This window comes from Taudactylus pleione, unplaced genomic scaffold (assembly GCF_031769625.1).
Source record: "Taudactylus pleione unplaced genomic scaffold, aTauple2 ptg000186l, whole genome shotgun sequence".
NCBI classification, from domain to species: domain Eukaryota; kingdom Metazoa; phylum Chordata; class Amphibia; order Anura; family Myobatrachidae; genus Taudactylus; species Taudactylus pleione.
Window position 1 is genome coordinate 14,387,846 of NW_028284588.1, and position 576,716 is coordinate 14,964,561.

The following is a 576,716-nucleotide window of genomic DNA, read 5'->3' on the forward strand; positions in this document are numbered from 1 at the left end:
ACTTTGCAGAAGCCTATGTGTCATATCCCAATTACATGAATTACTTTTCCTGTCAATACAGGTATCTACAGTATCTAAATAAATGAATAAACATTTTAGTAAGTAAATTGGGACTGTAATTTTTATAGTAGATTTATAATATAATATATATTACAGCAGAGTTCACTGTCAGTATATGCTATTTCAGTATAAACAAAATATATTTTGTTAAATCTTAAGTGTAATTAGGAAAGGTTTAACATTATTTTTCATGCTGCTTGCTTGTCTTTTAAAAACATGTTTTATGGCTTTTGATAACTAAAAATAGTGACAACAAATTGGATTTTATCATGATTTCCTTTTGCCTTGTTCTGCCACTTCGATCATAACATATTCTGATGACCATCTTTCCACCAGTGAAATGGTAAAAAAAAAAAAAATCCACTAGTTCCTTTGATCCTTTACAAAGATTGTCATACAGAATCTACAGTTTTCTAAACACTTTTACATTTTACTGTATTCATCAAAATATATTTTTTCTGTGTAAAAACAGATGATCAGATGACTGATATAGTTAATATTCCTATCCACTTCTTATAACTCAACTTCAACTCTCACCAAACAGAAATAAAAATGACCTGAGGTATTGTCAGTCTCGATTGAGCTTCCAGATCAATGACATCTTCTTTTTCTCTAACTTGTTTCAGAGAAAGATTTAAGAAAAGAAAAGAAAACAATGCTGGAGGGCGAGCTCCGATTCATATGTACCCCTCCTCTCTCTTACCAATTCTTCCTTTATTATGCTGCTATGTGTTAAATCCACCCATACTGCAATAATAAACCTATGTATTTTCCCTGACTGGAACTAGCTGCCAATCTATAATGTCCGTAGCTATGATTAATCTGATAAATAATAAATATATCAATCTACTCTATCAGACAAAGACAAATTCTCACCAGCGGGGAGGCACAAAGCATCTCTTATAGCTGTCTATAGTGCTGAAATTAATTATTTAATGTTTAATTCTTCAGGAAATGAGAAAGTTTTGATTAATGTTGTTCAGTGTCATTCCGTGCTTGTTTGATATGTGTCACACAATTTTTTCTTGGCAATAGCTAAGAAGAAGTCAGTGTCTACTGTCATCAAGATCAGGCGCTGAAATTTTACAGGTAAAAATAAATTTTAGAATAATACTGCATATGCTATTTTTAACATTTAACCAGCTTTATTTTTATTATCATTTGTTCTAAAAACAACCTATTTCGATGCCAGATGCCATGTTATGCAAATGAGCAAAATTTGTAATGACAGTGGCATAAAACTATTATTCTAAACATCACTCTCATCTTATTAAAACTGATAGCACTAGGGCTACTCCCAGCACCCCTTGAATTATAAGACTGAAAAAAAGAGGAACACACACACACACATACACTGGAAATAGCTGATCAATTAGATTAGAGAAAGAGGGCTCTGTCTCTATTTCAGTAACATTGTTTCATGGTGTTTGTTTTTTTCTATTAAGTTTTCCTTGGTGTACCACAGGCCACAGTGGGTCCTGTATGCCATGTAATTCTGGCACTTGAGGTTTCTAAAGTGCCAGAAAGGAGTACTGTATATCCCCTTTGCTGCTAATGTTTCTTTCAGCCCTTTGCTGAGCCCATTTTTCAATGTTTGAGCTTGTTACTTTCAAACATCAATATCACAAATTCCTTTATCCAGTACCAACACAAATTATATCTTGTTCTGTTTTTAGAAAACAGTAATGTAGAAAGTAAAATTAATCTTTATTTCTCCTTCTTATAAATCAAGTCAAATTAAAAAAATGGCAAAAAATTTGTTTTTTAATTTAGATTTCAATAAAGTGAAGTCAAATTTTTTTTTTAATAAACACCACAGATAAATACTTTGTGCTTTTTCCTCCTTCCTAAATTGCACAAAGCAGGATTCTTTGTGGAGAGTTTAATAACAAATCTGCATTTAAAAATGATAAAGCATTTTTATATGATCGCTGACTTGATTTAAATGCTTACTATGTGAAGGAATAATATGTTAGCCCAAAAAGGAAAACCAACTGCAATAGAATAAGTGACCCCTATTTTTCTTATTTCATGCAATATCAAAGAGATCCCCTCCGGTCTGTGGTAAGTTGTCGTTTATAGTTCGCTGATTCAGTCATTGTCTGGTGATGATCAGACAATAAGTACTGTATTTAGGGGGGCATCATTTGGGTTCCCCAACGTGTGTTTGTGAAAACCGGAGTGTATTGTTGAGAGATGGCGCCTGGAGTGTGACCATTTTAAGGAGGCCACAACCCCCGAAATATGTGTAGGGAGAAGGCTGGCCATCATGTGGGAGCACATTGAAGGGGAAAAAAATGAGCAGTGGCTGTTGGACTTAAGCATGTGCTTGCACAGTATTTTACACAGATTATATAATAATACAGGTTGAGTCTCCCATATCCAAATATTCTGAAATACGGAATATTCTGAAATACAGAATATTTTTAGCATGACTGAGATAGTGAAACCTTTGCTTTCTGATGGGTCAATGTACACAAACTTTGTTTAAGGCACAAAATTATTAAAAATATAGTAAAGTAACCTACATGCAGTGTGTATAAGGTGTATTTGAAACAAATTAATTTCATGTATGTTCACAAACTTTTTTGATACACAAAATTATTACAAATATTGTATAAAATTACCTGCAGGCTGTGTGTATAAGGTGTATATAAAACATAAAAGCATTCTGTGTTTAGATTTGGGTCCCATTCCCAAGATATCTTATTATGGTATGCAAATATTCCAAAATACGGAATATTCCAATATCCAAAATTCTGGAGCTCATTCTGCTACAAGTATGATGGCCGCGGGAGGGCATGGCTACTCCTCCCATGAGTATTTGCGGAGCTGATGGCTCCACCTCCATTTTCCTCCAGCACCCACTGTCAGGCCAGCTAAGTCAGGAGCAGCAGTGGTCACAGTCGGTCCCACTCCCAGGACGAGAGCGTGTGTCACTCTCTTTCTGTCTCTTAACTAAGTTATATGACAATCTAAAGCTGAGCTCTCAGCTGCGAGAGGGGGCACTGGGGGCAGAGGTTTGATGGTGAAGCCTGGATCTGACTAGACTGGGGCTGCCTGTGACTGGGGTGCTGACTATGCTGGAAAAGGGTGCTGTGTGCATAGATAGGTTAGCTTGGCCAGGGGTGGTGGATGACTGAGGAGTTCTGTGCTGGGAAAAGGGTAGGTGCAGGGGTACTCTGCTGTGCTGACTAAGGGAAAAATATTGCATAATTATTGAAGCCAGAGGTGCTCTGCTGGATGTGAGGTGCTGACCTGACTGTGATGGGATAGGGATGCATAACTAATTAGGCTAGGGGTGCTGTTCTGAATGAGGGGTGCTGACTGTGCTGGGTAAGGGGTGCTGTGCTGGGACAGGGGTCCTGTGATGGGTGTTGTGCTGTGATCCATACAGTGCTGGAAGAGGGGTGCTGTGATGGGTGCGGTGAAGGGTGATATGCTGGGAGAGGGGTGCTGCGTGAGGGGTGCTGTGCTGGGAGAGAGGTACTTTCCTGTTAGGGGTGCTGTTCAGTGAGTGGTGCTGTGATGGGTGAGGAGTGCTGTGCAGTGAGGGGTGCTGTGAGGGGAGAATCTGCAATGCTGTGCTGTGAGGGGAGAATGTGCCCTATAGAATGTCAGACACACTACAACAAGGAGATAGCAGGAGGCTCTCTAATGGTGGTCGGCTGAAGAGGAACCTGACACAGAGAGAGGAACATCATGAGCCTGAAAATGCGTGCCCTGGAGTAGAAAGAAGAAGCAGTTGAAGAAAAAAGAGAAGTTTTTTTATTATAAATTTTTTTACACAAGAAAGAAGATGCTGGTCTGGTGCTGGAGAGACATAAGGGAAAATGAGGCTGCATGGGATGGAAGCACAGAACAGTAAGACCACACACCCTTTCATGAGGCCACACCTCTTTTCAGTATCCCACATGGGGTGGGGGCACCAGCAAAACTATTGCCTAGGGGACTTATTTGGCAAGGGCCGGCTCTGCGATGTTGTGTCTCTTTGGATGCTGCCCTCAAATCTGTGATGCCAGCAGTAGGTGTCATTTTGCACTAGATGCTTCCTGTGGCATTAGAATATTATTTCACAGCCGCTGTGCACATAGGGTCCATCTCTGAATCAGCCCTTACATAGCCAATTCAATTTGAAAAGTCATCTTCCGGCATTTGTGCAATATATCTTGCATGTTTACATGCCAAAAGTATAGGTGAAAATGGGAAAATCTGGCTGTACCCCAAAAAAGGCAGACTAAAATAGGATAACAGCATAGAAGTATACTAGTGACCATAATAAAAGTATTTAGGGTTCTTATATTATGTTAAATGGCTGTTATAAGCATTTTTATCTAACATTGGAAAAATGATAGAAAGCAAAGAGATTTTTGCAAAATGATTGCTCAACTGTATATATTTGTTTCATCTTAAGCCACTTTTAACTAGAGATGTGCAGTTCAGTTTTACTTGGATTTACTTGGTTATATTTGGATCTCAAAAACAGCATCATATTGGCTATCTGGCTGTCACGTGTTAGCCAATAAGATAAATCCGAACTAATCCAAACTTGCGACAATTTGGCGATAAGAACCGAATTAAACCATAGCCGCACATCTCTACTTTTAACTATTTTAACTAGAGATGTGCGGGTTCAATTTTATTCGATTCTTATCGGCAAATTAGTGCAAGTTCAGATTAGTTCGGATTTATCTCATTGGCAATCCAAAACATGTGAGAGCCTGGAAGTCAATATGATGCAATTTATGAGAACAGAACATATCTGAGTAAAACTGAACCGCACATCTCTACTTTTAATAAATGCTCAAAATACACTCCTAACACCCACCTGCAATCTTAAAAACATCTGTCTTATTCATATAGCACCCCAATATACCTGTCCCACATCAATGAACCCATTTTCCTGCACTTTGCTCATTTTCATTCCAAAAATGACATAATTGTTGGCCAACTTAAGCTAATAAAAAAATGTTTGCCTTCAGATATGCCCAGCTAGATTGTTGTCATAGCGCAGCATCTCGCACGAAAGTTACTTTTAAACACTTTAACGAATGAAAACAGGTTATTGTGGCTAATTGAATTCCCCCCTTTATATTTAAACTACTGTTGTGCGCATTTAGATCTTGCTACTACACATTAGTAACAAATGCATTGAAATTTAATAATTTACCATAATTACTTAACCAGTATGGAAAACTACAAAACATGTTTTTATGTCATGTCTGTTCATGTTGTGATTTAAAAAAGATGTGGATGATTTCCCAAAGTGTATCTGGTATGAAGATTTCAAATTGCACAATGCACTTATCATTTTTCTTTCATTTGCACAAAGTGTTTATTACTAATGCACTAAGGGTTATTATTTAATGGGTGCTGCATGCACTTGCTAGTGATGCATGAAAAAGTCTAAAGGTGATTTCAAAAGACAAGAAGGGCAAAGGGCACTCAAGCATCATGCAACTCCTCCTATTCCCCTGTCTTGTCTCAGGCTGCCAATGTTTCAGGAGGTATGAGACCTTCATATGTGCATTGACAATGACCCCAAAACCACATCTGTCCAAAAAAATTCCATATTTACCAATGCATCTAGCAAATCACTGCCCTTTTCAGACTCCAAAGATCAGGACTGTGGGGGCTACAGACCTTAAACATAAGTCATATAGTTTTAATATGTGCATGCAATACAGATGAGTCCTCACTCGTCTTTGCTGCAGTCGTGCAAAACAGCCCCTCTCAGCGCGCCTGTTCCAGTGAGACTCTGATAGCTATGGGTTTCTTTTTTGCATCTTTGTCAAAAATCCATCTAATGGAGCATACACACGGTCAGATTTTGTGTCAGATCTGAACAATAACAATTTTAAAAATCGTTCAATCATTCATATCTGTAAGAAAATCATTTACATGTGAGCCTGCAACGATGAACGATGCGCGTTCCCACATGTCAGATAACGATATCTGACATTGTCTGTGTTTGCAGTCAGATTTGAAAGATTTAATTAATTTTAATACTGTCTGAAATCGTTCAGTCGTTCGAATCATTTGTAAAATTGTTCAAATCGTTGGTAAAAATCGTTCAATAGTTCATCTGACAGATCTGACCGTGTGTATACACCATTAGTCTCAATGTGTTGCAACTAGGATGCACCAGGGGACTGTGTTGATAATATTAATATGTGACACTTGTATATCTGTCTGCAACTGAGTCTCTCAATCACCAGACGAAGTGCTATGATGCGACAGCCACAACTTTTTCCACACCAAGTTCCCTTTTCAGTCTCAGTTGCACACAGATATACAGTGTCACATATTAAATTAATCAACAGTCTTCTGGTGCATCCTAGTCAGATTGCATTTCCAGCAAAAAAAGATGCCCGACGCTAGCAGAGTTACAGACCTGGCAGCTCACTCATTCCAGGCATATTGCACTGCATGGTGTATTGAGGCTAGATAAGATCTGTACATGCACATGTAAAGTGGGAATTATGGTTACTTTTACTCTGTTTACAGCAGTTAGCCATGTACTGTATTTTGGGTATACATGCACCACCCAACATTCCGTCCTGACATTGGATTCATACCTAATGTGTCACAATTCTGCTATCATGAATCCCATGCCAACATCCGTCTGCACAATGAGTCGGGTGAATCTATGCACCCGCAGCCATCATCACTATCATTCGCATGCTTGGTGCAGAAGATTAAACTGAAATCAGACAGATCTCTGCTCAGAATAGCCTGCAACTCTGTGTACATGCCCATGGGATGTGTCCTCTATGGGATGTGAATACCCCATTGCCAACCAGTAACACCTGTTCAGTCATATGTGATAAGCAGCCAAGATGTGGCCAACTTGGAATAACTTGTGTTTGCTGTAAGTTGTGCATACAGGTGATGAGGCTTGTGCAGTTTGCTAACTATCATGAGATCCACCGACATCTAGACTTGCAGCAAATCAGTATCAGACCCTTAATATTTAACAACCCAAGATATGAAAAATAATATTAAAGAAATAAAAATTTTGTACTCTTATTAATGTAGTACATTTCCAATAAATATGAATCCACCTCCAAGTAATAAGCTGTCAAATAAATGTTCAATGTTGCAAATTTATATTACACATCCATTAATAATGGTAACTTTGTCAAATCATTTTAGCACATGAAATGTAATGTAACCCCCTCTTAAACCTATTAAGGAAAGCCACACTAACAATACCCATGGTAATTCTATCAAACAACAAACAGAGCTTGGACTGTGCTTTTGCCGATCAGGTAATTAATAAAAGCAGTGTGGGTATTGTTTGGCCTGTGCATATCTTGGTTTGTGTATGTAATGTTGTGTCGTGCAGTGGTTCTTGACCACGGTGCAGCTTACCAGTGGTGGAACTTGTGAGTGGTCGACCCAGTTGCAAAACTATACTTTGGGCCCCCTGTCCTCTGTGGTGCTGGACTTTGGTAAAAAGTAAAATAAATAAAAATTTTAAAAAATGTGCTGGAATAGGCTTACAGTGATCAGAAACTGTTGCTTATTCAATGTAGCATAAGATCTATAAAAATTAAACTAGCAGTATATTTCATTTTATATTTACATAATAATTGACATTTCATGCAGGTTGCATGTGTTCCAGCACTGTCATCCATACTTACCTACTTTCCCAAAACATCTGGGAGACTCCTGATTCCCGGTTGGCAGGAGTAGAGGCTACAATGATGCAATCAGGGTCACATGACCCCCCGGAACCTCTGTCCAGCATGCACTATGCCCCCATGCCTCTCGTTTGGCTGCCCCTTCAAATCAAACATACAGAGCAGTGCACACAGATGGAAATCTGAATTGATAGCAAATATGCTGCTTTTCTAACAGGAATATTTACACCTCATTCAGGTCTAGATAAAAATAAATTAGGTTATTTATTTAATAAGCAGCACTGTTTCATGCCAATTAGATAATATCACATCTTTTACATGAGCACTAGGGATTTATGGTCTACTCACACATCCACATTAATATAACATTAGCTTTTTAACCATTTCACACTTGTTTAATTTAGAATAAAATTTGTAAAGGTTGTAACATCAAAATATACTATATTAACTTGGCTCTCATTAACCACTAATATGACAGTATTATTAGCTATGCACACTTAGGGATGAGTGGGTTCGGTTCTCAGAGAACCGAACCCACCTGAATTTCGGGGATCTGGGGCGATCCGAGCCAAGCTCGGATCTCCCTGCCTGCCCCGGATCCCTCACCCAAGGCAAAACCTTGCGATCCCACTGTCGAGTCGCGAGGTTTTGTATTGAGCGGGCTTAATGCTGATTGGCTGAGAGAGCCGTCTGTCACGGCTCTCAGCCAATCAGCGTTAAGCCCATTTAATATGCCCACAGGAAGCAAAATAAGATGGTGCCCGCCATCCCCCACTGCCTGACACTGCCAACACACCCGCTGCCAACACTGCTGGCAGCCCCACTGGCAGCATCCATCGCTACCGACACCACCACTGCTGACACTGCAGCACCCCTGCACTGCTGCCCTGCATGATGAGGACAACATGAATTAGGAGAAGGCAGGACAGATCAGGGGCACAAAGGAGTGGCGGGAAAAGCGGTGTCAGGGTGGGACATAGATAGGGGAGGGTCAGGGCCAGGTCACTTTACTAGTATATGTTATTTTTCACATATATTTGTACAGTATTAACCTGCCTATTCTGAGTTTATTAATGTCCTAAAATGCAGTACTGTAGTGTGTAGATGTGCGCTGACCCTCGTGTTTTGGATTTGGTTTTGGATCTGGATCTGCCCTGGTTTTGGATCTGAATCTGGTTTTGGATTTTTTTCCTTGGTGTTTTGTTTTTCATGTTTGGTTTTGGATCTGGATTTTTTCTTAAAATATCATAAAAACAGCTGAAAGCACATACAATGGGCCTGTTTTTGTTCATACAGTATAATTAATCTCAATAACATTTACTATTCACAAGTTATTCCAAGTTGGCCACATCTTGGCTGCTTATCACATATAACTGAACAGGTGTTACTGGTTGGCAATGGGGTATTAACATCTCATAGAAGACACATCCCATGGGCATGTACATAGAGTTGCAGGCTATTCTCAGAAGAGATCTGTCTGATTTCAGTTTAATCTTCTGCACCACACTGCCAACACTACCGGCACTCCCACACTGAGGACATCACCAGCACCCCTGCACTGCTGACACAGTCAGCACACATGCACTGAGGACACCGCTGGCACCCCCGCTCTGTCGACACCGCCGGCACCCTGCATTGAGAACACCTCTGCACTGTCGACACATTCAGCAAACCTGCACTGAGGACACCGCCGGCACCCTGCATAGAGAACACCCCTGCACTGCCGACACAGGGCCTGATTCAGACCCGAAGACTATTTGCGTCCGCTCACTGGCTAAAAGGGGCCATCTATTTAAATCATGCGCTCGCACTGTGTTGCGTAAAGCCACCCACTAAGTAATAGTCAGCGGCCGCACTATGAGCTCGCACCTGTATGAAGATGCCCCTTTGCCACTCGCAACACGTCATCTCCGGCATTTGTAGGATTAATCTGGAACATCGAGAGCCATCGGAGCTGCTCGCAGTGCTTGTGGTAGCCTTTTACCACCACAACATTGCGAGCAGTTCTGGCTAAAATACAACCTAGTAACATGTGTAATGACGCTACTTTGCTAATTATGCACATCCATTAAACACCATTCTGATGGTCGGGCATGCCTGCAATCGCACATCCACACCCCCATTTTCAAGCACCTTCCCCTGTTACCACCCACAAATGGCACTATCTGTCACTCAAAATAGCGGCCTGACTGCGGGCTACGGGTGAGCACTTTCCCATTGCTATGGGCGAGCACTTTCCCATCGCAATGACTGGTTCGCGCATGCACATTGCGACTCATATGCATGCGCAGATTGCAAAAAACACTCAATGCGAGTGAGCGCAGCATAGCTTCCAGGTATGAATCAGGCCCTCAGTCAGCAAACCTGCACTAAAGACACCGCTGGCACTGCCAACATTGCTGGTACCCTTCACTGATGACACTGCCAGCACCGCAGCACTGCCATTCCATGTACTGAGGACACCGTAGGCAACCCCCACACTGCTGACACAGCCAGCAAAATTGCACTAAAGACACCACTGGCACTGCCAACTTTGCTGTTACCCTTCAAGGTGGACACTGCCAGCAGTGCAGCACTGCCATTCCATGTACTGTGGACACCGTCAGCAACCCCTGCACTGCCGGCACAGACAGCAAACCTGCACTGAAGACACCGCTGGCACCCCTGCTCTGCTGACACCACTGATACCTTGGACTGAGGACACTGCCAGCACCGAAGCACTGCCATTCCATGGTACTGAGGACACCATCAGCATCTCTGTTCTGCCGACACTGCTGTCACAGTAAGTGCACTATTGGTGTATCCAACCCACACTGTATAACATACTGTATCCGTGTTGGAAATTGTAAACTGAACTGCCACATAATAGTGTCACCCACTGTGTCACTTAGCTTAGTCAGCCAGCTAGCTGGATGCAACCTTTTGGCCTTAACTAGATGAACTAGAGATTTCTGGGGATATACATATTTTAAAGTCTTATCTTGTCATAACTAATACAAAGTGCCAGTTCTTTTTATGTGGCCTCTACTTTCATCGCTCCACTATTAACTCTAACTATGTAAACTAGTTTCTGCTTCATTTCAATATTTCTGCATCATTGCTGAAGTTGGACCATAGAATACTGCAGCCCAACTTCAGGAATATGCAGTGCTCAGTGATTTGGTATACCATAAAAAGCTTCTTGATTCTTGTATTGAATTATTGGAAATGGCCATGTAGTGCTAGCATTTTGACCGTTTCTCTGACACCCTATGACCATTATCATTGTGATATTTTTCCCCTCACATTGTAGAGGTGTGTAGGAAAATCTTCAATGTTGGGATACTGTAATTATTATGGATTTGCAAAGCACCCACACATCGCTGATAATTGAATACCCCCTTTAAGTGCGCGTAGGTGTGCAGGAAGTTGCACACAGGGGGAAATGTAATAGAGTGCGACTTTGAAAAAGGTGGAAGTTCGCTGCAAAAAACATGTGACTTTGCACTCGCTGAATGTAATAGATTGTGTGAGTAGGTGCAAAGTTGCATGAAAATCATATGATGCATTTTCATCCTGTGCAAAGTTGCATCCAGGTGTTTTCACATGCCAAATATACAACTCATAGAAATTAATAGGTAGAGATTTTAAAAGTCACACAAACCTAGAAAAAAAATGCTAAATAATAGACTGATCTGAGAATGAACGGTTTTATGTGCGATTTTTATGTGATTCATCTTAAACAATCATCTGATGCATATTATCACACAAGATGGCCATTCACAGTAATCAAACCCCTATATACCCCTATATAGGTTTGTGAGAGGATCATATACCATATTTCACATGTTAATGTTGTAAAGTAATTTATTTAATTTTTAACATTATAGAGGGAATTAACATCTGACTATGTGAGTTGCTGCCCTGTAACTTTCTAAAACTAATTCTGGAAAGTATTTTATATAGTTGCAACTTGCAAGTAACAAACTTGTATTTTTAATGTTAAAAAACCTGTGGTCATGGAAATAATTTGTAACATCTTTAAAATGTACATACAGTCAGGTTCATAAATATTGGGACATTGACAGAATTTTCAGATTTTGGCCTCTATTCACCACCACAATGGCTTTGAAATGAAACAAACAAGATGTGATTTAACTGCAGACTTTCAGATTTAATTTGAGGGTAATTACATCCAAATCGGGTGAACAGTGTAGGAATTGCTACGGTTTCTATATGTGCCTCCGACGCGGAGACAGCTAATCCAAAAATCAGCTGTCTCTTCGAAGTGCTTCACTGCTCCTTTAGGGACAGTGACACTACTGTACATGCGTGACTTACAGGTCACACATGCGCACAAAAGCCCTGGCATCTTTTGGAAGGAGCCTGATGGGCGGAGGGATCCGAAAGGACCCCTCTTCACAACCCGGGACTGCTTCCCAAAGGGAAGGAGCGGTTTCTGAGCAGCAAGTGGGAGCAAATGCCATCTGAAGATGGCAAATGCTCCCACAATCAAGCTCCAAAAATATTGTATTTTTGGAGCCCTATGAAGTCTGTCCCCATGCTAGTGTATGGGGACAGTGGGCCATTCCGGTAGAGGAAGGTAAGCAGGAGATATCTGTGATATCTGTTTTGGTTTTACCAGTGGCACATACCGCAGTCTGCACCTCAACCTCTTCCTACTCCTTCTCCTCCTCCTCATCTCCGCCTTCCTTCACTAACTCAGCAGAGAATCCTACTATCTCCTCCTCCCCCGCAGTGCTCAGCTTCTCCCAAATCCTCTTCCTAAAAGCCATTTTGCAAACACAGAAAGGACAAATAAGCACAGAACACTGAGAAATTAAAGAGAATACTAACACTTACTAGCACACACCACTTAGCAACAAAGGCACAATGACAATTCAATCAGTAACCAGAAAAATACCACTCACCACACTCCAAACACTACTCTCCTCAACTACACTGCTCTCTCCTACACCTGTCTCCTTCCCAAATCCTATCAGTGTGAAAAATGCTGAAGTGGTATTTGTATAGTGGCAATGATGCAAATTTTGTGCAACTTTTAGTCGTCAATGGGCAGATTAGTTTAAAAGCAAACTCCCCCTATGTAATGTAATGCGATATGTGATTTATGAGATTTCTGTGGGCTGCGAGGGTGGGAATCTTGCATGGTGTCACATGCAAATGACGAATGCACCTTCAAATTTGCATTTACTCACATTTCTAAGACACTCGTACACTACAGTTCGCAAGCTATTACTTTGCACGCCTTTAGGGACAAACTTGCAGCAAAATCATTGTGACATGATGTGAGTCTATTGTAGCACAACAACATGGACTCTATTACATTTCACCTCCACTGTTTCACAGTGTAAACACCACATTAACATCAAACCTTTTACCACATTACAACCACCCTTTTCAATAAATTAATCTTATCCATATATCTGCTAAAATAATTCTCAGATTAGCCTCAGCTATAGCTAAAATAAATCATGATATTCATGGGACATCTTTACAATTTTTGTAAATTTACTACAGTACAGCACTCTTGTTTGAAGCTTTATTTCTGAAATTTGCAAAGTGCATCAGCAAATGTGTTTATTCGCCATTGCAATGTAGAAGATGCAAAATGCATAATATTAAACATATAAGATGGGTACCAGTCTTCATTGGGCAGCACAGATAGTGTAATGGTTAGCATTACTGCCTCACAGTACTGAGATCATGGGTTCGATACCCACTACGGCCCTAACTGTGTGGAGTTTGTATATTCTCCCTGTGCTTGCGTGGGTTTCCTCTGGGTGCTCCGGTTTCCTTCCACACTCCAAAAATAATCTGATAGGTTAATTGGCTCCCAACAAAATTACTCCTAGTGTGTATGTGTGTGCACATGTGATAGGGAATATAGTTTGTAAGCTCCACTGGGGCAGGGACAGATGTGAATGGCCAAATATTCTCTGTAAAGCGCTGCGGAATATGTGTGCACTATATAAATAACTGGTGATAATAATAATTATTTTACAGCTGGTGCAAAAATCATTTGTTTTGTTGAGTGGAAGTGGCTGTGTGACATTTTACAAAGCAAGACATAAATACCATGATTCAGTTTTGTATAGCTCTTGTCTCATGGATGTACTACAGTACCTGGTCATGAGAAAGGTATTGCCTTTTTGATGCCTTTGATAAATTTAGTATTGTTACAATGAGTTTTGAACCCTAACCATATTTCCCTGCTTTTTGTGCTATAAATCCGATTTGGGATTATACCATAAGAGGATCAGTATCATTGTGATTATCAAATTAGCTCTCCCCTGAAACTTTCTACACATGATTTCCTTGACACATGACTTCTACTTTAAGCAAACAGGTATCTACTGGACGGACATGACTGTGATGCTGGTCCCGGGTCAATTTCAGCAATATAGCCACTAGATATAAAGAGGCAATTAGTTTTAAGGCAAAACTAAGTTGCTTTTGCCTTAAAATTAGTTACCTCTTTAAGCTTAACAAGTATTTCTCTGGTATAGCGTCTAATTTAAAGATGGCAATCCTACATCCTTGAGGATACCAATGTGATGGCAGGTCCAATTTAATCCATGTATGTACAGCTGCTTATGCCATACTGCATTTATGGATTTACAAAAAAATACAATTAGAAATTATGCAAAGCTTACATTTTTCAGTATTGGTGTGTATAACCATACGATTATTTTGAACTCCAAAAGTATAATATAAAAAAAATAATACATTGAAAATTGTAGTTTGCCATTGAATAATTAGGCAAATGTAGATAGCGTGTGCTTTTCAAATTATGAAACCATTCTTCTAAAGAAACATACAATAAATATGACCTGTATGACAGTTAACATGAAAGGCCCAGGTAAGTTCATTATAACATGAAAGATCCCCTACAGCTAATGTCTTATTCCTACTTCCCAAACCAATGCATACACATGTCTCATAAGACTTGAATTTTGCATGCACCCTCAGGGAGTCCTTACATGATTATAGAAGCAAATATAAATATATGCTTTCCCGTATTTGGGTCCTTTCATTGTAAGAAGGGTTAATTTGAAAAATAAAAGGTGCAAGGCAGAATTCATGTGGAGAATGACAGAACACTTTGTCCAGCACAGCTTTGGCTGGTTGTTACAAGCGTCAGGACATTAGACGCAACAAAAGCTGGATTGGCAGTATCATCAATCACCTGCCTGACAGTCAACTTCAGTTTGTTTGTTCCACTCTGCATAATAAGTGATTGGATCAGGTTTAATTAGATATTGGGTAATCAATCATTGCCAACAAGGCAAACCAGCGTGGGATCTAGCTGCCAGAAGAAGGAAAAAATAAAGTGCTTCTAATCATGTACAGCTGAAGTAATGTACAATGAGTCATGGTGGCAGTAGATAAAGGTATAGAGATGTTTCTAAGATGGCACATACCATAATAATTCGCATCTGGAATATGTGCTACTAGGCAACTCTGGGTTGACATTTTATGTTTGTTGCATAATTACATCAAAAGAAAACATTTTGACACACAAGAGTTGCAGAAAGGTAAATAACAAAACATATGGTGCATACACACGGTCAGATTTTTCTTCAGGTCTGAACAATAACGATTTAAAAATGTGTTCAATCGTTCATATCTGACATGTCTGAACAATGAACGATGCGTGTTCCCGATGGTCAGATAACGATATCTGACATCTGATGGGTTTGCAGTCAGATTTGGAAGATTCTATTTATTTTAATGCAGTCAAAAATCGTTCATAGTTCAAATCGTTCAACTCGTTGGTCAAATCGTTCATCAAATCGTTCATATCGTTCAGATCATTCAAATCGTTCAATCGTTTATCTGACACATCTGACAAATCTGACCATGTGTATGCTCCATTACTGTAAAGGTGCGTACACACGGACAGATATATCTTTACCATATGAATGATAATTATATCGTTAAACAATATATCATTCATATAATTCATTTTTATTCAGTGAATGACCAACGATGTGCGTTCCCACATGAACGATAACGATATCTATGATCGTCCGTACATGCAGGCCAATCTGGACGATATCGTCAACTTTTCATGTTCAGAGATATGGCAGGATGACTCATTGAAAGATATCTTTGAAAGAAATTTCATGTCGTTGGTGGTACAGATCATACCGTGTGTATGCACCTTCAAATATTGTTGTGAGAAATCCCCAGAAAACAGCCTTTTTTGGGGGATAACTGCAAAAATGATTCATCCACAGGATGTATGAAGGGGTGAGCACAGCATATTATGGAGACATCTTCCTGCAGTTCCTCCATTTTTAATCACAAAATCTGCCCTATTGTTTTCTATGGAGGCAGCTAAATTGTAAAAGTGCCAAGCTGGGCCCCAGTTGCTAAAACTATCATCAGATGGCGTTAGCCGATAGTACCCCATATCCTATTTTGCTGCATTTTTTTATGGGGTGGGATCCAAAGCCCACACTGGTGCATATATGCGCATTAGGCTTGACTGGTCTGTAACCTACTTCTAACTTTTCACCCCAGCAAGAGAAATTTGGTAAATACAAGCAATAGTATACATTTTCCATCTGCGATATTGGTCATTATTATCTAATCACAACCAGGGCCGGTGCAAGGTTTCTTGGCACCCTAGGCATTTCTTCAGCCTTACGCCCCCTCCCCCACCCTTGATAGCAACACAAGCCCTTATACAGTGCCCCCAGTAGTGGCCCCCCTATGCAGTGCCCCCAGTAGTGGTCCCCCCATGCAGTGCCCCAATATAGTTCCCCTTATACAGTACCCTCAGTAGTGCCCTCAGTAGTAGACTCCCACCTATGCAGTGCCCCTTATATAGTGACCTCAGTAGTAACCCTCCCTAGGCAGTTCCCCCAGCAGTGGTCCCCCCAATGCAGTGCTTCCAGTAGTAGTCTCCCCCCCCAGCAGTGGCCCAAGTAGTAATACCCCCAGTAGTATCCCTCCCCCAGCAATGATCACTCCCTATGCAGTGACCCAAGTAGTGGTCCCACCAGTGCAGTGCCTCCAGTAGCAGTGCCCCTAGTAGTAGCCCCCCCAGCAATGCCCCCAGCAGTAATCCCCCCTATGTAATGCCCCCAGTAGTAGTCCCCCAAGCAGTGCCCCCAGTAGCAGTCCCCCTCACAAGTACCCCTAGTAGTAATGCCCCTCTATGCAGTGCCCCCAGTAGTACCCCCAGCAGTGCCCCTAGTAGTCCCCCCAGCAGTGCTCCTAGTAGTCCTCCCAGCAGTACCCCCATCAGTGCCCCAAGTAGTACCCCATCAGTGCCCCTAGTAGTACCCCCATCAGTGTCCCTAGTAGTACCCCCGCAGTGCCCCTATAAGTACCCCCATCAGTGCCCCATCAGTGCCGCTAGTAGTACCCCCATCAGTGCCCCCAACAGTGTTCCTAGTAGTACCTCCATCACTGCCCCTAGTAGTACCCCCAACAGTGCCCCATCAGTGCCCCTAGTAGTACCTCCATCAGTGCCCCTAGTAGTACACCGCAGTGCCCATATTAGTACCCCCATCAGTGCCCCAGCCAGACACACACACATACATGAAAAAAAAAAAAACTCCACTTACCTTAATCCCCACTCCGGCATGCTCCTTTGACCGGCGTTTTCCCAGGCCGGCCCACTCTGCATGATGGGAGAGACATCATGACGTCTCTCCCCTCAGCCACTGCGGGAGCCGGAAGCCCGGCTCTGGCAGGGGGGCACAGCAGCCGATGAGAGTCTGTCTGACTCTCATCAGCTGCTAAAACAAACACACAGCTGTCGGCGCCGGCAGCTCTGTGTTTGTTCCTAGTAGTGTAGTGTGGGCGGCGCTTATGTGCCATCCACATTACCGCCCTGCAGTAGCCGGCGCTCTGAGGCATATGCCTACGTTTGCCTAGTGGTAGCGCCAGCCCTGATCACAACCTCATTAAAATGTGAATTATGATAAATATGCCCCTAAATAATCTAAAAAAAAGACTGACTTCTTATTTTTTATTTTATTTATTTATATAGTAACTACCAGTGGCGGCTCCAGAGGTGGGAATGCAGCACAGTCCAAAATTCAAACAGGGGAGCCACACCAACTGCCAGTGAGTCCCAGCCAGCGATGCTTGGCAGCGTTTGAAATGGCAGTTGGTGTGTCACCCCTGTTTGAATTTTGAACTGCACTGCAGCCCCACCTCTGGAGCCACCACTGGTAGTGCTAACTAGTATTTTGGTCTCATCATTTGCTAGGTCGCGAGCATACAAATTGCAGAAAAATTGTGGAACTGCATAATTAGCTATAGCTGTTGGGGGGCCTGGTTTAACCAGACGGTATTTTTCCTACCTCTCTCCCCACATGGCAAATGGTCTCTGTCCCCATCTCTTATTCTATCTCCTTCCATTCTGCCCCCATCTCTCTCTCTCTAATCCTCCACCTTTCTACCCAGTTCTCTATTGTAGCTGCTCTAAGACACATAATGACTTTATAACAAAAAGGTTAAAATAGATTCTCACATCAAATTACACCTATGAATAGTATTGCATTGCACGAGCAGTAAAACAACACCCACAGTCAGTGTAAAGCCGGTGTGCTTTACACTGACTCCGGTCAGTTTAAAATATTCACATGCAACCCGCCGGGAGGCAGCGGCTTACAGAAGCTGCTGCTTTGTAAATTCTCCCCTAAAACTGTAGTGGAGCCTTTCTTTTCACTTCACTCGCTTATTTTTCAATCCCCTGAAGGAGTTAAGGATGGAGCAATGGTGTGAGTTGTACATGTACTATATAAAATACACTGTTCAATTCTATTAGGCATAATAGGAATTAGGAGCCCTACTGTGTGGTAAAAATTATCATAATTAAGGAATTTGATGAAGTTGTGGAGTTTGATGGGAGATCTGTTAAAATGTGATGGGTGAGCGATCCTGGTGCTGATAATGCTGGTGGTCAGAATCCCGGCAGCTTAATCCCTGATGGTGGAGATCCCAATGCATGCATGTAAGTATTCTAAACCTTCCCCTAACCCTACCCCCTAACCCACCTTTCCCGAAGCCTAACCCAAACCCTCCCCTCCCGCAGCCTAACTCTAACCACCACCCCCTTGCAGCCTGACCCTAACCCTCCCCTCTCGCAGCCTAATCCTAACCCTCTCCCTAGTGCCTAACCCTTAACCTAACCCTAATGCTCACTGTCAGGATTGCAGCTGTTGGGATTCTAGAACTGGGATTCTAACTGCTGTCCAGATTCTGGTGCTACAATTCTGTCAGCCAGGATTGTCTGTGCCAGGATGGTGACTACATCCCGATAAAATGGGGGAAAATTGTGTGAGATATGATTTGAGCCAGATTGTGGAGACATGGCGAAGACATACCCTTGGATGGTGCTAGATGTACCCCTTCTGCACAGAGTGTCCCTCACTAGATTTTCCTGAGTGCATACCCTAATTAAATGTTCACACCAATTGTTTCCTGCCTCTCCAGTAAGTATTAATGTTTGTCTTTGAAAAGGTAAATTCTGCAGACACATGGGAAGAGCTCTCTCTTTTTCATCTCCCTTCCTCCCTCTCACAGCTCCCCTATGATCAGAGCTCTACAGCTTCCCCCCTCTTAAGGGTACCCCATATGGTTCTACTGACAGCCAAGGCTCTGGAAAGCATTACATGAGTATGCAGCCTTAATTTATATATATTATTTGCTTGAAAAGAGTTACAGCTCTTTCCAGGTAACAGCTTGAAGTAGAAAATTTGAGGAAGTCAGGTATCCAATGAGAGCTGTGAGGGGAGTGGCCTATCTGCTGCACTCTACTGAACAGCTGTTAGACTGACACCATAGTTGATTATATAACCTATATGATAAAATCGACTGCTGTTAAAAATTGTCATCATGGTGGAATGATGATATGACAGTTGGTATAAACTCTTACCCCTCCCACTTGTGTCAGTGATGTTCAGGAGAGGGTGAGGGGATGGTGATAGAGAGAGACAGTGGGTAGAGGGAGAAATATAGGTGGGGAGGAAGAGTGGGAACAGAGGAGGAGACAGATGGAACGAAAGAAAGGATAGGAGTGGTGGAGAAGAGAGAAAAAATAAAAGTAAGACAACACCGAGCATTACAGTTAGCAGATTCTATAATCTTAGAACAAATGAGTTAATAACAGAAGGTTGCTAACTGAAGCATATCATTTTGAATTTACAAAAGGTTAATATACAGTTGAGACGTAATAATCATCTTTTGATTTCAGAAAATATCTTTGATTTTTTACATGAAAATACATATTTTAGATCTGCTATGTAGTTGATTTACAATATATGTTACTGTTATCGCTACTGCACTTTCTTTACAGAGGTACACTTACAGATTTTCTCTTACAGTTACAAGTTGCACAATGAAGACAAAAAGTTGGAATAATAATACTGTAATAATAATATTAATACCACTTCCCACTACCTTCCCACTTGTAATGTGTATAACATGTGATATACAGTACATATCTGTGGTACATTACACGTTATACTGCCTTTTATACCTACACTAGTTTTGTAGTTTCCCAACAGTATTATAAAAATGCTGTAAACTGTACATACTTTATTGCATTTCTAATTAACAGTAAGAAAGTAATGGTATAAAATGTATACTAAAATTCACTAAGAGATTGTGGGGTATATTTACTAAAGGGCGGGTTTTTAGAAGTGGAGATGTTGCAAATAGCAACCAATCAGATTCTAGCTATTATCTTCTAGAAGGTGCTAGATAAATGTTAAGTAGAATCTGATTGGTTGCTATGGGCAACATCTCCACTTTTAAAAACCTGCACTTTAGTAAATATACCCCTGTGACTAAACTCTGTCACAGAGATACAACATCACAGTTTTTGTATAGACATACATTACTATTGGTTAGTAAGGTGATAACAAAAATATCCATCATAGAAACAAGAATATATACTCAGAGCTACATCTACTGTAGAATTAGAAAAAAATAATCGGTAGTCGCCTACAGTATTACAAATAAATATTTACATCCAACAATCGGACTAGGAAAAAGTTGTTCTGATATGTAAATATGACAGCATAGGAGCATATTCTGAGAATTACTGTAAATATACTGTACTGTAGCATACATTAAAGACAGGATATACTGCATAGATCTAGGTACATATAGAATATGACGTGCACAAAGAAGAGAGCTCTTTGTTTTACATACTGTACATATCTGGAAAACACTTTCATATAAAGTTTTCTTCACTTTTCAGACTGATCACAATCAAACTGTAATATAAATAATTTGTTTATGGATTACAAAGACAAATAATATTTTTTTTTCAAGAAGACTTTGATTTATCAGAAAATACCATTAGTTTGCTTGTAACTCCTCTAATAGCAAACATAATTGTACCTAATTGGACAAGAAATGTTTATTTCTAATTGAAATAGCAAAAAAGTGGACTATTTTTATTTCTAAATAGAACCAAGAAATACTTTATGGTTCTTCATTTTTAAGGTGGTTAATAGGGGATCGCAAAGCATGTGCTAATACAGTGCAAAAGTCCTGTGTATATATTATGAGACAAAGTAATAACCAGACAACAGCTTTTAAAGTCCTCATCATTTCAAACAGAGGTCCACTCTTTTTCAGATCAGTGTGTCCTTTAGTCTCTGGTTGCCAGGTTGGTGGAGATTGGTCACATTGAGTTTGCGCCACCACCTTAGATTTTTTGTGTACTGTAGTGCAAGGTGTGCATTAGCGTACTCAATAACATTATGATGGACTGGAATGAAGATGTCATCTTTCTTCAGTCTCATCCTCCTACTCCTAATAACAGCTGTATTTTTATAACTTTTAATTCCTGCACTGCAAAGGATGTGTGGGACTCATCACATTAAGCCACAGTTTCCCAAAACTCCACCATTACAGTCCATGTCTTAAGGATATCATTATTTGAGTACAGATACAGTAGTTAAATCAAATTGACTGATATACTAATTAAGTCACCTGTGCTCAGGCATGGAAAAAATGTAAACCTGGACTGTAATGGCGGAGTTTAGGAAACTGCTTTAAGCCATCCAACAAGAAGCAAAGTGCTTGGCTCACTGAAACTGGTCTATGTTTGTCCCTCACAGGTACCAGTGTAATGGCTTAACACCGGTGCTTGTGGGTGCATGGTTTTTCTCTAGTTTCAGTTCTTATTAGTCCATGGACTCATCTCCTTGTTTTAAAAAGTGGAGTATGTTCATTAGGCCCCAATTTATCAATGATTGCTTTTGCAACGTAATCAGGGCATGTCAGTACCACCTATGATCGCATTGGAAAATGCGATCATACCGGCTGGATGTATCATCCATGACATGCAGGGACACTGCAATGTCTCTGGAGAGCTGCTAGCCAATGCAGGGGCTGCTGGCATGTGCAGTCCCGCGGACTGCACATGCACAGCCACCATAGCCGGGGAGGGTTCCAGTGGATCCCTCCGCAAGCTAATTATGCACGGTATTTCCCCTGTGGGGGGCCAATATCCAGAATGCATCGCATTCTGGATATTGGTAAATTTGGTAGCATCGCATCACTAGCAACCTATGGGGATGTGGCTGCCTGTGAGGAATGGAGTGATCACAGCAGGTATCAGAGATACCTGCTGCGGTCCCTCCTTAATACATATGGGGGATACTTAATATTTTAGATAAACCCCCAAAAATGTGTGTTTTCGGGGATTATACCTCAAATACATTATGATAAATCGTCCCCTTAGTGCTTGATTGGATTTCATTGATATTTGTTCAAGATACATCACATGTTGTGCTTAGCAAAACATCATAATTGGACACTTAGGACCTGATTCAGAGGTGGATGATATTCAAATATTCCCGCAGTTGAGCAAGTGCATACAGTATGTGCGAAAAGTCCGGAAATCCCATACTGTGCACGAGCAAACCTAAGTGTATTATGCCTTTCACAATTGCACCTGTAATCACTAACACTTGAGAAGGGGTTTGCGATCTCTGGACGTATCAGGGTGGAAACTTGGAGGTAACCTAAAGTGATCACAAAAAAGGTCCATTTCATGGCGCGTTAGGAGAGTGTCACTGGTATGTGTGGGAACACTGCTGCATTCCCAATTGTAATTACAATAATTACAATGCTTCAGAGGCCATGTTTAGTTGGTTTTGACCTTAGGCTACCGCAAATGTTTCATGTGGTAATAAATTCCATTGCAAATATAAATGTATGTAAGAGGACATATTTGAGGGAGGGCGCACATTTTGTAGTTTGCAGGGGGGCATCGAACACTCTAATATCATGCCCTAGGTGAGACACCCACTTTCAGGCTGTGTAGTCTGTGTCAGCTTTCCACGGTGTGTGGTGGAGTGTAAGCACAGCGAGTGCAGCTGTAAAGGCACTCTCAAAGCAAACAGTGGGTATGGTGCCTCTCCAGCCTGACACCTGCCTGCAATGCTTAGCCAGCGAATTGCATTGCGCCGACCCTGTTCTCACTGCTATTATACTCTACCACACCGTGGAGCACAAAAGGAAAGCTGAGATTAGCATTTGCATATTTCCCCCAACTGCTATTGCGAGCGCAGTTGCATTAGCAACCATCTATGAATCGGCCCTTAGGCCTCATTACTATAGTATTTTAGGAGGTCATTGGGGGGCAATATAGACCCCATAAATTAAACTGCAATAAACCCATTAAATGTCAGCTAAATTGGGAAATGTACAAATACAATGCAAGTGTATGGTGTCATTGGAAATGATACGATTATTTTCAGCCCCATTTACATACATAATAGTACCAGTATTAAAAGTGCCAGTAAAATGCATGAAATTAATGCCAGTGGGCAGCAGTTGCAAGATTCTAGTTTTTAGTTCCTTATATCTCCATACCCTCAACATTTCTACATTTAAAAAATATGCTTGTGCACATAAATACTTATCCCCTCACTGTAACTCCTAAGGCTTTCTCCTGTATAAATGATATTAGGTACAGTTACTCAAAAAGTACCTGGAAACATTGAGATTCCCTTAAGCCGCTCTGTTATCTAAACTAAGCAGAAATGCCACAAAAAAGAAATACAGTAACATATATAAGTTGACCCTTTTAACTTTCAGATGCCCCAAATATTTTCTTGTGTACTTTGGCCCGAAATGGGGTCAAAGATGACCCCAGGTTAAAATGAGTTATTCTGCATTGAAATGTATGGTGAGGCTGTCTCATACCTACTATATACAATAATACACAACATCAGTAATCTAATTAACGAAATTTAATGAAAATGAAATACAATTCATACATTGCACAGACAATTAAATAAAAATGTACTTGTAATAGTTTGTAAGTGAGCGTGATTTACAATACACTAAATTCACTTGTTGCAGTCATGAATCTCCATTTTTATATGGTCCTTACAGAAAAAGAAGTCACATTCCTCACATCTGTCTGAATTTTTTCTGTCGTTCTCCCTCAGGCACAATTTACATCTAGTCTAGGTTGAGATACTTTTCGGACTTCTTCGACATTGGTGACAGTTTTTACAGCAGGTTGAATACTATTCTGGACTTCGGTGACTCCTTTCTTCTGGACTCCGGTGACTCCTTGCTGCACCAGAGGACGTATCAATTGAAGACTCAGTTCTTTGAGGAATAATCGTATTGAGCATGTTCTCTTCTGTTGATAATTGGGATTCTTGATGCAATATTAAATATAAGCATTTATTGCTCAAATGTCAATGCAATTAAAGAAAATCACGAAAAGGCCATCTTCCACATTTTCTTCTTCTTCCCCAACTCTTTTTGGGTAAAAAAATCTCGACATTATGTAAGGAATTTTGAAATAAACGTGTGAAAACAATGATTTGTTAGACACAGCACAAGTTTATGTGATGCACTGGCACGTGTCACCACTAACTATTTTAATATGGTGCAGGCTACAAAAAAGGGAAGGAAGTAACCCCTTCTTTTAAATGCTGCGCTAAATGAAAAATCTAGAGAAAGAAATAATATTCGCACTGATTTAAGTTATGACACAGCATCCCAAAATGGGGTCAGATTTGACCCAACTACACAAATGAATTTTTACAATTAATTGGGTTATTGTTTTATAGATCTAAATTCACAATAGCATTACTAATTGACTAAAAGTAAAATTCAAAAAATATTAATGATTATCCATAAATATTATTCAGTATGCATATGAAAAACTATGTTTGGGGTAAATTTTTACCCCATTTTGGGTATCCGAAGGTTAACTAATTTATATCCAATGATGTATTTCTTTAACGTAAGTCACATGACAGCAATGGAGAGAGCTGTATCTGCAAGCGTCATGTCTTCATTATGAAGATCACACAGCTGTGAATGTACAACTAAATTCTCTCAAGACAAATATCTCAATACAAATAACAAATCATAATGACGATGCTAAATGACATTATTGGTTGAATTATATTCTTTAACACATTTCATATGTGTGATAACTTTTGAACTTTTTTTTTTAAAAATTGATCCTGTTTATTATTTAAATTATGGCATTCAGTACATGTCACCAAAGGATTAACATAGTAAACAATAAAATTATATTAAATTGCTCTTGCATTGGCCTTATTTCTCAAACATGCCTCTATTATCATAACATATACAATCATATAAAGCGAATACATGTTTAAATAACACTACACATACATATGCTAAATAAATGCAAAAAACAATCAAGATGAAAGATGCTAGTACAGCAATTGGGTGAGAACTTGTACTTTTGATACCAAACCTGCAGCCAGTGTAGATTAGACACAGTTACAAGTTTATAACATCTGCCAACTAATGTTTGATCAGGGATAAAATATGCCGAGGTGACAACATCTTGCTGCCCTGCATTTCAGGGACCTTCATTAAATATTCAAGATTTCTCGTACAGGCCCAGAAGGTCCCGTTGTTCTCTCAAGATACAAGGGAGAGAGACAACTTCACAAGATGTCAGGAACAATATCCATTCATGTTTACTATTCAGATCCACTCGGTAATCTTTTCCTTCAATTTTGAGTTATGATAAAGGAAGGGGGATACATTTAATTGGGACAAAAACAAAATGGGGCAAACAGCTTTGCTGGTGGGTAGTGTGACATTCAATGGGAAATAGATAGTTGTGAAGAAATAGCAATAACTGAACATATTTAGTTCATCTTTCTTCCTGCTTGTTTGTTTTTCCCTTTAATAATATATTGATGTGAGCAGCTTGGTCATGCCAAACAAATTTTGTACATAAAAAACCAACTGTCGGAAAGAAACACATCAATCTGGCAAAGTGCACTCAGGTAGAACGTCTCTTGGGGCGTTATCCCTGGCAGCCATATTGTTCAGAGAAAAGGGACTACTCCATCTGACAAATCTCATAAATGTTTATTAAACAGTTTTTCTGCAAACCTAAAAATAGCATCAGCGTAAACTAACGGGATCCTCTGTAATTGACTTTTTAATGATATTGTGTTTGCATAAAGATTTTCTCTGGAAATTAAGTAAAAACATTCATGAGTTCAAACTAGACAAAGGTCATGAATGAGTATAATTTGCCATACCATTTTTGATTCATAAAAACTCAATAATTTATTTACAGCAAGTAAATACATTTTCTACAACACAAAACTACATCATTTTTATTGAAGTGTTAAATAATACATGAAGAATTTAAATTCTTCCCTTCATAATGACTAATAAAGACTGCAGACTGACAGCAATGCATTTAGGATTAGAATAGGACAATATTAGAGAAATGTAGCAACAATTAATACAAATTAAGAGTTTACAAGACAAATAAAACATAATTATTTGATTCCTCACTTATGTTATGTGACTGCAATGTAAAAATAGATAAAAAAAAACATTTAGCTTGATGAATGAGGTGTGCATTGAAAAAAGTTTAGAACTGACAACTTCTAAGTCAAATAAAATGAACTTGCAGTAGCAAACAAATAAGACATGTCTTGACATAAGAATAGGATTGTATTGAGCAATGAAGCAAATTTAATAATATACACATACTGTATACAGGGGTAAATTTACTAAGCACCTGTTTTGTTTTCTTCAGTGATTTTCCATTAGTTTTGCAATTCGACCATCTACTAAAGGCAAAACCAATGGAAAACTGACCAGATGACCACCCTTAGAACACTTTAGAACAGCGGACCAATTATTGATTGTTTTACATAGACAAATATACCAAGATTTACTATGCATCAGTTTGCAAACCGACCACAAACCGACAACCAATATGCCCAAATAATATACTACCAACTGACAGGCTTGTTTGAGTTCTAATACACATTCTTTTGGACAAAGCACTTTTTAACGGAATCGGTATGTCATACCGCCGGACCTGAGCCCAGCGGATGAAATACCGATGCCGGAAGGCCAGCAGCAGGAGATCCCGATGTAGGTTAGTAAACCACCTAACCCTCCCCTCTCCCCCCCCTAACCCTCCTTTAGGGGTGCCTAACCCTAACCTCCCCCCCTAGTGCCTAACCCTAACTTCGCCCTGGGGTGCCTAAACCGACCCCCCCCTCCCCGCATCCTAAACCTAACCATCCAGGGGGGTGCCTAACCCTGTTCCCCGGGAGCCCGTAAACCTAACCATTTCGTCATGGGGCTGATGATAGGCGTCAGGATTTCGACGCCTATCATTAGTCTCTTGCCGAGATTAAACAGTCAGGAAGCCGGCGGCCGGCATTTCGACCGCTGGCTTCCTAACTACATCCCCTTCTTAACAACTTTTTCACATGTACTTATTAGACATGAGCAGTTCGGTTTTACAAAAAACCGAACACACCCAAACATGGAGTTTCTGAGGAGAACCAAGTCTCAAAATGAGGCAACACATAATTTTCCTGGAAAACTTGGACCTTGCATGTGTTAGATTGCATATAAGAGTACCTCCCTTGCAATCTCATGTATGGAGAGGGTGTATTCTGTAGTTGCTCTTTAAAATACACCATTAGGATTAGATTTGAGAATGTTGTAGTAGGTAGATAGAGAAGGCGGGAAGGGTTTACTGTAGTCATCTTTGTCACTATGTGTGTTTGTTTGTCAGACACACTAGTTAGCAAATGCAAACCATAGCTGCAAACAAGCTATTATAAATGTTTGTTAAAGTGGACTTCTTCTAATATATCTAATATATATACACTGCAGTAAATAATTTATATTGTCACTTGTGTATGAGGTTAGACAGTGTGCTTTAGAGATTGTTTGTCCAAAGAATAGTATTCTGTCTGTGCTGTCTGAGTTTGCTGCACCCTCTTTTCCTGTTATATAAAAAAATAATGGAAAAAAATATATATATTTTTATCTTCAGTCTTTAAACATACTGGCGATATTTTTTACCAAAAGCCGCTCAGAAATTGTCAGTTTTTTTATGATTGAAGCAGGTCAAGAATATCTAATTAAAACTTACAGTATCCAACACAATATTATTTATATAAAAAATATATATATTGTTTTTTTTTAAAAACAGAGAACACCAGAAAAAAAGCAATTTCTCTGGAATACTGTATTGATGACCATTGACGGCTGTACCATCAATGGAGGATTGCTTTAAACCATTGATGGTTCAGCATAAAATAGATTTTTCCGATGTATTGGAAAAATTGATAGTAACAATGATCGAGACTGGTCTGTAGAAAATAAAGACTTGAGATCACCATTGGTGGGGTGTCCATCGATGGTACAAAAAAAACACAATTGATGGTGAACCATACATGGTTTACACCATTCAATGGTCACCAGTGCCCGGCATGCCATGGGCTGATAAAAACCAAGGGTAGAGCTTATCGGAACAGGAGGAGTCAAAAAAAAAATTGACTCTTGCTCATCCATCTATGGCAGAGAACCATTGGTTCTCTGCCATGGATTGCAAAAGTAGTTGACTTCGGCCATCAACCATTGATATATTTTAAAACATTGATGGTTGACATCAGTCATCAACCATCGATTTTTTGAAAATCATCACTACCGTCAGGTCATATCACAGTCACACACACAGGTGTGGGAGAGAGGACAGCACTGAAGGTCCCAGTAGCTGCAGAGAGAAGAAGCAGCTGCTAGGTCATCACGGTGGAGAGAGGAAGGCCACACTGAAGGTAATCACCAGGGGGGCGGTGGTGACAGTTCCAGCAGCTGCAAAGAGGAGAAGCAGCCGCTGGGTGATTACAGATTGGGGTAAGAGTGCTGCTCAAGGTCCCAGTGGCTGCTTCTCATTGCAGATACCGGGTGGGGTGGGGGGGACACAGGGCTGGCTGATCACTTTGCACTGCAGTGATCAGCAGGTCCATCTGAGACTGGCAGCTATAGGAAGATTATCTTCCACAGGGCATTTCTGACTGGTCGCATCTGATGCAGCCATGACAGGCAAGTGGTTAATGATTCAATATAAATACTGTAGTATATCAAGATTTTGTGTCTACCACACAATGCCAGCTCATTCACAGAAAGGTTTCTCTCTGTATCACTGACATCGTTATCGTTAAATCATTTAAAAAATCATTCATTATTTTTGGGTGAACGATGAATGATAATCGTCCAAGCATGCTCCCGTTTGTAGTTTGTAGTTCATCATCCATTCTGACTGTCCAACATAAGATTTTCGTTCAGAAAATCGTTCATGTTGTACAGAAATGATGAACGATGAAAATTGTCCATTCACTGTATGCATGATTAAAAAATCGTTCATCGTTCATAAAAATCATTTACAAATTCGTTCATTAAATTAGTTACCAACAATTTCTGTAAATTATTTGCATTCACTTTTTCAAGGGAAAATCTGAACGAAAATCTTTGGTTACTAAAATCGATATGTGTGTATGCAGCTTATGATCTGACTCAGGCTGGTAGTGTCTAAACTGACTTCATTGGTTATAATTTCAAATGGTTTTCAGCCATTACTCTTATTTAAACTAATGTAAATACAGCTGGAGAAATTAAACTAAGCAATTTCTCTAAGTACAGATTTGTCCACATACATCTTACCTCCATGTGCCATAAGCTGTTTTAAACAATGCATGAGAACCATGCAACAAGGTAGCGCTGACTGTCATTTGTGCAACTTTTTACCTTCAAATGCATCTTATTTGCAAAGCGATGCGAGTAGGGCGCACAAGCAGATTCTGCTGATTCAAATAATTTGTATGCCTATATTCTGTGTGTGACTGCAGGTGTATCTACATGCAAAATGCTACATTACAATGTCAGCGGCTGTGACACTGTAACTTTCGCATTCAGATACACCCACAGCTGCACACAGAATATAGGCATGCCGCAGATCATTTTAATCAGCAGAAGATGGTTGTGCATCTTATTCTCATGGCTTTGTAAATAAGATGCATTTGAAGGTAATAAGTCACACAAAAGACGCTCAATGCTACCAAGTCACACCATGGCATGGCACGACTAGAAGGGCTGTTTAATTCGCAAGGAAGTAAGATGCATGTGGACACATGTTGGACTTTTAGATTAGGTACTTTATTTGCTTTGTGAGAACTCAAGGGGTTGCAACATCTTATAATTGGATCACTACATTTTGGCAACATTGCTTGATCTAATGTTTAAGTCCTATGTAATGTCTTTCTTGCCATCTGACACAGATCTAAGCGCACAAAACATGATTGCATTTCCCGTTTCAGTTTTTCCTTCAAATGCTGCTACCAGGAAAAAAAATGACCTTTTCCAAGAGTGCACCAGAGTGAAACATTATGACATCTGGTCAGACTTAAAGAATTGCCCACATATATTTACACCTCTACTATGACTCAATCGGATACAGCAAACAGCAGTAGAATGGTGGAGGATTATTTTAATGACAATGCACAAATTAGTATGTCACACAGTCCTTTTTTACTGGGAGGAAAAAAAAAGCAAGTTGGAGCCCTTGTACTGTATGTACTAGCTATGGTGTAATTAAGCTGCCCACCATCCAGTGTATACACAGGACCTTGCAAGCAATCAGTGTAGGAGGTTACTTCCAACATTTAAAAAAAAAAGTTCATGAAAATTAAGTACAAATTCTATGAGGAAGACCTTTGCTGCAAGTTACAGCAAAATAGAGACTTCTGTAATGGTGGATTCCAGTGGGGATGAGCTAAAATTGTGTGATGAAGATATTAATCACAGTGATGAGGGTGATGATGAGGATGATGACATCTTGAATTTTGAGGATGATAAACACTCATAGCTTTAAGCTCATTGGTAGCTTTTGGGGGCCCAAACAAACCAAGCACTTTAGCCAAAAAAGTGATAGTCCCTGTCGCTGAAGTACTTGGTCTGACAAAATGTGCATGTATTTTATTATACAAAATAAAGGGTAAGTGGGAGGTCAAAGGGACAATTCCATTGTGCACCACTTTTCATTATGGACTTAGCCAAGATTGTGTGTGTTTGATAGGCAGTGTATACTGCTTTACTGGGGCATTGATGTTCTGTTTCTTGCAAGAGAATTCATCACCAGCTTCACATCTAGGCATGTAGACCACATTTTCGGCTGCTTCTCTACATCCTTTAATCAAATCAAAATTTATCACATTCAAAATGTAATCAAAATATTATTAATTCAAAGTAAAATTTGTATTAATATAATGAAGACAACGTTAGAAGTCTCCACACAATTTCACAACATGTAACTTCTGTATATTTAATGTGAATAGTGATGGCAATATATATGGGAAATACTAATATCTGCCATAATGGAGGACACATTTTTCAGGAAGCAGCTCCATTTTCACTGGACTCTGGAACCAACTTGACGTTGAAGCATTTGGCGCTGTTTCATTGGAGTTTTGTAGGAATCTAGTATTCTATTGTTATTTGTGATGTGCCCTTTTGTATTATGTTTTCTGAGTGCAATCCTTTAATGTTAAAGAATCTAAATATTTTAACAGTGTTACACTAGAATCTACATTTTTCTGTCTTATGGCCCCATGAATTCATTTTAGTTGGTTGTTGGATAGGAATATAAAGATTAATTTGCCACTGCTGATTGCGGAGAAATATAAAGATACCATAGAATGGCAATTTTGCAACTTACCTAGAGTAAGTGTATTCACTCTTTCCATCTGCTGTATAAAACTACTGTTAACAAAATGACTAAAGAAATGTGTGTGTAATTCCCTAATACAGCTAAAGACATCTCCTGGTATATCACTAAGGGTGCATTCATTTAAGTGTTACATGAATTTCACTTTTTGATTTTTATTGTTTATTTAAATTTCACTTTAGTGAATAAATTGTTAAACTGAGATTGGTTACGTAAGAGTAATTCATTTTATTGATCACATTCACATATATTGCTGGTGTCTTTTGGATATAATTGTTGTTACTCTCAGTGCATCTTTTGCTTCTTAAAGGATGCAATTAACTTTATTGCCTGACATCCCTTTAAAAAATTGTAATTGTAACTTGTAGATAATAATGACTTTTAGAATGACCAGGGAGACCCATGTTAATATACATATACAGGTTAAGTCTCCCATATCCAAATATTTCGAAATACTTATTTTTTTTCACCATGACTGAGATAGTAAAACCTTTATTTTTTGATGGTTTAATGTACACAAACTTTGTTTAAAGCACAAAATTATTTAAAATATTGTAGAAAATCACCTTTAGGCTGTGTGTATAAGGTGTATATGAAACATAAATAAATTTCATATATCTACACAAACTTTGTTTGAGCCACAAAATTATTGAAAATATTATATAAAATTACCTGCAGGCTCTGTGTATAAGGTTTATATTCTGTGTTGAGTTGGCTCCCATTCCCAAAAATATCTCATTCTGATAAGCAATTATTTAAAAATACGGAATATACAAATTCATTGTAAAAGCATATAAATCAACCACAATATGCCTAAAAGGTCATGATAAAATTTATTTACAAAGTTATTCATTAAAATACAATCACACTAGAATTGACCATATATAAGCATATATTAATTAATGACCCTTTTTAAGTACCACACTGCAATCAGTCTTATAAGTGTCCCAGGGCCATGATCCAGCCCAGTGATTTTATTTAATTGCAGTCCTGCGTATATGCATATTGCTGGCTTACGTTTTGTAATGTATTGATCAAAATCATTCCCACCACCTCAATAGTATTGCTGTGATCCACTTGGTGTCAAAAGCAGTCTTTATAAGTGGTCTGATCCATACATGGGACTGGGTTACAGCACTGCTTGTCGCAAGGGGGAAAGCGCAAACACCTAATTAGATGCTTAGCAGGTGCTTCAGCCAATACTCGCATCCCCGGCTGCAGTCTGCTTGAAAATGAGTTTTCTCTGTGTCCAGGTTCTACTTTATCAATGCTCGAAATCTAGTATTGGATCTCCACTCCAGCACTCTCATTTCAGCGGTGGTCACAGTAATAGTTGCCTGTGCAGGACCTCTGCTACCAATATTACTCCTGCAAGGTAAAAAGGATGGCAGGTGGTAGTCAGGGTCATCAACAGCACACCCTTACCACTTTCTCCATCCGTGAATGCAGTGACGGTTTCATCAGAGGTTTTAGGCACAGGGTCATGCCATTTTTCTAAACTTATTTAGATAATTTCCATTAATTAAACATAATCAGACACTGATTACAAAAAAAAGAACATATAGAAATAAAGTGTAATATACCATATAGAAATTATGCAAATATGATAAAAATAACTAATAAAACATTTTTATTGGTTTAGAAAGAAAAATCAATAACATTGTTTTAATAGCCTACAACAAAACATTTCCCTACAGCATGGGAAAAATACAATTAAAATATGAATATTGACTCATTCATTTTTTAAATAGTATTAAAAGTACTGTAATTAAGCAGTCAACATTTAAATTCACAAGCATGAGTGGTAATTGTCTTGCATATTACAATTGTTTGATGTTGCTGTTTAGTGCTAAAGAACTCACTATACAGTTAGAATGACGCAAGTATAAGGGGAGCGTGATATGTTGAACCCAATATACTGACAATCTAGTATTGTGATGTAAAGCATTGTGACTGTGTCGGCTTTAGAAGTTTAAACATATAGCATCATGTTAAAAGTTGTAAAGCTAAGATGGTCGCAATGCTTTTACATCATAGTACTAGTTTGTCAGCAGGTCGGGTTTGAATTGCCGCTTTCCTCATTATGCTTGTCGACATCCTACTGTATCTCTATTTAGCATCCCCATTGCACAGTTCAGAGTCTATTACATGCATCAATACCATAAGACCCGGAGGTCGGATCAGGCAAACTAAGACTCGGACTTGTGGACAAATTGTCTGGTGAGATCATCCTGTTCTTTGGATAGACTGTTACATATAGATGGATTTGAAATAGGGAATCTATACTGTATATCAGGAATTTGTAGCAGTTTATATATACCAATCAGATTAGTCTGTACAGACTTCTAGCAAAGAAGTAGTTCTCATTATTTATTTTTCTATTATTGTATTTTCTTTTTGCCATTGATATTTTATAAAGAACTATTTTGTATTATATATTTGGTGTCTTGACTCTGGTTTCTGCCATGTCTAGTTGCTAATTTATCATTTATATTTATTTAAGTGCAACACCTTCTTTATATATTCTCCTAGGATTATGATATGTTCAATATTATAAAGGAAATTCATAGATGCATAGGCTAGCTGATTTTGAGTGTCAGATGTGAAAATTGTATGACAAAGTTGGGATTAAATTTATTTTTATTTCATTGTCGATGTTTAGGGATGTCTACCCTTTGTCCTAGTGTAACATTATATGGTGACCCATATACTAATATATGCATGGGATGTGAATAGTAAAAGGATGCTGTCATTTAGCATCTTCATGAAAATATGATAAAGGACATTGTAACTGTGTTCCTATATATAATACAAATGTGTTGGTGTGTTTGGTATGTGGATTATAACTTGCCATGTTATTGATGGAGTGGTATAATCATCTTCCTGAATTGCATTTCTTGAATATAATTGCTTTTATTTCATTGTCAAGATTTAGTCCAGTTTGTGCGATGGTCTTCAATTCGCATATCCATCTCAGCTCTATTTCGTTTATCAGTGGGTGCAGTTTCCTCCTCTCCAGTTTGGCTTCACCTCTTGGATGCCTAAGAATTGTATGTGTCACAGGATTGCTGTTGTGGAATTCCTTGAAGTGTCTCAATAGATTATGGTCTTCTACTCCCTTTTTGATACTACCTATGTGTTTTTTGATGCCGGTTTTCGAAGGTCTTGGCGTTCTCCCCACATATTGCTTACGACATTCACATTCAAGAAGGTAGATGATTCCTCTGCTGTTGCAAGAAAGTTTTTATTTGATGGTATATGATTTTGCCATAATTGTTAAATAGAATTCTGTTCTAGGTTTAGTACTATACCGGCTCATGTTCTTGCATCCCTGACATGTCCCACATGAGTAGAATCCATTCTGCTTTTTCCATCTCTAGGGTTCTTTGTGTGCATCTTGCAGGTCAGATCCGGAGCTTTTCTAAATACTACTTTTGGTATTGTTGGTAATTGATCTGCCAATGTTTCAGCTTCCATTTTCCTCAGGTTTGTCTGTATTTGCTTTGCTTCTCTTGAATAGTCAGTTATGAAATATATCCCATTGTTATCGAAAAGTACATCTATACATTCACCCACCGAGTTTCCTGCACATAGACCCTGATTCAGAGCCGGACGGTCTGACAGAGCGCTCACTCTGGATCAGGGCCGTCCCTCCTACTTTTTGGAGTGGCCTCCTGGCCGCTCGCATAGCTGTGGGTGACCCACAGCTATAGCGAGGGGCCAAAATGTTGGTCGTGATGGTCAAGACCATCGCGACCATCAGGCTTGCGGTGAGACCCTTGCGGTAGGGTCTCGCTACTGCAAGCCCTGGAGTGCTTTTGGCTCTATCAGAGCCAAAAGCACTCCCACTGACATCACTAGTGATGTCAGTGGGGCCGTCCCCAGACGGTAGGCGTTCCCATGGCAGCTACACCCCCGGCATGCTCACCAAAGGGGGGCGTGCTGTCAATCACCATCGACAGCACTCCCACTTTGGTGCGAGACCCATAACGACAGCTTGGCCATTGTTATTCGGGTCTCGCACATGCGCACGATGATGGCGCCTCCGTCGTGCGCATGTGCACTTGGACAACATCGACCCACTTGTGAGCGCTCAGCGCTCGCTAGCGGGTCTGAATCAGGCCCATAGTTCCTTTCACTGAGCCACACTGAGCATCACTCTCAGGTTCACAAGAATCTCCTGATGTGATAGAGAAGCAGTCAAAGAGCACAGCTTCTCATGTAATGATGCCACCACTTTGGTGTTATTAATTACACTATGGTGCATGTGCATCATGCACCAAGTGAGAAGGGTAGACTGGAAGGGACATTTACCCTTGCTTAATTGTTTGTTTTTGACTAGTTTTACAGCACTGGCCAGCTTGTGTGGTAAGTATGTGAATCACACTTACTGTAGGCACCGCTTCCCGATTTTTGCCACTCTGAGCCTCGAGTCCCCTCTCAACCTTAGGGCCCCTGTTCAGTATACACTTTGTACCCCACTGTTGCCAGGCCTGCTTGCTATGTTGATTTCCTTTGATTGCTGTGCACTTGGTGTGCATTTTCTAAATTTCTTTGTATTATATAATGCAGCTCATTGTCTTTAAAGCTTCACTTTTTATATGTTTCAGTTTGTGTGTCCTGTTTAGGGTAATGATGTGTACTACAAAACCCCATGTCACCTTTTGGTGTTGGGACTGATTCTCCCATACAACCCCTAAAATATGTTCATGAACTTCTCATTAACTATGACATAATCTCCTGGGTCAAAACGTATTTTCCATAAGGTAAGTTTTATATGAAAGGCCCTTTTGAGTGCCTTCTTTTCTAAATTATAATTACATATATATATATATATATATATATATACACACACACACAGTATATATATATATATATATATATATATATATGTATATAATGTTTATATAATTTTTTTTATATAGCTCCATCCCTAGTAGCTCCACCCACAGTTCCTGAACCTGACAGAGGTTTCCTGGTCTCTCTTACTCATCAGCGGCATCTGGCTTGTGTGACTCCATTGTCACTCAGCCGGCCGAAAAGATTGTAGATAATCTGATGCTGCATCCTTGGATGCAGCTCAGATCAGTAACTCATGCAGGAGACGTGACACCTCCTGCTGCATTACCATATAACAGCTATCGCAGCTGCTATATCATATCCGTCCGCAGCTGATTCACCCCTTCTGTTCTGCAGTGATTTTTCAAACTCAAGTGATTTTTTTAAGCTATACTGATTGACTGATAAGTCAGTCTGCTCCTGATATACCCGATTCCAAACGGTATAAGAATACGCTGCCTGCACTGTCATTTACTCCTATGCAATTTGCAAAGCTATACAGGTTATAGATAAGGACAATGTAAAAAATGAAGGCTGCAGGTATACTTCAGGTCCAGTGTTCAACCAGGGCAATGCCGGGTATACCAGCTAGTAAATATATTTTTCTGTTTTTTTCTGTATTTACCATGTACATTTAAGCAAAATTTGCCACAACTGCTACATCTATAGTGGCAAATAAATGACACAATGTTATGGACCAATCAGCCCTGCTGGTGACAAATGTATGCACAGAGAAATGTGCAGTGCATTAGTGTAGCATCCAGCATTGTCAATAATGCATGCTTACTAGCATTTAATTATTTTCAAAACATCTGTTGAAGTAAAGTTTTCTTCAGAGGGGAATAAGGAAGTAAAGCATTAGTGAGTAAATTAACCACATTTCACTGTGTAATGTAAAGAGCCTAAAGGGAATCCTTAGTTATTGAGGACTTAAGCAGCATGCCAAAATGCAATGCCTGCCTCACAGTGACTTTCCAAGATTTGTATTGCTATTATTATTATTATTATTATTATTATTATTATTATTATTATTATTATTATTATCTGTATTGCATTCACTTGAATTATAAAAATGTAACTTTTTCATTTGTGTAACAATATTTTGCTTCTTACAGTAGGTATCTGCTTTATACGTTGACAAATAGCTACTTATACATTGTGACACAATATTGCACTATTTTTGGATTGGAGTGCCATTTACTACTGTACTTTCTTTCCTATTGAATTGCCTTTTTGGCTCCCAGCTTGACTATTGATTTTTTTAAGGCGTGCGCACTCCACCAAGCATTCTAGTATAGATAGATAGATAAATAGATAGATAGATAGATTTAAAAAAAAACACCAAAGTAAACCAAATGAATTATGTGATAATATAGGGGGGCCTGTACCAAAAATAAATATAAATGCACTTATCTGAACTACGATAATTTTTGAGACATCAGATGAAAATCTTTTCAGATATATAATGGGAGTTATTAGTTAAAATCAAATGTAGCTTATCTGAACAGATATACAAGACACTCCAAATATATCTTAATTGGCATATACTGTTTAATTATATCAACCAAACACATGTTGTCTATGACAATAAGATGTTGCCAGTAGGACCTCACTACCCCTCATGATGTCCACCCATATTATCACATATGTTATTACGTTCACATTGGTGGATTATGAAAAAAGTTTCTGCACTAGGAGGTCCCTAGTTTTTATTTTTTCACAGAATTTATATCTTTGCCATTAACAAGTAGACCTAATCAGAGAAGCCCATCTATATTATATAGTATAATAGTTGTGTCGGTTTTCTAATCTGTTTCACTACCTGGACTGAACTGTTGAGATACATTATTATTGTAAATTGAAGCACTCTGTTTATTTTCATAAACAGGGTGCTTACATTAGGTTCTTCCACCCATAGCGAGGTTTAACTGTCTTTAATTAGTGCCTGACAGACCAGAATTTATTTCTTGTGCTTCTAAATAAAACAAACTATGGTTACTTGTACAAAGGCACTGGACTGGTGTGCTGCTATTTGTCTGCTGCATAAGAAGATGCTACAGTGTACCCCAAGACACAGCCCTCCTAACCCTATCTTGTGACACATGGTGTAGAATGTGAGCATTTCACTAAATTGCAGCCATAAAAATTATGTGAACAATTTAAAGTGACAGACAACTATTTATTTTGTTGGTGGCAACAGGCAGTTAAGCTGGTGGTGTCATCATCAAATACTTAGAGAAACCAGATTCTGCTTAACACCTGCACCAAGAGACAACATGGACAACATAGTTAAAGCTTTGCAACATGTTAGATCAGCTCAGCAGGAAGCCACTAGGTAGAAATTGGATATGGAGGAAGCCCAGATGCAACAGCATTTGGATGATTGAATACTGGGGAAAAATGGGGGCAACAGTACAGAGTTTCATGAAGCCTTAAAAGAGGTGATGCAACATCTGACAGCAAAGTCTGTAACTGGTTCCACAACTAGCTCCATATGTCATTTTCTGGAAAAGATGACAGAGTGATGATGTTGAAGCCTATTTAATAACTGTAAAAAGCACAGCTGAGAGAGAAGGTTGGCCTAAAGATCAGTGAGCATGCCTTTTCCTGTGAGAAGAACTGTAAAAGGTATATTTTGACTCACTGATGCCTTGAACTATGACAAACCAAAAGCTGAAATTTTAACTTGTTTGGGTGACACCATGTCTGTTTAAGCACAAATATTTCATTGTTTGGGATACCAAGTGGAAAACCCTCCCCCATCAAATGCATGATCTCTTTCATGTCACCAAGAAGTGGCTACAGTCAAAGACTTTAACAGGGCCACAGACTGTTGAAAGGGTCATTATGGATCAATATCCATGGTCACAGCCTACAGTTCTATGCAGATGTGTGAGCCATGGGATCTCTAAAACAGAAGACCAGCTAGTGGAGATGCTGGAGAGTTATGTGGTGACTGAGGAACTATTGAGTATACCCAAATTGCCCCTAGTCCTGCAATGGTGATCTCCAGTGACTTTTGGTAAGATTGTTCCAGAGGAAAAAGGTAGTGGGCAGTGGATTGAACTTAAAAACCCAAGTACTGTAGGTTTGTGACCTATAGACTTGCCAAGTGAGCCAGGAAGGTTCTCAACTTGTAAAGGACTTGATAAATATGTGATCAATGTTTTAGATGTGGTGGCTTGGGCCACATTGCTGCTAATTGTCCACTTACCTCTGAACCTATGCAATGTTATACTGTTATGTAAATCGTAGGGGATCTTTCTTTGCCCAGATACCCAGCAATGCAGACTCAGCCAGATACAAAATATATATAATCACTAGAGATGACAAATGGGTATAGGCTCTGTTAGTTTCAGGCAGTCTAGTAAAAGCCACATTGGTGAGCCCCTCTAAACTTCTTGAGAAAACTTAGTGTAACCTTTGTACATGAGGTTACTGATGTTATATTAAGGAGAAATGCTTCCCACTTCTGGAAACTGTGGGAAACCCGATTTGGTACAGAAGTAAATAACCCAGACCCATTTGATAATGTTGTTTATACAGTGGCAGTGTTAGTGTCCTCCAAATCATCTGAAGTGTTCCATTTCTCAAGCATGGCTGGAGAGTCAGAGGACAATGAAAGCATCAGTAAGGTGCAGAATGATGTACCATCTACTGAAGTAGAAAAATCTGTTGAAACAGTTCATGGTATGCCTGATCTTGAATTAAGAAAATATATTTTTGCTTTAGAATAGTTAAAAGATTCCTCTCTAGTAAGTCTAGTGAGAATGCAAAGTTGGGTACACATGTGCAAATGACACAATGGTCGTCCCGATTTCCCTTGAACTCCTGGACAAACTATATAGTGCATACACACTGTGCACTCTAACAAACAATGGAACAACATATCGTGCATTGCATGGTCGCTAACGATATGTTGTTTGCTTTTAAAACACAACACAACTATCTTAAAGATTTCTTTCAAATTTAATAGTGGGCTGAACTTTCTATATGGTATATAAAGCAGGCACCTTTTCATCTCTTTGCAGTTATGCTCTGTGACTAGTGAGGCTTGGTATATACCTGCTGAATGCTGTACATTGCTTTACTGCTCTGCTTTGTTTTGCCTGGCTTAACAAAGTGCTTATATACTTTCTTATGATGGATAAGTATTGCTATCAAGTGTGTGCATCATACGCTGTGGATATGGTTTTAGCTGATAGAGAGAGGGCCCAGAATAGGAGAAGAGTCATGAGGTCCTGCTGGACAAAGGAGTGGCTGACGCAGATGGACTCTCTGTCTCACATGCCACTGCTTATTGAGATTCAGGAGAACAATCCAGATGATTTCTGCAGTTTCCTGCGCAAGGGTGATGCCTCCTTCCAAGAGTTACTGTATCTGGTGACTCTACATCCGGAGGCAGAATACCAACTTTAGGAGGACAATCCCTGCTGAGGAGAGGCTGGTGGCTACCCTGAGATTCCTGGCTACAGGCAAGTCCCTGGCAATCCTGAAGTTTGGCTCACTCATCTGCCCTCAAGCTTTGGGCCTCATCATCCCAGAGACCTGCAAAGCTATCAGTGTACAGAAGCAGCAGTATTTAAAAGGTAAGAAAAACACCAGTCTTATTTCTTTTGAAAGAAAATGTTTCTAATTAAAACTAAAATAGATAATGAGCACCGTATTTAAACCACAGCAACATACAATATAAAAATAGGGTTTTTTAATATAATAGTTTATATATTTTTTTATAAAACTGCAACATCGTTTAAATAATAGAATATAATAAACTTTAAATGTAAAGTTTTTTCTGCATATAAAATAGGGATTCAAGGATCGCAACTGCGATTAAGCACACAATCGTCCGATTGTTGCGTTCTGCACATGCATCGCAGTGTGTGCGCGCAAACACGTCAATGCAATCGGGACTGCGATCTCAGTGACTATGCAGACCCATCACAGAGGGATTGACAGTCAGTGCCGTTTGGGGATGGTAACACGGGGAGGGGGGTGATGAAAATGCAGGTGTGCCAGTGCATTTGAACGCCATTGCAGGGGCGTGCATGAATTATCCACTGCGATGCCATGCGCAGCTTGTGTACTTACTGTGTGCGACGAGGTTAGCAATTCCTAAGTAAGGTCAGACCTTGTGCAAGTGTGCGTGTGGCTGTGATTGTACTCGATGTTACTGATGGTTTCGCAGTCTTGCTAAGTATTATGGAAGTGAGTAAGGTAAGGTGGGCATCCTTATGTTGTGCAGCGATGGCATAGTGATCGCAGAGGATTAGCATATCTTCACAGTGAGACTGCATATGTAATTGCTATTGCAATCACAGTTTCAATCCGTTCTGAATCAGGACCACCATAGTCCAACATTTTGGACACATATTAAAGAATATAAACTTTCAGGAGCATTTATCAATAAGTTTTAATATACTCAATAATGTTTGTGGTGTATAATACATAATGCTCCAATCAGGTCCAATAACTGGCACATGTCTGATAAATGACATCTGAGAACTGATTGACAAGAGCAACTTGTATCATAGACCACAAAAGTTATTGCGTATGATATAACTTACTGATAAATGTATCCCTTTATTTTATTTTTTATCTCTCTATCACTGTTGATACCTCGACCATCCACCCCGCCCCACAAGTACGCTACCTTGGTGTCATCCTTGACTCTGAACTGTCCTTTGTTCCCCATATTCAATCTGTCTCAAAATCATGTTATATACATTTAAAAAACATATCCAAAATTCGACCATATCTCACACAAGACACTGCAAAAACTCTAATCCATGCACTTATTATTTCCCGCATTGACTATTGCAATAGCCTCCTTACTGGTCTTCCCAAAAACAGGCTATCACCATTACAATCCATTATGAATGCAGCTGCAAGGCTTATCTTCCTTGCGAAACGTTCTTCTTCTGCTGCCCTGCTCTGTCAGTCCCTCCATTGGTTGCCGGTTTTCTACCGTATTCAATACAAAATACTTTGACTTACACATAAGGCTATTAACCAAACCACACCAACATACATCTCTTCACTCATCTCAAAATATCTCCCAACCCAACCTCTCTGCTCAGCACAAGAGCTGCGTCTCTCATCCCCATGCATTACTTGCTCACATTCACGGTTACAGGACTTTCTTCGCGCTACACCCACTCTATGGAATAGCCTACCTCACACAATAAGACTTTCCTCTAGTCTCCAATCCTTCAAGCGTTCCCTGAAAACTCACCTCTTCAGGCAAGCTTATCAGATTCCAGAACCTCCCACATAACCTTCATAGCTTCCATATCTAATTACATCCCCTTTTACAGTCCACACACTGGACCTCATTCAGAGCCGGTCGCACAGAGCGTGCGGTCAGTCTGAATGAGGGGAGGATGTCTTGAATTTTCAAGACGTCCTCCTTTGCGGTGGTAAGGCTGTGGGTTAACACCCACTGCCTTACGACCGCCTAAGGTGATGGTCACGATGGTCAAAACCATCGCGACCATCGGGGCTTACGACGAGACCCTAGGGTAGGGTCTCCCTTGTCGTAAGCCCCGGAGAGCTTTTGGCTCTGTCTGAGCTGGAAGCTCTCCACTGACATCACTAGTGATGTCAGTGGGGCCGCCCCCAAATGGTAGGCATTCCCATGGGAACGCCCCCGTTTGGGCTGCCACCCCCCCAGCCCGCCTTCCAAATGGGGTGAGCTGTCAATCAACATCGACAGCTCGCCCCCTTTGGATCGAGACCCGCTACGACCAGCGCTGTCGGTCGTAGCGGGTCTCACGCATGCGCACGATGGCGACAGCACTAACGACCGGGTCTGAATGACCCCACAATCTCACACATCGTCTTCTCTCACATCCTCATGACATTTGGTCGACATGCCTGTGTGACTGGATCATGCAGCCAACCAAGAAACTGTGCATTCTGGCTGGACCAAAATGCAATATATAGCACCTATCCTTGTGTATCAATGCCTATTTCCCTATAGATTGTAAGCTTGCGAGCCGAGCGTTCCTACCTATATATCTGTCTGTTATTATCCAGTTTTGTTCTATTAATGCTTACAATTGTAAAGCGCAACGGAATATGCTGCGCTATATAAGAAACTGTTAATAAATAAATAAAATAAAATACATTTTTTAAATGAACCAAGCACAATAAAGGGTACATTTACTAAGATCGAATCAATTCAAATGTGGCAAAATCAGCCGTGAAATGCATATTCGAAATTTACTAAAAGCTAAACTCACCCAAGTTTGCTCCATTCGATGTCTAAAACTCGATCGAGAACACCAGAAATTCGGATGAGAACATGTGTTCAAACAAATAGACCATTAATTCAACTCGGCAGCATTTTGCCATAGACATCAATAGGACCTTGAAATTTACTTAGGATTCGTATCTGTCATCAAGGCGGATAAATAGTGCAAATCGGTCGCAAAAGACGCCAATACGACAAAAAAATAGAAATCGCAAATAGAACACCTTTTTCACTTCGAGTTTCATATCTGATTATACTTAGCCATCACTGACAACTCAATTCTGTGGCCAATAAAAGGGGATTAAGCACATGGATACACTTTTCTCCTGTTACAAAAACAAAGCAGGGCAGAGATTTATGTGCTGTATGGAGATCTTGTGGGGGCTGTGAGATACCTGAGGCTCTGTCACCAGACTGGAAGAAACCAGGGTCATGAAACTGAGCATGCCTCGTTTTTTAGGGGGTGTTTCTTTGAACCTAAATGCACTGGCCGATGTCGAGTTCATACAGATGTTCCGGCTCAATCGTAACAACATTTTTCATCTGTATGACCTCGTCAAATGGAGTCTAGACCCTGAGACAGCACACTCACACTCTGTCTGAGGCCTGCATAAACTCATGGGTGTGTTACACTTTCTGGCTACTGGCAGTTTTCAGTCAGTCAGTCAATATCAGAGTGATAGAGGTCTTACAGTCCACACTCTCCCAGTACCTCATGCAGGTGCTGGTGCCTCTATCTGCTTCCCTAGCCAGGAGTCACAGTAACATGCAGTCAGGGTAGCTTTCTATCGCATTGCATGTATGACCAATGTTCTGGGTGCAATAGATTGCACACACGTACAGCTGAGACAACCTAAGGGAAGATGGCACATTTACCTAAATCAGGGATGGGAAACCTCAGGCCTGGGGGCTGTATAAGGCCCCCGGAATCACTTGACCTGGCCCTAGGAGCATTTTTCTGCTAGCCTCATCTGGATAGCAGTGTGCCTAGATTGGCACTCTGCGGATAGAATCTATGCAGCAGTGCCACCTGGAGCATCCTTAGGGCGCTCCAGTCGGTCATACCATTACCCTTACAGCTCCCCGGAGCATCCTCAGGATGCTCCAGGCATTGCTATAATCACTGGTGATTGTGGCCCCGACTCCATGTGACATCACACGGAGGAGGCATGGCCTGCACCAGGCCCACGAATAATGTTATATATATCAAAATGGCCCTCAGCAGAAAAAAGGTTCCCCACCTCTGACCTAAATAGATATCGTGCAGGTGGTATGTGATGCAAAACTAAAAATAATGAGTGTTGTTGTGGGTTACCCTGGCACATTTCATGACTCAATCATCTACCAGTCATCCCTCTAGGACAAATTTGAAGCTGGACTACTGCCAGAGGGGTGGCTGCTGGGTAAGGCATTATTTCATTGTCCCTGTAATGCTAAATCACAAACCACTATGCTACTGTATACCTACATTACTATCTATACTATCTATGTATTTTAGGCGATATGGGGTATGGCTGTTTCTGCTGGCTTTGACTCCTTTGTCGCTTCCCGATTCCCCTGCTGAACACAATTACAATCATGCATATAAGGTCATTCGGTCAGTGATAAAAACATGTTTTGGCATGCTGAAGTCTCGGTTTCGCTGTCTGGATAAATCAGGGGGCTTTCTGTTGTATAGTCCCTCCAAGGTGACTCAAATTGTGGTCTGCTGCTGTTTTCTCCACAACATCTCAGTTGAACAACATTTTCCACATGATGTTGGTGGAGAAGACAGTGAGCAAGTAGTGGAGTTATTTACATTGCGACACTTGGAGTACAGATTTAGGGAGGCAGGTAAGACAGCAAGTAATACAGGAGCACTTCAGTGGTAAGTATATAAACCATTACTCCCTTTTTACAATGTGTACTGTTAATATATTTGTACTACAGTTGTCCTATTGTCACAAACAAGTTATCTTAAAACTTGACAAGTGCAACTAACTTTCCTTCAAAAGATGTTACGTGTATGTAAAATGTTACACTATTCTTAGACCAATGTTGTGCATACATTTTAAAGCTAATTTTTTTTCATCTTGAACATGTTGACCATAACAAACGCATTTAGCTAAAACTTCATATATAGCAATGTGTATTTTTCTATCTTTTACATTTTTAACTCACTATGAGGCCTTTATTTATTATCTTTTTTGAATATTATCAAAGTGGAGATGTTGCCCATAGCAACCAATCATATTTGTATGAAATATGTAATAATTTTCTAGATAAATGTTACATTTTAACCAGATTTTTTGCTATGGCCAACATTTCCACTTACAAATTAAAATGTTAACTCTTAAATACTGATGTACGTGGCATTAAAGTGTATGCTCTTATTTTTAGCAGGACAACCTAAAATAATTTTTGTTGTTATTAATGTCAAAAAACAGGTTTGTAAATTTAGCAGCCTTTTAATAATTGTTTTTTAAATTTGTGCTGACTTTATTTTTTTTAGCCAGGAAACTGTTGTCTAAGCAAATGTAAATAGGACATTTTTCAAACAAAGACAAAATGCCAAAATTATGGCCATAAAAAACAAAATCTTAAACTTTATAAACAAGATTAAACTTTTTTTTTAGATTAGGGCAATTTCAGGCCCAATCACTCTACCCATCCTCCTCCCTCTAGAGCTGCTCTGGCTGATGAGGCGTTTTCAGACTGCCTGCGTGAAGAGCGCTTTTGTGGTGAGGTATGATGTGTTGAAATTGGGGTTAGGACCCCAGAGCTGCTGCTTATGCCAGAATTATGGGATGTTACAATATTTTGCGACAATTGCAGTATGTTTGCATTTAACTCCCTGGTGGCTTGGACCTGAGACTCCATCATGCACACCATACTCTACAAATTTGCCTCCATGATACGCAGATGTTTATCATTTGACCGGTTTTAGTCACTGTGCATAAACTCCACGGTATTTACAAACTGCCATTGAAATTGATTTTGCCATGTGCTGCAACTGTATATTTTGTTTGTGTTTTTTTAGCATCTTTTGACTTGTTGTTTGCTGTGTGGTCCAGTTGGCCCAAAACTGTTGCTCCTGGCTTGATGTGTTGGGCTGTATTTGGGTGCAGGAGTCATCTGCCTAGGTGGTGTGCGCAGCTCAGCTGGAATTTCGGATAAATGTAAAGTAAAAGTATCCTCTGTTTCAGGCTCCTCCACTTGGTGTGTAAGGCCTGGCTACTAGATATCTTCCTCTGTGAAGAAAGTACAGTTTTGTGTAAGTATTTTTTAATTATTACTGGGTTTTTTTTGGTGTTATCTGGTTATTATTTCATCAGTACATCTAGTGATGGCTCTAGAAATTTAAAGTGGTGTTGTTGTCCATACCACCTAAAACAAATCTTTATAGTTTTTATATTTATTAAAAATGTATACACAGATGTGGTGGGTTGGTATGGGCCACTCCTCCACTCTTCATTTCTGAAGCCATTAATAAATGTATTAGTGTTTTTTTCTAAATTGAAAATATTATGACCTTGTCTAATCTAATAGCTAACATGTGATTGTTTATGGAAAAAAGTACAATTTATAAGTCCAGTATTTAGAGTAAATTACACCCTACAATGCTAACATTATATTGAAAATGTAATAAAGTGAGAGTGTTTAGAAGTGGAGATGTAGGCCATAGCAACAAATCAGATTCTAGCTATTATCTTCTAGAAGGTGCTAGTTGAATGTTAAGTATAATCTGATTGTTTGCTATGGCCAGCATTTCCAGGTCTAAAAACTATCACTTTAGTAAATATAGCCCTATGTGTAAGTGGTTGTGTAATGTGTATATTACATCACCTTTATAGGAATGCAATTCACCTTTAATATGAGGAGATGAAGGACCTGTGCACTCAAGAGTCCTAAGCAGCTGCAACAGTCACACCACCAACGGCCTTCACCTGCTGTGGTGGCGTTAATTGGGATGTAGGTCCTAAAGAGAAGTTAAACAATATTATACCTTTAGATAAAAAATGAACCCTTATATCACGCTTACACCGGTTCAGCTAACAGAGGGAGACACACACTTCATTGGACTGAATAGAGTTTTACCACTTGCTTGGCACTGGGTCTCATTGTTTTTACACATTGGGAGTATATGATACATCCTTGTATTTAAATTGGTATTAAGGAATCCGGTTACATTTATCGGTTGAGAAACATCTGTCTAATTGTTCCAGTAAAAATGTTATAAGTACTACTTGGCTTCTAAGAGCCTTTCTAGGAATTTCTCCCTATTAAGGGATGGAAAATAATCTTATACCACTGAGTGTTCTAACCAGTTCCATATCACTGAGTGTCTATTCAGACTAGTTTCATATCTTTATTTACCCCTGATGAAGTCCTGTATGTAGACAAAATGCGTAGGGTCATCGTTTTGAAAAACCTGCACCTACCACATGAGAGGTCCACCTAAGAGCTCACAACTGTAAGGGTGTAAGTGGCAGATAACATCTATCCTTCTGTACTAGGGCATGTTTACAAAAAGTTGTTTTATGCTATTTAAATATTGATTTGTATTATAAATTGGTTTATATATTTTTACCTCTGTTGATATACCAAGAATAAAATATGCAGGTATAAAAATCATGGGCTGCTTTTATTTTATTAATAATATCCCAAACTTAAACAAAGGGTGATTTGAAGAGTAACTAGAAGATTGTGCAATAAATCCCCATAAGTGGTGTAAATTTCTCCAATTCAATTAATATTCGAAGTTGTAGCTCGCCAAAGGTACCCCCATCTGAGTCCCAGAAATGTGTTACCCAGACCCCCTCATACAGTATGAGGAACTTCAGGGGCTCCTCATACTCAAGGTAGGTGGCCACAAAAGGGGACCCACCTCTTGTCCCGCATGCCAACTTTGCCTCTTTGGACATCTTGTCCTTGACATGCTGCTTGATGTCGTAGAAACAATTACATCAGTTGTCAAAGGTGCAGCGCGATGACCCCTCTGCATTGATGGCTGTGACGGCTGCCTGCCAGAAGATGTTTTTCTTTCTGGAGGATACCTTGAATGCCTCATTGCCGAACAGCTGGCAGTGATGCCTCATCAGCTCTGCCACCAGGACCATGTTTTCAGCAAAGGTAAAGCGCACATTGCGGTCGGACCTTGTCCATGTGCGTTAGGGACTAACTGGGGCTGTATATCAGCTCTGGCAGTCTGCCCTACATGTGTTCACCTTAGGTGCACTCACACATGAAGGGGGGGCATGGTTATTATTTCAAGGGGGCCTGGCATGCCCCTGTCTTCCCAGCCCTGCACAGTACACCGCTGGCCCTTCAATGCCTCCACCCCTTCCATCTCTGTGAGATCATAGTGAATCTAGAGCCGTGGAGGGCAGGGATCACTTCTGTCCTTCCTCCCTCCACGTGCTGGCCCTAAGGCCATCGGCCCTTCTGGCATATGCCAGAAGTGCCCGATGGCCAGTCCGGCCCTGGTGTGCACTGACGAGGTTATGAATTAATACACCATTGAACAAAACAAATGACAGCAACTCTGCAGCTTAGTAAATTCAGTAACCTGTTTGAAAAAGAAAACACATGAATCCGGGCAATGCCATTCGAGATTGAACTCGGATGACATCGAATGGAAATCGTCACCTTAGTAAATTTACCCCTAAGTTGTAAAAATGTGGCTCATAATGTCTGATGGATGGCACCTTCATATTCCGTCTGGTTGCTGCTTAGGCTGGTTTTGGAGGGAATGTCAACCGGGAGGTCTAATGTTGCAGTGTGCAAATATTAAAGATATGGTAAGGGGATGTATTTGCATTTTTTCTAGTTCCCTTCAACTGTGGAGTAATGGAAAAGTATTGCTGAAGAATATGAGACCTGGTGGAGACATAGCTTCTGATGGTGGGTCCTTTACGCAACTTTCTACGAGAAGCTGATGTTCCACACCCTCAATATACCATCTGCTGAGGAAACAAATTGGTCTCAATTTTGTCTTTGTAGCTGATGAGGCTTTGCACTACACTAGAACATTATGAAGCCATATGCACAAAGGGGACTGATCAAGGAGAAGTGCATTTTCAACTACAGGCTTTCAAGAGTGTATTGTGGAAAATGCCTTTTGGATATTAAGCAATCGCTTCAGGATCTTCCAATCTGCATCTAGACAAGATCGACTGGGTCATCATTGCATGCAGTATTCTGCATAATGTTGGAAAACCCACCAGCAAAGGCCAACAGCACACAGAGGTAATGGATCACTGGTCTTCTGTGGCACCAAGGGTTGCACCAACAGCTACTGCTTGTGCCAAACAAGTACAGGAGGAATAATTAAGATACTTTAATGGTGTGGTGGCAGGGCCATGGCAGGATGACTGCATTAAGTAAAAATATTAACTGGTGCTGGTTTTGGAGATAACAGGGGACCCCTACTCATTTGTCCCTTGTTTCTCCACAACCAGGGCCGGCTCAGCAAAGCCCTGTCCTGGTTCTTAATATACAGGGGACTCCTATGTATTTTGTCCCCGGTATTTTTAGAACCAGGACAGGCTTTATAAAGCCTGGGGCATGTTGTGCTTATGAGAGGGGGCTGCACGCCTTTTTTTTTTTTTTTAAACACGTTTTGCATGAGAACACACTGGTCTATTATTTGGGGACTTTTGGTTATCTTATTTATGAGAGTCTGAAACTCGCACCCTGGGTGAGTTGATTGTTTTCAATGGAAAACATCTGGATGCGAGTTTGAGAATGGGGAGTTTCAGTAACTCTGAAAAAATGCGAGTTCTAATGAACTGACACCATATTACATTGGAGAGTTGTGAAAAATTGCGAGTTTAACACAAAATTCGCAATTTGCCATAACAGACACCCTATTCATTTTTGGCCCATAATCTCTAGATATAAAGAAATAATAATCTAGAGAAAACATTCTCTAGATTATATCTTTATATCTAGAGAATAATTGTTTGTATGTATCTTACATGGCATTACAGCTAGGTTTTTTCTGATATTAAAAATAAAATTAAAAGTTAGATTTTAATTTTATTTTCTTCAAGAGTGCTCACCAAACAGAAGGCCTGATTCAGACTTGGGAATAGAGTGAGATATCTCTCTCAACTGATCATCTTGGTGAAACCATGCTGCACTGCAGGTGGGGCAGATTTAAAATGTGCAGAGAGATTTAGATTTGGGATGAGTTTTTCTTAACTGACATCTAAATGATAGAGTAATAATAAAGCTGTGCAGTATTTGTGGGCTACATGCAAAATCAGCCAGTATTTACCCCACATGTAATTTTTTTAATGTATTTACACCCCTTGCATTGCAATATGGTTTGTTCAGGTTCACAGTTGAGAAAGATCTCTCACTCTATTCCCAACTCTGAATCAGGCCCAGAGTTCTTCCCTTCTCCTCTCAATTTCCAAGTGTGTATGTCATCAGTTTGAATTGCCACACCGTTGGGACATGCCTGTCATCTGCTTTGACTCCTGATACCTTAGACAACTTGACTTTTTTGTGCTCCTTTAAGAAAACCATTCTAAAATTATGTATCTTCTTGCACACCCAGTCTGCATCAGCATGCGGTTTGCTTAAATCAACCAAATCTTGAATGGAGGCATTCTTCAAAACTTTCTTAGAATATTTCTTGAACTTCACCTTTCACAGACATTCCTTTTCCTTGTAGAGTTCATGGAAGGAGGAAAAGGTCTGTCCTTCTCCATGGACATTGTATGAACAATAAAAACATAAAAAAAAACATTTTAAAAGTATAAACTTTATGAAAAAAATATTTATAAACTGATAAATTGTGCCTCAACATCTGAGGGTATTTATGTTGGGTATTGCATCATCGCTGAATTGGCCAGTAGGAATGGTGGACTGATAAGTGGGTGGGGCTTTTGACACTGATAGGGATGGAAGACATTATGGGACTACTGCTCAAGGGCAGGTCATGTGTATTGGCAATATGTGTTGGATATAAATTGTTGGATTGTTGCAGTTTCACCCTGTAGGGGGTGAAACTGCACACTATGGTCATATTGGACATACTACACAGCCCTCAATCATTTGGGAGCTTTTTAAATAAAGGTTTTCATTTTTAAAAGAAAGTTTTAATGATTTTTAGTTAAATAGGTTTTTAAATGGTCTATTTGTTCAATGTTTGAGTTATTGTTTTAGTTAAAAACAGGGTTTTAAATGTTTCAGTTGTTAAATGTTTGGTTGTTATTAATGTTTTAATGTTTTTTGTGAAAAAAAAGTTTTTAAAAATGGTTTTGGGTTAATAAAGATGTTTAATGTTCAATTTAAATATATGCATTGTTAATTTTATAGTACCATATAAATTGTACACCTTTTTTATTTTCGTAAAATGTGTAGAAATAGTGTATACTAGGTACAGTATTTAATACAACATTCATTTGCACATGTCATTGTCTTTTTTGGATAAAAGTAAACCAAACTACATAAAAAAAAAGACGTAGACATGTACAGTATGAGCGACTGCTGTAATGTACTATGTTATACTTAAGCACATAAAATGACACTAGGAAAAAGCACACACATATATACATACATGCGTGGGGAAGTATCTGGTCACATGACTTGAGGTTGTTGGATTTGATATATATATATATATATACATACATACATACATACATATACACACACACACACACATGCATATACAGTGCATCCGGAAAGTATTCACATTGCATCACTTTTTCCACATTTTGTTATGTTACAGCCTTATTCCAGAATGGAATAAATTCATTTTTGTCCTCAAAATTCTACACACAATACCCCATATTGACAACGTGTAAAAAGTTTTTTTGAGATTTTTACAAATTTATTTAAAAAAATAACATTAAGAAATCACATGTACATAAGTATTCACAGCCTTTGCCATGAAGCTCAAAATTGAGGTCAGGTGCATCCTGTTTCCACTGATCCTTGAGATGTTCCTACAGCTTAATTGGAGTCCACCTGTGGTAAATTCAGTTGATTGGACATGATTTTGAAAGGCATACACCTGTCTATATAAGGTCCCACACTTGACAGTGCATGTCAGAGCACAAGCCAAGCATGAAGTCCAAGGAATTTTCTGTAGACATCCGAGACAGGATCGTCTTGAGGCACAAATCTGGGGAAGGGTACAGAAAAATATCTGCTGCTTTGAAGGTCCCTTTGAGTACAGTGGCCTCCATCATCCATAAAGACGTTAAGAACCACCAGGACTCTTCCTAGAGTTGGCCGGCCATCTAAACTGATCAGGGGAGAAGGGCCCTAGTCAGGGAACTGATCAAGAACCTAATAGTCATTCTGTCAGAGCTACAGCATTTTTCTGTGGAGAGAGGAGAATGTTCCAGAAGGACAACCATCTCTGCAGCAATCCACAAATCAGGCCTGTATGATAGAGTGGCCAGACGGAAACCACTCCTTAGTAAAAAGCACATGGCAGCCCATATGGAGTTTGCCAAAATGCACCTGAAAGACTCTCAGACCATGATGAGACAAAAATTTAACTCTTTGGCTTGAATGCCAGGCATTATGTTTGGAGGAAACCAGGCACCGCTCATCACCAGGCCAATACCATCCCTACAGTGAAGCATGGTGGTGGCAGCATCATGCTGTGGGGATGTTTTTCAGTGGCAGGAGCTGGGAGACTAGTTAGGATAGAGGGAAAGATGAATGCAGCAATGTACAGAGACATCCTGGATGAAAACCTGCTCCAGAGCGCTCTTGACCTCAGACTGGGGTGACTGTTCATCTTTCAGCAGGACAACGAACCTAAACACACAGCCAAGATATCAAAGGAGTGGCTTCAGGACAACTCTGTGAATGTCCTTGAGTGGCCCAACCAGAGCCCAGACTTGAAGCCAATTGAACATCTCTGGAGAGATCTGAAAATGGCTGTGCACCGACGCTTCCCATCCAACCTGATGGTGCTTGAGAGGTGCTGCAAAGAGGAATGGACAAAACTGCCGAAAGATAGGTGTGTCAAGCTTGTGGCATCATATTCAAAAATAATTGAGGCTGTAATTGCTGCCAAAGGTGCATCAATAAAAATATTGAGAAAAGGTTGTGAATACTTATGTACATGTGATTTCTTAGTTATTTATTTAGTTAAATTTGCAAAAATTGCAAAGAAACTGTTTACATGTTGTCATTATGGGGTATTGTATGTAGAATTTTGAGGACAAAAATTAATTTATTCCATTTTGGAATAAGACTGTAACATTACAAAATGTGGAAACTTTCCGGATGCACTGTGTGTATATAATATATATATATATATATATATATATATACATATATATATATATATATATATATAGCAAAAAAGACCAGCGGCACTCAGGGTCTTGAAAAAAATCCAAACAAGTGTATTCAACAAAAGTCACTACATAAATCCAACGTTTCGGAGCCCGTAGCCCGTTTGTCAAGGTGAGTGAGAACAAGTGAATAATGTGTCTTACCTTTTAAAGGATGTGATAAGGAGTGAAGAGACCGCTCATGTGGAAAGCAGCTTCCTCTTCTTCATTTTTGTCCAAAAGCCCCGGGTGTTACAAATGTTTAGGCTGCCTTACATGCAAATCTTTGATGAGTGGATCTTCTTTTAAACACCCACATATGGATAAATTTATCTCAATAAGACATGTTTTATCTTGTTCTTCAACTTACGTTATTTATTTAATTGTCTGCCCTTGCGGACTTTATTATGTGGGAAAATCTTTAAGACAATTGAAGGAAAGAATCGCCCTACATCGATCAGCAATCAAAGCAGCACTATCAGGCAAGACAATGGATCAACCGGTAGATAAACACTTCATGGAATTAAATCACCCGTTGTCTTCATTAAAATATATGGCCATTGACCACATCCCTGCCACGTTAAGAGGAGATAGAAACAACAAACTGCTTCAGCCGGAAACACGCTGGATTTTTTCTTTAGGCACTATTTGGCCTTCTGGCCTAAATGAAAAAATTTCCTGGAATATCTATAAGTAATTTTAAGTTTAATTCTAAATGCAGATTCTATATTGGGTTGTCGTTCATATACACATGTAATATTCTTCAGAATATTGATTATAGTTTAGCAGAGAATGTATAATTTTATATGATAGTAGCACATTATTAATATATTACATATATGCACATATTTATTATTATATTTATTGGAGAGCTACTCACAGATCTTCTGTGGCAAATCCTTCTGTCTCTTCATGTAATCAAAGACAGACTTGATGATGTTGAGATCAGGGCTCTGCGGGTGCCATATCATCACTCCCATAGCTCCTTGTTCTTCTTTACGCTAAAGATAGAACTTAATGACATTGGCTGTATGTCTGGGGTCATTGTCCTTCTGCGGAATAAAATTGGAGCCAATCAGATGCCTCCCTAATCAGATGCTTCACTGCTGCCTGCAGAGACTCATTAATGTACCGCTCTCCAGCCCTTTGGCAAACAAACTGCCTTCTGTTACAGCAAAATATTTAAAATTTTGACTAATCAGTCAAGAACACTTACTGCCATTTTTCTGCACCCCAGTTCATATGTTTTCATGCATTGTGTGCTCATACACCATTTCTTTTTCCTCATTTGGCACAAGATGCCGTCATGGCTAAGATGCACCACGACGAGTAGCAATTAGATAGATCCCCATTTTTTTTTCTTGCGAAAGTATTCATATAAAGTATCAGATTAAAGCAGCAAATTTTAAGAAAAATCACAAGGCATGGGTAATACGAAGATTCAAAGTCATGGCAAATTTGTCCACATAGCTCGATTTTAGGAAAGGTGTATGTGGACACATCTATAGTTAAGTCACTTGGCCTTGTTTCCATGTCAATGGTATGGCTTTTTGGGTAAAATATTTACATGAAGACCACATCTGGCCAGACTTCTCCAAACAGTAGAGTGGTGAACCTGGGTCCCACTGGTTTCTGCCTGTTCTAATCGGATGGCACTGCCGGACATCTTCTAATTTTGAAAGGAATTAAGCATGTTGTGTCTTTCATCTGATGCACTACGTTTCTTTGGCCGACCATTGTGTCTATGGTCACTGTTGCCCATTTCTTTGTGCTTCTTCAACAGAGTTTGAACAGCACATCTCAAAACCCCAGTCTGCTTTGAAATCTTTGCTTGGGAAAGACATTTGCTGATGCAGTATAACTACCTTGTGTCTAGATGCTGTGCTCAGTCTTGCCATTGTGTATAATGTGTGACATGAAACAGTCTTCCACAACCTCACATTTGTATCAGAGTTTGGCTGTTTCTCACCCAATTTTAAGCCTCCTACACAGCTGTTTCTGTTTCTACCTACATATGAATATGATCATTATTACCTATTTGGTATGATTGGTTAATCATACACCCGACTATAATCCTACAGAATCCCTGACTTTGTGCAAGTGTACTTAGAAGAATTGATGCTGTTTTGAAAGCAAAGGGTGGTCACGCCATATATTGATTTGATTTACATTTCTCTCTTGTTCATTCACTTTGCATTTTGTTAATTGATGAACTATTAACACCTCTATTTTTGAAAGCATTCTTACTTTGCAGCATTTTTTCCACACCTGCCTAAAACGTTTGCACAGCATTGTATGTATATATATATATATATATATATATATATATCACAGGTCATGCAATGTATTAATGAGAAGAAAAGCTCCTCATTATTGCATTGCATAACCTGTGAGTGCCGCCAATTTCTTCTCTACATTTGGGCTTGGAACACAGACCCTGGAGGGCACCTGGGCAAGTACTTTGTTTACATTGGAATTCCACGGCCTGTTTGCTACTATATATATATATATATATATATATATATATATATATATATATATATAAATATATATAGTTATATTGTAATTTGGCACTCAGCATAAGATGTCCAAAAGCACTTGGGTGCCCTCCTGTAGATGGAATGCAATGCAAGTATCTCCTGAGGATCTGTGCAAGCCCCAACAGAAAAAGGATAGGTGGCACTCCACTTGTAGCAAAATATCTTGTATTAAATATGAAACATGTTACACAAACAGTGTCAACATTTCAAGGTCACAGCAGACCTTTTCATCAGGACTTGTGCCCTCTGACAAAGTCTTATGACAAAACACGTTAGGGATGCAACCTCGGTCCTCATGGTGATCCCTCCTGCAGTTCTAGTCTGCGGTGATTCTGGTGCGCTGATCCTCCTCATAGTAGTCGGCAAAGATTTTGAGCGGCCACTGGATGGATGGTTGGTGTATTGCCTTTTGGATTGCATTTATATCATGTGGTAATCTGTCCACAGCAGACTTTTTATCGGTATGTCCAATTGTTTTATGCCCAGGATATCTGTGCTTTTATGTAGAATAAATACTTTTATGCACTATGTAGTGCCCCCCTCTACTTTTTGTTTTGTAGATTTCAACTGATCCTTGGGGTTGAACGTCATGAGTGAATAATGATGTATTATGTGCATAGGAATCACTATATAACATATCCACAGCAGTATGCATGTGTCAGTAGCGGTGCATTATAATGTATACATGTAAATCAATAACCAACATACCAGGAATGTATTTGGACTGGATTGCAGAAGAATAGAATCTCCAGATGCATCCCTTCTCACCATGCAATGCTCAGACCACAAAATTGAGGAGATGGGAGTGTCTGAGGTGACGCCTGGATCGGGCAGGTTGGAACGCAAGATCATTCATCGTCCTGTACAGTGTACACACTGCACGATTTGCTTAAAATTTGAGAATATCTTGAGAACACCTTCAGATTGCCCTGCACTGCAGTCAGATCTGTAGATGTGATGAATGCCTCATGGGAGCGTGCGATAGTGCATATACACTGGACGATGTGGACTATTTGTTATTCCAAACCATCAGAAATTGGCAAATTATCCAATATATCATCTAATGTGCACTCAATTTAAAAGTGATTAATAGAATCCCAGAAAAGCCTGCTAATAGGTTGTCATACCCTCTCATTTTGGTATAGATGTGTCCTCGCACATCTTTGCTGCAGTCGTGCCAACTAGCCTCATGGCACACCAGTACTGTAAGACTCTGCTAGCAGTAGGCTTCTTTTTAACCGAAAATGCATCTAAGTCACAATGCAATGCGACAATGATATACCAGGAGACTGATGATTAATTTAATATGCAACACTTGTATATCTGCATTTAACTGAGTCTTTGATTCAGCATATGAAGAGCTACAATACAAGTTCTATTTACACTCACTCACACACAGATATAAAAGTGTCACATACCAAATTATTCAGCATAGTCTCTTGCTGCTCCCTAGACTCATCAGATTGCCCAAAAAATATGCTCAACACTAGCAGAGTTGCATGGGAATTAGCAACTCACTCATGTCAGGCATGACGCACTGTGGTGTGTTGAGCATAGAAGTAGGAGGACACATCTGTACATCAAGATTTGTTATACCAAGTGTACAAGAAAGAGTAATGTAGTGTGAAACAACTGGTTGTTCCTAAGGCATATAGAAGAATGATTTAAGATCTGGCTCATGGCCATAAAAATGCATGACATCATAGTTCAGAGAAAGCTTCTGATAGAATTTTACAGCAGCTTTTCTGGCTAGTGGTTCATAAAGATGTATCTAAATATTGTGCATCTTGCCCTGAGTGTCAGTATCATTCTCCCAGGCCACATTATAGGAGTCCACTTGTCCCATTACCCATTATTGAGATTATGTTATTGAAATTATGTTTGGCAGAAAAGCTATGTATTTAGGTGGACCTCTAAGTCTTCCTGGGGACATCAATATATTTTAGGATCAACAGATTATGCCACCAGATACATAGAAGCAATACCATTGCACAATACTCCAACAAATACAATTGAGAACTAGTATGTGTGGGAATGGGTGCCAGTCAATAGATAGACAGTAAATAAAGACAACAGTGTGTAGATAGATAACAGATGTTAGACAGGCAATAGGTTGACGGGGACAAAATGTCGACATGGATGAAGGACAGCAGGTACGTAAGGTTGACAGGGTGAAAAGTTTGACACAAAAATTGTCAACATATTTTTGGTTTTATTGGGGGGTTAAGCTCTTGCTGGAGGATTAGGAACTAGATGGTATGGGTAGGGTTAGGCACCTACCCTAGTCCCCTACTTGGTGCCTAACCTTATTTGCCAGGGTAAGAAACAAAATGTGTTGACCATTTTTTGTCAACCATTTATGTGTCAACCTTTTGACCCTGTTGATCTTTTGTATGTGTTGACCTTCTTCCATGTCAACCTTTTTGTCCCTGTTGACCTATTGCCTGTCCAACATCTGTTGCCTATCTAGAAATCTACTTCCTGTCTATCTTTTATACCAAACCCTGTGTGAATACCTAAAGAAATGCTGACTGACCAAGGCACCCCTCTTTATGTTAATAATCATGAAAGTGTTGTGCTGACTAGTTAAGTTTACTCATCAAAGGACCTCAACGTATCAAAAATAGAGTGCTGGCTAGAGGATTAACAAAATGCTAAAGATTATACTAAAGAAGGTGGTAGATAAAGATAGGAAATACTGGGACTATGGTATCTGTTACCATATTTATTACTGGCGATTAGAGAAGATCCTCAATCTTCAATGAGGTTCTTGGATTTTTAATTGCTTTATGGAAGAGATCCAAGAAGATTTCTGGAAATTACAAAAGAGACCCAATCTTCATAAAACAGTTATTGAACATATTTTTCAGATGCAGAAAAGAATAGCTGCTGTAGTGCTGATAGTGAGGGAGCACATGGAACAGGTCCAGCGGGCACAACAAAGGGTGTACAGTAATAATGGTAATTATGTATATTTTCTCTTCGGGACAGTTCCCGCAGTGGAAAGTTCATTTCTGTCAAAGTGGCAGGTACCATTTGAAAACATAGAAAAAGTGGATGTGATTAAAATGAAATCTAGCATGTAAATTTGTTAAAGCTTTTGAAGGATATAGTAGTTCTGTCAGTCTCCCGTCCCTCCTGAAACTCAATACCTTTAGTTACTAAAGTAACAATAGCCAAAAGCCTCATATATTCAATAAACATGAAGCTAAAGTATTTCTCTTAAGAAATAGAGATGTGTTTTCTGATAAACCTGGTAAAACAAATTACTAAACATGACAATCTCTAAACCAGGGGTTAAGTGTAATATAAAGCCCTATGTAATACAAGAATCTCAATGGAAGGTGGTGTCTATAGAAATAAAAAAAAATAAGTGTTGTACATAATTGAGGAGTCACATAGTGAGTGGTCAAGTCCCATTGTACTAATTCTGGAAACCCAACAGGAGCTTACGCTTCAGCAATGATTTCTATAAATTGAAAAGTGTTTCTAAATGTGATGAATACCCATTGCCTTGTGTGGGTGAACTAATTGATAAGATGTGAACAGCACCATAATTAAACCCTCTAGACTTAACAAAATGATACTGGTAAGTGTTAATGTCAGACGGCAAAAGAAAAGACCACTTTTTCTGCACTGGGGGGAGGTTTGTTTCAATTCAAGATGGTTCCCTTTGGGTTACATGGGGTACCTGCCTCCTTTCAGAGAATTATAGATACAATTCTAATATCTCACAGAAAATATATTGTTGCTTATCTCAATGATATGGTCATCTACAGTACTGATTGACACACTGACAGGGTACAAGCAGTATTGGACTCCATCTTTGAGGCAGGATTGATGGCCAACCAATAAAGTGGTGCCTAAGGATGGAAGAGATGATGTATGTTAGATACACCATTGTCAGAGGTTTGATAAAGCCCCAACTTAATAGAATTGAGGCAATACAAAATCGGCCATGACCCCAAAATAAGTAGCAGGTGAGAGTATAATTAGTGATCACGGGATATTACAAGAGGATTATTCTGAATTTTGCCACCATATCTTTCCTTTTGACTTGCATTATCAAGAGTAAACAGTCAGTTATGATTAAATGGACTCCTGAGGTAGAAAATACTTTTCAAGCTTAAAAAGTATTGCTGTGCACTCAGCCAGTGTTGATGACACCTGACATCTTTGTGCAGATAGATGCCCTGGATGTAGGGATAGGTGCTGTTCTGTCTCAGAACAAAGATGGTGAAGAGCATCCTCTTATTTATTTAGCTAGGAAGCCGAGGCCTGATTCCAAGATTTATGCTAATGCAATCACAGCTGTGATCACCTACTGACCGCAATAGCGAAAATATGCTAATGTCTTCAAAAGCTTATCCAAACTTAAGGACGCCCACTGCTGCCTTCTCATATCTGTCCAACAATGTGAAACAACGTAAACATGGGTAACATCAACACAGATCAGGAAGTCATGCAGCTTATAAGTCAAGTCTGACCTGCCTCAAACATTACAGCTCTCCTGACATGCAAGGGAAGGATATTGCAATGGCTAATTTATGCAAGCCTATGAAATGGTGTTTAAACGGTCAGACACGACTGCGTGTTTCTGACTACCCCCAACTACTTGTCCAAATGCTAACTACCTGTCACTTACTTTGAGAGTGAATCCTTTGTATGAGTGTAATCGCAATACAATCACTGCATGTGTGCAGTGCAGCTCACATGCATGCTCAATGGCAAACAATCACTCAATCTGTGTAAATATTGGCATTGCGTAAATCTTGGAATCAGTCCCAGAGAAATTATGCCACTGTTGAGAAAGCAGCATTGACAATTAAGTGGGCATTAGAAACACTCAGGTACTATCTTTTAGGAAGACAATTTATGTTGATTACTCCTTTGAAGTGGATGTCTGAAAATGAAGAGAACAATGGGAGGATTTGCAGATGGTTGTTGGCATTGCAACATGGATGTGCTGTCTTTCTCCTGAGATTTGATATAAAAATTATTAGAATAATAGAATATTAGAATAATACAAAGAAGATATTTATAACTTATAAACATCTTCTAGGTTTATTGTAATAATTTTTATAGTTAGCACTCACCAGCTTTGTGGAGCTCACTGGGACTGTAGGGAGAGGAGAGATGAGGCAGCAACAGCTAAGCCTCACTTTTGTATAATCAGGGCCAGATTAAAGGGAGGGCGATAGGGGCAATCATCCAGGGATCCCCACAAACTGTCCCCGGCCCCAATCCCCTAGATGAACTGTTTTTTTCTTGTCATCTGAGCCATCTGCAGCGACACGTGATTAAGCCCTGCCCCCCGCATTTGGCTCTACCCCCTTCTGCTGCTGCTGGCCAATATGCCTTTCCCTGCCTCTGAAGCAGTAAGTATATATGTATATGTGTACTGTGTGAGTGTGTGTCTGTATGCATGTATGTATGTATATACGTGTGTGTCTAAACACATATATATATATATATATATATATAGAGAGAGAGAGAGAGAGAGAGAGAGCCCCCCACATGTTTTTTGCCCTGGGGCCCCCACAGATCTTAATCCATCCCTGTGTATAGTCAGACACTGCTTGCCACATCACAAGCAGTAAGCTTCACAGAAAGAGAGCTAATAGAGTTATGTATCTAATTATGGTGGGCATGCCTTCAGCACTGATGGACTTGTGACCAGGAAGTGCACTGCAGTGTTTAGAGATTGGAGCTCAGTCAGCAGCAACAAGAGAAGACAGTGATGCAGGTGGAATAATCAATGGACACTGAAGCAGAGTGTAGTGAGGGGAGAGTTACAGTGATTAAGGGGTGAGACAGGCTCCCAGAACTCAGACCCATCTCCATATGTGCCTCCCCAGCCATTGACCTCACTGCACATGAGAACATATGCCAGGAAGTCAATGCAATCACTTTGTCCCTTGTCTTTTGTTTAGGTGATGACAGGTCTTCAACCCTGCAGGTTGAAACAGGAGGAGGGGATTTGTTAAAAAAAAGCACTGGAGAAGTTAATGGGTGGTATGTATGCTCCAGGTTCCTAATGTGTGTCTGGTAAATCCTCCAGGTAATATAGCAGCCTGATTGCCAGATCACATATAAAAGGCAAATAATAGGTGTGCCTATTATGCTAGTTAGTCTCACTACCTGAGAAACAGACTTGAAGACCTGGTGAGAGGCACTATTACTGGTAAATGTAAGCTCTTGGTTTATTTCCCATTTTTGTTAGTTGAGAAAAATAACTTTGATTAAAGAGTGCCCGACAGACCAGGATTTATGCTTGTGCTGCTAAATAAAACTAGCAGCAGATGCTTGTACAAAGAGATAATGGTCCCGTTTACCCCAGGAGATTGCAACTCTAATCTGATCTTGTGAAAAATGGTGGAGAGTATGAGCATTGCATTAAACTGCAGCCATAAAATTGATGTGAAAAATATAAAGTGATAGGTAGCTATTTATTTTGTTGTGAAATCCATGTAGGTGTCACTGTTAGATGTTTAAATATATGTGTGGAATAGTGATGGAATAAAAGAGGGCCGGAAACGGGGGCAGTAGGGGGAGAAGCAACTCTTTAGTGTGTGTATATATATATATATATATATATATACATACATATATTTAAATACAGATATACACACGTACACACACACACATACTTACAGTACTGTGCAAAAGTTTTTGGCAGGTGTGGAAAAAATGCTGCAAAGTAAGAATGCTTTCAGAAATAGAAGTGTTAATAGTTTATTTTTATCAATTAACATAAAGAAAAGTGAATGAACAGAAGAGAAATCTAAATCAAAATTTGGTGTGACCACCCATTGCCTTCAAAACAGCTTCAATTCTTCTAGGTACTGTACACTTGCACTCAGTTTTTGAAGGAACTCGGCAGGGAGGTTGTTCCAAGCATCTTGGAGAACTAACCACAGATCTTCTGTGGATGTAGGCTTGCTCAAATCCAGGACTCCTTGTTCTTCTTTATGCTGAAGATAGTTCTTAATGAAATTTGCTGTAAGTTTGGGGTTGTTATCCTACTGCAGAACAAATTTGGAGCCAAAGAGATGCCTCCTTGATGGTATTTCATGATGATAAGTACCTGACTGTATTTATCAGCATTGAGGACATCATTAATCCTGACAAAATCCCTAACTCCTTATACTGAAATGCAGCCCCAAACTTGCAAGGAACCTCCTCCATGCTTTACTGTTGCCTGCAGACACTCATTATTGTACTGCTCGCTAGCCCTTTGGCAAGCAAACTGCCTTCTGTTACAGCCAAATATTTCAAATCTTGACTCATCAGTCAAGAGAACCTGCTGCCATTTTTCAATACCCCAGTTCCTATCTTTTCATGCATAGGTGAGTCGCTTGGCCTTGTTTCCACGTCAAAGGTATGGCTTTTTGGCTGCAATTCTTCCATGAAGACCACTGGCCAGACTTCTCCAACCATTAGATGGGTGTACCTGGGTCCCACTGGATTCTGCCAGTTCTGAGCTGATGGTACTGTTGGACATCATCTGATTTGGAAGAGAAGTAAGCATGATGTGTCTTTCATCTGATGTATTAAGTTTCCTTGGCCGTACCCTGTGTCTACTGTCCTCAATGTTGCCCGTTTCTTGTGCTTTTTCAAAAGAGCTTGAACAGCACATTTTGAAATCCCAGTCTGCTTTGAAATCTTTGCCTGGGAGAGACCTAGCTGATGCAGTATAACTACCATGTATCTTGTAGTTGTGCTCAATCTTGCAATGGTGTATGACCTGTGATATGAAACGGTCTTCTCCAACCTCACCTTTGTTGCAGAGTGTGGCTGTTCCTCACCCAGTTTTAAGCCTCCTACACAGCTGTTTTTGTTTCAGTTAAGGACTGTGTTTCAACCTGCATATGCAAATGATGATCATTATCACCTGTTTGATATGAATGATTAATCATACACCTGACTATAATCCTACAGAATCCCTGATTTTGTGCAAGTGTACCTAGAAGAAATTATGCTGTTTTGAAGGGAAAGGGTGGTCACACCATATATTGATTTGATTTACTTTTCTATTCTGTTCATTCACTTAGCATTTTGTTACTTGATAAAAATAAACTATTAACACTTCTTTTTATGAAATCATTCTTACTGTACTTTGCAGCATTTTTCCATACTTGCCTAAAAGTTTTGCACATTATTTTATTAGACACCCATAGTTTTATAATTTTCACACCACTGTTAAGCTTTAACTAAATAATAAGTAAAGACACAGCAACTGTATACGTTGGAAAGAAGAGGTCACAGCCAAATTTATTAATATCAAATTAGAATTAGAATGAAGACTGCGGGCGAAAAAAGCAGTGATCCCTTGCTCCACAGCCCATATAAGGATTTATTTACCAAAATGAGGTGGAGTTTCCACCCTGTGTGCAAACCATCCTGGGTAGTAACCCTTCCCCTTAAATAGCCCAGTGCTGGTCCCTCCATAGGATGGAGACCTGGTCCTTCAATAAAGTAGTGACCGGCTTGCCTCTCTCAAAGGGGGAGTGCTAGTCAAGCTCTGCTGCACTAAATTGAGCTGCCGAGGAGCACTGCTTTCTGCCAAGCTGCGCCTCACCTGTTGGAAGAAACACATATAAAATACAGTCCAATGACAAAATATTGGTACAAACCAATTCACGGATAAATTGGGTGGGTGAGTGGGATCACAAACTGGAAAGAGGAAGTTAACCCCTCCTCCAGCCTTCATATAGTACTACTAAACCCCACCTAAACAGAGCAGCTAATAGGCTAGCTATCTTGATTGACAACTTCAGACCACCAATTATAGCTTATCAACTCTAAACCAGCTCTAACTAGTATTGCTCCAATAAAAAAAACAGTGTGCTTATATCCTCTCAAGGTTATACAAGCATTCGAGTATTTTAAGTCACTCTAAGTTTTATTATTTTCCCATCACTCTTAAGCTTAAAATAAATAATAAATAAAGACACAACAACTGTATAAATTGGAAAAAAGAGGTATCAGCCAAATTTATAAATATCGAATTAGAATTAAGCCTTGTGGCGAAAAAAGCAGTGCTCCCTCGGTCCACAGCCCATATAAGGATTTATTTACCAAAATGGGGTGGAGTTTCCACCCCGTGTGCAAACCATCCTGGGTAGTACCACTTCCCCTTAAATAGCCCAGTGCTGGTCCCTCTGTAGGATGGAGACCTGGTCCTCCCATACAGTGGTGCCTCTCTTAAAGGGGGAATGCTAGCCAAGCTCTGCTGCGCTATATTGAGCCGCTGCAGAGCACTGCTTTCTGCCATACAGATGTGGACATAAAAGCAAGTAAAACCACCAAGACCCTAAAACCCCTTTAGATCTGAACCAAACAAGACAAAATGGCTGTGACATATATCTCCAAACCTTCTTCTGTGAGGTGAACCCCATCTGGCCTATACAAATGTTCTTCCTCATAACGAAGACTAGGGTGCTTTATAACACCTGTTTAAACCAACTATAAACCTAGACACTGCAATGTTCAACTTTCTCCTAACCCTATCTATACTGTAGCTGCACCATTCTGAGTACCATGCCAAAACCTCTCTGGGATGACCTCTGAACATTAAAGCTTAACCAGCGGCCAATGGTCTGCAATTATCCTCAAATCATGCTTAACGGCAATAATCAACTCCACTTCCTTACAAGTACCCTGATCATTACCACCCAAATGGACCACTAACCAGTCTGGGGCCCCCCACTTGCTCTCTGAGTGCCAAAGAAGGTCCAAAAGACCACTCCATCTAAACCCTCTCAAGATAATCCAGTGAATTCCACAAGGATCAGACCTATAGTAGCACGAGGATGCCTGTTAGCCCAGTAAATAAAGGAGTGCCCTACTATCCACACCCAACAAGCTTTTCCCAAAAAACCTGAAATGCAAAAGATTTATAACAAAGCATTAGCAACATATAATCATTAAACTTTTAACCAAGGAATGGGAAAACTGAGTTGTTTGGGTGACCCAGATGGAGGTGTACGACACAAAAACTCTATGTATTTTTGAGTGCAAAAGTGAAAAGAACTCCAATCCCCCTAGTGGTGGGTAGCATAAGGCCCTGGGTTTCCAAAAAAACAACTTGCAGGGAGCGCCGCCACTTCTGCTATCTATCACCTCTTGCATAACCTTTGTAAGCAGAAGACTTCCACCTGCCTATTTGCTTAAGCGGAATGACCTGACTCTGCCGCACATGTTGCTGTGCCTATCCTGAATGAATGAGTGCCGTAATGTTCCACTGGCAAGCCCAGAGCTATCAGGCAATTATTTAAAATGCTTGTGAATTGGAATGTAGATAGAGGAGAAAGATCTGCATGCACTAACCATTGTACCTCCCCTATAGGTCTCTGCTGGCTGTAAAGTCCAGCTAAAGCTGGGCATATGCTCGGCTCCAGATGCGATGGGACAGAGATCCAATGCCCCCAATTCAACTGATCTGTCTTTGATCTTTGTATTTTTAAAAGAATAAAATTGGATTTAACTAGAACGTTATCTAAAAGTATCCCCAAGTTAATGAACTTCTTATTAACTGCTGTTAACTCAATGAACCTTAAAGACCCAAAAAATGCCAGCCAAAAGCCAAACTGAACAAAATGGACTCAAAATCATCACTAGCTGTGCCAAATACTGCTACTACCAAATCCTTTCACATCCCCATATCAATAGGCCTACGAGAATCTCCCGACCTCACCTGCTCCTTTGTCCAACCTTTCAGCGCTTTAGAGATAATAAATGATTTGGTCGGATCTACCAAACCGTTTAAATGAGAAAAGTAAGAAATTCCTGTTAAAGCGCATGACATAGACGCCTTTGAACGCCCACTCTCGTGCCAACGCCAGACAAAATCCAACATAACATCCTGTAGATTCTTACCCTCTTCTTTGGCTACAATAAAGGCCTTCCATTCGCTCCAAGCCGCTGAATAGGTTGTCAATGTACCTGGAGCAAGAGGTTATCTGGATATGGTGGGTAGGCCCATAACCTTGGCCATGATTATGATAAAAACCACTATTGATTGCAAAATTTTATTGCATTATGTAATTATATATAATTATTAATTTGGAGTTGTGCTTTTGTGATTTGTTTGTTTCTGTGCCTACAATAAAGTATCAACAGGTAGCACCTCCCATTATATATATTTAGGGTGTGCAGTCCAGGAATATTTCCTATACACTCCATTTAATGTGCTTCATTGCACACCTGAACGAAATGAGAAACCTTCAGCCTGGGCTAGAGCTCCTCCCCCATTGGTTTAAAAGCATGAAGTCTGGTATTGTATATCCACACTAGTATTAGGCACAATTTTAGGTAAGTCCTACAAGTTATATACTATAGTGCAACTTTGGGTTGATTTTTGGGGCGTGGGTCCCCTGGGTTGCTTTGGTTGGTTTGCTTCAAGGCACCACATTATAACACATTCTTTCTTTTTTTGCACAATTTTAACACTTTACTGTTTGTTTTTATTATATTTGTATTTTTTCACTTCTCTATGCAGCCACAGCTGCTCTTACTTCTTATTTCACACTTCACTTTTCTCATTATAGCGATGCCCTGGGGTGACTCAGCTGCATCAATTTAGGCGTGTCCTGTTCCCTGGATTTGAACCCTAGTATGTTAGGGACCTACCCTACAGAGGTTACCTGGATATGGTGGGTAGGCCCATAACCTTGGCCATGATTATGCTAAAAACATCTATTTATTGCAAACATGTTATTGCATTATGTAATTATATATAGTTAATCATTTGGAGTTGTGCTCTTTTGATTTGTTTGTTTCTGTTTCTGTGCCTGCAATAAATTCTCAACAGGTAGCACCACCCATTTTATATATTTAGTGTGTGCAGTCCAGGAATATTTCCTGTGCCTGGAGCAAGTGCCTTCAATGCGAGTCCCTCAATGCCAAACATAATCAGTACAAGACAAACCATGAACCGCCACTGCAGGTGCGAGCATCCTAAATCTCTCCCAATGATAATGAGATAAAGCATTTACAATCTCATTCTCAACTCCAAGGACATGTTTAGCCGTGAAATCAATATTCATGGTCAGAAAGATAAAAACCAAATGCCTATCACCTGTTGACAAACCAACCATTGCTTATTGATAGCCTGCACAAGCCCCTGGTTATCGCACCAAAATATGATTCTACGATTCTAAGTTTTGAAGCCCAAATTTTGACTGCTATCACAATGGGAAACAGTTACAAAATAAGTAAATTGCCTGTCAAACACTCAGCTTGCCAAGACTCAGGCCAAGCCTCCACGCACCATGCTCCCTCAAAGAAAGCACTGAAACCCAATGCCCCTGATTCGTCTGTATACAACTGCAGCTTGGAATTGGCCACTGGCGGTGGAAGCCAAATGCGAACCCTGTTGATATCCTGTAGAAACCTCAATCAGATCCTAAAATCCTCTTTCATTTCAACAGAAAGGCGAATCATTTAATGGGGCTCTTTTACACCTGCGGATGCTCGCTCCAACCTACAACAAAATACTTTACCCATTGGAATGACGCAACAAGAGAAATTGAGCAAACCTAGCAAGGACTACAGCTGCTTCAAAGAGACCTTTTTAGCTGAAACAAAACTTAACAAAAACTCCCTAAGCTTCTGCACCTTATCTCAGGGTAATCTACACAGGCCCAAATCGGTGTCGAGTTCAATACCCACATAAAACAATCTAGTAATTGGCCCCTCCATCTTTTTCTAAGCAATGGGAACTCCCATCACTGATGAAAATGCTTGAACCTAAAAATGCAATTCGCCACAAATGTCACTATCACTCGGCCCTATTAATAAAAAATCATCCAAGTAATGCGCAACCCCTGATTAGTACCTGCTTAAATACACCACTGCAAAAAGGAGCTAAAACACTCAAAAAAGGAGCATGAACTAGAACAGCCCATAGGTAGACACTTATCTACATAGTATGAACTGCCTACTTTAAAACCCATATATCAAACAGAGATGTAGGGGAAGCAAACTGAAAGCAGACTCAATATCTATCTTTGCTAACAAAGCCCCTTTCCCAAAACCCTGCACGATACTAAGGGCATCCTCAAATGATTGGTAAGTGATGCTGCAATCCGCTGGATATAAAGCGTCATGCACTGAACCACCCTCCGGGTAAGACAGGTATTGTATTAACCTGAATTTCCCCGGGTCCTTCTTTGGCATCACACCAAGAGGTGAAATGCAAATATCCATCACTGGAGGCAAAGAAAAAGGGCCACACATTCTACCCAATCTGACCTCTGAATTTATTTTCTCTGCAAACACCTCTTGTAAACACCTAGCTGATTTTACATTTCTTTTAGCTAGAAATAAAACCGGATGAACTAATGGTAGTCAAAAACCTTCTTGAAACCTTGAAATAAAAATTCTGCCTCCTCCTTAGGAGGATAACAGCTCAACCAATGTTCTACATCAACATTAATTGGAGACGTAGCTTTACTTAGAAGTAGGGTGCAGGTCTCCCTTGCCCACTGTGTGACCCCTGGGAAGACTGCAGTCTTTTGCTGGGTGACTTCCCCAGCAAAGCATACAGACGTGTCTATAGTGGCAGCTTGTCCCTCTAGCGCATGTGCATAGTTAAACGCATAACATTTTCCTCTTCCCGCTGTGTTAAATCCCGGTTGAGCCAAAAAGGGCTGCTTACGCCCCACCATCGCTTCGGCAGTGGGCCGAGAATGCTGTGTGATCTCCAACCACACTTCCATGTCTTTGAACAAAAAATTTAAAACCTTTAGACCATCTTGCTTTTTTCTGAAAAGCTCATCATATTGCGTCCAGACGTTAAACCTGGCAGAAACATACTGTACATGCCTTGCACCAAATGCAAATATTTTAATATATTCAAGCACTCAGCTGGCCATGTTTAGATGTAACAAGCTGCAAATACGTACATCCCAGAAAGTCAATTCTGGTAACTCCTCCTAGGGGTAAATTGCAATCTCACGTAATTTTAGGCATTTTTTCATCTCGCAAATTTATTAAAGACAAACTCGAGTGAGTTTGGAAGTGAGTTCTCTGTTTTCACTGTTAAAACTCATGTGAGATTGCAAACTGGAATAAACTCACCATCGGCCAAACTAGGTAGAACTTTACATGGAAAAGATGCAACTCGGAAATTTACTAAGAATCAAGATTACAATCTCGAGTGAGATTGTAGCAAACTCACTGATAAATTGAAGTTTCAAATAGACCACCTCCGGAGCTGTGAGTTTGCCAAAAACATACACAAATCAGTGTGATTTGTGTATGTTTCTGCCTGAATACCTAATATAAAGGTTTATTTTATAGAAACAAAATTACATAGGATTCCCCCCCCCCCCAAAATTAATAAACAGCCCCGGGACTTGTCAGCCAGTCTTGGTTCCGAAAATTATAGAATTATGGAGAACAAAACAAGTAGGGTTCCACCGTAATTTAGGAACCAGCACCAGGCTGCAGGGCCAGTCCTTGTTTTAAATATAGGGGGGGAAATAATGCGTTGGGGTACCCCTATATTTAAAACCAGCACCAGACTCAAACCGACCAGGGTATAATGCCACAGTCAGGAGACCCTATTACTGGGTCTCCAGAGCCAAAGCATTCTCACCCCAAGTCAGTCAGGCCAAGCTGTGGACCTCAGGGGAGGTGGGGACCCCCACAAGAAGGGGCCTCTCCTCTCCTGAAGCCTCAGGCTTGGTCTGAAGCCTGGGGCGCTTCCCCACACCCCTGGGCTGTGGGTACGGGGGTAATAAATTATAAAATCTAAGTAAAATATTGTATTTTACAGTGGAACTATAGGTGCCAGCAGGCCTGCCCTTTGGCACTTGTGGAACTACAAGTGCCAGCAGGCGGCCGGCACCCCTGTGGCAAATGCAGGATTTCTAGAGGGGGGTTTTCCAAATGCTTGATTTTAGAGTGTGTGTGGCCAGTCCATAAAGAGGGCATAATTATCACTTATCCAGCTTTAATATGCATCATACAAAGTGTTTTGTGTGTCATAATTCCAACATATACAGGACCAGAGATCACAGTAAGCCATTAAATGTGGCAGTAGGGCCATCCTGCCTGAGCTGAATGTATTTATTTTAGATGTGGGCACCATTCCGGGGCATGCGAGCAAGTCCGGGAGTCTTGGGGAGCAGCAGAAGAACCTAGCACTGCGCTGGACATATATGTAAATATTGAGCTCTATAGTAGTGCATCCCTAACAGTGCATGATTTCCAAATCCCCTAATTGGTGCACAGGTGTATACTGGCTGATACATGTTAAAAGATCCACAGGTGGTGCTATTTATTTCATTAATGATACTGAGAAGAACATGCAGCGCTAGTAAAATTCCATTATATTACTATTTCTATTGTGGTCATGGTGTGGGCTGGGGAGGGGGGTTTCCAGGCAGACGGAAACCCCCGCTGCATTTGCCTATGCACCTGTACCCCCACTGTAAAATAAATAGTTAAATAAAGACAGTACACACACACCATATACAGTAAAAGTTTAATACACACATACATTAATTACACATACTTACCTGTACCAGCCGGTCTGTGATCTTCTCCATGGACCTGCAAAAAAGATCATATACTCACCTCCATCTTAGTACTGGTCTCCGTAGAATCCAGGGGGTCTTTGCAAAAAAAAAAACAAATCGAGGTGAGGGAGGTGGGACATAGGCCCTGATTCAGAACCGGACGCTCTGACAGAGCACTTGCTTTGAATCAGGGCCGTCCTTCTTAATTTTTAGAGTGGTCTCCTCGCCGCTCATATAGCTGTGGGTGACCACCAGGGCCGTAGCTAGGGTAGTGCGGCCGGTGCCATCGCACAGGGCAGAACAGGTCAGGGGGCGCTGTTTGGGCCTGTCAAATTTCTGTTTATTATCATTCTCACTTGTAGCTTCCTCTAATTTCATCCCCAGCATCTAGTGGTCTCCCCTATCTCTTCCCTGGCCCTTCTCCATGAGTACATTCCCCTTTTTTGGGTGCATTATGTCTCTATGAAAAATGAGGGGGCGCCAATGCTCTTTCTGGCACAGGGCACCAAAAAGTCTAGCTATGGCTCTGGTGACCACCCACAGCTATAGTGAGCGGCCAGGAAGATGGTCGTGATGGTCAAGACCATCGTGACCATTGGGCTAGCAACGAGACCCTTGTGGTAGGGTCTCGTTGCCGCAAGCCCTGGAGTGCTTTCGGCTCTATCAGAGCCAAAGGCACTCCCACTGACATCACTTGTGATGTCAGTGGGGACAGCCCCAGACAGTAGGCGTTCCCATGGGAACACCTCCGTCTGGGCAGCCACGCCCCGGCACTCCCACCAAAGAGGGCGTGCTGTCACTCACCATTGACAGCACGCCCCCTTTGGTATGAAACCCGGAGTGATGGCTTGCCCGTCGCTATCTGGGTTTCGCGCATGCACACGGCAGAGCTGGCTCCGTCGTGCGCATGCGCACTGGGCCAACATCGACCTGCTTGCGAGCGCTCTGCGCTCGCGAGCGGGTCTGAATCAGGCCCATAGTCCCTAAATATGTCAGAAACAGGGTTTAGGACAGAGCAATGAATTGAGAGATCCCCATAGAGAAAGTGGTTTGAGGGTCTCTGGCCATTGGAGGGACCAAAGAGCCAGAGCTAGTGGACTCCATGCCAAAAAGGGGCACAGCAGGAGGCATGCCAACTAGGGCCCAGTCAGAGCAGCAAGTTCAAGGACCAACTGCAGCAACCCTGCTGGTGCACTAGGACATACTACTCCTACAGGGGATCCACTTGGCTAAGGGGCGCACAGGAGGTACTCATATTAGCAGCCCAAACCACCAACCGTTCTAAGGGCAGAGCCTTGGAAGCCATGAGGTAGGCATGGGGGGACCCAGGAGCTCATTGTCACCGCCCCCACAGTGCCATTATGACCTGTGCCCGTTAAGGATGACTGGGTGCAGAGTGGACAGTGGCAGGAGTTCTGCAGAGAGCATATATATGCCTGCCAGGAGTAATGTTCCAAGATCCACAGTGTCAGTCCTGCTAGAAGCAGGCACCACTGCCATTGTCGCACAAACCAACCCCCCTCCCGGGCTGACCCCCATCTAAAGAGGTCTAAGGTGAGAATGGAGAGGGATCCGTGACCCGACATGAGTGGGGTGCTGATGCCCTAGAGGGGTGCCTGCACTGCCGCATGGACAGCGAAAGCCTTACTGATGGTGTCATAGAAGTGCAGAGTGGTGCAATGAATGGCATTTGTACAGCGACCAAAGTAAGCACCTGCCCCTAGTCACCATTGATTGATTAAAAGCTGCATCACCAGCTTCAGCTTTTCCCTGCTCCAGAATTAAGTCTAAACACCCTGTCCTGTTTTGTAATCAATTTGTAGATCCTAATATGGATGTTTAATTTACCTCCTGACTATTTGTCTCTTGGATCTTCATCTTGCAAAATGGCATAGCTTTAATACTAATGTAAGTACTGTGTGTCAATAATGGTTGTTTGTGTAATAATAATCTTTATCTATGGCGTTCAACTATTATACAATAATGGTGCACATTTACTTATTTTTTTCAAACACTGCTATTGAGATTCAGAATACCAGGAGATGGTGCTGTCTAGTAGTATAAACACAAAGTCTAGATGTGTGATATCTATTTTATTCTTTGTGTTGTGCAGCAACTCTAGTATAGAAGGAAATTAAGATTTGAAGCACTTTGAAGCTATGTACTGGTTTTACAAATATAATATATATAAGATTAAAGGACATTCCATTTTAAATAGTACAAATTTATTGTCAATATTTTCTATTCTTATATGAAATAAAATTTTACAATTAGAATATAAAAAGTATATGTAGAAAATACATCCCTTAATGTTAACTATACTATATTTAATATTTTAGTTTTAGTATTTTGGAATCATAAAAACATATACTATACATTATACCTAATTGTTATAATTTGATTTATTTAAATTAATCACACAAGGGTTTATAGGGAATAATGACCTGCAGATTTATAGAGTGAGGGGCCTATTCATCAACACTAAATTAACGGTTTTAAGGAACTTTTTCCTTAATTACAGCTTGTTGGTATTCATTAACATACTTAATGCAAGGGATATCACTGATATCTCCTGGTTAAGTGTGTCTGCATTAATTTCCATATTCCCAATACTTTAGTCTGGGGATGTAGAAATTAGGCTATTCATCAAATTTTGAAAAATATGTATTTCCAAATTTTATGGTGTTACTGTACTCCATCCTCAGATGGCATACAGCCCACATAAGGTTGTAGCAGCTGGATATACTTACCTGCTTTCAGCATGAGCAGGTCTTCATACGGCTCCCTCCGTCGCTCCCTGGTCCCTCCTCAGGCTCCTTCCTCTGGCTCTGGCTGTGTGTTCACCCAGCTGCTGCATGCTGCTGCTGCTGGGACGCCCCCTCTGTTCACTGGTGGCACTTGTAAGTGTTTCTTCAATTAACTGTTTATTTACTATACACAGTTAATTGAAGAAGCAGTTACAAGTGGCACCACCGGGAACAGAGGGGAGGGAGATGCTTCCTGTCAGCAGCAGTATGTGGCAGTGGGGAGAACATTGAAATGTAAAAAAAAAAAAATAATAATAATAATAAGTCTAATGCCCCCTGTGCCTGGCAGCCCTTGAGCTGCTGCATCCCAGGGCGAGGGTCTGTGCAAGCAGCTGCAGCCTATGACAGCCAGGACCCGACTGGGAAGGTGGTGAGTGCGGGTGACATAAGATGGAGAGGGGGTGCTGCGGGGCCCCGAACCACCACACTGCCAATGACAGATCCATCTTTGTACAGTGGAGAAGGCAGTAGGCGAGGGATCCTGCATCCTAATGACAGCCGGGAAGGTGGCAATTGCAGGGGACATAGGATGGAGGGGGGGTGCAGGGGACAAGAGGTGCGGGGGGGCAGAGCCACACATCTTTGAACAGTGGAGCAGGCAGAGGGATGGGGTCCCGCAGCTGCTACATTCAAGCCGGGCTGATCCGGGAGACAGGTAGAGGATGCAGTCAGGTAGGGAAAAGTATCTATTTTCAGAAAAGGTTTCGCAAAAATGACAACTTCTCGGAATAGATACTTATGGAGTGGAGTAATGATGAATTTCTCCTGTAATTAGGTAGAACTCCATGTGACTTCTACACCTCATTTGTCACGATCCGGTGAAAATGTTCCTGTGAGGAGGACGTGAGCCGGGGAGTTTGGGTGACTAGGGGAGTGACTGGACTAGGTCTCCTAGTTGTGGCCAAACCCAGGTTTGGCGAGACCTGCCCTGAGGCACGGAGTCTAACTCACTTGGTGGTTTTCTCCAGTGACCCCTCCAATTGGGATTTGCTTTTTGCTGCACCAAGTGAGCAGGTCGCGGCCCACTGGACAGGTACCTGGGAATGGCAGAAGACCGAGACTATAATGAAAGCTATAACACTGGAGATGAATGGAATGAATGAACTCTGGAGATGGATCTGAATGCTAGAAATTGGGAAGAATCAGGATGCTAGAACACAGGCATGGACTGGAAGTTAAATATCTAGGTGCTGATTAGTGCAGAAAACACAGAGTAGCATGGACAAAGGCTAATACTGGGAAAGCTAGAAATGCTGGTACTTATTGTGCTGGCTACACAGGCAAACACAGAGCAGACTGGACACATGCATAAACTGGGAATAATTACATATGCAAGTGCAGATTGCACAGACAAGACACAGAGAAAAGACAGGCATATACTGGGAAAGCTAAAAGGTGCAGCTGGGAGCTAATAATAATAGCAGGTAATCTGACACCTCAGTGACACAGGGTAATAGCCACAGGAAAGCTGCAATAGAATTAGCAGCACATATACAAAGACACACAGGAAAGAGACATGAAACACTGAAGTACTGTGAGAGAGCTAAAGTCTCAGACTAAGGGTTAGCATGGAAGCTAATACTGGAAACTGGAGAACTGTGAGCAGGCTGAAGCAACATGCTGAAGGAATTAGCACAGAGCAACAGTGGGAGTATCACAGGCACTGGAACAACGAAGTTGAACAGCAGTTACTTGTTCCTGGAGTCAGACTTAAATACTCCTGGGTGGCTGATCATTGGATCAGAGAATCAGCTGTGACCACAGGACTATCATTGGGAGAGATTAGTCAGGTGATATGAGCCAAAATGGCTGCGCCCATGCCCGGCACCCCGGAAGCCAGGACGCACGCATGGAAGCCCTAGCAGACCCCAGGGAGAATACTCAGTCACCACTCACCTCCACTCCCAGCGTCTGGACACCTAAGCCCAAGAACACCAGCACAGAGGTGAGAAGCGGCCAAATCCAGGCCACATACTGATATCATTATCTCCAGAGAAAGATAAGTAATAATGAATAGACCCCTGAATGTTTTTGTAAATGATACTAATGTAATAGAAAACCCAGCGTATTTATATAGCATGACTATATTTTAGAATTTAAATATCAGAAGTTATTCATATTAATAATATATAGTGTTAAAATTATTATTATTATTATTTTTATTATTATTATTATTATTTGTAGTAGTATTATTAGTATTAATAGTAGTAGTATCTTAATACTAGTTTATTACTGCTTTATGGGCATGATTCAGAGATGTAAGCAAACTTGAATGGGCAGGGCTGGCCTCCATTCCTGGCCTCGGTTATGGTGCTGCGAGGGGCAATCTAAGTAACTTCAGGGTTACTCAGATTGCTGATGGTATTGCAGAAGATCCAATACAGCTTCTTTGGACACAGCACTGGGATGTACAAAATGATGAGAAGGCATCTATTTACACCAGATGCCTCCTGCTGCATTAGTAGTTGTATGTTATTGCTCAAACAGTTCCATGTGGCTGTACGATACTGTACAACTCTGAATCAGGCCCTAAATTAGGTAAAGTGAAATATAGGCATGCATTGCTGATCGTCCATAATAGTAATCACTGACAGGTGAAGTAGGATATATTAGGCGGAGAATGAACAGTCAGTTCTTGAAAAATGGGCAAGTGTTAGGATCTGAGCTTTGACAAGGGCCCCATTGCTTAACCTTTGATTCTGGGACTATAGATAGGGGTACCCAGGGAACTCTTTAAGTAGGCCTAGGTACGGTCTGTTGGCAGACTGTGAAATTTACCTAGGACCAGAGTACATCAAAATAAAACACAAATTTATCAAAGTACTGTAAACATATCATACAATTATCAAACAACATACATATATAAAAAACTCCCATCATCTAACACAGGCAAAGTAGGGCTAGCAATGCTTTGAGAGCATTGGGACTCTGCTCGATGTTTACTCCAACTGAACCATATCATTGAAGGATTGTTAGCGGAGGTGGATATGAGGCTCCCGCTATCTCAAATTCGCAATGAGCTTATATTTTATTCTCTATAGCATCTAATTTTGGTATAACATCTGAACGCCAGTAATATGCAATAAGAGACTTAGTGGCAATTAAAATATTCTAATATTTAAAATATTAAAATATATTTGCTCCAGCATTGGTTAGGAAGAGAAGGCCAGATTTTATGGAGCCTGTCAGGGGTTAAATAAATCCTGTGAATAAGTTTATAAAACATTTCCACATGGGAAATACATTTAGAAATACAGAAGCACAATTTGAAAATAGAGCCCCTGTCATCTTCTGTAAGAGACCTAGAAAGATCTGATTCTCATTTCAAGAGAGCCGGAAAATTTAAATAAATAAACTACAGTATACCCCCAAGAGATACTTTTCTTATATCCTCCTGAGGTAAGTCTCTCAAAATATATTTTGGGATAGCCTGCAAAGGCTGAAAGCCCTGCTGTAAACTGTGAAACCAATGGCATAACTGTAAGTATTTATAGAAATCTCTTGATGAAATAGAATACAATTCTTGAATACGGGAGAATGGAAGAAGTGCACCATTGGGCATATCATCATTCAGTGGAGACACCCCCTGAGCCACCCATATATCAAATTTCAAATCAGGGATCAAAACAGCTATACTATTCAAAGTAATATTAGTATTGTGAAGTCGAAAATTATTCAATCTACTCAATCCAGCTACAGCTTTATGCCATGCAGACACAGAGGCACTTATTGTCATTGAGGAAGAAGGCAACTGGCATTTACAGAAATGTGGTAACCATAGCAAATCAGATAATGAAAAAGGATGAGACATGTTCTGCTCCAAAATTACCCATGGTTTAGGAACCTCCAAGTCAAACCAATCCCCAAGGTGACATAAAATACACGCCCCCTGGTACAATTCTAGTTCTAGAAATGCAAGACCCCCCTCCGTCAAGGACAGAACTCATCTAGACAATCTAGATTTTTTTACTTCCAAACATATTTTGAAAAAACACCATCAAATTTAGATAACAGTGACAAAGGGAGTAACTTGGGAATGGTGCAAAATAGGTACATTAACTTGGGTAACAGTACCATTTTTAAAGTAGTAATATGTCACAACCATAAAACTTCTTGTAACATCCAATCAGCTGTTAAGAGTGAACATTTAGTGAAGAGGGGGAGGTAGTTACAAGCCACAATATCAACCACCCTTTTTGGAATCTAAACCCACAAATATGTAAGACTCTCATCTTGTAATGCATAGTTGTAAACCCCTTTAAGCCTAGTCAGGAGCTCAGGAGAAAAAATATTAGGAAGTGCCTCTGTCTTAGCTGTATTTAGTTTATAATAAGAAACTCTGGAATATTGCTCCAATATCATATGCAATGATGACAATGAGGATTCAGGGCTAGTAAGGCATATTAATACATCATCAGCAAACAAACATATTTTGTGAGATGAGCTCCCCAACTGAGGACCCTGTATATCAATAGTTTCCCTAATGGTTTCTGCCAAAGGTTCCATAGCAAGCAAAAAATCAAAGGGGAAAGTGGGCAACCCTGCCGAGTACCATTCGATATAGAAAAGGCAGAGGAGAGAAGGCCATTCACAAAGACTTTAGCTGAGGGGTTAGAATAAAGGGCCAATATAGATGACAAATCTCTATCCCGCAACCCAAAACAGCTCAGAAACATAGACAAATAACCTCAATGTAGACTGTCAAATACTTTTTTTCATCCAACTAAAGCAATAACAATGGATCTCAAGATACAGCAAATAAATCAACCAAGTTGAAAACCCGCCTAGTGTTATCTGAAGGTTGTCTACCTAAAACAAACCCAGCCTGATCTTGGTTAACTAATTAGGGCACTAATGGACCCAACCAACTTGCTATTAATTTGGAATATACCTTAACATCAGTATTCATAAGTGCTATTGGTCTGTAGTTGGTAACTAATAAGGGGTTCTTCCCAGGTTTGGGAAGTGACACAATTTGCACATCCAACTTCTCTCTTGGGAAATATCCTGTGTCTGAGGCTTCAATATACAATAACATAAGAACTGGAACCATTTCTTCCTTAAAAGTTTTATAAAAAGCATTGATATAACCATCTGGATCGGGAGCTTTATCTACAGGCAAGGACTCTATGGCAGCAGTTATTTCTTCTTCTGACCAAGGATTGCTAAAATGCTAAAAAAATTTTATCAAATCATCCTGTAAAGATGAGAGATTAATAGCATTCCAAAATTTAGCAATCTCATCTGGATTAGCCTGAAAAACTTGTGGATCACTAGATAAATTGTATAGTTGTGAATTAGCACTCAGCAAAAGCATTAGCTATATCTAGAGGATCTGACACTTTTGCACCAATTTTAGTGAAAATCACATTGATTCTCTCCTTGGCTAGTTTCCCCCTTAGTTTTCATGCCAGCATCTACCTGCTCTATCACCCTGAACATAAAACCTCTGTTTTAGCCTAAATATGTTCCTATGCACCTCTTGCAATGTAAACCTACTCCATTCATCCCTGGCCTTAAGCAGGTCTTTAAAGATAGTAACATCAGAAGGGGAACATTTATGTCACTCCTACAAATCTCTTAATTTAGCTTCTAGAACAGCATGTCATTGTAAATTGTCCTTCTTAATACGTACCGCCAATTGAATAGCCGTCCCTCTAACAACTGCTTTTAGTGTACACCAAAAATTAGATTCCAAATCATACAGAAGATAAGTTCCTAACCGCCAAGGCCTAGGCACCAAACAAGGTGACCCCAAAACCCACTCCAGACAAAGAGATCAGACCATGTCATAGGAAGTATAACAGCCTTCCGGACCTGTTGTGACCATGTCATATGAAGTATAACAGCCTTCCAAACCTGTTGTAAAGTCCACTTATCTGCCAAAGCTAAATCAATTCTGGAATATGACCTGTGGACAGTCAAGTAAAAAGTATAGTCCTGTACTGTCGGGTGTTTTGCTCTCCAAATATCAAACAAATCATATTCCGTTAAAAGTTTTTGAAAGGCCTGGGAATGGTGCTGCGGAGATGTAGCCTTCACCCTAACAGTGGGAGAAGGACATTCAACCTTCTGATCAAGAACCATATTAAAATCACCAAAATCCATAACAGCTCCATTACAATATTTTTGCAAAACAGTACAGAAGCATCTACAAATTGCCACCTGTTTAGTATTAGAGACATAGACAGATACCAAAGTGACTAATTGGTCTTCTAATTTGCCAAATAAAATCAAATAACGCCCATGCACATCCACATATTTAGATTCTAGAGTAAAATGACAGGAACGAGAAATTAAAATAGCTACTCAAGCATTTTTCTCTGGCTCATTTGCAGAGTAACAGTGAGGATAAGCATGGTCAGAGAACCTAGGTGTAGAAGATTCAGCAAAATAGGTCTGCTGTGTAGCTACCATGTGAGCCTTAGCCTTTGCAAAATATTGCAATGCAAGACATCTTTTATTTGGGGAGTTTAAACCCTTAACATTCAGTGATATAACCTCAACCATAAGCAATAGCAATTAAGATATCACATATCAGTATGTAAAACAATACATACAAAATACAATAAATGTACCCCCCAAAATAAAAACAGGAAAAAAGGGGAAAGAAAATAATAATAAAAAAAAACAATACAAAATAAACAAACTGAAATAGCTCCCATGTGGAACTAGAGGAGGCCACCAATTAGGATGGCACAAACTAACACAAATAAAAACTACACATTTAAATGAAATCATTTAATAACACTATTATTCTGAAAAAAAACAAAGATAAATGGGAATTAGCGGTAACTGAACACATAATAATCACTGATTCCTGGGAACCCATTGAAAACTACCCGCTTAAAGGACTTACAATAAATGCATCTTACCAGGAACAGTCCAGAGTCCCATTTTCACTGATACCCATAGAGTGACAGTCCAGTAAACAATAGAAATAAAAAAGCAAAACATGCAAAAAAAAAGCTGTCCCTCAATCATTCGACCCCACAAGAGACCATTCCTTTTGGATACGAGGACTTGAAGAAATATGTACTGGGTTGTCAGCCACAATGTTCCAAGAGTGAAGTAATTGAAGACCATCATCTGTGGTAGAAACCATAACTGTGGATCCATTACAAGATATGATCAGCTTTGTCGGGAAGCCCCTTTGGTGCAAGATCTCTGCCTTCCGAAGAGCACTAGTAACTTGATGAAACAATCGGTGTTGAGCTAAAGTGGTCGCAGAGATATCTCCAGATATTTGTAGATCTCCCAGTACTGCAGTGGAAGAGCCAGCAGCACTGTGGAGTATATGCTCCAGCTGAGAAAATGTAATACCAAAGCTAGGCAGGCAGAATCACAAGACTAGATGCAGAGCATATGTGCAGGAAATATCGCATAGACAGGTAGCCAGGCACTCTTATTTCCAGTGCTGCAGGTGGGCTTGTTATGCCTCTTTTCAAGATGGCAGCCGCTAAATCCCCTGGAGCTCTTACACTAATACACTGCGCTATTACAGAGACACAAATAGGTCACCTGCAGTCCGACAAAGCTAGAGGGAGAGCTGCCAATCAGCCACGATCACGCTTGTGCTGACCGCGACTTCCACCCAGCCTCCAACTTTAGTCCCCAGCTTAAGTGCAGGAGTAGGCACCGATGATGGGACACTGTATCCTGCAGTGGCCCTGATTGCTCACCGAGCGATGAGGGTGATAGGAGGAGCACTGAATACCAATGCAGGAACAGGGTAAGTCACCTGGGGCCCCCAAATGCTCCAAAATAGCAGGAGCTATTGGTGCCCACTTCCTACTTGGTTGCTAGTTAGGCCATGTCCATGGCAGTATTTTTCAACCACCATGTGGATGCCTGGCCAGTAAAACCACTGGATTACCCTCTCCCAAAAGCCCTCCATTGGGGTGTACATGGGCCACTGCCAATATCAAAGGGACATGTACTCGTGGCACCAGGAGTTGTTTAACTTGTTTCCCTTGAACCACAGCTACCCTTCATAATAAACCACCTTCTATTGTAAAGTATGGCTCTTTTTCAGCCAGTCCCTCAACCTTCCACACTCTGTTAATTTCCATTACATTTTTATAGGCAATTGCAAATGCCCAATACTTTAATTGGTCTTTAGTAAAGTCATGGAGTGTTAAAGTCCTGGACACAGGAGACCAGTTTTCTCCACCAGCTTGAAAGGATTCTGCTTCCTACCTTCTTTTTCTGAGCAGGCGTTCTTCTTCACGTCTTCTGGTAGGTGATGCAGGTCTGATTGCAGCCAAAGCCTGGCATCCAGGCTTTAGATCTTGCTGCTTTCTGATTTCTTCCTTCGGTTTTGGAATGTGAGCAACAGGATCACATAAGGTCAGACATCCAGCTGGTGATTCATTTGCCAGCATGTCTGGATCGATCCAGTCGAGTATACTCTCCTGGAACAGTGTCAGGACTGCGACTATTTCAGTACATAAAGATAGACTACTTTTGCCAAAGTTCCATTGTGGTCCTTGGAGGAGCTATCCTGCTTGCTGGTATGCTTCTCATTTAGGGGATAGAGTGTTAAAGTGATCATCTGTTTCCCAGGTGTTGTCAGGTTGTGGGATTCCTAGATTGCTCATTATTTCAAACCTGATTTCATTTGGGTCACATGTTCTGAAACTTCCTATGGATCACAGACCTCTAGTATAAAGCCTGTTACTAACTATATCTCAGTGACTGTGCAACGTTGCTTTCAGGTCTTTTCTTGGACTCCTGCCAGATCCCCTCTGTGCCTGTGGATTGCTGTGGACTTTGTTGTATTTCAGATGAACTTCTGATGTCAGTCACCCGCTGCACTACAGGCCCCAGCATTCCTATTGCCTAAGTATTGCTTATTGCTCCATCACTGCAGTTTCACCATTTTGCTGCACTGTTTACTTTTGCCTGTAGTTTTTCCGTTCCTTGTTACAGTTGTCAACAGCACCATTACAGTGTCATCTCTGCATCACGGGGCTCACCCCACTCTGAACCCTAGCCACACTACAGGGCCCAACCCTGCTACACTCTTCTCCACATCACGGGGCTCAACCCCGCTCCGAACCCTAGCTACATTACAGGGCTCAACCCTGCTACAATCTTCTCCGCATCACGGGGCTGAACCCCGCTCCGAACCCTCGCCCCATGGGGATCAACTCTGCTACAATCTTCTCCGCATCATGGGGCTCAGCCCCACTCCAAACCCTTGCTACATTACAGGGCTCAACCCTGCCACAATCTTCTCCACATCACGGGGCTCAAACCCACTCCATACTCTAGCCACTTTGCAGGGCTTAACCCTGTTCTGGAATTTCATCACCTTACAGGGTTTAACCCTGTAGGTCTTCATTATACCACAAGGCTCAAGTTTGCTTCATCTCTCACTGCACCACAGGTCTCGGCCCTGTCCCAGAACTATATTATTCTGCAGGGCTCGCTCTGCTCTGGATTTCCATTACTACAGAGTTCTACCCTGGCCAAGGTCCTCAATGCCATCCTGAGGTGTTAGCCTCATACTGGACTCTGGGTTCTCTACCACGTTAGTTCTTATATGTTAAAGACTGCATATATATTTGGGGATTCTCTCCTCTCCTATACTTATTATTGCATATATGAATCTCTGTGCTGTTTGAGACTTTATATGAGACCTTGCTGATTATCATTCTTTTGTGAATAAATTCTATTTTACTTTTATCCTGTGCTACTGAGTTTCATGGAAAGGTCATTCCTAAGACTACCCCAGTTTATTGTGCCTAGTAGGCCTGCCTCCCTCCAGGAGTCTCAAGTGTCAGCAGCCATGACAAACAGGGGACAATCTCACCCCAGAATCAGGGGATATGGTAACCTTGGTGCTATTGCCGCTATCACTTCCACCACTTGTGCCCTCACAGTCATGTGAAGGCAGACACGGCCATATTCCTCAGTGTCCCCGTGGAGACATAGGACCTTTACTGGTTGCAGCTGGTCCATCAGTCCATTTGGAACAAGAGTGCTGGGCACCAGGGTGACTTCACTGCCCAAATCCATCAAAGCCAAGACTGCCTGTTAATCTATCAGGATTGGCACTCGGAACAGAAGTGGGTTATCAAGTGATGAGGATGTGGTCACACAGATAGGGAATGTGGGGGCTGCTGCCCCACCAAACAATCCATCGGTTCCTGATGATCTGGACAATTCCTCTAAAAGTGCCCCAGTCTGCCACATTTAAACCACCCTTCAGGGGTCAGACTTCGCTTTGTGCCCACATATTATGTTGATTCTATTCTGAATTTCTCTGCTGTCTGGGCTATATTTCCCAGGGCGTAAAATATCGGTCAATGGCTACCACAAGCTCCTCAAATGACTGCAGTTTGCTCTGCAGAATTAATTTTTTCAGCTCCTGCTTTTATTTCCACACACAATGGTCAATTGGCAGGAATTCCAGAATCCTGTCCAGCCAGTTTTGTTCAGGCTCTAACAAACTCTGGTTTAACCTTGCCAGATTGGCTAGCTGAGCACACATTGTGGACCCGGGTCTACATCGCCAGTCATAGAAATACTGTGCTTTCCCCGGCCCTGTCACCCCTACCTGCAACAGAATTACAGTTTCTAGCTGCTGATAGTTTGCCACCTGAGCTTCGGGCATATCCACATAGGCCCGCTGTGCTTCACCCATCAAATAAGCAGCCAATTGTGCAACCCAATCCTCCATTGGCCATTTAAGCCAAGTTGCCATCCTCTAAAAGGACTACAGAAATGCCTCAACATCATTTGATGGGGTCATCATCTGCATTATGGCAGACCTGCATTCACCCAGTTGCAGATGACTGAGCTCTGCACGCAGCAGTTTGTTGCTCTCCACCTGGGCCTCAGCAACTGCTAGCATCTGGGCTTGCTGAGCCTATTGTGCCACAGCTAGATTAGTTAAGGCTCGGAGGATTTCCTCCATCTTGCTGACTGAGTAGCGAAATTGGGCTTCTCTTACCGTGGAGCAGCTGTGTTTTAAAACTATCCAGCAGGGAACAACTTCTTTACCCAGGGCAAAAGCCATGCTCTTTATAGCAGAACATGACAAATAACCCTCTTTGCCACTGTATATATATATATATATATATATATATATATAAATATATATATAAAATCCTTAGTCACTTGATTTATCATGCAAAACATTTCCAATTTATCAGTTCATGGCACATTATAGTCATCCATTGATTCAACCCCTGTGTGTGATTTTCATCAATGGCGAAGAAAAACTCTGTACCCAAATAAAGAAAGAAAAAACATTGGTTTTCTTAGCCATTTTTTTCGTGACCACTTTATTAGGTAAACCAATACAACTTCTCATTAATGTAAGTATCTAATCTGTCATCTTTGTGGCAGCAGCTCAATGCACAATAGCACACAGACATGGTAAAGATGTTCACTTGTTGTCTGAACAAAGCACCAGAATATAGACAACCTGTGACCAAAGTGACTTTGACTATTATCATTATACTTTATTTATGTGATGCCAAAAGGAGTCAGCCATGCCTTACATGGTTCATACACAGAAATAGAATGAACATAACAAGAACAAAGTAATTTACATTACAGAACATTGCAGGAGATGGGCATGGTTTATAAACACTGCTTCATCACATTTCATAATACCGAAGGGACAGGTGCCATTGAAGCCAGTGGTGGAGGAGATGATGGTATAAGTGAGGAAAGGGAAAACACATGAGGGAAGAGGGCCATGCTTGTGAGAGCTTACAGTCTAAAGGTAATATGACTATGGAATGATTGCTGCCATAGAATCTGGTATTGATCTCCTGGGATTTTCTTGCACACCAGTCCCTAGAAATGACAGAGAGTTTCACAAAATAAAAAACATCCAGTGAGTGGCATTTCTGTGGGTGAGGCAGGTCAGAGGAGAATGACCTGACTAGTTGGTGGTAACAAGAAGGCAACATATTTAATTACTAATATTATCTTTCATTTGTAAGGGGTCATGGTTCTGCAGTGGGTGTAAACATATGGCATATTAACAGGATTAAATAATTACCAGTCAACATAAAATTGATAGCATATAAACAGAAAATATAACTGAAAGTCCAGATACAGAAAAGACAGTGAGCATCAGTGGTATGTAGCACCTATTTGAAGTAGGCCAGTGACCAGAAACATGGACTTGGGAAACAGAGCTGGTGAGACAACAGAGCAACAAAACAAAAATGCCTATCCAGTTATTCGCAAGTCAATGAGCATCTGTAATAAGTAATGCATAAAAGAGGCAAGTATTTTGGAGCAGGGGCTTGAAAAGCAGGGCTGGAGAGACAGGTGCAGAAGTAGGTAGGAGAGCACAAAGGAAGAGGGTCCTACTCATGAAAGCATACATCATAGAATGGTAGACACAAATAGAATGACTTTAAGTAGGAAGTATAGATGGTTGCAAAGGCAGAGGATATAGAATAGCTGATAGGCTTGAATGAAGAGGTAAGTTTTGAGGGTGCCTTGAAGACTAGTGGCTAGTCCAATAGGTAGTGGGAGTGTGATCCACAATGTCAGGTGCAGTATGGGCAAAGTCCTGGAGGCTTGAATTTGAAGAGCTAATCAGATAGGTAATAAAACAGAGATCGTTCACAGAGTGGAGAGGGTGGGGGAGAGTGGAGGTGAAATTTAGGTTTTGGAAATGATAGTGTGAGGAGTATCAGATGGCTTTGTAGGCCAGGGTGAGAAGTTTAAACTTGATTCTGTAGAAGATAGGGAATCAATGTAGCAGTTGGCAGAAAAGTTAAGCAAACAGTAATGTGTAGGATAAATTGAATGGGATTGGTATGATTTACCAGCAACCACCCCCTAACCCTAACCTTCCCTTAGGGGTGCCTAACCCTAACCCCCACAAGTGCCTAACCCTGACTCCCCTCTAAGTGCCTAAATTAAACCCCTCCTTCCCCGCTGCCTAAACCTAAGTCTCCCAGGGGGGTGCCTAACCCTAACCTCCCCCCAAGGGTGCCTAACCCTCCTGGGGAGCCGCCTAACCCTAAGTTCCCCCCAGGAGCCCCTAACTTAACCCTACCCCCCCGCAGCTGTCCGTGCCCGGCTTACCTTTAATCGGGATGCCAGGTGTCGGGCTTTCGGCATAGGTAAAATGACAGGCGTCGGGATTTTGACGCCTGTGATTAGACCCTTGTCAGGATTAGACGGTCGGGATGCCGACAGTCAGAATTTAGACTGTCGGCAACCCGACTGCATACCATTGAAAGTGGGGGCAAGTGAAGGCCAGAGAATAGGTTGTCACATTAAGCAAGAGGAGAGATATTAAGGGAATGAATGACAGTGTTGCTTCCAAGGTGAGAAAGGGCTGTATTCTTATGTTGTGGAGGTGGAAATTGCAAGAATGGAATGGGATACTCAATACGGGAGTGAAGGAAAGGGATGACTCAGAGGAAGAGGACTTGAGAGACAGAGTAGAATGTATTGGCTTTAAATAATAGAGGAGATTGGGTGAGCAGAATCTAGAAGGGAAGAAGACAATAATTTCAGCTTTAGACATATTACTGGGACATCTAGGATGAGGTTTCTGAAAGACAACTGTAGACATGATACAGGTGGGAGGAATATAGACTAGGAGAGGAGAAAAAATGTGGGTGTCTTCAAGATACAGGTGATAGGAGACCAAAAGAACTAATGAGATCATCAAGAGAGGGGGTGTTGAGGCATAAGGAAGGATTGTCAAGGGATGGTGTTTTGAGTACTATGAGACAAGATTGTCATGTTTAAAAGAGGATGGAAAAGTACGAGAGAAGAGAGACAGTTGAGAAGGTGGCAAGATTGGCGGAAAACTTCAGGAAAGAGGGAGTAAAAGGGGTGAGATGAACATATATATATATACTATATACACAAAAAATCACTCACCAATTTAAAAGATAAAAATGTCCTTTATTAATCACATAGCACCAGTGTAACAGATTGTGCAAAGTTTTGGTCTCATGTCATACCTTTGTCAATGCAGAACAACTCCACAAGACACCACAACCATCAGCATAAGTCCACCATTAGTAATTAAACAACATAATTTAAATAACACACAAGCACAACTTACCAGGTGAAAGGACTGTTTTCAGTGTGTACTCATGGACCAAGTTGAAATGCATGCCCACTAGGCCCCAAGGAAAAACATAGACCAAGCCTCAATATGTGATGGCCAATAAAAAGCCACTAAAGCAACATAGTTGCGATCATAGTAGCGTGATCACTTCATCATACAATCACAACATGCAGACCAGCCATCAGTGCACACAAACCAACAAAGCTCTAGCATAATAATAAGGTCATATGACACACCACAGGCAGGGACTCAACCATGGCTGTAAATCACAAAACACCAATAGAACCAGGGGGTGGGTTCAGCAAGCAATTAGTAAGAATACAGGGGAAATCAGTCAATTTGCCTTAACAGTTAAATACACTCCTCATCCTGCAAGTTTTGCTTATGTTTACATATATTTATAAGAAACAGTAAAGATTAAGAAAGCCAGTAAGCCTAAATACATATAAGTAGAAAAAATAAAGTAACAAATAAATAAAAACCCACTACCTACTGTCACGAACCTGTCTAGTTTTCACCTTTTGCCTGTTGACTTACCACTGCCAGCTGTCTCCGTGGATCTGTATGTGTAATTTGCCTGGAGGACCTGTTCTGATCATGCTGCTGCGCACTTCTCTATGCATTCCTTCCAAAGTGATTATATCACCTGGGTCCTTTCCTGTCTGTGAACACTGCTAGCCCAGATTGGAATCACAGGTGTAGAGATGATAACTCCCTCTGCATGTTGTGCCTTCTACCACTCAGAATGCTACTGCCAGACCACCTGTCCATAGCCACCAATTGCAGCCAGACCCAGGGTATATATATCCTCCCCTGATAGCATTCTGGGCCTGAACATCTCGTTACTTCCCATGGTGTATGGTTCGTGCTGTTTCTGTGTACAAGTGTATCCCTGACTCCTGCTACAGCAGCCCCTGGTGCAATCCAGAAAACCTGCTACAGCAACTCCTGGTGCAATCCAGAAAACCTGCTTCTGCAACCCCTGGTGTATCCAGAAAACTTGCTACAGCAATACCTGTCAATCCAGACGTCCTGCTAGCATCAGCTAATAGTGAGTTCCTGTGCTCCTGACCTTAGTCCTGTGCTCTGCTAGCCGTACTCTTGGTTGGTCCCTGGCACCCTTGCAAACCTGCATTGTGCTTCCTGCTGTGGAGCAACTCCTGCTCCTTCTATCTACCCACTCCCTCCCTGAACCTAAAATCCCAAACCTACCCATTCCTTCCTGAACCTGTTATTTCCAATTACCCTATCCAGCCTGCACCTGAGTTCCAGCCTTTGTCACACCATTTCTGGATTACCCTGTTTTGCCTTCATCTCAGCATTACCTGATTTCCCTTCAGCCAGTGTCACGTTAGTCCAGTCCAGAGTCAAGTTTCAAGTTCTTCAGTTCAATCCACGTTATTCCAGTCCAGAGTCAAGTTCCAAGTTCATCAGTTCAATCAACATTATTCCAGTCCAGAGTCATGTTCCAAGTTCATCAGTTCAATCCACGTTATTCCAGTCCAGAGTCAAGTTCAATGGTTCACCAGTTCAACTCAACAAGTTTTCCTGCCGGTCCCAGTCCGGTTCCTCCAAGTTCCTGTCATTCATCCTCAAAGGTAGTTCTCGCTGCTACATAAATCTTGCAATAGAGCTATCTACATCATCTGTGGTTCCAGTCATGCCGGTCTCCGTTGAATCCCACTCATCACCTGAGACAGGTAACTCACAGACACCATTCGTGACACCTACACAGAAGAAGCAAACAATTTCAAATAAAGAAAAAAATCAACACAATATTTATAATGCAAAGCGTAAATTATATGAAAAATTATAAAAAGACACTGAAATTTGCCCATCTAAGACCTTCAAAGCAACCATATCCAAATCATAAATACATTTGGCCTTAAGACCACTCAATTAGGGAAGGTCGCCGGACCATTTTTGCTGGATTTGGATTTGTCTCTGATTCATCATCTGGCTTTGGATTTGTATTTGCCAAACATGCCATTTGGAATTGTAATTTTACAAAAATGTACAAAAAAAGCTAAAAATCACATAATTTGGGATTTTTTTGTTCCTAGAGTATTATTAACCTCAATAACATAACAGCTTATAATATTCTTTACACCATTATTGGCCAAAGGTTGCAGTGAGCTGACTAGTTAATAAATGACAGAGCAGTGGTGCAGCGGCGTAGACATCACAGTTTAAAGCACATATATGAAACATTGCCACACAGCAGTGGCAGAAATGAAAGGTAGTGTAAGATGGATTTGTCCTTGGGCCCTCCCACCCACCCTTATGTTGGATATTTTAAAGGACATTCACACTTTAACAAACTAAGCACTACAGCGACAGGGACTACCACTTTTGTGGCTGAAGTGCTTGGTTTGTTTGGGCCACCACAAAACAAGCTACCAATCAGCTTAAGGCAACAGCTCTACAGTGGCAATATGTCATCATTATTGCCATCCTCACTCTCATCAGTGTGTACATCATCCTCATACAATATTAATTCATCCCCATTGGAATCCACCATTACAGTAGACTCTTTACTGTTACGTAGTTGCCGGGAAGGGTCATCCTTGTGGAATTTTCTGTTCATTTTGATGAACATCATCTGTTCCACATTATGAGGAAGTAGCCTCCTACGCTGTTCGCTCACAAGGTTCCCAGCTGTGCTGAAAACTCTATTTGAGTACACACTGGAGGGAGGGCAGCTTTAGTAATCATACAAGGGCCTCCAAATTGCCTAATTTTCCATACAGTACTTGAAGGGACTTTGTGACAGGTCTATTTTTATGGTGCCATGAAAATAATCCTCCACCATTCTTTGGATGGTGATCGTATCAGATGGAGTTACGAGGTGTCACTAATGTTGGGCAATTCTTTTAGACTCAACCAGATGTAAAAATGGGGTTGACTTATCTACATCACACTGGGTATTTTGGGAAAGCTGATTTTTTTTTCTGGCTGCTGCTGAAGAAATTGAAGGAGGAGATGTTGTAGTGCTTGTGACACTTGCCAACTTGCTCACAAATAGCTCTTTGCATCTTTTAAGATCTGGGTCAGTTGGAATGAAAGACATAACATACAACTTAAACCTAGGATCAAGCACGGTTGCTAAAATGTAGTGATCAGATTTTAAGATCATGGCCACCCATGGATCCTGGCAAATCGAATAAAGGACTTGATCTACAAGTTCGGCATACTTTGCGGATTCAGGGGGTCATTCAGACCCACTCGCAAGCGGCAGTACGCTAGCAAGTGGGTCGATGGTCCCCACTGCGTATGCGCACGACGGAGGGAGCTCCGTCGTGCGCATGCGTGAGACCCGGCGAGTGAAGGACTTTCCATCACTCCGGGTCTCGCACCAAAGGGGGCGTGCTGTCGATGTTGATTGACAGCATGCCCCCTTTGGTGGGCGTGCCGGGGACGAGCCTGCCAGACGGAGGCGTTCCCATGGAAACGCCTACCGTCTGAAGCCGGCCCCACTGACATCACTAGTGATGTCAGTGGGAGTGATTTTGGCTCTGATAGAGCCAAAATCACTCCAGGCCTTGCGGTTGAGAAACCCGACCATAGGGTTTCACTCGCAAGTCTTGTTGGATGCTCGTATATGCTGTGGGTGGTGACCCACAGCTATACGAGCGTCCAGGAGGATGCTCCATTTTAATGGAGGTGGGCCCTGATTCAGAGCGAGCGCTCTGGTCAGAGCGTCCGGCTCTGAATCAGGGCCTCACTTTGTTTAATCTCCTCCTTCAATTTTTCTAGCTGATTTTCCAAAAGCTTAATTAGGGGAATCACCTTACTCAAGCTAGCAGTGTCAGCACTCACTTTACATGTGGCTACTTCAAATGGTTTGAGCACCTTGTACTATACATAAAGTACTCACCACTGTGTTGATACATTCCCCCTCCTCTCTCAATGTCAAGGCTTGTCATGGCTTGTTGTATAGCTATGGATTGCTTTTCGCTGTTCCTCCATCCACTGAAGCATATAAAGGGTGGTGTTCCACCTTGTTACCACCTCTTGCTTCAGTTGATGGCAGGGCAAATTAAACTGTTCTTGCAGGTGCTGCAATCTCCTGTATGCTGTTGCTAAATGCCAAAAATGTCCCGAAATTTTTCAGGCCTCAGACAGCATTTCCTGCATGCCCCTGTCATTTTTTAAAAAAACCTGCACCACATGTAAAGGGTGGAGTTCTACCTTGTTACCACCTCTTGCTGCAGTTGATGGCTGGGCAAATTAAACTGTTCTTGCAGCTGCTGAAAATATCCCAACATTTTTCGGACCTCGGGCAGCATTTCCTGCATGCCCCTGTCATTTTAAAAAAAAAATCTGCGCCCTGATTGTGAGATCAAAACAGTGGATGTGTTGAAATTCACCCAGCTGCAATGCTTTCCACAATATTTGGGGCATTATCAGAAATCACAAATCCTGAGGAGAGTCCAAGTGGGGTAAGCCATGTTTCTATGACATATCTTAGTTTTACTAAGAGGTTGTCAGCAGTATGCTTATTATTGAATCTGGTGATACACAGAGTAGCCTTCCTCAGAATGAGTTGGTGTTGTTTGTTACGTACTGCTTCTGCTGCTGCGAAAGGCGATTCACTCACCCAGTGGGCTGTCACAGTCATGTAATCTTTAGATTGCCCACTACCGCTTGTACACATATCTGTGGTTAAGTGGACAGTTGTTACAATGGCATTTTGTAGGGCAATAATTAAGTTCTTTTTAACATACTGGTATAGCCGAGGAATGGCTTTTCGGGTAAAATGAAACCGAGATGGAATTTGGCACCGGGGACACAGGACCTCAATTAACTTTGTAAAACCCACTGCATTAATTGCAGATATTGGACACAGATCTAATACCAGCATAGCTGTCATGGCGTTAGTGATCCACTGTGCGACTGGGTGAGAACTGTCAATCTTGGTTTCCCTTTCAAGAGATTCTTTAACAGTCAATTGTTTTGTTAAACTACTACTAGTACTCTTCTTGGTCCACTTATGGGATGGAGATCCACTCCCAACAGCAGCAGGCCTAGTGCTCAAGGATTCTTCTGAGGAGTCCTGGAAAGGGGATCAGTCACCTAGGAAGTTAGATGTTGGACTACCTCTGATCATTACTGAGGATTTTGTGGATGAGGGTGTTGGTGGTGGAGATTGCAGATGCTTGGATCTAGTAGAGAGAAGGTACTAGCTGATGCTGGACTGCTTTTTGTTATTTTTTTAGAACCAGTTTCTGATGTTATAAAATACTTGTCATGAGCTCGCTGTAGATGATGTAATAGCATGGAGGTTCCTAGATGCTAAACGTCCCTACCTCTACTTACTGTGGTTCCACAATGGCTACAAATGGCTTGACACATGTTGTCAGGATTTGGGTAAAAACAATTCCAGACAGAAGAGGTGGATTTGTTGGCACTATGCCCAGGCATGATAATGGCCTTCTTATCAGGCCAAAAGCTGCTTTCACCAGTGCCTGACTTACACAAACAACATCCTCATCCTCAATATCCTCATTAGTGCCAGCGTCATCTACAGAAATATCGACCTCATCCTCTTGCAATTCCACGCAGTCATCCTCAATTTCTGTCATCAGCAATACTTATGATGCTCATCCCCACAAATACTGAGGGAGCAGAAACTGTGGAAGGTGGCTCCTCTGAAAAGTCAGGCTCACACATAGCACTCATAGACACACTATGGGGCATATTCTACTGGGTGCGAGAATAGCAAAAAACCTGCACCTGCAAGGTTTTTCCTGCAGGTACAGTTTTTTTGCTATTCAATTAGGTGAGTGGGTTTTTTTTCCACACGTGGGAGGTTTTTATTCTCGCACCAGAGCAAGCGTGAAAAATCAGTGGGACTTGCTCTTGCACCCGGACAGAACACCCCTCTTAAGACTAATTAAGCAATTGGAAGTTACCAATTAGCTTAATTAGAACTTAATTACTCACCTTTTGAAGTGCTGTCTTCTGCATCCAGCGTTAGGAGCTCTTCTGCAGCAGGGTGAGTATGTAGTATGTGTGGTGCTTGAAAGTGTGTATGAGTGACTGCGTGTGTGCATGAGTGTATGTGTGGCCCACCCAGAATGGGCGCTGGGAGAACTACATCTCCCAGCATCCCTTGCCCCTCCCACCAGCCCCTGGAGCCTCCCAGGAGCCCCCAGGACTCCCAGCAGCCCCATCCAGTAAGAAGAGAGAGTGGAAGCCACCGGGAGCTGTGGAGACCACTGGAGACCCCCAGCAAGGTAGGTGAAGATTTTTTCTTTATGCAGAGCTGAAAACCCTGCGACCACTATTTTTTTAATTGAATACTAAGGGTATTGGGAGCGCACATACCCATGGTATTCCAAAATTGGGTGCAAGGGGCGCAATTTTATTTCCTCACTTAACCTCGCACCCAATTGTATATGCCCCTATGAGTCTTCTCAGGGATTTCTGACATTTGTGTTTCTGAATGCACAGTTTGATCTACTGCCTTAGTGGTTTTCATTTTTTTACACTTCTTCTTAAAGGTCTTTCATTGTCATCATGAGAGGCAGAAGATGCTTCACTGAATGTTGCAGAACCACCTCTAAGAAATAAAGGCCAAGGCCTGATCCTTTGCTTGCCACTGCATGTGGTGAATGGTATATTGCCAATTTTCTCTATTTCTGCACCATCCTTTAGAGGATTTTTTGAGATCAGAATTTTTTTATTTCAGATACCCTAATTTTTTAAATCCTCTATGCCCTTGAGCATCAGCTTTAGATGATAGGGCATGAGTAGTATCATCATCATGACTGGTTCCAGCAGCTGCACTGCTAGCATTTTCTTGCTGCTTCTGCTCTAGACTCAGGGCCTGATTCAGAGCTGGACGCAATTAGCGCTCGCTCGTCCTGAAAATAGGGGTGGCTATTCAAATGAACCGTACGCTGTTTGCGGTCTGTTGCCGCCTCCATGTCTGAACGAGCGAGCAAAATATATGCTCGTTTATTTGTTAAAAACGCCCCCTGGCCGCTCGCATCATACGTCATGTCCGCTATTTATTAGATTAATCGAGTACATCGAACAGCGTATGAACTGCTCGCTATTCTTGTGGTTGGTTTTTTCAACCGCAATTTTGCGAGCAGTTCTGAGTTAAAAAAAAACAAGTGACGTGGTCAATGACGCTCCAGTTTTAATTATGCACACCCATAAAATGCCCGTTTTGACCTTTAAGCACGCCTGCGTTTGGATCTCCACTCCCTGTTTTCAAGCACCTTCCCCTGTTACCACCCACATACGCCTCATTCTGTCACTCAAAATAGCAGGCACTCGCTATATAGCGAACAAACGATTTTTGACTGCACTGACTGGTTCGTGCATGCGTATTATAAACCGTACGCATGCGCAGATAGCCGAACATCGCTCGGAATGAGCGTACTGCCACTTATGAGTGGCTCTGAATGAGGGCCTCAGTTGGTTGTCACGATCCATATTGATGAAAATTGAAAACATACTCCAGGCTACTGCCCAATTATTCACAGTGCTTACACACACTGAGAGCCTAATTCAGACCCTCTTGTGAGCGCTGAGCGCTCGCAAGCAGGTCGATGTTGGCCCAGTGTGCATGCACACGATGGAGGTGCCTCCGTTGTGCGCATGTGCGAGACCCGGATAGCGATGGGCAAGCCGTCGCTATGGGTCTTGCTAAAAAGGGGGCGTGCTGTCGATGGTGATTGACAGCAAGGCCCCTTTAGTGGGCGTGCCGGGGGCATGGCTGCCCAGATGGAGGCGTTCCCATGGGAACGCCTACCATCTAGGGCCGGCCCCACTGACATCACAAGTGATGTCAGTGGGAGTGCTCTCAGCTCTGATAGAGCTGAAAGCATTCCAGTGCTTGCTGCAACAAGACCCTACCACAAGGGTCTCGTCACAAGCCCGATGGTCACGATGGCCTTGACCATTGTGACCATCTTCCTGGCCACTCGCTATAGCTGTGGGTGGTCACCCTACAGCTATACAAGCGGAAAGGAGGCCGCTCTAATAATTAAGAGGGATGGCCCTGATTCAGAGCGAGCGCTCTGACAGAGCGTCCTGCTCTGAATCAGGGCCTGAGGGCTTCTGCCCAATTATTCACAGTGTTTACACACACTGAGGGCTTCTGCCCAATTATTCACAGTGCTTACACACAATGAGGGCTTCTGCCCAATTATTCACGGTGCTTACACACACTGAGGGCTACTGCCCAATTATTCATGGTGCTTACACACACGGAGGGCTTCTGTCCAATTATTCACGGTTCTTACACACATTGAGGGCTACTGCCAAATTATTCATGGTGCATGCACACACACTGAGGGCTACTGCCCAAGTAGTCATGGTGCTTTTATACACAGAGGGCCACTGCCCAACTAGTCACAGTGCTTGTATACACAGAGGGTTAAGGGCCTAGGAGTCATGGTGCTTGCATACACAGAGGGCTATGGCCTAAGGAGTAATGGTGCTTTATACACAGACAGCTACTGCCCAAGGAGTCGAGGAGCTTTTTTACCCAGAGGGCTAAGGCCCAAGAAGTCATAGCAGTTTTATACACAGAAGGCTATGTCCCAAGGTGTCACAGTGCTTTTATATACAGAGAGCTACGGCCCAAGGAGTCACAGTGCCGTTATACACAGAGTGATAAGGCCCAAGAAGTCATGGTGCTTTTCTACACAGAGGGCTAAGGTTTAAGAAGTCATGGTGCTTTTAAATACAGAGGGCTACTGCCCAAGGAGTCATGGTGCTTGTATACACAAAGGGCTAAGGCACAAAGAGACACAGGACCTCATTCAGAGTCGGTCGTTGCAGCCGCTCGGTCGTAAGGTAAAAAGGGCCGGATGTGCAAATGAAGCACTCGCAAGTTCACAAGCACATTCCCCTGTTACCACCCACAAATGCCTCATCCTGTCACTCAAACTAACAACCTGGCCAAGTTGGAGAGAGAAATTTCAGATCGCAACAGCTAGTTTGCGCACGAGTATTGCGAAACTTACACATGCGCTGTTTAGCGAACATCACTGGCTATGACCGAGTGGCCGCATACAACCGACTCTGAATGAGGTCCACAGTGCTTGTATACACAAAGGGCTAAGACCCAAGGATCACTGTGCTTGTATACAAAGAGGGCTAAGGCCCAATAAGTCACGGTGCTTTTATACACAGAGAGCTACTGCCCAAGGAGTCACAGCACTTTTATACACAGAGGGCTATGTCACAAGGAGTCACAGTGCTTTTATACACAGAGGACTATGTCTCAAGGAGTCATGGTGCATTTGTATACAGAGGGCTAAGGCCCAAGAAGTCATGGTGCTTTTATACACAGAGGTCTACTGCACAAGGAGTCATTGTGCTTGTATACACAGAGGGCTAAGGCCCATGGAGTCATGGTGCTTGTATACACAGAGGGCTAAGGCCCAAGAAATCACGGTGCTTTTATACACAGAGGGCTACTGTCCAAGGACTCATGGTGATATTATACCCAGAGGGCTACTACCCAAGGATTCACGGTGCTAGTATGCACAGAGGGCTAAGGCCCATGGAGTCATGGTGCTTGTATACACAGAGGGCTAAGGCCCAAGAAATTACAGTGCTTTTATACACAGAGGGCTACTGTACAAGGACTCATGGTGCTTTTATACCCAGAGGGCTACTACCCAAGGATTCACAGTGCTAGTATACACAGAGGGCTAAGGCCCAAGGAGTCATGGAGCTTTTATACACAGAGTGCTACAGCCCAAGGAGTCACAGTGCTGTAGCCCTCTGACACAGAGAGCTAAGGCCCAAGAAGTCATCCTGCTTTTATAACCAGAGGGCTAAGGCCCTTTGGTGCATTCATGCACAGAGGTCTACTGCACAAGGTGTCACTGTGCTTTAATACACAGAGGTCTACAGCCGGAGTCACAATGCTTGTATACACAAAGGGCTAAGGCACAAAGAGTCATTGTGCTTGTATACACAGAGGACTAAGGCCCAAGAAGTCATGGTGCTTTTATACACAGAGGGCTACTGTTCAAGGAGTCATGGTGCTTGTATACACAGAGGGCTACTGCCAAGGAGTCACAGTACTTTTATACACAGAGGGCTATGTCCCAAGGGTCATGGTGTTTTAATACACAGAAGGCTAAGGCCCAAGGAGTCACAGTGCTGTTATTTTATACAGAGAGGGCTACTGTCAAAGGAGTCACAGTGCTTTTATACACAGAGGGCTAAGGCCCAAAAAGTTATGGTGATTTTATACACAGAGGGCTAAGGTCCAAGGAGTCACGGTGGTTTTAAACATAGAGGGCTACTGCCCAAGGAGTCATGGTGCTTGTGTACACAGAGGGCAAAGGCCCATGGAGTCATTATGCTTGTATACACAGAGGGCTAAAGCCCAAGAAATCATGGTGCTTTTATACACAGAGGGCTACTGCCCAAGGAGTCATGGTGCTTTTATACTTAGGGCCTGATTCAGAGCTGAACACTCTGACCAGAGCGCTCGCTCTGACTCAGGGCCCTCCTACCTTTTTTTGGAGTGTCCTAATGGATGCTCGCATAGCTGTGGGTTACCACCCACAGCTATAGCGAGCATCCATGATGATGGTCGCGATGGTCTTGACCATTGCGACCATCGGGCTTGTGACGAAACCCTGCAGTAGGGTCTCGCTGCCGCAAGCCCTGGAGTGATTTTGGCTCTATCAGAGCCAAAATCACTCCCACTGACATCACTAGTGATGTCAGTGGGGCCGGCTTCAGATGGTAGGCGTTCCCATGGGAACGCCTCCGTCTGGCAGTCAATCAACATCAACAGCACGCCCCCTTTGGTGCGAGACCCAGAGCGATGGAGAGCCCGTCGCTCGCCGGGTCTCGCGCATGCGCAAGACGGAGCTCCCTCCATTGTACGCATGTGCAGTGGGGGTACATTGACCCGCTTGCAAGCATACTGCCACTGAAGAGCGGGTCTGAATGACCCCCTAAGGGCCTAATTCAGACCTGCTTGCTTGTTGCGGTCACTCGCATCCTGCGTATGCAAATTTTCCAAATTGACATCATGGGATGCGATCGCTCACCAAGGCATAAGCACACCCACTTTGGCTGTGTGAGCGAATGCTCTACGTTTGCAATTGCCCATTAGAGTATGCAGAGACATCCACTAGCACAGGTCATCTGCAAGAAGTGTCTTTAAACATTGGTACATCGAGCACCATCGGAAGCTAATGCAGCATTTGCAGTTGCCTTACTCTACAGCGATCACTGCGAGAACTTCTCTGTAAAAAACAGGCAAGTGACATGGACTATGACACTGCCTGTTAATTATGCACGCCTTAAAAATGGCATTGAAACACTCAGGCATGCCTGCGTTCGCACCTCCACTCCCCTGTTTTTAATGGACTGCCCATGTTACCACCCACAAGCGGCCTCTTCTGTCACTCACTCTGCTGGGCTTTCTTTGGTGAGCGAGTGGGCGGTATGCTATCGCAATGAGTAGTTTGCGCATGTGCACTGTGATGCTTGCGCATGCGTGTACGCAGACCATTGAGCCACTTGCGAGCGCACAGCACTTGTGACCAAGTCTGAATCAGGTCCTAAGGCCCAAAAAGTCATTGTGATTTTATACACTGAGGGCTAAGGCCCAAGGAATCACGGTGGTTTTATGCACTGAGTGCTACTGCCAAAGGAGTCATGGTGCTTGTATACACAGAGGGCTAAGGCCCATGAAGTCACAGTGCTTGTATACACAGAAGGCTAAGGCCAAAGAAATCACTGTGCATTTATACACAGAGAGCTAAGGCCCAAGAAGTCATTCTGCTTTTATACACAGAGGGCTAAGACCCTCTGGTGCTTTTATACACAGAGATCTACTGCACAAGAAGTCACTGTGCTTTATACACAAAGTGCTAAGGCCCAAAGAGTCATGGTGTTTTAATACACAGAGGTCTGCAGCCGAAGGAGTCACAATGCTTGTATACACAAAGGGCTAAGGCACAAAGAGTCACGGTGCTTGTATACACAGAGGACTAAGGCCCAAGAAGTCATGGTGCTTTTATACACAGAGGGCTACTGCTCAAGGAGTCATGGTGCTTGTATACACAGAGGGCTACTGCCAAAGGAGTCACAGTACTTTTATACACAGAGGGCTATGTCCCAAGGAGTCACAGTGCTTTTATACACAGAGGGCTATGTACCAAGGGTCATGGTGCTTTAATACACAAAAGGCTAAGGCCCAAGGAGTCACGGTGGTTTTAAACATAGAAGGCTACTGCCCAAGGAGTCATGGTGCTAGTATACACAGAGGGCTAAGCCCATGGAGTCATGATGCTTATATACACAGTGGGCTAATGCCTAAGGAGTCACAGTGCTTTTATACACAGATGGCTATGAGCCTGATTCAGACCCGCTCGCTTGTTGCGGTTACTCGCCTCCTGTGTATGCAAATTTTCCAAATTGATGTCATGGGATGCGATCTCTCACCAAGGCATAAGCACACCCACTTTGGCTGTGCGAGCTATCACTCTACGTATGCAGATGCCCATTAGAGTATGCAGAGATTCCCACTAGTGCACATCATCTCCAGGAAGTGTCTTTAAACATTGGTACATCGAACACCAGCGGAAGCTAACGCAGCACTTGCAGTTGCCTTACCCTACCACAATCACTGTGAGAACTTTAGTGTAAAAACAGGCAAGTGACGTGGACTATGACACTGCCTGTTAATTATGCACACCTTAAAAACGGTGTTAAAACAGTCAGGCACGCCTGTGTACGCTCCTCCTCTCCCCCATATTTAATGGACTGCCCATGTTACCACCCACAAACGTCTTCTCCTGTCACTTACTCTGCTGGGCTGTCTTTGCTGGGTCAGCGTGCATTATGCGATTATGCAATTGCAAAGAGTAGTTCGCACATGCGCACTGCAATGCTTGCGCATGCGCAAACGCAGACGATCAGGCCGCTTGCGAGCACACAGCGCTTGCGACTGGGTCTGAATCAGGCTCTTAGGCCCAAAAAGTCATGGTGATTTTATACACTGAGGGATAAGGCCCAAGGAATCACGGTGGTTTTATACACAGAGTGCTACTGCCAAAGGAGTCATGGTGCTTGTATACACAGAGGGTTAAGACCCATGGAGTCATGATGCTTGTATACACTGAGGGCTACTGCCCAAGGAGTCATGGTGCTAGTATACACAGAGGGCTAAGGCCCATGGAGTCATGGTGATTTTATACACAGAGAACTACTGCCCAAGGAGTCATGGTGCTTTTATACCCAGAGGGCTACTGCCCAAGGAGTCATGGTGCTAGTAAACACAAAGGGCTAAGGCCCAAGGAGTCACTACACAGAGGGCTAAGGCCCAAGAAGTCACGGCGCTTTAATACACAGAGTGCCACTGTCCAAGGAGTCACGGTGCTTTTAATTTATACATAGAGGGCTATTGCCAAATGATTCACGGTGCTTGTATACACAGAAGGCTAAAGCCCAATAAGTCACGGTGCTTTTATATACAGAGGGCTATGCTTTTATACATAGTGGGCTACTGCCCAGGGAGTCACAGTGCTTGTGTACACAGAGGGCTAAGGCCCATGGAGCCCTTCTTTACACAGAGGGCAAAGTTACAAGGAGTCATTGTGCCTGTATACACAAAAAATAAGTTTTTTTTTTTAAAACTTCTAACTTTCTTGCAAGTTTTATTTTTTTTTTTTAACTTTTTTTTGTACACACAGCCACTTGTGAGTCTGGACACTTCAATAAGTGGAGTATAGTGCAGCATACATCAGTGTGCAGTGTGCCCATTATACACAGTCACTTTGCCAGCACAGCCACCTGTTAGTCTGGACACAGTCACTTTAATCAGCAGAGTATAGCGCAGCATATATTAGCGTGCAGTGTGCCCCCTATACAGTCACTTTACCAGCACAGCCACTTGTGAGTCCCTGTACACAGCCAGTATCACTATCAGCAGACCAGTGTGCAGCATGCAGAGAGTGGAAGTGAAATGGCACTGAGTCCCGGTCTCAGCGCCTTATGTAGAGGCGAACTCTAGTGAGAATCTGACATCAGGAGGATGACGTTTGGCCTCCCAGTGGGATCCAAGTCAGGCGGGAAGCGGCTTGTGTGGACTCAGATCCCCACTGTTCGGATTCCACAAAACCCGAACTGCTCATCCCTAGTTTCAATGCCAGCTTTCTGTCACCACTTCTCTTCAATGGTGGTTGCCAATCAATAACCATGCATCCTAAAGATGCTGATGAGTGACTTTTCTGAAGAAAGTGGTTAATTTATTAGTTACTGCTGTAGCCAGTGCTTGACAGACCGAGCATCAGTGTTTAGCCACTCGCTCACAAAAAGGGCAAGTAGTGAGGCCAACATAAACCAGTGAACAGGTGCATGTCAGTATATAAATCACAAACTCACTTATACACATGAGTCTATATTTGATTTTAATTGGTCTGCCAGGGTGAGGATGTTTGAACATATTGCCTACATTTATAATACGACACTTGATACAGTTAATGCACCGAAAACAGGGTGTTTGTGTTTCCTTGATTATAGTGGGTGTCTGCCACAGAGTTGGTCTCATCAAAAGCTACTTAAGACTTGACTCCTTAGGTAAGGAAACAATTTGTGTATCAGTGTGCGAAATACTAGCTATGACACTGTAACCTAGCATTTTGCATGGAGATGCACCTGCCGTCGCACAGAGAATATAAGCATGTTGCATATAATTTTAATCAGCAGAAGCTGCATGTGCATCCTATCTGCATCGCTGTACAAATAAGATACATTTGAAGGTAATAAGTCACACAAAAAGATACTTGGCACTAGTCATGCAGGGGCAGATTGGGAAATTAATGTGGCCCTGGAAAAAATCCCAAAAAGTGCACACCCAAAAATGTGGGTGTGGCCTTGAGTCAAGGGGCATGGCCTTTTGTGAAAAGCCATGCCTGCAAGCCACTCCCACATTTTCATCATGCTGGGGGCATTCCCACCACTCCAGGAGCTAATGAACATTCCCCCAGTCACTCTCTCAAATGAGTACATTGAGCATGTGAGTGAGTATTTTCTTACTTATTTGATTTATCTGCAATGGGGAACTTCTGAAGAAATTGACAGGCAGAGTCAGTATTCACTATTCATGCAGGAGATCATATGGTCTAGAAGCTGCCTGTTTGTGAAGGAAAAAAGCCAATGTCATCAATATGCAACAGAGGTTCAACCACATAATACATAGTTTTGGTGCAGGACAAAATGTGAGATTCTCTTATGAAACTATTCTATATTAATAAAATATATTTTCTAATTTGGTACCTTTTATGTCAGTCATATGGTGTTCTTTAGAAGTTGTGTCTTTTACTGAAGATTACTGTCCTCTCTTTTCCTCTAATCCTACCATTGGTCCTACCTGTGTCTCTCCAGCACCCTCCCCCTGTGTGTCTCTACAGCACTAGCCATGTCTCTCCAACATATGATATGATGAAAGGGGTGCACAGCAGAGAGCAGATGTATATGGGTGACTCTGGGGTATCAGTGGAGGGGGCTATCCTAATGATGGAGGGTGTTAAGTGGCTGCATTGTTCCCTATTAGGGATGCAGTGATGTGGGGAGGTGGACACTGGGCTGAATGAGGGGAGAAAGCTAGGGGGGTGATATATGAGAAGGACACTAAGCTGGATGCAGGACTTGGCAATGGGGCAGTGGAATGGATGGAAGGGGGGGCAGTGAGATGGAATTGAGAGGGGAACATTAGACTGGAGAAGGAGAGACCCTGGGCTGAATTAGGGGACACTGTGACTATGCTGGCTGGGGGATTCTAGGTAGAAGTGCAGTGGGCTGGTTAGGGAGGGATGGGGGAGACACTGATCTGGTTGGATGGGACATACTGGGATGGGGGGGTCAGTGAGATGGTGGGGGACATTGGGCAGACGAAGTGGGGACACTGGGATGGGAGGGAACTGGGCTGGGGTAGAGAGAGTCACTGGACTTAGGGGGATGGGAGCACTGATGGGAGCACTGGTCTTGTTGCTGTTCAAGTAGACAGCATGCCTGAACCAGCACATCCACAGCATCCTTTCTGAGCTGTTTCTCGGCCTCCATCTCTGCTCAGATCCAGCGGCTGCTGCTGTGATCTGCAAGACCACCGGACTCTGGGCCTGATTCAGACCTGCTCGTGAGCGCTGAGCGCTTGCAAGCAGGTCGGTGTTGCCCAAGTGCGCATGCGCACGACGGAGGCAGCTCTGTCATGCGCATGCACGAGACCCAAAAAATGACAGCCAAGCCGTCGTTATGGGTCTCGCACCAAAGGGGGCGTGCTGTCGATGGTGATTGACAGCACGCCCCCTTTGGTGGGTGTGCTGGGGGCGTGGCAGCCCAGACGGAGGCATTCCCATGGGAATGCCTACCGTCTGGGGCCGGCCCCACTGACATCACTAGTGATGTCAGTGGGAGTGCTTTTGGCTCTGATAGAGCCAAAAGCACTCCAGGGCTTGCTGCAGACGAGACCCTACCACAAGGGTCTCGTCACAAGCCCAATTGTCGCGATGGTCTTGACCATCGCAACCATCATTTTGGCCGCTCACTATAGCTGTTGGTGGTCACCCACAGCTATGCGAGGGGCCAGGAGGCCACTCCAAAAAGTAAGAGGGACAGCCCTGATTCTGAGCGAGCACTCTGTCAGAGCGTCCGGCTCTGAATCAGGGCCTCTGCTCACAGACCCTGTCTGCAGGTGCACAGCTCCCGCCATCATTGACTCCACCGCCACCTCTCACAGAAGAAGTGCTGCAGCCAAGAGTGTATCCAGAGTGGCTGGGCCATTCACAGGCGCTGGCATGCTCCTGTCATGCAGGTGACATGCTACTGGGGGTGGGGCCATGCAACAGGCAGACCGGCCTCACAGTTCCCTCAGCCGAGTGGGAATCTTCCCATTAAATTATATGGCCAATCTGACCCTGTAGTCACACCATGGCATGGCGCAACTATAAGGGCTGTTTAACATGCAAGGAGGCTAGATGTGGACACATGTGTATGAAGGCAAAACCACCATCAAGTGTTTTGTTTTGGTTTTGTATTTCTTTAAAATTTATAAAAACAGCTAAAATCATTCAATTTGGACCAATTTTTGTTCCTACAGTATTATTTAAATACAAAAATCATTTACAGTTATTTCCAGTTAATTTTGACCACCTACCAGCTCACAATATTATTTTAAACAATATTGGCCAAAGGCTGCGTTGGCTGGCTAAATTAAGTGACAGACCAGTGGCACAAACACATGACAGCGTAAAAGAATATAAAACATCTATGAACCATATTGACACTGCAGTGGAGACAGAATGCAAGTTTAAAAACTATAGAATGTTTTCCTTGATAAAGAACTAGATCAGATGGCTGAGGCCAGCACAATGGAGGTGGAGTATTTAGTGGTAAACAGGTAAAGCATTGATTGATTGATTATAGAATTAGGGGTGTGCACCAGCCACTTTTCGTGCTTTGTGTTTTGGTTTTGGATCTGGATCTTTCTTCATGTTTTGGATCTGGTTTGGTTTGGCCAACACCCTTCCGGGTTTTGTGTTTTGGTTTTGGATCTGTATTTTTTTTGGAAAAGAGCATAAAAACAGCTAAAATCACAGAATTTGTGGGTTTTTCTGTTCCTATGTCATAGTCCTTTGCCTATGTCAAAGGTGGATGTATAGGCTTGAATGGCCTTTTGCTGCTCCTCCATCCTCTGAAGCATATAGAGGGTTGAGTTCCAATGCGTTCCAACCTCTTGCTTAAGGTGATGGCAGGGCAGGTTCAAGAGTGTTTGCTGGCTCTCCAGTCTTCAGCACGCAGTCGCTGAAAGGCGAAAGTGGCCCAAAATTTTTCGGCCCACCCAAAGTGTCTCCTGCACGGCACTGTCGTTTTTCAAAAAATTCTGCATCACCAAATGTATTTGTGAGCAAAACATGGGACATGCTGGAATTTGCCCAGATGTAATGCTCGCACATTATTGGTAGCATTGTCAGATATCACAAATCTCCAGGAGAGTCAAAGTGAGGTAAGCCATTGGGCAATGATTTCCCTCAGTTTCTCTAAGATGTTGTCGGCGGTGTGCCTCTTACAGAAACTGATGATACACAGCGTAGCCTGCCTTGGAACGAGCTGGCTTTTCTGAGATGCTGCTACTGGTGATGCTGCTGTTGTTGCTGCGTAAGGCAATACATCTACCCAGTGGGCTGTCACAGTCATGTAGTTCTTAGTCTGCCCTGTTCCACTTGTCCACATGTCTGTGGTTAAGTGGACATTGGGTAGAACTGTATTTTTTAGGACACTGAGGACACTGAGGACACTTTTTCTGATGTCTATGTACATTCTCAGTATCGCCTGCCTAGTGAAGTGGAATCTATATGGGGTTTGGTACCGGGAACACACTACCTCCATCAATTGTCTAAATCCCACTGCACTAATTGCAGATAATGGACGAATGTCTAAAAAAAACATAGCTGTCAAGGCATTAGTTAACCACTTTGCAACAGGATGACTGCAGTCGTACTTCATACACTTCGCAAAGGACTGTTGGATCGTCAATTGCTTAGTAAAAAAAAGTAGTGGTGTTCCAACTTCTTCTCTGGGATGACGAATGTCTCCCAGCAGCAACAGCAGCAGTGGCAGTAGTAGGCGTAGCAATGCAGGATCCTCCAGAGGAGGAGAGGAGTCAGTAATGCCAGTGACATGACCGGCAGGATTCCTTCCGATCCTGATTGAGGAGGAAATTGACGCAGAGGGAGTTGATGGTGTGGTTTTCAGGTGCTTGGATACAATAGGACAAATGGATTTAGGTGTTCCTGTACTTCTTATGGTCTTAGCCACAGTTTCTGAACTTGACAGTAACTTTTTTTGAACACTCTGCAGGTGCATCAATCATGATGTTAGTAGGTGGACTTCCTGCTTTATTACAGCAGGAAGTCCACTGGGGCTTGCAGCAACAGACCCTACTGCAAAGGTCTCATCGTAAGCCCGTTGGTCGCGATGGTCTTGACCATCGCAACATCAACTGGCCGCTCGCATAAGCTGTGGGTGCTAACCCACAGCTATGCAAGCGGCCAAGAGGCCACAACTGAAAAAAACAGCATCCGCCCTGATTCAGAGCGAATGCTCGCTTATGCAAGCACCTCTAAATTAGGGCCTGTGTTTGTTGTGGACCCAGGGTGGAAACAGAAGCAGACACCGGAACAGGTTTAATCTGAAAGGTGGGTTGTTTAATGTGAATGTTCGTAGACATGAAGAATAAGTTAAACTAAAAACCAGTAATAAACAAACTGATATATGTGGCAGAAGGGAAATGTAGTGAGTGGGAGTAAACGAATATCCAGATCAGTGACAGAGATGAATCCAGATAGACTATGAGAGTGAAGTGGAAATCCTGGTTTGCTGAATAGTGGCTGAAAGGGATATCCGGAAAATCCTGTAATGATGGCTGTGTAGGAATTCATTTACCGAGGAGACAGGTTCAGGCAGGAATGGGTCTGGTGGAAGGTGCAGGGCTAATCTCCAGCGGAGTGCAAGGCTAGGCAGAGCGGTGCAGGCTATGCAGTGAGCCAGAGGCTAACAAGGAGCTAGGGCAAGCACTGGAGCACAAGTCTAGGGTTCAGTAGTGCAGAGAACTCTCTCTCACAGCTACACTGTGAACACTGGCAACTACAAGGAGCTCCAAAGACCCTTAAATAACCAGTAGCGGAATGTGATAGGCCAGAGAGAAGGTGACCTACAGACGATTGGCCTGATATGTCACATGGCCAAAGACAAAATGGTGGTGCCCAGACACCTGTGACGCAGAGATGCCACTAGACTTACCCTTGCCAATGCTGGCAGACCACTGCGTACAGCCAATGCCAGTCTCCACATGCCAGCTCCCCCAACAGAAGGACCATGCCACAGCGCCCTCACCAGTAAGGACCGCAAACCTCCATGCCGCGAAACCCTTGTTGTGACAGTACATATGGCAAGACATTTGTTGTCCAGATTTGGATGGAAATATTGCCAGACCAAAGAGGTGGAATTTTTGGTCTTCTGCCCAGGAATTACCATGATTGGCTTTTTCATCCCACGGACAACAACTCTTTCACTTGGTGCCTGATTTAAACAAACCACATCACCATCAGAATCCTCCTCGTCAACTTCCTCCTCAGCGCCAGCTACACCAATATCCTCATCTTGTTGTACTTCAACAGTGACATCTTCAATTTGAATATCAGCAAGTGGACTGTGGGTGCTCCTTCCAGCACTTGCAGAGGGTGTGCAAATGGTGGAAGGATCCACCTCTTCCCGTCTAGTGTTGGGATGGTCAGGCATCGCAACCGCCGCCACACTTGGACTCTCCTTGGGGATTTGTGATATCTTCTTAGAATGCACAGTTCTTTGCTGTGCTTTTGCCAGCTTAAATCTTTTCATTTTCCTAGTGTGAGGAGGAGGGCTTCCATAGTCATGTGAAGCTGAACCACTAGTCATGAAAATAGGCCAGGATCATAGTCGTTCCTTGCCACTCCGTGTCGTAAATGGCATAATGGTAAGTTTACATTTCTCCTCAGATGATTTAAATTAATTTTTTGGGGTCATTTTGGTGAACTTTGGCTTTTTGGATTTTACATGCCTTCTACTATGACATTGGGCATCGGTCTTGGCAGACGATGTTGATGGCATTTCATCATCTATGTCATGACTAGTGGTAGCAGCTTCAGCACTAGGAGGAAGTGGTTCTTGAGCTTTCCCTATTTTGTTCTCCAAATGTTTGTCCTCCATTATTTTTATGGAGTGCATTATTTTTATGGAGTGAATCACCCCTGTAAAAATTAGTTTGATGATGAAAGGCAGCGTACACCACAGAGGACAGCCCCAGTGAAAATTATTTTGATGAAGGGCAGTGTACAAGCAACATGACAGCCCCTGTAAAAAAGAGTTTGATGAAGGGCAGCGTACAACTCACATGCCAGCCCCTGTAAAAATAATTTTGATGAAGGGCAGCATACAACCCACATGACAGCCCCTGTAAAAATTATTTTGATGAAGGGCAGCTTTTCACACTGGGTGTGGGTGAAGAGAGCACCCCTGAAGGACAGAGCACCCCCTGGACTACACAGCACTACAGCCAGCCAGCCCCTATATGGACAAGGACAACAGTAGCCAGCCAGCCCCTATGTATATGGACAACAGTAGCCAGCCAGCCCAGCTTTTCACACTGGGGGTGGGTGAAGAGAGCACCCCTGAAGAACAGAGCACCCCCTGGACAACACTGCACTACAGCCAGACAGCCCCTATGGACTGGACAACAGCCAGTCCCTATATGGTATGGAAAAGGACAACTGTAGCCAGCCAGCCGCCCCTATGTATATGGACAACAGTAGCAAGCCAGCCAGCCCCTATGGTCAGGGTCAGCAACAGTTCCCAGCTCCCTCCCTCTTCACAGTAGCCAGCCAGTAGTACTGTATTATTTATAATAACAATAAGTAACACACAACACTGAGTGACAACAGTAGCCAACAGCTCCCAGCTCCCTAACTCTTCACACTCCACAGCCGGATTGAAAAATGGCAGCGATCACGGAACCTTTATAGAATCGAAAACCCGCAAAAATCCAACAGTGGGATGATGATGTTTTGCCTCATTTTGGGAACGAAGTCTGGCAGGAAAACTGGAGTTGGACTTGGTTCCCGGCTCGCATTGGGGGGGCTCGGGGGGGTTCGGATTTCGGAAATCCGAACCCGCTAATCTCTTATAGTACTAATATAACTATGAAGAAAAACATCAAAATAACTATAAAAAAACCTTCTAAAATCCCAATCGCATGGCAAGGCATTAGCGCGCAATAGAATAGTGTATGCAGTCGTCCACCAGCCTGCCTTAAGACTCCCACTTGCACATGTCATCTCCACGAAGTGTATGCAACCATCGGTACATAAAGTAACATCGGAAGTGAACACAGCGCTTGTGGCTGACCATACCCTTACGCAAGCACTGCGAGTGCTTCACTGTGAAATATAACCAGGTGATGTGTACTATGACGCTGCCTCTTAATTATTCATGCCTTTGATATGGCGTTATTATTATTCATGCCTGTGTTTGCACCTCCACTCCCCCATTTCTAATGGCCAGCCCCTGTCACCACCCACAAATGGCTTCTCCTGTCACTCAATCAGCCGAGCTGTCTATGCGCAGCGAGCGTACGCATGCGCAGATAGTGAAAATCGGCCAACTGCAGGCAAACGCTGGTAAGCGAGTGGGTCTGAATTGGGCCCTGAGTCCAAAAAGAAAATGAAGTGCTGTGGGACAATACAAGTGATTTTAGGCAGAGTAACAGCCTAGTCAAAGTCGATAATTATCAATTATATGAATATATGATTTGATGATACTACTCTGTTTCTGTGAAGAAGCTGCAGGAAATGGGGCCTATATGCCTTGATGAGAAGCTACTGATAAATAGCATTGCAAGATAAATATAATATGAGTACCCTAGTAAAGTAGAGTAATACACAGTGCCTATCAAACATACAAATCTTTGCAAAGCCCATAATGAAAAGTGGTCCACCCACCCTTATGTTGTATATTAAATAGGATATGTACAGTTTAACAAACCAGGCAGTTAAGTAACAGAGACTCTCACATTTGTGGCTGAAGTGCATGGTTTGTTTGGGCCCCCCACAAACAAAACTACCAATAAGCTTAAGGCGGCTAACAGTGCTAATAATCATTGTCACAGTTTTAAGATGTCATTATCATCCTCATCATCTCCCTCATCAGTGTTAATATCATCACACAATATTAATCAAGCCAACTGGAATCCACCAGTACTTTGTTGTAATTTGTGGCAAAGGTCTCCATCATAGAATTAGTATTTTATGAACATCAGTTTTTCCACATTTATAGGAAGTAGCCTCCTACACTGGTTCCTGGCTGAGCTAAACACTCTTTCCGAGAACACACTGGAGAGTGGGCAGTTTAAGTAAAGCAAAGCTAAATTGTACAAGAGGCTCCAAATTGCCTTTTTTTCCTCCCAGTAATCAAAGGGACTGTGTGAAATGCTATTAGTACATTACTAAAATAATTCTCCACTATTCTATTGATGCTTACTGTATCAGATTGAGTCCTATTTTAGCCTGACCAGATGTCCTAAATATTCACTCTGGTGCACAGAGTTGACTTATCATCATCACCAGTGGGTAATTTGGAAAATGTTCATTTTTTCCTGGCAGCAGTATTCATAGGAAAACTGAAGCAGGAGATGTTGTTGAACCATGTGCCACTTGAGCTGACTACTTTCTTGCAAGGAGCTCTTTGCATCTGTGAAGGTCTTTGTTAGTTGTAATGAAAGACAAGATGTTGCAAACCTTTTGGTCCTGGCAAAGCAAATAGAGATCTGGATCTACAAGTCCAACATCATCTCCTCCTTCAGCTTTTTAACTGCTTTTCCAGTCATTTCAATAAGGTTATGATCTAACTCAGATTGGCAGTGTATAAACGCCCTTCATTGGTTACAATTTCAAATTGTTTCTGTATGCTGCATAAATGGAGAGTATTCTCACTGTGTTGGACTAAGGTACAGTACCCCTCCTCTCCTTATGTTATGGCTTGTTTTGTACTTTTGGATGGTTTGTTACTGTTCCTCCAGTCACTGAAGCATATAAAGGATGGCATTCCACCTAGTTACTACCTCTTGCTTCAGTTGGTGGCATGGTAAATAGTACTGTTGTTCCAGCCACTGAAATCTGCTACATGTGGTTGCTGAGTGCCAAAAAAGTCCAAAAATGTTTTGGGCCACAGTTAGCATCTCCTGCACACATCTGTAATTGTTTTAGAAAAATTTGAAAAACCAAGTATATTGTGTGTGCGAAACATTGTATGTGTTCAAATTCATCCAGTTGTAATGTTTGTACAGTGTTATTTCATTATCTGAAGTGGCAAATTCTGAGGAGAGTCTTAACAGTGTAAGCCATCATCTATCATATCCCTGAGTTTTTCCAACAGATTACCACCAGTATTACTCTTTTTAAAGATGGTAATACAGAGTGTAGTCTGCCTGTGAATGAGCTGGCGCTGTGTTGCTGCTGTTGAAGGTGATACACCCAACTAGTGGGCAGTCACAGTCATGTAATCTTTAGTTTGACCAGTACCACTTGTCCACATTTTTTAAGTTAAGTAGATAGTCAGTACAATGGTATTTATTTTGTCCAAAAATAACTTTTTTTTATATTCTGGTCAGGGGAGGAATTAGAAAATAAATGTGTTCTGCGCTTGTTAATGTATTGTTCAGCTGCTCAGTCAGATTTGAGTGCTAGGATTATTGATAGGAGGAGCACTATTAAAATAAAGAATGTGTATAAACACCATTACTAACAAAATAGATGTTAAAAAAGGGTGTTTAAGACACAAACAAGTGAAAGAAATTGTGTAGTTAAAACCACATTGTAATGTTTAAACTCCTTTCTACTATTTGATTGTGGAGAACAGGGGTGCAGTGACAATGATGAAGGATATAATGGTAATTTACCTGTCTGTAAGGGCATGCAGGGGGGTTTCTGAGTACCTAGAAACACCCCCCTGCTGCCCGTTGCTCCATCGCGGCCCGAGCAGCTTAACAATATTACTTTTATTATTTTTTCAAGAGATCACCTGTCATACTGGATGACTCAGCTGGGCTGACTGTAGGGGGAGCTGCGGCACACAGCCATTCCCAGTCAGGTCCCATGGGCACTGGCAATGTGAGTGGATGAGAGCGCCTGCCACCAGGTGACAGTATCCCAGTGCTCTTAAGTCCCGGAGCCACATGCTGTATGTGGAGGGGCTGGGGGGGCATTTAGGTGAGCAATGTGGTGTGTGTCAGTGTGTGTCTATGTGTATGAGTGTGTCTGTCAGTATGTGTGTGTGTGTGTATCTGTCTGTGTCAGTATGTGTGTAGGCTAAAGGGGGGGAGCGAGAACATGTCATGGGAGACAACGGTAGGCTCTCCATCTCTGGTGTCTATTAGCTGGTTTGCTACATCCTCGATAGTGATGCCTATCACAGAGGGCAAGGGTTTTGGACCACACACTGCATAGATGAGGTGCCTGGATTATGAGATCATATGCTGTTATTCATTGCCTAGGTTTACTTGTGCTATTGATTCAGGTTTTGATAAAGGTTCATGTTGGAACCGAAAAATCGACCAGATGACCAGATTTGTGGCATATTTGTACACATATAATGATGTTTAATCATGAATAAAAAGTGAACATTCTCTTTTAAGTGGTGAGTGCTTCCTTCTGTGGGACTATAATGGATATTTAAGGGGTCTAACTGGTCCTTGATAAGCACCCTGAAGATGCATTCTTAGGGTGTGAGTGCAGGACGATTCTGGATATATATATGTATATATATATATATATATATAACATAAAAATACCGGCACTCACTTTGTTGCAGAGCCTTCCAAATGTTTGCTGGGGTGCTCACTTTGGGGTGTGGTACCCTCCACATATAAAAACATATATATGTGTGTCCTGACAACTGGGAGTTAACCACAAAACATTGCACAGTAAAGCACTATTTTTTCTCTGAGTATTTGGACTGGGAGTGCCACTTATTTCTTATGTTATATATATATATATATTGTGACACAGTTAGGTTTGGGGGTCCCTCTCCCGGGTAGAGGACTCCTTCCTTACACACACACACAGCAGCAGTGAAGCAGCACACCAGTCTGGATGCAAGTACAAGCTGGTCGGTGCCAGTCTTTATTGTACAATGACAGAAATATAAAGAAAACATAAATATAAATCCAAGCCCTGTCAGGGCACTAACTTCACAGGTAGTTCCCTCACTACCAGAACCTGGCAGGGCCTAATGCCCTCTCCAGCAACAAAGCACAGCACAGTACTCACAAATAGGTTTTTCAAGTGTCTCTGAGCAAACTCCCTGCCTGCTCTCCCAGGTGAGACAATCAGCCCTCAACACACTAGGCTTATATTGGCCACTCTCAGGTGGGAACCCAATCAAGCCTGTTACCAGGCTGCGAGAATCAAAACCTGGAGTTGCCGTGGGTGGAGCCCTCCCCCTCCTCTCACCCACAACCCCCAGGACCCAAACCGGCTTTTCAAAAAGACGAAACTCAAGCCTGCTACACTGCAGACTTTCTCCTGGGGGTTTAAAACACAAAAGACAGGAATCTGGGACAAATGTACCTGCCACAGACCACTTTACCAGTGATCCTATCACATATCCCCCCCCTTTGTTTCGACCTGTTGGGCGGAACAACTGAAGCCCCCAAACAATGAACGCGTGACAATGCGTCAGCATTGGCCAGCTGGCTTCCTGGCCTGTGTTCCACTGAAAATGTAAAAGTTTGTAACGCCAAGAACCATCTTGTAATTCTCGCTTTACTGTCCTTATTTTCAGACATCCACTTCAGAGGGGCATGGTCAGTGATCAATTTGAACTTTCTTCCGACCAAGTAGTACCTGAGAGCCTCTAACGCCCACTTTTTGGCCAACGCCTCCTTCTCCACTGTGGCATAGTTTCTCTCATGTACATTCAACTTTCTGCTAAGATAGAAAATAGGGTGTTCCTCACCCTCCTTGTTCTGGGACAGGACCGCTCCTATACCTACTTCTGATGCATCGGTTTGTACTATGAATTCCCTTTAAAATTGAGTCATCAGGACTGGTTGGGAACACAATGCTACTTTCAACTCCTGAAAAGCTTTCTCTGCCTCAGGACTCCATTCTACCATGACTTTTTGTTTGCCTTTGGTCAGGTCAGTCAGTGGGACTGCCATGGTGGCAAAGTTGGGTATAAACCTCCTGTAGTACCCCGTAATTCCCAAGAAGGCTCTCACCTGCTTCTATTCAGAAGCCATGGCCAGTTTTGTATGGCATCAACTTTATTGAGCTGAGGCTTTATCAGGCCTCTGCCAATGGTGTATCCCAGATATTTTACTTCCTCCATGCCTAGACAACACATTTTTGGGTTGGCTGTCAAACCTGCCTTATAGATGGAGTCCAACACTGCTTGTACCCTGGGTATGTGAGACTGCCTATCAGTACTATGAACGACCACGTCATCCAGATAAGCAGCTGCATACCGTCTATGGGGCCTTAGAATCCTATCCATCATTCTTTGGAAGGTAGCAGGTGCCCCATGTAGCCCGAAGGGCAACATCTTGTACTGAAACAAGCCCTCTGGCGCTGAAAAAGCTGTCTTTTGTCTGGCGCTCTCGGTTAACCGTACTTGCCAATACCCTTTGGTTAGGTCAAGAGTGGTTAAATACCTTGCCTTCCCTAGTCTCTCAATCAGTTCATCCACTCTTGGCATCGGGTAGGCATCGAATTTTGAAACACTGTTCAACTTTCGGAAGTCATTGCAGAAACGCACACTCCTGTCGGGCTTTGGAATCAACACAATGGGACTTGACCATACACTATGTGATTCTTCAATAACCCCTAACTCTAGCATATTTTTAATTTCTTTCGACACCGATTCTCTTTGTGCTTCTGGTAACCTATAAGGCTTTAGATTAACTTTAACCCCTGGGTCAGTGATGATGTCATGTTTAATGACTGAGGTTTTCCCAGGTACGTCAGAGAACAGCACCCTATTTCTAATCAGAAACTCCTTGACCTCTTGTTGTTGAATTGCCGACAGGGTTTTTGCCACTGTCACTTCGGGAACTAAGGGCCCTGGACTTACTGGAGGGTCTCGGACGGCCGACAGTACCGTTCTATCTTTCCAGGGCTTTAACAGATTTATATGGTATATCTGTTCCGGCTTTCTTTTCCCCGGCTGGTAAACTTTGTAATTGACCTGCCCCACTCTTTCTAAGATTTCAAAGGGCCCTTGCCATTTAGCCAAAAGTTTATTTTCCACAGTGGGAACCAATACTAACACTCTGTCCCCAGGAGCAAAGCTGCGTAACCGAGCATTGCGGTTGTATACCCTCTGCTGTGCCTGTTGAGCCTGTTCCAGGTGCTCTCTCACTATCGGCACTACCGCAGCAATTCTCTCCTGCATTTGAGAAACATACTCAATCACCATTTTGTAAGGACTAGACTGCCCCTCCCATGTCTCTTTGGCAATGTCTAGTAACCCCCTTGGGTTACTAGACATTTTTCACCCATACAACAAGTCGAAGGGTGAAAACCCGGTGGAGGACTGGGGAACTTCTCTTATGGCCAACAATAAATACAGCAATAAGTAGTTGCAATCCCTACCATCCTTGTCGACCACTTTCCTAAGCATGTGTTTTAACGTCTTGTTAAACCTCTCGACCAGCCCATCGGTTTGGGGGTGATAAACTGAAGTTCTTAACTGTTCGATTTGAACAGGCTGCATAACTCTTTCATGACTTTGGACATAAATGGTGTACCCTGGTCAGTTAGTATCTCCTTAGGTATACCCAGCCTGCTAAAGACATGAACTAGCTCTCTGGCAATGGTCTTGGTTGACGTATTGCGCAACGGGATCGCTTCCGGGTACCTGGTAGCGTAATCCATTATGACCAGAATATACTGGTGTCCCCTGGCAGACTTCATTAAGGGTCCAACCAAATCCATCGCTATTCTTTCAAACGGCACCTCTATGATAGGCAATGGAACCAGTGGACCCTTAAAATGTGGCCTGGGAGCATGATACTGACACTCAGGGCAGGATGCGCAAAAGTCAGATACCTCTTTATGAAGCCCGGGCCAGAAAAACCTCTGCATTATTCGCTCAGTGGTTTTCTCTACCCCTAGATGGCCTGCCATTATATGACCATGGGCCAGATCCAACACTGTTCTTCTGTAGGCTTTGGGAACTATTAGTTGTTCCAAAACATCTTCCCCCTTCTTAGTCACCTGATATAACAAATCCTGACACATTGCCATGTGGGGATAGGACAAAGGACTATCAGGGTCTACGGGTTTACCATCAACTACTTTTACATTCTCCCTGGCTTTTACCAAAGTAGGGTAATTCAACTGCTCCATGGCAAAGACCTCTCTTCTGACCTCTAAATCAGGCAGACGATCACCTGGCCCAACAACACTTCCCACCTCAATGGGAGGCACATCAGTTGGCGGGCCACCGTCACGTTCCGCATTCTCTAGTTCGCCAACCATAGTAGAAAAAGGGAATAACTCTGACTCAGAAGAAACTCCCTCCTCCACTACATCGACAACCTTCTCAAATGGATCGGGGTTGTTCACCTCTGGAACAAAACGGCTTTCCCACAACTTCCAGAAGTGAGCAAAGTCTCTCCCCAATATTGCATCGTACACCAGACCATGCACCAAACCCACAGAAACTTTAGCAGAGCCACATGGTGTCTCGATGTTCACCTCGGCCGTAACATAATATCGAGTATCCCCATATATGCAGGTCACACCAACAGTTTTCCCTGTATGCCTCAAGGGGTTCACCAGCTCAGCTTTTATAAGTGTCACCAAGCTACCAGAGTCTAACAGTGCCTCTACTCGGTTGCCATCTACAGTGAGTACACACATGTGCTTATCAGTCTCATCCTGCCGGTCAGCCATACAGGCTATCTGTGCAAAGAAAGACCCCCTGCGGTAGACATGAGCAGTATCACATTGCATAGGTTCAGTTGTAAGTGCACAATTAGCGGCAATATGGCCGAAGCCACCACATCGGAAACACTGAGTCATATTAATGTCTAATCGTTTACGGGGCAAGAACCTTCCCGGCCTGGCAGGCCTGTCTCCAGGTTCTACACCCTCAGTCTTAGGTACATTCCACCGCCCAGCACCCTTCTCCCCGGGAACAGTCTTACCAGTGTCTCTGGGAGTTCGCCGGTGCACCATCGGGGCTCGGTGGGGCATACTCATCAGCTCCTCAGCTGCCACGTACCTCTCCACCAGCTCGACCAACTGGTCCGCGGACTTAGGGTCTGCATGGCTCACCCACTTGCGCAGAGTCACAGGTAATGATCGCAGGTACCGGTCCATCACGACCCTTTCCACGATCTGTGGTCCCGTCAGCGTCTCGGGCTGTAGCCATTTTGAGGACAGATGGACGAGGTCATGCATCTGTGAACGTGGAGGCTTGTCCTTATGGAACTCCCAGCGGTGGACCCGTTGGGCACGAACAAAGGTGGTGACTCCCAAGCGAGTTAGGATCTCCTGTTTTAGTTTTTTATAGTCCTTGGCATCAGCCAGGCATAAGTCGAAATATGCTTTTTGTGGCTCCCCAGACAAAAAGGTGCCACCAGACTTGCCCACTGCTCCTTGGGCCAACTCTCCCTCTCGGCCGTTCTTTCAAATGCGGCGAGATAGGCTTCCACATCATCGCCCGAAGTCATCTTTTGGAGGAAGTGACTGGCTCATACGGAGTGAGTGGTGGTGGGAGGACCAGTATTAACATCTCTGGTCCGGGTGACCACGTGCTGTACCACCTCTCTTATGGCCTTGCTGTTTTCCGCTAAGGCCTGGTGGGTTTCCTCAACGGCGACCTGTTGTTGCCTCTGGGCTGTCTCCAAGGCCAACAGTTGCACCCTGGTGGATTCCTGCTGAGCCCAGGTAGCTTCCTGCTGAAGTTTGTTTGTCTCCTGCTGAGCTGCTGTAGCTTGGAGCAAGGCTTTAATAATGTCCTCCATTTTGTCATGGGGTGTAGGTTGGAAGCTGAACCTTGCCTCTCTGAGCATTGGCTGACGAATCCTCTATGGGACTCCAAGGACACAGTGTTATTTCCACACTCACCAATTGCGTGTCTGTCCCTTTAATTTTTAAATGGAAAGTTTTCCTCTCTCTGCAACTTCAGTGTGTGTGGTTGCCCGCATTCTCCACCATATTGTGACACAGTTAGGTTAGGGGGTCCCTCTCCTGGGTAGAGGACTCCTTCCTTACACACACACACAGCAGCAGGGAAGCAGCACACCAGTCTGGATGCAAGTACAAGCTGGTCGGTGCCAGTCTTTATTGTACAATGACAGAAATATAAAGAAAACAAATATAAATCCAAGCCCTGTCGGGGCACTAACTTCACAGGTAGTTCCCTCACTACCAGAACCTGGCAGGGCCTAATGCCCTTGTCAGCAACAAAGCACAGCACAGTACTCACAAATAGGTTTTTCAAGTGTCTCTGAGCAAACTCCCTGCCTGCTCTCCCAGGTGAGACAATCAGCCCTCAACACACTAGGCTTATATTGGCCACTCTCAGGTGGGAACCCAATCAAGCCTGTTACCAGGCTGCGGGAACCAAAACCTGGAGTTGCCGTGGGTGGAGCCCTCCCCCTCCTCTCACCCACAACCCCCAGGACCCAAACCGGCTTTTCAAAAAGACGAAACTCAAGCCTGCTACACTGCAGACTTTCTCCTGGGGGTTTAAAACACAAAAGACAGGAATCTGGGACAAATGTACCTGCCACAGACCACTTTACCAGTGATCCTATCACAATATATATATATATATATATATATATATATATATACAACAACTATGGCCAAAGGGCTAAAGCTAATTCATGTTGTGAGGTTACTTCCGGGTCCGCAGGCTTCCGTTTTTGGAATCCGGAAGTGATATCTCCGTGAGGCATTGTGCCTAATGACTATTTATATGTGGTAAGTGTTATTTATGTGTTTGATATGTATGCTTGATAAAAGTGCTGAATAAAGGCGCTGAAATGTTGCAAAACTATTTACTGGTATTGGACAAGTTTGTTACGGAGTGCCGCCCTGCGATTGGTATATATATATATATATATATATATAAACATAAGAAATAAGTGGCACTCCCAGTCCAAATACTCAGAGAAAAAACAATGCTTTGCTGTGCATCGTTTCAGTGTCAGCCCCCAGTCGTATATATTTGTGGCTAGATTTTTTTTTCATTGGTTTGTTAACCAAGGATTTGGAAACCTCCCTTTCAAAATTCTACATTTGCCACTTCTTTTCCTACACTTTCCCTTCCTTATCCTTTTGGCAGCTTGGTCAGCAGTGTTTCTCTTCCAGTCACACTCAGGGGGCTATGTGTGTTTGGCAACAGTGAACAGCAAGCTACAGGTGACCAGTGACTTCACTTTCCTCTGTGCTGTGAATCTTTAATCTGTCTGTCTCTCTCCAACATTGCATTCCACACTTTATCCTTCATCATTGACTCTGGACACCTGGTTTCCACAATCACATCCTAAAAAAGAGCTTAAAGATTACAATTCTGTTTTAAGTACACAATATTTTCACTTGTTTTTGTAGCACCCTTTTTTTGGTCTGTATTATTTATTTATTATTTATTACCAGTTATTTATATAGCACATACATATTTTGTAGTGCTTTACAGAGAATATTTGGTCATTCACATCAGTCCCTGCCCCAGTGGAGCTTATAGTCTATATTCCCTATCACGTGCTCATACACATATACACTGTGGTTAATTTTTGTTGGGGCCAATTAACCTATCAGTATATTTTTGGAGTGTGGGAGAAAACTGGAGCACATGGATGAAACGCAACAGAGTTAGGGCAGTAGTGGGAATCGAACCCATGACCTCAGTGCTGTGAGGCACAGAGGTCATGGTGCTGTGAGGCAGTAATGCTAACCATTACACCATCTGTATCACTGCCTCTAAACATACTTTAATTTAATAGCACTTGTCTTATCACAATACAGGTGAGGAGTTGCTGTTCCGGTGATATTAAATCGAGATGGAATTTGGTAGCATGGACAAGTGACCTCAACTAATTTTCTTAAACCAGATGCATTGATGGCAGATATTGGATGCAAATCTAAAGCTAACATAGCCATCATGGCTTTAGTGATCTGCTGTGCAACAGAATGATGGTTGTCATACTTGGTTCCTATTGCAAATTACTGTTTCACAGTAAATTGTTGATTAAAACTACTATTCTTTTTGATCCCATTTCTGTAAGGAAGATTCACCTCCAACATCAGCCCTAGTGTGCAAGGATTCTTCTTAGGAATCTTGGATAGGGAAGAATCAGTTAGTCCTTGCAAATTGAATGCAGGAGAACAACTTCAAATCATTAATGAGGAGACTGATGACAAAGTTGTTGGCGGTGGAGATTCATTGTGCTGGGATCTATTCATGCTGCTTGTAGCTGATGCTGGATAGCTTGTTATTTCACAGGATTTTTCAGATTTTGAAAATATAATTTGCATGAACTTGCTGCAAATTACGTGATAGGGAGGAAGTGCCTAGTTGGTTAACATACCTACCTCTACTTATTTTCCCTCACAAATGCTGTCAGGATTTGGTAAAAAAACTATTCCACAAGAAGAGGTGGCTGTTTTGATACTGTCCTTATCCTACTTATTACATGAAAGAACAGTAGCCACTGATGGCTGACTTACTTTGACACATTGAACATCCTCTTCCTGAATTTTTTCAACTTCTTCTTGTTCAAAACATTCAACATAAACATTTTTTTTAGAATCAGATACACAAATATCTCCCTCATCCTGTTGCACTTCCACAGTAGCATCCTCAATTTCTATGTCATCATCATTGCTATATGCTGTCAGAAAACTGGCCTCCCTGTCTGATTGTGAATATATCCACTGTCAAATCTGAACACCAATTGTCACATCTGTTGGGCATACTGAAAGATTTCTCATGCCCAACAGAGTGAGAGTTGCTGCTCGATCACAGACATACACTGTGCAATTATGGACCTGATCAGCTGATAATTGGGCTAATGATTGCACAGTGTATTGCCACCTTAACTCCTTCTTGGATTATGTAATATATGATAATTCCACTTAGATTATGTATACAACTGTTCATTCAACTTTGGATGTAATGAAAATATTATTTTATATTATTATGTTTAACAGTTTCTTATATAGCACAGCATATGCTGTTACACTTTACAATTGGAAACAACATTAATAGAACAAAACTGGATAGTAACAGACAGACATAAAGGTAAGAGGGCCCTGCTCGCAACCTTACAATCTATAGGGTAGAGTTAACCCAATTGAGTTTCCAGATATATAAAAAAAACTGCAGGTTAAAGTCACAAAATCAATTCCATCAGAGATGAACAATCAACATAAATATATCAGACAGTGAACCCTAGTTTCTGAGGATGTTGTTTATATAACAAAACACATCAGTAAGCACCTTACCTTTTCTTCTAATTGGCCCTCTCCCATTGTTGTACCACCAAACATCCTACAGTTACCCTCATTCTATGGCTGCACTCCCCACACATTACCAAAACTACAAACAAAAGATCCAGACACCTTCCTACCTGGCAAGTTTGCTGTGAAAAAATAGCATTCATGCATGCGTGCTTTATTTATGTGGTTTTGAATTAGAGAGGGATGGGGTATTTTAGCATAGGCCAATTACAGTAAAATATTTTTTAACACAAATGCAGATAATATGACCTGCTGTTGTGTAGGGGCAAATATGCGCCGATAATGATGACTTGTTGTAAACCAAGCATATATACTGTAGTGGCTCAGTCTGAGTTGGGAGCAAATGAAAAAAGCAAGTACTGTACTGTAACTTTGTATGTGGAATAATCGATGTTGCAATGCAAGGGGTGCATGCAGAGTACAAATGAATATAAAAAGCAGATGTACAGTATAGCAGCACTCTTCTCTGAAGGATAGGAAATTCCCAATTCAATGGGAATTGGTACAAAAAAAAATATTTTTTTGTATCTAATTAACCCAATTAAAGGGGCTCAACAATTCTAAAAAGGAGAGACCACATTTATTTTAAATAGATACATATCAATGCTTAAAAAACATCAAATTGTCAATATAGATAACTCCATAATACAACACGGGCAATAAAGTGCAAGTCAAAGTTTTGTAAACATATAAAATTCATCAATTACCAATATCAATTGTTTCATAAAATGCATAGCAAACATAGACGTGCATAACAAAATGTTAGACAGAGACATCTCTCAAATATAAATCTCTGTATCTTTTGAATCTGTCCCACCTTCTGGCATCATGGTTTCATCAAGGTGCAAAGTTACTTGTACTTTTTTGCATCGCTTTTAACTCAGAATCAGCCCCATAGGATCGGATTCTAAATTGAGATCAAGGCAAAAAATAGTAAGCAACTCTGCATCACTTGAATACTCTACATTCACAGTGCAATTAGAATTTTGGAAGTGTTTTTAGTTCTGATGAACTTCAATCTAAATGGCTGAGCTAGTAATACATCAGCTCTTGTCAGCTCTTGTCTTGGAAAATAAGGGTAAATCCTTGAATATCATCCCATACTTTGATATTTTTTATTAATACTGTATGTTCCATTTTTATTTAAGTAATATTTTTAATTGCCTGTGAAGTTATATAGTTTAGGTTTATTTATTTGTTTTATATTTCTCTCCAATAAGATATTGTTGCACATTATTTAGGATGCAAGTTATATTATAAATTCTGTCCACAAATGTATTGCAAAGATATTGGAATTTTATAGAAAATAATTTCCTACAAATGTAGTTAAGTTATAAGAAACTGTTCTGTAGGTACAGTTGGGAAAAAAAAACTTGATGAACATAATTCTTATAAAATGTATATTTTATTATCTGTGGGTTTCATGTATAAATGAATTATTAAATATCCATTATTTTTTGTATTGAATATATCATAAAAACAATCAGGATTAGTTGCTTTCTGTAAATTTGCTCCTTTTCAAAATAAAATAAGATAAATTACTATAGTGGAGTCAGGCAGCAGTATTATTGTTTGTAGCATAGTCTTTATGTCAAACAAGAAACTTTTTTTAAAAATCATACCAGAATGCAGAAGTACCTAACCACATAAACTTTTGTGGAGAAGAACCAAGGGCCAAAGAGAACCCCACTGTAGAAATTGTGAACGATTTCAATATCAAGAACCCATCTAAAATTCAGATGTCTTTTATCTCATCAGTCAAATGGGTTATGTATGAAATCACTGAAATCATAACATTTCAGCACAGTCCTAGTAATCTCAGAAAGAGTGATAAGAGGACCTGGAACCAAGTTATGATATTAATTAAATATTAAATAACAATGAATTAGTGAGATGCAGGAGGGATTTTATTGTCTACACTCTAGGGGGTATATTTAGTAAAGTGAGAGTTTTTAGAAGTGGAGATGTTGCCCATAACAACCAGTCACTTTCTACTTAACATTTAACTAGCACATTCAAGAAAATAATAGCTACTGTAGAATCTGATTGGTTGCTATGGGCTACATCTCCACTTCTAAAAACTCTCACTTTATTACATTTTCAATATAATGTTAGCATTGTAGGGTGTAATTTACTTTAAATACTGGATTTATAAATTGTATTTTATTCCATAAACAATCACATGTTAGCTATTAGATTAGACAAGTTCATTATGGTTTCAATTTAGAAAAAAACACTAATACATTTATTAATGGCTTCAGAAATGAAAAGTGGAGGAGTGACCCATACCAACCCACCCCATTTGTGTATACATTTTTAATAAAAATAGGTGAGGTAATTGGGGGTAAATAACAAAGGGTAGGTTAAACAGGAATTAAAAGTGCATTACTCATTTCCCTCAGTGTCATTCTTATGAGACCAGTCAAACTGGACCTGTCCACAACTTTCTACAAAACCTTAGGCACCAAAATTATAGCCTTCAGACTAAGGTGATTCCTTCTGTTTATTCTCCATTTGGTTTTGCATTTCTTATGTACATTTATGTGACAATTTTGTAGCATTTTTCTTGTCATTTTTATGTAAAGCATTGTACATATATTTTGTTTGTTTGTATATTATATATCATTAGCCTTTCTTATTACTCTAGAACTCTAGCTTCTGAGAAGAAATGGGGCCTAAATCAGAGTTTTATGCTATTCTCAACGCTGCTGCATCTTTGGATGCAGCAATGATTAGAAATGATTCTAATGCTGCGAGAGGCAACTGAGGACAAAATATGTCACCTGGCAGCATCACAGACTAGAGTCTTGCATCCTAAAATGCATTATCAGATCACCCTTGTGATACTTGGTCGCCATGGTTACAGCCATTAACCATGCGAGTAATCCTAAACTTACACTAAACGAATGGAACTGCTCAGCCGAGGCCAATAAATCAGCATTGGATGAAGCAGACCCTGGCCTTTTCACTCCAATATATATGGGGATAGCACGCCTCTGTTTTTGGGAACGCTGGCCAGCCCCACCCATTCCCCACTCCCAAACGGCCAAAGCATGAGAGATACTCACAGATAGAGACCTGCACATGCACTGTGCAGAACTCTAAAATCAGACTTGTATGCAAACCATCGAGTTTATACATTGCTATTTTTATATATTCCAGACATTTTATTTTCCACTATCAGGGATAGAGGGCTTAATTCAGCAAGGAACACAAAGTAGAGAACACACTGCTGTCTGCTGTGAGAATATGCTATTCAATGCATACACATGGAGACAGCAGCACAAGATGTAGACGCCCAACCCTATATTAAGCCACCCATCTCCCTATACTCAAAGCCTGATCAGTGCGCAAGATAGCATAAACATCGGCAACATCGAGAACCATCGACCACATTTGCATAATAGTGGTTGACCAGACCATGCGCAGGATCTTGACAACCTCCTGTGTGCAAGGAGTCTCATCACTACATCCGTCGCCAGAATGGCTTAATTATGGATGCCCCTAAAACGCGTCCCAATGCAGAGACACACCTGCGTTTGCCCGACCATCCCGCGTTACCACCCACAAACGGCACTTCATGTCAATCAATTTAGGAAAGGGTCTGCGTACACGCTGCATGTAGACTGTGTACGCTTACCCGATCGCACTAGCTAGTTTGCGCATGCGCAGTGCGATGCATACGCATGCGCAGTACAAAACCATTGACCAAGTGCGTGCATTCTCTCCTTTGCATTGCTTACTGAATCAGGCCCAGAGTTTCTTGGTGCTGACAATGCTATATCTAAATAATATTTCCTGGTATTTGGGCCATATCAGTAAATGAGGCTTAACCTTTCCATTCAGGTAGCTGTGATTACAGTGTTTTAGTCCTATTCTGTTAGTGACTTATTGCATTACCTTGCTTGGAGTATAGATGGTTTACATGGACTGAGGGCCTGATTCAGAGCCAGACGCTCTGACAGAGCGCTCGCTCTGAATCAGGGCCGGCCTTCTGTTTTTTTAGAGCGGCCTCCTGGCCACTCTCATAGCTGTGGGTGACCACCCACAGCTATAGCGAGTGGCCATGATGATGGTCGCGATGGTCAAGACCATCATGACAATCGGGCTTGCAACGAGACCCTTGTGGTAGGGTCTCGTTGCCGCAAGCCCCCCCCTTTGGTGCGAGACCTGTAGCGATGGTTTGCCCGTCGCTATCCGGGACCCGCTTGCGAGCGCATAGTGCTCGTGAGCGGGTCTGAATCAGGCCCTGAGTGTGCAAAAAGCAAGTATAACAGATCATCAAGCCAATCAATTTGCAAACAGCATGTTCTCTGCTGAGACCCATTCAATTCATTCCTTTGATCGCTCTCCATAACCCTGCACCACTCAGATCCTGGGTAACCCTCACTTAACTTCACTTATCAGCAGCCAAACATCTGTGCCAACATTCTCAATCAATATCCCCATGTAATAACAACATCCTCTCTGCATTGCTCCTCATCTGTCCTTTTCTCTAAGTTCTTTTACCATGCACAATGTTGCTCTCTGACCCCAAAATTAAGAAATAGAGCACACTGGAGGAGAACAAAATAAGTGCAGAGCAGAAAGATCCTGGCAGGTCCCATATGCACTCTGGACTCCTTACACCTGTACCCCCAGTAACTCCATGATGGAGGTTCTGCTTGTGACATACAGTAAATAGGTGGTGCCTGTTTTAAGTATTTTTCCAAAGGCCGCATAATTTAGCTTTTGAAAAAACTGAACTTAAAATGTAAAAGTTATTATGAATTCATTATATTTCTTGTTGTAATATATATATATATATATATATATATAATTTTATATTATATACATAAGAAAACCGTGCCAAAAAGTCTTGAAATTTGATAACATGTCTTTGTAATCAATTAGAAAACAAAACATAACTTATATTCACTTGACAGTTATATAAACAAAATTACAGATAAATTATCACCTGAAAATAATATTTACAACTATGCTTATAATGTTATGTTATAACAATATTTGTATTGGGAAGAGTGCTATTTGTGTACTTTATATATGTTTTATTAATTCAGTTTGGTTTGTCTGCTTCAGGTCTGCTGGTTTAATTAAAAATGCTTGACAAAATGAAAATTTAATAATGAAATTAGCAAAATGTATCCATCTTAGCGTAACTTTTTTTTACCCTGATCCATTAAGTGTATAAATACACATTTCATTAACATTTTAAAAGCAATCTCATACTGAAATCTTGATACTGTAAATACACAATTACAAGATATATTTAGGTCAATTCAAGGTTTACATACATCACTTTGTATTTGTACTCACATTGCCTATCATGGCTATTGATATTTATCCAACTTTCTAATTTCTCATATATAAGCGTGTTCTGGGAGACCATCCACCGCCGTTAACAGATATCAACATTTCCAAAGCTGCGGAGATGTTGCAAAATGACAGAAAGTTAACTTTACACAAATTTACGGCTTCACTTGGAAATCCATGATTCATCACACACCACAATCGATGTCAGGAAATCAAGTATCCTTTCTGACATTCAAACAGTGTTCCTGCACAATTCAACTCATTGTTGCCTCTGCTTTAATGTGAGATTTCTAGGTTCCTTTGTCACAATATGCTGAACCCGTTCGAATGAGATGCAAAATAAAGCCGAAAGTTTGCGTAAAGTTAACCTTCTGTCATTTAGCAACATCTCCACAGCTTTGGCAATGTTGACATCTGTAACTGAGGTGGATGGTCTCACAGAACGCCCTTCGTCAGTCACTTGTGTATTTCCCTCTTCGAAGTGCTTTCACCACCAAAATACTGCAGTACGGCTAAATGTTTCTCCACCGTATGCTTGCCGTAACATTTCATGAGTTTCATTTCTGCTTTTTCCAAGTTCAACACAAAATTCATTCACACATCTCTGACATAATCTCACAGACAGATCTTCGTCATCCACCATGATGAAATGAACGAAGATCTTCCACTCTCTGTGATCAAACAAAGAAGAGTATGGCAGTCCAACTGCAGGATAGGGCTGCCATCAGGGGGAGACTGCTTGGCCTAAAGTCCTGAGCATGGAAGAAAGGGGACCAAGGTGGCAGGCTGTCAGCAGAGTGGATAAGCATCGGTGACATATTTAAAAAGTGGTGCCGGCCACAAGTCAATCAGAGCTCGCAGCCTGGCAGCCAATCAAGAGAGACCACAGCGACGGCTTCTAATTGGCTGCCTGTCCACTGCTTAACTTGTGGCTGGCACCAAATTAGAAATGCTGCTGTTACCTGGACCACTCTCTCTGGCCGGGTGAGAGTGTAAATGTCAGCGGTGTGCCTGGAGCAGGAGCAGCTGTCCAGCAACCGTCAGCAAGAAGGGAGAGGCTGGGCCAGGAAAAGAACAGCCAGGGGAGAGTGAGGAGCCACAGCGGTGGGGGGAGAAGCTATATACATCTACTGCAGCACAATTTTGAAGAGTTCAGATGGGCAGGAGAGGCTGCAAGGGACCCTACTTCCCATGTGGTGTAGAAAGACCAGGTACAGAGATTCCTGCTCTCCCACCCTCACCCTACTCTCCTACCCTCACCCTGCTCTGCCATCCTCAGCCTGCTCTCACACTTTCACCCTCCCCTGCCACCCACAGCCTGCTCTGCCACCCTCAGCCTGCTCTCCAACCCTCACCCTGCCTTCACACTTTCATGTTGTTCTCCCACCCTCACCCTGCACCCACAACCACTTACTCTGCTCTCACCCTCACCTCTATATTACAGATTGACATTTTAGCACCCACCACAGCCCAAACTTTGATAATTGTTTTTAAACTGGTTTACACACCAATTAATGCCCCACCTCTGCTGTAGCTCCACACATATTATCCACAGCAATGCCCACCTCTGATAAACTGTTCCCCCCACCCAAGAGGATGGGCCCTGCCTACTTTGTGAGTTCCGGGCCCCACAATCTCTGATGGCAGCCTGATGGCAGATACATCGATGTTTAAGCTTCACAACAACCAGCATAGCATTGCCACGTCTACCTATAGGCCAGATAAAACATTACTTTCAGACCTTGTGTGTGTATATATATATATATATATATATATAGATCCAGACTATTTCCCAATATATATTTATGATATTATACACAGCAGGACAAGAAAGCTGAGTTGTAGGGGTGCAACATTTTGTTCCTTGTAATGGGAAAATATTTGGAACATGGAAAATACTGTAATAGATCCTGGTTTTCTTCATCACATGTGGTTAAGGTACAGGAATACCCTTTCACATGTGGACTGTGGCATATTTAAATTATCTCAAAAGAGTAGAGATTGGGAATGAAGTGCTAGGTTCCTTGATAACAGTTGGCTATATAACCTATTTGTAAGATAATGTGTAAGAATAAAACATTATCTTAATGTTTGAATTTGGTATATATTGACAACATGACCACTTTTGCACCTGCTGTTCAGAATTTAAAAAAAGCCAATTTTTAGGTGCAAATCTATCTAAGTAAAATATTACAAGTGCAAATGAGACATAAAATAAAGACTGGTCTCACATAAATAAATGTTTTAAACAAACTGAATATTATTGAACAATATATACTGTAATAATTGTTATACATTAAGGAGATGGTGAAAAGCTATTAGACACATTGCTTTTTTAATAGCTTGTCCAAATTTTCAGTATTTCAATACCAGGGAATCAGTATGATATACTGCCATCAGGGGTGAAAATCCCGATCGTCCAAAGGCAAGTATTTGCTAACCCTATTCTATCTCCTAACCCTAACCCTCCCCCAGGTGCCTAACCCTAATCCCCCCTTTAAGTGCCTAAACCTAACCCCCCCTTTCCCGCAGCCTAAACCTAAGTCCACCGTGGGTTGTCTAACCCTAACCTCCCCCTGGCGGTGCATAACCCTAACTCCCCCTTCCCCTAGCCTAACCCTAACCTCCAAGGTGGGTGCCTAACCCTAAGTCAACCCCGGGAGCACCTAACCTAACCCTCCCTAGTGCCCGGCTTACCTTCGATCGCTAAGACGGGTTTCGGGCTCCCGGGATAGGTCTAATGACAGGTGTCAGGATTTCGACACCTGTCATTAGACCCCTGCCGGGTTTAGACAGTCAGGAAGCCGGTGGTCAGGATTTCGTTTGTCGGCTTCCTGACTGCTACCTAACACTAGTAGTGAAAATCCAGATATATAGCTCACTTTCTGGATATAAATTACATACATCTAAATCAAAAGTTCTAGATTTCAGTCTTTTTCCCATGACTCAAAGAATTTTTAAAATGAAAGCGATATTTTACTTTTGTCGGCATGCTCCTTCCTGGGACAGTAATAACCGAATTTAAAATAATTTATACAAAGGTTCTTCCTAAAAGTGTAAATAAGTCATACAAGGTGTTAAAATAGGTGCAAAGATTCAAAAATGACTTTGCTGTGTGAAAGTACATTGTGCTGTAAGTAAATGGCCATTTCTGAGACCTGTCTGTCAGGATATCTATTGATCAATTTGCAAAATTCAATTATATTGATTTTCACTTAAATTGTATTGGTTGGAAACATCCATGACAATTATATTTTCACATATGAATATGAATAGGAAAAAGGACAAGCTGCATGAAAAGGCAGGTGTATTTATTTAATACGGCAATTTAGCCATAGCCCCAGCTTGGCAGAGTTTATGGAGATCTCTGTTCCACCTGATCTCCCAACAATACATCTGAATTAGTCATTTCTAGGTCTGGAGGCATGATATTAACATAATAAAATAGGTATCCCTTCACCACTCATGTGCTTATAACTAAAATATTCCTCTAGTAATATAAGTTTACAGTTTAATCAATTTGGTTTTAGGCATATAGGGAGAGCTCTGAATAAGTATAAAATACCAGATTAAATCATAATTAATAGAGTGTTCAAATGGGCAAAATGGTATATTTTTTACTCTAAGTACTAATGGGGAATCTAAAGTTTTAAAAATAGTAACATATTTTCCATAGTAAATGTCGCTCGGCATGATTAAGTAGTGATACTATGGGGTTGGTGATTGTAAATAGGGTAAATGAGACTGATGATAATTTTATGAATTGGTTCTGGATCATCATTTTATGACCTGCCCACTTAAGTGGAGTTGTGAACAGTCTGATAAGTTTGAGGAATCAACCATTGGACCTTTGATTTCTGCTATTATATTTGGATCAGCTAGCAAATTCTCATTTAATCTTCAGAATTCACCAACAGCATTATCTAACCAGGGATATATGTTGAGGATGTAGGTAGAAGGGGAATAGTGGCTACTACAAAAGTGTGAAATATCCTTATTAATATGTATTATTAGTATATGAGCATTGCATAATTGGTATAGATTCCATGTTGGATGTTTGCAATATTAGTCAATTGACCCAAAATTTCAAGAAAGGGATAAATTACAGAATAGGTATAAAAGAAACACTAAAGGCAAGATATTTGGATTTAGGATATTTTTAAGTACATGTAAATGTAAATCTTCATGTCCTGTGCTACTATAAGTTTATCCTTATGGTTATGTTAGATAAGATTCGCTAAACAATAGTCTTAAACAATGGTTTCTACCAGAGGTGTATAGGTTAACTACAATTGTTTTTCTGGGTCTTGGATACTCCTTGTTATATATTTCACCAACATCTATGAAAATTTAATGATTTTAAATTAGAATCACATGTAATCAAATGCACATATGCAGTATAAACTCTGTGATCCTTACTAAAGCGGGGCATACATGGTGCAATGGCACCATGTGACGCGACAGGGGATCCGACATCCAACCTATCGAGTGGTCCCCACACATGGTGCGATCGGGTGGATGACCACCCGATATGCCGGCTCCCCCCTCCCCTAACCGCAAAGTGCTGCATGGGATCACACATTGCATCTCTTGATCGACTGATCCTGCAGTAAGATCAGGGTGTGCAATGTAGAACCCCATGGGTGCACGCTCAGTCCAACATCAGGCCCATACACGGTGCAATATAGCAGCCAAATCACACCAATCTGTCAGATCAGCTGCTTTATTGAACCGTGTATGGCCTACATAACAGGTGTACAGAAAGTGTTTTCAGACTATGCATTGTCAAAGTTGCACTCTGTGTATATCCTGATGGCTACTGCACATACTAAAATTGCATGCAGGTCCATGCAATTTTGGTGAATATTTCTGGGAGGTAACAGGGGGTGGCTAGTCAGAAGTGGGCATGTAACAAGCTTGGCATGATCAGCGACTGTGTCCAAAGACACAGTTTCACTGACCCTTGCAACAATGTTCAGATGGAGAAATTGCACCTTCCATATGCTAAGCGCAATCTCCAATTGTGCAACCAATGGTGCATCTTTATATGTACAGCAGCAAATTAGAGCTGCAGGCAGTGGGCATCTCAGTGGGAAGCCCATTGGTGGCAGCATTAGCATAAAGATACAGCCGCAGCTGCAATATCATCCACCTTTGAGTCAGTATTGTATGAAGATCACTTACAGTCTACTGATTATAAATATCTAAAATGTAAATTACAATATCTTACAAAAGATGCAAAGAATAGGAATAGCGCACTCATGAGAATAGTATATAAAATGATTATACTTAGAATAATGCTCACATACATCAGGATAAAAGACTTTGTACATAGCCTGGTAATCAGCCCTCACCAGCCAGCAGATCTCTCAGCTGTCATAGGAAACTCCAGACCAGCGCTGCTTCTGGAAATAGCAGATGACATCAACACTGTCTCACATAAGTTTTGCAAACCCAATGCGTTTCGTCAATGACTTTGTCACCCCTGACAAAGTCATTGATGAAACGCGTTAAACATGGCCAAACTTATGTGAGTGGGTGTTGATGTCATCTGCTCTTTCCAGAATCAGTGCTGGTCCAGAGTCTCCTATGATGGCTGAGAGATCTGCTGGCTGGTGAGGGATGATTACCAGGCTATGTACAAAGTCTTTTACCCTGATGTATGTGAGCATTATTATAAGAAAAATCATTTTATATAATATTCTCATGAGTGTACTATTCCTATTGTTTGCATCTTTAGAAAATATTGGATCCTTCTGGCAAGAGGAGTTTGAGGATCGAGCAGCAAATACATCTGAAAAATTATCTGGATCATTAGAATCACTTGCGCTGAAGTGCACTGTCGTGTATATGAGATACAATATCTTACAGTTAACATTTACCAAATCATAAAAATAAATATGCTATTTCCAGAAGTAGTGCTGGTCCGGAGTCTCCTATGACGGCTGAGAGATCTGCTGGCTGATGAGGGCTGATTACCGGGCAATTTTAGTTTACGTATTTTGTACATACCAGGCGTATGTACAAAGTATTTTACCCTGATGTATGTGAGCATTATTATAAGTAAAATCATTTTATATACTATTCTTACAAGTGCACTATTCCTATTGTTTGCATCTTTAGAAAATATTGGATCCTCCTGGCAAGAGGGGTTTGAGGATCAAGCAGCAAATACATCTGAAAAATGATCTGGATATCATTAGGATCACTTGCGCTGAAGTGCACTGTCGTGTATGTGAGATACAATATCTTACAGTTAACATTTACCAAATTATAAAAATAGATATGAAATAATAAGCTATGGCGGCCATTTCATTGTGAATACAGTGCAGAAATTTAGGAAGTGCATTACTGAATTTAATGATATGCTAGTGCAAGTTACTGTATAGATGCTCGCAGAATTTTGTCCCCCTGCACAAGAACATTTTTTTGGCAATAGTTTGCTGTGCTCTATGATGAGAAATGGTAACTAAATGTACTGTCTGTAACAGTAAAGCTTGTCTGCTCCAAATATATATGCCATTAATGTGTCAATGTGTCATCATTATTACTTTTATATCAGAAACACATTAGCACAAACAAGCTGCATAAATGGTACAACAATTCCAATGGAAATCACCAATATTTTATAGAAGACTGATGTAACAGATTTTTGCATTTGGATTTTGCCATTAGAGTTAATTGAATATTATACTTGTCAAATATGACACTAGCAAAACATGAGAGGTGAAACTTGAAGGCATATTCCCAATTGAATTATATTTAGCATAATCAAAACTGCTATTAGCTTTTATTTAAATAATGAAGAAAGACATAAACCCCACTTACATTAAGTGTTCTGTATCTTTAAGAGTCTTATTTTCCTGTCTAGAAGGCAAAATAATCAATAATTCAAGAGCAGCAAGAATCAGCATATCTTACAGCATATTTGATGTGCCAACAAACAGACTGAAGATTGTTTCATTTCAATTAGCTCTTTTGTTGCCAACAAAAGACTGACAAACTCATTGAGACCAATAATATAGCACTTTCGCTTTTCACATTGTATTTTGTTTGTTGCCAGTTCTCTTATCGCAACCTCTCGCCCTGCTTTACTATCCTCAGAGATGCCCTCCATCTTGCCATACTTTATCCTTCATTGTTCTCCCTGTATCATTTTACCTGGGATCAAGTGACTTCTCTCAAACACAATAATGAGGGTAGGTATTCTTTTCATGCCTTTTCAGATCTTCTAAACTAATTGGCTCAGGTGTACACCAAGCCAGCAGGGCTGTGACTTTGATGTGACACACAAGAGTGGCACACCTGGTTACATCCCTGTTTGTGTGTCAAACACCAGCCGGCCTTGCCTGCTGCTCAAGACTGGCTAATAAAAAACTCTAGTAATCATGTTGTGTTACAAGTCTCAAATTCATGCTGCTACCTTATTGCGTAGTTGTCATTAATTTTGCAAGGTGAACTTGGAATTTGATCTGACTTGATTTTAATAAGTGTTGGTTCTGCACGTAAGTGTGCTGTTTTGAGTGACAAGGAGGTGACTACCAGCTGTTTCTTCTTTACATACAGATTCACCCTTTGCTTTGATCAATAATGCTGTTTCAGAAACTCATTCAGAGAAAGATGCAAGAATGTATCTCCTCCACCCCTTTTCCCTGTGGTTTCCTTAAAATGCAGACACAATTATGGAAAGGTCAGTCAACAATAAATAGTACCTCTTGCTGCTTTAACTGTCACTACTCTTTCAAAGTGCAGTGACATGCTAAAGAATATGTTCCAGTCTTTAAAGAGCAAGATATGCATTAAGGTTAGCAATGAAAGCTATTGTAAGGCCATATCACACTACAGGAACTCCAGTTTGAAAAAATAAATAAATAAAAAAACAGATAACACCCCCATCTTAAACTGGAAAATAGGTAGGTTTGCAGAATTCCAATGCTATGTGTGTTTTCCATGCACCACTATACTGAAAATGTTTAAACTACAGTAGTTGTTCAACCACTGAACTCCACAAGTCTACTAAGTCCTTGAAACATAAAACAAAGTACCAGTGACAAAATTCATTGGATAGCCAACTTCAATTGAAAACCAATATCAATATCAGTAGTTTTTTGCGCACTGACGTCTGTCAGTTTTGAACCCGTCGGCAAATAGTTAAAGTTAAAAACTTAAGTAAAACACCCAAAACAGAAGCACTGCACAGATCATGATCATTAGGTTAAACAATAAACAACGTTTTAAAATTAAAAAAGCATGGGTTCCCCTCCAAAATAGAAAAAACAGCCCCAGACCTTTCAGCTTGGGCTGGAATTGGAAAACGGGGAAAAATGGTACATACAATAACAAAGGGGACACACAGCATGGAATCCACGGGCCATCACATTTTCCAGGCCCAAACCGGTCAGCCCAGTGCTGCAATTCCATGGAAATTTGGGACCCAAAAAATAAAATTGGGTGCCCCCTCCCAAGGAACTACCAGCCCTGGTGGTGGTGGATGTGGAGTTAATAGTAATAAAATAGTTGATAATATAGGGCCTGATTCAGAGATGGATGGAATTGCACAGCCGTACACAAGCAGCTGTGCAATTCCATCCATTTAAAATGCAAATGCAGAAGGAGGTGTCACACACCATCTTCAAGCATCTGCATGATCCCAGTGCGGTGTCACCGAGGTTGCAGCCTGCGGTCACCATCTGAATAATAGGGTCCTGGCAGGGGCGTTTCTAGAGAGGAGGGGGTCCATGCAGTCTCCGACATGGGCCCCCTCCTCTCTGTCTGGCGGCCGACAGCGCACTGAGCTGTGCGCGGCCAGTACCGGAGTTATAGACTCTGGGCACTAGAGTGCACCCAGAGTCTATAGAGTATGCGCTGGTCAATGGAAAATGGGTGAGGCTCCATTTTCCCTGTACTGCGCATGCACAAACAATGGTAAAATGGCCGTAGAGGCGTGGGACTCTGGAGAGGTAAGTAATTTTATGGGTGCAGTGTGTGCAGTGCAGGTCCTGGCAGTTTGTGAGGCCAGGAAGTCTGCGTGCACCCACACAGACCCTGACCTCATCCATCCCAGAAAACGGGGACGACAGGCCCCAATTCTGGGAGTGCTGCCAAGGAACACCCCCACTCTGCCTCCCAAACACTGTAGCCTGTCAATCAAGTTGCAGCTGGGAGACACTGTGAACATACTCACAGACGGAGGGCTGCACAAGCGCAGTACACCTCCCGTGCATGTGCTGTCCTCTCACCATCAGAGTTGTGCGCTAACCATCGGGTAAGTGTACATCTCTGAATAAGGCCCATAGTTTGTCAAAAGGTGGACTACAATTTCCAGGCATCTATCATATCATTACAACAAGTGTCAGCATGCCTGGACATTAAGGGTCCACTGGCACCTTAATCTGCCTGTAAAGAAAATATCAAAATAACACAATACACACACACACACACCAAACACTGGTCAGTTCCAAAGGAAAGTTTATGGGAAAGTTTTCTGGACTACACAACCCTGAATATATTTAATGGGAGGTGCTACCTGATGAGACTAATTGCAGGAATAGAAACAGACAAATCTCAGGTGCACAACTCCAAATTATTGATAATACATAAATGCAATAAAATGTTGCAATCAATAGAGGTTTTTTAGCATAATCATGGCTAAGGTTATGGGCCTACCCACCATATCCAGGTGATATCTTTAGGGTAGGTCCCTAACATACTAGGGTTCAAATCCAGAGTGCAGGACCCCCCCAAACTGGCCCAGCTAAGCTGACCCAGGGCACCACCATAGTAAGAAAAGTGCAGTGTAAAAGAGATAGTTAAGAGCAGCCATTGCTGCATATAAAGAAATGAAAATAAAAAGGTGAAATGCATGTATAATAAACAAACAGTGAAGGGTTAAATTGTGTTATAAAAAAAAATGTATTTCACCTTTTTATGTGTCTGTATGCTAATGCCACAAATGATGGTATTCATACAAAGCCACCCACTGGCTGAAGCACTAATATATCTCTGTGTGTATTAAAACTAGAGATGTGCACAGACCACATGTTTTGGTTTTGATTCTAAACATAGTGGCACAGCAGTGGCAGACATAATGGTAGTTTTATAAACTATATGACCCTATAGAATATTTTCATTAATTAAGAACTAATAGCCTAAAAGTAAAAGCCTAATAGAAAACATAATATAGTACCAACACACTTCTCCAACCAGCAAATTAAAGGCATCAGGCAAATAAAAGTAAATGAAGTCTAGAACTAAGTATTAAGTGGAAAGTAAACCATTGACAAAATTAAACATAATTTGGAAATATGGAAAAACTATTAAAAAATAAGCATCAAGCCTGTGTAAAAGCCTAGTAGAAATTAATTAAGTTGTAGGATAATCATGTGGAGAATTTCAATTTGTATTAATTTACTATAATTTGGATTTGGGGTCAAAACATCCAGTAAGTGCAGTACATATACTGTCTCTAAAACACAGACAAACTTGGCAAAGCCCATGATGAAAAGTGTTCATGATGGAATTATTCTTGGGCCCTCCCACCCACCCTTATGTTGTATATGAAAAAGGACACTCACAGTTTAACAAACCAAGCAGTTCAGTGACAGAGACTGCCACTTTTGTGGCTGAAGTGCTTGGTTTATTTGGGCCCCACAAAAACAACTTATTTGTGATTTAGGTAAAGTAAGCTATCAATAGGCTTAAGACTAACAGTGTTAATCATCCTCATAGTTGGAATATGTCATCGTCCTCATCATCACTCTCATCACTGTGTTTAATAATATCATCATACAATATTAGCTCATTCCTTACAGTCTCAGTGCACTGAGTTGACACCTCATCATCACTAGTGGATCTCTTTGAAAGGGTAATTTTTTTCATGGCAGCAGCATTTACAGGAAAACTAAAGCAGGAAATATTGGGTAATTTGCTACTTGAGCTGACAACTTGCTCGCAAGGAGTTCTTTTTATCTCTTAAGATATGTTTCAATTGGAAAGAAAGACATTACAAAGGACCTAATCCTAGGATCAATAATAATTGCCAAAATTTAGTGATCCAATTGCAAGATGTTGCAAATTAATGGGTCCTGACAAAGAGAAAAAAACTTGATTTACTGTTGAAGTTCAACATACTTAGTGGAATGGCTTCATGTAATCTCCTCCTTCAGATTCTCTAGCTGCATTTTTAGTAGTTTCATTAAGGGGTTGATCTGACTCAGTCTGGCAGTGTTTGAACTCACTTCACAGGTTATAATTTTAATTGGTTTCAGTAGCATGCATGAAGCCATCAGTATTCACCAATGTCCTGCAGTAAGCTGATAACAAGTCACCCCTCTCCCAATCTCATGATTTGTTGGTTACATCATGATGGTTTGTTGTGAAGCATATAAAGGGCTGATTTCAACCTGGGTACAACTTCTTGCTTAAGTTGGTAGCATGGCAATGGAACTGTTGTTGCAGTTGCTGCAATCTTTTACACGCAGTTGCTGAATGCCAAAAATGCACAGAAATTTTAAAGGCCACAGCCAGGATATCCTGTATGAACCTGTAATTTTTTTTAGAAACTCTGAACCACCAAATTAATTGTGTACACAAAATACTATACGTATTGAAATTGACCCAGTAGTATTGCTTGAACAATGTTACTTGTGGTATCGGAAATGACAAATCTGGAAAATAGTTTTAGCAAGATAATCCAGTTTTCTATCACATCCCTGAGTTTTAACAGATCAAAACCTGTATGCTTCTTAGTAAAGCCAGTGATACAGAGCATAGCCTGTCTGTAAAAGTGCTGGCTTTGTGTATTAGATACAGTACCGCTGTTGCTGCTGAAGGTAATATGCCTCCCAATGGGCTGTCACAGTCATTTAATCTTTAGTTTGACCAGCACCGCATGTCTATATTTTTATAGTTATGTGTATAATTGGTAAAATAGCATTTTCTAGGCAAATAATAACTTTTTGTTTAATATTCTGTTACAGGTTTCAGTGCTTTGCTGTATAAAGGGATGGCGGCTGTCTTACTTGGTTCCTCTTGGAAATAATTGTTTCACAGATAATGATTGTATAAAAATACTAGTCTTCTTTTAGGTCCCATTCTGTGATAAAGATTCACCCCCAGCAGCAGCAGTCATAGCGTGCAAGAATTTTTGGGGATCATGGATAGGAGAGTCAGTTTGTCTTTGAAAATTTAATGCAGGATTTTCTTTGGGCTCTGTGAGCCAGTCCTGCTTTTAAATGTTTTTATGTTTTTTTTTAAATATGGGGAAAAATGGCATTGGGGTCCCTGTATTTTTGAACCCAGCACCAGACTCAAACTAGCCAGGGTGTAATGCCACAGCCAGGGGAGTCTTTCACCGGGTCACCCCAGTCAAAGCATTAACACTCCAAGCTAGTCAGCAGAGGCCAGAGATCTCAGGGGAGGTAAGGATACCCCCAATAAAGGGGTCCTTCCTCTTCTAAGCACCCATGCCTAGGCCAGGGGCTCTTTTCTGCACCCCTGGCCAGAGCCCAGTACTGGTTCATAAAATAAAGGTGAACCCTACATGTTTTGTCCCCCATATTTTTAGAACCAGGACTGGCTCTGCAGACTGAGGCTGCACCGGGGGGAAGAACCCCATGTAAAAAAAATTTAAAAGGTACCCTTGATTTTATTAATTTTCACACAGAAGCAGCCTGCACGTATCGATCTCATTTACCATAGGCAAACTCGTTTTAGGTAAAACACGAATCTTAGCAAATTTTATATTTTTCTTTTTACTATTCTCTCCCAAGTCCTGGTGAAGCACAGAGTGTTTGTTCTCAAGCAATCTCGTACCAAACACAATTCTTAGTAAATTTACTCCTAAGTGTTCTTCGTGTGCAATATTTTTCCTGTTTTAGAGGAGACACATCGAGACAGAGTGAGAAAGTGGTGCATGCAAGCTTACAGAAGATGCCTGACTGTGTTGGCCCTGGCTTTCACAATATGCATTCTATTGCATGAAGGATCAGTAGCAGGACCACTAATCGCAAATAAAGGCCATTTCTGATTCTTTCCTTGACACTGTGGGCCTGATTCAGAGCCGGACGCAATTAGCGCTCACTCGTCCTGAAAATAGGGGTGGCTATTCAAATGAACCATTCGCTGTTTGCGGTCTGTTCACGTCTCTAGGTCTGAACAAGCGTACAAAACTTGCGGTCGTTTTTTGGGAAACTACGCCCCCTGGCCGCTCGCATCCTACATCATGTCCGCTATTTATTAGATTAATCAAGTACATCGAACAGGGTATGAGCTGCTCGCTATTCTTGTGGTTGGTTTTTGGTACCACAATTTTGCGAGCAGTTCTGGCTTAAAAAAAAACAGTGACGTGGTCAATGACGCTGCTGTTTTAAATATGCACACCCATAAAACACCCGTTTTGACCTTTAAGCACGCCTGCGATCAGATCTCCACTCCCCGTTTTCAAGCACCTTCCCCTGTTACCACCCACATACGCCTCATTCTGTCACTCAAATTAGCAGGCATTCGCTATTTTGCGAGCACATGAATTTCGGCCGCACTGACTTGATCGCGCATGCGTATAACGATCCGTTCGCATGCGCAGTTAGGCAAACATCGCTCGGAGCGAACGAGCTGCCGCTTACGAGTGGCTCGGAATCAGGCCCTGTATGGCAGGTTGGAAAATTTAGGTTTTTCAGCAGTAACTTTTCCCTAGTTAGAGGTGATGTTTTCTTAAAGATTGTCAAACATTGTGTAGATTTAGAGTGCCCTTTCTCACAACTTCTTACCTTTTGTCCTTCATGAACCACTTAATTAATGATGTTGCATGTGATGCGACCACAGCCTGATGTGCTTCACCTGGCAAAGATGCATCACATGCAACCACGCTGACCTGCTTTGTCTCCTGGCTTTAGAAGTTTTTGTGCAGGACAGATCTCCTCTGACTCCCCGGACCCCCTGCAGTGATGGTCACAGACATTACTGCCAGAATAGTGACCCAGAATGCTGTGCAAATGGCATTCTAGTCACATGTGCTGGGACAGAAGTGCAAGAAGAGGCTGAGCTCTGCAAGTGCAGAGATCATCTGCAGCAAAGGGGACAAATCAACAGTACTCCCTGACACACACTCTGCTGCACTATGCATGTGACTGAAGAGGGGGGGGTATATGCTTATGGGGGGTGGGGAGGTAACCCTCAGAGGAAGATCTAGTATCAGTAAAGGTGGGAGGGTTATATAAAGCAATATGATGCTGCACGGTGCAAAGGGGGTAAAATAATAACAAAAAATTACACCGGTCACATGGTAGGAAGAGGAGAAGGAGTGCATGAAAAAAATAGGGGCTTTTTATTTACAGGGGGGGTTGGTTTGTAAAACTGCAATTTTTTGACTACTAAAGAGGTGTTTGTGTGGTGGGGTACTGTTATCAGAATTTATGACCATTATTTATAATAGAGGCATTTGGACATTTTTTTAATTAAATTAAATATTGAAATATATTATTAAAAATACTTTTTAAACTTTATTACCTAATAAAAAAAACCAACAATTACTGAGTAGTTTTGTGGGATACAAAATGTCAGTTACTGTAAGTAGTAAAAAGTAGATGTTAAAGAACGATTTATACACCAGGGAAGTGGTTTTGCTATTGTAGTTGAACTTTACTGCCACCACACCAAATGAACATTCAATGAGATAGGGAAATGATGATTGTTACCTTTACCATGCAGTTTTATTAAAATATTTTTTTTTAATCCAGAAAAAAATGCATTATTTGCACTTATTATTTTGGGATGCAGCTGATGGCGACATGACCACACCCAGTAATAACAGTTATATATGCATTGCTTCTCAAAAACACATAACCTTCCCTTGAAATATGATTTAAATTGAATTACAAAAGACAAGGTTTTTTTTAAAGAGGAAAATATATCTTCTTTGGGGTGCAGCTTACAGACACAGGGCCTGATTCAGCACAGGACGGAATTGCAAAAAAAAACGCAAGCAGTTTTGCAATTCCGTCATTGCAATTATGGTAATGAAGCAGGAGGCCTCCTGCTTGCTTACTTATCCTAGTTGCATCCAAGGACGCAGCATTGGATAATCTATGATAACATGAGCCGGCTAAGTGACCCATTGGGTCATGCAAGGCATCCGCCACAGATACAAAAAGGAGGCCAGAAAATCTCTGACAGCCAACAGAGAACCTGGCCTATTCCCTCCCCCCCAACAGCGGCAACATGCCTCCATTTTGGGAAACAGAGACCATTGCCAACCGCTTCGGCCCCACAAAAAAACAGCAGCAGACTGTCAATCACTGACAGTCTGCTGCCGCTCTCCATGCGATCACGCAGGACCCATAGTGCACGTGAGCAATATGGGTCCAGTGCCTGCGCAGATTCCTGGACATTAGGGAATCTGCATTCAACAGTGCAATAGCGTGTACTGCTGAATAAGGCTCACAGCACATTATTTTTTGGACATCAAAGCTTAAACTCACACTGTTTCTGCCTTCATACAGAAGTGACAATATATAAGTGTATATACTGTAGATATCCTTACTATTCACTTAAAGTTCAGTTCCAAGAAACATACACAAAAGTATGTTTGCTCTGGATTGCAGGTGCTTCTAGTGTCTGACAAACACACAGTGACATTAGCCTGTTTGCAGTTTGCACTGGATTGTAGTTACTAGCTAGTGTCTGACAAAAACAAAGGGCTCAATTCTGACCTGCTCGCTAGATGCGTATGCAAATCTGGCATACACCCAGCAAGGCAGGCGATCGCATGGCAAGGCATTAGCATGCCCACTATGTATTGGTGTGCAATCGCTTTGTGTATGCAGACGACCACCAGCCTGTCTTAAGATGCCCACTTGTGCACGTCACCTCCAGGAAGTGTATGCAACCATTGGTACATCAGGAACCATCAGAAGTGAATGCAGCGCTTGAGGTTCACTATACTGTACCGCAAGCACTGCGATCACTTCAGTGTGAAATGCAACCAAGTGATGTGTACTGTGACGCAGCCTGTTATTTATGCACACCTCTGAAACGGTGATAAGACGCTCAGGCACACCTGCGTTCGCACCTCCACTCCCACGTTGTTAATGGCCACCCACAAACAGCTTCTCCTGTCACTCACTCTGCTGGGCAGTCTATGTACAGCGAGTGAATGCTTCCTGATCTCTTGCACTGGTTTGCGCACACGCACTGCGATGCGTATGCATGGGCACAATGTGTAAATCGTCTGGCTATGAACGAACGCAACCTAGAGAGCAGGTCTGAATCAGGACCAAAGTCTTTTACACCCTTCCCATCCACTTCATCTATCTACAACTCTTTCTAATGTCATTTATTGAAGTACAACTACAGCCCATACCCTCTGCATACACTCTTCTGTGTGAAATGGCACCTGGTCATGCTTTTGGGGGAATGGGTATGATTCCCATCAGTGGCTGCCCGACAGGAGCAGAGTGTGATGCAGCGGAAGCCCGACAGCGCTGGAAATCCGATCGTGGATAGGTAAGTATCCACTAACCTAACCCCCCTAACCCTCCTTAGGGTTGCCTAACCCTAACTTCCCCCCCAAGTGCCTAACCCTAATCCCCCCTCTAAGTGCCTAACCCTAACCACCCCCTTCCCCGCTACCTAAACCTAAGTCCCCCGAGGGGGGGTGCCTAACCCTAAGTCCCACCCGGGGGTGCCTAACCCAAACCCTCCCTCCCCCTAGCCTAACCCTAACCCTCCCGGGGGGGTGCCTAACCCTAAATCCCCCCCGGGAGCCCTAAACCTAACCCTCCCCCTGCGGCTGTCCGCTCGCGGCGCCCAGCATCACTACGATCGTGATGCCGGGCGCCGGTCTCCCGGTGGGGAATTGCGGGCGTCTACATCTGCCGGGATAAGAAAGTCGGGAAGCCAGCTGCCGGTATATAGGCAGATGGCTTCCCAATTGCTTCCCCTTTTGGGGGGTGCCTCATGCCTTTTTTAATTACCACTAGAGATGTGCACGAACCCCAGTGTTTTGTTTTTGCCAAAACTATATTCGCGTGCTTTAGTTTTGGTTTGTATCTGATAAAAACAGCTAAAATCACATAATATGGGCCTGTTTTTGTTCTTACAGTATTTTTAACCTCATTAATTTCCAGTCATTTCCAGTCAATTTTGACAACCTCACAGCTCACAATATTGTTTTCACTTTTCACCAATATAGACCAAACAATGCAGTGAGCTGGCTGGCTAAACTAAGCGACAATGCAGCGACACAAACACATTGCAGTTTAAAAGAATATAGGACATCTATGAAACATTGGCACACAGCAGTGGCAGATAGGATGGCAGTTTAATAAACTATAAAATTGTTTGGCATCTATGAAAAAAGACAGCAATGTCCTAAACAGCTCATAATACAAAGAAAAATGATGCAAAATAGAATTGTCCTTGTGCCCTTCCACTCACCCTTATGTTGTATATTAAACAGGACATGCACAGTTTAACAAACCAATCACTTCAGTGACAAGGACTGCCACTTATTGCCTGAAGTTATTGGTTTGCTTGGGCCCCCACAAACATGCTACCAATGGGCTGACATTGCTGGCAATGATTTCTACATACAAACTCACTCATCGTCACACAATATTAATTCATCCCCGCTGGAATCCACTATTACAGGTGCCTTTAGACTTTGACGTAATTGCTGCTAAAGGGCTTCTTGTGAAATTTGTAGTTCATTTTGATGAACATAATCTTTTTCACATTTTGAGAAAGTAGCCTCCTATGCTGATCACTGACAAGGTTCTGGGCTGTGTTGAAATCTCTTTCTGAGTACACATTGGAGGGTGGGCAGCTTAATTAAAGAAAAGCCAGTGTGTACATGGTCCTCCAAATTGCCTTTTTTCCTGCCAGTGTTCAAAGTCTAACATGCCTATTTGGACGCTGTCATTAAAATAATCCTCCACATTTCTTTGGGTGGTGACCATATCAGATGAAGTCATGGTAGAGGTGTCACTAATTTTAGGCAATTAGTTTATACCCGGCCAGATGTCAAAATGTTGTGTTGACTCATCTGCATCACCAATGGATCTCTTAGGAAAGCTGAATTTTTCCTGACAGCCACAGTTGCCGGAGAAACTGAAGGAGGAGATGTCATCATGTCACGTGCCACTTCAATTGACAACTTGCTCGTCAAAAGCTCTTTGCATCTCTTAAGATCTGTGGGCCCTATTCAGCTACAGATGGAATTGCAAAGCTGCTCGCAGGCAGCTTTGCAAGTCCGTCTATGCAGATGTGGTAATGCAGCAGGAGGCATCACACCTCCTGCTGCATTACATATCCGAACTGTATTATACAACACAGCATCAGATACTCTGCGGAACATTGGAAAATGGAGGCCACTGCCATCCCATCCCCTCCCCAACCACAAATGGCAACAAACTGTCAATCACATGAGGGATTGTAGATCCGTTCTGCACATGCACAGAATGGGTAATGCATCTAAGCAGATTTCCAATCATCAGGGTCTGCATTCAGATGTGCACCCTGTGTCCATTGGAAAGAAAGACATGATGTACGACATAAACCTGGTATCAAGCACAGTCGCCAAAATGTATTGATCCGATTACAATATGCTGTCAACCCTTGGATCCTGGCAAAGCAAAAACAGGACTTGGTCTACAAGTCTGACATACTTAGCGGAATCACTTTGTTTCATATATTCCTTAAGTTTCAGGAGCTGCTTTTCCTAAAGTATTATTAAGGGAATCAGCTGACTTAAGCTGGCAGTATCTGAACTCACTTCACAGGTGACTATTTCGAAGGGTTTCAGCACCCTTCACAACACAGCAAGTATTCTCCACTGTGGTGGAGTAAGATATATTTTCCCTATGTCATGGCTTGTGTAGCTTTGGATGGCTATTTGTTGTTCATTCATCTGCTGAAGGATATAAAGCGTGGAATTCTACCTTGTTACTAACTTCAGCTGGTGGAAGAACAAATTGAACTGTTCTAACAGGTGATGCAATATTGTACATGCTGAAAATTTTCCCAACATTTTTCGGCCCACAGCCAGAAACTTTTGCATGCCCCTTTCATTTAAAAAAAAATTCTGCTCTACCAAATCGATTGTGTGAGCAAAACATGGGACATGTTTAAAATCACCCAGCTGTAATGCTCTTGCAATATTTGTGGAATTGTCAGAAATCATCCCAAGGAGTGTCCAAGTGGGGTAAACCATTTTACAATGACATCACTGAGATTTTTTAAGACGTTGACACTAATATGCCTCCTAGTGAAGCCAGTGATACAGCGAGTTGCCTGCCTCTGAATGGGCTGGCATTTGTAAGATGCTGCACCTATTCGTGCTGGTGAAGGCAATACACCACCCCAAGTGGGCTGTCACAGTCATGTAATCTTTAGTTTGCCCATTTATGCTTGTCCACATATATGTAGTTAAATGGACAGTGGGTACAATGGCCAAGTATTACATTTTTTTAACGTCCATGTACAGGCATGGAAATGCTTTTCTATTAAAAAGGAATCTAACTGTCTAAAATCCATTGCAATAATGTTGGATATTGGACACAGATCTAATACTAGAATAGCCATCATGGTGTCAGTGATCCTCTGTGCAACTGGGTGACAGCTGTCATACTTGATTCCTCTAGGAAAGGATTTTTTAACAGTCAATTGTTTTTTTAAACTACTACTAGTAGTCTTCTTGGTCCCCTTTTTGGATGAAGATCCACCCCCCACAGTAGCAGGCCTAGCACTTAAGGATTCTTCTGAAGATTCATGGATTGGGTAGGAGTCAATTAGCCTTAGAAAATTGGATGTAGGACTACTTCCAATCATTATTGAAGATATTGATGATGAAGGTGGTTGTGGTGTAGATTGCAGGTGCTTGGATCTAGTAGAAAGAATGGAGCTAGCTGATGCTGGACCGCCTGATTTTGCCAATAACTTTTAATGAACGCCCTGCAAATGACGTAACAGGAGGAGTTTCCTAGATGGTTAAAGTCTCTACCTATACTTATTTTGGCTTTAGAAATAATACAGATGGCCAGACAAATGTTGTCAGAATTTGGGTACAAATAATTCCACACATAGGAGGTGGATTTGTTTGTCTTATGCCCAGGCATGACAATGGCCTTTGTCTTATCATGGGCAATATCTGCTTTAACTAGTACCTCACTTACACAAACAACATTCTCATTATCAACATCCTCATCATCAACATCCTCAGCACCGGCATCAGCTACACAAATATCCCACTCATCCTGTTGCACTTCCACTGTAACGTCCTTGATTTCTAGGTCAATATCTTCTTGACTTGTGCTGTTCATCCCCACATTGAAGGTGCAGAAATGTTGGAAGGAGGCTTCTCTACAAGTGCAGTATCAGAAAGATCAGGCTCACACATAGCACTCATAGACAAACTTAGACTCTCCTCCGGAATTTGTGATCTTCTGAACAACACACAGATTGTTCTACTGCGGACACACTTAGACTCTTCTCAGAGATTTGTGAAGTTTCTGACCAAATTAGAAAAATAAGAATCTGCACTAATTGCTTGCCCAAAATGACTGTAAATTTGCAGAAAAGAAAATAGTTGGGATTCAGTTCCAATTATATTTAAAATGATAAATACCTTTAATTATATACGGGTCATTTAAATACCATACATTAGATATCTATAAAAACCATTCAAACACATCTGTATAAAATGTAACAAATAAAAAGTTAGTACTCAGGATATACAGCACATGGTAACTCAGTTGAATTTTCAACCACTTAGAGATAATACACTGTTACTTTGTGATTTCAGTTTAGCCACTTTGATCACTTATGTTAGTGTTCATAGACTTTGTGATAATTTAACACACTTTATAAGTAAGTGTTCTCACTTGAAGAGAGTTTTAGCCACACGTGCTGCAGAATGAAAAACTGGTAGTCCTCCAGAATATTTATCCAGGCCTTAAGTGAATTTGATCTCCTGAAAAAAAGAGGGAGGTTCTGCCATAATTCGACAGTTGCCAGCCTATCTGTGTCATAGTGGTCCACAGGTGTTAGGTGCCCCATAATGATGCAGGACCTGCTTCCAGCTTTAACCACAGATGAATAGGAGTACACTTTCTATCAGAGCTTCGTTCACAGGATCTGTGGGGTTGTTAGAAACTATTCAATTATTAATATTCAGGTGCTTAAACAATTTCAAATTATTTCTGAAAATATGTTTCTCTGCATAAAAATGTATACAATGAGTATGACTATTTAGTAATCCTTAAATATTCACCAGTTGATTATATCAACAAGGAGTGCATATATAAATTGTATTCAATATTTAAATTTCTATATATACACATATACACTCAATTTAATACTATAAAAGTGCACTTAGTATTAGTACAAAACATAAAAAACAATGAAAGAACAATAACAAATCGGATAAAAAATCCATCTTTTCAGACAAATTATTATGCAGCTGATATAATTATTGCAACATCTCCATCACTTTAACCTTTTGTCTCCACAATACTTATTGCCAAGTTGGTTCTTTTATCTCCAGTTTTGCTTTTACATGTAATGCCCACAATCTTAGTTTTTAGCTCACCCGATTTGTGCGGTATATGTTAAGCAATGACTTTTATAAACTGCTATTACCACTCCCGCTGCTCAGGTTTTGAACTCTAGGTGTCAGGTACCGATAGCACACGGAGCCATCACTTTACTGAGAGAGGAATTATATCCATTCATACGGACCTCTGGATTGTAAAGCAGCATGCAGGGTACCTGGAGTTCTCTGGCTGGTGGACAAGCGGCAATTGTAAATATGATATGGAGCAGCTGCACATCAGTGGAATAATCAATGGTCCTTTATGCGCTTCTCCGCCATGTAGGGTGGCGGTTTTTTCATTCACGTAATTTAGCATGCCAACACAGATAAAATGTCATAATATCGACAGTCCATACCTCAGATAAGTCTAACCTTACACCCGACACTAGTCCTAGTTTTTTGTAGCATTAAAAACTACTTTTTTGGCGCCACTTCTTGTCTAATTACTGACTTGCCTCTTTGCTGATGTGTGAATGAAGGAAGTGATGGGAGTGCTGCTGAAGAGTAAAAATAGGACAAGACTCACCAACAGAAAGTAACATCAGGGCCTGGTATAATCTAATTACCACAATATCATAAACTTATAGTAAATATAAATATTATGTAGTATACCTGATTATCTATTTGATAAAATGTTTTTTTTTAAATCACAAGGGACAATGTTAAAGGGTGAGAGTTTAGAAAATGGTCGAGTTATTTTTTCAAAATGTGAAACATTTGGATGAGAGTTCAGATTTAGTCTGAGAAACATGTGAGTTTGTATATTCTTGGACTCTATTACATTGGCCAAGTTTAAAAAGTGTGAAAGTTTACTCTCACATTTTCTAAACTCTAAACCTATTACATTTGACCCCAAATTTGCTAATTTAATGATAAATAATTCTATATCTCTATACATAACTCATATTCCACAAGATCTAGAAACTTTCTAAAAAGTAAAAATATAATTTTTTATATAAAGTTTTCTTACTTTTATAACAGTATTATTATGAGCAATTGCTATAGTTTAAGCTATTACAAGTTAAAATGTAAATGCAGAGCAATCACTATGCTCTTTCTCTTTACCATAAATTGCATTAAATAAAAGTGTGGGTCATTTGAATAAGAAATTAATTCAAATCTCTATTTTGATAGTCCTGGGATTCCAAACTCTACTTGTGGTTCTTTGAAAAATTACACCTTGTGCACTCTTGACATTTTAAAGTGAAAGGAAGAATTGCATTCTTAAAGAAACATTTAACAACTTGCTCCTTAGTTTTTAATTATTTCAGCCTGGGTAGAGTCATGGGAGTATAGATACCTTCTCCATCCACCCAGAGTCCCATATCATCATTAATAAGTGAACTACAGCTCGATAAATGTTCTTTCAGCACAACAGGGACTGCAGTAGAGAGCATAGGTATGAACTCACAAATCCTGAGGCTTCACTGCTGAGGGCTGCACTCTGGAGCAAGTCTGTCACAGAATGAAGTGAAGTTGACATAGATTCATTTTAATGACTTATTTAGTTATGCTTAGCAGATTAAAATCACATTAATGTAACATACATTTAAAAAATAAATCTTGCCTTAAAGCAAAAAATTCTGTTTTACTTTTCACAATGCATATCTACAGATTTGTAATTCATTTAAATATGTTTATCATACCCATCAATTTACTACTTTTCTGTGTTATTGTTAATTTTTAAAACGTAACATTTATTTACATTGCTCTAAAATAGGTGAGAACATATAAAAATATTTTTTATGACGCACAAGCAATTATAGTGTGACAAGGAACATGTCGTGTTTATTGTACTATAATGCCAGTATTTTTATGCCACTTGGCAACGGCAAATAATTTCAAGATTGCACATAGACTGTTACATAATTGCAATTCATTGCAATATTATTTGCAAAAAATAAATTTCAGAATCGATAGTAACCATCTATGCACTAATGGAATCAACTATGCTTTTAGTACGCTGTACTCTGCATGTATATGCTAAATACAGATAAAAATTAATAATCCAACCCGTAAACATTTAAAACTTTTAACCGATATTGTATTGCTTATTAATATTATATGTGTTTATTATATGCTTATTATGTGTTACTCAGATGTGTAACACGCAAAAGCTAAACAATTTATGCACCCTTGCTTGTAATTAGCAGTAATACCTGACAACTCTCTAGCTGGTAATGCATGTAGTCAAATATTACGTGCAATCAAATTGTCACATTTTAAGGGCACATGAATGCCAGATGCTGTGGAATGACTGCTGGAAATTGCCAACACGGGAAACTGCCTGATGTGCACCGCAACGTTATCTCACAGTGACATTATTTAGCTTCTTAGTGTCTACACATATAAGTGTATGCATCTTTATTGCATGTATGCAATGACAAGAAAGCACATATCGCTTGCTATCTACTGTATGTTTTTATGAAACATAGAAATTATTGCCACTAAAGTGCACACCTTCTTACATGCCTCTTTTTACTGCAACATATAATAACAAAGTTTCAATGTATTTTAGGTTCAATATACATTTTTTCTTAAAACGATTGAACAACACACAAATAAACACACTCAAACACACACACAGACATACTGTAAAATATTTCTTCCCTTTAACAAAGGAATAACATGTACAAAAAACAACCACTGGTTCTTTGCATTGACATATTAATATAAATCAACTTTACAGCATACTTCTTTTGAGTGCAATTACATTGTATCTTGTTAAATTAATCTTTTAATTATGCTATAAAAAATACAAGTACAGCTATTTTGTTTCTTGCTAAGTTAATGCTAAACAAACCATTTTCAAGAATAAACAAAATACCATAGAAATATGTTATATAAAATTAAGGCAAGATAATTTAAGAAAATTCAAATTCAAAATATTGCAAATTAAACTATTTTAAATAAATATCCTTATTCCATAGCAAGGTTGAACTATTAGAAGGCCTTTCAAGAATTATATTATTAATTTTTATAACTAAACATATTCCAATCTGAGGTTTAAGTTGTGATTTGAGAAGTATATTAGTATTGTGACATAATACCATGGACTACATAAACATAATTGGTTCTGAAGATATATAAAGTACATATACAGTAGTATCTCAGCTACACTCATTGTACCTTGTTGCCTATTAATATATAAATAAAGCAATCTATTTGTGTGATAATCTTTTATAGGGTCATTTAGGGTTCAAGTGAATGCTACTTCTTGCAGAGAGACAGAGTGCATTATAGTGCTAGCTTAAAATTGATGAATTTATTGATCCTGTTGACCTGTGATCTTATAAAACATATGAATAAAAATGTCTATAGTAAATTATTTGCATGCTTTTTGTGCAAGTGTTTTCATAATAAAGTTAACTTTATTTCTTAATGGTTTATTAAAAAGAGGGACAGCAAACAAATCTATATAATGTCCACTCACTTTTGAAATGTGCATATTTTTTGCAACAGTGAATAATTTATTTTTGGTCATTTCAACATTTTAATGTGGAAAAATACATTAAATGCTCTCCCATTATAAAGAATTCGGAAAGATGCTTGTATAAAAGTATAATTTTTATGTATGGGATGTAAAAGCTTAGACTATGACATAATGTTTGACATGACTGCTACTTTTGAAAACCTTGGGGCAATAGATATATATCTAGTAAAGTAATATAAAAGACATGTTGGATTAGTACAAAGTTTTGAAAGTATTTGAAGGTTTGGGTAAAACTGACAAGAAAAAATAATTAGATTTTTTAAAGTGTAAAGGTTAAAGTTAGCTTCATCGATTTCTTTTTTTAAAAGCACGTTTTTATGCAGGTAATAATATAAAATGTTTTGTTAAGTGTGGATTTTAATTTTTTATTTTTTTTGTATAATTAATGGAAAATATAATTTATTATTCATTCATTTTTATATTACAACAAATTAATGAGGAATCGCTAAATATTTATGTTTCAGTATGGACATGTTCAATTATTTGTATATGCAAAATAGAATTAATATCAATTGTCATTTTTGGGAGGTATTATGCATTTAAAAATACACAAAGGCAACAACTTTAAAAAAAATGAGGAATACACCGAGAGTCTCCACAGCACTGTTTTCTCATCACGATATACTTGTGTGCAATATTCTGCATAGACTTTTATTATCTTAGCCGGCATTATTGGATCTACTCATACAGTGACTGTTAATGCATGTGACTGTTACCTATCCTTGAGAGCCGTTTAACTACAATGTTTCATTACATGTGATACATTTACTATTTTGTATCGCATACATAGTTCTGGTCAACAAATAGACAGATTCCTTTGGTATAATTCAATTTATTTACAAATTTCCAGCATTTATCATATGTGTACATGGTGATTTGTATCATTCATTTTTATGTTATTTTTATACTCCTGGGGGATTATATATTGTGGAATTTATTCCTATTAAATTTATACATTTATATTTATATGATGTTTTGTTTCATATACATTTAGCAGCGCTACTTGTACATTTATTTTTTTCCTGTTTGTTTGCATTGAGGACTGGCATTTCCTCTTTTCAGGGAGGCAACAAGTAGCATTGTATATGTGCAATTAATAGTACTATCTAGCACCTAGATTTATATCTTCCAGGAAAAAGGAACTGCATGGGTTGTGAAAAGTGCAGGGTGCTAGAATGAACAATATTACTTAATTGTATAGTAACTTTTCCATGTGGCAAAGATGTTGATTTTCACCACAGGTGCATCTTACCTCAATAACAATTGAGATAATGTTTTTTATAAAGTACAGTAAGAGTTATTCCTCACTAGTTTTTCCTCTTAACTGGTGTTCACCAAAATACAGTGGCATGGACCTATGTGAGGTATTTTTCACAGGACCTGGCCTATGTATATCTATTGCACAGGGTCTGTACTTTAGGAAAAACATGTTTGAAGGTTACTGTATCCTCAGGGTATCAAGAATCTCTGCCCAGTAAGACAATAACTCACCAATAATTTTGGCACCTGGCATGCTGTAAGCAATATTTTTCAGCTTGCTCATGTAGGTGTACATGAGTCTAGTCCTCATTTCTTTCTGGTGTCTGAAATTATGCAGAAAATCTGCCAACACATAAATCCTTCTACTGTTTTCAGACTAAAATCTCGGATTTGACCAAGGTTTTTTAACACAGTTTCCAACCAACTGCTCACACCCCTTTCACACTGCACCTTGGACCCAGATTATTCTGGGGTGATCCCTGTTCATACTGCACCCGTGTCAGCTCTGTAAAACAGTGTGTTTCATTGGAAATGTACTTTTTTTTGGCACACAGAAATTAGGTAATGAAAAGTGTGTGTTGATGGCTCACTGTATTGCATTAATCATGACCGATGAGTTACCAGTGTGTAGCCTGGAGTTCCTATATTATTGTGGATTTTTTCCTGTTTCACACAGCAAATGAGAGCCTGATGCAGCTGCTTACACTGTGCTACCCTGCACAGTATTATTTCAGGAGGAAACAGGCACATTATATGACTGAGAGAGCTAATTCTCTACATAATATTTGTGCAGGAGGAGAGCCTTTATGATGTTCACCATTACCTGTATATTGGAATTCAGAACTGTGACAAACAAGACAATATGGGTCAGAGAACAAAGGCATGGACAAGCTTTTTTGTCTACTGTGGAAGCTTTTCAAGACGAGCAGTGGCTGGCACATTTTTGGATGTCACGTGCAATGTTTCAGTATTTGCTGGAAATTCTCACCCCAGCACTTACTAAACAGACCTCAAAAGCCAAGTAGGAGACTAGCCATTGTATGGTGGTGGTATTCAACCTCAGTTGAATACTTTACAATTGTCTGTTTGGGGTTAGGATATTCACTGTTTGCACTCTCATGCATGAAGTGACACAGGCATTGCTGGAAAACCTCTACCACTGGTTTGTCTCCTTACCTCAAGGTCAGTGTCTAGATGACACCATAAAAGGTTTCCAGCATTGTGGATATGCAGGTTCTAGAGCCATCGGTGCAACACACATCCCAATTTTTTCCCCCAGAGTCAACCAGGTGGACTACTATAACTGCAAAGGCTGACATTGGGTAATGCTATAGGCTGTAGAGGACCATAATTTCTGGTAAGCATCATTTGTTTTTTTAAAGTGTTAGTCATATGCAGTGCACATGCCTATTTCAAAACAAAACTTACAGATCTCTTCAGTTTCACAAATGTATATATTTTCTGGCCTGGAGGTGCACATGACACCTGAGACTTGGAGTTTGTGGAGGAGAAACAAGATGGCTGGTTGATCCCCAAAGAGGTAAAAGTATATGGCCAATTTTGTGATACTTTTGTAGATGGAGGAATAGTAAATAGGCGCTGTCTTATGTCCAATAATTTATTGACAAAAAATTATTTATATATTATAAAATAAATCACATAAAAAATACACATGTCACATATAGTCTGCAAAACATATAAAATATACCAATTGGTCAATAAAATATCTAAAATATAAAAAGATAAAAATAAAAAACATAGGTGGATATTCCGTTCAGTATGAACTGACTATTCCAAGGATATTTAGCAATATGATACTTTTGTATCTATTCAATGATGATACTGTTATAAATTTGTATCCCTTTGTATGTGTATAGAACTTCCACCGCTGATTGTTGTTACTAAGAACCAGTCTCTATCCCACTGAGAGATACACTAAAAAATATCCATATACGGATGTTGATTGTCCTTAGAAAAAAGGACCACACATGTATGGGAGGTTAGAAATAGTGTCCCAATATATATCAGGCTCCTGTTAGGGTTAATTCGGCAATGAATAGCTCCAAATTTTGTCTGCAATTTGCTTGTGCGTATCTAAATTTTATTAGTCCCACAAGAGTGTCACATAATGGGCTCACGGATACTCCAATAATTCCTGGTGTCACTTTGCCACTTTGCCACGGTGTATACAACTGTTATTAATACAAAAGCAGAAAAAGAAGGTTAATCTCACCGCTGTTGTTTTTTTCTCCGGGTATGGAGTGTATGACCTAGGCGGTGCGGGGTAAAACAGGCATCTTCTCCTGCTGCCGTATTCTGGTCTGTGGCACCAAATGGAGCATGCAGTCCGGTGTAATGAAGACCGAATGGAGCCGGATAGATGTGACTCACTTGGCGTGGGGAAGGGCATCCGTCCCTACTGCCGCCATGGTTTGGTCTCTATCCCAGTAGCATGTAACCAGTGTGGATATGTGATAAGGTAGACTAGTCACCATATAGCAGGTGGCAGCATATAGCAGGTGGAAAAAAGATATAATAAGTCTTTACGTGTTTCACCACCTCCAAGAATCTCGATGGCTTCCTCAGGAGACAATAGTGTCTGTGAGCAGACCTCACTTCATTTATACCCAGTAATCAGCTGTGTACAATCAATGCTTATAACATTCAACAATTAAAGCTTTTAAAAAGAACTGAGATTGTATATCCAAGGGTTTGGATTATTTATAATTCAGTGATCTGTTAAGAAATTGCTTAAAGATCAGCAAGATATTCTACTGTACAAAGCATGCACATCTATAGTCACATCACAGTTTATAATCTATTTTTATTTTACATGTATATATAGATATACACAGATCTGCACATATATATATATATATATGTATATATATATGTATATAAAAAATTCCTAAATTGCATTTGTCCAAATCATATAATGACCTCATGTTTCATTTTAAAAAGGTAGTGTTCCTATATCTATTCAGTAAAAATTAATATATATGAAAGATCGATTCAATAATAATTAATGTATAATAGTAAAAAAGGGGATTAGTTCAAGAATAATAAATAATAAATAAACATATACATATATATATATATATATATATATATTATTAATAAAAATAATAAATAGTAAAAATTTAAATATAAGTAAATAAAGTTAAAATAATAAAAAATTAAAACTAGTACAATTATCCACATATATTCTATTAATACTATATATTGGGTATATCTATTTTCTACTGATATATATTTATACTACATATCTGAAGGTACTTTTCATTAAACTGATATAGGTGCAGTCTCAGTAGATCTCATTTTTAATTTTAATTTATTTATACAACAAATTAAAACTTGAAAATATTAATAAAAAATATATATATAATAGAAAAGAGAGAGCAAAAAAACAGAAAACAGAGATAAAAGAAACACCAAGAAACACCAAAAAGAAACAGAAAGTTGGATAAATAATTATTTCCAACATTTCTGATAAAATAAATATATAGAGAGTATCTTAAACTTGGCATAAGAAAAATAAAACACTGTCTTTAGCTAGACATGTGCTTCACTGCCAAAAGGATAATTTTGAATCCATCAAAATAACAGCTATTGAATGAATTAGTCCAACAAAATGAGGGGGAGATAGATTTGGACTACTTTGTAAATGTGAGGCTTTTTGTATATTTTGACAATGAACCTTGATGGCACAGGGTTTAAATGACACTATAGAACTAAATGTTTTTTAAGATCTTACCTCATGAAGATGTGTGGTTTAAGATACACTATATATATTTACATTAAATTATATATATATTTTTTATTAATATTTTCAAGTTTTAATTTGTTGTGTAAATAAATTAAAATGAAAAATGAGATCTATTGAGACTGCACCTATATCGGTTTAATAAAAAGTACCTTCAAATATATAGTATAAATATATTGGTAGATAAATAGATATACCCAATATACAGTATTAATAGAATATATGTGGACTATTGTACTAGTTTTAATTTTTATTATTTTAACTTTATTTACTTATATTTACATTTTTACTGTTTATTATTTTTATTAATAATAATAATTATATATATATATATATATATATATATGTTTATTTATTTATTTATTTATTATTTATTATTCTAATCCCTTTTTTACTATTATACAGTAATTATTATTGAATTGATCTTTCATATATATTAATTTTTACTGAATAAATATAGGAACACTACCTGTTTAAAATGAAACATGAGGTCAGTATATGATTTGGACAAATGCGTTTTAGGAATTTTCATATACATATATATATATGTGTAGATCTGTGTATATCTATATATACATGTGAAATAAAAATAGATTATAAACTGTGATGTGACTATAGATGTGCATAGATGTGCATGCTTTGTACAATAGAATTTCTTGCTGATCTTTAAGCAATTCCTTAACAGATCACTGAATTATAAATAATCCAAACCCTTGGATATACAATCTCAGTTCTTTTTAAAAGCTTTAATTGTTGAATGTTATAAGCATTGATTGTACACAGCTGATTACTGGGTATAAATGAAGTGAGGTCTGCTCACAGACACTATTGTCTCCTGAGGAAGCCGCCGAGATTCTTGGAGGTGGAGAAACGCTTAGAGACTTATATCTTTTTTCCACCTGCTATATGCTGCCACCTGCTATATGTTGACTAGTCTACCTTATCACATTTCCACACTGGGTTGCATGCTACTGGGATAGAGACCAAACCATGGCGGCGGTAGAGATGGATGCCCTACCCCATGCCAAGTGAGTCACATATATCCGTCTCCATTCGGTCTTCATTGCACCGGACTGCATGCTCCATTTGGTGCCACAGACTAGAATATAGCAGCAGGAGAAGATGCCAGTTTTACCCCACGCCGCCTAAGTCATACACTCCATACCTGGAGAAAAAAACAACAGCGGTGAGATTAACCTTCTTTATCTGCTTTTGTATTAATAGCAGTTGTATACACCGTGGCAAAGTGGCAAAGTGACACCAGGAATTATTGGAGTATCCTTGAGCCCATTATGTGACGCTCTTGTGGGACTAATAAAATTTAGATACCCACAAGCAAATTGCAGATGAAATTTGGAGCTATTTATTGCCATATTAACCCTAACAGGAGCCTGATATATATTGGGACACTATTTCTAACCTCCCATACATGTGTGGTCATTTTTTCTAAGGACAATCAACATCTGTATATGGATATTTTTTAGTGTATCTCTCAGTGGGATAGAGACTGGTTCTTAGTAACAACAATCAGCGGTGGAAGTTCTATACGCATACAAAGGGATACAAATTTATAACAGTATCATCATTGAATAGATACAAAAGTATCATATTGCAAAATATCCTTGGAATAGTCAGTTCATACTGAACGGAATACCCACCTATGTTTTTTATTTTTATTTTTGTCTTTTTATATATTAGATATTTTATTGACCAGTTGGTATATTTTATATGTTTTGCAGACTATATGTGACATGTGTATTTTTTATGTGATTTATTTTAATATATAAATAATTTTTTGTCAATAAATTATTGGACATAAGACAGCGCCTATTTACTATTCCTTTCTCTATATTTCTTGGTGATATATATTGCCACCTGTTGTCAAATGGGCTGCAGTCTGAATGTCTAATGTTTATATTATAAATTTATTTTCCATTGTATTTGTCCAAATAGGTGCAGCGCCAGATTTTTTTGTTGTTTTGTAGAGGGACAATGCTATAAATGATACATAGAATATAATGGGTATTTTCAGTTACATTTGTAGGAATAGAAAATTAATACATAAATGTAACAAATTAAAACTTCAATATAGTCCCTGTAATTGGTTTGTCCTGTTTTAGATATTTTTATTATTAGTAATACTACTACTAATAAAATTATCTAAAAAAGGACAAACCAATTACAGGGACTGTGATCTATCCCCATGGATGGTGTGTGGAAGGATGGTTAGCATGGTCAGCAGTACTGCCACTTAGCACAAAGGTCTTGAGTTACATTACCACTTTTGGGTTAAATTATCACTATGCCACAATTCTGAAATATATCTGTATGGGAATTGTGACCTGATTCCCTAGAGTGTAAATGTAATGTGTCCATGTGATAGGCAATATGGATTGTATGCTCAATTGGTGTAGTGACCAATGTGGATGTCCAAAATATGCTCTGTAAAGTATAAAGAATATTTGTGTACTATAGAAAGAACTCTTAGGGGCATATTTAATAATGGGTGATATTCTTATTACTTATTAAATGATGCTCCAACCAGTCATCTCTTAACTTGTCATGTATTTTGAAAATGACAGTTAGGAGCTGATTGGTTGGAGCACCATTTAAGATACATAATAAATGATAACAGTAATAGAGATAAGCAGGTTCACTTTCCTTGAAACCAAACCCACCCAAATTTTGGCTTTCCAGGGTATTCTGAGTCCCGACTCGGTTATTGCCACTGGGGCCAGATTCGACATTTAGGAAAAAATGTATCTTCCTGGCGTCAGATCTTGTGTATTTTGGATTGTGTATAAAATTCACTCCCTCGTGTTTGGGCACTATTTCACACAGGAGATCTGACAGAAAGTTTCAGGCCAGGCTCTGTCATTGGTTTCATTTAACTCCACAGGTGGGGGAAATTCTACAGTAAAAAAAGGGGGTTCATGCCACTGTGTCTGGTGAGTGGAGTCTGAGACCCACGGAGCTGAATTCACCTGTAGCAGTATCGTCAGCTCTGAAACACCCCTGAAAGCACCTGCCACACCAGCAGCTAGATATGGCATTGCGCCAGTGGATATATACCCTCACGGGAGAAAAAGCACTTGAGGTCCCGGGACTTACCAAGTGTGGCTACGGGAGACAGCAGGTCTCTGTGCTGGAACGCCAGCACAGATACCAGGATTAACCCAAACACAGGTATTAACACTTAAAGTCTGCTTCTAGTACTGATCTTAATACTGATGTTCATGTAGAGATATTTATACAAAGTGCTAAAACATCTAAGCACACAGGTATTATTTATAGAGTTCTACTACTACTGATATTATTATGGATGTTTATGTGGAGACATTTATATAAAGTGCTAAAACATCTAAGCACAGAAATCTACGCTGAAAATTATTTATAATATTAATATACAATTGGAGATCCATATTTAGTGCTAAATAGCACATTTGAGTACTCATTTTTTTTTGCATATCAGGAGACTGCCTGTTTCAATTAGCAACATTGTATTTTACTTCCAATTTTTGTATCATTATACTGTGAGTTGTGCAATATTGTTATTATTATCAATTTTTGGTAGGTTTTATATGTTTATATGTTGTGTCTCAGTCTCAATAGTAAAAGTACTTGCTTTTTACAATTATTGCATTTAGTATTTATCCATGTAGTTTACGTATTTATCTATTATATGTGTTGATATCCCGATTAGTAGCGACCAAACGCAATGTACTGTATGCCTTTTTGGTTTTACTATCTGTTATTGGTTTAGCAAAAATTTTTTGGTTTTCCATCTAAAAATTTACAAATCTAGGGGCACTGACTCATTTTAGACTGCACAGTGTACCTTAAAGCCACTAATGGCAGCGGCACTGTGTCATTTAAAAAACACCATTAGGAAGCATCATGATCTTAAAGGGGCACTGTGTAATTTAAAAAATGCCATTAGGTGCATTATGTTCTTTTTAACGGGGCACTGCTTGTTTCATTTAAAAAAAAAGCCATTTAAGAGCGGTGTGTGTGATCTTGTGTCATTTGTTAAAAAAAAAACTTGTTTTGTTCTAAAACTTGTGTTTGTGTTCAGGGCTAGGCAATGGCACTGCATTAAAAAATAATGTTCAGTAGGTGCCATGCCACCATTAATATCAGTGCTGTGAGTCATGGTGTGAAGTTGTCATTTGTTAAAACACTTGTGAGTGTTCAGGGCCAGGCAGTGGCACTGTGTTAAAAAATATGTTCAATAGGTGCTGTGCCAACATTAATATTAGTGCTGTGAGTCGCAGTATAAAGTAATTTGTTAAAAAATATATATATTTTTCTTAAACCTGTGTGTGTTCAGGGCCAGGCAGTGGCACTGTGTTAAATAATAATGTTCAGTAGGTGCCATGCCAAAGTTAATATCAGAGCTGTGAGTTGCAGTATAAAGTTGTCATTTGTTAAAAATAGAAAAAACTTTTTTTCTAAAAGTTGTGTGTGTTCAGGGCTAGGCAGTGGCACTGTTTTAAACAATAATGGTGCCATGCTGTGCCAACATTAATATCAGTGCTGTGAGTTGCAGTTTGAAGTAATTTGTAAGAATTTAATATTTTTTAAACCTGTGTGTGTTCAGGGCCAGGCAGTGGCACTGTGTTAAACAATAATGTTCAGTAGGTGCTGTGCCACCATGTTAATAATATGATTGCTATGAGTCACAGTGTGAAGTTGTCATTGTTAAAAAAAGGAAATACTATTTTTTCTAAAACTTGTGTGTTTAGGGCCAGGAAGTGGCACTGTGTTAAACAATAATGTTCAGTAGGGCCCTAACACTAGCATATATGCCCAGCACATAGTTACATTGCAGTTAAATGTATTCACCTCCTAGATACAGAGGAACACATATACAGGGGCTGGCTGTTAGCAACACCAAACTAGGCCTGTTCTTCAAAATGGAGTTCATCAGTGAATATTAATTATTAAGTATCAATACTGAAGCGCACCCTGGGACATTATTTGTATTCCACCTTTTAGGTCTTTACCCAACAAAAGACCACCCGCAGGGTAGCAGTTGGATTATCTCTTATTTATTACTTACTGTTTAAAGTAAACTGTTTTCAGACAAATTAGAGCATACACAGAATTGTTTATATATATATACATATCACCAATTTGCCCAGCACCCCCATCCCCTACCCACATCAGGCATATGACTGGCTCTGGTGCCCTCCTTGGGGGTCTGCACCCCCCAACATAGTATCCAAAAACAAGAGGCGGCACTCAGAGGCTGCAAATCAGTGTACCCGATCTCGGGTGTTTAATGCATGATCAACATTTTGGGGATCACGTTTCCTTCCACAGGACAGCATGGGAAGGGGACACGATCCCCGAAATGTGGATCATGCATTAAACACCCAAGACCAGGTACACTGGTTTGCAGTCTCTGAGTGCCGCCTCTTGTTTTTGGATACTATATATGAGGTACAGTTGCAGGGCCACTTTACCTTTAGCCATTCTTTGTGTTTTGAAATGTGTACAACACATACAACTGATTGCTTCTCTACCAGTGTTTATTGTTTGTTGTCCACAGGCCATATGCACTGTACAGTAACCAGGGGAGGCACATAAGAGACAATTACACATTGGGGTTGATTTCTCAGATGGATGCAAAGTGGCTGTAGTTGCAACCACATAAACCAGATTTACTACCTTATGCTAATTAGAGAATCCATAGGACTAAGGGGTTGATATTACATCAACTGCAGTACAGATGGTGTAATGGTTAGCATTACTACCTCACAGTACTGAGGTCACAGGTTCGATTCCCACTTTGGCCCTAATTTTGTGGAATTTGTATATGCTACCTATGCTTGCTTTGGTTTCCTACAGGTACTCCAGTTTCCTCCCACACTCCAAAAATATACTGGTAGGTTAATTGGCTCTCAACAAAAAATAACCATAGTTTGTATGTCATGTGGTAAGAAATATAAATTGTAAGCTCCGCTGAGGCAGGGACTGATGTGAATGGACAAATATTCTCTGTAAAGCACTGCGGAATATGTGTGCGCTATATAAATAACTGGTAATAAATAAATAACTGCAGTAACAGTCATCATTAGTCATGCTACTTGCACCAGTAGGTGCATTCACCACAGATCACAATCAAAAACTGGTATTGTGTTTCAGTTTACAGTATATTAGCCATTATTTATTGTCAATATGTTCATTTTAGATGACACTGAATACTGAAACCTGAATACTGAAACCTGACATCTTAGTCAAACATATTTGTTCTTTGACAAAGCACGCTTAATTTCTTGTCAATGAAAACCGATGCTGAGACCAGTAGGTGCAAGAGATACATCAGAAACAGGTTTCCCCTTGCCATACATGTGACTTAGAATCATAAAAATGCCACAACACTCTCATCACACTATCTCAAGTCAGGGCAGATCCATGTGATCACAATGTTGCCGTCCATTTGCCACCTTGAAAGACGCACTTCCGGCTCAGAATAGGATGCAGATATATATATATACAAAATATACATAGAGTCACATCTGCACATGAACTGCACTGTATGTGAAAACTCGGTGTTTACTTTCATGCACAGTGGCCCTGATTCAGAGCTGGACGCTCTGACAGAGCGCTCGCTCTGAATCAGGGCCGGGCTATTTTTTTTAGAACGGCCTCCTGGCCGCTCGCATAGCTGTGGGTGACCACCCACAGCTATAGCGAGCAGCCAGGAAGATGGTCGCGATGGTCAAGACCATCGTGACCATCGGGCTTGCAACGAGACCCTTGTGGTAGGGTCTCATAGCCGCAAGCCCCAGAGAGATTTTGGCTGTAAAAGAGCCGAAATCTCTCCCACTGACATCACTCATGATGTCAGTGGGGCCGCCCCTAAACTGAGGCGTTCACATGGGAACGCCTCCATTTGGGCAGCCACTCCCCCAGCCCGCCCACCAAAGGGGGCGTGCTGTCACTCAACATCGACAGCACGCCACCTTTGGTACGAGACCTGGAGCGACGGATTGCCCATCGCTATCCAGGTCTCGCGCATGCACACGATGGAGCCGGCTCCATCGTGCGCATGCACGCTGGTCCACCATCGACCCGGTTGCGAGCGCACAGTGCTTGCGACTGGGTATGAATCAGGCGCAGGGATCCATCTGACTCACAATCACAATGTATGTAGTGGACTTTACCATAACTGAAGGCCAAGAATGTATATAGTCCAAGTTACAGAACAAAAACTACTGCATGAACCATTGGGTAGGCTTTGTCTCTAAGGCCCTCATTCAGAGCCGCTCGCAATTAGCGCTCGCTCGTTCATAAAAAGGGGGTGGCTATTCAAATGAACCGTTCGCTCTTTGCGGTCTGTTGCCGCCTCCATGTCTGAACGAGCGAGCAAAACATACGCTCGTTTATTTGATAAAAACGCCCCCTGGCCGCTCGCATCATACGTCATGTCCGCTATTTATTAGATTAATCGAGTACATCGAACAGCGTATGAACTGCTCGCTATTCTTGTGGTTGGTTTTTTCAACCACAATATTGCGAGCAGTTCTGACTATAAAATAACCCAGTGATGTGGTGAATGACGCTGCTGTATTAATTATGCACACCCATAAAACGCCCGCTTTGACCTTTAAGCACGCCTGCGTTCTGATCTCCACTCCCCCTTTTCAAGCACCTTCCCCTGTTACCACCCACATACGCCTCATTCTGTCACTCAAATTAGCAGGCACTCGCTATATAGCGAACAAACGATTTTCGGCCGCACTGACTGGTTCGCGCATGCGTACTAAAAACCGTACGCGTGCGCAGATGTGCAAATATCGCTCGGAACGAGCGTACTGCCGCTTACGAGCGGCTCTGAATGAGGGCCTAAGTCTTTTAATGCAGTACTAATAATTGATCCCTGACTAAGTATGAAAACTGGTCTCAGCATCGATTTTCATTGACAAGAAATTAAGCATGCTTTGACAAAGAACAACTATGTTTGACTTAGATGTCAGGTTTCAGTATTCAGTGTCATCTGAAATGAACATATTGACAATAAATAATGGCTAATATACTGTAAACTGAAACACAATACCAGTTTTTGATTGTGATCTGTGGTGAATGGTGATGTTCTAAAATGAACACTGTATAATGGCCCTCATTCAGAGCCGTACGCTCTGAGCAGAGCGCACGCTCTGCATGAGGGCCGGGCTCCTTTTTCATGGAGCGTCCTCCTGGACGCTCGTATAGCTGTGGGTCACCACCCACAGGCTATACGAGCGTGCATTTTGATGGCCGCGATGGTCGTGACCATCGCGACCATCGAAATTGCGAGCCGGAGCCTGCGGTTGAGGTTTTCAACCGCAAGCTCCGGAGTGATTTTGGCTCTATCAGAGCCAAAATCACTCCCACTGACATCACTAGTGATGTCAGTGGGCCGGCTTCTGACGGGAGGCGTTCCCGTGGGAACGCCCCCGTCAGGGAGGCACGCCCCCGGCACGCCCACCAAAGGGGGCGTGCTGTCAATCAACATTGACAGCACGCCCCCTTTGATCGGACACAACGAGCGAAGGAAAGTCCTTCGCTCGTCGTGTCTGGCGCATGCGCACGACGGAGCTCCCTCCGTCGTGCGCATGCTCAGTGCAGACCATCGACCCACTTGCGAGCGTACAGCCGCTCGCGAGTGGGTCTGAATCAGGCCCAATGTTCTTTGCTTGCCTTTGCTCATTTTTATATATGTAATTTATCCTTGCAAACAAGGTTTTACCAAGCTATTAGTACAGTGAAATAACTTTTCTGTGGGTACCTCAATGCACAGTGCCCTTAGTGGAGTTTAGGAAAGGACTGGGCAAGGGGTGAGACAAATGATTGTGTGAATGGCGCTAGATAATGGAGGAACAAATATTTTGTACAATTATTTCCAATGTACAGTAAATTTAGACAGCCTGAGGATTGTTATACAAGGATATTATACTGGTTTAAAATGACCCATAATTGCTCAGGTCCTCAGAATTAATGTTTGTATCCTGCTGTTGTAACTGAAGTTGTAGGATTTGGTATCACTTGTGTCTCTCCAAAGTGGGGATCAAAAGACAAAGCTTAATAACCATGAATTAAACTGTTTGGTTCAAAAGTAAGAAGAGTGGCAGAAATTGTAAATGAAAGAGACACCTAAAGATTATTACAAAAACAAAAGTAATTGAATTACATAAAGACAATATAATAAACATTCATTAAATTACAGTAAAGCGACAGTAAAGAGAAAGTGATTAATGGCTGTTTACTATAAGGAATGATGTCTTCTTCAAATTTTATTTTTAGGGATTTTATTGCATCTCTGGGGTTATTTGCATTCTGTTTCAAGAAAGCAAACAATGGTGTAGTTAACACAAAATTGTATAAACAAAGGGACAAAGAAATTGTTGAGAATGCAGCTTGACTCTAGTTATAAATTAAGAATTGTTAGTATTTTTAAAAATGAATTAGAACAATATTCAATATAAGTAGTTTTTGAAGGATATTGGACCCAATAGGTCAAACTGAAAATATCAGATAGCAGCCTGCATCTGCCTCAGGGGTCCTGCTGGAAAATAACTGTATAAGCTGATCAACAGACAGAATAGTCTAACCCAACAAAGGTAAGGGGGAAGACAGGTAGTATTTAGAGAAATGATAAAACAAGAGCAAACTATCAAGGAATCAAGATTAAACTCAGGACCTAGATCCTGGCATAGTGGGACTGTAATGTTTCTTCAGAAAAACATAGGGCCTCATTCAGACCCACTCGCAAGCGGCTGTCCGCTCGCAAGTGGGTCGATGGTGTGCACTGCGCATGCGCACGACGGAGGGAGCTCCGTCGTGCGCATGCGCCAGACGCGACGAGCGAAGGACTTTCCTTCGCTCGTTGTGTCTGATCAAAGGGGGCATGCTGTCGATGTTGATTGACAGCACGCCCCCTTTGGTGGGCGTGCCGGGGGCGTGCCTCCCAGACGGAGGCGTTCCAAAGGGAACGCCTACCGTCAGAAGCCGGCCCCACTGACATCACTAGTGATGTCAGTGGGAGTGATTTTGGCTCTGATAGAGCCAAAATCACTCTAGGGCTTGTGGTCGAAAACCCCGACCACAGGCTTCTGATCGCACTGGCGATGGTCGCGATGGTCAAGACCATCGCGACCATCATCCTGCACGCTCGTATGAGCTGTGGGTGGTGACCCACAGCTATACGAGCGTCCAGGAGGGCGCTCCATTTTTATGGAGGACGGCCCTCATTCTGAGCGAGCGCTCTGCTCAGAGCGTCCGGCTCTGAATGAGGGCCATCATTTTTTTTGTGCCCTGGACGTCAAAGACCTCTTCCTTATAATCTGTACTGTAGGTCTCTGACATGATGCAGGTGGGTTAATAATTATGTAATTATCCATAGGTTAGATTCGTTTACCTCTTTCATAAAGCTGAAAATCTGAGACTTCACTGTGGTGCCATCAGGAAGTAGTAGATGCACTTATATGGATGCCAGCCAGCTCAAATACTTGTTCATTAGACCAAATAGGCACAAATTAACTTCAAGAAGGGGCAGAAAGTTGGCAGCTTAGCACTCTGGAAATGCCTCCAGAAAACAGAAGTATGCCTTTGTGTGTGATGATGCTGAAAAATTTCTAGAGGTGTACTGCAATAATCAAAAAGGTGTGTATGGATAGCGCACAAATTGGTTCCCAAGTTTCACAGTTTACAACAAATAAATAATAAAGTGGAACAAAATATATTATAGTATAACTATAAATACAACTAAAAATATGAATATGGTAAAATGTCACAATTCCTTAAAGTGTAAGGCAGCAGCAGTCTTTTTGAAGTTTGAATTTCTGTGAAGGGTTAAAAAGACATGCGCCGGGCAGTTCATGTCACTACTACTGCACTATCAGGCGCGTGTCTTTTTAACCCTTCACAGTGTACTGTAATAATGTTTAAATGTCACATTAAAGTCCAATAACCAATCACTTTGGTACCAATAGTTACAATAACATTACCTTTTGTCTGTGTCTCACAGACTACTATTTGGTTTAGCCTCATGTATGGCTCTGCTTAATTAGGAAAGATAGAATAGGGGAACAGTATTTATTACATGTGGCAACTTAGTTGATGTATGTATGAAGTTTTTATGATATAACTTGGGTATTCAATCGGGAAACCAGCTGTCGTAAGCTTGACAGCCGGCTTCCCGATTGCTTTATCCCGGCGAGGGTTAAATAACAGGCATCTAAATGTAGATGCCTGTAATTTTTCCGATGCTGGGAGATCGGCGCCAGCATCCCGATCGAAGGGATGCCAGGCGCCGTGAGTGGACAGCCACGGGGAGGGGAAGGTTAGGTTTAGGGGACCCGGGAGGGACTTAGAGTTAGGCACCCCCCCCGGGAGGTTTAAGGTTAGGCTAGGGGAAGGGGGGGTTAGGGTTAGGCACCCCCAGGGGGAGGTTAGGGTTAGGCACCCCCATGGGGGACAAGTTTAGGCAGTGGGGAAGGGCGGGGTTAGGTTTAGGCACTTAAAGGGGGGATTATGGTTAGGCACAGGGGGGGAGGTTAGGCACCCCTAAGGAGGGTTAGGGTTAGGGGGGTTAGGTTAGTTTGTACTTACCTAGGGACGATCGGGATTTCCAGCGCTGTCGGGCTGCCACTGCCAGGATCTCTGCATCTGTCGGACTGACGCTGCCGGAAATCGAAATTCCGGCCATGCGTCAGCCGGTATTTCATACCTATTCCATTACTTGGCATTCACCTGGTAATGTGCTTCTTTCCCAAACTGAAACATGGAGGTGGAAACTGATCCATTAAAACCTATATATATGAAGTCCCAAAGATTAGCTCTAAGTTTTGCAAAATTCTAATTATTTTGCAGAGTTAAAAAGAGAATACTTTACCAAATGTAAGAATATGCTAATTGTACAATTCTGTTAAAATGAATGAAAATGAGACCTTGATTTCAGTTTGTTACTTTGGAAAAGCTAAATACAGTCACAATATGGCAACATGCAAAATGAGGGAAAAGATTAAAAACATCCCAAACCTCAAGAAAACACATAAGTTAGTTTCAAGTTGATCACAGTGGTTTATTGTGTTGAACAGTTTGTACTACAGTAGCTTGCAAAATATATATACATGGTGAACTTTCCATAAAAAATATGTCTGTAATGTACAAATAAATGTCTATAACTATTTTAATCACATAATTGAATTTAAATATACTTTTTGTTACATATAGATGTATAACATAAAATGTGCATAATTATGTGTACATAATTCATTGTATTTAAAATACTGTATAAAAAAACTTGCATAACTTTGGTCAATTTGAAAATAATTTCTACAATATTTTAGCAAAGCGAGATTGCACAGACGAGATTGCTCTTTGGGGTGTGCTATATAAAATTTGCTCTCCTGTGCTTTTTAAAATTTAAGACCTGAGGCATAAGGAATATTATTGCTACAGATGAGCGGGTTCGGTTTTGAGAAAACTGAACCCACCCGAACTTTACATTTCTGAAGGGATTCAAGTCATGGCTTGGTTCTTTCCAGTAGACTCAGATTCCAAAACAAGGCAAAAACGTCATCTTCTCGGCGAATCAGATATCATATGTTTTGGATGTGATATAAGTCCCTCCTGTAGTGATTCTGGCGCCATTTCACAGCAGACGCCAGATGTATCAGATACATTGCTGAGTGCTCAGTTGAGAACTTTACATTGACAGTTATAGGAAAAGTGAGGAGTCCCCTTGGCCTTTCACCTTTGTTGTATGGGCAGTGGCACCCAGTGCTGAGTTGACACTTATAGGAGGAGTCCCCTAGGCATTCACCTTTGTTTTATAAGCAGTGCACCCAGTGCTGAGTTGACACTTATAGGAGGAGTCCCCTAGGCATTCACCTTTGTTTTATAAGCAGTGCACCCAGTGCTGAGTTGACTATAGGCAGAATAGGGAGCCCCCATGACTTTCACCTCTGTTTTATGGGCAGTTGCACCCCTATAGTAATACTGTCCAGGCTAGTTTTATATAGGGAAATAGCAAATCGTTTTTATGTTTTTATAGTGCAGGAACATCTATGTAATTTACTTACTACTATTGTCAGTGTCACACTGGTGCTGAGTTACTTATCACTGCAGCATTGGAGCATTATCCCTTGGTGCACAGATAAACATAGTGCAGCATTATCCCTTTATCCAATTAATTGGTGTCGCACTGGTATAATAAATATAAGCACTCTGTGACTCAGCAAAGTGTGAGTTGTAAGAGACATTAGTGACAAAAAATATTTAAAAAAAATGTTTTTGTACACAACAACTGGTGTGTGCTTTAGGTGCCACACTGCATTTGTAATTATAAGCACTGCGTGACTCGGCACAGTGTGAGTTGTCATTAGTGACAAAAACATTTTTTTTTGTACAACTGTGTGTGCTGTAGGTGCCCCGCACTGTGTGAGTTGTCATTAGTGACAAAAAATAAAGAAAATGTTGCTTTTTTTGTACAACTGGTGTGTGCTTTAGGTGCTACACTGCATTCATAAATATAAGCACTGTGTGACTCCGCAGTGTGAGTTGTCATTAGTTATATATTTTTTTTAAAATTCATGTTTTTTGTACAACTGGTGTGTGCTTTAGGTGCCGCACTGTATTCATAACCAAGAGCACAGCGTGACTTGTCATTATTGAAAAAAAAATGTTTTTTTTGTACAACTGCTGTGTGCCTTAGGTACTGCACTGCATTCATAAATATAAGCGCTGTGTGACTTGGTGCAGTGTGAGTTGTCATTAGTGGTAGTGACAAAATTTGTAAAAAAAATAGTTTTTTTGTACAACTGGTGTGTGCTTTAGGTACTGCACTGCATTCATAAATACAGTATAAGCACTGTGTTACTGACAAATTTTTTTTTTAAATTGTTGTTTCTAGAACTGATCTGTGCTGTAGGTACCGCACACCGTGTGACACAGTTTGAATTGTCATTAGTGACAAAAAAATAAGATTTTTTTTTGAACAACTGGTGTGCTCTGTAGGTACCACGCACTGTGTGACTCAGCACGGTGTGAGTTGTCATTAGTGATAAAAAATAAAAATGACCTCCCCCCAGCCCACATTTCCTGCAGGCTAGCCCTAAACCTCCCCCCTGCAGCCTAACTTTAACCCTTCCCCTAGTGCCTACCCTCTAACCCTAAAACTAACCCTAATACTTAACCGTCGGGATGTCAGCTGTTGGGATTCAGACGGCTGGGTTGCCAACTGCATCCCCGAGTGACCAGCCAATTGCCAAGAGTTTTTGTCAAGCTTGTCACAATTTGGCAATGTCGAGATATAGAATCATCAATCATATCCCTCTCCTTATATGAGGGGGAGGTAGATCCAATCTCTTGTTGCAATGCAAATTACGTTGGATTAACAAACTGGATGCGCTGACTCAATGAGTCCATAGGTCTCCACTGTCCAACTCACAAAACATCATTTAGCACAGCACTTTCAATCACAAGCAATGGTCTCTCTCTGCAGGCCTCAACCAGCTCCCCAGGCAGTGAGAGACAGACTAGAGAAACTTACTCACCTCTTATCAGCCTCTCACGGGTGGTCTGGCAAACAAGTTTGCTAATTATCTGAGATGTACAGTCAGGATACCAAAGGTCACAATACCAACAATGGCATTCAGAATGTCAGATTCCCAACAGATTGCGGAGCTAAATATTATGGTCAGGCGTAGAATTAGGTTTAGGGGGAGGGTTAGGATTAGGCACGGATTAGCTGCAGGAGGGAAGAGTAAGGGTAAGGCTACGGGATGGGAGTGTTAGGGTTAGGCTGCAGGATGAAAGGGTTAGGGTTAAGCTGTGGGAGGGGTGGGTTAGGGTAAAGTGGAGGGTTTGGGTAAGGGTTATAATACTTACAGAAATCTGTCGGTATTCTGACTATTGGGATGCCGTTGACAGTATTCTGATCTATATGAATAGATTAACACAGCTTTTTATACTGCAGTAGTGATTACACAATCTGCAAATCAGAATCAATTAGATAAAGCTTTTAATAATCACCATCATGTCATTGCACCAGCCCTCCTGTACCCACATGATGTAGGCCTTCTGACAGATGTATCTGAAACTGTAGCCAATCTACACCAGAGTCACAATTACTAGAACATACCTTGACTGTGTTCGGTCTACTCTTATCTGGCCATACTTTACCCAACTCTGTGTCTCTGATCACATGGAGCCATAAGTGTAGGATGCACCAAAGGTTATACGTGTATTTATATTTGTGCAAATTTTCCATACAGAACCTTAACAATAAAGAGAACATACCTACATCCTAAACTAAATGAGCTCCAGTATTTTAGGAGTTAAATAGAATTTTTTGAGTAGTAAAGGACTGGTTACAAAGTGATACTAGTGGACTAGGTTGGACCTCTATGTAGCATTTTTTATTATTTCAACCCCACTCATTTTTAGGTTTTACACTGACCCACAGAAATATGAGTTAGTGTGCACCTTGCAATGCATTTGATGGTCATGAAGCCAACATATTTTTTCAGCTTTTGAAGTTTGTAAATTACTCTTTTGTTTTTCTTTTAAAGCTACAGCTATGATTGGCGCAAGTGTAAGTAAAAATGGATATGTTAACTTTAATTTGATGATACATTTCTTATTTTATCTGATTACTTATGTGACACATGATAATAATCAGGCACATCTTTCCAATTACCATTAAAGATTTATAGTTAAGGTAGTGATAACTTGCTGTGGCTGGTCTGTCCCACAGACAGATGCTGAAACATCTAAGTCCTGAGTCTTTCCTGTGGCTCTTCCAGGTGTGAGGATGCCTATAGCAGCTGGAGGAAAGATGCTACTCACATTTAGTAAAGTCACTCATTGTTCTTTGCCAGGTTACAGTTGGAGGTTAGCTGTTTCTTATAGTGACTTAATTGGAAAGTTTACTGGAACAAAATAAAAGAAAGGTGAATGTTCAAACACTCTTTGTGTACCATTAAGAGGATGTCATTATAATATTGTCAGTTTCAAAGTAATGTGGGGGTGGATTACACTGAACAATAGGATTTTGTATCTAATGCTTCTAATGTGCCTAATCATGAAATAATCTACGGTGTTGAAGTCATATGTTTAGTATCATAAGCTGCAAAATACACAACTAAATATACACTCTTTACAACATATACTTTTATTGAGGAATACAGAAATAATTACAAAGAATTGTGATAAAATAATAAAAAACAAATACTGTTTAACCATATTATATAAAGCCCAAACACATAGGGGAATATGTAAAAGTGTGTGAGTGCAGGCAGTTGCAAGATTTTGGTGATTTAGGGATCTATTTACTAAGCCTTGGATGGAGATAAAGTGAACGGAGATGAAGTACCAACCAACTAGCTCCTAACTGTCATGTCACAGGCTGTATTTGAAAAAAGACACTTAGGAGCTGATTGTTTGGGACTTTATTACCATTTACTGTATCTCCATCCAAGGCTTAGCAAATAGGCCCATTAGTCATTTTGCTATATACTGTATAGAACAGAATTTTTTTAGGAGGTATTTAAACATTTTTTACTTTAAATATAGCAACTAAATCACCAAAATCTGGCAGCTTCCTGCAGCTCACAGACTTTTAAGTATCCCCATAAAAACTTAGGGGCTGATGCAGAGCTAAATGCAAGTTTATTTTCAGAGTGTATTTTGCATGTGTGCATGTTCCATAACCAAGCACACACCTGTCAGGTAATGCAGAGTCACATGCATCTCAGGTCAGTAGCGGATTTACTGCTAGGCAACACAAGCGCCTGCCTAGGGCCTGGCGGGTGCCAAAGGGCCCGTCGGCAGGGCTGTATAATCTAAGTTTGTGTTACAAAGTATCGGCCCGGCAGACTGACAGCACATTGAACAGCTGCCGGGTGCCACATTGGCTCACTCTCCTCTTCCCTGCTCTGTGTGCTGCGTGTGATGTCACACACACAGGGAGAGAAAATGCTCGAAGATGCAGAAGTTTGCTAAAGAGGCTACCAAAATATATGGTAAGTCCCGTGGCAGTACTACTATAGTCAGGGCTGCCATCAGAAATTGTGGGGCCCAGGACTGACAAAATTGGCAGGACCCCCCCTTCCCCCGCTACCGTATTCCTACAAAAAAAATTGCCCCAAAAATATCAAGCCTTTCCTCTGTGTCCAGCCAGCCCCTTCCCTACCTTGTCTGTCCAACCAGCCCCCCTTATGTGCAACTGGCCAGCCCCCCTTAAGTGCTTCTGGCCAGCCCCTCTTATGTGTCTAGCCTGTCCCCCTTATGTGCATCAAACCAGCCCCCCTTATGTGTCCAGTCAGCCCCCATTCTGTATATATCCAGCCAGGCCCCCTTCTCTGTGTGTCCAGCTAGTCCCCTTGTGTGTCCAGCCAGTCCCGTTTGTGTGTCCAGCCAGTCCCCTTTTTGTGTCCACCTCCTTTCTTACCGGACAGCTCACTGCTGTCTGTTTTGCTGCATCCAGGGCATTGACATGCATGTGCAGTGATTGCCGTCGGATGGACCTGGCCTGTTAGAGCCATGGCGGGTCCTAGTGCTCGCCGGCTCAATCTTATGTACTGGAGCCAGCAGCAGTGCTGCTGCGCTCCGTAATTTTTTTTAGAAACTACAGGGGTAGGAGTGGGCCCCCCCTTTTAGCTAAGTGTCCGGGCCTGGGACTCCAGTCCTGACAGTCCCCCCCATGATGGCGGCCTTGATTATAGTCAGGAGTGAGGGAGTGCCACCCACGGTGGAGGGGGCGGAGTGCCACACACGGGAGGAGTGGGGTGTAGTTTACAGCTCTACACACCTGTTCGTGTAGTCCACTGGGGGGAAGAGGGGGGGTGGCTGCAGCGGTGGGGCGGGGCAGCGTGTAGATTCCTGAACTGCACACTTCACCTGTTGGTGTAGTCCACTTGGGGAACAGTGGAGGATGGTCGCAGTGGGGTGGGGGCACCCACGGGAGGGGATAAGGGACAGTGTGTAGATCAGAGCACTGCACACCTGTTAGAGTAGTCCACTGGGGGTTGGCCATGGGGGGGTACCCGCCGATGAGGGGGTGCAGTGTATAGATCCCAGCACTGCACACCTGTTAGAGTAGTCCACTGGGGGGGCTTCAGACAGGATGTAGATTCCAGCACTACACACCCTTTAAAGAAGTCCAGTATGGCAGGGGCCAGGGGGGTGGGGGTGGTACTTACCAGCACTGCACACCTGTTACAGTAGTTCAGTAGGAGGGACACCTGCAGAGAGGGTTAACTTACCAGCACTACACGCCCACTATAGTAGTCAAGGGGGGACAATGTCTGTGAGTTTAGGAAATATATTAGATAGGCAGTATAAACTTTAAATACCTCCCAACCAGTGGCAGATTTTACCTAGGGGCTGTATGCTGCAGTAACCCCAGTAAAATCAGTCACCTCAGTGAGCCAGTTTGTCTGTGACTGCACTGACTACACTGTGACTAGAGGTGACTTCCCATTTTAAGCACTACCTACCAATCGCACACAGGACAGGAAGCCCCAGGGGGAGGTGTTTTCTCCCCCTGCGGCTGCCAGTCCAGGCTACGATTAGTAGAGAGTGGCTTCCAATGATCCAGTGGAAGCCACTGCTCTGCCTTTCGGGCAGCCCTAAAAGGCTTCTAGGGGCTGCAGCCAAAGCACTCCATAGAAGCCGATGCTATGCGCGCCATCACCGCTGGTTCCAGCAGTTGCCAGTTCCATTATGCAGTAGCAGCCCCCTCATGCAAGAGGGTAGGAGTCACTGCTGCTCCCAACTGTCCCAATTTTGGCAGGACAGTCTTGAAAAAGTTTTAAAAAGTTTAATATAAGGGGGAAAAAATGACAAGTAAAGTAAATGGAATAAATTAGATACGAAAATATAGTGTTATGGATTGTTTGAGGAAGGGGGGCCCCAAATCGTTGCCTTGCTTAGGGCCCCATGAGGTCTAATTCCGCCTCTGTCTCAGGAGCATCTCCACTTGCTGATAAGTAGGCATATTTGGGCTCTAATGGGGTATCTTCATGTAGGTTCCATTCAAAGCCTGTGATTCAACAGTATTATGCTTACATAGCTGTGCATGTTTGTAAATATAGGATAGGAAATGTGCAAATGTGCACTGATTATGATGACTTCTATGAAACCAAGTATAACCAGAGTTCACCGTTATCTGTATAAGTCACAGTGCTCTTCCTGTGGTTATTGTACTGTATCTTATACCTTCCATACTATAGTCCCTCCACACAAGCAGGGATATTAACACTCTACTAGAGTTTGGGCTTTCCCCTGATGTTAACAACTAAACAAATTTATGGATAACAGTCTACTAGATTACTGTAGCTATACCAAAACACTTCAGTCTAATGAAACCAGTAACACAATACTTTATTGTTCTATTACGCTTCCAAAGACACTGGTGTTCCGTGTTAAGAATATGGGTAACACACATGCATAAAAAACAATACTGTACTTTTACTACAAACAGCTAACTTCTCAGTTTATACAAGTAACACTTGGGGCCTGATTCAGACCCGCTTGTGAGCGCTATGCGCTCGCAAGTGGGTCGATGGTGGCCCAGTTCGCATGCGCACGACAGAGCAGGCTCCATTGTGTGCATGTGCAAGACCCGGATAGCGAATGGGCAAACCGTCGCTCCGGGTCTCGTACCAAGTGGGGCGTGCTGTTGATGTTGAGTGACAGCACGCTCCCTTTGGTGGGCGGGCCAGAGGCGTGGCTGCCCAGACGTAGGCATTCCCATGGGAATGCCTACCGTCTGGGGCCGGCCCCACTGACATCACAAGTAATGTCAGTGGGAGTGCTTTTGTCTCTGTTAGAGCCGAAAGCACTCTTGGGCTTGTGGCAACGAGACCCTACCACAAGGGTCTCGTCGCAAGCCTGATGGTCGAAATGATCTTGACCATCGCGACCATCTTCCTGGCTGCTCGCTATAGCTGTAGGCCGCTCTAAAAAAACAGGCCGGCCCTGATTCAGAGCGAGTGCTCTGTCAGAGCGTCCGGCTCTGAATCAGGCCAATGGTACGAACACTGTGCCTAATGATTCTATTATTCTAATTTTACATACTATTGAAAGATTAAATATAGATACCCTCTATGTCATCCCCAGTATTCACCCCTCTAACTATACCCACATTTAAACAGACCTTTATTAATTAGCGTAGTTATTTGGAAACTAATCTTTTAACCTATAGATATTGCATGGTGTTGCTTGCAGTTACAGAACATCATTAACACATTGACATATACAGTAGGTTATACACTCAATTGGTCAGTTTTATGTTGGTGCACTTTTTATGGTCCTATAAACCCAGGTTTATAAAGTTATTATAGTGTTGCAAATATCTTTGCATGGTAAACTCCAATAGATACGGAGTTCTAAAGTATATCCATTGTCCATATATATGCTAAACATCTTTGTTAATGTCTAAGGCCGGTACACACTAGACGATGTCTAGTGTGTACCGACCTCATAAGCGCACTTGCTGATGCTGGCAGCGACAGAGCGATGGTGCGGGGGAGTAGTTGGGGCCATGCTGCATTCAGCATCATGTCATTGCTAGCAACATCCTCAGATGTTTCTGCATGTACAAAAGATTTGAGGATGCGATGGATGACCCACAGAAGCGCGAATTGGGATCGTGATAGTGGGTACACACACACTACACGATTTGAATGATTTGTTGTTCCGATGTGTTGGAGTCAGTCAAATCTTTCAAAATATTGTGTAGTGTGTACCCAGCATTAGTGTTTGGCAAGATTACTTCCAGGATCCAGCTACAGTAACTGTATTTAGCAGTATAGTATAGTAGGAATAACGCTCTTAGATAGACGGTTTCCTCTATACCTTACTGATAGGAAAATGTTCTTTAGTACTGTGATCATGTGCTTAGGTTGTTAGTGTTTAATCACATCTGTTGGTTTACAGAGGTCTCCTTTTAATAATATCTGTTCTTCTGAATATCTTTGTGGTGAAAGGGCGGGGGTCCCTGAGTTGGATATGTAATCCTTATTCTTTAATATGGTAGGCTATATGTAACCTTATGTACTGTATAAAGTTCGGTCTCTCAGCTGCGCTATTATCCTCTCCTCACTCACTCTTTCGCTGCTCTCATGTTTCTGTCCCTACTTGGGTAGGATTTATTATCAGGCTTATGTATCAAAAAATGAGGAAAGGTCCTGTTTATTTCTGTCATACATCATATAAATTTTGTTATATGTCATATGTGTGTATCAAGTGTATTTCAGTGGGAATGAGAATGCGAAATACAATATTTTCACCTGTTATGTTTCAATTCTGATAATGAAAAAACAAATGTGTAGTTTGTTTTTTCAAAATCCAATACAGATAAATGAACTGTGCATGCTCTGTTTCTGTTTTGGACATGCACGGTGAATGCTAGTTGGCATTTTGTATAGATGACAGACCAGACCGAATGGATGTTGCTCTCTCCTGACGGATTGCATATAAATATAATTTGCAAATAAAAAAAAATAATAATTATATAAGATACTATTTTTTTTATAATCAAGTGACCATTGGCTAGTATTATCTGATAAAAGGGTGAACAAAATAAAGATAAATCAATGGAGAACTACTGTACATGTATTACTGCACATACCTTGTTCCACAAATGAAATGAAGATGTATTTGGAGGAAAAATTAGAAGACACTAAATAGTAAGGGGACTGAAGAACACAATTCTATTTGAACATGAAATAAAGGAATCTATTGTTACTAGGAAGATATCCCATCTCTGTTCGGTGTCTTCAACCTGATTTTCCCTCCAAAAACATCTCAATTTCTTCACTGGGGCATGGCATACTTCCCAACTGACCTGCTTTTGGCTATTCAGGGACTGTACCACCGTCCCGCCCGTAGGCTGCAGTGTACCAAGGTGGGGAGAAGTTGAAGAGCAGAGGGTGAATAGATATTTTTACTGTGCGGGGAGAGCCTGGGGGCATCCCAGCACATCTGGGAGTGCTGGGTTCGCCCCCAGAGTGATGAAAATAGAGGCATGCTATGAGGCACTTGGGGTGTTGGTATTCATAGTAAAAATGTTGGGAGGTATGGATAAGCTTTGTGCAGTACTTCATGTAGTTCTCCATTGAATAAACCTTTTTTTGTGCACCCTTTTATTAGATAATAATAGCTAATGGTAATATTATTATAAATAATGACTTTACAAAAAATATAAAAAAAATGTATCATACAATAAGATCTAAGATGCACTGAAACAATTAAAGCCAGAATAAGCTGCCGATAAAAAGATATGAAAAGGTTTGTGACAAATTCACTATATAACAATGATACATACAGTTCCCATTCACTTCCAATAGAAAATAACATTCTTTAGAAAAAAATATCGATAATGACTGATTACCCCAAAATCCTTTTAGCAATAAACTTTATAACACTCATTTAAAAAAAAATTTTGTTGATACATATCCCTGTAAGTGAAATAGGATTTACTGATTTTTATCAAGGATCTTATATAATAATATATGTAGTTGAATCCGCCAGAGGCTATCTGTTAAGATCTTCTCTGCTTCCCATGTTCAGCTGCCACCTATTAATGCTTCCCAGCAGTGGCATAACTCAGTGGCGTAACTTCATCCCAGGTGCCCGGAGGCAAGATAAATGTTGGTGCCCCCCCAAACTAAAATGTACCACCCCCCAGCACCTATGCCAGCCCCAGCTTCCGCCGCCCCCGTTTTGCAGTTCCATTTATATAATGCCCCCAGTAATGGTCCGCCTATGCAGTACATCCAGTAGTGAGCCCCCGGTAGTTGCCCCCAGTAGTGAGGCCCCTTGTAGTTGCCCCCAGTAGTGAGGCCCCAGTAGTAGCCCCCAGTAGTGAGGCCCCTTGTAGTTGCCCCCAGTAGTGAGCCCCCTGTAGTTGCCCCCAGTAGTGAGCACCCTGTAGTTGCCCCCAGTAGTGAGCACCCTGTAGTTGCCCCCAGTAGTGAGCACCCTGTAGTTGCCCCCAGTAGTGAGGCCCCTGTAGTAACCCCCAGTAGTGAGGCCCCTGTAGTTACCCCCAGTAGTGAGGCCCCTGTAGTTGCCCCCAGTAGTGAGGCCCCTGTAGTTGCCCCAGTAGTGAGCATCCTGTAGTTGCCCCCAGTAGTGAGCCCCCATAGTTGCCCCCAGTAGTGAGTCCCCTGCAGTGAGGACCCAGTAGTTACCCCCAGTAGTGAGGCCCCTGTAGTTGCCCCATTAGTGAGAACCCTGTAGTTGCCCCCAGTAGTGAGTCCCCATAGTTGCCCCTAGTAGTGAGTCCCCTGCAGAGAGGCCCCTGTAGTTACCCCCAGTAGTGAGCCCCTGTAGTTGCCCCCAGTAGTGAGCCCCCGTAGTTGCCCCCAGTAGTGAGTCCCCTGCAGTGAGGCCCCTGTAGTTGCCCCCAGTAGTGAGCCCCTGTAGTTGCCCCCAGTAGTGAGCCCCTGTAGTTGCCCCCAGTAGTAGGCCCCTGTAGTTGCCCCCAGTAGTAGGCCCCTGTAGTTGCCCCCAATAGTGAGCCCCTGTAGTTGCCCCCAGTAGTGAGTCCCCTGTAGTTACCCCCAGCAGTGAGGCCCCTGTAGTTGCCCCCAGTAGTAGGCCCCTGTAGTTGCCCCCAGTAGTATGCCCCTGTAGTTGCCCCCAGTAGTGAGGCCCCTGTAGTTGCCCCCAGTAGTGAGGCCCCTGTAGTTACCCCCAGTAGTGAGGCCCCTGTAGTTGCCCCCAGTAGTGAGGCCCCTGTAGTTGCCCCCAGTAGTGAGCACCCTGTAGTTGCCCCCAGTAGTGAGCCCCTGTAGTTGCCCCCAGTAGTGAGTCTCCTGCAGTGAGGACCCTGTAGTTACCCCCAGTAGTAGGCCCCTGTAGTTGCCCCCAGTAGTAGGCCCCTGTAGTTGCCTCCAGTAGTAGGCCCCTGTAGTTGCCCCCAGTAGTGAGCCCCTGTAGTTGCCCCCAGTAGTGAGCCCCTGTAGTTGCCCCCAGTAGTGAGTCCCGTGTAGTTCCCCCCAGTAGTAGGCCCCTGTAGTTACCCCCAGTAGTGATGGCCCCCACCGCGTGCACACACACACAAAAAACCAAACAAACACTTACCTTTATCCCCGCTCCAGTGCTGCTGCCATCCATCCCTGGTGTCTGCTCCTCGGCACTATGGGAGTTACGCCATTACGTCACTCCCATAGTGCACTGTGGGACCCGGAAGACGGAGCTCACTCCTGAGCTCTGTCCCCGGCGTCCGCTCCTCGGCACTATTGGAGTGATGTTATGACGTCACTCCCATAGTACACTGTGGGACCTGGAAGACGGAGGGAGCTCCGTCCTCTGGCTACCGCCAGGAGGATAGGAGCCGGGTGCCTGCTGGTAACACACTCAGCAGGCACCTGGCAAATGGAGGGTGCAGGGGTGCGACCACACCCCTTGCACCCTCCGTAGTTACGCCAATGGAGGTGGAGCACCGATCAGCGGCGCTCCTTCTCCATGCAGCTCCCAGGGACAATGGAGCCAGGTGCCCCCTTCAGGGCTGACGCCCGGCGGCAAATGACTCCATTGTCTCTGGGAGTTCCGCCACTGGCATAACTAGGGTATTTGGAGCCCATGGCAAATTGAAAAATGGAGACCCCCACCCCCTATGTGCATGTTGCTTAAAATGGGCATGGTCACAAGGGGCCATCTTAAAGCAGTGCCCCTTATACAGTCCCCCCTATGCAGTGCCCCCAGTAGTGGTCCCCCTTATGCAGGCCCCCAGTAGTACCCCTTAGAGGTCCCCCCCTGATGCAGTGCCCCCAGTAGTTGTACCCCTCCTGATGCAGTGCCCCCAGTAGTAGTCACCCCCAATGCAGTGCCCCCGGTAGTGCAGACTAAGACACACAAGTAATAAAAAGTAAAAAAATACTTACCTGCATCCCCGCTCCAGCTCCTACTCCCGCTGCCGTCCGCACCTCAGTCCTCCCGGGCTGGTGCGCTCTGCATTATGGGAGATACATCATGATGTCTCTCCAATCACCCACTCCAGGAGTTAGAAGACGGAGCTCATGAGTGAGCTCCAGCTTGGCTCTTGCAGTGGGCGCAGCAGCAGCTGTCTGTCTGAGTCTCATTGGCTGCTGAAACACACACATCGCCACCGCACTCACTGTGGTCTGCACTACACTGGTTAACTAGAACGGGCCTGTACCATGGCCGGTGGCCCTGCCCTAGTTACACCACTGCTTCCTATCAGTTATGCAATACCACCCTGCTGTCACTGCTGCCCCATGTAGTGATGCCCAGCAGAAATGTAACTAGACTTTTTGATGCCTTGGGTCACAAAAATCATTGGCGCATCACACCTATTTTTCAAATAGGGACACAAGATGTGTGCCCGAAATCAATCCCAATGTACCTCTGTTACCCAGGTGTTACTGCCAAGTACAGTATAAACTCAATGGCTGCAGTGATGACATACAATAATTATGCAGTATAACTCAACAGCTCTAGATGTAAGAGAGCAGCAGGATTTTTCCATCAGAACAACTGTGCACAAGTCTGGAGCCAGCAGTGTAGATCACCGGCTGAAGGCAAAGAAAGAGCACTACTTGTAGTGTATATGCAGAAAATATCAGCAGCAGGGATATCCACGTAGGTACCCTGTGCAGATGAACTCACTGGCAAGGGTAATTGAGGAGTGCTGGTAACATCTGGGTTGGGAATCGGTGGATATGTTCAGGGCTGTCATTAGATATTGTGGAGCAGATACTGTAGCTCCATGTGTAAGGTGTCTGACTGCCATGTGAGAGGTGATAGTTATGAGTCCTGTGTATGACAGTATTTTGAAATGTGTGTTACATAAAAGAGGATGTGCCTAAAGGTGCTTTTCGAGGTGGCCAGGTGGAGGGGGAGTCAGCCAGGGAGGAAATAGAGGTGGCCAGGAGATGCCAGGGATAAAAGAAGAGAAAGCTGATGCCCAGGTTTCCCCTCTGTCTGAATATAAGTCCTCACAGTTAGCCCAACTGCGCTGAAATTTGCTGCTGCTTGACAGGGCTCCACGGCAGCCTCCTGGTCCCCTTATGTACCTCACCACTTCAGCACCTTCACCTAGGGTCTCTGGCAGATGCAGCCTGACTCCTGACACTGACACTGTCAACTGATAACGTCACTCCTGCATATATGAAGTATTTCATACAGGTACACAGCTGACCACCTCACTAGATTCAATTGGACAATTCTCAATGGCTGCCATCTAGTGATGGGTAGTTCATGAATTATTAGTTCAAAATGAACTAATCTTCAAAGCAAACTATTTCATTTAGTTCACAACTCTGGCAAAGATTAGTTCTTCAGGATCTAAGGCAAGTGGGAGAAGTTAGACACAGTTAGAAAGAGCACAGCAGCTCCACTAGGCTTGCTCACTGTCTCACTCCCACTGGCTTTTTAGTTCCTGAATCAGATGCGGTAAAAGGAAAGTTGAAAGTACAACATAGCCCAGAAAATACAGTGTGAACACTTGCTGCTAGTCCTGGGACTGGTTCCTTGACCTACTTGCTATACTAAATATACTACTTGGTTTGTTGGTGCTACTGCAGCTGCACTGCTTGTCACCTCTTTCATGCAATACTCATGAGTCAGTACTTCTGAATTGCCACAGGTGGCACTGCAGTGCTCAGACATTGTGTGGAGCTAATTGAACTAGATAGTCATGATGACTCATGAGTCATTCTCCTGGCATATAGTTCAGTAGCTCATTTAGTTCACATTTAACATGATACATTCCCCCTGTATTCTCTCATACATTCATCAAGAGTCAGTACCTCTAAACTACCATGTGTGGCACTGCTGCCTTCAGACATATGCATTGTATTGAGCTGAACTATATTGTCATAATTCCTTAACCTAGTATATCAGTTCACAAGATACACTCCATATCAGCTCAATATACAGTGATGAGTATTGCATGCTACAGTATATACATTGTAGTTCTGTTTACTCCATAAGACATAGGGGTAGCTGTATCAAACCTTCAAGAGAGATCAAGTAGAAAAGGTGACCATAGAAACCAATCAAATTCTGCCATTTTATTGACTGTGCTAGATAAATGACAGAAGCTGGCATGTACACCCCCACACTATCAGCCCCACCATCTCCCTTAATACTTAAAAATAGAAAGTTTGTATAATTTTGAGAGGAAAACAAAAATGCAATTTTAATACTTGCCATGCAAATATTGCAGCTGGGCATCATCATACAGTAATGATAATACTGTAGGCCTTTTTTAATGTTGAGGCCTGGAGCTGTAGTCCCATCCACCCCATTTTTAATCTAGCCCTGGTGTGCATTCAGTGACATTGGGTGAAATAAAAAAAAATAAGATTGTGGCAAAGGTAAGTTTTGTTTTTCTAATTGCTGTGTTTTAAAAGCAAAAAAAGTTACATTACAATATTCTGAATTTAGGTATTTCTCACTTGCATATTATGGAAGTAAGTAACAAAAATGTAATTAACATTGCAGAGCTAAACATGTCAATACTAGTTTGTTGTATAAGCAATTAATTGTTTAAAATATTAAAAGATCAGACATAAACAGATCTGATAATTTGAACAAGACTATAACTCTTCCAATGAGCTAATAGTAGAAATGTCTACTGTATAAGTAATAGACTAGTTCTATGTTTATGTTTCCAATCAATTCTCTCAGCAATGTTCCAGAACCAGTGAAATAATTAACTACATGTACTAATATTTTGAACTAATCTTTTGAGTGAACTAGATCATAATGAACTAATTAGTAAAATTAACTAGATTTCCCTTCACTATTGCTGTCTTAGCCTCCCCGAGGTTGTGTGTCAGGGAGGAGAGACTGGTGACAGGGATTCCCCTGTCCTCATCCCCTGATCCAGCCCCTACAGCAGACCAACCTAAAGTAGTGACACAGCAGGAAGTCCACAGCTGATGGTGCGGGCTTTGCTCAGCTAACACGTACCTCATACTCTCTCTGACAGGAAGCACAGGGTTTATATTTATCCAGTCCAGTATAAAGCCCTGGATCTGTCCCACTCTGCCCGTGAGCCCAAGTTCTTGTTACACAGGATTTTAGAAAATTATAATACAGTTAGCATTAAACCACTGCCACCAATGTGAACATTTTACACATGCATACAGCTGTCACATAACAATAACCACGAGGAATTAACACTATATTTGTTCAAAACTTATATAATTAAAGTATATAGCACATATATTATATAAAAATAATTTTAGATATAAAGTTTTAGTTGATTAACTATTAAGCTGCATACACACACAACGATTTAGTTAATGAACGATTTTAGTAAACTATTTTCTTCCTTGAAAAAATGAACTAAAATCGTTTACTAAAGTTGTTCATTTACTATGTTTATTTAAATGTAATGAACGATTTTTTAGAACTACAAACAATTTTTGCATATTCCCTTACTGAAAATCGTTGAGTTGACAAGTCTGACTGAACTACAAACTGCAAACTACAAACGTGAACGTGCATGAATGAAAAACGTTCATCATTTGACTCAGAAAGTGAATGATTTTTACAAACGATTATCGTTAAATGATATCGTTTAATGATAATCGTTCAAAAAATCGTTGTGTGTGTATGCACCTATAGACATACATTTTTAAAATTTTATGAATAAACAAAAAGGGGTAACACAAGCATGCAGATATGTAGATAGTGGAATTCCAGCCGCAGAGATGTACTGGCTGCAAATGTGATACAGCTGCAAGGATGCTTGTAACTACAGGCAAATACACACATTTTGTTCTGTGCATGCAATGCAGAAGCAATTACAGCTGCCTTGGGTTAAATTCTGCATTGGGCTATTTTAATATTTGCCAGCAAAGATTTTTTGATTTTTCCTAATCACAAACTACTCAGCTTGATTTGTGTAATGATCAGTTCAGATGTGATCCCGTTTTGCGGCTACATACAGTATATGCACTAGTTAACCTAGGGAGTTGAGTCTAATGGACACCCCAGTACTCACAAGGAACCTTAGTCTGGGGTTTGTCTTTGGCTGGACTAGGGCAGTGCTAGCTTGTCTTCTTTGAGATAAGTCTGACACTGTGACTGTCACTGTGATGAATAGGCCCTCACAAATTATGATATCGTATGATGTGTGATGTCCTGTCATTTTATATTCTGTATAAACATGGTGTGTCAATTGCTATTCGGTGTGCAGGTCAGGAAGGACGGTTTAGCAAAAGGTGAATTGTAAATAAGTGGATGGCTTGCAGCTAACAAAAGAATGAATATCCCTCACAGTATGAGGTCATGTGTGAACAACTAGCCCTCTCCCTTTTATTACCCCTGAAGTCAGTGTCCTAGATCATAATCCCAGAACCAGACCTTTTTTTTTTACTCCAGTGACCTACTTCTAAAGATTCATGTTATGATATAGAGGCTGAGATAAGGATTCTGGTATTTATTATAGGTCTGGAAGGGGGAAGTTGAAGAGTGAGTTATATTATCACTTATTTTTAAAGCAGAGACCCTATTAGTTTGGCAAGGTAACCCTGTATTGGAAATCTATTGATCTCAAACATGCTGACCTATTAGGGAGACACTGCTTAGTATGAACAAGAATTAGGGATGTATAAAAAAGGAATACCATCCAGCATTCAATGTTCTCTCCATGGGGTTCATATGGAAGGGCTGGGAGTGCATCAGGATATTCCTGTGGGTGAGATCCCCCACCCCATCAGCAGTGCTAAGAACTTTATTGTGAGTTGTCTTAGGAACTCTGAGTTTTCTCTTTTATTTTTTGAAAATATTTGCATTATAATCTGTTTGTCATTTTGATCATATTTTTGTAACTAAGCCTTGAAAATATTTTTTGTATTAAACACATTTAATCTAGCATATTCTCCATGATTCTTATTGAACTTGCATGCCTGGATAGGCCCATGCTTAATATTTGTGTGTAATTTGAATGTGATTTATTATTAATCTGGTGGGAGATCGCAGACCTCTGGAGAACCATCTGCGTGGTGGCAGAAGAACCGTGTATTTTGGTAAGTGACCACGGTGTCCCAGCATCACAACCAGCTGATCCAGATTGTTGTATCTGCAAGTCGGCCCGGGTTTGCGACAGTCACTAATGCTTTACACAGAAGTAGGGGAGCCAGAGACAGTGGAGCGTGCCGCTCACATACTACTTAGTATCTATAGCAGTGGGTACCTGTCTCTACTCAGAAGACTCAGTTTGAGAGGAACATCATGAATTGGTGGGTGGGCATGGTTCATAAAGCCCCCAGAACATTGCACCCTTAGTAATGGTCCCGACCGCACCACCCTGGCTATGGTCCTGTCTAAAGCACAGACAGTAGTTTCTACTAGTGAATTTTTTTGTAGAATAGTGGCGCTGAAGTGACACAAAGTTAGAAGTATAACTATAATTATCTCTAGGTGCCTGGCATATAAACCATACAATAGACAGTAAAATATATTGCACACACAATTTGATGCTATAAATACATCATTTGATCTAGAGGGGATGTGGTTAATTTACCGCTGCCCAGAATGCCGGTCGTCTGAATCCTGATGGTGGAATGCCTACCCGGGACTATTGGTAGGCGGCAAAATGCTGATGCCTATCTTTAGCCCCACGCCAAAATCCTGACAGCCAGCATCCCGAATGAGGTAAGTTGGGGATAGTTAACCTGTAGCCGCAGGGGGAGGCTTAAGTTTAGACACCTCTGCGGGGACTTAAGGTTAGGCACCCCTGGGGGGAGGATAGGGTTAGGCACCCCCCCATGAGGGTTAGGTTTAGGGTGTGGTAAGTGAGGGTTAGGTTTAGGCACCCCATGGGGGGACTTAGGGTTAGGCACCACCTCTGGAGTTTAGGGTTAGGCACCACCAAAGGAGGGTTTGGGGGTACAAGGGATGGTTAGCATACTTCTGAGCCGCTGTCGGATGTCCTCCCTTCGGGCTTCCGGCATCGGTATGAGAACGAGTGGATATTCAGCTGTTGGTATTTCATACTGATTCTGTCCTAGAGCATATATAAACACATGGTAATAAATTTGAAATATTCAAGTTAATCCAAGCAAATTTATCTTTCTTAGCAGCATCTGGATGATCTCTATATTAAAGATTTCTGAGAAAAATTGTTAATAGCTGAGGTAGTCTTTTACTTCAATTAGCAGATGCAGCCAGACTTGTGAATGCCTTAGATAGACACAAAGTTTGTTATTTAGAACTGGCATTATTGCCTTTAGATAGCCAAGTGATACAAATGTAGCTACTCACAGATGAGAATAGCAACTCTAAATAAATCTCCAGACTGTGCCTGTTATTGAAGTTCTGGCATTTATGATAGAATCTGCAAAAAATACAGTATAAAACACGATAAATATATGTGAAAAAATAAAAATAAAATAATGAATATGATGAAAAATAAATAAAACAATGAATAAAAAATGTACGGATAAATCTTAAAAAAGTTGATTTTGGAGTATATGTCCATCCTATGTGAAATCCCCATACTCTGTTGATCTGATAAATTAAAAGTGCCATCTGCCAGGCATAGTGTAAACATGTATTATTTGTCAAGTGCAAGGATAAAACAGATTAGTTACTGGTTGTTGGGCTTGCCACCCATTTCAGTAATAATTTATTCTGGCTCTGGTAACCTTGCTCTATATCTTTACTGGAGCAAATGATACAAATACAGCACAAGACCCTGCTAAAACTACAATGCCGCCAGGACCAGTGTTTGCCATATGTGATCACTAGACTGGTTGGAGGTGTGCATTAGTGGTGGCTAGTGCAGCATGTGTGCAAGCCAGACCAGAGAGCCAGTATCCAGGTCCGTCTGATGGTGGTTCTGAAGTGCCAGGTCAGCTGTGGAGGAGGAGCACACTGATACATTTTGTCCACGTAACTGGACTTTTCAAAGGGTGCTCCATAGTTCCCCTGCTCCTCCTCTTATATTTCCATTCTTACAATGGAATATGCTTCAGACAGGTGCATAATAATAGCCTCACTTAGCCTGTTTGTATAAATCTAATAAAATCCATGAATTTGCTTTGTCTCCCCAAGTAAACATAATAGTCATAGAGCGCAAATAAAGAATTTATATAAATGTCTCATGTTAAAGTTCTCACAGGTTTTTTTTCTTCTTTTTTTGGGGGGGAGTTTTATTTTTTAAATGTTTACAGAAACCTTTATATAAGAGTTCTTAATAGCTGATCCAGCTTATTTCAGCTTGGAACTCCTTACCATTATAGTGGTGACAATATGAACAATTTACTCCCATCTGTACATCTGTATATTGTACATGAATTTGTATAGCATATAATCTATAGGAACTCCACATCTATATTTGTGTACAATTCAATGTATGTATCCAATGCAACATTTCAATCCCTCCTAACACTCCCCCATTCTTGCCTTATGGGGTGGTTGAATTACACAATCCCTGTATAGCAATCCGGTTATAACCAAACCATAGAAATGTATAGTCCTAAACATATAGGTCCAAATATGAATGCACAAGCAAATGCTCATATATATGAGAATAAAGGGGGGAGAAGGTAGGAGATGGAACATCAGAATGCCACCATAAATTCTGATCCACATCCCTTCATCATGATAAGGTACCCAAATGACATTGGTAATGTAAGCCTCCAATATATGGACCAGATGGGTCCCCCACCAAATCCCCATCCCAAATGATAAATAAGTATTCTTTATACCAGCCATAGAACAAGATTTCCTCCGAACGTACCACTCCATGTACCGGTCCTCAAATGCTCCAATGTAGATTTTTGCAAAGCTCGGAGTAAACCTTGTGCCCATGCCCATCCATACAGTAAAATGTGTCTTCAAAAATAAAAAAATTGTGTGTTAAAATAAACCATATGGAATCCAACAGAAACTTATGTACCACCAGCGCCGCACCACCAGGTGTCTTAAAGAACATTTTAGAAAACATAAAAGGAATATAGAGCAAGGTATTCTGACTAATAATGTAGCAAAACTTTTCCATGATCACAATCAAACTTCAGGGGGCTTTACTTTGGCTGGGGTAGAAAAAATTGGGTTCACTTCCAGAGGGGGGAACAGATTTAGGCGACTATGCAGAGCTGAAGTAGTGTGGATATTTAAGTTGAACACCCTTATTCCAGAAGGTTTGAAAGAAAGCCTTGAGTTTAATAACTTTTATTTTTAATTTTTCTTCCTAAAGGGACCAAACCTGTAGTGATGGCATGATTCTCCACTGGTTTTTTGCTTTCCTATGTTCTCTCTTGGTTCATGCGATCCACTCATTGACCATTTGGGTTCCAGGGGTACTGAAGTGACAACACCCAGAGTCCTCTGGGATTGTGGCACACTACTGGGGGACCCATCTCAAGGGGGCAAAACAAAAAAAAACAGGAAGATTCCAATAAAATCAGTAGGCACCTTTAACCTAATCAGCTAACAATCTAACAGACATGGAAATCAAATTATTATCAAAGGGATTAAACTTTGCTCCATCATCTCAACCAAATCTATTTGATTTATTCTTTGAGTTAAACAGATACACCCACAATTTATGTCAGAAAATATATTTTTCCCTTTAAAAATGAAACATCTAAATTTGGAAGGACAAGCTATTGTTCTAGATGAAAATTATGACCAGGCAATCTGAGATCTGGTACACCTCATGCAGGAGCACAACAATTTAGATCAGGCACCTATCCTGATTTTGTATATCAATAATGATGAACCACCCTTTTCAAAATTAAAAAACAAGTCCCAATTCTATCCCATAAGATACAAAAGTCCCCAGATAAATCTATTCTACAATAACACTTTATCAGAATTTAAAAAGCTATGTGAACAGGACATTAAGAGGACAAAATATAGACAAAATTTGACAATTCAAGAAAGAAAAGCCTTAAAAGAAATCTGGTCTGATAACAGTATAATAATAAAACCTGCTGATAAAGGTGGGGGCCTTGTTATTCAAAACTTGACCAATAATATGCTGGAGGCAGATAGGCAACTATTGGACTCCAATTTCTACCAGCTCCTCACTAAAGATTCCACTATAGTCTATCAAGAGGAACCTAGAGAGTTATTGGATGCATCTTTACAAAGAAACATCATATCTAAACAAACACATCAGTTTTTATTTCCCATACATCCAATTATTTCCACCTACTATCATTTACCAAAAATTCATAAAGGAATTTCCCCTCCCCCCGGAAGACCCATAATCTCATGCATCGGCTCACTTTCTTCAAATTTGTCATTCTATGTTGACCATTACCTACATCCATATACAACATCTGTAAAACCGCACATAAAGGATACCATGCACTTTGTAGAAGGTGTGACGTGGAAACTGAGTTATTACTTTTTAACATGTGATGTGTCTGCACTCTATACTAATACTCCCCTCCAAAAGGGAATATAAACTGTCTACAAACCATTGTCTCTTGACAGTGATATCTCAGAGCCAAAACGCAAATTCATTACAGAATGTATAGGGTTCATTCTCACTCACAATTATTACATAATTAACAATAAATGTTATTTACAAATACTTGAAACTGCAATGGGGACCAGGTTTGCCCCTATACATTGTCACCTTTGAGGATGAACATGTGTGGGTTGGTGGGCATGGGACAAACCTGGTCCTAAATTGAAGATATATATTTAATCTGGGATGGTGATGAATACTTCATCTGAGAATTTGTCAATCATTTAAACGACAATCATTATAATATATCCTTTACCATTACATATCACAACAATGAGATAGTCTTTTTGGATATAGCCCTCAAAGTGATTAATAATAAAATTGAGACCTGTACATACCAGAAAAAAGTTGACACAACTATATCAATTACAACAGTAACCATAAAAAAGCTGGTTAAATTATATTCCCCCAGGACAACTAAGAAGGTTAAAAAGGAATTGTTCTGATGAAAATACTTTCTCAGAACAAGCTAAAGAACTAATGCAAGTAATCAGGGAAAAGAACTACCTTTATACAATTCTAGACCAAGCATTGGAAAATACCAAAATATTAAATAGAGACCACCTTTTGCAATCAACCAAACATTCCACTCATATACGATCACAAGAAATTAACAATGTTGCTTTTAGTACAAAATTTAAGTCAATCCCATCAAATCAGAAAGATCGTGAATGAACACTTTTACATCCTCAAGCAAGATGCAGCATTGAAGGAAAATTTAGGCACACACCCCCGTTTGATTTTCAAAAAAGCCCAGAACCTTAAAAATATTCTTGCACCTAGCCTACTACATATTGAACCAAAACTAAATGATAATTCCAACTGGCTTAGAGTAACGACTAAAGGTTGCTACAGATGCAACCAAACAAGATGTACAACATGCTCTTTCATAACACATGGGGTTAGATCATTTAGGAATAATAAAACCTTCCCTATAAATTCCTTCATAAACTGCAATAGCCAATACATGATTTATCTGCTGCAGTGTAGCTGTCAACTGCAATATGTAGGTCGCACTACAATAAACCTAAAAACTAGGTTCATGGTACACAGATGAAATATAATAAACTCTAAACACAGGTACCCAGGTGTACATACTATTTTTTTCGAGTACCCGTTTGGGATATTTACCAGGATACCCTATAGACGCTGTGACCCTATACTTCAAATGGGTGAGCTCATTCCTACTTATATAGACATTTTTTTCATAATATATGCCAGCATAAAAACTTAAATTTTCTTACTGCTGTGTACTTATATTGCATAAAGCCCAGCTGCTTTGCATGGTCTATTCAAATAGACAAGAACTATCTACTTCAATTGTGTCATTATATATAATTTATGGAACTTTATTTCATCAATTAATTCTTAACATTTTAGGTTAAATAGGGAATACACTTTTTTTATACACATTTTTTTATAATTTTATATTTACTGTAAATACCTTGAATTGTACAATATTCATATGTACAATTGTTTCTATATTTCTGAAGAGTTATAATGCTCATAAGTTATAATAATCTATGACAATTTATATGTAATAAAAATATCCTATTTGTTAATGAGAAGCACAGCCAATTTTTTCCTTCTAATCCAAAATTGGGCTTGAGGTTTTTTCCTCGCTAAACCTCGTGCCCAATTGAATATGCCCCTCAGTGTGTATGAGTAAGTGTGTGTGTGTATGAGTCTTATGTATGTGTGACCCCCGGTGTGTGAGGCCCCCCCAGTGTCTATGTGCCCCCTGGAATGGGCGCTGGGAGAACTACATCTCCCAGCAGCCCTTGTCCCTCCCACCAGCCCATGGAGCCTCCCAGCAGCCCTCGGGACTCCCAGCAACCCCTTCTCCAGTGAAAAGATAGAGGAGAGGCCACTGGGAGCCGCGGAGACCCCCAGGAAGGTAAGTGCAGATTTTTTTATTACATGGCGCAGGGTTTTCAGAGCTGAAAACCCCGTGACCATTTTTTAAAAATTGGATACCACGGGTATTGGGAGTGCACATACCCGTGGTAATCCAAAATTGGGTGCCCATTTGAATATGCCCCTATATCTTTCCTGGAGTGGATGATACAAGTACTGTAGTAGACTCCAGCACCACCAAGACCAGTGTTTGTCATGTGTGAACAGTAGACTGGTCAGAGGTGTGCATTAGCACTGGCTGGTGCAGGCAGGAAGAAACCAAACCATACAGCATGTGTGCAAGCCAGACCAAAGAGTCAGTATCCAGGGTCTGTCTGACAGTGGTTCTGGAGTATACACAAAGAAGAGATACATGTGCACAACTCCAAATTAACTGATTATATATAAAGTAATACATTTGAAGTAAATACAGTAGAGGTTTTTGGCATAATCTTGGCCAAGGTTATGGGCCTGCCCACCATATCCGGGTAACCTCTTGTCGGGCAGGTCCCTAACATACTAAGGTGCAAATCCAGGGCACAGGACACCCCCAAACTAGCCCAGCTAAACCACCCCAAGGCACCGCTCTAATAAGAAAAGTGAAGTGTTAAGAGCAGCCGTTGGCCGCATATAAAGAAAAAAAATTAAAAAGTGAAATACATATATATAAAAGAAACAGACAGTGAGGTATTAAAATGTGTTCAAGGAAAATGTGTTATACTGCGGTGCCCTGAAGCAGACCAGCAAAGCTATCTAGGGGGACCCACACCCCAAAAATGAACCAAAGCTGCACTACACAGTCTAATTATTAGCAGGACTTACCCATATTGTGCCTTGACTGGTGTGCATATTACATTGCCAGACTCCCCTGAGCTATCAACTGACAAGGAAAAGTCCCAATGGACTATGACCAATCCCTCCTTATGTATATTTTTTCAAATAATTGCTTTGTTTTCCTCAATTATCCCATCACTTCAAATGCAAATGTCAAATATTAGTAACTCTACTGTAGACATGCTCGTATATGTGCAACTGGTTTTCTGTGCATTTGCAGAACCAAAATTGTCAACAGATTTGGATTTATCTATGTGATCATATATACAGTATAGTCATAACTACAGGAGAGTGGGGAAAGTGGGATGCTACAAAATCACATTAAAATTGAAGGTCAACAGTAGAACTAATTACTATTACAGTAATACTGCATTTTAATCTGACAGTAAAGAAGAATTTTATTTATATTGATGAAGTATTACTGCTGCTCTGCTTTTTGGCATTTTTATAAATTAATAATTATACAAAGTTGTTTTAGAAAGGGGTCACAGGGAAGGTAAGAGATACTACTGCATGGGCATAGTGGGGCGGTGTCATGTTTGGGCTAAGGAGATCTTGTGCTAGAGGATTAGAAGTCAAGGTTCCAGATTGGGAAAGGAATTAGAGGTGAGGTGCCTGGATGTATGTCCTCCTCATCCACAAGTACCGGATGTTGGCGAGACCTGACCAAAGGCACGTATTCTAACCTACTGGGAGGTGTTCAACAGTGACCCCTCCAATCGGGATTTGGGTTTAAGCTGCATCCCAGCAGGCAGGTTGTTGCCCTTTGGTCAGCTATCCAGCACAAGTGGGAAACAGAGGAACACAATCACAGGTAAAGCACAGGAGAAAGGCCGCTCGAGAGGTCAGGGGAAGAGAGCACTGGGGTGCGTAACTGTCCATACTAGGCCGCAACCTGACAGGTGGCGTAGAATTGGAAGGGTCAAGAGGTGAGAGAGAAACAGAGACATGGAGGTGAGAAGCCGGGGAGGAGAGAAGGGAGTGGGGACTGATAGTCATATTTTTGTATACGTAATATACATTTATGTATAAACATATAAACAAACATTTATATTCATAAATATGTAAATACAGAATATAAAGTATACCTACTCTGCGGTGAGTTTTAAGGCTAGTAATAAAGAGAAAGTTGAACCGCAGGTATGTCAGAGGATTTGCCAGCCATTTATTGAAGAAAAAAATTAATTATAAATGTTGTCATCAGGTGGTGATGTGGTGATACAAATCACTTAAAAAGGGCTACAATTGTTCAATGTGTCCTCCATTGTGACCAACATCAGTTTCCTTTTAAAAAAAACAGCAATGTTTACAGCAGAATGTACTGTAACATATCAGGTGGAATAACCAGCGCATGACATCTAATGTTGTCTCTTAGATCAGACAGACAATGACATCCTTCCCATACAACTGGTTCTTTAAAACCCCACAACCTAAGTCACATGGGGAGACATCTAGTTATCGGGGTGTCCAAACTATAGGAAAGTGGTGGCAGATGACCTGTTCTTTGGTAAATTGCTCATGTGATTTGTATCATCACACCACCAACTGGTGACAGAAATAGTTTTCTTCAATAAATGACTAGCACATAACCTGAAGTACCTATTGTCCAAATGTCTCTTCATTTTGAGATATAAAACTAGCACAAAAGTGTTCTAAGTAGGGATTCTTTAATTTTATCATCCATATGTGTGTATTACAAAATATAAGCTTATACATCTCTGTCCCAATTTTTTACACGTATATTCAAAATACAAAGTGTTACATTTATGATGACATTCTTTAACAAACCATTGGAAATAAAAGTTGTTGAGAGGGAAACAACCTCTCATTAGATTTGATCTAGTTTGCTTCTCAAAAAAAGAAAAAATGAAAGAAACAAACAAAAAAACACCCATTCCTAGTTTGTAAAATGTATAGGTGCATAAAACTGTTCAGCTTGTCTAAAGTGGTTGTGGTTTTCTATAGCCAATATAGAAGCACATTTATCAATGAGTTTTATCATACGCAACGAGTTTTAAAACTCATTGCATATGATAATGGTGCTCCAGCCAATTAGCTACTAACTGTAATCTAGTTAAAAATTTATCAGTTGGGAGCTGATTAGCTTGAGCACCATTTATTATAGGCGGCAAGTTTTAAAACTCATTGAGTATAATAAAACTCATTGATAAATGGCCCACAAAATATATAGCAAACTGTTATGTCAAATAATTATAATAAAATACAACATCTGCCAGCCTCGTTTTACAAGTATGTTTCAATTGATGTCACACAATACAGAGTGCAGAATTTTGACTGATATATATATTACATAAAGCAACACTGTGACTATCTCATGATTCAGAGTTCATGCTAATGACTGTCTCACAATGCAGATAGCATACTAGTTACCACCAGAGATGGGATGTAGTTAGGAAGCCGGCAGTCGAAATGCCAACCAACCGGCTTCCTGACTGTGAAATCCTGACATGGGACTAACTAGAGGCATCTAAATACCGACGACTATCATCAGCCTCACACTGAAAGCCCGACGCCCGGCATATCGATCGTAGGTAAGCCGGGCGTCAAGTGTGCTTTGCCATGTGGGGGAGGGTTAGGTTTAGGGACTCCTGGGGGAAATTTAGCATTAGGCACCCCCCTGGGAGGGTTTTGTTTAGGCCAGGGGAAGGGGGGGTTAGGATCAGGCACCACCAGGGGGAGGTTAGGTTTAGGGGCCCCCCTGGGAGGGTTAGGTTTAGGTTGTGGGGAGGAAGTTTAGGTTTAGGCACCCCTGGGGGGAGGTTAGGGTGAGGCACTATGGGCGAGGTTAGGGTTAGGCACCCCTAAGGTAGGGTTAGGGTTAGTGGGGGAGAGGGGTAGGGATAGCCTACTTTCCTCCCCTGTCAGGATATTCAGCTGTCTGTGCCATGGATAATCCTCAAGGTGGAAGTTTTATGCTCATCATGGGAGAATGTACTGCATGTATGAGGTTAACACTAACTAATTTAGCAGTGTATTTACTCAAATGCTTTCTGCAACATTAGCAAAGTGTACGGCCTTGTCCCTTTTTTTGGGTCTATGAATACTGCTCATAAGAACCTGAGCAACATCCCCATTAGATTTCACTGCCATCTAGTCCTACAGACAAGTGCAGTCAGCAGGTAAGGTCTGTTTTTGGAGATAAGGATTATACAATCTCATGAGAGCTCCACAGCTAAACTCTCAAATGACAGACAGCATGTCAAAAAGTCTGATGTCCTGCCACTGCCAGGGCCAACCCTTAATATTGGAGCCAGTACCTTGAGTCTTGGAAGCAGAGTAAACCACTATGCATTCATTTTATTTTTAGGTTATTGCCCCTTGTTTTTATCTGTAGTCCAGTGGGATGAGTGTGTATTTACCTACCAACTTCTTTCTTTCTTCTTCTAACATACAAAAAACCCACAGGGATGAAACACGCTGCTAATGAGAAACTTTAAATCAGCCTACTGAAAAGATGGGCAGACAATCAAGAGCTTTTACGCAATTAATTATAATAAAATAAAGGGAGCCGGAGTCGGGTCTGCATAGACCCGGCTTTCCCGGCGTGAAAGTGGACGCTTGGAGATGACGTCATCTCCTAGCGCCACTGAAGCCGGACCAATCGGCCGGCTAGCAGCGCACTCCAGGTCATCGTGACCCGGAGTGCGCTGTTCTCACAGTAGGGTTTCACGGGCTATGCCCATGTTAAACCCTGCTAGCTACCTGGGTTGGATTGCCGGGTCACTCGACCCGGCGATCCAACCCTCTCCCCTTTTACACCAGGGACCTGCCTGGATTAACCCTTCAAAAATCCAGGTTTTAGTTCCGGTGTAAAAGGGGTATTACAGACAGAAGAGAGGGTTTATTTTTAACATTGGTAATGATGGTTTACCTTAAACAACATGTGGTGTGGGCTAAACGCCATTTGACAGTCTGCCAGTAATTACAAGGGTGCATCTTCAAAACTGCTGATAGTACATTTTCAACAGTGTCTAAACTGCTAAATGTAAAAAAATGTTTTCAGATTTCATCTTCTTAAATAACCTAATAACCATAAATAATTGTATCATAGAAATAAGTATGGCATTTATGGATGTATATATACTACTTGTGCAAAGTTAATGGAAAAAATGTAAAGAGAAAAAAAAAAGAAAAAATATAAGAAAGTAATATGCTTTTATATAAAACAAGATAATAAATATAATACATTTGGCTTATTTAAAGTTTTCTTTCATGTTTTTTTTTACCTTTTGACTTTTCAAAGCTACCGAACATTATTACAATATTCAAGAATTTTCTGTCATATACAGAATTGTTTATTTATGCATATTCACATTTTTAGCTTGTAGTTTGTGCTTGGTGATGCGTTTACTTTGTCATCTCCAGTGTGACACAGATTCATTTTTATGCATTTTTCCTGAAGAATAAGACAATGTGCAGTTAAAATACAATATTATTCACACGGGTGAAAATAATACTGATCCATTTCTAACTTTTCAACCTATTGTATTTTTTTACAGGGAAAATAATAGAAAATGTAATGGAAAACCAAATAATAAATGCTATTGGTATGTTATTTAAATCAGTGTACTCTCTGTGATCATCGCATCACATTAGAACTGTTTTATCTGTCTCACTATCCATCTGGAAAGTGTATGTGTGCAGCCTGGAATGTTGTAGCCCCAAGAATACTCACCTGTTTCTATTATTTTAGATTAGTTTCTTTTTTCACTTCACCTCTCTTCTCTTGGAGCATCAGTTTTGCTTTCTTGTATAGTGCCATGTGTTTAAAAGAGGTCTTCTAGCAGTAGGAGGGAACAATGTAGAAATGACTTTCAGGATATGAGATTGCTGCAGAGACTAATAAAATGATTTGATGCTGATTACAAAAACAGTTCCTTGTTACCAGTTAACTTTCCCTTCTATCCGTTATATGCATTAGCATAGCAATATATGTTTATATTTATTATGAATTTCTATTACATTAAATAAAAAAAATATTCTTCATGTAACTGATTTACTTTATTTGTTTTTTGCACTTTTATTAGATCATGTTCAACATAACAGATAATAATAACATATTGGTACTAGAAAAAATCTGCACATTGGTATATCACTGACTGATTGATAGGAAACACAGAGTAGTTATAAATCCAATATATTCAGTTTGAGCTAAACACCCATGATGTTATGATGAACAAGTGTTTTGTACTGGCATAAAAATACAGGAGGCCTATAGACTCCTGCAATCTCCAGTTCCTGTAAAGCTGATCTAGGGTACTAGGATGGACTAAGGGCCTGACTCAGAGATGGACAGTATTGCACAGCCGGATGGAAGCAGCTGTGCATTACCGTCCATCAAAATGTAGCGCTGCCTCAGATCACCATTGCAACCATCGTGACATTTGGTCACGATGGTTGCCCCATTGAGCAGGCTGCATAAGCTGAAGCTAACATAAGCCTGGACAGTGCCTGGTCATTTGTGAGGCAAGGAAATATGTGTCCACTGATGAAGACCCTGGCCTCATCCTTCCCGTAAAAAGAGGCCAGCACTCAATATGTATTGATTTTTTTAAAATTAATATATAAAATGTATCTAATTCTCAAAGAAAGGTATCTTGATTATTTTCTGCCATGCCAAGATTTTAAATGTATATAATTTAATACTATAGGCGCAATACCAATGTGAGCACTAAATCTGAACTACTATGAATGAATTGACTGGTAAATAAATGAAAGTCCACCCTTTCTTTTAACTCATAGATTAACTTTCCCTCCTAGACCAGGGAAAACAGACTTATTACCAAGTGAAACCCATTATGGCTATCCTAGGACTTTTCTTCATGTTGGCAACAGTTCTGAGTTCCTTTTAGCTCCTATTTGCTGTTCCCCAAGACCAACAACACACCAATATACTGTACATAACTTGAATGAAATGTCAGAGGGCACAATCTGTTCCTTTGCCAAAACCCCTCCTTTCCTTTTCTTATATTGACTTTCTGGACTTCTTTTCTCTCTCTCTCTCTCTCTCTCTATGTTTCTTGTCATGTGTAAGAATTAGGGATGTGCAGGCTCGGTTTTACTCGGATTTACTCGGTTCTTATCGCCACTTTACCGCAAATTCGGATTTATTATATTGGTAAGAATAATATCTCTGTTTCCAATGTAACATTTTCATAGTATACCTTCCCATCTTTAGTGTTCCATCCCATCTTTAGCATTATCAATCTCATAATATATATATCATTCCTATGCTCTATATCAATCCCACAACAATCATATGTCATATTCCACTCACATGTGTCCTTCTACATCCCTGTGCATTTCTTGTTATATTTCCAATGTCTGTCACAATGAAATGTGTCTCTTTTAGTAGGAAAAGGAGGGGGGAGGTCATCTTTAAGGGACAATGCAGGAAAAGAAGATGCTATTATATTATAAAAGGGTAACATAAGAGAGAATTAAAGAAGGTACTTTTACTTCTTGTCCATGGAAATGGGAGTAATTAGGGCCTATGCTACAGGTATTAGACATCTTCATTGATATCTAAAATACAAGAAAAAGGGCCTGTGCTAAAAAATAAAAGAAAATAACTAACCAACTGATTTTATAGTAAAATAGTGTTAAAACACATTTTACAAATGTAAAATTTTAATACAAATAAGTAACTTATATATAAAAATTTAAAATACACAATAATCACTACAACTACTTGTTCACATACTGTAAACCATAACAATTATAGTACCTTTTAAGGTCAAGTAACCTCTATAAATATACAGTAGTACACTGCAGATAATAATTAAGTCCCATTATAGTATACGGTACACAACAGAAAATAATCACTGTCCAATATATAATGATGAATATCAGAAAATGGCATATGTGCCTGCTTGATTGGTATTTCTATAATCAATAACCATGCTTACTTGTTTTTTTTGTTTTCAGAAAGGTACAGTACACAGTGTAATTGTCCTTGAAAATTTTTATACATGCATTTAAATATGTTTAATTAATACAGTACCTATACAAAATTTGTATTTACAATATCCATCTTTGTGATGTCCTGCAAAAACTGCCAAGCCAGACATGATTATACATAATTATACACTTTCTGACTCATGTTACTTGACCAATTTGTTCACCTTTCCATGATATTTAAATATTTTTTAATACTAAACACCAAAAAATGGTAACTGTGTCTAGTCCTCGGAGAGCATATGTAAACAAGCACACATTGCTTTTAATTGGCTGCTTGTCTTTGAACTGATGTGCAGCAGAACTGAGTCTCAGAATTCAAATCAGCAAGACCCCAGACAACACTGTAGACGGTTTACTGGGTCACACCAAAAAACTTCATCAGTAGTATAACATGTCAAAATTAGTCACTTAAGATTGTAAACAGCTCAAGCAACAGGAGTAAGCAGGCCTCTAGCCATCTGCTTTGTGTGTTTTTTCCACTTCTTCTCTATAGGCATTGATTTTTGTGCATTCAACCAGATGATCATTACCTCAGAATCAGCTGAGTGTCCCACAATAACATAGAGCTATAGATGTCAACAGATTGTCATGCCTTCCGGAGGAGGCACAAGTCTCAGAGCTCAGCAGGGAGGAGCAATAGCAACAGCTGGTGCTTTGTAGTTCCTCTGTTCATGCTTTAGTTCTTTTCTGTTGTTGTTTTGCTGAATGTATAGGCGAACTATTACCTGTTATTGTCATCATCAGAAAAGACAGACTGATGTAATAAGTAGCTTAGACAAAATTAGTAATACTTTCTTCTGTCTGCATTTAGTTTTCTTTTTAATTTCATGCTAAATAATTTGTCATTTTAGTATTCTGTCAGGGTGTCTGGATTTTTATTTATTTATTTGATTATTTATTTTTTCATCTAAATTGTGCAGTATATTGGTGTCATTGTAGAGCTGGTCTCCCATAGGATGAATTTAGCATTGGAGGTATCAAGAGCATGAGAAAGTAAATTATCTGTTTTCGCAGTTGAGAGATTATCAGCCATCTACGCATGCATCTGTGTCACACTGCACATGAGTCAAGGTAGATTACTGTAGTCACTCACAGTGAGTATTTATATGCAGTGTGATTGATAGTCAGGGAATGTTTGGGGGTGGTAATGGGAAGTGTCTGCTAAAACTGATTCAGGGATGTGTTACATCCTGCGTCTTCGATCCCCTATGCCAGACATACAGTACGGTTTTGGCGTCTCAGTTCCTGTGGCCCTTCTGCACGACCATAAAGTTACTCAGGCTACTCACATCAAATGATCTGTGCCCAATGCTGTAACTTTGAAGGCAGATGATTGCATTTGGAAAGACATACAGGTTCACAGCTGCGGTGGCAATAGCATACAACTCTGAATGAGGCTCAATATAACCAAACAGCCTACCTTCAATGGAGATCTGCCTGTCTGGAGAACAAACAAGGAGGCAATGGGGTATGATCCAGGGTGCTAGTTAGTGCTGTGCCTAGTACACAGAATGTGGACTAAGAGTGGATGGCAGTGGGAAACCACACACACATACATATACATTCACACACACATATGTGTTGCTCCATGCAGCCACTACACAGGTTATAGTTCTGATGACTTTGGCAGGAAACTCAGTTTTGATGGAAAAACAGGGTTTTTGGTAAACAAATCTTGGTTTTGGCATGGATATTAGTGAGCCCCTTCATGCCCTAATAGCAGTGAGTGAGCATGGTCCTAGTGTCTGGAATTACTACTGGAGGAAACAGGACTAACACCTGGTATTATCAATATCCAAGGGTCTTCTGCTCATGGCTAACCGGCCAATCAGAAGCAACGATCCCTAGCCAATGAAATTGAGCTGCATCATAGCTCCAGTCCTCTGCAGTGGTTTGTATTAAGCACTGTGAATGGGAGGAAGCCAGAACACTGGCTCCAAAGGAGGAGAGAAGATCTCTAAAAGAAAAGTTCTGCCAGAACTCTGTTAAATAATAAACAAGCAAAAACAAACAACATTCTAAGGTAATCTTGACAAAGACTGGTGTGCAGTTGAAGCACATCACAGAGAGGAAAGTTTTGGAGTTTTCAACAGCGTACCTACCTTGTTTGACACAATTTGTAAATGCCCTAAGTCTATCTAGAACCCATGTGTGTCAAACAGACTTTGCCTCTCAGAAAAGACTAGATAGCTTCCCTCCCACATTTTACTTCTCTTGTATTGTATCTGTGAAAATCCAGGCTGTCATCATACCCAAATTAAATATGTCTGTAAAAAGGTTGGTAAATTATTTGATGCTATTGTTTGAAGTTTGTGACCTAATAAATAACAGCTCCTGATTGGCTGGCTAGCTGCAAGCCATGATATGAAAGTGGTCTCTTTCATTAGCTCCAGAACCACACATTCAGCTTAGGGGCTGGGCATTCAGTGTGCCCCACACAAAATCATCTGTCCCATTTTTTTCTTTGTAGTCCTTACAAAGACATCAGTGATTACAATGGGTTAGGGCATCTTTAATTGTTCCTAGACTGTGTTTGAGAGCCCAGTCCAGACAAACACTTCCCATGTTTTGCTCACACTTTTATATTGGTTGTGCAAACATTTTCTTAAAAATGACAGGGCCGTGGAGGAAATACCCTCCAAGGCCTGCAGAGTTTCTGGGCATTTCAGCACCTGCAAGAAATGTTAAATTTGTTCTGTCACCAGCTGAAGCAAGAGGTAGTTAAGAGGTGGAATTCCACCCTTTATATGCTTGAACAGATGGAGGAAGAGCAAAAAGCCATTCAAAGTTACACAACAAAGTATGACATAGAAAAAGGAGGGGGACTGTACCTTACTCAAGTTCAGTGGAAAATACTTTCCGTGTTGTGCAGATTGCTGAAACCCTTCAAAGTAGTCACCTGTGAAGGGAGTTCAGACACTGACAGCTTGAGTCAGGTAATTCCTCTCATTAGACTGTTGGTAAAGCAGCTTGAGAAACCGAAGGAGGAGCTGAAATGAAGTGATTCAGCTAAGTTGGGCTTGTAGATCAAGTTCTTTATTCACTTCACTAGGATCCAAGGGTTGTTGGATCATCCAATCAGAGCAATACATTTTGGCGACCATGCTTGATCCTAGGTTTAAGTCAATGGACACCGATATGAAGAAATGAAAGGAGCTGTTGGTAAGCAAATTTTCAGCTCAAGCGGCATGTGATATAGCGATGGCTCCAACTTCAACTTCTCCAGCAAGTGAGGCTGCCAGGAAAAAACTAAACTTTCCCAAAAAAAGACCCACTGGTGATGCAAATGAGTCAACACAACCAGGTTTTGACATCTGGTCAGGTCTAAAAGATTTGCCTACAATTAATGAGACCTCTACCATGACTCCATCTGATATCATCAACATTCAAAGAATGGTTGAGGACTATTTAAATGATTGCATTCAAATAGGCATGTCAGACAGTCCATTTCACTACTGGCAGGAAAAAAAGGCAATTTGAAGGCCCTTACCCAAACTGGCTTTGCTTTACATGAGCTGCCCACCCTCTAGTGTGTACTCACAAAGCATTTTCAGAACTGCTGGGAACCTTGTCAGTTATCGGCGTAGGAGGCCACTTCTTTAAAATGTGAAAAAGATGATGTTCATCAAAATTAACTACAAACTTCACAAGGAAGACCTTTAACATGCATTACATCCAAAAATATAGAAATATGAAGTTTTATCCAGTGCTAAATCTTCTAAATTTAAACATCAGAATATGTCTATCAAACATAGGGAAGCACTGAAAAACTTAAGTCAGGATAAATCTATTGTTATTCGCCCAGCGGACAAAGGCGGGCAATAGTGTTACAAGATACGGTCAACTATTGTAAGGAGATTTACAGACAGCTGGATGATACCAGGGTGTACAAACAATTACCTCAGGACCCCACTAGTGTATATAAATTGGAAGTGGATACTGTCCTTGAGTCGGCAGCAAGTTGTAATTTAATTTCAAACAAAACGTTGAAAGCCCTTACTCAAGAACACCCGGTGGTTCCCCTCCTTTACACTCTGCCAAAGGTGCTTAAAAACCTTGCCTCCCCCCCGGGAAGACCGATTATCTCAGCTCGGAAATCTTTATTCAATCCGATTTCAGTATATTTGGATTACTTTCTCCCACCTCTGATTCAGTCTGAACCAACCTTGTTGAAAGACACAACATCTTTTATTAGTAGACTACAACAACTATACAATATACCTGTTTCTGCTATCCTCTGTACCATCGATGTAGTCAATCTATATACGAACATTCCACACCAAGAAGGGTTAACAGCTGTGTCAGAATATTTGTCTTCCAAAGCCAATTATGCGGGCCCAAAGATATCTTTTTTTGTAGATCTTTTGGAATTGACATTAAGTAGAAATTATTTCTACTTCGACGGTAAATATTTTCTCCAGCTACAAGGCTGCAGCATGGGGTCTAATGTATCTCCCTCACTGGCCAATATCTTCATGCTGAAACTGGATAAACAACTATTTTTTGATAACCCCTCTTTTTTCCAACATCTACAATTATTTGTCCGCTATATAGACGATATTTTTGTGATTTGGAAGGGCTCCTGCGAGGAATTTATGACAGCAATTAATTCGATTAATACCATGCATGATACCATTAAATTTACGTTTGATAGCAACCCCCATAAATTACTTGGAATGGGTCAACTATTGAGACCAGCCTCTTCACGAAGTCAACTGACAGGAATACTTTCCTGCATGCGGCAAGCCACCATCCTGTGGCATTGAAAAAAGGTTTGCCTTTTTCTCAATTCATGCGTATCAGACGCATAGCGAGTGATGATTTGGATGCGGAACAACAGATTGAACGGATGTTACATAAGTTTCATGATAGAAGTTATATCTTAAAAGAACTCTATAAATCCAAGCAGAAAGCGATGAGTTTGACACAAGATCAATGTCTGCGGCATTCCTCCAAATAACAAAAGTCTAATAATATGATTTTTGTAAATACTTTCAACACAGTCAGCAATGACATCAATCATTCAATTAAGAAACACTGGCCTCTTATTACCAGCGATCCTAGTCTAAAATGTCTAAATGATGCAAGAGTATTACATGGTTATAGCAGAGGTCCTAACCTCAGAAATCGCTTGGTGAAAAATTATGTCACAAATTTTTCTACTCCAGCAATACAGAACTTTCTCTCAAAAAAACCAGGTTGCTACAGATGCTTAGTTTGCGTCACCTGTCGTTATATGGAGACTGGAAACTATATTTCCCATCCCTACTCAGGCCGTAAAATACCGATAAAATATGTATTAACGTGTACTAGCACTTTTGTAATTTATGTTATAAAGTGCCCATGTGGCAACAGCATCGGTCGGCAATTAGGCTGGTACTAAGTGGACGGGACTCGGACCAACCAGTAGCACGTCATTTTAGAGAAAATCACCACTCCTTAGCTACTTTGTCCTATAAAATTGTGGACCACATTCCATTATCTCCAAGGGGAGGTGATACAGAGAAATTACTCCTCCAACTAGAAGCTAGATGGATCCACATGATGAACAGTGTGGCCCCTTTTGGGCTTAATGAGAATTTACATCTCTCTTGTTTTCTCTGATGTGGAAATATTTTTTTTGTGTGCATGTGATCTTGTGTAACAAGTCTATCCTTATGTTTAGATAGTCTGCTTATAAAGTCTGGTATTTAGCTTCTTGGGCTCCCCCCGTTTATCATAATTACAGGTAGTATATGTTATATGTACTATATATGATATATCTTTGAATGTATAGTCTGCGAGTTAATAATGTTCCCATTATAATTTTCATTTTTAGACTTTCTTAGATTATTTTTCCTATGATAGATTGAGGATGTGCTCGGTAGTTTCTATCTCTAAACAAATACTGATAATTACCCTTTGTTAACACTATGTGGTTAGTATGATAATAATTTTCTCTAGCCAGTATATTTGCTTGTGATAGCTACAGTCAGTCTAATGTGAAAAGCATGTATTTCTTTTGCCTAAATTCTGCAAGTCGAGTTATTGCGGCTGTTCGAAGTGATGTTACTATGTTTAACTTTGTCTCAAGGTGTTGGGTTTAGTCACTATTGTAACCAGAGGCCACCCGGTGACTGTGTACGCTGAACGCTCCGTCTGTGTGACGCCGCTTGATGACGTCATCATTCCCGGCATGGGCCAATGAGTGTCTTGTCTATTTATATGTCTTGCATTTTATATTTGGTTGACCCTGAGGAAAATCTCTAATAAAAGAGATTGAAACGTCGGCTAACTTATTGGCTTAGGCTCTGTTTCTTTCCATTGAAAGTCCTGAGAGTGCCACCATTTCACCGATATATATATATACAAAAAGTGGACACTACTGAAATAGATTGCCAACAGACTGGTGAAGCTGCGTCACAAATGTGGATCTGGTACTACACTACAATATGTATCAAATAGACAAGATAATAATGGGAATGCTATTTTAGCTGCTGGTTTGAAAAGTAATGAACAATTTATTCAACAATCAGTAAAATACATTAAAATAATGCTATGTATGCAGATGTAGATAAAATAAAGAGTCTGTGGCCACAATAATTATGATACAGTATTGCACAGATCCGGCTAAAAGCACACAAATAAATATTGAAGGTGTTGACAGGTTAACATTTTGACTGTTCTCAATAAACATGGATTTGCAGCAAAGCATGATATTAGGTCTTAGAACAAAAAAGTCCAGTCACAGCAAATGTTAAAGCAGATAAGCAGGTTTGGGTTACTAATGTTAATAGCAGCAAAGCATGGCAGTTGGTAGTGTCAGTATAAGGGAAGTTCAGGCAATGCAAATATTGATGTATGACAAATAAGGTATATTACCATCCAGCAGCTTTTCCCATTCCAAAAGAGCCTGTGACCAGATAGTTCTTACCTCTACTCTGATTAGGGGAGGACACTGGGTCTCTTATTTAGTGCTATGTCCTGCGCAGCGCAGTAGCTTTTACACTGGCACCAAGGTGATTCAGGTGTGTCTACCATGTGGTCTGAAGGTGCTGGGGTCCAAGGCAGAGGGACCTCTACTTCTAATCTGTGGCACTTCTGGCTGGCCACGATACTGCAGTGTATAAGGAGATGCTGGTGATAATGCGATATGTCACATCCGGTTCAGGGGCTTCCGGTTTGCATCCCACATGTCACTGATGCATTTCTCCACCCTATGACATTGCTGTTTCATCAAAGGATAGCTCAGTGGTTATTGGAGCCTCATTACATCTGTCCTAATGGGCGCTGATTGGTTGCCAATCTTTCCGGCAAACTGGTAACTGTTTTCATGCCTTATTATAACAACTTCTATGTAAAAAACAGACTCCGATACCATATAAGTCTATCAAACTATTAAAATGAATAATTATACATATCAATCTTAAATATAATGCTACAGTGAGGTCCCTAGAAACATATATAAAATAGAAAAAATATAATTTTTATATTAATTGCATTTATTGAGAAAATACTCTTAGGTTAATAAATATCAATCTCTATAACAAATGTACTATTTTTGTAATTTTCTATTGATTCAATATCATAGTTGTCATTTTACACTGGTATATGACCCCAAACTAACTATATTAAATACAAGAACTTAGAGGAGATACATAATCCTGGAGACTCAATATTTTATCTTAAAATACCAACCCATAAGAATCTAGACCCTAGAAAAGGAAATATATTTTAAGACAATAATTAGGGATGACCCATCTGGGTGCTACTACAACTAAATACAATCATAAGTATATAGGTCAACATGTTTGCAGCAGATCAGACACATTCTGCACATGTGTCCCTATACACCGTAAATTCACAACGTACAAAGTAGTGAAGAGAAAAGGGGAATCTGAAATGTGGATCTAAGATCACTTTACTGACAGAGGAAGGAGGAAGTCGAGCTATAAAGGTAAGGACAAGTCTAAAACTATTTTAATGTAGAAAAGAAGATGCAAGTACCTCTGAAAAAGTGGAAATTAAAAGAAGAAAATGGATTAAGAAAGATGGAGAAATCAAATTCCAAAGAAGGACAGCAAAACAGGAACTCTTCCGTTGGCCAACACCTCATGATCATGGCCACTACAACTAAATATTATTCAGCTCTATAGTTTCATTTAGACCATGTGGATCTAATGTTTTTAATCTAAATATCCAGTATGCTTCCCTTTTGCATTATAGGTTAAATCGATCACCCCCTCTAGCTGTGATTCTTATTTATTCAATGGCTTTCACCTTAATCTAGCTGATGTCCTGTCGAAGCTGGATAATTGGCTGAGACAAGATCAGCTTAAAATTAGATCGTAAAGACGCCATCTTGCGACTGGCCGCAAGACGCCATTTTAGAAAATGAGATCGCAAGATGCCATTTTGCGAATGGCTGCCCTAGCGCCATTTTAGGTAAACTCACACTTAAGTACATATGGCGACATTACTATTAGCATCATGCGATTGCATCTTTCACCATTTCTCATTCACACATTAATATGCACAATTGCGCTGTTAACTAGTCGCATATTAGCGAATGCATAAGATCCTGTATGAAAATGCTGTTTATTAGCTTCATGCGCACGCATCTGCCACAAGTTAACTAGCATCTTTATATCAAACCCCAAATACTTACACAGTACATATTCACATAAAAGGTCTCATAAGCTTTAAAGTATAAGATTCAAGTTTGTTCATTTATTATAATTGCAGAGAAATACAGCTTATTTGGTAGCTAAGGTTTAATACATGATAAGTAAGTCATGTTTGATATTATACTGATCTGTACTCTTTCAACAGCATTTTGATATCGTCAGTGTGAAGATCGCAACATGCACTCTCAACTTATGGGCCGCAGAGACTTAAAGCACCGAAATGTACATTATATGACCAACTGTTAGGATGAGCATGAGGCAGGAAACCAGAGACAACCAGTTGTTAGAGGCTGGACTGTGTCTATTTGAATCAACCTGTTAAATGCTCTGCAACAAATGCATCCTCCTGGGAACCAATGGCATCAGCGACAAGCCTCTCTATTGTGTTGTCTGTTTCTGTGAGAGTATAAACGTGTGTGTTGTGACCCCAGTCTGAGTCTTCTTGCTGAATGCTGATCGACGGGGGTTTCTTGCTGATGCCTACATCTGGTCCAGAAGCACTGCGTATGTATAACTGTGCTTGGGTCTGTATAATCCTTTGCGCTAAATTGTACTTAGATCATAGCGTGTAACTGACTGTACTTTTACTTGAAATATCACTTTGTGCTTTGGAACCACAGGTAAAAGGTCTGGAGTCTTTATTTACTATATGACTGCGTATGCAAAATAGCGTCATCCTTAGAGGTTTATAGGCAGGATATTAGAAGGTATAGGCAGGATATTAGAAGGTATAGGCAGGAGTGTATAGAGGTTCTAATTCAAAATCCTTAGTTGGGGGCTCATAGTGAAGTCACTTACCTACTCATACGATTCATATGGTTATCGATATCTCACCAAAGAGTGGAGTGGCCACATGCAGGGTTTACCTGCAACTGCTCGGTGCTGAGAAATCGCTACCTGTTTTCATGTGAGCCAGGGACGCTGACTAGAATCCAGGGACAAGAGAGGAAAAAGTTTGTTTTCCTTTGTTGATAGAACCTTATGTTTAGAGGGGTGCCGCAGTATTGAGCATGCGGCTGAGTCACAGTTTTGCACACAGTCAAGACGCACTTTTGTGTATGCAGCTAAAGGTTGTTATACGGTTGTGTGGTAGTCGCATTATTGTGTATGCGACTGGTCACACAATAGTGTATACGTACTTCTGGTTGTGTTGCCACGTGTTTAAACAAAGCCCTTGAGGTTTACATTATTTTCAATTGTTGTCAATATCTGGGATAACATGTATTTTTCTGCGCGAAAAAAGTGTGTAAAAGTGAGTATTTGTTGGTAGGGGTAACTTGTTCCCTAAAGTTAGAGGTACCGTATGACCTTTAAGGGCTAATTGCTAGCCACTCAGTAAGCAGCTTACCATTCTATACACAGTAGCAGGTGTACATGTTGTCTTTGTTGTAGAGAGGTGCATGGAAGTAGCTGACTTAAACTTCCATAGGTGTGGAAGTTGCCTTCTTAAATCTTATCCGGGTGTGTGTAGTAGCCTTCTTCAAATCTTCACAGGTGTGTGGGCGCTGCCGTTGAAATCATCCACAGGTAAGTGAAAGTATCTTGACTGTCTTTCACCAGTTTAAATATTTATTGAAAAACGTAGTTGTCTCAGAATGGGAGCCATGCAAACAATAGAGATGTTAGACAATGATGTGCTGCTAATGGAAGCGCCGCTTGGATCGGCCCATCGTATTATGCATACTAAGTATGTTACTTATGCAATAAGGTATTGTGATGTATGGTTTAAAATGATGATGAAGAGTGTTAGGCCGTTTCCCAGAATTGGTAGTTTTGATAAAGATGTATTAGATAATGTCCGGGATCACATCAGTCTGATGCACTCCTGAGAGAAAAAGGTCAAATATTATGAATGTTTAAAGTTGTGGCAGCATTAAGGGGATGCGTGGCTTAAAAATGCGCAAGCGACGTAAACTAGCATTGCGAGCGCATTGCCAGAGAATATGCTAAATTGCAATGCGGGCGAGCCGCAAAATGGCATGCACGGCAGCAAGGTAGCATTATGGAAAGTATTGCCAGCAGTTCACGTGCACCACCTCCACCTTATGTGGATGGAGGTGCAAGTACAGTTATCAAAAATACTCATAAAAATGTAACAAGCAATTTGTACCCTCTCTTAAGCAACCATAAAGAAAATGTTCATGATGTGGATGATGAGCCTATTGTAATGTCTGCCATTTCCCATGCTGTGCAGATGATAGATGCTGCACCACAACAATCATGATTGGTGCCGCCATCTCCATCGGTAACAGTAAGGGAAGTGCTAGCCCCCTCTGGACCCATAGAGGAAGTCATTAATACCATACGTAGCAACAGCAGATTAAACCCCCAGCCAGGTAACAAGGTCAAAGGTATCAGCGCTACCGGTCTGCATCCCTTTCAGAAAATAACTGTTCCGAATGGAAATGCAGATGCGAACGGTATAGTGCCCAGGAGGGAAGTGGTAATGCATTGTCCTTGGACAAGAGCAGAACTGAATTCCATAATAAATGATTTCCCCGATCCCAAAAAGGAACTAGCCAAATGTCAAAGATTTTTGAGGAATTTGGGCAGTTCTCATGAGCCAACTACTAAAGATTGGCGTGTGGTGTTAAGGGCCTGTCTACCATGCAATGCCATCGTGACAAAATTTATCACGGATTGTGTATTGGATGGTGATGTTCCCTTAACAGACCAAGTAAACCAAGGTAACATTTCCCGCATTGTAACTCAATTGGGTATATATTTTCCGGTAGTAGTTAACTGGAACAAAATTTTCACTATAAAGCAAAAGGAGAGTGAATCTGCAGAAGACTATTGCGACCGGGCTCTGCAGGCTATCACCCAGTACACTGCGATAGAAGATATTAAAGATAGCACTCACCACTGGGGAATGATAGTCACGGTACTCATGGACGGTCTTAAAGAAAACTTAAAGACTCGGGTTCAGACCTCACAACCTGGCTGGAGGGGAGTCACAATAGATACCCTCATAGAATCTGCCATAGAACATGATAAGAACATCTCAAAGAAGAGAGAGACCTAGAGTGAAAAACTAATGGCTGTCAGTTTCCAGGCTCTGGAAGGAATGATGGTAACATCACAGCCAACAGACACACTTGCATCTACACACACACTTACACCTGAACAGTTATATGCCCTCACTAATCCCACGCAACAGCAAACACAGCTCTATTCTACTAATCCTACACATCCACAGGTCCCATACTACTCACAAACTTCATACCCCCCACAATACCCTTATCCTCCATATCCCTACCCATATCCATCACCTTTTCCCCCTGCTCAAACCTCACAACAACCCATGTCTTCATCCGATCCACCAACATGTTTTAATTGGAACCAGCAAGAACATTTAATTAGAAACTGCAGAATAAAAAGGGTAGGACCCTCAAATCAGGGAAAACCTGCATATCCCCATAAGGGATATGCACAGAGGCCAGCAAATATCCAGCAAGCACCAGCTCCAATTGTGGCCATTAATGCTTTATTGGAGAATGGTAGTTAACACTACGGGTCAGGTCATACCTATAGTCTACAGATAGTCAGGTTAACGGGAAGTACTAGGGAAGAACCAGTCATGGTGGTTGATGTAGCTGGTACTTAATATCCGTTAATTTACAGGTGACCAACGAGACAGTACCAACAATGGGTGTAACAGGTAAAGTGCAACATTATCCTTTAACAAAGTCCACAGAGGTTACTATTGGGCCGTTGCATGCCAGGCATTCTTTCCTTCTGGCTGCAGCGGCTCCTACTAACCTGCTGGGTAGAGATTTGTTATGTAAGATGGGATGTGTCATATATTGCACCCCTGATGGTGTATTTCTAGATATCCCAGAAAGAGTTGCGCATGAGGTGCGGGATATGTTAGACACTCCCCAAAGGATAATGTATCACTCTGCCAGTTTAAATGAAAATCCATCTCAGGTAGGTCAAATGTTGTCCCAAATTCCAGATTCCCTTTGGACTAAGGATGGACAGGACACTGGAGTAATGGCAAACATAAGCCTGATTATGAAATACATTTTGATTTGTATTGTACGGAAGCCGATGGTTGTGCTGCTGGTGTCCTCACACAAAAACATGGTGATGCCAGTAGGCCCACAGCATACTACAGTGCCCAATTGGACACTGTGGCAAGATCACTCCCCACCTGTTTGAGAAGTGTAGCAGCTACCACTCTATTGGTGATTAAAAGTGAGGACGTAGTATTGGGTCATGATATGATTGTCTATACTCCCCACGCTGTATCTGCTCTGCTGAACTCTGCTTAAACCTGACACGTCTCTTCAGCTAGGTTTACCAAATGGGAACTAGCTCTAATTGCACTTGCAAACATCACTGTTAAACGTTGCAGCACGCTGAACCAAGCTACGTATTTACCATATGTACAACATGATGTACAAAGGGTGGAAGGAGACGAGTTGCTGGCGGGAGGTGAGTTCAGCAGACATAATGATGCACACGATTGTATGGAATATCTGAATCAGACCTTTACTGCTAGACCTGACATACATGACACACCTTTAGAGAATGTAGATGTAACTTTTTACACGGATGGGAGTTGTCATAGACAAACAGACACAGGTGAATTATGTACAGGTTATGCTGTTGTAAATGACACAGACATCATAGAAGCTAAACCTCTTGGTCCTCCTCACTCAGCCCAGGTGGCAGAGTTAGTAGCACTAACTAGAGTGTGTGAACTGGCAGCAGGCAAGTCTGCTAACATTTACACTGACTCGAGGTACGCGTTCGGGGTGGTGCACGATTTCGGGGCTCTATGGTGTCTGAGAAATTTTATGACAGCAGCAGGCACACCAGTTGCACATTCCCGACACATAAAACATCTTTTAGAAGCAATCCAACTGCCCAAAGTGGTGGCAGTAATTAAGTGTAAAGCCCATACATGTGAGGATGATCCGGTGACACTGGGCAACAACAGAGCCGATGAAGCTGCAAAATGGGCCGCAGGGTTAAAAATGTTTTCTCCAACTGAAAAAATAATGTCTTTTCAAACAATTGATATGCTGAAATTAATTGAGATGCAAAATTTGTGTTCAATCCAGGAAAAGTCCATCTGGAAGTCCAAGGGATGTGGGCAAGAGTCCTCCGGGCTCTGGAGGGATGGACAAGGTAAACCAGTATCCCCCAAAGCATATTACCCCAGCCTGGCAGAGGGAGCACACGGTCTGACTCATCTGGGAAAGCAAGGAATGTGCAAATTGGTAAGAGCATACTGGTGTGCACCAGGTTTTTCTTCACAAGCAGAAAAGAGAGCAATGTCCTGTCTGACCTGCTTGAGGAAGAAAATAGGGAAAGCTATCCCTAGTGAACCATCCCACATTCCACCGACTGATGGACATTTCCAGGTGAATCAAATTGATTTCATCCAATTACCACCCTGCAGGAATCTCAAGTATGTATTGGTGTGCACTGATGTATTTTCTAATTGGGTTGAGGCCTACCAAGCGGCCACTAATACTGCTGCGTTTACTGCCAAGAAAATAGTTCAGGAATTTGTATGCAGATACGGTATCCCTAAAATCATCGAGAGTGACAGGGGTACTCATTTCACAGGTGATGTTTTCCAAAATATGTGTAAGCTGATGGGTATTAATAGCCGACTTCACACCCCCTACCGACCGCAAGCCAGTGCCAAGGTAGAGAGGATTATTAAAAATAAGTTAAGTAAAATCATGGCAGAGACTGGACTAGGATGGCCAGAAGCATTACCATTGGTCCTGCATAGCATAAGGACCACTCCTAGACCCCCTCTAAATCTGTCCCCATATGAAATACTGTTCGGTAGACAACCTCATTTGATTATAAGTCCACTGGAAGACTTGAAAGGTAACAATGAGGTAATTGTAATTGTAGGGTATCTTATATCAATGAGTAAACAATTAAAACAGCAACAGCAGAAACTGAAATTGTTGTCTCATGATATGTCTGAAACTAACTGTCATGATGTTGAACCAGGAGAAAATGTTATGATCAGAAATTTCTTGCATTCAGGTTGTTTGACTGATCGGTGGGAAGGTCCGTACCAGGTGCTGCTGACAAGTACTACATCTTTGAAGGTGAATGAGAGAGACACCTGGGTCCATTCCACTCACTGCAAAAAGGTTAATCAACCGGTGGAGAAACAAGTCGGAGACAAGGCTGATAGCGTGGACCTGTCAATTGTGAACTTGTTCTGGGAGGATTGAAAAGGTCGTAGTGAGATACCTGAACTAAAAGAAATTTGAAGGACTTGTTGTGGCTTTTAGAGTGTTCACCTTTCTGGTTGGTTCTGGGATATCCGATTTCTGTGATGGGGGACCGATTGAGGAGATGGGAGCTGATGGCAGTGCTGATGGAGTGGAATCAGAAGGAGTGCTATGCCAATCAGGGGAGTGTCTAACCAATCTTAGTACTGTTATTGTTAAGAGAGCTGTTATTCCGGATACTCGGGGACGGTGTGGAAGTTTATTGTCTGAAGATTCCTGTATTTGTGAGCTTTGTGGGTCCCTATTTGATGAGAACTGTATTCAATGGTGTCAGCCTAAATATAACCCGTACTGGGGTGGGTATCCTTTAGAGGATTATCATAGCATGGTAGGCAAAATATTAAATCAAACTGATTGCTGGGTGTGTTCACATGTGCCACAGGGACAGCATAATGTAGGGTTGGTGCTATTTCCACTGAATATCACGGAAATTTTAGAATTGCAAAAAGGGAAAACATTGGATGGAAAATTCCTCTCATCCAAACCACCTCATTTTAAACTCTATCAATTCCAAGTAGATAGATCACTTTTGTGTTTGAACATAACCAACCCCAATAAACCCGGAAGTTGGGAAGTGACAGGGAATAATCAGACGATGACCTTTTCACAGAGAGCTGATATTGAGTCCGTAAATTATGATCTGTTACCTTCAATTAAATCTGGTGGAATACATTTTAGGTACCGGTATACATTGAGTTCCACCAAAGAAATTATTGGTAAGGTACCAGATGATTATTGTGCAAAAATAATACAACCAGAAACTTGCATATACCAGATGGAAGAGCCTGAGATAGGATTGTTTGCAAGGGAAATGTGTTTAATGATAATAATGCATACCATCCCTTATGTTCTCCCCGATAATGTGTATTTTATATGTGGAAGAAAGGCGTATAAGTGGCTCTCCCCAAGTTCCGAAGGTTTGTGTTACCTGGGAAGGGTAGTCCCAGAAATTATGACACTCACACATGTTGAAATGCTTGGTATCAATAAAAACACACCATCACCATACCTTCACATGCAATATGAACACAGGGACAAACGAAATATGATACCTGGTGACATACATAAAGCCACTCAGTTAATTAGTGAGACAACTGGCTTTTTTAGTCGCACTGGATCCCACCAGGTTCGCTCGGGGTACATAAAATTTTAGATATATTCAGGAACTTGCTAAATTGATAGATATCACTGAGATGTATGGTGACACATTCAGGTATACTGGGAGAGAATTGTAAGCGTACAAGAAAGAACTGGTGCAACACAGGCTAGTGTTAAATTATTTAACTGCTGTTACTGGAGGGTACTGCGTAACTTTGGCCACCCAATTTGGAGTAAAATGTTGCACCTATGTCACCAATGATACCAGCGACCCCAAGGACATAATACACCGGAAGATGGATGAAATTCTGCAGCTAAAATGGGAGTTTCGTAAGAACCATAATGCTTCAGGGGCTGAAGTAGTGGAGAAAATAGAAGGATGGGTTTCATGGCTGAACCCAGTGAAATGGTTCTCAGGTCTAGGGGAATGGGTCCAGGAAGCAATCACCAGCATAGGCAAATTCTTGATCCTTATACTGATTGTCATCATAATAATTGGCATGTGTGTCCGGTGTGTTCCTATTGTGTTGAAGTGTGAAAAATGTAAAAATAAAGTAAAACGAAAGAACAAAATTATGAGGGTGGTAAGTAATGACAATATGAATACTGAGGTAAATATAGAACTACATTACAACCCTGAACTAGGAAATACCATCATTTAATGTATTATATTTAGACCTTCATAGAATGTATTATTGAAATTTTATTTTTAAAACACCTCAGATAATGTAAAGTCTCAAATTCCCCTTCAAGACTGCTTTTATATGACTGGTGTATCCCCACACCCTTCACATGATCTTCCAAGATCCGTGGTGTGCATATAATAGTAGTTTTATATCCCCACTCAGAGACACATTATTGATGGATTAAGAACCACCTTGTGCCATCCCATAATAACACTAAATAATATAAAAATGTAACCCTAAATTAATTTTTAAAATCAGATTGTGACACCATGTTGTTCGCTATCAAAGGGTGGACTGTCAAAGCTGGATAATTGGCTGAGACAAGATCAGCTTAAAATTAGATCGTAAAGACGCCATCTTGCAATTGGCCGCAAGACGCCATTTTAGAAAATGAGATCGCAAGACGCCATTTTGCAAATGGCCACCCAAGCGCCATTTTAGATAAACTCACACTTAAGTACATATGGCGATATTACTATTAGCATCATGCGATTGCATCTTTCACCATTTCTCATACACACATTAATACGCACAATTGCGCTGTTAACTAGTCGCATAATTGCGAATGCATAAGATCCTGTATGAAAACGCTGTTTATTAGCTTCATGCGCATGCATCTGCCAGAAGTTAACTAGCGTCTTTATATCAAACCCCAAATACTTACACAGAACATATTCACTTAAAAGGTCTCATAAGCTTTAAAGTATAAGTTTCAAGTTTGTTCATTTATTATAATTGCTGAAAAATAAAGGTTATTTGGTAGCTAAGGTTTAATACATGATAAGTAAGTCATGTTTGATATTATACTGATCTGCACTCTTTCAACAGCATTTTGATATCGTCAGTGTGAAGATCGCAACATGCACTTTCAAGTTATGGTCCGCAGAGACTTAAAGCACCGAAATGTACATTATATGGCCAACTGTTAGGATGAGCATGAGGCAGGAAACCAGAGACAACCAGTTGTTAGAGGCTGGACTGTGTCTATTTGAATCAACCTGTTAAATGCTCTGCAACAGAAGCATCCTCCTGTGAACCAATGGCATCAACGACAAGCCTCTCTATTGTGTTGTCTGTTTCTGTGAGAGTATAAATGTGTGTATTGTGACCCCAGTCTGAGTCTTCTTGCTGAATGCTGATTGATGGGGGTTTCTTGCTGATGCCTACCTCTGGTCCAGAAGTGCTGCGTATGTATAACTGTACTTTGGTCTGTATAATTCTTTGTGCTAAATTGTACTTAGATCATAGCATGTAACTGAGTGTACTTTTACTTGAAATATCACTTTGTGCTTTGGAACCACAGGTAAAAGGTCTGGAGTCTTTATTTACTATATGACTGCGTACGCAAAATAGCGTCATCCTTAGGGATTTATAGGCAGAATATTAGAAGGTATAAGCAGGACATTAGAAGATATAGGCAGGAGTATATAGAGGTTCTAATTCAATATCCTTAGTCTCCATAAATACAACCCAATGTGTGTCTAGAGAGACTGTGAATAGAGCTATTTTTCAAGATGTTTTGTCGATGTTCCAAAAAATGGGTATTGAGTGTGCATATGGTCCTTTCCACATATTGGCTGCCACACCCACACTCTACAATGTACACCACATAACCAGAATTACAGTTTAAGAAACCATTAACAGAAAAAGACTCAGTCTGTCAACTGAAAATTTGAAAGTCATACATTTATCCCTTCCACATCTAAAAAAGCCTTTCAGCTCCTCTGGTAGCCAATGTACATGTTGTTTTTTTTTCTCTATCAAAGTTAGTTTTCCCATTATTTCTGATAATACTTTTATTTGTTTTTCTCTCTTTGTATACATGCTCGGTGCCAATTTTTGTTTTAATTTTACAGATCTCCTATATATGACTTTAACTTCAACTCCCATCAGTGGATCTAAAACTCGATCCACTTTTAGAATAGGTGTGTTTTTCCATATTTTCCTAATTAGTGAAGCATGTGTATTAAACTGTACTGAATGGACAAACCCATCCAATCTTTAACTATGTGGACTCTTTATTTTATTGGGTATCTTACAACCCAACAAATCTTTTCTATTTTTCTTATTGGTATCTTCCAATGCTTTTTCTACAATATGTATAGGATAGCCTTGTTCTTCAAAGGCTTCATAAACTTTATGTACCTGCTTTTGATAGCTCACTACACTAGAACAATTACTCTTCATGCAGAGCAACTGGTTTTTAGGGATATTGTTATGCCAGGCTTTCAAATGGCTACTACATTATTCCAGGAAACCATTGGAACCTACTTTTTTGAAAAAGGTTTCAGTGCAAATCTGTTCATCTATGGCCAGCAGTGCAATATCCAGGAATTGTATGTGCATTTGACTCATAGTGCTCATAAACTAAAGACCATAAGTGTTGGTGTTTAAGTAATCAACAAAGTGGTTATCGTAGTAGTGTCCCCATCCCAATTGAAAAAAATATCATCAATATATCTACCATAGAGTACCAGGCTTGCTCCATAGCTTCCACCCCATATGAGCTCTTGTTCAAGGGAGCCCATATACAGATTGGCATGACTTGGGGAAAACCTGGTCCCCATGGCAGTCCCCCCATGTTTGCAAATAAAATTCAGTGTCAAACAAAAAGTATTTATGCTCCAAAATAAATTTAATAGATGCTACCACAAAGTCAAGTAGTCCCTCCTCCATATTAGGTTCATTAACTAGATACCTTCTTATAACTTCAAGTCATTTTGTGTATGGAATGTTGGAATACAAGGCTTCCACACCACAAGTGAGGAAATAATAGGTTTTCTTCTATTTAATATTCTGAATCATATTTAGAAATTGTGTAATGTCCTTAATATATGATTTTAAGGTGACCACGTGACCCTGCAAGTATGTATCTACAAAATGTGATAAATTGGAAGTGAGGGACCCTATACTTGAAATGATTGGATTCCCAGGAGGTGCAGTGAGGGACTTGTGTATTTTAGGGAGGTGTTAATAAATTGGGACTACTGGGTAAGTGTCAAATAAAAAGTGTAAAATTTCCCCGGAGATTGCACCACTGGCCAGAGCATCAACCAAAAAGGATTTTAATTTAATTTAAAAGCTCCCAGTAGGATTATTTGGAAGTGTTTTTTAAAATAGAACATTCCCTAACTGTAGGTAAGCTTCTTTCAAGTATCTTTATTGTTACATCTGTCTAGCATTAAAGATTTCAATGCCTTCCTCTCATCAAAAGTGAGATTATCCTTCAAGGGAGCTTTCATGGCTGTCCCCCATAGATTTCTGAAGTCATCCATAGTAATTTTGTAGAACCCTTCTATGCATGGGCCTTTCATTTATAAAGTATAACAATCATACTTTTTCCTGAGCATTTGGGGTTTCTTTATAGTACCTTCTACATCATAAATGCATACAAGGAGTTTACTTCCTGATTGTCCCTCCCAAGCCAATGTCTCCAGCATGTTAATTGCTTCCCTATCTTCCTCATCTAATAAAATTGGCACCATCTCATGATTTTTATGTTTCAATTGTTTTAATGTGAAATACCTTTTTCTACTTAAATTTCTAGTAAATTGCTTTAGGTCCACGAATAATGTGAATAGATAAGTTTTTTTTTTGCTGGGGCATATCTTAAAACTTTGCTAAGAAGAGCTTTTTCCTGTGTACTTAGGATTCTTGATGACATATTAAATATACTTTTCATGTTTAAATTTTTCTTAAACTTTTTCATCTTCCTATTTCTTCCTCCTCTGCATCATCTATATCTCTTATTCTTTTTATATTTCCAAATTTGTTTCTGTTTAATTGATATTGTCTCACAGAACTTCTCCTTAAAAAAAATCTACACCTGCCGGTTGTTCTTTTTGTAGTTGGAGTTTATTTTTAGGTCTAGCTCACCCTTTTACTATAGTTCCTTGGGAGAGATCATCTCTTTTGAGACACTCATACCTATATACCTATTTTGTGCAATACTGTATCATTATTATTGTGGCCACAGGCTCTTTATTTTATTTCCATATGCGTAGCATACTACACCCAAGGCTGTAATGGTGGATTCCAGTCCGAACAAATTAATATTGTGTGAAGATGATGTACACGCTGATGAGGAGTCAGATGATGATAGTGACAACATCTTGCCTCTGTAAAGCCAGTTTGTGCATGGAGAGATCATTGCCAGCAATGTCAGCTGCCCGTTGATAGCTTGTTTTTTTTGGCCCAAACAAACCAATTGCTATAGCCACAATTGGCAGTCCCTGTCGCTGAAGTGATTGGTTTGTTAAAATGTGCGTGTCCTATATACAGCATAAGGGTGGGTGGAAGGGCCCAAGAACAATTCCATCTTGCACCTCTTTTCTTTGCATTATGTGCTGTTTGGGGCATTGCTGCCTGACAATTTAAATTTTTATAGTTTATGAAACTGCCATCCTGTCTACCACTGCTGTGTTGCAAAAGTTTAATAAATGTCCTATATGTTTTTAAACTGCCATGCTTTTGTGCCACTGCTATTATGTTTACTTTATTTTTATAGTTTCATACTGTATTTATTTCAACTAAATTCACAAATAGGTATATTTGCAAAATACTCTTATGCCATTTTTCAACCTTGATTTGTAGATACCAACCTGGTGAGATTGGCTTTCCTTGATCATAACAGCTATGTTTGATGAGATGCAACTCAAGCACCAAATGGAGAGGATATTTTGTGATGGTATCTGGAGATGTCCTCCCTCCTACCCTCCAAGCCTTCCCATCCATAATCCAGCACAATGACAACAGATAATTAGTATCAGACTTTAAAAATCCCTCTGCTCCCTTCCTGTTCAGAGCTTCCATTTTGTGTGCTGCCACAGACAGCATCTTCTGCATGCTCCTTTCATTGAAAAAAAAAATACTGGACCACCCCAAGAGCTCAACTGGTGCAAGAACTGATGTGAATCAAATATTCTCCACACCTCCCTCATAAATTTGCTTTTGAATCCAACTTAAATTAAATTTACTATGAATCAACCTTTCCTTTCCCTGCCTTCAACTACTGTACATACAGTACATAGTCCATCTAAATCTGGCCTCTTGATTAATAAAAATATATGTTTCCTTATGTGCCATGTTAGAAGTTGAACTGCCACATCTTTGTGCCACCCACTGCTGCCAATTACTTAGTCAGCCAGATAACTTGGTGCAAATTATGGGCCTAAACTGGATGAAAACAATATTATGAGCTGAGAGCTGGTCAAAATTGATAGGAAATGAGTGGAAAGTAATGTTATTGAGGTTTATTAATACTGTAGGAACAAAAACAGGCCCGAATGATGTTATTTAAGCTGTTACTATGATTTTTTTTAAATAATACAAATCCAAAACCAAAACATGCAAGGGCGGTTTTGCCAAAACCAAATTCAGATCCAAAACACGAAGCAGATACAGATCCAAAATCAAAACACAGGGGTCAGCGCACATCCTTAATTTCGATTAAAGTTTCTTCACACAACATGTTGCATGGCTTGTTATAACTTTTGAGTCACAATTATAATTGATATTCTGCATGGCACAGAGATCAGTAGGTCTATACTGTGCTGTTTTACAGCCAATTTTCTTGTGTTGAGTTGGTTTTGAACAAAAAGGAATGAACATCTTTTCTGTGTAAGCCCTAACAGTAGCCTAAAAACAAAAATATAAGGCCTGCCAGGGTCTGCCATAATAAATTAAACTAGGGAAGGCCTGTGAAAGCCATTTTTATGGGTTATGTTTACTTGATGAAGATTAATTATTGCCCTCTTTTTAAATCTAAGGTACTACCTACATTAACACAACTTTTCAACAGTTAACAAAGAGGTTTGTTTCAATTGTCTCTGAGTGGTAACCTGGTCTAACTGTACACATTTTTGCTGATTAGTAAAAAGAGTGTCTAGGTATTAACACACAGCAGGGATCTGCACTCACACTATAATTAAGGATAATAATATTAGTATTAATCTCCAGTAGGTTCATAAAAAATTCTGGTGATATAGTATAAAGGAAACACACCAACAGCAACCAAGTAATAGGAACAGCTTTTATCTGTCCTGGAAATCAAGCTCACAAGAGGCTTTGATTGGCAGTCCATTGTTATAATGCTCATAGAGATTTTTGCATATTCCTGGTTTCATGTTCCCCTACTTTTATGGCATCACAAAATGTATGCAGCAAAATACATTTCAAATTTAACTTTAAAAGAATGCCATACAAAATGTATAAAATGTTAATATCACACTAGGTAGGGAAGGCCAGATAACAAGGGAATGGGTAGAGCAACTCACTGTAGCTAGCATGAGTTACAGGTAGGAATCAATTCAGTATTCAATGAACATGTAACCAACAGATGGCTGAACAGACAGAATCAGAGTAGATGAAGAGGAGAATGACACAAGTGAGAGAACCACTGGCAGTGCAAAGTATGTTAGGGAATAACAAAAGGGAGGAGGAGCCTGCTCATTGAGCTTACTTACTATGGGGAAGGAAAGAACAATTAGAGGACAAAATGGAAAGATAAATGGTGGAGGGTTGGAAAGTATCAATTTAAGAGGATGGCTTGTAAATTTTATGAAAAGGTACATTTTAAGGATGCATTTATTATTATTATTATTAAATTTTATTTATAGGGCGCTGCAAGAGGTCCGCAGCGCCATACATGCAGTAAAGGGTACACAGAACATTACATTACAATACAGTAACCAACTTATAAACAGAGCACAAGCAACAATTAGCAACACAATTCTCCATACACAATACAGCTGGGAAGGTGAAGGCTGTCATAGAAGTGCTAGGGAGGAAGGCTGTGAGACAGTGGGGAGGAGGACCCTGCTTCTAGGAGCTTACAATCTGGTGAAGCTGGTAGAATGTCTGATTGGCAGTGAGTTCCAAAGGATGGGAGGACTTCTAGCGATGTCTTGTGAGCGAGCATGAGGGAAGTGACCAGGGTGGTGGAGAGGTGTTGGTCAGAGAAGGACAGTACCGGGCAGGGCCGGGGGGTAGGGTGCCATGTGCCCCCCCGGGTCATGGTGCCATGCAGGCCGCGGGCAGTCTGTGTCTCTGTGACACAGCTGCTCCACGCATGTAGCGCTGACCAGAAGGTGTTTGGTCTGCGCTACACAGTGACAAACACACAGCCGCTAGCGCTGGCAGCTGTTTGTTTGTTTCAGCAGCTGATGAGAGTCTGTCAGACTGTCATCGGCTGCTGCTGCTCCTACTGCGAGAGCCATCTTCCGCACTGCGGGAGCCATCTTTCGGTTCCCGCAGTGGGTGATGGGAGAGATGACATGACGTCATGACGTCTATCCCATATTGCAAAGCGGCCCAGCCCTGGAGGACAGACGGAGGAGCTGATAGAAGCGGCTGGACCGGGAGCAGGGTTTAGGGTAAATGTTTTTTTTTTATTATTTTTTTTATTACGTGTCTCTCTACTGGGGTGGGCACTACAAGGGGGATTACTACTGGGGGCATTACAAGTGGAAGGACTACTACTGGGGGCACTACAAGGGGGGACTACTAGTGGGGGCATTACAAGGGCGGGACTACTACTGTTGGCAGAAGGGGGGACTACTACTGGGGGCATTACAAGGGGGGACTACTACTGGGGGCACTACAAGGGGGATTACAAGGGGTGCATTACAAGGGGGGATTACTACTGGGGGCATTACAAGGGGGAAGACTACTACTGGGGGTACAACAAGGGGGATTACTACTGGGGTCATTACAAGGGGGGGACTACTACTGGGGGCATTACAAGGGAGGACTACTACTGGGGGCACAACAAGGGGGGCTACTACTGGGGGCACTACAAGGGGGGCTACTACTGGGGGCACTACAAGGGGGCAACTACTACTGGGGGCACTGCACAGGAAGGACCACTACTGGGGGCACTATATAAGGTGCTTACTGCTGGGGGCACAAGGGGCACTGCACAGGGAGGACCACTACTGGGGGCACTGTATAAGGGGCACTGCATAGGAGGATCACTACTAGGGGCACTACTGGAGGCCTGCATAAGGGGTCCTCTCCTGGGGCACAGGGGGTACTGCGTATGCACGTGCTCTGGGCACCTTGACTACACGCTACTCCTCTGCCAGGGCCACCTGCATGCATTTGCCCCCCACTATAAAAGTTGCCAGCCAGCCCCTGCAGAAGGAGCTGAGAGTTTGGGAAGGAATGTGTATAGCGATGAGGTCAGAAATATAAGAGGAGAAGAGTGGTTTGAGGCTTTGTAGGTAAGGTTGAAGTTGTCACCAATAACAGGTATTACCATGTCCTTTAATATCTCTGCTTTTGGCAGACTCAATCCAGTTTTGCAATTGCCACTAACTGTCACTTATTATGCAAATGTCCACAATTCTTCTGCCCTAAATCAACAATCAACAGCATTGCTGGACACACATGGTAATTTACCATCTCATAAATTTCCATATTTATCTAGAATGAGGACTGTGGCTGTAATGCAGAGACAAACTGACAAGATAAAAATGTGTGGCTATACATTTGCTCGCAGAGGAATGGTTAACCTTTGGGTGGATTGTATGTTTTGGTGCAAAACATATAACAACTGTGAGAGGAACACATTTTGGATGAACTAAACAAATCACAACATAGGGAAATACTTTCTGGTTATATTTATATTATGGAAGGGTCCGAGACTGGCTTACAATAAGAAGAGAAGAAGAATATAGTAAGTGGTTTATTTCCACACAAAGGACCTCATTCAGAGCAGCTCACAAAATGTGAGCACTCACTATGAAAGAGGGCGGCCACTTCTATGTGCAGAGTCGATCTCCTGGCCGCTCACTAGGCTGTGGGTGACCACCCACAGCTTTATCGAGCGGCCAGGTTGATGGTCGCGTTGGTCAAGACCACCGCGACCATCGGGGCTTGAGACGAGACCCTTGTGGTAGGGTCTTGTCTACCGCAAGCCCTATTGAGCTTTCGGCTCTATTAGAGCCGGAAGCTCACCACTGACACCACGAGTGATGTCAGTGGGGCCGCCCCCAAATGGCAGGCATTTGATTGGGAATGCCTCCGTTTGGCCAGCCACCCCCCCACCCCGCCTAAAAAATGGTGCGAGCTGTCGATTACCATCGACAGCCACCCCTTTTGTAGTGAGCCCCGGAGCAAGAGAATTTCTCTCTCCCTCCGGGGCTTGCGCACACGTAGTTCGGCCACTGCGCGTGTGCAGAGCCTCAACATCGACACACTTGCGAGCGCATAGGCGCTTGCGAGCGGGTCTGAATGAGACACAAAGCCAGCAGGAAAGCTAGTCATCGATTAGAGAATGTCTTTTGAATAATTTTTTTTAGCAAGTTGAGTTTTCATTAGTTACTTTAAGAAAGCAAGTGGAGCTCGTTATTAGATTTCAATTAAACAAATGTATTTTTGATTACACTCTAGGCTTAAGAATGCATATTTTACAAATTATTCTGAACTATATGTACAGTAAGTACTGCATTTTTTTGTAACATAGCAATTGTAAGCTACTGTAGCAATGTGGACAGTAGCTGCAGACCTCTCATTGAGGCCAGATGCATATACCCTCTCTAGAGGTTCTTTGATTAATTGGGGTGATCCACCCTGCATAACAGGGTCAGCACACACAAGTTTTCATTATTTTCTTCATTTACATCAATTAGAATTATGGTATGCCCGGGGCTACTCCTGACTTCTAAAAACATGATCTACTCCTATGTGATGTTTAAATAGAACACTAAAAGGGCTATGACATATTTCATTAACAAATAAAGCTCTCCTTCCACTGCTAACCATACGAAGATTTATCTTTTAATACATTAATTGTACATTAGCATAAATCATTTAAGGTCTGACCAAACACATTTCAAGATATCTGCATGCAAAAACAATCAATTAAAAACTGAGCATCGTATTCCAGCATAATTTAGGTTTTCGTAAGGTACAGTTGTTGAATTAAGGCAGTTAAATTATTCTGAGTTCCTTTTTATTTTAAGTCAGTAATATTGCACAATCAATACATTTTACTTACTGCAATAGGATGTTCTCATAAATGCACTAGAATAATAAAATACCTACTGTAGCTGATATTGTAACTACATTATTTATATAGGCTTAAATAAAAAAATTTCATTATACATTTACTGTATCTACGTTAAAATGATTGCAAGTTTTAAAGGGACAGTATGTTTAGCTCTGCAAGTTTGAAAGGAATTGGCTAAATTTGAAGATAACATATGAGAAATGAGCATTGCACTACCACAGGCAGAGATGGATTATAGTATGGTCATACAGTATATACTGTATCATCATAACTAAGTTTAAAGAAATCAGAATTATAGCTATAATGTACACATGAAAAGTATTGGCTATTGTATTTACCATATATTATGTTCCCATTATAGATGGAAGCTGCCTTCAAAAAATAGATTTAAATGAAGCCATACAGTATAAACAAAAGAAGAAAGAGGAACTTGTAAAGGATCCCTATGGAGGAACTATTTGTTTTACAGAAAAATAGATTAACTAAAAAAACATTGAGGGGAAGTATGCACCCACCAGGCACTCAGTGACTAAAAAATAATGTTTATCCTTGCAGCAGTTATATTAATATCCACAAATATGTGACATAGATATACAGTAGATGTGCAGAGGAATTGAAAGTGTTTGAATTTCGTTTGCCTCCGGAAATGACGGACAAGCTGTTTTTTATTATATTTTCTTTCTTTTTTAAATAATGAAATCACTAGAAAAAACATGATTTCCTGTATTACAGAAGTACTGGTGCCACTGCTTGCTGTGGATTATACAAAGTGTTTCACTCGCTATTGGCCCCAACGTTTTTTCTTATAACTTTTAAAGTACTTGACGTAGGTTAGTGAAATTTGACACATACAGGCCTTGGTCTATGAGAAACATGAGAAACTCATAGCAGTGTTGAAAGTATTCACCATTAGCATCCAGGCCAGCATGAATGTGCATGCGCGAAGTGAAGGCCAGCTGCGCATGCATGACATGAAGGTCAGCTGTTCACCCCCCTAGTCAGCAGCACAGTCCAAAATTCAAATAAGGGAGCCACACCAACTGCCAGTGAGGATGCCAGTGAGGATGGCAGTTGGGGTGGTTCCCCTATTTGAATTTTGGACTGCGCTGCAGCCCCACCTCTGCAGCAACACTGCTAGTCAGTAGGTATTCCTGCTTCTGACAGTGGTGTTGTGTACTGAGGCGTGAAACATTCATCGTCCTTGTGTGTTATGAGCGGATATGAACCTTTATCGACTCCGTTTTCCAGTACTTTTGGAGAATAATTACGCATTGTTCAACTGTGTACCCATTCATATCGGCACGTAATACACAGACACGAGGTGGGGCTGTGTCAAACTTCACTAAATTACGTCATTTACTTTAAAAGTTATAAGAAAAACTTTGGGGCCAATAGAGAGTTAAACACCCTGTACATTATACACACATACATAGTACAGTACTTTCAAATTCCAAACAAATGCTATAATGTTACTGCATAACAAATCATACACTGAAATTTTATTATCTGATATATTTAGAAGCACTAAAACATAAAATTAGTTTTACTATAAACTAAGCTTGGAATGGCTCAAGAAAACAAGATGAATGTCCTACAATGACCCAGTGAAAGGTCTGATCACAATCCAGTAATGAAAATGTGTCATTATTTGAAAGTTGAAGTGCACAAGCATCATCCATGTAACCTAAACAAATTGGAGCAAATCTGCCTGTAAGAATGAGTCAAAATAATTCCCAAACAGTGTACAAAGCCTGTAAATATTTAGAACAAAGGGGTCTATTCAGCAATGATTTTCTTACATAAAAAATGCGGAAATCATCATTTCTGCATTTTTTTTGTAAATCACCTATTCAGCTGGGATAATGGAGAAGACAACGCAATTGTCTTCTCCATTAATTCCTATCTTGCACTGTAGAGATCAACCATTGATCTCTACAGTGCTTTAACACTCTTTGCTATTCAGTATAGCAATAAGTGTTAAATTGCTCAAAAAAGCATTACTTTATATAACGCCATCTCAGAATGGCGTTATCTGAAGAAAATTAGTTTAATTGCCCAAAAACTGCAGGGACAGAGGGAAATATTCCCATAAGTCCCTGCAGCATCCTGTAACTCCGCCAAGTCTCCGTGCCTGGTTTGCAATGACCGCCGGCAGGTAAGTCCAATTAGAGCATGTTAAACCTAACGAAAGTGATTGACATGTGTATAGAGGCTTAATACTATATATATATATATATATATATATATATACATTTTAAACATAAAAGCACATAAATATACATGTATACAGGCTAGTATAAAGCCTGTATACATATGTCAATCACTTTGGAAAGGCTGTAATTGAACTTAACCCTCCGCGGTCACCTCACAGCCGGGACGGAGACTGTTCGGAATCACATCACGGAGACTGATCGGAAGCGCATGCGCAGTAGCAGAAACAGAGGGTATTGTTCTCGGAAACCAAACAATACCCTCTGTAACATCATACGGACAATGTGTTACCGCAACCACTGTACGTGCACAAAATAATGCTGAATAGCTTACTTAACTTTTAATAATTCATAAAAAATCGTGACAAATGATGAGCCTTCTTGAAGAAGCTGCTATATTACAGTGAAATGCATTAAGGATTACAGAGACCACTCTCACTCTATCTACTGCACCAATATACCATCATTTCATCACTCCCCCAGCCAGCGGTTTTACACACAGCCCGGTTTTCCTTCCACCAGGAGTCCTGTTTGAGCCATCGCGGGACCGGACAATCAGCTGCTGCCAGACCTGTGGGCCAGCACACGCCACCCACATCTCTCTGGAGAGAGCTACAGATCACTGGGAGTCCGGTCGCTCATCATTGGAGTGAGCCGCCTCATTGCTGAGTCCGGCCTGATCCCGCTGGTGACCTCACGCCGCTGTGTCCCGGACTTCAGAGTTTACAGCTGCAGTGCTCCCGCATGCACTTCTGCACTGCCGTCTAGACATCAGCACTTCCAGAAGCACACCAGCCGGTTTCCACTCCGGGCTGACACCGCATTCTATTCTGGACTCATTGCATTCCGCGTCTGAGGGATGAGCATGAGCCATTAATGTTGCAAGTGGTATACCATTACCCAGACCCATCTATTGGCACACTTTTGGGGTACCCCACCATGACTTTGTATATGGCTGCTAATTGGTCTCAATAACCATTCATCTGTGGAGGTTCACTCCCTGTCTGCACGGAGCTTTAAGTAGCCATATTCCATTTTTTGGTAACACTGTTGCAGTTGCTATAGGATACTTCTTTTCATCCATTCATCCATTTATTGTTGCAGAGACACGATTTTATTTGTATATGTTTTATATCTATTTTTTTCTGTTGTATCCAATTTATTGTAATTTTACAATTTATTAAATGATCTATTATTACATTGTTTCAATGCAATAATGTGTTTCTAGCGCCATTCCACCTATACCATTTTTTAGTTCTCTGGCATCTTTCCTTGGTGCCTATTGGGAGTGGTGGCTTACTCCCAGGTGGAGGGCAGCTTCATACACAGCTACTATTCATCTTCATAATTACTGATATACACCCCTTTGTGGCGCTTGGTTTCTTTGTCTATTTTTGTCTATAAAGAGCATTTTACCCTGCTTTGCATGCAATCAGTTGATGCATAAATAAATAGATAATAAAAGGATCGTTGCTTTGCTATTATGAATTCAATATTGGTGTACACTACATTTTTTTTCCTAAAGGATGTGCATTAAAAAAAAATTTCCTTCAACATAGCTGCAAAATTATTGTGTGCAGAAAATATTTATTAATTGCGAACTGCCTTGCAAGTAGCTTCCCTACATATGGTGTGTCATAGTATTCTTATATCAAACTGTATAATAAATTATTTAAAAAAATGTATACAGTTCTAAAGAAAAATACACACAAACCATGTACTGTCCTTAACAGCCCATGTTATACTATTGCAAAAAAATAACAACAGTAATAACAGCATAATACAGATATTTATATTCAGTACTTTAGAGAATGAGCTATAAAGTAAATAGAGTGAACACAAATGATAAAAGCATTAATTTCTGAAAGCTCTATTTCAATTAATTGTACCTAAAGTCATATGCTATATGTCAAATGTTTATTAATGTTAACATTGAAGTGTGCAGAGCATTATGGGGATTAAACTCTTAAATCTTCTAAATGCTAAGCTTTATTACAAACATAGCTGAGATAGAGATTGCTTTAAGTGATTGTTTCATAGTACTTTTTTCTCTCTTTTTTTTTTACTTTTTCAATTGTGAATGTTCTCTTCTTTGAAATTATTATTGGACATCTGTTCCATCTGATATTCTGTGCTAAACTATCTTTTATGAGGTTGAAAGGTTTTTTTCTCCCAACAGTGGCAGTGCGTCCTAGGCCCTCAGCTGATATTGCAAAAATGGCTCTTGTAATTTTGCTCTCTTTATATATTAGATCAGATAGGTAAGATGGTGACAGTAAGTTGGAACATATGTTTCTTTCTGTAGAATTTGACAGAATGTGATTATTTCCTGTGTAATAACAGTTTCAATTTCCTGTTCACCATTTTACTAGTTCCTGGTGAGGCAATCACAAGATAATATCTTTGGGAAGGAGTATATTTTGATTTAGAAAGATAGTCATTACCTTAATTGACTATATATGTTGTGCACATATAAAATAAGGCACAACTAATTTGAAATGAATGCAGTGTTTATGAAATGTGGATTTCCCTGATAAAAGTATATCAAAATACTGATTTCTTTATAGATCAATATTCTAGAAAGATAGCAGAACCTTCTTTTTTCCTACCAAAACTAGTCATACTGTCCAATTAGGAATAGTGACAATTTTTATGATTATCCAAGCAGTATTTACAGTTCTATTTACAATTGACATAAATTATGGTGAATGAATGACCAACAGATGTGTGATGATGCAGTTTTGGGGTAGATTTACTAGAGCTTCTGAAAATTAAAACTAGTACCCCTAACAACCAATCAGATTCTGTTTATCATTTTCCTGGATGCAATATAGAAATGATAGCTAGAATCTGGTTCGTTGCTATTGGCGACACCACTAGTTTTCATTTTTGGAAGCTTTAGTAAATCTGTCCAATGGTGTCCATTTCTCTACTCATCAAGACACATGATCGAGGAAGTAAAGATTAAATGCACTAAAGTGCAGTTAATTATTTTCTCTGATTGGTTAAAATTTGTTTTCCATGCACTTCTAGATGTTTGCAGAACAAACCTGGGAATACATCAATTAGACTTTAATACCCATGCCTGTTACCTCATTACATCATTAACATCATCATAATTATAGGTAAAAAAGTGCAATACATTGCTTGATGTGCAGTGCATAAGTAGAGTAGACAAAATCTGTCTGCTTGTGAACTGTAATCCTGACTAAAGTTCTTGTGAAATTTCAGGGCACAGAACTGTTTATAAGTAGCACTGCACACTAAAGAAGTCAGCTTGTTCACTTCCTTCAAGAAACTCACTATGGAGCACAACAGAGGCTACTGGAGAGCCATGATCTTCTATGACTACAAGGGTGGTCTGTGACAGCAGGAGAGTTTTGACCGACTGTGAGCTGCTTTTGTGGAGGAAACACCATCCCGACCACTGTGTTTGAGTTTTTACAGAATTTTGACATGGGAGAGGATCCATGGAAGACAAGGAGCATGATCTGTGTCCACCATCAGCAAGAACAATGTTGCTGCCATACCGGCCATAGTTGAGGTGAATGCCAGGGTGACTGTGGCCCAGTTAGGCATCTCATCAGGATCCATCTGCTTGATACTCCATGAAAAGTTTTGCCTGAGCAAGGCTTTTGCACGCTGACTCAAGAGCAGAAGGAGGCTCGGGTGATTTGAAGCTGTAACATACCGGCCAGGTTTGATGATGGTCACTCAAATTTAGTCTAGGAAATCATAAGTGGTGATGAATCCTGGATCTACAGTTTCAATCCTCCAAGCCAAACAACAGTTGGCTGAGGGAACCCCAGTTGGAGGTGTGCCACAACAGAATTTGTGACAGTTGCAGAGCAGCATGGACAAACATGTGGTGGCTGTTTTTGTGGCCAAGGCTGGTCATGTAGCTACTGTACCACTTGTGCAGCAGCACCCCAACACTGGAGACTGGCATGCCACCCAATGCCTGCTGTAGGTGCTGGAAGCCATTTTCAAGCACCGTCCAAGAACTCGTGCTTGTGGTGCCCTTTTTCATCATGACAATGCACCTGCCCACAAATCCAGGAAAGTGGTGGATATTCTGGCCCATGACCGCGTACAGGATCTTGGTCATCCACTGTACAGTCCAGTGCTGGCCCCCTGCAACTTCTTTGTGTAGCCACAAGTTAAGTGCAAAATAAGTGGGATTTATTTTGAGCCACCAGAAGCAGTGGAGACCTTCATCCAGCATGTAAAAGATATTCCTGCTTTGGATTGGTCCAGCTGCTTCACCAAGTGGTTTGAGCACATGCAACTTTGCATAGACTCCTCTAGCCAATACTATGAAAATATGTAATGTTCACTTTGTTTGTAAATATAATACTTTTTTGCATCTGGAAACTTATTGCACACCCTACACTCAAAATTGTATTTCCCAGTTTTGCTTTAAAAGGTTTCTGATGATATACTGTATGCCAATGCCCACAGTTTTCTAATTCCACAGTGAGAAAACATATAGGTTTTTTTGACAAATTTCATACTCCTGAATATAACATGTATAGTCCTGGCAGGTTCTCATTTTACATTTGCTTAATGTTTCAGCTAATGAACAGAGCAATGGAGTAATACAAAGGTGTATTTTCAGACCATTTGGACATGTGTAGTAGGATTGACTAAATAAGTGGCCTAGTACTGTGTGTATGGAGTGGCCAAGTGCTGTTTGTATGGAGAACACAGCATTATGTCATCCCCATAATGGATTCCAAGGCCGGATATGAGGGAACAAGATGTGTGATCTGTGCTCATGAGCTAGATGCTAGTGGTGGAGTGTGATTTGGAACTGCTGGTGTACAGCCTCAGGTAGTGCTGCATGATACCAGCACTACTATTTATACTAGTGTGATACTGTTAAAGGTCAGGAGTTGACCAACAACTTACATCCACAAGCAGCAGCCAAAAGGTGAAGGTCAAACAGATTTATATTTTGTTTGTTTTAAAGACATCTTGTACTTCAACTAACAGCACAGCCTGTGTGAGTTTTTTCTTTCAAAATACTGTAGCTATAAAAGCAATCATTTGGTATCCACACAAGCCTATAGTATACAATAAGATGCAGATGTAGATGCAGCTTAAATGTTTAGTTCTCTATGAATAACAAAATAGCATCTATGACATATTGTTTAACATATAAGATACATATATGCATGATATCCAGTGTCTTATTTAGTAAATGGATATTATTGTCCAGAATGCAAATTGTTGGTTCCTTTTTAATATGAGTTCCAATTATTTATTTTCTGCAAAGACACAAAATATATGAAATTTTTGAAGAATTCAATTCCTGTTATCAAACGTTAACAGTTGATTTTTATCAATTTATAGAAAAATAAGCCCACACACAATGTGCCACTGTTATGCCCCTAATAGTCATATAGGCTATGAACCATTCTAGTAAGAGCAGCACTATAGGATATATGTTTGTCTCTGCTTTCTCTACGAATCTATTTTTACACAATGCAGCAGTATTGTGCTGCTAATCCTCAGTGCCTAGCCAGGGGTTACCTTATTGGTGTTATTACACTAGAAAAACATGAGATGACAATGTTGCTATACAAGGACTGCAAGATTTCCAGATAAACTGCTGTCACAGTGGGAAAAAAATGAAAAAAAAATCCTTTAGATCTGTGGACACGATGTGCAATCCTCTAGAAGAAGAGACATATTGAGAATACAATAGCATTCATAGACAGATATAACTGCGTTATCCTCATACCTGCCTGTTTTTTCTATCTGCTTTTATCAGGCAGTGGTGGTAATAAACTTTACTCTTTCATTGGCTGACCTCGTAAATCCATAAGCAGTTCTGTCTTTTCTAATATCTGGCTGTCAGTTAAGCCCCAGATGTAACTCCATTAGTGAATCAACTTCAGTTTATTTTCTTTTTTTAATCATGTTTCTTTCCCCAGCTCCCTTCCTTTTTATTCCACTCAAATGTTCTTTTATTGTTTAGTCTCAGATTTTCCGCACACTCTCAAGGACATATGAGTTTGCTGATTGATGATGATTATTATAACACAACCATTTGGGTTGGGGGTAGAATGAATCTACAATGTACTTTTAAAAAGACATGTTATGCTGAAACCTGAAAGCAGAGGGACCCATTTCCTTTTAGTTCATGATTTACTGAATATTTGTTATGTTCATAGTGCATTTTCCAACATCTTATTTTATTATGTACTTATGGGACTAAAATTTCAGGTAACTAGAAAAAAAATATTCACCTTTAAGTAAGTTAGTGGATTTGGTCTGCTTTAAATAAACACAAACACCAACAACAACAACAACAAATGTTATGCTAAACATTGTCAGTATTATGTATAGTATTTGTACATATTTTAGAACTGAGGCATTTAAAACATATAATAGGTTATAATGTATAAGAATATATACTGTGAATTTAAAGCTGAAGAATAAAAGTGTGCAATATTATTCTATTAATTGAATACATAACTGACTTTGTTTTCTATAAGCAAATGCATTTTTAGCATTCATAAATATATACAAGTTAAAATGTATTTGTCATGACAAATGATGAAAACTAAAGTAATTTGCACTATACTATATAAACAAACTTTACGAGGACAATTACTGGGGAAAATTGCAAATAGTCTCAAAAGTCACACTTATTTCAGTAAATATATACATTATGCATATTAAATAAGTATTTCTCACAAAATGAATGTAAAATCATCCATTAAAATACTAATAAAAGAATAAGTCTTAACTGTATGCATTTGCAAATGAATGTGTAAGCCATCCACCACTTTCAAGGTGATTCCACTAATAGGGTGCTCCTAGAACTAATGGTTAATGTGAACATGGGGGCACATAACGTAATTTAATTTTTATAAATTGTGAGCAAAATTTTTCAAGGGAAACCACAGCCCTCCAGACAGCTAAAACAACCCAATGAAATGTAAACTGATCAAGCAATTGTTTTTTTTTTATTGTTGCAAGGATGTATAGTACCATCATTTTTGGATCCAAAATGTTCTCCACAATTGCCCACAGTAGTTTTACGGGGAGAAAATCTAATGGCATTAGATTAATAACTCACTCCTAATGAAACCCTCATCTTATACTGTACTTTCACAGTTATGACTGTTAATACCATTATTTTTTTTAAAGCTTTACATGTGCTAGCCTAAAAAAACATAAACACATTTCTTAAGAATATATTATCTTTATTACTTATATAATGGAAATCAATAACTGCCACAAATAGGATGCTAGTCACGTTCAATAAACTGGCTGGAGGTAAGCTTTGGTTTATTATTATTATTATTATTATTATTATTAATAATAATAATAATAATAATAATAATACTGGGTGGTATTTAATAATGTCATTAAAAAGTATAATTAAATATATAATGCGTAGTGACTAGACATGTATAAACCTTTTATGAGGCTACAATTGTAACATGTCAACATTTGCAATAATATACCTATAAAGACAAATCACTTAACTAACATTTCTTTACACATTAAAGTGGACCTGTTGTTCACACATAAAACATTACCAATATTAAACAATTATTCGTTTGCTTGACTGTGTTTAATGACATTTTTGTGTTTGTCATATCACCCATTACTATCCCATACATTTTAGTACATGGTTTATCTGTCTCGATCACTTAACAGAATTTATCTTCTAAATCTTATTAGCACACCATGTCATTGGCAATGCAATTAGAGAAAACAGAAAAAAGTAATAATAAAATATTTATCTTTTGAACAGATATCAATCATGATATGTAGGTAGATTGCCATTAATACAAGAATAATATTTAGTTATTTGCCACAAAAGGACCATGTTACATGAATGTTGAACAAGAAATTAGACTGATTTTCCAGTAGGCACAGTAGAATATAAATAAATAAAAGATGATAACTAATGCACAAAAAATATTGCTTTTAATATCAGTTTTATTTATTTATTTTAGAAAAAAATATTAAGAACCAGGAAGCACTCTTCATAGCTTAAATGTTCCATGGAATCTGTTTTGGAAACTGTGGAGCTTGTATAACAAAACTGTAGTGTTGTTTTAAAATACGACTGTGAGCCCCAAGATATGCTGCATTAATGTCATTATGGCAGACTCCTTCCAATTTACAACATTTATCCCATCTCGTTGTTTGGGACCGCCATGTCAGCCATCCATGAGCTATGTTTAACATCCAGCATTGCTGGCTTCAAGTTGCCTCTAGGGTGATTTAGGGTGATTGATCTGACTGCAGAAGTTCCAACTTCCATAGATGTGAATACATGAATTATACATAATTATATTGTTATTAAATTTCTTATATGTATTGTTGCAGTTTTCAATTTCCATCTTAAATGTTTTCACATAAATTTAAATGTCACAGTCATTGCGTAAGAATATCACCACAAAAATGAATGATAAAGTTTTATAGAGATCTTGAAATCTAAACTATTGGTGCCCAACATTTAATTCATCCTACACCACATTAAAACAGTGGAACCTACTAATACCAGCATGGAACCCTGAGATATATAATGCATTCCTCTTTCCATTAGCCAGTCATCTGTCATTGTGAACATTCCTTACTGCTACCAAACAATAATGGAAATGGAATGGAAACAGTAACAAGCAGTTGGCCTAAAATTTTGGTCTTAAAACAGAGACTAAAAAAATTACATTGCACAATTACAATTACAACAGTGGTGAAAAACATATTTTACAATTTTCTGTATAAATATCACCTTTAGATCACGTTATTTATTTCACCACTGTCCTTAATGAAATAATAGCATATAATCTATATTCAGACCGTGTGGCACCGATAAATGTATTATGACACTATAAAACTCCAATGATTGTGAGTTTAATGTATGCAATATTTGTTTTATTAGACAACAAATTTCTTCTGTCTTTTATACAGCTGCTCCTTTTAATTTTATTGTAATGCTCCCAGGCATTTGAGTCAGAGGTGAGTTTAACATCTGCAAAGCACAGATGTTGGTTATCTTTTTTTTCTTCTTGAAGCTTTGGTGTATGACACATTGTAATCTTTTCTAGGCTGCTTTCAATGTAAGAAACACCTTTGCATTATGCAGTCATGGTAAATATATTATTTTAAGAAATGTAAGGTTTTCCTTATAAATCTCCAAAGGGACACATCTATATAGTGTAGCAGTAACAAGTAACATTGAATTGATCTGCCTTGAAGAATTTACAATCTAAACTGTTTAAAAATTTGCAAACAAATTAGGGAGAATTATTAGATTTGAAACAACTGAAAGCAGTTCATCATTCAGTACTGTTTGCTTAGAGTGAAACATCTATGAATTGACACTTTAGTGTGACAAAGTATGGTGGAGCTGCAGTGAGAGAGTCAGAGCTAGAAAGCATTAAGTGAAAAGGGCATCAGATGAAATTAAGCAATAGCAATGAAAGGTATAAAGAGCCGGTAACATGGAATATGTTCCCATGCTTCTTCTAAGAAATGAATGAGAGGGAGCAGCAGAAGTTGCAATAAGTTTATCGCTTACACTAGTATAATCAACAAGAATTGGTTTTGGAATAACACATCTACAGTACTGTATACCAAGGACAAGAAATAACTCTTGTACAGCATTTTGGATGTATATAAGGAAGAAATGCGGAATATCAGATAAAATAAAATACAGCAGTGAATGCAAGTTAAAATTAGGTCAAGTAATAGTATTTCAGTGGTTGGAAAAGCCATGTGTTATCAATGTTTCAGCTTAAAGGAACATGATTGCTTGATTATTTGGATATGGAAAGTGAACAATCAAGTATGACACAGAGACAGCAAGTTTAGGACATTGATTCAATAGTGTTTACTGTAGCTGTTAATAAAACTTCATGATCACAGTTTGTGTAAACATTTAAAATTGTTTTGTTAATGGAAAGTTTCAAGAAAGTATTAACTATTCTGGATAAGCAAATTGTTATCAGCTGAACTTAAGCTGATAGTTTTAGTACCAATAGAGCTTGGAATCATCAGCACAGAGATGGCAGCTAATTCAAAGCAATGATAAATGAACCATGAGACAAGTACAGAAAAAAAATCCTAGCACCAAAATTTAAGATAATTCGACTTCCAGATCCATAACAGCCAAAGTGGAAAACTCAGCAGTCACTAAAAAAGTGATCTGAGAGATTAGATCACAACCAAGAAAGCAGTGCCACAGATGCCAAATATATGAATAACCTGCAAGAAATATAAATAGTTACATAATCATACTGAAAAACACTCAAATCGATTAAGTTCAGTTTCATAAAAGTAATTGCTTAAATCTAGAAAAAGTGAAAACAAAAAATCCAAGTGTGATGGTTTCTTATGCAGCGGCAACCCTTTCAGTCACTCCATGATGCCCTCTATTAACTATAATTATAGATACCTTTTCTTGCAAGAAAGGCATCCAATAAATGTTTAATTTTGGTATAGAATTTGTGATTACAGCCACATGTAGTAAGACATAACTACTCTTACAGTGTAGAACCATACATTTCCTCCTTACACAAGTGATGACACCTTCTGTGTGTGTATGTAAAAGCAAATATATATATATATAAATATATATATATATATATATATATATATATATATATATATCTACAGTATATACTTATATGAATCAAAACCTTTTTTTTTCAATCAAAACATCGACAAATTGAATATATGGAAGAATTTATGCTTGTGATGAAGTAAAAGAAAATTAGGTGTTTTTTTGGTGAGTGCCTTCTTTTCCAAACTAAGATTGTGGACTCATTTATTTATACTGGCTTACTGGTGTAGTCCATTGTTGTGCACCCCAATGCTAATTACTTTGGAGGATATGAATGCGCAGGGTTGTTTATATATATATATATTAGGGGTGAGCGGGTTCGGATTTCTGAAATCCGAACCCCCCCGAGCCCCCCCGATCCGAGTCCGATCCGAGTCAGGCTCGACTTTTCCCGCCTGACTCGGATCTGAAATCGAGGCAAAACATCATCATCCCGCCTTCCGAGTCTCGCGGGTTTTGGATCCTATATAAGGTACCCGCGTCGGCGCCATTTTCTCACTCGGCTGTGGACAGTGAAGAGGGAGGGTGGGAGTTAGGGCTGTGTAGTGTAGTGTAGTGTAGTGTAGTGTAGTGCTGCTGTTGTCCACTACTTCAAAGTCCATAGGGGCTGGCTGTGTTGTGCTGTGCTGCTGTTGTTAATAGGGGCTGTGTCCACTACTTCAAAGTCCATAGGGGCTGGCTGGACTGTGTTGTGCAGTCAGTTCTCCATAGGGGCTGTGTCCACTCCAAAGTCCTGTGCAGTGTCCCAGTCCTAAAGGAGTGCTGTAGTGTTGTCCAGGGGGTGCTCTGTCCATCAGGGGTGCTCCCCCCAAGTGCTAAAAAAATAATATATTTTCTGTGTTTGTGAATTGTGTGCGCAGTAGCCGCACGTGCATCAACAAAGTAGTGCCAAGCGTGCGCCTGTGTCATAAGTAAAGGGCCGGCTGGCTTGACCGTTAAAGGGTGCTGTAACCCCCGAAAGTACACTCCAGTCCAAACCAAAAAAAAATTATTTTCTGTGTTTGTGAATTGTGTGCGCAGTAGCCGCACGTGCATCAACAAAGTAGTGCCAAGCGTGCGCCTGTGTCATAAGTAAAGGGCCGGCTGGCTTGACCGTTAAGGGTGCTGTAACCCCCGAAAGTACACTCCAGTCCAAACCAAAAAAAAATATATTTTCTGTGTTTGTGAATTGTGTGCGCAGTAGCCGCACGTGCATCAACAAAGTAGTGCCAAGCGTGCGCCTGTGTCATAAGTAAAGGGCCGACTGGCTTGACCGTTAAGGGTGCTGTAACCCCCGAAAGTACACTCCAGTCCAAACCAAAAAAAAAATTATTTTCTGTGTTTGTGAATTGTGTGCGCAGTAGCCGCACGTGCATCAACAAAGTAGTGCCAAGCGTGCACCTGTGTCATAAGTAAAGGGCCGGCTGGCTTGACCGTTAAGGGTGCTGTAACCCCCGAAAGTACACTCCAGTCCAAACCAAAAAAAAAATTATTTTCTGTGTTTGTGAATTGTGTGCGCAGTAGCCGCACGTGCATCAACAAAGTAGTGCCAAGCGTGCGCCTGTGTCATAAGTAAAGGGCCGGCTGGCTTGACCGTTAAGGGTGCTGTAACCCCCGAAAGTACACTCCAGTCCAAACCAAAAAAAAATTATTTTCTGTGTTTGTGAATTGTGTGCGCAGTAGCCGCACGTGCATCAACAAAGTAGTGGCAAGCGTGCGCCTGTGTCATAAGTAAAGGGCCGGCTGGCTTGACCGTTAAGGGTGCTGTAACCCCCGAAAGTACACTCCAGTCCAAACCAAAAAAAAAATTATTTTCTGTGTTTGTGAATTGTGTGCGCAGTAGCCGCACGTGCATCAACAAAGTAGTGCCAAGCGTGCGCCTGTGTCATAAGTAAAGGGCCGGCTGGCTTGACCGTTAAGGGTGCTGTAACCCCCGAAAGTACACTCCAGTCCAAACCAAAAAAAAAATTATTTTCTGTGTTTGTGAATTGTGTGCGCAGTAGCCGCACGTGCATCAACAAAGTAGTGCCAAGCGTGCGCCTGTGTCATAAGTAAAGGGCCGGCTGGCTTGACCGTTAAAGGGTGCTGTAACCCCCAAAGTACACTCCAGTCCAAACCAAAAAAAAAATTATTTTCTGTGTTTGTGAATTGTGTGCGCAGTAGCCGCACGTGCATCAACAAAGTAGTGCCAAGCGTGCGCCTGTGTCATAAGTAAAGGGCCGGCTGGCTTGACCGTTAAAGGGTGCTGTAACCCCCGAAAGTACACTCCAGTCCAAACCAAAAAAAAATTATTTTCTGTGTTTGTGAATTGTGTGCGCAGTAGCCGCACGTGCATCAACAAAGTAGTGCCAAGCGTGCGCCTGTGTCATAAGTAAAGGGCCGGCTGGCTTGACCGTTAAGGGTGCTGTAACCCCCGAAAGTACACTCCAGTCCAAACCAAAAAAAAAATTATTTTCTGTGTTTGTGAATTGTGTGCGCAGTAGCCGCACGTGCATCAACAAAGTAGTGCCAAGCGTGCGCCTGTGTCATAAGTAAAGGGCCGGCTGGCTTGACCGTTAAAAAGTGCTGTAACCCCCGAAAGTACACTCCAGTCCAAACCAAAAAAAAATTATTTTCTGTGTTTGTGAATTGTGTGCGCAGTAGCCGCACGTGCATCAACAAAGTAGTGCCAAGCGTGCGCCTGTGTCATAAGTAAAGGGCCGGCTGGCTTGACCGTTAAGGGTGCTGTAACCCCCGAAAGTACACTCCAGTCCAAACCAAAAAAAAAATTATTTTCTGTGTTTGTGAATTGTGTGCGCAGTAGCCGCACGTGCATCAACAAAGTAGTGCCAAGCGTGCGCCTGTGTCATAAGTAAAGGGCCGGCTGGCTTGACCGTTAAAGGGTGCTGTAACCCCCAAAGTACACTCCAGTCCAAACCAAAAAAAAAATTATTTTCTGTGTTTGTGAATTGTGTGCGCAGTAGCCGCACGTGCATCAACAAAGTAGTGCCAAGCGTGCGCCTGTGTCATAAGTAAAGGGCCGGCTGGCTTGACCGTTAAGGGTGCTGTAACCCCCGAAAGTACACTCCAGTCCAAACCAAAAAAAAAATTATTTTCTGTGTTTGTGAATTGTGTGCGCAGTAGCCGCACGTGCATCAACAAAGTAGTGCCAAGCGTGCGCCTGTGTCATAAGTAAAGGGCCGGCTGGCTTGACCGTTAAGTGTGCTGTAACCCCCGAAAGTACACTCCAGTCCAAACCAAAAAAAAAATTATTTTCTGTGTTTGTGAATTGTGTGCGCAGTAGCCGCACGTGCATCAACAAAGTAGTGCCAAGCGTGCGCCTGTGTCATAAGTAAAGGGCCGGCTGGCTTGACCGTTAAAGGGTGCTGTAACCCCCAAAGTACACTCCAGTCCAAACCAAAAAAAAAATTATTTTCTGTGTTTGTGAATTGTGTGCGCAGTAGCCGCATGTGCATCAACAAAGTAGTGCCAAGCGTGCGCCTGTGTCATAAGTAAAGGGCCGGCTGGCTTGACCGTTAAGGGTGCTGTAACCCCCGAAAGTACACTCCAGTCCAAACCAAAAAAAAAATTATTTTCTGTGTTTGTGAATTGTGTGCGCAGTAGCCGCACGTGCATCAACAAAGTAGTGCCAAGCGTGCGCCTGTGTCATAAGTAAAGGGCCGGCTGGCTTGACTGTTAAAGGGTGCTGTAACCCCCAAAGTACACTCCAGTCCAAACCTAAAAAAAAATTCATTTCTGTGTTTGTGAATTGTGTGCGCAGTAGCCGCACGTGCATCAACAAAGTAGTGCCAAGCGTGCGCCTGTGTCATAAGTAAAGGGCCGGCTCGCTTGACCGTTAAAGGGTGCTGTAACCCCCGAAAGTACACTCCAGTCCAAACCAAAAAAAAAAAATTTTCTGTGTTTGTGAATTGTGTGCGCAGTAGCCGCACGTGCATCAACAAAGTAGTGCCAAGCGTGCGCCTGTGTCATAAGTAAAGGGCCGGCTGGCTTGACCGTTAAGGGTGCTGTAACCCCCGAAAGTACACTCCAGTCCAAACCAAAAAAAAAATTATTTTCTGTGTTTGTGAATTGTGTGCGCAGTAGCCGCACGTGCATCAACAAAGTAGTGCCAAGCGTGCGCCTGTGTCATAAGTAAAGGGCCGGCTGGCTTGACCGTTAAAGGGTGCTGTAACCCCCGAAAGTACACTCCAGTCCAAACCAAAAAAAAATTATTTTCCGTGTTTGTGAATTGTGTGCGCAGTAGCCGCACGTGCATCAACAAAGTAGTGCCAAGCGTGCGCCTGTGTCATAAGTAAAGGGCCGGCTGGCTTGACCGTTAAGGGTGCTGTAACCCCCGAAAGTACACTCCAGTCCAAACCAAAAAAAAAATATTTTCTGTGTTTGTGAATTGTGTGCGCAGTAGCCGCACGTGCATCAACAAAGTAGTGCCAAGCGTGCGCCTGTGTCATAAGTAAAGGGCCAGCTGGCTTGACCGTTAAGGGTGCTGTAACCCCCGAAAGTACACTCCAGTCCAAACCAAAAAAAAAATTATTTTCTGTGTTTGTGAATTGTGTGCGCAGTAGCCGCACGTGCATCAACAAAGTAGTGCCAAGCGTGCGCCTGTGTCATAAGTAAAGGGCCGGCTGGCTTGACCGTTAAAGGGTGCTGTAACCCCCGAAAGTACACTCCAGTCCAAACCAAAAAAAAATTATTTTCTGTGTTTGTGAATTGTGTGCGCAGTAGCCGCACGTGCATCAACAAAGTAGTGCCAAGCGTGCGCCTGTGTCATAAGTAAAGGGCCGGCTGGCTTGACCGTTAAAGGGTGCTGTAACCCACAAAGTACACTCTAGTCCAAACCCAAAAAAAAATTATTTTCTGTGTTTAGCCGCACGTATATATCAAATCGATATAACATAAATGGAGGACCAAACTTTCTCCGATAAAAATAAAATAGAGAAAGATCAAGAACCACTTCCTCCTAGTGCTGAAGCTGCTGCCACTAGTCATGACATAGACGATAACATGCCATCAACGTCGTCTGCCAAGGCCGATGCCCAATGTCATAGTAGAGGGCACATACAATCCCAAATGGCAAAGTTCAGGAAAATGACCTTGAAAAAGACATTTAAATCAGCTGAAGAGAAACGTAAACTTGCCAATATGCCATTTACGACACGGAGTGGCAAGGAACGGCTAAGGTCGATCCCTAGTATGTTCATGACTAGTGGTTCAGCTTCACATGACGATGGAAGCCCTCCTCCCACTAAAAAAATCAAAAGAGTTAAGCTGGCAAAAGCACAGCGAAGAACTGTGCTTTCTAAGAAGATATCACAAATCCCCAAGGAGAGTCCAAGTGTGGTGGTGGTTGCGATGCCTGACCTTCCCAGCACTGGACGGGAAGAGGTGGCTCTTTCCACCATTTGCACGCCCCCTGCAAGTGCTGAAAGGAGCACCCACAGTCCACTTGCTGATATGCAAATTGAAGATGTCACTGTTGAAGTACAACAGGATGAGGATACTGGTGTAGCTGGCGCTGAGGAGGAAGTTGGCGAGGAGGATTCTGATGGTGATGTGGTTTGTTTAAATCAGGCTCCGGGGGAGACAGTTGTTGTCCGTGGGATGAAAAAGCCCATCACGGTCATGCCTGGGCAGAAGACCAAACATTCCACCTCTTTGGTCTGGCAATATTTCTATCCAAATCCGGACAACAACTGTCTTGCCATATGTACCATATGTAAAGGTGAAATAAGTAGGGGTAGGGACGTCAACCACCTAGGAACATCCTCCCTTATACGGCACCTGCAGCGCGTTCATAAAAAGTTACTGTCAAGTTCAGAAACTTTGGCTAAGACCGTAAGCAGTCCAGGGACACCTAAATCCCGTTGTCCTGTTGTATCCAAGCGCCTGCAAACCACACCGTCAACTCCCTCCTCGTCAATTTCCTCCTTAGTTAGGATCGGAAGTAGTCCTGCAGGCCATGTCACTGGCATGACTGACTCTCCTATCCGGGATTCCTCCGGAGGATCCTGCATTGCTACGCCTACTGCTGCCGCTGCTGCTGTTGCTGCTGCTGGGAGTCGTTCATCATCCCAGAGAGGAAGTAGGAACACCACTACTTTTACTAAACAATTGACCCTCCAACAGTCCTTAGCGAGGAGGATGAAGTACGACAGCAGTCATCCTGAAGCAAAACGTATAACTGAGGCCTTGACTGCTATGTTGGTGTTAGACGTGCGTCCGGTATCCGCCATTAGTGCAGTGGGATTTAGACAATTGATGGAGGTAGTGTGTCCCCGGTTCCAAATCCCGTCTAGATTCCACTTCACTAGGCAGGCGATACCGAGACTGTACAGAAACGTCAGAAAAAGTGTCCTCAGTGTCCTGAAAAATGCCGTTGTACACAATGTCCACTTAACCACGGACATGTGGACAAGTGGAACAGGGCAGACTAAGGACTATATGACTGTGACAGCCCACTGGGTAGATGTATCACCTTACGCAGCAACAGCAGCAGCGTCACCAGTAGCAGCATCTCAGAAATGCCAGCTCGTTACAAGGCAGGCTACGCTGTGTATCACCGGTTTCAGTAAGAGGCACACCGCCGACAACCTCTTAGAGAAACTGAGGGAAATCATCGCCCAGTGGCTTACCCCACTTAGACTCTCCTGGGGATTTGTGATATCTGACAACGCCACCAATATTGTGCGGGCATTACATCTGGGCAAATTCCAGCACGTCCCATGTTTTGCTCACACAATAAACTTGGTGGTGCAGAATTTTCTGAAAAGCGACAGGGGCGTGCAGGAGACGCTTTGGGTGGCCCGAAAAATTTCTGGCCACTTTCGCCATTCAGCGACTGCGTGCCGAAGACTGGAGCGCCAGCAAACACTCTTGAACCTGCCCCGCCATCACCTGAAGCAAGAGGTTGTGACGCGGTGGAACTCAACCCTCTATATGCTTCAGAGGATGGAGGAGCAGCAAAAGGCCATACAAGCCTATACATCCACCTATGACATAGGCAAAGGAGGGGGTATGCACCTGACTCAAGCGCAGTGGAGAATGATTTCCGTGTTGTGCAAGGTTCTCCAGCCCTTCGAACTTGCCACACGTGAAGTCAGTTCAGACACTGCCAGCTTGAGTCAGGTCATTCCCCTCATCAGGCTTTTGCAGAAGCAGCTGGAGAAAGTGAAGGAGGAGCTAAGACGGAGCGATTCCGCTCGGCATGTGGGACTTGTGGATGAAGCCCTTCATTCGCTTTGCCAGGATTCCAGGGTGGTCAATCTGTTGAAATCAGACCACTACGTTTTGGCCACCGTGCTCGATCCTAGGTTTAAAGCCTATGTGGTGTCTCTCTTTCCGGCCGACACAAGCCTGCAGAGGTGCAAAGACCTGCTGGTGAACACACTGTCAGCTGAAGCGGAACGTGACACGTCAACGGCTCCTTCTTCATTTTCTCCTGCAACTGGGGCTGCCAGGAAAAAACTTAGGTATCCTAAGCAACCCGCTGGCGGTGATGCAGGGCAGGCAGGACCAAGTTTGGACATCTGGTCCGGACTGAAGGACCTGGCAACAATTTCTGACATGTCTACTGTCACTGCATATGATACTGTCACCATTGACAGAATGGTGGAGGATTACATCGGTGACAGCATCCAAGTAGGCATTGCAGACAGTCCATACCTGTACTGGCAGGAAAAAGAGGCAATTTGGAGGCCCCTGTACAAACTGGCTCTATTTTACCTGAGTTGCCCCCCCTCCAGTGTGTACTCCGAAAGAGTGTTTAGTGCAGCCGGGAACCTTGTCAGCGAAAGGCGTAGGAGGTTGCTTCCACAGAATGTGGAGAAGATGATGTTCATCAAAATGAATTATCAGCTCTTCCAGGGAGACCAGCCTCCAGAAGGTACAGAGGGACCTGTGGTGGTGGATTCAAGTGGGGACGAGTTAATACTTTGTGAGGATGAGGATGTACACACTGAAGAGGGTGAGGAATCGGTGGATGAGGAGGATGAGGATGACATCTTGCCTCCATAGAGCCAGTTTGTGCAGGGACACATTAATTGCCAGCTTGTTTTGTGGGGGCCCAAACGAACCAATCATTTCAGCCACAGTTGTGTGGCAGACCCTGGCGCTGAAATGATTGGTTTGTTAAAGTGTGCATGTCCTGTTTATACAACATAAGGGTGGGTGGGAGGGCCCAAGGACAATTCCATCTTGCACCTCTTTTTTTTCTTTGCATTATGTACAGTTTGGGGCCTAGTTTTTCAAACTGCCATCCTGTCTGCCACTGCAGTTTCACGCCTAGATGGGTCACGTGTTTGTGCCGCCCACTCGTGTCGCTTAGCATAGTCATCCAGCTACCTCGGTGCAACGTTTTGGACATAAAAACACTATTGTGAGGTGTGAGGTGTTCAGAATAGACTGGAAATGAGTGGAAATTAAGGTTATTGAGGTTAATAATAGCATAGGAGCAGAAAAACCTACAAATTCTGTGATTTTAGCTGTTTTTATGCTTTTTTAAAAAAAAATACAGATCCAAAACACAAAACCCAGAACCCAAAACACGGAAGGGTGGTTTTGGCAAAACCAATCCAGATCCAAAACACGAAGAAAGATCCAGATCCAAAACCAAAACACAAAACACGAAAAGTGGCTGGTGCACACCCCTAATATATATATATATATATATATATATATATACATATATATTGATAGATAGAAAATAACCAGTGGCACTCCGAGATTTGTGAAAATGCTAAATATTATATTAAGTCCACTTGTCAAAAAAAGGCTGACATTTCGGGGATCACATGCCCCTTTGTCAAGGTGATCCCGTCACTTTCGGTTTCGGGATCGCGGAGGTCCCAGCACCTCTTCCGGTGACAGCGCGATGTGTGCACATAGGTAGGACACTTGCACTATAATGTTTGTTTGCTGTTGATATCTTGTGGAATACATCCTGAAGAAAAAGTCTGAGGACTTTGAAACGTCAATGATGTTCTTATCACTGTAATGCATTCAGGGGTGTTTTAAGAGAGGAGGGGGCCCGTGTGCACTCCTCGTGTGGGGCCCCCTCCTCTCTCCCTGGTGGATGGCAGCTGATTGATGTGGCTGGCCAGCCACCAGAGCATTAGTAGACTCCGGGCACTAGGGTGTGCTCGGAGTCTACTGCGCATGCGCAGAAAATGACAGAAAAATGGCCACGGTAGCCATTTTCCGGTGTTTTGTGCATGCGCAGTAGAGTCTGGGCACACTCTAGTGCCCGGAGTCTACTGTGCATGCGCAGAACACCAGAAAATGGCTGCAGTGGCCATTTTTCCAGTGTTCTGAGCAGCAGTGACACCCGACATGGGACCTCGGACAGGTAAGTTTAAAAAAAATATGGGTGCAGTGTGGGCGGTGCGGGGTGTGCCCCACACACACTGCACCCATTATAGATACACCACTGAATGCTTTGAATACATCACTTTATTTACATTTGGATTTGGAGTGTCGCCCTGTTCCTTCCCAGGACTTTGGATATATTTATATATATATATATATATATATATATATATATATATATTATATTCCAATCTACACTGTCCCAGCAATGTCGTTGGCACTTTACAGGTGTGGCACCTTACAAGAAAAAAATTATATATATATATATATATACTGTGTGTATATATATATATATATATATATATATAAGCATGAGCCCGGCACTCACTAATACATGCAGCATGCACCTTACCCCATTGCCCTCTTCATATCATGTCAAAACATGCAGGTATACAGTTAGGTCCAACAAGCAGCACTCCGGGATTAAATAACACAGCAGACAACAGCCTTAAAATTACACTTTAAGGCTTTTGTCTGCTGTGTTATTTAATCCCTGAGTGCCATTTGTTGGATATATATATATATATATATATATATACATATATATATATATACATATATATATATATATATATATACAGTGTGTATATATATATATATATATATATATATATATGCAGTGTATATATATATATATATATATATATATATATATATTATGGGGGATATATGTGTGACCTATATGTATTGAAAATCCCATGAAAGTCTGAGGTTGCAAAAAGACTTTATAGTGTTTGAGCTTTAGTAAAAGCTTGATAAGGGGTTCCTTGGGTTATGGATGGAGAGTGAGGGCCTGCTCCATCCATTCGGCCAAATTCGCATCTTTAGGTCTTCATCCTGAGAACAGGCTAATTAGCACTTGCATCTGTAAGAGGCTGATAATAATGTCAATGGTTTTACTCAGTGTATCACTACCTGGGGGAAGAGACAACAGGCTTGTTAAAAGACATTGTGATTTATGACTGTGAGTAGTGTGCATATACCTATGTTTGTGGTAGAGGTATTAGGTCCTACCACTGATAACAGCGGGAATCTCTATGTTTAGTTAGAGCCCAGATGGGTTAGGATTTTATTTTATATTTTTTTCTGCACAATCAAAAATCAGTTGTACTATCATTTCTTCTTACTTTCAATTTCCCTTTAAATGTAATAATAAAGGTCTCCTATAACATTCTTACAGTGTAATGCCCACAATTGTATTCTAAATAAAAGATATAGGTCCTAATTCAGAAGTGGATGCAGTGTCAATTTTTGATGCAAGCAGCCCATGTTTTCAGTCTGCACATGCATCAATAGCGCACTGAACATGAACTGCAATGTTCTTGTGATGGCTGTTGCAGTGTGGATTAGCATGCTTAGTGATCTACAGACAGTGACCATTTGGGGGAGGTAACAGGGGAGTGGTGCCTAAAATACAGGAGTGTTCCTGTAGTTCACCTGCAAAAGAAAATTTAAAATAAACACAGGGCACAGACACTAAAGGTTTCAATATTTTATTTCACATGCACTCACTCATTTACTCACTCACACATACTCACATACAATCCCTGTAGCCATTCACATTCTCTTGTCCATGTAGCATCCATGGACTCTGTAAAACAAATCCATACTCACCTATTCCCAGTGTAAATCACGTCCTCTTCAGTCCAAGTAGGCATCCAAGGGGTTGGAAATAAAAAAAAAGTACACCCGATCCATGGCAGACAAGAGGAAGTGTATCCTATCCTACATTGTATCCTATGATGGGAACCACGAGGTTCATCTCTATTATCCTTGTGGTTCCTATCATAGGATACAATGTAGAGGTTCCCACCATAGACTTCAATGGTGCTTTCCCACCATTAAAGTCTATGGAGGAAAGTTTGACAGACAGCCTGACACCTCTTAGCCAAACAGTGGGCAGCTCCTATGGAGGTGTCTGATGATTGGCTGCTGGCTCCTCTAATAACAATCACCCGGGTCCCACTCCTTCACATGGAGGAAGTGTATTTGTAAACATAATACACTTTCTCTTGTCCGCTGTGGACCGGGTATAAGTTGTTTTTAATTTTCAACCCCTTGGTTGTCTATTTGGATTAATGAGGATGTGATCTACACTAGGAATAGATGAGTATGGATTTTTTTACAGGGTTCATGGATGCTACAAAGACAAGAGAATGTGAATAGCTACACGGATTTGTAGGTGAGTATGTGGGAGTGTGAATGAGTAATTGAGTTAATGCATGTTAAATAAAATATTGAAACCTTCAGTGTCTGTGTCCTGTGTACATTATAACATTTATTTTGTAAGTGAACTATAAAGACCAGCGGGCCATTAATACCCCGCATGCTGGTACTTGTGGTTCTCCCCGGCTGCTACATTACACCCCCACTAGAAAGAGTCTGGTGCTGGTTGTGGAAAATACATGGGACCCCTACTCATTTTGTCCACTGTATTTCCACAACTAGGACTGACTGATTGAGCCCGGTGCTGGTTTATGAAAATACAGGGGAACCCTACATTTTTTTTCTATTGTATTTTCACAACCAGGATCAGCTCAAAAAAGCCTGGTGCTGGTTGTGCTCTTAGGGGGAGACCCCAAGTTGTTTTTTTTAATATTTTTTACATTTTACTATTTTTTAAACACAGAAGTGTGCATGTATGTCAATGATCTGTGCATGTTTCTGTATAACTTGGACCTGCTCAGGCTATACTCGCTAGCCTGAAGTAGATCTGTTTTTTTACAAATCTTAGGTCAGTAATAGTGTGCGAGTTAAAAACTCACACTCTATTACATTGGTTGAGTTTTATCCTCACAATGGAGAAACATCTGTATTGCCATTGTTTTGCCATTGTTTTGCCATTGTGAGTTTGTGCAAATTTGCATGTTCTCGCACCTTATTACATAGAGAGTTCTAAAAATGTGTGAGTATAGCTCTATACTCGCACATTTTCGTACTCAGATCCTATTACATTTTGCCCCAACTCTCTTATAAAAGGACTAAGAGGCATCATCCACCACTTCTAACAAAGAAGAAGAAAATACTTATTGGTCATAACATTTAATTATCTAGTAAATGTTTCCACAACTAGACAAGTACACATAGCACCAAGCAGCATAGAGGTTGGCATTTCTTCATCACCCATCGTCATTGGTTATTTGTAAAGTGCCACAAATTTTGTGGCACCAGACATCCAACAGACAATGCAAACGAGTCATAAAAGTTGAGTGTGGTACTGTACATTATGTCCAAACAAGAACATTGACAACAATGTTCTTGTCAGATTTATTGTGCCGACAAGAACATTGTAAAATGTTGCTAATTTCAGCATTTTCACACTGTCAGCAATATAACTGTAAACATGCTGTTAACGCAGTATGTTTACAGTAATTCTACTGACACTGTTAAAATACTTTAATTAGCATTTTACCAGAGTCGACATTGTGATGCTGGGATTATCGTGCCGACAAGAACATTGTCGATAATGTTCTTGTTAACATTATGGGGTTTATTTACTAAAGTGCGGGATTTTAGAAGTGTAGATGCTGCCCTTAGCAAGCAATCAGATTCTACTTAACATTTATCTATCAACTTATAGCAGATAATCTGATTGGTTGCTATGGGCAACATATCCACTTCTAAAAACCCACATTTTAGCAAATAATATACCCCTAAGACTGCTTATCACAAAAATCACACAAATGCAAATTAAATATAAATACATAACATGTACATATGAGATAGACAAAGGAGGTGAAGATAAGAGGCATACTGTAGAAAAAGCCCTGCAAATGAGAACTTACAATAAAGATGGAGGGGAAAAAAAATTAAATACTAGTAGCTGGTGGGACACAAGTGCATGTGGAAGAAAGAGCATGTAAAGGGAATAGTCTAGGATGAGTAAGATAAAGTAAAGTTAAGATCTTAGTTTTGAAAGATTGGCAGTAGAAAGAGTGCCTGAACCAATGGGACATGGTGTTCTATAAATGGGGAGAAGCATAGGAGAAGTCTTGGAAATGGGAGTTAGAGGTGGTTTTTAGAGGAGAGGTGTGGGTTAGAGGTTTAACAGAACAGTTGAGTAAAGGTGAGTTTACGGATGATTGAAGGAGAGGTACTGTTTAGAGATGTGTAGGTAAGAGTAAACATCATTAATCATATTATGTAATGAATAGTAGACAGGTGATTACAGCATGGTGCAAAAATTAAGAAGCACTGGGAGGGTTAAGATCAGCCTCACCACTGAATTCAGGATGGAATACAGAAGATGAAAGGTGGTTAAGGGGAGGACAAATAAGGGGGACTTTGAACTAATCAAGAAGGGAGATTGAGGTCTCCATGGCAAGACAGAGAGCAGGATAATGGGAAAATAGAATATGCTTCAAGTGAAGCATTGGAGTAAGATTTCATCATCCAACACTTTGCAGAGCTCAACTACTTTTGCAGGTAGCGAGCCTGCCAGCAGTTGGGTCACCAAACACAAAGTGTGGTGGCTGTGGTTACTTTGTCATGGACTACATAGAGATTAGTGTTGTAGAAAAAGACAGTAGCATTTTAAAAGTACAAGTTAGATATCAGAGTAAGGAGTGATTTACAAAAGATGAAGATAAGGCCATTTAAGTAGGTCAATGTTCACATATATTTTGGGGAAAGTGTAGGAGCAGGAATCTAAGTGAGAAAGTAGATTGTGGTCTGACAGTGGTAATGATTAAGGTCTCTAAGTGAGAAAGTAGATTGTGGTCTGAAAGTGGGAATGATTAAGGTCTAGTGAGTAATAGTCACAATGGGGGAGATGTGTAAAGCCTTGGAAAAAGATATAGTAAAGTGGGGTAGTTGCCCAAAGCAACCAATCATCTTTTGACTGTCATTTGTAGAGCACTGTTTTTGAATCACAGTTAGAATCTGATTGGATGCTTTGGGCAACTTTCCACTTTATCTCTCTCCAATGCTTGATACATCTCCCCTTATGTGTGGAGATGAATTCCACTAAGAGAGACTAATAAAAGGAAGTCAGAGTGAGGAGTTAAGAGGCTGCAATGCCAGTTGGGTTGTCAATGGGAATGTTGACCTTTCCTAGAGGAAGAGTGGGCAGATCAGTGCAAAAGATGTGTGATAGACCAGTGGCAATGTTATCAAGGAATTGGAAGACAGGGTATGCAGGGCGATAGATGACAATGATGAAGAGGTACAGTGAATAGACATATCATATGAATGAGGACAGCAAGAGGGAGATAATACTAGAGATTCAACCAGGAGACAGGATTCCTACTCCTCCATCATGTTGGTAACCAAGGCTTGAAATGTTGCAGAAAGAGAAACCACTGTAGGAGAATATAGCTGAGAAAGCAGCATCAGAAGGAGAGATCCAGAAGACTGTAAGAGCTAGAGAGCAAAAGGTCATGGATGGATAAGTGTTAGTTACAGATGGGTGTAGCATTTCAGAATGCACAAGAAATTGGAGGTGGGTAAGAGGAGTGAAGAAAATTAGTTTTGTGGGGTCAAATGTACGAGGTTAGTGGGAAGTTTGGTGACAGGAGGGAAAACTTTTGTAGATAGTCTGGATTCAGCTGGGTTTGGGAACAACTTGGAAGAGGCGATGTGTGAAACAAAGGGTAAGGACTTTGAATATATGGGTGATGGACAAGAAGGTTAGGAGATGACTAAAGATAAATTATTCAACAGCAGTAATACAGTAGTTAAAGACAAAAGGTGAAAGTACAGTAATAAAGTCCAGAGATGAAGATATTTGGCCGGCGGTTCAAATCCTAACAGCGGCATCCCGGCAGCAGTGAAAATCCCAATCGTCGAAAGGTAAGTACTGACTAACCTATTCTACCCCTAACCCTAACACTCCCTTAGGGGTGCCTAACCCTAACCTCCCACCAAGTGCCTAACCCTAATCCCTCCTCTAAGTGCCTAAACCTAATCCCCCTTTCCCGCCGTCTAAATCTAAGTCCTCTGGGGGGGTGCCTAGCCCTAACCTCCCCCCGGGGGTTCCTAACCCTATCTCTCCCTACCCCTAGCCTAAACCTAACCTCCAGGGGGGTGCCTAACCCTAAGTCCCCCCCAGGAGCCCCTAACCTAACCCTCCCCCCCGCAGCTGTCCACGCCCGGCTTACCTTCATCAGTAATCCAGGTGTCGGGCTCCTGGTGTAGGGAAAATGACAGGAATTGGGATTTCGATACCTGTCATTTAACCCTTGCCGGGATTAGACATTCGGGAAGCCATCCATCAGGATCCAGACTGCTTCCCCTGTAAAAGGGTAGTTAGACATACAAAAATCCGGCTACACAGCATCCTGGAGGATCACAATTAAAATCAAGGAATTATCAATTAATACCTCCTATGAAGGTTAAAAACACAAAAGGATAGTAACATGAATGTAAGCTCTCACGAGCAGGGACCTCTTCCCTCTTGTGCTTCTCTTTACATTTTCTTCTACTCTTTACTCCCCGTAAGGACACATAACATGTGACTGCCAACTTACGGCTGCTTATTGTGAGTGCTTTAATCGCTATTGCAGCAATGTATATAATTTGTGTCCTTGTCCTGCACTGTAATGTACTGTAAGTTACTTGTTTCTTGTTCACTTATTAGTTCTATGTACTATGTAGGCACTGCGGAACACTTGTGGCGCAATATAAATAAAGGATAATAATAATAATTATAACATATTTATATAGATAGGATAGATAAATGCTAAACAGATGAAATCCCGATGCCTATCTAAATCCAGACCCATCCCGATCGATGGTACACCGGGGCATCTTAGCTGTTAGCCACAGGGGGGGGGAGTAAGCTTTAGGCACCACAGCGAGGTAAAGGTTAGGCTTTAGGGGTGGAGAGATTAGGGTTAGGCACTACTGGGGGGTTAGGGTTAGGCACTATGGGGGGCCAATTAGGTTTAGGTACCAAGGGGGGAGGGTTAGGTTTAGGCACTAATGGGGAGGGTTAGGGTGTAAGAAGTGAGGCTTAGGGGGAAAATAGGGGAGGATTAGTATACTTACCCGAACCCTGTCAGGATACCGAGCATCAGGATGCCACTGTTGGCATTTTGACAGTAGGCATCCCGACTGCCAATATTTCATACCCAACCCCTCTAAACAGTTCACTACTGTTTTTATGCCATGAAATTTAGTTAGTATTTCATTTTCAATATCTTACAGAGTTTAAGAACCAGACATACAAATCTTGTATTTGCATTAGGGAAAATAGTAGTATATTAGTATTCCACTTTTCTATAAGAAAGAAACCCCAAGAGAAATACTTTCAATATAGCTATTGTTTTCTTAGCCCTGTTAAATCTTTTAATTAAAGCATGTTAACAATTCCGCACAAAAACTGACTGAAACAAAAAAACAAATCCAGAAGCTAAGCCTATTTAAATGTATTGCAATTAATTTACTTTGTACTAGACTTGGGGAATAACTGTGTATAATGAATACATTTGCCAAAGGTGCCGCAGAACAAATACATTGGGCATAAGAGAATGGAAATGGCATTCTAGAGCATAATGAGTTTAGCTAGAAAGATTTGAGAAGCATTGTTATTGTAGTGTTTTGTTAATCATTTACTTTATTGTATTAGTGGAGTCCATTACTGACACCTGCAGTACATTACTCTTCAACAGTACAGTATATACAATTTGCCTGGCTAACTGTTCATACTTATTTTCAGTTATTTTTCTGTCAATATTTATGAGACATTTGGTGGCAATTCATTAAGAACAGAGGGACTGATTCAGAGCCGGACGCTATTTGCGCTCGCTTGTTCAGAAAAAGGGGCCGGCTATTTAAATTGAGCGCTCGCTCTTTGCGGTCTGTTGACGCCTCTATATCTGAGTGAGCGAACGAAACATGCGCTTGCTATTTTGTAAAGATGCCCCCTGGCCGCTCGCATCATACGTCATCTCCGCTATTTATTAGATTAATCGAGTACATCGAAAGGCGTCTGCTCGCAGTGCTTCTGGTTGGATTTTCCTACCGCAATCATGCGAACAGTTCAGGCTAAGAGACAACCAAGTGAAGTGGCCGATGACGCTGCTTTGTTAATTATGCACAACCTTAAAACGCCCGTTTTGACCGTTTGGCACGCCTGCGTTCGGATCTCCACTCCCCGTTTTCAAGCACCTTCCCCTGTTACCACCCACAAACGCCTCATCCTGTCACTCAAATTAGCAGGCACTCGCAATTTTGCGAACACACGATTTCCGACCGCACTGACTGGTTGGAGCATGTGCATTACGACCCATACGCATGCGCAGAAGTGTGAACATTGCTCGGAGCGAACGAGCGGCCCCTTACGAGAGGCTCTGAATCAGGCCTAGAGTGCATCAATTCTCTGCACATTTAATCTATTTATGTGCATATCAGTTGCTATATTGCATGTCCTACTAAGATAAATATCAGTTATGAGATGACTTCACTAAAGACACCATGGGCATCAAGAGGGGAAAGCGATATAAAGTTTCAGGTCCCAGTTCTATCTGTGCAGTCATGCCCCCAAGATGCGTCCACCATGCACCCTTCAGAGGGGTTCAAAATGTTGCTGGGCCATGCCACCACATGTTTGCTAGTGCCTGCCCCCCCTCACCACATAGCAAAGCCAATTTAAATTTCAACCTAGCAGTATAGGAAAAGCAGGGAAATGCATTGACACAATGGCAGCAATTTAAATGTACTACTTTGGTAGCTGGTGTTAAATACATCCACTAATTTCTAATTAAAACTGGGGATGTTAGTATGTGTAAGCAGAAATACCCAACAGTGATAATTATAGATCAAAATAGTAAGTATGCAACCTTCCATAGAATACACAGCATCATGGCCAGTTACAGTGAGGTTTGAGTTACGTCTTAGATTTGCTCAAAATTTTATGTTATAGTAAAAAAAATATGCTATAAAATAAAATATGCAAATGTACATTTCAGTATTTATGTATTTATTTGTATTATATTATTACGTATAATGTGCATGGGTCTTAAAGACTCTTTAACAATATACTAGGACAAAGAGCCTGATTCAGAGATGTAGGCTAATTACACAGATGATGCATCCTTGTATGCAGCGGTTGTGTGATAATATGTTAAGCTGCTACAGGAGGGAGGGGGGGTGTGGGCTCACCATTGGTCTGTGTTAATTTTTCATGTGTGGGGAGGGGGGATGGGGGGCTGCTGGCTGCATTTGTGTGAAAGAGGTGCGTGTTTCTGTGTAGGCTTTCAGTGTGTGTGTGTGTATGTGTCAGTGTGTGTATATGTGTCAGTGCATATGTGTCAGTGTGTGTATATGTGTCAGTGTGTGTGTATATGTGTCAGTGTGTGTATATATGTCAGTGTGTGTACTGTATTTATGTCAGTGTGTGAGTGTATCTCTGTCAGTGTGTGTCTGTGTGTTAAAAGACAATGCAGGGGGAAGATGATAATGGTGTGACTGAGAGACAATACAGGGGGGAGCTGATCGCATGACTGAGAGACAACACAGCAGGGAAGCTGATCACTTGACTAAGAGACAATGCAGGGGGGAGCTGATTGCATGACTGAGAGACGATGCAGGGGGGGAGGTGACGGTGTGTTGAGAGATGATGCAGGTGGGGTGATGGTGTGGCTGAGAGATGATGTAGGGGGGAGGTGATGGTGTGCTGAGAGATGATGCAATAGGGAGATGATGGTGTGCTGAGAGTTGATGCAGGGGGGGAGATGATGGTGTGCTAAGATTTGATGCAGGGGGAGGTGATGGTGTGCTTAAAGATGATACAGGAGGGAGATGATGGTGTGCTGAGAGTTGACACCGGGGGGGCGGCGATGGTGTGCTGAGAGATGATTGCGGTGGAGGTGAGGGTGTGGCTGAGAGACGACGCATGGAGGGAGATGATGGTGTCGCTAAGAGTTGATGCAGTGAGATGGTGTGGCTGAGAGACACAGTGGGAAAGAAGTTACACAGGGAGCACAAGTCTGGTTTAACTGCTGTTGTATGATGATGACCTTGTTAATATTCCTACACACACAGGCATGTTCCGGACAATGTGACCTATATGAATATTGAATACCGACTGAAGACACCGTCATCACAGGGAGGATACATTTCTTCAGAGGTTCCACATTGCAAGAAACCACTGTATAGGCAAGGTGCATATAAAGTGAAAAGGCATGTGAAGATGATGGTGTGCTGAGATTTGATGCAGGGGGAGGTGATGGTGTGCTTAGAGACAACGCAGAGGGGAGATGATGGTGTGCTGAGAGTTGACGCAGGGGGGACGGTGATAGTGTGCTGAGAGTTGATGAAGGGGGGGCGGTGATGGTGTGCTGAGGGATGACGTGGGGGGAGGTGGTGGTGTGGTTGAGAGAAAATGCATGGAAGGAGATAATGGTGTGGCTAAGAGACAATGCAGTGAGATGATGGAGTGGCTGAGAGACACAGGGGGAAAAAAGTTACAGAGGGAGCATGAGTCTGGTTGAACCGCTGTTGTATGATGATGACCTTGTTAATATTCCTACACACACAGGCATGTTCCGGATGATGTGACCTATATGAATATTGAATACTGACTGAAGATGCCGTTGTCACAGGGAGGAAACATTTCTTCAGAGGTTCCACATTGCGAGAAACCAATGTATAGGTAAGGTGCATACGAATGTAAAAGGAATGTGAAAAGAAATGGGTGGCGTATCATGTTGGCACGCCCCATTTTCAGTAGCCATGCCCCTTCCGATATGTGACCACGCCCATTTTTTGTTGCGTGCCAAATATGTTTTGCTATATTGTGGGGGGAGTGGGTGCTAATCTTAAACTTGCCCAGGGCTCCGAAGACCATAGTTACGCCACTGGGTTTGTGTACATTTCTGAATTGGCTGAAGTTGCCTCTGTAGGGATCCATATATTTTACATTATCTTGGCATTCAGATTATGGAGCTAACATTAAGAGCAACAGTGCTCCTAGGGGTATATTTACTAAAGTGCAGGTTTTTAGAAGTGGAGATGTTGCCCATAGCAACCAATCAGATTCTAGCTATTATTTTCTAGAAGGTGCTAGATAAATGTTAAGTAGACTCTGATGGGTTGCTATGGGCAACATCTCCGCTTCTAAAAACCTGTACTTTAGTAATATATACCCCCTAGTCTTTGGTAGAGTGAGTGGAATCCTCGGTTTGGTAGCCCCTCCTTAATAGAAGTTCCAGTACTGGTAGCTGATTAACGATCAAGTAGTGCTCATCAATATTTTTAATTATCTAGTTAACTGTATACTGATTCCATTCCAAACTGCTTGTCAACTGAACTTCTACATATTTGTATGGAATTTGTAAAGGATTTTTTCACAAATTTACTAACCCAGCTCCATTTATTTGTCACTGCATATCCTACATGATATGACTTGTAGTTCCATGATAGCTGAAGAGCCACATGTTCTCCAAAAGACACACACAATCTGTGGCTAAACATCTTTTGAATAAAACACTTTTAATCAGTTTGGTCACTAATTAATTCACTGCATTGAGAGCTGTATGGAATATTTAAAAAGTTATTTATGTTCTATGCACTCATCATTCTTCATTTTTTTTTTGTTTGTTTTTTTACTTTCATAAAAAAAGCATGTAGTTGACCAATACTGCCTTTCAGAATCATGTTTATCCCATTTTGAAAAATCACATCTGATTATGGATGCAAATATAAAACATAGCTAAATTATGTATACATTGCAATCAATTTCATTGCAAAAACTTGCATCTTTTAGTTACCCAATTCTGAAACTGTATCAAAGACCACAAAATAAGATGGTGTTATGCAAAATCATTAATATACTCTGGCTAAAGTGTGTGTGTGCGCGTGCGTGCGTGCGTGCGTGCGTGTGTGTGTGCGTGTTATGTGCCCAAAATTTCTGGCAGTGTCCGAGGTACAGGATTCAGAATATATGTTTCTGGAAATCTATGACCTGGGAAATATCTTTATATTTCATTGCTGACCAGCAGCGCAATACAATTCCTATAATTCTGCATATCAGCTGTAAATCTTACTTTCTACATTAATCATCCAGGCTTTCAAAGTTAACATTTATTGAAAATGATTAAAATGCAAAAATTGGAAACTTTTATCAAATTCAGTATTCAGGATATGATGGAAATTGTCTTACTCCAATATCACTACCATTGATGAATTTCATAAAAATATTGTAATTATTTATTGATAAGTCTTGTTGCAGCTTTAAGTGAGCAAAAGGTTTTGTCTCATCTATTATGGGGTTGCAATGTCTTCTTGAACAGTCCCAGATCACAGACAAGTTCTCCTTTATGGGGAGTAAGGGACTATTTAGTCACTACCTAAGTGTCACAGACAGTTTTCATTTATTACTAAATCCTTCTAAGTGCCAGAGATACCTTTATTTTCTTAAAATTATATTAAAATGCTATGATACTTCTTATATAACAGTATGTTTATTTCATCATTGTTGGATGTTAGATCAGCTTTGATAAGGAAGAGAACAAAATATCAATCTGTTTATATGGCTTTATTACAACAGTACAGTAATTGCTATAAAAGTAATCTTAATAAATCATTAGCTTACTCTTGCTTATTCTCGTACATTGTTTTATTTCACAGAAAGAAAGCAAATACTATTTTTGCTTTACATTTTACAATAATAAATCTTAAGCACTTAAATCATATAGGGTTCAATAATTTGCAAATATGAAGGCAAAAAGGCACAAATGAAGGGTTAAAAAATTACAGCCACATATTAGTTAATAAGCCAAATTCATAAGTCAAATGTGCTCTACACTGTTTAATATGTAAGGTCAATTTTGCCTAATGTATTACTCAGCACATTACTTTGCATAAGGCCATCAAGTGACTCTGGAACAGGGGTTTAATACAAGCAGACATAATAAAAAAGTCAAAAGTGAAAGCTTCCGTGCTATGATCTGGCTGATGCGGCATGACCACAGGGAAGTCAAATAAGACTCAGGCAGAGTTTCCTGATTTTATATTCACAACCTTTCAGCCAAACCCAGTCACAGCCTCTTTTCTCTGTCTTTCTTTCTTTGTTAGATTCACACACTCTACTCTTCCAATTGCTTTAGCCTGAAGCAGTTGACATTTACCCCAGCTAGATAATCGAGGAATAACATTTGCGTTACAGTTTAACATGACCCCTGCCTCTACAGCTCATTTTAGATTACCTTCCAAAAAATGGTTGCTGACACTGTAGTGATGTGGAGGGCGGAGGAGGAGGTGGGGGTGGAGAGAGGATGAATAGGAAAGCTTATTATTGTAGCAGCACATTCAATGTCATAAGGAGCTGCTATGCCCTTTTCAGTTCTGGGTGAGCTACTATTAAGGAAAAGGTATTAAAAAGAAGGACGATTGTGATGCGTACGACACACAGGTTAAGAAAAAAGCAAAGGTTAATGGATTGACTGTTACCTGTGTATGAGGCTTAAGTGTTGCCCTATACACAAGGGTATTGCGTCTGCATTTTTTCTAAGAGAAACTGAATTAAAGTCCTAATATATTCGCATAACAGGGTGTGATGGTCTGTTTGATAACCAAGGACAAATGGTAATTTAAAGTTTAAAAAGCTTATATTTGATAATGTAAATTTTAAGATTATTGTACTCTGTCTTTGTTTATTTTGTATATACATCTGTACACTGGTAAACTGACAGATGTAGATTCTAAAATAAATGTATTATATGGCAAACCCACTGTGAGTCGGTTAGTAAGATCACATCTTGCACAGTGCAGTGAATCTATATATTTTGTATTGCAGGTCAGGGCACACAAACAGTATGTTTACAGCCACATTGTGTATGACTATGATTTATATCCAAGCCTATTATCACATTTTGCCTGTTCACATAATTTATATTATTTTTATAGTGTTTATGTTTTTCTATCTAAACGTAGCTACTTTGTGCCTCATACACGGTTCAAATGGCTCCTGATAGTAAAGTGACATAAAAACTGCCCTTATAAGTGACAAATATTTATTTTTATTACATTTGGCTTATGTCCATATATCCTTATAACTCGATCTTCAGATATATCTGTTTAGTGTGTACCCAGCTTTATCTCAATATATCTATCCGGCGTATGTCCATATATTTATGTCACTTATATCCATATATCTATGTGGCTTATGTCCATATATCTAAGTGGCTTATGTCCATATATCTATGTGGCTTATGTCCATATATCTATGTGGCGTATGTCCATATATTTATGTGGCTTATGTCCATATATCTATGTGGCTTACTGTATGTCCATATATTTGGCCTACTTACCTTCTCCTGTCGGGATTTAAGCTTTTTGGGCTTCTGGCATCAGTCTTTCACCCTGTGACTATTCAGCCGTCAGGATATCATACCCAACCCCATATGTCTATGTGGTGTAAGTCCATATATATATTATTATTATTATTATCCTTTATTTATATGGCACCACAAGTGTTCCGCAGCGCCTTACATAGCACATAGAACTAAAACAAGACACAAGTAACTTACAGTACATTACAGTGCAGGACAAGGACACGATTTATATACATTGCTGCAATAGCGATTAAAGCACTCACAATAAGAAGCTGGGATTATTCATTGCTGCAATAGCGATTAAAGCACTCACAATAAGCAGCCGGGATTATTCATTGCTGCAATAGCGATTAAAGCACTCACAATAAGAAGCCGGGATTATAAATTGCTGCAATAGCGATTAAAGCACTCACAATAAGCAGCAGGGAGTTGGCAGTCACGTGTTAGGTGCCCTTATGGGGAGTAATCAGTAGAAGAAAAAGTAAAGAGAAGCACATGAGGGAAGAGGTCCCTGCTCATGAGATCTTACATTTTAAAGATATAAATATAAATAAATATAAATAAATATAAATATATGCGGCGTATATATTCATACTGTATATCTATGTGGTGTATGTCCATATAGCTATGTGGTTTAAGTCCATATATCTATTTGGTTTATTTCCAAATCTCTATGTGGTTTATGTCTATATATCTATGTGGCTTATGTCCATATATCTATGTGTTTTATGTCCATATATCTATGTAGCTTATGTCCATAAATCTATGTAGCTTATGTCCATAAATCTATGTGGCATATGTCCATATATCTATGTGTTTTATGTCCATATATCTATGTAGCTTATGTCCATAAATCTATGTAGCTTATGTCCATAAATCTATGTGGCATATGTCCATATATCTATGTGCCATATGTTCGTATATCTATGTGGCGTATGTCCAAATATCTATGAGGCATATGTACATATATCTATGTGGCATATGTACATATATCTATGTGGCGTATGTCAATATATCTATGTGGTTTATGCACATATATCTATGTGGCTTATGTCCATATATCTATGTGGCTTATGTCCATATATTTATGTGGCATATGTACATTTATCTATGTGGCGTTTGTTCATACTTTATATCTATGTGGCATATGTCCATATATCTATGTGGCATATGTACATATATCTATGTGGCATATGTCCATATATCGATGTGGCATATGTACATATATCTATGTGGCATATGTCCATATATCTATGAGGCTTATGTCCATATATCTATGTGGCTTATTTCCATATATTTATGTGGCATATTTACATATATCTATGTGGAGTTTGTTCATACTTTATATCTATGTGGCATACAGTATGTCCATATATCTGTGTGGCATATGTACATACAGTATATCTATGAGGTGTATGTCCATATATCTATGTGGCATATGTCCATATATCTTTGTGGCATATGTCCATATATCTATGTGGCATATGTACATATATCTATGTGGCGTAAGTCCATATACCTATGTGGCTCATGTCCATATATCTATGTGGCTTATGTCCATCTATTTAAGTGGCATATGTACATATATCTATGTGGCGTTTGTTCATACTTTATCTCTATGTGGAATATGTCCTTATATCTATGTGGCATATGTACATATATCTATGTGGCATATGTCCATATATCTATGTGGCTTATGTCCATATATCTATGTGGCTTATGTCCATATATCTATGTGGCGTATGTCCATATATTTATGTGGCTTATGTCCATATATCTATGTGGCTTACTGTATGTCCATATATTTGGCCTACTTACCTTCTCCTGTCGGGATTTAAGCTTTTTGGGCTTCTGGCATCAGTCTTTCACCCTGTGACTATTCAGCCGTCAGGATATCATACCCAACCCCATATGTCTATGTGGTGTAAGTCCATATATATATTATTATTATTATTATCCTTTATTTATATGGCACCACAAGTGTTCCGCAGCGCCTTACATAGCACATAGAACTAAAACAAGACACAAGTAACTTACAGTACATTACAGTGCAGGACAAGGACACGATTTATATACATTGCTGCAATAGCGATTAAAGCACTCACAATAAGAAGCTGGGATTATTCATTGCTGCAATAGCGATTAAAGCACTCACAATAAGCAGCCGGGATTATTCATTGCTGCAATAGCGATTAAAGCACTCACAATAAGAAGCCGGGATTATAAATTGCTGCAATAGCGATTAAAGCACTCACAATAAGCAGCAGGGAGTTGGCAGTCACGTGTTAGGTGCCCTTATGGGGAGTAATCAGTAGAAGAAAAAGTAAAGAGAAGCACATGAGGGAAGAGGTCCCTGCTCATGAGATCTTACATTTTAAAGATATAAATATAAATAAATATAAATAAATATAAATATATGCGGCGTATATATTCATACTGTATATCTATGTGGTGTATGTCCATATAGCTATGTGGTTTAAGTCCATATATCTATTTGGTTTATTTCCAAATCTCTATGTGGTTTATGTCTATATATCTATGTGGCTTATGTCCATATATCTATGTGTTTTATGTCCATATATCTATGTAGCTTATGTCCATAAATCTATGTAGCTTATGTCCATAAATCTATGTGGCATATGTCCATATATCTATGTGTTTTATGTCCATATATCTATGTAGCTTATGTCCATAAATCTATGTAGCTTATGTCCATAAATCTATGTGGCATATGTCCATATATCTATGTGCCATATGTTCGTATATCTATGTGGCGTATGTCCAAATATCTATGAGGCATATGTACATATATCTATGTGGCATATGTACATATATCTATGTGGCGTATGTCAATATATCTATGTGGTTTATGCACATATATCTATGTGGCTTATGTCCATATATCTATGTGGCTTATGTCCATATATTTATGTGGCATATGTACATTTATCTATGTGGCGTTTGTTCATACTTTATATCTATGTGGCATATGTCCATATATCTATGTGGCATATGTACATATATCTATGTGGCATATGTCCATATATCGATGTGGCATATGTACATATATCTATGTGGCATATGTCCATATATCTATGAGGCTTATGTCCATATATCTATGTGGCTTATTTCCATATATTTATGTGGCATATTTACATATATCTATGTGGAGTTTGTTCATACTTTATATCTATGTGGCATACAGTATGTCCATATATCTGTGTGGCATATGTACATACAGTATATCTATGAGGTGTATGTCCATATATCTATGTGGCATATGTCCATATATCTTTGTGGCATATGTCCATATATCTATGTGGCATATGTACATATATCTATGTGGCGTAAGTCCATATACCTATGTGGCTCATGTCCATATATCTATGTGGCTTATGTCCATCTATTTAAGTGGCATATGTACATATATCTATGTGGCGTTTGTTCATACTTTATCTCTATGTGGAATATGTCCTTATATCTATGTGGCATATGTACATATATCTATGTGGCATATGTCCATATATCTATGTGGCTTATGTCCATATATCTATGTGGCTTATGTCCATATATTTACGTGGCATATGTACCTATATCTATATGGCTTACGTCCATAAATCTGTATGACATATGTCCATATATCTATGTGGTTTACGTCCATATATCTATTTGGCTTATGTCCATTGATCTAAGTGGTTATGTCCATATATCTATTTGCCTTATGTCCATTGATCTATGTGGTTATGTCCATATATCTATTTGCATTATGTCCATTTATCTAAGTGGCTTATATCCATATAGTCATGTGGCATATGCACATATATCTATGTGGCGTATGTTCATACTGTATATCTGTGTGGTATATGTCCATATATATATATATATATATATATATATATGTGGTTTATGTCCATATATCTATTTGGCTTATGTCCATTTATCTATGTGTTTTGTGTCTATATATCTATGTGGCTTATGTCCATATATCTACATACAGTATGTGGCCTATGTGCATCTATCTCTTTGGCTTATGTCCATAGATCTATGTGGCTTATGTTCATACTGTATTTGTATGTGGCGTATGTCCATATATCTATTTGGCTTATGTCCATATATCTATGTGGCTTATGTCCATATATCTATGTGGCGTATGTCCATATATCTATGTAGTTTATGTCCATATATCTACGTGGCTTATGTCCATATATCTACGTGGCTTATGTCCATATATCTATGTGGCTTATGTCCATATAGCTACGTGGCTTATGTCCATATATCTATGTACATATGTATATGCTCATTTGCTTTGCAGTAGTTGAAGCAGGAGATTTCAGGAAAAGCACTGCTTTCTTTCACTTCTGAGGGGACGTGTGTTGAAAGCAATTTTGCATGGCTTAAATGTCCTTTGGCACCATAACAAATAAGGAACACCAGGTCATTTAAATAATTCTATGGTCATTTAAATATATAATTCTATAAAATGAAATTGACTTTGATATATTTTAGACACCATAAAGAATATAATTGTGCCTAGCTAATAGTACTTTGAAACACCCACAATTTTCTTTGGTCCACTCATGTGTAAAATTTAATATACTTTATATTTAACCGTGCACATCTATGTACCGTCTGAAAAATAGGTGCAAATGGACTTGTGAGCTATTTTAAATATTATTCTCTTCAGAAATTACAATTATTGTAAGCTAAGATTTTTGTGTGTCATTTGTAGCATTTACAGCTGCAATACAGTCTAAAAAGAAGTTATTATTTTGTTTTTTTCTACTATAAATCATCAACCTATAATGTTTGTTTATTTTCTGAATTGCTATTTAAGTTACTAATGTAGCAGGTATTCTCTTTCCATTACTTGCTACTATAAACCTTTCTAATCTTTCTTTCCCTTTAGTGCCTCCACCCAAGTCTTGTATCTCATTATGCTAAACCTGGAGTGGACTTGGGAACACCCCTTTCTGGTAAGTATTGGTTATGTGTCAAGTTATACCTTAATATCAATGGACTTAACCCACCAGTGACACTTACAAATATGCAGAAGCAATAATTCACTTCAATTTAACATCTATGTTCATACTCAGGATTACACACGAATAGGTAACATAGTTTATTTTACTGCAACTCTCTGTTCTGCTGAAGATGAGTTTGGTTAAATGCATCCGAATACTTGAATAAGTTTGAGGATAGATAAGCACCCTGTTTGATATGTCATTTTGTTAGGTAAGTTAAGGGTTAAAAGCTGGAGGGGGATGTGGTTAGTATTCGTCACTTGAGGAGTATAAGCCTATGGTAGGATTTAAGGGAGGGCTTAGAGGTTCCATATAAATAGCCTGGTGAGGGAGCCATCTTCCTCTTTCCAGTTTATTTCAACCAGGCTGGCTAAGTGACATATGTATTGTATTTTATATGTCTGTCTTTCTCTTCTTCTTTCACATTTCACACCCCATTTATTTCCCCTGGTCTACCACCCTCTCTGTCTCCTGTTAATTTTATCTTTTACTACCTTCCTTTTTCTAATTTCCCCCCTGTCCTTTCCTTTCTGCACATGTTCCATACTTTTCCTCCCCCTTACACCGCTTGTTTTTCCATATAGTCCCTGTTACCTGCCAGTGCCCTCCCTCCCTGTCATTTCCAGATACACAGGCCCCGTGTCCCCCCCCCCGCCCCCGGCTGCCAGGCCTCTCACCTTCGTAGCTGCTTCCCCAGCCAGGCGAGGGCCATGGTCCGCTCAGGCGCAAGGCTCCACCTGCCTGCACTCCCGCTGCCGGCTCTCGATTGCCGCCCCCCCACATCGACCACCCCTTCCCCGCGGCCGCCTGCTCTCAAGCAGCAGCAATATTAGCTAGACGGCCCCCACTCCCCGTCTCCCCTCACGCTAAGCACGGCCATCCCGCTCCCTGCACCGGTGGCTAGCTCCACCCACAGGGTTGCGGCGGCCATCTTGTGCAGCCAGGCGCCGCATGGTGCTCTGCTGCACCCCTCCGAGCCCCCCATGCCCCCACTACTTACGAACAGGGGGACACCTCCCTGCACAGCCCCCCCTGCTCTGCCAGCACCAGAGACTCCCTTGGTGCGGTGTCCCCTAGCGCGTCACCCACCCCAACTTGTCCCCTTCCCCCCCCCGCACCCTGGGGTGGGGGTTACACCCCCCCTTGCATTTAGGGGCGGCTGGTGCACAGCACAATAATCCTGCCCCATTCAAGCCTACAATGACGCGCCATCGGGCTGCCCCCCCCTCCTTATTTCCCTGCCACCGGGATGCTGCACATAAGCCCAATGCAATTTTCAGCCCCTTATCATCCGCCCCGCTTATGCACTGCCAGCCACTGCCCCCCACTCTCCTCCAGTTCACCCCCTCCACTGCTAATGCGGCCCCCCCTTTTTTCCCAGGGATAGGCGCCTCACTACAAGGCGCAATAGCTATGCCCATCCAGCCGCATGCCACTACAGCTGTTTTCCTGAACCCATACATGTTTCCACCCCCTCCTCACACCCCTCCCCCCAAAACCTGATCCCGTACCCCCGCTGGCTACAGCATCTCCTGCTCTTTCTTCTGCGGAGGAACTTTGTTGCGTGGGTTTCACCGGATATTTTTTCGAGCCCCCGGGTCACAGTTTTTTGCGCGTCTAGGACCATTGTCGAAGTCCAGCGGACAGATGGTGCTGATGTCGAATCAAGTCATGGTGGGCGCACCGCGCAACGAGGGACTGTTGGCGAACACAAAGGAGCCAGTGGCTGGGCCTTCCACGTCAGGATCAGGTGAGCATGGTGTTAACCCATTTGCGCAGCACACATTCCCCTTCCACTGATGATTCTAGCGATTCTTCCAGTTCATTTGTAAATCCGCGCAAGCTTAGGCGTTACTTAGTGCAAATTTAATGGGTAGCAAGGGTGCCCTTAGAGATTTAACACAGTGTCAGCAATTGAGGTACCGGATGAAGCGCGGGTTATGGTTCACTGAGCGAATACGGCTATCCTTAAAGATTTAAAGTTTTAAAGTAGGGAGCGGTTAGTGAAGAGTAAATTTGTGGATATGTTTGTGATTACGGCTGACACACGTAGGTTTAGTTCAGGCTAAGTCAGCAGGAGTAATGGCGGGGGCCTTCGGGTATGTTATGTTTTTTGCGGCGTGCTACCTTGAGTCCAGACACAACAGGAGGGACAGGCAGTGTTTTCAATTAAGTTTCAAGGATGTTGAGGTTTGGCTTGCTCGACCAACTGCCTAGCTTGCCTGTGGAATCCTCGGTTGGTCGGAAGCAGCCCTTTCTGGCCTGCCCAGATCTGTGGGCATCAGCCGCTGGTAGTGCTACGCGTGTAATAACACGCAGGGTCATATGGGGCAGGCTGTGGATACAGTCATATCTGCATGCTCTGTGGGAGCATTCATCCAGCCAAGGTGTGCGCGTTGGTCTGCCGCACAGGGTCAAGGAGAATATTGCTGCAGCAGCGCAGAGGTGTTCAGAAAAGCACCGTCATTGATTAATTTGGGGGGTTTTGGCGTGGGTTTGCATTTATCTTTGACACAGGAATATCCGTGGTTTCTGAGAGGAATCTGAAAGCGGAAGTCGGGTGGGGGCCCATGCGTGACCCCTTTTGCTCCACCCACTTTTGGTAGGGTTTAGGTGCACCGCCTTCAAGGGGGTGTCGTAGAAGGAATTGGGTAAATTGGGGTTGTTACAGAGTCTCTTACATAAATGGAAGGGTTCGGCAATCACACAAAATATCTGTCAGATCACTGCGCCGTTTAACAAACGGGGGGAGGGCTCTACTAGCTAAGGCAGATATCGCATCTGCTTTTTGACTGCTGCCCATTTCACCCCGAGTCCTTTAAATATTTGGGGTTTGGAGTTGCAGGGCTCAATTACGTTACACAGAGGGAAAGCCCTTATGGCCTTGTGGTTAAGATGACTGTTTTTACATGCCGGCCGATTGGCTTTTTCATTTCGTGTACTTTAGTTGAAGGTTTTAGTTACTTTTTGCAATAGTTGTCCATGCGGGTATTGGGACATACTGTTGTGTCCCGCTACCTGGATGTTTTCATGTTATGGGGCTAGTAGATACCAGAGTTTGCCAGTATTCAATTAATTTCCTTAGTTTAGTCGTTATGGGAGCCCCGATGGCTCGTGACAGGTAAGAAGGTTCAGTTATGTGCATTATCTTATTTGCGGATAGAAATCGATACCTTGATAGGATTATGCCGCTTGCCTAGGGCGAAGGCGTGGCGTTTTGGGGAGTTGCTAGTAGCATTTCATTTTGGCAAAAAAAAAAAAAAGTTTTGCTAGTACAGTTGCAGTCGCTATCGGGCCCCCTCAGTTTGGCATTTAGAGTCATACATAGGGGTCGGTTTTTCAGTAGATGGCTAGAAGGAGCCACAGCAGGGGTTAGGAAGCCTCGTCACCTCATATGTGTCCCTCTGGAGCGGAGTGGACATGCTGCGCATTTGTTTGTTTTTTATGCGCAAATTCAACGGAGTACAGTTCTGCACACGTCACCCGTAGCCAAGTCCGAACTTAGACCGTTACGTATGCATCCTGTTCATTAAGTGGTGCATTTGAAGGGGAGTGTGGCAGGGAGCCTTGGCCGGTTTCCTGTGGGGTTCAGGGCCTAGACAGGAACATCCTTATTCTTGAGAATTTTTCAATTGTAGTGGCGGTCAAACTGCGGTCCAGCAAGCCTTGCATTAGGCAAATCCTGTTGGTGATAACTTAGGTGTGGTATAAGAAGGCTCTAATCTAGGACGGACTTGGATCCGGCCTCGCAGTGGTTAGGCATCTATGTGTTTAAGGAATATTGAGTTTAGGGCACGGCATGTTTCGGGCGTTGCTACCAAGATAGTGGACATCATATATCGTTCAGTAGGACATGTTTCATTTGCTCGCGCCTCCTGCTAATTTACATGGTTTCTCCTTCCCCTTCCATGCCTGGTGGATCGTCACGCCGGCATCCAGGGACTAGCACGGAAGTCATGGGCACCAAGTACATTAAGACCTACACGCTAGTTTTGTGCGATTGGCAAGGTGTTTAGCTTCCAAGAGCGGGCGGTTTCAGATGGTTAATGATTGTATGGCAGAGTTTGTCTGTAGCTGCTATGACAGGGGTCATTCCAAGGCGGCTTGTCTCCAGTGTTACCCAGTATAATTTTCCAAGTTGCACGTTTGGCGGATCCTGACAAATTATTTGTATTAAACAAGGCATTTAATAGGGTGGGCAAGAGAGTATTAACAAAGGTATTTAATAGGGTGGGCAAGGGAGTGTCCTAACAAAGGCGTTGCGCGGAGCCCCATCAACGCAGCCCTATTACAGGATTTGATTGGGCCAGTAAAGGAGTGGCTTCGGTCAAGTGCTAGGCGCCTTCCCCCCCCCCTTTTTGATTAGCATTTTCATTAGCTTACTTTAGGGCTTTTAGAATGGGTGAGCTAGTTGCTGCTACTAAGATTTCTGCGCTATCAGGTTTAATGTTAAAATAAGGTGGTTATCAAACCGGTATTGAGCTTGTGGTGAATAGATGGGTCTAAGACAGATTAACTGGCAGGGAGCGAAGGATTTCTATTCAGATGCATGCAGATTCAGTGATTTGGCCAGTTGCTCTTTGGGGTACTTTAATAGGGTTTGCCCTCCAGGTGGCGGGCAGTGGTTATCCATGTTAATCTAACTCCCTTTTGTCCAGGTCGTACTTTACGAGGGTGTTTCAGAATTATATTATAGTTAGGGCAGTGGATGTCGTATTTGAAACAAGTAGCATTAAGTAGTTGTGCTCCTTGCGAGTTTGTTGGGAAACCCAGGGGCCTTATGCCTACTGCCGCTAGGGATTCTGAAAGGATTTTCAGCTTTTGCCCTCAAGGAGGTTTTGCTGTTTTTCATCTTCAGATGGGTCACCCAACTATTTGTTTCCCTTTCCATGTGGTTAGATTATTGTTGTTATTATACATAGCAATTTCTGTTTGTATTAAATACCAATATCTGTCTGTATAAATGCCAATTCTGTCTAGGTGAACTTCCGGACAGGGTTGTCCGTGAGTGCTAACTGTCGGGTGTGGGAAAATTCCTATATTTACTGGGCTAGCCAGCACCCTTTGGAGTTACATGCCCAATTTTGGTTGTGAGTGCGTAAGTGGCATTGCTTAGGATTACGAGAAATGCACTGTAAGTGCCTGCTAGATGCCCCATGGGCAGCAGAGGAGAAGTTTGGGGCCAGACTTGGGAGGCAATGATTTGGTCGCGTTCGTGGGTATTGAACAGATATGGCCATTGCACGCTTGTCATTTAGCGTTTGGTGGACGCGTCATACAATACCCAAGTTTATGTCACGGGGCAGAGAGCTTGCATAGGCCCGACGGGGTACATCTCACGAGCGCGCGGCTAGAGCGGTTGACCGATGACCTCTGCAGTTTTCAATTTCATTAAGAAGGTCACAGTTTTGGTGGCGGGCCTGGTTCTGCGAACCGGGCTTTGGCGGGAAGCAGTGCTCATGGGCGGCCTATTATTAGCGCAGGAGTGCCTGTGGTAGCATTCTTCCTTTGAGAGCGGCCAGTTTGTCACCACCTAAAGGGGGGACATGGTCATTGTTCCAAGGGAGGGACCAATGCTGTGCCAATTAGGGAAGGATGGTACTGCCCCAGGTCAGTCTGTGCAGGGCGGGGATCCGCCCCTTTTTATTTGTATTGATATCCACTGGGCTGTGGCCTTGGAGCACTGCTTTCTTCTTGCCACCTATTCTAGAATTTCAATTTGATCAATAAATTCTGGCTGTGACCTCTTTGAATTCCATATGCATGTGTCAGTGTGTTTATTTCTAGGTTTAGGATTAAGTTAAGTTAACAAAAGGGAATAATAAAACAAATGGGTGACTTAATGCATCCGAATACTTGAATAAGTTTGAGGATAGATTAGCACCCTGTTTGATATGTAATTTTGTTAGGTAAGTTAAGGGTTAAAAGCTGGAGGGGGATGTGGTTAGTATTCGTCACTTGAGGAGTATAAGCCTATGGTAGGATTTAAGGGAGGGCTTAGAGGTTCCATATAAATAGCCTGGTGAGGGGAGCCATCTTCCTCTTTCCAGTTTAGTTCAACCCCACCCACCCACCCACCTGTTTAAGATGGCTTGTGTAAATTTTTCAGTTGTTGGTTTGTGCATTTGTCTGTGTTTGCTTCCAACAGGTAGAGGTGCAGCCTGGCAGGAAGCAGTGCTCATGGGCGGCCTATTATTAGCGCAGGAGTGCCTGTGGTAGCATTCTTCCTTTGAGAGCGGCCAGTTTGTCACCACCTAAAGGGGGGACATCGTCATTGTTCCAAGGGAGGGACCAATGCTGTGCCAATTAGGGAAGGATGGTACTGCCCCAGGTCAGTCTGTGCAGGGCGGGGATCTGCCCCTTTTTATTTGTATTGATATCCACTGGGCTGTGGCCTTGGAGCACTGCTTTCTTCTTGCCACCTATTCTAGAATTTCAATTTGATCAATAAATTCTGGCTGTGACCTCTTTGAATTCCATATACATGTGTCAGAGTGTTTATTTCTAGGTTTAGGATTAAGTTAAGTTAACAAAAGGGAATAATAAAACAAATGGGTGACTTATGAGCAATGCATCAGTCATAACATTTTCAGAATAACATTCCTACAAGAATGAAATTGTCACAATATTATTCTATACAAATTAAATACAAATAACCAATAACCTGTTTTCTTTAAAGCTTTAAAGAGATTACCCTCTCATATGTGGTTCTTAAATTCCCCTTAATAGTCAATGTGAATGGCCATGCTTGTTGGTGCACATAATAGTAGAGTAGTATGCATTTAAGTAGTAAAATCCGGGTTTATAGGGAATTCCTAAAATTAGTCTCTTCTCATCCAATGGGCTCTAGTAGTGATATGCACCAGCCTGTAGAGTTATTCCTTATAATCCTTGGTGCTATGTTAGCAATTGTGCCTGAATATAAATACAATAGGCAGGAGTCTATGCTGTCTGAAGGCCAAAATTATAATGCTGAGCAGGTGCTGAATATTAGTATAGCTAATTCCTCCTTAATCTAATGCACTCAGTACAATAAACAGTACCACCTATCCGCTTCAATTTGATGTCAGTCTATGGACTGCTGAACTGCTGTCCGGTACTCATGTGGTAGGTAAAGATAGTATTTCTGTAATAAAGAGACCTATCAGCAGGACTCATTTTAGACTTATCTCTGTCTCCTTCCGTCTATTCCACAGGCACAGCAGCGCTGACTAGACTCCTCCTGGGGGCTGGGCCTCAGACCCTCTGGTTTGCTGACTTTCAAGTTTCTCCTCCACAAAGCCGAGTTATAGGCAGCACTCAGTCTCAGGATCCTCCCCCTAATATCTAGCAGCATTCACCTTAGCGTCCCTCCTATCAATCACTGGTTTCCAGCTCTCAAACACCATGGCACGCCATCCTCTATTCAGGTACGCAGCCATTCAAGAGCCCCCTCCAATAACTGTTTTCTCTGCCAGATCCAACTGTCACTTCACAACTGCCAATCGCACCCCTTCAGTGCCAGGGATACTGCAATAGTTCATCGTCCTCCCAATAAATGATACCACTGTCACCACTGTAATGATTAAACCCCTGCATATACATTACATTACACTACAGTGGCACACTATACATATTTATAAATATATATAATAACTATATACATACTATTTACATGCTTAAAGCTGCTTATTTTAATATTGCAACGGATTACACTAAAAATAAGGATTTATGGTGAGACACACACACACACTCGAACGCGCGCATGCCAACTCTCCCTGATTGTCAGGGAAACTCCCAGAAATAGTATCAATCTCCCTGACTCCCTGAAGAGTCTAGCAGTCTCCCTGATTGCACCTTACCCCCATTATGAATCTGGTATATACAAAAAAACCCAGATATTTACATTAAAATGGGATCATTATAATTTCAGAGCATTGGTTATAGGTCACGATGATCCCTATGGCTACATGCATTCTCTGAAAGGTATCAGTGTGTTTTCATCAACATCTAGATATTGCAAACTGCTTCGGGGCTCATTTACCTATGTATATAAATCAATTTTTTGGCAGGCCCCCATACACACACAAATATATCAGAGTTCTCACTATACAGCTTTGGCTCTACAGAAGATTTCCCAGTAAGTATAAGTATATGTCAGGTTAACAGGTTCAAGTATTCTAATTGTACAGGCCAGAAATCAATGACCTGCTGAGTGTTGGTGGCTGTCCAGTCATAACCATGACTGCTGGTACTGACATATACTTATACTTACTGGGAAATCTAATGACTATTTTTGCATACAATCAAAAGGGTACCTGGTCAAAAATTGAAGCCTCAGTCTGACATCTATGAATTGAAGTGTTCGTGTCACACCAGCAACATCATGCCATTTGACTGTTGTGGTGCTATTAAGTGCACAATGTTCTGCTCCTGTCTTCTCTAAGCAGAGGAACAGGTACTGTCTGCATACTAAGTGAAGGTTATTAAGATCCACTTATTTTTTCATTTTAAATAATGTGTACATGGCTCTGCAGTAGCCATATGTGCATATAAGCAGTTTAAAAAATATGTTCAATTGATAGAAACACATTTTGCACCAATATAGTTTGTCTTGCCATCATTCCTGTTTAGGTGTAGTTTCATATATTTTCTTTCAAGTATTATATATTAATGAATATATCATCATTGTATTTGCAATATTATCTTAACTGGCTTTACTTTAGTATTCAGCAAATATAACATTACACTTTTTTCTGGTATGTTTTGAATTACATCATGTCGCTTGAATCAGTCAATGGTCAAATTATGAATAAATTACAATCCATATTTTGCAAGGGTCAATATGATAGTCATTATATAAGGACTTTACTAAGTGAGGACCCAGGCCACGGCCCAGTGTAGTTGGTTCCAGCAATGAAATCAACAGAGTACTTAGCTGGTAAGAGGACTCTACCTAGAAACACTGCAGATGGAAATGTGGGTATGGATGTGTTGGTGTCGAGGAAACAACACCAGAATTTAAACAACACTGACAGAAAACTTTTCTGGATAGTATAGTTCTGGAGTTGGAGCACTTATGTAGAACACAATTGATACTCAGCCACTGGAGTGCATTGAGCAGGATCTTATATTGGCAGGTTGATGGGTGATTCCCCACATGAGTCATTGGTGCTGGAGTTTAGTGGTAACAGTTGAAAGAGGTGTTATGTAATCTCTAGCCTGAGGCTGACCATAGCTGGGTTCTGTTAAGTATTCTAATCGGAAAGGCCAGAAATCCTTGACCTGTCCAGTCATATCCATGACTGCTGGTACTGACATATACTTCTGAATGTAATAAGTGTTTTACTTTGGTATAATCAAGAGATAGCACAATAAAATATAAATGTAGTCATGTCTACTCCCAATCATAAGATCTGCTTTTATTCTGTGACAACCTTACAGTATTTGTAAGAAAACCATGGGTTAACTAAACTAATGTATCCTCTAGCAATCTACCCAGTGTATGTGTCCTATCACAAAGCTGGTTTGTTTATACAGAGTTGACTGGGACCCATATATATAATCTGCTGTGGACTGGCACTCTCCTGTGTATTAATAGTTGATCAGGTGCCCTCCGAATCCAATAGTATAGGTAACCAGTGCAAACAAACGACGTCACTCTGGGGCTTTTCAAGTAAAAGTAACTTTGTTTATGAAAAACTCACATCTGTGATACCAACGTTTCGGGATACACGTCCCTTTGTCAAGATATACCTTGACAAAGGGATGTGTGTGTCCCAAAACGGTGTCACAGATGTGATTTTTTCATAAACAAAGTTACTTTTACTTGAAAAACCTCGGAGTGACGCCATTTGTTTGTACTGGTTACCTATATATATATATGTATATATATACATGTAGAATGGCACTCTTGGTAGAGGATATTCCAATCACTGGGGTGCCTTCCTAATGTAGATAACATAAAAGAAATGTCTTTGTCAGAACAATAGACCAGGCGGCACTCATCCGGACTTGAAAAAATACAAACATGGTTTATTTAGGCCGACTTTTCAAGGCTCATAAGCCTTTTCATCAGGGTACAAACAATATGATAAGGATAAAAACATACCTTAAATACATGTGAAGTACAGTGGGTGTCGTGATCACTCGTCCGTCTCCCGCCGACGACCAGGTGTCGCAGGGGGTGTGACATCATCAAATGGAGCCAAACAGCGTAACCACTTGTTGGAAGACGTAACCATAGTTGCAATGACATTCCTGGATGGTGGCCATGGAAACCATATAACGAAACTGCCAGCCCTTTGATCATACAGGGACAGGGGAGAGAGAAATCAGACAAACGTGCTAAGTGATACAAGAAAAAGAAAATATACATGATAAAATGTTGCTTAATAGTGTATCAAGTAAAAGGTACATAAAGATACCTAAACATCTGGTGTTAATGGAGAGTAAATATAAATAAAGAATAATGGAATAATAGATAATAGAGCTGAGAAACACATCAACTGGACAAAAAGATAAACAGAGAAACATATTCAAATGCAGTATACTGTACACTTATGGAGAGATAATCATTAGAGCATCATAAAATCCATGTCACACAAAGGCATTCCATGCAACTTTTTCATTTAATCCCCTGGGATATATAATGTCCAAGTGGAAAATCCATTTGGATTCTATCTGCAGGAGTTTTTTGACCCTATCTCCACCTCTACTTAAAGGGGGATGTGGTCGATGATCTTGTACCGCAGAGAAGATAGTTGGTGATTATGTTCTTTAAAGTGACGGGCCACTCATTGTTCCCATGAGAGAGATGCGTGAAGCTAAGTAAGCTGTGATGCAGTTGCTAAGGCCCTGATAAAGATTCATTATGAATCGAAACATTGGCATAAGCACTTATTAGCACATACTTTGTTAATTATATATTAAAATTTACTTTATCTGATAAAAAGTCTGGAGAGTGCTTTTTTTCCCTAACAAGGGAAGGTGAAGATGAATGTTTATGGGTGAAATATCTCATCCTGAAGAGCACCCCAGTTGAATAAATGTGGAAAAGAGGTGTGAGTGCTGGACTGCGTACAAGCATACAGTGTATATATATATTTATATATATATATATATATATATACACTTTTTAGCTATATAAAAAATAATTTAGTTCTGCTTCTGGCAGAATTTTAAAGTCCTGCAAGAAGATCAACCTAAGGAGCATCCATGAATGCTTGCTGGGAAGGGGACAGGGCAGGAGGAGGCAGGGCAGCAGTCAGTGGCCTAGGCTGTCACATGCTGCGCTCCGGCAGTAACGGAAACCAGGGGAGAAGAGTAGCTGCAGCAGAGGCTGCAAGAAGACTATTTTCTTGCAGCCACAGGTGGGCGATCCTTTTAGTATTGCCCCCTTTATAAAGCCTGGCAGGTGGGAGGGGGCTGAGGGAAGGCAGGCCAGGTGGGCTAAACCTTGCAGCTGCTGGAAGATTAGCTTCCAGCAGCTGCCAGTAGGCTTCTGTGACCTGCTTGCATCAGATGTGACTGTGTCAGGGGTAGCCCAGTCTGGGATTTTTCCATCTGATGTGACCACACCAGGCTAATGGTTAAAAAATATATTTGCTGTAGCAAGTAGTCAACACTGTAATAGGCAGTCAGAATAAAAAAATCTAGTAAATAATTGGCTATTATAGGTTACATATGTTCTTCTTTCACAATTGCATTAAAATGCATATGGAAACAAGAATCACACCCAAGTCTACATCATTTGTAGTGACAATATGGAAAATGGAAGTGTTTGTTTTGAGAGCCTTGACTGTGTATTAGAGCATCAGGTTGTGAATGACAACCAGCAAGAATATGCCACTTCAATACTTCAATATTAGCAGGTACCTCTTGGAAACTAAAGGAAGTAATTACAAAATTATATAAAAAAATAAAATGTTTGCTAGGCCATTGTGATACACATATCCTATACAATGTTATCATTAATACAGCATGGTTGGTGTAATAGTCAGTGGCGTAAGTTCATCCCAGATGCCCGGAGGCAAGTTATAATTTGGTGCCCCCCCGTTACAGCCGCTGACACTGTAATGTAGCAATTTGCATGCAAACAGGCTATAGATAGACGAAGGCAGCAGCTGATGGTCTGACATGGAGCTCTCCACTAGTGTATGGTGGCTTCTCAGGTGCCAGGAAGGGGTGCCATTTATTGGGCGGCTGTGACGGTACACTCCGGGTACATATTTACAGCCCCAAGTGGGGTGAATATGTTGTAGACAATGGAGGAGGTGCCGCTCCAGAGCTGGAGCCCGGCAGCAGGCGCCTCCATTGTCTCCCATAGTTATGGCCCTCATAATAGTTAGCATTACGGTCTTGGTTCAATTCCCCACATGACCCTAACTGTATGGAATTTGTATATTTTTCCTGTGCTTGTGTGAGTTTCCATCAAATATTCTGATATCCTCCCACAATCAAAAGATATACTGGTAGGTTAATTGGCTCCTGACAAAAACTATAACCCTAGTGTGTATATGTAAAAATGTGGTAGACAATTTCAAGTTCAAGCTCCACTGGGGCAGTGACTGATAGAATGGTGCTCAATAAAAAAATAATACATCATTCTTACTGATTGTTAATGTATTTGATGTAAAATTATTGTAGTATATGTATTTTTTAGATATGTGTGTGGACCCCCATGTATTGGTTTTGGCAAAATCACCCTCAAATGGTTTGATTTTGGTAAAACCGCCCTCAAGTGTTTTGGTTTGGTTTGGTTTTGATCTCGAATTTGTAAAAACAGGTAAAAAATAATGTAACTTAGATTTGTTTTTGTTCATATAGTTTTATTAACATCAGTAACATTAATTTCCAGTCATTTCCAGTCAATTTGGACCAATTTTGTCACCTGAAATCATGAGGGAGGGTCTTATAAGGGATCAAAAACATGTGAGATCTGTTTTTTAGATTTGAAATCCAACTTGCAGGAAGAACTGAGACAGTTTTAATTTAGTCATGAACTTGCTCAATCTGGTTCAAGCATATTTTCTATACAGCTCGAACAAGAGTCCACTAGCTTCAACATAGTTGAACAGGTTTGAACATACAAAGTTAAAATTTTGCACTTCATGTTTGTCATTCAAGGTTTTACAAGGTTTGCTGTTAGCCACAAAAGAGTAAACTTTAAGTTTGAACAGGGTCAAACAGTTTGCACCAACTTGAACATGGTTAAATGCAGAGTTGTAGCATGGAGTCATGGCACCCGGAGCATGACCTTGCTATGCACCCTCCACCCTGAAATATGTTCTGGGAGAGGGTTTGGCCATCAAGTGGGACCACATTGTAGAGGGGAAAAAATTATTTGCTGTTTACACAGTATTTTACACACAATGTATTACAACAAAACACTTCCGTGATATAGTAACCATATAGGGTCTGATTCAGAGTCAGATATGGCATTGATAATTTCAGTCACAATGGAGCAATGATTTTCATCTGCACATACATCTGAGTTGTAGTTCACACTTCGCATGCATCCCAATTTTATTCATACAGAGATACAGTACAGATTTAGACATATGGTCGCAGAAGTTTATTGGAAATGTACCATGTTTCTGGGAGGTGTTGGGGAGTTAACAGGGGGTGGCAAATCAAAGGCATGGGGATGTTGCATCTTATAGGAGTGTTGTGGGCTTGTCTCTGATAGTGGCTGCATACAGAGATGCTAAATTTTTCACGTGGGAGGCCATATTAAGAAGAATAATCTGCATCTGCCATGAGGCTGGTGCAAGTTTCCATGATGCAACTGAAGGTAAAGAAGCACCAAGTAGGATTTCTGAATCTGAAGACACTCAAAGTAGGCATCTCAGTTCTTGCTCTCACCGCTGTACACCAGGAAACGGCTTTGTGGTGGCATGAGCATAAAGTAGCAGATGTGACTTTGGCAAATGACACACAGATGGCCATGGCTGCATCCGACTCAGAATCAGACCCATAGTATCACAGTCAGCGTTACCTCAATTATTTATTAATGTTCTGCTTGATTTTATCCAAATGCCTTTCTCTTGGTATGAGAATATTTGAGTATTTTATTAAACAATTAATGTGATTTCCTAACTCACATAGCAAAGGTTGGCTAATTTTGCTGTCCTTATAACAGGTCAACAATTAATATAATTCTCCTTGCTAGTGAAATTATGAGGTATATTTACTAAATGTAAATTTTTATTGTTTTTTGAAAAATTAATTAACATAGATGTTGTGTTTCTGGGGATAAATCACACATTTACTAACACTTAAAAAAAAAAAAAAAAAAACTATGTTAGTAAATGTGTGATTTAGCCCCAGAAACACAACATCATTGTTCACTGATTTAGATTGATTTGAAATCAATTAAAATCGACCTTTAGTAAAAATATCCCCTTATATTTAAACTGGTGCACATTTCACTTTTTGGTCTTGCTACTAAGTATTAGATACCAATACAGTGGTGAGCAACCTTTTGTAATTATTGGTCATTTACCATAATTATTTAACTATAATAAATATGTGGTTTTATGTAATGTCTGCTCACATTGTGATTTAATTTATATACTTTTTCTCACTTTATTGCACTTTGTTAATTACATCTAATATTTTGCTGTGTCGTATGTTTACTGATAACATGTAATTTATCTTTTTAAAGTATAAATAATAAAATTATCATTAAAATTGGGATCCCTTACTTATCCCAACTGACTTAGGATGCCCTTTCTATGAATATCCTTTCTAGATTTTGGATATTTCCCAAAATGTGTTGCTACAGGTTATTTGTACATTCCTGAAGCACCTCTAGAAAAGTAGTCTATAATAAACTTTCTTCCACGTCCCTGTGCCCACTAGCTTTTCTCAGTCATGTTCCTCAACTCACCAGTTTTTAGCACACATCCCCCTACTTGTCAGCTTTAGCAACATGCACCCATTATCACCAGTTTACTACATATATTAACCTGTGTCAACCAGCTTATTATATATGTCCCAATATTCACCAGCTTAACATAAATATTACCCCCCGTTCCCTAGCTCCTCATACAAATACCCCTGTGCTCACCTGCTTTTTTCAATCATGCCCACAACATTTCTCAAACCTGCTCACCTAAATTCCTCAAACCAGAAAATATCAGCTAAAAGAGAGATGCAGCCATGCAGAACAAGGAGCTGTAAAAAAATTCTAATTGTCTCTGGTCAGTGCCCAATGCAGGTTTGAGGGCCCAGTACATGAGTTCCCCCTATGCTATGCCTCTGCTTGAATGTGTTTGACTTACTCCATATTAGCTTGATTTTTTTTTATGTAATAAAAAATAGAAAAATTCCAGTAAATTTCAAACTTTTTACCAAGTCAATTAAATGGTTTAACAAAGTTATAAATGTTCTTTTATAGTTAATCATGAATATTACTAGCCCTGATGTACAGTAACTGGAATTCTATATTAAACCATATCTCATTGTATTGAACTGATAACCAAGAGCTTCTGTATTATTTCCTATTTTATCAGCAATATTAACATAGTGTTAGCAGCAGGAACCCCCCCATCATATGTTGTCAATTTGGTCTTGCTATTTCCAGTTTAGGGAGCAGTGACTATATGACAGAAGTGCAATCTAACAGTAGTTTAGGTTATGACATCTTTAATAATCATTGAAGATGACATGAAGTCAGAAAACAAAATGTTATTCAAATTGATTTTAAATGACAGTAAGCAAAATACTAATTAATTATTATTATTATTATTATTATTATTATTATTATTATTATTATTATTATTATTATTATTATTATTATGCTTTATTTATATGGCACCACAAGGGTTCCACAGCGCCTTACAAAGTACAGAAACAAATGAGCACACAAGACAACAGTTATTAAAAGTACCAACAATGCAGGACAAGTACATGATTTATAAACAATGCTGCATAACACCTAAATAAGCAGCAGAGTGTCAGAACCAAGTTTTAGGTACCATTGTAAATGAAAGTAAAAGTAAGGCAAGAAGAAGCACATGAGCACATTAATCACTGTGCTTTGCCTTGACCCTAACAAAAAAACTCTCTTCTACTCCAAAATGTTGACTTATTTAATCTATTGTACCTCAATTTTCAAAATTAATGTAAAAATATTAAAACATTACATGTATTTCAGAATTGCAATTAAAATGGAATATATTAGTATTAATATTTATTTCCATAGGCTATTAGGAACTAAAGTGAAAAGCTGGTTTGCTATAATGCACAAAATACTGTAGATGAAAATGTATATTTTCTTGCTACACAAAGATGCATTGTAAACCATAATAGTTTCTCCAGTTTTGCCTTTAGTTAAACACAAAATCATGGCTGTATCTTTCACTTGGACGTATTTTGTTTCATGGCTCTTAAAAGCTGACTTTTATGAGATTATTTGGGCAGTGATTATTTTTGTTGAGAAATGTGTGCTTTATCCTACTCATTCATCTGCAGCTACAATATTTCTGTTTGTCAGAATGCCACCCTCCCTGATAAATGACTGAAGACTGTCTGCTACACTTTATTAAAAAGAAATAACAATTTTTGTATGCACCCTTCACAATGTAAAAGGGGACCATGAATCAAAGGACACTGCCTGTCTGTGCCTGATAAATGCATCGTTTACCAGCTGAGGAGTTATTTAGGACTGGCTATTAATTTAAATCACATTTATCTTCCGGGAATGGGGGAGGTTGATGTGATAGTACTGTGAATGACCAATGGTGCAGCTAAGTGCACATTATTTATTGCTGCTGCCTGAGAGCACTGCACAATATGTAAAGAAAAACCAAAAACCTATGGCAATTATCATGGTTAATGTAGGCTGGATAGTAACATGTTCCTTTGTAACCGAAGTAACTCTTATCAGGTACAGAAATATGTTAGACTGGAAAAATAAATAAAAATACATTGTTAGGTATTGTGGCTATTACTGAACTGTATTAATTTCCAGGTTACATACTGTATCTTCTGATCCTGCTTATAGCAGATACACCCTCATACAATACTGAAAATATCCCTTCTCCTGTGTAAATGTGCACTTTGAAGTCCCCAGAAACAGTTTAAAGCATCATTATAGGAAATGTTACATTATGTAAACATCAAGAATAGGGATTTCTAACCTATGGGATGAGACCTATACTCTAGCCATACCAATTACTATTATTATTATTACTATTATTATTATTATGTTATTACGGAATCGCTATGTGATGCTGCTGGACTAAATACCTACGCTGGAAGCCCGAACCTTCAGGATCCCGACTGGGGCTGGTAAGTACCCTAGCCCTCCCCTCTCCCCCCCCTAACTGACCCTTAGTGGTGCCTAACCCTAACTGCTCCCTGGTGGTGCCTATCCCTAACCTCCCTCCCAGTGATGCCTAACCCTAACCCCCCTTCCTGCACCCTAAACCTAACCCTCCCGGGTGGGTGCCTACATCTAACCTCCCCCCAGTGGTGCCTTATCCTAACCCCCTATTCCCCTAGTCTGACCCTAACCCTCCCCATGGAGGGCCTAACCCTAAGTCTCCCTAGGGGATGCCTAAAACTAACCCTCCCCCCCACAGCTAACAGTCCCCGCTTACCTTCGTTCAGGATGCAGGGCGTCGGGATTGCAGCTTCTGGCTAAAGATACTCTTCGGTATTTAGACTCCTATCTTTAGTACAGAGTCGGGCTTCCAGCATTGATATTCTGACGTCTGGCATTCCGGACACCTTAAATAAACTGCATCCTATTATTACCTATAAAGTACACATGTAATATACTCTATAAATGTAAAATCTACCTACCTTTTATTAGATGAATAGTGATATTGGTCCTGATTCAGATGTAGATTGTAATACTCATGCAGTGGCAGCTGCGACAAAAGTGGCAGCCGCTTCTGCAAATTAGTTGCTTAGAATGTCGAAGGTGCATGGCCACTGGTGCAAGTGGAACTGCGTCCTCTGAAGCAATCCCTGACACTGGCACGCCCCCTACACACCCGCTGACATGACTGCTGACACGCCCGCCGACATGTCTACTGTGAAAGTCACCACCCAATCACTGCTCAGGAACGGCTATTGTAATTGCATGGATCTTCATACATTTCCATCTGCGTCGCCTAGCATGTGCAGATTTATAACATGGGGCGCTTGCGCCCCCCTCTAAAACAGGCCCATCATCACATATTTGGAAATCAAAGATGTAATTTCTGTGAAGCTGGTGTACAATTTCTTATTAATTAACTTTTGCCTTGTGAAAGCTTTTTTACCAACGTGCGAAGCTCTGGGATAGATCCTTTGCATGCTGCCTTAACTTCACCATTATGCAGAATGGCCATTCTGTAAATTCAACATTATTCAGATTTAGAGTTTTCAAATAGAGGCATAATACAAATAGAGGCATAATACTAATAGAGGCATAATACTAATGGCTCAAATGCAGAATTATTTTAAATGTTATTAACAGTTATTTTTATAGTGCCTGCATTATTCCTTTCTGCAAATGGGATAAGGTGAGTATCCCATTGATCAGTTTTTTGTTCCTCTCTAATCATTGCATTTAGTGCATAGTGATATAATTTGTGTTGCATTATTCATTTATTATTATTATTATTATTATTATTATCATTTATTTAATGGCATCACAAGTGTTCTGCAGCGCCTTACAAAATATCTAAACAAATATGTGACCAAAGACTTACAGTACAGTACAATAGAATGCAGGACAAGGACATGGATAATATACATTGCTACATTAGCGACCATAACACCCACATAAGCAGCAGAGCTTAAGCAACCAAGTGTTAGGTGCCCTAGTGGGGAGTAAGAAGTAGATGAAAGTAAAGTAGGGAGTAGCACAAAAGGATAGCGGGCCCTGCTCATAAGAGCTTACATTCTAAAGGGGAAGGGCAGACAAACAGGTGAGACACTGATGGGGTAGATGGGGAGGAAGGAGCATATAGCAGCAAGTTAGGATGAGAGCTGGAAGGTTTTAATGAAGTAGTGGGTCTTGAGAGCCTGTTTGTATGATTGTAGAGAGGTGGTGAGTCTGATGGGGAGAGGGAGACAGTTCCAAAGGTGTGGAGCAGCACGGGCAAAATCTTGGAGGTGAGAGTGAGAGGAAGTAATCAGTTGACATGAAAGGTGGCGTGCATTAGTTGAACGAAGAGGGCAGACAGGAGAGTGAAGGGAGATTAGATCAGAGATATAAATGGGAGAAGATTGGGAGAAGGCTTTGTAAGCGAGGGTGAGAACCTTGAATTGGATTCTGAAAGGGAAAGGGAGCCAGTGGAGGGCTTGTAGGAGAGGGAAGGCAGATGTAGAGCATTTGGAGAGAAAGATGAGCCGTGCAGCAGCATTGAGGACAGACTGGAGAGGAGAGAGATGGGATTTGGGGAGACTAGATAGGAGAAGGTTACAGTAGTCCAATCTTGAGATGACCAGTGAGTGTATGATGGTTTTAGTAGCATCCTGGGTGAGATAGGGTCTGATCTTGGAAATATTTTTGAAATGAAAATGACAGGAGTGTGAGAGGTTCTGGATATGAGGTTTGAAGGAGAGGGATGAGTCCATACATTTTGAAATTATTCCATGATGGGCAATGACTGTCATTAAAGGGAAAAACAATGGATATGGGAATCCCCTTATTCATGACACTTGAGTAATTTCAAAATGAAAGGTTTGTAATATGTAGAACAATTAACCCCACACTGTAAGTTAAATAAGATTCATAATCACTCTGGATTTCTGTGACCTGTTTGTAACTTTCTTATGGTAAATTAATTAAAGTATCTGGTGTATATTTCCATCTAAAACAACTATGATTTATATTCCTGTGTGTGGTACTTGAGGATAACTATATTTGGTACTTCTTAGGGATATGAAAGAGTCATTATGAAACCATTGTCATAATAATGATTTCCATATATTTTCAGTATTTAAAAAGAAAGAACCCCAGCAGAACCAAAAACAGGCAGAAGGTTTACAGCTAGAATTTACTACAGTCAGGGGCACTGAGAAGGGGGTACTGTGGACACTAATTACCTTAAACTACCTGGGGATATGACTGGGGCCTGGGCTAGCCATATAGAGGAAGAAATGCCCCTTCCTTGGCTCAAGCCTCCCTTAAGGGGTGTCGAAGCTGAAGAGGGAAGCATAGTGTTTTTAATACGTGGGGAATTCTGAGAAAATGGTGCAGACCAAACACAATCACTGATGATCCACTGATTTTCTACTGGTCACGTGACTAGTAGTAACTGTTACCAATAGTGAAATTATGATTTCTACATTCTTTTGTCAGAAGTCATAGTTTCAAGTTTTTATCAGTAATGCAAAAGTCAATTAATAAAGACACATTTTCCTCCTAAATTGAGGCCTGTTATTGCCATAAGTGCCAGACTTGTGACTGTTTGCAGCTGCTCCCTAACATTGCTTTTTTGATCTCCAGTGGTCTTGTGGAAGGGGTGTGTTCCCTGGGATGGGTCTATGGGTCCAACCACCAGTTTAACTCCCTATTTGCATACTTCTGTTTTTACCCTGGTGGTGCCATCTTCAGCTGTGTTTTTACCTTCTGGGATTACGTGAGGCCTGTTTGTTTTTCTTTACCAGTGCTTGGTGACTCAGACTGGGCTTGTGAAGTGGCTTTTTGTATGATGGTGCTTTGAGACTGTTGGACAGTGACCAACCTTAGACTTTTGTAACTGAGTTTGCTGATAGGGGCAATGTGTTTATATCCTCCTTTAGTGATGCTTCTGTGTTATCTAACTAGGAAATATGTGAATTCAACTAGGCACTATGCTGCTGGTTTGGTGTGCCATTTCAAACTTGCTAGAAGCTATATCAATTGGCTGGGAGAATGTATGTATTTGTGGTCATTTACCTGGAGACATTACTGGTGGAGCATGCTAATATGATAACATTTTTGCATTTAATCCACAGGTAGTACAATGTGGAGTTCAGGTGGAAACAGAATGCCTTGTCTATTATGGACTTTGGTTGCAAGGATATAAAAGAATGGCTTGAGGTCATCCAGAACATCTAGTTATTCCCTGGAGAAAATGCATAGTGACAATTTCGTGGGCCAGGGCCACCTTGAGCAAGACCTCGCAAAGGTAGATGCCTTTACTTAAAAGAGGGATGGGGAACCTCCTGCCCAGGGGCCGTATAAGACCCTCGGAAACATTTGGTCTGGCCCTCTAAGCTTTTTTCTGCTAGCCTCATCTGGCTAGCAGAGTACCTAGACTGGCACACTGCAGCCAGAATCTATGCAGCAGTGCCACCTGGAGCATCCTGAGGATGCCTCAGATGGTCACACTGCTGCCCTTACAGCTCCCTGGAGCATCCTCAGGATGCTCTGGGCATTGCTGTAATCACTGACAATTGTGACCCCGCCCCTCTGTGATGTCACACGGAGGGGGTGTGGCCTGCACCAGGCCCGCAAATAATGTTCTATACATCAAAATGGCCCTCGACAGAAAAAAGGTTCCCCGCCCCTGACTTAAAACATTGGCCACTGCTCAACAGGCTGCAATGTAATTTTTCACATCTCTGCTTATGCTGTAAGGGACCCAACCCAAGCTAAATAGTGTTTCTGTGCCAAGTGACTGCTGGGAGAGGTGCTAAGTAGGGCACCCTTCCCAGTAAAGGCAGTGGCTATGTTCAAGTGGTTGGCATGGTACCCCAATCAGGTGGATGCTGAGCTACCTGGGTGTGGTTTAAGCAAAACATATTTGTTGCCTATTTCTGTGGGGCTCTTTGTTCCTAATCTTTTTCCACTTCTTCCCTTGATGATTTGGTCTGGGTTTATTATTTGTTTGTTTCCTTTTTTTTTCTAGCACTGTAAAGAGTGGGTGATCAGTGAGCATCTTGGTGCAGTAGTTTGGTGCACTTTCTCTCATCAGTAAGGACTTGACGCACACCACCCACCCGGAGGTGAGTAACATCACCCTTCCTGATGGGACACCATTTGACACAAAATGGAGGAGGATTAGATACCATGATTAACAGAGGCACCTTGGATGGACTCAACCCATAATGCTTATTGATGAATTTATATTTGCATTGTCATATTGTCGGTGCTAATAACTGCTCATTCTTTCTTTTGAACAATATTTTCTTTTAGCTGCATGGTATGTATCCTGTCTTATGTTACCATTGGGAAAAAAATATGATTTTAGGGGACTTTTAGAATTTGCCTGGCTATACTGTAAGTTCATCTTTATCTTTGGCTCTGTAGCAGGCTATACTTTATAATTTTTAAAAACATTATACATCCAACACATTTATTTTTTTTACATAATTACTCATTTTAAAAACATAACTTTTATCATAGAGGATTACTTTATAGGTGTATTTACTAACAACTACTTTATAAAGTTTCCTTGAATAACACATTTTATAGGAAAAGACAGAAATAAACACATATTTTTCAACTTTTAAATGACAATGTACACCATTTACATTACAAAGATCTTTTTTTTACTATCAACATATTTTTTAAAACTGCTTTTTCTATAAATCACTTAAATGAAAATAGCACATTCTGCATAATGCTGATGAATCTGGTAATTATAGCTATCTGAACTTGTCCTTTGTGCAGGGTTGCGCTATATAGCACATTATCATTATTGGGAAGTACCTTTCATTAGACTAAATACATAAGAATTATATTTTCAGATTGCTTGGTTTAAAGGGAACATTTGCCAATGTCACTAATAACAATATGAACTCATGTCTAATTATAATATAAATACATCTACTGTAATGATGATGATAATAATAATAATAATACCAACAGCATCAACAATAATTCAATTTTCCAACCTACATCTAGTTTTTTATTAGCCATGTACCTATTGCAATACTACTGCTGTCAGTTTTAATACTGTAAAAAACAGGTTGCCCCAAGCATGGTGGGGATGGTGGCAGATTAGTGCCCTGGGCAAGATTTTGAGTCCCCCCTTCCCCCAGTGAGATCATGAAAAGGGATGTGGCCTAACGGAAGGGCCGTGGTCACCCAGCACAGCACCCATCACAGCACCCCTCACACCTTTTCCAACACAGCACCCTTCTCCTAGCACAGATCACAGCATAGCACCCCTTTCCCAGCACAGCACAGATCACAGTACCCCTCTCCACCATCCAGGTGCCCCACCCCCTGAAATTGTCTGCTCACTGTTTGCTGCTGCCGTACCTGATTGGAGCTGTCAAATGAGCTCCAATTGTGGATGCTTCACAGAGGCAGTAGCAGCTGCCAGAGTCTCTGCCCAGCCAGGAACAGGTGCCCCGGCTGTGCCTGCCCCAAACCTCCACCTGCCCTAGGCATGCTTGGAAGCCCCTGGGCATTCCAAATGCCTTAGGCATTTGCTTAGCTTGCCTATGCCAAGGGCTGGTTCTAGATGGTGGTCAGGGGTGGCACCTGGGCCCTGCCCACCCACAGTATAGTGTGGTGTTCGAAGTATCTGCAGCCCACTGGGGATAACCCCGAGCCCCTGTCTACCAGTGTGATCCTGATTAAAATTGCTTAAGCAAAAATAGCAAACATGACATAAAGTAAGGTAATGCATGGTTACAAGACAGACATAAAATAGGTTTAAACAGGAAAATACTGGGAAGCATATCAGTAGGCTTCTTGGAAGTTTAAAGACTGCAACATGGCAACTTACATGTTTTCTTGTTATCTCCTTATTGAAATAACCCTTACAAGTTAATTTTTCCTAGTTAAATTTTTTTCATTTTGCAGAAGGTGGGAAAAAGCCACTGTACAATCTGCAGATGGAGATGGAATTTGGCGTAACCACTCTACCTGAGTGGTCTGACCTTTACAACCTCTCTAAAGTACATTATAACATTTGTAATAATTTATTTATTTACATTATTATTTGTTTGTGTATATATATTTACTTACTGTACATGAATACTGTGTGTCTGGATGTTGAGCTAAAAAAGAAACACACATTTGGTTGTCTCATTAGGGAGCATAGTGAAATACATTAAAGCAGCTAGCCCACACTCAGAAAAGAACATACTGATCTCACCTCTTACAAATAGAAGCATCATCCTATACAAGTAGAAATGTGTACATGAGGTCACAAAAAGAGAATAAACATAAATTTGCTATGTTTTTAAATGACCTTTACTTTGACATATGCATTTTTCTACTGAAATAGTGTGCCACCTTTCCTTTCACAAAAGGATTCCACTTGTGAAGTTTTTATGTTATTTATCAAGTAATGTAGAAATAAGTTGTTATAGCACTGGAGGGATAAAATGTAGGTAAATATGCTAATGTGTATTTAGTAACTATTACTAACTACTTTAATTAATTTACCACTTGCAAAGATAATCTCCACTTTATTCAAGATACTTTTCTTTTCCTATACAAAATATGCATACCATAACCGACATGCTATACATGAGACTTACAAACATATACAGTACATGATCCTTGTTCCTTTCCTCCCAGCCACTTTCAATGGGATGCTGCTATACATTTGTACTGTATAAATAGATAATCTAATCATATATGCTTAGATAAACACAATACATTATAGGGACAATGTTACTTATGTAAATAAAGAGTACCAGCAGATGTTACATATATTCTTGTTAACATAAAAATCTTCAATTACAATCTCATTCATAATATAAAACAACTCAGCCCAGATGATATAATAGAAACTAGACTTAATTCAGTTTTTGCCTATAATTGTTACCTATTTTATATATTTTTATAGGCAGTGCTTTTTTTTGTTAATAAAACAGGTACCAGTACTATGACAAAAAGGTACAGGTTATATATCTTGCTCAATCCTATATTACTTCTGTCATATACATATCATATTTCACACCACACTACTGCAAAAGTGAACTAACTACATCTCTCTCCTACCTTATTATTACTCCACATTTCCTTCCATATACTCCTATATTAATCCATATGTACAACCATATTCTTCTATAATGCCACACGTATATCACAATCTCTGTATGCTATCTCACATCAAAAACTATGTGCTCCAAGTACAATACACAGTAGTGTACACAGTATACTATATGGTGCAAGTGCAAATGCACAGTACCCAAATCATTCTCATATCACTGTTCCTGTATACATTCTCCATATGTATATCTCAGCACAGTATTACTTGAAAGTACTAACCACAAATTTCATATATCCCAAGTCTACATGTCGAAATATCGGTGTATATTAATTAACTCCTTTAGCAGAATGGCACATTTCACTCTTGCCATTTTATCAAACATATTTAAAACTGCAAATCACAATGTATCCATTCCAAACTCTTATAGACAATGAAGGCTGAAGCACAGTTGAACACAAGTCTGTTTTGCTGATGTATCTTACATGTTTTCACGTACTCTGGATGCAAGTAGTTGATACATAGGGGCCCTTTATCATTGTATATTTTAGGTGTAATTCCCGAAGTTCTTCTTTTTGGGGGGTTAACCTCAAATATTAAGTTTCCCCCAGATGTATGAAGGAGGGACCTCAGCAGGTATCTCCGATACCTGCTATGATCACTCCATTCCCACAGGCAGCTGCTTCCCCCATAGGTTTCTATGGGGAATGGGATGCTGCCAAATTTACCAACATCTGGAATGCGATGCATTCTATATATTGACCCTCGCAGCTAATGCCATCTGAAGATAGCATTAGCCGCTGTAGCCTATGGGCTACACTGTACATAATTAGCCAGCAGAGGGTTCCTCCAGTCTCTGAGCACATCGCAGGGTGGGCTCCTTTCAGAACCCATGTCCCTGCCTGGGGACACGGGCTCCTTTTGGAGCCCAAGTCCCCATGATCACATATTGCAATGCAATCATTGGCGGTACTGTCATGCCCAGATTGCATTGCAAGAGAGATCATTAATAAATAGAGGGCCATAGTCTTATGCAGCTAATGCAATATTTGTCAAAAAATAATCTGGATGTGATTTACTGTATGATTCACCAAATGAATTAAAAAGGCACTGATTCTCCTATACAGTCTGCATATGTAGCTCTGTGCAGTCCAGTATACAGTACTGGAAGGTACGTAAGTAGCATAGATGTGATGGAGCAATCTGTATGTGCCACTCACTGCTGCCAGAGGCACTGGTCCTTCTGTACTGCCTGGTGGTGTCCGGGTTGTGGCCAGCTTCCATCGTCTTTGGTGATGGTGATGGCTGGTCTTCTCACCTGTACTGCTCTCCTGAGCACAGCTATCTTGCTGGAGTATTCCAGACTTTGGCCTCTAATGGCTGCCATATTGCAGGAGCACATTTAGAAACCTCTGGGGCATTCCATCTGGGTCGCTCTGTTCCAATAGGTATCCTCCTCCCTAATTGGGTGCCATATTTAAACCCCTTTCTCCCACAGCACAGTGTCAGATCCTTGTCTGCACTTTTGCTAGACACCTCAGCTGCTACAGTTTTGTATTGTGGATACTCTGCTGCACTCTCATGTGGCCATTCTACTGGACTCTTGTGTGAATACTCTTATAGTTTTTTTCTGTGGATACTCTGCTGGGCTCATCAACTTAGGAGTGTTGCCAAACTCTTTAAGCAACACTTTAGACTTCTTATTTCTAGTCACTCTTAAATTTTTTACTGGATCCATTACTGTTGTTCCTTTTGGATTCCAGTGCTGCTGCAACTTCATTGCCTCCCCTTTGGTTAGCAAGATCAAGATTTCAACTGTCACATTCCTGAAGGAACATTTCACATTTGGACCTTTCCCATTCATCTCCAGGTTGGAGTGCTCCACTCTGAATACATTTCTTTTTTGGTTCTGTCTCAGTCTTTAGCATTTCTAGTTACCGGTCTACTTTGACTTCAGCTACATTCCTGACAACTGGATTGGACACCTTTCCAAGTTCTCTCTTGAAGTTCCTCTTGATTTTGGTAGTTGTCGCAACAACAAAATATTTCAACCTGTGACCTTAGGAACCACAACAATTCTAGTTAAACTTTTCTGCTGACTCTATATTTGTCATTTCAAGATGTAATTGGTAAACTGCAAGCAGATTTTCTCCCCGTGTGACTGCTTGATTAATTGAATGCCTGGGAAACTCCCTCCTTGTGGTCGAAACTAACAAAACTCCCTCACTGATACTCAGATAATGTCTGATTACATCCAGGAAAACCTTCAACAAGGTTTTATTTAGCCATCTTCCTCTCCAGCAGGGCCAGGATTTTCTTCATTAAGAAAAAGGATGGTTCTCTGTGACCATGCATAGACTACCATGGGTTAATGCTATTACCATCAAAAATTGATATCCACTTCTAGTCATCATCGAGCTGTTTGATTGTAGTAAGAAAACTTCTATTTTCTCAAAATTAGACCTATGCAGAGCATATAATCTTATTAGAATCTGGAAAGGAAATGAATGGAAGATAGCATTTAATACTCGAGATTGACACTACGTATGAGCATCTGATAATTCACTTCGGCCTGCACAAAGCACCTGCTGTCTTCCAAAACTTTCTAATCTTTTTCCTGCGTCACATGAGGAAATACCATCTACTGTATATTGTAAATTGGTGTCTATTTGAGCAGTCCAAAATGCATTTCTTGGATATATAGTATGAGGTACTGGGCTACAAATTGACCCATAATTAGATTGGCGACAGCCCCAGTATCTAAAAGAAATCCTATGATTCTTAAAGTTCGCTAACTATTATAGTCAGTTCATCCAGGGATACTCTACTTTTGTGGCTCCCATTACAGCTTTAACCAGAAAGTAAGCTAATACCAAAGATTAAATTCCTGAGGTTTTGGTGGCTTTTCAAACTTTGAAAGAAGCCTTCTTTTCTGCTCCAGTTCTTCTATAATGTAACATTTCTCTTCCAGTCTTTTTAAAAAAGGATGACTCTTCCAAGGGAATGGGATCTAAGTATCTCAATGATTTCCTGACAGGAAATTAAATCCCTGTGTCTTCTTTTCTAAAATGTTTTTCCATAGAAGAGAAATGACACAATTGGGGATAACTTAGCATTAGCCATGCATTTAGCTCTTGATGAGTGGAAGTATCAACTTGAATGTGAAAAGTTCCCATTGACTATCTACACTGATCAGATCACAAAAACCTTTCATGACTGCAAACAAATCAGTGTTTAAATCTCTCTTTTTATCTCACTTCAATTTGATTATAACTTTCTGACCTTCTGCAAAAATCCTATTGTTTATGCACTGTCTAGAGTTTTCCACCCTTAAGTCTATGAACTTCTAAACTCTGCACAAAATTCTAACAGGTTGTTTCACCTGCCCATCATAACTAACTACTCTCTGGGCATAAAGTTCTCCAATTATACTTTTAGTGGTTGTCCCTTTTTACCCTTTTCAAGCATGTTAAACAATTTGTTGCTTTTTACACCAAATATGCAAAGCATAAGACACCATGTCAGCCTCTGTCCAGGACTCATCATGCTATAGATTTTATTACAGTACTCCCTACATCAGGGTAATTTAATACCATATGGGTGGTAATAGACCAGTTTTAAAAAATGGCCCACTTAATTCCCCTTGTAGGCCCTCCTTCCACACCTACCCTGGCCAAAATGTTTATTAACTAAATATTTCACTTACATGGCTGTATAAAAGAAATTGTTTTTGATTGTGGAGTTCAATTTGTGGCCACATTTTGGAGGGTTCTTTATTAAAGCCTTCAGAATTGACTTAGTACTCATCTGTGTACTATCCACAAAACAACTTATTCACTGAAACATTCAACCAGGATCTTAAATCCTTTTTTCGGATGATAATTTCTGCCAACCATTATAATTAGCGAAACAACATTAAGAAAAAGAGACATTTTTTGGGGGCACTCAGATAAAGAAAATTATTATCACAGAAAATAACTTTTATTAGATATATATTAAAAGTGACACATTTTTAATTTCACACCACAAAGACAATGTATTATGAAAAAAGATTTAAAATCAAAAAAGAAAAAGAGAGCTGGTGAAATATGTAAAACAATTATCCACTAATAATGGTATTATAACTAGAGATGAGCGGATTTGGTCCTCCTTGAACCGGACCCTCCCGAACATTGCAATTCTGAGTCGGATCCAAGACCGGCTCGGTTTTTCTCACGTGACTTGGATCTTAAAATGAGGCAAAACGTCATCCTTCCGCTGTCGGACTCCCGGTGTTTTGATATTAAAATGATCCTCTATATACCCCTGCCTGTACCTTCTAAAATCCTTCCTATAAACCTCTAAGGATGACACTAATTTGCGTATGCAGTCATACAATAAATAGAGACTCCACACTAAGAACATGTGGTTCCGAAGCACAAAGTATTATTCAAGTAAAAGTACAGTCAGTTACACGCTATGATCTGTGTACAATAAGCGCAAATAAATACAATAAGAGAGACAGAGAGACAGAGAGACAGAGAGAGGCACACACACAGAGAGAGAGGCACACACAGAGAGAGAGAGGCACACACACAGAGAGAGAGAGAGGTACACACACAGAGAGACAGGCACACACGCAGAGAGAGAGGCAATTTATGCACAAAAGGAAATTATACAGACCCCAAGTACAGTATACATACGCAGGCACTTCTGGACCCGGAGATAGGCATCAGCAAGAGACCTTTAGTCATACAGCGTTCAGCATGAAGACTGAAGACCTGCATTTGTGCACTCATATTTATACCCCCCCAGAATAAACAAGACAATAGGGAAGTCTGTTGCTGATATCATTGGTTCCCAGAGGAGAAGCATATGTTACAGCACATTTAACAGGCTGGTTCAAATAGACTATCCCTGCCTCTAACAGCTGGGGATCTTTCTAATCACGTCCTCTATAACATCCTAACAGTTGTTCATGAAATAAAACATTTTGTTGCTTGTAGGTTCTGTGATCCATAACTTGAGAATGCACGATGCGATCTCCACACCGATAGTACCGGAATTCTGTTGAAAGAGTACACATCAGTATGGACCAAAACACTGCTTTCTTATCATGTACAGAACCTAAGTTATCAAATATCTTTATTTTCACATCTACACAAGCCAGTTGTCACCTGGCCACTTGCTCTAATGCAATACTGTAAAGCCATTTCTGGAATATATCCTTTATAATACGTAAAGTAATGAAATAGGCTTTTAGTGAATCGCCGTAACCTATGGTGATGGTCACAGATGCACTCGCATGATGCTAATGGTATTATCGCCACATGTACTAAAATGTGAGTTTATCTAAAATGGCGCTTCGGCGGCCATTTTGCAAAATGGCATCTTGCGGCCAGTCGCAAGATGGTGTCGCTGCGATTCAATTTTAAACTGATCTTGTCTCAGCCAATAATCCAGCTTCGACAGGTGGTTTTGTATTATATAAAGGTCCACTTGATCGGCACATTTTTCACTCCAGCTATGGAAAGAAAAGTTAGCAGACATGTAGTCACTGTCAGTCACTCAGTGTGTGTGTCCAGTTGGGGTCTTGGGCTGAAGGCAGCTGCTATGTTGTCCATAAAGGGGCTTAGGCTGCAGTATATAGAGGGGGGCTTCCTTCAGTAAGTGCTGCAGCTGCTGTGTCACTTGTCCTGCCAATTAACTGTGGCTGCTGCTGTGTTGTTGGCTTGTCCATCAAGCTATGGCTGCAGTCCATAAAGGGGTGCTTTGTTGTCCAGGGGGGTGCTCTGTCAATTAGGTGTGGTCTTCCCCATTGTAAAAAAAATAAAAGTGCTTTCTTTCTTTTTTTTCTTTTTGTGTGTTTGCATTAGCAACTTAGCTTTTCTATTATTGTTCAGTGACACTGCTGCAGTTTATCATCCATGTGACTCTGCAGGTGGTCTGTCCACACTCGGCAGGTGTACTTTGTTGTCCACAAAAAAGGGGTGCTGTCTGTGTTGTTCATCAAGTGACTCCTGCCTCATTTAGAGGTGCTCTTCCCAAGTGTTAAAAGAATAAAAGTGAAATAAAATTAATATTATCAATCCACAAAAAAATATATAAATATTTTTTTTGTGTGTGTGCATTAGCAACTTAGCTGCGCTATTATTGTTTGGTGACACTGCCGATCAGACCGCAGTTTATTGTCCACGTATTTGTGACTCTGCAGGTGGTCTGTCTGCTCTCGGCAGGGGTGCTTTGTCGTCCATAAAAAAGAGGTGATGTCTGTGTTGTTCATCAAGTTGCTGCTGCCTCATTTAGGGGTGCCCTTCCCCAGTGTAAAAAAAATATTTTTTGGTAAAACTGCTGGTCAGAATGCAGTGTAAGTTTGTTGATATGGAGGATGATCAAACCACTTGCAGTTGCTCCCAGCAGTAATGATGAAGATGCAAGGCTGTCAATGTCATCTACGAAGGCCAATGCCCAATGGCTTAAGTTAGCTGCAGAGGAACAAAAAATTGGCAATATGCCATTTACTACACAAAGTGGCAAAGATAGGATAAGGCCTTGGCCTTTATTTATGACTTGTAGTTATGCATCATATGATGAATAACCACAAGTTTTTTGAAACTTCTCCCTGGTGAAGTGTCAAAAAAAAATTAAATCACTAAGGCACACGAACCAACTGTGTGCTCAGAAAAGTCACAGATCCCTGAAGAGAGTACAAGTGTGTCCATGGTTGCCATGTGTGAACCTGATCTTTCTAATACTGTACTTGAAGAGGATCCTCCTTCCACCATTTGTGTGCCCTCTGAAAATGTGGGGATGAGCAGCACAAGTCAACATGCTGACATAGAAATTGAAGATGCTTCTGTGGAATTGCACCAGGAGGATGAGGAAATTCATACAAAAACTATGTCTGAAAAAATATTTTTTTACAAAGATCAGGAAATAAGAAATGAATCAAACATTAATTGAACTTATAAACATACTTCACTCAAGCCACAATCAACATTTTATCCAACATACATCAAAGGAGCCAGTATAGAAACCTTTCAGAGACTCATGGAGGAAGAAATCAGAAAATTACCATAAAAAGGAATAATAAAGTATAATCTAACTAAAGAAGAAAAAGAAGCAATGAAACAACTAAAGGGTGACAAAACAAGGGTCATTAAACCAGTTGATAAGGTGGAAGACTAGTTATACTGAGTAAAGAGAACTATGAAAAAGAAGTAGAAAGACTATTATCAGATACGGAGACTTACAAAAAAATAAAAGGAGATCCCACATCAAAATATCAAACAGAACTCTTACAAATTTTAAAAGAAGGGCAAAATTTGGGAATCATTACCAAAAAAGAGCTGGACTTCTTATATATTCAGTACTTAAAAATATCTACTATTTACCAGCTCTCAAAGCTTCAGAATGCTACAAACCCACCTGGCAGACCTATTGTTTCTGGAATAGAATCATTAACATCCCACTTGTCCAAATACATAATTTTTTTTCTTGCAAAATTTAGTTTCCCAACAAAAAAGTTATCTGAAGGACACAATGCATATCCCACAAATAATCAATGAAATTATATGGAAATAAGATTATACTCTTTGCACAAGCGATGACAAATCATTGTAAACATGTATTCACCATATAAAAGGATGTGAGGCAACACGATTTTTTCTTTCAACAACAACAAAGCTCCCGAATGATCACATCAATTTTTTAATGGATAGTATTGAATTTATATCACACCATAACTGATTTTGTTATAATGGCAGGTTTTTTTAATCAAACAAAGGGAACAGCATTGGGAATTCCCTTTGCACTATCATATGCTAATTTATTTGTCACCAAATGGGAGGAGGAACAGATTTGGAACAACAAACCCTATAAGGAACATTTAAAATATTGGTACAGATAAACAGTCAGGTCCATAAATATTGGGACATTGACAGAATTTTCATATTTTGGCCTCTATTCACCACCACAATGGCTTTGAAATGAAACAAACAAGATGTGCTTTAACTGCAGACTTTCAGATTTAATTTGAGGGTAATTACATCCAAATCGGGTGAACGGTGTAGGAATTACAACGGTTTCTATATGTGCCTCCCACTATTTAAGGGGCCAAAAGTAATGTGACAAACTAAACAATCCTAAATCTAACTTTCACTTTTTAATACTTTGTTGCAAATCCTTTGCAGGCAATTACAGCCTGAAGTCTGGAACGCATAGACATCACAAGACGCTGGGTTTCATCCCTGGTGATGCTCTACCAGGCCTCTATACTGCAAATGTCTTCAGTTCCTGCTTGTTCTTGGGGCATTTTCCCTTCAGTTTTGTCTTCATCAAGTGAAATGCATGCTCAATCGGATTCAGGTCGGGGGATTGACTTGGCCATTGCATATCATTCCACTTTTTAGCCTTAAAAAACTCTTTGGTTGCTTTTGCAGTATGCACCTGGTCATTGTCCATCTGCACTGTGAAGCGCCGTCCAATGAGTTCTGAAGCATTTGACTGAATATGAGCATATAATATTGTCCGAAACACTTCAGAATTCATTCTGCTGCTTTTGTCAGCAGTCACATCATCAATAAATACAAGGGAACAAGTTCCATTGGCAGCCATACATGCCCACGCCATGACACTACCACCACCATGCTTCACTGATGAGGTGGTATGTTTTGGATCATGAGCGGTTCCTTTCCTTCTCTTCTCTTCCCATCACTATGGTTCAAGTTGATCTTTGTCTCATCTATCCATAGGATGTTGTTCCAGAACTGTAATGGCTTTTTTAGATGTTGTTTGGCAAACTCTAATCTGGTCTTCCTGTTTTTGTGGCTCACCAATGGTTTACATCTTGTGGTGAACCCTCTATATTCACTCTTGTGAAGTCTTCTCTTGATTGTTGACTTTGACACATATACATCTACCTCCTGGAGAGTGTTCTTGATTTGGCCAACTGTTGTGAAGGGGTTTTTCTTCACCAGGGAAATAATTCTTTTATCATCCACCACAGTAGTTTTCCGTGGTCTTCCGAGTCTTTTGGTGTTGCTGAGCTCTCCGGTGCGTTCTTTCTTTTTAAGAATGTTCCAAACAGTTGATTTGGCCACACCTAATGTTTTTGCTATCTCTCTGATGGGTTTGTTTTGATTTTTCAGCCTAATGATGGCTTGCTTCACTGATAGTGACAGCTCTTTGAATCTCATATTGAGAGTTGACAGCAACTGATTCCAAATGCAAATGTCACACCTAGAATCAACTCCAGACCTTTTACCTGCTTAATTGATAATGAAATAATGAGGGAATAGCCCACACCTGTCCATGAAATAGCTTTTGAGTTGATAGTCCCATTACTTTTGGCCCCTTAAAAAGTGGGAGGCACATATTGAAACTGTTGTAATTCCCTCACCGTTCACCCGATTTGGATGTAATTACCCTCAAATTAAATCTGAAAGTCTGCAGTTAAAGCACATCTTGGTTTTTTTATTTCAAAACCATTGTGGTGGTGAATAGAGGCCAAAATCTGAAAATTCTGTCAATGTCCCAATATTTATGGACCTGACTGTATATATATATGACCTGTTCTATATATGGGATGGTCCAGAGGAATAATTAAGTAGTTTCCTAACTTATATGAACAACTATGAATAGGTTTGGAATTCACATCAGTAAACAGCAAAGAATCCATATGTTTCCTAGATTTGGAAATCTTCATACATAACAAAAAAATAGAAACTAAAACGCATATAAAGGAAATAAGTGGAAATAATGCTTTATCAGCTAAGAACAACCACCGTAAAAAATGGCTAGCCAACATTTCAGGAGGACAGCTGAGAAGAGTAGACCTAATTGCTCCAATATGGATAATTTCAAATCCCAAAGCCAGGACATGAAGATGAAATTTAAGGAAAAAGGTTATAAAGAAGAGAAACTACAAAAACAAATTTAAAAAATTGCTGAAATGAATAGAAGATCTATGATTAAATACAAACAGAAAAACCCTACAGACAATTTCAAGTTTGCCTTTATAACACAATACAGCAGTGACCATCACCTATTGGAAATAGCTCTAAAAAAGCAGTGGCACATATTGGTTTTAGATGTACAGCTTTCACATTTTTTGCCAAAAAATCTAAAAATTATCTACAAGAAGGCCAAGAATTTAAAAGATCAATTAACAAGAAGCTTTATACAAATAGAAAACCAACCTGAAATAAGGGCAAGAAAAAATAAAGGATTTTCATACTGTCTAGATTGTATAGCCTGTCGAACAATGAAACAGACTAATACAATCTCCACAAAGAAGTTCTGTTCTAACCAAACAAAAAAAGAATATGAATTGAATGATCAAATATCTTGCAATACAGAGAATGTCATTTATCTCCTTGAATGTCCCTGTGGCCACCAATACATGGGACAAACAAAATGAACACTGAAAACCAGAATAGCTGAACATTTATATAATATAAAGAGAGGTCTCACAACCCATAGGGTTTTGCAACACTATTTGGAGTGTCACAATAGACCCATCCTCCATAAAATTTAAAGGAATACAAAAGGTACAAACCAATTGGTGAGGAGGGAATCCAGTAGCGGAACTAATCAGAAATGAAACAAAATGGATATTTTATCTAAGAACTTTGAAGCCTTATGGCTTAAATATAGATCTGGAATAAAACCGTTTTTTTAAAAAAATCACCCACAAAAAAACTTTTTCTGCTACTAGTCATATATTTTTAAACATTAGCATACATATAACTTATATTTTTATAACAAGTCATTTTTTAAACTTAAATGTCTTTATTTAACTATCTAATTCCTTTTTACATTATGACTGCCTTCCCAGCAAGTCATTAGGTTACCCCATTTTTCTTGTCATATCCGGGATAAAACTTACAAGCTACTCTGCAATACCTCTGTAAACTACAAATTACTCTGCATTCACTGTTGTCTGCAATACCTGTGAGGATTTACAAGCCACTTTGTAAGACTACAGTATCTTTTGTTCCTGTTTCCAGCATGGACAATCCACATATATAGTCTACAGCTGTTCTCTGTGCTGCAAGTTTCACCCAGCTGTAACAACACTTTGTTCACTGATGAATCCAAAACAAAACCAAACACTAATTCTGGCAGTTTGAACTGGCCCAAAATGGATTCAGCAAGTAAAACTATCCAAGGTTCTGGCTCTCTGCAAGAAGTATTGAGCTGGCTGGAAAACCAGGAGATAACCCAGAGGCAGATTCCTTCCTTCATGAACTATCTAGTCACCTGGATACTATGCAAGTGGCCATAACAAGTCCAGGACATGATCCGCCTCCTGCACAAGGAACATGTGGTCAGCCATCATCAGTCATCATCAGTCTTCACCAGGGAAATAATTCTTTTATCATCCACCACAGTAGTTTTCCGTGGTCTTCCGGGTCTTTTGGTGTTGCTGAGCTCTCCGGTGCGTTCTTTCATTTTAAGAATGTTCCAAACAGTTGATTTGGCCACACCTAATGTTTTTGCTATCTCTCTGATGGGTTTGTTTTGATTTTTCAGCCTAATGATGGCTTGCTTCACTGATAGTGACAGCTCTTTGAATCTCATATTGAGAGTTGACAGCAACTGATTCCAAATGCAAATGTCACACCTAGAATCAACTCCAGACCTTTTACCTGCTTAATTGATAATGAAATAATGAGGGAATAGCCCACACCTGTCCATGAAATAGCTTTTGAGTTGATAGTCCCATTACTTTTGGCCCCTTAAAAAGTGGGAGGCACATATTGAAACTGTTGAAATTCCTACACCGTTCACCCGATTTGGATGTAATTACCCTCAAATTAAATCTGAAAGTCTGCAGTTAAAGCACATCTTGGTTTTTTTCATTTCAAAACCATTGTGGTGGTGAATAGAGGCCAAAATCTGAAAATTCTGTCAATGTCCCAATATTTATGGACCTGACAGTATATATATATATATATATATGACCTGTTCTATATATGGGATGGTCCAGAGGAATAATTAAGTAGTTTCCTAACTTATATGAACAACTATGAATATGGTTTGGAATTCACATCAGTAAACAGCAAAGAATCCATATGTTTCCTAGATTTGGAAATCTTCATACATAACAAAAAAATAGAAACTAAAACCCATATAAAGGAAATAAGTGGAAATAATGCTTTATCAGCTAATTTCTCATGTATGCAGTTACCCACACCTGAGAAATTTGACGGAGGAACCTCTTCTTCCAGTCCACTACAGAGACTTTATTGATGTTTTTAGCAAACAAGCAGCTGAGACACTTCCTCCCCACCATGAGTGGGATTGCCCCATAGACCTCATTCCTGGCAAGACACCTCCTAGGGGCCAAATTTATCCATTATCTCACCCTGAGACTACTGCTATGTCCGAATATGAGAAAGAAAACTTGGAAAGAGGATTCATACACCCTTCTGCATCCCCTGCTGGAGCAGGGTTTTTCTTGGTGAAAAAGAAAGATGGAGGTCTCAGACCCTGTATTGATTGTAGAGGTCTTAATGATATTCCAATAAAAAACGGTACCCACTGCCTCTCATTATAGAACTGTTTGACCAAGTAAAGGGGGCAGTTGTGTTTTCCAAACTAGATTTATGTGGGGCTTATAACCTCATTCGTATTCGTGCTGGGGACGAGTGGAAGACAGCATTCAATACCCGTGATGGCCATTACGAGTATCTTGTCATGCCCTGTGGCCTATGTAATGCCCCAGCAGTATTTCAGAATTATGTCAATTAAATTTTCAGAGACATTTTCTACGTTTACGTAGTCGTTTTTCTGGACGACATCCTGATATTTTCACCAAGTTTACGATCCCACAGATTTCACGTTAAAGAAGTTCTTCATCGAATAAGAGCCCACCGGTTATATTGTAAACTAGAGAAGTGCGTTTATAACATGAAGTTCAATAACGTTTTTTGAAGTTTTAACGTATAAAGAGGGGATCTGCTATCAACACCAGCTATCCTGAAAAAGTGCAGCAGCATGAAACGCATTGGTCAGCATCAAGCGGGAACTGGGAGTTTGGATACGCCGTACCGGAACTGTACGCTTGAGTGCAGAGGAGACCAGCCGGGAGGAGAAGTCGGAGCATCTGAAAGTAGGAGTTAGGGACAGCTAGTTAGCATCCAAACAGATTTCAATCTCCATCAAGCATACTTTTGGAGTCCTCTACAAACATGCACATCGGAACCACATATATTCTATAAAAAGGCTATAGACATTGTCTTTGTTTATTTATGGTATTGCATTCATTATTAACATACACTTAACTTTTTTATATACACTACTCTTTTAGTTTAACAGCGCTCTGTTTTTCACTTTAAAAATTGTTATACTGTCAGGAAGCTGCTTTATTTTATACAAGCGCAGTGATTATTTTTATTATTTTTATCAATAATTTTCTTTATCTGAGTGCCCCCCAAAAATTAGAGTCTTTTTTTCTTAAAGTTGTTTCACCAATATATACTATTACTTTCTGGGGAGCACCTCCACGTATGACACTATATTTCCCTGATTGTGGGTTTCCATATAAGCTAATATCATGGATATAATATCAATTGTGTTATTTTGTTACCTAGTGATCAAATGTTTTCCCAGTTCATCCTTCCCTGGCAATTAATTAACCAGGATAATTAGGCAGATCTACTACCCTGGGGAGAATTCACCCAAAGTAACCATGTCGTCTCCTCTACAGGATCACCTCCATTCTTCATTGTCTACAGAAAATACCCTAACTTACCCCACTTTCCTTCTCTAACTCCAATCAATGTTCCAGCAGCAAATTCTGTACTCATTGATTTTTCACAAATCTGGAAAAATGTCAAGGAGAATATTAAGAAGACCTCTTCTCACTGTAATTTTTTTGCCAACAAATGATGATGGCCTCACCAAATCTTAAGGCATTGTCTGCTAATAATTTTCACCTTACGATACCAACTACGAAATTGTCTCTAAGATTTAATGACCTATTCAAGATTATTTAGGTTGTTAATCCAATTGCTTTCAAGTTAGCTTTACCATCAACATTTCTTATTCCCAATACCTTCCATGTTTCCTTACACAAACCTTTAGTTACTGTGTAAACCATTTTTTCCCTCCACATGAGGAAAAGACTGAGGTTCCTGCCATAAAGCGTGAAGAATTGGAGGCACAACAAAGTTTAGATTCTCAGATTTCTCATGGAAAACTTATATTCCTCATTAACTTGAAAGGATATGGGCCTGAAGAACGCTCTTGGGTTGGTGCAACCAATGTTAACTTAAAATGATTCATTAGAAGTGTCCTAGAAAATCCTTTTTAGGGTGTCCTGTGACAGTACTGTCACTCATTACTGCCGGTCCATCCATGCTCCCTGGTGGCATCAGGGTCCTAGCTGTCATCCTTTGCCATCTGCACCAGTCTCCTTGGCAACAGCTCAGATTGGCCTCCACTCCTGCGGTGCCTCCTGTGGGAGCCACCATCTTGCCAGTGTCTTTCACACTTTGGCCTCTAGTGGTGACCATCTAGCAGAAGCAAATTTAGAAAACCCTGGGGCATGCCAACCGGGTTGGTCTGCACCAGTGAGCATTCTACTACCTAATTTGGTGCCCTATTTAAATCTCTTTCTCCCAGAGCACAGTGACAGACCCTTGTCTACACTTGTGCTAGTCAGCCTGGCAGCTACAGTATTGTCTACCACGCTTCCTGCTAGTTCACCTGAGTTCCATCCAGGAGGCCATAACCTGAGGAAATACTGCAGCAAAGTCCAAATTCATTTGCAGGAATCCCTGTGAATACCAGTACACCATTAGACACAGCACCCCTGGCTTCTTCCTAGTGTGTGTTGACATAAAATCGTATTTGGATTAGTGAATCCTGACAATGGGTATGCCTGTGTGGTACAGCTATGTGTAGAATCCAAGATTCATTACTCTCATGCAATGTGCTGGTCAAAAGGGGATGCAGTTAATAGACCAACAGACTAAATGCTGCCGGTCTATATCCCGACACGAGAAGCCTGACAGGTGACTTCAGATAGACATCAAAATACCGATGCCTATCTGAATCTCAATGCCAGAATGCCAAAGGACGACAGCCTGAATGAGGTAAGTCTGGGGCATCCTTAGCGTTAGCCGCGGAGGGGGGAAGGGTTAGGTTTTGAGGTGGACGGTTAGGGTTAGGCACCCCCAGGGGTGTCTTAGGGTTAGGCACCACCCCAGAAGTTTTATGGTTAGGCACCCCTAGGGGAGGGTTAGGAGGGAGAGGGGAGGGTTAGGGTACTTACCAGCTGACATTGGGATCTCCTACTGTTGGGATTCTCGTGTTGGGATTTTAACTGTTATTACATACTAATTCCGGTCAAAAGAAATGGAATGATCACTTAGGATATTACCAGTAAATTGGAAGTCAGTTCTTCAATAAAGGTAGCCTGACCAGAAATGGGATGTAGTCGGCACCCTGGCAGGTGGGATGTTGGAGGTCAGAAAACATGTGCCAGAATCCAAACAGCAGTCGGAATCCTGGCTCCACAATCCCGACCGCTGACATCTCAAAGGTAAGTATTATGGTTAGGGGGAGAGTTAGGTTTATGGCAAGGGGTTACCTTGCTCACATACATAACTTTGTCTCTGCCTTCTTTTTCTTTTTATTCAGGTACCACTACCTTAGTACAGGTGAATACCCTCTATAGGGTAGAAGCACCATTTGTATGTCTTTTTGCTAATTATTTGTATAATGCTTAAATTTACTACCGCACCATAAGGGCTTTCCTTTTAGTTTTTCAAGTCACTAGTATGACACAAAAAACATTGCAAAACTGTAAAGTGTGAATAATTCTTTATCCATCCAGGTGACTCTGGGTCTCGAACTTCACCCGCAGTTCATTCTGGGCCTGATTCACTACCAATCGCAACTGCGATTGCAATAGCGATTGTGCATGCAGTCTCACTGCAATAGTATGCTAATCCATTGCGATCGCTATGCAGCCGCAGCACAACATAAGGATGCCCACTTTACCTTACATACATCCATAATCCTTAGCAAGATTGTGAACCATCGGTAACATCGAATACCATCGCAGCCTCATGCGCTCTGACCTTACTCAGAATTTGCTAACTTCATTGCACGTTATGAGTACTCAGGCTGCGTATGGCATCACAGTGGATAATTCATACACGCCCCAGCAACGGCATTTAAATGCCCTGGCATGCCTGCGTTTCACAAACCATCCCTCCCGTCACCACCCACAAATGGCACTTCCTGTCAATCACTTTGCGATGGGTCTGCATAGTCACTGTGATCACTATCCTGATCGCAGTAACCAGTTCGCACATGTGCACTGTGATGCATATGCATGCGGAGAACGCAACAATTGCCGATTGCATGCATAATCGCATTTGTGATTGGTAGGGAATCAAGCCCCTGTCCTGTATCATTCTCAGTTACTAAGAGTTGTACTTCATGTGATGAAGTGTGAACTCTCTTATTTATCACAATCACAGATGTTGAGTGATATTACTGTACGTATTTTACTTGACCTCTAGATCATTGATTAAACTGCAAACTGTGATATTGGAGGTGTTTCTTCCTAAATACACAGGTTTTCCAGATGACTTATATCTGATGCATCTTCCCACATATCATGCTTTAAGAAGGATTATTGTCAGGGCAGTCATGACTTTGCGCCTGATTCAGACCCGGACGCAAGTGGCAGTTCGCTCATCCGCCGTACGAGCGGAAAAATTTAAATTTAAGCGCTCGCTCGTATGTTCGCTCGTAGCTAACCTTCCGCCCCATATTCTCCCAACCCCTCCTCTAGCTTGCGACCGTTCAAAATAGCGATCGTTCGTCTCCTCTTTGGTTGCTTTGGACGCTCGCAAAAGTCAATTTCGGAAGTGGGCCTGTCAGATTTCGATTACCTGCTCTTTCATTCTGCAAACATACTTGAATCGTGTCATGCCAATCAATATATTAATTAGCTTAATTGCTCTTCACATGTTTTCAATCTTTTTTTTTTTTCAATTTCAATAACCCTTATTCTTGTCAGTGTGTGTCATTTTTCCCACAGAATACGTACGGTTTCACCAATGGTTTACTTTATCAAAATTACTTCTTTTTACGATGGATACTATTGTTTTTCTGTGTTTGTGATAGGCATATTGTAGTGTTTTAATTTGTTTATTTAAATTAGCTTACGCTTGTCACTGCATGAAGCCTATCATAACTCACATTATATTTTTGAGCCTGCAGGACACATGACTCATACAATAACCAATAGAATGGTTCCTGTTAATTTACAAAGTACATTAGCCAATCAAATTTTTTCTATGGCCTTTATTAAAACTGTTTTGTGTAAAAAAAATCATTGCCATCATGAGAGCCTCCGCATTTACTAGGCGGGAGCTATTGGTCCTCACCGAGGTGACGGACCGGCGGGTTACAAGCCAGCCACCCCCCATCACCAACCGCCTAAAGGGTATGGCCTACGCGGAGGTTCGCCACCGCCTGCGCTCCTTCGGCTGTCGCTGAAATATCGGGCAGTTAGAGCGCAGGTTGTTGGATCTGTGCTGCCGCACGCCACACCTGCTGGCATGTTTGAGGATGCAGATAGAAGCAAGTAAGTGTTTTCTTTATTTTGTGGTCTTTTTTTGTGTCCCTACCTGCATGTGCATGTTTCCAGTTGTTGTACTGTTTTTACATTTTTGGTGTGGTAAATTTGTTCCCAAACCACCCCCCAATAAAAACCTAAACATTTTTCATCCATCATTTGGGGGCTGAGCGCAGACTCCGGCATAGACTTCGAAGGAGACGACGGGCTCGTCCCCTATCACCCACTCCCAGCCAAAACACCTCTCCCCAACCTTCCCCCAATTCCCCCTCCACCCCAGACCGGCCAGTACCTGAGGCCCCTCCCTCTCCCAATTTTCCAAACCCACAAAATTCAACCTCCCCTCCCCCCCTCTCTTTTCTTCACCCTCCCCTCCCCCCCTCTCTTTTCTTCACCCTCCCCTCCCCCCCTCTCTTTTCTTCACCCTCCCCTCCGCCCCCTCTCTTTTTTTCACCCTCCTCCATGAGCCAAATCTCCCCTCCTTCTTTGGACCAGCACTGGCCCACCTCAGAGGAGGAGGATGTAGGGGCTCCAAGAGCCGGAATACAGATGACCGGTATGTTTCCCTTTTAAACTATGGTTGTTTTTGCTTTTTTGGCTTTTTGGGAGATGTTGTCCTTTTGCCTGTGCATTTCTAAATGTTTCATTATTTTAAATTTTTGGAAAAAAAAATGTTTCTAGACAATGTCTTGGATGTTTACCACTGACACATATCAAAACACTCATACTTGTGTATTTCTTGTTTACCGTACCAACAAATGTATTTTTTTGGCGTACTTCGCCCTTTTTTGGGTTGGCTTTTTGTGTGTAAATTTTTAAGTTTGTATTTCTCCCATCTTGGCATTTGCCAGTACTTTATTTTGGTCAAATAAACTGTATCTTTGTTTAAACTATAGTCTTATTTATTTATTTTTTTTAAACATCTAATATAAGGTGTCATTTTATTAATCCACACATTTTTTTATTTCCCACAGAGGACCAGAGGCGGCTGCAATCAATGCAGGCAGGATTGCAAGCCTTGCGGGCACATCTAATTGCCATGCTTGTGGTCCTTGACCACATGTCGGCGGACCTTTGTCGTTAATTGTTTTTTTTGTTTTCACCCACAAATAATGTGGGTTCAATTAAAATTGCGTTGTATTTTAACAAGTCTCATTCCTTGTCTGTAAATATTACATTGTTTAACCTTCCCTAAGTCGACTATTTGAGCATGTTTTTTAAAATAAGGTAAATTAGATTTGACAAAGCGCTAGTAAGTATGAAAGCTGGCACATTAAACACCTAACAATACCAATAGGTTTTGTAGAAATACCAGCATTTTTTTGGTACCTTTGGGTGGGTAATGTAAATATAAATTCACACCTGCTTAGGCCTAGTTTAGAAGACATACTGTTTCACCATAATACCTTTGGTGTTTGTTTTTAGCCACAAAGCCTGTTAAAATACTTAACAATTTAAACCATTACAGGATTAGCCATTACGAAAATTTGTTTGTTTTGGCCCATGATACACGTGCTTGTAATTTACCAAGGAAAAGTCTTTTTAACGTCAGGCAAAAATTTATTACACACAAATAAAAAACCAAAAGTGAATTGTGACAACCAATTCACACAGTGAAACACACTACCAAAAAAACCTACACCCAAAACAAAAAATAAACAATAATCAAGAACTGGTGGAAGAAGTAGCAGGCCAACATGAATCCACAAATGAGGCGAGGAATTAATTGTTCCCGAAGTTATATCCAATGTGGCCACATGAAGACAATTTTGAGGATCAGGTAGTAGGCATTGTTTTTCTGTGGAATTTAAGGGAATACAAGAAAAAGCAATGAAAAAAAAATTACAATTGCACATTACAATCTTACATGTCTACATTGTGTCAATTAACTAAATTTTCATCAATAATTACCTAAAATATCTGGCCACCACATCATCGCATATGCCCCCCCCACATACTGACCTCCGACCAACCTCGGGGGGGCCCTCCTCAGGCAAGGCCTCCTCTTTTTTTCTTAAAGTTGTTTCACCAATATATGCTATTACTTTCTGGGGAGCACCTCCACGTTTGACACTATATTTCCCTGATTGTGGGTTTCCATATAAGCTAATGTCATGGATATAATATCAATTGTGTTATTTTGTTACCTAGTGATCAAGTGTTTTCCCAGTTCATCCTTCCCCGGCAATTTATTAACCAGGATAATTAGGCAGATCTATTACCCTGGGGAGAATTCACCCAAAGTAACCATGTCGTCTCCTCTACAGGATCACCTCCATTCTTCATTGTCTACAGAAAATACCCTAACTTACCCCACTTTCCTTCTCTAACTCCAACCAATGTTCCAGCAGCAAATTCTGTACTCATTGATTTTTCACAAATCTGGAAAAATGTCAAGGAGAATATTAAGAAGACCTCTTCTCACTGTAATTTTTTTGCCAACAAATGATGATGGGCCTCACCAAATCTTAAGGCATTGTCTGCTAATAATTTTCACCTTACGATACCAACTACGAAATTGTCTCTAAGATTTAATGACCTATTCAAGATTATTTAGGTTGTTAATCCAATTGCTTTGAAGTTAGCTTTACCATCAACATTTCTTATTCCCAATACCTTCCATGTTTCCTTACTCAAACCTTTAGTTACTGTGTAAACCATTTTTTTCCTCCACATGAGGAAAAGACTGAGGTTCCTGCCATAAAGCGTGAAGAATTGGAGGCACAACAAAGTTTAGATTCTCAGATTTCTCATGGAAAACTTATATTCCTCATTAACTTGAAAGGATATGGGCCTGAAGAATGCTCTTGGGTTGGTGCAACCAATGTTAACTTAAAATGATTAATTAGAAGTGTCCTAGAAAATCCTTTTTAGGGTGTCCTGTGACAGTACTGTCACTCATTACTGCCGGTCCATCCATGCTCCCTGGTGGCATCAAGGTCCTAGCTGTCATCCTTTGCCATCTGCACCAGTCTCCTTGGCAACAGCTCAGATTGGCCTCCACTCCTGCGGTGCCTCCTGTGGGAGCCACCATCTTGCCAGTGTCTTTCACACTTTGGCCTCTAGTGGTGACCATCTAGCAGAAGCAAATTTAGAAAACCCTGGGGCATGCCAACTGGGTTGGTCTGCACCAGTGAGCATTCTACTACCTAATTTGGTGCCCTATTTAAATCTCTTTCTCCCAGAGCACAGTGACAGACCCTTGTCTACACTTGTGCTAGTCAGCCTTGCAGCTACAGTATTGTCTACCACGCTTCCTGCTAGTTCACCTGAGTTCCATCCAGGAGGCCATAACCTGAGGAAATACTGCAGCAAAGTCCAAATTCGTTTGCAGGAATCCCTGTGAATACCAGTACACCATTAGACACAGCACCCCTGGCTTCTTCCTAGTGTGTGTTGACATAAAATCGTATTTGGATTAGTGAATCCTGACAATGGGTATGCCTGTGTGGTACAGCTATGTGTAGAATCCAAGATTCATTACTCTCATGCAATGTGCTGGTCAAAAGGGGATGCAGTTTATAGACCAACAGACTAAATGCTGCCGGTCTATATCCCGACACGAGAAGCCTGACAGGTGAATTCAGATAGACATCAAAATACCAATGCCTATCTGAATCTCAATGCCAGAATGCCAAAGGACGACAGCCTGAATGAGGTAAGTCCGGGGCATCCTTAGCGTTAGCCGCGGAGGGGGGAAGGGTTAGGTTTTGAGGTGGACGGTTAGGGTTAGGCACCCCCAGGGGGGACTTAGGGTTAGGCACCACCCCAGAAGTTTTATGGTTAGGCACCCCTAGGGGAGGGTTAGGAGGGAGAGGGGAGGGTTAGGGTACTTACCAGCTGACATTGGGATCTCCTACTGTTGGGATTCTCGTGTTGGGATTTTAACTGTTATTACATACTAATTTCGGTCAAAAGAAATGGAATGATCACTTAGGATATTACCAGTAAATTGGAAGTCAGTTCTTCAATAAAGGTAGCCTGACCAGAAATGGGATGTAGTCGGCACCCTGGCAGGTGGGATGTTGGAGGTCAAAAAACATGTGCCAGAATCCAAACAGCAGTCGGAATCCTGGCTCCACAATCCTGACCACTGACATCTCAAAGGTAAGTATTATGGTTAGGGGGAGAGTTAGGTTTATGGCTAGGGGTTACCTTGCTCACATACATAACTTTGTCTCTGCCTTCTTTTTCTTTTTATTCAGGTACCACTACCTTAGTACAGGTGAATACCCTCTATAGGGTAGAAGCACCATTTGTATGTCTTTTTGCTAATTATTTGTATAATGCTTAAATTTACTACCGCACCATAAGGGCTTTCCTTTTAGTTTTTCAAGTCACTAGTATGACACAAAAAACATTGCAAAACTGTAAAGTGTGAATAATTCTTTATCCATCCAGGTGACTCTGGGTCCCGAACTTCACCCGCAGTTCATTCTGGGCCTGATTCACTACCAATCGCAACTGCGATTGCAATAGCGATTGTGCATACAGTCTCACTGCAATAGTATGCTAATCCATTGCGATCGCTATGCAGCCGCAGCACAACATAAGGATGCCCACTTTACCTTACATACATCCATAATCCTTAGCAAGATTGTGAACCATCGGTAACATCGAATACCATCGCAGCCTCATGCGCTCTGACCTTACTCAGAATTTGCTAACTTCATTGCACGTTATGAGTACTCAGGCTGCATATGGCATCACAGTGGATAATTCATATATGCCCCAGCAACGGCATTTAAACGCCCTGGCATGCCTGCGTTTCACAAACCACCCCTCCCGTCACCACCCACAAATGGCACTTCCTGTCAATCACTTTGCGATGGGTCTGCGTAGTCACTGTGATCACTATCCTGATCGCAGTGACCAGTTCGCACATGTGCACTGTGATGCATATGCATGCGGAGAACGCAACAATTGCCGATTGCATGCATAATCGCATTTGTGATTGGTAGGGAATCAAGCCCCTGTCCTGTATCATTCTCAGTTACTAAGAGTTGTACTTCATGTGATGAAGTGTGAACTCTCTTATTTATCACAATCACAGATGTTGAGTGATATTACTGTACGTATTTTACTTGACCTCTAGATCATTGATTAAACTGCACACTGTGATATTGGAGGTATTTCTTCCTAAATACACAGGTTTTCCAGATGACTTATATCTGTTGCATCTTCCCACTTATCATGCTTTAAGAAGGATTATTGTCAGGGCAGTCATGACTTTGGGCCTGATTCAGACCCGGACGCAAGTGGCAGTTCGCTCATCCGCCGTACGAGCGGAAATATTTAAATTTAAGCGCTCGCTCGTATGTTCGCTCGTAGCTAACCTTCCGCCCCATATTCTCCCAACCCCTCCTCTAGCTTGCGACCGTTCAAAATAGCGACCGTTCGTCTCCTCTTTGGTTGCTTTGGACGCTCGCACAAGTCAATTCCGGAAGTGGGCCTGTCAGATTTCGATTACCTGCTCTTTCATTCTGCAAACATACTTGAATCGTGTCATGCCAATCGATATATTAATTAGCTTAATTGCTCTTCACATGTTTTCAATCTTTTTTTTTTTTCAATTTCAATAAACCTTATTCTTGTCAGTGTGTGGCATTTTTCCCACAGAATACGTACGGTTTCACCAATGGTTTACTTTATCAAAATTACTTCTTTTTACGATGGATACTATTGTTTTCCTGTGTTTGTGATAGGCATATTTTAGTGTTTTAATTTGTTTATTTAAATTAGCTTACGCTTGTCACTGCATGAAGCGTATCATAACTCACATTATATTTTTGAGCCTGTAGGACACATGACTCATACAATAACCAATAGAATGGTTCCTGTTAATTTACAAAGTACATTAGCCAATCAAATTGTTTCTATGGCCTTTATTAAAACTGTTTTGTGTAAAAAAAATCATTGCCATCATGAGAGCCTCCGCATTTACTAGGCGGGAGCTATTGGTCCTCACCGAGGTGACGGACTGGCGGGTTACAAGCCAGCCACCCCCCATCACCAACCGCCTGAAGGGTATGGCCTACGCGGAGGTTCGCCACCGCCTGCGCTCCTTCGGCTGCCGCCGAAATATCAGTCAGTTAGAGCGCAGGTCATCGGATCTGTGCTGCCGCACGCCACACCTGCTGGCATGTTTGAGGATGCAGATAGAAGCAAGTAAGTGTTTTCTTTATTTTGTGGTCTTTTTTTGTGTCCCTACCTGCGTTTGCATGTTTCCAGTTGTTGTACTGTTTTTACATTTTTGGTGTGGTAAATTTGTTCCCAAACCCCCCCCAATAAAAACCTAAACATTTTTCATCCATCATTTAGGGGCTGAGCGCAGACTCCGGCATAGACTTCGAAGGAGACGATGGGCTCGTCCCCTATCACCCACTGCCAGCCAAAACACCTCTCCCCAACCTTCCCCCAATTCCCCCTCCACCCCAGACCGGCCAGTACCTGAGGCCCCTCCCTCTCCCAATTTTCCAAACCCACAAAATTCAACCTCCCCTCCCCCCCTCTCTTTTCTTCACCCTCCCCTCCCCCCTCTCTTTTCTTCACCCTCCCCTCCGCCCCCTCTCTTTTTTTCACCCTCCTCCATGAGCCAAATCTCCCCTCCTTCTTTGGACCAGCACTGGCCCACCTCAGAGGAAGAGGATGTAGGGGCTCCAAGAGCCGGAATACAGATGACCGGTATGTTTCCCTTTTAAACTATGGTTGTTTTTGCTTTTTTGGCTTTTTGGGTGATGTTGTCCTTTTGCCTGTGCATTTCTAAATGTTTAATTATTTTCAATTTTTGGAAAAAAAATTTTTTCTAGACAATGTCTTGGATGTTTACCACTGACACATATCAAAACACTCATACTTGTGTATTTCTTGTTTACCGTACCAACAAATGTATTTTTTTGGCGTACTTCGCCCTTTTTTGGGTTGGCTTTTTGTGTGTAAATTTTTAAGTTTGTATTTCTCCCATCTTGGCATTTGCCAGTACTTTATTTTGGTCAAATAAACTGTATCTTTGTTTAAACTATAGTCTTATTTATTTATTTTTTTTAAACATCTAATATAAGGTGTCATTTTATTAATCCACACATTTTTTTATTTCCCACAGAGGACCAGAGGCGGCTGCAATCAATGCAGGCAGGATTGCAAGCCTTGCGGGCACATCTAATTGCCGGGCTTGTGGTCCTTGACCACATGTCGGCGGACCTTTGTCGTTAATTGTTTTTTTGTTTTCACCCACAAATAATGTGGGTTCAATTAAAATTGCGTTGTATTTTAACAAGTCTCATTCCTTGTCTGTAAATATTACATTGTTTAACCTTCCCTAAGTTGACTATTTGAGCATGTTTTTTAAAATAAAGCAAATTAGATTTGACAAAGCGCTAGTAAGTATGAAAGCTGGCACATTAAACACCAAACAATACCAATAGGTTTGTAGAAATACCAGCATTTTTTTTGGTACCTTTGGGTGGGTAATGTAAATATAAATTCACACCTGCTTAGGCCTAGTTTAGAAGACATACTGTTTCACCATAATACCTTTGGTGTTTGTTTTTAGCCACAAAGCCTGTTAAAATACTTAACAATTTAAACCATTACAGGATTAGCCATTACGAAAATTTGTTTGTTTTGGCCCATGATACACGTGCTTGTAATTTACCAAGGAAAAGTCTTTTTAACGTCAGGCAAAAATTTATTACACACAAATAAAAAACCAAAAGTGAATTGTGACAACCAATTCACACAGTGAAACACACTACCAAAAAAACCTACACCCAAAACAAAAAAGAAATCAAGAACTGGTGGAAGAAGTAGCAGGCCAACATGAATCCACAAATGAGGCGAGGAATTAATTGTTCCTGAAGTTATATCCAATGTGGCCACATGAAGACAATTTTGAGGATCAGGTAGTAGGCATTGTTTTTCTGTGGAATTTAAGGGAATACAAGAAAAAGCAATGAAAAAAAAATTACAATTGCACATTACAATCTTACATGTCTACATTGTGTCAATTAACTAAATTTTCATCAATAATTACCTAAAATATCTGGCCACCACATCATCGCATATGCCCCCCCCACATACTGACCTCCGACCAACCTCGGGGGGGCCCTCCTCAGGCAAGGCCTCCTCTGGTTGCATTGGGACACCACTCCTTATGGCAATGTGAAATATCCCACACAGGACCACAATTTTTGAAACCATAGCCGGCAAATACATGAGTTCGCCACCAGAGTGGTGGAGGCATCTGAATCGGCCTTTTAAAAGGCTGATATAGTGCTCCACCACCTGCCTTGTGGCTGTAAGTGTGGAATTAAACTCACTTTGTGGCCATGGTGTGAGAGCCAAATAAGGAGTGAGCAGCCAGGGCGTGCAAGGGTAACCACTGTCCACTGTGAAAAGACAAATACAATAATCAGGACCATTGTGTAACAAGCTTTGCATTGGTTTCAACTGAAGGTGTCAACTTACCCAGAAGCCACACATCACCAGCTTGTAGGTTGTCTAATTTGGGCAAAATCCCTGATTGCCAGATGACGAAGGAATCATGTGCACTCCCGGGGAATTTGGCCTTCAGGGACAGGATCTGGAGGGAGGCATCACATACCACCATTACATTCAGGGAATGAAAGTGTTTTCGGTTCCTATAAATAGCCTCCAGCCTTGCTGGAGGCTGAAGTGGTATGTGAGTGCCATCCACAACCCCTATGATGTGTGGGAAGCCAGCAATTTGGTAAAAATTGGCCTTTACCACACTAAGGGAACTCATATCCAATGGCATATTAATAAAATGATGGAGGTGTTTGAAAATGGCCTCCATCACTGCCCTCAGGATACTTGAAAAGGAGGATTGGGAGATTCCGGCAACTATTCCCACCGTGGTTTGAAAGGATCCTGAGGCACAGAAATGTAACACCGACATTAATTGCGTAAGTGGTGGTATTGCTGTAGGACTGTTAATTTGCCATTCAAGATCACTCTCTATTAATGAGAGTGTCTAGGATGATTTGTGGAGGAAGACGGTATCGTCATAAAACCTCATCATCAGGCATTCCATAAAGGGTGACACATGTTCTATATATCTGGGGCCTTGCACGCCTATGAGGCCTATGCCAGGGACAAAGTTGAGGTTGGTCGGGTTCTGGAACCATGGCCAAGATAATACGACCAACATCAACCTGAAATGGTAAGCCAGGTAGTTAATTTCCAAAAATTTTAAAAGAAAAATATACTTATCTTTTTTAAGAAATCCAAAGATGCTTACAGGCCGGGGTCTTGTCAAGAGTAGAACAACCTACATTTCAAAAGTTGAAAATATATTTAGTTATTATTGGGCAAACTTGGATTGTGATCAAATTTTTTAGGCCTAAAAAAAAGAGAAGGGAGCACACATTAGTTTGGGAAAACACACGCTACATTTAGTGGTCAAACATGATTTTACACTGAAATAATAAAAACACATTAGTGTGCAAAATAGTACGCATTTTTTACAGTTAAAACAAGACACATGAGTTCGTTAAATATTACGCTACTTTTACAGTTCAATAAGGAGACATTAGTGCGCTAAATAGTACGCATTTTTTACAGTTAAAACAAGACACATGAGTTCGTTAAATATTACGCTACTTTTACAGTTCAATAAGGAGACATTAGTGCGCTAAATAGTACGCATTTTTTACAGTTAAAACAAGACACATGAGTTCGTTAAATATTACGCTACTTTTACAGTTCAATAAGGAGACATTAGTGCGCTAAATAGTACGTTCAGTTAAAAATAAAAACAACTCAAACAATATTTCGCAAAAGAGTACCCTATATTTAGTGGGAAGACATGATTGGTCCTCCAACCCAAACATAGGCGATGACCAACACATCGAAATTGTAACTTCATGAAAATAAAAACACTTACCAAAAACAGACAAATAACCCAAAGTCCAAAAACGTCAAGGGGGCAAGGCCAAAATAACTGTTAAAAAAAAAAAAAAAAAAACATAAGGACTAACATTTTAAAAATATTTACTATTATTGTTTATGGTGGTTTTGAAAAAGACTTACTCAAAAACTCCAAAATAAAAAGGTAAACAATAAAAAAAAGCGAACGTAAAAAAAATAAGTATGAAAAATAAAAAAAAAATCACAATCGAAAACTCCAAACTCCGCAGTAGAAAAACCGCACACAAACACCTCCTCCATCAAACCTCCAACATTCCTCACCCGCCACCTCAACTCGAGTCACACCAAGCCATAAATAGTCTATTTTCCCACTCAAATTACGGACAGACAATAGGAGCACACAATCAATGATGCGGCCGAATAATGCTGACGCATGTATAAAAACGTCACTGAAAACACCAAACGGTCTGCTGTAGTGAGACCTGAAACTCCAAAATGGCTACAGAGCAGCAAAGCACTGGCCAAGAGGCGCCAGGTAAGTATTTTTATTTTTGGCTCTAAAGGGTTTTGTAGAACCAACATTTTAGGCACATTTTACATTAAAAATTTTATTTCCAAAAAAAAAAAAGGTGTTGAGGATGTAATGTAAGAGGCTGCTGGCCCTAGCAGACCAAGAAAAGCCACCAAAAAAAACGCCAGCCACAATTCACAAGAACAGAGATGGAGGTTTTGGTCCAAATGTGCGTTGACACCCTGCCCTATGCAGCAAGGAATATGGGTGCAAGCCAGAAATGGAAAATGTGGGAGGACATTGCCAGTGCTGTCAATAGGGTTGGTGAGTTTGAACGAGCAACCCAGTTCGTCAAATGCCGGTACGTACAAACTACATTTTAATAAAAAGTGTTTACAGGTCCAAATACTGCAGGAATAATGCCAACTTTTTAACCCACAGATGGAGCGATTTCAAATATCGGCTGAAGCAAAAACTGGCTGATAGGGCTAGGCATGCAGGGGGGACAGGGGGGTGGGGGGGTCCCATCCCTGTGGCACTGGAGCTCACTGATTTGGAGGAGATGGCACAGGGGTGTGTGCAGGATGAGGAGGTGTTTGGCGTGTCGAACATGGATACCGACATGCCCGACTTTGTGGATCCTCATGTTGCCTCAGGTAAATGTAGTAATGTTAATAACTCTGAAATGTGTTTTGGACAATATCTAGATTATAATGTTATTGTTTTCTCTTTTTTTTCAGAGACACAGGTGGATGAGTCTGCTCCAGAGGGGAGCTTTGGCCGCAAAACTTCTGCTGGCACTGCAGGGGAGGAACCAGTAGATCCGGCTGGGGACCCTGTGGAAAACAGTCCAGGGCAATCCCCCTCGCAGGCAGTGGCCCTCCTCACTGATCTCAAAATTAAAACAGATCTGCACACTGAGATTCTGGTGAAGCTGGATGCCAGTCTGCTACGGGTGGCGCAGGCCCTGGAGCAAAGTGCTGTGGCCAACGTGACCATTGCTCAGGCCCTGGAGGCAAATACTGGGACCAACATCTGGATTGCAAATGCCCTGGAGCAGCTCGATCGCCAGCAGATGTTGGAGCCAGCCTCCCTTCCTGCTGGAACATCAGGATCCTCCACCTCTGGCACAACAACAGCCATCACTCCAAATGTGCCTAGCCCTATGCCTAGTCCAGAGGCCCCAACATCTGCCTCTGGACAGGCCAGACGAAGGACCTCCCGGACCCATTCAGGCTCCCTCCCTACCCCGGCCAAATGGGCCAAAAGGCGATGACAGCACTGGCTAAATTTCCCACATTCCTTCTGTGTTTGCCCCATATTCCTTAATGGCCAAAACCTCCCTCTCTCTTCTTGTGAATTGTTTTTAAATTTTGTTTGTTTGTTTGTGGTTTGAAAATGACACTTTTTTTGTTTGTGCATTTCTATAATTTTTTTTTTTTAGAGTTATCCATATTTTATTTTTGAAAAATAACACTTTAAAAAAATTGTGTATCAAAATAAAAATAATTTGAAAAACTGAAAAAATCTATTGTTAATTCATTCAAAAACTGGTTACAAGGTAATCCCACTAACAATATTACAAACAATATAACGGAAATGTAAACATTATTTTTGAAATAAAAAAACAAGGGTTAAAAAACATGTAGGAGTTTTAATTAACACTTATCTAAAAAAAAAAAAAGGAAGATTGTTTTCTTGGCCCCTAAAAAATGAAGAAAAACAACGAACCAGCGTACAATATTGTTGCCCTTAAAAAAAAAAAAAGTTGGCAAAAACACGCAAAGGTAAAATACATTTGTAAGCTAATTGATTGTCTAACCCAGAAATTAGCAGCTGAGTAGTTCACCTGTGTACGGTTTTTTGCTAGTAACAAAAGGCTATTTGCTAAACACCTTACAAGCATTTTTGCAATTCTAAACTGATTGTTTTTGAGGCCTCAATTGATCAATCGGGAAACCATCGATGAGCCACGGGAGGAACGAAGAGACTATCGTCATTGTGGTAGAGAATACCAGACCACAAGCTATGTGAGCAGTTTGAATGGAAAGTTGATCAGACAGAGACGTAACACTTTTTCCGTTCACATTGGTCGTTCGCATCAGATAATGTATGTACGCCCAAAAAACTCCTCGCCACGCCTGCGTTTTCCCATCTCCACCCCCGTCACCGCCCAAAACGGAAAGTTCTGTCAATCACATTTGACATGTCACTTCCTGTTCGCTATTCGACGAATGACTGAAAAAATGATCGCATTCAGCCTTACGCACATGCGCACTGTTACACCAATGCATGCGTGGTTTGACAACATCGGATCGCTACGAGCGTACGGCCGCTTACGAGCGGCTCTGAATGAGGGTCTTTGATCCTGATTCAGCAAGGAATGCACGGATGCAGATGCACACAATTGGTCTATTATTTTACATTGTGCATGCATATGCATCGCAGTGCATATGTGTAAACTAGCTAATGCGATGGGAACTGTGTTTGCATAGGCTACAGAGACCCAGAGCACAGTGCTTGACAGGAAGTGCTGTTTGTGGGTGGTGATGGGGGAGTGGTCGGGCAAACGCAGATGGGCCTTTGCAGTTGGACGGCGTTTCAGGGGCGTGCATAATTAAGCCCTTGCGGCGGTGGATGCAGTCTGAGGTCTAGTTGCACACAGGAAGTCTTGCTATGACTGCGGGAGGGTCAGGTCAACCACTATTGTGCATATGGGTACAATGGTTCTCGATGTTACCGATGTCTCCGCTTTCTTGCAAGGTACAGAGGATGCAAGTAAAGGGAAGTGAGTAGCATTATGTAGTACTGGGCATCTGCTTATTCTGCTGCGATCGCCATGCGTATGCACTCATTAGCATATTCCCGCAGTGGCCGATTGCGTGCATCTGCATCTGTGTGTTCCTTGCTGAATCAGGCCCTTTGTCAACTGGAAATGTTCCTTTTCACCCAAACATTCAACTATATTATAAGGACTAGTAGGCTTTGTGTCTATACCAGCAGTTCCCAAAATGGCACTCAAAAAGAAATAAGGGGTTGTTGGTATAGTCTGAGTATAACCCACACACATGTGCCCGACAAGTGTGAAGCTCTGATTGAAGTCACATGGGGCCTCAAAAGAAAGGAACAATGTAAACAGCAGCTGTCAATTAAAAAATAACTGGGTATTTAGAGACAAATGCTATGTCCCTTGAGATATCTAATTCACATTGGTTACCATAATTCCCTACAAATTCTAATCATCCTCTCCCTCAAGTGATACTTACCTGCTTTGTACCTCATTTCTGGATACCTCTATTCTTAGTAGAAATTAGTGGTTCAGTTTCACTGGAAACCGAACACACCCAAACTTAGAGTATCTGAGTGTTTCCAAGTCCTTACTCGGGTCTTCCCACCAAGTTCAAATTCTAAACCAAGTCAAAATGTCATCTTTCAGGTGTCGGATCTTGTGTGTTTTGGATAGAATATAAAAGCCCCTTCCTCGTAATTGGGCGCCATTTCACATGGGAGAGTGGATGGAGAGGATATGGGACTGTGGGCTGTAATTGTGGGGAAAAAAAACACAATTAGCATGCTATCAGGATGCCATTAGGAGGAGATAAGGTAGAAGTGCAAATAATGCTATAGTTAATACTTTTATAGTAGTAGTAGTAGTACTAGCTGGAGTAGGTGCATGGAATGGAAAAATGGAAAGGGTGACTGCAGGCATTATTGTCAGTGTATGTGTGTTTGTTGTTTGTTAAACACACTGACTGAACACTCGCACACTGCAGTGCAAACAAACATACTACTGAGTGGTACTGTTGATTTATTTTTTTTTGTTTGTATTGTTTTTGTTAAAGTGGACCTGCACCTTTTTTTCTTTAGGAAAACTAAACTACTAAATAGATAAACTGTATTGTACATCTGTCTAAAATATATTCTACTGTGTCTGAGGCTGATGCACCGCCAAGAAGACTTTTTTGTTTTGAGCTCTTTTCCTGTTATAAAAAAAATAGCAATTTTTTTTTTCCCTTTTGTCTAAAACAAAAAACCTCCAGTATTTTCGGAAATTAATTTAAAAGTAATATTATGTTTTTCAAGAAGTGTGTATTGATGCTGCATATATTACTGTTCTGTGTCTGGTGGTATCCCCTTATCATCTGTGCCCCAAAACAATTCTCACAAAGGAGACCTGTTCCTCCTAGTGCGTGAAAACAATTGGCAGTGTTTGTGTTAAAAGATAAATTAAAAAAAAAAATTGCAGTGTGTTTTCCATCCAGTGTAAGTGACAGTGTGTGTGGTAGTATCACCCCATCATCTGCACCCCAAAACAATGCTCACAAAGAAAATATTTTCCTCCTAGTGCGTGAAAACAATTGCCAGTGTTTGTGTAAAAAAAGTATTTATTACCAAAAATATTGCATAGTGTGTTTTTCTTCCAGTGTAAGTGAAAGTATTTGTGGTGCTTTCCCCCAATCATCTGCACCTCAAAACAATTGTCACAAAGAAACCCTGTACCTCCCGGTGTGTGAGAACAATTGCTGGTAAAAAAAATTAATAATTGCAAAAAAAATTTCAATCTCTGTTTTTCCTTCCACTATAAGCAATCCCGGAGCAGACAAAAAAAGAGTAGGAGCAGAAACCCAGTAATAGTACTGTTGCCAGAAATTGTATTGCAACATCTACTAAATATTGTCAAGGTGAAAGAAGGTTCAAGAAAGGGCACCTGAAATTGAAACAATATTTCACAATGTTAAAAAAAAAAATCACCTCTAACAATAACGGGAAAATTTACTGCCAAAAAAAATTAATAATTCCAACATGCCATACACCACATGCAGTGGCAAGAAAAGGCTCAGAACATGGACTTCTTTTGAGAGTGGTAGTCTTGCTACTGCTGTTTTATGCCCTATATAATATCTGGGGCCAAACACAGTCAGGTATCTTCTCTAACCTCGATTGCAACACCTTCTCGCTTTGACTATAAAGGTGTTACCTTGAAAACAGGCAAATCAGGACTCAAAAAGAACACTATGGGGTAAATTTACTAAGAATCGTGTTTGGGTCGAGATTGCAATCTCGTGCGAATATAGCCTGTTTTTCCGACTGGCATATTTACTAAGGGCAAACACGTGTGAACTTGCCCAAAACAGACCTCAAAATTCACACAAGTTTTCAAAACACATCCAAATACATGAGTGGTTAAAAAACTGTGTGCCGTGGCACCCTGGGGTACTGCAGTGCTCTGACCAAGGAGGGAAGCTGGTGTGTTTTTTTTTTTTTTTCCTTTCTTTAATGCATCATCGGAGAGATGCAAGATTGCCAATTGGAGCAGGAGCAGAGACTGGGCAGGGCAGGTTATGTGGGAGACTGTTATGCAAAAGCAGTGGGCTGGGCTGCCTGTTGATGCTGGAGGGTCTGGTCTGAGGAACTGAGGGAACGGCCATGGTGCTGAAGGTCTTTAGTAAAGGTAAGTAAGGGGGACTGCTTTGGAAACTATAGGAGATGGGGGCAGATAGTTATGAGTGGAATAAGTATACTATAGGGAGGGTGCCTGCATTGGGAACTATAGTGGCGGGGGGGCGGCTGTAATGAGAGACAAAGAGGAGGGGGCTGCAAATGGAGACTGGAGACACATGAAGGGGACTGCATAGGGAAATATGGTGGAACTTGCAAAGGAGACACATAAAGGGGGCTGCAAATGAGACACATAGAGGGGGCTGCAAAGGAGATACTTGGAGGGGGCTGCAAAGGAGACACATGGAGGGGGCTGCAAAAGGAGAGAAACAGAGGGTTCTGCAATAAGAGATAAGAGACACGAAGAGGGGCAATGGGAGAGAGACAGAGGTGGCAATAGGGGTGAGACGGAGGGGGCAATGGACAAGATTAGCCCTGTTTTTCTCTTTCTTTCTTGTTATGGATGACACTATGCATGCCCTTAATTTTAAGGGGCACCTTTATGCAGTTCTGTTCTGTTCTCCCAGATGGATGTCAGCTGCACCACGGAATCTGGATTAACAGCACATGTTGCCTAGACAGGTAGGAACAAGAGGAAAAAGGGACCGCTCAGTAATTAATTTGGCTTAGGGATGCCTTGAAAAAATCTAAGAGACCAAAGAGTTTGGGATCCACTGAAATACACCATCGACAAAGCTCACAATTACTTTTCATTGTAAACCATACAACTCGCAAATTTACCAAGAATCGAGTTTTGAAACTCGCACGGGAAATATCAAAACTGTCACCAAAATAGACTTTTTAATTAGACGACCTCCTGAGGTAAGTGTTTGGGCAAGTTTGCAAGTGTTCACAGGTGTTTTTACTTGTGGACTCAAGCTGCTGCATTGATTTGTGTGGAGTTAAAATGGCAGAGTTCTGTAGCACTGCTGTGAACTGCATGTGGCTGGGAATTCTGAGGCTCTACCAGCAGGCTGAAACCAACCAGGAGCAAGAAACTGAGCAAGCTCAGGAGGTAATGCAGGTACCAGAAAGGCTGCGCAGGCCACGTTTTTTTAGGAGGAGTTTGAACCTGAATGCATTGGCCGATGGTAAGGTAATAGAGATGTTCCGGTTGAAAGGTAACTACATATTCCATCTGTATGATCTTGTCAAACTTGACCTAGACCCTGACACAGCATGTTCTCACTCTGTCTCAGGCCTGCATAAGCTTCTGGCTGGGATGCACTTTTTTACAACTGGGAATTTTTAGTCTGTCACTGGTAGGGTTCTTGGAATATCCCAATCCACATTCTCACAAGAACTTAGACAGGTTCAGGCAGCATTTCAGCTGATAATTGAAACATTCATATGCTTCCCTAGCTAGGAGACACAGTGGCATGCAGTCAGGGTAGCTTTTTGTGGCATGCATTTCAGGGTAGCTTTTTTTAGCATTGCAGGCATGCCAAATGTCTTAGGTGCTATTGACTGCACACACATTGTGCTGAGACCACCTAGGGCCAGGGTGCTCATCTACCTTAATAGGCACCATGCCCATTCGACTAACGTTCAGGTGGTGTGTGATGCAAAACTGAAAATAATGAGTATTGTAGTCAACTATCCTGGCTCATGTCATGATGCCTAAATCCTCAGACAGTCATCCCTCCATGAGTGATTTGAGGATGGACAAATGCTGAGGGATGCCTGTTGGTAAGTGTATATTTCCCAGACTCTTTAAATGCTACATACATGCTTAAATGTTCTTATTTTTTATTTTATTTGGTATTTCAGATTATGCCGTGTATGGGTGTCTGTCTTAGCTTCTGACTCCGTTGTCACTTCCAGAATCTCCTGCTGAACATAATTATAATCGTGCACATAAGTCCACTCGATCTGTGATAGAGTGTACATCTGGCCTGCTGAAGTCTCAGTTCCATTGTCTTGATAAATCGGGTGGACTTTTGTTATATTGTTCTTCTAAAGTGTCTGACATTGTGCTCTGCTGCTGTCTTTTGCATAATTTGGGTTTGCAGCAGCCGCTTTCGGCTGATTATGCATTAAACAGTGAGCAGGCATGGAACTCTGTTGAATATGGTGACAATTGACAACAAAGAGAGGTAGGCAGATAGGGCAAGTGGTCATCAACCAGCATTTCAGCTATAAGTATCATTACATATTCACTTTACCTTTTTTTAATGGTGATTTGTTTTTGAAGCATTTTGATCAACTAATTTCATAGATCCTTGTTTGGGTTTTTTTTGGAGGGGCAATAGTGTTTCAATGCTTATTATGAGAAGTTGCACCTCACAATTGTTTTTGGACTCCATGTTTATCACAACCAACAATTTAACAGCTCCTGTATTGTTTTGACGGTTTATCTTGGACAACTAGCTCAATCTTACACTTTAAAGTACATCAGAGCATTGTTAAACTGTTCTGCTTTGATCAAGTTTGGGGCACTTTAATCACTGTGGTGTGTTGTTTTAAAATGTGGGCGTGCATTCTAATGTATGTGGATAAACAACTCCTCATTCTGGTGTTAACAGACCTCTTCTTGATGGAACGGACTCTTAGTTGGTGGTTTGTTATTGTAAATGTCTTTTATATTCTATTTACCTAGTATTTCACATTTTTCATGCAGCAACCAATTTTACAATAATATCTATCTGCTTATAAGTGTATTTGTGTCTGTTTTCCTTGAGTGTTAAAGTTGTTAGTCATTTTGAACAGTCTAGTTAGTATATGTTTTATTTTTGGGGGGGTTTATTTATTTAAATATGGAGTTAAATCTAATAAAAGATTTACATTAGGATTTAGGAACAGTGCAAACAAAGGTAGGTTATACTTACAACAGTTGATTTTGTACTTGTGTGTGTCAGCAAATTTAGAACAACAAATGGTATTTTATAGCTTTACCCCATATTTACTTCTTACCCTATTAACTAAACCTGTACAAATGCAAGATGTTTGTGCAATATAACCAATATAATTTTTGCAAACACCTTAAATATGGTGTAGAATTGTATATATACATGTGTATAATGGATTTGAGATATATATATATATATATATATATATATATATATGTGTCAAAATACAATAGAAAGAGAGCGCTTCATGGTGCAGATAAAAACACTTTTTAATAACACACAAATTTGTTGAGAGCACTCATCAGCAATAGCGCCACTCGTACCATGTAAAAAACAGTGTGGGCTGGTTACCACATGGTGTAAATATAGATACTCCACCGGACTGTCTCCAACTAACATCCCAGGACCCATCGGGTTCACATACCGTGCCGCTGGACACTGGTAACAGGCTGCCGCTGGTCGGACCACATCAGTCCTGGACACACTGCCAAGGAAGCCGGGGATCAGTTCCGTGTACATCACAAGGACCCGTCTAACGCATTTCGTCATGGACTTCGTCAGAGGGCTGGGTTTTGTGACGTAGTGGGCTCATTTATAAAAGGCAAGCTGGCCAATCAGTGTGGAAATATACATCCACACCCCTATCAACACCGGAACGATCATGTCTGGTGGATGATTAGTTACTATAAAGAGGGTTTTTTGGAGACTGTCACTCAGTACTAACCCACACTCAACTCACATCAAACCATCTTTTGTTTTTACAAGCAATGTTAATATACAGCGATCAATATAAACATAGAAATTATTTTTTTCTACACAGGATCAGTACTTCAAAAACAATGGATTAAGGGAATTAGAAATCAAGAGACATCAAAAAACAGAAAGAAGGATACCAGCTAATACAATACACATTCATTTAAACATCTCTTATAAAGGGTGTTATTTCTATCCCCTCATAAAGACCCTTCGGTATCAAAGTGTCTAGGGCCAGAATCCAATATGTCTCTCTTTTTATTAGGTTTCTGTCCCAGTCAACACCATGATTACTAATATTAATTTTCTCAATGCCCTTAAAATTCAAGACATCAGGATTACTACTTTGATGATCCTGAAAATGTCTTGGAAGACTGATTCATTAATTTGTTTTTAATATTTTGCGTGTGTTCCAGGATCCGAATTTTAAGGACCCTTTTTCCTATATACCTGAACCCAAAAGGCAGGTGATCATGTATATTACAAACATGGACTTACAATTAATGAAGCTTCTAATCGGATATTCATTTGTCGATTCTTTACCACAGAAGGTTTTAGCACCCTGTTCAGCTAGCTTACATACCTTGCAACTACCAGATGTAAAAAACCCTTTTAGATCTCCAAGAGGATTTTTTATAAAACCAATGGGTTTATGAAGTGGATCTAATTTACTTTTAGACACATATGACTTAATATTTCTAGCCCTTTTATACACCATACTTGGACCACTGGAAAGATAGTTTGCCAATATCGGATCTAATTTTAGAATGTGCCAATTTTTCTAAAGAACTTTCTGAATTATATTGGCTCCATTATTGTAATTTGTAACAAATTATTTGCAATGTATTTGCTTGTGTATTGGAAGCTATGTTCTTACCTCTTTGCTCATATGTTCTCTAATCCTTAGTTATACCTTATTCTATATGTAGATTAATGAGTGTCATCTTTTGGCTGACAGTATGAGTATAAAAAAAATGTTTTCAATACTTTGTCATATTACAGGGGTGTGTTGCTGTAGTGAAATATCCTGTTTATTATATTAATCTTTAATTAGATACTTTTTTCATACTCTTAAATTATGTAATATGATACATATTTCCCAGCGTGCTATGTCAATAATTTAGTGCAACATGTTATTTATACTGTTATGTTTTTATTTGTTTTTAATTGGCTGAGGCTGCTGCATTTAAATTTTGGCTTCCGCCGTGTGGTCGATCACCATGGTTGCATTCCCATACAGTTTTTCGCCATTGGTGGGGCATACTGATGCGCTGTCCTGTGACGTCAATGGATGCACGTGGGCTTGTCCCACGTGTGTCCATCTCGATCTCCGGAAGTGCGCACGGCATCCTCAGTGCACTGGGAGGTGGTATCACGATGTCTGTCAGGTATTTAACTTTGTTTGTTTGTTTTGTGTATTTGTATGTTAGTATCTTGAGAAAGGAGGTTTGACCTCCGAAACGTCGATCAATAAATTGGAGTTTTTCACTTTCATTTCAAGTCTCCGACTGCCGCCTTTTTATATATAAATATATATATATATATATATATATATAGTGGGGCAAAAAAGTATTTGGACAGCCACCGATTGTGCAAGTTGTTGAACTTTAAAAGATGAGAGAGGTCTGATTTTTCAATCATAGGTACACTTTAACTGTGAGAAACAGAATCAGAACAAAAATTTCCAGAAATCACATTGTATGATTTTTAAACAATTTATTTGTATATTCTTGCGGAAAATAAATATTTGGACACCTACCAACCAGCAATAATTCTGGCTTTCACACACCTGTTACGTCTTCTTTAGGAAGCTCATCTGTCCTCCACTCATTGCCTGTATTAATGGCACCTGTTTGAACTGGTTAACTATATAAGACACCTGTCCACACCCTCAAACAGTCAGACTGCAACCTCTCCACCATGGCCAAGACCAGAGAGCTGTCTAAGGACACCAGGAACAAAATTGTAGACCTGTACCAGGCTGGGATGAGCTACTCGACAATTGGCAAGCAGCTTGGTGAGAAGAGATCAATTGTTGGCGCAATTATTAAAAAATGGAAGTAATACAAGATCACTGACAATCTCCCTCGACCAGGGGCTCCATGCAAGATCTCACCTCGTGGGGTATCAATGAATTTGAGAACAGTGAGGGATCAGCCCAGAACTACACAGGGGGACCTGGTCAGTGACCTCAAGAAAACTGGGACCTCAGTCACAAAGGTTACCATTAGTAACACACTACGTCGTCATGGATTCAAATCCTGCAGCGCCCGAAAGGTCCCCCTGCTTAAGCCAGCACATGTCCAGGCCCATCTAAAGTTTGCCCGTGACCACTTGGATGATCCAGAGGAAGATTGGGAGAATGTCATGTGGTCAGATGAGACCAAAATAAAACTTTTTGGTATAAACTCCACACGCCGTGTTTGGAAGGAGAAGAATGATGAGTGGCATCTCAAAAACACCATACCCACTGTGACGTATGGGGGTGGAAACATCATGTTATGGGGATGCTTTTCTGCAAAGGGGACTGTCCCAACTGCATAACACCTCTATTACAGGATGTTCTTCTGGGAGATGTTCTGTCTGGTGTATTTTGCCGGGAAGTGCTAGCTCCCAAAGTGCTGGTGTTTAGGTCTGGTAAGTGTCCCAAAATGTGGGTGCCTAATTTAAGGAGGGTGGCATTAAGTTCCCTGATGGCAGAGTTCGGGTTTTCAAGCATATTTACCAACGTGGCTTGTAACCTGTTGTTTGTTTCCAGGTTTCGTTCTTGATTTTCACGCATCCTGATGACTTTGGAATTAAAGTGATTATTTCCCTCACTAATCTGTTCCAAGCTATTAGCTCATCTTGTGGCTTCAACATTTTGGACTGTGCTTCCTCTATTCCATCTATGTAAGTGTTTGTTCATGATATTGAGTTAGCTTACTTGTGTGGTTAGCAAATGTATTTGTTGCTTTTGGAATTTGGCCATTGCTTCATAATATGAGACATCAGGATGTGGGAGAGGAGGAGGAGGACGAGCAAAACAAGTGTCTGTGTCTTGTCTGTAAGCAGTGTTGGAGTAACTGGTATTAAAGTCAGATTGACCATTTCATCATCGTCATCCACAGGGTCCACCTTGTAATTTTTGACCTCATGCTCCGGAGATGACTAATGCAATTCTACAAAAGAGATTTGGGTATTTGGTTCTGAATGACACATCTAACATCTACAGACATGTCTTTGAAATTATTTAAAAAAAAAAAAAAAACATCTTCACTGTGCATAAAATGATAATGACAGACTTCAAATCATGTACACATAGGCCCAGGATATATTGACAAGGTTTGTAGAATAAATTGATTGCGGTACACAGTGTTAACTACATGTAACATCATCAGATATTGTCTGTATTGGTTGATGAATCTATGCAATTGCTGTGTAGTTTGAGAACCACATATGTAATTTTTTGGTAATTATCAATGGCGCTATTTTTACCAACAAATATATAGCTGCCTGTGTTTGAAAAATCAATAATATTTTTAGAAAAAAAAAATTCATGAAGTTATGTTGTAAGTTACATGAGGTTTTAACACCACTTGCATCCATGATAATCTGTTTAAAATTCAGAAATAGTGTTTTTGTGCATTTTATTGTAATGTAGACACTCATGTTACCCAACACATTAATTCTGATGCATTGATATGTTATTTGGCCATGGTTTGACATTACATAATTTGAGGATCAAGGTTTGAAGTGACAATTAATGCTTACACATGTTTCCTATTCTTTAAGTCACTTTGGACATGTGAAATTTTGTATTTGCACGCTCTTTTAAATATGACTGTAAGACATCAGGGACACCCACACATGTATGAATTTTTACTATGTCATTGGTGATTATCCGATTGATACAAATTACAGGTTTAGCAAAATATCTGTGAAGCCAATGTGGTCTGTGTTAGCTCCCAGATAAACTGCAATTAATTTGCAGAAACTAATATGAATACATGAATGTGTCACTTATTAAGTAACTCGTTTTGTAATATTTACATTGTCAATACTTCACACACAGCCACGTAACTAAATTTTATGCCATGGACCAGTGTTACTAATGTTTTGTGCTTCTAATTTTTGAAAAACTGTAATGTTAATGAGTTTCTCTGTATTTCACAGACTAACCTTCGAAAAGCAGAGATTTGGGGCCAACAGTCACAGCCAAAGTGGGGCTAGTACCTTCTATGCCTGTGAAGACGTCTGTTTGCCGTCTCTGTGGTTGTGGCCACGAAGGACCTATAAGTCAAACATTTGGACCTTAAATTCTGGACAGTGGTATGTTAGATGTATGTTCAAATTTTGCACCACTCCTTTACCTCCATCTGATTCTGTTACCTCCACTGGGCTGCCTTAGTTAGGTTATGCTGGTGTATCTTACAGCATGAAAGGACCTTTAAGCATAAAATAACCTCATTTACCTATGTCCAAACATGTGTGATGCACTCTCAACAATGTGACAAATATTATACCTGATAAACTGGTTTGAGCAGGCTCCATTTGGATGCGCCTTTTTTGGGGGGCTGTGCATGCTGTGCCTTGTAAGGACCTTAACGGAACACATTAGCACATTTACCTCTGTCCAAACACATGTGTGATGCAATGCCAACAATGTGACCAATCATTTACCTTCAGCTTGGGACTGTGATGCCTCCACTTCACTGCGGGTACGCTTGTGTGATGGGCCTTGCTGTGCCATGGATGGACCTTTAACCAGTAGATGTTGTCATTTCTCTATTTCCTGAAAAATGTATACTCCAAAAAGACCAAGATTGGACTGCGCTATAGCAGGAATATATAAATATATATAAATTGGGAATATAAAATATACTCTATACTTTATATTCACACTTTTTTATATATACTCATACTATAGCGGAGTCCAATCTTGGTCTTTTTGGAGTGTGTGTTTTTATATATAGGCCAGCTGCTTACTGGCTAATTGGACTAGCAGCATTATTAACATGATAGAAGTGCAAGGATAATAGGTGTTAAGTAACTAACACAATATATATATATATATATATATATATATATATGTATATATATATATATTTTTGTTTTTCTGAAAAATGTTACATGCAATGCCAACAATGTGACCAATCATTTACCTGCAGCTTAGGACTGTGCTGCCTCCACTTAACTGCATGTACTTTTGTGTGGCGGACCTTGCTGTGCCATGGAAGGGCCTTACATGAAAAAATTACATTTGATAATTTTGGCATTTGTTCTGTTGGATGCAGGTAAAAAATGTTCAATGACTTAACAGCCACTTCATCATCTCTGTCCTCCTGCTGTCTGCGCTGTCTCTTGTGCTTTGTTGCTGTTTTAGCTGTGGGTATAGTTTTATAGACAATACATTACAAATCAATAATTGTGATAATATTAATATATTAATATTAATATTAAGCATGTTTATTATATTTGTAGCGTTAAATGACTGTAAAAAATGCAAATATTTGATGATTAATAAACAATGATTTAACAAACATATGCATGCATCACTTTTAAGAGCATTTGCAAAATGGTGACCTATGATCATAATAATGTTGGCTTACACAAAAATCACATACAAATATTAACTACACAAATCTATAAACTACACAGTAACAGATTTGTCATATCACCATATTTCAGAGTCCAATTAAACATCTAAGCGTTGTTCCTTCAGCTGATGCAGAACAACACATCCAAACATATCAATACAGTACACTACTTTGTAATGGTTGGCCAAATACAGTATAGAAGACCAAGCTAGCATGTGTAATGACACAGCAGGTGGTGGCCACTTACATTCACACTACTTTTAAAAATGATTTGAGTAAGGTTTTTTAGGACTTGCAACACATACCTGTACATTATTTAATAAACAATATGATTGCCAGTCATACTTTTGACAGAAATAGGCATATTTAGTGAAGTGCAGCTGTTTAGAAGTGGAGATGTTGCCCATAGCAACCAATCAGAGAAAGTAATTATGCTAGGCATGCAATGTTAGCCCCTCTTGCAACATATACACAAAACACACATACATGCTGAATATAAACTAACATTACATACTTAATATTTAACTAGCACCTTCTAGAAGATAATAGTTAAATTCTGATTGCTTGCTACGGGTAACATCTCCAGTTCTGAATAGTCTCGTTTTAGTAAATTTATCACAAACCCTTGAGGAAAACACCAAAGTGAAACATGTTTTTCGTCACAAAGTAAGCTGTACATATATAAATATATATATATATATATATATATATATATGAACATTACAACCACAGAAGAGTCACTGTAAATCCAAAATCCACACTTTAAAACCAAAAAACATAATAAAAAAATTAAATCAACTTAAAAAAAGCATTTAAAGCATAGATGCTAGCACATACAACATTATAAGATGGTTAACCTGCAAAAATGTGTATTTTAATTGTGCAAGCTACACATTGGCAAAGGCATGATCCCTAGTAAACATGTATTTCATTTTCAATTTAAATTAAAATAAAAAATAAAAATAAAACACTAACCTGTATTTTAAAAACAAAATAAAAACAAAAAGAATAGTAATAATGAAAAATGACATGAATAAATCATGCCACTTACCACTACGCCTAGGGGCATCTGTATCCCAGACATTCATCCGACAAGGTAGTCCACCTGGTAGGGAGATCCTGTGCCCATTCTGCATGCCTCTTTTGTCTCTGTTGCTATCTTATCTTTGACATGCCATTTCTTGCAATTATCTAAGGTATGCTTTACATACCCCTCTGCATTAACGGCATCCACAACACCCACCCACCCAGATGGCATTTTTGCGGCATGTGGAGACTGGCTGCCTTCTTACCAAACAGGAGGTGGTGGTACCTTATGACTGCATCCACCAATGCATGATTTTCCTTAATGAAAAACTTTATGTTGCACCCTGTTTTGGTCTTGCCCCTTTGTCTGTGGGCCTCATCACTACTCCCAGAAGAACTTATTAGGGCCTCTTGTGCAACTACATCCTCCACCTTACTGTCTGCCTGCCTCTCCTCTCCAGACATAATCCCTGACCCCACACACCCCAAACACAAACACAGAGAAAATAAAAAACACAAACCTACTCCTCTACTCCCCACACTCACACACAACACTGATAGGACCAAAAAAAAAACCCACCAAAGACAGAAAACTTAGAGAAACTTATAAATAACAAGACCACAAATATACACAAAACAACTAACAATCACCAAGCAGCAATCAAGTACAAAACACAGATATGCATCCAATACGCACCATCAATGCATCTCATTTTAAGACAGTTAACTGAGGTCATGTGTTCCCGGCTACCAAATTGCATATTGATTCCATTTTACCAGAACAGCAATTCCTTGCCTGTATCATGAAGCTAAAAAAACTTACTCTTGGCCTACAAAATGCCATCTTACTGAGTAACCACTTAACTACAGATATGTAGACAAGTGGTACTTGTCAAACTAAAAATAACACGATTGTGACAGCCCACTGGGTGTATTGCCTTAAGCAATAACTGCAGTATCTAACACCAGCTCATTTACAGACAGGCTACTTTCTGTATCACTGGCTTCACTAAGAATCATACTTTTGTCAACCAGTTGGAAAAAACTCAGGGATGTGATAGCAAAATGGTTTACCCTGCTAAGACTCTCCTCAGGATTTTCAATTTACGCTAATGCAAGTAACATTATATGAGCATTACAACTGGGTGAATTTGAACATGTACCATGTTTTGCACACACAATAAACTTGGTGGTTCAATTTTTTTTTTTAAATGACAAGTACATTTAGGACATGTGTGGCTCGTCGTTACATTTCTGGACATTTTCGGCATTCATCAACCACATATAAAAGTTTGCTGCAGCCACAAGAACAATTCAATTTGCCATGCCACCAACTGCAGTAAGAGTTAGTAACCAGGTGGAAATCCATCCTTTATATGCTTCAGCGACTTGAGAAACAGCAGCAAGCCATCCAAATGTATACAACAAGCTATGACATAGGGAGAGGAGGGGGAATGTACTTTAGTCCAGCACTGTGGAGAATAATCTCCACAATATGCAAGCTACTGAAACCATTTGAAATACAGTATTAACCAATGAAGTGAGTTCAGATACTACCAGCCTGAGATGGGTTATTCCATTAATTAAACTACTCGAAAGTCAGCTAGAGAAATTGAAGGAAGAGATAAAACGAAGTGATTCTAGGCCTGGGTCAGAGATAAACGCAACTGCAATTTGCACTCAGATTGAGCGATTATTTGCCATTGTGCATGTGTATGCATCGCAGTGCGCTTGCACATGGCAGCAGTGCATCCGCTGTGTGTTCAAGCAGACCACGGAGGCCCATTGCAGATTGATTGACAGGAAGTGACTGTTTGGGGGTGGATACAGGGGGTGGTCAGCGGAACACAGGAGTGCCTGGCCATTTGAATGCCATTATGTGGGCATGCATAAATAAGCCACTACAATTGCATACACAGCTCTGCATGGCAGAAGAGCTCCCTGGCCTGCGTCAAGTCAGACCTTCTGCGAGGGTAAAATGGCCGCTGATGTATTTTGATGGTACCGATGTTTAAGTAGGTATGCGTAGTTGTATGCAGGTGAGAAGGCAGTAGTGGGCATCTCTATGCTTGGGTAATCTTTGCTAACATTTGCATATTTTTGCAACTGTGTTGTGTACAGAGACGCAGTTGCATTAGTGTACATCTCTGAATCAGGCCCTCTGTTAAATACGTTGGACATGTAGATCAAATTTTTATTTTATCACTACCTTTTGGCAACTATGCTTCATCATAGATTTAAGTCAAACATAATGGACCTCATTCAGAGTTGGTCAAAGCGGCTGCATGGTCGTAAGGGAAAAGGGGCCAGATATTCAAATGATTCCCTCGCAAGTTGCGTCCCTAAGTTCGGATTGGTAGCTGGCCGACCAAGGGGAGGAAGCGGTCGGAATTAAAAAAAACACGCCCCCTTCTCGTACGCATTGCACATCAACTCCGGGCATATAAGGATTAATCGAGACCATCGAGAACCATCGAAACTGGTCGTAGAGCTTAAGGTTGACCATACCCTCTCTTAAGCTCTACGATCATGTCAGTGTAAAAACCTCCCATGTCACATGTGCCATGACGCTACTTTGTTAATTATGCACTCCTATAAACCGTATGCGCTCCCATAAAATGCCATTCGCATAATTAGGCACGCCTGCGTTCGGTTCTCCACTCCCCCGTTTTCAAGCACCTTCCCCTGTTACCACCCACAAATGCCTCATTCTGTCACTCAAACTACCGACCTGGCTGTGTTCAAGGAGAGAGAAATTTCTGATCGTAGCGGCTAGTTTGCGCATGCGCATTGCGAACTTTACGCATGCGCAGTATAGCGAACATCAGTGGCGTTCGACCGTGCGGCCACAGCGACCGACTCTGAATGAGGTCCAATGTCTTCCTTACCAACTGACATAGATCTTAAAATATGCAAAGAGCTCCTTGCAAGCAAGTTATCAGTTAAAGTGACACATGATACGATTATGTCTTCTTCTTCAGCTTCTCCTGCAAATGTTGCTGCCAGAAAAAAAACTGACCTTTTACAATAGACCCACTGGTGATGAATCAACTCAGTGCACCATTATGACATCTGGTCAGGTTTAAAAGAATTGCAGAAAATTCATTATTTAATTATTTTAATTACAGTGTACAAATTAGCATGTCACACAGTCCCATTGAATACTGTATACTCTGAAAGAATGTTTAGCACAGCTGGGAATCTTGTCAGCAATCAGCGTAGGAGGCTTCTTCCAAAAAATGTGGAAAAACTCATGTTCATAAAATTAAACTGCAAATTCTATGAGGAAGATCTATGCTGACAATTAAAGATGTGTCCTTGCACATCTTTGCTATAGCCGTGCTAAACAGCCCCTCTCGATGCTCCAGGTCCTGTGACACCCTGCTAGCACCCGGTGTCTTTTTTGCAGCTTTTGTTCCAGAAAATGCATCTAAGGCACAATGCAATGTGACTAGGACACATCATGAGACTGTGCTGATTAATTTGAAAAGAGACACTTGTCTATTGGTGTGCTATTGAGTCCCTGAATCAGCATATGAAGTGTTATGATGCAGCATTTGCAGCTTTTTTCCAGGACAAGCTCTGTTTATCAAATTAATCAGCATATTGTCATGGTGCATCCTAGGCACATCACATTGCAACTTATATGCATTTTCATTAAAAAAGACATTTGATGCTAGCAGAGTTGCATGAGACCTGGTGGCTCACTCACACCAGGCATGTCGCACTGCATGGTGTATTAAGGATAGATGTAGGAGGACACATATGTACAGTACAACAAAGTACAGAGACTTCTGTAATGGTGGATTTCAGTCGGAATGAGCTAATTTTGTGTGATAATGATTATAACAGCACTGATGTGGGTGAGGATGATAATGATATTTTCCAACTGTAGAGATGATTTACAACACTGTTAGCCACCTTAAGCCCATTGGTAGGTTATTTTGTGGGGACCAAACAAGCCAATCACTTCAGCCACAAATGTGCAGTCCCTGTCGCTGAAGTGCTTAGTTTGTTTAAACTGTTCATGTCCTTTTTAATATAAAAAATATGGGTGGGTGGGAGAGCCCAAGGACAATTCCATCTAACACCACATTTCATTGCCAAGATTGTATGTGTTTGACAGGCAGTGTATATTACTGTACTTTACTGGAGCATTCATGTTGTTTCATATCTTGCAGTGCTATCCATCACCAGCTTCTCATTTCCTGCAGCTTCTCAGCAGATACAGTGTAGTATCATCAAATTATATAATCATGCAATTAATAATTAAGAATCCACTTTGAATAGGCCTTGAATCCTGAGGTATGTGATTTGCCATTTGGATTCAGTTTCATCTTTAAAAACCTAATAAGGAGTTTAGATGCTTGTTTTGTAATAGTTTGTTCCATGTCTAAGAGTTTTTACATACTTTTATTAGTACTGTAATATATCAATTACTGTACTGTAATGTAATTATTAAGTACTGTAATTACTCAATCAATCTCACTTGGATTTGGTATGCTTGTTTTTTTTAATAGTGTTTTACATTTCATACTCCAGCTCTGTTTACCTGTGCTGGCCTCGGATATCTGATCTAGTTCTTGATTAATGAAACATTTTACAGCAATGTATAGTTTATATTAAACTGCCATCCTGTCTGCCACTGCTGTTCCACTATGTTTTATAGAGGTGCTACCATATATACATTTAAACTGCCATGTCTTTGTGTCGCTGCTCTGTTACTTAGTTTAGCAGCTGGCTGGTTGGCTGCAGCCTTTGGCCAAAATTGGTGAAAGCAATACTGTGAACTGTGAGGTGGTCAATATTAACTGGAAATGACTGTAAATTAAAGTTATTGAGGGTAATAATACTGTAAGAACAAAAAAAGGCCCAAATAACATGATTGCAGCTGTTTTCAACAATTTTTAAAGAAATCCAGATACAAACCAAATATAGACACTAGAGCAGTGTTTTTCAACAACTGTGCTGTGGCACACTAGTGTGCAACAAGTGGTTGTCAAGTGTGCCATGAGGTCAGTGCAGTCAGACCTGACTGCTGGCCTGGGCCGTGGCCTATTTGTTCTGTGGGGAGCAATGTGATTGTTTGTTTTTTCTGTGTGGGCCAATGTGTGTGTTCGTATCGTTCTGTGGGGACCATTTTGTTTTACTTATTTTTTTGTGGGCGCCAATGTATTTTATTTTTTCCTGTGAGGAGCTATGTTTTTGAGTGTGTTTTTCCCGTGAGGGACTGCTAATTGCTAAGGCACACCTTCAGCGAGAGATTGCTAAATGCAAAGGCAACCCATCAGTGAGGGACTGCTAATTGCTAAGGCACACCATCATTGAGGGACTTCTAATTGCTAAGACACACCATCAGTGAAAAACCGCTAATTGCTAAGGCACACCATCAGTGAGGGACTTCTATTTGCTAACGCACACCATCAGTGAGAGGACTTGTAGCTGCTAAGACACAACCTTAGCAAGGGACTTCTAATTGCTAAGGCACACCATCAGTGAGGGACTGCTAATTGCTAAGGCACACCATCAATGAGGGAGTTGTAATTGCTAAGGCACACCATCAGTAAGGGACTGATAATTGCTGAGGCTCACCATCAGTGAGGGACTTCTAATTCTAAAGCACACCATCAGTGATGGACTTCTAATTGCTAAGGCACACCATCAGTGAGGGACTGATGGTGTGCCTTAGCAATTTTAAAATGTTGTTCAGTGTGGCGCGAGTTTAAAAAGGTTGAAATCACTGCACTAGAGGGTGGTTTTGTGAAAACCAATCATGGGGGTCCACTCACATCTGTAATTCTTAGAGATCTCTCCTACACGGCAAGGCATAAGCAAGCCCACTATGTGATCACTCTGTGTATGCAGATGCCCACCAGCCTGTCTTAAGATGCCCACTTGCGCACTTCATCTCCAGGTATGCAACCATCGGTACTATCAGAAGCAAATGCAGCGCTTGTGGCTGTCCATAGCACTGTGAGCACTTAAGTGTAAAATTCTGCCATGTGGCATGTACTATGATGCTGCGTCTTAATTTTGCACACCTCTGAAACAGCGTTGAGACGCTCAGGCACGCCTGTGTTCGCACCTCCACTCCCCCATTTTCATAGAATAACCCCTGTCACCACCCACAAATGGCTTCTCCTGTCACTCACTCAGCTGGACAGTCATTGCACAGCGAGCGTACACTTCCCAATCATTCAGACTGGTTTGCGCACGTGCACTGCGATGCTTACGCATGCGCACAATGCAAACATCGGCAGTCTGCGTGCAAATTCTTCTTAGCGAGCGGTTCTGAATTGTGCCCTCAGTATCCAGTGTTCTGCATTCAAGTGCAAACTGTGACACACTCAGGGTCTGATTGCACTGCTAAATGCAGATTCCCAATGTTTAGGAATCTAGGCAGGCACCAGACCCATTATGCGCATGTGCAGAATAGGTCGGTGAGTTCACTTGCAAACTGGCAGCAGACTGTCAGTGATTGACAGTCTGCTGCCATTTGGGGTCGGGGAGGGGACTGCGACAGACTCCTTTACCTTAAACAGAGGTGTGTAGCCGCCATTGGGGGGGAGGGAAGAGGCCAGGATCTTCGTTGGCTGATTGAGATTTCCTGGCCTCTTCCTCTAAACTGCAGCGACCGGCTCCGCGACCCTATGGGTCATCACAGCCGGCCGATGTTACGCAGATTAACCGATGGTGCATGGAACAACACAGCTTGGTTAAGTAATGCACAGGAGGCATGATGCCTCCTGTGCATTACCATCTCTGCAAAGGATCGCAATTTTAAAGCTGCCTGAGTGCAGCTTTGCAATTACTATCCTTACAGAATCAGGCCCTCAATCTCCAGCTACCTGTGTATAGATGCTTCATGCATTCATTCAGTCCCCATTCATCTACCATCTTGTTTATTGTGTACTTCACACCCATTTCAGCAAGTGCATTCATCTACATAATACTTTCAGTGCTGTGCAGTACTCCAGTATCATCATCTCCTATAGGCAGACACCAATACTACAGACACTTTGCTGTGATTTCATCTACTACCTGTCCATGCTTAATACATTTCTGAATACAGTAGAGTTCTTCCAGCACTTTATCCAGTATTCTCCTAAAAAACTGAGGGCCTGATTCAGCATGGATTGCTATTCTGCTTATACGCATGCAATGTAGTTGCTAATATCAGTGGTGATATGCATATGTCTGCATTCGCATTGCGATCGTAGCGTAACATAAGGACGCCCACTTCAGCTTACTCACATCCATGTACTTGGTCAACATAGCGAAACAATCTGTAACATCGAGTAACATCAGACCTATATGCACAGTTAAGGAAGGTCAGACCTCACTCAGGAATTGCTAACTTCAACGCAAGCTATGAGACCTCATGTTGCATCTGGTATCACAGTGGCTAATTTATACATGCCCACCCCCCCATCACCATCCACACATGGCATTTCCTGTCAATCACTATGCCATGGGTCTGCATGTCCTCTGCGATCACTTTCCCGATCGCAGCATCTGGCTCACGTATGTGCAGTGCAAATTAATCAGCCGAATGTGTGCGTATAAGCAACTGCGACCCTTGCTGAATCAGGCCCTGTGTTAAAGCTGTTCATTTACAAGCACACATACATATCATTTTTAGTAGTGGTCTAGATGAATAAGAGCTCTAACAAGTCATCAAGCTTCAACTTCTCTCCAACATAACAAGCTTACTCCAAAGGTCCCGATCTGAATCTACAAAACCCCCAGACACATGACATGATGCTTCTGCACCATCTGAGGTCACTCTTGAACATGTTCAAACAGAGAAAAACATTTGTCATATTATGATGCACTAATGTTAAAATGTATCTCTTATTAATGTTAGTCTAAAATTGGAACATTAAGGAGCTCACTCAGACCATCTCGCTAGATGCGTAATCCAGCACATACCCAGCAAGGCAGGCGATTGCATGGCAAGGCATTAGCATGCCCACTATGTCTTGGCATGCAATCACTAAGTGTATGCAGACGCCCACCAGCCATTCATAAGGGCATCACTTGCGCAGGTCATCTCCATGAAGTGCATGAAAACATTGGTAAATCAAGGACCATCGGATGCGACCACAGCGCTTGGGGTAGACTATACCCTGCTACAAACACAGCAATCACTTCAGTGTGAAATACAACCAGGTGACGTGTACTATGACGCTGCCTTTAATTATGCATGACTCTCAAATGGCGTTGAGACACTCAGGCATGCCTGTGTTCACACCTCCACCCCCCCATTTCTAGTGGCCTGCCCCTTTTACCACCCACAAATGGTCTCTCCTGTCACTCATTCTGCAGGGCTGTCTATGCTGGGCGAGCAAACACTTCCCGATCTTTCGCTGTGGTTTACGCATGCGCATTGCGATGCATACGCATACGCACAATATAAACCATCGGCAGCTATGAGTGAATGTATCCTAGCAAGAGGGTCTGAATCAGCTCCTAAATCTATAAGACATTGAAATATAAAAGATAGATACTTGTGATAAAGAAAATTAAGTGAGCAAAAAAAATCCAAGCCGCTCAGGACTAATACCCCTACTGTGCTGAACAATTGTTGTAGATTATGATGCTATATATATTATTTGCATTTAATTTCAATGAGCCATAATGAATTTCATAACATAGGTCTTCCTCATTTCTCTCCTATCCAGATCTAAATAAATGAGAGAACCATACACTTATTGGCAGGCTTATCACACTTCTGCTGCTGCGTTGGGAACAATGTATCTCTTGTACAGATATGCAATGATGTTATTATTCACAGTAATGTTTCTATTAGACATATCATCATTTGCCATGAGGTATAAAACTCCCAGTATTCATCTCAATGGGACATTCCGTATGGTATACGATAAATATTCCCTTATATTGCCATACTTCAATTATCAACAAAGTAACCTATAATATATATATATATATATATATATATATATATATATGTGTGTGTGTGTGTGTGTGTAAGGACGGTTAATAGATGTTAACTTACAAATTTAATCTCAAGAAAGTGATTGATTATTAATTAGAAAAAATAGTATTATGCCCACATAATTTAAAATGCTACAGAAGATAGATATAGCTGCAAATCAAGTATATTGTATATATTCCACCACTATGTGTTAGCAGCTAACAGGTTTCCATCAGTGTGTGACGGATAGTGTAGGACCTGCAGAAAGTGGGGTCCCGTGATGTGGGCTGCGGGCTTAAATGCATTGATCAATCCATGAACTAAATCCCCATTATTTATTTACTTATTTATACATCATTGTGAGTGTTTAAACATGGTGAGTGCTGGGTTTTCTGTTTTTATTTATATATATATATATATATATATATATATGTGTGTGTAAGGACGGTTATTAGATGTTAACTTACAAATTTAATCTCAAGAAAGTGATTGATTATTAATTAGAAAAAATAGTATTATGCCCACATAATTTAAAATGCTACAGAAGGTAGATATAGCTGCAAATCGAGTACCGTATATTGTATATATTCCACCACTCAATGTTGGGTATTTAATTGGTCTTTATCTCCAGACCAATATCTCTTTTGCTATATCTACATATACGTTCAAATCTGTCCACAATATGTGTGGCATACTTCCATATAAACACTTGAGAAATTAATAAACCCTGATGGTACACATGCAGGGGTTAATTGTCCTCTATTAGAGTTTTATGCCTGCTTCCATGAGCAAGGCTCTATAGATGGTCACATATATTCTCAGTTATTATCATAGTTTATTGTCTGTATTTGTTACTGTAAAATATTTGTAACACTCTGTTCACACACCTGGTATATTGGTGTGCAAAAAGCTGAATTTAACATACTCGGCAGTGAGACATGACCATGCCATTCTTCGACCCGTTACTAGATTCAAACAGCGGGATCACACTGGATCTCCAGCTCTATTTAATTTATTGAAATTGAATACAAATAATATATATAACATCATAATCTAACAATTGTTCAGCACAGTCGGGGTATTAGCCCCGAGCGGCTTGGATGTTTTTACTCACTTGTTTTTCTTTATTACACGTATCTATCTTTTATATTTCACTGTCTTATGGATTTAATTATCTCATTTTAGACTAACATTAATAAAAGTTACATTTTAGCATTAGTGCATCATAATATGACAAATCTTTTTCTCTGTTTGATTGTGTAGTTCCCTATTTGTCATTGATAGCACCACCTTCTGTTTGATTTGCATTATACATATATCAATACATATTAGGGGTCTGAATAATATTTGACTATTGACTAAATTACAAGGACAATACCTGTGCGGATAGTTGTTTTTACACAATTTACACTCTATAACATGTGCTGGAGGCAATTTGCAATTGTGCATGTCTCCACAACATGGGCCATATTCAATTAGAGGCGAAGTTGTCACCTGTCCGACCTTTCGCTTCATTCGCCTGTTTCAGAGGCGAATTTATTCCATGCTCGTCCCCGCTTTTCACCTAATTCAATTGCAAAACAGGCGAAAACTTAAATAGGTGAATGCGGAGCAGGCGAAAAGTACTGAAATAATTGGGAAAATCAGTCTGTACCCCAGAAAAAGATATATTAACATAGGGAATCAATATAGATGTGTACTAATAGCCCTAATAAGACTATTTTGCGTACTTAAGTTGTGTAAATTGCTTGCTATTAGCGTCTTTGTAAAACTGGTGAAGAATGGCATAAATCAGTATCTTTTGGTGAAAATAAGTAGTCCTGTCAAATTTGGGGTACTTTAAAATGGGTGCTAGCATATTTTATGTCTCTACAGTGAACTTTTAAAAAAACTTGAAAATCCACCTGCTGCATGCACCTGCAATCCCCAAAACACCCGACCCATACTTGGGGACTCCCAAGAAGTCTATTTAGCTACTTTTTATGTTTATCCCCCCACTTTTTAAATTTTCACCCCAAAAATGACATGTCTTTTTTGGGGTGTTCTTAGGTTTTTGTTTCTGTTTTTTTTTGCAGATTGTCCTTTGGGGGGCTGTCCAAGGGGTCTCAGTTGTTTCCCCACATTTGCACCCCAAAATAAAGATTTTGCATTTCTTTTCACCAGCTATTGATTGCAGAATCTTTTTTGGAGAATTGCTTCCACTTAGGCAAAATTGTCCTGGAATTGAATTTGGCAAATTTTTTTTAGGCAAAATTTTTGCAAAAAACAGGCGATTATGGCTTTTCGCCTCTAATTGAATTCCCCTCCATGTCTCCACACTTAAAGATTGTCAGTCTACTATGAATGTTCAAATTAGTGAGCTTGAGAATCACAGAGTGGCTGTCCATTGGAAAGTATCTGACATGTCCATAGGAAAATGTCTGACAAATCTTAATAATGTGTGATGTTTTTGTGCCTGCCTGAGAAGGAGGAAGGAGGAAGGTTCTCATCCTGAGAGTTTTTGAGAGAAATGGCTAATTGACACCTATGTAAGAGATGCTTTTATTGAACACTTTGCTGTAGAGCAGGGATGGGGAACCTCAGGCCCGGGGGCCGGATAAGGTCTGTGGAATCATTTGGTCTGGCCAGGGGCATTTTAAGAGAGGAGGGGCCCCATGTGCATTCCCCATGCAAGGCCCCCTCCTCTCTCCTCGGTGGCCGGCAGCTGACTGATGTGGCTGGCCGGCCACCGCAGAAGCAGTAAACTCTGGGCACTAGAGTGTGCCCAGAGTCTACTAGTCGATGAGGGAGAGACCATTTTATTTCAATTTCTGGATCATCACAGCACAGGAAATTTTGGATCTTATTGAATATTGTGCCTTATCAGCTATTCAGCATCCAGTGCATATGTGGTTACAGCTCTATACAAAGACTATAGCAATATCAAGGCTGGTTCACCATGCCCCCAACTTCCTGTCGACAGAGACAAGCCATTTGCGGTGAGACTGCATGCCGCACACTGCAGCATGGTTTGCGATAGGAGACAGTGGTGCATGCTTCGTTCCCCGCTATATGGAGGTAACTGGTCAATGTCTTACACCACAACCGCATTTGGTCCTGTGAGCGGTAACATATACACTAACGGAAGTGAATGGGGAATTATGTGATGTTACTTTGTTACATTGATTAATACATTTAAACAATTGCCCATATCCACGGGTATTATAATCAAGGCACATCCAGGTGCTATATCAATTTCACTCGAATCATCTAACAATAATGGCTTTGAGCGATTAGTGACTGTGTATTTGCCATTTTATTATTGCTGGACACAGGGGAGTAGCGAGGGTGGTTCCAGTGGAGCATGAGCTCCGGGTGCCAAAATGGACAGAGGGCGCCATTCAGGTTTCCAGAATTCATGGGGTGCTGCACAGTATGATGACCACCTGTTAGTTTTATCACGGTTTGTTTGCTCTATATCCTAAATAAGTTACATATCTGAGATCCGTTTCTACATTTCATGCTCCCTCAAGCTGCCCAAATTGCCTCCCCTCCGGCCCTCCCTCCTCTGTGACCATCTTCTGTCACCTCCCCTTTCCTGTCAGATTGATTACATTCACTTATCTCCTCTTTAATTCTCTCCCCTCTCTACCATGTGATTGTCTCTTTGTCCCTGTCCACTCCTTTCTTATGGGCTTCTGTCACCACCCCTCTCCTTTTCTTATTGGCAGGTATGAGTTTTAAAAAAAGTCACTGCTGTGCTATATAATGTAATGAGGTGCTCCTAGGCATGACCACAAAGTGTTATTTGAAAGGTCTTTTAAAAAATACTGTATTAGTAGACCTGAAATAATGGTGGTAGACAGAACATGATTAGTAGTACTCACATTAATATAGGTACAATATATATTTGCGATATAGGAGCATAGCTTAGAAGCAGTGGCGTAACTAAGGGGGGTCGAGCAGGGTGCGTGCCCTGGGCACCGTAGTACCGGTGGCGCGGGGGGGGCGCCACCGGCCACGGTACCGACCTGCTCTAGTTAGGCAGTGTAGCGCCGACCGCAGTGTGTGTGGTCAGCACTACACATTTACAAAGGACCGGCGCTAGGCTTCCCTGCACCCAACGCCGGTCCTTTGCTTCACAGCCGAGACCTTCCCTCCCCCTGAGCGCTTACCCAATAGTGCCAGGAGGAGGGTGGGAGGCGGGCGGTCTCAGGCTGTGCAGTAACACACACATCGCCACCAGTGCGGCAGCGATGTGTGTGTTACCCAGCAGCCAATGAGAGTCAGACAGACTCTCATTGGCTGCTGCACACACATCACCGCCGCACGGCAGCGATGTGTGTGTTAACCAGCAGCCATTGAGAGTCAGACAGACTGTCATTGACTGCTGAGCTCCCACTGCAAGAGCCGACTCCCTTCCGGCTCCTGCAGTGGGTAATGGCAGAGATGTCATGATGTCATGACGTCTCTCCCATAATGCAGAGTGCACCAGCCAGGGAGGACTGACGTGTGGTGCTGAGAGCAGTGGATTCAGGTAAGTGTATTTTTTTTATTTTTTGTTCACTTGTGTTGTGTGTCTGCAAATTGGGGGGGCACCATTACAGGGGGGAGCACTACTGGGGGCACCATTACTGGGGTGGACCACTACTGGGGACACCATTATGGGGGCACCATTACTGGGGGGGGCCACTACTGGGGGGTGGGGCACTACTGGGGACAACTGGGGGGACTACTATTGGGGGCACTGCATCAGGAGGGGAACCTCTGCTGGGGGGGAACTACTACTGGGGGCACTATATAAGGGGCCTACTACTAGGTGACCACTACTGGGGGAACTAAATAGGGAGGAAATCTACAGGGGTCACTGTATAAGGGCACCGGATAGGGGGGATCACTACTGAGGGACTGCATAAAGGGGACCACTACTGGGGGAACTGCACGGGGGGAGGACTACTGCTTGGGGCACTATATAAGGGGCTTACTACTAGGGGCACTGCATTGGGGGACCACTAGGGGCACTAAAGAAGGAGGAAAACTACAGGGAGCACTGTACAAGGGGCACTGGATAGGGGGGATCACTGCTGGGGGCCTGCGTAAGAGGGACCACTGCATAAGGGCAGGGACTACTGCTGGGGGCACTATATAAAGGAGCACTGCATAAGGGGGACTACTACTGGGGGTAGTTAATAGGGGGGGCACTGCATAAGGGAGACCACTACTGGGGCACTGAATAAGGGGAACTAATGAGGGGCTGCATAAGGGGAACCACTACTCGGGGCATTGAATACTGGGAGTACTGTATAAGGGGAACTAATTGGGGGCTGCATAAGGGGGTCCACTACTGGGGGGGTACTGTATAAGGGGCACTACTATGGGCCTGCAAAAGGGACCACAACTGGGGACATTGCATACTGGGGGTACTGTACACGGGACACTACTGGGGTTAAGGTGCATATGCAAAGGAATGTTCAGAGTGACGATAAAGGGGTGAGTCATGTTGTCATGCCCCATTTTTAAGTGGCCACGCTAACTTTTTTTGAGTCATGCGCCTTCGGTGAGCACACATAGTGAGTGTTGGGGGGTCTCCATTTTTATATTTGCCCTGGGCTCCAAATACCCTAGTTATGCCACTGCTTTGAAGAGAGCTTCCCACAGGTGTTCCCACTCCAGTGAAAGCTGCTCGGGGCAGTAATTGCAGTAATAAGCTCTGCACCCTGTGGAATTTCACTGTAGCACATGTATTCTGTCAATTTAAGTTAAATGATCAGAATATATAATACAATCTGCTCTATTGACTACTAAAAATGATTCAAATGAGATAAAAGTCAGATCCTAGGTGCTATTCATAAATAAAATGGTGCCAAAGGAGCTACCCCTTAATGTCAGATATTGCATCACCAGAGCATTCTATTCCCGCAATGGGACCTCAATGCCCAGCATGATACTGCCACTGTTTACTGTTTTTCTCTTAATTTCAGTATTCCCCCCCAGGCTGACCATATCCCACTGGCATAGTTGAGTACACGGAGGGGGCGCTACGACATGCACTTTCTCCGGGCGCCATGGTTCTACGCTACTTCTCTGGCTGGACACAAGGGAGCATCAACCTGTATTTGTGGATTATTCCCATTATATGGGTGAACAACTAAACACTAAGCTATGCAATCTTTACAAGCTTGCAGTCATCGAGTGGATACTTATAGGATTATTTCTCTCTTAAAGTGACATTGTTTCTATTTTTAGTAATTGTTGATTTTATTATTCAATTGTGTATACTAATATGAGAGATATTTATCTGTTCCTGATGTGATGATACATTTTGCGGCTGGCGGTAATACATATCACACTCCTTTAATATAATTTTATTGATATAAATAAGTGATACTGAGGAAGACTTTTGTAGCCTTATTGCTAATTCTATCAATCAAACATAAGTATACATTTATTATTGGTTGTCGTTCCTCAGCGCAGTTCATTTGTGGGTTTTGTGGGGAGATATCTGATATGTATTCACACTTGGTTGCTGAGGCTAGACCAGAATTTGCCCCAGGCTTGCTGTCCATGGTGTGGGTAATACCTAAGAAGGTGGTCCCTGTCCATGCAGACTTTATAACAGTCATACATATACACTATGTAGACAAAATTGATTGAACACCCCTACACAAGCAAAATGTTTACCATGCATACCATTGCACACGAGTTCCAATTGACCGCTAATGTGGCGATTTCGACAAGAACACTTCATAGGGAGCCCCATGCACTAGCAGTTCTATAGAAACGATTGATATTTTTATCAGGATGACAATTCCATATGTCATGTTTCTAGGGCAACACTCTACTGGTATACAGAAAATTTGGTAACCCAGATGGACTGGCCAGCTCAGAGGAGCTCATTCAGACCTGCTCGCAAGATGCGGTCGCTCACTAGCAAAAATGGGCAAGATATTCAGATTACATGGTCGCACTGCATTGTGTAAGGATGCCCTCTATGTCTTAGCGAGCAATGTCACTGAGCATTAACTAGTGTATAAAGACGCCCCCTTTCTTCTCGCAACACACATCATCTCCTGGAATTGTTTGATTAATCAGTAACATTGAGAATCATCGGAGCTGCTCGCAGCCCTTGAGGTAGCCTTACCCTGCCGCAAGCAGTGCTATCTGTGCTGGCTGAAATACATGCAGGTGAAGTGTACAATGACGCTACTTTGCTAATTATGCAGGCCCTTTAAACAGGGTTTTGTTGGCCTGACACGCCTGCGTCCGCAACACCACTCCCCCGTTTACAAGCACCTTCCCGTTACCACCAACAAACGGCACTATCTGTCACTCAAAGTAGCAGGCAGTCTGTGTGCTACGAGCGCACGATTCCCCATCACCGAGACTGGCTTGCACACGCGCACTGCGAGTTATATGCAAGCACACTGAGCAACAATCGCCCAGCAACGGGCGATCGTTCCTTAGCGAACGGCTCTGAATCAGGTCCAGTGTCCAGATCTTAACCCCTTTAAGAACCTTAGGGATGATTTGGAGGGATGGGTGCATTCTAGGCCGACTCGTCATTCTTCAGTGTCACAGTTGGTCAATGTACGTAAGGCGGCATGGCAAAACATACCGTCTGTTGTTGTCCTTGATTTTGTGGACAATTAGCCTAGAAGGGTATATGCAGTAATCACTGCACATGGTGGACCTACAAAGTACTGACATTAATAAAATCTCGCTGATCTGTTTGCTATCAGTGTCCAGTCACTTATGTCTACATACTGTAATGTACATATAGGTATAGAGTGACCTATGCAGCAACATTTCTTGTTGAATAATTTGGGCACCAGACCTTCTCTTATAAAAAATATACCTCTTTATTTCTCCCCTCCTTCACATGACTTTAAAGGACAGGAATATAGTTACAGGTAGATTCTCCTGCCCATCCAGCTGAAATATTTGGCATGTCAGATGTTTTATGACAATCTTATGGATATGGTTATATTACATCACACTCTTCTTCACCAGCACTGTCTTAAAGTGGAGTTTGAATAAATGCTTTGCCTCTTCCACATACTGTAAAGGTCCATCTGGCCCTTCGCTGGCTGATACATGTAGTTCCACAGCTTCACACACATATCTTGTCAGTCTTCCCTGCTCTCCTTCTGCAGGCACAATTGGACTGATAAATCTATCCTTTCCTGCTTCTCAGACATGCAGAATCACTACACTCCACAGCATAGATGCAGTATCCCTCTTCAGCAGGGACAGTTTTCACTCGCCAGCTGCTCTGAATGGCAGCTACTTCACTTACCCCTCCTCAATGGGGACAATATACTTTGGGCTGTAAAACAATCCATTCTTACCCTCCAGGAATCAGAATCACTGTCTTAATGCAGTACTATGCAGTTTTTCTGCAGACAATGCACACATAATACTTCATACACATCTGCCTCTCTTTGCTCCCTATCTCCTTCACATGGGACAGCTGTATACAAACTCCTCCAATGCAGCTATGACACTCTCAGCTGCATCCCATCCCTCTTATAATGGCTGCTGGAGGCTTTTATGAATAGTGATTTCCTATTCCCTCTTAATAACGACGCTTAGGGATATCCCTTTTCTCATTAACAGATAAGTTTGCAGCTCTTACACCTCTCATGGGTGCTGCAGGATAGAGATTTCAGTGAGCTGCTCACACTGCAAAACTTCCAAATTTTCTTCTCTCTATATACACTGAGGGATAGATGTCTAATGTAGTGTTGGACCCCCTCTAGCCTGGCAAAGTGCAGCAGCTCAATGAGGCATTGATTCCACAAGTGGATGAGAGACCTCTGGAGAGATGTTTACCCATGGTGTATGGATAGCTTCCCACAACTCTCAGATATGTGTAGGTGCAGGATCTTGGGTGTGAATTGACCTTTCCAACAAATTCTTGATTGGGTTCATGTAGTGTGAACATGGTGGCTACACCATTTGTCTGAACTCTCCAGAATGCTCTTCGAACTATTTCAAGACAAATTGGGACTGATGACATGGTGCTTTTTCCTGCAGGAATATTCTATCATTGTGGGGTATGAAGTTCATGAAGGGCTGCAAATGGTCATCAAGCAATGCAACATAGCGTTACTGGTCAATGATGTGTTCAGGCAGACCAGCAGACCCAACCCATGCCATGTGAAGACACCTCACACCGTTATGGAACAACCACCAGCCTGCATGATGCCTTGTTGACAACTGGGGTCCATGGCCTCATTGGGTCTGTGCCACACCTGAACCCTACCATCAGCCCAAAACAACTGGAACCGTGACTCATTGGACCATGCTACATGTTGCCAGTTCTCCAGCATCCAAATTGCAATGTCACAAGCCCAGATGAGGTGCTGTGTCTGGTGTCATAGGCCCTCATTCAGAGCCATACGCTCTGAGCAGAGTGCACGCTCTGAATGAGGGCCGTCCTCCATAACTATGGAGCGTCCTCCTCGACGCTCATATAGCTGTGGGTCACCATCCACAGCCTATACGAGCGTGTAGTTTGATGGCCGCGATGGTCGTGACCATCGCGACCATCGAAACTGGGAGCTGGAGCCTGCGGTTGAGGTTTTCAACCGCAAGGCCCGGAGTGATTTTGGCTCTATCAGAGCCAAAATCACTCCCACTGACATCACTAGTGATGTCAGTGGGCCGGCTTCTGACGGGAGGCGTTCCCTTGGGAATGCCCCCGTCAGGGAGGCACGCCCCCGGCACACCCACCAAAGGGGGCATGCTGTCAATCAACATCGACAGCACGCCCCCTTTGATCAGACACAACGAGCGAAGGAAAGTCCTTCGCTTGTCGCGTCTGGCGCATGCGCACGACGGAACTCCCTCCGTCATGCGCATGCTCAGTGCAGACCATCGACCCACTTGCGAGTGGACAGCCGCTCGCGAGTGGGTCTGAATCAGGCCCATAGTGTTAACAGGGCACTCTGTTTTCTGCTCCCATATACAATGGATGTTAATTATATGCTGCTCTGACCTGTTGGATATGCATCTGGTACCTCCTGCATTGAATGTAGATGTGATTTAAGTAAGGAGCTGGTTCCCCCGTTACCAAGCCCACGAGGCGAAACGCGCGTCAACACAGATCCAGGGTGATCCTGTGGCTGCGCAGAACAGCACAGTCCACATCAGGTCATGTATTCTCCTGCAGTGTACTTTTCATCATTTCCATAATTATGTTACCGGCTAGCATGCAGTATAATGAATAGGATTCCTCCTTCCATTGTCGGTATGCACTGTGGGCTAAATCCAGTTTAATAGGGTTATTTTTCTAGCTATTGAGAACAAAAAATTTTGTTTAAATTATAAACCCTTCTGATGAACGGAATTCCCTGTATCAGGTTTTATCATATATTTTTTTCTTGAGTATGGAATTAACCCTTTCATTGCTAATGCGTGATATATGACTATCTTTTACTCACAGCAGTTAGCACTTTATTATGCCTATATCTAATTGTTAATTTAGCACCATTGTAGAGTAATTGAGATTTTTTGCTAAGAATAGTGAATGACTGCATTAATCAATTCTCTATTTTTGCTAACACAGCATCATATAAACTTTGTCTTTTTGTGATAAATTACTTTTTAAATCATTTCATGCACAAATCTTTGTATGTGACTAGGGATTCTCACCACCATATAATATGTACCAGGAATCCTTTCTTATATCATTGATTTACACTGTATGCTTTGTTTGACATACTAAGGTTGCATACTAAGTAATTCACCTGTCAGTACAAGACAATTGTGTGTTTTTTCAACTTACTATACTGCTCTAAATTAATTAGGATATTATTAAAATCTACATATTTTTTGATACTGAGCAGAGAATTTTTCTGTTGCCAAAATAGAATATCTCACATGAATGATACCTAATGAGATTATGTGATTATTCTTAATTTCCAACAACATTTCACTGTATTAATCTTACTAATTCTTATTATTTATTCAATCATATTACCTCAGAATAAATCAGAATTTAGGTTTAGATTGTTCAGCTACTTCTCCAACATTAGATCTGTTGGTAAAAATTATATGATGTTCAATATGTGCTGACGGCATGTTCATTAATGACACCTGTGACACTCTTTTGTAATAACGGACTGAAGTAATTAAATCTTCATCTATGTATTTATTCCGAGTGGTTCTCATACCAACCTAATAGTTCTCTCATTGATTGTCCAATTCCTAAGGGTATGACAATCAACAGCAGAAATTGGGGTTGATGACGTGAACCCCTTCTTGATTATTTTTCTCGGGACTACTACACCAGCAGATCTCTCACTCTTTCTCCTCTGCTAATTAAGCATGAGACTGAGCAGCAGAGCCTGGTTGTAGAATCTTTAGTCCCTTCTTTTCTGTAGCTTTGCTAATCCATTATTACCCTGATTGGGAATTAGTAACTAGTACACTGCCATATCAACATCAATATGAATACCATTGTTAACATCTGCTGACCTGATGTTTTTTATTATAAGTACATGTTTTATGTTGTATTGTTGTTCTTATGTTTTTCTATATTTCCTCCATTCTATCTAGGTCATTCTAACCCAGATTGATTTATTCACTTCTTTTCACATCTATAGTTAGTTCCTTGTAATATCATTGTAAGTCCTTTTTATATAAATTCAGATATTAATAAACATTATGTCTTAACTGATATTCATTTAGCTATCTGAGTGCACCATTATAGAGTCTCAGGTTTGGGTTCTTTATGAATCCACTCCCTCTGTTTTTCGAAATCCCTATTCTTACTTTAGGTGGCACCACCACCCTGCTATACATTTGGTAATTTAATACCGACATTTACTTTAGTGGTGGCTATAGCATCTCATTTCTTCTTCAACTTTAATTTAAGATCAGTGCGGTGAATTTGTCCTTTTCCCCTCTTCCCCCCATTTTTTTCATTTAGTGATTTAAGTAAGTTTTGCTTACCTGTTACCATAGACATTTCTGGCCACATGCTGACGGGCATGATCACGATCCATGATCATGACCATCAGCATGTGGCCAGAAATGTCTGTGGTGAGTCAGTCTGCATGAGCAATGTGTAGCATGTGACTATAGGTGCATGAATGGGAGGCTGTGGCAATGTCCCCTCCAGGGACTTGCACTCTGCAGGATGACTAGGTCCCACTGCCTTAGTTATAGCTCTATGTTAATCCATAATGTAGTGTATAAGCACATCTAATCATCCACCTCTAATTCATGGCATAAGGAATGTCAGTGCGCAATGTAAGGTATAGGATTGCATTCCCTTTAATTAAGTTAATCTATTTTGAATAGACTGCATGTGTGTACACAATTATGTGAATTAGCAGCTCCACCATTTTGTGAGTGACAGCAATCTCACTCTGTGTGAGTGATGAATCTGCAGTTAACCACAGGGTGTGATGGCATACCATATCTGTATTGCTCAAGGAATACGTCCATTAAGGTGTCAGCCTTAATGATCAAAATTTTAGTGCTTTTTTAAGTTTGAGTAGGAAGACAATTATAATATTGTAATGTTACAAATATGCGCAATCAATGACAGCAGCCTAGGGGAGACTTTTAATAGGTTCCTCACTTGCCCTCTAAAAAAACATACAAATAAACAAAGTCAAGTATCACCCTTTGGCGCTGCCACACAATGTCTCCTTATATTTCCAAAATGGAACCACAATGAGATCCTCTGTATGTAAATCTTCCAGGATTTATTCCTCAAGATGTGTGAAATTCGAATTCCGCTTCCTTTGCATCAATATCTCAAAAAAAAGAAACCAAACATAGTGCAATAATGATAATAAAATGACACTTATAATGGTGATGACAAAGGAACACTCACATGTTTCAAAATAGATAGAAAACGTATAGTATCTCCAGTCTGTAACACCATAGGAAATTCCAACTTCAAGTGTAGATCAACTCAAAAAGAGAAGAATATACCAAAAATAGTGCAATACTGTATGTATTGACAGAAAATTTTATTCAGACAATAAAACACTCACATTTAGACAGAATTCTTGCTCCTGAGGAAGAATCAAGCAATTTGAAACGCGTTGAGCCGGTGACCGCACATGGAACGCTGAGACGGGGGAATCGTGAACTACAGGAGGGATCACGTTGGTATCCGGAACCACTGGTTTCCTTCTATTTACATCATATATCGATAACCCCATCCTGCTTTTCCGGTGTGATGCATATATATAAGCGGTTTAAATGTGAGTGTTTTTTTATCTGAATAAAATTTTCTGTCAATACATACAGTATTGCACTATTTTTGGTATATTCTTCTCTTTTTGAGTTGATCTACACTTGAAGTTGGAATTTCCTATGGTGTTACAGACTGGAGATACTATACGTTTTCTACCTATTTTGAAACATGTGAGTGTTCCTTTGTCATCACCATTATAAGTGTCATTTTATTATCATTATTGCACTATGTTTGGTTTCTCTTTTTTGAGATATTGATGCAAAGGAAGCGGAATTGGAATTTCACACATCTTGAGGAATAAATCCTGGAAGATTTACATACAGAGGATCTCATTGTGGTTCCATTTTGGAAATATAAGGAGACATTGTGTGGCAGCGCCAAAGGGTGATACTTGACTTTGTTTATTTGTATGTTTTGAGTGGCAGAAATTTCAGATCATGTCTAAGAAACCTTAATAGGACATGTGAAACCGTATGGTTTTTGGTCTAATGAATTTCATTGCTTTTTTAAATTTATCAACTATCAGGGTTTGGAGTAGCAAACCAGACCACCTGCAGGAGAGAAGGCAACAAAATGGTACATTAGCACAGGTGGAGGAAGGCCGGCACACAGGAGGTGTTTTGGGGGTGCACAGGGAGAGTTGGCTGTGGTGGCAGGCTGCAGGAGTGCGGAGCATTGGGGCAGAACACAGTGGCATCAGCAGGTGACAGAGGGGTTTACTGGTGCTGGGCATGCATCTGAGAATATAAAATCAATCAGACACAGATGCATTGATGCATCAGTGAGATCCATCTATGTATATATGTTAAAAATGTAATATGTGTAAAATAAAAAAGGACATGCCCCCCCAAAGAAGAACCAGCCCCAGGCTTTTCACTGCCAGTCCTGGTTGTGAAAAAACGGGACAAAAAGCATAGGGGGCCCCTGTATTTAGCACAACTAGCATTGGGCTCAGCCAAGCCAGTCCTGGTTTTGGAAATACAGCAGACAAAAAGCATAGGGGTCCCCTGCATTGATCACAACCAGCAGCAGTCCTAGTTGTCAAAATACAGGGAACAAAAGACATAGGGATCACCTGTATTTAGCACATCTAGCATTGGGCTCAACCGAGCCAGTCCTGGTTTTGGAAAAACAGGGGACAAAAACCATAGGGGTCCCCTGTATTTTCCATAACCTGCACCAAGCTCTTTCTAGCAGGGGATAATGCCACAGCCAGGTAAACCCTTCCACGGGGTCCCCCAGCCAAAACATCAACCCTGACCAGTAGTCAGCCCAGGCCAGGGACACCCCCAAAAAAGGGTCCCCCTCTCCAGGGCTTCCCAGGCCTGGGCTTATAGCCCGTGGCTATCCCTGGCACCTAAAATGATGCAGTGCCAAGTTGATTGTGTAAAGTGGTCCCCTCCCCCTAAAGCACAACCAGCCCTGGGTTCTTCACTGCCAGTCCTGGTTGTGAAAATTCAGGGGACAAATGACATAGGGGTCCCCTGTATATAATACAACCAGCACCAGGCTAATCAGAACCAGTCCTGGATGCCAAAATGCAGGGGAAAAGCGATGTAGAGGTCCCCCATATTCATCTCAACCAGGACTGGGCTCTGAGCTGGTTCTGGTTCTGGAAATACAAGGGAAAAATGTGTAGGGTCCCCCTGTATTATTCAGAACCAGCACCAGACTTTTTCTAGCAGGGGGCTATTGTTACAGCCAGGGGAGTTCTTTAACTGGGTCCCCCAACTAAAACATCAATGCTGACCATTAGTCAGCCCAGGCCCAGGGATCCCTGGGGAGAAGGGGACCCCCAAATACAGGGGTCCTCCTCTCCTGGGCACCCCAGGCCTGTGCTGACTAGCATTCAGGGTTGATGCTTCAGCTTGGCTACTCCCTGCACCCCTGGGTGGTGGGTACCAGATTGATTGTGGTGCATTTGAAAGAATATTGTCTTTTACTGGTAAACAATAGGTCCCAGCAAGCCTCCCCCGCATGCTGGTACCAGCAAGCAGGGCATTAAGGGCCCACTGATACCCATAGTACACCTGTAAAATAAATATTAAATAAACAGACTACACCAATTTCTTTTTAAAATAATTTATGTAGTCTGCACCTTCAAATGGGGGACGGCATCATTTAAGCTCTTTTTCATGGTCACCACCACCCAGGAGTTCGTCATCTTTACCTGGCAGGCACAAACCCACCAGGGCTTCTTCATCACAACTTGGCAGGCACCAACCCACCAGGGCTTCTTCATTGCCACATACAGGTGCCAACTGGCCAGGGCTTTGGCATCTTCACCTAGGGGGTGGCAGCCAATTAGCTATTTTGTGTGATTACCACCTCCCTAGAGCTTCTGGTGTCCTCTTCACATAGTGGGCGGCAACCTGTGTATGCTCTTTAGCATGGCTGCACCCACTAGGACTTCCGGTGTCTTCGCCTGGTGGGCGCCTACCTGTCAGTGCTTTGGTATCTTCACCTAATGGGCGCCAACCCACCAGGGTTTCAGCTTGTTCACCTGGTGGGCACCAACCTGCCAGGACATCATTGTCTTCGCCTGGCAGGCACCAACCCACCAGGGCCCTGTCATCTTCATCTGAAAGCCGCCAACTCGCCGGGGCTTTGACATCTTTGCCTGGGGAGTGGCGGCCTTTAAGCTCTTTTTCATGGTCACCACCACCCCAAGACCTTGTCATCATCGCCTGGTGGGCTAAACTCATCAGGGCTTCAACATCTTTGCCTTGTGAGCACCAACCCACCAGGGCTTCAGAGTCTTCACCTGGGGGGTGGCAGCCAATTAGCTCTTTTTGCATGGCTGCCACCTCCCTAGGGCTTCTGGTGTCCTCTTCACCTAGTAGGCAGCAGCCTGTGTAAGCTCTTTTGCATGGCCACCACCCACTAGGACTTCCGGCATCTTCTTTCTTCAGGAGATCTTGACAGCTCCCTCTCCTCCATTGGACTGCCATGCTGCTGCCTCGTGCTGGCTTATATGACCCAGCTGAGGGGGTGGGGCCATGACGTTGAGAGCCATGATTGGCTTGTTGAGGCCAACTTTGAATTTCAAAAATTGCATTAGTCAGCCCAGGCCAGGGATCCCTAGGGAGCTGGGGACCCCCCAATACAGGGGTCCTCCCTTCCAGGGCACCCCAGGTCTGGGCTGACTAGCATTCCGGGTTGATGCTTCAGCTGGGCTATGCCCGGCACACCTGGGTGGTGGGTGCCAGATTGATTGTGGTGCATTTGAAAGAATATTGTCTTTTGCGGGTCCCAGCAAGTCTCCCCCACATGCTGGTACTTGCAGAACCACAAGTACCAGCAAGTAGGGCATTTAGGGCCCATTGATACTTGTAGTACACATGTAAAAGAAATATTAAAATAAACAGACTACACAAATTTCTTTTTAAAATAATTTATGTAGTCTGCACCTTCAATGGTGGCAGCGGCTCTTTTAAGCTCTTTTTCATGGTCGCCGCCACCCCAGGAGTTCATTGTCTTTGCCTGGCGGGCGCAAACCCACCAGAGCTTCTTTGTCACCACCTGCCAGGTGCCAACCGGCCAGGGCTTTGGCATCTTCCCCTTAGCCAATTAGCTTTTTTGTGTGGCTACCACCTCCCTATTGCTTCTGGTGTACTCTTCACCTAGTGGGCAGCAGCCTGTGTAAGCTCTTTTGCATGGCTACCACCCACTAGGACTTCCGTCGTCTTCACCTGGTTGGCGCCAACCAGCCAGTGCTTCAGTGTCTACAACTGAATGGCGCCAACCCACCAGGGCTTTGGCATCTTTGCTTGGTGAGCAGCAACCTGCCAGGACTTCATTGTCTTCGCCTGATGGGCACCAACCCACTAGGGTTTTGTCATCTTCATCTGGTGGGTGCCAACTTGCCAGGGCTTTGGCGTCTTTGACTGGCAGTCGCCAACTTGCCAGGGATTTGACATCTCTGCCTGGCAGGCGCCAACCCACCAGGGCTTTGTTGTCTTTGCCTGGCAATCGCCAAGCTGCCAGGGCTTTGACATCTATGTCTGGCAGGCGCAAACTCACCAGGGCTTTGGCATCTTTGCCTGGGGAGCGGTGGCCGTTAAGCTTTTTTTCGTGGCACCGCCACCCCAGGACTTTGTCATTTTCACCTCACAGGCTCCAAACCGTTAGGCCTTCAATGTCTTCACCTCACGGACGTCAACCCACCAGGGCTTCAGCGTTTTCACCTAGGGGGTGGCAGCCAATTAGCTCTTTTGCATGGCTGCCACCTTCCTAGGGCTTCTGAAGTCCTCTTCACCTAGTGGGCAGCAGCCTGTGTAAGTTATTTTGCATGGACGCTACCCACTAGGGCTTCCAGCATCTTCACCTTTTGGGCGGCAGCCTGTGTAAGCTCTTTTGCATGGCCGCCGCCCACTAGGACTTCCAACATCTTCTTTCTTCAGGGGATCTTGACAGCTCCTTCTCCTCCGTTGGACAGCCATGTTGCCGCCTCATGCTGGCTTATTTAAGCCTGTTGCAGCAGCCATCTTTTAAATGAAAAAATGTCGCTAAGGCGCCATTTTTTTAAATGGGCTCCACTGCCGAACTCAGCAGAATGGCTGGCAGAGACTGGATCCTATCCGATCCAGGCCCACGGCTAACACCTGCACAGACACCAGGTCCCACCACTGCCACTTCCAGGTCCCGCAGGCTGCACCACCACCTCTGCTGCTGTAGCCCACACCAATGCCACCATTGCCGCCTTCTCCACCACCACTGCTGATGCCCACTCGACCACGCATGGGTCCCCACCACTGTTTCTGCCCGCTGCCATTGTCGGGTCGCCCTGCCACTAATGTCTGCAAAAGCAGTCATCTTGGTGCACCCAAGTGAAGCCACAGTGTCACAGTGCGAAGGACACCGACTGTCACTTACCGGGTCCAGCAGCGCTGGAGTTCTGGTCAGCGGGCAGTGTGTCCCTGACGCCCACTGCCTGTGTGGCATCCATGGAGGATGGCTGCAGCTCCCCCTGCTGGGCGGCTGGTATATTACAGGTGGCTGTGGCTCCTAGGAGAGCGCATGCTGACCTGTAAGGAATTTAAATGGCCATACACATGTAGGGGTGACGTCATAGTAGATGCCAGTTTCATCCTGCCTATTTCAGGAAGTTCCTTGGAGCACTCATGTGCCAGAGTATAGGCTCCATTACCTTACTCCAGCATTCCTGTGTATATCCTCTGAAAATGTTCCTGACCTTTGGCTTGCCTGTGACTCTTCGATTCTGCCTGGTCCTTGGTAACTGCGTTTATATCTGGTTCCGACCTTGGCTATTTCCTGTGACCTGCTCTTGTCTGCTCCCTGGTATCGTATATCTGTTTGGTTCTGACCCGGCTTGTTGACTATGCTGAACATCCCCTACACTCCATCCAGAGTTTCCCAGCACCTGTATAGGGGAACCTATCCTGGGGGCCGCGACCTGTGTGTCAGATGCAGCCAAGTCCATACCTTCTTGTGAGCATCCCTGGTGAAAACCGCTGGCACATTAGACTCCGCGCCTCAGGAATAGGTCACGTCAATTCCCTAAATATGGGCTGCATCCATAATCTACCCGAGAGTTGCGACAGAATACTCTGGCCTAAAAAGCATGGATGCTGCGGCAAGTACGTCGCCATGAGACCTGCTCGAGAACCTGCTTGCTAGGGTCGAGAAACAAGGACAAGACCAGGCTCAGATTATGCAGTGCCTGCAGATCCTAATGCAGCAAGTCGGAACTGCTCAGCCACCTCCGGTGCAGTTGACCACCCCTCATATGGTGACTGTACAAGCTGTGGGCGCTACCGGCTCATTACATATACCAAATCCCACGAAGTATGATGAGGACCCCAAAGGCTGTTGAGGTTTTCTGAACCAATGCTCAATCCAATTTGAGGTCCAAGCAGCGAATTTCTCCTCATTGAGAATGAAGGTGGCCTACATGATATCCTACTGACTGGACAGGTGTTAGCCTGGGCTACACCGTTATGGGAACGGAATGATCCCTTGGTCATAACAGTGCATATTTTTGAAAGTTTTTCGGAGGGTCTTCAATGAGCCTGGGCAACTATCCTCTGCAGTATCAGCTATCTTACAACTGAAACAAGGCAACCAATATGCAGGACAGTATGCTGTGCACTTCTGAACCCTTGCTCCAGAATTAGGGTGGAATGATGAAGCGTTGATTGCTGCATTTATGCAAGGACTGTCCGAACAGATCAAAGATGTACTCGCATCTAGGGAATTGCCAATCACATTGGATGATTTAATCTCTTTATGCATCCATGTAGATCTTCGCCACTGGGAGAGAGCAAAAGAGAGGGAACAGTCCCATCGCTTCACCTTCAAACTTGCTCCACGCTTTACGGCACCAGTGGAACCTCCTGAGGAGCCCATGCAGATTGAGAAGTCCCACCTTCCTGCTGCAGAGAGGGAGAGAAGGTTTAAAAACAAACTTTGTCTATACTGTGGTGAGCCAGGACACCTTCTTTCTGGATGCTCAAAACGTCTGGAAAACGAGAAGGCCTAATTGATTGAGAGGTGGTCAGATTAGGTACATTTCAACACACCCCAAAAGACTGTACTATTCCTCACTTTACCATTGACAATAACTCTGGTCCACGGAAATTCCTCCAAAATCACTAAAGCTTTTTTAGATTCGGGTGCCGATAGTAACTTCATATAAGAAAAAAAGGCCAAGGAAATAGGAATCCCAAGTCTGCCTCTACAAACACCCCTTTGTATCATTGGAGTGGAAGGGAATAAACTTCCCACAGCTACCATCCACTCTCGGACGACAGAGATTTCTATGCAAGTAGGGGTGCTCCATCGGGAACAGATTGCATTCTATATACTCCTGTCAGCTGAGAGTCCGGTCATCCTGGGTCTACCTTGGCTCCGCAAGTATGCCCCTGTTCTGGATTGGAAGGAACCTCAAATATAGTCATGGGGTCCTCAATGTCACCGGTCCTGCCTGTCGTCTGTAAGACCTCCACACCGAGTTATGCATTCAGTTGTCTCTATATGGGAATAGCTTCCAGTCCCATATCAATCCTTCAGTGATGTATTTAGTAAAAAGGCCGCTGAGACGCTTCCTACCCACAGAGAATGGGATTGCACTATTGATTTGTTACCAGGGAAAGTGCCTCCTCGTGGAAGAATTTCTCCTCTTTCGCTTCCCAAATCCCAGGCAGTGACAGAATATATTAAGGAGAATCTGGAACATGGTTTCATCAGGGAATCCAAATCCCCCACTGGAGCCGGCCTGTTTTTTGCTAAAAAGAATGATGGAAGTTTGCGACCTTGCATTGATTACCGAGGTCTCAATGCGATTACTATCAAAGACAGGTTTCACTTACCTCTGATCTCTGAGCTGTTTGATTGGATAAAAGGAGCAAAGATATTCACCAAGCTGGACCTTCATGGGGCTTATAATCTAATCAGGATCCGGTCAGGAGATGAATGGAAGACGGCCTTTAACACTCGGGATGGCCACTTCGAGTACCTTGATATGCCATTTGGCTTGAGCAATGCTCCCACAGTTTTTCAAAAATATATGAATCATATATTTCGGGACCTGTTATAAAAATATGTGGTGGTATACCTGGATGACATCCTGATTTTCTCTGAGGATATAGTGAGTCATCGTCAGCATGTATGCGAAGTGTTGTCATGACTTAGGGCTAACCAGCTTTTCTGCAAGCTTGAAAAATGCTCCTTCGAACAGGAATAATTGACATTTCTGGGATACATCGTTTCAGGGTCTTGCCTTCGGATGGACCCAGAGAAACTTTCCACCATTGTCAACTGGCCTTGTCCAGTTGGATTAAAAGCCATTCAACGTTTCCTGGGGTTTTGTAACTTCTATCGTCAATTCATCAGGAACTAATCATCCATCGCAGCCCCAATCACGGGTCTTACCAAGAAGGGCCAGAGTACTAGGGTATGGCCTTCTGAAGCAGAAGAAGCTTTTGTTCTGCTAAAACAGTGTTTCCTGTCAGCACCAATTCTTAGGCAACCTAATTGTGACCAGCCAATCTTCCTGGAGGTGGACACTTCTACAGTCGGAGTGGGAGCGGTGCTATCCCAAAGAGATGAAGAAGGCAAGTGGTATTCTTGTGGGTTCTTTGCCCGTAAATTCTCAGCTCCAGAGAAGTATTATGCTGTCGGGGATAAAGAACTAGTAGCCATCAAGTTGGCTCTTCAGGAATGGCGGTATTTGTTGGAGGAAACTAAGTTACCAGTGACAGTCTATACCGATCATAAGAACTTAACGTACTTTAAGACAGCGAATTGTTAGAATCATTGTCAGTCCAGGTGGTCATTGTTTTTTGCCCAATTTAATTTGGTGATTACCTATTGACCAGGTAATAAAAACATCAAAGATGAGGCTCTGTCCTGGGCATTTAGTACTGCTGAAATGGAGGAAGTAAAGGAAGATAAACCAATTCTGAACCCTGCTTGCTTTGTAGCTATCACCAACAGGGTCAAAATTCCACAAGGGAAAACATTTATAGCCTCCGAACTTCACTCCAAACTACTTCAGTGGGCACATTCGTCACAGTTCAGTGGGCACACAGGAGTAAAAACAACCTTGGAGCTAATCCTCAGGTGATACTGGTGGTAAATGGTTCGGCAAGATGTTATGGACTTCGTGGCAGCTTGTTATACGTGTGCGCAGCACAAAGTTTTATCACACCCTCCAACTGGTTCTCTGATACCACTTTCAGTACCTGATTGTCCCTGGACTCACATCTCTATGAACTTTGTGACAGATCTCCCTTTGTGCCAAGGGTACAACACTATCCTGGTGGTGGTTGATAGATTCTCTAAGACTGTGCACTTTATTCCTCTAAAAGGTCTACCTTCAGCACTGAAGTTGGCAGAGGTGTTTGTTAGAGAGATTTTTAGATTGCACAGATTTCCATAAGACATTTTTTCCGACCGAGGGGTACAGTTTACTTCTAAATTCTGGAGAGCATTATGCAGGTGCTTTGGCAATAAGTTGAGCTTCTCCTTGGCCTACCATCCCCAGAGTAATGGCCATACAGAGCGAATAAACCAGGATTTGGAGAAGTTCATTCGGATGTATGTCTCAGCCAATCAAGATGACTGGGTCTCTCTAGTACCATGGGCTGAATTCACCCACAATAATTTGCATCATGAAGCATTAGGGCACTCTCCATTTTTTGTGATATGCGGCTTGCATCCCATGTTACCAAAACTACCAGGTCTTCTATCAGCATCGTGTCCAGCTGTGCATGGTACAGTAAGCCACTTCCTTAAGGTCTGGAAGGAGGTAAAGAAGAATCTGTGCAAAGCCTCTTCAAGGTATAAAATATTTGCAGATAGAAAAAGGAGGAAGGTTCCAGTATTAAGGCCTGGTGATAAAGTCTGGCTGTCAACCAAACATCTGAGATTGAGAGTTACTACGATTAAATTTGCTCCCAGATACATCGGTCCTTGGAGCACTCCTGTGCCAGAGTATAGGCTCCATTACCTTACTCCAGCATTCCTGTGTATATCCTCTGAAAACTTTCCTGAACTTTGGCTTGCCTGTGACTCCGATTCTGCCTGATCCTTGGTACTGCGTTTATATCTGGTTTCCGACCTCGGCTATTCCCTATGACCTGCTCTTGTCTGCTCCCTGGTACCGTATGTCTGTTTGGTTCTGACCCGGCTTGTCAACTACACTGAACATCCCCTACACTCCATCCAGAGTTTACCAGCACCTGTATAGGGAAACCTATACTGGGGGCTGCGACCTGTGTGTCGGACGCAGCCAAGTCCATACCTTCTTGTGAGCATCCCTGGTAAAAACCGCCGGCACATTAGACTCCGCGCCTAAGGAATAGGTCACGTCAATTCCCTAAATATGGGCTGCATCCATAATCTACCCAAGAGTTGCGACACACAGTGAGTACACCTGCTGGAGGCTTCTACTAAGGCTGTGCAACAAGTTGAAGCTTACTATCTCTATAATGGCGTAATTGTGAGGTAATAGTTTTAAAACTGTAAATGTCTCAATTACCTAAACCCCAAAAGGCCCTACCCTGGAACTACAGCTACCTAATAGACCAAACCCCAAGTCTATTCAATTCAGCCTTAATATAAGGGCAAGACCATGCCCTTATCATTTCCTTTATCCTGTACATATGCATATACAATATATGCATACTTCACTTTTGGTAATCAGTGACTTTCATAGTCTCTTAATGTATCTTCTATACTCGAGACCTGGGAGTGCAGATGGGAACCCAAATTCCTTACTCCTTCTCCTAGACCACCAGCTGTGGTGGCTTGGATGACCAGCAAAGTGGTTCAAACAAAGATGCTTCACTGAGGATGTGGTCATGTTGTCAACAATCACATTGATAACAGTCTAAAGTTAATACCAGGCCTAATGTCATAATGTTGACATGGTTAAAATGTCATCACCCATCTTGTCGACACCTGCAAAATGTCAACACAGTCAAAATGTTGACACAGGAAATGTCAACACAGTTCACAGTTAAAATGTTGTCATATGAAATGTCAATATGGTTAAAATGTTGATGATAAAAATATTAGGGTTGGGGTTGGACATAAAATTAGATGCTGACATTACATACCTGTCATTATTTTGAACACGTCAACATTTTGAACATATCAACATGTTAGTGTTGATATTTTACAAGTCGACATGATGAATGTCAACATTCTGAACATGTCGATATTTTGTCTGTCAACATAGTGTTTGTGTCATCAAAAAGTGTCTATATAATGACTGTCAATTTTGTGATTGACAGTCAATCACAATATCTACTAATTCATTTGTAATCAAGGAGGGTGCCATTGAATTATGTAGAGCTGGGTATAGTCATCCCAGTCATCCCTGTCCATTATCTGTCAAGTACATGGATCTAAAAAAATACGTATGATTTTACTTTAGATCTTATCTAGAACTATTTTTAATTCTTTAAAGTATTATACGGATTAGAAAAGTTAGTTCATCTGCAAGCCACCACTCATTTTCACTGCAAACAAATTAATATGTTGGTATTCCATTTCTGTGATGAAACTACTGAATATTCATTGCATATTACTGAGAAATATACTATTAAATAATGTATACCCTTAACTATTTTGCTTGTAAAGAAGCCTGGAAAAGGATTTAATCAGAAATGCTTTCCATCAAATGTATAGTATAGTTTGTTTACCTGTTGTTATTGCGCTGCTATTCTATTGCCTGTTTTATAATCTGTATAGAACTCTAATTGATTATTATATGTATCTATCTATCTATCTATCTATCTATCTATCTATCTATCTATCTATCTATCTATCTATCTATCTATCTATCTATCTATCTATCTATCTCTTGCCAATATGCTTATTTTTTTTTTTTATAAATATACGAAATACTGTGCATGAAACACTGTACAGTAATAAAATGCTGGAAAGTTGTTTTTCAATCAGTCAGCTATTTGGTAAAGAGTTTTTATTGTTAATTTTGTTAATTAAAATGTAATGATCTGATTTGGGTACCTATTAATTAAGAAGGAACAATAAGAATAATTTTTTATTGCTGCTCGTTGCAAAAAACGTCTGTTATCTCAACAATTTATCAAGAAACCACTCACCTGCCTTGGCAACAATGACCCAGAGCTATAAGATATACTTCTTCAATGGGCCTGTTTCAGGGAATATGCACATAGGTGACCTGACTTGCCGGTTTACACATACGTAGTTGAACTAAAAGCTTGGACATTGGCTTTCAGTTTCATAAATAATATAATAAAATATTTAAATAATAGATTTATAACATAATAAAACAATGTTTAACAACTATTATTCAAAGAATAAAATTTTTTTTTTCAAATAATATAGATGACGATAACAAAGAATTATTTTAGGGGTACATGTACTACCATAATCTTTGTTGAATAGGGGTGTTGTATGACTTCCAGTGTGTCGACTACAGAATGTCGGTGTGGTCCGTATGTCAACAGCCAGAATGTTGACATGGTCATTAGGTCATCAGCCACTATGCCAACATTAATTTCAACATTGTTAAAATGTCAACACATTCACAATTTCGGAATTTAACATGTTGACACTAAGGGGTATATTTACTAAGGTGCAGGTTTACAGAAATGGAGATGTTGCCAAGAGCAACCAATCAGATTCCAGCTATTATCTTCTAAAAGGTGCTAGATAAATGAAAAGTATAATCTGATTCGTTGCTATAGGCAACATCTCCAATTCTATAAACCCTCACTTTAGTAAATATACCCCAAGTGTAAGCAATTAACATGTTGACACTGTGTCGACTTTTTTTTGCTTATTTCAGCCTAACCATAACTCTAATCCTAATCCTAAACCTAATCCTATCCCTGAAGTTAGCCATAAACCTAACCCTCAGGAGTGCATTAAGATAGGCCTGTGTGCAGTCTCCATCTCAGTGCACTGAGAACAGCAGACTCCAGGTACTAAAGTAGACTCTAGTGCTATGCCAGAGTTTACAGTGCATGCGCAGGTCATTTGGGAGATGTTGCGGAAGCCATTTTCCCAGCGAATGGACATGTGCAAAACGAGCTGGGTATGAAAAACTGGCAGTCGGGATGCCTGCAGACAGCGGCATCCCAATGCTCGGTGTCCCGACTGGGATAGGGTAAGTATACTAACCCTTCCTCCTTGTCCCCCTAACCCTCCCTTCTTGCACCTTAACTCTAACCCTCCCCACCCCACATCCTAATCCTCCCCCCTTGGTGCCTAAACCTACCCATCCCCCCTTAGTGCCTAGCCCTAATCCTCCCAAGTGGTGGCTAACCCTAACCTCCCGCCGCAAAGCCTAACCCCTAACCCCCCGTGATGCCTAAAGCTAACCCTCCTCCCCCCCGCTGCTAAAATGCCCCAGTGTACCATCGTTTGGGATGGCAGCTATTGAGATTCCAGCATCTGGATATAGACTGGCATCTGGATTTAACACCTATTTTTAGTCCTGGGTAGGGCTTCCGACGTCGGGATTTTGACGTCCGGCATCCCGCCCACCGGCATACTAACCACATCCCGTGCAAAGCGCAGGGAAAATGGGTGCCACATAATTTTACAGGTGATTTGCACAGCACTCCTACCATCGATGATCAACTCCAGGAGGTAAGCATTAAATAAATGGGTGCAGGATGTGCGGTGTGGGCCCCTTTGGACCCATGGGGTCCATGTGCATTGCACACCCTGCACCCATTATAGATACGCCCCTGTTAACCCTAAACCTAACCATACTGTAATCCTATAAAACATGAAGAAAAAAAAACATGTCAACATGTTGGGGTCAACATGGTGAATGTCGACATTCTGAATGTGTCAACATTTTGACTATGTAAACCTATTGACATATTGGTTGGGGAACTATTTAGCCATGTTGACATTCTGACTGTCGACATACATAAACTGTCGACATTGTGGAGTCGACATTCTGTCGACCTTCTGAATATTGACAAGTCAACTGGATACTGTTAGAAAGGCCTACCCATGTGTTGCATGTCACTGGCAAATTCTGGGTATAGCTAATAAGCAGCAGTAGCGCATCATTAATGTACTGAGCAAAGCCTTATTGTCAGTGAAAACATCTGCCATTTTATAAATATACCACTTAAGGTTCAATTTAAAAATGAGTCATAACCCCTTTAGCATTTGCTAAAGGGGTTTGATATACATTTAATATTTAGCAAACAGCAGTAAGTTCAGCGCATTAACCAATTAACCAACAGAGGAGGGGACACTGTAGAGGCGGCATATTAAAAAGTATTTACAGTGATACTAAAATAAGGAGTCTATGGGCCAGATTCATCAAGGAACGCAGTTACCTATATGGACTTAATCTGCCGATTGTTGCGTTCTAGTGCGCGACTAGCCACCGAGATCGGGTCTGCAATCACAGAGGCTATGCAGACCCATGGCAGAGTGATTTACAGGAAGTGCCATTTGTGGAAGTGCCAGTGCGTTTGAACGATGTTTCAGGGGCGTGCATAAATTAGTCACTGCAAAGCCATACACAGCCTGAGGTCTCATAGCGTGCACTGAAATAAGCAATTCCTCAGTGAGGTCTGACCTGCCTTAGCTGTGCGTATGGATCTGAAGTTACAGATTGTTTCGCTATGTTGCCCAAGTATACGAATGCGAGTAAGGGGAAGAGCGCATCCTTATGTTAGGCTGTGATTACAATGTGAATGCACACATTTACATATCACCACTGTTATTAGCAACTGCGTTGCATGCGTATAAGTAGAATAGCGATCCATGCTGAATCAGGCCCTATGTACTATGCCTCGAAGAGAGATAAAGTGGTTGGAGAAAAAATACCAACCAATTAGCTCCTAACTGCCAGTCTTACTGCGAAGATATGCTAATCCAATGCGATCGCTATGCCGTCGCAGCACAACATAAGGATGCCCACCTTACCTTACACACACATCCGTAATACTTAGCAAGACTGCAGAACCATCGGTAACATCGAGTACAATTGCAGCCTCACGCACACTTGCAATAGCTCTGACCTTACTCAGAAGTTGATAACCTCATCGCACGCTGTGAGTACACAAGCTGCCTATGACATCGAAGTGCCTAATTTATTCACGCTCCTGCAACGGCGTTCAAATGCACTGGAACGCCTGCGTTTTGCTGACCACCCCCCCCCATCACCTCCCCCAAATGGCACTTCCAGTCACTCACTCTGCGATGGGTCTGTGTAGTCACTGTGATCGCAGTCCCGAGCTGGCTGGTTCATGCATGTGCCCTGCGATACATACGCATGCGCAGAATGCAATAATAGGCCAATGGCGTGCATAATCGCAGTGGCGATCCTTGCTGAATCAGACCCCATGTTATCTACTATTATACTTCTCCATTTGTCATTGTGTTAACCAAATCTATGAATCCTCTTAAAGATAGTAAATATAATACATTTTTAAGAAAATAGTTAATGGAGATATTTGTCAAGTCTGTGCTGTCTCCATGTCCATACACTTCAGTTCAAACCATCTTAATACAGAACTCATACTCCCCAGAAGTCCCTTCATTATTTATTAGAAAAAGCAATCTGCGTTGCCATAAGCTATTAGCAGCTGAAATCCAATACTGAAAGGTCACCATGGAAAATGATGTAAGAGAAGGTGTTAAGGTAAATAAAATACATCTTTTTAATTTTAACTGGATTCATTAAACCACAATTGAGCAGTGTCACAGGTCAGAAGGCTTCTATAGAGTAGGGTCAGAGATAAAATAGAACCCTAGGGCCTGATAATAAGGGATACACTTAAACCAAGTCTTGACACCACTGAAATACAATCTGTATGTTTTGCCACACATTGTATAAAGAAAAAAGAGAAAAGCAAAACAAAACCAAATTCACTTTTAATAACATTACAGCTGCATCAAAACTGTTTGAAAACCCCATAATTTTGGAAAAACACTACCAACAATTATTTAATTTAATTAGTAGATAGATAGACAGACAGACAGACAGACAGACAGACAGACAGACAGACAGACATTGAATAGAGCTGTTTTTGAGGCCAGTTGCACTTGGGGAGGTGGATCTAGCATTTTTATGCCTAAATTCAGTATGGTAGGGCAAAGAGATACGAGACAATCTTGTCATGTAGAAATGTGTTAGCTTTTGACTTGCATGTACAGTATTTTTAAGATGCCTTTTAGGAGAATTATGTATTGTAATGACAGCAGTGGTTCTAAAGTGTTAGTTAGCAGAACCTTGAAATTATGATTTTACATTTTCACAATGTGCATTTCTAGCTGACGTTGCAATCTTTTAAAAGTAAAATGTACATGGCCAGTGCAGTTGGTGCAATGGTTAGAATTGCTGCATCACAGGTGTTGGGTTTGATCCCCACCACAGCCCTAACTATGTGCAGGGTGTAGAGTGGGTGGAGCAGGTGGAGTTCATTCTCCTGGTGCTGGTAAATGCAAGGGCACTAACCAGGACGGAGAAGATTATTTTTACAGCTCCTAGCTCTGCACGGCAGTGTCTCTCTTTCACTTGAACCATCCTAATTCCTGTTCTTTTTCTGGTTCTGACTGTTGCAGTGACATGGTACACTGGGCCTGATTCATTACAGATCGCTATTGAGATCGCTGCTGCGATTATGCACACTCTCACTGCAAAAATATGCTAATGATTGCAATCGCAATGCCGTCGCACACAGTGAAAGCCCAAACTGCGTATTGCTTCATAATGACTAATTTATGCACACCCCTGTAACAGCGTTCAAATGCACTGGCACACCTGAGTTTCTTCAACAACCTCCCCATCACCTCCCCCAAATGCTCACTTCTTGTCAATCACTCTGCGATGGGTCTGCGTTGTCACTGCGATCACAGTCCAATCGCAGTGCAGTATTCATGCACTGCGATACATACACATGTGCAGAACACAACAATTGGCTGTTTGAGTGCGTAATCACAGTTGCGATCAGTAATGAATCACGCCCACTGTACACTTGCTGCATGGCAGGCTAGCTATTCTGCTCCTGGCCCTATCTGTGTAGTGAAGGTGGATTGCTGCTATACCAGCCTCCAAGGTCCTTCAAGTAAGCAAAAAGTGTGCAGGGGGCAGGTTTGAGGAATGCAGGGGGCAGGTCTGAGAATTATTGGGTGCATGATTGAAAAAAGCTACAATCTGCACAGACCGAGTACATGGTAATACACAACAATCAACACAACAAAAGTACAATAGAAACAGTGAGATGCATAGCCCAAGTGTAACTTTGTAACAAACACTTATACCTGTCTGACCTGCCCAACTTCTTCCTAACATACCGACCTTACCCCCAATCTTCTCTCTCACATCCCTGACCCCCAACTTCTCTCCATAGGCCTGTATGACCCTCCCAGATTCACTCCACATGCCTGTCTGGCCACTCTGTAATTCCTTGACATGCCAGTCTGCCCCACAGCTTTTCCCTGTCTGATCTCCCAGGGACCTGTAGTCCTCCTGTAAAAACAATAATATTAAGTATTATTTTACTATTACCCATATACCTAAAGCCCAGGGGGTTCTTGGAAGGGTATACGTTTATGAAGCCGGCGGACGGAATGCCGACCGCCGGCTTCTAGACTACTTTATCCCAGTTAGGGGGTAAAAATAGGTTAGTTTATACTTAACTGGGGACGATCAGGATTTCCTCCTCTGTCGAATACCGCTGCCAGGATTTGAACCATACCGATCCCCTTGGAAGAAAGCCCAGGGCTGATCCTGTTCTTTTGAAGGGGGATCCCATTTTATTTTTGGGGTCCCCACTTGCAAAGGAATTCCAGTCCTGGGCTGACCAGTTTGGGACTGGTTGACGGTATGGCAGGGGGACCTCATGCTGTGTGTCTCTCTGCTATATTGTAAGCCCACCAGCTTGTTCTGCCTTGTACTGGTTACTGAAGAATAGGGGAAATCCCATGCAGCTTTTTCCTCTTATTTTCCAATACCAGACCAGACTCAGAAGTCCACAGCTGGTTATTGATATTGGTGGGGGGGAATGCATTTTTTTTCTTAACTGTACTATTTCATTGCTACAAGCAGCATCTCTGCTAGTGGGTTTGGAGAAGTTTGTTGGTAATATAATATATTTTCTACTAGGCTTTTAATTTTATCTTATTAGTTCTTTATTGATATAAACATCCTATATGGTCTTATACTTTATTAAACTGACATACTGTTTGCCACTGCTGTGCCACTTTGCTCTTTTAAACTGCCATGTATTTGTTGTGCTGCTCTGTTGCTTAGTTTAATTGATAATTATTAATTAATTATCTATTTCTTATACTAGACTGTTACTCTGGCTTATATTGCCTGTATTGATCTAAGGCCTGTGATTTTTAGTTTCTTGTTTGAAGAATTGTTTCGGTATGTAATGTGTATTATATTTTTTACTAGGCTTTTACTTTTAGGCTATTAGTACTTGATTAATGAAAACATTCTATAGGGTTGTATACTGTACTTTATTAAACTGCCATCCTGTCTGCCACTGCTGTGCCACTATGTTTCATAGTTGTGCTATATTCTTTTAAACTGTCATAAGTTGGTGCCACTGCTCGGTCGCTTAGTTTAGCCAGCCAGCTTGCTGTAGCTTTTGGACAGTATTGGTGAAAACAGTATTGTGAGCTGTGCAGCAGAAATGACTGGAAATAAATGTTATTTATGTTAATAACACTATAGGGCCAAAAACAGGCCTAAATTACATGATTTTACCTGTTTTTATTAATTTTTAAAGAAAACTAAAACACAACAAAGAATTACAACTAAAACCATAACATGGTGGTCCACACTCATCTCTAATAGATGTACACAATGAAGGGCTTTGTAGTGGTATTTGCATAAAGGCATAGACGGACAATTGCCAATAGATGCTGCCGGCGCCATGTCTGTGTCCACCTCTGAATTAGGAATTAGGTGTGCTATTCTGATTAAAACATTAAGCCAAACTGTTGTATTGCTGTATCTAGCATAGCACAAACCCTGTTTTTTTTAGGGGTGTAGTTACCATCCCAGCGGTTGGGATGCCTGTGCTCAGAATACAGTTGCTGAACTCCAGACGGCAGGCGGAATCCTGGTGCCAGAATCCCAGGACTGGCTCTAGGAGGGCGGATTCACTATGTGAGCTCAGGGAGGCGGCAGTGATGGGCCAGTGCTTTCTGCTTGGCCCGGAAGAGACAGGGTGTGCCACGAGGCCAGGCCCAGGCCCCCGTGACTCGCGGCACGCCCCCTTTAAAATTTAACCATGGCCCCTAAGGCGCGTGCCCAAGGCGGACTGCCAGGGCTGATCTAGAGTCCCAGTCTGACCCTGACGGTAAGTAGGTTTAGGATTAGGGTTAGGCTCTAGGGGGAGGGTTGGGTTAAGCTGTGGGAGAAGATGAGTTAGGAGGAGGGTTAGGACACTTACCTAATTGGGTTGGGAATCTGACTGTCAAGATTCCACTGTCGGTATTCTGATCGCCAGGATCCTGTACAAAACCCACTTTTTAGAACAGGGCAGGCTCAGTGTATTATTTGTAGGCTCTACAAGACCAGACTATACGTACCTATAATGTTGGTTATATATACTGTATACACAGTTGAATAGTGTACATTTGTATAGCATTTTAATATTTTTGGTGAAAATAAAGTTGAAATGCCTCTACTAACATCCCATTTTAGCTTTTGTAACCCAATATTTTGCAATGATATGCTGCATTGCAGCGCATGTTCATTCATAACAATATACAGTTAATCAAAGGTTTATTAAAGATACGTTAGAAATTAGCACATGTCGATAAGGTCCCTATATTGACTGCAAGTCTAAGTGATTCCCCTAGTTTATAATTTTTTATGTAATTATTTTTTTTTGTTTCGGTATTTTACTTATTTTGTAGTTTTTTAATTTGCTTCATTTTTTTTATAAAGATACTGTATTTTAGATGTATACAGTACTAAAGCTGCCAGTTATGTCATATAAATTATGAATTCAACTATTCTTATTGCAATGCAAGTTAAAGTGAGCTTCTCAGATAATTAGTATTTTGTTTAGTTTTAAAAACTGTAGAGATTCTCAGACCACCTAGAATGTCACTTAATTCTCATTCTATACCCATGCATTAAAAGTTTGTTTTCTTTGCTATCTGGTTTATTTGAAGAAAAACTCAGACTGTATAAAACTGTATTTTTAACCATCATTTTCTAAACCATAGAGTTCAAGACACAGTCTGTTTACAAATTATCTGATCTAGACCTAGCAATCTCAAATTTGTATGCGTGCTCAAAAGTGCTGTGAGTTTATAAGTCAAGTAACAATAAAATAATATACATATATTCCATTTAGATGATAGAATAAATGTTACCAGTGCATAGTCATATTTTATTGCTCTATCATACATGATATAATGCTAGTGATATACTGTATCCAAAATGCACACCTAATCTAATTGCATTTATTAATTTTTAACCCCTTTCAGACATTAAGAATCCAAAATATGTTCACTTAATGTAGTTTACACATCAAATGAATTTCAATAATTAAAATAATTAATTTTCATTTATATAGTGCCCCCATTTTATGCTTTGCTTTATATACAGTATACTGCTGTACACTACTGTATAATCAGTCATCATCTGCCCCATCGGGCTTGATTCAGAAATGGTGGTTACGTTTTTGCAAATTTTTCTACTGTGCAAGCATATAAGACTCACTGTGCATGTGCCGCCATGGTCCTGTGACATCGTTCGCAGCGACAATTTATTTGCAAAATGATTGACAGGCAGGGACCATTTATGGGAGGCAACAGGGGGTGGCGACTGAACCGCAGATATTTTACTCAGAAGTTTGATGATTAACTGATGTGTGGCTGATGGTTGGGTCTTTGTACGCAAGTGGGTGACTCAATAGAACTACCGCCAACTTTGAAATTTGTATATTTTCGTACATCTGCTATCTGTACGGGATTGCAGCTATGATGGCATTTGCGACCATCTCTGAATCAGGCCCTAAGTTATTTGACATACAAATACACTAGTGCCAATTAACTTATCAGTAAATCAGTAAGTTTGTAGACTGATTCTGTGTATAGTCCCTGCTCAGAAACACATGGCCTCTTCATTGGCATGCAGCAGATATAGATACATAATAGCTACTGCTTAGAACAATTTGCTACAAAACAATAAGACTACCAATTGAGAATTGACACTGTAAAAACATTTTGCAAATTGCAGTTTACATTTCCACATTTTCAGCATGATTTCAATAATCTTGCTCTGCATAACAAAACATGATTTTTGCATTAGTCCACCAAAATATGTACATTGCACATCCTCGCTTCACCGAACTGCTCCTATTTGTCTTTGCAAATGCCACCTGACAGATTCATGCACTTTGGTGGGTAGATGCACCAGTGCAAATGAAGGTATGTGATATCACCAAAGAGGATTTTACAGTGCGCCACATGATTTTTGGAAATTATAATGTACCCTGCTGAATTCAATTAGCCTTGAGTTTTGTGTTGTGAAGTCCTGGATCACACCTGCATTACATTAAACAGCATTTTCTGGGGTATTTTCATCAAGCAAACTCCTGATATCCATGCAATTCAATTGCAAATGACAAGTTGTGGGCATCGTGGCAATGTTACCCTTTAATTCTGCAGTGCACAACCTATATGCTGTACACAAAAGAGTGGGGAACTCATCCTGATCTTCAAAAAAAGAGGCAAATAAGTATTGGAGGCAGTTACAATGACATCAAATGGATGATTTATGCAACTTGTATAAATGATGGCTAAATGATAGGCAGCAAATGCATTTCAACAATAAAGGTAGAGTATTTAGGGAACATTAAAATGCTTCTATAGTGATTTTCAAAGTGTGTACGGTATATACAAGTGTGTGAAATTTTGGAATAAACATTTGTAACTCCCTTGCGTGAGTTTTATAAAGTATTTCCCATTAATAAAACACACCAACATAAATGTACATGTCCTGCATCATTTTATTTTTGCTCTTTAAAGAAAGTGACATGAAAACTGACTTGTCTTTATTGCCCATATTTTCCTATTTAAAGACCTCTAAATTTATTATTATTCACTGTGAGGGGTATCCCAGAGGTACTGCACTATGGGCCTGATTAATTTTGGAATGCAACTGCGAATGCGACAGCGATTACGCACGCAATTCAACTGTGATAGTATGCTAATTCAATGCAATTGCAATGCCATCACACCACTACATAAGGACGCCCATTTTACCTTACCCACATCCGTAGTGTTTAGCAAGACTGCGAAAACATCGGTTCAATCGAGTACCATCGCAGCCTCACGCACACTTATTTTATTTATTTATTAACAGTTTCTTATATAGCGCAGCATTTTCCGTTGCTCTTTACAATTGAAAACATTAATAGAACAAAACTGGGTAATAACAGACAGATGTATAGGTAGGAAGGCCCTATAGGGAAATAGGCATGATACACAAGGATAGGTGCTATATATTACATTTTGGTCAAGCCAAAATTCACAGTTTCTTGGTTGGCTGCATGATCCGGTCACACAGGAATGTCGACCAAATGTCATGAGGATGTGAGAGAAAGACAATCTGTGAGATTGTGTGTGGACTGTAAAAAGGGGATGTAATTAGATATGGAAGCTATGAAGGTTATGTGGGAGGTTCCGGAATTTGATAAGCTTGCCTGAAGAGATGAGTTTTCAGGGATCGCTTGAAGGATTGGAGACTAGAGGAAAGTCTTATTGTGCGAGGTAGTTCATTCCATAGAGTGGGTGCAGCATGAAGAAAGTCCTGTAACCGTGAATGGGAGCAAGTAATGCATGGGGATGTGAGACGCAGATCTTGTGCTGAGAGGAGAGGTTGGGTTGGGAGATATTTTGAGATGAGTGAAGAGATGTATGTTGGTAGGGTTTGGTTAATAGCCTTATGTGTAAGTGACAGTATTTTGTATTGAGTACGGTAGAAAACCGGCAACCAATGGAGGGACTGACAGAGCGGGGCAGCAGAAGAAGAATGTTTCGCAAGGAAGATAAGCCTTGCAGCTGCATTCATAATGGATTGTAATGGTGATAGCCTGTTTTTGGGAAGACTAGTAAGGAGGCTATTGTAATAGTCAATGCGGGAAATAATATGTGCATGGATTAGAGTTTTTGCAGTGTCTTGTGTGAGATATGGTCGAATTTTGAATATGTTTTTTAAATGTATGTAACATGATTTTGAGACAGATTGAATGTGGGGAACAAAGGACAGTTCAGAGTCAAGGATTGACACCAAGGCAGCGAGCTTGTGGGGCGGGGTGGATGGTCGAGGTATCAACAGTGATAGAGAGATCAGGTTGGTAACTGTTATTGGCCGGTGGAAATATAATTAATTCTGTTTTAGAAATATTAAGTTTCAGGTGGCGAGATGACATCCAAGATGAAATGGCAGAAAGACATTCAGTGACACGGACCAATACAGATAGAGATAAATCTGGAGAGGATAGGTAGATTTGAGTATCATCCGCATACAGATGGTACTGAAATCCAAAAGAGCTGATTAGTTTGCCAAGAGAGGTGGTATAGATTGAGAATAGCAGAGGACCTAAGACAGAGCATTGCGGTACTCCAACTGATAAAGGTAGCGAAAAAGAAGGAGGCAGAATCAGAAAAACAAACAGTAAAAGAGTGATCAGATAGGTAGGAAGAAAACCAAGAAAGAGCTGAGTCCTTAAGACCTAGGGATTGCAGTGTTTGTATGAGAAGAAAGTGGTCAACAGTGGCAAAAGCAGCAGAGAGATCTAGAAGAATTAGGAGTGAGTGATGGCCTTTAGCCTTGGCAGTGACAAGATCATTTACTACCTTAGTCAGTGCTGTCTCTGTGGAGTGTTGGGAACGAAAGCCGGACTGAAGTGGGTCCAACAAGTTGTGCGAGTTAAGAAAGTGTGTGAGGTGGGTGTAGACAAGTCTCTCGAGTAGCTTGGAGGGGCATGGGAGCTGGGAGATAGGACGGTAATTTGAGAGAGTACTAGAGTCAGAATTTAGTTTTTTCAGAATGGGAGTAATCACTGTATGCTTGAACAGTGATGGAAAGTTGCCAGTAGAGAGAGAGATTACAGATTTTAGTTAGGGTTGTGATAAGCACAGGAGACAAAGCTTTACTGATTTGTGAGGGTATAGGATCTAGAGGAGAGGTAATAGAGTAGGAGGATGAGAAGAGTGTAGATACTTCATCTTTGTTTGTGAGATCAAATGAGGAGAATGTGCCAGAGGGTTCAGGTAGGGAATTGAGCAGGTCACTAGCTGAGGAAGAGCCTACTATTTCATTTCGGATCTTATCAATCTTGTCCCTAAAATAGGAAGCAAGATTTTGAGCACAGATAGTAGCAGGTGGTTTGGGTGATGGAGGTGTAAGAAGCAGTTTAAATGTATTAAAAAGTCGCTTGGGGTTAAAAGCTTGAGCAGAGATTAGAGATTGGAAATATGTTTGTTTGGCAGTGTCCAGAGCAGTACGATAAGAGTTGTAGATAGTCTTATATGTGAGGAAGTCACTTGGAGTATGAGACTTTCGCCACTTACGTTCAACTTTACGCGAGAGTTTTTGTAGATCCCTTGTTAAGCTAGAATGCCAAGGTTGACGTCTAACGCTACGTGGTGTGTGATGGGTAGCTGGAGCTACTTCATCAAGGGATTTTTCTAGAATCTGGTTTAGGTGTGATGCAGCAGTCTCAGGAGAAGTGAATGTAGAAATTGGTGAAAGTTGTTGTTGTAGAGAGGTAGATAGTTGTTGAAGGTTAATGGCATTAATATTTCTACGGGTTTTGGGTTTAGGTTTGGTTGATTTCAATGATGTTGATGTAATGGAGGAGAGTGTGCAAGTGATAAGGTTGTGATCTGAGAGAGGGAAAGGAGCATTAGTGAAATCAGAAACTGAGCATAGTCTGGTGAATACAAGATCAAGACAGTGGCCCTCCTGATGAGTAGAGGAGTCAGTCCATTGGGAGAGGCCAAGAGAGGATGTTAAAGAGAGTAGTTTGGAGGCATGAGGAGATTGTGTACTGTCAATGGGGATATTGAAATCACCCATAATGATGGTGGAGATGTCTGAAGATAGAAAGTGAGGGAGCCAGGCAGAAAAGTGTTCCAGAAATTGTTGAGGTGGCCCAGGTGGGCGATAGATAACAGCAACTCGCAGAGAAAAAGGGGTGAAAGTCCTGATATAATGCACTTCAAATGATGTAAATGTGAGTGAAGGTACCTGTGGGAGAACTGTGTATGTGAAAGATTGGGAGAGTAATATTCCTACCCCACCTCCTTTACAATTACCAGGCCTGGAGGTGTGTGAGAAGGGTAGGTTACCATGTGAAAGTGCAGCAGGGGAGACAGTGTCTGATTGTGTAAGCCATGTTTCTGTTATTGCCAGTAGGTTGAGGTTGGTTGAGATAAAGAGGTTGTGGATGGATGTTAGCTTATTGCAGACAGAGCGTGCATTCCATAAGGCACATTTTAGAGGTTAGCTGGATTTATAGTTCGTTGTGGGTGTGGGTGTGTCATGTGGGTTGGGCCTGGATTTGGTGATATGTCACCAGCTAATAGAATCAGCAGGAGAGAGATATAAATATAATTGTTGGATTTGTCCGAAAGATTTTTATGGTGACAGGTTGTAAATGTTATTTTCAGTGTTAAGTTAAAAGCTCATGTGTGTTCATAAGTGGAGAGTAGATTAATGAGGCAGCAATATGTACAGAAGGGTGAGCTGCAGGAAGAGTAAAGCATGTAGTAGCCTTAGAGAGGATTCCATGGAGTGAGATTATAAAAAGAAGTTTTTCATACATTGTCTTTTTTTGTATTTGGAAAAAATAAAATTTTCTAAGTAATGGGTTTGTTATTACCTGGTCTTCAATGTTGTTCAATGTTTTTCAACTGTTATTTAACTGTTCAGAAAGCACACTTGATTTTAACCACTTAATGCATAACCACATCAAGCTGCTACCCTCAGCAAGCTGCCCTAAGACTGAATGTTAAGAAATAATATGCCTGATTAAGACACTGGCTTACATCTGAGCCAATTGGTCAGCTGGTTGAAATGCAGATTGATCAGTGGACATATATTGCACTAAGTTTAAGTAAACAGGCAGTATGGCACTATAAAGTATGCTTCAGTGATCCCCATCCAAACACAGGTCATGACTATGACTAGCACACTTACACAAGCTCTGACCTTACTCAGAAATTGCTAACATCATCGCACGCTATCAGTCCTCGGGCTGCGCAGGGCATTTCAGTGTATAATTTATGCATGCCCGTGCAACAGCATTCAAAAGCACTGGCATGCCTGCATTCGGCCGACCACCCCGACATCACCACCCACAAATGGCACTTCCTGTCAATCACTCTGTGATGGGTCTGTGTAGTCACTGCGAAGGCAAACCCGATTGCAGTGGCAGGTTCGCGCACGTGCACTGCAATGCAAACGCATGTGCAGTACACAACAATCGTCCAATTGCATTGGTATTAGCAACTGCATTCTTTGCTTAATCAAGCCCCATGTGCTGACATTTAGCTTTGAAATATGGCTTTCCCCCTACTTTTCACCTAGACTGGAGGTGTGACCCAAAAGCCACAATATCTCCCACCAAAAGCCATAACTTAACATGGATTTCTATTTCAATAAAAAGTCACAGCCATGACTTTTACTAACAGTGAAAGCCTAGTTTGCAGCTCATTGAAATTGCCCCTAAGAGTTCATGTCAGCACATATAAAGGGAGTTCTGCTGAAAAATTAAACAATGACATTTAAAAGCTGTAGGTGCAGTGTGCTATGTTACTAGATTATTACTATTTGGTGCAGAATGTTATGTTGCACCTGTCATTGTACAGTACAGTACATTTATTACATACTGTAACACTATTGTTCTTTGAGACTCTTGCAATTGAAAGAATACATTTTGGAGTCATCCATTGTCCATTAAATCAGTGTCAGCATTTTCACATTTTGGAGGAAAACTGACTGTACTCTTTGCTTACAATTCCATCAGCAGGACAGAGCAGGTGCTGACACACATTCAGACAATACAATAGAACATGAGCATAAGTGTTTCACATGCACATTTTGATGATTTTGACTTCTAGTCAAGTGCTTTCTGCCAATATTATATTTTTAATTATAATCAGGAGGATCTACTTACTATAGTACAATTCTGGTGTGCTTCTATTTCTTTCTATTTCTAATTTGCTGAATTGGGCATAAGGTCATTCATTAAAGAAAAAACAATACTGTATCATTCCCTTTAAAATATGTTTAAATTGTTACATTTGTATATATTTTTCTCACATATGTTTACTGTTATTCCTCTATTTAGGAGTGAAGATTTTGTGTATTTGAAAGTGTAAGTGTAAATGTAAACATGTAATTTAATTGTTTTTAGTGCAGCTGTACCTAATGGGCACCCGGCGTAGCAATTTAATTGTTGCTCCAATGTACCGCGAGTACTGCGGGCACCCAATATTTCTGCTTACAACCTCCTGAGGTAACGAGCAGAACTTGGTGAAAAATCCATCTTTTGGGCACCCAAATGACATTTTCCTTGTCGTATCCAGGACTTTAGATAGCTAAACCCAGTGCATTTGCACATGACAATCGCGATAAGTAGTGGGCAGTCATGTCCATCAGAATAATTATTGAATATGAGCCAAAGGGCTCCTTTACTTATGGACGACCAAAAACAATTAAATCTTACCCTTGGACGGGTAATGCCACTGACGATAAGTGAGGAAATAAACTTTATTTTTAATTTTTAGCAGTCGAGTGTTCTACTGAGGGTGAAATGTGTATAAGTGAAATAGGAAGGTGATAAATAAGGCAGACAATGCGGCAGTACTGTTTACATGAGTATATAGCAAATGCTGTGTGAGCACTGTTTACAGTAGGCTCCTAATAGTCTCAGAAAACATACGTAGATGTATTCCTATTGCCCTATCCAATGAAAAACTGGATGTCTTAGTAGCTGTAAACAGCTTTTATAGAAATGTGAAGTGAGCATACTGGATTTATGTGTGACCTTTTCTCTGCCGCCAAGTCAGACTCCCCCTGACAAAGTTAGATGTTTATAGCGGCATCTTTATAGGTTCACAGATCCCAGAAGAGATGAGCAGACAATCAATAGCAAAAATACAATGATACCTCTATTACACAAAACACAAGGTGCATAGTGTAAATAGTAACAACAATAGATACTGATATATATACTATGGGCCTGATTCTCACTTGGGTGCATCTAGCGATTTATCACATATTGTACATCTATGTGGCTGCTGAATGGGCATTTCTGGGTGGCAACTAGGTGGTAACTAACAAAGCAAGATGCTTCTGTGGGTACAAGGAAGGTGCACTGAGTATTCAGATGGTTGAACTCGTGGATCCTAGCCACTTGGCCACAAGTCCTGTTGTGAGGAACAGCTGCCAGCTACCCCATTCCAGTGGGCACACCGGGGTCACTGATCTATGAGCAGCTATTGATGAGGCTATTTGAATGACGAATACCTAAACTTATAGCTACTGAACAATTAAACCATCTGGACACACACAGGAGGGTGGAAATCCTCAAGTATTGCATTTTGGATGATATGCATCCCGCCACTGATCGCATCCATACCGATGTTTAGTAAAGACATATGCAGGAAGATTTAAGTGAAGGACAGCTCTCCTGGTAAGAGCTGTGGTATATAGTGTGTGGATTTCCGGATTGATGACCTAGGAGTCCTTCTGCACATGCGGGGCTGTCAGCCAGTGCATTCACAAGCCGTGGAGGACCCTGGGAGACCTTTCGGGAAAAACTCTGATAGGAAGCCCATAGGCTTCTATTACCAGCTGATCTGAGTTACTGTGGGATTACAAAGGTAACTAACTGACATCTTGTTCTGAGTCCTTCCATTATTACTTTGCAGTGGGTTGTCACGTGTTTATGATTGTACACCTCAATACACATTGCATAGTACATTTGTCTACTGATGCAGTACCAGGATATTAGTCCAAGATACCGGGCAACATTTAAGAAAAGACTTGGGCACTTTGACATTAAGGCATGACATTCTGTGGGCCTGCAAATTCCTTACCTGCAAGCTGAGCTCAAGCTTCTGTGCATTGCAGATGCATATCTCAAAAGCTATTTAGAATTAAGGGAGTATGTCAGTGTCAAAGTATATGGGCTGAGATAGAGCAGTGAGTGAGTCATGGGCTATTTGGAGGTGGCGAGTGCCTCTTTATATCATTGCATGAGACATTTGTTATTGTTTTCTGAATGGCATCAATATGTTCCATGCCCTGTTACAGGCCTGTTTTCCAAGTAGCTGTTTATTAGATTGGCATATTTTTGGATAATCAGGAGAAATTTATGAATAAATTCAAATATAATCCAGGCTTTTAGAAAAACACACCCTTATGCAATACGGGAACAGAATTTCCTTTGCCGCGGTAATCTTTGCACATGAAGTTCACACTTGTAGAGGTCTATTTTCATCAGTAGTCAGCATGTTGACTCCCTTAAAGGTAAAATGCATAAAATATATTTAAAAGAATTGTTTTAAGAAGAGGAAAACATGGCACACTGGTCATCCCAGGCTGCTAAGTGAGCACATCACATATGCAGACGAAAGGAGAAAATCTACATTAAAGGAAATGTGCAATAAACAGCAAGCATGTTTCTTATCTTAATTTTCCTGCATTTTACCCAAATCTTCTTATTTATAACTGTGGAAACCTCATTTTCTCATCAGGAGCTGCTGTTTGGCTCCGTTTCTGCATCTCTTATTGCACTTGTCATATGAAAAGATCAGTGCTATCTGTATTTTTCAACTGCTACATCTAATAATGTCTCATTCAAACTCAGCTAGTGCTCCTTGCGCAATATAACGGCAAGCAGGATAACATTTCTCACTGGCAGTAATGATTCAACCATTTAATGCATCCCAGTTTTAGGAGATTATAGACAATATTCAGGATGTTATCCTTTTCATTGTTGCCATGTCAAAATTGAGGTATTAACTTTCATTATATGTAGGACTGGAAACTGAGCACCGTTGTCTAAGAAATAACCAGTTTTCACTCTAGTGATCGGATTAATGAAAGAAGAAAAAAATCTCCTTCAGTTTCATCAGCTGTATTTTCTTTCCAACCATAAACAGAAATCTAAGAATGCTTTCTATCAATTTCTCAATTGGGTAGATTATGTTAGTTTCAAACCTCTTCAGAACACTTTTCTTTCTATTCACCATGGCTTCTTCAGTAAATAAGCACCAAAGCCTTCAAGTGGTTTCAGGGTTAATCATTGTTTGCATAACCCCTTCCTGAACTTTATTTAGTCTTTAAAAACTTTTAGGGAGCCCAAGCAGAGCCACTTAGAAAGTAATGAAAGTCTCTTCATTTTTGGGCAAGAGGTTATTTAGCAGATTAAAGGGACATATGTGTAAAGAAAAACTAAAGGGTACATAAAAGGCAATTCCTTAAAGGGCAGTAGCAAACGAATGCCAGATTGTGGTCAATGACTTAATTGATGAGTCCCACTTCTATGCATTTATTTTTAATATATTCATCATAGGTAAAAGTCATGTTGTTGTGGGCATAATAAGTACTGTACATAATATTCTTTTGTGCACAATGTGTAAATCTGCCAAGCATTCTTTTCCAGGTACAGTGCCTGTCAAATTTAGATTTTGTCTTTCTCCAATGGCAAATTAAAGTGAATAATTCAAAAAACAATGTTTTGCATGAAGGGACATATTTATTAAAGTCATTTTGCAGGAAATTCTATATAAAACTGACATTTTCATGGGATATCCGCAAAATGTAAGTATCCCCAGGATGTATTTAGGGGGTACTGTTGCATAAATCTCCATTTCCAATCGCTGTATTGTTAAATGTTGTTAAACTCTGAATGCAAGGCATTCTGGTGCTTGGCCATGGTAGCTAACGCCATCTTCAGGTGGCATTAGCCATTATAGCCTATAGGCTAAACAAAGCCAAAGATACCAGGAGAGGGATTCATAGAAAGTAAAGTGTTCATATAAGTCATCACTTAACTTTTGCAGATTGCTTCTATCAGAGTCTCGGTCCCTACATGTGATTCTTGATAGATGCCAGCAATATTTAATTTCTTATTTCCAAAGTGAAAAAAAATGTTAATTATTGGGACCTGGTCCTAATAATTAAGAAATCAGCTGTATACCACCTTCCATCATGTATGATTGGACATACTTACCTTGTGAAGTTTTGTTTTGGCAGCACCACAGCTGCAACCAAAGAGACCTCAGTTCAATCAATTCAAATCAATGAAGTCACAATAAAACAATTTAAAAATGGTCAAGAAATATATATACACTTTTAAAGCAATGCAAATGAAGAACTGAAAATGGAGCCATAATCTGATCCAAAAACACTTAACAGTATTTTTCCAGATGCTCTTAAAGCACTTTCGGCTGCTTTTGAAAAAGGAACCCTGCTCATACTTGTTTTTATTACAAGGGGGGCAATAAACATCCCTAATGCATTTCTACACTACAGTATATGAAAAGTAATTCATATGTCAATCTAGATATCATATACAGAATAGTAGTTTTCAGTTTTAGGATTTCTAATTATGAAATATATAAAAAGAATCTTTAACCCTTTAGCTGCTGAGGGTTTTCTCACCCTTGTGGAGATCATATTTTCACATTTGTGCTTGTCACTTTCCAACATCAATATCCATGTTTTTTTGATTGGGCAACCACACAAGTTATACCATGTTTTTTTTTTTTTTTTTTCAAAAGACTTTTTATTTTCAAAAAATAGCATAACAATATTTTTTTACAAAATCTAATAGATCCAAAAAAAATTAAGTTGCCAGAAAAGTTATTTTTTAATGAAATTTCAAAACTAGGAGCCAAAAGAAAACATTATTTTTTTTTTGCCTTGTAAACACCACAAAGAAATACGAGTACTGTACTTTGCCAATATCCCACCTTTCCAAAATAGCAGGATTCTAAGTGTAGATTCTGAAAAAAAAAATTATTTGAAATAAAAATGCATTTTTTTCTCAAATTTCAGCACTCTTGATTTAAACGCTTCCTATGTGTATAAAGAATATGGTAGCCAAAAAAAGGTCTACCATTTTATGAAGTAGATAACCTCCCACATTTTATATTTGAAACATGAAAGGGGCTTTAAATCCCCACATCTTTGAAAAATTTGATTTTTTTGTGTAGTCTTTCAGTCATTGCGATGTGATCCGCAGACAATAACTACTAAGGGACTACCATGTGAAAGAGGAGATTCCCCTCTTTCAAACTGGCAGTGGTAACTTTCACCGCTACTGAAGCAGTAGTGTTAGAGATCGCATGGAGAGCTGATTTTCGGATCAACTGTCCCTTCGCCGGAGCAATTGGTGAAATTGGTACCCACTGCTGCTACAATTGTGGTGGTGATTGCTTCAGGGAATTTATCTAGTTGTAATGTTTTCCATCAGGAATTACTTTTACCCCCTTTGAGTCCTACATGGCCAATGTCACAATGGAAGTTCTGTATTGCCTTTTTTTGGAACACAATTACAATTTATTTACTTGATGCCCCAGTGTCTCTAAATGGGGAATTCAAACATTAAATAGCCTATCTTGAAATATCTTCCAGTACATCCCTAGAGACAGTAAGCCTTCCTCCATCTTCTGATCATATCTACCCTCAATATTGTCCACACACATTTTCATCTCAGAATTAGGTGGCGCCTTGTAAATAAACAATAATAATAATAAGCAACAATATTGGACTTTTGGTAATAAAATAAAAAGGCTAGTTTGTTCAACTACTAGTATAATATAACAATGTCAATATTACTGTATCGACCATAAACCCAGTTATTGCCTCTACCATACAATGAAATAAAGTACAGTACAGCGAGGAACAGTTAATTATTATATTTCTGTTACTCTCAAGTATTTTGAAGGTAACCAAAGATCTCTCCAGTAATCCCACGTGTCAGACCAACATGTCAGACCAACGCGCGTTTCACCCTGGGGGCTTCCTCCAGGAGGAAGCACCCAGGGAGAAATGCACGTTGGTCTGACATATGAGATTACCGAAGTGCGCACACCGGATACCAGCATAGCAGCAGCTAACAACCAGATACATACATCACTCTACAGATTGCTAACATTTGTTTTACTTTCTTCCTATAGCACTCAGCAGATAGTGAGGATTATCCTCACCAAGGGAATCATTCCCCCATATCTGCAGAAGGAATGCTATTTATCTTTTACCTCCCAGTAGGGCATCCAGCCCTGTACACTTAGCATTCACTGTAATCCCTAGGGGTTACACATGCTGGATGAATTTTGCTGAGTTGCATAGAAAAGAAGTTTTCTTATTACTCTTTCTCTTATGTGTCACCATACATTACCATCCATTGCATATGATACTCTTACTAACAAATCAGATTATTAAGCAAAGTACAAAGTGGAGTAAAAGGTTGGAATTTGAAAGCTGATGCTGTAATATACATATGTTAGAGGGAATGATTATTTTATATAACAGAGATTATCAGATTGCCGGACATACACAAACTGTATATTCTATATGTTTTAATATTTTCACCCTTGTTCTTACAACCTGTTGATTGAGGTATCAAATATGAAAAAACATATATCTCTTCTGTATACTTATCTTTCTGTACTCTCATCAGCTTCAATCTCTGGGAGCTGACAGCAGATGCAGTGCATCCTGTAGACCACCTGTATTGAAGTAGGTGACTCTCATTGATCACCTCTACCGACGGGTATGTGATTGAAAGCAGATTATCTATTCACATGCACGCAGGTGCTTTTCAGAACTACTCTATCACTATATGGAGTTTTTTTTTTCTTAAAACAAACACGTTATACATTGAGAAAATATGTTGATGAGCTCAGAGCATTTGGTCATGTGATTTAGATGAATACATACATGAAATGCTTATGACACCGGTGTTAATCATAAACTGTATTTGTTTTCATAAGCTGTGATTCTCTGCAAAAAAAGAGTTCAATTATGATCTTAAAATTTTTTCTGACATACTAAGATATCTAATTTATGGAGTCTGTCCCTTGAAAGACAGATAAAAAGAATATAATATTAAGGATATCCGGTACATAAGAGCATTTCTATTTTTATATTTCAGGTTGTTGAAACAATTCTGAATACCAATAATTAATTTTTTAAATTATATTTTGTATCTGTAGGAAAAATAGGATCATGGAATATATCTAGAGAAAAATATATATGTGGATCATAGTGCATTTTTAGGTTATATGTTGTGAGTAACTGTGTCGGATCTCAAGATAGATCCAATAAAAGTTAAGTTTTAAGGTTTATATGTATTAAGAGTGCCCCCACACAATGAGTCTTCTTTTTCTCTTATGTCTCTCTTGTCATTTAGCAAAATATTCAGCTCTCTTGGTCACCTCTTTCACAATAATGTTCACTCTAGCAGGTATTGATGGATAATAATATTTTTAAAATAATATAATAGTTTTAAATAAAATTCTCAACAAAGCAGTAATTTTAGCAGTCTGGACAGGTTAATATATTCTATATATATATATATATATATATATATATATATATATATATATATATATATAAAATTGCATCCTAGTTCATAAAAATAATTTAACACAAACTAATTAGCACAACTTAAAAAACTTTATTAGAAATTGTTTGTAAACCTAGTACATGAAAACATATGTGGAATAGCTCTCACTTTAGTACTTAATATATTGACCCTGTCTCCTTGCACTTGTTTATGTACAAAACATTTTTCCAATAATAGCATAAATATATGGTGGATGAAACACTATTGTTAGTATATTACACCTATTCTTTTGTCTTTGTGAAAAAAGGAGCAAATGATGCATTCAAAAGCCTAAAAGCTGGAATAAATATTAGGTGTAAAGTGTTATTGATTGTTTTACATAAAGAACTAAAAAAAGTGCATTTACTTGTCAGTTCAAAATTCAAATATTTACCCATTCACCCATAGACAAGTAAGAAAGTTTTCTCAAGAAATGGAAAGTAATGATTCTAGAATTTCTTACATAACATATTAAATATTGACTGATAAATTTCATCATCTTAACCACTTCTCTACGGAGGACAAATGGGACTAGTCCTTCTGATTTACAAGCTCCACTCATCCTCCACAGGGAGGGGCTAACAAAATAATGAAGTGTTGGGGAAAAGAATGTAAGACTTTCTGTCTTCTTAACCCCACCACCTACAAAGATGGGGTACCCTCATTTGAAAGAGGGGAGTTTCCATTTTCAAATGGTGTCTGCATATAAAAGCATAATGATAACCAGACATTAGCCACCTACACTACAATACACTAATGTTGTCCAGACATGGAAGAAGATCTCCCCCTTTCTGGCTAAAAATAATTAAGGTGCAAATGTTTATACTAACCTATCTCTCTACTTAATGAAGGAATAAAATGATAGCAAACTGGTGTAAATCTTTACTTTCAGGCCTGGTTCACAATGATTCGGTGGGTTTTGTATCCTGAAGGGATGCAGTAGATAAACCCCAAATATTATGTTGATTCTGATACATGTTACAGCAAATTCTTGATCTCCTGTTACACACATCTCTTCCAAATACTGAAAAAGTTTTCAATCTATTGTCGGTTTATGAATGGGGTGCTGAACACATGGGCCTTGGTTTGATCTGCCTCAATAGATTCCTATACCTACAGTATACTGAACTGCCACAGCCAGAATAAGGATTAATTGGACATTTTCTCAATCTGTTAAAAGAAACAATGGCGCTCGACTACCGCTTGCCATTATTTGCTAGCTATAATTACAAATCTACTTTGACGCTTCCTAATTTAATGCAGAAATTTTGTCTCTCTCTCAAATTTTAAAAATTACACTAAATCCATGTCCCTTAACCATTCAGCACCTGATTTTAAAGTGGAGGGTCTCAAACTTGTGATTCCATTTAAATGACAACCTTATCATATTCAATACTTGTGAATTGCTTTGTCGTAACCATTTATTCAAATTGAACTATAATCCTCTTGGATGGGGAAGGTGAACAGTATCAAATGAATGTCATCGCTAGAGTTCTCCAAGTTCTTTAGACAATTCCTATGAGTGTTCCTCCTGGTTTTTTTGCTATTCTTCAGGAGTCAATACATTCCTTTGTTTAGGAAGAAAGGGAGGAAGCAGATAATGTTTAACTATCTGGGTTTGTTGGTTACTATTGTGCTTAATAAAGTGCTGGACTGCACCAGGAGTGGGCAAGGTAGTGGGTAGAATTGCTACATTGGTTGCTGAAAATACCTAAGTTATCCCATCCCACAATATATCCAACTCTGGATTGTTGACAGAAGCTTCTGAACAATGATACAGTATGTGCTTAGTCACATCTTCATTTTCTCAAATAATGTATAACTCTGAGTTTCCTCCAGGCCTTAAAACAGAGGCTTTTGGTTTGTAGTGATCAACTGGCCAGCCAACTGGTGGTCCATGCTTGGTTACCTTCCATCTTGGAGATACAAGAGAAGTTTCCTCTCCATGATCATGAATGAGATTATCCCAGTTATGTCACTTTGTGAATTCCAAGGGAGGCCCGGGTATTGGATAGACAATTTTTTCCATTTGAAATTAAATGCAAACACCAGACTCCCCCAACTCATATTGTGTCAGACATATATAAAATACTTTGAGAAGATTTACACAACTCCCCTGTGGTGGAGTTGCATTATAAAATACTTACTGTACTGGCTACTCTATAAAACAGATCTAGAGGTATTCAAAATGGAAAACAGAAAATAGGATTTTTGTGCCTGCCCGATACCCTTCACTAAAGCCTGCCCAATTAGGTAAAAAAATCACTATATATATATTAAGAAGTAAAAGTGATAAAAGGCAATACAAATACTAACAGACACAATGGAAGAACTAATTAAATTAAATTAAAACATTAAATTCCACACTTATAGCATATAAAGAGTAGAACACAATCCTGATGAAATCAAGTAATACTTATATCAAAGGTCATCACCTAACATCGTTTCTGTTAACTTGATCAATATTTTCAATGATGATCAATACATGTCAAAAACAGAAGAAAAACAACAAGAACCAATGTGTAGTATTGTAATAAATTCAAGTAGAAAAATTTCCCCTGCTGTATGAAATAGAACGGTGAAGTAGATTTTTCCAGAACTAGAAAAGATCCTCGTCACCGCTAATCAATGTAGTCTGGCGTACCAAAAAGTCACTTCGATTATATGTGGGAAATACATCAATAGGTATCTTTACATCACCATGTGTGATCTGCAGAAGTACTGACGTACCCTAACTCACATGTATATTGGTGGGGATACACCTATAAAGGTTTCTTTAATTTACCAGTTGGCATAATAAATCTCGCGGCTATGGTAAAAGGATAATGTTTTATTCCGAGAAATATTAAAAATACTTGTGTGGGCAATAATTAAAACAGGAACTTGTATAGAAGGTCCATACTTGGAATCCAAATCACATTAAAATGGAGAGATGGATAAACAAATATGCTAAAAATTACTCCCTTAAACAGGTGAACTAAGGTCTGGACTTTAAAAACCTGTGTTTAGGAGTCATGCATACCTCCAATAAGTAATAGTGATCAAGACCCTCTAATTGTCCTGAAATGGTCCTCGATTCTCTGCACCAATGCTGTTTCAATCTTTCCTAGATCTTTTTCAAGATTTAGAGGTATTGTGCGATATTTGGTATACTGTAATTGTGACATTATTGGACCTTTTTGGAAGGATCTTATCAGATTGTCTAATATGATTGTGGTTTTCCCCATCCTAGTCAATCCTGCTATCTGGCTTCTCTCTCTTTCTGACATTCCAATCTCCAGTTATAAGAGATTTTCATTGAATGACTTAAATAATGCTGCCAGGGCTATCAACCAAGTTCTCTAGTGATCTAGCATACCACTTACAATACGGGAATGGTTTTGCTGCATTGATATCTATATATCCATGAATTATTCATATATCTCGGCAGTGGACAAAACTCCTATCAGTTTTGACTATGGTTTTGATTCTGATATTTATGTAAATCTTATATTTATGTTAATCTCCAATGTTTAATTCTTTGCGCATGTGCCGGAGCTGCACTGAGCATTAGCAGATCTAGTCCTGCAAAGTTGGTCTCAGTGCCCCAAAAGCTGCAACATACTTTACATGCTGCTGGCATTTATGAGCACCAATTGGAAGTGTTCCAGAGAATGGAACTATTTTAGCACAACCTCTGTGTGTAAAGACGTAACAGGGGTGCCACTAATGTAAATATCTGAATCAGGCCCTATAATGAAACTTGGATGGGATTTTTGAATTTTAAGGAGACACACATTTATATGAATTCAACCAAGCAGTTATTTCCCCCAATGGTAGTTGCTGAGAGTGACTGTTCTTCAGTTTACTATACAGCCTGATACCAGATAAGCTTTATTTGGTCTTTGTTCTTCCCCATATTCACATATTTCCCTTGGTGGATCCTCTTGTCTGAAACCACATTATATTGCTATATGTACACCTCTCATATCCCAGTGATTGGGTTTGCTTTGCTGGAACCACTTCCCCCTCTCTTCCTTCATCTCCTTCTCCTTCCTCAGACTTTCAATGCACATAATAAGTATTTTATGTGTTTTTTAGGCATATATATATATATATATTTATATATATATATATATACATATATATATATATTGTGGCAGGGTCAGCATAATTCCACATGAAGTGAATGTCTCAGGTTTGGCAGAGCGAAAGCAGTAGGACTGAAGGCTTCAGTTCAGGTGTTGCCTCAATCAGTTGTCATCTAATTAATTAAACTGCACCTGTAATCAGCCTTTAAGAATGTATTCAGAGCTCAGAATTGGGCTTCTGAAGGTGACTAGCATCTAGAAGGGGGGTGTAGGATGTCAAGGCCACTGTTCCTGTGATATGATCCAGTGCTCCTATGTTGATATACTGACATGTTCCTGTGCAACTGTGAGCTGATGTGAACCTGTACTGCCATAACATATGCTGTTTGCACAACTGCCTAATAACATGAACTGCAAGACTGGTATATGTGATTTCTTGTCACATTTGGCACCCAAACAGGGACCTGATTTTCTGGATGCTACTTTGCAGCAAAGAACCCAAGAGAGAGTGGAGTCTGGCAGTTTGGTGAGTGAGCACTCTGTACAACATTTTCTAATTCCTGTGTACAGGGCTTTGAGCCCAGGGAATGATTGGCAGTGCTAAGAAAATTCAGCAGGGATAGTGTGCTGGGAATCTGGCTTGCCCTAGCTGGCTAGTCAGGACTGATATGGAAGAAGTTTTTAAGGTGTTTCCTGAATTGGCTGCAGGCCAACAAAAACTTGCTGCTAAGCAGCAAACCCAAATCCAGCTACTTTATGAAGAGCTGAGAGAAATAAGAAAAGGTGGGCAGGATTGTAAAGTTTTGCAAAAGCTCACAGCTTCAGATTATGTTGAGTGCACTTTTGAATGTACCGCCGTCCGATTAAAGTGGCCAGAGGAGGAATGGGCTGCATGGTTAGCTCCCTGTCTTACAGGAGAATCACAGTGAGTCTATACTGACCTGACAGTAGCGGAGGCTAGCTCATACCCTCATCTAAAGCAGGCCATTCTCAGCAGGGTTTGGGTGACTAAGCCCATCAATTCCATGATTGGTGGCTGAACCACTCTGAGCCTCCCAGAGTTCAACTGGCTAAACTAGCCAGATTGAGTAAAGCTTAGTTACAGCCAGAGAATTATCGAGCGCTACGTTTAGTAGAAATTGTTGCCCAAGACCATGCTATACAGGTATAAGACCATGTGGTACAACACTTGGCCCTGCAGGCTGACCTCCAGACATTTGAGAAATTAGCGGTGGTAGTTAAGCAGCAGTCTACCTTTGGTTAATTAACCAAAACTAAGAAAGGGTGGCAACCAGTGCCGAAGCCCAGAACCCAGATACCCATTGCTAAGGAGAAAATCCCTCTTCCTGTGGTGTGTTTCAACTGCATTTAGTTGGGTCATGTGTAGTGGTGCTGTCCAAAACATGGTGAACCGATGGATTGCAGTGTTGGGAAAGCAACCTGATCTATGGTCAGCATGGCTGCTGGGACCATCTCTCTGGCAGAAACCACCCTGTTCTGTATGATGGTATAAGTGGATGGCTGGGAGATCTGGGCAGTAGTTGATACTGGTAGTGCCCTCACCATTGTCATACCTCCGGGGGCTGACCAGGTTTTACCCGCTGTCAAGTGTTGTGTATTCATTGGGATGTTGTGGAGTACCCACGTGTGCATCTATCACTATTGATAAAAGGCCGGTCATTGAAAGTGGAAGCCGCAGTGACAACCAGACCACCTTATCCACTGATCCTGGGCCAGGATTTCCCATTGCTGCAGGAGATGCTTACGAGACATGATGACGGTAAACGGTCAGCAGCTGAGGCAAGCCAGGAGCCAAGGACCATGATTGACCAGAGCATAACAACTGTGAAAGCTTCCTTAGTCGGCGAGCTGCAGGAGGATATAGGCCCAGTGGTCCCCTGGTGAGCAAGTGTCTTTAAAGTACTTTGGTAGAGACCAACAGAACAATAGAAATCTCATTAATGCCTTTGAAAATGTGGTAGAGATTAATGGCAAAATGGTTGCTGCTGTGCCACCCAAAGGTGTACCATACTTTATTTTGAAAAATTATTTAGTGTACCATGTAATCTCTTTGCAGGCTAAAACACGAGCAGTTGGTATTAGGGGCAGCACACATGCATCTGTGGGGTGGCCATTTAGGGGAGGAGGAAACTCTCCAGTGGATACAACTAAGATACTTTTGGCCTGGCGTTCATGCAGCAGTAAATAAATTTTGTCAGGCATGCCCAGTATGTCAGAGGACAGCACCCCGGCCTTGGTTTAGGTAGGGTGCCCCTGGTTCCCTCCCTATAATTTCAGTGCCTTTTGAGAGAATTGGCATGGATCTGATAGGGCTGGTGGAAAAATCTGCTCGAGGGCATCAATACATACTAGTAGTAGTGGACTATGCTACCCGATACCCTGAGGCCATACCACTATGAAATATGAAATCTAGTACCATTGCCCGGGAACTGTTAACACTGTACACCCACTTGGGAATACCAAAGGTCTTAACAGACCAAGGTACTCCTTTTGTTTCTAAACTAATGAAAGACCTGTGGCAGCTGTTAAAGGTGGATATGATTGCCAGACCCTTAAACAAATGATAAAAAAGTTGGTGTCTGAAGAAAAGCGAGATTGGGACTTACTCCTACCCTATTTAATGTTTGCAGTGGGAGAGGTACCCCAATCCTCTATGGGATTTAGTCCTTTTAAACTTCTTTATAGGAGGCAACCTAGAGGGATTTTAGATCTTTTATAAGAGGGGTGGGATGTCAAGTCATGTCAAGAACCTAACATCGTTCAGTTTGTGGCCCAATTGTATGGCTGTTTAAGGCAAATTGCACCACAACTGAATGATCACATGGGTAAAGCACAACAACGGCAGAAACGTCATTATGACGTGACCGCAGTTAACCAATCTTTTAAACTGGGAGACAGGGTACTGGTTCTGGTGCCCACCGGTGAAAGCAAAATATATGCCCAGTGGCGAGGCCCTTATGAGGTTATAGAGGCAGTGGGACCTGTTAACTATAAGGTTCGACAAGAGGGTAGAAGGAAGGAGGTGCAAATCTACCATGTAAACCTGTTAAAACCCTGGAAAGAGATTGCTGGTCAGCCCTCTTTGGTCACCAAGAAAACCCCGGAATGTCAGGTACCCATTGAAAATACCCTTAATCTTAGCCAGAAACAGCAGTTGGTGGATTTAGTTGCAAAATCTGTTCTCTGCCTTTCTGGGGAAAACCCAAATTATCCATCATGATATAGTTACTCCTCCTGGAGTGGTAATAAAACAGAGGCCATACTGTATACCCGAGGCAAAGTGGGAAGCAGTCAAACAGGAAGTAGAGGAGATGCTGCGCTTAGGGGGTCATAGAGGAGGAATCAAATAGTGAATGGAATAATCCCATTGTTTTAGTGCCTAAGCCTTCAGGTGCTTTAAGATTCTGCAATGATTTTCGCAAACTAAATAAAGTTTCACAGTTTGATTCCTACCCTATGACCCGGGTGGATGGGCTTTTGGAAAATTTAGCAAACAGCCAGTATCTCACCACTTAGATTTGACATAAGGGTATTGGCAGAATCCTTTGACTGAGACTGCTAAGGACAAAACAGCCTTTTCTATCCCAAAAGGTTTATTTCAGTATAAAGTACTGCAGTTTGGTTTGCATGGGGCTCCGGCAACTTTCCAGAAGGCTATGAACAGGTTGCTATGGCCTCACAAGGAATATGCATCCACATATCTAGATGACATAGTTATCTTTAGCCCAGACTGGGAGTCACACCTTGCAAGAGTAGAAGCAGTGTTATGGTTTTTATGGACACATGGGTTTACTGCTAATCCCAAGAAGTATGCAATTGGAATGGTGGAGGCAAAATATTTGGGATATGTTGCAGGTAGGGGGCAGGTAAAACCTCAGCACAGTAAGGTGGAGGTGGACCTCACATGGCCTAAACCCAAATGTAAGTCCCAGCTAAGAACATTCATTGGCCTAGTGAGTTACTACCGTAGATTCATTTGTGATTTTGCCACTAGGGCAGCACCATTAACTGAGTGTCTAAAAAAACAGTTCCCAGACAAAATAATGTGGTCTACACCAGCAGAAGCTTCATGGCAGGATTTGAGGCATGCCTTGTGTGCAGAATCTGTTTTGCAGGCTCCTGATTTAAAGAACCAATTTATATTGCAGACAGATGCCTCAGGTACAGGATTGGGAGCAGTCCTTTCCCAAGTGGTAGAATGGGAAGAGAAACCCATCCTCTACCTCAGCCAGAAATTGCTGCCCAAGGAGTGCAAGTACTAAACTGTGGAGCAAGAGTGCTTGGCGATTAAGTGGGCAGTAGACTCGTTAAAATATTATTTGTTTGGGTGGGAATTTTTGTTGATTACACATCTTGCCCCTTTACAGTGGAAGCACACAAACAAGAAAGTGAATGGTCGTGTAACCCACTGGTTTTTGTCATGGCAGCCATTTAAAGTTGAGGTATAGCATCGTCCGGGGAAACTGCACCTCAATGCTGATGACCTTTCCAGAAAATTTGTTGGGCCCGATCCTCCAAACAACCCTATGGTGAAGCTAGGGGAAGAGGAGGAAGAGGGTGAAGATGGCAAACTTTGAAAAAACGTAGAAAGTTGTGTGACCAGATGGATAGCACAAATAGATGTGGACGAGGCAGGTAGCTCATCTGAAAGTGTCTTAGCTTCACCGGAGTGGATGAAGCTAAGAGGCGAGGAGTGTTGCAGGCTAAGCATAATTCCACATGAAGTGAATCTGGAAAGTACAGATATCTCAGGTTTCGCAGAGCAAATCAGTAGGACTGAAGGCTCCATTTCTGGTGTTGCCTCAATCAGTTGTCATCTATTTAATGAAACTGCATTTGTAATCAGCCTTTAAGAATGTGTTCCGAGCACAGAATGGGTCTTCTGATGGTGACTAGCATCCAGAAGGGGGGGTGTGGTATGTCAGGGCCACTGATTCTGTGATATGATCCACTGCTCCTATGTTGATATACTGACATGTTCCTGTGCAACTGTGAGCTGATGTGAACCTGTAAAGCTGTAACAAATGCTGTTTGAAGAACTGCCTAATAACCTGAACTGCAAGTCTGGTGTATGAAGCTGTAACCTGCCTGTGCTGGTAATAAAGTGTTGGACATTCATCCTGTATATGGCAGTATGTGGCAGTATGGGTGGTACTCACTGGCTCCTGGGCAATATACTTTACAATTGTCCCTGCTGCTTCCTCCATCCCTCTAATCATTGACACCAGCCTGCGGCTAACATTCTGCATGTTGAGTGCCCATACTACAGCCTGGTGGGCAAGTGCAGGGTGGAGATGTGCTGCAGTGATGCCTGCATGTGAGGGCGTGATATAGGTGGAGCAGGAGCCATGAGTGCCCACTGCCTCTCTCCTTCTGCCTGTTCCCATCTTGCCCGCCTCCTCAATTTCTCCCTCTCATCTGGCACTGTTCCTACTGCTTTCAAACATGCCCATCTCCCCCATTCTTTATAAACCTACCCTTAATCCTAACACTCTAACACTCTCTCCAACAACCAATCCATCCCTCTCCTCCCTTTTGTCTCCAAACTCCTTGAGCATATTTTTTACAACTGCCTTATTTCCTTTATTTCCTCCCACTCCCTCCTTGTCCCTTTTCAGTTTGGCTTTCATTCTCTTCACTCAACTGAAACTTCATGAACGTCTGCAATATCCAAGGGCCACTACTCTTTGCTCATTATCCTCAACTTCTTTGCTGCTTTTGACACTATGGACCACCCTCTCTTCCAGAAAATCCTTTACTCTTTTGATCTACAGTCAGGTGCATAAAAATTGGGACATTGACAGAATTTTCAAATTTTGGCCTCTATTCACCACCACAATGGCTTTGAAATGAAACAAAAAGATGTACTTTAACTGCAGACTTTCAGATTTAATTTGAGGGTAATTACATCCAAATCAGGTGAATGGTGTAGGAATTACAATGGTTTCTATATGTGCCTCCCACTTTTTAAGGGGCCAAAAGTAATGGGACTATCAACTGAAAAGCTATTTCATGGACAGGTGTGGGCTATTCCCTCATTATTTCATTATCAATTAAGCAGGTAAAAGGTCTGGAGTTGATTCTAGGTGTGACATTTGCATTTGGAATCAGTTGCTGTCGACTCTCAATATGAGATCCAAAGAGCTGTCACTATCAGTGAAGCAAGTCATCATTAGGCTGAAAAATCAAAACAAACCCATCAGAGAGATAGCAAAAACATTAGGTGTGGCCCAATCAACTGTTTGCAACATTCTTAAAAAGAAAGAATGCACCAGAGAGCTCAGCAACACCAAAAGACCCGGAAGACCACGGAAAATAACTGTGGTGGATGACAGAAGAATTTTTTCCCTGGTGAAGAGAAACCCCTTCACAACAGTTGGCCAAATCAAGAACACTCTCCAGGAGGTAGGTGTATATGTGTCAAAGTCAACAATCAAGAGAAGACTGCATATAGAGGGTTCACCACAAGATGTAAACCATTGGTGAGCCACAAAAACAGGAAGACCAGATTAGAGTTTGCCAAACAACATCTAAAAAAGCCATTACAGTTTTGGAACAACATCCTATGGACAGATGAGACAAAGATCAACTTGTACCAGTGTGATGGGAAGAGAAGAGTATGGAGAAGGAAAGGAACTGCTCATGATCCAAAACATACCACATCATCAGAGAAGCATGGTGGTGGTAGTGTCAAGGCGTGGGCATGTATGGCTGCCAATGGAACTGGTTCCCTTGTATTTATTGATGATGTGACTGCTGACAAAAGCAGCAGAATGAATTCTGAAGTGTTTCGGGCAATATTATATGCTCATATTCAGTCAAATGCTTCAGAACTCATTGGACAGCGCTTCACAGTGCAGATGGACAATGACTCGAAGCATACTGCAAAAGCAACCAAAGATTTTTTTAAGGCTAAAAAGTGGAATGTTATGCAATGGCCAAGTCAATCCCCTGACCTGAATCCGATTGAGCATGCATTTCACTTGATGAAGACAAAACTGAATTGAAAATGCCCCAAGAACAAGCAGGAACTGAAGACATTTGCAGTTGAGGTCTGGCAGAGCATCACCAGGAATGAAACCCAGCATCTGCTGATGTCTATGCATTCCAGACTTCAGGCTGTAATTGCCTGCAAATGATTTGCAACAAAGTATTAAAAAGTGAAAGTTAGATTTAGGATTGTTAGTTTGTCCCATTACTTTTGGCCCCTTAAAACGTGGGAGGCACATATAGAAACCATTGTAATTCCTACATCATTCACCTGATTTGGATTTAATTATCCTCAAATTAAATCTGAAAGTTTGCAGTTAAAGCACATCTTGTTTGTTTCATTTCAAAGCCATTGTGGTGGTGAATAGAGGCCAAAATATGAAAATTCTGTCAATGTCCCAATATTTATGCACCAGACTGTACATGACACTGCCCTTTCCTGGCTGTCCTCCTACCTCTCTAATCATTCCTTCTCTGTCTCCTCTCATGACTCTTCTTTCCCCCCACTTCCACTTACAGTATGTGTTCCCCAAAGTTCTGTTCTTGTACCTCTCCTATTCTCCCTCTATATGTCCTCTTTGGGTGAACTCAACAGCTCTTTTGACCTATAATATTATATCTATGCTGATGATACTCTGATTTACCTTTACTCCCCTGATCTCTCCCCATCTCTCCTCACTCATATCTCCCACTGTCTCTCTGATATCTCTTCCTGGATGTCCCAGGACTTTCTTAAACTTAACAAATCTAAGACTGAGCTATCATCTTTCCACCCTCCTGTATAGTCTCACTTCCCACAATTTCATTATCAATTGATGACACAACTATCTCTTGACTCCTCCTCCTTCAAACCAGTCATTAAAAATGTTTTGCAGTCCTGCCATTTCCATCACAAAAACACTTCCAAGAACAGACCCTTTCTCACCAGGATGCCACTAAAACCCTCATCCACTCGCTGGCCATCTCCAGATTGGACTACTGTAACCTCCTCCTATGTGGCCTCCCTGACTCCTACCTCTCTCCACTCCAATCTGTCCTCAATGCTTCTGCTCAGCTCATCTTCCTCTCCAAACATTCTACATGTGCCTCCCCTCTCCTACAAACCTCCACTGGCTCCCTTTCCCTTTCAGAACCCAATTCAAGGTTCTTACACTCACTTGCAAAGCCCTTACCCATTCCTCTCCCATTTACATCTCTGACCTTAGCTTTCTTCACAGTCCCGTCCATCCTCTTCACTCAACAATGCCGCCTCTCCTGCCAACTGATTACTTCCTGCCACTCTCAATTCCAAGATTTTGCCCATGCTGCTCCCTATCTCTAGAACTCTCTCCCTCTTCCCATCACACTCTCCACCTCTCTACAAATCTTCAAACAGGCTCTCAAGACCCAATATTTCATCAAAATCTTCCAGCTCTCACCCCAACCCACTGCTACATGCTCCTTCCTCTCCGTCTACCCTATCTGTGTCACACCTGTTTGTCTGCCTCTCCCCTTTAGAATGTAAACTCTCACAAGCAGGGCTCTCTACCCTCTTGTGCTTCTCCTTACTTATACTTGTATCTACTCCTTATTCCTCCCACTAGGGGATCTAACACATGGTTGCTTACACCCTGTTGCTAATTTGGGTGTTATGATTGGTAATGCAGCAATGTGAAATTTAAAGAGTGACACTGCAGGATGAAAACATATGATGACACACCTAAGAAGTGAGAAACCTTTAAACTCGCTTTGGAGCTCATGATAAACACAAGGCAAGTTTGCTAGCACTTGCTTTAAATAAAATGAAAGAAAGCAGCAAAACATTAATTCAAATATACTCCCAAGAATTATATAATATATGCAAAATATATGAAGAAAGCATATATCAGTTTAAGATTTGATATTTGCAATCAGCCAATCAGAAGCTGCTAACTATTGCTGGTGATTGTCATCATTATTGGCATGTACTGTATTTTCACTATCCCTCAGGGACCCACAAGTGACATGGCTACTGATCTGCCTGTACTCGGACTGTGTTTGTATATCCTTTCCTTCTTCATTATTCCTAAGGAGTTTATTTAATAAGTGTTGGTTCTAAAACATGACACTTCCAATCGTGTTTATGTCTGAAATTTAACCACTTAACTGACATGTCCACAGGCCCCCAATGGAAAATCACCTCCCACCCCCATTGGCAATAGACCCCCCATTGACAATTGCTTCCCAGAAGCATTAACCCCCTACACCCATGTGATAATTGATGCCTAGTTTTTATAAACTCCCTTCTTAACCCCTAGTGTAATAGGATCACATTTTTGCACATGTCCCCTCCTTCCTCAGTGACTGGTGTAATTTTTTACCTAATTTCAAATCTCTCCATTCAAAAAATGTCTTTAATTGGGGCATTACACCCCTTTCTCCATCCTTAGTTCAAATTCAGTCCCCTCCATGGGTATTAACCCCTATGAGGCATTACCTCCTCACCACATGTAAAGTGCAGTGAATCGTGTGCCAGAGGGGACTGATCATCAGTTCCCCCTGATGAAGCTGACCTCTTCATCTGCAGCAAATAGTGCTATGGTGGAAGTAAATTGCCCTCCTTGCATTATTTTCCCCTGCGCATGCACTCCAGAATACCATTCTGCAGCTGGATGGCATGGTCACATGGGATGTCAGATAAAGCCCATCTTGCAGAGGTCACATCCCCTGTGACCACACCAGTTAAAAGGTTAAAGGGGCAATGATTTTACTAACCTTTTAAATTTCATGCATAAACGCAATCAGAAGTGCCGGATTTTAAATCTGATGGATAGTAAATAAACCCTGAGACGAAAGTTCCAAATCTTCAACTGAACATAGGTGTATGCTTTTTTTGTTGCATGCATAGTAAAAATGTCACAACCAAACCTAATAAAATTCTGGCACATAAACAATTCTATATATCATCATACAATAGGATACTATTGTATCAATATACTGTAGAATTATTGCTTCTCCTACAGAGTATTTATGCCACCAGACCTAAGGAGTGGCAAGTATACAGTCCTGATGTGACCAATCCGCCATGCACAACCTAAGTCTGCCCTTCACAACTTAAGGAGCCGCAAGAATACAGCCCGGTCTATATAACACAGGGAGTGGTAAAATTATAGAGAGTGAGAATGTGCTCCTCTCAAGCCTGCAAATACTATATAATGCCCACTAGACCCAGTGGGCTATTAGTCTGGATCATGGGACTGTTGTCAAAATATAAAAGGGAGGTTGGAGATCAGTGCATGACCTGGCTATATATTCATCTATTAAGTTAAGGACAAATATTGGCTATTTCAAATTTGGTCTATGCAAGGTGGACTTTTAAATTGTGATTCTAAAGGACTACAATCATAGGAGTAAACATTAAAAAACTGGAAGTTTATGTTTGAACTATTTAGAGTGTATTTTTGGTGCTACTTTGAATATCAAGTTTGTGTGTAATGTATTTTCAGTGTGTGTATATATATTTATACATTTTTTTATTAAAATATGTGTTAATTGCACACCTTGTTGCTTTATAAATAGTATAAATGTGCCTATATTATGCAAATATGCATACACTCATCTCAGCATGAACCCCATTTTTGAGCAAATGTCCTTAAAAACATTTAAAGTAGAAAGTTATTTATCTGTATATTTTTATTTTCTTATGTTTCCAAAATATGTTGGCCATAGTTGATACAGTAGTAACAGGGGTGTATTTACCCATTGGCCAGGATGGCACTTGCCAGGGGTGCTGACCAAAGGGACGGCACCATCCGGCAGTGCCACCAGCAGCCAAGGGGTGGACTACCCCCACTAGTCCCCGGCCCCACAAGTGTAGGACAGACCGCAGTGAGAGCAGTCTGCCCTACACAGTTTACAAACACACAGCTGCCACCCAATGAGTGGCAAATTATAGCAGCCACCCAATGAGCGTCAGACAGACTCTCATTGGCTACTGCGTCGTCCACGGAGGGAGCCAGCTGGAGCTCACTCATGAGCTCAGTCTTCCGGTTACTCCCCATAGCGGTTGATGGGAGAGACGTCATGACATCTCTCCCATAGTGCAAGAGAAGAGCCAGGACTCGGAGTGGACAGCGGCGGTCGCGTCAGGAGTGGGGATCAGGTAAGTAGTATTTTTTTTCTTCTGTGTGTGTGTGTGTAAGACTGGCACAGCCGGTGGGAGGGGCACTGTATAGGGGTGGCCACTACTGGGGACACTTTATGGGTGGTGCCTGCTACTGGGGGAACTGTATAGGGGGCCACTACAGGGGGCACTTATTCGGGGGTGGCCATTACTGGGGGCACTGTATAGGGTGGACTACTACTGGGGGCACTGTATAGGGGGACTACTACTGGGGGCACTGTATATGGGGACTACTACTGGGGGCAATGCAGCATAGGGGGGACTAATACTGGGGGCACTGTATAAGGGGGAATACTACTGGGGGCACTGTATAGGGGGGACTACTACTGGGGGCACTGTATAGGGGGACTACTACTGGGGGCAATACAGCATAGGGGGACTACTACTGGGGGCACTGTATAGGGGGGACTACTACTGGCAGAACTGTATAGGGGGGATTACTACTAGGGCCAATGCAGCATAGGGGGGATTACTACTGGGGGCACCGTATAGGGGGTGGGTGGGGGGCGCCAGTCCATTACATTGCCAGGGGCATTTGGATCCCTAGATACACCCCTGAGTAGCAATCATCTTCTATGGATTGTTATTTTTACTGTCACTTTAAACCATATTTGCCTACTCTCCAGGGATGTCTAGGAGACTCCTGAAGTTTTTGAAAGCTTCCCGTACTAACAAAAAAGCAGGATAACCTCTCTCATCCTTAAGACATCCCTGGTAAAATGGGCAGAAATATCATCATGGTCCCTCCCTATGCAATGCCACATATCACAGCATAGGGCGGAACCATTATGAAGTTAATCTTCATGCCCCCTGTACTTGTTGCATGACTCAATCAAAATTATAAAAATGAAGGCAAGTATGGTTTATACATCTTTATGCATTTGGATAAAGCTTGGGAATATAATAAAATAGCTCCATATATCAGTTATGTTAATATTTTTTTTTAATTGCAGACAAGTATTCTAAAGCAAAGAAATATTTTAATGAGCTACTTAATATTGCGCAATGTTGAATTACTAATTTGGTTAATTAGTTTTTTTTATTTTTAGGGTTTTTTCACAATATTTTATATAATTTTGACTAGAAGTGTTTGAGCTTACAGAATGCTATAATGACATATATTATTACACTGCACTTGACTGAAAGGAGATGTTAATAATTAATCACACAGCTTATATTCACTAATGGAGGAGTGAAATCAGAGATGTGCATAGCATATTCTTCAGTCTAGCTTAGGAGCTATATTATCAGATAGCTTTGTAAGAGGAAAAAACATAAGAGTAAAAGAAAATATAAAGAGGAAATGTAAAATGCTTATTATTTCAGTGGGGTAATACGTTCTGAAAAGATGTTTACATTCATTTCTGGGTTGTGTGTTGGTTATTAAATGAAGCAATATTCTCAATATGCAGTATATCATCTGTATGATCTTGCTAACATTTGCTAGCATGCCTTATTATTGTGTTAAAAACCTACATTAGTTGAAAGGAGCAATGGCATATGCCGGAGCTATATAAATACATTTTAATAAATAAAAATACCTAGTCATGAAAAATGTAAGATAAAATTCAGAATGAGTTTAAAAGTATTTTTCTTCACTTAAAACAGTATAACAAATTTAGATAATCAAATAACAAAACAATAGTCATTCAATTAGATATCTCATCTATAGTTAAGAAAATATTTTGATATATACACTACATCTACCTAATGGTATTTCATGATCTAGTCTAATAAGGGAGCAGTACACCATTTGTCTAGTGCCTATTTACTAAACACATCACACCTTATTTCTTATTCCACCTACAAGCAGGATCAAGTATGACCAGGCCCCAATATTATTATAGATAGGCTGGTTAACTATTTACCAACCTCTTATCTGTTATTACTGTTCTATGGCAGGACATAGATTGCATCCTTGCCATAAAAGTGGCCTGGTAGTGCTAATATACTTGTTGTTGCTGGATTTTTCAAGTAGTGTGCAATGTAAAGGCAGAGAATGCAAATCCAGCTCTCTCTGTACCTCTGCATACATAGATCACTGGTAATGGTGGTCTATTTCTAGCTGACAAATTGGCTAACAGTATATTACAAATAATTTAGTACTGCTGAGCTGCAGGAATGGCATAGATCAGGCCCCTGTTCTCTGATAAGTCCCTTCCCCCCTCCACAAAAAAAAGTTTGTCCAAAACTAACTAACAGCATCATTAAAATTAGAATATACAATGGTGATGTCATCTTCTGAATGTTCCTTCTCAGCACTACAAAATTATTTCACCCACAATGACACATTTTCCATGAATGCTATGAGGAATATACGTTGCTCTAAACTTAAGCTTAACCGCCATGTTTTTTTTAGCAACTCTCTACCCTATTCATACCGACTTCTATCCTAAATATGATGCCTAAACTATTGATGTATATCTAACTCTCAAAAACTTGACCAGCTATGCTAGATACAAAGTTTTGACAAACATCTGACCAACCAAATAAAATTATTTTTTTTATTATCTTTAAAGTAGACTTTTAAAATAAGAAGCATGCACCCAGGATTCCTTAATGGATATATCTACGTCTGTGATATGCTCCAAAGGATTTGTAATGCTGGGTGACAATAGCTTGGATTGCTATGTTATAGGGCGGGGCCTTTGTCTTAATTCCAGCCAGAGTGCCATCTGCTTGGAGTTTGCATGCAGATCTTGCTATAACATTAGGTGGAACTAGATGTTGTTGCCCTTACTCTATTTGTGTCTTCCTGTCTACTAATAATGGGAAGCTGTAGGTTGGAGGGTGCAGTGCATAGGACCTGATCAGTGGGGGAGGGGCACATCTAAGACCAACCTTCCCCTGACCCTACTTGAATGACTTTACATAATCATGCTGAATTTTTACTAGCGCATGCAGTTTTACAGAGGCATGAAGTTCCAGTGTTGTAAATACCTGGGACAATGACAACAATTCATTCTGCTGTGCTGTGTGGCTGGCACAAAACTGAGAACACTTAAGGTCAAATTCAATATTGCAATGAGGCAAATATTCCATGGAATAGTACTGAAAATTTAGCTCATATCTATTGGTAGGTTATTTGCTTTTGATGAAATTGGCCTGGTGGTAGCTATAGGGAAATAAGATTGAAAGTTGCGCTAGGGCAGGGAAAGAGATTATTAAAACTCTGTCTCTACATAATATGCAGGTGCTAAATTCATATAAAGTATAATAACAATGCTAAAAAAGGAAAAAAAATACCATATTGTATAGTATTTATGACTACTATAACTTACATTCATTTATATTAAAAGTGTCAAGGTATCTTTGCAGAGGACCACAGGTTACATTGTTATAAGCTTTCACCTCTGAAAGCAAATCAATTAAATAATGTTATTATGTTGAAACAATACAAATTATCTCTATTTGAGACAAATAATTTTGCCATAGTAAAGCTATATTTCTCTAAACCTCTTTTATACTTGATTTAAACTGTGTTCTTAGACTGTAGAAACATATGCTAAAGAATGACTTGTCACTCAGACCATCTATAATTAAAGCAGGCCTTCAATTAAAACATTTCACAACAACCTCTATTAAGCTTTGTCATACCGCAAAAAGAACATGAGCCTCTGTGTAAAGAAAAAGTTAAACAATTGTCAGCTGAAAGCAGATGAGGTTTTTATTGAGTACCTGTATTATTAATGCATGAAGAGGTGCCCATGCAGAGCACTGAGGTTCCAATCATTGCTGTACACTTCTAATATCTGGCAGAGAAGCTGAACAATGCAACCTAGGTTAACATTATCTTTTGTCGGAGTTAGCTACAGTCCTGGCTTTGAGAAAATCAGTGACCTGGGTCACCCTCTTGTGACTGATCCTAGGAAAGGGATGATCTTTTCACCAAACAGCATCTCATGTTACCACCTTGAGTACTACTGGTCACAAAATATGACAGCTTATTTAATAGATGTCAAGGAAAGGTTAGAGTAATGAAAACCAGCATGTGAAGTGTTTTCTCAAATTTGCTACTGGGATACTTAATTTTCCTGTTACAGTGACGTTGCCTAATATGTATTCTTACAAAATGAGCAAATATAGATACACATTAAAAGTGACAGCAGAATAATGCAATTTCCTTGTTAGAAAGAAGACAATTTTTCCTGTAGAAAAGAAAAACAACATATTAATTAACAGGATTACAGTTTACTGCAATTTACATTTTATATGCTTATTAAATACACACAAAACACAAATGGAAGCAAACATCTAATTGGTAGCTATGGTTAATAGAAATATTTTATTTAATGTTGTATTTGAATAATGTGCAGTGGTTCACGGTCACAAAAATGGGAAGACCTTGCTTGTCATTACTTCATTTGTAATGAAGCGATTTTCTGGATGTTATTATTCAAAGTGGAAAAGTACAAATTTACCTATAGCATAATTTATGCCTGTCCTTAATTCCCAAGTAAAATGACAAGTTTTAAAGAGTTGCCTCTAGAATCCCCTTCTTCTAGAAATTTTTTTATGTATGAGTACTGACCACTTCATCCTTTGTAATTGTAAATATGGCCTTCATAACTTAATTTAGAAATAGAAAGTAACATCACAATCAAGTTAAGAAAGTAAATTACAATGGGGATTTTTCTGGCAGTCCTTAAGTATCACCAACAGGTCATGGTTTGTGGACTTCTTTAATCCATCACAGATAAGTTCACCTATTTTTCTGGGTCAGTAATTATCCCACCTGCTTCCACAGACAGAAATTCGCAAAACATGACCTGTTGGGGAAACTTGAGGAGTGTGGTTGAGAACAACTGCATTAGAGGTACCAGCTATAATATGCAATTAAATTACATTTAGCATTTGGGAGAACCAAGGGTATCCGCTGTATTAAAGACATGAATCAGAATGTTATGACCTAGACATAAAATAAAAATAAATCAGGACAAATGTTTGTCTTTATTAATGGGTCTTTGTCAAAATTCTCAGTTGGGGGTTGTGGATGCTGATCGTACATGTGGAGATGACGTATAGCCAGAACAGAGATGCTGAATCTACTGTATTGTGGCCTTCACCAGGGACACCACAAGGAGTTTTGGGCTTCCCTCCATCTGATACACTGGTTGCAAGCCTCTGTCTGGGATCCAATGTATAAGCTGGTGGGTACACAGAGACCAGTTGCATAAAATTTGAAGGAATGCCTGCCATTTGTGGGCGGCCCTACTGACATCACTCGTGATGTCAGTAGTGAGCTTCCTGCTCTATTAGAGCAGGAAGCTCACTGGGGCTTGCGGGAATGAGACGCTACCACAAGGGTCTCGTCGCAAGCGCAATGGTCGCGACCATCGTGAACATCATCTGGCCGCCCGCTAAAGCTGTGGGTGGTCACCCACAGCTTAGCGAGTGGCCAGGAGGCCGGGTTAAAAAAAAAAGCGGACGCCCTGATTCAGAGCGAGCGCTCGTTTTTGCGAGCGCCTCTGAATCAGTCTCTGAGTTTGAATCTGGTGCGAAATGTGATGTTATGTTTGACGCACTTGACCCTATAAATCTGAGGCAGAACATTGCACGCATCCCTATGGGAGCCACAGCTACCTTTTAGATCTGCCAGGAGTATTGCTGCAGCAGCATGAGGTAGATGCAAGTGGACCCTGCAGCAGTTGGGGAGATTGTAATGGAACCGCCGTGGCCCCTGAGCTTGCTGTGACAGTTTTTTAACCATAAATGAAAGATCACAAAAAGGATCAATTTCAATGCAATAATTTAATATTAATTAATAATTTACATAAGCACAAGATTGATAGCAATATCAAAGCATTTTCAAAACTTTGGAGCAAGTCTTGAAGATCAAACTTGGCAAAGTTTTTTTTTAATACACTTAAAACACAACTGATAACAGTGTTCTAAATGAACAAGCTTTTAAATGTTCCATTTGCGGTATAGAGTCTTTGTAAATCAAGAGAAGATGTACAGACAAGTCCCAAATACTTGTTTCTGATAGAGGGGTTATGGATCACATCAGGTGATCAATATAGTAAAAGTTATTCTACATGGCACAAGTAATAGCGCCATATTGGAGATAACATAATATTAACTGGAAGAATATTTTAACCAAAATAGAATGCATTTTCAATATGGAAAGACTGACTTCAACTGATTAAAATTTATATAAGTCCAAAAATATTTGGTGCCCCTAAGAAATAAATCATATTGGTTCACATATTAAATAAATACCTGATTTTATTTAACCTTATAAATCATCTCGCCTCTTCCTCCTTTGTGGTCGATTCAATCAGCTATAACTCAGCTCACAGCGCAAGGAAGGGCAGCCATATGGGCATTTATGGTACTGTTGGACTCACATATTTTTATTCATCTCCCCAAAGGACTGCACACAAAAGTCTGTGAGTCCAGCATGAGATGGGGGTGATATAACATTTTATTGCTGACGTTTCCACACCATTGCAATGGCACTTCACACCAAATTAAATACATTCCTTTGTGTAACTTTTCTGGGTCACTTATAAATTAACATTATACATTTATTTTCAGTTACATGTTATCTTAGGATAGAGAGAGAATTCTTGATAATTTGTCGTAATTAAATGCATTGTTTACATTATTAAAACTATTTTAAAAATATATATGGAAACTCAGTTGCAAAGTGTTTTAAGGAATGTTTTTTAACATTTTAATAGTTGCTGAATGGATTGGTACACATTTATTTGTAAGTATAGAACTCCCTCACTAGGTGGGAAAACCCTGTATAATAAAGGAAATAAAAATAAAAATACTAAAACATAAACATTTCAGATGCTTTTATATGCTACATTGTTCTGCCACTTTCCTATCCACCATAATTTTGTCACGCGAAATGCAAAACACTGAGTTTTTTTCAGTAAGGACTTTATTGTGAAAAAATAAAGTACACAATTGTACAAAACACAATTTACTACGTTTTCTCACAGTTTTACAGATTTTTTTTAAAATATTACCGAATAAATGCTATAAGAATAGCATAGGTTTTACAGCAGTAGAGGATGAAAGGAAAAGTTTTGTGGAATGCCTCTTACAAGATCAGTTCAACAAACTATTAGCCCTTGACAAAGTCGTATGTGTACAAGATGCTCTGAGTTCCCAATGGATTAGAGAGAGGTAGAAGCTACTGTTGTAGTTTTACATAATCTGTACTGCATGGGAGATCTTATCCATTCAAACTATTGGTCCGGGGTGTCCATTTGTTGTCTCACTCAATAGGCACTTAAAATAGTTACCACAAATACTAACACAGAAAATGGATTTAAAGTCTATGACATGCTCCAAACAAGTTAAAAAAAGAAGCATTGTGCAATTTACACATTATGAAGTGGTGGTATTGATTCTACTTTGGCTTTGTGTTTAGTGGAACCAAAATGCAATGACCTGACCAGAGGAATTTGTTCATACTTTCAAGCAAATGCAGCTACCAGAGTGGAGAAGACATGACAGTTTCTCTTGATAATGTTCTTTTATGGTTCCTGTCTGTTAATCATCTGTGAAAATAAAGGGTGTGAAAATCTGCAAAAACATGCATGAAAATTGCAAGGTGTACCAAGATGCCTTCAAATAACCTTGAATGGAAGGTTAAACATCCAGATTGAAATTCTGCATCACACCAGATATGGAGTTTGTGTTTTCTAATGAACTCTGGGAAAGTTAAAAAAAGTCAAAGCCGCAGTATCCCACAAACTGGATGTAAGCACATAGGACCTCATTCAGACCCGCTCGCAAGCGCTGAGCGCTCGCAAGTGGGTCAATGTTTAGGCCCTGCACACGCGCAGCGGTCGCACTACGTGTACGCAAGCTCCGGGGCTCACTACAAAAGGGGCGGCTGTCGATGTTAATCGACAGCTCACCCTGTTTTGTAGGCGTGGTGGGGGGGTGGTTTCACAAACGGAGGCGTTCCTTGAGGAAAGCTTGCTGTTTTGTGGGCGGCCGCACTGACATCAGCAGTGATGTCAGTGGGGAGGTTCCTGCTCGATCAGAGCAGGAAGCTCCCTGGGGCTTGCGGTTGCCGAGACCCAACCTTAGGGTCTCGTTGCAAGCCCCGATGGTTGCAATGGTCTTGACCATTGCAACCATCAACCTGGTCAGTCGCTAAAGCTGTGGATGGTAACCCACAGCTTAGCTAGCGACCAGGAAGCCGCACTTCAAAACCGAAGCGGACGCCCTCATTCAGAGCGACCGCTCACATTTTGTGAGAGCCTCTGAATGAGGGCCATAGTGTATATACCATTTGAATATCTTCTGATTATAAAAATGACAGTATTGTAGTTACACAGTCATATTACCACCTTTACAGCGTCAGACATTTCCAAATGTCTCACTAATATAATAACCCATATGAATTTGTTCATAGAACCTGAATATAGAGGACTACAGTAAACTGTATGAATAATGGTTCATTGTTACATATTTAAACATTTTAGTGTAAAGTTCAGATAATTTGTTAACACCAGGTTAAATGTTAACACTAATGGAAGTATTGATTAGTAGCTGATATATCTGAGAAATGCTCACTGTAATATAGTTAATAGTAAAAACAGTGGCCACATCCAGCAGTGATCATTGGTATAAAGAATTCCACACAAATTCAGGGTATTTTACTTTCATTTTGCCTGAGTTATATTACATCATTATATTACAAGTAATATAATTCAACATTGCACTGTTACAATGTGTTTCCCTACATCTGGGATATATTTGCAGTATTTATAAACAAACATAGAAATTTTACTTTATAACTGATACTTGTGTATCAGCTTAAAGAGGACTTCCTTCTACTGGATGTAGTCAGGAAGACGATGGTCTAAATGCAGACCGCTGGCTTCCCGACTCTCTAATCCCGGCGTGGTACTAATGACAGGCGTTGAAAAATGTACGCCTGTCATTAGCCATACGCCGGAAGACCGACGCCCGGCATACCGAACGAATGTAAGCCGGGCGCGGACAGCTGTGGGGGAGGGATGGTTAGGTTTTAGTGCTCCGGGGGGACTTAGGGTTAGGCACCCCCCCGTGAGGGTTAGATTTAGGCTAGGGGAAGGGGGGTTAGGGTTAGGCACCCCGGGGGGAGGTTAGGGTTAGGCACCCCTCCGGGAGACTTAGGTTTAGGCTGTGGGGAAGGGGGGTTAGGTTTAGGTACTTAGGGGGGGTTTAGGGTTAGGCACTTGGGGGGAGGTTAGGGTTAGGCACCCCTAAGGGAGGGTTATGGGGTAGAATTAGGTTAGCAATACTTACCTTTTAACAATCGGGATTTTCACCCTTGTTGAGCTGCCGCTGTCAGGATTTGAACCGACGGCCTACTACACCCCCTTCTACATGTCCAACAAATCTTATGTAGATTGCCATTCAGACATAAATTAATGCATCTTCTATAAACTGGTTCACGGTACTCTGAAATTTGTGTATGTTGGTCTCTGGAAGAAGTTTACATTGTGCCCCACAGTGCCCAGTTCACATCATGCCACATAATAGTGACTCCATGTCACATTATGCCACATAGTAGTGCCTCCAGGTCACAAATATGCTACATAGTAGTGCTTCCAGGTCACATTATGTCACATAGTAGTGCCTCTAGTTCACATTTTGCTACTGTGCCACTTCTACTTACTTCACCTAGTCCACTCTGCTGATGGTCAGAATGTATTTGGCATGCTCCTGATTAGCTACTTGACCTCATGCATGCTGCAGCTGAACAAAATCATTGTGAGATAGTCTATAAGCTACTTTCCATTATCATCTAGTGTATCCAGTAGGCTCTATTGAATACACTAGTATTGTGGTGAGTAGTTTGCAGACTGTCCCTTTCTGTAGTGTATTACAGTGGTACTCAAACTCTGTCCTTGGGACCCCAAACAGATGATGTCTTCCAGGTCACCTAGCAGGTAAACAGGTGTAGTCATTACTCACTGACACATTTTAATAGATCTACATATGGAGCTAATTATTTTACTTATGATTCTGTGAGGAGAAAACCTGGAAAACATGAACTGTTTGGGGTACTGAGGACCAAGTTTGAGAACCTATGGTATATTTAATAGTGTATTGAATAGATACAACATTCAGAGGAGTAAGTGTACAGGAGGGGGTTTACTCCAGTACTCATAGCAACAGAAACCCCTGCACCTGTTGACTGGCAGCAATTAATGGAATTCACAATTTAACTGAAATGAGAACATGGCTGATTAAAGAACTTGGAGCATGAGGGATGACAGCACAACATTTCTCTTAAAGCTATACACACGATATACACATCATAATACAGGGCATTGCAATGGAATACATTATTGTTGTATTTGGAATGAAACACAAGGTACAGTAATAGACATAAAACTTTTAATTTGAATGTATATTTGTTTATATAGTGATCATATTCACCTGTTTTATGATTTACATGCTACAAAACCAGGATATATTTCAGGTTTTTGCAATGTGTGCAATATACTCACAATTATTCTTCTATTTCTTAGTTTACCAAACTTAGGGCCTGATTCAGAGCCGGACGCTCTGACCAGACTGCTTGCTCTGAATCAGGGCCCTCCTCCATTAAAATGGAGCATCCTCCTGGACGCTCGTATAGCTGTGGGTCACCACACACAGCATATACGAGCGTGTAAAAAGATGGTCACGATGGTCTTGACCATAGCGACCATCGGACTTACGAGGGAAACCCTGCAATAGGGTTTCCAAGGCACAAGCCCTGGAGTGATTTTGGCTCTATCAGAGCCAAAATCACTCCCACTGACATCACTAGTGATGTCAGTGGGGCCGGCTTCAGACAGTAGGCGTTCCCATGGGAACGCCTCCGTCTGGCAGGCACGCCCACCAAAGTGGACATGCTGTCAGTCACCATCGACAGCACGCCCCCTTTGGTGCGAGACCCGGAGCGACAGCTTGGCTGTCGCAGTCCGGGTCTCGTGCATGCGCACGATGGAGCTCCCTCCGTCGTGCGCATGCGCAGTTGGGAACATCGACCCACTTGCGAGCGTACTGCCGCTTGCGAGTGGGTCTGAATGACCCCCTTAATTGGATGTGCTTTTCTATTTTTAATAGATGGGACTGTTTTTGTAGCTTCCTTTTAAATTGAATAAAATTATTTTTTTTTATTTTATGAGGGAAGGAATTCAGAAGCAAGTCAGAATTTAAACTGCTAGGTTGTGCCAGAATACATTTAGGAGCCAGGGTTAAAAATGTAAGAGGTGTCCCCTTTTTATGGTCTGATTTGTATAGTCCTGTAACTATAAAAGGGGGAATCATGGGGCTAAGTTGCCTGTTTATAATAGTGATTTCCTGGTTGAGAAGTCTCGTGCAATGTTGGACGTCCCCACCACCTGCATATTTATTGTTTTGTGGAAAAGAATGTTAACAGTAGCTGTCTTGTAGGTCTTGAGGTACTTTCCCTGCCAATGCATGGATAAAGGATGATTGTACTCTACTGCGGTCAGCAGCACACCGATCCCGGTGGGCATTTTTGTGTGTTATTAGCAGGAGAGTTTGGATACCTTCATTTGTTGGTGATAGGCTGGGAGATGGCCCACAATTAAGCCTTGAGTTGATGGTGATGGACTAGCAGTTGCCACCCATCTACTCCTTTTATTAGATCATTTGGCAACATGTTGATACTGTGTGTAGGGCCATACTTTCTTCGCCGCCATCCCTTTTCCCTCCTTTCAATTAATAATTAAATAAATCTGACCCTTTTCCCCACCATTATGTAGCTGTGCTATTATTGTAGATATGTTTTAGGGCTGCAGTTATGTTTTCGAAGGTTAAACTAGTGTTTGTGCATAAAAATATCTATTTTGATATTTATATTGAGCACAGGGACCCCTAATATGTGTGTTTTATTCAAGATATCATACATTTACAGTATATGGTATAGAAAGGTGTTTTTTTATTTCACAGTTATGACTGCAAAGAGTACAGAAACCCAGAAATCCAGATATGTCCTCATATACTGTACCTAGCCTCAATACGCCATGTGGCACAAGAAGTCTGGTGTGATATAGCCTCAATACGCCAGCTCCCACACGACTCTGCTTGCACCAATCGTCTGCAACACTTGTATATCTGTGTGTAACTGAGTCTGTAAACAAAGCATAATGGAAGTTGGCATGAAAAACATACAGCATCTGCTGCATCATAACACTTTGGAAACAGAATTCAGATTAAGGGCCATATTCAATATGGAGCGAAAAGTCCATTATCGGTGATAATTTATCACCGATGACGTCATTTTTGCCTATTTCCAATATCCCCATATTCAATTTCATTGACTTTTCGCCGTTGCGAAAAGACAATGTAAAGAAAGGGGGATCCTTTTTCGCCTGCCAATAGCAGGTGAAAGAGTGCAGAATTGGGGTTTAGGGGTGCAGGCTTAAAAAAATAGCCTGCACCCCAGGGATTGGTCCCTAAAAAAAAATCTGCGCTAAAAAAAAGTTTTTTTTAAAAAATAGGGACACCCCAAAAAATTATTTCAAATTTTGGGGTTTAAAAAAAAATAGGGAACAAACTTCTAAATTAGCAAAATTGAGTCCAGAGGGGTTCCCTTATATGCAACAGGTGTTTTCTTCATTGCGGAAGTAGCGGCAGGTGCATTTTGGCAGAATTTTGAAAAATCATTTAAGGGACTTAAAAATATGCTTGCACCCATTTTCAAGTACCCCAAATTTGATGGGCATAGTCATTTTTCCCCCCAAAAAATTCTAAATGCTCTTCTGCATCACCTTTTTCCAAGCTGCATTTATACACCTGCCGCAGCTATTTAAAAACCCAACTTTCTTCTGCAGGCAAAAACGGGGGTACCCATAGTGATCCCCCATGTCTGGACATCTTTAGGGGGGTCCTAGGATTAATTCCCGATGTGGATCCAAGTTTTGCCCGTTCCCGATTTCGCCTACTTTGAAATTGAATATGGGAAATAGTGGGCACGCGCGCGACACTTTTCCATCTGGAAAACAGGCGAAGGAGGCGAAAAGTCCAGCAGGCGCAAAGTCTGGACTTTTTGCCTCAAATTGAATACGGGCCTTAGTCGCACACACATATACATGTTTTGCATATCAAATTAAGCAGTACAGGCAGCCGGTATGGATATTTTTAATATCTTTAAAAACTGTTCTTTCTCATTCTCATTGGAAGTTTATATAAAGTGTTATGTATTTTTTTCCTTTTTTAAAATATTTTTTCTGACATATAAAACTTGGAAAACACACAAGAAAATGCACTCTGCTACTCCTGAGCAATGGATTACTGAAGGTGCATTCTTATTTGCTGATTAAACACATGACTAGGTTCAAAATAATTGGCAAGCATTTTGGCTTTCATGGGAAATGTTTCCATGGCAGTTATTCTAGCACTCTAGTGCATGTGATGTTACTCTGAAGTGGGAGAATTCTTAGGAAAGCCCCAAAGTTAAAAGACTACCCAGTATAATAAGCAGTGTACTAAGAATATTGAAGCAGACATTTTTTGCACCTTTATATACCATATTGTACAATACATTATTATTTATATATATTTATATTTTTTACAAGTTTCAAGTATCTTGTTACTAGTTACCAAAGAACACACACATAAAAAAGTTTAGTCTAAGCCTAACAAAATAACTATATTAAAATTAAAGAGTAAATATAAAAGTAATTAATCCACTCTTATCAATTTAATAATGATATATAATAAATGATTGGCCAGCGATATGTTCCCAAAAATGTAAAGCAATGATGATAAGGATTAATTATTTATTTCATGTTATCCTTTTTCATACTGTATTTTGTTACTTGTCTACTTGTGTGAAAGCCAAGAACAGCTGATCAAAAATCTGGACCTCTACACAGGATTCTCTAGGCAATGATGATTGTATGTGTTAATTTTACATTAGACTCATTTACAAGATAGATGTTCTTATGTAGCCTAATAAATTGATCTGGCTATAGCCCAAAATGCTCACGGTGTTTTAATTGGTGATAACAGCTTTAATGTGTTTTCCTTTCATCTTGTTTTTAAAGTATTTATTTAATCATCCTTGCAGGTATAATATGGATAACACACAGAAATGTACTGTAGACAATACATACAAGTATTTTAATCATGATGGTAAAGTGACAATGTCATTCTAATATGCTTATTTGAACTGTTTTTTAGATATTTAGTAAATAAATCATTAGTAGTTACAAAATGTATCACTAAAATAAGTTACATTAATTTTAGTAGTGCCACATTCACTAATAAATATCTTGCAACTGTAACAAAAAGAAAATTGTCCATTAAATATAGTAAGCAATAATAACTTTTAATGTTAATGTATGGCTTAATAATTTGACAAAGGTTGATTAATACCACTTTCAGACATACAGATGTGTCCTCTTACACCTTTCCTTTTTTGCTTCATTTGGAACGAGTTGCTTAGCATGGCTAAGATGCTCCACCACGAGTAGCGATTGGATAAATTCCCAAAGTTTTTTTGCTTCAAAAGAATTTGTATAAAGTAACAGATTAAAGTAGAAAATTTTAAGAAAATTCACAAGTTTTATTAATAGGTGAAGGTAAAAAACATATGTATATTTTCTTTCACAGGGGATAGGCAAAACAAAATATAAAAACACAATCCTGCCTGGCTTTTACTATATAAACAGTACCCTAGTTAACAATCAGTGGGCCTTATGCCCAGCTCACAGAAGCGGAGACTTTTGAAAACAAATGAACATTGATTCACAGCTAATGGGATATATTTGCTTTTGTACGTCAGCATAAACACATTGCACACCAAAACTTTTCATTTTCATTGTGGTTTCCTCTGTACCAAAAAACATTATATATTAAGCATAACTACAGTATGTTCCCCAGGTTGAGAACAAAATGTTTACTCAAACTTTATTGGCCCTGACCGCAACTGATAACTACAGTATTTGGCTTCGAAGACATTCAGCTGTTATCTCACCAACTATATAACCAGGACTCTTACTAGGACTCTCATTTCAGCTATTGGAAGAGCCAAAACTAACCAATACAGCCTTTCTATGTCACTGCAAACATATGGTTTGGAACTCTAAAAACACTTAGTACCTGACTTACTGAAGGACAAAAAAGTGAGGATTAAGGTTGATGGCAGGCCTATGACCATTTTAAACACCTAGGTTGAGTTGAGCATGGCCTCCAATAAAAATGTAAGATTTCCCCCTTTAAATGTGTTTGGTTTCTATACTCTAATTCTGGGGTAGCCTATAATGTAAGATGGATGGAGTTTTTTTAGAGGTTACACACTTCCAACACTACTAGTAACTCACTTGCAACACTTCGAAACACACTTGCAACTCACTTGCAATACTTCACTTGCAACTTCTTCTGGAAATTCCATTGATCCTAAATACTGTATTTGTTGTCATGTCATTTATTTTGTTCGTTGTCAGAAATAATGGATGTTTTGGTTGATTTTGCATTATTTTATATTAGTTAGGTGTGCTATTCTAATCATTTATCATAAGTAGGACAATTATACCTGCCATGAATTTCTGACACCACATGTCTGGATTTTTTGTCCATGTATTAATTGGAAAGAGTTGACACCAATGTTTGTGTTAATGAGTACGTTTGTTGTCTCTTTTGTTTATTAATTGTTTTGTTCACCACTATAATAACATCATGAAATAATTTGATTCACCATGTCAAATTTACATTTTACCTAATTAGAAATACCAACTCCTGTTGTTTTATTTCTTTATTTATTAAGAAAAGTCATTATTGTTATGAATTTGTCATTATTAAGGAAGGTTAATGACAGACTTCAACCATTAGGTTTAAAAATCATTCACTTTAGAGTGCCAATCATTTTGCAATGAGCATATTGGGGAAAGGGGATTAATGTATAGCCATGTACTAATCTATCTAGAGGATAGTACTATCCTAATAATATCCAATTGATGGTAATTTTAACTTTGTTATTTCAGGATTAGCGGATGTGACTTAGACTGAAATGACTTGTGCAGAGCTACAATCTAGAATTCACCAATCACTGAATACATCAAAATTAATGCACAAAGCAAAGTCAGCTTAAATATATTAAGATTAGTAGTAGGATATTTTTTCAGGTGAGGATTTGAATTCCGTCACTTAGAAAATATAAATAAAATGAAGTGCAATATATATTTACAAATGGGCCATGAAAATGCAATTGATGGGGTTTGTATCTGTATATGTGATCAGTTTTCCTTCAGTAAGATTTTTAAATATTTGTAAAACATGGTTTTGAAAATGATCTTTTTTAAGAATTAGTCTTCAAAAAAGGTCAAATAAAACAAGATATTGCAACAGTTGAAATTATTAATGACCCTGGACGAACATAATTTTTTTTACATTATTTTTTGTATAAACTTTTATTACATTATTTTTGAATTGATTTGAACAAAGGAATATTTGCCAAATAACATGCAAAACACCCTGCAAACAACAAGAGAATCACTCATATCTGTCTCTAATATTAACACTTTTTTACTACAGTACAGAAACATTTGCTAAATTTAACAAAGGACTTGATAATTGAATTTAGTATGTATATTTATTTTATGTAAACCATCCTGATATTTCCACTTATGTGGGTGCAATATAAAACCCAAATTAAAGGTATTCAGAAATCATGTTTTCTTAATTTTAATTTTAAGCATATGTTGCATTTAAGAAAGTTATTAAAATAATCTGTAACTAAAATAAATAATATAGTTGTATGTTTCCACATTTTGGAAAACAGATTAAACTATAAAATAAAACACATAATCATGAATTCAACTGTGGAAACAAGTCAAATTACAAGCTGTGTTACAAATATGTTCTGTCTATAACATTAATGGAATAATAAATAATTTTCGTGTAGAGATTCAGATTTACTTTTTAAACACTTGCACTTCACTTTATAAAGTGCAAAAAAGGAAACCATATATTTCACACTATAATTAAAGGATTAATTTTATTCTTTCAAGTAAATAACTTGATCTGAGACATAAATCAGGGTTTTCTCTTCTTCTTTTGAATTATATCTTATTTAATGTGCCGGTGGATTAATCAGAGTTTAAATAAGAAGGAGTTATTGTGTTTGTCATAAATTCCCTCAAGGTATTTTTTCTTTCAACTACTATAGGTATTCTTTGATACCAAACATGAAGGATTACACAGAGGTGACAGGGTAGGTAACTTGCATCTGTCAGGTGTTCCCTGATCATGAGCCAAGGAAACTTAGTGAGTTACACAGAGTGTATCATCTTTAAAACCAAGCCCAATAACAAAAAAAGTGTCTGTAAAAAAAAATAAAATATATATATATATATATATATATATATATATATATATGCTGCATGTGTGTATATATATATATCTATATATATATATATTTATATATATATATATATTAAAGAAATTATTTTTTGCTGGTTTTGGATCTGTATCTCCTTGGATCTGGATTGGGTTTTATAAAACCACCTTTCGTGTTTTGGTTTTTTGATCTGTATGTTTTTTTAATAAATGATAAAAACAGCTAAAATCACATAATTTAGGCCTGTTGTTCCTACAGAATTATTAACCTCAATAATAATAATAATTTCCAGGCATTTCCAGTCAATTTTGACCACCTTGCAGCTTACTATATTGATTTAATCCAGTTTAGGCCAAAAGGTTGCATCAAGCTAGCTGGCTGACTAAGCTAAGCGACAGCAGTGAGCACCACAAATGTGTAGCAGTACAGCTTCCAACATGGCACATCTAGGAGACAGAGTGGCACTGCAATGGCAGACAGGATAGCAGTTTAATAAACTATATGATCCCATAGGCAGTTAAAACCAAAAATGTGTTCAGTAATCAAGAACTAGGTCAGAGGCCCGAGGGAGTTGGAGTATGTTTATGGAGTAGTTGAAGACAGCGAAACAATGTAAGTATTGATTATTTTGTACATTTATTTATTTTAATTTTTTTATTCTGAAGAAAATTTATGAGGTAGGATTAATGTATGATCAAGGTCTTTAATTCCTTAAAGAAATCTTTGATCTAGAGGAGGTTCAGTATTTGCACACAGATAGTTTATCAGAAGATATTATGCAGTGTCTGCACCATCGCACAGAGATTCTTGAGGCGTATATGGGAGCAGACTCACTGAAGCCCACTTGTGTCCAAACCTATGTGAACCAACCACCTAAAACCTGTTCACCTGAGTGACGTCTGCAGAGCAGCTGTCACTAACACACAGTTAGGGCAGCCATTTTGTGCCACATCGTGATTGAACATTGATTCAGTCCATATACGCTGAATATTTTTTACATCTAATTGAAATGCTTGTGGAGGTGCTGCTAAACAATACACACTGTAAACAGATGTTTGCTTTGTGCTCAAAGAGGTTGTTGGGGATAATGAGACCAAGACTTGCTGTTTACATCAGATGAAAGCAGCCTGTAGCTCTCCAGCTGAACTAGAACTCCCAGCATCCGTGATGTTTGCCAGGCCTACTGGAATTTGTTTGTCAACAATAGGTGGCATGCCTCAGGTTACCTGTTTAACGCACTGTATGTAACATGTAAAAATGTATGTAATGTAACCAATATACACAACTAATTTTTGTATTAAACATATTTGTACTTTATTGCACACATCCTGGCAGGAAGATGCTCTGTGCTGCTGCTCATATTACTGGTCTCTCACATGACATCCACCATCTACACTATCCAGTTATTCCGCTTAGAGTCAGCTACATACAATAAGGCAGGTGTTTATTGAGCTGAACCATTATTTATAACAGCCTATCAATTCACCAGAATTGTAGAATGTAGAAGATTATCAGAGGTTTTGGCAGTGTGATTTCCAACATGGTACATCTAGGAAACAAATTTTTCATTAATCAAGAGGCCTGAGGGAGATGGAGTATGTATGTGGCAGTTGAAGGCAGGGAGAGGAAGGGTTGATTCATAGTAAATTCAATTCAAGTTTTGTATTCCGAAGCAAATTTATGAGGGAGGAGGGGAGTCATTTACATAGAAAAGTGACTCACTCACATCAGTCCTTGCCCCAGTTGAGCTCTTTCGTGGTTCTGAATTTTAAAAAAAATGAAAGAGGCACGCAGGAGATGCTGTCTTTGGCAGCACACAAAATGGAAGCTCTGAACACAAAGGGATTTAAAAGTCTGGTACAAAACTTATCTTATCATTGTGCTGTTGGGATTATATATGGGATGGCTTGGAGGGGAGAAGGGAGGACATCTCCAGATACCATCACAAAATAGCCTCTCCATTTGATGCTTGAGTTGCATCTCATCAAACATGGCTGTTATGATCAAGGAAAGCCAATCCTACCAGGTTGGTATCTACAAATCAAGGATGAAAAATTGCATAAGAGTATCTTGCAAGTATGCCTATTTGTGATTTTAATTGACATAAATACAGTATGAAATAAACAAACAAACAAAAAAGTAAGCATCAGAGCAGCGGCAGAAAAGCACAGCAGTTTAATAAAATATAGGACATCTATGAAACATTTGCCACACTAGGACTGATGTGTGGCAGACAGCAGTGGCAGACAGGATGGCAGTTTAATAAACAATAAAATTAAAAATGTCAGGCAGCAATGCCCCAAACAGCACATAATGCAAAGAACAGAGGTGCAAGATGGAATTGTCTTTGGGCCCTTCCACCGACCCTTATGTTGTATATAGTAAACAGGACATGCATAGTTTAACAAACCAATCACTCCAGTGTCAGGGACTGCCAATTGTGGCTGAAGCAATTGGTTTGTTTGGACCCCCACAAAAGAAGCTACCAGTGGGCAGCTGACATTGCTGGCAATGATATCTATGTGCACAAACTGGTTTTACAGAGGCAAGATGTTGTTTCCATCATCATCAGATTCCTAACCCTCATCAGTGTGTACATCATCTTCACACAGTATTAATTAATCCCCGCTGGAATCCACCATTACAGGTGCCTCTGTAATTTTTGGACATATATGGCGGTAAATGTCTTCCTCATGGAACTTGTAGTTTATTTTGATGAACATCATCTTTTCCACTTTATGAGGGCATAGCCTACTACACACTGGAGGGTGGGCAACTCATGTACAGCAACGCCATTTTGTGAAAGGGCCTCCAAATTGCCTTTTTTTCTGCCAGTAGTCAAATGGACTGTCTGACATGCCTATTTAGATGCTTTCATAATAGTAATAATAAAATAGTCCTCAACCATTCTTTGTATGGTGACCATATCAGATGAAGCCATGGTAGAGGTCTCATTAATTGTGGCCAATTGTTTTAGACCTAACCAGATGTCAAAACTTGGTAGTGTTGACTCATCTGCATCACCAGTGGATCTTTTGGGAAAGTATAGTTTTTTCTTGGCAGCCACACTTGCTGGAAAAACTGAAGGAGCCATCACTGCATCACATGCTGCTTGAGCTGACAATTTGCTTGCCAACAGCTCTTTAAATCTATTCAGATCTGTGTCCATTGGGAAGAAAGACACAACAAATGACTTAAACCTAGGATTGAGCATGGTCACCAAAATGTATTGATCCAATTGGAAGATCCTGACAACCCTTGGATCCTGGTGAAGCAAATAAAGGACTTGACCTACAAGTCTGACATGCTTAGTGGAATTGCTTTGTTTCAGCTCCTCCTTCAGAATTTCAAGTTGCTTTTCCAACAGTCTAATTAGGGGAATTACCTGACTCAAGCTGGCAGTGTCTAACCCCACTTCACAGATGACTACTTCGAAGGGTTTCAGCACTTTGCACAACACGGAAAGTACTTTCCACTGAGCTTGAGTAAGGTACATTCCCCCTCCTCTTCTATGTCATACTTCGTTGTGTAGCATTGGATGGCTTTTTTCTGTTCCTCCATCCACTGAAGCATATACAGAGAGTGGATAAATCACAGAGAGAATGATATTCAAAATGAATGGCATATGCACATGATAAAGTAAAGATCTCCTGTAACTGTGATCAGGGTTAAATGTCAAACAATTGTATATAACCAAATGAAATTGCCAATTGTGATAACTGATCTAAGATAATGCAAATTGAGTAGCAAATAAACTCAATATACCAAAAGCTGTGAGTCAATAATTGTAGAATATCATAAACTTAGGTCCCAGTGTCTATGTGATTCAATGGAAATTGATCCCAAGGTACACTTGCACAGATGCCAGGAGGGTGTGAGGGATATAAAAAGACCTGCAGTGTCCGACTGGTTTTATTGCAGTAATGAGGTTTACGTTACCCAGTGTGATCTTCCCGGGGCAAGGAGTACTGCTATGCACCTGACTGCTAGGGATTGCTCTTGACTCAGTATCCTCACTCCAGGTACAAATGCCAGCCTTGCACCTGGGTCACAGGTGCCAACCTTCAATGCAAATCAGAGGGGACAGCTGCTGTTTGGGTAGGGGATGTTAGGGTATAGGCTCCAACCGGAACCGTACGCTGTGCATCAACTCGAGTTAGAGACTTACCTGACAGTTTTTGTTATACTAACTATTTGCTGCTTAATTTGCATTTTTCTGGATCAGTTATCACAATTGGCAATTTCAGTTGGATGCATGAAATTGTTTGACATTTAACCCTCATCACAGTTACAGGAGATCTTTACTATATCATGTGTATACACCATTAATTTTGAATTTCACTCTCTCTGTGATTTTATGCATAGCAGTTTTGCCTATACATAACTCATTGATTGATGCTCTTAGTAAGGGTGCATTTTATTCTTATTCTCATTTCCTTAGCTTGTCTGTCACTTGTCATATGCTTACATGTTTTTGTACTTGGTGCAGATGATGATTTGACGTTAGTTCTTCAGTAAAGAATTGATTTCATAACTTGCAACTTACATCCTTTTTATGCCTTTTCAGTTGTAAGATTGTCCTATCTATTAAGTTTGAGCCCCACTGCTCCTTTATAGGTACACACATAGCACACTTGCTATATCACTTTGAAAGGGATATTTCAGGTGTAGCGCTTTGGTCAACCTATTTTAATTACTATTACCTAATCAGGAGTTAGGACATCTATTTCACTGGAGCAGCTCCCCAGTACATAAAAGCACATTTGAGTGCAGAATCACATCACTTTCTTACTAATATAAAGGGTGGAGTTCCACCTTGTAACTACCTCTAGCTTCTACTGGTGGCAGGGCAAAATCAACATTTTGTGCAGGTGCTGCAATCTTCTACATGCACCTGTTGAATGGCAAAAATGTCCAGAATTTTTTCAGGCTACAGAGAGCATCTCCTGCACGGCCCTGCTATTTTTAAAAAAATATTGCACCACCAAGTTGATTGTGTGAGGAAAACATGGAACATGTTGGAATTCACCTAGCTGTAATGATCTCACAATATTGGTGGCATTGTCAGAAATCACAAATCCCAAGAGTCCAAGTGGGTAAGCCACATTGCTGTTACTTCTCTGAGTTTTTCTAAGAAATTGTCAGCAGTATGCCTTTTAGTGAAACTGGTGACACACAGAGTAGCCTGCCTCTTTCCACTTTTTGGAGGACACTAATTAAGTTTTTTTTTAATGTCCCTGCACAGGCTGGAAATTGCTTTTCTAGTGAAGTGCAATCTAGATGGGAGTTGGTAGCAGGGACACAGGACCTCAATTAACTGTCTAAAACTCACAGCATTAATGGCAGATATTGAATGAACATCTAATACCAGCATAAATGTTATGGAATCAGTAATCTGCTGTGTAACTGGGTGACTGCTGTCATTCTTGCTCCCCTTGCAAATGATTGTTTAACAGTAAATAGTTTTTTTACATACTACTAGTAGACTTCCTGGTCCCCTTATGAAATGAAGATCCACTCCCAGCAGCAGCAGGCAAAGCGCCAAAGGATTCTTCTGAGGAATCCTGGATCGGGGAGGACTCAGTTAGCCTTATCAAATTAGATGCAGGACTACTTCTGATCATTAATGAGGATATTGTTGATGAAGTTGTTGGTGGTGAAGGAAGGGCTTGGATCTAGCAGAGAGAAGGGAGATAGCTGACGCTGGACTGGTTGATGTTTCTTTTTTAGCTAATGTTTCTGAATTTTGCAAAAACTTTTTTGATGGATACACTGCAGATGACGTAACAGGGAGGAGGTTCCTAGATGATTAAGGTCCCTACCTCTACTTACTCTGGCTTTACAAAGGGTACATGTGCCTTGGCAATTGTTGTCTAGATTTGGGTAGAAATAATTCCACACATAAGAAGTGGATTTTTTGTCTTATGCCCAGACATGACAATGGACTTTTTCTTATCATGGACAATAACTGTTTTCACTAGTGCCTGATTTACACAAACAGCATCCTCATCAACAACATCCTCATCATCAACATCCTTATTAGTGTCAGCTACACAAATATTCTCCTCAACCTGGTGCACTTCAACAGAAGCATCCTCAATTACTATGTCAGCATCTTCATTTGTGCTGCTCATCTCATATTTGCAGAGGATGCCCAAGTGGTGGAAGGAGGCTCCACTTCGAGTACAGTAACGGAAAGGTCAGGCTCACACATGGGACCCGCCGACACAGTTATACTCTCCTCAGGGATTTGTGACATTTCTGAGCACACAGTTGGTTCCTGTGCCTTAATGATACTTGTATGACTTTTACACTGCAGTATGATGAACCTACAGCGTCACAATACTTGTATGAATTTTACACTGCGGTATGATGAACCTACAGCGTCATTCACAATACTTTTATGAATTTTACACTGCTATATGGATGGCAGCATCACCATATTATGAATGTTACACTTCAGTATGAATGACCTACAGTGTCATAATATTTTTATGAATATTATACTGCGGTATGGCCAGCAGCATCACAGTGCTTAAATATGAATACACAGTGAGGGGGGGTACAGCATACAGCATCACAGTGCTTATATGGATACACTGGGGTACAGCACAAAAAAAATCTTTTAAACTTTTTATTTTTTTTAACTAGTAGTTCCTTTTTTTTTCAACCCATGGATGAACAGCTCACTGGATGGATAGCACATCCCTGGACAGCACACTGCTGGATGGACAGCACACTAGATGAACAGTACAACCCTGGGCAGCACACCCCTTGATGGACAGCACAGCACACCCCTAGACTGCACAACACAGCCCCCTGAATGGAGCACAGCACACCCCTGGATTGGAAAACACTGCCCCCTGGACAGAGCACAACACATCCATGGATGGGCAACACAGACCCAAGGAGAAAGCACAGAACACCACTGGATTGGGCAACTCAGCTCCCTGGATGGAGCACAGCACACTCCTGCACACCCCTGGATTGGACAACACAGCCCCTCCTGGATGACGCACAGCACAGCCCTACAGCCTGGGACTTAGCAAGGAAATGGCACTGATCACAGTGGGAAGGGACTTATATATACGATCCAAAACTAGAGATGTGCGCCAACACCCATGTTTTGGATCTGGATCTCCCCTGTTTTGAATCTGGATTGGTTTTGCCAAAACCTCACCTCCATGTTTTGTTTTCTTGTTTTGGTTTTGGATCTGGATTTTATCTTATAAAATAAAAAAAACAGCTAAAATTTTTTTGTTCCTACAGTATTAATAACCTCAATAACATTTATTTCCACTCATTTCCAGTCAATTTTGACCACCTCACAGCTCACAATATTGATTTGTTTAGCTAGTTTAATCCCAAAATTTTCACCAAGATAGCTGGCTGACTAAGCTAAGATGCAGCAGTCGGTGGCACAAACACATGGCAGTTCAACTTCAAACATGGCACATCAGGAAACACTATTATTATTCAAGAAAGGCCTGAGGGAGTTGGAGTATGTATGTAGTTGAAGGTAGGGCAGGAACAGGAAGGGTTGATTGGTAGTTAATGTAATTTCATTTTTTGATTCCAAAGAAAATTTATGAGGGAGAAGGGAAGGGGAGGAGGCATTTATAAAAAAATGTGATACAGTACATTTACATCAGTCCTTGCCACAGAAGAATCCTTGAGCATGGCCTCTGCTGCTGGGAGTTGATTTTTTTCATCCCAGAAAGGGAGCAGGAAGCTTGTATTAGAAAAATAAGTAAACAATTGACTTAAATAATGCTTTACAAATCTTCTATAAAGTCATTTCCCAACCTGTACAGGGACATAAAAAAACCAGTTAGTTAGTAACTGCCATTGTTCCCACTGTCCACTTAACCATATGAGATATTGTGATCAAGCGGAACAGAGCAGCAATTGCAACATTTCAGACTTAAGATTTAAGTATTACGTTATGTCTTTCTTGGGAATTCTTTCTTGAGCGCCATGCCTGCTTGCTGGGAGTTGATTTTTTTCATCCCAGAAGGGGACCAGGAAGCGTGCTTTCCAAAAATAAAAAACAATTGACTTAAATAATCCTTTGCAAACCTTCTGTTCTGTAATGGAATTTCCCAACCTGTATAGGGACATTAGAAAAACAGAGTTAGTTAGTGCCTTCAAATTGCCATTGTTCCCACTGTCCACTTCTTAGATATGTGAATGTTAGAAAGTAGAAGGCCAAAAATTTGGTGGACCACACATGGCTGATTGATCAACCATGATGACTGGATTAGTGACATAAGGAAGAGGAGGCTGCAAACTGGGTGTCGTGTTATGAGTTGGCCGTATGGGGTATGTTGCTGTTAAGGGATCAGGCTGGTTATCATCAGTGGACACATTATTATAGTTGTTTTAATTTTGGGTTGCCATCTCCTGAAGGATGTTTACCAACAGACAGAGACTACCTACCTATCAGCTCAGGCATAGACACTTCCTGAGGAACAGAGCTCTGTACTCTGGAGGGAAGCCAAATAGGTGGGAGCCTCTGTTCCAACATCTGAAGCTCTTATCTCTCCACATCATCTATTATAGAAGAAAAAAATTTAATTGGGGACATCTAGCTCCTCTTTCTGTACCCTGCTCACTCTTTTTGTACAGGAGGTCCAGGATGGATGGTTTGGAAGAAGAAGGCCTAGCAACAGATGGGGATGGTAATTATCAAGACTTGGTCCCCCCAGTGGGTGTAGTCTGGGAGGTATTGGTTGGTATGTAGGCAGCGGAATAACAAAGGCCTCCATTTTATTTGTGCTTACTATTCAGTATTTCAGTTTGCGATTCAGGTTGGAATAAAGTCGGCTTCAGAACACAGTGACAGAATCACTGGATGTCTTAGTGCATTCAAGCCAAATACAATCCATGAATTCCCAGACAGATTCCGGACAGATGAATCCTTTGCATGTAATAATCTTTGGTAATTCCTGGCAAAGGTGGGTATTATAGCCAGACACTTTGAAAGCTGTAACTTTGAACTGCTTTATAGCAAACATGTGAATGAAACCTTTCCACACCGCAGAACATGATGGAGAAATCCCTTGAAGTTCAGCACCTAGTGCATCTTTTTTCATGTTCTCTGAGGCCTCTCCTGACTTGTTTACATTTTTTGAATAGAACAGTTTTAGAATTTAGGTTGTCTATAGGTTAGTAAATAAATATAGGCTTTAGATTTTTAGAGCATATAACTTTATATGCTGTTAGGATAACATTTCTCCTATGTTTAAGATAAAAAAAACAACTTTTTGTAACCCATTAACTTAAAAAAAAGTTTTCATTGCAATATTCATGCAGCCCCTTGACAGACAGCAGCACAGCACCCTGCGCAGCTACGTCGATGACAGGTATGGCTAACATGCACACAATAAAAAATATTTATTTATTATTTTGGTCAGCAGCCCCTAGACAGACAGGAGCACAGCACCCCTGTGCACCTATGCCAATGACAGTGACAGCCAGGTGTGGCTGACATGCACACAATAAAAATTGTTTATTTATTATTTTGGGCAGCAGCCCCTCGACAGACAGAAGCACAGCACCCCTGCGCACCTATGCCGTTGACAGTGACAATATATTTTTATTTTTTTTATGCGCCAGAACTTGGGCCCAGAGCACAGATTGATCACGACTGGAGTCGGGCAGCACTAGCTTGCGTGTCCGACTTGCTAAATCTTGTGCGGCTAAGCCTAACATGCACAGACACACAGACAATTATTAGAAAAAAAGACAATTGATTTAATTTTTTTTTATGCTCCAGAACTTGGGCCCAAAGCACAGATTGATCAGGACTGGAGTCGGGCAGCACTTGCTTGCTACTTGCGTTGCTGGCTGGATCTTGAGCAGTACTGCAGTTAAGCCTAACATGCATGTACATACACACACAGAAAAATATAAAAGATACTTTGATTGATTTTTTTTTTTTTACTATATATTTTTTTTATTTTTTTTTTAGTCCAGAACTTGGGCCCAGATAGATCTACAGTTCTGCGTCAGCCCAGATGGACACAGCAGACATGAAAAACACTAGCAGACAGCTGGACACAGCAGACAGCACAGACAGCCCAGATGGATCAGCAACAGCCCAGATGGACAGAGCAGACAGCACAGTGACAGCTGTCACAGGCACCAGCCCAGAATGGATCAGCAGTCACCAGCCCAGGACAAAGCAGACAGCACCAGCACCTCTCCAAGCCCTACACTACCCACCCTCCCCGTTCAGTCTCCACAGCCGGAGTGAAATGGCATCCATCGCGTGGTCCTTATATACTACATTGATCATAGAGACGAAAGCTTGCGAACCATGAGATTTCAGACTCTATTATTTTGCCTCGGTTTCAATATCCGAGTCAGGCGGGAAACTCCGTTCCTGCTTGGATCCGACTTGGTTCTGCTAAATTCGGGTGGGTTCGGATCTCTGGAAACCAAACCCGCTCATCTCTATCCAAAACCCGTGAGATTCCGACAGCGGGAGAATGAGGTTTTGCCTTTTGGATTCTGTGTCCTGACTCAGATCCTACTCGGATCCCCTATATTTGGGTGGGTCCGGTTTTGGAGCGAGTTGTAGATGATTGGAGTGGGTGGAAAAGAAGGCTTTAATATGTGTATGTGAGGATCAGATTCTAACAAGCAATCTGCAATACAGGCTCCTGTGTATGTTTGTCAGACACTATCAACTAGTAAGTAATCTGCAATATGTACAGGCTCCACCTGTGTATGTTTTTTGAAGTGAGCTGTACTTTCATTTGTTTTTCACCAGGATATCTATCTATACTGCAGTATATATTGTACATGAGGGCAGAGACAGTAACTGTGATTTCAAGCTTAGCTGACCAAAGATCTAGTTTGCTCAGTATTGTGTATTTGTTTACAGAAAAACACAGGGCCTGATTCAGAGCCGAAAGCTCTGACCAGAGCACTCGCTCTGAATCAGGGCCCTCCTCGATGAAAATGGAGCGTCCTCCTGGACGCTCGCATAGCTGTGGGTGACCACCCACAGCTTATGCGAGCGTCCATGATGATGGTCGCGATGGTCAAGACCATCACGACCATAGGGCTTGCGACGGAGACCCTGCGGTAGGGTCTCGCTGCCGCAAGCCCTGGAGTGATTTTGGCTCTATAGAGTCAAAATCACTCCCACTGACATCACTAGTGATGTCAGTGGGGCCGGCTTCAGACGGTAGGTGTTCCCATGGGAATGCCTCCGTCTGGCAGCCACGCCCCCGGCACGCCCACCAAAGGGGGCGTGCTGTCAATCATCATCGACAGCACGCCCCCTTTGGTGCAAGACCCGGAGAGACGGAGAGCCCGTTGCTATCCGGGTCTCGCGCATGCGCACGACGGAGCTCCCTCCGTCGTGCACATGCACAGTGGGGCAACATCGACCCGCTTGCGAGCGTCCTGCGCTCGTGAGCGGGTCTGAATGACCCCCACAGTCTTTTAAACTGTACATGTCAAGAGGAGATAAAGGGAATAGACAATATAGCTAGCAAACTGCAATGCCACTTGCATGTATTTCAGAGTCTGGATTGCATTAGTACACATTTAATGGGTATATATATATATTGTGCATTAGGAGGAGAGACAAGATTGCAAGCTTAGCTGACCAAAAACTACTGTGCTGTGTATGAGTGAGGCATACTTGCCTACTTTTGAAAAAGCATTTCAGGGAGATTGTGAAAGCACCACCTATGAGCATGGTGGTAAAGTGGGCGTGTCATATAACTGACTTACAGACAAATGTAAATGCGCCCAAAAGCAGTTAGTAAGATCTAATTGTTGATGAAAACACACAGGGATCATTTGCCTTATAACCAATGCAGGGAAATTATACTAATGATCCCATTTGAATGTATATATCTCTTTTTCTTTTTAATATAAAAGTTTCATAATGGGGTAAGGTGCAATCAGGGAGATTGTTAGACTCTTCAGGGAGACAGGGAGATTGCTACTATTTCAGGGAGTCTCCCTGACAATGAGGGAGAGTTGGCAACTATGAGGTAAGGTACACCCCAAGAAAGAAATTTTCTCTAGTTTAAAAATGTTTTCAAGTCTCTTACAAACTTTATAATATGAAGTTCCGGGAAGATTATGTGTGTTTGAGGGGCAGAGTATATCTGCCAGGAAGTGTCAAATACTGAACCTACGGAGTGATGTGGTTCCATCAGCCTCACCCTAAAATACCAACAGCTGAAAGAAGATATATAAAAAAAAATCTCAAGTGTCTTAATCAAACTTTATAAAATATATTTCAAGGGAAGATTTTGCGTGTATATTATTGTACTTATTGTGTGTTTTAGGACCGTCAGCTGCACCCCAAACTAATAAAAGTTGAAAGAAGACATATTTTTTCTGGTTTAAAATAAATATCAAGTCTCTTATTTAAACTTTGTAATAAATATTTCAAGGGAAGATTATGTATGTTTGAGGGGCAGTGCATATGGCTAAACTGGCTGCATGGTTTGGCCCTGTTATCTGCACTCAAAAATACTAAAAGCTGAAAACATAATTTTTTTCTGTTTTTAAAAAAAAAAAATTATCAAGTGTCTTATTTAAACTTAATAATACATTTTTCAAGGGAATATTGTGTGTGTTAGAGTGTATATTTTTGTCCCCGTCAGTTGCACCACAAAATTATAAAAGTTGAAAGAAGGTATTTTCTTATGATTAAAAAAAAAATCTCAAGTCTCTTAAATTATCTTTATTTTATATATATATTTATATATATATGTGTGTGTGTGTATATATATATATATATATTAGAGATGTGTGCTGACCCTCATGTTTTGGTTTTGGATCTGGATCTCCCCTGGTTTTGGATCTGGATTGGTTTTGCCAACACCTCACCTCTGTGTTTTGTTTTTTCGGTTTTGGTTTTGGATCTGGGTTTTTTCTTAAAATATCATAAAAACAGCTAAAATCACATAAAATTGGCCTGTTTTTGTTCCTACAGTATTATTTACCTCAATAACATTTATTTCCAGTCATTTCCAATCTATTTTGACCACCTTACAATATTATTTTTTTCATCTAGTTAAGGCCAAAAGGTTGCATCCAGCTAGCTGGCTGACTAAGCTAAGCGACACAGTGGGCGGCACTAACATGAGGCAGTTCATCTTCCAAGTTCCAACACGGATACAGTGTGTTATACAGTGTGGGTTGGATACGCCGATAGTGCACTTACTGTGACAGCAGTGTCGGCAGTGCGGGCGGTGTCCTCAATGCGAGAGTGCCAGTGGTATCCTCAATGCGGAAATGCAGTCAGTGTTGGCAGTGTTGGCAGAGTGGGGGCCCTGGCAGTGTCCTGAATGCATAGTGCCGGCAGTGTTGGCAGAGCAGGGGTGCCAGTGGTGTCCTCAGTGCAGGAGTGCTGACAGTGTCGGCTGTGCAGGGATGCCCTCGGTGTGGGAGTAGCAGCAGTGTGGGGTCGCTGACAGAGTCCTCAATACGTGGGGCAGTAGTGCGTGGATGCTGGCAATGTCCTTAGTACAGGGTGCCGGTGGTGTCTGTAAAGCAGAGGTACCAGCAGTGTCCTCAGTGCATGTGTGCTGACAGTGTTGGCAGTGCAGGGGTGCCGGTGGTATCGGCAGCGTGGGGTCACTGACGGTGTCCTCAGTACATGGGGAAGCAGTGCAAGGGTGCCGGCAGTGTCCTCAGTGCAGGGTGCTGGCAGTGTTGGCAGAACAGTGGTGCTAACGGTGTCCTCAGTGTGGGGGTCCTGATGGTGTCGGCAGTGCATGGATGCTGGTGGTGTCCTCAATGCAGGGTGCCTGCAGTGTTGGCAGAGTGAGGGTGCCAACGGTGTCCTCAGTGTGGGGGTCCTGATGGTGTCAGCAGTGCATGGATGCTGGTGGTGTCCTCAATGCAGGGTGCCAGCAGTGTTGGCAGGGGGGTGTCGGCACTGGGGGGATGCTGCCAGTGGAGGTGGGCAGCAGGGGGTGCCGGCAGTGTCAGGCAGCGGGGTATGGGTGGGCAGCATCTTTTTCTCCTTCAGCCAATCAGAGTTAAGCCCGCTCAAAACAAAACCTTGCAACCCAACAGCGGGATCGCAAGGTTTTGCCTCGCGAGAGGGTTCCGGGGCAGGCAGGGAGATCCGAGCTTGGCTCAGATCTCTGAGAACCAAACCCGCTCATCTCTAACATATCTATTCTGTATATATATATATATATTTATATATATATATATATATATATAAAATATATATAGCGTGAATGGCAGCACTTGGGGGGAAAAAATCAATCTCAGGCAGTTAAGTATGCTCCAACGTTTCAGAGTACTATTTACTACTCCATCTTCAAGATACAATAATTTACAATACATAAATCCACTTTATAGCACCTTCACCACACCACGTGTCACGTGGCTCCAAGCAACTTCCAGAGGGATGGCGCTCACATGTGATGTCATCTCCCCATGCCCATAACAATGGAGATTGCTGATTGTTAACTTAGACACTGCTCTCTGACAGATATACAACATGTCAAGTTAATCGGGTCCATTAGATAATGCATATGCACAACAACTAATGACACAAAAGTGAATAGATAAAAAACAAAATAGAATAAAAAACAATAAGACACAAAAAAAGAAAAAAGAGAAAGATATCAGACAATAGGAAGTATATTTACTCAAATTATTCAGCACCATATATTATATTATATTGTGAGCATGACAGCACCAACCATGATAAATGTACTTTTATAAGAAACAATACAGTCCTAAGCACTCATTGAGGCCCCTCGGTGCCATAGTCCCAAGTCGGCGAATCCACCGTGTTTCACACTGCAATAATTTAAGGGACCGATAACCACTCCGTGTATGTTTAGGGATATGATCAACAATTATATATTTCATGGTGGCCACGCTATGACCGGCCTGTGACAAATGGCTTGCCAACGGCTGGTCACTGTTGCCCGCAGAATTGGTGCCGCGGATGGCTGACCGGTGCAATGCCATACGTTCCCTGAGCGTCCTATCTGTTTTCCAACATAAGCAAGGCCGCATGGGCAAGTGAGAAGATAAACTATATATCTAGTAGTACAAGAAACTCTGTATCTGATGGCAAACCTTTTACCACTATATGGGTGACAGAAGCTATCACTAACTGTTAAGTACCGACATGTCAGACATTTCAGGCATTTAAAGCACCCATTTTTGGGTCAAAAAAAGTGGCTGCTAGCGTCAACATCAAGGGCTGTAATATATGTCCTGACTGGCCAATCCCTTATGTTACGACCCCGTGTATAGCAGGGCATGACTCTACTATTTTGCAGTTTTAGTTCAAGATATTTATATATATATATATATATATATATATATCCTGTGGAGATTGTATGCGCTTGAGAGGCAGTGTAGATTATTGTACTTCCTGTGTGTTTTGGGTCCTGTTAGCTGCACCCAAAAATAATAAATTCTAAAAGAATTCTAAATTCTGTTTTCTGGTGTAAAAAAAGTATCTCACGTGGAATGTGTATGAAATACCAGCAGCTGAATAGCCACCGGTTCAAATCCCGATGCTGGAAGCCTGATGAGTGAACATCCCGACAGGGGCAGGTAATTACCCTATTCCTCCCCTCTCCCTCCTATCCCTGATCCTCCCTTAGTTGTGCCTAACCCTAAAAACCCAGCGGTGGTGCCTAACCCTAACCCCACCCTTCCAGCACCCTAAACCTAACCCTCCTAGGGGGGTGCATAACTCTAACCTACCCCGGTGGTGCCTAACCCTAACCCCACCTCCCCGCAGCCTAACCCTCCACAGGAGGAGTAGATAACCCTACATACCCCCCCACGGGGGTCCTTAAACCTAACCCCCCCATTCCCGGGCTAACGCTGATACTTACCTGGATCCTTCATTTGGGATTCTGGTGGTCAGTATGCTGATGCTGGTATCCTGATCCCCTTCGGGATTGTGTCACCGGCATCTTGCCGGACGGTGGGATTCCAGTGTCGTTATATCAGCAGCCGGCAGCCCGTCCACCGGCATATTAACTACATCCCATCTCCAGTATTTAAATAAAACTGCATGGTAATGGTAACAGTCTCTCATTTCCCTATCTCATTGTACATTCACTTGATGTGGTGATAGTTACAATTTCAAGTACAGTAGCTTTACTGGTTGGTGTAAATCAATCATGAATCAGTCTATTGAAGAACAGGAACATATCAGTTCTAGTGTTGGTAGTCATAGTATTTCTTCAATATCTACTTTTAATGAAGGTCAAGGGTTAAAAAAGGTGTTAGAAAGGGCGCTCTAAAGGGTGCTCTAAATCTCAACAATGTATTACAATCAATAAGAAAACATGACCTCTAACAATGAAGGGTAGAATTACTGTGGAAAAATGTAAAATTGCCAACATGTCATACACCACACATAGGGGCAAGGAAAGGCTTAGACCATGGCCTTATTTGTGAGTTGTGGTCCTGCTACTGCTGTTTCAAAACCAGTCAGGCATCTATGTAACCTCGCACACACCACCTTCTTGCTCTGGCTCTAGATGCCTCAACTTTAAATCAGACAAATCAGTGCACAAATAGAATACTAAGGTAAAAAACAAATTATGTGTTGACAAACTTCACAGATTCCTGAAGAGAATTTAAGGGTGTCCACGAGTGCTTGTGAGAATGCTCTGTCCTTGGAAAATCCCCTCCCTGAATTGTGGCTACCCCTCCGATGTGCCCACTCTCCTCTCCTCCCTGATGACTCTGTCCCAGATCTCCCCCTGCTGCCCAGATCCTTGTCTCCTCTCCTGGCTATGGACATAGCTCATAATCTGTAATAGAAAATAATAATATAAAATGTACCGGCACGCTGCACCCAGGGATCGGTAATTAGTGGGATCCTTCTCCTTGACCCGATCAGGTGATTTGTGTGGTCAGCTGAATTGCATTGAAAGTCTCGGTCAGCACCTCAGCCCTTTTTTTTTTCTCTGTGACCAGCCTGTGATCTTTTAGACACACAAGCTAAACACAGAAGCCAGCTCTGAGCTCTGCTCTGACTGTCAGCATGCAAGAAGGACAGAGCAGGAGTAGGGGGAATGGAGGGAAGCCTGCATAATGCCATCTGAATATGAAATTATTATCACAAGGCTGCCTTCGGTATTAGTTAACACTTTAACAGTAGTAAATTTGAACAGAGCACATTTCCCTTTACAAGTACTGGAAATGTGATCTTCTTACTACAAGAATGTGAATTTAATGGCTTTGAGGAGTTTTTACAAAAAAATCGATAAATATGTCCCTTAGGGTTCCATTTATCAAAGTGCCTTATTATCAATGGCATATTTTGTTTAGTATTGCAGTGATACTAACAAATATGAGACTAGTATTCAGCAGTAATCACCTCTCCAGCGAGGTCTGGCAAGGTGCAGCCACAATCTCCCTCCTTAGTGGCATCTTCTGCTCTGCTGCTGGCAGGTTAGGTTTCTTTTTCATCTGCATGACACTTTCACCTGGCAGGGACCTTGACCTGGAAGGTATTGCTGAAGTCGAAAAGGCTGCTCTCCGGTTCCCATTGCTGATAATGGAGACCGCATCGCTATCGCCATCTGAAGATGGCGAGAGCGATACAGTGACAAACAGTGGTAATCTTAGCGCTGTTTGTTAAATATTGAAAGGATGACATAACCCCTTTAGAAAAGTGCTAAAGGGGTTATGTATCATTGATATATTGAGTACTTTGTATGAAAATTAGCATTGGCCTTGCATTCTCAGGGAATTATGGATGTCATAATTCCATTAGAAGACAAGGCCAACGCTAATTGCTACATAATTGTAATAAGTAAATTTTTTAACATTAAGTTGAAGTATTGCTTGCCTGACAAAAGTGGTGTCTTCCAGGATGACAATGCCCCCATCAGGGCCGTAGATAGGGTAGTGCAGCTGGTGCCATCACACAGGGCACCACAGGTCAGGGGGCGCTTGCTTGTAGCTTCCTCTTATTTCATCCCCAGCATCTCCTGGCCTCTACTATCTCTTCCCTAGCCCTTCCCCATGAAGCCATGGCCCTTTTTTGGGTGCATTATGTCCCTTTGAAAAATGAGGGGGGCGCCAATGATCTTTCTGGCACAGGCCACCAAAAAGTCTAGTTACGGCTCTGACCCCCATGAACAGAACAAGTGTGATTACACAGTGTTTTTAGTGAGATTGACATTGTTGTTTTTCCTATATTATGGCCTAGAAGGTGCTCATCTAAATCCTCAGATGTCCCTTGATTGATCTTTCATTAACCATTCTTCCCTTTATGTCTTGAAAAGTACCACATGATATTACAGTACTGTATATCCAATGACTGCATTAGCAAATTACATTTATTAGCTTTTGTAACCTTTTATATACTGTATATAAATTAATTCACACTGACAAAATTGTAGCTCTCCCACTCCATAGAGAACCAAGCAACACTGAAGGTAATAAGCAGGGCTCCTTACTGCAGGTGTGTCCCATACACCTATTCTCAAATCATGCCGAATAGTCTTGATTGGCGTGCCATGGACTTTGCAACTAAGCAACAAACATGCTTCCCACCACATACTTTTCACAACATATGCATGTTTTTCACATTACTATTAATGCAACAAAAATACAGCACAATGCATAGGTACCATAGATAATCCTAAATGTCTAGGACACTATAAGAGACTTTGGGGTTTATGTATGAAGCAGTGAAAATTGGGGAAAAGTGGAATAGTTGCCCATAGCAACCAATCAGCTTTGAAGTAGAATTAATCAAGTACAGTCTATAAAATAATAAGCTGATAGGTTGCTATGGGCTACTTCTCCACTCGTCCACTTCTCCACACTTTTCACTGCTTGATACATAAACCCCTTTGTTTTCATCCTCGATGCAAAAAAATATGCTAATTTCAGGAAAAAGTACAAAAGTCTGGGAATCGCTACCCATGGTAGAGTGTTTAAGTGCAGGCACACATCTCATTACATATAGCACAAAAAGGATAGATGTTTGCGTACACATCTGTGTATGTGACTATTTGTCAGAGCTAAGCAATAATATAACTTGGGGTGTGTGACCGATGCTTTAGCACGGACAGCAAGGCTTCTTGGACAGCACTGTCACTACCCCACTGCCCTTGCTTCTGGTTAGCAGTGAGTCTGGAATGGCATTATTTGCAAGTCTGACTCCTTACTAGGACGAGTGTTAAAAGTCTACCTATTCATTGTAATCACTTTCATTCAGTGTGAACACTTCACATGTTGAGCTGAAAGCCTCCTCTGTTATAAACGGATGAGATCCAAAAAGGGAGAACCAGGTGTGCTTCAGAAGTGAATGGAATAACTGTAAAACAGTGAGCACATGCACTGAATACCTAGCACATATAGCACTGACTGTCAGCTGCTGCAAGGACCATGCTTATTTTCATCTTTGAAAAAAAATACATTTCTATTCTGCATATAATGACAAACCTGTTTCATGCTCAGGAAATCTTAATAATCAGACTAAGGTACCTAACTTGCATTGTAATGTGCTAATACACTCTGCATAATGTGGATGAAATATCTATGTATCACACTGTTTAAGTGAAACTAAACTTTGTGATTTGCGTAGTTTAACATCTTCTTTAAGTCTCATTACATAGTAAAGTAAAGTGATTTCCATTTCTGAGATGTGATTAAACTCAAATTTACGCCTTGGTTAAGGTTTAGCTTTCTTTGAAGGAAAAAATAGACCTCAGAAGCCGGCAGTCTTGTGCTGTGACACTCTGTGAGACCATTAAATTTAATCCTTCCTTCAAACTCACTCCAGGGGTGATTTCAATTAAATTTGTTCAAAATTTATCAGTTTCCTGCATGTAGGCATAAATGATTCAAGGCCACTTACATATTCACTGAGTGCAATACATTGAAGGGGACGTATGATTGTTATAACTTTCCACAGTTCCCTCATAAATTCACTTAATAGGAGCTTTTGTAATTTGAACGCTTGCGTTACTCATATAATGTCCTTGTTTTTTATGGACAGAATATCATATTGTATTCAAATTTTGTATTCAGTCCTAAGCTACACAAACTGTACTTTCTTATTGTTTGCTCACTATCAGATCATAAAAAAAGATGTTCAGAGAATTATTAAGCCAGACAAGAAAATTATTTCCCATCGGCAAAGAAAGATATTAGAACATTTTTTTTTAAGATTGCATTTCACATTTGATTTGAAAGCTTCTTTGATTTTAGGTCAGCGGGAAGTTAAAGTGCACCCCATTTGAAAAATTCTAATAGTAATCTTAATAATAAAATAATTCTTTAGTTGTAGTACATGTGCATAAAATGTAGAGTCTTACCTTTTCCTGAAGTGCACGGAAAATCATTCAGACACTAATTATGACATGCAGTTATGTATGAATTGCAGTGCTTTTTTACTTTATGTGCTTAAAACTCCTATTTGTTGCTCATTTGATGGTCATTCAAACTATCCCTTGAATATTAATATGTGCCTGTCACGGCAGATTATTAAATACAGCAGAAAAAGTGTATGATGAAAAAGTTCAGCCTATTAACACTTTAAGCCCTACAAACCGCTTTATTAATTTACTTAGCTTATGTTTTAAAATACTGAGATAAAGTACTAACAAATCAGCTCCAAATTGTCACTTTACAGGTTATGTTTAAAAATTTACAGTTAGGAACTGGTTGGTTGGTACTTTATCTTTGTCCATTGTTTTTCTCTCCAAGGCTTAGTATTTATGCTTAAGTGTTAATTATTCAATGTGACAATATGGGAGAGAGAAGCAGTGAAGAGGTGTGGAAGAGAGAGATTCAGTACTATGAGGACAAAGAGGAGGAGATTAAAAAGAGGGGAGAGGCTGAAAAGAGAGAGGAACAAAGAGAGACAAGAAAACGGTAAGAGAAATAAATCCAGGCAATGCCAGGCATTACACCTAGTAATAAAACAAGTTTCAAAACTGGACATGAACAGACAGGCAAGCACTCATTACAATATTTAGAAAAATAGTAGTTTGTCAAATTAGGTTAAATATCACATATTGCATTTTAGTCCAGCAAATCTGACTTGTTTGTTGAACAGTAAAGGGGGCTAAATGGGGAAATTATTTCACCAACCCCCATTCATTTTTTAGAGATACTTTGTGCAGTTTGTAAACCATGTAATTTTCCTGTTGATTTTCTGTGGATTTATGCAAGGAACACACTGGAGTGATGGCATTCTGATTTGGCCGATTTGGAGTGTGTATGCACAATATGCACACTCCCACAGTGACATACGACGTCATTAGGTTTTGATTTGTTGCACATGAAACCTGACAATAATACCATGCATGTTAATGAAGGACAGAACAAGTGATCGTTCTGTACTTCATTAATTGCTGCAGTGTGTACCGGCAATCATGCGATGTCCAGGGTGAAGCCAAATCATAATAAATATCATCACAATTGCAGGTCATCTCAGTGTGTACCCAAGCTTTAGGCTTTTTAGAGCAAGTTTGTTCCTGGAATTCCTGGAGGTGATAAAGTTGCAACAATAAAAATACCAAACTTTACTTATAGACTTATTTTCAGAGGTGCTACTCAAAAACAGAATTCAGTTAAAAACAGAAGAAAGGATGAGATTATTATAAAGTGCATATCTGACCCCAAAAATGCCATTAGGGAACTTCATATCTGTTGTTGTTAGTTATATACATTTTAAGTAGTCATTTCAATTGATATCTCAGTTCAATACTTATAGTGGATTTGGTACGGGATGCTGGCACTCGGGTTGCCGGCACTCGGGATACCGGCGGTCACAAACCGGACGCCAGCAACCTAATAGGGTTAGAATAATGGCACCTGTTGGTCAGTATCCTAACCCTTTCCATCTCCCTACCCTAACTCTAACCATCCCTCCCCACTGCCTAAACCTAAGCTCCCCCTAGTGCCTAAACCTAACCTCCCCCCTACCATAACCCTCCCCCTTAGTGCCAAACCCCTAACCCTCCCCCTACTTACCATCAGGATGCCGGTGCCAGGATTCTGACAGGTGCAGTTTTCAAGCGCCAACATTTTAAGCATCGGCATCCCGAGTGTCAGGTTTATCCCCTTACAGAAGCTTTTATTAAATCTTGTATTCAAAAGTGTGCTGTTGTCCCACATAATTTTTATAAGGAATTAGCAAAATATGCTGTAGGTTTAAAATCCAGAAGACACAGTGAAAGAATTATTGAGTGCACACACTTCTGGGATAGCACTTATCTTGGGACATTTGAACAGCAGAATCAGGTGCTTTAAGAAATCTAGTTGTGTGATGTTTAATGCAACTGCAAAAGTGTCTGATATCGTTGCTGCTTGCTGGCTACTATCTGCCTTTACTAAGTCATGTACTAGTAGACAGCAGGTGATGTAAATAATACCCAGGAGGAGGTGGGTAAGATAAACAGTCATTAAATAATACTTTAAGTAAGTGGTCTTCAGAAAACTGTTTACTTATTACTGGTGCTGTAACAAAATACACAGAATAGAATATTTTGCTTTGTAACGTACAAAAAATTTCTTAGTTATTTTTTTTCATAGTATGGTTTACTTAGGTGTCCCTCTTCATTCTCTACATCTGCCACCACAGATGCATACACTCTGTAATAAAGAAGTATTTGCCACTGATAATGCTGGTGTACTACTAGCAGTACTGTGGAACAAGGCACAATATGTAGTCATGCTAACAAATCATGAAATACCCGTGAAACAGCAGCCATGCATCTCCCACTACGTTTCTGCATTGCCCCAAATAAATAATAAATGTGTGGCTTTTCTCTCATAGGGCATTGGCAATACGATTTTGGTCATTTGTTTCAATACTATTGTATTTTATCCCCTTTTTAAGTGGGCAATACTTTGACACATATGATTATTTTGGGCATCATCAGATGTGAAGTATCTGAAATCATCCATGGCAGCTGTCATATTAATAACAGTTCTTTTGTGGGGTAGGAGTGTCTTCATGCTGAGCTGCTGATTTGTCTGACTTTCTTCAGTAGCAGGTGTCAATCACAATCAATGTCAATGACCTGGAGGGTAATGATGTTGTCTTTAGATTCACCCTCATTTGCACTTGGCTCTGCTGGAGTTCCTGGGGGTTGTTTGCATGAGGAACTTGTACTGTATATTGAACCATGGACATTTTGACTATTATTTTATTAAGTTTATAATCACTGTATATACTGAGTATAAGCATGTCAAACATATGGCATATTCCCACACTTATGTTTGTCAACCTATTTGCACTGATTTATGCACATTTATCATGCTTTATTATTGATGTTTAAAATTGTAAAAATATAAACATTACATACTGTAAATTTAAGTCAATTTATAGATATTCTGTGAAGTCTGTTACTGTACTGGAGGTCTATCACTGTCAGCCCTTCCAAAAGCTAAATAGGCAAGATTCACCTCAACTGTTACAGTACTGAAAGGCAAGGTATTCCACAAGCAGAGGAAGGTCATCTCCTCTCACTGCAGCAGTCTTTCCTATATAAGAGAAAACTGACAATCAGCCCTTTACTGTATTAGCAACTGCAGCTTCTTAGTTTTATTTATTAAAACATCTGGATGTCACGTTCCTCCATAAATACATCCCAATAGCTAAATTAATATTTTATTATTTATCAACAATATAATTTTCCAGTGCAAAGTATTGTACTTCTGATATATTTTATATCATCCAGCAGAGCATCATGTTTTTTAAAATCTTTAATTAGTGCTGCTCCCTTTATCTCAGTTTTCCTCCTGAGGGTAAATCTGAAAAGTATAACGAAACAGGGTGCTCAATCGTGAAAGTACTTAGCAGCTTTTATTGCTCTCACACCAGATTAAAAATCATGTAAAAGATAAACATCTTCATAAAGTTCATGATTTGCACACATGTATACTTAGACACCAGCACTATCCTGCTTCCACAGTGTCCGTGCTTCCAGGTCTGCCGTCCTCCCGATAGTTCTGGTATCATGGACTTGTGTGTGTGTGTCACCAGTTTAGCCACATCCAACCGGTTTCATTGGCCTGGGCTGACTAACAGTCAGGTGGAAATGCTTTGGCCAGGGGACGCAATGAAAGGGTTCCCTGACTGTAGCATTACATCCCGCTAGAAAGATTCCGGTGCTGGTTCTGGAAAATAGAGGGGACCCCTACTCATTTTTTCTCTTGTATTTCCAACAACAATTTCTTATAATACAGGGAAACCCACACAGTTTTAATACCGAGAACAGTTCTGGGGCTGGGGTTTTGCATGTGAGGGGGTGAATTTTATTTTTTAACTGTTCCCTATATTTTTAAACACATAAGCCTTCACAGGTCGCATTACAAGGTCCAAGTTTTCATAGGAGAAAACTCACACATCCTCGCACAATGTAATAGCCTTGAACTCACAAGTTCACAGGCTGTTACATTTGGCAAGTTGTGGGACAAACTTTAAATGTGCGAAAGGTCCGAGTTTGTCTAGCACAAAAGACTCGTACCCTATTACATTTACCCCAAGGTCTCCTTGTCTCTTCCTCCAGTTGCAATTCCACCTGATATGGTAGATGTGCTGTGAAGATAGCAAGGAGTCTCTGCATGCCTATGGGTCTCATGGAGCTGGCAAGGTAAAGTCAGACAGGGGCAAACACATGTGAGGAAGTATTTCACAATGGCTGCACTGTGGTTCTTAAGGTGGCCAAGACCAAGGGTGGTAGTGAAGATAACACCTTTTGTTCTTATCATAATTGGCTGGTGACCAGGTGTTTATAGCTTGCTATTCATCTGATGCATGATATTCCAGTAGGCCTAGGGTAGAATCTGGAGGGCATATGATGAGCAGTCTTGGTGCTTGCGGGGTTGTCTCTGCATTATGCACTTTAGATGTAAAGATGTGGAGGTTCGGCTGAAGGTTACTCAGATGCATCAGCTAGTTTCTGAGCCTTTGCCCCATGTGGCTTTCTCAAGCTTACAAGAGTAGCCATGTCAACTTCTGTCAGAGACAAATGTTTTATGTTTAGTTGTGGAAACTGCCCAAGCAAACCTTAGTGTCAATTTTGACAAATCTGTGTTCCCTGTAGTTGTGCCCAAATAGTCATGGAGTGTGGTAAGCATTTTTGCACACCCTCTACTGACAAATAGTCTGGCATTGTGCAGCTAACAAGGGCATCCATGCCCATGTGGGTCAATGACATGGTTGAATTGCTCTCTTGTTACCCAAACAGGGCTGCTTTTGAAATGGTACATTTGTGGTTTAGCAAAGTCATTCACTTGTCCATTTTTGGATATGTAGGAGGCATCAGACCCAGGAATTTATGTTTCATTTGCAACCTGCCATTCATGCTAAAAGAGCTTGTGATGAAGTAGGTGGAGTTTGAGCTCATGGCTTTGTCTCTTTCATCTGATCTTGTTCTGTCCCCAATGGGTGTGATACCCAAGAGCAAGCCAGGTGAGATTTGCCTTTTTCAACATATCTTTTATCCAAATGGTAATTTGGTGAACAATGCTATACCTGAGTTTTATTGTGTCAGTTGCCAGTTATTTGAGGAGGTACTTGCAATGCTCACTGCTCTATGATGGCTAGGGCTGATGTTGAATCTTTGTTTTGCATGCTTCCCCTTTATCCATATTCATTCTGTTTCTGGGTTTTTATATGGAGGATTGGTACTCTGTTGACAAGTGTCTTCCCATGGAGTGCTCGGCAATCTGTGAAAATTGTGTGAGATTCAGCATGTTCCTCCATTGGTATAATATGGCAGGTATCAGAGAGTTAGGAGTAGCCCATTGCTTGGGCTGTTGGACTTTGGGCCTGATTCAGAAATGGATGGTATAGCATTAAACACAATGTAAATGCAGCAGGTGTCGGTATGAAAGACACCTAGTTGCTGCATTTGCGATACCAGTGCACCATCCGTAGACACTGCCTTGGATCACCATTGCCACCGATGGTCACGATGGTTGCTCTATTGGCCAGACTGCGTAAGCTGAAGCTTATGTCAGCCTGGCTAATGCTTGGTCACTTGCAATGCCAGGAAATTGGTGTCCACCGATACAGACCCTAGCCTCATCCATCCCGGAATAGGGGGGATGTTCCCATTTCCATTAACGGTGGCCAGCCATGCCCCTGCTCTGCCCCCCAAATGCTGCAGCATGTCAATATTGCTGCAGCTAGAAGGGACTGTGAGTGAGCTTGCAGAATGGGTCCTGCACCTGTGCACACCCCTAAACATTGGAGATACAGTATATGCTAACCATCGAGTTAACTTACATCTCTGAAAAAGCCCTTTGTCTTTTATGTGATCCTGATAGGCAGGGTTTTATGTTGCAAGCTTGTATGCACTACAGAGGTTGTCAATCAGCCCCACCACTTCATCAGTTTGTCTGTGGAGATTAATCTAGACCTGATGGTTTGGGAGGAATTTGCGGAATTCTTCAGTGCAACACAATTCTAGTTTTCCGCTATGTGCCGATCTCTCTGATACAACTGTATTGTAACACTCTGTTGCTGATTCCCTTTCTCACTTGCTGTGGGATAAGTTTAGAAATGCAAACAAAAAGTAAGGTGGTCACTCACATCAGCTTAATGACATTACACAGGTGCTTGTAAAGGGCAGGGTTTATACTGAACTACAGAAAAAAAAGGGATTTTTCCCTCCAGCACACTGTAGCAATATCAGCAAAAATGCTTGAATCCTACATAATAGAAATTCAGAGGCATTCGTTACATACATTTGCAAATATATAAATAAGCACCAGGCCAAAGTGAAGGCTCCTCTATGCCGGCATCCCTAACATTATGGGGTTCACGTCCGAGGTGCAGGGAACCCCAAAAGAATCCAGCCAAGGACCATCCCCAGGGCATCACATGAAAAAGGGAAAAAAGGTGATAGTGAAGTGTTAAGTATAGATGTGTAAAGATAAATCAATAAGTGGTAATATAATGAGAAAGAGTTCAAATGACATAAATAATAGACAAACAAATATAAAAGTGATGAAAAATTATCTATGTGAATTAAGTGGTGATGCCTCAGACGTGAACCCCATAATGTTAGGGACGCCGGTATAGAGGAGCCTTGACGTTGGACCGGCGCATAAGTTTAGAAATGTCGGCCTCTTATGCTGCCCTTGTTGGTGAACTCTGTTCTTCATATTTTTGGCAAGTTATAAGGCCAGCACAGAAGTACTAGACCAGAGCACCACTGCCCCTTGTACTTTAAGGTATAACTGTTCAATTTGATAAATAAGAATGTTTCCTTGCTTTACACTCTGTACAGGTAAATTATTGCATCAGGTGATGATTTCTTTTATCTGGGACCTTTATATGGGTGGCTGCTCTACAGCTGTAGTCACCAGATTCCTTAGTGAGATCTCTGACTTTGCCCAACGTGCAATACCTTGGACAGCTGGATGTTGAGAGTTTCTTGATAATCAAGGCTCTCAAGGATTGGGTAGGGGTGCTCCTGCTTCCTGTGGATGCCAGGCATTCTATTGATTTCCATATCTTGCACTTGCTATCTGCATTGATGGTTATGATTTTGTTGTTAAATTTAGTTTTCACAGTTGTTTTTCACAGGGCTTCCCATGTCTCTAAATTGGAGGCACCATCCGTATGTAGTATTAGCTGTACCTTTTCCAAATATCTGGATTTCTCTCAAGGAATGTTGCAACTTCTAGATCTTCCAGATGTTGCTAGCCAAATATTATTTGGTGCAGTACCATGGCTCTGTTTGATAAACCTTGATGGAAACCAGCACAAATTGGATATCTGCTTTGATACATGTGGGGACCTGAGATTTTGGCCACTAATTGACATGTAGTCATGGCAAGGATATTGAGGTTTTTGCCTACTTTTTATATAGGGACCTGATTGGCTGTTGATACATTATTTCAGGATATATTAATCTCAGAGCATCCTCTCCTTCTCTCCTTTGTGGTTCTGTTCTATTTTAATTTCCCCTGAAGTTCTCCACAGGAGCCTTCTTCAATAGTGAACCTATTTGGAATTTTGGGCATTCCTTTGTGTTCTGGGTGTCTTAATCTACCCTCTCATCAGATCCAGTTACATTCGTGGGTTTATGGCAGGTTCACTGTCAGAGGAATAGGGGTTTGTTGTGGGGTACATTTAAAGATAGATTGCCAGTGGCAGCCATGGGTTTCTGGAAGTTCTGGTTGTTTACAAGGGAGATAGACATTTATGTACTTACATAAAGCCATTGTCATGGTATTTTGACTAGTTCAAATATTGTAATCTGACATTACCATTTTTGTGTGGCTAGGGGCCAAGTGGTGTTAAATCAGTTAATGGGATGATAATCTTTATCCATCTGGCAGAGTCCATCTGACAGCTGATGGCCTTTCTCTTTTACCAGGTGATGCTTTTATGATGTCGGCTGAGATTTCTTTCAGTTAGTGTTTTTGTGGGCTTGACTGCAGCTCATGGAGGGAGACTTGCAATGGTGTTGTAATGGGAAGAAGATTTGTGGTGCATAGCTGGAATGTTTTCCTCAGTAATGCTTGGTCAGTGACACTATCAGGCTGAATGAGCCATTCAGAGAAGTATATAGACTGCGCTTCTCAGAAGTTTGTTACTGTATGTATCTGGTAGTAATGATAGGGAGTTTGTAATGGCTTTGGAATTAATGGCTACAGAAGAGCTTGAAAATGTTGGTTGATCCTAGCATTTGATAGTGGTGTTGATTTTTTGTGGGAATTGATGTGATGAGTATGTGATCATTATTAAAATGAGGTAGGGTTTAGTTGTGGGGGTGGTTAAATGTATATGGCTGATGTGTAAGAACCAAGTGTGTGTGTGAACTAAGTTTGTGTGTTTCTTGGAGGCAAAAGTGAGTTGAAATGCCTATGTGAGGGGTGATTAGTATGTGTCTGAGATGTGGTGGTGTTTGCAGTTGATAGTGTGGTGCCAGGCGGGGGTGTGTTACTAGAGAGTTTGTTCAGGATGGTGTAGAGGGGAATCTGTTGGGAGGTGGGGACTGTACTGGCTGGGTGAGTAAATGTCAGTGTGACAGTGAATGTTTGGTTCAGTATGGGCTAACAAAACAAATCATAAGAAAATAAACCATAACCAAAAATAGATGCAAAGTAGTATTATTTGACCCTCAGGAAAATTATCACAAAAGGTCTTTCTACCAGGCTCCATTGCTGTTATGTATACCGCACTGGTCCTCACTGTCTGGATGCTCTCGCTCTAAAAGTATATGTAGAAAAGCTTAACTTTGGAAATTAGCCTATTGATATGACACCCCTAGTGGTTTCAAAAAACAGGGAAAGGGAGTTGGAGAGGTTCAATGAGCACAGGATGAAGAAATATCATAGGTGTACAAAATAAAATATGATATAAAAAGTCGACAGTTATCAAGATCAAACCCTCTTATCAATTAGGGTGTAAAGAAATAACAGCATGGAGGTGCTCCTCTGAGAGCATAAATCAGTAGTAGCAGGGAAAAGGAGAAAAAAGAACTCTCTGGTTGGGGTCACTCAAATTAGTATTGTAATTAGTAGTTAATAAATAACATTTATTAGATATACATTAAAATAACTGCCATATTACAGTACAGATCCTAAATAAAAAAAATAATCTTATCAATAAACAGTGAAGGACAAAAAGAAACAAACTATGAAAAAAATTTATATCACTGGTATAGAAAGCAAAGTGAAATATTTATCAACGGGGCGACATCACAAAGTAAAATTACTCGGTGTAGTCCTCCAGCAAAGTCTCTGCGTACACCCACCTAGATATAAAATATCTGTTATCAATAAAGTGGTATAATCAAGCGCCGTATTCACACTGGTAGAGAATTCAACCGGTGTAATTAGACATGCCGTCTCAAATTAATACATGCACCAGCATAAAGGTTAATGCAAAAAATAATAAGGTTGTCATGGTGTCATCACCAATAAAATTGTGTGATTAAGCGCAGTATTCATACTAGTAAAGAAAATTTATATAACAGTGTAGAAAAACATCTTTCATCAATACATGCGCAAGCATATACATTAGTCCAATGACAAAAATAAATGTTTGTCATGGTATGATCATTTTTAAGATAAATCAGTTCAGTGACCTGTCAAAACATCAATAGACAGCTTTTATAGATAAATCTCTAAATAGAAAAATGAATGTCACACGGGTATCTGTAGGGAACTCCCAATATTCATATCTTCAAAATAGACAGAATAGAATAAGGAATCTGTGAAAAATATACAGATAAATAACTTGAATATCCGCATGTGAATCCACCAATTGCTGTGTATGCACAGTACTTACAGGTACCAGTGAAATAGATTGAATAGAAGTATAGGAGGGATATAAGTAAGATTACTCCCTTTATACGGTGTCAGGACAGAAGCTGCTGCTTGTCATTATGTATCACAGTGAATGGCATGTGAGCATGCTGTCAAGCTCACCCAAGGGTGTGAATGAGTATATTGAGCATCTGCTGTTAGGCCTGATGTGAAAAAGGGACCTGGTATAGAATAGTGCAGGAACCTGTTCAGATCAGACAATAATGAGAGTGCCCATTTGCTGGAGAACTACACCAGTAATTTTTCTTTCTGATGTCACCCCGTTGATAAATATTTCACTTTGCTTTCTATACCAGTGATATAAATTTTTTTCATAGTTTGTTTCTTTTTGTCCTTCACTGTTTATTGATAAGATTATTTTTTTTATTTAGGATCTGTACAGTAATATGCCAGTTATTTTAATGTATATCTAATAAATGTTATTTATTAACTACTAATTACAATACTAATTTGAGTGACCCCAACCAGAGAGTTCTTTTTTCTCCTTTTCCCTGCTACCCCTAGTGGTTTACCAACTATTTAAACTCCTGATAGTTCCCAGCCAGAACTGCTGTGGAACCTACAGCACCAGAGCAGCAGATTTTGCTTTATGTAAATCAGAGGATCTGAAAGCAGGAGGGCTCCAGCATACTGTGACCCCTGCCATGCTAAGTCTTACTTGATGCAAATACAGCAACGGGGCCCCTGCATCCTTGATGTCTAACCTCACACCTGTCATCGTTACTGTGGCACCATGCTGAGTGCCAGTGGTGTTTATTATTAGCTTCTCTAGTCCGCAGCCAATGATTGGCCAGTATGTCCACGTAGAGGTGACCACAGGAGACAGCTTTATTGCCACCTACAACCACACCTGCTCAGCTAGACATCGCCAATTCCTGGCGGCTGGGTAAGAGTGAATGAAGCTGTGATCGGTCGCCATCTGAATCCCCCGTCGGACCTCAGCAAATTGATGGAAATTAAAAATAAAATTTATAAAGACTAAAGGGTCTATTTACTAAGCAGTGTTAGGAGACAGGGTGAAAAGTGATAAGGTGCCAGCCAATCCGCTCCTCTATGCCATCTCACAGGCTGTATTTGAAAAATGACAGTTGGGAGCGGATTGGCTGGCACCTTATCACTTTTCACTCTGTCTCCTAACACTTCTTAGTAATTAGACCCCTAAGAATTGAAAGCACTGTGTATAAACAATTGTAATTTGCACAAAGTTAGTTCTTTCCAGTCTTGGGAAACTTCCAGAAAAAGAGGAAAAGCTACCAGCCGGCAGTTTCCAATAAAAAGACAAAACAGACCTCCTAAACCACAGTACAACTGACTAATGTCTTGTCAATCATTTGCAATAACCATAATTTAAAGCAGCAACTGAAAGACAGTCTCAAAGAGGGATCTAGCTAGAAATCACTTAGTGGTTTAATTACTGTATGCTCAGCCAGATCCTTGGCTTGCAATACCAAAGAATACGGTGTTGCTTCCCCAGACCTGACTGGTGTTACCTTTGGGAGAATATCCACAAAGTGCTTTCTTCTACTCAGTCACCCCTAAGAAGTCATTTGATTTAGTTACCTGGGACCACATTTTCAAACAATATATTAATTTAGCTTCCTGGGGGATTTTGTGTCTGTTTTGCTGGCTTTGGGCCTGATTCAGCATGGATCGCAATTGCAACAGCGTACACAGATCACCTGATTGTTGCATACTGTTCATGGGTATGCACCACACTGCACATACAGTGATCACACTGTGGAATTCATCACAGAGTGAGTGACAGGTTGTGAGTGTTTGGGGAGTGGTTTCAGAAGCACAGGTGTGCCTGTCTATTTGACTGCCGTTGCTTGGGAGTGCATAAATTAGCCACTGTGATTGCCTACTCAGCCTGTGTACTCACTGTGACGAGACTTGCAATTTCTAAAGGGTCTATTTCCAACACAACATATATTGTTTAGAAAACTAACAGGATTTTCGCTATCAAAGATACTTTTAATTTTAGAGGCACTCTTTTCAGTTTCAGCAGCTTAAGCATAACCATGGATTACCCACTTCTCACTCTTACATGTATCTTCAATCATGACATTATGCTTTCAGCAACTGCATCCTCATTGATCTTTTCACACTACTGACTCAGATATGTTAAACACCCTTTTATCTTTCACAAGCAATAACAAATTTAGGATTTATTTATCTAAAGCCTTTCTCCCCTCCAATACCAATACTATTTGTTTAAAGTATGAAGTGCTTGGCAAAATTATGGTCTGGATCTTATAGATGCCGTGTGTATTATATTCAATGGAATAGACCATGAGGGCTCTTAATTGAGCTAAGCTACAGAAAATTAATATTAAAACCTTGAAAAAGCTTATATATCTCATGCTTAAAGAAAACTTTTGGAGGGTGAGACTGGTCACTGTACCAAATGAAAACAAGCATAAACAATGTTTGTGCATAATATTTTTATTCGAAATTATGGGTGACTTTGTTAATGGATGGTAATAGAAAGGCTACATAAAAGTTATAAATTCTTGTGATTGCTCAGTTTGAGGACTAGCAAGCTATTGTTCCAAATAGTAAAAGCTATTCTCTTTTGTGGGTCTATTCATCATGGTAAAAATGTGAGAGGTGCTAATTATGTTTTGAACTCGCAACGAGATCAAAGTGAATTTTGGAGGCATTCATCGTGCGTCCTTTACTTAATGATCATTTCTGAAACGCTGCTCTTTCTGCAGAGACAGCTTTTCGGAAATGTGAAAAACTTCACCCTCTCTGCAACTGCTCTGCATGCACCTTCCCAATTACCAGTAACTATGAATCCCAATATCTCTCATTTCCTGGGGCCTAGGGACAACCTCCCAATAGCACTCTACATAGTAAGCTAAGAACTGGGTCCAGGAGCCCGCGTGGAACAGAATTAGAGGCTGTCAACCGAGGGGTATCTGGAACTTCCAGCCGGGCTTCTGGTTACCAATTAATGGTAACTTTGAACCCCGATATCTCAGGTTCCCTGGGAAGTGGAGACAAGTCTAAAACCAGCCACTGGAATCTGTGGGAAGAGGAGCTAGAAACTTTGAAATGCAGGATGTCAGAGTCCACGGCAGGAGTGGGATGCTTCAACTTTTACCCTGGTTCTGACTCAAATCCTGCATCCAAATCCTGTCCCAGCTACCCCTCAGCCGCTGCTTTTCAGTAGCTGCACAAGCTCCCCCTGCCCCTGCAGGCAACCACAAGAGGACTTGAGGAGGGAGCCTTAGACATTGCAGAGCAGCCAGAGGTAAGTAAATGCAGCTGGTATGCACAAATACAGTACGTATCACTCAAAAAGATTTTTCGGAACTTGATGAATTACATAATTTCTTTGTCCCCATATGGGGACTGTGGAAATTATGGTGGGGTGGAATTGTAACCAGGAAATATCTGTAATATCTCCTGCATTATAGGAATGATGAATGGCCCTGAACCTTCATTTTTACAAAAGTAGGGGAAAATTTAAATTTTCACCCACTTCTGTAGATATTAAGGGATGTTAAATGGACCATTTGGTGACAAATCTAATGTTGGCCAAAAAAATAGACCTCCTCATTTCCCCCCACTGTAGGCTGGTAAAGGTGGACCTATTAGATTGACTCTATTTTGAAAGAAGGGCAGCTATTCTAGGAAGTATATTTACTAAAGTTTGGGTTTTTAGAAGTGGAGATGTTGCCCATAGCAACCAATCAGGATCTATTTAACATTTATCTAGCATCTTATAGAATATAATAGCTAGAATATGATTGAATACTATGGGCGATATCTCCACTTTTAATATAACCATTAGTTTTAGAGAAGGGAGTTATTAATTTCTAAACTAAACCACAATTTTATTTAAATTCTATGCCAATGGATGAGCAAGAAGGGATGTGGTGAGGATCCCAAAAAGCGGAATGCCATCTGCTGGAACTCCGGCATCAGAATCCCAAACTCTGAGACAACACCAGCGCCAAAATCCCCACGTGACTAGGGATGCCGATGTAGGGATCACGACAGATGGCATCCCAATCATAAGGACACAGCGGAAAGGTGAGTATTAGCTGCGGGGGTGACTTAGGGGGTTGACTTAGGTTTAGGCACCCCAGGGGAAGTTAGCGTTAGGCTCCGGGCAGGGGGGAGGTTAGGGTTAGGCTCTGGGCAGGGGGCTTAGGGTTAGGCACAAAGTGGGGAGGATTAGGTTTAGGGTGCAGGTAGGGAGGGTTAGTATTAGGGTACAGGAAAGGAGAGTTAGGGTTGTGGGGTAAATAGGACAGGGGAACATTACTTACTGTTCCCCCATGGGATTAGATTCCATCCAGATACCGCTGTCAGTGTACTGACAGCCGGCATCCCGTCCATCGGTATTTCATACCGATTCCAGCAAGAAGCTATTGGCAAAGCCTTGGAATGATCAATTTTAACTTTTTTTTCATCATTTGTTTTCCTCCATCTGTGTCTATAGTCACCTTTACCATTATATAAAAAATTAAATCCAAAATTATTAAAATAATAATTCACACTATGGACCTGATTCTGAGTAACTTATAGTTCAGTATGCTTCTGCGAAGAGAGATTTTAAGCAAACTGTGCATGTGCAGTATCAAATTTATGCATTTTTGCACATCTTCAAGTGATTCTGAGTCTGACAGATATTAGCCAAATCTCTCTATCTGTGAAATGGACATTTATGGGCAACAACTGGATAGCAATGTTTTTTTTTTTTTAAATTATTTCTGCTTTGTTCTAAAAACTGATTTTAAGAATGGTCCTCAAAATATGATGAAGATGTCTTCTGCCTTTAGGAAGATAAATAATATTGTTTGGCAGTTGGTAAAATACTCATTTGATATATACTTTTTAAGCTCTCTGATTAAAAGTGGTAAATGTATGTTTTTAAATTAACATATAATATAATACAAGGGGTTAGCTCTCATGCATAACAACTTATGATCATTGGTGGTATGAGATATGGTCAATATCCCAGCAAAAGGGATGCCAGCACTGGTCAGAATCCCTTTGGGATGAATTGGAACACCAACTGCAAATCAGACCTTATCAACCAATGCCTGACCTTACCAATGCTCTTTTGGCTGAATGGATGTGTAGAAGGGGAGGAAGCATACCAGTCATGCCCACAATCACCTTCAGAAATCTACACCTCTCATAGTCAATATAGTGATGGTATTACTACACATAACCTTTCTTGTATCAAAAGTAGGTAAATTTGGGACACAGTGGGCTAATTCACCTATTGAGACATAAGATACATCTATATGAAAATTACCAATAGATGATCTCAATCTGGAGTTTAGAAGATAACATATATACTTAGTTTTTTTACTTGAAACTATTATTTGAAGATTTTCTTTCATTATGCTGACTCATATATTTTAATGAATATATTAATAAAGGTTATATTTTAGGAAAATCTTTTAACATAAAAGAGTGCCCCAAACAAAGAGTCTTCTTTTCTCTTCTCTGATATAGATGGGTTGATAGACTTGTCAATTTCCCGGCTCTTAGTCTGTAAGGGGCAGTACTTAGAATTCCCTACCATTTTTGCTCGACTTAGAATTTCCCTATCATTTCTTTAGAATTTATCCATTTTCAAACTCCAACCACATCTCTTGTTTATCTCTACTACCAGGTAAAAATTAAATAAAATGTAAAAATATCTTCCTATTTGTTCATGTATACCTTTTAACTCACTAGGTCTAATACCTTCAATATAATTATAACACACAGCCCTTTCCCCACTCCAAATGTCAAAGTTCAGACATTTATTTTGAATTCTTGATCGAAGATGAAGGAACTCATCATATAGCTGGTCAAGCATAGGTGTAATGTGATGAAACATATTCATGGCAAGCGTTTGAAAAAAATAGCTCACCTGAGGATAGTTTTAGCCCAAGGGTAAATCTGTGTTTTTGGCAGAGAATGGGTTTAAAATCAAATAAATAGCCTACCTTATACAGTTTATTAGGAACACTGTTCCACTGTAGCATTATAGCCATGTTACATCTGTCAAGAAATCATCTCACTCATGTCAATATATACGTATCCATAAGGTAATAATGCTCTCTTAGTAGAAATACTTATGCATTTGTCTTTTAAACATGTATTGCCCACAATAATGAAATGTAAAAAATAAACTAAATAAAGTAATTTTAAAATCAATTGATCAAAAAATATATATTGTATATTTATATTATCTAAGCACCAGCTTGGGGGTGAAGTTGCCACTAATAAATGGTTAAATTGAAATTAAATGTAAAATCATGTCTTGCTGAGTTTTTGATATATTATTTACACAATATTACTATTTCTTAAATAGTAATTACAGCAATGGTGAGCATTATATAAATAAAAGCGATATTTCCTAAAGTGATAAATATGTGGTCTGCCGACATTATGCAAGCACGCTGGGAAATAATTTAGTTTTTCATTATCTCTTCTTAGACAATCAGCAAGGACTCAATGGAGATTACTACAGGCATGTTTTCTGATCTAAAACTTTCTGTTTAAAGTGCTGAGTGCTAGAATTCAAACAGTTTAGTTCTTGGGCATGTGAAAGGTGGACATATATATTTTAATGCACAGTTAACATGTCTTAATATTTTTTTATTAATTACTTTTTACAGTGCCATATTTATTTTAATTGTGATGTACCTTGCATATGTCTAGATGTTGTTTAAAATCTAAATTTATTCAAACATTAGATTGAATGGGATTACAATTAAGTAATTTAAACAATTTAAATGTGATATATTAAGTTAATGGAAATTAAGCTTGGTCAGTGATGCTTCCCTGAGGTATTTCCTTTTGTTTTCTACCAATAATCCTTTCTGACAAGGTTCCAAGTATCAGGACTTGTTTATCTATATCATATGAAGACTAGAGGTAAAAGACAATTAAATCAGGTTATTATGCAAATAAGTGTAAAGCACATATATTTAAGCAGTTGTGAGAGATTATATTAAACATTCTAGCACAAACATCATAGAAAAGGCCAGTTTAGTGCAGCTCAGCTTTAACATATTGATTGTTACTGTCTTTTATTCTTATTGGTGGCATCACCACTTCACCACTATTTCTCCCCTGTAAATTGTCCATAATTTCGATGTAAACAGCAATGGCAGAGAGTTGTTGTTTAATGTTTTTGTTTAATTTTAAGCCCTGTTTATATGATTGCATTACACTTATTGATATCTCCATTATCCTACTCAACCTTGATGGATGCAGGTATGTGTAAAGATCTATAGTTCTTATTCAGATGTGGACACACTAGCTATTGCAGCTACTAACATGGTAGAAGTTGCGATATCTCTAATATGGTAATGCAGCAGCAGGCATCATGGTTCCTGCATGCATTACTGATCCAAGCTGTGTTCTAGAACGCAACCTCAGATCATCTGCAATCCCATCAGCCGGCTAAGTGACACAATAGTAGAGATGTGCGCCGACCCTCATGTTTTGGTTTTGAATCTGGATCTCCCCTGGTTTTGGATCTGGATTAGTTTTGCCAAAACCTCACCTCTGTGTTTTGTTTTTTGTTTTGGATCTGGATTTTTTCTTAAAAAAAATCATAAAAACAGCTAAAATCACATAAGGCCTGTTTTTGTTCCTACAGTATTATTAACCTCAATAACATTAATTTCCACTCATTTCCAGTTAATATTGACCACCACATAGCTCACTATATTGTTTTCATCCAGTTTAGACCCAAAATTTGCACCAAGCTAGCTGCCTGACTAAGCTAAGTGGCAGTAGTGGGTGGCACTAACACCTGGTAGTTCAACTTCCAACATGGCACATCAGGAAACAAATGTTTATATTATTCAATAGAGGCCTGAGTGAGTTGGAGTATGTATGTAGTTGAAGGCAGGGCAGGGACAGGAAGGGTTGATCATTAGTAAATTTAATTTCATTTTTTGATTCCGAAAGAAAATTATGAGAGAAGGGGAGGAGGCTTTTACAAAAAATATATTTGACACATTCACATCAGTCCTTGCCCCAGAAGAATCCTTGAGGGCCATGCCTGCTGCTGCTGTTCGGAGTGGATTTTCTCATGAGAGAAGGGGACCATGAAGACTTCTAGTAGTGCTTTCCACATGAAAAAGCATTTCCCAACCTGTACAGGGACATTAAAAAAACATAGTTAGTTAGTGGCCTCCAAACTGCCACTTAACCAGCACAAAGATATTTAGGGGTAAATTTAATTTACTAAAGTGAGAGTTTTTAGAAATGCATTTAGAAATGATGTTGCGCATAGCAACCAATCAGATTCTACTTAACTAGTCACTTTCTAGAAGATAATAGCTAGAATCTGATTATTTTCTTTGGGCAAGCAACATCACATAACTTCTAAAACTCACTTCTAAAAACTCTCACTTTAGTAAATTAAATTTACTCCTTAAGGTCTTACGCTGTGTCTTTCTGAGAATCCTGCACCAACAATTGACTGTAAAATAATCCTTTGCAAAACTTCCACATTCTGGGCTTCCACCATCTGGGCTGGTGCTGTCTGCTGTGTCCATCTGGGCTGGTGCTATGGTGCTGTCTGCTGTGCCCATCTGGGCTGGTGCTGTCTGCTGTGTCCATCTGGGCTGATGCTGTCTGCTGTGTCCATCTGGGCTGGTGCTGTCTGCTGTGTCCATCTGGGCTGGTGCTGTCTGCTGTGTCCATCTGGGCAGGTGCTATCTGCTGTGTCCATCTGGGCTGCTGTGCTTTGTCCATCTGGGCAGGTAGCATGCTGCTTTTGTCGTTAATCACTGCTGCCTTGGTCAGGGGTGCTCGGGCCCCAAGTTGTGGACCAAAAAAAAAAATCTATATAATAAAAAGTGTATTTTTTTGTGTGTGCATGTGCATTAGCCGCACTTATTATCAGACAGCAACCTAGAGCTGCCTGAGTTGTGAATCGCTGCTGCCTCAGTCAGGGGTGATCCTGGCCCCAAGTTGTGGACCAAAAAAAAAAATCTATATAATAAAAAGTGTATTGTTTTTGTGTGTGTGTGCGTTAGCCACACTTATTATCAGACAGCAACCTAGTGCTGCCGTGTCGTCAATCGCTGCTGCCTTGGTCAGGGGTGCTGCGGGCCCCAAGTTGTGGACCAAAAAAAATAAATCTATATAATAAAAAGTGTCTTTTTTTTGTGTGTGTGCTTGTGCGTTAGCCGCAACTTGGCAACACTATTGCTGCTTGCTTGGTGACTCTGCTGCAAGACCGCAGTGAATATGGAGGGCAGTCACATAACAGGAGAGCAAGAACCTCATGTTGTAGCTGCCAGCAGCAGTCATGATGATGCAAGGCCGTCAAAGTCCTCGTCCCCTATGACGGCCGATGTCCAAGGGCTTAAGTCAGGCCATGGATATGGAAAATCAACTTCTTTTACTTTATTAAAGAAAAAAATTCTAAAGACAGCTCCGGAAGAACCAACTGTGTGCTCCGAGAAATCAAAATCACAAATCCCCGAGGAGAGTACAAGTGTGTCCGCGGTTGCATTGTGTGAGCCAGACCTTTCAAATAGTGTACTTGAGGATCCTCCTTCCAACATTTGTGTGCCCTCTGTTAATGTGGGGAAGGGCAGTCAACATATTGCTGACCTTGTCATCGAAGATGCTTCTGTGAAATTCCACATGGAGGATGATGAGGATATTTTGGTAGTTGCCGCTAAGGATGATGAGGTTGTTGATGAGGATGTTGATGATGAGGATGTTGATGCCGAGAATGTCGTTTGTGTAAGTCAGGTAACAGTTGTTGCTCATGGTATGAAAAAGCCCATTGAAGTTGTCATGCCGGGGCAAAAGACAAAAAAAAATCACTTCTCATGTGTGGAATTATTTCCACCCAAATCCAGACAACAGTTGTCAAGCCATCTGTAACCAATGCCAAGCAAGAGTGAGTAGAGGTAAGGACCTTAACCATCTAGGAACCTCCTCCTTGTTACGTCACTTGGAGCGCATTAATCAAATTCCAAAGTATATGCCGCCAAGTTCCAAAACTAAAAATGTAACAATGAATCCAGTGTCACCTACCTGCTCCCTCTCTGTGGGATCCAAGTGCCTTCGATCTCCACCACCAACACCTGCATCGTTATCCTCATTTGTCATTGGAAGTAGTCTTGCTGCATCCGATGTTATAAGCATGATTGACTCCTCTCCTCTCCATGATTCCTCAGAAGGAGCCTTGATGACTATGCCTGTTGCTGCTGCTGTGAGTGGATCTTCATCCCAGAAGGGGACCAGAAGGAAGACTACTTGTAGTACTGTAACCAAACAATTAACTGTCAAACAATCCTTTGCAAGGGCGAACAAGTATGACAGCAGTCACCCAATTGCACAGCGGATTACTGACGCCATAACAGCTATGCTGGTATTACATGTATGTCCAGTATCCACCATTAATGCAGTGGGTTTTAGAGAGTTAATTAAGGTCCTGTGTCCCCGCGACCAGATCCCTTCTAGATTCCAATTTGCTAGAACAGCAATTCCCAGTCTGTACAAGGACATTAAAAAAAACCTTATTAATGTCCTCCAAAATGCCGTTGTGCCCACTGTCCAATTTACCACTGATATGTGGACAAGTGGGACAGGGCAAACTAAAGATTACATGACTGTGACAGCCCACTGGGTAGGTGTATTGCCTACAACAGCAACAGCAGCAGCAACATCTACCAAATGCCAGTTGATTCAGAGGCAGGCTACTCTTTGTATAACTGGTTTCACTAAGAGGCATACTGCCTAGAACCTCTTAGTAAAACTCAGGGAAATCATTGCAAAATGGCTTAACCCACTTGGACTCTCCTCAGGATTTGTTTCTGACAATGCCAGCAATATTGTGAGAGCATTACATCTGGGCAAATTCCAACAAGTCCCATGTTTTGCTCACACAATTAATTTGGTGGTGCAACATTTTTGGAAAAATGACAGGGGCGTTCAGGAGATGTTCTCGGTGGCCTGGAAAATTTTGGGACATTTTAGACATTTGGCAACTGCTTGTCAAAGATTGCATGACCAGCAGATACTGTTGAATTTGCTCTGCCATCAGCTGAAACAAGAAGTAGTAACTAGGTGTAATTCTACCCTCTATATGCCTCAGTGGATGGAGGAGCAGCAAAAGGCTATCCAGGGCTACACAACGTCCTATGACTTAGGCCGTGGAGTGGGAATGCACCATATCAATCTCAGTGAAGAATAATTTCCGTGTTGTGGAAGATTCTCAAACCTTTTGAACTTGCCACATGTGAAGTTAGTTCAGGTGCTGCCAGCTTGAGTCAGGTCATTCCCCTCATAAGACTTTTGCAAAAACAGCTGGAGAAACTGAAAGAGGAGCTGAAGTGGAGCAATTCCGCTAAGTATGTCAGACTGGTGGATCAAGCCCTTGATTCACTTTGCAAGGATCCAAGGGTCGTCAATCTCTTGAAATCAGATCAATATATTTTGGCGACAATACTTGATCCTAGGTTTAAGTCATGCCTTGTGTCTTTTTTTCCAATGGACATAAATCTGAAAAGATGCAAGAGCTCTTGGTTAAAAAATTGTCAGCTGAAGCGGCACGTGACACGCCATCATCTTCTTTAGTTTCTGTGGCTGCTAGGAAAAAACTACATTTTCCCTACAGAATTCCTGCTGGTCATGCAGATCAGTCACCAAAAAATGACATCTGGTCGGGCCTGAGAGAACTTCCTACTAATAGTGACATGTCTACTGTGACTATGTCTGATATGGTCACCATTCACAGAATGGTGGATGACTATTTTTCGAATAACATCCAAATAAGCATGTCAGACAGTCCCTTTCAGTACTAGCAGGAAAGAGAGGCAATTTGGAGGCCCATACACAAACTGGTTTTGCATTACTTAAGTTGCCAAGCCTCCAGTGTGTACTCTGAAAGAGTTTTCAGTGCAGCTGGCAACCTTGTCAGTGATCGGCGTAGGAGCTTACTTTCTCAAAATGTGGAAAAGATGATGTTCATTAAAATGAATTACAAATTCCACTAGGAAGACCTCTATCAACAATTACATAAAAAAAATACAGAGGCGCCTATGGTGGATTCCAGAAGGGAACAAATTAATAATGTGTGAAGAAGAGGATGTACACACTGATGGGGATGACGAGGATGAGGACGACGACATCTGATGTCATGTAAAGCCAGTTTGTGTATGGGATAATTTCCATATCCAATCACATTGGCAGCTTGTTTTATGGGGGTCCAAACAAACCAATCATTTCAGCCACAATTGGCAGTCCCTGTCGCTGAAATGATTGGTTTGTTAAGCTGTGAATGTCCTGTTTCATGTACAACATAAGGGTGGGTGGGAGGACCCAAGGAGTATTCCATCTTGCACCTCTTTTCTCTGCATTATGTGCTGTTTGGGGCATTGCTGCCTCACATTTTGAATTTGATTGTTTATGAATGTCCAGAAATATTAATGGCCACACTCAGCATCTCCTGTATGCCCCTTTCATTTTTGAAAATGGCCACATGTTAGAGCCGCCCACTGCTGTCACTTATTTTAGTCAGCCAGCTAGCTGGATGCAACATTTTTTCCCTAGGCCTAACCTAGATGAAAAAAATCAATATTGTGATTTGTGAGCTGTGAGGTGGTCAAAATTGACTGCAAATGACTGGGATTAAATGTTATTAAGGTTAATAATACTGTAGGAACAAAATCAGGCCCAAATTATGTGTTTTTTACCTGTTTTTATAATTTTTTGAGAAAAGATCCAGATCCAAAACCAAAACACGGAAGGGTGGTTTTGCAAAACCAGATCCAGATCCAAAACACGAAGGAGATACAGCTCCAAAACCGAAAACAAAATCAAAACACGGGGGTCACCGCACATCCCTAATTTAGAGGTAACTGTTTTATTCATACATTATGTGTTACTGTTCCTGACAAAGGTGTGATAAAGCACTAAAACACTGACAACTAAAACACAGCCGAAAGTTTCATTTATAAATCTGGAGTGCTGCCATTCTTCTGTATTTACCTACTTCAGCTTCACGCTGATAATTTGGAGGGCAACCGGCATGTAGATCAAACCATTGAGTGCCAGACTATATATGAATATAAATAATATATAAATATATATATATTCATCCATATAAACCTGACACCCACATTCGGTGTAAAAAATGCTTGCTACGGTGCCATTCCAGAGTGCAGCAATCACTCCTATATACGCAGAAACAGGACGGCACTCAGTCCTCTTACAATCACCTTTAAAATGTTCCTTTATTGATCGAACGGTTCGGGGGTCCCCCCTTCATCAGAGACAGCAGTTTACAACAAATGACATGCAAACAGACATATATATCCACAATAATCATTACCATTAAACTCACCTGCCTCAGACTCCCCGAGCAGCATGCCCCGATTAGATGTCACAGAGCCCGTGACGTCATCAGCTGGCATCTGCCCATGAGGATTACACAATGTACAAGTTACTTAGCAACGAGTTACAACAACTCTATGTACACACAAAACAATTAAATAAGAGAAACACTTACATATACAGTAATACAACAATATAAAAGCAGTGCATATCAGATTAACTAGTGCAATCAATAAAAACAAAGATGTCCCTGCTTCACCACGGCATCCTGGGTAGGCTAATCATGCTATGTTGAATCATATAGTATCTAATGCGCTTCCCCTTGTGGTTTAGTGATGATGTCTACTAATCATCATCACTACACCACAAGGGGAAGCGCATTAGATACTGTATAAGTCAATGTATTCTCTCCAAAAGGGATTGGCACCCTCTCATCTAAGTGCTGCACACCCCGGCCAGTTAACCCCAGTGCGCAGGAATAACCAAGCTTTTGTTGATAATCATACTATGTATTTCAAACAAGTCTGCAACACAAGTATCACCGATATATAAGGAACATTGTATATTAAAGAAAACTTTGTAAACCAAGGGTCTTATTAAGGCACCTGCAATGTTATCCAGTGTAAATATCCATTAACTCTCTTTTTTCATTATTATTTTATTTCTATACCTATCTATTGGTAAAGGAGGCACATGATCAATGATTATAGCTCTTATTGATGCTACCACATGTTTAAATTGAGCACAATGACAAGCTACTGGTTGTTTGCTAAATCCGCTCTCCGTGGCTTGTATGCCAGTACGTTGGAGAGACATTCGTTCTTTGAATTGATGCTGTGTCTTCCCCACTTACAAAAAGCCACAAGGACAGGTAAGCATATATAACATACTTTGTGTGACAAGAATCACATATACCGGGTAAAATCCATCAGCAGCTTAATTTCTCCCCACAGGCAGGAATACAGGATATAGTAGTTTTCACAGGCAAGATGTTACACAAAGTCTATCAAACAGCAATATATTTCCTCAGGACATGCAGGTCAATGACCCCTAGCACTGGTCACCCCCAGGCCTATAACCTGGGCGACTATCTCACAGTCAGGACCAGTTTCCCCAGTGTCTCTGTAGTTCTTAAACCAGCCTCACAGAGGTGTCTGTAATTAGTAGAGATGTGCGCTGACTCCCGTGTTTTGGTTTTGGATTTGGAACTGGATCTACCCTGGTTTTGGATCGGGATTGGTTTTGCCACAACCTCACCTCCGTGTTTTGTTTTCTTGTTTTGGTGTTGGATCTGAATTTTTTTCTTAAAAAAAATTATAAAAACAGCTAAAATCACATAAAACGGGCCTGTTTTTGTTCCTACAGTATAAATAACCTCAATAACATTTATTTAGAGTAATTTCCAATCAATTTTGACTACCTCACAATATTATTTGCTTCATCTAGTTAAGGCCAAAAGGTTGCATCCAGCTAGCTGGCTGACTAAGCTAAGTGACACAGTGGGCGGCACTAACATGTGGCAGTTCAGTTTCTAATTTCCAACACGGATACAGTGGGTTATACAGTGTGGGTTGGATACACCAAAAGTGCACTTACTGTGACAGCAGTTTCGGCAGAGCGGGGTTGCTGACAGTGTCCTCCTCAGTACATGGAATAGCAGTGCTGTGGTGCTGTCAGTGTCCTCAGTGAAGGATACCAGTGCTGTCAGCAGTGTGGGGGTGCCAGAAGTGTCTTTAGTGCAAGTTTGCTGGCTGTGTCAGCAGTGCAGGGAAGCCAGCAGTATCTTAGTGCAGGTTTGCTGGCAGTGTCGGCAGTGGGGGGTGCCAGCGGTGTCTTAGTTCAGGTTTGCTGGCTGTGTCAGTAGTGTGGGGGTGCCAGCGGTGTCTTAGTGCAGGTTTGCTGGCTGTGTCGGCAGTGGGGGGTGCCAGCGGTGTCTTAGTTCAGGTTTGCTGGCTGTGTCAGCAGTGTGGGGGTGCCAGCGGTGTCCTCATTGCAGGTTTGCTGACTGTGTCGGCAGTGCGGGGATGCCAGCGGTGTCTTGGTGCAGGTTTGCTGGCTGTGTCGGCAGTGTAGGGGTGCCAGCGGTGTCTTAGTGCAGGTTTGCTGGCTGTGTCGGCAGTGCGGGGGTGCCAGCGGTGTCCTCATTGCAGGTTTGCTGACTGTGTCGGCAGTGAAGAGTTGTTCTCAATGCAGGGTGCCGGCGGTGTCGGCAGAGTGGGGGTGCCAGCGGTGTCCACAGTGCATGTTTGCTGACTGTGTCGGCAGTGCAGGGGTGCTGGTGGTGTCCAAAGTGTGGGAGTGTCGGCAGTGTTGGCAATGTGGGGGTCACTGACGGTGTCCTTAGTACGTTGGGCAGCAGTGCAGGAGTGTCGGCAGTGGTGGTGTCAGCGGAGGGGGATGCTGCCAGTGGGGGTACCAGTGGTGTCGGCAGTGGGGGGTGTCAGCGGCGGGGGATGATGGGCGCCATCTTCTTTTTTTTCTTTTGTGCTGTTTTTAATGGGCTTAATGCTGATTTGCTGAGAGTCATGACAGACTGCTCTCTCAGCCAATCAGCGTTAAGCCCGCTGAAAACAAAACCTCGCGACTCGACAGAGGTTTTGCCTCGGGTCAGGGATCCGGGGCAGGCAGGGAGATCCGAGCTGCGCTGGGATCGCCCCGTATCCCCCAAATTCGAGAAGCGGTTGGGTTCGGATCTCTTAGATCCAAACCCTCTCATCTCTAGTAATTAGCTGCCTTTCTAAACTCTGATTGAGGCAATACCTGAAATGGACATTGCACATTCCTAATGCCTTTGCTCTGCCAAACCTTGGATACCTGGATTTTCCACATTTACTTAATGTGGAATTATGCTGACCCTGTCACACTCCTCCCTCTTTAGCTTCAACCACCCTGGTGAAGCTAAAACACTTTCAGGTGAGCTATCTGCTTAACCCACATCTATTTGTGCCAAACGTCTGGGCACACAGCTCTCTACCATTTTCCACGGTTCACCATCCTCACCCTCTTCCTCCTCCTCCTCCTCTAGCTTTACTTTGGGGTTGCTTGGAGGATCGGGCCCAAAAAACCTTCTCGAAAGGGCATCAGCATTGAGGTGCTGTTTCCCCAGACGATGCTGTTCCTCAAACTTAAATGGCTGCAAAGACAAAAACAAGCGGGTTACACAAGCCTTCACTTCTTTGTTCATGTGCATCCACTTTAAAGGGGCATGATCTGTAACCAACAAAAACTCCTGCCCCAACAAATAATACTTTAACGAGTCTACTGCCCACGTAATCGCCAAGCACTCTTGCTCCACAGTTGGGTACTTTTGCTCCCTGGGCAGCAATTTCCAGCTAAGGTAGAGAGGATGGGTTTCTCTTCCTCTTATACCACTTGGGAAAGGACTGCCCCCAATCCCATACCTGAGTCATCTGTCTGCAATATAAACTGTTTTTTAAAGTTAGGAGCCTACAAAACAGGTTCTCCACACAAGGCACACAAGGCGCACCTTAAATCCTGCCATGCAGCTTCTGCTTCTATAGACTATACTATATTGTCTTTGGACTGTTTTTTAAGACACTCAGTTAATGATGCTGCCCTAGTGCCGAAATCCCGAATGAATGTGTGTTAGTAACCCATTAGGCCAAGGAAAGTTCTGAGCTGGGATTTACATTTGGGTTTAGGCTACAATATCTGCCTACAATACTGTATATCCCAAATATTTAGCATCCACCATACTAATGGCACACTTCTCTGGATTAGCAGTAAACCTATGTGCCCGTAAAGACCGTAACACTGCCTCTACTCTTTCAAGGTGTGACTCCCAGACAGGGCTAAAGATGACTATGTCATGTAGATATTCAGCTGCATATTCCTTGTGAGGTCACAGTAACCTGTTCATAGCCCTCTGGAAGGTTGCCGGAGCCCCATGCAAACCAAACAGCAACATTTTATACTGAAACAAACCTTCTGGGGTAGAGAAGGCTGTTTTGGCCTTAGCCAGTCTTAGTTAAAGGAATCTGCCAATACCCTTTTGTCAAAACTAGGGTTTTGAGATACTGGCTGTTTGCTAAATTCTTCACCAGTTCATCCACCTGGGGCATAGGATAGGAATCAAACTATGATACTTTATTTAATTTGCAAAAATCATTGCAGAATCTTAAAGCACCTGAATGTTTAGGCACTAAAACTATGGGATTATTCCATTCACTATTTGATTCCTCTATGACCCCTAGGTGCAGCATCTCCTCTGCTTCCTGTTTAACCGCTGCCTGCTTTGCCTCGGGTATACAGTATAGCATTTGTTTTATTTTACCACCCAGTAGGAGTAACTATATCATGCTGGATAATTTGGGATTTCCCTGGAATGGCAGAGAACACATGTTTGTGCCGTGCTACTAAACTTCAATGGGTACCTGACATTCCAGGGTTTTCTTGGCAATCAAAGAAGGCTAACCAGTGCTCTCTTTCCAAGGTTTTAACAGGTTTACATGGTAGATTTGCACATCTTTCCTTCTAGCTTCCTGTCAAACCTTTTAATTAACAGGTCCAACTGCCTCTACAACTTCATAAGGGCCTTGCCACTGGGCATACATTTTGCTTTCAGTGGTGGGTACCAGAACCAGTACCTTGTCTCCCGGTTTAAAAGAATAATTAACCGCAGTCACGTCATATCAACATGTTTGCCGCTGTTGTGCCCTATCCATGTGCTCGTTCTTGAGTGGCGCAATTTACCTTAAACAGCCATACAATTGGGTCACAAAATGAAAAATGTTAGGCTCTTGGCATGACTGTTGTTCCCACCATTCTTTCAACAGATCTAAAATTCCTCTAGGTTGCGTCCCATATAGGAGCTCAAAGGGAGTAAGGACCTCATTCAGAGTCGGTCGAAGTGGCCGCATGGTCGTACGGGAAAAGGGGCCGGATATGCAAATGATTCCCTCGCAAGTTGCGTCCCTAAGTTCGGATCGGCAGCTGGCCGACCAAGGGGAGGAAGCGGTCGGAAGACAAAAAAATACGCCCCCTTCTCGTACGCATTGAACATCATCTCCGGGCATATAAGGATTAATCGAGACCATCGGCAACCATCGAAACCGGTCGTAGAGCTTAAGGTTGACCATACCCTCTCTTAAGCTCTACGATCATGTCAGTGTAAAAACCTCCCATATCACATGTGCCATGACGCTACTTTGTTAATTATGCACTCCCATAAACCGTATGCACTCCCACAAAACACTGTTCACATAATTAGGCATGCCTGCGTTCGGATCTCCACTCCCCCGTTTTCAAGCACCTTCCCCTGTTACCACCCACAAACGCCTCATTCTGTCATTCTAACTACTGACCTGGCTGTGTTCCAGGAGAGAGAAATTTCTGATCGTAGCGGCTAGTTTGTGCACGCGCATTGCGAACTTTATGCATGCGCAGTATAGCGAACATCAGTGGCGTACGACCGTGCGGCCGCTTCGACCGACTCTGAATGAGGTCCTAAATCCTGTAGAGGATTGGGGTAACTCTCTAACTCTTGCACTGCAAACATTAAAGAGGGTAGCAGTAAGTTCCAATCTCACTTTTCCTCCCGCCCTTTTTATCATTTGTTTAAGGGTCTGGTTAAAGCGTTCAACGAGCCCATTTGTTTGTAGGTGGTAAACTGAAGTAGTAATCCGATCTACCTTTAACAGTCGGCAGATATCTTTCATTAATTTATAGACAAAAGGGGTACCTTGGTCTGTTAAGACCTCCTTTGGTATTCCCAAGCGGGTATATAGGATCAATAATTCCTGGGCAATAGCGCTTTTTTCATGTTATGTAGCGGGATGGCCTCCGGGTACTTTGTGGCATAATCTACCACCACTAATATGTATTGATGCCCATGAGCAGATTTTTCAACTGGCCCTGTCAGATCCATACCAATTCCCTCAAAAGGTACAGAAATGACAGAGAGGGTAACCAAGGGTGCCCGAAACCCTGGCCGTGTTGCTCTCTTCTGAGACACTGGACATTTTTGACAATACTTTTTTACTGCTGCATGAATGCTGGGCCAGAAGAATCTTAACTGAATACGCTTGAGAGTTTTCTCCTCCCCCAAATGGCCACCCCACAGGTATGTATGAGCTGCTCTTAACACCAACTGCTCGTGTTTCCATGGAACCAACAATTGGTCTGCTTTCTTACCCTGCAAATATGTTACACAGTATAAGAAATCATTTTTCAATGCAAAGTATGGTACACCTTCTGCTGGTAAAGCCATGATTACTCTATCATTTATCTCTACAACATTTTCAAGTGCATTTATCAAGTTCCCATCATTCTGCTGATCCTGGCCAAAGTCCTGCAAGGACACTTCCTTGCCGATGGGAACCCACTGTGTCTCGGTCTCACTCCCCTCCGGTTGGTCACTGGCCAAGGAGGACGCTACAGCCACCAAACATTGGGAAACAGCAGAGCTTGCCATATGGGACATTCTGATGTGGACCTTCTGCAGTCATCATGCCATGTAACCACCTCTTGCAACAACAGAAAGTCCTGACCTAGGATCAATGGGTAGGGTGGCCTGTCGGCTACTGTGGCTACCACCTTCAGGGATTGCTTTTTGATCACTATTGGGATATGCACTTGGGGGCATTCTTCTACATTCCCATGTACACATATAATCTTTACCAGGGGTAGCACCTGATCAGCCCCAGGTGGTACCAGGTTGGCAGAGATGATGGTTAATTTGCTGCCAGTATCCACTAAGGCCCAGACCTCCTGGCTTTCCACTCGCACCATCAAACGAAACTAGGTGGTTTTCACCAGTGACGTGCTTCTAGCAGCCATGCTGACCACTGGTCGAGTTTGTTTTCCAGTGCTAGAGTACATTGGCTCACCCTGCTTTGGGCAGTGCCGGCGCAAATGACTGGGCTTGCTGCAGTCAAAACACACAACTGGAGGTGGGTTGTTGCCTTTAACAACTTGGACCTGGGTTCTAGGCTTGGGAACTGGCTGGAATCCCTGTTGCACTTTGTTTAACTTGCCAAGAGTCAGGTACCGTTCAATCACGCTAACTCCTCAAATGTTTGAGGATCAGCCTGTAGAGCCCACTTTTGCAACACATGATCTAGTACCTGCACAGCATGGTCCAAAGCTACCATCTCTGCTATACGCTGAGCAGATTTCTTATCCGGCTGCAACCACGCCTTATTAGTCTGGCTAATTTGGCCAGCTGGAAACTTGGAGCTTCAGATGAGTTTAGCTGCCATTCCTGAAACTCCTGAGCTTTGCTAGGTCCAGTCACTCCAACATTGCCTAATATGCCCTTTTTCAAGAGCATATAGGAGTTTGCCTCAGTCACGTTTAAATCAACATATGCTATCTGAGGTTCAAGTCTGGCAGCCCACTCCTCCTCAAGCCATTTTAAACATGCAGCAGTATGCTCAAAGGTGCAAAGCTTCAATGTCATCAGATGGAGTAAGCTTCTGTAACACCTCTCGCTCCTGCCCACCTTTCCTCACTTCAGTTAACTCTGTATGTAATAGCTGCATTTGGGTCTGCTGCCCTACAGCCAATTCAGCAAATACTTTAATCAATTCCTCCATATTACACTGCTTTATCCCTTTATGGACAAACTTAGCAGGCTTTATAAATTCTCTTTTTGCAGCCAGATCCCCAGCAATCTATAATAGCTGGCTTTAAAACTGCACTACATTCCCTGGACACTCAACCACATACACATGAATTAAGCAGTTTTATAGTGTGCACAATTTGCATATACACAGACAAATGATCACTGCGAACAACTGCCACTTTATGGCTTGCCTGCCACACTCACCTATCCAGCTGCTAGTAAAGCGACACAGACTCATCAAGTCGCTGGGCAGCAGGTAGCATACTGCAATGTGTCTCACTGTCGCTGTGGATGGATCCAGTCACTGTACACAGGCTCTTGCTGCAAAGTTATTTCTAGCAAATCCCTGTTCAGGTGCCAAATGTGGCAATAATCACATAGACTGGGTAAAATCACACACCACAGGCAGGTATGCAGGATATGGCAAGATGTTACACAAAGTCTTCCAAACAGCAATATATTTCCTCAGTTGACACACAGGTCCCGGACCCCTAACACTAGTCACCCCCAGGCCTATAACCTGGGAAACTATTTCACCAACAGGATCAGTTTCCCCAGTGTCTCTGCAGTTCTTAAACCAGCCTCACACAGGTGTCTGTAATCAGCTGCCTATCCAGACTCTAATTTAGGCAACACCTGAACTGGACATTCCTAATGCCTTTGCTCTGCCAAACCTGGGATATCTGGATATTCCCCATTTACTTCATGTGGAATTATGCTGACCCTGTCACACTAATCGAACAAGTCAGTGCAAAATTAAATTTATATATTTTCCCAGTATGTGGCTGAATAAAAGAATTAACAGTTGGTAAAGACCAACAGGTGACACATCCTAAACATCGATAGCAACCTGTTTTGTTGACGACTCATGTCAGTAATGTCCAATCGGACAATTTGAAATCTAACACTCTTATTCCTAGTGAAACTAGGTAATAATCTGGAACCCTGTAACGCAGACAATTCCTTGTCAGAATTAACAATGGGCCACCACTATTTAGCTTGTTTCACTGCATGTGTGCTGTGCAAACTGAATCTGTTCACCCAAGGGACGTCTGATTGGGACATGCTGCTCGGGGAGTGTGAGGCTGGCGTGTTGCAGGTGAGTGTAATGGTAATGATTATTGTGGATATATATGTCTGTTTGCAAGTAATTTTATTGTAAACTGCCGGCCCTGTTCTGTTTTCTGTATATATATATATATATATATATATATATATATATGTATATGTATATATATATATAGTATACTCTATATAAAATAATGTTATGACTTCTATTTGAATTTTCGGTTGTGTTTTGAAATATGATTTATGATATTACACCTATGTTTTGGTTTGGTAAATCTCCGAGTTTGAAAATCAGAGGAAGCTCTCACAGGAATGCTCGGACAGATATGATTCTAAAGCTGGGTGCACACGAAAAGATTTTCTGTCCAACCATCAAACTAGTTGATTGGTTGGAATGAAAATCTGGTAAGGTATGAAAGCAAATGACAATCAAGAATTTGCCCCCAAACGCCGGAAAATGGACAAAAACTGTTGTTTGAACAAATTCTTTAGATCAAGCATTTAACAAACTTGTCTGATGACCATTTTCATCTGTTTTCTGGCATTTAGGAGCAAATTGCTGACCACCAGTTACTCCATACGTTACCAGATTTTCATTCCAACCAATCAACTAGTTGGATGGTTGGACAAAAAATCTTTACGTGTGTATGCAGCTTTAGTAATTTAGCCATTAGAGCCCCTCAGGGATCTGTGAAGTTTGTGAACACACAATTTGTTTGTGAACACACAATTTGTTCTTTAGTCTTAGGGGGAAATGTAATAGAGTGCAACTTTGAAAGTGGTGTGAATTTGCTGCAAAAAACATGAGTTTGCACTCACTGGATGTAATATAGGGCCTGCTTGAGCAGTGCACGCAGATTCCCGATGTTTGGGAATCTGCGTAGACGCAGGACCCATTCTACGATGGTACAGAATGGATCCTGCTAAATTGCTCACAGACTGGCAGCAGACTGTCAGTGATTGACAGTCAGTGATTGACAGTCAGTGATTGACAGTCTGCTGCCATTTGTGGGCAGGGAGGGGGAGGCGATGCCCTCCATTTCCCAAAGCGGAGGCATGCCGCCATTGCGACAGAGTGAAGAAGCCAGGATCTCTGTCGGCTGACGGAGATTTCCTGGCCTCTTCCTTTAAACTACGGCAGCCTGCGTGCTGCTTTGCAATTACAGTCTGTGCAGAATCAGGCCCAAAGTGCATGAAGGTGCCTGAAACTCGCATCAAGCCTTCTTGTCTCATGCAAACTCAAAACATTCCTGGTTTTGTCTTTAAAGTAATTGCCGATTTAACTATAATGACTATCTTGCTGGAATCACGTTGACTCCCACAAATTGTGGGCTAATACATATGACCCTTAGGGGTCTATTTACTAAGCAATGTTAGGAGACAGAGGCCCGTATTCAATCTGAGGCGAAAAGTCCAGACTTTTCGCCTGCTGGACTTTTTGCCTCGTTCGGCTGTTTTCCAGGCGGAAAAGTATCGCACGTGTGCCTGCTATTCCCCATCTTCAATTCCAAGGTAGGCGAAATCGAGAACATGCGAAACTTTGATCGGCGAAAAAATATGGGAACTTTCGGGAAATAATTGTAGAACCCCCCTAAAGATGTCCACACGTGGGGGATCACTATGGGTACCCCCATTTTTGCCCGCGGCAGGTGTTTTTTTCCGGACTTTGAATAAGTGATGCAGAAGAGAACTTAGCTTTTTTTTATTTTTAAAATTGGTCCCATCAAATTTGGGGTACATGAAACTGGGTACTAGCATATTTTTAAGTCCCTAAACCAGTGGCTCCCAAACTTTTTTGAATCACGGCGCCCTCGAGTTATTTTCAAGGCACCCCGAGGCCAAAAGTTTGTTATTGAGAAATTAAAAAAAAAATTGTATTAAGTAAATTATTACTTAAGTAAATTAAGTAAATTGTGCTTACCTGTAAACCCTTAGGTTCAGTTATGTGTTTTTTTTTAAATTTTAAAAATTCGGCAAAAATGCACCTGCCGCTACTCTGCACAATGACGAAAACACCTGCCGCATATAAGGGAACCCCTGTGGATTTAATTTGTCTATTTTAGAAGTGGTTTTTATTTTTATTTTCTTTACTTTTTTATTTGCACATTTCGTTTGTGCATTCCCAAGGGTGCAGGCTATTTTTTAAGCCTGCACCCCTAAACCCCAAATCTGTACTTTTTTTCACCTACTAAAGGTAATTGAAAAATTATCCCTGTTTTTTTAAATGTCTTTTCGCACCTTATTTGAAAATAAATGGGAATTTTTGGGAAATATGCCTGGGACCCACTTAAAGATGTCCAGACATGGGGGATCACTATGGATACCCCTATTTTTGCTGAGGGAAGTCGGGGTTTATAATAGCCACGGCAGGTGCTATGAAGAAGTGGTGAAGAATAGCACTTAGAATTTTTTTGTGGGAAAAATAACTATTCTTATCAAATTTGTGGTACATGAAAATGGGGGTAAACATTTTTTTAAGTCGATAAAGTTATTTTTAAAATTCTGCAAATATGCACCTGCCACTTGTCCCCGCAATGAAAAAAACACCTGCCGCATACTTGGGACCTGACCTGAATTAATTTAGATAGTTTGGCACTTTGTTCCCCTATTTTTTTTTTAACCCCCAAAATTAAACTTAATTTTTTTGGAGAGTCCCGATTATTTTTAAACTTTTTCTTAAATGACAATCCCAGGGGCGCAGGCTATTTTTTGTAAGTCAGCACCCCTAAACCCCAATTCTGCACTTTTTTTTGCCAGCAAAAAGCTGGTGAAAACTTATCCCCATTTTTTAATCAATGACTATTCGCACCGGCGAAAAGTAATATGGGGATAATTCAAATAGGCAAAAATTACGTCATCGGCGATAAATTATCGCCGATTCTGACATTTCACCTCAAATTGAATACGACCAAGAGTGAAAAGAGATAAGGTACCAGCCAATCAGCTCCCAAATGTTATTTTTCAAACACAGCCTGTGACATGGCATTTGGGAACTGATTAACTGGTACCTAATCTAATTTCACTCTGTCACCTAACACTGATTTTCTGTCGCAATCCTGATCATTTCTGTTAGTTTGTCCTGTGTGATACCTCTGCAGTGTTTGTCTCGGTTAACACTGAGGTCCGCTCGCAATGTACATCACTCCCGGATAGTACAGAACTCAGCCCACGCAGTGCACATTGCATCCAGCTGGCTATGAGGTCTGTCCACACTGTTCCTACTCTGTGCTCTCAGTCTGTTTACTTAGCATTCTAACACTCAGTCTGAATAACAGAGTTCCCTCCAAAACTCAATATGGGTGCAGCCATGTTGACTTGGTCACCTGACACTCCTCCACCAGTCAAAGCGCTGCTCCAGACCAGCTGAACGCAACATCCAATCCCTGGGGATCCACCCCTATAAATTCCATTTCCTGACTGACTCCCATTGCCAGTACAACTTCTTCTGAAGTTACAGCTCTGTGTTGAGCTCCCAGGTACTCTGTATCTGCTTGGTCCCAGTTCCTCCAATCCAGTTCCAGTCTGGTGAATGCAGGTCTACATCACAGTGTTCCAATCTGGTCTAACTAAAAGACTTACTACTAGTATTACCATCCTTCCCAGCCGATACCTTAACCATTGGTTCCAGACGATACCTGTTTCCATCGGTTCTAGCCAGTACCTGTTACCATCGGTTCAAGCTGATATCTGTTACCATCGGTTCCAGCTGATACTTATTACCATCGGTTCTAGCTTATAGCTGTTACCATCAGTTCCAGATGATATTTGTTACCATCTGTTTCCGTTAATACCTCCAAACATTGTTCCCAATCCAAGACCTCCAAACATTGGTCCCAATCTGATTTCTCCAAACATTGGTTCCAATCCCATTCCTCCAAACATTGGTCCCAATCTGATTCTACTCATCAGTTCTACATCATCGATTCCAAACCGATCCTACTCATCAATTCAGCATGATTGGTCCCAAACCAATTCTACTCATCTATTCAGTATCATCAATTCCAATTCTATTCAACTCAGTTCCACATTATCGGTCCCAGTCCGATATCATCATTTTCAATTCTCATTCCAACCTGCTGCATAATAAAAACATTCCATTCCTGTCCCTGCTTACAAGCCCATCATCTACTGTAGTTCTTCTACCTCCTCACATCAGTCATGAGGAAGTCCTGGCTCAAGCCACCCAAATTCTTTCACGCCTCCCTAGTCTCCTCTTAGGTCTCCCACGTCTGTTCTGACCAACATCAACCCTCAGGCGTGACATTCTCTCTGTGGTTTATTTGGTCTCTTTTTGTTGTTAATTACATGATCCACATATACCATTTTCGGGAGTGTCAAATGATTAAATCTTTACATCTTTATGGTAGAGTATGGCTCACCCTTTTAGGTGCTCCCACCACTTCCAGTTGTATTTACTTATACCTCATTTACATCTGCAGACCCTTTTCAGACAGGTGGCCCGATCCGGCACTAATGCCGGGTCAATTATGTCACTGCCGTCACGTGATGAGCCAGCGTTTCCTGTGCAGTGAACGGGACCCGGGTTGCATCGACCCAGGAAACCTGTTCACACTACATCACAAGCTGGGTTGAACATGCGTTCAACCCTTCTCATTACCATGGTTAAAATGCCAGGTCGACCTGGCTTATTTCAACCTGACCCTTTCACAATGCACAGTAACCCGGGTTGCTGCGCATTCACGTGCAATAACTGGGTTTTTGCTTGTAGCGTGAAAGGGGTATTCATTTTCTGTGTTTCAGGAGGTTGTCCAGCTGTCCATTTCCTATTATATTATCTATTACAGGTAGTGCTGCAGAAAGATCTTCATCAGCTTAGGTGTATCAATTCCAATGTTTTTCACTCACAAAGGTAGTGAGCTTACTCAGGCAAAACATTTGTTTGAATTGGTTGATTCCATGGCCTTCCTTTTATAGTTTGTATTTCAGCTGTTGGTAGTCTCCTATTATAGCTGCTGTTAATCAACAAACACAATTGTGTACTAATGAACCTACAGGTCTGGCATTTTTTAAATTATGTCAATAAATATAATTAGTAATAAGTAAATACAATCAATAGATTTTTTTTCTAATTTCATAAGGGGGAAATTTGCTCTTATAGCAATATATATTGCATTCATACACTCCTATTGTTATTTTGCTTATAAAAGCATACATTGCCCTCCCCTTGTCTGTAGTCTCCTGATAATGCCACTTGTCTGTACTCTTCTTATGGTGACACTCTGGCCCTGATTCAGAGCCGGACGCTCTGACCAGAGCGCTCGCTCTGAATCAGGGCCGTCCTATTTAAATTTGGAGCGGCCTTTTGGACGCTCGCATAGCTGTGAGTCACCAGCCACACCTTATGCGAGCGTCCATGATGATGGTCGCGATGGTCAAGACCATCGCGAACATCGGGCTTGCGACGAGACCCTGCGGTAGGGTCTCTCTGCCGCAAGCCCTGGAGTGATTTTGGCTCTATCAGAGCCAAAATCACTCCCACTGACATCACTAGTGATGTCAGTGGGGCCGGCCCCAGACGGTAGGCGTTTCCATGGGAACGCCTCTGTCTGGCAGCCACGCTCCCGGCACGCCCACCGAAGGGGGCGTGCTGTCACTCACCATCGACAGCATGCCCCCTTTGGTGCGAGACCCGGAGCAACAGCTTGGCTGTCGCTATCCGGGTCTCGCGCATGCGCACGACAGAGCTCACTCCGTCGTGCGCATGCGCATTTGGGTACCATCGACCTTCTTGCGAGCGTCCTGTGCTCGTGAGCGGGTCTGAATGAGACCCTCTGTCTGTACTCTCCTAATAGTGCGCCCTGTCTGGACTATCCTCATAGTGACACCCTTATCTGCACTCTTTTCATACTACCCTTCTATTTGTATTCTCCTTATAGTGCCCCCTATCTGTACTCTACTCATCGTGCCACCCTATATGTGCTCTTCTCATAGTGTCCCTCTGTCTGTAATCTTCGTATAGCGCCCCCTATCAGAACAGTCATCATAGTGTTACCCTCTCCGCAGTCTCTTTATAGTGTCTCTCTTGTATTTTCTTTACTGAGCACCTCACCACCCATATGTTCCTTATTGATACCCTCCACACAATCCCAGTCTGTATATTCAGTCATTTCTTTAATGTGCTCTACACTCCTGACCCCTACTCCCATTTTTGGTTTACAGAGTGGTCTACTTACCAAAGAAAGTCCTTCTACTGTACTTCTGCTTGCTCCTCATTTCTCTCCACTCTTGGCTTCTGTCAGGAAACATTGGATAATATATGCATCATGTACGTAAGACTGCAAGGAGCATGGGGTTATCATCCTCAGGTGAGGTAGTGTGTGTTGTCAGAACAAACTGAAGAGGTCATGATGCCTTTTAGGAAGAGGTGCCGCTGGGGCACTGATGTGTGGTGAACCACCCCGTGTATTAGAATAGTCTGGGGCTCTCTGTAACTATGCCCCCGCCCAGGAGATTATGTGGACCTGGGGCCTTATTCAACTACGGCTTGATTTGCAAATCTGCTCTCAAGCAGCTTTGCAATTCCATCTGCGCAGATATGGTAATATAGCAGGAGGCATAACTCATCCTGCTGCATTACGTATCTGAGCTGCGTTGTCTAATGTGGCATCAGATACTCTGCGGAACATCGGCTGGCTAAAGTGACCCATAGGGTCATGCAGCTGGCCACCACAGATGAGAGGAAGAAGTCAGGAAATCTCCCTCAGCCGATGGAGATCCTGGCTTCTTCCCTCTCCCCCCAATGGCGGCAACACACCTCCATTTCAGGAATCGGAGGCCATCGCCGCCCCCTCCCCACCCACATACGGCAGTAGCCTGTCAATCACTGACAATCTGCTGCAAGTTTCCATGTGGGATTGCAGATTCGTTCATGTGCAGAACGGGTCATGTGCCGCCGCAGATTTCCAATCATCGGGAGTCTGCGTTCGCTAGTGTGCACTGCTGAATAAGGCCCCAGGTCCAATCCTGTATGTAAGCCCCCACATTAAAGCCCTTTCTGTGCCAGTGTTCTGGGTACATGCCCCACCCTTGTTACATCACTACATGTGCCATTTTCCTATGGATTTATGCAGCACTAGCGGTGGACTTCAGAGAAGTAATTATAATGCTTGGATGCAGGGTGTGTGGTCTTGGCCTCCCTAGACCCAGGGACACATGTGTGCACAGCTTGCACCCATTATAGATATACCCATGCATATAGCCAATGGATCTGGTGATCACCTCATTACTCAACTTTCTTTATAAAATGGAGAGATCTGAAGAAGCAACTCTAATTGAAAGCTTTACAGCTGCTATGCAAGAATTCCCCTGCAACTATTTGGAGTTCCTCACAGCGTAGGAACCCCAACCATTTGCAAGCATTATGCAGAATTCTGTATATTGTAGCAGGCACATGAGCAACAGAGCAAGAAAAAACCCACTATCCTGTAAATCACTACTAATGTGTTTGAATGTGCTAACTCATATTATACGTATGTTACCTTAGTTTGATGTGCTTATTAACTATGATAAATAATACTGTTGCGCTGTCAGATAAGCCGATGGTAAAGGGATGGTCAGTCCCAACAATAATCAAAGAAGGAAATGATCAAAAAACCAGCGCTATTAAATCCAGAAATAAAAAATAAAAAGTATGATGGACGGTTTTAGATGATTAAACAATGCATTTAATTCATTATCACAAAATGGTACACTAAGACCATTGCACACATTGCATAGTTAGGTTTGCAAATGTGTAATAATAAAACAACAAGAAATTAATGAAAGATACAAAAAACACAATCAAAATTTAAAAAGTATATCAAATAATAACAACTCCCAATTGATGTATACTGAGATTAGGACTCCCTCCTATATGTCCATATGGATATTAATAAGCAGCATGAGAAATTACAAGAATATTAATAAGCAGCACGAGAAATTACCAGTCCATAGAGTGTATTTCCAAACAGTCCTTTTAGCATCCACTGTGCATTTGAAAAAGCACTGTAGCAGCCAAGGATCCAGCTGAAGCCCCAGTGAAGGTCTTTGCTGGGGCTTCAGCTGGATCCTTGGCTGCTACAGTGCTTTTAACAGCTCTAGACAAAATAAAGTTTAAAGATTAAGATTCTCAGGACTCATTGCATTATTTTCCTGCCACTCCCCAATGTACTGGATATTCTCTGGACTAATTACTCAAACCTCCTTGACAAGGATTGCGGCGCTTCAAATACCAACTGGGTGTTATTTTCCTGTGTACCTACTCAAATGCACAGTGGATGCTAAAAGGAAAATACACTCTACGGACTGGTAATTTCTCGTGCTGCTTATTAATATCCATATGGACATATAGGAGGGAGTCCTAATCCCAGTATACATCAATTGGGAGTTGTTATTATTTGATATACTTTTTAAATTTTGATTGTGTTTTTTGTATCTTCCATTCATTTCTAAAGGGGGCACAGGTAATTATTATTGTTTGATTAAAAGGCGAACAGATTATTATTATATGAATAAAGAGGACACATATTATTAATAAACACTGGAATGATGTCTGTATTGTTTGGCAGTCATATTGGTACCTATAAGGGAGGGAGCCCAGAGAATATTTTTGCACCTGGCCCACCATTCTTTCAATGTATTGTTTTAAGTGAATAATATATTTGAATGAATCATTTAACGTAACAAAATCAAACTCAAACTAGATAAGACACATGAGACTGGAAAGAAAACTGCCTGTTGAGAATTTTAAAAATAACTAAAACTGAGAGGAGCTTTAAAAAAATGGTTTCAAATAAGCTCAATTATCTATGCTGTGGATATATTTCCAGAATCACTTGAATTAAAATCACAACCATTTTCTTCATGTAGTTAGTAATATTCAAAGAAATTGAGTGCTCATACCTCAGAGAAACAGGATACTATTTTCCGTTCATATTTGAAAAATGCATGAGGCTTAAAGCTCCATGGTGTATTAGTATCCTGGAGGTCTTTGTGTTGTCACAAGATGTGAGGCTTCAATGAAAGCTTTGCATTAGTTTTCTAGCACTTCTGTGAATCAGAGTTAAGGGGAAACATTAGATATTCCACACAGAAGATTAATACAGTTCCTTACTTAATACCTTAGCATGGAAATGGTAATATAAAACTTTTACTAAAGCCAGAGATTGGTGAATCTTGAAGTAGAAACCGTTTGTGTTATAAACTCATTAATAAAAATGTCCACATCAATTTGCATAATTAATCAAACATTTTGAATTAGCTATTTTCTAACTTTTATGGACACAAAAAAAAAATATTTTTTTTCTAATGTTGCTAAGTCTTGTTTTTTCCCCTTAGTTTAAAGAAAAAAATGTGTTTGCATTTCTCAAGGTCATTTGGACAACCTTCCTGGGAACTCACATTAATAAGATCATAGGACAAGCACTGAAAAAAATGCCTGTAGCTATATTTTCTAAGGGAATACTCCAATATTTAGCATATTTTCTAGATGCTGAATTAACTTCATAAGAAATAAACATTTTCTAAAGTGAATACATTTGAAATGTTATAAATATAGTCGCATAGCTCATTTTGTGCAAAAAATATTACTTTGTATTTTAATATTTATGAATATTCATTTTGGAAATAAATTAATTTTAATTGTTTTTCATTTTCAAATAATATGTGTATTTTGCATGTGCCACAAGGGGAGCAAATGGCTGAATGCATTGAGGGCATAGTAACCCATCAATTTCTTTTGCAATCATGTTTGCTTGATAGGACGTACACCTCTTTAATTCAAGTTTAAACATCTTAAAAATATATATATATGATAAGTTTTTGTCTCCCTCTGAACTCATAAGGCAACAGCATTATGGTTAAATATGTTTTTAAAGATTGAAATTCTGTATTTTTTTTAAACACCTTTTCTTGTCTGTCATTAAAGTTGTGTATTCTACTGGTGACTAATATTTTTGTTATCACTGGTCTTCATTGATAGATCCTTTCATATATTTGTACAGTACTATAACTTTATAATTTCAGTATGCACAATAATTATCCCCTTCTTTTTTCCATTCTTTCTATACCCTATGTCTGCGGATTTCAACCGTTAGCGGATGTGATGTGTGCCGTCTGACCACCGGGCACATTATACAATAGCGTGGCCCGGGCTGCAGCTGAGCTCCTCTAGGAGGCTCAGGCGTGCCCGGGCCATGAACTGCCTAGCTGCGGCGGCGTGAAATCACAGGTCACGCACGCCACGTTGCCAGCCCGCTCTGCCAGTGACTCAGCCAGCTCTGCCGGTCCCGCCAGTGACAAAGCCAGCTCTTCCCACCCGCCCTGCACCAGTAACCCAGCCAGCCCATCCTGCTCACAGCCAGCCAGCCCTGTGGGGTAAGCCAATATGCTTTTTTTTTTCTTTCTGTGGAGAGCAATGTTTTTTTTTTCTCTGTGGGGGCCAATGTGTTTTTTCATTGTGGAGAGCAGTGTGGGTTTTTTGATGTGGGTGCCAATGTGATGTTTTTTTTTTCCTGTGGGGTCAATAAATGTGATTTGTTTTATACCTCTGGGCCCAATGTAGCGTGGTTTGTTCTTGCAGGGGCCAATGTAGTGTGTTTTGTTCCTGCAGGAGCCAATGTAGTGTGTTTTGTTCCTGCGATGGCCAATGTAGTTTATTTTGTTCCTGCGGGTGTTTTTTCTTTCATAGATCCTGCATGCCGCATCACCGGATGGTGTGCCTTGCCAATCTTAACATTTTGCGTAGTGTGTCTCGACTTGAAAAAGGTTGAAAATGACTGCCCTATGTTAAAAACAATTTGTAGTCAGAAAATAATATTGAGTTGGGAAAAATATAAACTAAAAACAGGTAATTAAAAAATAGGTTTTACATTTATTTATATAATGGAACAAGGCAGTGTTGCGCTAATACTCTATATATTGGAAATTTTAAAGGACTAAATATGGCAGAAAATCAACAAACGAATTGAAGACACCAAAAGTAATGAAAAAGAATCATCATTCTTTATACAAATTGTACTAGAATATTGACCTAGTTACAATACAACATATACTAAAAAGTTACTATTTTTCTGCAGAAGTCTACACAGACTAATCTAATATACATATATAAAACCTCTTAATATGCATCAAATGATTTGTACACATAAATAGCTGTAATAAAGACTACATAAAGCTGTCTTGTTGAATGACATAAAGATCTCACCGGATTTTAATAAGATTTCAATAACATTTCCAGTAATTTCCAGTCAATTCTGACCACATCACAGCCCCTGAAATCACTATGGAGGGACTAAAATGCAATCCAAAATACAAGATATTGAGTTTTTAGATCTAAGTTCCGATCTTGCAAGAAGATCAGAGTCGGGACTCTGTTCTACTCAGAATCCCAAAGTGATCTGAGCCGGGTCTTGGTTCGAATCAGAAGCCCAAAGTGTGGGTGTGTTTGGGTTTTCAGGAAAAACCGAACCACTCATTTCTAAAAGTAAAATATTTTTTTTATGCTACTTTCATTTGTATGCAAGAAAGAATATTGCATCTGCTGTATTATAGATGTGTTTCTATTCACAACAAACTTAATAGTGAATTCTTGTTCTACTATGAGAACAAAGTTTAACAAACATTTAGAGCAAAATTTACTAAAGGTCAATTTTAGTCAATTTGGTGTTTTTCTGTGATATCCCATTGGAGAATTACCAAAGGCAAAACCAACAGGAAATTGCATGAAAAATCTGACTTTAGATGGCAATAGGCTGTATTAAACCATTGGACTAAACGCTGTATCCTTATCATAGATAGCACTATAAATATTTGATGTACTAAGCATTGTGTTTTGAAAAATGATAGAACCCACAGAAAAAACACATCACAATAGAATAAATAAATACAGTAGACCTGCCTTTGAGCAGCAGGTTTGGCTGAAGCACTGCACAGATCAGTATGATCTGTGCAGGCTTTGGTGTTTAAAAAGAGTAAATAAATTGTTAATTTTAAAAAAATTGAGTCCCTCCAAAAACCATAACCAACCCTATACCACTCAGCCTGGTCTGGCTCTTGAAAACTAGGGTAAAATGTCTTTGATTTATGAAATAACTAGCACCAGACTGAACCAGCCGAGGGGGAAGGGGGGTGATGCTATAGCGGGGAGACACACAATGTGGAGTCCTCCAGCCAAAAACTGGAGCTCAGGCTTGGAATTCTCAGAAAGTGGGGGCCCCACCAATAGCCCTGAAAGCCTTGGGCTATTCCCCACCCACCTGAAGGTGGGGAGTGCAAGGTAAATGGTGTTACAAATATATATAAATATTGTTCTTTACAGAGAGACTACAGATCCCAGCAAGCCTGCCCTGGCATTTAGGTAATGCTGGCACTATAGTCCACCTGTATAAAATATATTAAAATAACAACCAGTGCTTTGAACCTGCTGGGTTTTACACAGAAAATAACTACTGGTACACAATCAAAAGATAATAGTCACTCAATATGGGTTTTAGACCTTCTCAGCTGATGGCGATGCCCAGCTTAGAAGTCTAACATGACTCCTAGTTATTTTACCCCCCAGTGCAATTATGACCTTTTTGAATGTAAGTTTATATTGGTGAAGTATGTCTAACTTAAACCTTGTTCAGAGAAGAGTGCATCAATCCCTCAGCGTATGGGCATAAATTTGCTATATTTACATTTTTGCTTTTTAAAGTTTCATTATTGACTGCAGTCAATACAGAATCAACCACAAAATGATATGTGTAAAATGCATATTAATTCAAGGGGCAAATTTAATTCTTGTCAGCTGTCACATTCCTGTGGTTTAAAAAACATATGCACACATTAAACATTAAATGACATTAAACTGCAAGTGCAGCAATTTCGGTGATTAAAGTGGAATTTTTTTTAAGCCCAAAACTGGATCTTCAAGCTAAATTGACAAAATATTGGCACTTACTGCAGGTTGCAGGCTATTATATTTTGCCCAATAGGTTTTTCACTTCCTGTAGTATATGATATATCATATTATTTTTAATGGTATGTTAAATGAATGCCATATAGAATCTGACATTAATCAGGTATTTTTCTGCATATTACTACTCTGCAACTTTTGTTTGTGAGTTTATATAAATTACATACATACTTGCTGGTTTAACATTTTGTGTAATCTATAAAAATTCATAGTTTTATGCACCATTACCTGATCTAAAGAAAAGATGGTATAAAGAACATTTCAGACAACTTGCTACATTTACATTCAAGTGACATGACATCCAGACCATTACTTATCAACTCACGATTAAACTTTAATGGATCAATCATGAATAATTAAGGAATTAATGTTGAGATACAGCTGTGTTGTCCCACTTCACCTCACAAGCATGGACAGAGATACTTTAAGGCCTACATTGTTCAGTGTTTAATTTCTCTCCTGTTACTTCCTCTCACCCCTTAGTTACCTGAAGCAGAAATTAGAGTGTTTATGTTCTTTGTTTCTTGTTCCATAGCTATTGTTATAGAATATAAAACACAAGTATTCTTAAATGTGTAAATTTTTTCATTGCTTAATTACTTTCCTTTTACTATTTTACATTTAAAATGTGATATCTTAATTAGAGATATGCACTCACACCTGTGTTTTGGTTTTGGATCTGGATTAATCTTTGCTTTGGATTAGGATAAGAATCAATACAAATCTATTAACGCAAATGATAAAAAAAAATCAATAGAAACAGCTAAATTGTTCAAATCCAAATATATATAAAAAACTTTACAGGGTTCCATAACTTACCAGTATCTAGTATCTACTGTAATTGCGAGTAAATTCCCAAATACTACACCACATCACAATATCATCGTCATCAACATTCATTTGTACAGTGCTACAAATATCTGCAGTACTGGACAGTCAGAATCGGTATGTAATGGTGGCGGCTGTTTAGATGCTGGATCAAATACCGACAGTGGCAGGCCGGCGGGTAGAAATCCCGACAGCTAAAGGTAAGTAACCTAACCATCCCCTCTCCCCCCTAACCCTAAACCTGCTTTAGGGGTGCTTAACCCTAACCTCCCCCTTAGTGCCTAACCCTAACCTCCCCCCAAGGGGGCCTAAACCTAACTCCCCCACCCCGCACCCTAAACCTAATACTCCAAAAGGGGGTGCCTAACCCTAACCTCCCCCCCTAGTGCCTAACCCTAAAGCCCCCTTCCCCTAGCCTAACCATAACCTTCCCAGGGGGGATGCATAACCCTAAGTACCCACGGGGGTCCCAAAACCTAACACCCCATCCCCAGGCTAAGTGTTATACTTAGGGCCGTATTCAATTTGAGGTATGTCCGGATTCGCGGGAATTTACCGCTGATGACGTCATTATCGCCTGTAATAGTTTTCCTCCATATTCAAATTGAAAGACTTTCCACCTAGGCGTTAAGTCAATGCAATGTAATAGGTGTTAAAGTATCGCCTATGAATGGCAGGCGTTAAAAAGGGCAGAATTGGGATTTTGGGGTGCAACATTTCGGGAACCCCCGTGCAGCCTTCAGACAGTCCCCCAAAGGTAATCCGTGTAAAAATAAAAAAATTATGGGCACCCCAAAAATGGACTTTGAAATAGGGGGGTAAAAAAAAAAAAGTTGGGGGACAATGTTAAAAAATAGCGAACTTGACTCTGGGGGTTCCCTAAGTATGCCCCAAGTGTGTGTTTCATTGCAGCTGTTTGCGGCAGGTTTTTCACATTTTTTTCAACTGTAGTGAGTTTAAAATATGCTGACCCACATTTTCAAGTACCCCAAACCTGATGGGCATAGTTATTTTCCCCCAAAAAATCTTCTAAATGCTCTTCTGCAGCACTTTCTTCAAGGCCGCATTTATTCACCTGTCACGGCTATTAGAAACCCCAACTTCCTTCAGTAGTTAAAAATAGGGGTACGCATAGTGATCCCCCATGTCTACACATCTTTAGCAGGGTCCCTAGAATATTTCCCAAAAATTCACGTTTTTTTAACCTGTAAAAGAAATTAGTAAAAATTTACAAAAAAAATGACATGATCCCCCCCCCAAAAGCCAAACCAGCCCCAGGCTTGCCTGCCAGTGGTGGTTTCTAAAAATATGGGGAACAAATTGTGTAGGGTTCCACCGTATTTTAGAAACCAGGCTGCAGGGACTAGTGCTTGTTTTAAATATTGGGGACAAAAACGACATGGGGTACCCCCTATATTTAAGACCAGCACCCCTGGAGTGGTGGGTATGGGGGTAATAAGGGGGCCAAATAATGTAACACTATTGTACTTTACAGTGGAACTACAAGTGCCAGCATGCCTGCCATTTTGCACTTGTGGAACTACAAGTGCCAGCAGACATGCAGCACCTGTAATTTCACTGTAAAATAAATAGTTAAAAAAAGACAAAACACACACAATATCCAAAAAACATGGCCCTGCAAAGAAAAAATCATACTCACCTCTATCTTGGCACTGGTCTCCGCAGTAATCCACATACTTGGCAAAAAAAAAATGACTACACGACCCTGGAACGAGCTATGAATATCTGTGTTCCCACGCATACTCATAGCTCCCGAATGCCAGCTGACGGCACATCCACGAAGCTGGCAGTCCTGAGAGCCAATCAGCGGCCGCATTGACTGTAGAGTGGCCGCTGATTGGCTCTGGCTACTGACAGTTCTCACAGCCCTGATGAAGCCCGCATTTGATTGGACGGGCGAAACGCGTTGGCCACGCACCCTCACGGAACACTACCCGGAAGAAGGGATCCGGCGGTGACACAGGCATGCACACTCACCGGCGGCTACCCCTCACTCCCTACAGCCAAGGAGAGTGACGATCCGGCCGATACTTAGGGGATACCAACTGGACCCATGCTAGATGGGTCCCCCATCTCACCATCAAAGACCCGGGAAGCAACGTGACGGAGGCAGCAGCATATACAGCAGACGGCAACACTGAAAACGGAGGTAGGATGTGCGCGGACCAACTCACGCTTTGCACAGACTTTTTTTCTGCAAGTTTCATTGCATTAAAGCAGAGGAAAAACGGGTTAAAGACTCAAGCCACCTAGCTTTTCTTTATCAATCACACAACATATTAACTCCTAGTTATTCAAGATTTAACCACCGCTATTTACTGAAGGATTTCAGCAACTACTTCACTTTCATTTTAAACCACCCAAGTGCATATTTTGCTCAGTCTGGTTTTTTGATCAATCCTTATCATTTCAATGCTATTATGTTATTTATTTTATGCATGTAGGTGTAAGCCCGCGACAGCAGTTTTATTACACATTTTATGGATTCATTCATTATTTTACTAATGCATTGCTGAGTAAATGATTTATTACTTTTATTTTCTATTTCATATTTTATTCTATATTAATAAAACACATGTTCCTATTTGCGCCCTATACACTTATTATTTATTAGTTTAGTCTTGAGTGGCATAGGGTAGCCACTGTTATTTTGAGGCGGCATTAGGAAATTCATTGTAATTTTATTATCACCATTTTACAATTTTTGGAACAGCTTTTTGTTAAGAGCGCGCTGAACCACCACACGTATATTAGTTCCCACGTGGTGTGACTGGCCATGTTTTTTGGATATTCTACGTGGACAAGGGGACCGAACATCTGGTATAGGTAAGTATGTGTGAATGGGTAGGTGTGTGTAATAAACTTATACTGGACACGGTTGTGTGTGTTTTGTCTTTTCTAACTATCTATTTTACAGTGAAATTACAGGTGCCGCATGTCTGCTGGCACTTGTAGTTCCACAAGTGCAAAATGGCAGGCATGCTGGCACTTGTAGTTCCACTGTAAAGTACAATAGTGTTACATTATTTGGCCCCCTATTACCCCCATATCCACTGCTCCAGGGGTATGGGGATGAGCCCCAGGCTTCAGCGTAAGCCTGTGGTGCTCGAGAAAGGGGGGACCCTTTTTTGGGGGGTCCCCAACTCCCCCGAGATCACCGGCTTGCGCTGACTGACTTGGGGTGTAATGCTTTGGACCTGGAGCCCCGGTGATTGGGTCTCTGGGCTGTGGCATTACACCCCAGTCGGTTGGGTCTGGTGCTGGTCTTAAATATAGTGGGTACCCCACGTCTTTTTGCCCCCTATATTTAAAACCAGCACTAGTCCCTACAGCCTGGTGTTGGTTTCTAAAATACGGTGGAACCCTACACATTTTGTTCCCCGTATTTTTAGAAACCACCACTGGCTGGCAAGCCTGGGGCTGGTTTGGCTCTTGGGGGGGGACCTTATGTCATTTTTTTTGTAAATTTAAAAAAACAATTTTTTACAGCTAAAAAAAAACGGGAATTTTTGGGAAATCTTCTAGGGACCCCCCTAAAGGTGTGTAGACATGGGGTATCACTATGGGTACCCCCATTTTTATCTCCTGAAGGAAGTCGGGATTTCTAATAGCCGCGCCAGGGAAAAAACTATTTAAAAAACCGACTTTCTTTTTCAGGCACAGATAGGGGTACCCATAGTATTCCCCCATGTCTGGACATCTTTAGGGGGGTCCCAGGCATATTTCCCGAAAATTCCCGTTTTTTTTCCGTAAATGGGGTCAAGGGTCATTTTAAAAAACAGGGATCATTTTTTAATTAACTATAGCAAGTGAAATAAAGTTTAGTTTTGGGGTTTAGGGGTGCAGGCTTATAAAAAGTAGCCTGTACTTTTGGGAATGCCCCCTTAAAATGGAATGTTGCTAAAAAAATAATAATAAAAAAAATCGGGACACCCCCCCAAAAAAATGCAAAAAAAATAGCCAAACTAACGAAATTAATACTGGTGGGGTCCCCAAGTATGTGGCAGGTGTTTTTTTTTATTGCGCAGAGTAGCGGCAGGTGTATTTTTGCAGAATTTTTTAAATTACCTTTAGGGACTTAAAAATATGCTAGTACACATTTTCATGTACCCCAAATTTGATGGGACCTCTTTTAAAAATGAAAAAATAAAAGCTAAATGCTCTTCTGCATCACTTCTTCAATGTCGGGAAATAAACACCAGCCGCGACTATTTCAAATACCCCGACTTTCTTCTGCAGGCAAAAATGGGAGTACCCATACGTCTGGACATCTTTAGGGGGGTCCTACAATTTTTTCCCAAAAATTCCCGTTTGTTTTCGCTGATCAAAGTATAGCCGGGTGCCGTTTTCGCCTACTTTCAAATTGAACACGGGGATACACGGGCACGCGCACAATACTTTAACGCCTGGAAAACAGGCAAAGCAGGCGTTAAGTCCGGGCCGCGTTAAGTTAACGCGGCTCGGCTTAAATTGAATACGGGCCTTACCCGTTCAAGGACGATCGGGATGCTGGGGGTCGATGATCCGGTGTCGAGATTAAGATAGGCATCGGGAATTTCGACGCCTATCTTAAGTCCCTTGTCGGGCAGGGGGAGTTAGGATTTAGACCGGCAGCATCGCGTCCTCCGGTCTATTAACTACATCCCAGACAGTCAGTGTTACAAATTATACAAAATACAGTCACACATAAAAATAGAACAAAGTTAAAAATGGATTGTATGGTTTTTTTTTGCAAAAAGTTTATGGTGCACTAGCACCACCAAGCCAGGAACCAACATACATCCCTTTTCCAGCTCATAACCTCTGTGGTGAGTGACTTTGGAATGACGCAATTCATGCTGATGTCCCTCTTCCATAATTGTGGGCCTGATTCAGTGCCGGACGCTCTGACCAGAGCGCTCGCTCTGAATCAGGGCCCTCCTACCTAAAAATGGAGCGGCCTCCTGGCCGCTCGCATAGCTGTGGGTGACCACCCACAGCTTATGCGAGCAGCCAAATAGATGGTCGCGATGGTCATGACCATCGCGACCATCGGGCTTGCCACGAGACCCTGCGGTAGGGTCTCGCTGCCGCAAGCCCAGGATTGCTTTTGGCTCTATCAGAGCCAAAAGCACTCCCACTGACATCACTAGTGATGTCAGTGGGGCCGGACCCAGACGGTAGGCGTTCCCATGGGAACGCCTCCGTCTGGGCAGCAACGCCCCCGGCACGCCCACCAAAGGGGGCGTGCTGTCACTCACCATCGACAGCACGCCCCCTTTGGTGCGAGACCCATAGCGACAGCTTGGCTGTCGCTATGCGGGTCTCGCGCATGCGCACGACGGAGCTCCCTCCGTCGTGCGCATGCACATTAGGGCACCATCGACCGCTTGCGTGCACTCAGCGCTCGTGAGCGGGTCTGAATTAGGCCCTGTGTACAAGATCTGTCTGGGTCTCTGCTTCAAGATCATCCAATTCCTGTGTCACTGGGCCAAATGTAATAGGCCATGATATTGGCGAGATAGCTACTACAGTATATTTAAAGCAACAATTATTAGTTTAAATTAGAGATGAACGGTTCAGTTTTGTCTCAGATCTTCCGGCCAATTTCAGATCTTAGAAAAAGGCAAAGCACCATCTTTCACAGATCTAATGTTTGTTCTGAGATTCGAACTTGGTGGGATGATCTGAGCCTACTTGGAATGAAGGGGATGATTTATTTGGATTTGTGAGTAATAAAGTGGAGTATCAGCAAGTATACTGACACTATGTGGTTGCCCAGGCATACTGACACCTATGGTTCTTTAAGTTCCAATTTCATCATGTCCTGGTAGGCTTGTTTCACCTGTAAAGAACAATATTAATATTACTAATATTATTCATTAATTACCTCTGTACCAACCGTCCTCAGGGATACACAGAACAGCCCTAAGTTTTCAATCCAGGCCTGGAGAGCTGGGTGAGATGCAACAGGTCTGAGGAGAGAGACTGGGCAAGCTACATTGCTGAAGTGGTGCCTAGGGTCATAGCTAGAGTATCCGCTGAGTAGAGCACTGGGGACTGCAGCAGAGTTCCAGCAGAGTGCGAGAGAGAAATTATGCAGATAGAGTAGCAGCGCAAAGGACAGAAGCAGGATCTGTGGAAGCTGACAGCGAGACGTGCTGAGCAAGTGAGACATCCATGTTGTGAGATGCTATCTAACATTAATATATTTTCTAAAGACTGAGGTATACATATGCTGACTGAGGCAAACATATGCCAAAATACTGAGTTTGCAAATCTCTGAAGAGAAAGCAATTTATAGAGATAAGGGGGCAGATGTACTAAGCTCTGGAAAGTGATAAATTGGAAAGTGATAAACTAACAACCAATCAGCTCCTAACAGTCTGTAACATGACAGTTAGGAGCTGAGTGGCTGGTTGTTTATTACTCTCAAATGTATAACTTTCTAGAGCTTAGTACATCTCCCTAATAGTGCATTAAGGAATGAGGACCTGATTCAAAGTTGTACGTTATTGCACAGCCACTCTGACTTTGTACACAGCAGCTGTGCAATAATATGCTAATGCTACAGGAGGCATTTTGTTTAAATTAATGCATCCTGCTTGTTTCTGTGATCCATTGCTGTGTCCATTGGATAACTTGTGTGAAAAATGGCCATCTGATTAACCCTCAGGGTACTCAGGATGGCTGGGAAGTTCACGCAGCCGGGGCGAGTGCTGCGTCATAAGATACAGACACTGGCCTCAGCATGGCTCAAAAATGGGAATGACATGCTCCCTTTTTAAAAAACTCTCCCCATCAGCGCCCATTCACACCCCCAGATGGCCACAGCATGTCAATCATACTGTGGCTTAGGGGACACTGCAGGTGATCTTACAGTACAAGATCTGCACATGCACAGTACAAATCCTGCGCATGCGCAAATCAAAAACTATCGGGTTTGTATACAATTCTGAATCAGGCACTGAGATCTGCATAAATATCTTTGCGTACATCTCTGAATCAGGCACTTAGTACTACTAGAGATTGAACTATACATACATTTTTACTGCAGAGCTGAAGGCGTTGTTTTCTGTGAATCCAGGAATGATCAGCATTACATGCCAATTCTACCTAACCCATACATGCCTATTGTGGATTCCCTATTTTGGATTACATATACATGCATGTAATTGGGCAGTGACCACTTAGCAAGAGTACTCCAATGAAAGAACTCTGTGTTCATATACAAGTAAATGACTGATTTAGTCTAGGGCAGTGATTCTCAAACTCGGTCCTCAGGGCCCCACACAGGTCATGTTTTGCAGGTCACCTAGCATGTGCACAGGTGTAGTCATTACTCACCAGGGGCAGAACTATGGGAGACAATGGGGGCGCCTGCCGCTGGGCTCCAGCTCTGAAGGGGCACCTCCTCCATTGTCCACAACATATTCACCCCACTTAGGGCTGCAACTATGTACCCAGAGTGTACCGTCACGGCCGCCCAATACATGGCACCCCTTCCCGACACCTGAGAAGCTACAGTACCATACACTAGTGGAGAGCTGCATGTCAGATCCTCAGGTTCTGCCCTCGTCTATCTATAGCCTGTCTGAATGCGAATTGCTACATTACAGTGTTAGCGGCTGTAATGGAGGGGGCACTAAATTATAACTTGCCTCCGGGCATCTGGGATGAACTTACGCCACTGTTACTCACTGATATGTTTTAAAAGATCCACAGGTGGGGCTAATTATTTCACTTGTGTTTCTGTGAGGAGACCTGAAAAATATGCACTGAGGACCAAGTTTGAGAACCTGTGATCTAGTGTATACTATTTATAATGTGTTGTGTGATAATATATTTTGCTATTCCATTTGAAGTACATGTGAATGTTCCTGAATTTATTTAGAGTATAAAATGTAAAGTAATTGAATAATTTAATTTTCTTTTTAGTAACAGCCAAGAGGTGCTGCAGCAGCTAAAGTTAATAGTGTCTATAATCGCTGAGAGAAACTTAGTTTGCTGGTTATTCACTACAATATTGATAAAGGAATGAATGCATATTATTACCATCTTATTTGTGCTGTATTGAATGTAATTTGCATGCTGCATACCCTTTCCCTAGACTCATGTCTTCTTATCCCCTTTAATAAATATTGCCAGATTATTCTGCTTAACAAGGTTGTCACATTGTCATGTTACTATGTTTGGGCCTAGCTGCTTTGCTGCAGTCTGAGAAGGATGAGTCAGTGCCAGAGAGAGAAAGGGAAGATCCACGGTAGCTGCCATTTCAACTGTAAGGTACCATCTATACCTAAGTTATCTATACCCACACTAACACCCGGTGTACCACACATCTGTGTAATGCAGTATTATTTATGTGCGGTCAATGGAATACATCTTGTAATATTACACAGAGGGGTCTAGTCATGATTATCCCTTTTTTACAAAAGTAGGTAAAAATTAAAAATGTTACCTGCTTTTGTAGTAATTAAATATTGGGGCCATTCATTATGAAGGTAACACAGGTGATATCACGGATATATCCTTCTTACTTTTCAGTCTCCGCATCCCCATACAATAGTATGGAGACTGAAATTCATCAAACTCCAAAATTACAACATTTTTGGAGCTTGACAATGGTAACCTACACTTCTTCCAATAGGAAGGAGGTCTGGGTTATGAAAACAGATCTTTTACAATAAGTGCTGTAAGTTCATCCCAGACGCCTGGAGGCAAGTTATAATTTGGTGCCTCCTCATTTTAATAGACGAAATGCGTTGGGACCCCACTATCCTGGACCCTCACACTATGGACAGATAAGCTTTTAAAACCTTTTCTTCTTGTACATTGTTTACCTGCATTTATTTGCGGACTTTTTTGTGAATAAAACAGTTTTTTATGCTTAAAAGGTATTGGAGTATTAATATAAATACAGGGACTCGCTGTGGTTCCATGAACTCCTAGATCACACAGTCATTATTGTTTGGTGGAGTGTAAAAACTTTACATACGATGTTTTGCCTTTTTTTGTTTTTTATGTATGAATTATGGCTGGTCAGATGACTGAAGATTTTCTATTAAAGACAAGTGGCTTTTCCAACTGAACTCACATACTTTCACAATTTATTTAATAATTATTCACTATTACACACTTGGAATTTTTTCACACACACATATATATATATATATATATATATATATATATATACAGTATTAAGGCCATTAAGGCTTCCTATTCACAAAACCTACTGAATTTCTGCCACTCAAATTTCAAAAAGCAATGAAATTGCGATCATTAAGGCTGACGCCTTGATGGACGTGTTCCTTGTGTAATACAGATATGGTATGCCATGACACTATGTGGTTAACTGCAGATTCAGCTCTCTCTCAGAGTGAGATTGCTGTCACTCACAAAATGGTGGAGCTGCTAATTCACAGAATTGTGTGCTCATTGGAATACACACATGTAGTCTATGCAACTGAGGTCTGAGCAGTTATGTTGCTCCCACATCCCACTGAGTGTCCACAATCTTCCCATTCAGTCATCAAAATAATCCCACTGGGTTCCAACATCATTCTCACTCCATACATCCATCTCATTCATTATACACATTCAGCTCCCTAATTGCTAAAACTATCATACTCTGTCTATGTATGTACACTATCTTCACCTCCATGCTGCTATAACTTCCCCAATCCATACAGCTGTGTGTTCTCTCAACTGTGCTAGTCTGCATGCCCTGATACACACCATGACTCTCCCCATGTGAACCGCCCTGTGTTCCTGCATCCATGCCACTGTGTTTCCTTCCATATGCACCACTGCCTTGTCCCCAGCCATGTTACTATGTCTTCCCCTCATCTCTGTCACTCTTTCTTCCTCAATCTGCATCACTCTGTCCCCCCCAACCATACCACTCTGTCTTTCCCCTCCCACCACACCACTCTGTCTTCCCACCCATCAGCACCAATTTGTCTTCCACAATCCCTACTGTTGTGTGTTCTCCCATTGTGCTAGTCTGTATTCCTCATTTTCACCAATCTGTCTTTACCCATCTGCGCTGCTCTGCCTTCCTGCACCCATGCCACTCTGTGCCCCCCATTCATGTTACTTTGTCTCCCCCCCATGTGCACCACTGTTTTCCACCAATCTGCATCACTTTGGCTCACCTCCATCTGTACTGCTTAATCTTCCCCTCTCCACGCCTTTCTGTCTGCCACATCTACACTCTGTCTTCTCCCCCATCCACCATACTCTTATCCCATCTGCACAGCTCTATTTTCTGCTCAGACCTCAGTTGCATAGACTGCATGTGTGTACTCCAATGAGCACAAAATTCTGTGAATTAGCAGCTCCACCATTCTGATTCAGAGCCGCTCGTAAGCGGCGGCTCGTTCGCTCTGAGTGATGTTCGCACAACTGCGCATGCGTATGGTTCGCAATGCGCATGCGCAAACCAGTCATTGCGGTCAGAAATCATGCGCTCGTAAAACAATGAGGGGTTGCTAATTTGATTGACAGAATGTACCGTTTTTGGTGGTAACAGGGGAAGGTGCTTGAAAACGGGGGAGTGGAGATCCGAACGCAGGCGGGAAGTAAATCCTACCACAAGCACTGCGAGCAGTTCAGATGCCTTTCAATGTTCCCGATTAATCTAATAAATAACGGAGATGACGTGTGATGCAAACGACAAAGGGGCGTCTTTACAAAATAGCGAGTGCATTTTTCGGACGTTCGCTCAGACATAGAGGCGTCAACACACCGCAATGAGCGAGCGCTCAATTTAAATATCCGGCCCCTTTTTAACGAGCGTCTGCAAATAGCGTCCGGGCCTGAATCAGGCCCTCTGTGAGAGTGCTGAATCTTCAGTTAACCACATGGTGTCATGGCATACCATATCTGTATTATGCAAGGAACACGTCCATTAAGGCATCAGCCTTAATGATCATAATTTCATTGCGTTTTGGAGTTTTAGTGGCAGAAATTCAATAGGTTTTGTGATTTTTCAGATCATGTCTAAGCAGCCTTAATGGGACATGTGAAACCGTAAGGTTTTTTGTTTATGGCATTTCATCGCTTTCTTAAAATGTATCAACTATCAGGGTTTGGATGAGCAAACCGGGCCACCTGCAGGGGAAAAGGGCAATAAAACACTCTGGGCCTGATTCAGACCAACTCGCAAGCGCTATGCGCTCGCAAGCGGGTCGATGGCCGGGCAGTGCGCACACAAGCCCCGGAGCGAGAGAGAAATTCTCTCGCTCTGGGACTCACTACAAATGGGGCGGCTGTCGATGTTGATCGACAGCTTGCCCCATTTTGTAGGCAGGGAGGGCGGGTGGCTGGCCAAACGGAGGCGTTCCCGAAGGAACGCCTGCCATTTGGGGGCGGCTCTACTGACATCACGAGAGATGTCAGTAGTGAGCTTCCGGCTCTATTAGAGCTGGAAGCTCACTGGGGCTTACGGCAGATGAGACCCTACCACAAGGGTCTCATTGCAAGCCCGATGGCCCGACCATCATGACCATCACCTGGCCGCACGCAAAAGCTGTGGGTGATTTGTTGCCTCATACTTCTGGCCACCATGAGTCAGGCCAGGAACCCCCACTGTGTATACATACCTTAGGTTACTGAAGCCCAGCTGGTAGGCTCTCATGCGGATCTACACTACGCTCGCTCTGCCTGGCCTGTGTAGCTGCCGGTGATGGGATATGGTGCAGGGGGGTGCTCCAGGACTGTCACTGTGTGGGGCCCAGGACATCGTTCAGGGGGGGTGTGCCTGGACTGTCAACGTGGGGGGCCAGGACATGGTGCAGGCGGGTGACCATCATTGCTGAGGGGGGCCTGGACATGGTACAGGGGGCAATGGCATCCCTCCATGCTATTGCACATGGTGCGGGGAGGGCTTTAGTGCATGCAGCGGGTGAAAGTGGTGTGGCCTCATGGAAGGGGGCGTAGCTTTGTGGTCCAAACCCCATAACAACTGGGGAACTTTGGTAGGGGGGTCCCGGACTGCATCCGAGGACCACTCTGTGGGCAGTGCCAGCTCCCTCACTTTGTCAGGAGCTGAGTGCTGCATGTAATGTTACATTGCAGCACTTGGCTCCTTTCACTGAGGGGGAGTCGGCACTTTGGTGTCACCCCTTGGTGGGTGACACCTGGATGTGGCATGCAGCCCCCGCATGACGCCACTGACAGGCAGAGTGCACCAGGACTGTCACCGCCGGGGACCGGGTCATGATGCAGGGAAGGTGCTCTGGGACTGTCTTTGCCAGGGGCTGGGACATGGTGCAGGGAAGGTGCTCTGGGACTGTCATTGCCAGGGGCTGGGACATGGTGCAGGGTAGGTACTCTGGGACTGTCATTGCCAGGGGCTGGAACATGGTGCAGGGAAGGTGCTCTGGTACTGTCATTGCCAGGGGCTGGGACATGGTGCAGGGAAGGTGCTCTGGGACTGTCATTGCCAGGGGCTGGGACATGGTGCAGGGTAGGTACTCTGGGACTGTCATTGCCGGGGACTTGGACATGGTGCAGAGGGGTGCGCCAGGACTACCACTACCAGGTGGATATTGAGATCCCACAGTGTAAGAGCTCCAGCCACTTGTACACATTGGGGTCCAGGCTGTCAAGAGTCCCAGGGCAGCGCTATGCCACTGCTCTCCACCCAACACTGCCTTCCCAGGCATTCAAACTCCAGCGGTACCATCTCAGGCTACTCTACTCTACCTCAGCATCAGGGTAGGCAAGGGCCACTTACCTGATGCATAGTCACCACTCACACTGTGTCGGGAGTCAGCAAGTCAGTTGCAAGCACACAACTCTTGGTGTGAGGCATTTCTTCCCTGCCATAGCAAACATCCCTTGCAGAGCCGAATTGCTGTGGAGTGAATAAATTATTGACGTCACACATCACAGCCTCCCCTATCACCGCTTGAACTGAACTCATTAATGTGAGCGGTGCCAGGTCTAATTACTGTTACAGTGTGCCCCCACTAACCCAAAATACCCCCTAACCCACTGTATCACTCAAATAAATGTAATTCCCCTCCAGTTTACTGATTAAAAACTGGTTGTGGGCTAAAAGGCAGCCATCTTGGTGCACCCAGGTGAAACTACAGTGTACCTGCTGGAGGCTCCTACTGAGGCTGCACAACAAATTGAAACTTTCTTTCTCTATAATGGTGGATTTGTGAGGTAATAGTTTAAAAGCTGTAACTTTCTCAATTACCTGAACCCCAAAAGGCCCAATTCTGGAACAATAGCTACCTAATAAAACAAACCCCAAGTCTAAAGTCGCTCCCTACCCTGAGTTATGTCTTCCCAAAAATCCCCCATAGAGAACAGCAGAAAAGTGGTCCTAATTGAGAGTCAGTAAAAACTGATAGTTTGAACTTTAGATTACTCCCAAAGCTTCATTTTTATGTTTTTGGCCTGAAATTTGGCATACAGCACATGCCAAATGGCGTTCCATCTGCCCATGCCAAATTTCTGCTTGGTACTTCCTATAGCTTTTGAGGTGTAGCCCATTAAACACCATGCCCCCCTCTGGAATTCTCTATGGAGATTTCCATTTTTTTCGATTCAGCTTTAGGGCTTGATTCAGACCCGGTTGCTCTGACAGAGCGCTCGCTCTGAATCAGGGCCGGGTTTTTTTTTTAGAACGCCTCCTGGCCGCTCGCATAGCTGTGGGTGACCACCCACAGCTACAGCGAGTGGCCATGATGATGGTCGCGATGGTCAAGACCATCACGACCATCGGGCTTGTGACGAGACCCTTGTGGTAGGGTCTCATGGCCGCAAGCCCCAGAGAGATTTCGGCTCTAACAGAGCCAAAATCTCTCCACTGACATCACACCCCAAAAAAGCACTTGGGTGAAATAAATCAAAGTGGGGGTACAAATTCAAAAACTAACGAAATAGCCTTTGGGGGGGTCTGCAAGTATGTGGAAGGAGTATTTTTGAATGCAGGTCTTTGATGAAGGTGCGTTTTTGACACTTTTTAATGCTTGACTTTAGCAACTTTAAAATATGTTTGCACCCATTTTCATGTAACCCAAATTTGATGGGAATAGCTATTTTCCCCAAAAAAGTAGCAAAATGCTATTCTTCACCACTTGCTGAAAGACACTAAATAGCGCCTATTGAGACCATTTAAAAACCCCAAATACCTTTTGCAGGGCTATTTGTGGTACCCATAGTGATCCCCCATGTCAGTGCATCTTTTGGGGGGTGTCAGGGTCCCATTTTCACACATTTACAATTGACTATGGGGATACACGGGGACGCACGCGATAACTTTTCACCGGCAAAACTGCCGATGACGGTGAAAAGTCCGGACTCTGACTTTTCGCTCCAAATTGATTATGGGCCTTAATATAAGGGCATGACTATGCCCTTATAAAATATATATATACGGAATCGGTATGGAATCCCGGCTGCCGCATGGCCGGCAGTTTGATTCCCGTCAGCTGCAGCCCGACAGATCAGCAGAGCCCGGCAGTGGAAGCCCAACAGCGCTGGAAATCCCGATCATCCCTAAGGTAAGTATAAAACCTAACCTAACCCCCCTAACCCTAACCCTCCTTAGGGGTGCCTAACCCTAACCTCCTCCCCAAGTGCCTAACCCTAATCCCCCCTCTAAGTGCATAACCCTAACCCCCCCTTCCCCGCTGCCTAAACCTAAGTCCCCCGAGGGGGTGCCTAACCCTAACCTCCCCCAAGGGGTGCCCAACCCTAACCCCCCCTTCCCCTAGCCTAACCCTAACCCTCCCGGGGGGGACACTCACAGACTTTTTACCAAAAAGTATATTGTGCAAAAAAGTTAACTACAGCATACGAGCTCACTGATGTTTCAAGAGCGCAGCGGGTCTTTTTCTCACGTTGCTTATGATAAAAGAACAAAAGGGATAAATAAGCTTATCTTTAAATAAGCAAGTAAAGTCTAGTCTCCTGTACTGTCTGGTGCTGTGGGGGGGCGGGAAGTCCGGGTCATCCATCTGGCCGTCTGCTATTAATGACGTCACCTAATTACCTAGCAACCACAGACTCCTCTCACCTCTCCAGTAGACAAGAAACCACAGTTGATCACACAAAGCTGGAAAGCTTGTTACAAGTGTAAGAAGTTGTATCAATAAATATAGTACATTATAACCTATTGTTCAACAAAATAAAGTGTTATTCAGTGAATAAAAGTGAAAAAAGAATAAAATACAAGTTAAAAAGATACCAATCCAAAAGTGAAATAATTCATTATAAGAGGTCCTGAGACCATAGATGACATATTAAAAAGCACTTCATTAAGCCATTATTATTTTCCATACTAGTTATTCAATATAACATAGGACATTAGTATTAGTGTATATAGAATATCCGGCAAAATACAATTTTACAGTATGTTACAATTATTAATGTTAATCAGAAAAGCCTGTATATCCTATTTTTGGCAACTATAAGAATATATTCCATGAAATGTTTTAATTTAGCCCCCTTGGGGTCATAGCATCCAGAGTAATATACACTAGTTGAGATAAAAGTTTGTTCCTATGCCCTCCTCTATATAGAGGGGGGATGTGATCAATCATTTTGTACACCAAGTCTTTAAGATTGTGATTTGCATTTTTAAAGTGGCACGCCACAAATTGGTCAATGTCTTTTCCAGCTAAAGCAGCCTTGATTGCCGACCAGTGCAGGGCCATACTTTTTTAAAATATTTTGCTAGTTTGACCCACATAGATAATGTTTCGGGGTTACATCCTCTTCATCTGGATACATGAAGGGATTGTAACCCCAAAATGTTGAGTTAATAAAGCACGCTGTTTCATGGAGGTGCAAGTCTCTGGTGTGCCGCCTATTTTGCTGATGTATTGAGGGGGTGCAAACCCACCAAGGAGGGCCCCAGGATCAAGGTATAGGTCTGCAGCAACCTGTGGAGTGCCAGGCAGTATTGTGAATATTCATACACACACATATATACTGTATATTGTGGTGAGAAGGGTTGTCTCTCACCTGAATTGCCCACATTTCTGTGAGATCAGCTCTTTCCAAAGGAGGCTGGAAACAAGCCTGTGCATTCTGCATTAGCAGTGGAGGTGTGGAATTCCAGGTTGTCAAAGTGGGAGAGGAAAACAAGACCAGCACATTCTACAGCTGCTATAGAATATAGAACTCCATGTTTTCACAGTTGCACGGGGCCAGCTGCAACTAATCACTGGAGCACAGGAAGGGTTTAAAAACTATCACACACATGGTGCTCCTTGCTCCTGATGCCGGACAAACTTGCCAAGCGATAGGCTGGGGGAGGTGTTTAGCATTAGGTTGCCAGGACCTGGAGGGTCCACAGACAATAGCACAAGAAGTGCTGAGACATTTACTTTTATGTTGTTTGCTTATTTTCTGTTACGTGCCTGTGTGTGTCTAGGCCTACAGATGTATCCTCATAACCTTTCCTTTTTTTCTTCATTTGGCACAAGATGCACCACAATGAGTAGCAATTAGATAGATCCCAATTTTTTTTTTTCGTGCAAAAGTGTTCATATAAAGTACCAGATTAAAGTAGCAAATTTTAGGAAAAATCACAAGGCGTGGATAATACACAGATTCAAAGGCAGGGCAAATTTGGTGACAGGGCTCGATTTTAGGAAAGGTGTATGTGGACACATCTGTATGCTCACATATGCTCAAGGTGCAGTGTCTGCTATTATTAAAAAGACACTGCTTTACCAAGTACCTGCCTGTCTGAAGACCTCATTTCAATACCCCGTGTTACAATATATAATATATACATTTCTTCTTCAGGGTCCATAGGGCTCCACAGAGAGACATTGGGGTGTAGGTGGGACCTGGAGGACCGGACACCAACAGCAAAGCTTTTCAATCCCAGGATGCTCTGGTCCTTCCCCCTATACACCGTCCACAGCCTGAGGGCACTTCAGTTTCTTTGGTGTCTGCAAGAAGCTGGACCACCATTATAACAGAGGGCTGCCTTATGCAGCCCAAGCTTTTATTTTCATTTATTTAATTTTTATTTCTACCAAAAGGGTGAGCAGCACCAAACTGTCCTCTGGACGTCTGTGCTTCCACCCCATCATCCCTCCACGGCGTCATGACTCCAAGCTTGTGCTAGATACTCCTGGTGGGGCTGTAAAGGGGGACTAGCTAGCAAGCTCCCCAGAACCCCAGACTGCTGCTCAGAATCCAGGAGACAGGTAAGGTGGAACTCCATTCGCGAGGACCTGCATAATAGTGCAGTCTTGCCTCCGGTCTCCGGAGACAGACTGGAGGCGCTGATGTGGACACTCGGGATGCAGCCCACCACTCCACTAGACCACCGAGGCATTATCATACTGGTGCAGAGGCATAATTAAGGCCAGGGGAACTGGTGGTTAACGTCAGCCAGGGGAAAAAGGCGCTCTTCCTGAAGCCCCTCCCTCAGGTCATGGTGCCATTCCACTGTGGTTCCCTTTGCTGCTCCTCCTTCACCCTCCTCCACCTCAGAGACACACGGCAGCCATTTTAGGCAAGCAGGTCTCCGGGAATTGCTGGGTCCAGTCTCCCTGTTAACCTCTCCCAAGGGCCCGGTCATACAGCGCTATTTTCTACCAGCCACTGTGGTCTGTGTAATCGATATTAGTGCCCATTACAGAAAATTTTTCTTTCTGATTTGTATGTGACTAGTGCTAGAGCTAACTTCTCCTTTTCTATACTGTCAGTTATAACTAACCCTTTCTTCTACTGTACCATGTCATACTAAGGTATGGAGGGTCACTGTACCTCATATTTGTGAGGGCTATCACATACTTGACAGTGTTGCACACTATATGGTGCCAGATCTAATGTGGTTGCACGCTCCCTGGTATCAGATGTAGCACTTTTGCAACTAACTTATGCCTTATGAAGCGCTGTTACTCCAGGGGGGCTACCAGAAGTGCAGTTGCTCACTATATTGTGCTACCTTTATATACTAGATCATGCCATATATAGCTCTGTTTCATATGATATTGGGTCATGTTTCACATATTGCATTTGCAACATGTTTACTGCTTTGTATCATTACTATGGCAGGTAGAGGAAAGAATAATAAACAGCCTCAGGATCCTGCCCACTGATTGCTACACAGCACCAGGTCCCTCAGCCACAGCCCCTGGTCCCTCATCCCCGGTGTCTCTCCCTCAGGACCCTCCCTGGGCTGCCTTTTCACAAATGCTGGCAAAATTTCAGAACAGAGAGCGGTTCCCGTAGTGGCTCCCCCTGTGGGATGGCCACAGCAGGTACTCCCTGCAAATCCTTTGCATCCCCCATAGGTAGACATGCTGTATACTTCAGTACAGAATTTGGCTACTACTTCTACAGCCTTGCTGCAACTGCTACACAAGGAAAAGCCTTTACCTACCAAACCCTCTAAATGGGCTCTGTTTTCCTCCCAGTCCACTCAGTTATCTAATTCTGATATATCATCTGGGGAGGCGGAAGATGCAGGCCTCTTTCACTCTGACTCCATCTCTGGAGCCACCCTCTAAGCTAGCTATACTGTATCTGCTCTTGTTAGAGCAGTAAAATCCATTTTACAAATTGAAGAGGATGAACCCGTTCCTAAGAAAAAGAATGCACTTTTTAAATGACAAAAAGTAGTTTACCAGAGTTCACTCAATCAGACCAGCTATCTGATCACATGTGAAGCATGGATCATGCCTGGTAAAAGGTTTCAAATCCCTAAACGATTCAGTTCTTTTTACCCTCTACCAGCTATTGATTGGACTAAATGGGAAGTTCCCCCAGTGGTGGATTCTCATGTAACTCGTTTGGTTAAAAATGCCACATTAATCATTTGCACTGCTACTTCCTTGAAGGAGACTATAGATAGAGGTATAGAAGCTTGTCATAAATCTATTTACTCTTTTACAGGAGCTATTACTCGTCCTGCTAGGGTTACCACCTGGGTGGCAAAAGCCATTGAGAGTTGGGCAGAAGCCCTAAAAGAAACACTTCCCTCTGATGCTTCACGGGAACAACTCTCCTATGTATCTCACATTAGGGATGCAGCCAACTACTTAGGTGAGGCAGCTATGGATACGGCTCTCCTGGCCTCCAGGATATCTGCCACTTTGGAAGTGGCCCATCGTATCGTTGGCTCCATTCCTGGAAAGCAGATTTAGATTAAAAACGGGCTCTGGAATCTCTTCCCTATTTGAGGTACGTCCTATTTGGTCCAGAGCTAGATAAAATTGTGACTACCTTGGCAGCTAACAAGATGGCATTCCTGCCAAAGGTCAGTCTTTTCCACGGCTCCAAGCCTAGGACCAAAGAGGCCTGGGCTTCTAGACATCCACCAGCTAAGTCTAAGGACAATCCTGCAGCCTGATGGGGTGGGCCTTTCCTATGGGCTCCCAGGGTGGGAGGCCAACTCCTTCAATTCAAGTTAGGCATCAGACCACGTCAAATGCAAATGAGTAAGAGAAGTGGTCTCCCACGGATATGCCTTATCCTTCCTGAAGCAACCCCCCTAACAGTTCTTTTGCACAGACCCTTCTGCTTCACAAAGCCATTCAGTCTTTACTGAATTCAGGGGTAATAATTCAGGTCACCTCCTCACAATGGGGCAAGGGCTATTATTCTACCCTTTTCTTAGTTCAGAAACTCAGTGGGTCGCATCAGCCTATCCTCAATCTCAGATCCCTGAACAAGTTTATTAGGGTGCCCAAGCTTCGGATGGAATCTCTCCATTCTATTATACTAGCTATGGAGCCTGGAGATTGTATGTTTTCCCTGGACATTCAGGACACTTATATACATGTGCCTATAGCACCTTCTCATCAACAATATCTCCAATTTGCTATACTACAGCAACATTACCAATTTCAGGCTCTACCATGTGGCCTCTCAAGATCAATGCAGTCATAGCAGCCTCACTTCGTTGTTAAGGGATTAGATTGCTCCCATACTTGGATGATCTTTTGCTGTTGGCAAGTTCCCAAGAGACTCTTCAATGCCATCTGCAGGTTATCATTACCTTTCTACATATGCATAGTTGGCTGATCAACTGGAAAAAGTCTTCTGTGACACCCTCTCAAAGGATGGTACATTTCTGAGCCCTCTTGGACTCTCAAGTTCAGTGATACAACAGCTTATCCTCTCCAGGTGGAACAGACTATCTCATCTGCTCAGATCACAGACAATGAGCCTCTCCCCAGAGCTTCCCCTGTCTCTAGTCTGGTGGCTACAGACTCCCCATTTTAACCAGGGTCATCCTTTTGGATCCTAGATTGGGCTCACCTCACCACGGATGCAAGCCTCTGAGGGTGGGGCGCACTAACCAGCCAACAATCTTTACAGGGCCAATGGTCCCCAATCGAGGCAATGTTGCCAATCAACATCCTGTAACTTTGAGCCATATACAGAGCTCTCACTCTGGCTCAGAATATTCAGAAAAACAGGCCAGCACAACTACAGTCAGACAACATCACAACTGTGGCCTACCTCAATCATCAAGAGGGCAATCAAAGCCAGCAATGACAGAGGTATCCCACGATTGCAATCTCCCAGTCATCTCCGCAGTGTTTATCCTTGGTATTCTCAATTGGAGAAGCGGATTTCATCAGCTGTCATGACATGCATGCAGGAGAATGGTCTCTTCACCCAGACGTCTTTCAGCTTCTGGTGGACAAACGGGGTCTTCCAGAAGTGGATCTCATTGCCTCAAGACACAACAACAAACTTCCAGTTTATGGAGCAAGAACAAAGGATCCCAAAATGGCCTTCATAGGCACCTTGTTGGTGACATGGACTTTCCAGTTTGCATATCTCTTCCCTCCAATATCCCTACTTCCTCGAGTGCTTTGGAAATTCAGACAGGAAGGAGGCACAGTCCTTTTAATAGCTCCGGCTTGGCCCAGGCGTCATTGTTACTTGGATCTTCTAAAACTCTCCATAGACATTTCTCTTCAGCTTCCTCTACAAGTAGACCTGTTGTCTCAGAGTCACTGTCTACATCCGTACGTAGCCTGTCTGTCTTTGAAGGCTTGGCTTTTGAGACTTCCCTCCTAAAAGCTAAGAGATTTTCTAGCTCTGTGGTCCAGACCATGCTTAGAGCACATAAAACGGGCTCAGCTAGGATTTACCAAAGCATTTGACATTCATATTTACAATGGTGTGCTACTCGAAACTATGACCCTCAGATCTTTAGTGTTTCAATGATTTCTTGCCTTTATTCAGGCTGGACAGGATCTAGGCCTCCACCTAGCATCTCTTTAAAGTTTAAGTTTCTGATTTGTCTATCTGGTTTCAACGCAAGATTGCCTCTATGCCAGATGTCCACACCTTCATGCAAGGTGTTCTATAGATACAACCTCCCTTTGTCCCTCCTGTGGCTTCATGGGAATTGTCAGTGGGGCTCAAAACACTTCAGGAACCTCCATTTGAACCTCTGGAAATGGTGGATATCAATTGGCTCACTACAAAGACTCTGTTTCTTCTGGCTATAGCATCTGTCCGTAGGGTATCAGATTTAGGGGTGCTTTCATGACTCTCCCCCTTTATGATATTTCATCAGGATAGGGCTGTTCTTGGAACTCACCCTGGCTTCCTTCCTACGGCAGTTTCTCACTTCCACCTGAATGCAGAAATTGTGATTCAGGCATTTAATTTACCAGACCTCTAGGTAGATGAGGCTATTTGGATGTGGTCCATGCTCTAAAGATCTACATGGACCGTACTACATCCATCAGGAATTTGGACTCCCTCTTTGTCCTATATGGATTCCTAAAGAAGGAATAGGCAGCTAACAAACAGACTCTGGCCAGGCTTACACGCAGGTGGGCCTTCCTGTGCTGACTACAGTCTCTGCTCGTTTTACTCACTCTGTGGGTTTCTCGTGGGCAGCCCAGCGTGGAGCCTCAGCTGAACAGCTATGCAAGGCAGCCACCTGGTCTTCTGTCCACACCTTTATTAGGTTTTATGCCTTTGATTATTTTTACTATAAGGATGCTCATTTCATGCATAGGGTTCTCCTATCAGCTCAGGGAGTGTTCCTGTCCTTGAACAACTACTTTGGGACATCCCCAATGTCTTCCTGTGGAGCCCTATGGACCCTGAAGAAGAAAATGAGAGTTATGGTAAAACTTACCTTTGTTAACTCTCTTTCTTCAAAGTCCATAGGGTCCACAGGCCCCCCTGCCCTAACGTGCCTGGCTTCTATGGGTTTCTTCTATTGGACACTTGTTTCCTTCTCTGTGTGAAAGTGTGATTCTTCAGTGTACCAGTCTTCCTTCTTTTCTGTCCTGCTTCTGCCTTGCTTTCAGGCTGTGGGCAGGAAGAACCTATACCCCTATATCCTGGGATTGAAAAGCATTGCTGTTGGTGTCCAGTCCTCCAGGTCCCACCTACACCCCAATGTCTCCCTGTGGACCCTATTGACTTTGAAGAAAGAGAGTTAACAAAGGTAAGTTTTACCATAACTCTCATTATATATTATATACATACATAAATATATATATATATATATATATATATATATATATATATATAAATCGCAGGGGCTCTGCACTCACCATGATAACTAACAATAATTATTGCAGAGCCCCTGTGATTTCTATTTAAACAATGTGGTCACATACCATGTTGCACCCCAAATCTAGGAATGATGAGTGCCGTGGATTAGTGCTTTATATATATATATATATATATATATATATATAGATGGTTGTCCGGCAATCGCAGTCAGGTATATGTTTATTGCTTGGGTGCTTTCCAGGGTGGCTTTTTCAGCTTCCCATATATATAGTTATGTTGTCATCTCACGATGAAATGGAAACACTCTCCAGACTTGGTTAGCAGTTGCAATATTAATCAGTTTTATTAGGCATACCAAATTAATTTGCCGACGTTTCGGTTCTTGCTGAACCTTTATCACGGCATCAGTATTCTTAACATCAGAATTGTTAACTAAATTGTGGGTAGATACAGTAGCGTCAGCTTATGGTCTAACTGGTCCTCTTATATGGACTCAATACAAATAATTACATCAACACTTAACATATATAAATCATTATTCTGAACATTTGTATGTGCCAAATTTGTGGTGAATATTGGTGTTTAATACCAGTTAGCTGTACAACTAGTGTATATACGGGTTCAATGTAGATGATTGCATCGACTCTTTACACTCTTAGATTAGCTAAGTGTCTTATATATAATATATATGGGTTCAATATAGTTGATAGCATTGACTCTTTATACACAATGATCACTATAGGTGGTGTACTCACTTTGTGGTGTCATCATTAATGTTAGATCAGACATTTTTTATCTTGTATCATATATCTTTTGCCTGGTTGGCTGATGTGTACATATATAAGGGACATTATGTTGTGACCTCATAGATGAAAAAATGTGTTTTATACACATGTTCATATCCCCATAGCTCTAATGTCTGGTTAACTCTATATCTGCAATTAATGTATAACACATTGCATAACACTGTAAAGTATGCTCAAGCTTCCTGGTGCTATGTCTTACCTGCTTCCAGTTGATCTAGGCTATGGCATGCCTTCCTGTGGTAGCATCTCAGTGTTGGGGCTCCCTTAGAGGTACTGCAACCAGAAGTGCACGCGCGCACTGACTGTATAGTTCTCAGTTGCAGATTCTACTTAGCAGGGGATAATAAGTGTGCGGGGGCCTAGTTCTGAGTCTACTGGATTACTGGGTATAGTCCCCTGTGTATGTAGTTTCTCTATAAAGGCACCGGAAGTGGGGCATGTGATCGCGATTACCGGAAGTGGGGCATATTGCTATAGCCACCGGAAGTGGGGCATGCTGGTATGTCCACCAGAAGTGTGGCATGCCTGAATAGATATGAAGGTGCATATGGAAAAATAAACAGTGTTGTACAGTCTCTAAATCTGGACTGTTATTGATAATGGATTCTAATCTGGTGAATGATGTATGTACACATATATATTCATAAAAACACACATATATATATATATATATATATATATACAGTTGTACACATTATTCTATACAGAAGTGTTTACATATAACACTATTACACTATTATAGATCTATGCTTGTCGAGAATATTCTGACTCATAATTTACATATGCATATTTGTGTATACTGCATGGCATCACTGATATTAACATATAAAAGAGGACCACTAGCCATTTTTAGCACTATGGATTAACCTCACACAGAACGTTGTACTAGACTATACACTGACATCACATACATACTTGACATAATAGGATAGCAGGGCTATATGTACATTTAGAGAAATATATTTAATGGGCAATACTCGTTAAATCACCGTGGTGCGACAGTGTCCAATTTATGGATCCAGTAACTTTCACTTTTTCTGAGTTTAGATAGTCTATCTCCTCCAAATTCAGGTGGGGGTACCCAGTCTATTAATTTACACTTGAGACATGATACTTGATGTCCCCTGAGTAGGAAGTGGTGTGCTACCGGTTTATCAGATTGGCCAGATGATAGTGCTGCTCTGATTGATGCTCTATAGTTAGCCATCCTCTCTCTGAAGACTCTAGAGGTTAATCCTACATAATATAGGCAACAGGGGCATATTATTACGTAGATGAGGTGGTCCATCCTGCAGTGTAATTTCCATTTGATTTTTATTGCTTTCCCTGTATGAGGGTAAGCCACAGTGGGGCCAGTAATCATAGAGCTGCAGGTGGTGCAACCCCCACAGCGATAGCTCCCTGGTTTACAAGAGGGGACCAAACCTTAAACAACTCTTATTATGGCCTACACTTAACCCAGAAGTGGGTGAATCCACCATCAGGACCATGCAAAGAAAACCAGGGAGCTATCGCTGTGGGGGTTGCACCACCTGCAGCTCTATGATTACTGGCCCCACTGTGGCTCACCCTCATACAGGGAAAGCAATAAAAATCAAATGGAAATTACACTGCAGGTTGGACCACCATATCTACGTACTAATATGCCCCTGTGGCCTATATTATGTAGGATTAACCTCTAGAGTCTTCAGAGAGAGGATGGCTAACTATAGAGCTTAAATCAGAGCAGCACTATCATCTGGCCAATCTGATAAACCGGTAGCACGCCACTTCCTACTCAGGGGACATCAAGTATCATGTCTCAAGTGTAAATTAATAGACTGGGTACCCCCACCTGAATTTGGAGGAGATAGACTATCTAAACTCAGAAAAAGTGAAAGTTACTGGATCCATAAATTGGACACTGTCGCACCACGGTGATTTAACGAGTATTGCCCATTAAATATATTTCTCTAAATGTACATATAGCCCTGCTATCCTATTATGTCAAGTATGTATGTGATGTCAGTGTATAGTCTAGTACAACGTTCTGTGTGAGGTTAATCCATAGTGCTAAAAATGGCTAGTGGTCCTCTTTTATATGTTAATATCAGTGATGCCATGCAATATACACAAATATGCATATGTAAATTATGAGTCATAATATTCTCGACAAGCATAGATCTATAATAGTGTAATAGTGTTATATGTAAACACTTCTGTATAGAATAATGTGTACAACTGTATATATATATATATATATATATATATGTGTTTTTATGAATATATATGTGTACATACATCATTCACCATATTAGAATCCATTATCAATAACAGTCCAGATTTAGAGACTGTACAAAACTCTTTATTTTTCCATATGCACCTTCATATCTATTCAGGCATGCCACACTTCTGGTGGTCATACCAGCATGCCCCACTTCCGGTGGCTATAGCAATATGCCCAACTTTCGGTAACCGCGATCGCATGCTCCACTTCCGGTGCCTTTATAGAGAAACTACATACACAGGGGACTATACCCAGTAATGCAGTAGCATCAGAACTAGGCCCCCGCACACTTATTATCCCCCGCTAAGTAGAATCTGCAACTGAGAACTATACAGTCAGTGCTCGCGTGCCCTTCCGGTTGCGGGCAGGCGCGAGTGAGGCACTTCAGGGTGAGAGGTATAAATACCTCTAAAGGGGGCCCAACACTGATAGCCTAGATCAACTGGAAGCAGGTAAGACCTAGCACCAGGAAGCTTGAGCATACTTTACAGTGTTATGCAATGTGCTATACATTAATTGCAGATATAGAGTTAAAAAGACATTAGAGCTATGGGGATATGCACATGTGTATAAAACACAGTTTTTCATCTATGAGGTCACAACATAATGTCCCTTATATATGTACACATCAGCTAACCAGGCAAAAGATATATGAAACAAGATAAAAAATGTCTGATCTAACATTAATGATGACACCACAAAGTGAGTACACCACCTATAGTGATCAGTGTGTATAAAGAGTCAATGCTATCAACTATATTGAACCCATATATATATATATATATATATATATTAGGGGTGAGCGGGTTCGGATTTCTGAAATCCGAACCCCCCCGAGCCCCCCCGATCCGAGTCAGGCTCGACTTTTCCCGCCTGACTCGGATCTGAAATCGAGGCAAAACGTCATCATCCCGCCTTCCGAGTCTCGCGGGTTTTGGATCCTATATAAGGTACCCGCGTCAGCGCCATTTTCTCACTTGGCTGTGGACTGTGAAGAGGGAGGGTGGGAGTTAGGGCTGGCTGGGCTGTGTAGTGTAGTGTAGTGTGGTGCTGCTATTGTCCACTACTTCAAAGTCCATAGGGGCTGGCTGTGTTGTGCTGTGCTGCTGTTGTTAATAGGGGCTGTGTCCACTACTTCAAAGTCCATAGGGGCTGGCTGGACTGTGTTGTGCAGTCAGTTCTCCATAGGGGCTGTGTCCACTCCAAAGTCCTGTGCAGTGTCCCAGTCCTAAAGGGGTGCTGTTGTGTTGTCCAGGGGGTGCTCTGTCCATCAGGGGTGCTCCCCCCAAGTGCTAAAAAAATAATATATTTTCTGTGTTTGTGAATTGTGTGCGCAGTAGCCGCACGTGCATCAACAAAGTACTGCCAAGCGTGCGCCTGTGTCATAAGTAAAGGGCCAGCTGGCTTGACCGTTAAAGGGTGCTGTAACCCCCAAAGTACACTCCAGTCCAAACCAAAAAAAAAATTATTTTCTGTGTTTGTGAATTGTGTGCGCAGTAGCCGCACGTGCATCAACAAAGTAGTGCCAAGCGTGCGCCTGTGACATAAGTAAAGGGCCAGCTGGCTTGACCGTTAAAGGGTGCTGTAACCCCCAAAGTACACTCCAGTCCAAACCAAAAAAATATATATTTTCTGTGTTTGTGAATTGTGTGCGCAGTAGCCGCACGTGCATCAACAAAGTAGTGCCAAGCGTGCGCCTGTGTCATAAGTAAAGGGCCGGCTGGCTTGACCGTTAAAGGGTGCTGTAACCCCCAAAGTACACTCCAGTCCAAACCAAAAAAATATATATTTTCTGTGTTTGTGAATTGTGTGCGCAGTAGCCGCACGTGCATCAACAAAGTAGTGCCAAGCGTGCGCCTGTGTCATAAGTAAAGGGCCGGCTGGCTTGACCGTTAAAGGGTGCTGTAACCCCCAAAGTACACTCTAGTCCAAACCAAAAAAAAAATTATTTTCTGTGTTTGTGAATTGTGTGCGCAGTAGCCGCACGTGCATCAACAAAGTAGTGCCAAGCGTGCGCCTGTGTCATAAGTAAAGGGCCGGCTGGCTTGACCGTTAAAGGGTGCTGTAACCCCCAAAGTACACTCCAGTCCAAACCAAAAAAAAATATATTTTCTGTGTTTGTGACTTGTGTGCACTGTGGCTGCACGTGCATCAACAATGGAGCAGCGCGAAGCGTGCGCCTGTGTCCCATAAGTAAAGAGCCAGCTGGCTCATTTCTTAAAGGGTGGTGTAACCCACAAAGTGCACTACTCTCCAGCAAAAATAAAAAAATATTTTCTGTGTTTGTGTGCGCTTTAGCCGCACGTATATATCAATATAACATAAATGGAGGACCAAACTTTCTCCGATAAAAATAAAATAGGGAAAGATCAAGAACCACTTCCTCCTAGTGCTGTTGCTGCTGCTGGGAGTTGTTCATCATCCCAGAGAGGAAGTAGGAACATCACTACTTTTACTAAACAATTGACCCTCCAACAGTCTCTAGCGATGAGGATGAAGTACGACAGCAGTCATCCTGAAGCAAAACATATAACTGAGGCCTTGACTGCTATGTTGGTGTTAGACGTGCGTCCGGTATCCGCCATTAGTGCAGTGGGAATTAGACAATTGATGGAGGTAGTGTGTCCCTGGTTCCAAATCCCGTCTAGATTCCACCTGCATCCTCAAAGCAGCAGCGACAAGCGTGTGTCTGTCTGTTAAAGGGTGGTGACACCCTCAAAGTGTGCTACACAAACAATAAAAATATTGTTCTTTTTTTTTTGGTCTTTGTGAAATGTGTGGGCTGTAGCCGCACCTGCATCCTTAAAGCAGCAGCGACAAGCGTGCGTCTGTCTGTTAAAGGGTGGTGACACCCTCAAAGTGTGCTACACAAACAATAAAAATATTGTTCTTTTTTTTTCGGTCTTTGTGAAATGTGTGGGCTGTAGCCGCACCTGCATCCTTAAAGCAGCAGCGACAAGCATGCGTCTGTCTGTTAAAGGGTGGTGACACCCTCAAAGTGTGCTACACAAACAATAAAAATATTGTTCTTTTTTTTTCTGTCTTTGTGAATTGTGTGGGCTGTAGCCGCACTTGCATCCTCAAAGCAGCAGCGACAAGCGTGCGTCTGTCTGTTAAAGGGTGGTGTAACTCTCAAAGTGCTCCAAAAAATAAAAAACTATTTTTTTAATGTGTTTGTGACTTGTGTGCGATGTAGCCGCACTTGCATCTTCAAAGCAGCAGCGACATGCGTGCGTCTGTCTGTTAAAGGGTGGTGACACCCTCAAAGTGTGCTACACAAACAATAAAAATATTGTTCTTTTTTTTCTGTCTTTGTGAATTGTGTGGGCTGTAGCTGCACTTGCATCCTCAAAGCAGCAGCGACAAGCGTGCGTCTGTCTGTTAAAGGGTGGTGTAACTCTCAAAGTGCTCTAAAAAATAAAAAACTATTTTTTTAATGTGTTTGTGACTTGTGTGCGATGTAGCCACCCCTGCATCTTCAAAGCAGCAGCGACAAGCGTGTGTCTGTCTGTTAAAGGGTGGTGACACCCTCAAAGTGTGCTACACAAACAATAAAAATATTCTTCTTCTTTTTCTGTCTTTGTGAATTGTGTGGGCTGTAGCCGCACTTGCATCCTCAAAGCAGCAGCGACAAGCGTGCGTCTGTCTGTTAAAGGGTGGTGTAACTCTCAAAGTGCTCTAAAAAATAAAAAACTATTTTTTTAATGTGTTTGTGACTTGTGTGCGATGTAGCCACACCTGCATCTTCAAAGCAGCAGCGACAAGCGTGCGTCTGTCTGTTAAAGGGTGGTGACACCCTCAAAGTGTGCTACACAAACAATAAAAATATTGTTCTTTTTTTTCTGTCTTTGTGAATTGTGTGGGCTGTAGCTGCACTTGCATCCTCAAAGCAGCAGCGACAAGCGTGCGTCTGTCTGTTAAAGGGTGGTGTAACTCTCAAAGTGCTCTAAAAAATAAAAAACTATTTTTTTAATGTGTTTGTGACTTGTGTGCGATGTAGCCACCCCTGCATCTTCAAAGCAGCAGCGACAAGCGTGCGTCTGTCTGTTAAAGGGTGGTGACACCCTCAAAGTGTGCTACACAAACAATAAAAATATTCTTCTTCTTTTTTCTGTCTTTGAGAATTGTGTGGGCTGTAGCCACACTTGCATCCTAAAGCAGCAGCGACAAGCGTGCGTCTGTCTGTTAAAGGATTACATTGGTGACAGCATCCAAGTAGGCATGTCAGACACTCTGTACCTGTACTGGCAGGAAAAAGAATCAATTTGGAGGTCCCTGTACAAACTGGCTCTATTTTACCTGAGTTGCCCCCCCTACAGTGTGTACTCCGAAAGAGTGTTTAGTGCAGCCGGGAACCTTGTCAGCGAAAGGCGTAGGAGGTTGCTTCCACAAAATGTGGAGAAGATGATGTTCATAAAATGAATTCTCAACTCTTCCAGGGAGACCAGCCTCCAGAACGTACAGAGGGACCTGTGGTTGTGGATTCCAGCGGGGACGAATTAATACTCTGTTAGGATGAGGATGTACACACTGAAGAGGGTGAGGAATCGGTGGATGAGGAGGATGAGGATGACATCTTGCCTCTGTAGAGCCAGTTTGTGCAGGGACAGATTAATTGCCAGATTGTTTTGTGGGGGCCCAAACGAACCAATCATTTCAGCCACAGTTGTGTGGCAGACCCTTGCGCTGAAATGATTGGTTTGTTAAAGTGTGCATGTCCTGTTTATACAACATAAGGGTGGGTGGGTGGGAGGGCCCAAGGACAATTCCATCTTGCACCTCTTTTTTTTCTTTGCATTATGTACAGTTTGGGGCCTAGTTTTTCAAACTGCCATCCTGTCTGCCACTGCAGTTTCACGCCTAGATGGGTCACGTGTTTGTGCCGCCCACTCGTGTCGCTTAGCATAGTCATCCAGCTACCTCGGTGCAACCTTTTGGACATAAAAACACTATTGTGAGGTGTTCAGAATAGACTGGAAATGAGTGGAAATTAAGGTTATTGAGGTTAATAATAGCATAGGAGCAGAAAAACCTACAAATTCTGTGATTTTAGCTGTTTTTATGCTTTTTTTCAAAGAAATACAGATCCAAAACTCAAAACCCAGAACCCAAAACACGGAAGGGTGGTTTTGGAAAACCAATCCAGATCCAAAACACGAAGAAAGATCCAGATCCAAAACCAAAACACAAACCACGAAAAGTGGCCGGTGCACACCCCTAGTATAAATGTTATATTTAAATGGCACAATTAAGCAAAGTGCAATCACAAAGTCAGGTAAAACATAGCCTCACATGATGCTATTTCACAGTATGAGAAATAATTTATTAGCTACTGTTTATACAACAAAATCAACATTGAAAATTAAAAAAAGGCTTTTATGGACTGTGTAGTTTACAAAGTATTAGTGAGAAGTAATCCGCATAATACAATGCAGGTTCCAGTTTCCAAGTCTTATTATGTGAGCCATAGACATATTTACAGTGCTACTTGATATGGACATTAACACCAACATATTGATTACAAAATACTGTACCTGTTCTTAACACCCTGCAACAGATACCCAACAAGATAATAGAAGCCTTGATGAAGACTACATGTTCTTGTTTCACAACTAATTATAACATTTAAAAGGAAAAACTCCCAGGCCCATGAGGTGAACACCATTTCAATTCACTACAACATAGTGTCATTATTATGAGATGCTTTCAATTACTCTGCCTTTGCCAGCTTGACCTGTTTGACATTGCACACGTTTAATGTTACTCTCTGTGAGTTTTCTTTTGAATTGGAGCCTGGTATAATCAAGGGCCTTCTAGATTTACACCAGCAAACATAAAATTGAAATTCTGTACAACATGATTGATGTGAAGAAGTTATTTCAAGGACTAACTAGAGCTTTACTTGCTAAAATACTATTGTTGGGGAACCTGCAATCAGTCTAAGTAAGACAATCCAAAATAATAGGATTGCTAGCTTATTCTTCTTTGCACTTTGTATTATACTACATTGTCTGCCATTGACAAAGAAGAAAGTAAAGACTGCCAACAACATCTTGTTGAAAGAAGCCACCCCGCTTTATAAGTTCAAACAAATTTTGAGGACAGCTCTAGCGAGTTGTAAAAAAAAAAAAGCTCTACTGTTAGAAATCTTGACAGATCTATATAAAATATTTCAAGATGACTTCATATTCTCTATTTTTGTTTTTATTTTCTTTATGTGTTTTGATCATAAGCAAAGAAATCTCACAGATGCACACACTCTTTGCAGGAGTCCAAAAGTTATGTCGCAGCTTTGACTTTGATTAGCTGTCGTGCTTATATTTGCACTCTGATGTTTTGTTTACCTGTAACTATTGCTTTTCATTATTTAAACATCTGTAGTAGCCATGGAAAATATCTTTGAATAGAAGCATACTATTGACTATCATTTGAGTAATCAAAGTATCCTTTCAACACTACGAAAATGTGCTTCATTTCTGCAATACACACCAACTTAATGACCCAAAACACACACATATATAAAATAAATACATTTTTCTACACAGTGTTTATGGGAAGTACTCTATTATATCAATCATTAATAGATCAAAATATTTTACTATGCCGGGAAAGCTCTTGTGCTACTCGACATACAAGATTTATAATTTCATACTTTAAAGACAAGTGTTATGTTACTGATGACCACTCTCTCTAAAGTGATATTTGACCTGTAGTGCAAATTCATTTTGCACCTGTTTTTGTTTGTGTGAATGTTCCCAAGTTACACAACTCCCAACATTTCTGATTTTGAGTCAGGCCAGGGAACATGTCTACATCATAATTGGATTTATCTATTGCTTTTTTAGTGCTAAATTGCCCCATACTCCATTCCAAACACCCAATGATTGCAGAATGATGGCGAGCCGAGATGCCTTCCAACTTTCCCATCATTAAGCTGTGCAGGATATAGAAAATGCAGGTGCATACTCTAAGTACTAGGAATACTGATAGTCAAAATTATTTTCATAAACTCTACAATAACAATAGAGTGTAAGTGAAGTTTTTAGCATGTTTGGCCAGAAATGCATGTCCATCCATCATATCAAGGTAGGAAAATGTAAATAAGAGTGTGTACACAATTAGGGAAATAACAGAATTTGAAATATACATTCTCTGTTTCCCAGAATAGCACACAACAATGTACCCTACCAAGAAGAATGTGATTTTTACATTTCTTCTGAGATAACCTTCTATAGGCACAAATTGCTCACCGCAGGCCTCCATGCTTAGGTCAAGACCAGCCAAGAAGAAACAAGATGACAAATATCATATATCTTATTATACCTTCTATAGGCACAAATAGCTCACCGATGGGCCTCCATGCTTAGGTCAAGACCAGCCCAGAAGAAACAGAAGAAGACAGGGTGCGATTGGCCATAAGGTATCTGGTTTCAGTTTTTTTAAGTTGTCATGTCATTTCCTATTTATAGGGCTGTTTCTGGAAATGCAGAGATTTAGTACAGTATTGTATTACCACCCAAAACCCATGCCTGACTGCATATCTCTCTTGATATGCTCTGTATATACCTTTGTTGCCAACAGACTTGGGGAATGTTAGACAGTGTACCAGGCTGCCTCTCATTGCCAGTCTGGCAGCTATGACCTCACATTCCTCACCCACCCACACTGGATAATAAATGGCTACCTTTAAAAAATGGAATGACCATAAGAAAAAAAAAATCATTGGATTTTGGATGTTTTAGATTGCATAGTAAAATCCCTTCCTCGTGATTGGGTGCCATTTCACACAGGAAACTTGAGGGTGTGGGACTGGGCTACAGCACTGCGAGGCACTAAAAATCACCATTAGGAGTGAACAGGAGCACTGTGTTAAAGCCTACAGGGGCACTTTGTGATTAAAAAGGCTGTGTTAAAAAATTTCATTAGAGTGCCATTACTATGAGTTCTGTGAGCCGCTATGTTGTGTTTTCAGGCACCATGTTAAAAAATAACATCATTATGGTGCCCTTACTAGGAGCACTGTGAGGCACTGTGTTGTGTGTTCAGGCACTGTGTTAAAAAAATATTAAAATAAAACTGTTGTGTGTTCAAGCACTGTGTTAAAAAAATAACATCATTAGGGTGCCATTACTAGTAGTGCTGTAAGGCACTGTGTTGTGTGTTCAGGCACTGTTAAGCAACATTAAAATAAAACTGTTCTGTGTTAAAAAAAATATATGTCATTATATTTGCCACTTTTACTAGGTGTGTTGTTAGTTGATATGAATCATTTAATAGAAAAGCAGGAACAGCAGCCCAAGACTAGTGCTGCAGCTGCTGCCAGCAGTCATAATAGTACTTTAAAATCTACTAAAGGTTGTCCAGGGGAAATTAAGTTTAAGAAATAGCACCTGAAATCTAAATAATATTTCACAATGTTAAAAAAAACTCTAATAGTAAAGGGAAAATTTACTGCCAAAAATTTTTAAATTGTCAACATTTGACAACCTCTACCATGAATCAATCTGGTACACTAAATAGAATGGAGGATTATTTTAATGACAATTTACAAATTAGCATGTCACACAGTCCTTTTGATTACTGGGAGGTAAAAAAAGCAATTTGGAACACTTTGTACAAATTAGCTTTGGTGCCCACCCTCCAGTGTGTACTCAGAAAGAGTGTTTAGCACAGCCTGGAACTTTGTGAGCAATCGGAGTAGGAGACTACTTCCTGAAAATGTGGAAAAATTAATGTTCATAAAAATTAACTACAAATTCTACTGTAGGAGGAAGACCTTTGCTGCCAAATGCAACAATGCACAGAGACTTCTGTAATGGTGGATTCCAGTGGGGATGAGCTAATTTTATGTGATAATGATGTTAACTCTGATAAGGGTGAGGAGGATGAGGATGATAATGACATATTTCCAGTGTAGAGATGATTAACAACGCTGATATCCACCTTAAGCCCATTGGTAGCTTGTTTTGTGGGGGGGCTAATCAAACCAATCACTTCAGCAACAACAGTGGCAGTCCCTGTCACTGAAGTCCTTGGTTTGTTAAACTCCGCATGTCCTTTTTAATATGCAACAATAGGGCCCAAGGACAATTCCGTTGTGCACAACTTTTCATTATGGACTTTGTAAAGATTGTGTGTGTTTGACAGGCAGCATATATTACAATTATTTACTGGGGCAAGACCATCTCTTTTTTCAGTCTCTGAATAGTAATAGGTTTTGATAGTTTTTTTGTGTAAACATTTAGTTGCATTGTAACAAAGCTTTTATACACTTTATGGTTAAACCTGAGCATATTTCACAAAAATAAAATAAAAAAATAAAATAGGGGAGGAAGGAGGTCAACAACAAACAAAAGCAAAGACAAAAGCATCTTGCTCCCAGGGACTGGATAAAAAAAAGGGAAATAGGGTGGAATTCAAAACAGGTGAAAGACTAACAATGCTATGATTTAATCATCTTCACCTATATCTATAACTATTATAGAAATAATGTAGACAATTGAAATTCCCACCATTTCCAATGCAATTTAAGCTTTTCTCCCATGATCAAAGAGAGATAAAACAAACAAGACAGAATAGTGTATTTAACATTGATACTCTTTCCTTTTTAATATATACTGTGACAGTGCAAAGACAATTTGGTCTACAAAATGTACAGACTGATGACATAAACAATGTACTGTAGAGCTGTCTACACTCTTCCAAAAGGTAAATGCAAAACATGACTGGTTGTACAGTATTCTCAGGGTTAGGAACTGGATGGTCTAAAGAAATAAAGGTCTAATAAATAATCAGTGTGTTCACAATTTGCAGGTTACTTAATAGAAAATTACATTAGCTATAATTTTCAGGTCACTTATTTTAGATGGAACAGTGCTACTAATAATCCCAATTTAGTATCTACAAACACTAGGTGTGCCATATTTGAAGTTGTACTGCCACGTATTTGTGCCACCCACTGCTGTCACTTAGATTAGTCAGCCAGCTAGCTCGGTGCAGCCTTTGGCCTATAGTGGTGAAAACAATCTTGTGAGTTGGTCAAACTTGACTGGAAATGACTGGAAATTATTCTTATTGAGGTTAGTAATACTGTATGAACAAAAACAGGCCCCCAAAAAACATGATTTTAGCTGTTTTTATAAATAAATAAAAAATCAGATCCAAAACCCACTTGAAGATGATTTTGCCAAAACCAAAACACAATTCTGAAGTAGAACTAAAACCCAAACTGGGGTCCGCACACATCTTTTTTTTAAATGAAGGAAGTGTTTAATATTAAACTGCAATAACTAAACCAACCCGAGTAGGAAACGGAAACAAAGCAAATGTTCCTTTTTCCCCAAAGTACATATATATATATATATTTTGCCCCCTTAAAAATTTGCTGGTTTGGAAATGAACAGTTTCTTAACGTATTTAAGGCCCTTTTTGTGCAAACTATATATTACATGCCTGATCATCTTGACACCTACTGAAGCTGTACATTGTAATGCCAAAAGCACTGTTGTTGAGTATATAATATAAATTGAATAAAAATAGAATTTGACCAATTTGCATGTTACTAAGTAGAAATAAATTTTAATCCACTCTATTAATTAGCTGATTATTACGTTATGTCCATTTAAGTCATCTTTATTTGTATTTATCTGCAATCAATTTCAAGTAAGGTATTGATTTATATTCACCATGTAAGTCAATTTAGCACAGCAGTGAGACGTTCAGTGTGTGAATAAAGGAGTGCACCAGGGATTGATTTACAGCATAAATATTGGTATGAATGAATATATGCAAACTTATTTCAGAATTGTTAATGCTGTTTAAAATGCAGTCAGGATTAAAGAAGAGTCTGCAACAACTTCTTACATATAAGATTTTAGATACAATTCTCATATTGATTTTCCTTTCCTTGTATGTCCTGAAGATGGCACCAAGATCACTGAAACATCAATAAAGGAATATTGTACATAATAAAAAGTCATTGAAGAAATATACATACAGTATATAATGCTAAAGATGTGCAATTACTGTATTTACTGAATATTGTGATTACCCAAAGAGAAGGGTTAAAATAATTTTACATTCACAGCTGAATTGAGAAAATGTGACCGAAATATTTGAATTTATATCGATAAAATGTTTTAGCTAAATTCTAGCCAATTTGATCATGCTACAGCCTGCCTGCACATAATCCAGTCTATTTGCACATACTTACATAATGAAGTTTAAATTGATACATTTTAACGGGTTGTAATTGCAAGCAGTAAACTCAGATGCAAACAACAAACCTTAAATACAGTAGTCAAATATAAAAAAAATTAAAAACAGAAAAGTTTTAATACAGATGATGAACAGAGGATGATAAACTTCAAATATGAATACGAACTGAAAATGCAAATAACATATCTCAAATGCTGTTCGTCAAATCTAAAATGCAAACTGCTAAGTTTAATGAGCCACACATATTGAACAGCAAATTTTAATCAATATTTGGCCACATTTTGGAGCAGCAATATGGGAGGGGGTAACCTTTGTAGTCTGATTATTTGGAAGTATGAGGCCAGTTCAGGGAAAGTTTTTGTATTGATTTTATTGTTTTTAATTATACTGGTTTAAATATTATTTTTTTGTCATTTGAATGCTAGGACTACTAGTTCTGTAGGGGCATAAATTACTGATCACCACTACACCATTTAGTGGCAATTGTACACACAACTGTGAGTTGTTAAATTAGTAATGAAACAAGTCAAGAGTTATATTTAGAGTATGGAACTGTGAGAAAATTAAACAAATATTATGAGGAATATTTACTAAAGTGCAGGTTTTTAGAAGTGGAGATGTTGCCCTTAGCAACCAATTAGATTCTATTATCTTTTAGAAGGTGCTAGATAAATGTTAAGTAGAATATGATTGGTTGCTTTGGGCAACATCTCCACTTCTAAAACTCTGCACTTTAGTAAATATACCCCTATGTATTTATTGGACAAGTTGATGACACATGGCTTATGATTGCCTAGTTACTTTACATAATAATGTCTAAAAACTGAGTTAGTTTGTTATTACCACCTAATTAGGAAATAATTATGGTTGAGTTGTAAACTCATAGAGCTTCTAATAAGCAGATTTACAATTTGCCTTTGAAAGCTTTTTTCTACAGAGGGCATTATTTTTTGTATTTTAAAAATATAATTTTATTTTGTCCAAAATTATTTATACAATATGAGCTGTAAATTAACTGATAAATCCCAACAGATAAACATGTTGTAGAGTGTTTATTTTAAAAAGTAGCATAACATATAAGGTAATGTCCAAAACAGAAGTACTGTATAAAACTACAGTATAGTGTTTGTGAAGTAACACATCTATTTTTGCCACACATACTCCAACTTTTTTAAGCATTTGGATCTAATGTTTGCCGGGGACCAGAAGTTGCGAGAGTAGGCAGTCACTAAAACAACAGTCACATTAGAATGTGAACAATTATGATATTGACATAGATAAAATATCAACATCTGGAAAATGTCAACATGGAAATGATGTCGAAATATGAAATATTGACATTGTTAAAATGTTGGCATTAGCAATAGGGTTAGGGTTATTGTTGGGGTTAGGGTTTGACTTACATAAAAATAACAGTGTTAACATTATGACCATATCGACTGTCACCAGTGACATGGTGAATGTCAGAATGATGGACATGTTGATGTGATCAATGGTTAGGGGTTGGTTAGGGGTTTGGGGAAGCATTATTATTTTGTCAAAGTTGGAGCTGGGGAGGTGGTGTGGGCAGTGGCCAGCTTAATATATTTCTATTGATAATTATTTGTGCATGCTCTAATTAATAATAAAATTGAAACACAATTGGTTTCCATGGGACTGCACTATTTAGTGATATTAAGGTGATTGGACCCTTGCATACTTGTAGCATTACAAAATAATGTTTGTTTATTATCCCCACCTATTCAGTAACACCTGTCTGAGCATGATACAAATTTCCTTTTAAATTATTTAATTTACCTTTGTAAGTCAGTGTACTTTTTTTGTCATTTTTATTTTTATTCTTTTAAGAATGCAAATAAACTTGAGAATCATCTCACCAAACTCATCTCCGCATGGGTGGTTTTCTGGAAGTCCTTGTGAGAGCTGCTCAACTGCAGCAGATCTGTTACAGTGTAATCCCAGGCAGTAACAGCTGCTGGGATTTATAGTTTCAAAATGATGCACAGCCAAGATCACAGGTGACATAACATCCAGGTCTGGGATTAGGTTACATCCAGACTCTGGTGAGATTTTCCAATTCTTACATCATTGTTTACGAAAACTTCCAGAGCAGCGTTCCTGTACAGCTAGTTACCCTAAGAAATAATACCACAGAGTAAGTGTGAGCACATAAAAAGGTATTGGGGGTCTGCAGAATTTACTGTTTAGAAAATATATTCACAAAGGGAAAGAAAAACGACTCCCTTTGTAGCACACTCTTGGATAAAGATGTCTTCAGAGTCCTGTGAATAAGGATTTTTTTTTTAAATAACGCAAATGTACAGTAAGTGCTTACATTTTATAGGTTGCAAGCTTCAAAATTAGATATATATGTTTATTGTCCACATATATTTACATCATCATAAATAGACATATTTCTCCCAACATACCCTGATATTCAATACATTTTTTCACATTTTATAAATACACAAATTACCCCCAAAACAGCCAAACCATTACAAAATTAGTATACATGTTTAATAAACGGACCTATTTCCTCCTAAAAAGCCCAGCATTACATAGCATTCACATTTGATTACACCTTAACCCCATACAGTCACATCTATATTCATTCATAACGGACCAATATTTACCTGTAATAAAAGCCCTCCTTGTCCCCAGACTTAGCCCCATATTTCAGTAATAGCTCTCAAACCAACCCAGTATTACATAAAACAAAACAAAAAATGAACAAACACTATTATCATTTCACTTTTAAATGAAACAGCCCCCACCATCATACCTGTACATATAGAGCTCCACTAGCAAATTAACATCTCCTACTTACTAGTAAATGATTAACACTCACCCTTGCCCTTAAATTAACATCTGTATTACATTACCTTAAATCGCCCACTTACCTTATATCATCCAATACTGTATATTTCAGTGGCAGATTCTTCTGTCTTTCTCTATTGTTTCCTGTGCACAAGGGACAGCATCCATGTCAAGTGGTAAATGTTTTACATGTAACATGTCATCAACAGAGGAGAGAGCAGGGCCGGTGCTTCCACTAGGCAAGCTTAAACAGCTTCCTAGTGGTGCCGATCGCACCCCCCATTTGCCAGTTGCCCGCTGTGATTGTGTTACCAGCGGGCGCCTGGCTCCTTCCCCCCCACCCCACCCCCAGGCACCAGTTGCAGCCAGAGGATGGAGCTCAATCCTGAGCTCCATCTTCCAGGTCCCACAGTGCACTATGGGAGTGACGTCATGACGTCACTCCCTTAGTTCCGAGGAGCGGGCACCGGGGACGGACGGCAGCAGTCACTGGAATGGGGCTTCAGGTAAGTATTGGTTAATTTTTTTATGTGTGTGTGCATGTGTGTGCGCAGGGGGGGTTACTACTGGGGGCACTACAGGGGACCTTACTACTGGCGGCACTGCAGGGGGCATTACTACTGGGGCACTACTACAGGGGACATTACTTTTAAGGGCATTACTACAGGGGGCATTATTACTACTGGGGGCACTGCGTAAGGGGCAACATTACAGTGGGCATTGCATAAGTGGGCATTTAGTGTTTTAGGGGAACTACTACAGTGGGCATTGTGTAAGACCTAAGTTAGGGGGGCCCTAAAAATGTTGCTATGGGGCCCCAAAAGTTCTAGTTATGCTCCTGATACTTTGTGTATATATATATATATATATATATATAGTGTGTATATATATATATATATATATATATATATAGATACTGTGTATATATATATATATATATATATATATATAGATACTGTGTATATATAATCATAATTCTGCCTGCGCCCCCCTCTTCATATCTTCATACACATTTAGCCCCTCAGGTGAAAATGACTTTACCCCTCAGGTGAAAATTACTTTTCACAGGAGGAGTGGCGGATAAGTTTTGTGTTTTAATCATTTATATGTATATATATATATATATTTTTTTTTTAACACAATACTTATCCGCCACTCCGCCTGTGCCATGTCATTTTCACCTGAGGGGCTAAATGAGTAGATGGGGGGGGGGGCGCATGCAGAAGTTTTGCCTGGGGTGCCTAGAAGTCTAGCACTGGCCCTGGGAGAGAGGTGTCGGCACATACAGTGGGGAAGTAGGAGACAAACAGAACTGTAAAATGGGCTTCTGGCCATCTGGAAACCAATGTGCATTTTTGATAGGGTTAAAGTCAACATAAAAACTGGGTAATTGAGGGCCTTTCTTTTCTTTGAAGCTGTTACATTGTTGCTGTTACATTGTTAATTATTGTCCTTTCCAAAAACAAACTTTATTCACACTTTGAGATTTTTGGAAGAGGCTAACAGATTTTTGTCAAGGATTTATCTGCAATGTCCATCATTTCAAATAATACTGGTAAAATGGCAGTCTGATGTTGAAAAGAAACATGATGCTATGACCCACACACATCACTGTAGGGGTGGTGTTACTTGGCTTGTGTACAGTGTTTATTTTATATCATACACACTGTACAGCTCAGAGTTTAAACAAAAAGTTCTAAAGTTTGTAATGTCATTTACTTCTGCGTTTGGACCTGCCTGAGCAACAACAAATGCGTAGCCAGCAGGCCACACATGCACATGTGGTGATCACCAGAGAGGGAAGCGCTGTGGTATGTAGTAAGGATACTGAATTAAAACCTCTATGCGCTCCTGTCTATAGCTTCTAAAAGCCTGCCTATACCTTCTGATATTGACGCTATTTGCGTACGCAGTCATACAGTAAAATAAAGACTTTAGACCTTGAACATGTGATTCCAAAGCACAAAGTATTATTCAAGTATAGTCAGTTACACGTTGTGATCTAAGTACAATTTAACGCAAAGAAATTATACAGACTAAAGATACAGTTATACATATGCACACACTCTGGATCAGATACCGGCATCAGCAAGAAACCTCCGTCACTCAGTAATCAGCAAGAAGACTCCAGGGGTCACAACACACACATTTATACCCTTACAGAAACAGACAACACAATAGAGAGGTTCATTGCGATACCATTGGTTCTCCATCACGGTGCATTTGTTACAGGACATTTAACAGGTTGATTCAAAGGGACACAGAACAGCCTCTAACAGCTTGTTGCTTCCGTTTTCCCGCCTCATGCAAATCTAGGCTATTGGTTTTAAAAAGTACATTTTGGTGCTTTAAGTCTCTATGGTCCATAAGTTGAGAATGCATGTTGCGATCTTCACACCGATGATACCGGAAAGCTGTTGAGAAAGTGCCGATCAGTATAACACCAAACACGGCTTACTTATCACGTATTAAACCTTAGATGCAGTAAACAGTCATTTCTTTACACGCTGGCATTGTGAATGAATCGTAATAATAACCCTTTTGCGCTACGGAACTATTGCTTTAAGTGTATGTATGCAAGGGAGAATGACACTAAATAGCGTTGTGTGTCTGGGGGTCTGTGAGGTAATTAGCGAGCAGCACTACGCTGGAAAGGTATCTCTGAGTGTATGGGACTAAATTGGTATTGGTTGTGTAAGGATCGTTAAAAATCTGAACGTGCTAATAATTAGCTATTTTGCATTGTGCACTGTTTAACATCACGTGTATGTGTTAATGTGAATGCAGGGAAAACACCACTAATTTGCTACTAATTTGCACTGTTCATTGTTTAAGTTCATGGTGATTTTAATGTGTTGGAATGTCATTTTTATGTATGTTAAACACCGTTGGTATGTGTTTGGGGAAGATTGTTAAAAAGCTGGCTGTGTTACTTATTAGCAATTTAGCAGTGTGTTTTGTGTACTATGTGGTTTTGACAAATTGCTATTTATTAGCAATTTAGCGTTGTGTTTTGTGTACTATGTAGTTTGGACAAAATGGCGCTGTGTGACCTATTTCTAAGATGGAGTCTTGTCGCCATTCGCAAGATGGCGTCGTGCAGGTACTTATTTTTAAGATGGAGTCTGGTTGCCATTCGCAAGATGGCGTCGCTCCAGGCTAATTTTACACTGATTCTGTCTCAGCCACTAAACCAGCTTCGACAGTAGCCAGGGGTGTAGAGAGCCGTGCCAGGCCCAGGGAAGGGGGGTGGCCTAACCACAGGAGGTGTGACCATGCTCCCTTAGGATTAATAAAAAAAATGTATTTGCACAGCGCTGCATGCTGGGGAGGGGGCGCTGTGAGCCCCGCCCCTCAACCCGACACAAAGCCAGTGGGGGGGGAGACTGCTGCAGTTGTGATCAGTCTCCCACTTGGCTGCTGTGATGTAGAAGGGGGGGCGGCTTCAGACCTGGGTGCCCATTGGGCCCCTCCAGCAAGCCCAGACCTGGGTAATTAGTACATGCCACCCCCCTCTCTGCACCCCTGTATGTAGAACATAGGCTACAATAGGCTAATGACACCTAAAGATAGCGTTAGCTTCAGGAGTTAGGCTGCAAAAAGTTTATTGAAATAAAATTGCAAACAACTAAGAACATTTCTTGGTTTTGTGGGAAACTACCAAATTAATTCCACACATTGCTTCTAGAAAAGCTGCTGTTGTAGAATAGAGGAATGTGAGAAATCCAGATTTACAAAGTGAACCAGTGAAAAAGAGAGAACCTTCCAAGTTTTTTATAATCCCCGTGTACCACACCAATTTTAGTTGTGCTGGTGTTTAAAAAACTGTTTATTTACATGTAGATGCATCAGAAGGAGTATGAGCTAATGCATTGAGTTAAATCATATGAGATATCCACAACCATAGCAGAAAATTTGAGAGAATGTCAGGCAATTAAATAGACAATTGATACCTTAAGTATTATCTGCTAAGCAGTAAGTTCATTTTAGCGGCTGATCCTACACCTGCAGAATAACTACAAGAGAAATACACAGATGTGGGAATAAACATGTATTCCTGTCAAAAGTACACTGCCGCTTGGCAAAGGCAGCACAGCCCAATGGATCTGAGCTGAGACAGGAGACATGAGATAGGTGGGTGTCCCTTTTACACAATAAATGTGAAAGGTTACTGCACACTACATAAAGTAGAAAATTATAAAATGAGCTAATTTTGGTTGATGCTACACTAATACATAAGTATCTCCTGAAAACTGTCTAACAAGTGGAGTACAAGGAAAACAGACTTTCCTCTATAACATAATTGAGGAGCAATCAGTATAACTAAACCTCTAGGTGGTTTCAAGGTTAGTCCCCCATCCCCCTTAAGACGTGTTTGGTTGCTACTTAATTATATACAGTTAATGATTGATGTTATTACTACCCATTTAGGTTTGAGGGGTGCCTGAGACTAGCCAGGTGCAGCACAGGAGAGCAGCAGTGGATCAGCCCACCCCCCTGATCCGTTGCCAATCAGCTTCCATTGGCTAGCTATCTGCCCACCCATCAGTGATGTAGAGTCTGTGTCACTGAGAAGGTGGACAGATAGTTAGCTAGCCAATGGAAGCCGATTACACCAGAGTCTGGACAGTGGACTGATCCATTGCTGCTGTCCTGTGCTGCACCCGGCTGATGTTGGAGCGGCCAGGGAGTGCTTGGAGGGGCACCTGGTGTGGCTCCCCTCTTTCAGTTTTGGACTGCACTGCAGCCCCAGCTTAATTGGGCAGAGGGATTTGGTATCCAACATCTTAAAGCTTTCATATGCTGGATTGTTTTTGCCACTGTATCAATACTACAAGCACCCAGGTGTGGAATGGGTGTTTTTAAATCGGTCATATCTACTTTAAAGTGTGGGTGGAACAGTTTGTGGGAATTGCCTGATACACTTTTCTCTATGCATCCTATACACCACTATTATAATGTTCTCCACACAGATTATAGTAGCATATCTATAAGGCCACAGGAAAAATTATTTAAAATATGTTAGGTATGTGTTTTTATTTTGTAATCAAACACTAATTCTCTTAAAGAATTTATGAAATAATCATTAATTTCTATGTAAAATATTTGAATGCTTTAACAATGTGTCTGTTTGTTTTCACTAAATGCAAATGTCTGGAAAACAATGTATTAGAATTTGATAGAATAAATCAAAGTGTTTCTTTATCTTTCCACCCCTCAGCATATTTCTCTACTTGAGACATATTTGTTTGGCAGTGGTGAATGTGTCAGGACAGAACACTGTAGAAACTGATTTGCATCACCAATATTTTCTGAAAAATATAGACACAATCTCATCTACTTTAACTCCTGATGGGCTTTTCCTGGAATGCACAACTTATTATTGTATCGATATTCATAACTCTTAAGGTGTCATTGTACAGCTGCATACTTTTTAGATGGTAAGAATTAAAAACATTGCGACAAATACTCATGTTACAGTATAAAATTATTCTTGATCAGTGTGCAGTCTTGTCCTTCTCTTATATACAGTGCATCTGGAAAGTATTCACAAAGCTTCACTTTTTCCACATTTGTTATGTTACAGCCTTATTCCAAAATGCAATAAATTAATTTGTGTCCTCAAAATTCTACACACAATACCCCATAATGACAACGTGTAAAAAAAAATGTTGCAATTTTTGCATATTTAATAAAAAAAACAACTAAGAAATCACACTTACATAAGTATTCACAACCTTTGATCAATACTTTGTTGATGCACCTTTGGCAACAATTACAGCCTCAAGTCTTTTTGAATATGATGCCACCAGCTTGGCACACCTATCTTTGGGCAGTTTCACCCATTCCTCTTTGTAGCACCTCTCAAGCTCCATCACGTTGGATGGGAAGCATCGGTGCACAGCCATTTTCAGATCCCTCCAGAGATGTTCAATTGGATTCAAGTTTGGGCTCTGGCTGGGCCACTCAAGGACATTCACAGAGTTATCCTGAAGCCACTTCTTTGATGTCTTGGCTGTGTGCTTAGGGTCGTTGTCCTACTGAAAGATGAATCATCGCCCCAGTCTGAGGTCAAGAGCGCTCTGGAGCAGGTTTTCATCCAGGATGTCTCTGTACATTGCTACATTCATCTTTCCCTCTCTCCTGACTAGTCTCCCAGTTCCTGCCACTGAAAAACATCCCCACAGCATGATGCTGCCACCACCATGCTTCACTGTAGGGATGGTATTGGCCTGGTGATGAGTGGTGCCTGGTTTGCTCCAAACATAACAGGTGGGCTGCCATGTGCTTTTTACAGGCCTGATTGGTGGATTGCTGCAGAGATGGTTGTCCTTTTGGAAGGTTCTCCTCTCTCCACAGAGGAATGCTGTAGTTCTGACAGAGTAACCATCGGGTTCTTGGTCACCTCCTTGACTATGGCCCTTCTCCCCTGATTGCTCAGTTTAGATGGCCCGCCAACTCTAGGAACAGTCCTAGTGGTTCCGACCATCTTCCATTTATGGATGATGGAGGCCTCTGTGCTCATTGGGACCTTCAAAGCAGCAGATATTTTTCTGTACCCTTCACCAGATTTGTGCCTTGAGACAATCCTGTCTTGGAGGTCTACAGACAATTCCTTGGACTTCAAGCTTGGTTTGTGCTCTGACATGCACTGTCAAATGTGGGACCTTATATAGACAGGTGTATGCCTTTCAAAATCCAATCAACTGAATTTACCACAGGGGGACTACAATTAAGCTACAGGAACATCTCAAGGATGATCAGTGGAAACAGGATGCACCTGAACTCAATTTTGAGCTTCATGGCAAAGGCCGTGAATACTTATGTACATGTGATTTCTTAGTGTTTTTTTATTAAATGTGCAAAAATCTCAAATACCCTTTTTACACGTTGTCATTATGGGGTATTGTGTGTAGAATTATGAGGACAAAAAAGAATTTATTCCATTTTAGAATAAGGCTGTAACATAACAAATGTGGAAAAAGTGAAGCATTGTGAACACTTTCTGGATGCACTGTATTATATTTATATTGTCAATTTATTTCTGTACATAATATTAATATGAGGTAAATATTATAAAATTGATATTTGAAGAAATTATCTTATGATTCCGTAGTCATCACAGTAACAACTTCATCAGATATTACATTACAGTGTCATTAATAATCAAACCAAGTTTATATTTATCTTGAAATGGATTTAATATTTTTCATGACTCTAACATAGTATTCTGTAGTATTATCACAACATATTGCACTATGGCAGTAGCTTACTATAATGTTTACAGATCATATTTTGCACACAGGTATTATCAGTGTGCAAAGTGTGGTTTGGGTTAGTTTTCCTTATTGGAAATGTGTGTACAGGTGCTGGTTTTAGCAAAGTTAAATGTACACACCAGTGGATTGCAAGACGAACCAAGAACCAGTCCAGTGTCGCTTAATCAGGCAGTGTGGTTTATTATGCAAGTGGTATTACAGCCATTCTCACTGTTATACTAGTAGAGGAGGATCATGAAGCGGAGCAGGGTTTAGGCATATCCCCAGCCGGTGACTGTTTCAGGTATGCAGTAGCAGTGCTGGAACATCGATCAGTGCTGGTGAAAGGTCGCAGGTCTCTGGAGCAAACGAGGTGTCGTTCGTCTCCCACTATGTCACTCATACACAGTAAACAAGATGGCGCAGTAATAGTACTTGCGGTTATCTTGGTAAGGGAATGAAGCATCATCCCTGAAGGAGCCATATTGAAGGTTGTGCAATAGTGCTTTCCACTTCTAACACCCCACCTTGCTACAAGCTTCTGCATGTGAGACAAATTTGCAATTAAAGCTTTCACTTAGCAACCTCTAAGGAAGGGGCAGCTAGGCATGTAAAAGAACATCAGCATATTAGACAACTTTGGTTTGGCCTTCCTGACTAGAACTTCAGCAAAGTTCATCTAATTGATCATATAGGCCTCAACAACAGCCTCTGACTCATAACTTTAGAACTGCTGCTAATATAACAATTTTTTATGTATTTTGTATTCTTGACTCATCAATTTGCAAAGTCTCTTTTCAAGTTACTTCAAGTCCAGATCTTTTCACTAACTTTGTAATAAACAGAATGTGATGACCTTCATAAGTATGTCTGCAGGATTTTCTTCACTAGCAATATGAATTACATCAACAGACCCTCTGTCAATGAGTTCTTGAATAAAATATTTTGGTATGTTTTGATGTCCTGTGGTCAGGGTCGGATTGACAATGGGGCGGGTGGAGCTTCAGCTCCAGGTCCACCACCAAAATAGGCCCACAGCAGCATCTTCTGTAGACAGGTAAGAAATTGTATTGCTACAGCCTGCAGCCGCCTAAGCCCCACCCACATGAAATCCAGGCGGGCGCTGACATCCCCTTCCCCGGTTCAAACCCTAAGTATAGCGTCACAGTGGAAGGCTTCACTATTAGCCTAGCCCTCCCAGGTCTATAATGTCTCGGGGCCTCATCCGTGCCGTGTTATGTTTCAGTGCATGACGTCACTTAAAGTAGCCGAGCTCGACCTCAGCTCTTTGAAGGCAGCCCGGCCGGGTGACCACTTATCCTGTCCTGACACAGAGGTGTCAGTCATCCTGTGTAGGTTGCTGATCAGGGTATCCTGCTTGCTGCTGCTGATGAACAGTGATCAGGGTGTCCTTCCATTCAACCTGAGCCTCAGACACTGCCTCCATAAAAAGGTATGCAGGTGTTGACAAAATATTTTAATAATTATATTTTTTGAACCAGTGTCATATATTTGTTGTCTCTGTGTATGTATAATATAAATATGAGCACATGGGTGAAGATTATTTAAGGTGAGTGTGTTTTCTGTACTGTCGACCTGATTCAGAGTTGTCGCTATGCCTATATTTATGCAGTTGAGCGATTATTATCCATCTGCACATGTGTCTTAGGGCTCTGGGCCTGATTCAGAGCCGATCGTAAGCGGCCGCTCGTTCGCTCTGAGCGATGTTCGCACAACTGCGCATGCGTATGGGACGTAATGCGTATGCGCAAACCAGTCATTGCGGTCAGAAATCGAGCGCTCGCAAAACAGCGAGGGGCTGCTAATGTGATTGACAGAATGTACTGTTTGTGGGTGGTAACAGGGGAAGGTACTTGAAAACGGGGGAGTGGAGATCCGAACGCAGGCGTGCCTAACAGTAAAAAGGGCGTTTAATGGGAGTGCATAATTAGTAAAGGAGCGTCATCGACCACGTCACTTGGTTGTATTTTAGCCTGAACTGCTCGCAGTGATTGCGGTAGGAAAAACCTACCACAAGCACTGCGAGCAGTTCAGATGCCTTTCGATGTACCCAATTAATCAAATAAATTCCGGAGATGACGTGTGATGCGAACGGCAAAGGGGCGTCTTTACAAAATAGCGAGCGCATTTTTCACTCGCTCAGACATAGAGGCATCAACAAACCGCAATGAGTGAGCGCACAATTTAAATAGCCGGCCCCTTTTTTTGAACGCCCGTCCGCAAATAGCGTCCGAGTCTGAATCAGGCCCTCTGTTTATTAACATTATTTTTACTAAGATAAAGTGAAAAAGGGTGTTTTCACACCCTTTTCACATTATTTTAGTTTCACCTGAATTTACTAAAGGACAATTGGAGTAGAATTTGTAAAACTTTACTCCAAGCCCTAATTATCCCATATATTTACTAAGCAGATCGCATTTTCCATAATTGTATTGGGAAATGTGATCTGCCTGAGATTTACTAAAAATAAATTGTGAAAAAATACCCTGTGATAATAACGCCTGATTACTGCTACAAAAAAACCCCCAAAACTTACAGTACCTGAGTCCAGGGCCAATGACTGGGGCCCCGGACAGAGCCTCCGTGGCTCCAGTCAGCTGGTCTCCCATCCTGCACTGTGAACCGGTCAGCTGCTCGAACAGCTGACTGGGTCACAGTGCAGGATGAGAGACCAGCTGACCGGAGCCACGGAGGACATCCCTGGAGCCCTGATCACCGGAGTGAAATTAAGGGGGGGATGTCACGGGTTGGGGATGGGTTGCAATCACTCATGGAGGGTAGCGGCGTCCAGTCAGCACAGACATGCCACCTTGTCAATGTATTTTTTATGATAAATACAGCGATAAGGCCCCAGAGGGGATTCACAGGTACAGAGCTTTATCGCAAGTCCTGTGCCAGTAAGTGATTTTTTTAAATCCTTGTGATATTTCCTGAAATCACAATGCAAATTCAATCGGAAATATCACACTACAATCTGCATTTTAAAGTGGATTGTAGCAAATAGGGCCCTAAGTCTCACAGCACACGTGTAAAAGTACATTACTGTAGTTGCTCACAGCAACTTTTTACCCGCAGTGTGATTTAAAGGCAAGGACCGGTTGGGGGAAGTAACGGGGAGTGGCAGCAAAAACACAGGCATGTCGCAGCAGTTTTTGGGAAGGGTCGCAGCCTGTGACTGTGATCCCATATGCAGTAACAATGGCAATTCAGTTCAGGCGGCTATTCTGCGCGGCCATAAGGTTACCTGAAAGCTGCTAATGGTATTATCTATGGACACAGACGCTTGGATTTACAAAGCTGCAGGTGGGCATTTCAACATGTATCAAGACAACTGCGGTATTAGCCTATATTCACAGATCCTCAGCGCAGAGCTGTAACTAGACTTTTTGGTACCCTGTGCCAGAGAGAGAATTGGCGCCCCCCCACCCATTTTTTAAATAGGGACATAAGATAGTGCACCCTAAAACGGGCAATGGCCTTATGGGGAAGAGACAGTGGAGGTCAGGAGATGCAGGGGATAAAAGAAGAGGAAGCTACAAGTGAGAATGATAATAAACAGGAAAATTGACAGGCCCAAACAGCGCCCCCTGCCCTACGGTGCCCTGTGCCATGGCACAGGTCGCACTACCCTAGTTACGGCCCTGCCTCTGCGTACAGGAGCGACGGCAATGGCATACAACTGAATCAGGCCCTGTATCCTTGAGGAAAGAACTAACATGTTCTGATATGGTGGAGTAACCCTGTTGCCTATTGTGAGATTTGTTATCCTTATCTATGATAAGAATGGCTTTGGTGCCACATACACTATGCTTATTTAGTCCATCATTTCCTTTCTGGGCACTACAGGCTACTTTTGGAAAGTAGACCTGGGTCTCTGTTGACTAGCGTACCATGACAGTTGTACTTTGTTTAAACACTGTAATTGCTGGTTGCCATGCCATGTTGGTGTTGTATGGCATTAACATGCTCCTTTCTGCACTTACATGTATATTACCAGCCGCTGTGCCCAGTCAATGAAGATATGGTATTCTGCATTGACATGTGCTGCACTGACTGCCATGTCGTACCACTGGATCTGCTGTATTTACAGATTAATTATTGGCCTCCAAGTTGGCTACTTTGATGCTGTCTTTCTTTATAGAAACAAAGGCTGTTTGGCCCTGATAATAGTGAAGGATTACATTAACCTTTGGTTTGCCAGCTACTACACCAAGCACTGATTATCTTGTTTATAGTACCTCTAACAGTTTACTCATAATGTTGTAATCAATAATCATTCTAAACTGTTACATCATATTATGAGATGCCAACCTCCACGCTGTGATTTGCAGTGCTCTCTGGTGGTGTCTGGCGTTTCCATGAATGTTTATTATATTGGGGTGCTCGTCATGGTTACTATGATGGTTTATTGCATACAATGTTGACTACGAGCATCCAATGGGGACACATCACATCCAGTTGTACTCAGGAGGTGATACTATTTACTTAATCAATTGGTTTTCAGCCGACCGCACCCCCACCATACTGGTCAAACTCACTGTGGCAGCACACAATAGGCCCTTCATAAGTTTCAGCTCCAGGCCCATGTAGTCCTTAATCTGGCACTGCCTATGGTGTTTGGTACTGTGTGAGAGATCAATTGCCCCCTTGTCACAATATGTCTGTAACTTGCAATTCTTACAGGGATTCATTCAAGTACAGGGCTTCTTTAGCCAATTCTGCCAATGCCATATACTCTGTCTCTGTGGTAGATAATGCTACTGTGGTCCATTTCTGATTTGCCCAACATACTACTGCACCTGCAAGTGTTATAAGCCATGGCAGTGGATCATCTTGGTGGCAGGTCCCAGCCGTATTAGGCAACTGGGATGCTGCATCATGCTTTGATTCCAGTTCTGGCTCTTGCAGGCAGCTGGAACTCTGTCTGTGTCTTTGCAGCTCATTTACTGCATTCCTGCCTGTCAGTTTGTGTGCAGGGCTCAGCTGCATACTATCCTGTGATTAGGGAGGCTTACTGCAAGGATTGCTCTGATTGGTCCCTGCTTCTGATAAATTACAACCATCCCTACACTTCCTGCCGGTGATATTGTCTGACTTCTGGAGTATGTGTTTGTCCCTGTACTCAAAAGCCTGAGTTTTAGCTGGTCTTACCTCGTTCTGCAGTTCCAGTGTGCTGTGAACTGTGCCAGTCTTACTGTTTAGAAGTCATCTGTGAGTGATCTGCTGTGATTTCATCCGCTCACATCCTTGCTGGTGGGACTTCCCAGAGCAGTGACTACTGCAGCCACAGCCTACCTTGCTGCTGCCTGCTGCATTTCCATATTGCAGCCCAGTCTGGATGGACTGGGGCTGTAGATCAGCCCTGGCAGTCTGCCATATGTGCCTGACTTAGGCACGCTCATGAAGGGGGTGTGGTTGTTTTCATGGAAAGTCTCTTCCCAGCCAAGCACATCACACCGGCCCATCACTGCCGCCACCCATCCCATCTCCCTGAGCTCACATAGTGATTCTGGAGGTGTGGGGTGGTGGGCAGGCCCTGAGGGCATTGGCCCTTATGGCATTTGCCAGAAGTGCACGCTGGCCAGTCCAGCCCTGGTGTCAGCCCTGATGTAAACTTGTGATTATTTCCTGAAACTAAGTGTAGTGCTGGGGAAATAAACAAAGAAGTGTGTTTTCATTGAAGCATGGTCTGGCACTGATATCTGTGTTTTGTACTGCAATATTGCATTTGTGTAATTCCAAATCACTAAAATTTAAATGCACACAAACTATGCCCATCCTCATGGAAAATGTTTCACTACTTTATAAAGGTCTTTTTCTTATATAAATCCATGTGTGTTCCCATAAAAAAAGTACCTAGGACTTTAGTACATAGGGCCTGAATCAGACCCGTTCGCAAGGCTGCATTCGCACGTAGCCTGCCGATGTTTGCAATCTGCACATGCTTACAAGATGCAGTGCGCATTCGCGAACTAGTCCATGCGATCGGGAAGTGTTTGCTCCCTGTACATTGACGCTCCACAAGTATGAGTGACAGGACGAGCCGTTTGTGGGTGGTGACAAGGGCTGGTCGATGGTAATGAGGGGTGTGGTGGAGTGAACGCAGGCGTGTCTGTGCATCTGAATGCCATTCAGGGGCGTGCATAATTAAGACGCAATGTCAGCATACATGTCACATGGCTTAATTAAACACAGCAGCACATGCAGAGCTTGCAGTAGGGTATGGTCAGCCACAAGTGTTGCGTATGGGGCCGATGTTTCTTGATGTTACTGATTGTTTAATACACTTCCTGTAGATGACGTATGTTACTAATGGAAAGTGGGCATCTTGTGTCAGGCTGGTGGGTGTCTAAATACATACCACGATCGCACGGCAAGATAGAGTGGGCGCGCTAATGTCTTGCTAGCGATCGCAGGATTTACATACTTTGGCTGCTGATGGCTGTGTGCGAACGCATCCTAGCGAACAGGTCTGAATCAGGCCCATAGAGCCATAGTCTTCCTTTTTTACAGTGGAGCAGCACAACGCCATATGTACTTTTAGGTTATTGCATACAACGCACCTGTGAAGCAGCCAATATAGCAGAGGAATGTGGTGCAGGCAGTGGTCAACATGCTGCATAGTACAGAGTTGTTTCCTTACCATGCAAACCCCAGCCACGTTTGCCCTCTCATTTGACAGTCTGCACAAAGTGACCAAGAGGAGGCAGATAAGGAGAAAATAGGGGAAGTGTGTGACCCTTTACTCCATATTTGCTTTGGTATGTGCAGTAGCCCTTTTTATGTCTGCAAATACAATTATATGATATTGCTAAGACACTGTATAACTTAATCAGATTATATGTCACAGCTTTGTATGAAAACCCTTTTTTTCTTATTTTGGCAATTATGTTACTGTAAAGGCAATGCAAACTGATAAAAAGTATTAGTTAATAAAGCGCATTTATCGTTCTTAAAAGTAACAATACATGCCCCAACTAGCAATAGCCTCTGTATCTATTCATTGTAGCTGTTTTCTGAGCAAATCGGTACTTTTCTTAAACTTTAATTTATAGAATTTAAAATTGACAGCTAATACTCCAGCCTCTAAGCTTCAAGTTCGGCTTTTTCTAATTAAAATTTTTATTTTTCTCTAAATTTTCAAGAAAATTAAACAGTTTTCCCTTCTCTCATAACTTGTTGTGCCTCAACTAAAGTACAAGCACAGAATAAAACTTATGTGAATTAATATAATTACTCCAGAGCTAATGTGACTATGAATGCAACAGACACTGAGATTGCAGCAAACTCTTGTAGCCTAATTATATGAAAGCATAATTATGGTGTTATTATTCCTTTTGAGTGGCACTGTAGACAACAATTGCTTTGGCACAGTTTCCTTGACCCTATGCTTTCTTACCTCCCCACGATTTCTGATGCTTTTCCAGTTTGGAGCACCTGCTTAGATAAAACAGATGACTTTCTGGGCCTGTTTCTGCTAACAGCAGGCAGTGACTGATTGGTTGAAACATGAGGATTAATGGGTATTTATATTTCATTAAATTTTATGCTCACTAGAGAATAATGTATCACTCGCAGATATTGAAACATATGTCAACCCTATCCACTTACATATAATTCAATTTGACTTAAATGCATTGATCAAATTTTATTAAAGTCCAATAGATCTTCTAAAAAGGCATACTAACATAATATTACTGCTTCACATTCATCAGATAAAAGGAGGCAATTGTGTTGTAATTCTATTTATACCATTTTTCGAGAAAAGAGAGATTATTGTGGAGAGAATACTCATTACAAGGTGACTGGAGCTGTCTGAAGGACTTCACATGGAAATGATGAACAGAATTCTCGATTGGTGGCATTCTTGTTAGTGTTAGGATGGGAACATTAAACATTGTAATATTTAGTACAGTATTACAGGTTCACCACTTAGAATACCTTTTATGGCTTTACATTGTGTAATTTGATACTAGTATTACTTTTTCCTGTATGCGTCTAATTATGTTTTGCTTTTTTAATCCATCATACTTCATTGATTGCTTGTTGTTGAGTCACTTTTCATATGAGTTTAAGAGCTAAATTATCTACAGGACAGTGAGTAATATTGCAATAAAACACAATACTATATCTATCAAATCTTTAGGGCCTGATTCAGAGCCGGAAGCAATTAGCGCTCGCTCGTCCTGAAAATAGGGGTGGCTATTCAAATGAACCGTTCGCTGTTTGCGGTCTGTTCACGCCTCTAGGTGTGAATGAACGTACAAAACTTGCGGGAAGCTACGCCCCCTGGCCGCTCGCATCCTACGTCATGTCCGCTATTTATTAGATTAATCGAGTACATCGAACAGGGTATGAACTGCTCGCTATTCTTGTGGTCGGTTTTTGCTACCACAACTTTGTGAGCAGTTCTGGCTATAAAATAACCCAGTGACGTGGTCAATGACGCTGCTGTTTTAATTATGCACACCCATAAAACGCCCGTTTTGACCTTTAAGCACGCCTGAGTTCTGATTTCCACTCCCCGTTTTCAAGCACCTTCCCCTGTTACCACCCACATATGCCTCATTCTGTCACTCAAATTGTCAGGCACTCGCTATTTTGCGAGCACATGAATTTCGACCGCACTGACTGGTTCGCGCATGCGTATAACGATCCATACGCATGCGCAGTTGGCCAAACATCGCTCGGAGTGAACGAGCTGCCGCTTACGAGTGGCTCTGAATCAGGCCCTAGATGCGTATTTGCCCCAAACATCATCTGGACAATATGAACACTTCAAAAACAGCATTTATTAACTTTTATTTATAGGGTGCCACAAGGTTTCTGCAGTGCTGCAGAGTGATAAGCAACACAATTTACATACAGTAAGTAAATAGGATAACTATAATAATCACTATTATACAGCCAAAGGTAGGTGAAGGGGAGAGAGGTATTAGAGGGTAGGGAAGAGCGACCCACTATGGCTTATAAAAGCATGCAATAATGTGTTGTATGGGGATGGACGGGGAGTATGAAGCAAAGCAGCTCTTAATGAGCCTATTTCCATAAGTGGGAGGACAGACAGGATCAGAGTCACAAGTATTGGAAGGGGTGACAGGGATAGTGCTAGGAGGAGAGAATTAGGGAAGTGGATCCTGTCCATGAGGGCTAAAAATCTAAGGGACTATGTACTAAGCCTTGGATGGAGATAAAGTTGCTGAAGATAAAGTACCAACTAATCAGCTCCTAACTGTCATCTTTCAAACACAGCCTGTAAAGTGACAGGAGCTGATTGGCTGGTACTATATCTCCATCCACTTTATATCTCTCTAAGGCTTAGTACATAGGGCCTGATTCAGCAGCAATCGCAAATGCAACTACGTATGCAGATCAAGCGATTGTTAGCCATTGCACATGCGTATAAGCCACACTGCTCGTGCACTGTGATTGTGACTGCGATTAGTCATGCACAGAGGAATCCATCAGAATAGTGTTTCAGAAGATCTTGTGAAAAATGACATCATTTAGAATGGTGACCCAGAACCACCTAGCAGCCTAAAACATTTCATGTTTACAGTTTGACCACTGCAGTGTTGCTGACTTGGGCGGGCAGTGGTTATCTTGAGGAATCTGACTGGTTGCTCAGGGTCCAGAGAGGAGCAGCAGACCTTGCAGCTATGAAAAGCACTGCTTAGCAAATTTACCTCTTATGTATATATGTTGAGTTAAATGCATCTCAAGGTGAGATGTGAGTTAGCATATATGTGTGTTTACTTCACGAGAGTGCAGATGGGGTTGGGTATGGGTTGCCGGTGTAATTAAAATGATAAATAAAGTAGTATTAGTAGAAAAATAATTTTAAAGTGTTAAGAAAGTGCTAAATAAAGTGTTATAGTGTGCCACCCCAAGGTATTCCAGCCACACCAACCGAGGGGGCACCGCGCCGCAAACTCATCCCTAAAACTAATGACATCCAGTCTAGGTCATATAATTGCCCAATATAAGGCCACATGATAATGGCACATACACAGGTATATCTAAAATGAGAGCCAGCTCACCTTTGAGTCAACCCTAAGTCCTCCTAATGGCACTATAGGAACCAGCATGCCCTCCAAACGCTGGTCCAATCTATGCCTCTCTGAACAGCAGTACATATTGGTAGCTGCTCAATTACTTTAGTAATATCACTCAGGTGCATGAAAGGGAGGGGTTATTCTTTACAAGAAACAGCAAAGGGTATCCCCAGCACTCTGAGGAAGATTTAATAAAACTTGGAGATAAATAGCACCAACCAAGCAGCTCTTAACTGTCTTTTTACAGGCTGTGTTTGAAAACTTACAGTTCGGAGCCGATTGGTTGGTGCTATTTATCTCCAATTTTATCTCTCCCCAAGCTTTATTAAATCTCCCCCTCTGAATGATATTAGCAATAAGATTTGATAAACTACATGGTTGTAGATAATTCAGAGATCTCAGTTGCATATTTTTGCAAAAATATGGCTAAGCCTCCAGGCCACATCATGGCTCCTATGATTACTGGAGGTTTCTAAATATGGCTAAGCCTCCAGGCCACATCATGGCTCCTATGATTACTGGAGGTCCCTAATACTTAGTAAGTCTGGGGCATGGAACCCCAAAAAGCCGACAAAGGCCAGCCACCCCAGGGCAGCACACCTGTGAGAGGCTAAGGTGTTAGTAAGTGTTAATAATAATAAATTAAATGATATGTGTTAAAACGTGATACACAGGTGAAAGGTGTATTTAAAATGCTAAATAAAGTAGTATTAGTAGTAAAGTAGTATTAGTAGTAACACTTACTAACACCTTAGCCTCTCACAGGTGTGCTGCCCTGGGGTGGCTGGCCTTTGCCAGCTTTTTGGAGTTCCGCACCCCAGAGATTGACTAAGTATTTAGCTGCATACACACAACAATTTTGAAAATGAACGATTTTAGTAAACGATTTTCGTTTATTTTTTCAAGAGAAAAAATCTTTACTAAAATCGTACATTTACAAAATGCAATACACGATTTTTTTGATCTACAAACAATTTTTGTAACTTTCCCTTAATGAAAATCGTTGAGTTGGTCAGTCTTACTGAACTACAAACTACAAACTACAATGTGATCACGCATGAACGATAATCTTTTTAACTCAGAAAGTGAATGATTTTTTCAATGATTGGACGATAAAGGATATCATTAATGATAATTGTTCAAAAAATCGTTGTGTGTATGCACCTTTAAGCTGCATACACACACAACGATTTTGTGAACGATTTTATGAACGATTTTCTGTCAGATCATCTGTGAGATTTTTTAAAGTGTAATGAACGATTTTTTTGAACTACAAATGATTTTTGCATATTCTCTTAATGAAAATCATTGAGATGGTCAGTCTGACTGAACTACAAACTACAAACGTGAACGCGCATGAACGATAATCATTCATCGTTTTAAATTAGAAAGTGAATGATATTTTTAATGATTGAATGATAACCGATATCATTAATGATAATCGTTCAAAAAATCGTTGTGTGTGTATGCACCTTTAGGGACCTCCAGTAATCAGAGAAGCCGTGACTTGTCCTGGAGGCTTAGCCATATTTTTGCAAATATTTGCAACTGAGATATCTGAATTATCTACCACCATGTAGTTTATCAAATCTTATTGCTAATATCATTCAGAGTGATGGGGGATACCCTTTGCTGTTTCTTGTATAGAATAACCCCTCTATTTCAAGCACCTGAGTGATATTACTAAAGTGATTGTGCAGCTACCAATATGTACTGTTGATGTGCTCAGGATCCTGGTGCTCATAATCCTGCTGCTAGAATCGCGACTACATGAGGATGATGACACCTGGAGGTAAGTATACAAACACTAACCCTACCCCTAAACTCCATCCAATATCTGCCATCAATGCATATGTGTTTAGCTGACTAGTTGAGGTCATGTGTCCATGCTACCAAATTCCATCTCAATTCCATTTCACTAGAACAGCAATTCATCACCTATACCAGTACATTTAAAAAAATATATATTATTTGCCTAGAAAATGCCACTGTACCAACTATCCACTTAACTACAGATATGTGGACAAATGGTACTGGTCAAACTAAAAATTACTTGACTGTGACAGCCCACTGTGTGGGTATATCACCTGCAGCAGCAGTATCTAATACACAGTGCCAGCTCATTCACAGGCAGGCTACTATCTGTATGTATTAATGGTTTCACTAAGAAGCATATAGTACTAATATTAATATGTGTGAAAAACTCATGGATGTGATAGCAAAATGGCTTACCCTGCTTAGACTATCCTCAAGATTTGTAATTTCCGATCACATAACATTGTATGAGCATTACAACTTGAAAAGTACAATGTTTTGCACAGACACAAATAAATGGTGGTTCAGAATTTCTTTAAAAATGACAGGTACATACAGGACATGCTGATTGTGGAGTGTATAATTTCTGGCTATTTTTGGCATTCAGCAAGCTGGATATAGAAGAATACAGGAGCTGCTTTTGCCATGACACCAATTGAAGCAAGAGGCAGTAACCAGGTGGAAATCCAACCTTTATATTCTACAGCGACTGGAGGAACAGCAGCCTACACATCAAACCATGACATAGAGAAAGTGGGGACAAGTTGCCACCTTACTGCAGCACACTGAATAATCTCAATTTTATGCAAGCTACTGAAAACTTTTAAAATTGCAACCAATAAAATAAGTTCAGATATTGCCAGCCTGCAACAGGTCATAATCAGAAGGATGAGATGAAATGAAGTGATTCTGCGAAGTATGTTGGACTTGTAGATCTAGTTCTTTATTCGCTTTGCAAGGACTCAAGGGATTGCAACATCTTGCAATTGCTTCAATACATTTTGGCAATCATGATTGATTTTAAGTTTAAGTCCTATGTAATGCCTTTCTTTCCAACAGACACAGATCTTAATTGATGCACAGAGCTCCTTATGAGCAGGTTTTCAGCTCATGTGGTACATGACACAATGAATTCAGCTTCAGTTTCTCCTTCAAATGCTATTGCCATGAAAAACTAACCTTTTCCAAGAGATCCACTGATGATGGTGAGTCAACTTAGCACACCAGGGGAAAACATTATGACATCTGGTTAAAAGAAATACCCACATAAAGTGACACATCAACCTTGACTCAATCTGCTAAACTAAACATCAATAGAATGGTTGAGGATTAATTTAATGATAATGTACAAATTAGAATTTCACAGAGTCCCTCTGAATACTGGGAGGAAAAAAAGGAAATTTGGAGCTCCGTGTACAAACTACAGTAGCTATTGGGTACTTAAGCTACCCTGTGTGTATTCAAAAAGAGTGTTTAGCACAGCCAGGAACCTTGTGAGTGATTGGCGTAGTAGGCTACTTCCAAAAATGTGGAAAAATGGATGTTCATCAAAATGAACCATAAATTCAAATAGGAATACCTTTGCCACCATTTACAAACAAATACTATAAAGATGGATTAAAGTGTGGATGAGCTAATAAAGTGGGTTGATGATATTAACAACTGTGATGATGGTAATGACATCATGAACTTGGAGTATGATTAACACGGTTAGCTTTAAGCCCATTGGTAACTTGGTTTAACCAAACCACCAAAATGGTTTCTTTAGTGGGGGTACAAACAAACCAAGCATTTCAGCCAAAATAGTGACAATCTCTGTCACAGAGGTGCTTGATTTTTTAAACTGTGTATGTCCTTTTTAATACACAACATAACCCAAGGACAATTTCATGGTACACCACTTTTCATTAAGGGCTTTTCCCACCTTGCTCTAGTTGTGTAGTGCCTGTTATTCCATCTCTTTACACCTGTACTGGCTTCGTGGCTATGATTTGCTGTTTGGAGTAAGTTTCCTAGTGATTTAGTTTTCTACAAGACTTTACTTCAGCAGCAATCACCTCTACTGGCCTGAATCCATTAATTTGCTGTTTGGAGAAGTGTGTTGATAATATATTATATTTTCTACTAGGTTTTTACAATTAGGCTATTAGTTTTTTGCCCCTGTACTCCACTCTTTTGTTGTTTGTTGTTACTTCAGAAGACCTAGACAAGGGGTGGCCAAAATGTAGATTGTGTCATGCCCCCTCAATCAGATACATGGTAGATCACTAATGGTTTTTAGCTTTGTAAGTAGATCACCAAGTCCAAAAGTCTGGCCACCCATGCTAATAGGTAAATATTTTAATGCTCAATATTTTGATTGCACACCTTGCATCAGTGGCTGTGTTCAGAGTTGTAGTGCTATCTGTTACTTATTTACAGTATTGACCTATACTGATTATCCCTTAACTGTCTTATTGTTTTACCCTCTGTACGGTGCTGCAGACCACTTATGGTGACTTATAAATAAAGTATAATAATAATAATACTATACCTCAAATCATCTGTATTGGCCTTGAGTCTGTGATTTGCTGTTTGGAATACGTTTGATGGTGATCTGGTTTTCTACTAGACATTACTCCAACAACAATCACCTGTAATGACCTGAGGCCTGTGATTTGCTATCTGGAGAAGTATGTACACACTGACAGATATATTGGCTGATCAACTGATCCGCCAATATATCGTGTGCCTGTCATACCAGCAATATGTCTGTGAATGATGTCGTTCACAGGCATATTGCATTGACTGTGCTGTACAGCCGATGCCCAATATATCTGCAGATATATTGGGGCATCATGCTGTGTGTACGGGCGGTCAGCGGACATGACATGCCCCTCCCCGGCAAGCAGGACCCATGGCCAGATGACAGATGATGGTTGTTTATGAACAACCATCATCTACAGATATATCTGCAGGTCACTCGATTTGCAGATATATCTGTAAGGAATGTACTCAACTTTAGAAATATATAATATTTTTTCATATTTACTTTAGGCGATTAGTTCTTGATTAATGAAAACATTCTATAGTGTCATTAAAACTGCCATTTGTTTGTTTTGCTTAGCCCACTAACTGCAGCCTTTGGCCAGTATAGGTGAAAACATTACTGTGAGCTGTGTGGTGATCAACATTGACTGGAAATGAAAGTTATTTATGTTAATATTACTGTAGGAGCAAAAACAGGTCCAAATTACATGATTTTAGATGTTTTTATAAAATTTTAGCTATCAATTATTAAAGAAATCCAAAACCAAAACATTTGAGGGTGGTTTTGCCAACACACAATGATTTAGAACCAAACCATGGCAGTCCTTGCACATCTTTATTAACAACTAATAAAATCACAATGAAAAGAAAATATATAAAAAGCAAATTAATAAATTTTTTTCTTCAATTTGCATTAATACAAATGTCACTTTCCCTTTAAAATATTACATGGATATATGCTTTATTGTTGTTGAACAATTGCTAATCTCCTATAGTAACAGAACGCAGCAATAATTTTATTATATTAGCATAAGTGGTAAGGTTGAAGATGCATTCAGCCAACCTGAAGTTCCCACCAATCATCAGGGCCATAACTAGGGTTGTGCAAGCACTGCCATCGCACAGAGCATAGGACTTTAGGGGTTGGCAAAATCACTAACCTTCTGCCCTTGCTTCTAGTAGGGTGCCTGGAATATCACCCTGTAGCCAGGATCGCAGCTACAGCATGGCCTGGAGTATTATTATTTGGATGCTCCACACAAGCACCCTGTTGTCTGTATAGCCACTTGGAGAATCCTCAGGACACTTTGGGCAGTGCTGAACTTCCCAATGCTGTCAGACCCACTTCCTCTGTGCAACATCATGAAATAATGTGCTTGAGGTGAGGCACAGGGCACACTGTAGCCCTGTTATGCCACTGCCCATCATGATCATCAGTTTGCATTTTGCACCAGAAATCGATCAAGCGATTCATCTCCAAATAGCCATATCAGTACTTTATTGTGGTCACTATGTGATGCATTTTGCATAATCATGCCCTTAACTGTACCTACACAACACTGCAAACATCATCATACGCCCCTTGGCTCAAGGAGACATAGGGCCATATTCAATTACAGGCGAAAAGTCCATTGCCAGACTTTTTGCAATCATCGGAGCTTTTGATGGGGATAAAGTATCGGGCACATGCCTGAGTATCCCCGTATTCAATTTGAAGTAGGCGAAAATGGGACCCGGCAGAAAGGTAAGTAGCGAAAAGTCCTGTCACTTTTGGGGAAATCAGCCTGTCACCCCCCAAAAGAAGGTCTTACATGGGGAATCACTATGGGTACCCCCAAATTGCCGTGTTGAAGGTATTTGGGGTTTTTAAATGGTCTCAACAGGTGTTTTTTTGAGATAGTGGTGAAGAATAGAATTTAGCTTAATTTTTTTATTTAAATAACTAGCCCCATCAAATTTGGGGTACATGAAAAAAATGAACTTTAAAAATTCTTCTAAACTCCACCTGCCGCAACCAAAAAATCACTTGCCATATACTTGGGGACCCCCCTTGAGTCTATTTTGCTAATTTTAAAGTTTGTCCCCCAATTTTTTTATTTTCGACCCAAAACAAAACCACTTTTTTCGGGGTGTCCTATTGAACTTTTTAAAAATTTTTGACACAGATTACTTTTAGGGGACATTCCAAGGGGTGCAGGGTATGTTTTTTAAGTCTACACCCCAAAACCCCAATTCTGCACTTTTTTTCGCCACCTATTCTATGGTGAAAAGTATTCCCCAGTTTTTGACAAAGACTTTTCGCACCTGCGAAAAGCCTTTGGAATTGAATATGGGGAAAAGTGAAAATGGCAAAAATTACGTCATCCCACCCTTTTTGTAGTTTTCACAGCCTAATTGTACATGGCCCATAAACTCAAAATGTTTCTCAATCTGGATGGGAAAAAAATGTGCAAACATTTTTGTTGTGCATGCGCAGTAGAAATGGATGTATTTGCATATAAATGCTGAAAATTTAATTTATCTCTAACTCTACTTGAGCCCCTATGTTTGTGCAACAAATTGACAAACCTATTTATATTCCGTGTTAGAGATTACAAGAATTGCCATGAAGGTGATTTTCTTGCTCTTCATCCTGTCTGCTTTGATCTAATGTTTTCAGAAATGTCTTAAAACAAACTGTAGCAAATAATTGTTAGGGATGTAGTACAAATCTTAATCATTTTGGAGAAGGATTTCTCTGATGGTATAATATGACCATACAATGGCACCATGGCCTTGGACACTGGATAGAACAACCTCTGAGGTGCTAGTTGATGCAGCTCTAACACAGCTTATAGCTATTAAGGATTTTGCTTGTATAACATATGCAATACAGTGGGATAACTCATTGGTTAATGATGTAGGTAGATCCAATTGTAATTAGAATGTGAATGTACATAACACTCATTTACTGTACTATTTAAAAATGTCACATGTAATGTATCTGTAACCAAGTACGGGATGTACTGTAGTTATGAGACCGGTGGCTGCTGGTCGCAATACTGATGGGGGAATCCCAACAAGGGACTTAAGATAGACATTGAAATACCAATGCCTATCTTAATCTTGACACCGGAACGCAGAAGGATGCCAGCCCAAATGAGGTAAGTCCGGGGCACCCTTAGCGTTAGCCGTGGGAGGGGGGAGGGTTAGGTTTAGGTTTCGGGGGGGGGGGTGTTAGGGTTAGGCACCCCTAGGGGGAGGGTTAGGGTTAGGCACCACTGGGGGGGTTAGGGTTAGGAACTAAGAGGGGAGGCTTAGCTTTAGGCACGAAGGGGGGAGACTTAGATTTAGGTACTAATGAGGATTGTTAGGGTGCGGGGTGTGGAGGGATAGGGTTAGGCTACAAAAAGAGAGGGTTAGGGTTAGGGGGGAAGGGGGGAAGGTAAGTATACTTACCTGACCCCTGTCAGGATACCAGCCATCGGGATGCCACTGTTGGTATTCTGACAGGAGGCATCCCAATAAAAAGATTCCACCAAGTACTATACACTACAGAACAGCAGGGAAACTGAGTCTTTGGGTGGGGCAGGAGATGGGGAGAGCTACTGTAGGAGGTGTGTTTGCAGCATCACAGTGGAGCATGGTTATACCCTCCCACACACACTCTTGGTGGTCCTGCAGAAAGGTGTCTGTAATGCAAATCAAGTACAAATGATAGCAGTCACTGGATGAGTAAGACTTGGATAAATTATAGTCTTTACGCACAAATGATGTCCTGGTATGCTGTAAACACTTACCACAGAATTGGTTGGAGAAACAATTATAATGGCAGATTTTAGAAATTTGGCAGAAATACTCATGGCGTTGATACGGGTTCAGCATGGCTGGCGGCTCAAATCCCGATAGAGGCTGCCCGGCAGGGGTGAAAATCCCGATCATCCAAGGTAAGTATTTCCTAACCCTATTCTACCCCCTAACCCTCCCTTTGGGGTGCCTAACCCTAACCTCCCCTCCAAGTGACTAACCCTAATCCCCCCTCTAAGTGCATAAACCTAACCCCCCTTTCCCCGCCACCAAAACCTAAGTCCCCGGGGGGCTGTCTGTGCCTGGCGCCCGGCTTACCTTCGATCAGTAAGCTGGGTATTGGGCTCCCAGCATCGGTAAAATGACAGGAGTCTGGATTTCTACACCTGTCATTTAACCCTTTCTGGGATTAGACAGTCAGAAGCTGGCGATCGGGATTCCATCCGTCGACTTCCCGACTGCTTCCCCTTGATACCTGGGAAGTCTATCATTTTATAGAGGTAGAGGTAAACTTTTACTCATTGCTTTCAAAGAGCTGTTACTATATATAGGTTATATTAGTTCACATGTAAATATTCTACCCCATTAACGTATAGGACATGTACAAAAGTGGAATAAGGAATTTTAGAAAGGATGGAATGAGGTGAAACAATTGGATTTTTGCCAAGTTGTTTCATCTGTGTAATATAGCAAAGAGCATAAAGTATATGCAGCACTTGGCTTCTATAGTGGAAATAACATTTAATCATACACTTGCACATTTAGAGCACTTATCTGAAGCCGTTAGACAATACGGTTAGAAGAATTGCAAAATAAAATAGGATTAGATTTTGTATTGGACTCAAAGGGAAACCCATGCGCTGTAATCGTTAAAGAGTGTTGTACTTTTATTGAGAATGTTACTAGTAATGGGCAATTTATATAATACAGCAAATAAATGTTACATTGTTAATGTAGGTGGATAAGCTTTCTGGTTCTCATGGTTGGAACAGCTATAGCAGCTCATAAAATATTGATTTATATGTTATTTGTTTTAGCTTTGATAGTTTCATTCAGCTTTGCTGAAGCAATACCAATCAATTTCTACATTATGTACACATTGCAAGCATACAAGATTATACAAAAATTATACTTTAGCTTAAACACAAACTAAAACATGACACGAGAGGTAGACAAAATGAGGTGGGACATTAGACAGGAGAGAACCTCCTGCCCAAGAGAACATCCTAGAGGGAGAGTAAAGCAAAGACAAAAAGAGCAAGTAGGAAGCGGGAGGAGGGGAGCAGAGGAAATAGTCTCAGGGTGAGGGGGTACAAAAAGCTAAGGTAAAAAGATGGGTTTAAAGGTCTACAGTATACATTTTACTACCAATAATCAAATGCATTATACATACAATTATTGCTATATGAACTGCAAAATGTTTTTCAGTGTAACACTTTGAAGGTCAGAGGGCTGCCATGCGGCCCTTGAAGTATATCAGTCTGGCCATCACTGCTCTTGTAGTTAAGAGCTTAACACATGAAATAACTTGCTGGCCTATGTTGGTAATTACGATTATAGTGAAACTTAATTTGAATATCAAATTGCATAAAAAATCTTTACAAATAAAAATCTTTACACACAATGGGGCTGAGTGACATGCAAAATGGATGTAGTTGCGGGCAGAAGAGGAAGCCAGATTTATTCTAATATAAGAATCCGTAGCAGTCATGCCAATGTTTGGGGCTCTACAAGCGGAAACCCATGCCACCAAATTATTTTATACCAACCTCTGCAGCCATTATCATTATTATTGGCACTTGCATTAGTCCCATGCTAGGTGCAAGAGATCCGTCCCTGTTCGCATAGAGCTTTTGATAAATGCCCACAATATTCCCATGACACTCCCACAAGACAGGGTGAATCTGTGCACTTGCATTGTTGCAGCCCAGTTGTCACCCCGAAACATCTAATTTCATGGAAAGACAGATCTGGCCAAGTTCCATATGACCAGGCCCGGAAACAGTGGGGGACAATGGGTACACCTGTCCTGGGCCTTGAGGTTCAGAGGGGCCTCAAGGTTCAGGGGCACAAAATGGGTCAGCGGCACAAAAATAAGGGTCTGGCCACCCGTCCAGCACAAGTACTGCAGCTACGGTCACCTTCATCACTCAGTGTCTGTACTGGTACTGCGACTCGCAATGTCAACATTACACATGATGCTGCGCTGGTCCCTCACTGCAACCACAGCCCGGTAAAAAAAAGGACTCTGAGTAGCAGCCAGAGTGAGCAGGTTTTAGGAAGTAACCACTGGCCGCCACTGCTTGCCAGGCACAGTGACAGGCTGACAGCACAGACAGCACTGAACCATCCATCAGCAGGCCTGCAGCACCACCACTCCAGTCTTTCTGCAGTTACCTGACACTCCCTGGCTGGCAGTCCCACCCATGAACCAGTCCCGAGTGACTGACACTGACTGGCAGTGAAGCAGCTGCCGACCCTCCCTGGATGGCAGTCCCACCCATGAGCCACACCCACCTATGAGCCAATCCCATTTCCCACCCATTAGCCAGTCGCATTTTTTGCCCCAAGGTTCAGGGGTAAAAAACAGGTCACTGACACCAAATAAGGGTCTGGTCGTCCATCCAGCGCAAGTACTGTAGTCACACCCAAGTCACCTCCATCACTCACTGTCCGTACCAGTACTGCAGCTCGCAATGTCCTCATTACACATGATGCTGCACCGGTCCTTCACTGCCGCCATAGCCTGGGAAAACAAGGACTCAGAAGAGCAGCCAGAGTAAGCAGGTTTTAGGAAGTAACTGCCGTCTGCCACTGCTCGCCAGGCACAGTGAAATGCTGACAGCACAGGCAGCACTGAACCATCCATCAGCAGGCTTGCAGCACCACCACTCTAGTCTTTCTAAAGTTACCTGACACTCCCTGGCTGGCAGTCCCACCCATGAACCAGTCCCAAGTGACTGACACTGACTGGCAGTGAAGCAGCTGCCTGAACCTGTACCAACTGTGTGGTGTGGTAAGTTAATCAAGTCATTTAAGTTTGCAATGGATATATTTTCAGAAGAATTGTGATGTGTTGCAGCTACATGTATTGGCAGATGCAGGAGATTGGTGGGTGGATGTTGGGGTCAAGTGGGGGCAGAATTATCAGTGTATCGGGCCCCAATATTTCTGTTGCCAACCCTGTATATGACATATGCAGAAGTGCATAAATTTGCATCTGTGCTTGCACTCTATGCTGCAACTTGATGTTTGCACCCATACACAGAGATCTGTGGACTCAGAATCAGCCCCACTTTGTACATAAATTTTGCTGTTACCCATAATTGATTTTTAGTTTCAACTTTTAATAAAGGGACTCTGAACTGTTTTGCTAAACATATAATTATTATCCACTTAATATTATCCACTATCATGAATTGTCCTAGGAAATAAATCCCAGAAAGTTTATTCTCTTTATTCGAGGCCTATCAGCTCTGGGACAAAGAACATACACAAGTGATACAAAATATATACCCTAGATCGTGGAGCTAATTAGATAATAGTTTTTGGTTCTATGAACTAAATTGAAACTTTTAAAATGTTGGTCTATATAAATTAGGGGTGAGCGGGTTCGGATTTCTGAAATCCGAACCCCCCCGAGCCCCCCCGATCCGAGTCCGATCCGAGTCAGGCTCGACTTTTCCCGCCTGACTCGGATCTGACATCGAGGCAAAACGTCATCATCCCGCCTTCCGAGTCTCGCGGGTTTTGGATCCTATATAAGGTACCCGCGTCGGCGCCATTTTCTCACTCGGCTGTGGACAGTGAAGAGGGAGGGTGGGAGTTAGTGCTGTGTAGTGTAGTGTAGTGTAGTGCTGCTGTTGTCCACTACTTCAAAGTCCATAGGGGCTGGCTGTGTTGTGCTGTGCTGCTGTTGTTAATAGGGGCTGTGTCCACTACTTCAAAGTCCATAGGGGCTGGCTGGACTGTGTTGTGCAGTCAGTTCTCCATAGGGGCTGTGTCCACTCCAAAGTCCTGTGCAGTGTCCCAGTCCTAAAGGGGTGCTGTAGTGTTGTCCAGGGGGTGCTCTGTCCATCAGGGGTGCTCCCCCCAAGTGCTAAAAAAATAATATATTTTCTGTGTTTGTGAATTGTGTGCGCAGTAGCCGCACGTGCATCAACAAAGTAGTGCCAAGCGTGCGCCTGTGTCATAAGTAAAGGGCCGGCTGGCTTGACCGTTAAAGGGTGCTGTAACCCCCGAAAGTACACTCCAGTCCAAACCAAAAAAAAATTATTTTCTGTGTTTGTGAATTGTGTGCGCAGTAGCCGCACGTGCATCAACAAAGTAGTGCCAAGCGTGCGCCTGTGTCATAAGTAAAGGGCCGGCTGGCTTGACCGTTAAGGGTGCTGTAACCCCCGAAAGTACACTCCAGTCCAAACCAAAAAAAAAAATTATTTTCTGTGTTTGTGAATTGTGTGCGCAGTAGCCGCACGTGCATCAACAAAGTAGTGCCAAGCGTGCGCCTGTGTCATAAGTAAAGGGCCGGCTGGCTTGATCGTTAAGGGTGCTGTAACCCCCGAAAGTACACTCCAGTCCAAACCAAAAAAAAAATTATTTTCTGTGTTTGTGAATTGTGTGCGCAGTAGCCGCACGTGCATCAACAAAGTAGTGCCAAACGTGCGCCTGTGTCATAAGTAAAGGGCCGGCTGGCTTGACCGTTAAGGGTGCTGTAACCCCCGAAAGTACACTCCAGTCCAAACCAAAAAAAAAATTATTTTCTGTGTTTGTGAATTGTGTGCGCAGTAGCCGCACGTGCATCAACAAAGTAGTGCCAAACGTGCGCCTGTGTCATAAGTAAAGGGCCGGCTGGCTTGACCGTTAAGGGTGCTGTAACCCCCGAAAGTACACTCCAGTCCAAACCAAAAAAAAAATTATTTTCTGTGTTTGTGAATTGTGTGCGCAGTAGCCGCACGTGCATCAACAAAGTAGTGCCAAGCGTGCGCCTGTGTCATAAGTAAAGGGCCGGCTGGCTTGACCGTTAAGGGTGCTGTAACCCCCGAAAGTACACTCCAGTCCAAACCAAAAAAAAAATTATTTTCTGTGTTTGTGAATTGTGTGCGCAGTAGCCGCACGTGCATCAACAAAGTAGTGCCAAACGTGCGCCTGTGTCATAAGTAAAGGGCCGGCTGGCTTGACCGTTAAGGGTGCTGTAACCCCCGAAAGTACACTCCAGTCCAAACCAAAAAAAAAATTATTTTCTGTGTTTGTGAATTGTGTGCGCAGTAGCCGCACGTGCATCAACAAAGTAGTGCCAAACGTGCGCCTGTGTCATAAGTAAAGGGCCGGCTGGCTTGACCGTTAAGGGTGCTGTAACCCCCGAAAGTACACTCCAGTCCAAACCAAAAAAAAAATTATTTTCTGTGTTTGTGAATTGTGTGCGCAGTAGCCGCACGTGCATCAACAAAGTAGTGCCAAGCGTGCGCCTGTGTCATAAGTAAAGGGCCGGCTGGCTTGACCGTTAAGGGTGCTGTAACCCCCGAAAGTACACTCCAGTCCAAACCAAAAAAAAATTATTTTCTGTGTTTGTGAATTGTGTGCGCAGTAGCCGCACGTGCATCAACAAAGTAGTGCCAAGCGTGCGCCTGTGTCATAAGTAAAGGGCCGGCTGGCTTGACCGTTAAGGGTGCTGTAACCCCCGAAAGTACACTCCAGTCCAAACCTAAAAAAAAATTATTTTCTGTGTTTGTGAATTGTGTGCGCAGTAGCCGCACGTGCATCAACAAAGTAGTGCCAAGCGTGCGCCTGTGTCATAAGTAAAGGGCCGGCTGGCTTGACCGTTAAAGGGTGCTGTAACCCCCGAAAGTACACTCCAGTCCAAACCAAAAAAAAATTATTTTCTGTGTTTAGCCGCACGTATATATCAAATCGATATAACATAAATGGAGGACCAAACTTTCTCCGATAAAAATAAAATAGAGAAAGATCAAGAACCACTTCCTCCTAGTGCTGAAGCTGCTGCCACTAGTCATGACATAGACGATAACATGCCATCAACGTCGTCTGCCAAGGCCGATGCCCAATGTCATAGTAGAGGGCACATACAATCCCAAATGGCAAAGTTCAGGAAAATGACCTTGAAAAAGACATTTAAATCAGCTGAAGAGAAACGTAAACTTGCCAATATGCCATTTACGACACGGAGTGGCAAGGAACGGCTAAGGTCGATCCCTAGTATGTTCATGACTAGTGGTTCAGCTTCACATGACGATGGAAGCACTCCTCCCACTAAAAAAATCAAAAGAGTTAAGCTGGCAAAAGCACAGCGAAGAACTGTGCTTTCTAAGAAGATATCACAAATCCCCAAGGAGAGTCCAAGTGTGGTGGTGGTTGCGATGCCTGACCTTCCCAGCACTGGACGGGAAGAGGTGGCTCTTTCCACCATTTGCACGCCCCCTGCAAGTGCTGAAAGGAGCACCCACAGTCCACTTGCTGATATGCAAATTGAAGATGTCACTGTTGAAGTACAACAGGATGAGGATACTGGTGTAGCTGGCGCTGAGGAGGAAGTTGGCGAGGAGGATTCTGATGGTGATGTGGTTTGTTTAAATCAGGCTCCGGGGGAGACAGTTGTTGTCCGTGGGATGAAAAAGCCCATCACGGTCATGCCTGGGCAGAAGACCAAACATTCCACCTCTTTGGTCTGGCAATATTTCTATCCAAATCCGGACAACAACTGTCTTGCCATATGTACCATATGTAAAGGTGAAATAAGTAGGGGTAGGGACGTCAACCACCTAGGAACATCCTCCCTTATACGGCACCTGCAGCGCGTTCATAAAAAGTTACTGTCAAGTTCAGAAACTTTGGCTCAGACCGTAAGCAGTCCAGGGACACCTAAATCCCGTTGTCCTGTTGTATCCAAGCGCCTGCAAACCACACCGTCAACTACCTCCTCGTCAATTTCCTCCTTAGTCAGGATCGGAAGTAGTCCTGCAGGCCATATCACTGGCATGACTGACTCTCCTATCCGGGATTCCTCCGGAGGATCCTGCATTGCTACGCCTACTGCTGCCGCTGCTGCTGTTGCTGCTGCTGCTGGGAGTCGTTCATCATCCCAGAGAGGAAGTAGGAACACCACTACTTTTACTAAACAATTGACCCTCCAACAGTCCTTAGCGAGGAGGATGAAGTACGACAGCAGTCATCCTGAAGCAAAACGTATAACTGAGGCCTTGACTGCTATGTTGGTGTTAGACGTGCGTCCGGTATCCGCCATTAGTGCAGTGGGATTTAGACAATTGATGGAGGTAGTGTGTCCCCGGTTCCAAATCCCGTCTAGATTCCACTTCACTAGGCAGGCGATACCGAGACTGTACAGAAACGTCAGAAAAAGTGTCCTCAGTGTCCTGAAAAATGCCGTTGTACACAATGTCCACTTAACCACGGACATGTGGACAAGTGGAACAGGGCAGACTAAGGACTATATGACTGTGACAGCCCACTGGGTAGATGTATCACCTTACGCAGCAACAGCAGCAGCGTCACCAGTAGCAGCATCTCAGAAACGCCAGCTCGTTACAAGGCAGGCTACGCTGTGTATCACCGGTTTCAGTAAGAGGCACACCGCCGACAACCTCTTAGAGAAACTGAGGGAAATCATCGCCCAGTGGCTTACCCCACTTAGACTCTCCTGGGGATTTGTGATATCTGACAACGCCACCAATATTGTGCGGGCATTACATCTGGGCAAATTCCAGCACGTCCCATGTTTTGCTCACACAATAAACTTGGTGGTGCAGAATTTTCTGAAAAGCGACAGGGGCGTGCAGGAGACGCTTTGGGTGGCCCGAAAAATTTCTGGCCACTTTCGCCATTCAGCGACTGCGTGCCGAAGACTGGAGCGCCAGCAAACACTCTTGAACCTGCCCCGCCATCACCTGAAGCAAGAGGTTGTGACGCGGTGGAACTCAACCCTCTATATGCTTCAGAGGATGGAGGAGCAGCAAAAGGCCATACAAGCCTATACATCCACCTATGACATAGGCAAAGGAGGGGGTATGCACCTGACTCAAGCGCAGTGGAGAATGATTTCCGTGTTGTGCAAGGTTCTTCAGCCCTTCGAACTTGCCACACGTGAAGTCAGTTCAGACACTGCCAGCTTGAGTCAGGTCATTCCCCTCATCAGGCTTTTGCAGAAGCAGCTGGAGAAAGTGAAGGAGGAGCTAAGACAGAGCGATTCCGCTCGGCATGTGGGACTTGTGGATGAAGCCCTTCATTCGCTTTGCCAGGATTCCAGGGTGGTCAATCTGTTGAAATCAGACCACTACATTTTGGCCACCGTGCTCGATCCTAGGTTTAAAGCCTATGTGGTGTCTCTCTTTCCGGCCGACACAAGCCTGCAGAGGTGCAAAGACCTGCTGGTGAACACACTGTCAGCTGAAGCGGAACGTGACACGTCAACGGCTCCTTCTTCATTTTCTCCCGCAACTGGGGCTGCCAGGAAAAAACTTAGGTATCCTAAGCAACCCGCTGGCGGTGATGCAGGGCAGGCAGGACCAAGTTTGGACATCTGGTCCGGACTGAAGGACCTGGCAACAATTTCTGACATGTCTACTGTCACTGCATATGATACTGTCACCATTGACAGAATGGTGGAGGATTACATCGGTGACAGCATCCAAGTAGGCATGTCAGACAGTCCATACCTGTACTGGCAGGAAAAAGAGGCAATTTGGAGGCCCCTGTACAAACTGGCTCTATTTTACCTGAGTTGCCCCCCCTCCAGTGTGTACTCCGAAAGAGTGTTTAGTGCAGCCGGGAACCTTGTCAGCGAAAGGCGTAGGAGGTTGCTTCCACAGAATGTGGAGAAGATGATGTTCATCAAAATGAATTATCAGCTCTTCCAGGGAGACCAGCCTCCAGAACGTACAGAGGGACCTGTGGTGGTGGATTCAAGTGGGGACGAGTTAATACTTTGTGAGGATGAGGATGTACACACTGAAGAGGGTGAGGAATCGGTGGATGAGGAGGATGAGGATGACATCTTGCCTCCGTAGAGCCAGTTTGTGCAGGGACACATTAATTGCCAGCTTGTTTTGTGGGGGCCCAAACGAACCAATCATTTCAGCCACAGTTGTGTGGCAGACCCTGGCGCTGAAATGATTGATTTGTTAAAGTGTGCATGTCCTGTTTATACAACATAAGGGTGGGTGGGAGGGCCCAAGGACAATTCCATCTTGCACCTCTTTTTTTCTTTGCATTATGTACAGTTTGGGGCCTAGTTTTTCTAACTGCCATCCTGTCTGCCACTGCAGTGTCACTCCTAGATGGGTCACGTGTTTGTGCCGCCCACTCGTGTCGCTTAGCATAGTCATCCAGCTACCTCGGTGCAACCTTTTGGACATAAAAACACTATTGTGAGGTGTGAGGTGTTCAGAATAGACTGGAAATGAGTGGAAATTAAGGTTATTGAGGTTAATAATAGCATAGGAGCAGAAAAACCTACAAATTCTGTGATTTTAGCTGTTTTTATGCTTTTTTTCAAAAAAATACAGATCCAAAACACAAAACCCAGAACCCAAAACACGGAAGGGTGGTTTTGGCAAAACCAATCCAGATCCAAAACACGAAGAAAGATCCAGATCCAAAACCAAAACACAAAACACGAAAAGTGGCCGGTGCACACCCCTAATATAAATATATGTTGATAATTCCCACTTGCAGCAAGTCTGAATGACCAAATGCCAATAGTCCTAAAAGAAAAAGAAAACTCATAAATAAAAAATATATATTTACCAAATAATTCTCACATTGCCAGATAGGAGTGTTCAGAAAATTACAAGTTCTAGGAAAATTGAGAATAGTACTGTACTGCTAGATAAAATCCACACTATACTTTGTGTGCAGCTTCTCGGTTAAATTCCAAATGTTTTGATGTGTGCTGCATAATAAAGATGATAATGTATGTCTGAATGTCCTTTGAATAGTGAAAGGTTCCCCATCAGGAGCTGGCTGTTTGTATACTAAGTACTAACCACCTGGTGCACAGAACCTGTGCATATCATTGTGCAAGAGGAGTGACATGCAGCAGTTCATGCTCCAGGGGATGCAGCAGTGCTTACTGGCAGGACTGTGTAAAGACTAGCAGGACTGTATTCAGACTCAGCTGCAGTTAGAGAAACAGTGGTGTTCCGGATCCGAGAAACTGTTCTCTTGTCACCAAACTAGCAGCACACAGCAAAACATTTGCGATTTAACAGAGGAGCTATACACAAAGTATAGTGTGGATTTTATCTTGGAGAACTATTATCAGTTTTCCTAACTTTTAATTTGGACACTCCTATCCAGCAATGTGACTATTTGGTAAATATACAGTATATATGTATTTATGCTTGAGATTATAGCTACTGAAATTTCATACGACAACGGCAGTTTTCAAATGATTAGCTTCAACATTGTTTGTTTTTCTGTATATTTGTTTATTTGTGTGTCTAATAAATTAGTTTATATAAGGAAAGCCATTTTTTATATCAATCATGAACAGATTTAAAATCTATACATATATATTTACTAAGATTCATCCCCATTGGCTCAGTCTCCTCTTTTATTGATGAGCCATCAGTACAAGAGCAAAGTTTTTGGAATTTGCCTTGAATACTTGGCCTCAAATTACCAGCTATTACATATTTTTACTTATTTTATATACTATTTACTTTCCTTCTTCAATGGAACGCTAATAAGTCTATCCTTTGGCCATCATTTAGTGGTACTGGGCCTTGACACCATATCCCCATGCCACACTAGTAACCCATCACTGACAGGAGTAGTAGAAGATAGTTTCTCAGGTAAGAAGCTACTGACTGCTTCTCCTTTATATCATATGATGTAATATGCAGACCCACAAATCTCAGGTGACTTTACAATCCATAATCAAGAACTCAGATGACAACAGAAAGTATATTGCAGATGTCTTTTGAGTTTACAATACAAACTCCAGTTCTGATGTCAACACAACACAAAAATAGATCTCAGGTTGCAATACAATTCAGACAACAGTTGTTTATTTGCCTATCCTGCAATCCCACAACATGTGTCTGTTCTGAGCTCCCAGCACTTTGGTTTGTATAAAGGTGACTTATTAGCATGAAAACTTCACAGCCCCACTGAAGCATTGATGAGTGTGGAAATTAGATGCCCGTCTCCCTTTGCCTTATAGCCATACAGAGCTCAGCACCAACATAATCAGTACAGATCTCAACCACAGGAGTGGCAGATAAAATGCTGCTAATTCTGGGTAAATGAGCAGAAGAATCAGCAAGAGTCAAAAACACTTTCTGCGCCGCAACTGTCTCTGTTTGCAGTCCGTGCCCAGAATGTCTTATGTCTACTAGAAAATCATTGTAATTAGCAAAAATATTTCAACTCAGAATTTTCAAATGTAATAGGTTTGGAGCAGGCCTATAAGGTTCAATTAAAACTTAGTCCAAACTTTAAGATTGGTGATCCAAATAGTTTTGCTAACCAAACCAATCAGGATTGCTTATCTTTGTTAATGTTTCTAAGCATAAAACATTAGTATGAAGAATGCATGGTGTATTGGAATGGAATAACACCACTTAATGAAATTGCTGCTTTATAATTACATTGAGTCAGCAATTAATCTTTGCTGAGAATTCAATGAGCATAGTGTTAGTTAAATCCATTTACCTTTAAGACACTTGATTTTAGTTAAATAGTTGATAAGCATAGGAGAGTTGTTGATACCTAAATAAATACAAACATGCTTCACTTACTGTGAAATACAGCTGCATGGCAGTATGGTGAAAAGGTTGTACAAATTAATAAATTAAAATGTGCTACATGTTAAGCTTTACACTGCATCAATAACAATTAGATTATATCATATTGATTTTCTGGCATTGTATGTAAGGTGATTCCTTAAAAAGGACATTAATAATGTTAAAAACATTGTTTACCCTAGAACATTCTATACTTTTAAATCCTTATTTACCCTATTTTCTTAAATGTAACTCACAATTGCAAACAACAGTATGTATTGTTTTCCTAATACATAACTAGCTCTTACGGCTGAGAATGCATTCCAGTTCATTATTGATTGTGTTGAAGAACCTAATTTTTAGAATTGTGTTCCTCACATTTCTATGCAGTAGTAACATGCTGTAATGTAAGAATCAAACCAAAATGTAGAGGCAAGGAGCTCATATACTAAGTGCACTGTATGCACACTACAAAAAACGTGGTTGTACCCAAGCACACCTCAGTTATCTTAGCACAAATCAAGGTGCAAGCCTTCTCTTTGCACATGGGAGCAGCTGAGAAGTAGCTAATTCTTTAGGAAGTGCACTCCACTGACACGTCACAACAAAGACTGACTTCATGTTAATTTGGTGCAACAGCTCTCTATTAAAGAGAGATCGTTATTGTCCTAAAACATTGCTCAATCTAGCCTTATTTGTGGCATAAATATATCATACAAGTGATGGAACGGGAGAAGGTTTGATTCTATTAAAAAAATTGCTGCCTCCAGACAAGTGACATATGCGTCATCAGTATTTTTTAGTGAAATGGATATCACTTTACTGTTCTGTGCCGTGTAAGCACAATACTGGAGACCTCACTTTTCATACTACATTGCAGGAGGGTTTCTGAATGACATGAAAGAATTAGCTATTTGCAATGAAGATAGGTGAGCTCTGTTTAAAGATTTCATATAGGCATATGAAATCTTTATAAATAGAGCCCTTAGTGGTGGACATGGGTTTGGGAGAGTAATTTTTTTCCATAATATTTGAAAATAGTTTATGTATTTTTTATAAACTTCTTAATGCATATACTGGCTATGTACTATTAAACAGTCAATGACAATACTAAACTCCAATAGCCACGCAGTAAACAGAGTTGGCAATAAATTTGGTCATCAATGTATTATCATCATCTTTTTCCCTTTTCATCATGTCTAATAGACAAAGTGGTGTTACTGTCCTCTGGTTATGATCTAAGGGCCTGATGCACTACCGATCGCAACTGCGATTAAGCATGCAATGGGTTGGTTGTTGCATTCTGCTCATGCATATGCATCGCAGTGCGCATGCACGAACACTCCACTGTGATCGGGACTGTGATTGCATTGACTATGCAGACCCATTGCAGAGTGAAAAACAGGAAGTACCATTTGGGGGTGAAGATGTGGGGTGGTCAGTGAAACACAGGTGTGCCAGAGCATTATAACTGAGATGCAGGGGAATGCATAAATTAGTCATTGCGATGCCATATGCAGCTTGGGCTTTCACTGCGTGTGATGAGGTTAGCAATTTAGACCTTGTACAAGTGTGTGCAAGGCTGCAATTGTACTCGATTATACTCGATATTACTGATAGATTCGCAGTCTTGCCAAGTATTATGGATGTGTGTAAGGTAAAGAGGGTGTCCTTATGTTAGGCTGTGATGGCATTGCGATTGCAATCATTAGCATATATTTGCACTGAGTGCGTAATCCCTATTGCGATCATAATAGCAATCCTTGCTGAATCAGGCTCTAAGTCAAGCAGTACCCTTTTGAGAAGGAATATATACCACTGTAGGCTAGAGATGTGCACTGACCCTTGTGTTTTGGTTTTGGATCTGGATCTCCCCTGGTTTTGGATCTGGATTGGTTTTGCCAAAACCTCACCTCTGTGTTTTGTTTTTTACTTTTGGATCTGTATTTTTTCTTAAAAAATCATAAAAACAGCTAAAATCACATAAAATTGGCCTTTTTTGTTCCTACTATATTATTAACCTCAATAACAATTATTTCCACTCGTTTCCAGTCAATTTTGACCACCTCACAGCTCACAATATTGATTTTTTTTCATCTAGTTTAGGCAAAAAATTTGCACCAATATAGCTGGCTGACTACAGCAGTGGGCAGCACAAACACATGGCAGTTCAACTTCAAACATGGCTCATCAAGAAACACTTTTATTATTCAAGAGAGGCTGAGGGAGTTGGAGTATGTATGTAGTTGAAGGCAGGGCAGGGACAGGGAGCGTTGATTGGTAGTAAATTTAATATTGTTTTTTGATTCCAAAGAAAATTTCTGAAGGATAAGGGGAGGGGAGGGGAAGAGGCATTTACAAAAAAAATGTGATACATTCACATCAGTCCTTGCCACTGAAGAATCCATGAGCATGGCTGCTGCTGCTGGGAGTTGATTTTCTCATACCAGAAGGGGACCAGGAAGAGTGCTTTCCAAAAACAAATAAACAATTGACTTAAATAATCCTTTGCAAACCTTCTATAAAGGCATTTCCCTACCTGTACAGGGACATAAAAACATGTTTAGTTAGTGGCCTCAAAGTGACACTTAACCAGCACAAATATGTGGACAAGCTTAAGATCTATGATTTAAGGCAGAGGTAGCCAACCCTGGTCCTCGAGAGCTACCAACAGTGCATGTTTTCCAGGTCTCCTCACAGAATCACAACTATAATAAGTAACTCCATCTGTGGATCGTTGTAAATGTTTTGGTGAGCAATGAATACACCTGTGCACCAACTATGTCATTTGGAAAACATGAGCTCTTGAGTACCGCGGTTGGCTACCCCTGATTTAAGGCCTTACATTGTGTCTTTCTTGAGAATCCTGTGCCTGCTTCTGCGGCTAGGAGTGGATTTTCATCCCAGAAGAGGACAATGAAGAGTGCTTCCAAAAAAACAATTGATTTAAATAATCCTTTGCAATCCTTCTTTAAAGGCATTTTCCAACCTGTACAGGGACATTAAAAAAACAGAGTTAGTTAGTGGCCTTCAAACTGCCATTGTTCCCACTGTCCATGTAACCATATCAGATATGTGAACAAGTGTAATAGAGCATTAAATGCAACATTTCAGATTTAAGGTTTAAGTCTTACATTGTGTCTTTCTTGGGAATTCTTTCTTGAGCACCATGTCTGCTTGCTGGGAGTGGATTTTTTTCATCCCAGATGAGGGACCAGGAACAGTAAGTGTTTTCCAAAAATAAATAAACAATTTCCTTAAATAATCATTTGCAAACCTTCTGTTCTGTAAAGGAATTTCCCAACCTGTACAGGGACTTTTAAAAAAAACAGTTACTGTAGTTAGTTGCCTTCAAATTGCCATTGTTTCCACTGTCCACTTAACCATATTACTTAGATATGTGAACCAGCAGAACAGAGCATTAAATGCAACATTTCAGTTTAAGGTTTAAGTTTTATGTTGTGTCTGGAGATCATTTAGAAAGCAGAAAAAGAGCTCCACCACAAGTGGCAGATGACTAAACTCACACACAAAGGTTTAACAGATATATAGATACTACACCAGATCAGATGTTTACCCTGAAGGATCTGTCTGATTCATCATGGTGCCCCCAAGACCCAAGAACGTGCAAATTCTGCCAAAAGAGAGACTGACACCATGGTTAAACATAAGAGTCACCTTCTGAATGTGAATTGTCTCATTTGCATGGGGAAAACCCAGCCCTTCACTGGCTGAGATGGATCTCAGCCAGTGGACAACATTGACATCATCATTAAAAAGTCAAAATGGAAGACTACAGTGTGGAGAATATTTCTTCACAGTCAGGAGAGGCCTCAGAGAACATGAAAAAAGATGCTCTAGGTGCTGAACTTCAAGGGATTTCTCCATCATGTGAAAGTGTGGAAAGGTTTCATTCACATGTTTTCTATAAAGCAGTTCAAAGTTACAGCCTTCAAAGTGTCTGGCTATAACACCCACCTTTGCCAGGAATTACCAAAGATTATCACAAGCAAAGGATTCATCTGACAAGAATCTGTCTGGGAATTTATGGATCGTATCTGGCCTGAATGCACTAAAACATCTAGTGATTCTGTGTTCTGTAGCCCACTTTATTCCTACCTGAATCACAAACTTAAATATGGAATAGTAAGCACAGACAACATGGAGGCCTTTGTTATTCTGCTGCCTGCATGCCAACCAATACCTCCCAGACTACACCTACTGGGGGACAAGGTCTTGATAATGACCATCCCCATCTATTGCTAAACCTTCTTCTTCCAAACCATCCATCCTGGACTTCCTGTCCAAAAAGGGTGAGCAGGGTACAGAAAGAGGAGCTAGATGTCCCCGATTAAATTTTTTTTCATCTATAATAGATGATGTGGAGAGAGAAGAGCTTCAGATGTTGGAACAGGGGCTCCCACCTATTTGGCTTCCCTCCAGAGAGCAGAGCTCTGTTCCTTTGGAAGTGGCTATGCCTGAGCAGATAGGTAATCTCTGTCTGTTGGTAAACACCCTTCAGAAGATGGCAACCCAGAATAACAACAACTATAATAATGTGTCCACTGATAACCAGTCTGATCCCTTAACAGCAACATACCCCATATGGCCAACTCATAACATGACACCCAGTTTGCAGCCTCCTCTTCCTTATGACACTAACCAGTTGCCATGGTTGATCAATCAGCCATGTGTGGTCCACCCAATTTTTGGCCATCTACATTCTAAAATCATAATAACACACTATAACACACTAGACTTATAATCTTTGCTTTTGTTTATATTTTCGAATAGAACAGTTTTAGAATTTAGGATGTCCACTCTAGATAGGTTTGTAAATATAGGCTTTATTTTTTTAGAGCATATAACTTTTTAAGCTGTTAGGATAACATTTCTGCTATGTTCATGTTGAAAAAAAAATACTTTTTAAACTAATAACTAGGGGTGTGCACCAGCCACTTTGTGTGTTTTGTGTTTTGGTTTTGGATCTGGATCTTTCTTTGTGTTTTGGATCTGGATTGGTTTTGCCAAAACCACCCTTCCGTGTTTTGGGTTCTGGGTTTTGTGTTTTGGATCTGTATTTTTTTTTTAAAAAGCATAAAAACAGCTAAAATCACAGAATTTGTGGGTTTTTCTGCTCCTATGCTATTATTAACCTCAATAACCTTAATTTCCACTCATTTCCAGTCTATTCTGAACACCTCACACCTCACAATAGTGTTTTTATATCCAAAAGGTTGCACCGAGGTAGCTGGATGACTATGCTAAGAGATACGAGTGGGTGGCACAAACACGTGGTCCATCTAGGAGTGACACTGCAGTGGCAGACAAGATGGCAGTTTGAAAAACTAGGCCCCAAACAGTACATAATTTAAAGAAAAAAAAGAGGTGCAAGATGGAATTGTCCTTGGGCCCTCCCACTTACCCTTATGTTGTATAAACAGGACATGCACACTTTAACAAACCAAACATTTCAGCGCCAGGGTCTGCCACACGACTGTGGCTGAAATGATTGGTTCGTTTGGGCCCCCACAAAACAAGCTGGCAATTAATCTGTCCCAGCACAAACTGGCTCTACGGAGGCAAGATGTCATCCTCATCCTCCTCATCCACCGATTCCTCACCCTCTTCAGTGT